Below are 576,716 nucleotides of genomic sequence, written 5' to 3' on the forward strand. Positions count from 1 at the left end.
TAAGGAAAAGGCTGATATGTTTGTAGAGGTGTTCCAAGCGTTACACAGTTCTGGAGAGTTAGGTGATTTGAGAAAGGAAATTATGTTAAAGGAAAGTAGGAAATTGGACAGGAGTTTGGATGATAATAGCTCCATAAATTTGTTTTTCTCCCTTCAGGAATTGCAGGAAGCTGTCCAACCAGGTTCAAACACTTCTCCTGGTCGGGATGGACTGTGTTATGAATTGCTTAAGCATTTAGATGACTCTGTATTAATAGAAATTCTAGCATTGTTAATTCAGTGCGGAAAGAAGGAAAATTACCAGTAGAATGGAAGCATGCAGTGGTAGTTCCAGTTTTAAAGCCAGGTAAGGATGCATCTAGTCCTAGTTCGTATTGGCCTATAGCTTTAACGTCAGTGCTTTGTAAAATTATGGAACGAATGGTCGCCAACAGACTTTTTATTTTTCGGAAAATAAGGGACATTTTGCTGCCTATCAAAATGGTTTTAGAACTGGAAGATCAACAATGGAATCTGTTGCCCTTTTAGATCATGATATTAAAAAAGAGTTTCAAAATAGAGAAGTAATGGTAAGTGTATTTCTAGATATTGAAAGAGCATATAACTCACAATGGAAGGATGGCTTATTAATTAAACTCTATGATGTGGAAATTAGAGGTAGAATGTTTAATTGGATCAAAGATTTCCTTAAGGAAAGGACAATTCAAGTAAGAATAAGCGGAACAAGCTCCAAGTCAGTTAAAATAGGTAATGGTACCCCTCAAGGAAGTGTCATTAGTCCAGTTCTTCTTAACGTCATGATAAATGATATCTTTGATCAGGTAGGGACAGGATTTGGCAAATCATTGTTTGCAGATGATGGTGGAATCTGGAAAAGAGGAAGAAACATCAAGTATATATTAATGCAGGTACAAAAGGCTTTAAGATCAGTTGAAAACTGGGCTAATAAATGGGGTTTCAGGATTTCTGCTTCTAAGTCCAAATATATGATTTTTGGCTTTAGAAGAAAGATTCCTGATTGTCAATTGTGTCCATATGATTCTCTACTAGAAAGAGTCAAGGTATTCAAGTTTTTAGGTGTCTGGTTTGATGAAAGACTTACTTGGAGGGTTCATATGGAGAAAACAATTGGAAAGTGTGAGAAAGTTTTAAATGTTATGAGAAGTATTATTGGATGCGACTGGGGAGTAGGGTGGGAAACTATGTACTTAATATATCTAGCTATGATTAGACCATAAGACCATAAGACCATAAGACAAAGGAGCAGAAGTAGGCCATTTGGCCCATCGAGTCTGCTCCGCCATCTTATCATGAGCTGATCCATTCTCCTATTTAGTCCCACTCCCCCGCCTTCTCACCATAACCTTTGATGCCATGGCTACTCAGATACCTATAATCTCCGCCTTAAATACACCCAATGACTTGGCCTCCACTGCTGCCCATGGCAACAAATTCCATAGATTCACCACCCTCTGACTAAAAAAATTTCTTCGCATTTCTGTTCTGAAAGGGCGCCCTTCAATCCTTAAGTCATGCCCTCTCGTACTAGACTCCCCCATCATGGGAAACAACTTTGCCACATCCACTCTTTCCATGCCTTTTAACATTCGAAATGTTTCTATGAGGTCTCCCCTCATTCTTCTAAACTCCAAGGAATACAGTCCAAGAGCGGACAAACGTTCCTCATATGTTAACCCTCTCATTCCCGGAATCATTCTAGTGAATCTTCTCTGTACCCTCTCCAACGTCAGCACACCCTTTCTTAAATAAGGAGACCAAAACTGCCCACAGTACTCCAAGTGAGGTCTCACCAGCACCTTATAGAGCCTCAACATCACATTCCTGCTCCTATACTCTATTCCTCTAGAAATGAATGCCAACATTGCATTCGCCTTCTTCACTACTGACTCAACCTGGAGGTTAACTTTAAGGGTATCCTGTACGAGGACTCCCAAGTCTCGTTGCATCTCAGAACCTTGAATTCCTTCTCCATTTAAATAATAGTCTGCCCGTTTATTTTTTCTGCCAAAGTGCATAACCATACACCTTCCAACATTGTACTTCATTTGCCACGTCTCCGCCCATTCTTCCAATCTGTCCAAGTCTCTCTGCAGACTCTCCATTTCCTCAGCACTACCGGCCCCTCCACCTATCTTTGTATCGTCAGCAAACTTAGCCACAAAGCCATCTATTCCATAATCCAAATCGTTGATGTACAATGTAAAAAGAAGTGGCCCCAACACTGATCCCTGTGGAACACCACTAGTAACCAGCAGCCAACCAGAATAGGATTCCTTTATTCCCACTCTCTGTTTCCTGCCAATCAGCCAATGCTCTATTCGCATATGTAACTTTCCCGTAATTCCATGGGCTCTTATCTTGGTAAGTAGCCTCATGTGTGGCACCTTGTCAAAGGCCTTCTGAAAATCCAAATATACAACATCCACTACATCTCCCTTGTCTAGCTTACTAGTAATTTCCTCAAAAAATTGTAATAGGTTTGTCAGGCAGGATTTTCCTTTAAGGAATCCATGCTGAGTTCTGCCTATCTTGTCATATGCCTCCAGGTACTCTGTAACCTCATCCTTGACATTCGACTCCAACAACTTCCCAACCACCACCACCGACGTCAAGCTAACAGGTCTATAATTTCCTTTTCGCTTCCTTGCCCCCTTCTTAAATAGCAGAGTGACATTTGCAATCTTCCAGTCTTCCGGAACGATGCCAGACTTTTGAAAGATCATCGCTAATGCCTCCTCAATCTCCACAGCTACTTCCTTCAGAACACGAGGGTGCATTCCATCTGGTCCAGGAGATTTATCTACCTTCAGCCTATTCAGCTTCCTGAGTACTTCCTCTGTCGTAATTGTGACTGCGCACACTTCTCTTCCCTGCCACCCTTGAGTGTTCGGTATACTGCTGTCTTCCTCAGTGAAGACTGATGCAAAATACTCGTTCAGTTCCTCTGCCATCCCCTCATCTCCCATTACAATTTCTCCAGCATCATTTTCTATCGGTCCTATATGTACTCTCACCTGTCTTTTACTCTTTATATACTTGAAAAAGCTTTTAGTATCCTCTTTGATATTATTTGCTAGCTTCCTTTCATAGTTAATCTTTTCTCTCTTAATGACCTTCTTGGTTTCCTTTTGTAAGGTTTAAAAAGCTTCCCAATCCTCCGTCTTCCCACTAATTTTTGCTTCCTTGTATGCCCTCTCCTTTGCTTTAACTTTGGCTTTGACTTCTCTTGTCAACCATGGTTGCATCCTTTTTCCACTTGAAAATTTCTTCTTTTTTGGAATATACCTGTCTTGCACATTCCTCATTTCTCGCATAAACTCCAGCCACTGCTGCTCTGCTGTCTTTCCCGCCAGTGTCCCTTTCCAGTCAACTTTGGCCAATTCCTCTCTCACGCCACTGTAATTTCCTTTACTCCACTGAAATACCGACACATCAGATTTCAACTTCTCTTTTTCTAATTTCACAGTGAACTCAATCATGTTATGATAACTGTCTCTTAAGGGTTCCTTCACCTCAATCTCTCCAATCACCTCCGGTTCATTACACAATACCCAATCCAGTACAGCCGATCCCCTAGTGGGCTCAAGAACAAGCTGTTCTAAAAAGCCATCTCGCAGACATTCTACAAATTCTCTCTCTTGAGATCCAGTGCTGACCTGATTTTCCCAATCTACTCACATGTTAAAATTCCCCACAATTATCATAACACTGCCCTTCTGACAAGCCTTTTCTATTTCCAGTTGTAATTTGTAGTCCACATCACTGCAGCTGTTTGGAAGCCTATAAATAACTGCCATCAGGGTCTTTTACCCCTGCTATTTCTTAGCTCAACCCATAAAGATTCTGCACCTTCCGATCCTATATCACCTCCTTCTAATGATTTAATATCATTTCTTACCAATAAAGCCACACCTCCCTCTCTGCCTACCTTCCTATCCTTCCGATACACCGTGTATCCTTGGATGTTCAGCTCCCAGAGACATGCATCCTTTAGCCAGGTCTCAGTGATAGCCACAATATCATACCTGCCAATCTGTAGCTGTACAACAAGATCATCCACCTTATTCCTTATGCTGCGTGCATTTAAGTACAACACCTTAAGGCCAGTATTTGATACTTTTTGCTTTGATTTCACTGCAACTTTATTGCACTGCAACTCATCCCAATGGCTACAAATTTGCCCCATCGCCTGCCTGTCTTTCCTGACATCTTTACTGCTCACTATCTTAGATTTATTTCTGTTTTCCCCTTCCTCCGCTCTATCATTCCAGTTCTCATTCCCCTTCCAAATTAGTTTAAACCCTCCCTAACAGCTCTATTAAACTTTCCCACCAGGGTATTGGTCCCCTTTGGGTTCAGGTGTAACCTGTCCTTTTTGAACAGGTCATACTTCCCCCAGAAGAGATCCCAATTATCCAAGAATCTGAAGCCCTGCCCCCTACACCAGTCTCTCAGCCACGCATTCATCTGCCTGATCCGACTACTCTTGCCCTCGCTAGCACGTGGCACAGGTAGCAATCCCGAGATTACTACCCTGGAGGTCCTGCTTCTCAGCTTCCTTTTTAACTCCTGGAAATCTTTCTTCAGGACCTCCTCCTTTGTCCTATCTATGTCATTGGTACCAACATGTACCAAGACAACTGGCTGCTCACCCTCCCCCTTTAGAATATTCAGGACCCAATCCGAGACATCCCGTACCCTGGCACCTGGGAGGCAACACACCATGCGGGTATCTCTGTCAGACTCACAGAATCTCCTGTCCATTCCCCTGACTATGGAATCCCCCACGACTACCGCATTTCTCTTCACCTTCCTTCTCTCCTGCACAACAGCACCAGGCTCAGTGCCAGAGACCCGGTCACCGTGGGTGTCCCCTGTCAGGTTATCCCCCTCAATAGCATCCAGAACAAGATATTTGTTGCTGAGGGGGACAGCCACAGGGGTGCTCTCCACTATCCGGGCATTTCCCTTTCCTCTCTTGTCAGTGACCCAGTTTTCTGACTCCTGTCTCCTAGGGATGACTACCTCCCTGTAGCTCCTGTCTATCACCTCTTCACTTTCCCTGATAAGCAGTAGGTCATCAAGCTGCAGCTCCAGATCCCTAACATGGTCTCTGAGGAGCTGCATCTCGGTGCACCTGGCGCAGATGCGGCCATCAAGGAGGCTGGAGGTCTCCCAGGATTCCCACAAATTGACAGCCTGAACAAAGCACTAACCCTGCAGGCATGCTACCTAATTCTACAGAAATGAAACAGGAAAAATAAGTCTACTCACCTACTTACCTCGCCAAATAGACGAACTTTTTAAACCGTTAGCTTGTACCGTTAGCTGTGAGAGCCCTGCTGTTCCTGTCTGTCCGGGCCGATTCGCGAAAGGGGTGGCGGGGGGGGAAGAAAAAAAGAGTTGGCACTTCGCCTCTTCCCGTTTACCACCGAAGCCCGTTGAAGCCGAAGCCCTACACTCTGCTCCCACTCACTCCACTGCCCGCTCTGACAGCTGCCCACTGTATAGGGTAGTCTCCTTTTTAAACTCTCCGCGCGGTCCTGCTGACGTCACGTGCCTGCGCAGTCTCGTCCTTCTTGCACTGGAAGTTTTAAAAAAAAAACTGCCTTCCTTCAGAATTCAGCTCCCACGACGCTGTGTAGTCCCGATCCAAACTAGATTAGATCAGTTATAGATTATGGTTGTATTGCTTATAGTTCCGCTGCTACGGCAGTGCTTGGAAAACTAAGCACTGTGCAGTCCAAAGCACTTAGACTCTATTGTGGAGCTTTTAGAACAACATCAGTCCCGGCATTATGTGCCTCTGCATTTAAGACGAATTCAGTTGGACCTGCAGTATTGGGCAAAGCTAAATGGATTCAATCACAGCTGCCCACCAAAGTGTCTTTTGCAGGGGAAGTCGGAGTGCCAAAGTAAAATTAAAAGATACCCATTTTTAGATTTGGTTAATGACTGGGCTGTGAAATTGAAACTGACTAAGGAAGACATAGCTGACCAAATTTGCTTGCCACCCGTCCCTTTTTGGCTGTTTCCAGAACCAGAAGTAGACCTATTCCTCCCTTTTCAGCTTCAAGGAAGCAGTTTAATTTCATCAGCGTTGATCACAAATGAATATTTAAATAACAAATGGGGATCTTATCGGAAGATTTTTACTGATGGCTCAGTGGACCAAGAGAGCAGTAGGGCAGGATTTGGGATGTATGTGTTTCAACTTGGAGCTAAGATTGGTCACTGGGTTTCAGATGGTGTTTCTGTCTTTGCAACAGAGTTACTAGCAATCCTCTGGGCCTTATGGTGGAGAGAAGACTCTCAGCCACGTAGGGTTATCATCTGTTCGGATTCTGCTGCTGCCTTAGAGTCTATAAAAGGGAATAAATCAAAAGCTCCTCCTGACATAGTTGTTGAGATTCTCTTAGTGTTGTTTAGAGTAGGGAAGATGGGTTGTGCAGTTAGATTTTCTTGGATACCTGGGCATGCTGGGGTGGAGGGAAATGAAATTGTGGATGGCATTGCAAAGTCTTCCTTACAGAGCAGGCAAGTAGAAATTAGAGTTCCCCTAGGCAGAGCAGAATTGAGAAGTAGGATTAAAAAAGGTATAGAGAAGAAGTGGCAGGAGGATTGGAAAAATAAATTAAGGGGCAGGCATTATTTTTCTAGTCACCCATTAGTTAAAAAGGTCTCAGACTGTTCCCTTTAAAGTCGCAGAGATATGGTGAAATTAACAAGACTTAGATTGGGGCATTGGGGGTTAAACTATTATTTAAAGATAATAGGAAAACATCTTACTGGATTATGTGACTGTGGTAGTCCACAGACAGTCCAGCATGTTTTGCTGAGCTGTAATCGATACAAAATTGAAAGAAGCATGCTGTTCAAGAGGCTGTCTGGTTTCAATTTATTTTGGTTTTCTATTAAATCTTTGTTTGGCCATCAAGGGAATCAACATCTGATTGAAGAGTTTATTATTCAGTTTATACGTGAGACTAGGTTGTATTCGAGAATTTGAGTTCCTTGAAGTTCTATAATTAATTATACATCCTGTGGAGGGCTGTAATATGCCTAGATGCGTCTAAATAGGAGGAAGAAGAAGAAGAAGAAGAAGAAGAAGAAGAAGAAGAAGAAGAAGAAGAAGAAGAAGAAGAAGAAGAAGAAGAAGAAGAAGAAGAAGAAGAAGAAGAAGAAGAAGAAGAAGAAGAAGAAGAAGAAGAAGAAGAAGAAGAAGAAGAAGAAGAAGAAGAAGAAGAAGAAGAAGAAGAAGAAGAAGAAGAAGAAGAAGAAGAAGAAGAAGAAGAAGAAGAATAATAATAATAATAATAATAATCCCACCGTAATGCTGAGTTTAATGGTTAGCATGTTTCAGAAGCTTGGTGAGTACTTCACTAAAGTAAAACTAAGCATATATGAGCTATCCCCGCCTCCGTGTCTTTCTTTCAACTAGTTTAATGTTTTGGAGTTACAAAATGTAACAATGGTAATGAGTAATTTTAAAATGAAGCCAAAACAACTACCTACCTGTTGAAGCGCAGCACGATGTTAAAATTTTTAAAAAATGCACAGTATGTTTTTTTCTTTGGAGGGAAGAAAGAGACATTTGATTTATTTTAAAGTGTAGTAACATGATTTTTTTCTTTGTATGGGGAAAAAGATAGTCAAGTTTAAAAAAAAGGCAGAAAATAATGAAGTTCATGCATTCATAAATAGAGTACCGGGTGAAAATAACCTTAAGCTAAAAGTAGGTTAATTTTTTTTAAATAATCATAGATTACAAGTAGGCTAGATAAAGGGGATGCAGTGGATATTATATATTTGGATTTTCGCAAGGCCTTTGACAAAGTACCACACATGAGGCTACTTACCAAGTTAAGAGCCCATGGCATTGCAGGAAAGTTACTAACATGGTTAGACCATTGGCTGATCAGTAGGAGGCAGCGAATGGGAATAAAAGGATCCTTTTCTAGTTGGCTGCCAGTGACTCGTGGTGTTCCACAGGGGTTGGTGTTGGGACCACTTCTTTTTATGCTGTATATCAATGATTTAGATGATGAAATAGATGGCTTTGTTGACAAGTTTGCAGATGATACGAAGATTGGTGGAGGGGCAAGTAGTGTTGAGGAAACAGGTAGGATGCAGAAGGGCTTAGATTAGGAGAATGGGCAAGAAAGTGGCAAATGAAATACAATGTTGGAAAATGCACAGTCATGCACTTTGGTAGTAGAAATAAATGTGTGGACTATTTTCTAAACGGGGAGAAAATTCAGGAATATGAGATACAGAGGGACTTGGGACTCCTTGTACAGAATACTCCAAAGGTTAACTTGCAGTTTGAGTTGGTGGTGAGGAAGGCAAATGTCATGTTAGCATTCATTTCAAGAGATCTAGAATACAAGAGCGAGGATGTGGTGCTGAGACCTTATAAAGTACCGGTGAGGCCTCACCTTGAGTAATGTGTACAGTTTGGGCACCTCATCTTAGAAAAAATGTGCTGGCATTGGAGAGGGCCCAGAGGAGGTTCAGAAGGATGATTCCAGGAATTAAAGGGTTATCATATGAGAACGTTTGATGGCTCTGGGTCTGCACTCGCTGGAATTCAGAAGGATTTGGGGGGGTGGGGGAGGGAATCTCATTGAAACCTTTCAAATGTTGAAAGGCCTAGACAGAGTAGATGTGGAAAAGATGCTTCCCATGGTGGCAGAGTCTAGGACAAGAAGGCACAGCCTCAAGATAGAGGGGTGCCATTTCAAAATAGAGATGCAGAGAACTTTCTTTAGCGAAAGGGTGGTAAATTTGTGGAATTTGTTGCCACAGGCAGCTGTGGAGGCTAGGTCATTGGGTATATTTAAGGCAGAGATTGATAGGTTCTTGATTGGACATGGCATCAAAGGTTATGGGGAGAAGGCCAGGAACTGGAGTTGGGGGGAGAAGGAAAAAAAGGATCAGCCATGATTGAATGGCAGCGCAGACTCGTTAGAGAAGATGTCCTAATTCTCCTCCTATGTCTTATGGTCTCATGGTCTGAAAAAATGCAGATATAGCTAGTGACATTGGAAAGATAGATGCATTCAATTGTACAATTGTGATAAGTGGCTGATGTGTACTGAATGAATTGAGTGGTATTTTAAAGCAAATAGAATAGCCAATAAGAAACGAGTGCCAACAAAACCAGCTGAAATTAACTTTGCTGATATCATTAAAGTAATGCAGGAACATTTAGAACAGAAACCATTGTTGATTGCAGAAAGCTTTAGCTTTCATAAACAGAATTAAAAGGAAGAGGAGTCCATTACAGCTTATGTGGCTGAATTGAAAAGATTGTCCAAGCTTCATCAGTTCAGTAATGGGCTTAGTGATGCACTCAGAGATCATTTAATTCATGCAATCTTACAAGAAAGCATTCAAAAGTGACTCCTAACTGAAGCACAACTTGCATTTAAAAAAGCAGTTGAAATCACTCTACCAATGGAAGCAGCAAACAGGGATAGGATTGAGTAAGCAGTCGAGAATGAATGTGAGTGTGAACAAAGTTGCAACGTCTAAATAGAACCCTGCCTCGCTGGACAAACTGTGTTACTGTTGTGGTAAGGACCTCATATACACCAGACCAATGCAGGTTTAAAGGTGAAACTTGCACCAAATGCAACAAGATAGGACACATCTGAAGAGCCTGTCAGGCAGACAAAAATAAATGGATGGCACAGGGAAGAGATATAGATAACATTTAAGTTGCATTTGCAAAAAGAGCACTAATCTGCAAGCTGTTGATGAAAAAACCTGGTAATGTTGAGAAGTGACACAGGACTGTGTGGCCTTGAGATTTACAATGTGAAAAGTTACATGAAAAGTTAACAATATGGCTCATACCAGAAGTGAACAGAAAATTAATAAAAATGGAATTGGACACTGACTCAGCTGTTTCAGTCATCACAGAAAATGAGTTTGCACAGCATTTCAAAGATATTGAACTGAAGCCTGCAGATATCCAAGTATTTATACTGGAGAAAATATCATTCCTGTGGGAATGATGTTTGTAACCGTGAAATATAACAACCAACAATGTACATTGGGCTTGTATGTGATAAAAACAGGAGGGCCAATATTGTAGAATATGATTGGCTGAAATAACTACAACTTAAGATTGGAGATGCTGAGAATGTTGTGGATAGCACATTAGTGAGTTGGTCACACCACAGTTTAAGGATCTAAGGAAAGATAGGGAATGGGTGACCAACAGGAAGAGTAGTAGCAGGAAGGTAGTACAGGAGTCTCCTGCGGTCATCTCCCTCCAAACAGATATACCGCTTTGGAGTCTGTTGGGGGCGATGGCTCATCAGGTGAAGGCAGCAGTAGCCAGGATCATGGCACCGTGGGTGGCTCTGCTGTGCATGAGGGCAAGAAAGAGAGTGGCAGAGCTGTGGTCGTCAGGGATTCCATGGTAAGGGGAATAGAGAGGAGCTTCTGTGGCTGCAAATGGGACTCCTGTATGGTTTGTTGCCTCCCGGCTGCAAGGGTCAGAGATGTCTCAGAGAGGCTGCAGAGCATTCTGAAAGGGGAGGGTGAGCAGCCAGCTGCCGTGGGGCATGTAGGTACTAACGATATAGGAAGAAAACGGGATGAGGTCCTACAAGCTGAATTTAGGGAGCTAGGAGATAAATTAACGAGTAGGACTTCAGAGGTAATAATCTCAGGATTATTATCAGTGCTACACGCTAGCCAGAGTTGGAATAGCAGGAAAGCTAGAATGAATATGTGGCTTGAGCAGTAGTGCAGGAGGGAGGGTTTCAGATTCTTGGGGCATTGGAACCGCTTCTGGGGGAGGTAGGACCAGTAACGTCCGGATGGTCTACATCTGGGCAGGGCCAGGATCAATGTCCTAGGGAGATTGTTTGCTAGTGCTGTTGGGGAGGCTTTAAAGTAATATGGCAGGGGGATGGGAACCCACACAGAAGAGAAGAGGGAAGTGATGCAGAGACCAAAGCTAGAGTTAGTGAAGAAAAAAGTAAGAGTAGAATGCATAAAAGTAAAAAGCAAAAATCACATAGGTCACTAGATTCTAAAAGGATAATGGGTATAAGGGCACTTTATCTAAATGCCCGTAGTATTAGAAACAAGGTTAGTGAAATTGTAGCACAGAACAGTATCAAGGCATATGATTTAGTGGCCATTACAGAAACCTGGTTGCAAGGTGGAGATGACTGGGAATTAAATATCCAAGGGTATCAGGTAATATGGAAAGATAGGCAGGAAGGCAGAGGAGGTGGGGTGGCACTCTTGATTAGGGATGAGAACAGGGCAATTGTGAGAGACAATATAAGATCTACGGAGCAGAATGTTGAGTCCATCTGGGTAGAGATTAAGAATAGTAAAGGGGAAAAAATCACTGGTGGGTGTTGTCTATGGGCCACCTAATAAAAATATTGTAGTGGCAGAGGTGAGTAACCAAAAAATAACTGAGGCAGTTGTCATGGGGGATTTTAACTTCCACATAGACTGGGTGAATCAGGTTGGTCAAGGAAGTCTTGAGGAGGTCTTCATAGAATGCATTCGTGATAGCTTTCTTGAGCAGCATGTTACTGAACTTACAAGGGAAAATACTATCTTAGGTCTAGTCCTGTGCAATGAGACAGGTAAGATTAATGATCTTGTAGTCAGGGATCCTCTTGGAAAGAGTGATCATAGTACAATTGAATTTCACATTCAAATGGAGGATGAAATAGTTAGATCTAAAACTAGTGTATTATGCTTGAACAAGGGAGACTACAACAGGATTAGGGAGGAGTTGACTAATGTGGATTGGGAGCACAGGCTATTTGGTAGGACAGTTGAGGAACAGTGTAATACTTTCAAAGAGATTTTTCACAATGGTCAATGAAAATATATTCCAGTCAAAGGTAAGGACGGTAAGTGTGAGGAGAGACAGCCTTGGATAACTAAGGAAATAAAAGATAGTATCTAATTAAAAGCTCATGTGTACAAAGTCGCAAAGAGTAGTAGGAGACTGGAGGGTTGGGAAAACTTTAAAAAGCAACAGAGAACAAATAAACAAGAAATAAGGAAAGGAAAGATAGAGTATGAAAGTAAATTAGCACAAAATATAAAAACAGATAGCAAAAGTTTTCATAAATATATAAAATGGAAGAGGGTGGCTAAAGTCAATGTGCTTGAAGCCACACTCAGGTTGGAGGAACAACACCTTACATTCCGTCTGGGTAGCCTCCAATCTGATGGCATGAACATTGACTTCTCTAACTTCCACTAATGCCTCACCTCCCCCTGGTACCTCATCTGTTATTTATTTGTTTATATACACACATTCTTTTTCTCTCTCTCCTTTTTCTCCCTCTGTCCCTCTCACTATACCCCTTGCCCATCCTCTGGGCTTCCCCCCATCCCTTTCTTTCTCCCTAGGCCTCCCGTCCCATGATCCTCTCGTATCCCCTTTTGCCAATCACCTGTCCAGCTCTTGGCTCCATCCCTCCCCCTCCTGTCTTCTCCTATCATTTTGGATCTCCCCCTCCCCCTCCCACTTTCAAACCTCTTACTAGCTCTTCCTTCAGTTAGTCCTGATGAAGGGTCTCGGCCCGAAACGTCAACTGTACCTATTCCTATTGATGTTAAAGGGGAAATTGATACTGGGTGGTAAGGAAATGGCTGAGGCTTTGAACGACTATTTTGTGTCAGTCTTCATGGTGGATGACACGTCTAATATGCCAAAGAAGGATCTTATGGACGAAATGGGAGGTGAGGACCTCGATAAAATCACTGTCACTAAAGAGATAGTGATGAGCAAACTAGAGGGCCTGAAGGTAGATAAGTCCCCTGGTCCTGATGGGATGCATCCCGGGGTGCTGAAGGATTTGGTGGAGGTTATAGTAGACGCGTGGGTAATCATTTATCAAAGCTCTCTAGACTCTGGGCGGGTCCCGGCGGATTGGAAGACAGCAAACGTCATGCCACTTTTTTTAAAAGGATGTAGGCAAATGATGGGCAACTGTAGGCCAGTTAGCTTAATGTCTGTAGTCGGGAAAATGCTTGAAGATGTCATTAAGGAAGAAATAGCGAAACACTTAGAAAGGAGTGGTTCCAATAGACAGACGCAGCATGGATTCAGAAAGGACAGGTCCTGTTTGACAAACTTACTAGAGTTCTTTGAGAACATAATGAGTGCAGTGGATAGTGGGAACAGGGGGATGTCGTATTCTTGGATTTCCAGAAGGCGTTCGATAAGGTGCCACATAAGATATGGATGCATGGAGTCGGGGAAAGTGTATTGGCATGGATAGTGGATTGGTTAACCAACAGAAGGCAGAGAGTTGGTATAAATGGGTGTTTCTCCAGTTGGCAGTCAGAGGTGAGTGGGGTGCTGCAGGGGTTGGTACTGGGCCCGCAGCTGTTTACCATTTACATTGATGATTTGGAAGAGGGGACTGCCTGTAGCACAGCAAAATTTGCAGATGACACTAAACTGAGTGGAAAAGCAACTTGTACAGAGGATGTGGAGAGTCTGCAGAGGGATATAGATGGGTTAAGTGAGTGGGCCAAGGTCTGCCAGATCGAATACAACCTTGGTAAATGCAAGATCATCCACTTTGAAAGGAATAATAGAAGAGCAGATTATTATTTAAATGGTGAAAGGTTGCAGAATGTTGTTGTGCAGAGGGGCTTGGGAGTGCTTGTTCATGAATTGCAAAAGTTGGCTCGCAGGTACAACAGGTTTTTCGAAGGCAAATGGAATGTTGGCCTTCATTGCTAGAGGGATTGAATTCAAGAGCAGGGAGGTCATGCTGCAACTATACAGGATACTGGTGAGGCCACACCTGGAGTACTGTGTGAAGTTCCGGTCTCCATACTTGAGGAAGGATATACTGGCTTTGGAGGCAGCGCAGAGGAGGTTCACCAGGTTGATTCCAGGGATGAAGGAGTTAACCTATGAGGAGCGATTGAGTCGTGTGGGACTATACTCTCTGGAATTCAGAAGAATGAGAGGGGATCTTATAGAAACATACAAAATTTTGAAAGGGATAGGATAGAAGTAGAAAAGTTGTTTCCATTGGTAGGTGAGACTAGAACTAGGGGACATTGCCTCAAGATTCAAGGGAGAAGATTTAGGATGGAGATGAGGAGAAACTGTTTTTCCCAGAGAGTAATGAATCTGTGGAATTCTCTGCCCAGGGAAGCAGTTGAGGCTTCTTCACTAAATATATTTAAGATACTGTTAGATAGGTTTTTACATATTAAGGGAATTAAGGGTTATGGGGAAAAGGCAGGTAGGTGGAGCTGAGTTTTGATCAGCCATGATCTTATTGAATGGCGGGGCAGGCTCAGTGGGATAGTTGGCCTACTCCTGCTCCTATTTTTTGTGTTCTTATGAGATCCATCCACCACTTGCATGCCACATCTCTTGCAATAGAGTCAATTGGAATTGAATTAAGAAAGGTACTGGATGGTGCCACAGCAGTGTTCAAGAGTGGCATTGGAAAGTTCAAATATATCAAGGGTAAAATAGTGTGAAATGAAAATGCCACACCCAAGTTTTACAAAGCCTACCCGGTTCTTTATACTACCTGTGATAAAATAGCCAGTGAGCTAGATTGCTTGGAGGCCGAAGGAATTCTTTCCAAGTTTGATTAGAACCCATGAGCAATGCCAGTGGTCCCAGTATCCAAGCAGAATGGGTCTGTCAGGATCTGTGGTGACTTTAAGTTCCCCATCAATGCAATACTGAAAGTAGATCAATACCCTCTGCCCAGGATAGAGGATATCTTTGGAGGGAAACATTTCAGCAAAATGGACTTAGCTGAGGCCTACCTATAAATGGAGATGGAAGAAGGGTCCAAAGTGTTTCTCACCATAAACGCTCACAAAGGGCTTTATCGCTATAATAGCCTTATTTTTGGAGTAACATCTGTACCTGCACTCTGGCAGAAAACTATGGACCAGCTGCTGCAAGGCTATCTAAGCACTCAGTGCTACCTGGATAACATCATATTTACTGGCGAGGACGACAAGGAACATCTTCAGAATCTCAAGACAATGTTAAAAAGATTAGAAGATTACGGACTCGGAGCATGACGCAGTGAGTGTGAATTCTTTAAGCCAAGCATCACTTACTGTGTTCACACCATTGACGCACAAGATTTTACACAAGTTTGCTGAGAAAAATTAATCAGTGGACGATGTCTCAAGGCCAAAGTAAGTGTCATAGTTGCCATCCTTTTTAGGATCTGTCAACTACTAGAACAAGTTCCAGCCAAACCTGGCTACTGTGCTCCACCCCTTCAACTAATTACTACAGATCAAGAAGAAATGGCAAATGGCAAAGCAGTGTGAGGTCGCTTTCCAAAAGACAAAGGAAGTGGTGACATCAGACAAAAGTACTCACACATTATGATCCACATTATCTAATTAAGCTTGCCTGTGACGCCTTGCTCTATGGTCTAGGTGCAGTCATGCTACGTTATGAGTGATGGAATTGAATGCCCCATAAAGTTTACATCACATTCCCTTACCACTGCAGAGAAAATTGCACGCAGATTGACACAGAGGTCTTTAGTCTGGTTTGCAGTGTTAAACATTTCATCCACTACTTGTATGGGAGAGAGTTTACCTTCATTGCTGATCATCAACCACAGATGTCCATTTTCAATCCGCAGAAGGGTGTTCCACTAACAGCAGCAGCACGAATCCAGAGATGTGCTCTGTTTCTTGGAGGACACAATTACAAGTTTGAAATCAAGATAACAATTAATGATGAAAATGCTGCTGGATTGTCCCATTTATCCTTGGAGAAAGAAATACCAGAAAAGGTTACAAAAGCAAACACTCCTCTTGATATATTCTCCCTAATACAAATCAAAAATCTTCTTATCACAGCAGAAATGACCCAAATGAAAACCAGAAAAAACCCAATACTGTCCCCAGTTTACAGGGCACCCCAAAATGGCTGGAATGTGCAGCAGAAATTCCAATTCCCCCATTTTTACCAGTGCTGGGATGAACTTGCTCTTGAAAGAGGCTGCCTTATGTAGGGATTGGGTGTTGTACCATCCAAATTGAGAGCTAAAGTGTTGGATGAGCTGAATGCCAGTCATCCAGGTATAGGATTAATGTGGATTTTGCTCGATCGTTCACGTGTACAAATTTCTTCGTAGTAGTAGACGCAGCTATGAAGTGGCCAGAAACGTTCCCAATAGCCTCATCTACAGCCTTGCACACTGTTGATGTGTTGAGAAGCCACTTCTCAAGAACTGGTGTTCCACAACATTTAGTCAGTGACAATGGACCACAGTTTGTTGCAGATCAGTTTCAGTCATTCCGGAAAATGAATAGAATAGGACATACTACATCTGCACCGTACCACACAGCAGCAAATGGTTTGAAGGATAGGTTTGTCCAGAGTTTCAGGAAAACAGTACACTGAATCAGAAGCTTGCCAATTTCTTTCTTGTATATTGCAAAGCAGCAGAATCTATAACCAACAACTCACCATCTATCCTGTTCCTGGGGCATCACATGCGATCGTGCTTGGATTTCCTCAAACTCAACTCAAGAGTATGCAGGACAAACAGCTGAGACACATTGAGGGTACTTCAAATAAGAATGTTCCATGTTTCACTCCTGGACAAGCAACCCTGGTGAGGGACTACAAAGGTGATCAAAAGTCAGTACATGGAAGGATTAAGGACAGAGCTGTATCACTCTCCTACACAGTGGATATTGCTTCTGATGTCACTTGGAGACAACACATCAGTCAGTTAAAGAGAGCACGTTCAATTGTTGGAGATGAAAGGTGTCCAGTGCTGTTAGAATCACTTCCTGCAATCCCAGAGTCAACTCCTACAACCATTGTGGAGAAGGCCCCAAAACCTTAGATTGTTTCATGTCCATAAGTCTCTCCTGCCAAGCAGAGTGACCCTCTTGTCAGGAAATATATAGGTCTCAAGGAGACAATTTAAAATTTACTGTGCTGTGTATATCTCGATAGGAGTTGTATTATATAGTAGACTGTGTGAGATCAATATGTTACATATTTCAGTTGAGATGCATTCTATATTGAGTTGGTGTGTATACTAGATTTTAGTAAGTTGTTTGACAAGTTTCCCCATGATAGGTGCATCCATAAAGTCATAAGAACATGACATAGGTGCAGAATTAGGCCATTCACCCCATTGGGTCTGCTCCGTCATTCCAACAAGGTTGCTTTATTATCCCTCTCAATCCCATTTTCCTGCCTTCTCCCAATAACCTGTGATGCTATGATCAACCAAGAACCTATCAACCTTCGCTTTGATAATATCCAATGACTTGGCCTCCATAGTGGTCTATGGCAATGAATGCCGCAGAATCACTACCATCTGGCAAAGAAATTCCATCTCATCTCTTTTCCAAATGGACATCCCTCTGAGGCTTTGCCCTCTGGTCCTTGAATTCCTCCATTATAGGAAACATGTTTTCCACATCTACTCTTTCTAGGTCTTTCAATATTCAATAGGTTTCAATGAGATCTCCTCCCCAGTCTTCTAAACTCCAGCGAGTACAGGTCCAGAAACATCAAATGCTCCTTATACGTTAACCATTTCATTCCCAGAATCATTCTCGTGAACATCCGAAGGCGGGAGGAGAAGATGACAGCGCAACGCAGCGCGCACAGCTCTCTGGTGAAATGATATCATATCTGTAAGTAGGACGCCGTGCACAATTCTGATTTGATGGAGACAGACGTGAGAAACAGAGGAACATCTGGAGAAATTTCTGAAATGCCTGGTTTCGCTGTTACTGTGCGATCGAGAATCTCCGGAGGGTAGGCCCCAAAATCCCCGGCTTTGCCTGCTGCTGGCGACCGAGGCTGAGGTCGAAGTGTTCGGATACAGATGGTGCTCGGTACTCGGTGTCGGAGGGCTGATCAGAGCTCGAAGTTTTCGGACGACTCAGAGTCGGACTGTGGTCGGGCATGGCAGGGAGAGTTTTCTTCCTTCTCCCGTCTGCGTGAGATGTGGGACTTTCAAGAGACTTTGAACTTTTTTACTGTGCCATGGACTGTTCTTCATCAAGTTATGGTATTGTTGCACTGTTGTAACTATATGTTATAATTATGTGGTTTTGTCAGTTTTTCAGTCTTGGTCTGTCCTGTGTTTCTGTGATATCACACTGGAGGAATATTGTATCATTTCTTAATGCATTCATTACTAAATGACAAAAAAGAGGACTGCGTGTCCTCATAATCTAATCTAATCCTCTGGACCCCCTCCAATGCAGCAAATCTTTTCTTAGATAAGGGGCTCAAATCTGCTCACAATACTCCAAGTGCGGCCTGACCAATACAACTGCCTCAGCATTACATCCTTGCTTTTATATTCTAGTCCTCCTGAAATGAATGCTAACATTGCATTTGCCTTCTTAATCACGGACTGAATGAGGACTCACTTTACACCTCTGATTTTTGAATTTTCTCCCCATTTAGAAAAGTCTGTGCCTTTATTCCTTCTACCAAAGTGCATGACCATATACTTCCATACATTATATTCTATCTGCCACCTCTTTGCCCATTCTTCCAATCTGTCTAAGTCCTTCTGCAGAACCTCTGCTTTCTCAACACCACATGCCCCACTACCTATCTTTGTATCATCCTCAAACTTGGTCACAAAACTATCTATTAATTTCATTGTCCAAATCATTAATGTTTAACGTGAAAAGAAGTGGTCCCAACACCGACCCCTGTGGAACACAACTAGATTCAGAACCAGAATCAGGCAAGTGTCATGAAATTTGTTAACTTAGCAGTGGTATTGTGAAATACATGATAATATAGAAAGTAAAAAATAAATAAGTAAATCAATTACAGTAACTGTATATAGGCATATTGAATAGATTGTAAGTAGTGCCAAAACAGAAATAATATCTTATTTTTAAAAAGTGAGGTAGTGTTCTTGGGTTCAATGTCCATTTAGGAAGGGCAACGCTGTTCCTGAATTATTGAGTGTGTCTCTTCTGGCTTCTGTACTTCCTACCTGATGGTAACAATGGGAAGAGGGCATGCCATGGGTGATGGGGGTCCTTAATAACAGACATTGCCTTTCTGAGGCAGCACTCCTTGCAGATGTCTTGAATACTCTGGAGGCTAGTACCCAAGGTGGGGCTGACTAATTTTACAACTTTCTGTAGCTTCTTTCGATCCTGTGCAATAGCACCCCACCCTCCTCCATACCAGACAGCGATGCAGACTGTCAGACTGCCCTCCATGGTACATCCATAGAAGATTTCGAGTGTTTTAGTTGATAAACCAAAACTCACAGTCACAGGCATCTAACCAGAAAAGGCCCCCTTTATTCTTAATCTTTGCGTCCTCTCAGTCAGCTAATCTTCTCTCCATGCTAGTATCTTTCCTGTAATACAATGGGTTCTTAACTTGTTAAGCAATCTCTTGTGTGGTCTCTTGTCAAAAGCCTTCCAAGTAAAGAAAATCCAAGTAAACAACATCCACTGACTCTGACTTTGTCTATCCTGCCTGTTATTTCCTCAAAGATTTCCAACAGATTTGTTGGGCAAGATCTCCCTTATGGAAGCAATGCTGATTTTGGGCTACTTTATCATGTGCCACCAAGTACCTCAAAATCTCATCCTTAATAATGGACTCCAATATCATCCCAATCACTGAAGTCAGGTTAATTGGCCCATAGTTTGCTTTTTCTGCCTCCCTCCTCCTTAAGGAGTGGACTGACATTTGCAATATACCAGTCAGCCACTATTGGTTCATCCTCCTTTGGAATACTTCTTCATCTTTTGGATGTATCTACCCTGCACCTCCCAAATTGCCTCCAGAAACACTAGCAATTGCTGTTCTGCCATCATCCCTACTAGTGTCCTTTTCCATTCAACTTTGGCCAGCTCCTCTCTCATGCCTCAAATTCCCTTTACTCCTTTGTAATATGGATACATCTGACCTTAGCTTCTCCCTCTCAACCTGCAGAGTGAATTCTATCATATTATGATCATTGTCTCTTAAGGGTTTCTTTACCATAAGGTACCTAATCAAATCTAGTTTATAACACAACACCCAATCCAAAATTGCCTTTTCCCCAGTGCGTTCAACCACAAACTGCTCTAAAAAGCCATCTACAAATTGCCTTTCTTGGGATTAAGCACCAAGCTGATTTTATGTATCTCCTATTGAAATCCCCCATGACTATCATAACATTGTCCTTATCACACGCCTTTTTATCTCCCGCTATAATTTGTATCCCAGATCCTGGCTACTGTTCAGAGGCATGTATACAATTCCCATTGGGGTATTTTTTACTCTTGCAGTTTCTTAACCCTACCCACCAGGATTCCACATTTCCCGATCCTATGTCACTTCTTCCTAAGGATTTGATTTCAATTTTTACCAACAGAGCCACCCCACAGCTCTGCCTCTCCTTTTGATACAATGTGCATCCTTGGATATTAAACTCCCAACTATGATCATCTTTCATCCACGACTGATATGCATTTTGTCATACTTGCCAATCTCTAGCTGCATACAAGATCATTCACCTTTTCCCCTATATTACGTGCTTTCAAATATAACACTTTAAATCCTGTATTCATCACCCTTTTTGATTTTGCCCCCATGTTACACTTCAGCTCAGCACTGCAATTGTGTCCTGTCACCTGCATATCCTTCCTCGCAGTCTCGCTGTACACTGCGTCTATTTGTATACCAACTATCCTATTCTCAGCCATATCACCCTGGTTCCATCCCCCTGACTAATCAGTTTAAACTCTCCTTAACAGCTGTAGCAAACCTGTTCGTGTAATTCCTGATCCCCCTCGGGTTCAGGTGTAACCCATCCTTTTTATACAGGTTATTTCTGTCCACAAGAGACCCCAATGATTCAGTAATGTGAAACCCTGCCATCTGTACAAATTCCTGATCCACACACTTATCTGCCGAGTCATCCTATTCTTACCTCTACTGGCGTTTGGCATTGACAGCAATCTAGAGATTACTACCCTGGATTTGCTGCTTTTCAGCTTTCTAGCTAATTCCCTGGTGGTGTAGTGGCATCAGCACTGGACTGCAAGGCAGATGGTCCTGAGTTCAAACCCAGCCGGGTCCCAACCTGGGCAGCAGCAGTATCTACATGGAAGGAAAGGCCTGGCAATCTACTTCTGTATCTTGCCATGAAAACCCTCTGGTCCATGAGGTCATGAAGTTGGACTCAACAAAACAACTGAACAACAACAAACCTAATTCCCTATATTCTCTCTTCAATACTTCCTCCCTATGTCATTGATAGCAATATCAGCTCTGTATCACAATTTCTGGCCGTTCACACTCAGAATGATGTGGAACTCAGTCTGAGCCATTGGGAATCAACATACTATCGAGGTGTCTCTTTCACATCCACAGAACCTCTGGTCTGCTTTTTCACCTATGGAATCCCCTATCACTACTGCACTCATCTTCTCTCTGTGCCCCCTCCACGCCCTGTTCTGAGTTATAGAGCCAGGCGCAGTGGTAGAGTTCCAGTAGCTGTGGCTTGCTGCAGTAGATACTCACACCCAAACAGGTCCAAAGTGGTACACCCATTGAGGGAAATAGCTACAGGGGTCCTCTGTTCTGCTTGCCTATTCCCAATCCCTCTCCTGAGAGTCACCCAGGTACTTGACGTTAGAGTGATTTTTGGGTTTAGGACAGATACATATAACAATTGACTTTGGCTGCCAGTCGTCACATCTGAAAATGTATTGTGCATTCAATTTGGAGTGCAGCTCTGAACAATGAATTCCTCAAAGCTGTGAATCCCAGTCCAGACAATGCTGATTAAAATTCTTTTGGATGTCTGTGGTGTGGATGTGAATCAGTGAATCGGGAGGTGTGAAGGTTGTATGTAGTTTCAAAGAAAGCTTTGTCCATACAATGTAAATATGGAATTGTCCTTCGATGTTTGGCACATAAAATATGGAGCCCCATGTTGACTAGCAGACCTTTCCACTGAAAGTGTCCCCTTATGATGCCAGCTCTATCTTGTTTTGTTGAATAAAGAAGCTGCTTTGTATCTACCAGTAATTTTCTTCAGTGAATTCATTCATGCCACAATACTTGCCTCCTGCAACATGGGTAACTACATCCATGTAGCTCATATCGTTTACCATTTCATTCTCCAGTATGAGCCAAAGGTTATCAAGCTACAGCTCCACTTCCTTAACACAGTCTCCAAGGAGCATTTCATGCAGATATAGTTATGGGGACTGGCGGTCTCCCAATTTCCACATCCCACATAATGTACAGTACCACAAATCCTGGACCCATTCTCACCATACTAGCTATGTATTAATAGACAAAGAAAGAGACAAAGAAAAGCCTATTAGAAACTTACTTCGAGCTTCCCTTTCTTCTCACCCAAGCCTGACCACTCTAATACAGTCCGCTGCCACAATGGCCGCTGCACTTACACCTTGCTTATTTTTATTGGCCTTTGCTGAGTGCCTAATAGATCGTTATGACTACAGCCCACGGAAAAATCCCAAGAGGCCCTGGAGCTCTTTTTAAAACTTTGCAATGCCTCAGCTAAACAAGTGACTGCTCGCAATGATTACAGCCTGCCGAAAAGTACCAAAAGCCCCCAAGTCTTTTTAAACCTTGTACTGCCTCTGACAACCAAGACTGCTCACGATGCACAAACTAGAAGAAGGAAAAGGAAGAAAGGTGTCCAGAGCTGTCAGAACCACTTCCTGCAGCCTTGGAGTCAGTTCCTACAATTTTCACAGAGGAGGACCCAGAATCTGAGATCGTTTCACAGCCATAAGTCTCACCTGCCAAGCAGAGTGAACTGGCTTGTCATTAAAGACATTATCCCACAAGAGTAAGAAATCCCCCAGCATTTAAATATTTAGGCCTGAACGCAACTATTTAAAATTTTACTAAGCTGTAGATGTCTATATAGTAGTTGCATTATAGTTGAGATGCATTCTCTATTGAGTTGGAGTTTAAAGCTAAGCAGGGATGAGTGTTGTGTATTTAATATTTCAATAATATTTAAGTAATCTAGTAAATATAGTGTTTAAGAATTCTGTTGCTTACATAATTCATTACAAAAATACATGTGTTGCATATGTCATCACGCTACCACATGATACGTCTGTGCCTCGCTTGAAGTAAACTGGAAGTTAGACTCACAGTTTGGACTCCCCCATCTTCCTTTGAAGTAGTTTAATGTTTTGAAGTTACAAAACATAACATGCATATTTTTCAAGCTTTACAATAACAGTGCAATGCATAAAATATGAATCCTTTTAAATTTATTTGAGGCTACAGGGATTGTAATGTATTTTTTGCTCTTCTGTGAAGATGACAAAAAGAATTTTAAAATGAGCATTTATTTTTTCTCATCGAACTGAACATTTGAGGCAGGGGCAAAACAAACAAGATGCTGAAAACACAAAACAAACAGGCAGGAAGCAGTCAACAAGTCAGGCAGCATCAGTGAGGAGAGACACAGACACAACATTAGAAATAAAGATTCCTTTATCCAACTATTAAAATGCAGGGTTTACCAAATAGTACTTAATTTAACTGAATAGATTTGTTTGTGACCACAGGAAAATATTATGAGTTCAGATACATTGGTCATTAGCCCAAGAGATTTATTAAGTAAAGTACATCCAGGACAAAGGAATAAAAGATAATAAAGACATCAATCAAGGCTGTTCCTCAAAACCATGGAGGTTTGCCGTCTGAATGACTTGTGGCATGGGTTGCTTCCTCCTGCTGTGCCTTGTTGATGGTAAGTACAAATTATTCTTATTCAATTTGTGATCTTTTTCCCTTATATGCCCTCCCATTTTCATACTCACCTTCCCTTCCTCTCGTTTTTGTGCTCTCATTTTCTCTTGATTTTGCCAACTAACTAATAATTCCCAGAACTATCTTACTTCTGTTCTGGTCAAAAGTGAATTTTATATTTAATTTATTATAAGTGTTGTCTCTTCTGTGGATTAAGCCATTCAATAGTATCCTTGAGCTCGCCCTTGAATGGTGCTCTTATATTTATCGTCTTGAATTTTGTGACTAATTTGATTTGCTTCAGCAACATGACCCTTTGTTTCTGCCCTACTCCATTCATTGTTACTTAGTCAATGTTCTAGCCTTACTTGTTTTAATGTAATGTACGTTATTAGCATGTTCCTGGTAGACTTAATGTGATTATTCTGTCCTAAGATTATCTGTCTGCTTCCAAAATAACACAATTGCACAGTCTAAATTAGTGTGCTGGCTTTCACATCCTGTAACTTTTAAACAGAATTTCATCTTGAGGGAGAGAGAAAAAAATTATGAAATTTAAGCCTAGAAGAAAATGTAAAGTGAAGTTCCAATTTATGATGGGATTCACAGGAAATTGCAGCAAGTGGAAGACAGGCTGGGACAGAGAATTAAAATAGGAAGGATGAGAAATCTACGCTCAGTTCTGCAAATTGAACAGAGTTGTCCTGCAAAGTATTCATCCAATCTGCATTTGTTTTTTCTAATGTAACGGAGACCCCATTTTGATCATTGATTGCTGTACTCTAGATTGGAAGAAGAGCAAGTAAATTCACCTGGAAGGGCTACTTGGGTCTGTGACTGGTGCAGAAGGGAGAGGTTAAAAGGGCAGGTTTACCTGGGAAAGGGGTGAAAGTACTTGAGAAGGGTTAACATTGGTTAAAGTGGAAAATAGTCCCTTAAGTATGTTGAAGAGGGAGCACAGGGAATGATGGGTCTGTTGGTGGATATTAGAGGGATTGAGGGATATGAGAATAGGGCAGGAAAAAAGTTGATTTAGGAGATCAGTCGTCATCTTGTATAGCAGAGCAAGAGTGGCCTTTTATTGCTCCTATTCCTGATTACTTTTAGAACCTTACAGCAGTGAAATACACCACTCAGCCCACCACACCCATGCCAATCATTGAGCGCCCATCTGTATTAAACTCCTTTTCAGCACTTGGCTTTCTGTCAAGTCAAGATTGCACTGACCTGTGACGTCCGTCAATAATTGTGGCTCAGACTTCATTGTTTTCTTTCAGGTTTGGAGGGAACATTTTGGCTGCAGCATGGAGCGTTAGGGGACAGGTTAGGGTTTATGGACAGGGATGAAGGAGTTAGAGATCTGTGGCAGTAAATGAGAAGTACAAGGCCAGGTCAGTGTGCTCTGTAGTAGAAGGCCATCGATCCCCATTGACTGATGGCAGGTTGGCAGGAGCTCAGACGTAGACTAGTGATCCTCATGATCAATGAACAAAGTAGGTGGGTCCCTTGGACAAGGCCTGGAGACACCCCAAGCCAGTGAGTCCTGGGATTAAAGGTCCGTGTGGGCAAGAAGCATGAGGGCCTGTGACCCCCTTCCCACCCCAGGTCCAAGTCCTTAGTTTCAGGCTCTGTATTCAATTTCCCATGATTGCTGATTTCTGGGTTCAATACCAAAATTCAAAGTATGAAGGTTGAAGTCAGTGTGTCTGGAAGTCCCATTGTTTGCAAGTCAGGAGGTCCCATGGCATGTCCAGAAGTCAGAGTCTCTATGTCTAAGAGTCTAGGCCAGAGAATGTAGGTTGGAAGTCCAGAAGCAGCCTGTCCTCTGCCTGGAGGCCGGTCTGTGTGAGTGTGTGAAGTTGGTATGTGGGTGGGAGGGAGGAAAGGGGCTTGTTTTCCTGTTGTTTTGTTTTGCTGCTCTTGTTGCATTGTTGTTGTTGCTTGTGTTGTTCTGCTGAATATTGTAGACATGCTTTGTTGGCGCTGTAATGTGTGCCAACACTTGCAGGCTGCGCCTTACGTGTCCTTGGGTTGTGTTTGTTAGCACAAATGATGCATTTCACTGTATATTTTGATGTACAGTTGATACATCTAAATCAGCATGTAGCCTTCTATGCCTTGGTGATTTCAGTGTCCGATGGTTCAGTTTGTACCATTGCTCACTTATTGTCTTTCAACTGAATTTTCCTATCCACCTCAGCTAGCTTGTTCCATGCACCAATAGATTAAGTTTAACACAATACAGTAGATTCTGGTTAATTGGGACATATCAGGACAAGTACATATTGGCCCAATTAAGCGGCTGCTGCAATTAGCCAAAGTTTCATGGAAATAGTTAATAAGGAATAAAAAAGACAAACTGAGTAACAAATTATGTATTTAAATGAAGTACAGAACAAACTAGAACACTACCAATGGTACTACGTTACTATAAAACTGTATATATTATCCTTATATTTATTGAATTCATCTAGTGTACCCAATGAACTAAATCAGTGCAGTTAATGGACTGCCTTTATACAATACTATTGACAATTGCAACCTCCAAATCTTCAATTTCATTGTAACCTTCACGATAATTGTTGAGACCTTCAAATTCTTCGTAGTCCTAACTTGTTGAAGTAGTGAAATAGTCTCATTTTCACTCCCACCCGTTTCTGGCATCTCCAAGCCTGAATGTTTGAAACTGCACTGAACAAAACAGTTCTGCATTGTCTTACTGCTTATTTCTCACCAACAATCTGTTACAAAATTACTGATTTTTGAACACTAAAACATGCAACTGACACTATTTAAAAACTGTTCACTCCGAGCACAGTGTAGCGTCTAACAGCTATACAATTGTGCATGACTGATATAAGTTAGAACCTGTTCGTTAACAGACCCCTGCCCCCATTAAGTTGAATAGTGTCCAAATAAGCCAAGGGAATTCCAGCAATTTTCTCAAACAGATTTTGCTCTTAAAGAGTTGTTCCAAATAAGCCGCTACCCTGATTAGCCAATGGCCCGATTAACTGGAATCCACTGAAAGATAGTGATGTTTTAAGAATGTCACTATCAAACCCGGTGAGATTCAATTAATTTTATCACTTCTTCGATGAAGATCTTTCTCTAGAAGGGATGGAGCCAAGAGCTGGACAGTTGATTGGCAAAAGGAATATGAGAGGATCATGGGACAGGAGGCCTAGGGAGAAAGAAAGGGGGGGGAAGCTCCATCCATTATTTATTTATTTATATACACACATTCTTTTTCTCTCTCTCTCCTTTTTCTCCCTCTGTCCCTCTCACTAAACCGCTTGCCCATCCTCTGGGCTTCCTCCCTCCCCTTTTTCTTTCTCTCTCGGCCTCCAGTCCCATGATCCTTTCATATCCCTTTTGCCAATCAACTGTCCAGCTCTTGGCTCCATCTCTCCCCCTCCTGTCTTCTCCTATCATTTTGGATCTCCCCCTCCCCCTCCCACTTTCAAATCTCTTACTAGCTCTTCTTTCAGTTGGTCCTGACGAAGGGTCTCGGCCCGAATCGTCGACTGTACCTCTTCCTAGAGATGCTGCCTGGCCTGCTGCATTCACCAGCAACTTTGATGTGTGTTGCTTGAAATTCCAGCATCTGCAGATTTCCTCGTGTTTACAGGAAGGATGCGGAGGCTTTGGAAGGGGTGCAAAAGAAGTTTACCAGGATACTGCCTGGTTCAGAGGATATGACTAGGTTTGACAAACTTGAGTTGTTTTCTTTGGAGCAATAGAGGCTCAGGGGAGATCTGGTAGAAGTTTGTAAGCATATGAGAGGCACAAATAAGGGAGAAGGTCAGAATTTTTTTTCCTCCAGGTAGGAATGCCAAGTGCTAGGGACGTGCATTTAAGGTGAGAGGTGGAAAGTTTAAAGCAGATGGGTGGGAAAGTTTTACTTTATACAGAGGGCGAGCTGCCTGGAACTGGAGGGGAGTGGTGGAAGCAGATAGTAAAGTGGTACTTAAGAGGCTGTTAGACACATTAATGTTGCAGGGAATGTAATTCTTACCATTTGCCCTGTTTGGACCATTTTTGCTGAATTGTTGATCTGAGCCCACAAGGACATAGAAACATAGAAAACCTACAGCACAATACAGGCCCTTCGGCCCACAATGCCGTGCCGAGCATGTACTTACCTTAGAAATTACCTAGGGTTACACATAGCCCTCTATTTTTCTAAGCTCCATGTACTGATCCAGGAGTCTCTTAAAAGATCCTGTCATATCCACCTCCACCAGCATCGCTGGCAGCTCATTTCATGCACTTAACACTCTCTGCATAAAAAAAAGCTTACTCCTGACATCTCCTCTGTACCTACTTCCAAGCACCTTAAAACTGTGCCCTCTGGTGTTAACCATTTCAGCCTTGGGAAAAAGCCTCTGACTATCCACATGATTAATGCCTCTCATTATCTTATACACCTCTATCAGGTCACCTCTCATCCTCTGCCTCTCCAAGGAGAAAAGGCCTTGGAGAGGCAAAGGATGAGAGGTGACCTGATAGAGCTAATCAGCTAATTTTTATACATACTTCTTCTGTTACATCAAACACTAGAAAATTTATTTTCCTCTTACCTCCAGTCATTTGCCACTTCCTATCACTTATTGTGCAGCTATTGGGTGCTGAAAGCAATGTCAAAATAAGCTGCAATGCCCCCTACAGGTGTATGGCAAATTAGCATCCACTGAAAAGACCTCAGTTCAAGCAGCTTGTGCGTGCATAACAGCACTGTTACAAATGAGTCCAACCATCACGAACAATAGAACAGACACTCATTGAAGTAAAATCCACCTATTTATCTGAAGCTGTAAATATTTCAGTAGTAAACGACAGTCCGATATTAAGCAAAACAGTTTTTATGGAAATTTATTCTGTAGCCAACTTTTCTGTTACTTTCAATAACATGTAATGTAAAAAGTCATACCCTTATAACAGTACATTTAAATAAAAATCAGCATTAGATTAAGAGTTCAGTTCACGCTGGTAAGAAGTGTTGTGTTGTAATTCCAAAACATTAAAACTAGTTGAAAGGAAAACAAGGGAGCCTGGAGATAACTAGTGTATGTTAAATTTTACTTCAAGTGAGGCGCATGTGTATCATGTGGTGGCTGCTTTAAATTCCTTGATACTTTTATTTCAGAGGACCTCTCCTGGGCCCAGCGTGTAAGTGCAATTATGAAGAAAGCATAGCGGCACCTTTACTTCCTTAGGAGTTTGCAAAAATTCAGCATGACATCTAAAATTTGATAAACTTCTACAGATGTGTAGTGGAGAGTATATTGACTAGCTACATCACAGCCCAGTATGGAAACACCAATGCCCTTGAATAGAAAATTCGACACAAAGTAGCAGACACGACCCAGTCAATCACAGGTAGAGTGCTCCCCACTATTAAGCATATTTATATGAAACATTGTTGCAGGAAAGCAGCATACATCATCAGGAATCCCCACCACCCAGGACATACTCTCTTCTCATTGCTGCCATCAGGCAGAAGGTACAGCAACCTCAGGGTTCACACCACTGGGTTCAGGAATAGTTATTACCCTTCAACCATCAGGTCTTGAACTAATGGGGATAACTTCACTTGCCCCATCATCGAAATGTTCCCACAACCTATGAACTCACTTTCAAGGACTCTTCATCTCATGTTCTCAATATTTATTGCTTATTTATTAATTGTTATTATTTCTTTTGTTTTGTATTTGCACAGTTGCCGTCTATTGTGCATCAGCTGAACACCCAAGTTGGCGCTGCCTTTCATTGGTATTATGGTTATTATACTATTATGGACTTATTGAGTATGCCTGCAGGTAAATGAATCTTAGGATTGTAGATGGTGACATATGTGTACTTTGATAATAAACTTACTTTGAACTTTTAAACAAATAAAGAATGCTTACAGAAACATATGTTTACCATATTAGTCAAATATCACTAAGATATTAAATACATAACAATCCCACCTGCTAAGCTATAAAATCAATAATGAATCTCAACTATATATACAGTACACAATATAATACAATTGCTATATAGATATCCACAGCATAGTAAATTCAAAATTGTTTCATTCAGGCCTATCGATTTAATTGCTGTGGAGGATTTACTTTTGTGTGATAATGATATTCCTGATGGGGGGCGGGGGGTCACTCTATTTGGAAGGAGAGACCTGTGGCTCTGAAACCATCTCAGGTTCCAGGGATGCCTCTGTGGAGGCTGTAGGAGTTGACTCTGGGACTGCAGGAAGTGGTTCTGACAACTCTAGACACTTTTCTTCTGGACCTGTTGGCATCCCAAACAGTGCACGCAAGCTTCACACAATGTGATGCAAAGGCTATGGGGTGTTTACTTTTATCACTTATATTATATGACATGACTGCATGTATACCATAATGCAAGGCAACACAGGCACGTTTCACTGGACGATGTGGATCATAATGTGTGAGTACAGTGTCTGATGTCACCATTTCCTTTATCTTTTGGAAAGTCACCTCACACAGCTTTGTCGTTGCTATTTCTTCCCAATCCGTAGTAACGAGTTGAAGGGGTGGAGCACAGTAGCCAGGAACCTGTTATAGTAAATGACAAATCCTAAAAAAGGACCACAACAGTGATACATTCTCTTTGGCCTTGGGGTATCCACCACTGCTTGAATTTTCTTGCACACTTGTGTAATTCTTGTGTGTCAATAGTGTGACCACAGTAAGTAATGCTTGATTTAAAGAATTCATACTTGTTGAGTCATGCTCTGAACCCATAACCTTCTAATGTTTTTAAAAGTGTCGTGAGATTTTGGAGATATTCCTTGTCATCCTTACTGGTAACAATGATGTCATCCAGGTAACACTGAGTGCCTGGACAGCCTTGCAGTATCTGGTTCATAGCTTTCATTGGAGTGCAGATGCAAATGCTACTCCAGAAATAAGCTTATTATAGCGATAGTGAGAAACATTTTGGACTCATCTTCCATCTCCATCTGTAATTCGGTCTCAGTTCAGTCCACTTTGCTTAAGTGTTTTCCTGCAGAAAGGTTTGCAAAGGTATCTTCTATCCTGGACAGAGGGTATGGATCCACATTTAGTACTGCATTGATAGTGAACTTAAAATCACCGCAGATCCTGACAGACCTATACTGCTTGGCTACTGGGACCACTGGCGTTGCCCATGGGTTCCACTCAACCTTGTAAAGAATTCCTTCAGCCTCCAAGCCATCTAGCTCACTGGCTATTTTATCACAGATAGTATATGGAACCGAGTAGGCTTTGTATAACTTGGGTGTGGCATTTTCATTTAACAGTATTTTACCCTTGAAGTGTTTGAATTTTCCAATGCTATGCTTGAACATGGTTGTAGCACTTTTCTTAATTTACTTTCCATTGACTCGATTGCAGGGGAGGTGGCATGCAAACAGATCCCCTCTCTAGTTCAAGTTTAAAGTAAATTTATTATCAAAGTATGCATACTTTATACAACCTTGAGATTTGTCTGCTTACAGGTGGCTACAAAATAAAGAAACCCAATAGAACCTATTTAAAAAGACTTTCAAAAACCCAATGTGCAGAGAGAAAAAACAATAAAAGTAAGCAGATGGCATTCAGTACACAAAAGTGAGTCCGCAACATGAAGACAGGCATCACTGCAGCCGATTCAGCAGCCTGCCAGTTGCAGGTCACAACCTAAGTTCAGCACAGAGACGAGTAAACTCACAGAGTCGTGAACTGAACTGGTATGTCCCTCGACTCTGGCCCCGACACCCTGATCTTTTCAATCTGCCCCAGCGCTTAAATCATCCAAACCTCAGGTCTCAGATCTGGGCCCTGTTGCTTACATATACTATTTGGGCCCGAGCCCCGCTGCTTCAATTCAGCCTGTACCTGACCTATCCAATTCAGCCCAGCCATTAAATCGATCAAATCTTGGGTCTTTCCTTGCGCTTGGACTTGTACTCTACCTCACCTCTATTCACTTTGCCTCAGTTCTGCCACATTGAATTGCCTCCAAGCAATGGCCAAGTTGTAGTTGTCTCAGCCACTCATTCCCCCACAATGCTAGCCCTCCTGTTTTTATCACATACAAGCCAATGTGACTTGTTGGTTGTTGTATTTCATTATTACAAACATCATTCCCACAGGAGTTATCTTTTCTCAATTGAAGTGCTTAGTTGCAGGCTTCAGTTCAGTTTCTTTGCAATGCAGTTTAAACTAATTTTGTGGGATGACTGAAACAGCTGAGCCAGTGTCCAACTCCATTTTAATTAATTTGCTGTTTCTGGTGTAGCCAAATTGCTTGTCTATTGTGAGTTCTCACATTGTAAATCTCAAGGGTGCCCAGACCTGTATCACTCTCATTTTTTTTTATTAGCAACATGCAGATTTGTGCTCTTTTTAGGACTGCAGCTTGACTTTTTATCTTCATCTCTTACTGTGCAGTCCATTTATTCTTGTCTGCCCGACATGCTCTTCGTATGTGTCTTACTAATGCTGCATTTTCTGCAAGTCTCACCTTTAAACCTGCATTGGTCTGGTGTATGTGAGACACTGCCACAACAGTAACATATTTTTTTTGGCCAGGCAGGTTTCTGTTTTGGCATTGGAATTTCTTTCATTCCTGACTGCAACTCGATTGCGTCTCTATCTGCTGCTTCCCTCAATATAGCTATTTGAACTTCTTTTTAAATGTAAGTTGAGCTTCAATTCAGCCATCATGAAGACGGGTCTTGGCCCAAAATGTTGATTCGATTTCATAGATGCCACCTGACCTGCTGAGTTCATCCAGCATTTTGTGTGTGTTGCTTCAGTTAGGAGCCGTTTTTGAAAACTTTCTTGTAAGATTACACAACTAAGTGATCGGTAAGTGTGTCAATAAGTCCATCACTGAACTGACAATGATCAGACAACTTCTTCAATTCAACCACATACACTGAAATGGATTCCCCTTCCTTTTGATTCCATGAAACTTAAAGAGTTCCACAACCAACAATGGGTTTGGCTCTTAATGTTTCTGCATTGCTCTGAAATTATCAGCAAAGCTCATTTCAGCTGGTTTGGTTGGAGTAGTCAATTACTTATGAGCAAACTGTCTTTACACCCAATGCGTGTAGCAAAACTGGCAATCGTTTCTCATTGGCTATTTCAATTGCTTCAAAATATTGCTCCATATACAAAATCCAATTATCTCTTGTGCAATCAAACGGGTCTATCCTTCTGATGTAGCCATTTCTGCTTTTATTTATTTATTATTATCACCTGGTATTGTTTATGATTCAGTGAATTCTTCCGTTTGTTTTCTGGCTTTTAAAAAACTTGATCGTCTTTCATTTTGCAAAGAAAACGTGCTACGATTTTTCTTAACTCAATCGTTTCTCGCTGTGCTTTTCTTTAACACGTTTCTCACTGCTCTTTTTAACAAACGACTGTTTCTCGCTGCGTTTTTAAAAAACTTGAACTCCAACAGGTAGATAGTCGTCTTGGGTTTGTTTTAAAAATACTTCGTCACCACTGTTATATTCTGTAACTCTAAAACATCAAAAGCAAGGAGGCCGGAAGATAAGTCGTGTTTATCAAGTTTTTATTATTTTAAAGAGGGGCGCGGGTATTGTGTGACACGTCATGACGTACGCGGTACACGTACTTTACATATACTCGTAATGAGTTATTTAAGCAAATAAAGAATGTATAATCAAACAGTATATTTACAATATTATTCAAATATTACTGAACTAATAAATACACTACAATAAACTCTAAAAGTGATCAGTAACCCAAGCGCTCCAGTAGCACATTTTCTGGTTTATGGAAGTTACTACACATTTTAAAGCAGACTAAACTGAGATAGAGCCGGTCGTAGAAAAGAAGAGAAGCTCCATTGCTGACTGACTTGCTGTTGGTTCCTAGTTTCTTAAGTTCATCCCTAGCTATGGAACTCTCTGCCTTATGATCTGGAGTTAACTATAACTTTGAGTAAAATACTGCAATACTCTTACCAGCTTGGACTTCATTAATAACCTCTGTTTACCAGCCGTTCCCATATGGTCTAGCGGTTAGGATTCCTGGTTTTCACCCAGGCGGCCCGGGTTCGACTCCCGGTATGGGAATTACAATTTTCTTGTATCTTGTAAAATAAAACATTTCTTAACAATTTCCTAAGTGAGCTTAACATTTTGGGTGAGTGCGACAGCTATGAGGTCGAGCAGCAATCTGAACCCCTGGAGGCAGGCCGGTCTCTACGGGCAGGCTGCTTCCGGGACCGAGCAGATATGTACAGTGTGGAGGCTATGCTAGGCTGGCGATATTAGGGATGTTCTTTTCCTTGAAATATGTGCAAGGACTGGACTGCGGGTTGTGTGGCCTAGCAGAGATTTAGGCGCGGTTAAAGACGGATCTCTAACCTGTACTATTTCCCCAATGACATATGAAATGTCGAAAAGTCTTTCGGGATCATTTCTGGGAAAAGTAGGAGCTGTACTGTAATCGAAGGGAGCGTCTCCAAAGATACACTTCTCTGTGCAGTGCGTGGAGTCCAGATAAAGGAGTCTTTAGGATGATGTCTACTAATTGTTGCAAATAAATTTGTCTAGCTTCGCATTAAACAACTAGGCTGACATAATTAAGTTATTTGGTGTATTTTATCGGTAGCTTTCCAGTTCTAGGGCAGTGTTTCATAACCCTATCTACACTCTTCATAACTCCCGGCAGTTCGTAGTTTGAAAATCTTAAATCCCAGCTAGGTGCTAATGCCAGTGCAAAACGAATGAATGGATGTTGCGATCCCCGAAGCCTTGCTGAATGTCTGAATGATCTTTCCCAACTATTTGTCCTGCTAGGACCCTTTCGTCCAGTTTGCTTCTTCGCTTTTTATGTATCGCTCAATCTTCGAAATAAGCTTTCTTCCTAAAGAAAATAATGTTACACCTATGGCATGTCAAATGAACTTCGATGTTTTTTTTCTCTCTAGGCTTAATTGTCAAAACAATACTGGGATTTGGAACAGGAAAAAAATGCCTTTTCATTCTCATCCTGGGTGGAGCTTGGAGACGATCCCTTATATCGGCAATTGGCCGATGTTATGGAAAAATTGTGATTCACCTTGAGCCAATGGAAAGGGTGAAAATCAAGTTAGGAAATCCCCAAACATTCGGGCGCTTTGGTGGAGCATGCGACTGTGCGTGAATGTGAAAGTTTTGCGTTTCATTCATCGGCAAAGAGTTGTTTAAAGGTAGGTTGAAAGTATTTCCTCTATCGGGGAACAGGGGTACTAAATATAAGATAATTTTCTAACTCTTGTAGACCATAGAGAGACGCTTAGCTGCAAGCCTGAAGGGTCCACTTAGCATGGTGATATCATTCTACTCAATCCTTTGAGTTTCATGCAACTTCAAACTGGATTTGCGTTGACACATGATTTATAATTTTTATATAAGAAATTACTTAACCACTGCAATAATTATGAAAGGCCCCTCACAGTCATTGCGAGTTGAAGATGAATAGGACAATATATGCCGCTTTTTAATTCTTAGTAGCGATTGTAACGGTTCCTTCTGTCAAATATGTTGAATTATTAGATATTTTTCCATTATGGTAAGCGAAGCTGCCATCTCACCCTTCCAAGTCAATAAAAATGAATGAGAAGTAGTCGGAGGCTGCCGCGGTGAATTTTTTACATCAGGTTTGAATATCACTATACCTTCTGCTCCATGTGCGCTCGTACACGTCCAATGTTCCGAGATACCATATAGTCATTGTCCGTCGCAGCTGTTGAAGTCGGGTGAATTGGCCACTAGAACTCACTGAACTAACCATTGCGACTCTTCAGGCACACATTACTGATCACAGGTTTAGAGCAAGTATTTTTAAAATGTGAAATTGAAGGGTTATTGACCCTGGTAGGAATGGGGAGGAACCTCTTTAAAAACCTGTCAGTAGTAGTTGATTTTAGGGCATCAGCGTTTGTGGTCTCTTCAAACTAAATATTAGGGATTACAAAATCTCAGAAGATGGAAGTGGATTTGGAGTGTGAATACTTCAAGACTGGAACTGTGAAATTGTGTTGCCTAGTCTATCTGGTGTTCTGATAAAAGGGGAACCTTCTGACTGTGCATGTTCTGCCCTCTTGGCCTGAAGCTTTGCCTACTTAGTGAGTCCTGATGAAGGGTCTCGACTTGAAGCTTTGTTCATTCTTTCCATAGATGTTGCCTGACCTGCTGAGTTCCTCCAGCACTTTGTGTGTTTTTACTCTAGATTTCCAGCACCTACAGAGGTTCTTGTGTTTCTAATGTTCCAACTGTCTTGATTGCAAGGATGCTACTGTCACTGTGATCAAAGCCCACTCTGTGCAAACCTCTGGAAGCATTATATTCTTCCATTTGTTTGCTCCTTATTGGGAGGATGGTGGAGTGGTGGAGAGGTGGCGGATGAGAACCTTAAAGGAAACTTAGGAAGAAATTAGAAAAGTGTTAAGTAAATTAAATAGAGAACAAGGGCAAATTCAAGCAGAAAAGGAAGATAAAATTTAGCATTACAGTTGCAGAATCTGAATGCCAGTTGTATTCACTGCAGGATAAATGAATTAATACATAGTATAAAAAAAGGAAATGTGTATGATCTCATTTCCATTTGTGGAAGTTGGCTGCGTGGTAACCAAAGATGTGAATGAACCATTCCAGGCATTCAAATTTAGGAAGGACTGCCAAAAGTCAACTGTGGGTTGATGGAGGGCAGGAGTTGAGATTACTGCAGTGGTGAGAAATGATCTTCGTTTGACAGATCATTATTATGATCATTGCATTCACCACACTGGACACCTACTAGTTCATATATCACCCAAATCTGTCCACCAACGATGCCATAGCCTCTGCTCTTTACACAATCCTGTCCCACCTCAATGGTCGTGTCTCTGATGTAAGAATACTATTCATTGACTTCAGTTCTGCTTTCAGTGTAGTTATTCCCCGGAAACTGGTAGGAAAGCTGACACATAGGGTCTCCACACCTTGGACATCCTGACAAAGAGATCGCAGGCAGTTTATATTAGCAGTAAAATCTCTGGCTCCATTACACTGCATGTTCAGCCTGCTGCTGTTCACACTGCTGACACACAACTGTGCTACCAACTCTAATTCTAACCACATCATTATGTTCACTGATGGCACCACAGTGGCTGACCTCATCAGGGACAATTTTAAGGCAGCATACAGGGAGGAGGAGGTAGAGCAGCTTGTGGACTGGTGTAAACACAATAACCTGAGCCTCAACATGGACAAGATGAAATGGGTGACTGTGGACTTCAGGAGGTGCAGGTTGGCTACTCTGTATTGCACATCAAAGGCTTCTCCAGAGTCAGGAGCACCTGGAGTGCACATTACTGATGATTTCAGCTAGACGCTCAACACTACCTCTTTAGCTAAGACAGCACAGCAGTACCTTTCTGAGGAGATTGAGGTGGGCAAGCATTCCCCCTGCCCCATTCTCATCCAGAGTACATCAATGGTGACCAGCTGCATCACCATCCGGTATGGGAATTGTAAAACATCAGACTGCAAGACCCTGCAATGGATGGTGGAGACTGCTGAAGACAGTCTGTATAATCAGACCCTGTATAATCAGGGTCTTTTTTCCCCTTCACCTCCCATTCAGGATATATATCTAAAGCATTGCATACACAGTGCCTCCAGCTTTGTCCAAGACCCCTCCATCCTTGCCACAAACTCTTTGACCTCCTACTTGTCATGCAGAAGGTACTGCAGCATAACAAATAGAATTGTCTGGCTGGGCAACAGCTTCTCTCCCTGGGTTGTTAGACTTCTGAACATACTCTGCCACCCAGCACACATGTACACCTTGTTTGAATGCCCTGCAACCCCCACTCCCAAACTCACAGACACACTCTCATCCTGCACTGGTCACTTTTCACCTTTTCACATTCTTATACTACTACTTGCTTTATTATAATAGTGCCAGTGACATTATACTGTGTTGTATAAACATACCCCTTATGTCAACCTGTCAATCTTCAAACTATGCGACTGACATGCTAATATTATTTAGTGTCTGTATACGCTGGATCATAACTGTATGTGCTGTATGTTACTATATGTACTATGTTTTGCACCTTGGCTCCAGAAGAACAGTTTCATTTAGCTGTATACACGTGTATTGCTGAGCGACAATGAACTTGATACTCTCATATATAAAGCTTTTTTCGGATATATAGAGTAAAAGAGAGGCAACAGTGGATATTGGACTGCTGGAAAATGACAGTGGAGATGTAGTAATGGGGAACAAAGAAATGGCAGATAAACTCAAAGAGTATGTTGTGCCAGGCTTCACTGTGGAAGACACTAGCAGCATGCCAGAAATTTGAAAATGATTAGATTAGATTAGATTAGATTCAACTTTATTGTCATTGTGCCAAGTACAGATACAAAGCCAATGAAATGCATTTAGCATCTGACCAGAAATGCAAAGAATAGTGTTATTTACAAAATAACTGCGAATCAAAAAAGTGCTACAGCACACAAATATAAAAGTACTGAGACGGTACAATATGGATGCAATACTGCTTAGCGCTGTGATGAGAGGTTCAGCAGTGTCACAGCCTCAGAGAAGAAGCTCTTCCTGTGCCTGCTGGTGCGGGAGCGGAGGCCCCTGTAGCGCCTACCGGATGGGAGGAGAGTAAAAAGTCCATGGTTAGGGTGAGATGCATCCCTGATAATGCTTTTCGCCTTGCCCAGGCAGCGTTTATGGTAGATGTTCTCAATGGTGGGCAACTGGGTGCCAATAATCCACTGGGCAGTTTTCACTACATGCTGGAGTGCTTTGCGGTCTGATACGGGACAATTGCCATACCACACTGAGATGCAGTTGGTGAGTATGCTCTCAATGGTACAGCGGTAAAAGTCCGTCAGTATCCTGGGACAGAGATGAGCTTTCTTCATGCTCTGCAGGAAATAAAGGCACCTTTTTGATCAGGATGGAGGAGTTCAGGGACCAGGTGAGATCCTCGGAAATGTGGACACCAAGGAATTTGAAGCTTGATACACGCTCCACTACATTTCCGTTGATGTAGATGGGGATGTGAGTGTGACTCCTGACAAGGCAGAAGTGAGTGTAGTCACTGTTACCAAGGAGAAGGTGCTTAGAAAGCTGAAAGGTCTGAAGATTGATAAGTTACCTGATCAGATGGGATACACACAAGGATTCTGAAGGAGGCAGCTGAGGAGATTTTTGCAGCATTAGCAGTGATCTTTCAAGAAACAGTAGATTCTGGAATGGTTCCGGACAACTGGAACATCACAAATGTCACTCCATCCTTTTAGAAGGGAGGGAGGCAAAAGAAAGGAAATTCTATACCCGTTAGTTTGACTTCGGAGTTTGGCAAAATGTTAGAGCCCGTTATTAAGGATGAGGTTTCAGAGTACTTGGAGGCACATGATAAATTAGTGGAAGTCAGCATGGATTCCTTAAGGGGAAGACTTGTCTGACAAATCTGTTGGAATTCTTTGAAGAAAAAAACAGACAAGATAGACAAAGGAGAGTCAGTGGATGTTGTTTACTTGGATTTTCAGAAGACCTTTGACAAGTTGCTGCACATGAGGTTGTTTATCAAGCTATGAGCCCATGGTATTACAGGAAAGATACTAGCTTGGACAGAAGACTAGCTGACTGACAGAAGGATGAGAGTGGGAATAAAGAAGGCCACTTCTGGTTGGCTACCGGTGATGAGGGCATTTCACAGGGGTTTATGTTGAGTGTGGTACTTTTCACATTGTACATTAATGATGTGGATGACAGAATTGATAGCTGTGTACCAAGCTTGCAGACCTCACAAAGATAGGTGGAGAGGCAGGCAGCGTTGAGAAAGCAGGGAGTCTGTAGAAGGACTTGGGCAGATTAGGAGAATGGGCAAAGAAGTAGCAGATGGAACACAGGATGGGGAAGTGTATGATCATGCACTTTGATAGATGAAATAAAGGAGTCAGTAATAAGGAAGGCAATACAATATTAGCATTAGTTTCAAGAGGACTAGAAAAATATGGATATAATGCTGAGGATTTATAAGGCATTAGTCAAACTGCATTTAGAGTACAGTAGGCAGCTTTGGACCCCAAATCTAAGAAAGGATGTGCTGGAGGATGTTTACAAGAATAATCACAGACTGAAAGAGTTAATGCATGAGGAGCTTTTGATGGCTTTGGGCTGGTACTCTTTGGAATTTAGAAGAATAAGGGATCTCATTGAAACCTACCAGATATTGAAAGGCCAAGATAGAGTGGATGTAGAGAGGATGTTTTCAATAGTGGGGAACTCTAGAACCAGAAGGCACAGCCTCAGAATAGGAGGATGTTACTTTAGAACAGAGATGAGGAAGAACATCTTTAGCCAGGGAGTGATAATCTGTGAAATTCACTGCCACATTTAGTTCTGGAGGTCAAGTCATTGGTGTTTTTTCAAAATGGAGGAAGATATGTTTTTGATTACAATGAGTGTTAACGGTTGTGGGGAGAATGAGGTGGGGGGGGGAATAAATTAGCCATGACCAAATGATGGAGCAGACTCAGACTCAGAATCAGAATCAGGTTTATTTTCACCAACATGTGTCATGAAATTTGTTAACTTAGCAGCAGCAGTTCAATGCAATACATAATATAGAAGAGGAAAAAATAAATAAATTACAGTATACGTATGTTGACTAGATTAAAATTGTGCAAAAACAGAAATAATATATATTTAAAAAGTGGGGTAGTGTTCAGGGGTTCAACGCCCATTTAGGAATTGGATGGCAGAGGGGAAGAAGCTGTTCCTGAATTGCTGAGTGTGTGCCTTCAGGCTTCTGTACATCCTACCTGATGGTAGCAGTGAGAAAAGGGCATGCCCTGGGTGCTGGGGGTCCTTCATAATGGATGCTGCCTTTCTGAGTCACCACTCCCTAAAGATGTCCTGGGCATTTTGTAGGCTAGTACCCAAGACAAAGCTAACTAAATTTACGACTGTCTGCAACTTTTTTCGAAGGGCTGAATGGCATAATTCTGCACCTGTGTCTCATGGTCTAATAGTTTAATTAGAATCAATTTGAATCAAGTTAAGAAAATAGCAAAGGGCAGAAAACATTAATAGGAATTATGTTGAAGTTACCAGAGAGTTGTTTTAACTAGGAACTTAGACGTATGTATACCAGGACCAGTGTGGGAATCATTTTAGAGTATTAGTAAATTAGATTAAACAAATTTCTGCAATGAGGTACAGGACTAGTGTAAGGAATGCATTAACAGTGCTTTTCCAGATGAGTATGTTGAAGAATAAACTGAGGAAAAAGCTATTTTGGATCTCATTTTGTGCAATGAGAAATAGTTGATTGATACTTTTGTTGTCAATGTCTCCTTGCCCACAAAAGGTTGTACTTGTTATAGGAGTTCAGCAAAGATGGAATAGACTGGTTCCAGCACTGGCTGCATGAGAAGTTGAGAAAACTGGGAGGGTATTTTTCCTGATGAGAAGTCTAGGATAGGGGCACAATTTCAGAGTAAGGGTAGGAGCCATCGGACTGAGATGAAGAGAATTATCTCCACTCCAATAATGACAATTCTTTGAAATTCAATACCCCAGGGAACTGTAGAACAGTCATTGAAACAGTCAATAGGTTCAGTGAAAGCAAGAGGTGGGAGGTGGTACAAGAAAATAACAGTGAAATAATGTTCACTCATGACCTTGGATGTTAGAGCCAGCTCGATGCACAGACCCGTGTTCTCTCAGCCTTCTCTCATTCCCCTTGTCTCATCACTGGCAACTGTGTTCAGCTGGTTCTAGCTGAAAGTTTGGAATTTTCCTTGGAAACTAAATGTCATTTGTGTCTCATTTGGTAAAGTGGTGGGTGTGGGTGGGTGGTTGCTACATCTAGCTTTATGATCCTTTGGTACTCTAGAAGGACAACTGGCCTGCTTTCACACATCCTGCAATCTTCTAATGATTCCAATGTGACAAATCTGGCTTTTGAGCTTTCCCAAATTTGCTTGCCTTGCTGCTTTTTGCTGCTAAGTGCTCAAGTACTGAAATGTCTCCCCAAACCATCTCTGAGTCTTCCTGTGATCCTAACCCTTTTCTATGGCATTGGATCATCCCCTCTAATATCTCATTGTGTAACTGCCAGATTGCTTTTGCTAACACTGTAAAGTGTGATGAAACCTTTGCATACATTATAGGTGCAATGTAACTGCAATTTGTCATGCAGATTAAGTGCCTGACTTGAAACAGGGACTATCCATTTCCCTTCTCAGATGCTGCTTGACGTGCTGAGTTCATCCAGCAGTTTGTTTTTCACTGTGTTTTGTTGTTGTCCTGCAATAACTGAATAGTGCAATGCTTCACAGGAGTGGGCTTGTACAAAGTTTGCTAATTGGATAAGTGGACCAAAAAGCTTGATCAAAAGGGTAGATTTTGTGGTGAGCCTTAGAGAAGGACTAAGTTAGTGAAGTCAGTATTGGCATTTACTACTTAGTCCTCTTCTTGTTTGGTTGGTTTGATTGATTCCTCCCATACCTATTCCTTGCTTCTCAGGCTGTCTCCATCCCTCTTTCTAAGCTAATCTCAGGCACTAGTCACAGTACTGGTTCGTTAGGTATATGAAGGTGTCCATGCAAATTTTTCTCGTGAAGCAAATTCACTTGCGCCTCCTTTGGTTTGTTATTTCAACTAAAAAGGAATAGCATCAGAAGACCACCCAAACACTTCAATGATGTTATAATCACGGTTGAAAGGTAAGCAACTGGACCAGCCAGCTGCTCGCAGTAAAGCGCCACATGAGACGAATCTGTTAATCTGTTATGGCACAAAGAATGATGAGGACAGGAAAATCAAATACGCTATCATCCAACATAAGGAAATGTTATCATCCATTCTGAAAGAAAACGGACCTCAGTTTGTGCAAAAGATGGAGCCTGCAACAGTGCAGCAGCCACTTTATATTGAAACATCAGAGAGGAAGTATTTCTTTCACAGAGACATAGTGCTGCCTCTGAGATCACTTGGAGGCCACTGACAACAGTACTACTCTTGGTAGTGAAGCCAGTTTAAAAATACCAGGCGCACAGTAAATGCAAACCTATGGCATTACACGTTTTTTAAAACTAGAGTACTAGTTTGGGTGGGAGAATACTTACAACCAAATTGGGGAGTCTCTGACTGCTTTTGGTTTACTCTGTGCATCAAAACATGTTCACAACTGTGCGGTATAAAAGGCAAAATCTTTTCTAGGTCCTGACAAATGCAGGAATATAAGAAGTAGCAGAAAGTAAGTACTACCGAAAGGAGCCTGGAGTGTAACTTTCATGAGATATTAAATCAAAACACTTTCTATAATTGTGTTCAGGGGAAGAAATGGTTAATGTGCGGAGCATGTGATGAACTACGCCTTTCCATCATTATACGAAAGGGAGAACCATAAGGGTGGGGGAGGAGAACGAAAGAATAGTTTGCAAGGAAAGAAGTGGGATTGATGGAACTATTCTGAGAGGTTCCATGGGCTCAGAGGTAGAATGACACCCTCCCCCCCCTCCCCCCCCCAAATTGTAACATATATTAGAAGTGGTAATCGGACTGACACGATAGTGATTGATTGCTTTGCCTCAATTTACAAGCAAGGGCGAGGAGAGCATCCGGGAATTTCTAAAAGCTAATATGGAATTAATATTTAAGAAAATGATCCAGGAAAAACAATAGAGATGAAGAATGTAATAAAAGGAAAAAGTAACTAATCTCTGTTTACATCTTTAGATTTTCAGGGATGCTTGGATAAAATGGAGGTTTATGAGGTAAAAAAAAGAAACTGTTAATCTGGCTTCAAAATGATTTGGGTGACTGATGTCAGAATGTGACTAGTATAGACAAGGTTTCATGTTGGGTCTGCAGTAATTAACAACTGTGAAAATGGAAAGAAAACCATCTATTCAAGATTTCTAACGACATATGATGGAAGAGGTACATCAAAAAATACATTTATGGATTAAGTGGATGAGCAAGACCTTGGCAAATAGACGTTCGGTAGAAACAAAAGTATTGTCCTCTTTGTAATTGAGAAGGAGTTCCAAAGGTAATGAATGGTATTCCCATAATCAAGAACAGGCCATGTCCTGGGTTTGAAATGAATATAACCACCAGTTATGTTCGACAACAAAATACTCAACAACACAGGAAAATGTCCTGGGATACTTCCTGAGCATTTTCAAATAAAATTTGACAGAGCTAAGGCCAGAAAACAAAAAGCACCAGTGGGCAATCTTAAGTTTTTGTTAAAGAATGAGAAGCAGGATAATTTCAGGAGACAATTCTGGTCTTTCAGGTCAGCATTTCTGGCTTCTCATACATCGCCTACATCCATCACCTGGCTTGTTCTCAGCCACCTGGGCTATGAGTGAACTTCAAATGCAGATCCCCATCATTCCACCACGGATGCTTGTGCTTTTAGCTGCCGAGGGTCTATCATTTGGAATCTGTCCCAAAACACGGACATCTCTTCTACCACTCCCTTAATGCTCATGAAAACTGTATCGTTTTCCTAGATTTTGATCCTGTAGAATGTTGTACTTAAGAATTGCATTGAGTTGCTTCTTTCAATAAATAGGGTATATACATTATATTGTGCCTGTCCTATTGGTACCTCCCACACTAGGTTTATATTTTAGATTATGTGTTTTTTATACTAAAAATGTCACGATACACAACTCAAATCATTCATATTATCTGAAGTATACCCCATTGCTGGGTCTCTACACAAATCTCCCAGCTCACCTTCAGGGGCAGTGTGCACCTTGTGTCACTTTTGTTCCAACTTGCCCAGACTCACAAAGGCGTGAATGTGACCTCACTATGTGACAGCATTCTGTTAATGTTGAACTTTCTGCAAAGCTAAACAGTTGACAACAAATAAATCTGATCTAGCAGAACCTCATCCATGGCAGGCAGGAGCCTAATATAAATGGGGTGCGGTTGAATTGACTGACTCTCTGAACATGAGGACAGCATTCCAGTGAAATTGTTCTAAACACCTGAGCCTGAATTTGTGGCATTATAGATCAAAGACTGACATAAAGAATGAAAGGGCAGAATTGTGTACGACTCCTGTAATAAACTGTGCCCTTGGCAAAAAACTACTTTTATTCTTGATGTCCTGAAGTTTGCATTCTGCCAGCTCCCAATGAAGTGGTTCTCTGTAGCCAGTGACACTTCTTGTCCAGTGCTAGATTAGCTAATAACATAAGGATTTAAGAAATAGAAGCAATTATATGCTATTTGGCCTCCTATGCCTACTCCCCATTCTATAAGATCGTGGCTGATATTTTAATTCAGTGCCACCTTTTCACTAAACTGATATCCCTTAATGTTGAAAAATCTCTCTTACCCATATACTCAGTGACCTGAGCCTCCAAAGCCCTCTTGTGGAGAGAAGTCTAAACCTTCATTATCCTGGTGAGGAAATGTCTTCTCATTCCCAGTCCTGAATATATAAACCCTTGTTTGGGTCTGGGGTTCATTATCCTTGAATTTACCCCTGTCAAGTACTGCAGTAATTTTGTTTTGCTGAGGTAGCCTCTCATTCTTTTCAATTTAAGACAGTCTGCTTAATGTTTCTACATGGGCAACTGACTCCCTACGTATCCTCTGTCTGCACTACCTCAGCAATCTGTTCAACCTTTGCTTCACCCTCTATCGCTCCTTTGATAGGGGCATCAGAACTGTCCACACTATTCCAGCTATGGTTGCACTAAGTCTCCATATAATTGCAGTAAGATATCTTTCCCAAGACCTCTTTTAATAAAAAGTAACTATATTTGGCTCTCTGTTTTCTGTCAAAGGGGATGATTTTACAATTCTCATCTCCTATGTGTCACTGATCCTGTGTGATACCACACTAGTCACAGTTTCGAACCCAAAAAATGATCCAGTTATTTCTACTCTGTTTTCTGTCCATTAAGCAATATTCGATCTATGCCAGTGTACTATCCTGTGCACTGCTTGTTTAATCACCTCTTGTGTGGCACCTTGTCAAGGTCCTTCTAAATACACCACACTCCTTGATTTTTTGTAATGCAAAACCACATGCAACAAGAAATGGGAGTTAAAGTTGACACAAAAATTCGGTGAGAGGGATTTGTATTTGACATATCAGATTTTTGAGTAGTGATCCCTGAATGTGGTAACAGCGAATTTCTGCTACTTGAATAGCTCTAAAGCAAGGGTTGCCTATATCTTTTTTGCATTTCTCTTCTGGTTATCCTCATCCTTTTGTCTTGGTTATTTACTTTCCAGGACCTAAGTGGCACATTGCCACACTCAAGTTTACTAGCACAGTGGTATGACATTACCAAAGAGTCAGAGTTGTTGGTGATAGAGTTAAGATTTTATCAAATATTCTTTGCTCAGCTTCTTGTTGTAAACAAGAACCAGTCTCCAGTTCTGAATGTAAACTGCATGCCGCAATCAGTTTGAAACTGGATGTACAGCTTTGCAAACAGTGTTACAGAATATTGGCTGCTAGCCCATAGGAGGTGGCTTCCTGCTTTGCAAAGCGAAGTGGTCAAGAGACATTTTGTCTTCACTAGCCAAATGCAAGGCAATGGGGTTATGTCATTCAGCACATCAAACATGGTTGCAAAAAGGATGTTTGTGAACGCAGAGGATCATCTCTCACAATAGTAAATTGGATGTTTGGGATCTCGGTCGCCAGAAGCTTTTAAGCCCCTCTTTGAGAGTTACTTTGTCCCTGCAAAGGTATCTGGAAAACATCATTGCAGATAATGTCATCTTGTAGAAAATAGTACAAATACCAGAAAGAAAGGGAGTTTCTGGAGGATTGGAGGGTTGCAGATGTTGTTCCCTGATTCAAGAAAGGGAGTAGAGATAGCCTAGGAAATTATAGACCAGCGAGACTTACTTCAGTGGTTGGTAAGTTGATAGAAAAGATCCTGAGAAGCAGGATTTATGAACATTTGGAGAGCCAAAATATCATAAGGAATAGTCAGCATGGCTTTGTCAAGGGCAGGTCATGCCTTATGAGCCTGATTGAATTTTTTGAGGATGTGACTAAACACATTGATAAAGGTAGAGCAGTAGGTGTAGTGTATATGGATTTCAGCAAGGCATTTGATAAGGTACCCCATGTAAGGCTTATTGAGAAAGTAAGGAGCCATGGGATCCAAGGAGGCATTGCTTTGTGGATCCAGAACTGGCTTGCCCACAGAAGGCAAAGAGTGGTTGTAGATGGTCATATTCTGCATGGAAGTCGGTCACCAGTGCTGTGCCTCAGGGATTTGTTCTGGGGCCCCTTCTGTTCATGATTTTTATAAATGACCTGGGTGAGAAAGTTGTGGGATGGGTTAGTAAATTTGCTGATGACACAAAGGTTGGGGTTGTTGTGGATAGTGTGGAGGGCTGTCAGAGGTCACAGCAGCACATCAATAGGATGCAGAACTGAGCTGAGTAGCGGCAGATGGAGTTCAACCCAGATTAGTGTGAGGTGGTTCATTTTGGTAGGTCAAGTATGATGTCAGAATATAGTATTAATGGTAAGACTTTTGGCAGTGTGGAGGATGAGAGGAATCTTGAGATCTGAGTCCATAGGACACTCAAAGCTGCTACACAGGTTGACTCTGTGGTTAAGAAGGCATACGGTGTATTGGCCTTCATCAATCATGGAACTGAATTTAGGAGCCAAGAGGTAATGTTGCAGCTATATAGGACCCTGGTCAGACCCCACTTGGAGTACTGTACTCAGTTCTGGTTGCCTCACTACAGGAAGGATGTGGAAACAATAGAAAGGGTGCAGAGGAGATTTGCAAGGATATTGCCTGGATTGGGGAGCATGCCTTATGAGAATAGGTTGAGTGAACTCGGACTTTTCTCCTTGGAGTGACGGAGGATGAGAGGCGACCTGATAGAGGTGTATAAGATGATGAGAGGCATTGATCGTGTGGAGAGTCAGAGGCTTTTTCCCAGGGCTAACATGGCTAACATGAGAGAGCACAGTTTTAAGGTGCTTGGAAGTAGGTACAGAGGAGATGTCATGGGTAAGTTTTTTATGCAGAGAGTGCTGAGTGCGTGGAATGGGCTGCTGGCGACGGTGGTGGAGGCTGATATGGTAGGTTCTTTTAAGAGACTTCTGGATAGGTACATGGAGCTTAGAAAAATAGAGGGCAATGGATAATCTGAGGTGATTTCTAAAGTAAGTACATGTTCGGCATAGCATTGTGGGCCGAATTGCCTGTATTGTGCTGTAGGTTTTCTATGTTTCTATGTACTTGGTTAGCTGGAGGTATCCCCTCCTTGGTAGGGAGGGCAACCCACCACTCAAACAATGAATATTGCCAGATAAACCTCACCGCAGAGGCTATACATGGGAGTAAGTTAGTCCTTGCAGAGTAGGTGGATACAAAATATGTATCCTATAATGAGGATACCCATAGATATCCATATTAGATAGAGTTTAAAATCTTCTTTTGAGATTAGCACTTTGCAGCCAGGAAACCCAATACCATCATATTTTGCTTCCCAAATTCTTGTCAATTTGTTGGTCTTATTCCCCTGAAGCCTGAGAACTTCCCAGTCCTTTGTCTCATTGCCCATTGTGCCAGCCTTAAAGCTTTTGCATTGATCTGTTTGTAGATAAAGATTATCTTTATTTGTCTCATGTCCATCGAAACATACAGTGAAATGTATCATTTGCATCAACCTCCAACAAAATCCAAGAATGTGCTGGGGGCAGCCTACACGTGCTGCCATGCTTCTGTGCCAAAATTGCATGCCCGCTACTTACTAACCTGTATGTTTCTGCGCCAACATTGCATGCCCGCTACTTACTAACCTGTATGTCTTTGGACCAGAGGTCCCAGTGGAAATCTGTGTGTTCACAGGGAGAACGTAAAAACTCCCCAGAGGCGGTGGCCTGCCTGAGAAGCAAGTTGGGTATACTCCAATTTGCCTACCGGTGCAACAGGTCCACAGCAGTTGACACCTCACTGGCTCTTCACTCAATGATGGAACATCTGTACAATAAATATGCATACATCAGGATGTTTTATTGACTACAGGTCGACATTCAATACCATAATTTCCTCAAAACTAATCAATAAGCTTCAAGACCTTGGCCTCAATATGTCCTTGTGCAATTGGATCCTTGATTTCCTCACTTGCAGACCTCAGTCAGTTTGGATTGGCAACAACATCTCCTCCACAATCTCCATCAGCTCAGGTGTGCCACAAGGCTCTGTGCTTAGCCCCCTGCTCTACTCACTTTACACTTATGACTGTGTGATTAAGCATTGTTCCAATGCCATATTCAAGTTTTCTGATGGCACCACTCTCGTAGGCCAAATCAGTCATGACAAATCAGCATATAGGAGGGAGCCTGAAAATTTAGTTGATCTTACCCATTGTCAGCAAGACCAAAGAGCTCTTTATTGACTTCAAGAGGAGGACACCAGAGGTCTATGAGCCCCATTGGAAGCTCAGAAGTGGTGATGGTCAACAACTTTATTATCATTTCAGAGGACCTGCCCTGGACCTAGCACGTAAGTAAAATTACAAACAAAGCACGACAGCACCTTACTTCCTTAGGAATATGCAAAGATCTGGCATGACATCTAAAAGTTTGACAAACTTCCATAGATGTGTTGTGGCAAGTATATTAACTGGCTGCATCATGGACTGGCATGGAAACACCAATGCACTTGAATGGAAAACCCTACAAAATGTAGTGGATTAGGCCTGGTCCATCACAGGCTAGGCCTTCCCCACTATTGAGCACACTTACATGGAGCTTTGATGCAGAAATGCAGCATCCATTGTTAGGAACCCCCACCACCTATTACAAGCTCTGTTCTCACAGCTGCCATCAGGAAGGAAGTACAGGATTCCCAGGTCTCACACCACCAGTTTCAGAAACAGTTATTCAGATATCCCACCTCTCCCGGGAGTTCTGGGACTCTCCCGCATATCGATAGCGGCTCCCTGATGCCCGCAAATTATATACAATATCCCAGAAATCGAATTTTTAGAGAGGGAGAGGGAGAGGGAAAAAGAAAGAAAGAAAGAAAATGAATGAATCCTGCTTGATCTCTCTTTGTGCTAAGTAGACCTGTCAGTTTTCTCTGTGGGCTCTCTCTCTCTCTCTCTCTCTCTCTCTCTCTCTCTCTCTCTCTCTCTCTCTCTCTCTCTCTCTCTCTCTCTATCTCTATCTCTATCTCTATCTCTATCTCTATCTCTATCTCTATCTCTATCTCTATCTCTATCTCTATCTCTATCTCTATCTCTATCTCTATCTCTCTCTCTTCCATAGTCCATCAGTTCAGTTACTGCTGTCTGTAATGACACTGAAATGATCTGGACAACTATCAGTGATGAAGTGCAAAAGCCTGTTGAAGAAATTCCCAACGTTGGCGGTGACAACCTGACTACGCGAGGCTGTCCTATACGGGCAGGGCGCGTTGGCGTCTTAAAGGGGATTAGAGCGGGGTTTAATTTAGAGCGGAATTCGAAAATCGTCCGCTAAGACATCTTTAAAAACACGCTCGCAGCAAGCAAATTCTTCGGGGCTTTTTCCTGAAACACTTCCACTTACAGGTACATCGAAGCCTGCGATGGGCTGGGTTTAAGCGCAGCCGTTTTCAGAAGAAAAAACAATTTTAATAAATACCCGGCTCATTAGGACGGTGAACTTTTTACCTGTGCTGCGCACTTTATATGCATTTTGAATGACACTTTATTAGATAATATGGTAATATATTGTTTTTATGTGGTGTGCGTGATATATGTATTGTGGCTACACCGTGGTCCGGACAGAGGTTGTTTCGTTTGTGGACAATCAGCCAGATGACAATAAACTTGAACTTGAAGATACAGAACTTCCAAATCACTCATTTAAAATCCCCCATTTCGATGTTAAAAAGTAAATTCTGATCCCGACTATTGCAGGGTGTGTGTGTGTGTGTGTGTGTGTGTGTGTGTGTGTGTGTGTGTGTGTGTGTGTGAGAGAGAGAGACTACGGAAGTATATGCGATTGGACGTTGTCCGAATGGACGTTAAGCGGCGCACACCTGTAATAAGGATACACCTTATGCTTTTATTTCTTTTAGGGACCACAACATATTAGGGTTGCTAAGCATAGGAAGGCTGCTCAAGTATTTCACAGTTCTTTTCAGCAGAAAACCAGTCTGACACAGAAGGTCACTAGAGCTGAGGTGTACTTTACATCTTTCATCGTTGAGCATAACCTGCCATTCCAGGTGTGTAAGCACACAGGCAAGCTATTCAGGAAAATGTTTCCTGATTCAGAAATAGCCAAAAACTATGCCTGCTCATCAACCAAGACAGCAGCTATTGTGAACATGGCACATTAAGACAGAATTCAGAAGTCAGCTGTCTCACAGAACACTTGTGACTCTGATGTCCTGCAAAATTAACAAATTCATCGACACAGACAGCTATGAGGTTGAGACTTCCGGTTGAGACCTCCCTGAAATGAGTTTTTGCAGGGTGGGGTGTCTGGTTATTATCCCTCAACCATCAGGCTCTTGAACCAAAGGGGATAACTACACTCACCTTCACTTGCCCCATCATTGAAATGTTCCCACAAATTATGGACTAGTTTCAAGGACTCTTCATCTCATGTTTTTGATATTTATTGCTTATTTATTATTATTATTTCTCTTTCATATTTGCACACTTTGTTGTCTTGCACACTGATGCCCAATTTGGTGCGGTCTTTCATTAATTCTGTTACAGTTATTATTCTATTATGGATCTATTACTTATACCCAAAAAGAAAATGAATCTCAGAGTTGTATATGATGACATATGTACTTTGATAAATTTACTTTGAGCTTTGGTCAAAGAGTCCATTACAGTACATCTGAACATGATAACATTTAATTATTTTAATTCCTGGACCAAAATGCTGTTAACATTGTCGGTATAGGCCATGATCCAGAAACTTGAATACCAAAGTCTTGATTGACACACTGGAAGAATATCGGAGGATGCGGAACTGCTGAACAGACTATTGTTAGGAGTTGATATTAAACTGAAGCCATGTACTTTCTCTCAAGTAGATGCCCTAATACTTATTCTTTAATCAACACTAACAAAAAGCTAAATAACCTGGTTGTAATCGCACTGGTGTTTGTAAGTGAAGCTTGCTGTTCTCAAGTTAGCTGCCATGTTTCTTATGGAGCAGTATGGAAGATACTACACAGAAAAACACTAAATTGGTTGCAAAGTGCTTTGAATATTTCTGAAAGCGATGCAGAAAAATATAAAATTGTGATTTTCTTTTGACACATATTTTGAGTTGAATTATATTGATGTAGGCATATTTAATGTTGAATAAAACACTTCTGCCTTTGTACTGCTCTGGAGACTTGATCACATTATCTGCTTACTACTGAAGGAATGCTGTCATGTCCAGGGTCCCGTTCTTCAAATGATCCTGAATGATTCCGCAGTACAGTTTGAGAAAAGGAAGAACTAGTGATATTTATCCTGACTAATAATTATAATAACATAACAACAGATCTTCTGTCTTTATCTCATTGCTACTTGGATTTGGATTTTCAAATTTACAACAGTTACTTCAAGAGCTGGTAAGCACACTGGAATATCCCAAGGTGGTGAAAAGTGCTTTATTAATGCAAGTTATTTTGCTAGAGCTCAGCAATATTCCTGCTATCAAAGATGAACTGAACACAATGACATTACTGAGAGACCTTGGAAATATGACAGTCAGAATTAGGATTTGTTCTTCAGCTTTAACAATGCTTTCTCATTGCTTTATTAGTCAGATTTGCATTGGTATGACAAAATTATAAGGATTCAAAAGCAAAGGTGACTTGAGTTGGCCTGGTGCTTTCTTCCCAGGCTGTATCACGTTCTCAAGCTCAGCACAGAGCCCATGACAATAGTGATCTGAACCTTCAAGAATCCTACAGGATGGATCCCATCAAGGCTACCCCTGCCAAAGTCCAGCAACTTCAGCAGCATCAGCATTCTCCCCAGGTCAACTTCCCCTGGACCAAGCTCCACTTACATTCAGTCAGTTGCCATGACAGATCACTTTGTCTGCATGTCCAACACCATGTGACCTAGATACTCTTGGCTTGTTTTGTGGTCGGAGGTTACCATGGACAGGAAATGATGAGATAAAATTGCAGTCACCAAACTGCTCACTAGAATCCCTGGCTCATGAACACTCAAAGAGAAGACAACGAGTTTAATATGGCATTGAGACCCTTGTCCATAGAGCAGAAGCAAGCGGAAGTGTAGCAACTCCCGAACTTTCATGCCCACCCTTCGGAGCACTTCCTTGTGACAGAGTCTATGATCACAATTTTGCCTATCAGTTGTCCCAGAACCCAGTGAACTGGTGGAAGTATGATACCTGAACTGGAAGCAAATACCTATAAGAAGGTGAAATCTAATAGTAATAATTGAGATTATTGGTACTAGTGACGGAGGAAGGAAAAGCAAAGAAGTCCTGAAGAGAGAATTTAGAGGGCTAGGCAGAAAGCTGAGAAGCAGGACTTCAAGGGTAGTGCCTTCTGGACTGCTACCTGTGCCACGCATCAGTGAGGGTAGAAATGGGATGATTTGGCAGATTTGGCTCAGAAGATGGTGCAGGGTGCAGGACTTCAGGTTCTTGTATTATTGAGATCTCTTCTGGTGGGTGGGGTAAGACCTGTACAAAAGAGATGGGTTGCACCTGAACCCAAGGGGGACTAATGTTCTCGTGGGTAGGTTTGTTAGAATTGTTGGGGAGGGTTTAAATAAATTTGGCAGGGGGTGGGAACCAGAGTGAAGGGATGAACGGTAAAAAAGCAAAGTTAGTGTGCAGTCAGACTGTCAGGAAGGGCACGTAGATGATAGGACAAAATTTCAGCCAGCAGGGAGAGTACCAGCACACTAAGGATGCAGAATCAAAAAGGGTAGCAAATACTGTACTCAACGTGTTGTATCTCAATGAGCGGAGTATAAGAAATAAGGTGAATGATCTTGTTGCAATATTACAGATTGTCAGGTATCACTGAATCATGGCTGAAGGATGGTTGTAATTGGGAGCTGAATGTCCAAGGTTACACGTTGTATCGGAGGGATAGGAATTAGGTGGTGGCATGGCTCTGCTGGTAAGGAATGGCATCAAATCAGTGGAAAGATGTGACAGGATCAGAAGATGTCGAATCCTTGTAGACTGAGTTAAGAAACTGCAAGGGTAAAAAGACCCTGATGGCAGTTATATACATGCCTCCCAACAGTGGCTGGGATGTGGACCACAGATTACGATGGGAAATAGAAAAGGGATGTCAAAAAAGGCCATGTTATGGTAGTCGTGAGAGATTTTATCATGCAGGTCAATTGGGAAAATTAGGTTGGTAATGGATCTAAAGAGAGTGAGTTTGTTGAATGCCTACGAGATGACTTTTTAGAGCAGTTTGTTGTTGGCCCCACTAGGGGATCAGCTACACTGGATTGGATGTAATGAAATGGAGGCGATTAGGGAGCTTAAGGTATAAGAACCCTTAAGAATCAGTGATCACAATATGATTGAGTTCAACTTGAAATTTGATAGAGAGAAAGTAAAGTCTGATGTAGCAGTATATCAGTAGAGTAAAGGAAATTACAGTGGTTTGAGAGAGGAGTTGGCCAAAGTAAATTGGAAGGAGATGCTGGCAGAGATGACTGCAGAACAGCAATGTGTGTTTCTCGGAAAAATGAGGAAGGTGAAGCACAGATGTATTCCAAACCAAAGAAGTACTTAAATGGCAAAATAGTGCAACTGTGGCTGACAAGGGAAGTCAAAGCTAATGTAAAAGCAAAAATTAATAAGAAAATAGAGGATTGAGAAGCTTTTTAAAAACCATGGAGAGCAAGGAAAAGAATCATTAGGAGGGGAAAGATGAAATATGAAAGCAAGCTAGCAAACAATATCAAAGTGGATAGTGAAAGCATTTTCAACTATGTATAAAATAAGAGAGATGAGAGTTGATATAGGACCACTAGAAAATGAAGCCGGAGAGATAATAACAGGAGATAAGGAGATGGCAGATGAACTAAATGAGTATTTAGCATCAGTCTTCACTGTGGAAGATGCTAGCAATGTGCCAGATGTTGAAGGGTGTGAGCGAAGAGAAGTAAGTGCAGTTACTATTACAAGGGAGATGGTGCTCAAAAAGCAGAAAGATCTAAGGGTATATAAATCACCTGGACGAGATTAACTGCACCTTAGGTTTCTGAAAGAAGCAGTGGTAGAGATTATGGAGGTATTGATAATGATCTTTCAAACATCATTGGCATCTGGCATGGTGCCAGAGGAATGGAAAATTGCAAATGTCACTGCACTCTTTAAGAAAGGAGGAATCAGCAGAAAGAAAATTATAGACCATTTAGCCTGACCTCAGTGGTTGGGAAGATGTTGGAGTCAATTGAGGATGAGGTTATGGAGTATTTAGTGACACAGGACAAGATAGGACAAAATCAGCATAGTTTCCTTAAGGGAAAATCTAGCCTGACAAACCTGTTGGAATTCTTTGAGAAGGTTACAAGTAGGATAGAGATAAAGGGAATGTAGTAGATGTTGTATATTTGGACTTTCAGAAGGGCTTTGACAAGGTGCCACACATGAGGTTGCTTACCAAGTTAAGAGCCCATGGTATCACTGGTAAATTACTGGCTTGGTTAGAGCATTGGCTGATCGGTAGGAGGCAGTGAGTGGGAATAAAGGGATCCTTTCCTGGTTGTCTGCCAGTGTCTAGTGATGTTCTACAGGGGTTGGTGTTGGGATCGCTCGTTTTTATACTGTAACGACTTAGATGATGGAATAGGTGGCTTTGTTGCCAAGTTTGCAGATGATATGAAGATTGGTGGAGGGGCAGGTAGTGTTGAGGAAACAGGTAAGCTGCAGAAGGACTTGGACAGATTAGGAGAATGGTTAAGAGAGTGGCAAATGAAATACAATGTTGGAAAACGCATGGTCATGCACTTTGTTAGTAGAAATAAATATGCAGACCATTTTCTAAACGGGGAGAGAATCCAAGAATCTGAGATGCAAAGGGACTTGGGAGTCCTTATGCAGAACACTTTAAAGGTTAACTTGCAGGTTGAGTTGATGGTGAGGAAGGCAAATGCAATGTTAGCATTAATTTCAAGAGGTCTAGAATACAAGAGCAGGGAAGTGATACTGAGGCTTTACAAGGCACTGATGTGGTCTCATCTTGAATATTGTGAACAGTTTTGGGCTCCTCATCTAAGAAAAGCTGTGCTGGCATTGGAGAGGGTTCAGAGGAGGTTCACAAGGATGATTCCAGGAATGAAAGGTTTATCATACAAGAAACATTTGTTGACTCTCGATCTGTACTCACTAGAATTTGGAAGGATGTGGTGGTGGTGGGGGGGTGATATCATTGAAACCTTTCGAATATTGAAAGGCCTAGACAGAATAGATATGGAAAGGATCTTAGGATAGAGCAACACCCAATTAAAACAGAGATGCAGAGAAATTTCTTTAGCTAGAGGGTGGTGAATTTGTGGAATTTGTTACCACAGGCAGCTGTGGAGGCCAGGTAGTTGGATGTAATTAAGGCAGAAATTGATAGCTTCTTGGTTGGACATAGTACAGTATCAAAAGTTATGAGCAGAAGGCCAAGGAGTGGGACTGAGGAGGGAAAAATGGATCAGCCATTAATTGTATGGCCCAATTCTTCTCCTCTGTTTTATAGTCTAATGTCCTGGTGCTATAACTGATCAGTTTGGTTTCAGCAGCAGTATAGGTACTTAGTTACCATGGAAACAGGCCCTTTAGCCAACCAAGTCCTTCCCAGCCTTCACCCATCCACATTTGATCCCTTGCATTCATTCACAACCTACCTACTCTGTGTCTCCTTTTGCCTCTCAATGCTCTCTTTCTTCTTCCCATAATTTAGAAACTTGGCTTGGTTAAGTAGTAGAGAAGAGGATAGGCTGGAGAGATCAAAAAGGTAGGATGGAAACTGAAAGAAATTGGGTGATACATTGGTGTTAACTGTGAGAATGTGAAGTTGATTTGTTACTGGCAGTTATTTTGTCTTCAGGAGGTATAATTAGTGGAAGAACAAAGGAGTAGAAGAAAACTGTACTCGCTGGGACTGTGACACAGCAATTATTGAAATTCAGAAATAAAGGAGAATGGTGGGAATACCCAGCAAATCCTTCAACAGCTAAGGAGAAAAAAGGTCTTGACTTGAAATGTTGACAGTTTGTTTCCTCCATTGATGCTGCCTGACATGTTGAGCTACTCCATCATTTCATATGTTGCTCCAGTTTGCAGTATTGGCAGTGTTTTGTATCAGCTTCGATGGAGAAAATGAAGTTGAATGCATCTGAACCAACCTGATTTTGAACATAGAATATAAAACAGTACAGGCCCTTTGGCCCATGATGATGTGCTCTACATAATCTACTCCGTGTAAAAAGAAAAAAAAATCTACCTTTGACATCTTTCGCAATCCCTTCTCCACTGAGAAGCAAAAAAATTAAGCCACTGAAAATCTGAAAGAAAAGGGAAAAATCTTCATGGTGCTCAGCAAGCTGAGCAGCGTCTGCAGAGAGAGAAACAGGGCTAATGAGAGAAGCTGACAACCACTGCAACATGAAGCATCATTGACCTGGAATGTCAGTTTGGGTGCCTTCCTTATTGGGTGTCTTCCCTATTTATACCTGATCTACTGGGCACCTTGTCATCACCTGCTGCTCCATCATAATTGGTTATCTGAAATTACTGAATACAGTGCTGAGTCCTGAGGCCAGTGAGAAGATGCCCAACAGAATTTACTTTCGACTCTGTTAGAACAGTAGAAGAAGGCAAGGACACAGAGCTCATAGGGGGAGTGACAGATAATTGTCTTTTGGACTGAAAGGAGGTGCTCTACAAAGCCATTGTTCAAACTGTGTTTGATTTTGCCCCTGTGGAGGAGACAACTTTGTGAGTACAAAGTGCAGTACACTAACTTGAAAGAAATGTCACTCCACTTTTTAAGAAGGGAGAAAGGCAAAGGAAACAAAAATATAGGCCAGTTAGCTTAAACTCAGTGGCTGGGAAAGTGTTGGAGGGTGAGGTTTTGAGGTACTTGGAGACTAATGATAAAATAAGTCAAAAGTCAGCATGGTTTCTGTGGAGCAAAATCTTGCCTGACAAATCTGTAGGAGTTCTTCGAGAAAGTAACAAGCAGGGTGGACAAAGGAGAGGCAGTGGATGTCATTTACTTGGATTTTCAGAGGTGTTTGATAAGGTACCTCACATGAGGCTACTTGATAAGATAAGATCCGATAGTGTTACAGAACAGATACTGGCATGGATAGTGGAATGGCTAACAGGCAGGAGGCGGTGAGTGGGAATAAAAGGGGACTTTTCTGGTTGGCTCTCGGTGACTAGTGGTGTTCCTCAGGGGTCAGTATTGGGACTGCTACTTCTCACATGATTTGGATAATGTAATTGATGACATTGTGGGAACTTCTGTCCATAGCCATGAGAGGTTGAAAATGTCCTTGAATACTCCCACTAGTTGGTTGGCACAGGTTTTCAGAGCCTTACCAGGTACTCCATTGGGACCTTCCGCCTTGCGAGGGTTCACTCTCTTTAAAGGCAGTCTAACATTGGCCTCTGAAACAGAGATCACAGGGTCATCAGGTGCAGCAGGGATCCTCACAGCTGTAGTTGTGTTCTCCCTTTCAAAGCGGGCATAGAAGGTGTTGAGTTCATCTGGTAGTGAAGCTATTGGGTTTCACTTTGTAGGAAATAATGTCTCACAAACCCTGTCAGAGTTGCCATGCATCCGATGTTGCCTCCAACCTCATTCAAAATTGTCTCTTTGCCCTTGAAATAGCCCTCCGCAAATCATACCTAGTTTTCTGGTACAGTTCTGGGTTGCCAGACTTGAATGCAACAGACCTAGCCTTCAGCAGACATGTAGCTCCTGATTCATCTACGGCTTTTGGTTTGGGAATGTACGGTAAGTCTTTGTGGGCACACACTCATCCACGCAGGTTTTAATGAAGTTAGTAACAACTGCAGCATACTCATCCAGGTTCGAAGATGAATCCCTGAATACAGTCCAGTCCACCAATTGAAAGCAGTCCTGTAGGTGCTCCTGTGCTTCCGTTGTCCATACCTTCTTGGTCCTCAGTACTGGTGCTGCAGTCTTCAGTCTCTGCTATCCTTGGAGTAGAAGTACAGCGAGGCCATCTGACTTCCCGAAGTAAGGGCGTGGAATAGCATGGTAGGCATTCTTGTTGGTGATGTAGTAATGTTCCAGTGTGTTGTTTCCCACTTCCGCAAGTGATCTGTCGATAGTAGTTGCTTAATAATTTTTTTCAGACTGGCCTTGTTAAAATCTACCAAATCAATGGTGAAGGCATTAGGGTGTGCTGTTTCATGCATGTTGATCCCATTACTCAGATCATCTAAAGCTTGCTTGATATAGGCCTGAAGTGGAATGTAAACTGCTCCCAAAATGACCCCAGAGAACTCCCATGGTAGGTAAAAAGGAGGAGACTTTACTGCTAGATATTCCAGGTCTGGTGAGCAGAATTGGGACAGCACTGATATAACAATAGTGCAGATTATTATCTAAATTAGTGGTCGCCAACCTTTTTAAGCCCAAGATCCCCTACCTTGGCCTTAGTGAAAGGCAAGATCGACCTAGACACATGTATGCACACCAGGTAGAAAAGACCAGAAGTAAAACTCTGCAACCCGGAAACAATTTCTCTTTACAAACAGCTTTCAGTAGCTGGAATATTGCTATATTACCATTATCTTAATTAGTATTACTTATTTTTATAATGCTTACATTACAACACCTTTAATTCTATGTTTCATTATTTAATTTTATTTCAACACAAAATATAAATGAGTAAAAATTGACTGTTGCACTCAGTGTGATGACTGGGGCTGACTGCTTTCTGCTAGTTCCCTGAAATTTGGCTCATAACTACAGACAGCCAGTCTGAGACTGTCTGTGAGGTGCCTGTCAGTAAGACAGCTCCTTCACTTAGATTTCATAATTTTCATCTGTTGCAGCCCAGCTCCCTTGCAAACCTCCTGATAGACTGAATATTTGAATGGACAGTTTCCTTTTTCAGGCTGAATGTTGAATCTGCCACGTTTTTCAGGTGTTTTGTATTGGTAAGCTGTTACTGAGACACTAGTATAAGTTTCAGAGGTACGCAAGATAATGACACCACTGTTTTTTGTTTCCCAGTTACTTACACTTGGGGAATGCTGGAATTTAAAGGGGGAGAAGTGTTGTAATGTGAACATTATAAAGATAAGTTAATACAAATTAGGACAATGGTAATATAGCAACTCCGTAGCTATGCGGCTACCGAAAGCTTGGGGGGAGCTATACACACATGCACACTGGGCAGAAAGAACAGAACTAAAACCCTGCAACCCGGAAACAATCTCTCTTTACAAACAGCTTTCAGTAGCTGGAGTAATGCTATATTACCATTATCCTAATTAGTATTATTGTTTTTATAATGCTCACATTACAACAGTATTTGTGTATTTATTTATTTTTCATTTTTTTTCCGGATTTACTGGGAAAGTCTCGAAAATCGACCGGTTGGCAACCACTAATCTAAATGGAGAGAAGTTTCAAACATCAGAGGTGCAGAAGGATTTAGGAGTAGCAGAAGGTTAATTTACAGGTTGCGTCTCTGGTAAAGAAGGCAAATACAATGTTGGCATTTATTTGAATGGGGATAGAATACTGTATAAAAGCAAGGAGATAATGCTGAGACACTAGTCAGGCCACACTTGGAGTATTGTCAACAGTTTTGGGCCTCATATCTCAGAAAGGATGTGTTGTCACTAGAGAGAGTCCAGAGGAGGTTCACGAGGATGATTCCGGGAATGAAGGGCTTAACATATGATAAACGTTTGGCAGCTTTGGGGCTGTACTCACTGGAATTTAGAAGAATGTGAGCAATCTCGTTGAAACCTACCAAATGTTGAAAACATAGGGTGTATGAGTAGGGGATGTTTCCTATGGTGGGGGTATCCAGAACTAGAGGGCACACTTCAAAACGGAGGGGCAATCCTTTAGAACAGAGGTAAGGAGGAATTATTTTAGCCAGAGAGTAGTGAATCTGTGGAATACTCTGCCACAGACTGCAGTGCAGGCCAAATCTTCCCATATATTTAAGGTGGAAGTTGATCGTTTCCTGATTGGTCAGAGCATCAAAAGATATAGCGAGAAGGCAGGTAAATTGGGTTGAGTGGGATCCGGGATCAGCCATGATGGAAAAGCAGAGCAGACTCGATGGGCTAATGGCCTAATTCTGCTCGTATGTCTTATGGATCTTAAATGCAAGTGAATTGTTCTTGTACGTGAAACGCTTGCACAGGCCCCTGGGTGGTGGGAAGGAAATGATGAAAAGGCGGGTGTTGCAAATCCTGTGGTTGGTTACATGAAGAGTTGCTGTGAGAAAGAGAGTGGGCATTAATAGAGAAGGAAGAGTAAGCAAAGGATCATGAAGTGCTAAGGGGTGAGAGGAAGATGCATAAGATCTTAAAGGTGCTGGAAATCCTATTTGTTGCAACTGTTGAACCTGAAGGCGGATGAGGTGGAAGATGGGCAAAAGGTGAATCTCTTTCTGTGGACAAGAGGAGCAGGAGTAAAGAATTGAAAGAAGGAAAATGGAATTGACTCCACTCCACTTGATTTCTCTGTTTTCTGCCTTGCTTAACAGCTGTTACCTGATACTGTATGTAATGAGTTTTTATGACTCGCTAAAGTAAGCTCACATTTTCATTGAAACTTTCAGTCACTCAGGATACTTCAAAGTGATTTACAGCCAAATTACTTTCCTTGTGTATACTCTCAGTAATACACTCCATTAAATCATGGTAAATGATTAATGGTTTAACAGGAAAATCTTTTGTTTGACTTGTATGTACCAGGTACAGGGGACACTGGTCCAGAAAGTTTCATTGTCCTGCCTGAGGAAATAAAAATGATAACTATAACAGTATCTTCTTTTTTTTACAGTATCTTCATTCCATGCTCTTTGTCCGTCTTTCCCCGCGATGCGATGAACTATCTAAATCTTACTGGCTGATCTTTGAGACAATGAAGCATTTTTGAAGTACAATCATTCATGCATTGTAGAAAATGCATATGCAGAGCAGTGACACATGTATTGTGGAAATACATTACTTCCAAAATTAATTTTTATTTCCTAGTATAGCTTCTTACCTGCAGATTGACTTTATCTTCCAGGGAGATGACAGATGAACAGTTCTGCAAATAACTAAAGGCCCTCAAATTATAAATGGCATCATGTATGTAAAAAAGCACCAGATTCCAGCTGCATGTTACTTGGAATTATCTGGAATTAAGTTTAAAATAAGGTTCTATTTTGCAGATAGGATTATTAGATTATGGGGACACTCAGTCCTCGTTTATTGTCATTTAGAAATGTATGCCTTAAAAGATGATACAATGTTCCTCCAGTATGATATCACAGAAACACAAGGCAGACCAAGACTAAAACTGACAAAAATCACAAGCAAAACCGTAATTTGATAAGAGCAGACCATGGGCACAGTAAAAAAAAGTCTCAAAGTCCTGATAGCCCCAACATCTCATGCAGACCGTAGAAGGGAGAAACCCTCCCTGCCATGAGCTTCCAGCACCGCAAACTTGCCGATGCAGCACCCTGGAAGCACCCGACCACATCACTTACTGGAGAAAAACAACTCCACTTGGCCAACAATTGATTATGAATTTGCAATGGAATAATTTACTGTTGTGTATCATGGCCTCAATTGAATCATCAATGATTGAAACCAATAGCTCTTTTTCTCTTTTCGCAGATGTTGCCTGACTAGCATTTCCAATTTTTATTTCTATCCTGACAAGTATTAACCAGGATCCAATAGCTTCTGCTTTAAGCTCACATCTTCTTCTAGCAGATGATTCAGTCTGCACCAAATCTCTCACTAATAACGTCCTCAAAGGAAGTTGATTAGAAACCTAGGAAGGATTGGAATGGCAGCCTTCAAAGGCATAGTGATCGTAGTAGCTAAGTCACTGGACTACAACCAGAGTACTGGATCATTAATGCAGTGACATACACTCAGTGGCCACATTATTAGGTACAGGAGCTACCTAATAGAGTGGCCATTGAGTGTGTGTTTGTGGTTTTCTGCTGCTGTAGTCCATCCACTTCTATGTGTTGTGCATTCAGAGATGCTCTTCTGCACACCACTGTTGTAACATGTGGTTATTTGAGTTATTGTTTCCTTCCTGTCCACTTGAACTAGTCTGGTCATTCTCCTCTGAACTCTCTCATTAACAATGCATTTTTGCCCATAGAATTGCCATTCCCTGGATGTTTTGTTTTGTTTCTTGCACAACTCTCTGTAAACTTTAGAGAATGTTGTGCATGAAAATCCCAGGAGATCAGCAACAGATTGTTGGTGCCACCCTTTCTGGCACCAACAATCATTCCACAATCAAAGTCACTTAGATCCCATTTCTTCCCCATTCTGGTGTTTTGTCTGAACAACAAATCGACCCCTTGACAATGATGGTATGCTCTAATGCATAGAGTTGCTGCCACATGATTGGCTGATTAGTTATTTGTGTCGATGAGCAGGTGTATAGGTACACCTAATAAAGTGGCTACTGAGTGTAGATTTTATGGCAATCATGGAAGTTAGGGAATTTAAATTCTAATAATTAAAAGCAAAAGCAAAAATTTTGTTTCCTTTAAGAATTAGCTATGAAACCATCGAATTGTAGACAGCAATCTAGTTCATTAATATCTAGAGAGAAGATGATCTGCCATCTTTATGGTGTCTGGCCTCTTTGTGATTCCAGGCCCACTCATACTGTTGACCGTCTACTACCTCCTCAATTCAACAACTGTTAGGGATGTACAAAAAACGGTGGGATTTCTAACAACGTTTATTTTGTGGGAACCAACGAATTATAACAAACTGGACTTGTATTTTGCAGTAGTAAAGCTGTAATCCAATTATTCAGGTAAATCAAAGGCAAGCATTTCAATCCCTATTTTGTTTGCTTCTGTGAAAGCTTCCTGCCTATCATTTATTAAGCACTTATAATTGACGGCTGTCTGTAAATGCATTTAATTTTTGGAATAATTGCCCGAAGTATGTAAAGGCAGGCAGAGCCCTGATACTATATGGAGTAAACCTGGGACCCAAGTAACAACAAAGGCAATTCTCATTCTGCTGTGATGTCTGAAGACATCAGTAAAAGGAATCAAACAGTACATTTTAAACATGTCATTCATAGCTCAAACTGAAGGGAACCCTTCGTATAAAAATATTGAAGTTATTTTTGAATTGTCAAGTCAATAGATTGTAGAAGAACTTCTGCCAGTGATTGTTTAAAAAAGAATTGGGTAACTAGAAGGCTTATTCATCTGGGATGTTATATTTTATTGCTGGAAATGACTCCAAGATTACATTGTCCATCTAAACATTTACCTTTCAAGCAATGCCATCTGAACATATATTGCTGGTCACTTATCTAATCTAAAGTGACTGTTCTTTGAAAAGTAATGAATTAGCTGTGATACACTGGGTCATGCTGTAGTTATGAAAAGTGCTTTTTAAATTACTTTTTTTGAAGTGAAGACACTTAAAGAGAGGAATAAGTAGTGTAGGTTGGTCCACTGAATAAGGAATGACTTCATATGTTGGCCCAGGCCATGCTGAGCAACACTCTTGAGTGGGTGCCTACTCTGCACTATTGGTACGTTATGCAATGGGACAAAATAAGATAATTTGAAGGAGGAAACATCAGTTAAGTTGCAATGTGAAGATTATTTCTCATAAATTCAGTTTATTTACTTGAATTGGACAGCCTTTCAAAGGTTCATTTTATTATTGAAGTATGTATACAGAATTCAACTCTGAGATTTATCTTCTCCAGATAGCCATAAAATACAGAAAACCATAGAAGTAGTTGAAAGAAAAACCTCAATCCCCCCCCAAATGAAAAGGAAAAGGAACAAAAACTCACAAACCCCAACCCCCCCAACCCCTCCCTTGCAAAAATCTAACAGAGCAACCACATAGAGAAACAGCAACAAGAACATCAAACCACAAATTCTCAGCCTGCCAATCGGCAACAAGGAAGAATGGGTGAGAACACAAAAACTACATAGAACTGAAAGAGGCCAATATGAACTACAGTTAGTTTGAACTCTCCAAGGCAGCGACTTGAACCAGCAGCAGTGACACGAACCAGCAGCCTCTCTGAGGGAAGTGACTCGAACCAGTGGCCTCTCCGAAAGCAGCAATGTCAACTAGCAGCCTCTGCAAGGGCTGCGACTTGAACCAGTGGGTTCTCTGAGGGAAGCGACTCTAACCGGTGGCCTCTCTGAAGGAAGCGACATGAACCAGCAGCCTCTGCAAGGGCAGTGAGATGAATCAGTGGTCTCTCCAAGGGAAGCAAGGGAAGGATTTGTTCTCCAATGCATTGTCTGTTGAAAATAACTACTGTAACTAAAGCAGAGCACCAAAAACTGTTACCATCTCCCTAAGACTACCCTGACTTGCTGTTGTCTGATTGAAACTCTGCTAAGCGAAATGAACATCTGTTGCTGCAAAAAAAACACACTTCATGATCAAATGTGGATTTTTTTAAAAACTCAGCTGAAATTTAAATGCACTGTTCCTAATGTGAATTAGTAATTTACAGTCAGTTAATCCTTTAATCCCTTGCCACATTTTTATGATTGCTGTTTCTTCACGTATTCTGCTTTCTTCGTAATTGTGTCATCTCACTTTCTGTTTTGTTCTGGCTTATTTTCATCTGGCTTTCGGGCTTTCGCAAATCTGAATACTGGATCTTTTTGACAGTGTTAAAAGTGGCAGAACTGCTTATTCCTCTCACTGTCTAAACATACTGAGTTCTTCCAGCAGAAAACTGATCTTTTGTCCCAAACACAAGAGATTCTGCACATGCTGGAAATCTTGAGAAACATACAAAATGGTGGAGGAACTGAGCAAAGCAGGCATCATATATGAAGGGGATTAAACAGTCGCTTTCTGGCTTCTGTCCCTTTCCTTTCCAGTCCTGATGAAGGATCTCAACATGAAACATCAAATGTTTATGCTCCTGCGTAGATGCAGCCTGACTTACTGAGTTCCTCCAGCATTTTGTGTGTGTTGATTTTTTTGTCTCATTTTCCAGCACTTTTGAGTAGCTGATTACATTGATGCCTGTGTGGTCGTTTAGGACAGTGATTGTTGAGCAAGTGGTCACTTGTACAGCAAACGGGAATATTCTGCTGCTATGCCCATAGATTTCCCTTAGAGATGGCGGATAGTGGTGTAGTCCCAGGAACTAATGAGGGTGCTGGGTTACAGATGCAGAAAAAAAAATATTCAAAGAAGTGGACAGTTTTTCCTGCCTGATTCTTGGATGGAAGACTCCGATGTAAATATATGGATATAAATTCGGTTGACCCCAATCCAGTGTTGATAGAGGCAGTGTTGGGCTGTTAAATTAGGATGGCATGGCAGTGCAGTGACTCGCTTTATGGTGCCAACAATCTGGGTTCAATTCCCGCTGCGCTCTAGGAGTTCGTGCGTTCTCCTTGTGACTGCGTGGGATTTTTCTGTGTGCTCTCGGTAAGTTGTGAGCATGCTAAATTGGCACCAGAAGCATGCCAGCACTTGCGGACTGCCCCATGCACATCCTCGCACTGTATTGGTTGTAGGTTCAGCTGCTTTTCACTGTATGTTTCGATTAACTGTACATGTGTCAAATAAAGCTAATCTAATCTTTATATAAAAGCCCTTTTACTCTCCTTGATTGATGAGAGAGATCTGATGGTAATGCTTTGAAGAAATTTGAAGGCAGTTTTTCTTTTCCTTATCTATAATGTCAATGCAGCCTTGTGTCTCCTTCCTCACTCTACCTAAAGCAACGTTTCCTTGATAGCTGTGTTCATCCTGCTAGGTCATCTGTCTCATTATGGCAATGACACTACTTTCAAAGGAGCTTTCCAGTGAATTCCATTTGCTTAGTTCTTCGAAGCCCTGGAAATATTTACAGATATATACCTTGCTCTGCTGGCTACTCAACTTTCAATTGTTTGGTCTCATGAATTATTGCATGAACATTCAGTTTCATGATGCTTTTTCTTCAGTGATACACAATCGAAAGTAGACAACTCTCTTTCCCCAGCGTGAGGCATTTTTGGCTTGTGTTTTTAGTCTTTGTAAAATCCAACTGGCACTTATTACCTGCAGTCATGCTGACAATCACATAGTGATCTTTGTGTCTATGGTTGGTCCCTGCGGAAACAACCAGTATCTTTAGTCTGCAGCATTGAACTGGGAGGGCTTTAAGGTAAGTAACATGCTTTCCTATATCCTCAACCTTCATATATACTATCTTCTCACCATTTTTTGTTTTCTTCTCTGCAAATCATTTGATATCCTCTATCCTCCCAGCTGGGATATGCTGTCCTCCTATCCACTCTCCCATAAATCATATCTCACTTAGTGATTGACAGACTTGGGAAAAAGAACAAATGTGGAGTCAGGAGTTGCAAATGAAGCTTGATGCAGTGATTAAATTGGTCATCTCTGTCCACCTCTGCAGCATTCAAGTGCACCCTAATGGACCAGTTAACTTTCTAGTCAGACATCTCTGAAGCACATCTATCCCCAATTGCTTTTTTAAATGTGTATTCTTACTCTGTTTTTTTTTGTTGTTTGAGCCTTCCTTCTACTACTACCACTTAAAATCTGATTCCATTTTCTGTGAAATTACAAAGAGAAACCAAGCGACATAGGTGCTAACAAGTCTTTGCTCCCAGAAGAGCTCAGTGCCTTCTCTGCTTGCTTTGACTATTAAACCATTGAGGAACCGTCATGAACACCCACAGGCCCTAATGACCCTGTGGTTTTAGTCTCTGAGGCCAGCATGAGAGTATCTATTCAAGGAAAAACATCAAGCCCCCAACATGCAAAAAAAAAGAACAAATCATGAAAAGCAGGGAATATAAAACACCAAACCGTAAATCATCGAACCAGTCCAGGTGTATTCAGCTCAGTTCAGTTCAATCTAGCTCTATGTCATTCATTAACTTCGGACCACAGAGCCAGTCCAACCTGGTTAAAATTGCACAAAATAGCAACAAAAAGGAGAGACCAGAAACCAGAAACAAATCATAATGTGAACTACAGAGTCCAATCCACAAACTGCATCGACTAAACCTTGACCAAGATTGAGGACTCCGGCAGCATCGTGTGAGAAGGAGAGAGAGACCATTTGAATGCAGAGATCTTCCTCCAGGAGCAGTGGACAAGGGGGAAAGGAAGTGACTGATCACCTGGTAGCCAATGCTGAACACCTGCAAATTTTCTGCTCTCTTCGTTGATGATTTCAATCTTCCTTTATGCTTTAATCAGTGAGATTGGTGAGAAATGGAGTCGATCATGGGCTTGTGTCCTGTATCATCCAGGTTTCTTGCTCGAAACCTCACTGAACACCCTCAGAGACTGCGAAGCGTGAGATCGCTCAATTGGTTTGAAAACACCACCACCAAAATGTAGATCACAGGCTCCAACAGCAGCAGAACCATATTTGAAGGTAAAAGAAAAGATGTGAAATTTCACATTAATGATTTAGATGAAGGGATTAAAAGTAATATTAGCAAATTTGCAGATGACACAAAGCTGGGTGGCAGTGTGAAATGTGCGGAGGCTGTTGAGATAATGCAAGATGACTTGGACAGGTTGGCTGAGTGGGCAGATGCATGGCAGATGCAGTTTAATGTGGATAAATGTGATGTTATCTGCTTTGGTGGCAAGAACAAGAAAGCAGATTACTATTTGAATGGTGTCAAGTTAGGAAAAGGGGAAGTACAACGAGATCTAGGTGTCCTTGTTCACCAGTCACTGAAAGGAAGCGTGCAGGTACAGCAGGCAGTGGAGAAAGCTAATGGCATGTTGGCCTTCATAACAAGGGGAGTTGAGTATAGGAGCAGAGAGGTCCTTCTGCAGTTGTACAGGGCCTTGATGAGACCACACCTGGAGTATTATGTACAGTTTTGGTCTCCAAATTTGAGGAAGGACATTCTTGCTATTGAGGGAGTGCAACGGAACTTCATGAGGTTAATTCCCGGGATGGCGGGACTGTCATATGTTGAAAGATTGGAGCGACTGGGCTTGTATACACTGGAATTTAGAAGGATGAGAGCGGATCTGATTGAAACATATAAGATTATTAAGGGATTGGACATGTTAGAGGCAGGAAACATGTTCCCGATGTTGGGGGAGTCCAGAGCCAGAGGCTACAATTTGAGAATAAGGGGTAGGCCATTTAGGACGGAGTTGAGGAAAAACTTCTTCACCCAGAGAGTTGCGGATCTGTGGAATGTTCTGCCTCAGAAGGCAATGGAGGCCAATTCTCTGGATGCTTTCAAGAAAGAATTAGATGGAGCTCTTAATGATAGCGGAGTCAGGGGATATGGGGAGAAGGCAGGAACAGGGAACTGATTGTGGATGATCAGCCATGATCACAGTGAATGGTGGTGCTGGCTCGAAGGGCTGAATGGCCTACCCCTGCACCTATTGTCTACTGTCTATTGCCTTTGGTTGAGTTGTTCTCTGGCAGCAGCTTCCCTAAGAATTTGGCACTGCGTTTGTGAATCTGATTTAGAACTGCTCTGGCAAATGTCTGCAGGCATATTCTGAAGCAGAGCGACAATCTGCACTGGTTTCTGGATTCCTCTGTATGTCTACAGATCAGTGTGCAGGGTCAAACAGAAAGCAAAGAGAAAAAGCAACAGCCACATATCACAGTTGAGAAACCCGAAATAAGAGTAGAAAATAATGGAAATAGGTCCAGTAGCATCTGTGAAGAGGAAAAGAGAATTCAGAATTTTGAGATGGATAATGTCATCAGAACTATTTCTGAATCAATTATATAAGGTAGATGAAATGCCTACAGCTGCACAACATCCTAGTCCTCATCTTTGGTATAGCTTTGGAATATTCTCCAAATGTAAGTGGCCAGTTTGGGACCAGACAATGTCCTTGCTGTAGTCAGTGAGGTGTTTGTGACTGAAAACTGCTTGAAAGGTACTTTCATCTGAGAGTATAGTAACAGGACAGGAAATGACTGAATTAGATTTGTGACCAAGCCCTAACTGACCAATGTTCTAATGTTGCTAATATTGTCACTGTACTTAGCCATCTTAAGTAGCATGGCTTGTTTTGGGGGAGTCTTCCAGCATGTGGTCAGGCCTCATAGTCTGAGGTAAAACAATATCAACGCAGAAAAATGTATAAAAGCTGCCTGCAGAGTGCAGTGCAGGTAAACAGTAAAGTGCAAGAACATAATGAGGTAGATTGTTAGGCCATGAGTCCATTTTATAGTACGAGAAGTCCATTCAAGAGTCTGATTATAGTGGGATGGAGCTATCCTTGAACCTTCTGGTAGGTATTCTTAGTCTTTTGTATCTTCTGTCCAATGGAAGAGGGGAGAAGAAAGTCCAGAGTGTGTGGGGTCTTTGATTATGCTGACAGTGTTATTGAGGCAGTTGGAAGTATAAAGAGATTACATAGAGGGGAGGTTGGTTCCTCTAATGTGCTGAGCTGTGTCCACAACTCTGTAGTTTCTTGTGGTCACATACAGAGCAGTTGCCATATCAAGCCATTATGCAGCCAGACAGAATGCTTCATATGGTTCATTAATAAAGATTAGTAAGTGTCAATGGGGACATCCTGAATTTCTTCTGCTCACCTTAGGAAGTAGAAGTGGCAGTGAGCTTTTCTGGCCATGACATCACAGTAGTGGGACCAAGACAAGTTACTAGTGATGTTTACACCAAGGAACCTGAAGCTCTCAACCCCCTCATCCATATTACCACTGATGTGGACAGGCTGTAAGAACATAAGAAATAGGAGCAGGAGTAGACCATCTGGCCCATCGAGCCTGCTCCGCCATTTGATAAGGTCATGGCTGATCTAACCATGGATTCATCTCCACCTACCTGCCTTTTCCCCGTAACCCTTAATTCCCCTACTGTGCAAAATATATCCAATCTTGTCTTAAATATATTTACTGAGGTAGCCTCCACTGCTTCATTGGGCAGAAACTTCCACAGATTCACCACTCTTTGGGAAAAGTAGTTCCTCCTTATCTCCATTCTAAATTTATTCCCCCGAATCTTGAGGCTATGTACCTTAGTTCTTGTCTCACTTACCAGTGGAAACAACTTTCCTGTCTCTATCTTGTCTATCCCTTTCACAATTTTATATGTTTCTATAGGATCTCCTCTCACTCTACTGAATTCCAGCAAATACTGTCCCAGTCAACTCAATCTCTCCTCATATTCTAACCCCCTCATCTTGGAATCAACCTGGTGAACCTCCTCTGCACTACCTCCAAAGCCATGTGCACTGCCCCTCCTTCCCTTTTCCAAAGTCAATCATCAGCTCTTTTGTTTTATAGACTTTGAGGGAAAGGCTGTTGTCATGACACCATGTCACTAATTTCTCTATCTCTTTCCTGTACACTGTTTGAGATGCGGCTTCCTACAGTAGTATCACCCGTAAACTTGTAGATGGAGTTAAAGCAGAGTCTGGCCACGTGGTCATGAGTATACAGAGAGAAGAATAGGGATCTTAGGACACAGGAGCACCAGAGTTTGGAATCATCGTGGTGGAAGAGTTGCTGCCTGTCCTTACTGATTGTGCTCTGTTGGTCAGAAAGTTAAGGATTCAGTTGCAGAGTGAGGCTTTAACTGCCAGGATTAAGAGTTTGGTAACGAGTTTCCTTTGAATAGTAGCATTGAAGGCAGGACTATAGTCAATAACCTATCATCTGATGTAAGTGCCTTTACTGTTCAGATGCTCCAAAGAGGAGTGTAGGGCCAGGGATAGGTGTCTGCCATAGACCCGTTTTGGTGGGAGGTAAGCTGCAGTGGATTAAGGTTGTCTGCAAAATTGCAAAACTTAAGTTGCTGCATGTCATGACCACCTTCTTGAAGCATGTGATAACAGTAGTTACAGCCATGAGGCAATAGTCATTATGGTACATTATTTTGTTTTTCTTTGGTATTGGCAAGATAGTGGCTGTCTGAAAGAAGGAGGGAACCGTAGCTTGAAGCAGGAAGAGTTTAATAGTATCTGCAAGTTCTCCTGCCAGGTGATCAGCCTAGGATCTAAGGACACAGCCAGGAATCCCACCTGGGCCCAATGCTTTTTTTTAGTTTAAACTAACTTGGCAGTGGGGTGGGAACTGGAGTGAAGGGACTCAGGATAGGACAGATGGTAAAGCGTGCAGTCAGACTGTCAGGAAGGGCAGGCAGGTGATGGGACATAGTTGCAGCCAACAGGGTGAGTATCAGTACATTAGGGACGCAAAATCAAAAAAGGGTAGCAAATACGGTACACAAGGTGTTGTATCTCAATGCACATATCTCAATGCACAGATCTTGTTGCACTATTACAGATTGCCAAGTATGATGTTGTGGCCATCACTGGATCGTGGCTGAAGGATGGTTGTAAATGGGACCTTGATGTCCAAGGTGACATGTTGTATCGGAGGGATAGGAAGGTAAGGCAGAGGGGGAGGCTTGGCTCTACTGGTAAAGAATGGCATCAAATCGGTAGAAAGATGTGACATAGGATCAGAAGATGTTGAATCCTTGTGGATTGAGTTAAGCAACTGCAAGGATAAAAGGACCCTGATGGCAGATGTATACAGGCCTCCCAACTGTGGCTGGGAGGTGGACCACAGGTTACAACAGGAAATAGAAAAGGCGCGTCAAAAGGGCAATGTTGTGATAGTCATGGGAGATTTTAATATGCAGGTCAATTGGGAAAATTGGTAATGGATCTCAAGAGAGTGAGTTTGTTGAATGCCCAAGAGTTGGCTTTTTAGAGCAGTTTGTTGTTGAGCTTACTAGGGGATCAGCTATACTAGATTTGGGTGTTATGTAATGAACCAGAGGCGACTAGAGAGCTTAAGGTAAAAGAACCCTTAGGAACCAGTGACCACAATATGATTGAGTTCAACTTCAAATTTGATAGGGAAAAAGTAAAGTCTGACATAGCTGTATTTTAGTGGAGTAAGGGAAATTACAATGGTATGAGCAAGGAATTAACCAAAGTAAATTGCAAGGAGTTGCTTGTGGGGATGTCAGCAGAGCAGCAATGGTGTGCCTTTCTGGAAAAAATGAGGGAGGTGCCGGACATGTGTATACCAAAAGTGAAGAAGTACTCAAATGGCAAAATAGTACAACCATGTCTGAATAAGGAAGTCAAAGCAAATGTAAAAACAAAAGAGTGGGCATACAACAAAGCAAAAATTAGTGGGAAGGTAGAGTATTGGGAAGTTTGTAAAAACCTACGGAGAGCAATTAAAAGAATCATTAGAAGGGAAAAGAGGAAATATGAAAGCAAACTAGCAAATAATATCAAAGTGGATAGTAAAAGCTTTTTCATGTATATAAAAAATAAAAGAGAGATGAGAGTGGATATAGGACCACTAGAAAATGAGGCAGGAGAAATACTAATGGAGGACAAGGAGATGGCAGATGAACTAAGTGAGTATTTTGCATCAGTCTTCATTGTGGAAGACACTAGCAGTGTGCCAGATGTTATAGTGTGTGAAGGAAGAGAAGTGGGTACAGTTACTATTACAAAAGGAGAAAGTGCTCAAAAGCTGAAAGACCTAAAAGTACATAAGTCATCTGGACCAGATGAACTGCACTCTAGGGTTCTGAAAGAGGTAGCATTAGAAATTGTGGAGGCATTAGAAATGATCTTTCAAAAATCATTGAACTCTGACATGGTGCCAGAGGACTGAAAAATTGCAGATGTTATTCCACTCCTTAAGAAAGGAGGAAATCAGCAGAAAGGAAATTATAGACCAGTTAGCCTGACCTCAGTGATTGGGAAGATGTTAGAGTCAATTGTTAAGGACGATGTGATGGAGTACTTGGTGACACAAAACAAGATAGGACAAAGTCTGCATGGTTTCTTTCAGGGAAAATCCTGCCTGATGAACCTGTTGGAATTCTTTGAAGAGATTACGAGTAGGATTGATAAAGGGGATGTAGTGGATGTTGTATATTTGGACTTTCAGAAGGCCTTTGATGAGGTGCCACACATGAGGCTGCTTACCAAGTTAGGAGCCTGTGGTAATACAGGAAAATTACTAAGCTGGTTAGAGCATTGGCTGATGGGTAGGAGGCAGTGAGTGCGGGAAAAAAAGGATCCTTTTCTGGTTAACAGCCAGTGACCAGTGGTGTTTGGCAGGGGTCGGTGTTAGGACCACTTCTTTTTATACTGTATATCAATGATTTCGATGAAATAGTTGGCAATGTTGCCAAATTTGCAGATGATATGAAGATTGTTGGAGGGGCAGGTAGTGTTAAGGAAGTGGGTAGGATGCAGAAGGACTTAGACAGATTAGGAGAATGAGCAAGAAAGTGGCAAATGAAATATAGTATTGAAAAATGCATGGTCATACACTTTCGTAGTTGATATAAATGTGCAGAAAATTTTCTAAATGGGGAGAAAATCCAAAAATCTGAGATGCAAAGGGACCTGGGAGTCCTTGTGCAGACCACCCTAAAGGTTAACTTGCAGGTTGAGTCAGTGGTGAGGAAGGCAAATGCAATGTTTGCATTCATTTCAAGAGGTCTAAAATACAAGAGCAGGGATCTATTGCTGAGGCTTTATAAGGCACTGGTGAGGCCTCACCTTGTGTATTGTGAACAGTTTTGGACTCCTCATCTTAGAAGAGATGTGCTGGCATTGTAGAGTCCAGAGGAATTTCACAATGATGATTCCAGGAATGAAAGGGTTATCATACAAGGAATGTTTGTTGGCTCTGTGTCTGTACTCATTGGAATTTAGAAGGATGAGGGGAGATCTCATAGAAGCCTTTCGAATGTTGAAAGGTCGAGACAGAGTAGATGTGGAAAGGATGTTTCCCATGGTGGGAGAGTCTAGGACAAGAGGACACAGCATCAGGATAGAAGGGCGTCCATTCAAAACAGAGATGCTGAGAAATTTCTTTAGCCAGAGGGTGGTGAATTTGTGGTATTTGTTGCCATGTGCAGCTGTGGAGGCCAGGTCATTGGGTGTATTTAAGGCAGAGATTGATAGGTTCTTGATTGGACATGGCATCAAAGGTTATAGGGAGAAGGCCGGGAAATGGGGTTGAGGAGGAGAAAAAAAAGGATCAGCCATGATTAAATGGCGGAGCACACTCAATAGGCCAAATGACCTAATTTTGCTCCTACGTTTTATGGTCTTATGTTTCAGCGAGACATAGCACACAACAGTCCTTCGGTTTTCTTTTATACATCAGTCTTGCTTTTAGCTCATCAATTTTGTTCTCAGTGGCCTGGACGTTGCTAGTAGTATGCTCAGGACGGGTGTCTTGAATCCATGCTGTTTCAGCCTCACCTGCAGCCTAACCCTCTTGCCACACTTCTGAGGTAACTGCTGGTTCTGAGGATTGGGCCTCATGTCAGGTCAGGCCTCGACCCCTGCTGCCTCCAAAGGTTGTGTCAGGCCTCAGGTCTTGGTCCCTGCTGCCTCTGTGAGTTGGACCTTGCATTGAGATGGGCATCAGGCCTTGGGCCCAGCTGCCTCTGATAATTAGGTATCTTAGTCGTTCTAACCTCATGGGTTGGCATTACGTGTTTCAGCTGATCGGTCTTCACTTAAGTACAAATGTAAATACTTGAGCCTCTTCCGAGAGTTTGGTCTTGATGGTGGGATTTTGCTGGGGTCCTCACTTGCTTCGCATGGATAGACTGATTTGCTGGTTGGTTCCATTGGGGTGCCCAAGTTGGGTCAGTTGATCAGCTCCTGGAAGACAGGAGATTCCCAGATGGGTAAGAAGATTTAAAAGAAAATTATTAGTATTTCTTTGAGACAGTATTTAGATTTAAAAGAGCAGAATAATTATAATAGAAATAATGGATCTGCAGGGAGCACCTTGCAACGAGTCACCACACTCCATTGACATGGACTGAGTATGATTTGATCTGTATCAACAGTATGCAAGACAATGTTTTTCACTGTATCTTGGTACATGTGACAATAATAACCCCTTACCAATCCTGGAATTTGTTGTTATCAATAGTGAATCAGATTGACTAAGTACTGGTGGGATTCTGAAGAGGAAGCTGTGGTGCAATTACAGAGTTAATGCAAACATGAGGAAATCTGCAGATGCTGGAAATTCAAGCAACACACACAAAAAATGCTGTTGAACGCAGCAGGCCGGGCAGCATCTATAGGAAGAGGTAAAGTCGACGCTTCAGGCTGAGACCCTTCGTCAGGACTAACTGAAAGAAGAGATAGTAAGAGATTTGAAAGTGGGAGGGGGAGGGGGAGATCCGAAATCCTAGGAGAAGACAGGAGGGGGAGGGATGCAGCTAAAAGTTGGAAAGTTGATTGGTAATAGGGATACAAGGCTGGAGAAGGGAGAGGATCATAGGACAGGAGGCCAAGGGAGAAAGGAAGGCGGGGAGGGGGGAAGCCCAGAGGATGGGCAAGGAATTATAGTGAGAGAGGGAGGGAAAAAAAAAAGAGAGAAAATAAATAAATAAATAAATAAATAGCTAGATAGATAGATAAATAAATAAATAAATAAATAAATAAGGGATGGGGTACGAAGGGGAGGTGGGCTATTAACGGAAGTTAGAGAAGTCAATGTTCATGCGATCAGATTGGAGGTTACCCAGACGGAATAGAAGGCGTTGTTCCTCCAACCTGAGTGTGGCTTCATCTTGACAGTAGAGGAGGCTGTGGATAGACATATCAGAATGGAAATGGGACGTGGAATTAAAATGTGTAGCCGCTGGGAGATCCTGCTTTCCCTGGCGGGCAGAGCGTAGGTGCACAGTGAAACGGTCTCCTAGCCTGCGTCGGATCTCGCCAGTATATAGAAGGCCGCACCGGGAGCACTGGACACAGTATATCACACCAGCTGACTCACAGGTGAAGTGTTGCCTCACCTGGAAGGACTGTCTGGGGCCCCGAATGGTGGTGAGGGAGGAAGAGTAAGGGCATGTTCTGCTTACAAGCATAAGTCACACCGTATGGTCAAGTTTGCTGTCTTGCTGTGGGTGATGTTGGCGCTTGTCCAACAAAATGTCTTTCTTCATGATATGGCTTGTGCATTTTTCTTCCTCTACCTTGTGCCGCGACCTTTTATTATGACATTTAAAAGACTGTGAAAATTACTGTCCATTTCAAACATTTCAGACAATCCAAGCATGTTTTACTTTCATTTGGTTGTTTCAGAGTTAACTCCAGTTGCTCAGTATCTGCAGTTGTCTAGATTTGGTCTGACTTTGATCATGACGATGGTTGGTAGAAATTATTTTGAGGAATGAAATCATGGTGATTTGTTGGCATATTGGTCAATTTCAATAAGAGGCGTGCGGTCTATAGACTTACTCTCACTCGATTTGGTAAATTGGGTTCAAACTGAAGCATGGCAGAGCTAAACCAGGTCTGAGGAAATTCAGTCTAAAAGGGCTGTGGCTGTTGCTGGTGTGTGTGTTCACTTTGATCTAACATATGAGGACTTCAGCAGTCTTTTGGATCATCCAGGGAAGGACTGATTGTTCCTATATTCCTTCTCTGTGCCAGTGCTGTGTCCAAACCAGCTTTGCCCTCAGTGTCTCTGTGGGTACTGTCATGGTGGAGAAGGTAAAAATGACATTTTTTACCTCTGTTGCATTGTTGAGATTGATAGAATTCTGTACAACTCAAGATTGGACCTGATGGCCATTGCATTGAACTAAACTTAATCTTGGAACAGAGTTTGGAGTTAGGTGGAAAAGCTACATCTTGATTCCTTTTTCTTTTCTCTTTCCAACACCACCTACCCTGTGATATGTACATTCTTTATTTATAGAGTTTGCAAGGGCGGTATTTGATTCTGTCTGGTGTGCAGATGGTTATCTCTTTCTGAAGATAAGACTGTGGTGAAGAATGATGGCCATTTTTCTGACTTTGCGGCTAGCACTGTGGAGGTTTGAAAGCTGCAGATGGGGTTTAATTTCTCATTCTAAGATCCTCTCATTTAAAGTTACTCAAGTTGTTAAAGGTATCTTAAGAAGGTGAGAGCCTAACATTTTCACACTCATTAATTCCAAACCAATAACCACAATGAAAAATGATATTAATACCTATAGGACACATGTGACACCTGTGTGGCACCCGTTTTATCGTGTGTGACTAGTCGCTACACTCTTTTGAGAAAATCACATTACGTTAGGTGCTAGTTGGCCATCAGATGATTCTGAGTATTGGAAGGAGGCAGTGAATAGAAACCACACACTTCTGGAGATAAGTTTTCTTTATATAAAAATATGTACAAAATATTTACATGAGCAAGAACAATTCAAAATTCCAACATTCTGTTTAGGTTCCAAATCTTGGATATCAAAGCAAAACAAATTCATTTTTAATTGGAATCAGTGAGATTCCTTTATTACTCTAATTTCTCTAATTAGATCTAGTGTTATTCCCTATTTAACAGTTTATAGACTAAACTTCCTTTTTTACTTATCCCTAGTTAGTTAGAAAACCAAATATAATTACTATTCTCAAATATTATACAAACAGTTAACTTCAATTTCAGTTCTAGCAATATACCTAAGAGTTTATATTCAAATTCAAAAATTATATATACACAGTTTAACTCCTTTCACGACAATTCTCCAACATCACAACTTTTAAACAAAGTAAATCTCATTTAGTAACTTATCAAAGTCTTTGCAAAAATCATCAGTTCTTGCAGAAATTCAAACTTGGATTTTTCGAATGAAAATAAACTTATACATCCAACCATATTAAATCCTCTACGTCATTACACATTTCGTTCCCGCACTGGTTTGTCAACTCTTGAGTAGCTCGCCATCTTTTTTCTTGGTTTATTGGAATGAAATAGTTTATCATCCATGGCAAGTCAATTCACAAACATGTATAAAAAAACTTGACCAAATCCCTTCGTATGATTTTACAGAACTAATTCCTGACTACCCGGTAGCGATTTTGGACATTGGTCTCTGCCAATATTGTATCTTTATAGCTGCTGCACGTTATAGATGTAGCTTCAACAAATCTTTTACTGCTATTGTCTCTCCTCCAGGGGTTTCACCCTGATGGTTTCAAGTTAGTAGGGTGAAGATGCTCACTACTAATTCCACTCTTAACAGTCCATGTCTTCAGCTTCTAATTGTTGCTGCATTTCTCTCCTTGTCTGCCCTGCGTCAGCCACATCTCCTCTCACATAGCACTTTTTTTCAAATTCTCTTTTTTTAAAAATTGGTAAACCTTGTTTTCATCCCTCCACAGGTGGAGCTTTCTGATATTACATCTTTGGGTTTAATTAACCTGGGTTACACAAGGCAAAGTCTGAAAGTAACCCAGTGATTACATTATTGACTCCTCTGTAAACAGGCAAATGAATCAGAGATTGGCCATTCAGCCTATCTAGTTGTGATGAACCACTCAGATTATCAGAAAGATAATTCCTTTGACCTTCCATTCCAGTGCTGTGAGCTGCTGAAGCATGACCACGTCTCCCATCGGAAGTTTATTGTAGAAAGAGCATTTTCTCATTCCTGCTATACTTCCTCCTGTTTGTGTTCTGGTTTTGTATCACCAAAGCTTCATGCTAGGACCTTCTAAGCTATAGGTTTTGTCAAATCATGTTGGTGGCAGAGTTGAATTTATCAGTTGTTCCATTCAGAGCGGTTTTGCTCTTACATTTCCACCATGCGTCAATTGCAAATCTTTGAGAAAGTGTTTCAGATAAAAACTGTAATAAAAGTGTCAGTGTTAAATATCTAAAAGAAAATTGAAGACATTGAAATATCATAATCAATAATCTTGAGTAAAGAGGAACAAACAAAAATCAAGCATGTTAACATGAATAATCTATTATGTAAATTCAATCCTTTCTTTCCCAAATTTAATTTTCTTTTTGAATATTTTGTCTTTATGGGTAGTCTTTCTCTTGTGCAGTCACTTGGAGGTGGAGTACATGGCTGAAGGAGGTGTTCGATGCTTCTCCAGAGCTCAGGGGCATGTGAGAGTAACTGAAGACAATTCCTTCTGGCACCATTGTATCTTTCTCTTGCTAACATCCCAGTAAGCCAGGTCACTACTTGTCAACCAGAACTCATCAGCAAGAGGAAATTAAACCTGTAACACAACATTCTGTATTGTCCTCAGCATCACTGCTCAGAAAATTGTGGCATCTAATCCCTTGCACACTTAAACACAAGAGATTCTGTAGATGCTGGAAATCCAGAACAACACACAGAACATTCTTCAAATCCTTCCCCATCTTTCATCCTTCAGTCCTGACGAAGGGTTCCGGCCCGAAACGTCGACTCATCGTTTCTAACTGATGTTGCCCGACCTGCTGAGTTCATCCAGCGAACTGAAGATGTTGCTTTGATCACAGCATCTGCAGATTATTTTGTGTTAACACACAGAAGATGCTGGTGGGACTCAGCAGATCAGACAATCTCTATGGAACAGAATAAACAGTTAATGTTTTGGGCCAAGACCCTTCATCAGAACTCACGAGTCAAGATCAGAGTCCCGATGAAGTGTCCTGGCTAAAACATCGACTGTTTATTAATTTCCATAGCTGCTGCTTAGCCTGCTGAGTTTGTGCAGCATTTTCTGTGTGTTGTACCTAATCCCTTGCACTGGTTTAGTTGTCAAACAGTACACATCACTTCATTATTTCAATATTAATGAGTGATCCATGGACTACATCACAGCTTCATAATTTCCTTGAGAATAGAATATATTGCTGCCTCATCATTTCGCTGTCCATTAATAAAGACCTCATACAAGCTCATTATATTATATGTTAGTCATCTACAGAAAGCATCATTGCCTCACTTCGTTATTTCCTTTGATGAAAAACAAGTAATTGAAGGAGAGCAGACCTCCCTATTCTGAATTAAATATTGCCAGGCCATCTTGGTTTCAAACAGTGTGGCAGATCTTCGGTATTGTACCAGAGTGTTGACCGACAGTATGTGTGTCTGTGGTCCAGTGTCGGGAGAGGGCTGTTGATGAAGACTGGGTGACAACCAGGACTGCAAAGTTTCTGTCTGTCACTCCTAAAGGGTTGCTTTTGTGTGTGCATGAAATACAACACTTTTATTTGAAAACTTGGATTATTGGATGAATATTACTCAGAAGCTGCTGGTGATTGAGGCAGTTGGCGTGAAGCAAGCTGCTCAAGATCTTTGCAAAATGGAAACTATGTACCATTAACTTGAGTAGCAATGTTGGTGTGAAGGAATTTCACATACATGTTCATCTTCACCACTGAGTCATGATTTTCTGATGTGCAGTTTCTGTTTCTGCTTCCATCATTGTGAGGGAGGACAAACTGTAATCAAAAAAAATACTTGCATTAAGCCATCTGGATGTTGCTCTTTGAGGTGGTTTGATTTGGTTGAAAACACCAAGCTGGGTGCCAAATTGATTTGGAGGGATTGATTAATCATTGATGGATATTCTCATTTCACTGATGACAATTATTCCCGATTGGAACCATTTTTTGCAGTTCCTTTTTAGTTGTATGGGGCCATGCAACAGGTTAGGAAGGATTCTAAGGGTAACATTTGACACTGAATTAGTAGACCTGTGGGAGAAGAAACAGAACCAACAATGTCAATGCACCAATAAAATATTAATAGGTGTGTGCTCGGTCAGGATAAAATTGTAACTTTTGTTTGGGGCAGCATGGTTGCATAACCGTTAGTGTGCCACTATTGGAGCTTGGGGCATCAGAGTTCAGGGTTTAAATCCAACGCTGTCTGTAGGAAGTTCATACGCCCTTCCCACGAGTGTGAGGGTTTCCTCCATGTGCTCCCGCATTCCAAAGACACACTGGTTCGTAGATTAATTGGTCATTGTACATTGTCCTGTGATTAGGCTGTGGTTGAATAGGTGGGTAGCTGTGTGGGGAGGCTCACTGGGCTGGATGGGCCTGTTCTGTTCTATGTCTCTCAATAATCTTTTGAGAGCAGGGTACTAAAAGACCTATAAGAAAGAGGCTTTAATGACAATAGGACCATAGGGGCATAATTTAAATCTTAAAAAAGGCTCTGTGACAGTAAATCACATATTGGGAGTGCCTTAAAGACAACTAGTTAGTTGAGAGGCTAAGATCAGTTGAGTGAATTTCAGAGCTTGGGACTTCTGTAGAGTGAAAGGAGTGGGAGGATGATGAAAGGCTGGAACTACAGGAGTAAAATCATAGTAGAGCTGACAGCGATTTCATATCCCAACTACTGATCTAGATTGAACTGTTGAATGGAAACATCACCGGATCACATATTATACTTTCATACATGCTCAGTGGTTTATTGATAACTTCTATCTGACTCCATGTGAAATGTGCCATTGGGTTAATGTACTCAAGGCTTTTGGAATATCTGATTAGATAAAGGTTAACTTTATTTGTCATGCATAGTAAAATGCATCATTTGCATCAAATTAAGTTAAATCTGTGAGGATTGTGTAGGGCAGCCTGCAAGTGTTGCCAACAGAGCATGCCCATAACTTACTAACCCTAACCTGTACATCTTTGAAACGTGGAAGGAAACTGGAACACCTGGAAGAATGGTCATGGTAGAATGTGCTAACTCCTTACAGTCAGTGGCAGGAATTGAACCCCAATGATACTGTAAAGTGTTGCACTAACTGCTATGCTACTACGCCTCTGGACATGTAACTTGGTTTATTATCGTAACGTGTACCAAGGTGAAGTGAAAAGCATTTGTTTTGCTTGTCAGCTGGACAGATCATGCCATACCCTGTCAATGAAGAAAAGGGGAACTACGGTCAGATCTCACTCCACATGCTGAACTTCAGCATGTAGGTTGCTAAATTTATAATTAAGTTTGGGAGAAAACAATTATGAGTAATATTTGTCAGCTAAATAAAAATACCTGCTGTGCAGTTGCACTTAAAATCAATGTTTCCTCATTGTGAAAAATTTCTCAGTTATGGAACTGTGCAGGAACAGATAAACAGTTTCTGCCTTTGAAAAGTGAGAAGCATTTAAATGTTGCGGTGTCTGCTTGTGTTTGTTTTTTAGAGATAGGAATGTGAGTGTTTTACAGGGAGGACGGTCAACCTTGCTTAAGTTAAAGGAATCCTGTTTGTAATCAAACAAGCATGCACAAACTTGCTTGTATGTGGAGGGAATGTGCATTCTTATCGTGCAACTGCAGCCAATGCATATTATAACAGTCCAAATAGCAGCACTTCTACCTCAAGATTTTCTAAAGTTCCAGCTTAAAGAGGTTTTGTTTGTCCTTGAGTTGCCATAGTGGAGGTATTGAGAATGAAGGCTGTATCTCCATGCCCTCTAAATAAGAATTGTAACTACAGACCTATCACTGGCAAACTCTCAGTCAAAATAAAAGTGAATTTTCTTCAGCAATAGCAGCACGGAAAGAAGGAAGCACTTAACAGGTTAGGAAGCATCACTGTCGAGAGAAAGAGTCAATGCTTTAGGTCAAGGACCTTTCATTCAAACAGGAAAAGTGAGAAGGCAAGATGATTTTATGTTGTGGAAAGGTGTGGAGGTGGTGGAAAGAACAGAGGAAATGTAATGGGTGGCAGATGAATGGTGTCAAAGAAATCATTATTTTAAAAACCAGCAGTTGGAGGCAGAAGTGAAAACATTTGCAACAGAATGGAACAATAATTGTTGAGAAGCATCTACAAGGAGTGTTGCCACAAGAAAGCAGCTGCCATTATCAAGGAGTTACACGAGCCTTAGGTCCTACACCACCAGATTCAGGAAAAGTTATTATCCCTCAACCATCAGTCTCCTGAACTGACATGAATAACTTCAACAGTGAACTTACTCAGCTACCAATGGCTCGCTTTCAGGGATCCGACAACTGATGTTCTCACTATTTAGTTATTTACTTATCTCTCTTTTTCTTTCTTTCTCTATTTCTTTATTAAGTATTTTGTTTGAATTGCCCATTTTGTCTTTTGCACATTGGTTGTTTGTTGGTCTTTGTGTGTAGTTTTTCACTGATTAGGTTGAGTTTCTTTGTTCCTCTGTGCATGCCTGCAAGAAAATGGATCTCCAGGTAGTATATGGTAACATAATATGTGCTTTCATAATAAATTTACTTCGAACTTTGAAAAAGTTAAATAATAATAGTGACTTAAACTATGAAAGCTCAGTGTTAAGTGCCAATAGATGTAGTCTATTGATGGAAACTGAAAAGAAAAATGAAATGTTTGCGAAAATAGATGGAAAAAAGGAGATCGCCTTAAATTGTTAAACTCAGTATTAGTTCCAAGGATTGAAGTGAATCCTGAAAGAAGGTGAGGTACAGTCCCTTGAGCTTATGTTGGGCATCATTGTTGCAATGTAGTGGAGGCAAAGGCAGTGGTCAGAGTGGCAGTGGGACAGAGAGTTAAACTAACTGGACTGGACTGGATAAAAGTGTCTGCAAAGGGGTCATCTAACCTGCATTCACCACACAGAAAAATTGCTGGTGAACGCAGCAGGCCAGGCAGCATCTATAGGAAGAGGTACAGTCGACGTTTCGGGCCGAGACCCTTCGTCAGGACTAACTGAAAGAAGAAATAGTAAGAGATTTGAAAGTGGGAGGAAGAGGGGGAGATCCAACCTGCATTTGCTCTTTTCAAGACCACCACACACACACATAGTAAATTGAAAGAGCCACAAGTTAAGTCCGAAAAGACTGGTTAGGCCCTTGCAAAGTGTTATGTTTGGTAACTCCAAAACATATAAACTAATTGAAAGGGAGCTGGGAGCTATGTCCATTCATTTTTCCTGAAAGCGATGTGCATGCATGTAATGTGGTGGCTTGATGATGTATGCCATTTATGTACTTTTACATATAACCTCTAATGCATTATTTAAACAAAGAATGGTTAATCAAACAATATGTTTACAACATTACTCAAATATTACTGAAGTATTAAATACACAACACTCCTTCCTTCTTAGCTAGAAACTCCAACACAGTAGGGAATGCAACTTAAATACGCCGACTGTACCTCTTCCTAGAGATGCTGCCTGGTCTGCTGTGGTCACTAGCAACTTTGATGTGTGTTGCTTAAATATTTAATGTATTGCTCTCTAGTGTACTATGTAATACAACTACTACATACACATCTACCTCATAGTTAATATTAAATTATCTTATTCAGGTCTAAAGATTTAATTGCTGTGGAGGATTTCTTACTCTTGTGAGATAATGTCTTTCCTGACAGGGGGGGTCACTCTGCTTGGTAGTTGAGATTTGTGGCTGTGAAAGAGTCTTGGGTTCTGGGCCTCCTCTGTGGTGGTTGTAAGAGTTGACTCTGGGACTGCAGGAAGAGGTTCTGACAGCTCTGGACACTTCTTCTGGATGTATTTGTATCCTAAACAGTGCATGCCAAGCTTCACTGGACGGGATGCAAAGGCTATGGGGTGTTCACTTCCATCACTCATAACGTATGACATGACTGCACATTTAACTTAATGCACGGCGTCACAGGCAAGATTCACTGGATGCTGTAGATCATAATGTGCGAGTACAGTGTCTAATGTCACCACTTCCTTTATCTTTTGGAAAGTCACCTCACACAGCTTTGTCCTTCCTGATCTGTAGTAACGAGTTGAAGTGGTGGAGCACAGTAGCCAGGTTTGGCAGGAACCTGTTACAGTAAATGACAAATCCTAAAAAAGGACCACAACTATGATACATCCTTTGGCCTTGGGGAATCCACCACTGCTTGAATTTTCTGTGCACACTTGTGTAATTCTTGTGCGTCAATAGTGTGACCACAGTGAATGATGCTTGATTTAAAGAATTCATACTTGTTGAGTCATGCCCTGAACCCATAACCTTATAATGTTTTTAACATTGTGTTGAGGTTTTGGAGATGTTCCTTGTCATCCTTACTGGTACCAATGATTCCATCCAGATAACATTGAGACCCTGGGCAGCCTTGCAGCCCCTGACCCATAGCTTTCTGCCAGAGTGCTGGTGCATATGCTACTCCAAAAGTAAGCCTATTATAGCAATAAAGCTCTTTGTGGGTGTTTATGGTGAGAAACACTTTAACCTCTTCTTCCATCTCCATCCGCAGGCAAGCATCAGCTAAGCCCACTTTGCTGAAGTGTTTTTCTCCAGAAAGGTTTGAAAAGATATCATCTATCCTGAAGGTCCTGATCTGCTTCCAGAACTATGTTGATGGTGATCTTAAAATTGCCACAGATCTTGATAGATCAATTCTTCTTGGCTACTGGAACCACTAGTGTTGCCCATGGGCTCCATTCAACCTTGGAAAGAATTCCTTCAGCCTCCATGTGATCTGGTTCACTGGGTACTTTACCATGGATAGTATAAGGAACCGGATGTGCTTTGTAAAACTTGAGAGTAGCATTTTAAGTTAGCATTATATTACCCTTGATATGTTTTGAGTTTTCCAATGCCATCCTTGAACACTGCTGTGACATCGTTCATGCCCTTCTTAATTTTCTTTAAGTTGACTCTATTTCAGGGGATGTGGCATGCAAATGGTGGGTGGATATCCAATTGTGATTGGGTGGGAGGGACAAAAGGGGTTTCTTTAGCTGTGTTGTTTTGCCAAGCATTGTGGGCATGCTATGTTGGCAACAGAGTGTGTGGTGACACTTGTGGGCTGCCCCCAGCACATATCCAGAAGTGTTGGTTGTTAATGCAAATGATGCATTTCACTGTGTGTTTTGATGTACATGAGATAAATGAATCTAAATCTGAACACAGCTCTGCTTCTTGGTTTGCAAGCTCGAAAGTGCAGTAAGTCAACGACAAAAGCCCTACAGATCTGTTATTTCTGAAAATTGACATTTTAGATCAACTCTACAAAGCCTGAGTCTAACATTCTGCATTAATCTTAATATGGTTGAGAGGACAACTGTGAGGCTGCTTCCTTCATTCCCACCACCACAGATTCCAGCTGAAGATTACTTGTGCATCTATTTCTAAAAAAAAAGAAACAAAGAAAATGTTTTCAGATTAAAAGACAGAAGTTAGAAACATAGAAAACCTACAGCACAATACAAACCCTTAGACCCGCAAAGCTGTGCCGAACATGACTTTACCTTAGAAGTTACATAGGGTTACTCATAGCCCTCTATTTTTCAGAGCTCCATGTACCTGTCCAGAAGTCTCTTAAAAGACCCTATCTGCCTCCACCACCATCACTGGCAGCCCATTCCATGCACTCGCCACTCTCTGCTTAAAAAAACTTACCCCTGACATCTCCTCTGTACCTACTTCCAAGCACCTTAAAACTGTGCCTTCTCATGCTAGCCATTCCAGCCCTGGGAAAAAAGCCTCTGACTATCCACACGATCAATGCCTCTCATCATCTTATACAGCTCTATCAGGTCACCTCTCATCCTCCGTCGCTCCAAGGAAAAAGGCCAAGTTCACTCAACCTATTCTCATAAGGCATGCTCCCCAATCCAGGCAACATCCTTGTAAATCTCCTCTGTCCCCTTCCTATAGTTTCCACTTTCTTCCTATAGTGAGGCGACAAGAACTGAGCACAGTACTCCAATTGGGCTCTGACCAGGGTCCTATATAGCTGCAATATTACCTCTCAGCTCCTGAACTCTACCCCACAATTGCTGAAGGCCAATACACCATAAGCTTTCTCAATCACAGAGTCAACTTGCGCAGCTGCTTTGAGTGTCCAATAGACTCAGATCCCAAGATCCTTCTGATACTCCACACTGCCAAGAGTCTTACCATTAATACCATATTCTACCATCATATTTGACCTACCAAAATGAACCACCTCACACTTATCTGGGTTGAACTCCATCTGCCACTTCTCAGCCCAGTTTTGCATCCTATCATTGTCCTGTTGTCACCTCTGACAGCCCTCCACACTACCCACTACACAGCCAACCTTTGTGTCATCAGCAAATTTACTAACCCATCCCTCCACTTCCTCATCCAGGTCATTTATAAACATCATGAAGAGAAGGGGTCCCAGGACAGATCCCTGAGGCACTCCACTGGTGACCGACCTCCATGCAGAATATGACGCATCTACAAGCACTATTTGCCTTCTGTGGGCATGCCAGTTGTGGATCCACAAAGCAATGTCCCCTTGGATCCCATGCCTCCTTATTTTCTCAATAAGCCTTGCATGGGGTACCTTATCAAATGCCTTGCTGAAATCCATATACACTACATCTACTGCTCTTCCTTCATCAATGTGTTTAGTCACGTCCCCAAAAAATTCAGTCAGGCTCATAAGGCATGCCCTGCCTTTGACAAAGCCATACTGAATATTCCTAATCATATTAGGCCTCTCCAAATGTTCATAAATCCTGCCTTTCAGGATCTTATCCATCAACTTACCAACCACTGAAGTAAGACTCACTGGTCTATAATTTCCTGGGCTATCTCTACTCCCTTTCTTGAATAATGGAACAACATCTGCAACCTTCCAATCCTCCAGAACCTCTACCATCCCCATTGGTGATGCAAAGATCATTGCCAGAGGCTCAGCAATTTCCTCCCTCGCCTCTCACAGTAGCCTGGGGTACATCTCATCCGGTCCCGGTGACTTATCCAACTTGATGCTTTCCAAAAACTCCAGCACATCCTCTTTCTTACTGTCTACATGCTCAAGCCTTTCAGTCCACTGTAAGTCATCCTGACAATAGCCAAGATCCTTTTCCATCATGAATACTGAAGCAAAGTACTCATTAAGTACCTCTGCTATCTCCTCCGGTTCCGTACACATTTTGTTATTGTACAGCACCATTTGTGCTTTGCCTAATGAAATACTATTTGAAGATGGCACTTTTGTAATATCCTGAACAGTTGTAATGCTGTGGTCACCTGTATAGGAAACTGACCAGATTATCTGTGACATTGAGTGACAATTAGAATTAACTATGATATGGCAGCACATTCTTGCATCTCTTTGAAATTATGCTGCTGAGTTTATGATCTGTACACATTGGAGAGCAGATGGAATTTTGAACATGAGAAAGTTTGTAGGTACTGGAAATCCAAAGCAACACACTCAAAATGCTAGAAGAACTCAATAGGTCAGGTAGCATCTGGAAATGAATATACATTTGATGTTTCAAATTGTGATCATTCTTTAGGAAGGGAAAGGAAGGGGGAAGACACCAGAATAAAGAGATGGGAGGAGGGGGAAGGAGGATGGCTAGAAGATGATAGGTGAAGCCAGGTGGGTAGAAAAGGCAAAGGGCTGGAGAGGGAGGAATCTGATGGAAGAAGAGAGTGGACAATGGGAGAAAGGGAAGGAGGAAGGGATCCAGGGGTAGGTGATAGGCAGGTGAGAAGAGGTGAGAGGCCAGAGTGGGAATAGAAGGAAAGGGGAGGGGGAAGGATTTTTTTTTACCAGAAGGAGAAATTGATATTCATGCCATCAGGTAGGAAGTTACCCAGGCAGAATATAAAGTGTTGCTCCTCCACCCTGTGGGTGGCCTCATCTTGGCACAAGAGGTAGCCATGGCTTGACATATCGGAACAGGAATGGGAATCAGAATTAAAATGTATGGCCATCGGGAAATTCTGCTTTTGGTGGATGGAGCAGAGGTGCTCAATGAAGTGGGGTCTTGCAATTTATGACGGGTCTCACCAATGTAGAGGAGGCCACATCAAGAGCACCAGACATAACAGACAGCCCCAGAAAATTTGCAGATAAAGTGCTGCCTCACCTGGAAGGACTATCTGGAGCTGAACGGAGGTGAGGGAGGAGGTGAATGGGCAGGTGTAGCACTTAGGTTGCCTGCAGGGATAAGTGCCCGGAGGGATGTTAGTGGGGATGAGTGAATGGACAAGGGAATCATGAAGGGAGTGATCCCTGTGGAAAGCCGGTGGGGGGGGGGTGGTGAAGGTGGAGGTAGATATGTGTTTGGCGGTAGGATCCCTTTAGAGATGGTGGAAGTTGAAGAGAATGATGTGTTGGAAGTTGAAGCTGATGGGGTGGTAGGAAAGGACAAGAGAAACATTACCTTTGTTAAGGCAACGGGAAGATCAGGTGACTGTCGATGCTTGAGAAACAGAGGAAATTCAGGTGAGGGCATCATCAATGGTGGAGGAAGGGAAACCCCATTCTTTGAAGAAGGAGGACATTTTTGATGTCCTGGACTGGAAAGCCACATCCTGGGAACAAGGAACTGAGAAAAGGGAATAACATTTTTTACAAGCAACAGGGTGGAAATATGTGTAGTCAAGAAAACTATGGGATTTAGTATGTTACAGAAGATGTCATTTGACAGTTTGTCTGCAGAGATGGAGGCAGAGAAATCGAGAAATGGGAGGAAGATTCCAGAAATGGACCAAGTGAATTTAATGGCAGGTTGAAAGTTAGAGGCAAAGTTGATGAAATTGATGAGCTCAGCTTGGATGCATGAGGCAGCACCAGTGCAATTGTCAATGTAGAGGAAGAAAATTTGGGGAAGGCTTGGAATATGGACACAGTCAGTGAAGAGACAGGCAGAGCTGGGGCCTATGTGGAAGGAGCTGAAGGAAAAATTGTTGAAGGTGAGGATCAGTTCTGCTAGATGGAGGAGGGTAGTGGTGGATGGGAACTGGTTGGGTCTCTTATTGAGAAAGAAGTGGACAGCTTGAAGGCCTTCCTGATGGGGGGGATAGAAGTGTATAGGGACTAGACATCCATGGTGAAAATGAGGTGGTCAGAGCCACGGAATTGAAAGTTATTGAGGAGTCTGAGAGCATGAGAAGTGTGACAGACATAGATGGGAAAGTACTGAACCAAGGGGGATAGAATGAAGTTGAGATATGAGGACACGAGTTCAGTGGGTCGAGGAGCAGGCAGGATCAATAGGCTTACCCAGACAGTCAGGTTTATGGATCTTGCATAGGAGATAGAAGAGAGCAGTGTGGGGTAAGGGAACTAAGAGCTTGGTGGCAGTGGATGAAAGTTCTCCAGAGCTGGTGATGCCAGTGATGGTGTCCGAGTCACTGGCCTGATAGTCCAGGGTGGGGCCCTCTTCAAGGGGTAAGTATGAGGAGGTGTCTGAGAGTTGCTGCCTGGCCTCAGCAAGGTTGAGGTCAATCCACAGCACTACAACAGCACCCTGTTTGTCTGCAGAGTTCATGGTCAGTTTGGGATTGGTGTGGAGAGAGCCGAGGGAAGTGCTTTCAGAGGAGTTAAGGTTCGAGGAAGAGAGAGGAGGGCTGAAGTCAAGTTAGTTGACATCTCGTTGGCAAACTGAGATGAAAAGATTCAGAGCAGGCAGAGAGCCCCATCGTGGGGTGTCCAAGGAGAGGAGGATGGTTGTAGACAGGAGAAGGGGTCATCAGTGTGGAGTGTGGATTTCTTGCCAAAGAACTGGGCACAGAGACAGAGGAGGTGGAAAAAGAACTCGGCGTCGTGTCAAGCACGGGACTCACTGAGGTGCAGGTGAAGGGGGACAAACATAAGGTTCTTGCTGAGGAAAAAGCGTTTTGCTTTAGAGAGGAGAAGATCAGAAGGAATGGTGAAAACAGCAAAGATTATAGCTGTGATCAGCAGGGGAAGAGTGTTGGTGGTGCCAGAGGAGACAGGAAGGTTGGGATGTTCAGAGAAGCTGGTTGAGAGGAAGATTGAATTTTGCTTTGTCTTACCTCCAACAATAAAACACGCCCTCAGCAACACCCTGGATTTTTGTCTTTAATTTTTCAGGTGAGGGATGACCTTGCCATCTAAATCTATCCTTTTGCAGTTTTGAGTTTTGAGACTAAGCTATGGCTGACTGACAGAACTTCTCATGTTGTTTTAAATTTTCTGAAGTTTTCTGATGACTCTGCCAGAGTTGGATGCATCAGCAAGGGAGATGAGGCTGAGTACAGGGCTACGGTAGGAAACTTTGTCACATGGTGTGAGCAGAATTATCTGCAGCTTAATGTGAAAAAGACTAAGGAGCTGGTGGTAGACCTGAGGAGGGCTAAGGCACCGGTGACCCCTGTTTCCATCCAGGGGGTCAGTGTGGACATGGTGGAGGATTACAAGTACCTGAGGATACGAATTGACAATAAACTGGACTGGTCAAACAACACTGAGGCTGTCTACAAGAAGGGTCAGAGCCGTCTCTATTTCCTGAGGAGACTGAGGTCCTTTAACATCTGTCGGACGATGCTGAGGATGTTCTACAATTCTGTGGTGGCCAGTGCTATGATTGTTTGCTGTTGTGTGCTGGGGCAGCAGGCTGAGGGTAGCAGACACCCACAGAATCAACAAACTCACTCGTAAGGCCAATGATGTTGTAGGGATGGAACTGGACTCTCTGATGGTGGTGTCTGAAAAGAGGATGCTGTCGAAGTTGCGTGCCATCTTGGACAATGTCTCCCATCCACTACATAATGTACTGGTTGGGCACAGGAGTACATTCAGCCAGATACTGATTCCACGGAGATGCAACACTGAGCGTCATAGGAAGTCATTCCTGCCTGTGGCCATCAAACTTTACAACTCCTCCCTTGGAGGGTCAGACACCCTGAGCAAATAGGCTGGTCCTGGACTTATTTCCTGGCATAATTTACATATTACTATTTAATTATTTATGGTGCAAGCGTAACGAAAACCAATTTCCCTCGGGATCAATAAAGTATGACTATGACTAAGTATAAAGAAATAGTGCAATGTTGTCTTTGACTGACAGTGACATCTCGACAGTGATGCTGTATGTTTTGCTAAGGTCTCATATGGGCAGGAAGCATCAGTTCAAGAGAAATTCATGCTCTGATTTCTGAATTGCTGGTAACAAGTGTGCTCAATGTGTAACACAGCATATGGAAACCAGTAATTGAATTCCTGCCCATCTGTACTCTGGTACAGAAACATTTTTGCTATTGCAATAACCTCTTTCAATTTTCACTGCTCACTTAGTGAATTACCCAGCACAGAAAAAGTACTGTATCACAAAACCAGACCATGCCTGCATTTACGTTTCTCACAAATTTGTTCCCTTCTTTGTCAATTCGTGTGAACAGTATGATGGAATTTGGCACTCCTGAGACTTTATACCACAAGCTTTGATAGCATCCAATGTGTCACAGTCCAGCAGTAAGTTGACTCTTTACCGCTTCCCTCAGTGCCTCTATTTTCCCCTTATCCCACTGGCCCCCATCCCTTTCCTGATCATATCAATCTGATCATCCCCCTCACATTCCTCCCACTGGTCCCCCTTCTCTTCCCCCTTCCCTTTATTCCAGGGTCCACTGTCCTCTCCTTTTAGATTCCATCTTCTTCAAGCTTTTGTTACTTCCACCTATTATCTCCCAGCTTCCCGCATTATTCCTGCTTATTTAATGGTCAAGCAGGTGTGGAGGACTGAGGGGCTTGCTCCTGCTTTTACTTGGATAAACGCAGTGAAGCCAGGGTTCATCCATGATATTGTGTGATGGAACAGAGAATCAGAATCAGGTTTATTATCACTGGTATGTGTCATGAAATTTGTTAACTTAGCAGCAGCAGTACAATACGTGATAATATAGAAAGGAAAAAAATAAATCAGTTATAGTAAGTATATATATTTCTAATTTTTTAAATTCTTTTCATTTTTTTGTGTATATATATTTTATGGCAGAGGGGAAGAAGCTGTTCCTGAATCCCTGAGTGTGTGCCTTCAGGCCTCGGTACCTCCTACCTGATGGTAACAATGAGAACAGGGCATGTCCTGGGTGGTGGGGTTTAATAAGGGACACCACCTTTCTGAGGCATCACTCCTTGAAGATGTCTTGGATACTACAGAGGCCAATGTGGAACTGACTAATTTTACAACTTACTGTAGCTTCTTTTGGTCCTGCGCCAGACAGCCGTGCAGTCTGTCAGAATGCTGTTCACGGAACACAAAAAGAAGCTAGGTGACAAACCAAATCTCTTCAAACTCTGAATGAAATATAGCCGCTGTCTTGCCTTCTTTATAGCTGTATCGATATGTTGGGACCAGGTTAGATCCTCAGAGATCTTGACAACCAGGAATTTGGAAATTGCTCATTCTTTCCACTTGTGATCCCTTTATGAGGATTGGTTTGTGTTCCCTTGTCTTACCCTTCCTGAAGTGTCCACAATCAGCTCTTTCGTCTTACTGACATTGAGTGCAAGGTTGTTGTTGTGACACCACTCAGCTAGCTGGTATATCTCGCTCCTGTGTGCTTTCTGATTTCTATCTGAGGTTCTACAATAGTTCTACATTAGTTGTATCATCAGCAAATTTATAGATAGCATTTGAGCTATACCAAGCCACACAGCGAGGGCATAGAGGGAGTAGAGCAGTGGGCTAAGCACTGGCTGAGGTGCACCAGTGTTGATTGTCATCGAGGGAGAGATATTATCACTAATCTGCACAGATTCTGGTCTTCCGGTTAGGAAGTTAAGGATCTATTTGCAGAGAGCGTTACAAAGGACCTGGTTCTATAGCTTCTCAATGAGGAGTGTGGGAATGATGGTGTTAAATGCTGAGCAATAGTCAATGAACAGCACCCTGACATAAGTCTTTGTATTGTCCAGGTGACCTAAGGCCATGTGAAGAGCCAATGAGATTGTATCTACCGTAGATCTATTGTGGCGATAGGCAAATTACAGAAGGTTCTGGTCCTTGCTGAGGCAGAAGTTCATTTTAGCCATGACCAACCTCTCAAAGCATTTCATCATCGTAGATGTGAGTGCTACTGGGCGATAGTCATTAAGGCAGCTCACACTACTCTTCTTAGGCACTGGTTTAATTGTTACCTTTTTGAAGTAAGTGGGAACTTGCACCTGTAGCAATGAGAGGTTGAAAATGTACTTGATTACTCCTGTCAGTTAGTTGCCACAAGTTTTCAGAGCCTTACCAGATACTCCATTGGGCCTACCACCTTGCAAGGGGTCATCCTCCTGAAAGACAGCATAGGGATCTTCACAGTTGTAGTTTCAGTATATTCTCCCTTGCAAAGTGGGCATAGATGGCATTGAGTTTATCAGGTAGCGAAGCATCACTGTCATTTATGCTATTTGGTTTTGCTTTGTAGAAAGTAACGTCCTGCAAACCCCGCCAGAATTGATGTGCACCCAATGTTGCCTCCAACCTCGTTTGGAATTGTCTCTTTGCACTTGAAATAGCCCCCGCAGGTCATACCTGGTTTTCTTGTACACACCTGGGTCAACAAACGTAAATGCCACAGATCTAGCCCACTGCAGATGACGTACCTCCTGGTTCATCCACGGCTTTTGTTTGAGAACGTACAGGAAGCTTTCATAGGCACACACTCATCCATATGGATTTTAATGAGGTCATATCAACTGCAGTATACCCATCCAGGTTTGAAGATGAATCCCTGAATACAGTCCAGTCCACCGATTCAAAGCTGTACGGTAAGCACTCCTGTGCTTCCCTTGTCCATACCTTCTTGGTCCTCACTACTGGTGCTGCAGTCAATACTTACTGGCCAGCCCCTGTTCCAAATCAAAAATAAGAATGGCCATGACGATTGAGTAGCCTGGATTCACAGATGAGTCTTTCTGTCACACTTGATCTATCATCTTGCTAGAATTAACTTGTTGTGGTGGATTTGATAATGGCTGCATTCAACCACTGAAGCTTGCTGAAAATTTGAAGCATGCTTTCTGGCAGAGAGCTTCCAGATACTGACATTCTTTTATTGTGAGGTCTCATGGCAAACAGGAATCTCATCAAGGACTTCACTGAGTGTAATGATCACAGTGCTTTCCTTGTGCATCAACTCTTGCTGGAGGCAAAACTAAGAGATCATATCGGGGTGCCATCTTGTATTTTTAAATGTCCCCAGTGTTAAAGAGACAAATAAACATGAAGAACTAAAACTGAATGTTTTGAGGAAGAGAAGGAATTGAAACATGCTCAAAATGATCTTTGAAAGCAAGAAAGGATGGAATGAAGTAAAGCAATAGCTCTCCCAGGAAATGACTCTTCATTATTATGCAAAAAGCAAAATTATTATGTCAGACAGCATGTGTGGAGGCAAAGTGATTGTCAATATTTTGGATCTGAATGAAGGCTTAAAGATGTGCTTTCAGAAGGGGTCCTGAGTCTTGTTCTGAAAAGACAGTAATTCCTTTCCCTCCACAGATGCTGCCTGACCTGCTGAGTTCTTCCAGTCATTTGTTTTTTGCCCCAAATTCAAGCATTTGCAGTCTCTTGGGTCACAGTTAGTATGCTCTTCTTTCCAAAAGAAGGAACTATTGAGGGTATGTGTGTGCAAGCTTATATTTGTATATGTCTACCTGCAGAACCAGTAAGACTCTCTTGCCGGTAATTGTCTCCTGTGGTCATTGTCAGTGCAGTTGGAAAGTTGGGGAATCCTTTTAAAGCAATTGCCCTGTGTGACTTTGAAAAAGAAACTGAAAGAGTTAACTTATTTTTCTCTTTTTAGTTTGTTTTGTTGTGTTTTTTTTTAAGCATATCCATTCAAAACACATCTTATGACCTTAAATGGTGATGTCTTTTGGACATTCTCCCATACATGATGATGTCAGTGAAGAGTTGGGAGTGTCGTTCCCAGATGAAAAAGGCTGGTATTTGTTTATTGTGCAGTCTGGCTTCTCCTTAACTCAACAGGGAATGGAGCAATCATTGTAGGGTGACTTCATTCTCACACACAACTTATGAACAGTAAGCAGCAGAGGGAGGATATTGAGAGATGCAGAAAAGAAAGAGTTTGTGTAGGCAGTAAACTTGAAATACATTGAAAATTGTATGAAATTTTGCATCCCTTGTACAAGCAATTAGACTATATTCAAGAAGCTTGACTTACTACAATTTATAACTTATGATGTTATTTTAGTTGATGTGTTTCTTAAGAAAAACTTCTCATTGGAGAGACCTTGTTTAAAAGCTGTGCTTTAATTGGAGCAATTTGAAAGTTGTGAAATGCAGTTTTTAAAACTACCAGCGTTACAGAATTGGAAATAGTTTAAAACACTTGAGATTTGACTGAGAATCAGTTCAGGATGACGTGTTTGGGAAAAGCTACCACTCGCTTGTGTTGAGGAAAGAAGTTAATGGCAGTTGAGTTGATGCAAACATTTCTGGAGCATTGAACTATGTATATTCACCAGCTTATGCATATCTTTATGTGATATGACTTGTGAGATCTTAATCAACCAACTTACTAATTCATCCTCTGTCAAATTTCTGATTGCATGGTGTATTTCTAAAATTAAATATACTCTGGCAGGAGTAAGCTACTTCAAACAGGGAAGTGTAAAACAAATCAATTTTACACTTTCAAAAACTGGCAATCATAAATGTGATAATCAAATCATTAACCCAATTCATTGGTGAGTGCATTTCCTACATTATTGTGATGATTACAGTCAATGAAATACTTTTCACATATAAATAACTTTGAGAGGACTTGAGGTGGATTGTTGGCAATCTCATCACTAGAGATTCAAGCCTGAAGTTCCACTGCAGAAACCACAAGCGCAAAAATCGAGGCTATCACCATTCTGCAGTGCAGTGATCATCAGCTACCCAAATATTGCATGTTCTGATTCATGAGCATAATTTCCATATTTCCATTATTCCTTCCAATATAGAGTATATTTGGCCCATCAAGTCTATTGCCAACACTGTTTTTCCTTACAAGCTATTCAAAGTTCAAAGTAACTTCTATTACCAAAGTACATATCTGTCACCTTATTCAACCCTGAGATTCATTCTCCTTTCAGCATACTCAGCAAATCTATAGAATAGTAACTATAACAGGATCAATGAAAGATCAACCAGAGTGCAGAAGACAACAAACTGTGCAAATGCAAATATAAATAAATAACTCGAACATGAGATAAAGAGCCCTTGACATAAGATCATTGGTTGTAGGAACATTTCCATGATGGGGCAAGTGAGTGTAGTTATCTCCCTGTATTCAAGAGCCTGATGGTTGAATGGTAGTAACTGTTCTTGAATCTGGTTGTGCGATTCCTGAAGCTCTTGTACCTTCTATCTTCTACCCCTCCTTCTAATTAATACTATTATCCAACTATGCTAAGGAAGAATTGACAGCAGCCAATTAACCGACCTACTGTTTAATGATGTGGGATGAAACCAAAGTACCTGGGCAAAACCAACACAGTCACAAGGGGAATGTGCATACACCATTGCTGGAGCAGAGGATTGAACCTGGGGTAACTCAAGCTGTGTTGCTGCAAAACTGTCTGTTGTGCCACTGATTCTTTGACTGTTGGAAGCACCATTTCTCAAATGAAACTGAAGTTTAGTCTGCTTCTCAGATGGAGGTGAAAGATTTTATCATACTGCAGATGTCCTCCCCCCCCCCCACCCCTGAATTATAGCCATTTAGGGAAATTTGTCCTTATTGAATTCTCAAACCAAAATCTGAATTTAGAGATGCAGAATAATCTTTGCTCTTACAGAATTTATGAAAAGTAGAAGTGAATAAAAATATTTTTCTACTCACATTTATTGATACATGCACAAATGATGGATCTTCATGTAACAGAAAATCATGATATTGACTACTTTCTCGAAATACAAACCCTCTTACATCTCCCACCCCATGAATACCATCTCTATTTTGAATAAAAATAGGATGAGTGAAGTACTTCACTGCTTCAAGTATTGATACTCACAGTCTATTGCCACAACAGAATGTGTCATTTCTTCCTGTTTTTTTTGCAACATGCTCGATGCAAATTGGTTGCTACAGTCCCTAAAATGCAGAAGCATCCACGTACAGAAAGTGCTTTATTGACAATAAATTTCTGAGCGATACAAGTCTTTTTCTTTGTATAGTTTGTAGTTGGTGATGTATAATTTGGTCTCCTAAATCAGCTGATGCTATAGAATGAAAGGACAAGGCCAACGTAGCACATGTTCTAATATTGAATTTCAAGCAGACTTTTTTCAAGGGAATGTGGATTATTTTAAGAAAGATGAAGTCATTTGGAGAAGAAACAAACTTACTGGATGAGAAGTGATCTGGCCCAGTTAAATTGGAATCAAAATTCAGCATACAAAACTGCAACTGAGCAATGGGCAGTCTTTAAGATAGATGTTCTGGCTCCTGTTCACCAAGGTGAAGGGGAGGGATATTAAAGCCAGAGTTTTCTAGATGAGAAGAAAAAAATAACAAAGCAGATGAGAAAACACATGACAGATGCCACTTTGACCATATGAGTGAGAACTTGGGTGTTCATAGATTCTTCAGAGGTGACACATGGCAAATGGAGACTGGGAGAGGGGATGACAGAAGCCACGTTGGTCTTTAATAAGGAATAAAGTGCTGCTGAAGTCTTAGTGAACATAGGTGTATTTGATGGCCCAGATGGGCTAATAATTGATGAAAAGAATGTAGTAGAAAACCTAATCGCAAAGGATAAATTTCCTGGTCTAGATGAAATACACCCACGGTTTTCGAGGGAAATTGGGAAGGAAATTATTGAGGCCCTGGCCATTAAACTTTTAGCAAATGTTGATGTAGAAATGGAAAGTTGTAAATATTCAAAAGAAATAGCCTGGGGATAAATTTTAGTAACTATAAACCTGTTTAATCTCGGTGCTGGGAAAAAGTTCTTGAGACAATCATAGACAAGTGTAGACTGATTAAAAAAAGGTTTGTTAAAGGAATGTCATGTCTAACTAATTAGACTGAGTTTCTTGATGAAGTAACAGAAAAAAAAGATCATGAAGGAAATGCGTTTGATCTGGTGTACATATAGACTTGAAAAGGTGTTTGGTGAGGTGTCACAGTATTAGCACTGAAGGTCAAGGAATAAAATAGTTATAACTACAAGAGAAGAACTGACTAAAGGGAAATTGGAGCAGTGAAAGATTGTAATTGAATGTTAAATTTTTGAAGGATGGAGCACAACAGAGTTCCCAGCTCTCTTGATAATAGGTATTAATGACTTGAACTTTAGTGTACAACACATAATGTGAAATTTGCTGGTGACACAAAAGATAGTGAACTATGGGGATGATAAACAGATTAGTAGAATGGAAAGATGACATATATACAGATGGGTGCCAGGAAAAGGCCTGTAATATCGTGAAGGATCTCACCCACCCCACTGATGGACTCTATTGTCCCACTCCCATCAGGGAGGAGACTAGGCTGGATTCATGCCAGGACCCGTAGACTCAAAAACAGTTACTTTCCCAAGCAAGAAAGCTGATCAACACCTCCACCCATTAACCCACCCCCATCACCATACATTTATCATCCCTTGTCGGAGGCACCTTATGTAAAGACACTCCTGCACCTAGCGTCAATTTATGTACGTATAATTTATCGATGTACATATATAAGCTATCTTATGCATTTCTATTATTGTTTCATCCTGAGTAACAATTACTTAATTCTCCTTTACATTTACTTTCTGGAAATGACATTAAAACAATTTTGAACATCTTATTCTACCTATTTTACTTCCAGGTCCCTCAGGTCGGCTGACTTGGGGCTCCTGGCTGGCCCGCGATCTAAATTTAAGTTCAGGAGTGACCGTGCCTTTGCTGTTGTTCCCCCTAGACTGTGGAACAGCATTCCCCTGCCTATCAGATCTGCTCCCTCCATTGACTCCTTTAAGTCCAGACTCAAAACTTACCTTTATTCACCAGCTTTTGAAACTTCCTGAAGTGGCTGATTTTTGGCTTATGCCTAGGCTCACGTGTTGTTTATTTTGTGCCTATAAGCTGTGCGCCTTGTTGTTTAGATCTGTGTTTCTTGTATTTGTGATGTAGCTACCTGTTATGGTTTGTACAGCACATTGGTCAACATGGGTTGTTTTTAAATGTGCTTTATAAATAAATTTGACTTGACTTGACTAGAGCCTTGGGCTTGCATTTTTTTGAAACAGGTGATGATTTGACACTATAGATTAAGGCCAAACTGAGACCAGATATTTCATTCAGCCTTGCAAGACTATGGATCTGCGCCTGGAAAGTCTTCACTCTCCAGGGTGCAAGCCTGGTCAAGGTTGTATGGAAGACCAGCAGTTGCCCATGCTGCAAGTCTTCCCTCTCCACGACACCAATGCTGTCCAAGGGAAGGGCATTAGGACCCATACAGCTTGACACCAGTGTCGTCGCAGAGCAATGTATGATTAAGTGCCTTGCTCAAAGACACAACACATTGCCTCGGCTGGGGCTCAAACTCACGACCTTCAGGTCACTAGTCCAATGCCTTAACCACCATTGAGTGGAAGTACATAAAAAAATTTGCCAGGCTGGTGCCTGGTTCACTGTTGTTCAACCATGCCCGAGGCTTTCTGATGTGGATGTCACAGATGGCCTTATCTCTGTCCTCTGCAGGGGAAATAACATTAAAAAAACACAATGAGTTGGGATGCAGGGGGAAGAAACAAGTATTTGAAATAGATAATTGAGAAATCTAAATAAACAAATGTAATTGTTTTACAATTCCAATTTAAAATGAATTAATTAAGTGTGTGTGTGTATATGTATGTATGTATGTGTATGTATGATTCAAATGGTATTGTGGTCAGATGTTGGCAAATAGCAGTAAGAAAGGATAGATAGAGCTTTTATCATCCAGTAGGGAAACCTTAGGGAATGTTTGTTGGAAAAACTCTAGAAGGGATGTTTGTTTCCTTTCTTGAGAGTTTGAGGGAAAAAAATAGAAACCAGTAGCAGGCAGGTGGAGGGCATGTATCAAACTTCAACAATCTGCCCTCAGATTGTTTGGAAATCCTGAAGGTTCAACGTCTATGCAAGCAGGTTTTTTTGTACTGAGGTCGTGTGGGACTACAACTAGAGGTCTTGGGTTATGAGTGAAAGGTGAGAAGCTTAAGGGGAGCATGATAGGAAACATTTTCACTTCAGAGGGTTGTGAGAGTATGAAACGAGTGGCCAGCATAAGTGGTGCATGTGAGCTCAATTTCAATGTTTAAGAGAAGTTTGGATAGGTACGTGGATAGTAGGGGTATGGAGGGCTATGGTCCTGATGTAGGTCAATGGGAATAGGCAGTTTAAATGGTTTTGTCATGGACTATTTGGGCTGAAGGGCCTGCTTCTGTGCTGTACTTCTCTATGGCTCTATCTAGATGGTTCACCAGTGCCCCATTCCCTGACTCCCTTTAAAATCACTGTGGTCCCATTCTGTACTCATTTTAAATTCTCTGGTACTCCATTCCCATACTCCATTTAAACTCACTAACGTCCTGTCCTGTTTCCTTCACTTCCTTTAAGTTCACCAGGGCTCAGTATTCTGCACTTGCTTTAAGCTCACCAGGACCCTGTATCTCATCCTCCCTTTAAATTGACCTGGGTCACTGAAAAGTTATTATAATACAAATACCATGTTATAAATAATATCAATTAAAAGTAGGTTGAGGTATTATTAAGCAACATTTAATGTTATTAAAAATATGCAAGTTGGGCCCCACCAAAAATTCCGAATGTGGCGGCTTGTCAGAGTTTTAGTGTGTGACCGGAAGGGATAGAATGGAGTTTAATGGCTCCTTTTTCTGTGTCTGGAATTGTGACAGTGAGATTATAATCCAGTCAGTAATGGAAATTATCAGACCCTTCTACTGAAACGAATAGGAAAAACTTATAAAGGGAATACAAGACATTATATTTCTCATAATATATGAATTACAATGATAAGACTGATTACAAAGAAATGATTATGTGCAAAGAACTTCACAGATGTAGCGCTGAGGGTAGGATGTTATTCTCAAAGACTGTTTCCGTGATGCTGAAATGGTATGTGCACACTGTTAGGCAACGTGCACTTGTGCATTTTTTCTACATTTCTTTTGCTTGACATTCTTATCTGTTTTATGAGTCTTCCACACCAGTGGGCGGGCGTCAGTGGTTATTGTAATGTGTGAGAACTAAGCTGTTTAATGGGTGGAGATGCTTGTAAATAATTACTAGACCTTTAATCTTTTGCCTGCTTTTGATTCTGCCTTGACTAAATTTCCAAGACTTCTTTTAAAATTGTGGGCAGCTATTTCGCCATGAATCGTGTTTATTAGCGTTCAATTTTGAATATAATACGTGATTAGATTAACAGACGTAGAAAAAATATAGAATATGGTAACCTGCTGAACCTTTGGGATCTCCTAACGTGCATCCTAGAAAATGGCTTAAAAATGAACTGATTTAGCAAGTTGCATGCTGGAGGTGAATAGACTATAATAGACTGAAACATCATTTTTAAGAATTCATTAAGGTATTGGATGAGATATTTAATGCTCAGGCATGCACGAGCATTAAACATACAAGGAACGCAACAAGGTATTTGTTGGTGTTGCACTTCGTCATTTGAAATGTGTTGGCCGCAAAAAGATGACAATACTTCAAGAGGCTGCAGTTCATTAAGAGTTGAAACAGACAATGCAGAAAGTCTGTATTTCAACATAATTGCTGTAAAATGAAATAATTTGTGTATTTTCCATTTATGTTGAACAAACTGACCAGTGAAAACTATCTGATGTTTCAAGTGTATACCTTTAATCTGTCTGAACTTGGAGAGAATATGTTGTGGGAGAGTTAATAATATATTACTGTTTTGAGGGTTGAAATAAGGATAAGTATTCTTTAAAGAACATTGAGTTAAAGGCATTTTTCTAGCCCTCTGCCCCTTGTACCTAATGGTGCTAATTGTTAAATAGAACTAGTTGATAACAATACTGATGGGAGTTAAGCAGCCCATTAGTAGTCTCCAAAGAAAGCTGGCTTTCAGCCAGTGCAAACTTCTGTTGCTCAATTGTTATTTATATAACCTGGTGTAGACATTCTGTTAAATCTAATTGAACCTTCCCCATAAATTTCTCGAATTTATCTTTGTTCAAACTTTTCAAATTACTCTTTTAGTTCTTTGAGGAATAATCCCTCTGTACACCTTGCAGTTTAGTCATCTCTCTGAGATTCTCTCCCCAAACCACTCTGCTTTGCTTCACCCTGCCTTCCCTACACTTCTCTTTTGAGAATCCTGACCAGTCTTTTAGTCACCTATCTCATCGGGTTCAGCAGCCAGTGCATGGTGGATTGGAAATTTTATACAGTATGTCAAAGGATGTGATAAATGCAAGCCATTGTGTGCTGTTGGTTTCTTTCCATGCAGACAGTAGATATAACCTGGATCTGATTGACCATGCTTCTACCATTCTTTCAGGCAATCAGCTTTTAAAAGGTAAGTGAAAAAATAGTTGCACGTCTGCATGGTAATTGCACCGAAAGAATTGCTGAACACAAACTGGCTTCTTTCTGTTCTGATGAAGACTCCTGGATCTGAAACATTATTTATTTCAACTTTCCAAGATGCTGCCTGACCTCCTCAGTGTTTCCAGGATTTCAGTTTTTGGCCTCTGTTGGCACCGTGAGAACTTGACAATCTTTCCTGTAGACATTATGACATTAAATCCATTCCTACTAAAACATTATAGTCATAGTCATAGTCATAGTCATACTTTATTGATCCTGGGGGAAATTGGTTTTCGTTACAGTTGCACCATAAATAATTAAATAGTAATAAAACCATAAATAGTTAAATAGTAATATGTAAATTATGCCAGAAAATAAGTCCAGGACCAGCCTATTGGCTATTATGTCAAATCTTAGTTTCAAAGGTAGTTGAATTTGAGACTAAAATTTGATTTAATGCCTTATTTTATAGTCTGTTTTTTGCCAAAGTTTCTTTTTGCCCAATGAGGATTTTGTCCACTTCTCTGCTTTCCCCCTTTTTTAAAAAGCAGGTGACCCTGCATTTCCCTGAGTGTGAATACTAATCCTCCACAAGCATGCTAGTCAAAGCAAACCAACTCTCACAGTATAAACGAATTTTTATACAAATTTCCATCTTGAAGTTGAAGTTGTATACTAATCAGACAAAACAAAGTTACTAAGTTGGTTCAATAAAGAGGAGGAGAAGATGGCAGCGCGACGCAGCGCACGTGGCCGCTCCGAAATGATATCTGTATTTGTTAAGTAGGGGCCATGCACAATCCTGATTTGATGGAGACAGATGTGAGAAACACGGAGGAACATCTGGAGAAACTCCTGAAATGCCCGCTTTGCTGCCGCTGCTACTGTGCGATTGAGAATCTCCTAAACCCTCGGCTTTGCCTGTTGCCTGGTGCCGGGGCCGGGGTCGAAACACTCAGCAGAGATGGTGCTCGGTGCTCGGTGTTGGAGGGCTGGTCAGAGGCTCGAATTTTTTGGATGGACTCAAGAGTCGGCTGTGGTCGGGTGCTTCCAAGGTGCTGCATTGGCAAGTTTGCGGCGCTGGAGGTTCACGGCAGGAAGAGAGTTTTCTTCCTTCTACCGTCTGCGTGAGATGATGGGACTTTCGAGAGACTTTGAGACTTTTTTTTACCGTGCCCGTGGTCTGTTCTTTATCAAATTATGGTATTGCTTTGCACTGTTGTAACTATATGTTATAATTATGTGGCTTTTGTCAGTTTTTCAGGCTTGGTCTGTCTTGTATTTCTGTGATATCATACTGGAGGAACATTGTATCATTACTTAATGCATGCATTACTAAATGACAATGAAGAGGACTGTGTGTCCTTCTAATCTAATACCTATCTGGATTAGAAATGTGAAATTATCTACTTTGGTGTATATAATCAGAAAAGGAGGCTTTTTATAATAGTGAAAGACTGTGTAAGCTGATATTGGGAAAAAAAGAATGCCATCATTGTACACAAGTCTCTGAAAGTCGACATGTAAATACAGCAAATGATTATAAGGCAAATGGTATTTATTACATAAGGATTTGTGAATAGCAGTCTTGCCTCATTTGTATGGAGATTTAGTCATGTCATATCGAGAGTATCATGGGCAGGTTTGTTTGCTTACTATTTCTTTAAAAAAAATTGTTATTGTGGGCTGCAGGTAAAACTGAAATGTGGGGCATGGAGACAAAGTCATAGCTGTGTGGCTAAGCACAGCTCAAATGCCATCTATAAATTTGCCAGTGATACAGCGGTTGTTGACAGTATCTCAAATGGTGAAGTGGAGGCATAGAGGAGTGAGATAGATCAACTGCCCGAGTGGTATCACAACCTTGCTCTCCAACTAAAGCTTAAAAGAATGACAAGTGTAACTGAAACTTAAAAAGGTTCTTAGTAATCAAACAGATTAGAGAGATGGGATATCTCCCCTGGCTGAGTAGTCCACAGCCAGGGGTCACAATCTCAGAATAAAGATATGTCTTTGAACTGAGATAAGAAATTTCTCAGTTTGTGAATCTTTGGATCTCTGTGCTCCTGAGAGCAGTGGATTCTCAGTCAGTGTGCTTTCAACATAGGAACCAATACATTCTGGATAATGAAGTAATCCATGATCTTACAGTTGCACAGTACAAGAACAGGGTCTCCAACCCACTATGTCCATACCAACCATCAATTACCAAGAAGTAAGGGATATTGGGATAGTGCCGGTGAATGGGGAGAATGCTGAAGATTAGCAATGATCTTGATGAATATTTGAGCAAGCTCAAAGGGCCAAAAGACTTAAACCTGCTCTTGTTTCCTACATTCTTGGAAATAAAGAAAATATGAAGGTCTAAGTTGGTGTTAGCTGAAATGAAATACAAAATGCTAGAAATATTCGGTGTGCCAGGCAGCATCCAAAGAGAGAGAAAAGCTGATGATAACTGATGCTAACTTTCATCAGAACTAGTACCTTTTAAGTGCAGTGATGAGGGAGGGCTAGAGAGAAAAAAAAAGGGATGTATATGATAGAATGGAGGTGCAATGATGCAAGAAAGGTGCTGCTAGCTGAGTGAGGATAAGGAAGGCTCATTAGGATGATCTGTTTGGAGGGCATGTAAATAGAAAATGATGAATGAAGACAGAGAAAAAAGAAAGCAAACTATTTTTGGTGCTGAGATGTGAAACATTGCAGCTGATGGAAACCTGAAGTAAAATAGAATGCTAGGAATATCCAGCTGCACAGATACATCTGTGAAGAGAAATAAACCAAACTAATGGCTCAAGTTAATGTCCTTTTTCATGATGTTCTTTCACCAGAAGCCAATAACAATCTGAAGATATGGGTATATCTACTTCTCGTTTAGTTTTCACAGTAAGTTATGTTTAGGGTGTGCTGGGTATTTTGCAATTCAATAGTTTGGAGTTGCTTTTATATTTTTATGATGGATATCTCACAAAGAAACCTGTGATCAAGCAATAAACTCTGTCACCCTATTGCCCATGAACATTGAAATCATTGGAGTGCTCGCCATGTTATTGAGATTCCTTTTTGGGGATATCTCCTTATTCTGTGATTCTTGAGCCTATTTGCAATTTCCACACAGAAACATTGGGGATGAGTTGCTAAAGGAGGCAGTAGAATGATGAAGATAATGGAATGATGTTATCAACATGACATTGCCAAACAAAAGTGAATCGAGCAATGTCAAAGGATTAAAAGATCAGTAGCAGTAGGGTGGGTAATTAGTTTAAAAGCACAAAGCAGAGAGTTGTGGTAACTGGTTGCTTTTTCAGATTAGTGGATGTAGAGTGGTGCTCCCAGGCGCCATTCTTGGGATCATTTTATTTAAGCATAAATTAAAGACTTAGACCTTTTTCCGTAGGTTAAAATCTGCAAATCTGCAGCTGATGTAAAGGTTGGACATGGGAGTGAAGAAAATTGTGAGTTGACAAATGGACAGGAGAATGGCCAGAGAAGTAGCTGGTGAAATACAGAGTGAAAGGGGAAGTATTACAGGTTGATGGAAGACTGAGAATCAAATAGCAGAGTTCTGATGGGCATTCAGGAACAGAACGTGGTCTCCATGCACATTAATGCCTCTCGGCCTTTAAGCTAAGTTCAAGTGTATTATAGCGGCTGACGTCAAAAGCGAGGATGAAAAAGGGACTCGTCGCAATCAAGGGGCCGATAAGAGCTTAACCAGCCAATGTAGGGGGTTGGTCATCATGCTGATTGAGAAACCAATCTAACACCCCAAATACAGGAGGTGGTTGCAATGGTGGACATGTGGTTTATCTGCGTGGTCAGGCCAATAGTCGTCATGTTTTGAACCTGGGAGTTCTGCTACAGGGAGGCAATTTCTCAGTCACCCAAGTTAGAGAGGTTGTTGGGGGGGGGTGCGGGGAGTGTATCTTCATGGTGGACGTCTGTCTGGTCAGCTTGGACCAAGAAAAAAGCATTTGACCTAAGTCAAAACCTCCCTATACATGGACAAGGTCACTGTCTCCTGCTTGGATCCGAGCTCAGTTTGCAGACTGATCAGCATTTGCAACTGGTTTGATTTGGCAACAGGGGCTAGAGTTAACTACACGAAGAGCAAAGCTATGCTCTTTGGCAACTGGACCGGACCAATTCAGTGTCCCCTTCACATTCAGGTCTGATTATGTGAAACTGCTGGGGATCTGGTTCGGAGTGGTTGAGGCATAAAACAAGAATTGGCTTGAGTGGACCGTGCAGGTAGGACAGAAATTAGGTCTGTGGGGAGGGTGCTCCCTATTTTTAATAGGGAAGAACCTGGTCATCAGGTGTGAGTTGTTCTCAGGGCTACTGTACTTGGAGCAGGAATGGCCCATCTCCCGCTTCTTCAGCTTTGGATCCACCTGAGTTGTCTTCAGGTTTAACTGGGTAAGCAAGATGGAGCAGGTCAGACAGATCACAATGCACAAGGCCTTGGACAAAGGGGACGAAAATGCACCCAACATTGCCCTTTTATGTGTGGTACCTAAATACGTGGGAGGTTCTATCTATTCCCTGTATTGTGAAGCATGGGTCCGGCACCATTGCTGTGCAATGTCCCAGTCAGATGTACGCTGCTGGACTCCCTGTCCTTTGTAGAAAAGCTCTTCCGGACCAAAACCTTTGAACACAAGACCTTCAGACAGTGGTCAGCATGAAACAGCCTGCAGGCACTGCACGGAAAGGACTCGATGGACACAGTGGGGTGGTTCCCCGAGCACACTGTCCAGACCATCTGGCAGAATACTGCATCACCAGCTCTCACCAACAGGCACCAAGACCTTGCCTGGCTGGTGATGGGTGGGGCCCTCCTAGTCAGATCCTTTCTGCATGCCCAGAACATCATTCCCCCAACCTGCTATTCACTGGGGAAGAGACAGTAGCTCAGCTCTTTGTGGACTGTGGCTTTGCGAAGTGGGTGGCAGAGGACTCGCAAATCTAGGGCTGATTCCAGGGACGCACATAGAAATGAGCATCAGGTACTGCTGGCAGATCATCGACTTGGAGGAATGCTGCCGACTGGCACATTCCAGGCTCCAGGAGTGCGCACTGAGGGATGCACTAGAGCTTGGTGCAGCCGCCGCAAGGGCTTGGCGGAGAAGCACCACAGTGTAGGGCTCTTCTCCCATTGGAGATGGGGGGTCTGGGTTGGTGAGGAAGCTCCTCAATCATTATTGGAGCAGTGTACCACCCCATACTGCCCTATGAGTGACAGCCGTGCTACCAACGTGCATAAATGCAACAGAACAGTACAGAAAGAATTGACTATTAATGTAAAGAATGAAAAAGCATTGAATGCTTTATTCTTGTAAATATATTTTTATTATGAATAAAGTTTATTTTGTTTAATATAAATAATGCTTGACAATTGAGCCAGTATGATAGATTAGATATTTACTGTCCAGGGCCCGGGAGGCCTTTTTGCCAAGTTCAGCTTTCTAACACAGCAGCTGATTCTTCCAGGGGTCAAAGAGTTATTTTTGAGAAAGTAAAACTTCTAAAAAAATATTCCTTGCTCAGCTTCTTTTCATAAGCTATAATGTAAACAAATCTACAGTCCTTAATGTAAACTGCAAGCAATTATCAGTCCGAAGTTAAAGGGATGGCTTTGCAAACAAACAACACTGTTTATAGAACACAGGCTGCTGGCCCACAGCACGGAGCTGTCTGCTCAAGATATGCAGTTTAAGACAATGGGGTTATGTTAAATGGACCTGCATCAAACCAGATAACACTGGCTAAGTTATTTAGTTCAAGGAAGTTAGCTGACCAGACTGATGTCATCACATAGAATATCAAACATGTCACGGGTGTAGATGAACTATCAATAGTTGGGAATGTGTGTAGTCAGAAAGTCAGACCGCACAGCAATCATTTTGGGTGTCTGAGATCTCTGTTCCCAGAAGCTTTTAGACCATTTCTGTGTGTTTCCCAGCAAAGGTATCTGAAAAATATCATTTGTAAAGTCACCAAGTAGTAAAAAACTTAGCATTGAATACTCTCATCCCCTTAAAGTAATTAATAAGTTCCAAGATTAAAGCCTCAGTACCTCCTTGTGCATCTGGCTCCTCTATTTCCTCATCCAGTCAGTCTGGATTGGCAACAGCATCTCCTCCACAACCACCATCAGTACAAAAGCACCACAAGACTGTGCTTAGCCTCAATGCCATATTTAATTTTGTTGAGTACATCACTGTCGGAGATCAAACCAAACATCTCACTCAATGTCAGCAAGACCAAGGAGCTGATTATTGACTACAGGAAGAGGATGTTAGAGTTCCATGAACCAGTCCTCATCGGGGGATCAGAGGTGGAAAAGGTCAGCAACTTTTATCATTTTAGAGGACCTGTCCTGGGCCCAGCACATAAATGCCATTACAAAGAAAGCATGGTAGCTATTCTACTTTCTTAGAAGTTTGCAAAGATTTGGCATGTCATTTAAAACTTTGACAACATTCTATAGGTGTGCAGTGGAGAGTATACTGACAGGTTGCATCACGGCCTGGTATGGAAACATCTTGAATGGAACAGCTAAAAAAGTAGTCGATATAGCCTAGTCCATCATGGGTAAAGCCCTCCCCGCCATTAAGCTCATCTATAATGAGCGCTGTCACTGGAAAGCAGATTTCATCATCAAGGCCATAGTCTCTTCTAACTGCAGCTATCAGCAAGGAGGTACAGGAGCCTCAGAACCCACACTACCAGGTTCAGGAACAGTTATTACTCCTCAACCATCAGGCTGTTGAACTAGTAGGGATAACTTCACTCATCCCAACATTGAACTATTCCCCTAAGCTACTGACCCACTTCTGAGGACTCTTCATCTCATGCTCTTGATATACATTACTTTTTAATTTATTTTTTTTATCTTTTTGTAATTGTACAGTCTGTTGTCCTTTGCACATTGGTTGTTTGTCCTTCTTGTGTCAGATTTTTCATTGATTCTACAGGTCAACCTTCACTAATCCGGCACCATTGATAGATAGATAGATAGATATACTTTATTAATCCCAAGGGAAATTTGATTTCATTACAGCAGCACCAACCAAGAATAGAGCGTAAATATAGCAATACAAAAAACCCCAACAATCAAACAACAAAATGCAAACTATGCCAGATGGAAAATAAGTCCAGGACCAGTCTATTGGCTCAGGGTGTCTGACCCTCCACGGGAGGAGCTGCACGTTCGATGGCCACAGGCAGGAACGACCTCCCGTGCCGCCAAGTGTTGTATCACGGTGGAATGTGGCCGAAGTCCAGCAGTAGAAAGTTCAAAGTTCAACAGGGACCTGAGGAGTGCCAGATTAGTGAAAATGCCGAATTACAGAAGGAACCGGATTGCAGGTATTCGGATTAGTGAAGGTCGACTGTATTATGTTTCTTTGTATTACTGTGAATGCCTACAATAAAATGAATCTCAAAGTTGTATATGGTAACATATGTGCTTTGATAATACATTTACTTTGAACTTTGTTTCAATGTCATCACCAGCACTGCTAGTGTGTTCCATGCACTTAACCACTCTCTGTGTACAAAATAGCTACTTCTGACAGCCCCCTGTACTTTCCTCTAGCACCTGAAAATAATGTCCTCTCATATTAGCCATTAGCTCCCTGGGAAAAAGTTGCTGGCTGTCCACTTTATCATTTTATGCACCTCTACCTGTCATCTTCATTCAAGCTCAGTTTGAGATAACTTTAAAATAAAAACAGAAAAGGCTGGAACACTGAGAAGGTCAGGTTATATCTGTGGAAACTGAAACTAATACTGACTTATAAGTCCTGTTGAATAGCTCTAGTTTGCCTGTCTTTATTTTTGATTTCTGTTACTTTGCAATATTTTGTTTTTCACTGAGGGAACTTAATTCTGTCAGGAGAAATGTGTGTGAAGCTCTGCCAGCAATATTTAATGTGGAACCTTGGAATGATGCAGAAAATAATGGCTACGACTACAAAGGCTTATTTATCAGGCATGAAGTGAAAACTACAATTCAATGACTGCAACTGGATGTTGGTATACCAGGTGAATCAGATTGTTGCGAGATTTGGACGTGTTTCCTATGGATCTCTACAGAGTTACTGCAGAAGTCTATCAAGATCTTTTGGGGCATTCCATTCTGTCCTGATGACTTCATATTGAGTTGATTGCCATACTTGTTATAGAGTCACCAAGTTGTACAGCATAGAAATAGACCCTTCTGACAACCATGTCTTTAGAGACAATCATGCCTATCAATACTGATCCCACATACCTGCATTAATTTCATATCCTATGCAATTGTCATTGAGGCATCTGTCCAGATGCCTTGTAAGTGTTGCTCCTGTTCCTGCCCCCTCTGCAGTTCATTCCAGATACCAACTACTGTGTGTGTGGGGGGGGGGGGGAGGGGGCGGGGGGAGCTTACTCCTCATATCCCATTTAAGCTTCCTCACACTCACTTTAGACACTTGCTTTCTAGTTTTAGGCACCTTACCATTAGAAACGGGGTCTGACTATCTACCCTATCTGTGCCCTTCATAATTATGCCATACACAGTCTTCATAACTCTATCCATTTGTGTTGCCAATTTCAAGTAATTATGTACTTGTACCTCTGTTCAATAATACACTGCAGGGGCCTGCCATTTACTGTATATGTCCTGCCCTGGTTTACTTTCCATAAATGCATTGCCCCATACTTCTCCAAGTAAAATTCTGTCTGTTGTTTCTTTGTCATCTTCCAGATGATCAATATTCTGTCGTAACCTTCGTTAACCTCTGTTACTGTTGATTGTGCCACTAATTTTGGTGTCATCTACAAACTTATTAATCATAGGTGTGCATACATTTAAGAAGAGAGGGGGAACATTTAAAGGAGGTATGCTGGACACGGAGAATAATAGATGCCTGGAATAGGCTGCCAGGGGTTGTGGTGAAAGCAAATATGATATTGGTGTTTTCAGAGTTTGTCATGATGAGTTCTGTATGTTTTATTGTAAAGTGAAGTAGCTACATATTAATTTTGCATATAATCGTGCTGAATCTGCAGCATAGAAGCAGGGTATTCAGTCCCACAGGTGAAGGCTAGTGTTAATACTCCACTAGAGCTTCCTCATCAGGTCCCTGAATCTGTTAACTTCTCCCTCAGGAATGGATACTTACCCTCTTTAACAAAAACACATCAGATTTCTGCTTCAACTAGTCTGTACTGTAATGCTTCGCAATCCAGTATTCTCTGAAGAAATTTCTTCCAAGTGTTCAGTTGGATTGAAACTCATGCTACTTAATCCCTTTATAGTGCATATAGTTTCTTCTTAACCATCCTCTCGAGCTCTCTAGACCTCTCTAAAGCCTTGAGCTAAAAGATACCTGCTGTAGGAACTCAGTAGGTCAGGCTGCAGAGGATTAGCTGATGTTTTGGATCAATGCTCTGCATCCATCCTGATGCAGATTCTTGACCTAAACTGTTGACCATCTCCTCGTCTCAACAAAACCTGCTGAGTTCTTCTCCTAATTTGTTTCTTGCTCTAGTTCCTAGCTTCTGTAGTCTTTTGTGCCTCTCTTTCAAACCTTCTGTTTTTGGAGAAGAGATTCATGGCTTGCTTAGTCTTGATGTTTGTACACCCCAACTTTTGTAACTTGTTATCTATTTATTCTTACTTATTCTTGAAAATGTGTTTACTTCCAGTGATTCAATATCTTTATTATTGAGCAGGGACCAGAACTAAAGTTACTGCTCTGGGTGTGGTGTGGTCTAACTAAGGCTCTGCAGAAATTTAACCTAAATTTTTTTTGTCAGCTTTACTGGTGCATAAATCTTTGGATATTTAAGATGAAGTCATATTTTTCCTGAATTCAGGTGCAAGTTTTCAGGAAGAAAAGTGTTGCTTAGAATACCACTGTAGCAAATGCTCAGGAGATGACAGTGCCCATTTCTTTTTCACAGTATGTGAGCAGCGTTGGCAATTATTGACTATACCCTATTACCTTTGAGAATGTGAATACACAAGAGACTGCAGATACTGGAATCTGGAGCAGTAAGTAATCTGCTGGAAGAACTCAGCAGGTCAAGTAGCATCTGTGGGAGGAAAGAAATTGTGACCATTTTGAGTCAAAACCCTTCTGATAAAGGGTTTCAAGCTGAAACATCAACAATTCCTTTCATTCCCCAGACACTGCTGGACTCAGAATTTCAAGCTGTTTGTTACCCTCTTGGAAACCCTCTGTGATGTCTGGTGGCAATAAATATTCATTCCAGAGATGGAATTGAATAAACTCAAAGCTTTATTCTGTTGTCCATAAAAATATTCAAGTTTCTGAGAGTCAGCTTGTCCTAACACCTTCCAAACATTAGTTCTCACGTCAAAATTTTGCTATGATAATTTTGTGAAGTGGTCATGCTAATCAACTTTTGGAGATAACTTGCATTCCATTAGCAACCGTTTGCGCATTGGCACCACGTGTAATCTTTTGAATAATTTCTTAGGAGAAGATGAGAAAAGAGACTTTTATTTCATTTCTTTCTTTCAACTAAGCCTCTTGTAGCTACTCACTTGTACTTCAATTGTTCTGTTTTTGTGAATCATTCACTTTTTAATGTCCTGTGGTTGTTTAGGAGAAGGTAAAGCTTGAGTTGGTTAACTGTTAATCCAAATGCTGCTTTGTATTTGCACCTTTCTTCATGATTTAAACCATTTCTAGTTAGTATGGTAAATCCTCATCAGGTCTATTACATTGGGCCCTTTGGTGAATCTAAGGTTTCAGTGAACACATTTCAATGGTAATTTTGAATAATGCAGTCAAGGTTTCTTCTTCAACTACCTCTGCTATAAGAGGAAAGTCAACTGTGAAAGGGAAGACTTGAATTTATATAGAGCAGCACAAACAAAGTTCTAGAGGAACTCAGCAGTTCAGGTAGCATCTACAGACATGAATAAACAGTTGGCACTTCAGGCCAAGACCCTTCATCATGACTGGAAAGGAAGGGGGAAGATATCAGGATAGGAATGTGGGGAAAGAGGAGGGATGAAGTAAGAAGTTTGGAGGTGATATGTGGAAAAGGTAAAGGCAGGAAAAGAGGGAATTTGATAGGAGAGGAGAGTGGACCATGGGAGAAAGGGAAGGTGTAGGGGCACCTGAGGTATGTAGTAGGCACGTGAGGAGAAGAAGTAAGAGGGAGGCCAGAGTTGGGAAATGAAGAAGAGGGAAGTGTGAGGGAGGGAAATCCCTGGAAGTAGCGGAAATGTTACAGCTGCCTCCTCTCTTGCCTCTATTCAGGGCGTCAAACAGTACTTTAGGTGAGGCAACACCAGAATAGTGAATCTGTTGGAGCAGACTACTGTATCCGATGCTCCCAATGTGGCATCCTTACATTGGTGAGACCTGACATAGATTGGGGGAATGCTTTATCAAGCACCTTCGCTCCATCTGCAAAAAACAGGATTTCCAGAGGACCAGATATTTCAGTTCCAATTCTGACACATCAGTCCATGACCGCCTCTTTTGCCACGATGAGGCAACTCTCAGATTGTAGAAGGAACACCTTATATTCTGTCTAGGTAGCCTCCAACCTGATGGCATGAATGTCAATTTTTCCAACTTCTGGTAATTTTTTTTCCCTTCTTCCCCCTTCACTCTTCTTCATTTCCCCTTTTTGGCCACCCTCTTAATTTTTTTTCCTCACCTGCCTATCACATCCCCCAGCGCCATTATACCTTCCCTTTCTCCCATGGTCCACTTTCCAATCAAATTTCTTCTTCTCCACCTCTTTCCCTTTTCCACCTATCATCTACAGCTCCTTACTTCATCCTCTCTCCCCCACTCACCTGACTTTTCCTATTACCTTCCAGCTTGTGCTCCTTCTCCTCCCCTCATCTTCTTCTTCCTTCCTTTCTAGTTCTAATGAAGGGTCTCCACCCGAAATATTGACTGTTCGTTCATTTCCATAGATGCTGCCTGACCTGCTGAATTCCTCCAGCATTCTGTGTGTGTTGCTCTGGATTTCCAGTATCTGCAGAATCTCTTTAAGACAATTTAATCAATTTAAGACAAGATTGGATAGACTGATTGCAGAGTAGGGGAATTAAGCATTATGGAGAAAAGGCAGGTATGTGAAGATGAGTCCATGGCCAGATCAGCCATGATCTTATTGAATGGCAGAGCAGGCTCGACGGGCCAGATGGCCGAGTCCTGCTCCAATTTCTTATGTTCTTGTGTTTACTTCTATTTATGCAACAGCTTTCAACCTCCTTTCAATGCACCCAAAGACACTTTACAGCCAATGAAATGCTTCTGGTGTCATTGTTATTGTAGTTTAGGGAATGCAGAACAGCGATCTCCCAGAACACAAAGTAATAATGGTCAGACAATGGGTGGAACTTCTGACCACGTGGTGCAATATTTGGTGAATTACACAATGCATTTTGTTTTCTCACAGAACTGCGTGTGAGCAATACATTTCCAAATTTTGATTGGGATCATCTGTGTGAATGATGTATGAAGTTCTCCAAGGCAGACACGATGATGCCAAGCAGGACAAAATTGTACTGTGCAAATGTATGAGACTCGCAGACTGAAGGAAATGGTTGAGACTGATTTTGCATTAGATGAAGGGCCTGTTATTGTTTTTCAAGTAGCCGCTGCATCATCAGGGCTACTAACTCTTTTCCCTGTCACCAGCTCCAGATTCTCCTGTGTTCCAGCCTTCAACTCAAACATTTGTACATGAGTACATCACTCAGCTGTTCAAGCCTGCTTTGCCGTTCAATAAAATCATGCCTGCTCCCATTCTTGTTTTATCCCAGTAAATCCTCACCCCTTGATTGTCGACAATCATTCTACTCCTGCCTCAAAGTTATTTAAAGATTCTTTCCACCATGCTTTAGAGAACAAAGAAACATTATCTTGACATCTTCCCTGTCAAGACTCCTTGAGATCTTGTATGTTTCAGCCCAGTCTTCACTCATTCTTACAAACTCCATCAGATACAAGCCTCTCCACCCCTTATAAGAAAATCCACTCAATTCAAGTGTCAGCAAATCTCCTCTGAACAGCTTCCAAAACAAAACATTCCTTCTAAAACAGTAAGTTCAATACTGAACACGGTATCACACAAAAAAATTCTGGCGGAACTCAGCAGGTCAGACAACACCTCTGGTAATGAATAAATAGTCGTTCCTTCAGGCCGAGACCTTTTATCAGGACTGGAAAGGAAAGGGGAAGAAACCAGATCTCCAGATTGCCAATGTCCTATCTGATTCTGGCATCACCTCGATACCTTTGTGTCCATCTCTCATAGCAATAAATGGCAACATTCTGTTAACTTTCTTGATTACTTGCTTTACCTGTGTATTTGCCTTTTGTGAACGTTCCTTAACATTGTTATTGCCGGGGGTGGTAGTGGGGATAAGCTCTCAGTATGCATTAAGTGCTCCCAATGGTGTCTCAAGTAGCCTCTGACGGCCGAGTCCAGCTCCTGGCCTTCATGTGTGGCTTAGCTCAGTGGAACCGTTTCTACTGACAGGAGAAAGGACAAAGGCCGGTTACTGATAGCTAAAAATCAGTTGCTCCAGACAATTGGTACTCGTCAGCCACGGCTGGCAGCTCATCTAGGAGAAGGAAAGCTCTGATCTTAAATCTCTCACTCATAGGGAAGGTTTCCAGAGTAAACCTCGAGGAAAAATCTGGAACTGGAATCCCTCAGGCAGTCCTTCGTTGAGTTCAAAGCTGACTGGCAAGTCCTGCGCTGCTGCTGGTGCCAAACTGCATGAGTCTCTGCTGTTCCTTTGGCTTCATCTGCTGTGTGCAGAGAAGCTTACTGCATGGTTAAAAGCTTGCTCTCCATATCATTCTGCCCTGGCTTCCCCATCTGTCAGAGAGCTCAGACACAACATCCACTGTCGACCCTGACCAAGGAGGGCCTCTGAAGTGCACAGGACATCCAGACTTCTTCACTGTAATGCTGTGCTGCTTTGGTGAAAACGTGCATGTGTGGGCCTCCGACAGAGCCAGTACAAACCCTTGTGTGTTTTAATGTGTTTCAGAATTTCATCATGTTGATTGATGGATCAGGTTGGCTAAGTCATATAACTTAGTTCTCCCGCTTTTTCAAAGTAGTGCCACCACGTCTTTTACATCTACTTTGACAGAGCAATTTGTTGTCTTATCTGACAGATGACTCCACCTATACTGTGATGCTCTCTTGCCAATGAATGTCTGCTCATAGTTATGTGCTCAGGTCCCTGGTGGGGTGTGATTTAGTTGCCCTGGCCACAACTGAGAGTACTACCACTGGCCAATTGCTACCCCTGTAACAGAAGCTGAACTAGTTTAATCTGCCTCACTGTCAATAGCAGATCCCTCACTCTGACTCCTCTGAAAGAATGCCTTTGTGCACTGTCAATGGAGGCAGTTTATTGTGTGTTAGTGCAGACCTGTTCTCAATCAGCCTCCTTGAGTTCTTCCCTTATGTAGACATTCAAGCAAACAGTGGTGTTCTAATGCATGTGATAATCTTCATTGGGTTGCCTCAGATCTCTCCGGAAATTCAACCAGGCGCATTCACAGGAAGAGTCATATTTATGTGTCAGATTCAACTATGACTTTGTACATGCATCAAGTAACATCATTCCTGTGCAATGCTCCAAACAACACCCTTAGTACTGACCCTCTGCTGCTCCAATGCGTGGCTGAAATTTTCAGCCTTGTTGCCATGGTGAAAACAAGTCAAGTAATCATACTCTGCACCTACAAGTTCTAGGCGCCTGTGCTCAAATACCACATCTCTTATTGATTCCATGCTATCCATCTTGCCTACTCCCTAGTTTTGGGTCCTGGGGACTTTCTGCTCAAGGTCTCTTTCCAGCCAGTCTCACTCAGTGCACAGTTGACTCTCCTTCATCTCAAATAGAAGATATGCCATCAGGTAATGAAGTCATCACCTGAAGCCAACTCAATCCATAAACTTGTTGCTTTCCAGCAATTCTGCTACGAGCCTTACCGACCTAATCTCTGTGATCCCCTCCTGCATTGCCTTAGTGTTATACCTTCTCCCTCCTTTCTGGTTCAGCCCTCGCCTCTGGACCTTGTTACATAGATCCTGTGCCATGCCATACCCTTGTCTACTTTTACAAATCTCCTTAGCATTTCCCCACCCCCGCCTGTTTTAAGCAACACACATCAAAGTTGCTGGTGAATGCAGCAGGCCAGGCAGCATCTCTAGGAAGAGGCACAGTCGACGTTTCAGGCTGAGACCCTTCGTCAGGACTAACTGAAGGAAGAGTTAGTAAGAGATTTGAAAGTGGGAGGGGGAGGGGGAGATCCAAAATGATAGGAGAAGACAGGAGGGGGAGGGATGGAGCCAAGAACTGGACAGGTGATAGGCAAAAGGGGATACGAGAGGATCATGGGACAGGAGGTCCGGGAAGAAAGACAAGGGGGGGGGGACCCAGAGGATGGGCAAGAGGTATATTCTGAGGGACAGAGGGAGAAAAAGGAGAGTGAGAGAAAGAATGTGTGCATAAGAATAAGTAACAGATGGGGTACGAGGGGAGGTGGGGCCTTAGCGGAAGTTAGAGAAGTCGATGTTCATGCCATCAGGTTGGAGGCTACCCAGACGGAATATAAGGTGTTGTTCCTCCAACCTGAGTGTGACTTCATCTTTACAGTAGAGGAGGCTGTGGATAGACATGTCAGAATGGGAATGGGATGTGGAATTAAAATGTGGGGCCACTGGGAGATCCTGCTTTCTCTGGCGGACAGAGCATATGTGTTCAGCAAAGCGGTCTCCCAGTCTGCGTCGGGTCTCGCCAATATATAGAAGGCCACATCGGGAGCACTGGACGCAGTATATCACCCCAGCTGACTCACAGGTGAAGTGTTGCCTCACCTGGAAGGACTGTTTGGGGCCCTGAATGGTGGTAAGGGAGGAAATGTAAGGGCATATGTAGCACTTGTTCTGCTTACAAGGATAAGTGCCAGGAGGGAGATCAGTGGGGAGGGATGGGGGGGACGAATGGACAAGGGAGTCGCGTAGGGAGTGATCCCTGCGGAGAGCATAGCGAGGGGGGGAGAGAAAGATGTGCTTAGTAGTTGGATCCCGTTGGAGGTGGCGGAAGTTACGGAGAATAATATGTTGGACGGCAGAAGTTACGGAGAATAATATGTTGGACAACGGAAGTTATGGAGAATAATATGTTGGAGGGCGATGTGCTTTACCTTGCTCTGTGTGTTCTATTCTCTCCCTACACCTTCCAATGTCTGACACGTGATGAAATCAGCAGCTGAAGAATACTCTGGGGATAGAGGCTGCCATTTTCACCTGCTGCTTTTTTTCTCTGGTGCTTTGAATAATCACCAAAGACAATGAATAGCAGATTGCATCTGGTGAGCTTTGCTATTTGAGGGTAGTAATTTACTCCATTGCTCATCGCACCTTGTCATTCTGTTCTCCGTCTGACCACAAGTGAGTATTGTGAGCCAGTATGTACTGCAAAGCCAATATTCTTGTCCCCTGTGGCTGCTGCACTTGTTTCTCACAGCACCACACTGGTGTCTGGTTGTTTGTGATATGTTCTTGTACCATTGGTAGAGTGTTGCCGTGCACGATGATGATAATCGTTTTCTTTCAGGAGTGATCTGATCGGCTGTTGTATCAGCAATTGTGTTGCTGGGTGTGGTTTGTCAATCCAAAGGACCTTTAGCCTTGGTTTGCTTTTGACAACAGCAGTGCTTCTGTTGCCTTGGGTTCTGGGGATGTTTCTGTACAGTTGGCAAAGCAAGTGAGGTAAAATAGTAATGCTCAGATATCATCATTGGTCAAGAATTTCCAGCAATTTCTGTTTTAAATACAAATGTATGTAAAGATACAGTTGCCTAGGGAAAAATATATTAAATATCACACTCAAAAAATGTACTATAATTAAAGAAATATTAGTGTACTTAAACACCTTGAGGAATGGGATGTGACAGAATATCCAGATTTTAAAAGAAATTACACTGCAAAAGGCAAAAATTATTTGGTAGGGGCAAAGTTCACGTTTTATTTGATTTATCACTTTTCATGGGATTGAACTGGTAGAGCTTGATATGAAAATTACTAGCTTGGGACCAAAGTCCAAGTAAGATATTGCATTATGACCACATAACCCAGAGTATCACATCACCACTTTAAGTAATGTCAAGTTCATCTCTAAAAAAATTCCCACAAGGGAAAGCACAATGCTGAAACCAAATCCTGACAACTACATAGATTGTGAATGTGACTAAATTTGCAGCATACTGTTGATTATTCTGTGTTTTGCTTCTTTGGAAGTCTCATCATAGAATACTTTCAATAACTGGGGTCTGCTGGTTAATGCAACTATGTTGTCTTAGTTTTCTTCTCAACACGTTCTCTTTCTATTCATTGAAGAATCAAAGGTTTCAAAGGTACATTTAATGTCAGAGAAGTGTATATAATATACATCCTGAAATGCTTTTTCTTCACACATCCACGAAAACAGAGGAGTGCCCTCAAAGAATGAATGACAGTTCTCATTCATTCATTCTCTCTCTCACTTCCCCCACTCCCTCTCTCTCTTCCCCCACTCCCCCTTTCTAACCCTTCTTCTCCCTCTTCCTCCCTCCCTCTTGCTCTCTCTTCCCCTTCTCCCCCTCTCCCCCTCTCTCCCCCTCTACCCCTCTCCACCCTCTCCCTCCTCTCCCTCTCTCCCTCTCTCCCTCTCTCCCTCTCTCCCTCTCTCCCCCCTCTCCCCCCTCTCCCCCCTCTCCCCCCTCTCCCCTATCTCCCCCTCTCTCCCCTCTCTCCCCCTCTCTCCCCCTCTCTCCCCTCTCTCCCCTCTCTCCCCCTCCCCCCTCTCTCCCCCTCTCTCCCCCATCTCTCCCCCCTCTCCCCCTCTCTCCCCGTCTCCCCCTTCTCTCCCCCTCCCCCCTCTCCCTCTCTCTCCCCTCTCTCTCCCCCTCCCTCTCCCCCTCTCTCCCCCCTCTCTCCCCCCCTCTCTCTCCCCCCTCTCTCTCCCCCCTCTCTCTCCCCCCTCTCTCTCCCCCTCCCCTCTCTTCCCCCTCCCCTCTCTCTTCCCCCAATTTCCTCTCTCTCTCCCCCTCTCTCCCCCTCTCTCCCCCTCTCTCCCCCCTCTCTCCCCCTCTCTCCCCCCTCTCTCCCCTTCTCTCCCCCTCTCTCCCCCCTCCCTCTCTCCCCCCTCTCCCCCCTCCCTCTCTCCCCCCTCTCCCTCTCTCTCTTCCCCCAACTTCTCTCTCTCTAACCCCTCTCTCTCTCTTCCCCTCTCTTCTCCCCTCTCTCCCGCTCTCTCTCCCCCTCTCCAGAAAGAGGTGTCTCCATTTCAACAAACAACGCACTGGTTTAGAACGTTAAAAGTCCATTGCGTTGCTTTTTCTGAGCTCTGTGCCTAAAGATCTTGGGTCTCTGGGCACACAGCCTTCGATCTTCCATCTCCTACAACACACTGATCTGCCTTGACATCGACACTGGATCCGCCCGTCTCCAGGGCCACAAGATCTCGGGGGTCCCATTCCTGCAAATAACTCTAGTCAGCTTGTAACTCCAGGTCAGGGTCTTCAAAAGAACCCTCAAAGGGAAAAAAATAGAGATATGAAAGATGGAAATAGAGCTGCTTCCGAGGATGCAAGCAAAGAAGACACCGTTAGGCTCCAACGTGAATGTGTCAACTTGCAGAATCTTTTGTGTTTGGAAATATATTGCCTGCAAACTCTCCTATGTTAAATTCTGACCTCAAATGACCCTGTCCTGCAGAAGTCCATGATGGGTTCTGCTGTTCATCATGTCTGCATTCTCCCTTTGCCCTTTCCTACTCTCTTTCAACTTCTTATCCTGAGCTTTCACACTTATTCTTGCTCTTGTATGTTTTCACTTTCATCCTCATCTTTACGGGCAGCACAGCTTCCTGTACTTTCTGCCTCCGTCTTGCCAATAAACTGCCCATTTTCCAAAGACTCCTCGTCTCTGCTTTGACCACAGCTGTAGTCCATGTCCTTCAATTGCCTTGCTTCTACACTTTGTCAAGTGCCTTGGGAGGTTTTGCTGCTGTTGAAGAGGTTATATCTGTGCAGCTAGTTATAGTAATGCAAGACTTCTTTGGCATTTCATCCTTTCCACCCACCCCATCCCCCTGCAGCTTGAAGAAACAGCGATCTTTAAGGAAGTACCACAGTGAACTAACCTGAAGGCCACTTCCCAGAGTATGCTGACTTTTGAAAATAATCTACTCTATTAATATTTGCCTTTTGAATAAATTACCTGATGTCCATTTCGAGTGTTTTGATATTTTCATTCACTGTTTGCACCATATTTGTAGGTTAGTGAGAAATATCTGTCTTGTGTGTAATATGATAAATAACTTTTGGTATTACAGTCCTGTTGAATTTGAAAGTTGACCCATTACGACACTAGTTGCAAGGGAAGAAATTCTGATTCAAGCATTTCTCTCAGGAACGGTCCTGTGGGTAACTGTACTTTCAAATTTTGCTGATGTCCGGATAACCATAGTCACTGGAATTCACAGCAGCAGACAATTACATCAGTGCCGAGCAGTTCCAATCCTTGGGGCTCACTACATCATTTATATTGGAATCTTTTTGTCGAGTCGCAATATTATTGTTGGTTCAACAGCAGACTTGGTTTAGAGTGGTGGTGAAAATAGAATATTGCATGTGCCTGTGTTTATAATTCGATAGTCTGACGAAGGGTCTCGGCCCGAAACGTTGACTGTACCTCTTCCTAGAGATGCTGCCTGGCCTGCTGTGTTCACCAGCAAATTTGATGTGTGTTGACCAAAATATTTGAAGTTTGGGAACTTCTTGTAGAAATAGATCAGAGGAAAATTGATGCTTTTGTTTGAGATCAAGAATGTTCTACTTCAAAGTTGAACTTACAGTATTTTGTTTTGTCTTTTTCACCTTTGCTTCTCTTGCATTTTCTTTCTGTTCTTCCTGTTTTGCATCTTCCCCTCCCTTTCATTTTCTCATCTTTTTATCTCTGCTGCTCTTCTTTCTGCTTTGTTGCCTCCAGCCATGTATCCATTTGCATTTACATTTTCATTTTTATTTTCTGTTTCTGTTTTGGTTTTCTCTGCTGCATCTTTATTTCCTTTTTCATCTTTTAAATTACATAGTGGGAAAAGTGGTGGCAGTGGGGTTTGGATTTTGTTCCTGGAAGAGATGGGAATTGAATCAGTGCCAAATAAATCCTCAGAATAAAGTTAATATGATGAAATTGCCAATGTATCCTGGTGATTTGAAGAATCAAATGGTTGAGCCTTTTGGTCACTTGCTCTCTTTCAGCTAGCAACCACTATCCCTAACCTACCAGCAGTGCCATACAGAACAATGTCCATGTACATTGAAGAGAAATTGAGTGCAATCAGAATGCGATGCCTTTCTCCTCCCCTCCACCCCCAAACTCCAATGATTTTCCCAAGTCTCAGGCCAGGAAAGAGACTCTGTCCAAAATTTTGCATATGATTCTGAGTACTCCGATTTCATGCTGACTTCAAATTAACAAAAAAATAGTTTACTTCACAATGAACCTCCCAACAGGAACTCAAGGGAAGTACGGGGAAAATCCTTCACTGTGAGGAAGTGATAGACCTGGCTGACACAATGCATCAAATGCCAGTATGGGAGATTACACCCCCAACGAGGCTAGTTGCAAAAGACTTGTGACTGCACCTGATACAGTTGGTGGCAGTGAGAGTCTGAGAGCATAAAAGAGAGGAATGGAGGAGAGAATAGGATTAAGGTTGTCATCGGTCTTCTTTTAGTCATATTGTCTCATGTGATAACAGTATGAAAGATCCTGTTTCTTGTAAAATTATCATTGGAGAACTGACTTAGAAAGGCGGAGTGTCAAGCAAACCTGAACTGAAACGTTCTGGAGTAGGAATAAAAGCAGGAAAATGTTCCAGATCTGGACCCTTCATCAATTAACTTTTACTCTCTCTGCAGATGCTGCCTTACCTGCTGAGTCTTCTAGCAGATGCCGTTTTACTTTGCATTTCCATCAAATGCAATATTTTTGATTTTCAAATCTGGATCATAATGTGTCCTGGGCTTCCTAATGGATGTTGGATGTTGATACCCAAAGTGAACTGAAACTTATCTCAGAGTGACCTTCCTAGTTAGAACTTGTGGGAAACTGCTGGAATCTTTCTGGGTGAGGGGGAACAAGCCTAGCTCATACTGGCCCCTTACTTCTGGAAATAAATTGTGAGGAAGCTGACCCTTCCCAAATCTTGACATCGCCACTTCTTTTGTAAAGCTTTAATCTAGCTAGGAAACCTCCTTATGGCTTGAATTGTCATAGATCCATTCCTCAAGAAGGAAATACATTGGTAATCAATTTGTATGGTTAATTTCCCTCACACATGTAATATTAAAATTGCTGGAGCAATGGGTTAAGTGGAAGTTCATTTTATTTAGTTGCATGAGGCTTAGGCTCTATGAGCTGAAATACAATGTGGCAACTGACTGACATCAGACAGAACAATTCCTCAGCTACAGTTGTGTTAAGTCTAATCCTGAACTAGATATTGAATGGGACCCTCCCAAAGAATGAAGGTTTGCAGATCAGCCTATGCTGTATTGTGTTTGAAATTCAGAAAAATGTACAGCCAACAGCATCCCACCACATCTGGGCATCTTATAGCAGTGCAGGGCCTTCTGTGTACTCCCAATACATGGGCAGGGAGGTTCTCAACACCATCCCAAATGTTCCTTGTCTACTTGAGCAGTCATGGATTAGAGGTTGCCATAAATCCCCTTATGTTAATCTGTATGGAAGTGTCTTGTTGTTGAGCTTGAGTGCTCAACTTGTGCATGATGGGACGGACCCATTTGTGTGTGTGCCATGTTAGGTTTTGTAATATTTGCGGCTGGATTTTGCTGTGTAGCATCAACAAAGCTCAAGACCTTTATCCAGATTAGTCTGACTCACAGCTGAAAGTTGATGTCCATGTTCACCTGGACCTCTGGCTATTTAGTTGTAAAGGCACGTGAAGCAATATGGAAGAGTAATCTTCAGTTGATTCTACACCAATGGGAGGCTGTGGTACTCACTACATGAATGGACCAGGACGTTGAGGAGCTTATTTTTGAGTGGTTGTTTTAAAATAACCTTGATATCAGTGGTAGAGTGAGGTACCTGAGAAGGAAGTGAAGTTAATCATCAGGATTAATAGGAAACTGTTCAACCTGTGGTGACTGCACTCCAGATCCAAGTTTCCACAAACCTCGAGGTCAGGCTGTAATTTGGAGATGAAGCTTGCACACACACACACACACACACACAGCCCAAGTTCCAAAATATTGTGACAATTTCACAGAAGTATATGAGCAAATGAGAATTGAACTCAAGATTCAAAAGATAAATTTCCTCTACCTATCTGCTGCTGCTGCACCACCCTTTCCTCCAATAATGAAGACACTTGGTGGGATCCTGGAAAATGTGGAACACTTCCATATCTTGGGAACCACTTGTCAGGGAAAGCAGACATTAAGACAAAATTTGCCACTGCCTTTAAAGCACTAGTACTTTAGTCTACAGAGGAGAAAAAGTATTTAATAATTAGGATCTCTGTTGTAGCACAGAATGCATGGTGGACAAAGGGCAGCAGTGATTCGTCTGGTATAAGCTTCTAAAATCCAGTCTACCTACACTAGATATTTGAAGGCTCTGGAAAAATGCCACCAATGCTGTCTTCACATATTCATTGGTAGGGAAGTGAATTAATGCCAGTATCTTCTCCCAGTCCAATATCACCAGTAAGAGGCTCCAGTTACACTCTACAGTGGACAGTACATCTACAGTGGACAGTACATCTCATTTGCATGTCCAAAACCAGACTTCTGAAGTAGAACCTCCATTTTAAGCACTGCCATGGTGTGAAGTTTTTCTAGTGGACGGAGGTAAGGTTTGAGGTTTTTAATCAATGAAATGCAATATCCCAAATGACTTCCAGGAACACCGGCTCTTGATCACTCAGCATGGGAAAGTAGCATTCAAAATGGTCTCAAGATAATTGAGTCTGTGCATTGAGCACTGAGAAGCCCAGCATAATCAGTAGAAGGAGCTGATCACTTCACAACTATCTTCTCATCCATTCCATCAGTTAGCATCCACCTCAGCCATGGAAAAGCCTCATTAGCCACCTCACATCTCACAAAACTGGACTGGAAATCCTCTTTAAAGAGAAGGGCAATGGAATTGATGGAATATCTTGAGAACCATCATTGATGCAACAAGCTGGCTTCCTTCTTTGCCATAATGAAATAAATGTTCCTGAGGGACTGTCTGAGAAGCATGAGGATGGGGGATGTTGTCCGTGCTTGGGACATGTTTCTCAGGCAATAATTTCAAGTTTTCTTGAATGTGATAGTCAGATGGTGACATTCAGCTATTGTGATTGGTGATCAACCATGAGAGACTTCAGGTGCCTGTGGAAGAAGTCAGATAAGGGGAAAAGGAAGTTAGTTCTAGTTTAATTTGAGAGCTGAGTAGATCTAGATTTATTAAGGAGAATGGCAAGAGTTCAATTCTCCTGTTTTAAATACACTGCAGTTAATTCTGCTTAAGTTAGTTGAAAGCAGATGGAAAACATATTCTATGTGATGCCACCAATATTCTTTGTAAATTATAGTTATTATTCATAAATGTACCATGTTTAGAACACACTCCACTTTTAGGTACAATTATGACACTTAAAAAGCAAATGGCCAGCTACATGGATAGAAAATTTTCACAGGTTTTGGGCTGAATACAGGCAGATAAGACAATTTCAGACAGGGAACTTAGCACGAATGAGTTGGGCCAAAGGGCCATGACTATGTAAACCTAGTATCCCGAGTGCTGTATTCAGAATATGCACTGACACATCCATTTTTATCAATGCTTAGCCAATGCGATAGGGTTATAATTCAGGAAGAAAGAGAACAGAAGATTCAGAACAACTTTCTTCACACACACTTGTCATGTTTCTGTGGTAGCTGTTCCGATTTGGGTCAGTTCTTCAGAATTTGGGTCAATATTTGACTCGCTTAGACTATGAGAATATTGAGAAACACTCAGTGTGAATTTTAACAATGCTTACATTTTGTTGATTATCTGGAGGCAGCTTAAAGCATTGTTTTAGGATCATCAAGAAAAATCCAAGCTTTCTTTCAATTCTAGCCTAATGCAAAGCACAATATTAATGTTGGACCTGAATGCAAATCTCACTACTCATTCATTTGTGTATGGACAATTGTGAACATGTCCCTGTGTATACTAATGATTCAACCAAGTAGAAATATTATTTCTGAAGAATGAATGAGAAGACCGCTTTCTCACTTGCATGTGCTTTATTTTCTTTGGGCTGTTGTCACAGATAAGCCACAGTCTTCCGCCTTGCTCGCTAGCTGAGTCCTTTTTTATAGTGCAATACACATCCTGTGGAAGGAAAAACAACCTGCGTCATGACTGAGTTGCTGTTTTTAGAGGAAGCCCTTAACCATATTTCTGCATTGCAGCTTAGAGAAAGCAAAAGTTTCAACTAACTCCTTTCTGCAGCTCAGACCAACCCTTTTGGAATAAATAGATGTATAATCTCTCATTTTGGTGCAACAGATTGCATTTGATTGTCCTTCTAAAGAATTTTAAGTGTTCTCCTAGCTTCTTGGCTAACTTGTTCCTCAGCGGCCATTACCCAAGTACAAATTGATTAGCCTGACCACCTTTGGATGGATGTGCTGTGCACAAATTGAGTGATATTTCCAGTATTATAATAGTGGATGGACTTCAAACAAGCTCAGTGAGGTGGAACATGTTTTTAGACACCTGAGATTTTGAAAAGTGACACACAAGTACAAGTTTGTTCAATTTTTAATATGCAGCAGGGTTACAACAAACAACACATCACCCAACACTTCATGTAATGCCATACATATTTTCTTTGTAACCAGCTTAGACTTGACATCCCCTTGATGCTCTGTGCTGAAGCTCCATTTTGCAGTTTCCTGTTGTTCCTGGATAACGTGCTCAGGTAGTAAGCCCTGTGCGAATTGTTAAATGTCATCAACAAAGTTCTTGCAGTCCTAGAATTGGGACTGTGTGGGAGGAAGAAGTAATTGATAGGAATCAGAGTAGCACAGCAAGGCTGAAAACTACAGCTTACCCGAATACAATGGCACCCTGGTTATCTAGCAAGAATTGTGATGACTATGTTTAGTTTTTAATAGTCCTGTTGAAGTAATATAAGAGCAGATTTCATCAGGCCATACCTGAAAATTCTCGTGAAACTCCTTTGGGAAATTTGGCCTTCTAATTGTCCTTCTCAATTGTCTGACTGGAGTATGAATGGTTCCACAATATCATTAATGACAAATTTGATAGTTCGTGTTTGCCTTATCTCATGCAGTCTTTCTGAATCTTCAAAAGTAATTATGCATTAATGTGACTGGCAATTTGGGCATGTCAAAACAAACAATGAGCTAAATGAGCAGTAAACCTAATTTTATCAGTATTGTTTGAGGGAAGAATATGTATTAGAAAGTTAAAAAATTCCCAGGTGGCTTCATTGCATCTGACTAGGCAGGCAGGGTTCAGTTTAGTATCTCAATGCAACATTTTGCAATGTTGGATTGAATTTTGGGACATATGAAACTCTTTCACAAAATATGAAACAAATGTTTACATCACCATTATATTGTAACCATGTTAAAGAGTGCTATTCTATTTAGTTTCGGAAATGGTAAGGGTAAAAATATAATAACAATCATGTTTTGAAACAGTTAGGTTGTTCTGTATCATATAAGACAAGACCAGAATTTGCAAGCTATTATTACATTGTGTTCCATCGGTATCAGTTTGATTCTCTCTCTTAGCAGGTGAGGTTCTGGCAAAGGGTTGTTAACATGAAACTTTTAACTCAGCATCTCTAGAAAGAGAAACAATCTGACCAGCTCAGTGGACTGATTTTCAGATTTTCAGAATGTTTTAAGTTTCACTATCTCTACATTTGGTACCTAAGCTAATATCGAAAGACTGAGGGATCTGATCTAGAATTAAGACACACTTAAGCCAATGCAATGCTTTTTGAGCTTTGAGGCACTGTTGCAATGGAGAAAATGCATCATTCAATTTATTACTAAGCAAAATTTCACAATTTTAACATGGGAAGCAAGCTGGTCCAGTAAGTTGTCAGAGGGATGAATTATGGACAGGTTCTCAGACAAACTCCCTGGCACTAGTTTTCAAAAAGGCAAGGGAATGTCTTTTGACTATTTAAGAGGACTTGACGCCTCATCTAACAGGTGGCAAGCTTGACTTTGGCATCAAAGCCAGGATAATTGGTTGAATTTCTGAAGTGGAATTTGAAATTTTTATATGCAAAGCAAAAGACCCTATACTGTGACCTTCACAACTGTAAAGAAGTACAGAGGTCAGTTCAATTCATAGCAGCAGACTTCATCTCATAACAGCACAGTTCATGTGTACTGTCCGGTTGATACCAATGTGCCTGCTGCAATTCGGTGGCCTGATATTGTCTTCTATTACACACTTTCTACCCGCACTTGTTAAGTGTTCTCTCTGTCACACTGAAATTTGTGTAAATTAGTTGGCCTTATCACGTGCCCATTTGTGAAATTGGTGAGGGTCACCTCCAAAGTCTAATCCCGTTCTTGTTTCTCACCTTCAGAGAGGGCACAGTCGGGAGCAATTGAGACTAGGTATCTCTAACTCTACATACACTGCAGTGAATTGTAGCACTAATTTATTACTTTGAAGAGGGTTAAGTTACTCCATGTAATTGAGGTATTATGTCTGGGTGGTCATTAGGTGTTGTGACATAATGACAAAAGTAGGCATTGACAGACTGCCAGAGAGATATCTGTGATTGGTTGTACTTGCAGTGTGAGACTTCTTTTTCCCAGGCAATTTTTAATATGCTCTAGGTTCCAGCAGCCACAATATCTTGTGTTTTTAATTCTTAATATGATTTTGAAAGCAATAACTTTCGGTCTGTTTGGGTAAGAGTGGTGCAGGAAAAAGTAGGCAAACCAGTAAGTGACATGATGATCCAGTTACTGTAACTGCTAACTACCCATTTGCCTTAGCAATCCCTTCTGGCTCCTCACGTGAATATAACTGTCAAGTCACATACCACGTCTTGTTTGGGAAGATGTATGATCAAATTAAGTTCTCCCACCAGAGCTACTTAAGCCATAGTGGTCCTTGACAGCTGGAGGAGAGCCTGCTTGCCATCTGTGTTCATGAGCAGTATTGTTAACGGCCCATTGGGGACTCCTGCTTTGCAGATGATTACACAGGAAAGATCAAAAATGAGCAAGTTTGCCATGGTAGAGTTGGTCATTCATCACTGGCTGGAACACTGGAGTTCTGCCATGGAAAAATACAGCATGGAAACAGGCCATTTGGCTCCCCACATTCACATCGACCAGTACACTCCCATTTTTCAATGCTTGTCCTGTAGCATTCTATGTCTAGGCAATTCAAGTGATCATCTGGACAATTCTTATGTGCTGTCAGCAACCCAAGGAATGTTCATTCTGAAGAAGGAAATTTCTAAAGGGAGGTTGAGACACCCATTGCTGACAAAGAAAACCAAAGACAACATCAAAGAAAAAGAGAGGGCATTCAATATAGCAAAAAAATATAGTGGGAAACTAGAGGATATGGGTGCTTTTAAAAAACAACAGGACACAACTAAAAAACAATAAGGAGAGAAAATATGAAATATGAAGGTTAACTAGCCAATAATATAAAAGTGGATATCATTTTTTTCAGATATATAAAGAGTAAAAGAGAGGCAAGAGTGGACATTGAACAGATGGAAAATGACACTAGAGAAGTAGTAATGGGAAACTAAGGAAAACAAGGGAAACTGAATAAGTATTTTGCATTAGCTCTCATTGTGCAAAACACCAGTAGCATGCCAGAAAATTGGAAGTGTCAGGGGACAGAAGTGGGTGTAGTTGCTATTACTAAGGAAAAGGTGCTTGGGAAGCTGAAAGGTTTGGAGGTACATAAGTCACCTGGACCAGATGGAATGCATTCTGAAAGAGGTAGCTAAAGAGATTGTGGAGGCATTAGTAGTGACCTTTCAAGAATTACTCAATATTGGAATTGTTCTGGAAGACTGTGAACTCACAAATGTAACTCCACTCTTTGAGAAGGGTCAGTGGCAAAATGCAGGAAATTAAAGGCCAATTACACTGACCACTGATTGGTAAGATGTTGGAGTCCATTATTAAGAATGAGGTTTCAGGGTACTTGGAGGCACATGATAAAGTAGGTCAAGGTCAACATGGTCTCCTTGAGGGGAAATCTTACCTGACAAACCTATTGGAACTTTGAAGAAATAATACACAGGATAGACAAAGAGGAGTCAGTGGATGTAACTTAAATAGTTATATTCTGCAGAGGTTGTTTTTGGATCAACTATTTTTCACATTATATCATTATATGCTAATGATCTGGATAACAGAATTGATGGCTTTGTGCTAAGTTTACAGATGATACAAAAATAAGCAGAGGAGCAGTTAGTGTTGAGAAGCAGAGAGCCTGCAAGACTTGGACAGATTAGGTGCCATAATCACTTTGAAATATACAGACATAACTAAGATCTTGCATTTGCAGATTGGTTTATTATTGGCACTTGTATTGAGGTACAGTAGGAAATTTTGTTTTGTTTTGCATGGCATCCATACAGATCACTTCATCACGTCAGTACATTGAAGCCTTACAAAGGATAATTGATAGTAGAATGCAGAATATAGTGTTCTAGTTGTAGAGACATTGCAGAGCAGGCAATCAGGTGGAGGCCATGACAAGGAAGATTCCGAGTTCAAGAGTCCATCTTATCCTGCAAGAAGAATATTCAATAGTCTAATAACAGCAGGGTAGAAGTTGTCCTTGAGCCTATTGGTACTTGCTTTCAGACTTGTATTTTCTACCCAGTGGGAGGGGGAAGAAGACAGAATGTCTGGGGTGGGGGTGGTGGCCTTTGATGATGTTGACTGCTTTACTGAAGTAGTGAGAAGTGTAGAGAGAGTCTGTGGAGAGAGTGCTGGTTTCCATGATGTGATGAACTCTGTCCACAACTCTCTGCTGTTTCTTGTGCTCACAGGCAGAGCAATTGCCATACCAAGCCCTGATGCATCCAGATAGGATGCTTTCTAAGGTGCGTCTGTAAAAACTGGTGAGAATCAGTGGAGACATGCTGAACTTCATTAACTTCCTGAAGAAGTAGTGGGGCTTATGTACTTTCTTACTCATGGCGTCAGTGTAGTTGGACCAGGGCAGGCTATTGTTGATATCACTCTAGGAACTTGAAGCTGTCAACAATCTTGACCTCAGTGCCATTGATGTGAACAGCAGCTTGTGCACTGCCCCACTTCCTGAGGTCAATAACCAGCTCTTCATTTTGTTGACACTGAGGGAAAGGTTGTTGTCATGACACCACGCTACTAAGCTCTTCATCTCCTTCCTGTACTCTGACTATCATTATTTGAGATTCAGCCCACTCGGTCATGTCATCTGCAAACTTGTAGATAGAGTTAGCGCAGATTCTGGCCATGCATTCTTGAGTGTAAAAGGAATAAATTAGGGTATTGAGGACGCAGCCATGTGGAGAACCAGTGCTAAGAATAATTTTCGTGGAGGTTTTAAGTATTTAAAATATCATGATAGGAGAGGTAAATAATCATTTTGGTTGATCAGCTTAATTGGCAAGATTGAGTGATTTCAAAACTAATCTGTCTGATACAATTCAGGTGAAATTTCATGTCACAAACTCTACTAAATGTGTTAAATTACTATTAATATGTAGAGAAACTTATCAGCTATTATTTACAGAAAAAAAAATCTCATTTACAATGTGAAAAATCCAGCCATCTATTTTCTTAATGGCTGGGGAAGGATTGGTGGCCTAGACATCCTGGAAAGTATATCTCTGATGATTCTATGGGATCGCTGATAAGTACCATTGCTTCTGAATCCTAGCTTCTCCAGCAAACTAAAACTACTATCTCCAACACTAAATCCAAAAATATCGTCACATGTATTATATTATAAGGTTGGATTGTGTGACTTGCTTTGTTGACCTTATGTAGTAGCTCCCTTCCAGGAAAGTGTCTGATCATCACTGACCACGACTGTTTTGATTGTCTGTGACATACAGATGCAGGAGATAACAATTCAGTTGATATTCACACATTGGTATTATTCCTGTTGTTGATGCAAAAGGGGCACCTCTGGTCCAGAATCGAGTTTATCACTGACATAAGTTGTGATTTTTCTTTCGTTTTGCAGCAGCAATACATAAATTATTATAAATTGCAATAAGAAATATATCTAAAAATAGTTGTGCAAAAAGTAAGGTAGTGTTCATGGGTTCATGATCTGTTCAGAAATCTGATGGCAGAGAGGAAAAAGCTGATCCTAAAACACTGAGTATGTATCTTTAGGCTCCTGTACCCCCTCCCTGATGGTAGCATTGAAAAGAGGGTACGGGAGCCTAAAGACACACACTGTGATATAGAAACTGCTTCTACCCATCCCCCCCCTCCACACACACACACACACACTATCAAAGGGGAATCAGAGAGTTATCAGTTTAGTATCATTCCATTCCAGTCCTTAAGATGTGTTCTAAGGCTCTGACTTGGGTATATCCATGAGCAATGGACCAGAACATTTTGTAGGCTTACTTTCTAGTTTGAAGCAAATTGTCTTTTGCTGATGTTTTTTTTATTTATTCAAGGGAGGCAGGCTTCATAGACTGAGCCAGCATTTAATTTCCCATTCCTACTTGTATTTGGGAAGGCAGTAGTGAGCTGCTGTCTTGAACCGCTACAGTCCTAAAGGTGTGAATACACACAAATGAAAATTCCAGGGTTTTGGCCAAGCAGCAATATATTTCCAGCTTTATGGTGAACTTTTGCAGAAATGTCATGTGGCTGAAATAATGGATGTCTAGCTACCACAATCATTTTGTTTTGCTCCATATGTTATCAACCAGTGGAGGGTTTCACCCATTGTTCCTACTGACTGCAGTTTAGCCAGGGTTCTTTGATGTCTTCATTGATCAAATGCTGCTCTGGTCTCAAGGCCAGTTGTTCTTCCTGGCCTGTTTGTGTAACATTAATGGTGGAGTGGGAAATAAGAGACTGCAGAATCTGGAATCTTGAGAAAAATAAACTAAACTGCTGAAAGAACTCAGCAGGTCAGGCAGCACCTGTGAAGGCAAAGACATGTGTTAATACTTCAGGTCAAATCTCCACATCAGGACTTTGGTGAGACAAATGCTAGAATCCAGAATGAAGAGTCTAATAACTGAACACCTGGAAGCGAGTGATAGGATTGAACAGAGCCTACACGGTCTCATGAAGGGAAAATCATGCTTGATTGAGTAGAGACATTTTCCCAGAGGGTGGAAATGGCTAATATGAGGGAAAATAATTTTAAGGTGACCGGACAAAAGTATAGAAGGATGCTAGAGGCACGCTTGTTTACTCAGGCGGTGGTAAGTGCATGGAATGCACTGCCGGGGAGGTGGTTGAGGTAGAAATATCAGGGACATTTAAGCAATTCTTAGATAGACACATGGGTGATAGAACAATGATGTGCTCTATAGGAGGGAAGGGTTAGTTTGATCTTAGAGTAGATTAAAAGATCAGGACTAAAGGGACGATACTGTTCTATGTTGAAATTCATTGATGAATAGGTGAAGTAGAATCACTGGATGTAGCATATTTAGATTTGAGAGATGGTTTGATAAGATTATGCACAGGGCATTGGTCAGGAAGATGAGGCAAATGGAGTTGAGGGTAAACTTCTGAAATCGATACGGGATTGTTTATTGGCTAGAAAGCAAATCTTGGGAATAAATATATTTTTCTCTTGTTGGCTGGCTGTGACTAGTGGTGTACCATAGGGATCAGTGTTAACGCACAAGCTATTTATGATCTATGTCAAGGATCTGGCTGAGCAGTTCAATCAGCATTTTTCCAATTTTTCTATTGCCGCAAAATGGGGCGGGACTGTGTCTCTGGAGGAGGTTGTACAGAGGCTTCAAGGAAAGAAGAAAAACCTGAATGAATGAGGAAGAACAAGGCACATGCAATATATGGAAAAATGTGAAGCAATCTAATTTGAGGCATTAAACAGTAAAACAGAATATTTTTAAACATAAAGAGTTTGACAAGTGTTAAAAAGCTCAAAGGAATCTGGGACACTGTGCAAAAGGCACTGAAAGTCAAAAAATAATGCTGAAATTAGATGGTGTATTGGCCTTTTTTACAAGAGGATTTAACTGTAGGAAATATCTTGCTCTAATTGTATAGGGTTCACGTAAGGCTATACTGTTGAAAATAATTTTGGCCTCTTTTCCAAGATAAATGATATGCTTGCGATCGAGGGAGTGCAGGGAAGATTCAGTGAACTGGTTGCAGAGATGCAGGGAGATTTGACACATGAGGAAAAATTGAATAGATGAGATCAATTTTCTCCAGAACTTCAAAGGAAAGAGGAGAGATCTGTTTGGGAGTTACAGAATTATAGAGGACTTGCCAAGGCATAGCTGGTCAAGCCACTTCCTCACATCACCGGAGGCCTGGTCTCAATCTTGACTGTAGGTGCCGTCTGGTGTGGAGTTTGCACATTCTCACCGTGTGGGTTTTCACCCCATATTCTCACTGTGTGGGTTTTCACCCCACATTCTCACCATGAGGGTTTTCACCCCACATTCTCACCGTGTGGGTTTTCACCCCACATTCTCACGGTGAGGGTTTTCACCCCACATTCTCACCGTGTGGGTTTTCACTCCACATTCTCAAAGACACATTACTTTTATTGGCTGAGGTAAATTGGCCTCAGGCCTAGTTTGTATGTGAATGGCAGTATCTGGGGATGGGGGACGGTGTTCATGAGAATGCAGTGCGAGTGTAAGTAGGTGATTGATGGTCAGTAGGCTGAAGGCTCTGCTTCCTCATTGTGCCACTCTCTTATTCTGTCATTTCCGCCACCGCCCATTTCCTCCCACACTCCAAAGATGTACCAGTTGTTTGGTTAATTGGTCATTGTAAATTGACCAATTAACAATGGTCAATTGTTAATGGTAGGCTAAAATTAAACTGGGGGATTGCTAGGCCGCATGGCTCGAAGGGCCGTAAGGGCCGACTACATGCAGGGAGGACATGTCCCCAGACTAAAGACTAGGAGTCTTAGAACAAGGGGTAGGCCATGTACGTAGGATTGTCATTTGGAAAACCTTTGGAATTCTGTACCATGAAGGACAATGGAGGCTTAGTCATGGAGTCATTTAAAATATAGTTCAATAGATTTCTGGATATTAAGGGAGTTGAATGACAAAGTGAAAATGATGTTCAGGTGGAAGATCATTCATGAAGGTGATGAATAGCAGAGTGGGTTCAAAGGGCAAAATCCTTCTATTTGTGTTCTTACAATAAGAACATGGAAACAGCACAGGAAAAGGCCTTGCAGCCGATGATCATGGTACCAACCATGATGCCAAATTTTAAACTAATTCCATCTCGTGATTTGGGGAGTTGTACAGGTAGTATAAAGATTTTACGTTTTCCATTAATGATCCCGAGTTTGTAAATATAATCAAATACAGTGTTCATTGTTTAATGGAATCAATCTAATTATTGCACAGTTTAATAATGGGAGCTGTTTCTACACTTTCCCTGGCTGATTGTTTTTATACATCAGCGATCTATTGTGCAAGGAAGAAACCTTTGTTCTCCTAATTCATAGCTGATTTGTGTAATTTTACACCCGTTCTATTTGAAGTTGCTGTCGAGTGAGTTTGAGAAACTGGTTGGGAAGTAATGTGAGTGTACACTAAGCAGTACTGGACCTACTCCAAGGTGTAACATAGGCAAACATGCATGATACTTATATCAACATTCATAAAGTGTGTGTGTTATTATAATACAGGAGTTGTTTGGCACTTCTAGTAATGAGGGCTGAGAATACTTTAATTACAACAGGGATTTTAATGGAGAAGATGATCATGGGCAACTTTTGTACAATCAGCCATGATCAGCATAGTTACTTCAGATCATATCATCTACTCACATATTTTTATACTTATTATGAAGTAGAAGGAGGCCATTCAGTCTATCGAGTCAATGACATCTTCCAGAGAAATTCACCATTCACACTCCCATTTATGACATCGATTATTCATATTTTTAATAAAATGTTAAATGTTGAAGATTTAACTTTTAATTGGAAATACGAATGAGGTATGACTAAGACTTAAAGGATCCCAGCATGAAACCATATGCTGGGACTTTTTACATCTATTCTTCTCTTTGGGTGGATGTTAAAAAAAAAATCCCAGAGTGTGGTTTCAAAGTAGAGCAAGATAATTTTTTACATATTGTACAGTATTTATTCCTCAACCAACTTTGCTAGTGTAGGTTATCTGGCTGTTGGTGGGAGCTTGCTTTGCACAATGGCTGCTACCCTTTTCAGTTCCAACAGCCAGATTTAACGAGATACTGTCAGTGATCTGTGCCAAGGTTGTGAAGATTGGAATGTAAATAATTCCTGCTTTCTCTCGGCTCCTTTCACATTAGGCTTGGATCTGATCAGATTCTCATGATCTGTGTGCTCTCTATGTATTAAGACTTTGCAAAATTTTGCCCTTTGACTTTATAATTATTGAAATAAAATGGAGTGGGATGAATTCAACAGTCCCAGAAACATTTGGTTTGCCTTCCTTTGGTTTCACATTGTCTGAGAAGCAGCTTATTGTTAGTAGCTCAGCTGACAGATTTCCTTTTTAGGTCTTTCTTTATCCACAATCTTGCATCAGTAAGAGTGCATCAACAGTCGCTTTCTCCAGCCCCTCCTCTTGCTCATCATTGCAGCAGTTTACCAGTTCCACACAGGGCCAAGTATGCTGAAAGTCCTCTTCAGCATAGGTGTTTGAACAAAATATCATAAGTGCTGAAAATCTGAAATAATGTAGAAGGTGCTGGAAATACTCGGCAGTTTGGGAAAACCTCCATGGTGAGAAAAACAGTTCATAGTTTGGATTGATGACCTTTTATTGGACCTGATCTGAGAATTTCTAGTATTTTTGTTTTGTTGACCAGCCATTGTAGGCTTCCACTTTTTACTAATAACATTTCCTTTGGAGAAAGTCAGTGATGGACCTGAAGATTAGGAAGGGTTTCTGTTTGATCCCAGACTTGAAAGCTTTTAAAGTTTGCTCTATGATGTACTTAATTTCAAGGACCAGTCTTGGAACGTCCCTGTGGCACTTACTGACTCTGAAGTTGTTTATTCATGTTGTTAATGTGTAGATAGACCTTGCATACTCTCCCTGCTTTTGCTACTTCTCTCTTCTAACATGTCCATGTTCAAACTAAGATCCCAAAATATAATTTTAAAAATTATATTTCTCTTTGATTTAGCCAGATGCAAAGTTGAACTTCTCGGTTGAAAGATTCCAACTATTAGGTGCATCAAATCAAAGTGGGTTCACTGCTGAGCAGCATTCCAACAAATCTGAATACTTGCTGAGAATGAACTGATCTATTATTCCCCTGATGATTTATGATTTTGATTCTGCTGATTGTAATGTGCCCACCCTGAAAGCAAGAAGCAGAAAAGAAATTTTCATCTGTGGAATGTTAGCAGTGAAAGCCTTGATCATGCCAAATTAACCACTCCTCTGCCAGGGTCATTCCCAGCAATGACCAGGAATAAAGGCATAATCTTGCCCCTTAGAAACTATAGTATTGTACCTTACAGTTAATGCAAAATTTGCAATTATACAGCTACTAGTTTCAGATGTCTAGTCAAACCTGAAACAACATTCTGGTATTTTTGTCAGGCTAGAACTGCAGTTGGGGCTTAAAATCAAATTTGTTAAAAAGCATTTGGCTTCAGTTTGATGTATATTCCTAGCTGTTGAACATCAGACCTGAAGTTCTTACACTGAGAACAGCTGAGAGGATCATAGAGGTCTCCCTATCATCCATTTGGGACATTTATCAGGAGTATTGCATATGCAAGATTATTATTATTAAGGATTCCACCCATCCATCCAGCATCCTCTTTGACTTTCTACCATCAGGCTGGAGACTATGATAAATACAAGAAAGGTGAGGATGAGAAACAGTTTCTTCCCCCAGGCCATTAGGCTTCTGAACTCCCAGACGCATCGTGTTCAAAGTGTCACTGATTAATCTGTTCTATACCTTACTATATTTAATATTAATGCACATTAATCTGTTATTTATGTGAGATTCATCTGTAGATTTTATCCTTACCTTCATAAATTATTGTGTGATGTGTTTTAGATCCTGGTTTGAAGAAACGTTGTCTCATTTCTGTATATGTTACATACATGTCTGTAGTTAAATGACAATAAATTTCATTTAACTTGACTTGAATACTACAACATGGAAACAGAGTCTTCAGTCTATTGTCTTTGCCAGCTATTGAGTACCACCTATATTAATCCCAGTTTCTTGCACTCAGCCTGTGGCCTTCTATATCAAGTTCTCATCTGAATACCTTCCGAAATATTCTCAGTAGCTGCCTTCATTTCTCTTTCTGGCACAAAGGGGTACACTAACTCTGTAAAATGAAAGGGTGACAGCCTTCTATAGCTTGAATAGAAGTTCCCCTGTGTGATTCCTCCAGTCTAATACGGAGCTTAACTGCAAGGTACAATGCTAAACATTCTCATTTATAAAATAATGCTTTTGTTCCTAGCCACTGTATGGTCTTAGTATGGTAAATTGAGCATAATTGAAGCTTCCATGTCTAGTCATTGCACAGGTGACAGCCTCCCTCCAACCCCTTCTTTTGTGGGTTGGACTTTCATAATCACCAAGTCTAAAGCTGTACAAACCACCAGGAAAAAGACAGATTGGTCCATTCTGGGCAATCATTCAGATCTGTAAACTGCTTAGTAGTGAGTTCTCTCTGAATTTTTGAAACTGGTGCTTCGTAACTTCCTGTTTGGAAGTCCCACTTTATTGCTGAGAGTAGCAGAGAATTTATAACGCCTTGGTTTGAGATGTCACTGTCTCTGACAAGGATAGGATTTATTGCCATGGCAGATTGCCCTTTAGGCTGAGGACATGAGCTGACTTTGGGAATTGTTGCAGTCAGTGTGATGAAGGTGGGCAGCAGGTAGACAATGCTGACCCACTGGCAGAATAATGTTTGTGTGACCAAATGCCTTGCAAATTGCATTTGGGCCATTAATACTTCCAGCAACCAGCTGAAACTCCAGAGTGGTGACAAAGCTAAATTGAATTAAAGTATTCTAATTTGATAAAGTACTGAGTGGAAGCTGGCGGTAAAAGAGCTTAATTGTTAAGATATCACAGGTCCATTCCAAGTGAGTAGATGTTAACAGGTATGCAGTGCATGGTGTACAGGAGTGGATCAATTGCAGGTAACAAAATTGCATTTCTTTGTATCTGCAACAAACTTGATCTGACGTTAACTTGTGCCTCAGCTGTGGAGGTCAGTATAAACAGTGAGGGATGTAAAATCATTTTGTGGACTCACTCTAGAAGTCTACTGTGAAGTAAAGTATTTATGGGGTGATGCCATTAAAAAATTAATTGAATACTGATCACTATCAAGGGAGAAGGATCTTGGTGAAAGATTTTGTGAAGATTGGCAAATTACCTCAAAGTTGCTGATGTGTATGATGTGGACTGACATATAGAGAATAGATGTGCTGTGATGCTCACTGTCAGGAAGTGTTAATTAAGTTGCATGTGGGAGTCACTGATAGAGAAATAGATCTGAACAATAAATGTGCAGCCTGCTACAGCATGAGTTGAGGGAAACCTGCTTCTTTAAATTTGTGGTAAAAGAGCTCAGTGATTGGAAACAAATGTGGCAAAGTTCCCTTGAAATTATGCTCTTAACATTCACTGTAGGTTTCCTTTGGCATCGTCATCACGTCTCTGTACAGTCAGGATTTTGGCCTTTCCTTCAACAGCTGGGTGTGAGTCACCGAAACCCCCCAAACCTATTTCCCATGCTGACTCAAACCTTGGAGTCCTGACATTTATGACTGAAGCTCAGATTCTTCCCTCATGTACCTCCATCCTGCAACCTCCAGACTATCACCACAGTGGTTGTTCATTTACTTGACCTGATGTGTAGGTAAGTGCTAGGACCTGGGGAAAGTTAATGAGAACATGGGGAGAAAAATATGGGACTCATGTGGGACAGATGCAAGATCTGTTCTGGGACCAACATGTAAGTGCCACCACCAAAAAGGCACAATAGCAGCTCGACTTTCTTAGAAGTTTGCATAGATTTGGCATGTCCCAAAAAATTTCTATCCATATACACAGTGGAGAGTATCATAACTGGTTACATCATGACCTGGTCTGGACACGCCAGTGCTTGGGAATGGAAAAGACTACTGAATGTGGTGGGTGCAGTCCAGTCCATCACAGACAACACCCTCCGCACTGTTAAGCACATTTATATGGAGTTCTGCCACAAAAAAGGAGTATCCATCATCAAAGACCCCACCATTCTGACCTTGCTCTCTTTTTCCTACTACCATCAGGCAGGAGGTACAGAAGCCTTCGTCCTACACCACCAGGTTCAGGAACGGATATTACCCTACAGGCATTGAGCCCCTGAGCCAGTGCAGATAACTTCACTCACCATAACTCCGAACTGATCCTACAACCTACAGAATCAGTTATAGAAGTCGTTCACTTCCAAGAACTCCTTACAACTCATGCTTTCAGTATTTTTTTTGCATAATTGGTCTTCTTTTGCACTTTGGTTGTTTGTCAGTCTTTAGTTCTGTATAACTGTTCATAAATTTTGTTGTATTTCTTTAGTTATTCTTTGTAATTCTTGCAAGAATATGAATCTCAAGATATATACATTCTTTGTTAATAAATTTTACTTTGAACTCTGTGAACTTTGTCCCCTTGTGCTAAATACCTGAAGTTTTAGGAATAACAGAACTTTGTAGGGGCAGGTCCATGCACAAACATTGCCTTCAGTCCATCAGCTGTGTAACAAATATTTCTTATTGAGGAAGGACTTCTAGGTTAATGCTATATTTTGCTTTTGCTACATACTTGTACACAGCGAGGGATATAGACCTAGGAGACATGTTCAGACTCACCATTTGCAGGCCAGTCATCAAACTGGAAGTTGAATAGCCAAGAAACGCCAGCATTTTGTGATATGTTTGTTGTGCTCACTTTTAATATGGTTTGCCTTATTTTTGTAAAGAAACTGAATGCATCAAGAACAGGAACTTGTGGCCCCATTTTATTCCAATCTCCCTTGCAGGAAACTGGCTTGATTGGGTTGGCTAATTTGTTAGCAAATGAAAAGCATGTTGGGTGTCAGCTGGGTGGCCAATAGAATCCTATTAGCTTCCTGCAAGGTAAGTAATATTTAAAACTTACAGCATTTTTAAAGTGCAGTTCAGAATACAAAATTGTTGTTTTCAATTAATAAAACACTTCTGAAGTGTTGTCACTATTAAACCTTTTTATTTATTCTCCCCTTTATCCTCCCTATCTTTGGTTGTTTCTGAAGCAGGGATTTGTTGCTTTTCCTAGAATGATTTGGTAGTTGGCCTAATAGCATTTCCTGAGGGCAGGTAATCTAACACACTGAAACAGAGCTATTACTCACTGTGCAGGTCCCTTTACTTTCCCTGTTGGACAGCATCTCACCTTTGTTTGTCACTGATCATAACTGGAAGATTAAAATTAGCAGCAGGAATCCTCGAACAAGAATTTGAGGAACAAAGCCCCAAAACCCATGTTCTATTCCTCAGTGGTGAAATATAATCTAGAAAGGCCATGAATCAAACCAATGCCCAGTAATGGAGCCATTGTAGACAGCTGGTATTTCCAAAGGAGTTATAGGAGCCAGCCTAATCTGTAATGGCTGCTTTTCTGAGTGAGGAAGATGAAGATAATGGAGATGTGAAGAATGGAATATTTTAGCAAATGAGAAAATCTGCAGATGCTGGAAATCCAAAGCAACACACACAAAATGCTGGAGGAACTCAGCAGGCCAGGTAGCATCTGTGGGGAAAAAAGTAAACAGTGGATGTTTTGGGCTGAGACCCTTCATCAGCACTCAATATTTTAACTCTGTGCATGGGCTCTAACACAGAGATGTTATGTTGTGATGGACAGTGATAGCCCAGCATTATCCTATTGCTTTGTTTTTCTGGCTTTGCCTGAATGAAGGACAGTATGGCTCTTTGAGATGGAGAAGTAACCTTTTGTATATCTTGAATTCAAATTCAGCCACATCATCTACCTTGGACACTGGAGAGATGCTCGTGGAGAATATGTATGGCCTAATAGGTTTAAAGTTGCCTACTGAAGTGGGCACTTTACCCAAAGAAGCCTGTCGTAGTTGGAGTGGAGTGGGAAATGGAAGATTCATATTGGTTCAGTTAAGCTGATGTTTACAGGTTAGGATCAATCTGAGCTGGGCAGGAAAGCAATGGTTTTCATTGTTAGCAGTTTTTCTTGTAACGGGTATCATAACATCAAATTATCCTGGAGGTGAAATTCTACCTCTAAGATGTTTGCATATAAGTTATGTTAATTTCATGAAGTCTTCTGCAAGATCGTGCTCTGGGAGCCTGGGAAGTGAAGTTTGACATTCCAACTCTGAGAAGCACAGCTGGTAGGACTGCTGCCTTTTGGCTCCAGCAACACAGCTTCAATCTTGAACTCTTCAGTGCTGTCTTTCTGAGGTTTGTTCAGCAGTCTCTTTTCCTTGACCATCCTAAAGATATGAAGCTAAACTGTCTTCAGTAAGCCTAAGTGAGTAGTAGAATCCAGTGGAATGATGTGGAGGTCCATGCGAGTCGGGAAGTCAATGCCTGAAGGTCAAACCTATGATCAGCGTCATGGGTGAAGTCTGAGGTTGGAGACCTAATATCTGAGCATCTGGGGACAAAGACAGGAGGCCTGTCCTGGGGTTGGAGGGCTGCCTAGGTCTGAGTGGGTGGGTGGGTAGGTAGGAGTGCAGGAGGGGTGGGGAATGGGCTTGTTCTGCTGTTGCTGTCTTGTTTTGCTGTTTTTTTATGTGGTGACACTGCAGGCAGCCCCCAACACATCCTCAGGTGTGCTGGTTGCTAATGCAAACGACACATTTCACTGTATGTTTCGATGTACGTGTGAATTTGAATAAATCTGAATCTGATTAGGATATGGGGAATATACAACAGGATAAGTATCAGGTTATTGTAGATGGGTGTGTGATGGTCAATGGAGACTCGGAGGGCTGAAGAACCTATTTCCATGTTCTATGATTCTTTACCTTAGTGGCTTATTCCACTGTTCATAAGAACATAAGAACATAACAAATAGGAGCAGGAGTAGGTCATCCGGCCCATCGAACCTGCCCCGCCATTCAATAAGATCATGGCTGATCTGTCCGTAAACTCAACTCCATCTACCCGCCTTTTCCCCATAACCCTTAATTCCCCTACTATCTAACTGTATCTTAAATATATTTAGTGAGGAAGCCTCAACTGCTTCCCTGGGCAGGGAATCCGACAGATTCACCACTCTCTGGGAAAAACAGTTTCTCCTCATCTCCGTCCTAAATCTTCTCCCCGACTCGTGAGGCAATGTCCCCTAGTTCTAGTCTCACCTACCAATGGAAACAACTTTTCTACTTCTATCTTATCAATCCCTTGCAAAATGTTGTATGTTTCTATGAGATCCCCTCTCATTCTTCTGAATTCCAGAGAGTATGGTCCCAGGTGACTCAGTTTCTCCTCATAGGTTAACCCTTCATCTCTGGAATCAACCTGGTGAACCTCCTCTGCACTGCCTCCAAAGCCAGTATATCCTTCCTCGAGTCTGGAGACCAGACCTTCACACAGTACTCCAGGTGCGGCCTCACCAGTACCCTGTATAGTTGCAGCATGACCTCCCTGATCTTGAATTCGATCTCCCTAGCAATAAAGGCCAACATTCCGTTTGCCTCCTTAATAACCTGTTGTACCTGCGAGCCAACTTTTTGCGATTCATGAACAAGAACTCCCAAGTCCCTCTGCACAACAGCATGCTGCAATCTTTCACCATTTAAATAATAATCTGCTCTTTTATTATTCCTTCCAAAGTGGATGAGTTCGCATTTACCAAGGTTGTATTCCATCTGGCAGACCTTGGCCCACTCACTTAACCTATCTATATCCCTCTGCAGACTGTCCACATCCTCTGTACAATTTGCTTTTCCACTCAGTTTAGTGTCATCAGCAAATTTTGCTGTGCTACACGCAGTCCCCTCTTCCAAATCATCAATGTAAATGGTAAACAGCACCGACCCCTGTGGCACCCCACTCACCACAGACTGCCAACTGGAGAAACACACATTTATACCAACTCTCTGCCTTCTATTGGCTAACCAATCCACTATCCATGCCAATACACTTCCTCCAACTCCATGCATCCATATTTTATTAATAAGTCTCTTGTGTGGCACCTTATCGAACACCTTTTGGAAATCCAGGTATACAACATCCACCTGTTTCCCTCTATCCACTGCACTCATTATGTTCTCAAAGAACTCCAGTAAGTCAGTCAAACAGGACCTGCCCTTTCTGAATCCATGCTGTGTTTGTCTAATTGAACCACTCCTTTCTAAACGTTTCGCTATTTCTTCCTTAATGACAGCTTCAAGCATTTTCCCGACTACAGATGTTAAGTTAGATAGATAGATAGATAGATAGATAGGTAGATATACTTTATTAATCCCGAGGGAAATTTGGTTTCGTTACAGCCGCACCAACCAAGAATAGAGCGTAAATATAGCAATACAAAAAACCCCAACAATCAAACACCAAAAAGCAAACTATACCAGATGGAAAATAAGTCCAGGACCAGTCTATTGGCCCAGGGTGTCCGACTCTCCACGGGAGGAGCTGCACGTTTGATGGCCGCAGGCAGGAATGACCTCCCGTGCTGCCAAGTGTTGTATCATGATGGAATGTGGCCGAAGTCCAACAGTAAAAAGTTCAAATTAACTGGCCTACAGTTGCCCGTCTTTTGCTACATCCTTTTTTCAGTTCAGTTTGGCTGATCTATTTTGCAACTCTGTTTGTCTTAGTTCTATAATCCTTATACCTATTATTTTGTAAAAGTTTATCAATTACATCTTGAAAGTTTAAGCTGACTTAACTGCTGTACATAATATTTTGAGGAAAAGACTGAATTTCATCTGGTTCATGTAATGAACTATTTCCTACCACCTCTAATTTCCTGGTGGGCTCCCTGCTCTGTGTAACAATTCAACCACAGGAAATTCTTACTCCATATCTACTCTATCTAGTCTTTTCATCATATTAAAACACCTCTATCAGTTCATCCCTTGAATATCCACACTTGAGATAATAAAAAGCATATGTGAAAACTTCCTAATTTAACACCCTATGTCCTGATGCCATTTTGGCGAACATCTACCCTAACCATCCGGCAGAAAGATATCATGAGGTGCGGTGCCTAGAACAGAACATTCTACTGCAAACACAACCTTTATTTATTGGTGCTTGTAGTAGAAGATTTAATTAGGAAACAAATAATTCACTGCTATGTAATACAGTGTTTCTAATGTTTTAATAAAACCAGGACATTTTTGAGGAGAGAATTATCAAACTTAATTGCAGTCTTTTGTAAAGCCTTATTTGGAGGGCGCTTTAGCGAGCTGGAATTCACCAGCGCAGCTTGTGGAAAAAACTAACTTAAACCAAGAACACCTTTTTTATGCCATGGACCCCCACCATTAACTGAGGGGTCCGTGAACTCCAGGTTGAGAACCCCTGCAGCAAAGTCTGGCTGATGAATTGTCCTTTCAGCAGCACACCACTTTGAATAGCCATACAGTCCTTTGATGATGGCATTTATGTTGTATATAACTTTATTTTCCCATGTTCCCTCTGTCCTCCTTGATTTGATACCGGCAAACTATGCCACCTGTAAGAAGATCTATTAAAGGCCTAGGCAGATATATGGCTATTAATATTTTGCCATATAAGTGTAAGGCACGAAAGAACCTAAACACTTACCTTTCTATGTAATATCAACCTACTCAAATTCCTTCATATCCTGGAGTCATCATTGAATAGCAACTTATTAAGAACATCTGAACAAATACTTTGGCTTCAAATGTGGGTCAGACATTTGGTATTCTGCAGTGAGTAACACATCTCTTGACAATGGTGCTACCATTGTAGCACCTACAATCCACAAGACAGGAGTGTAATATGGTCGTCTTATATTGCTTGGTTGACCACAATGAGAACCAGACTGGTAGCACACAGTTTGCCCCAAGGACAAAGCAAGCCCTGATTTGATGCCCACATTAACCATTTCTTATTCACTCCACCACCAATGCTCAATGGCACCCCCGTTTACAAGATGTACTGTAATAACTTTCAATGGCTCCCTTAACAGCACTTCCCAAAACTGTGACCTCTACTTTCTGAAAAGAACCAAATCAGTAGATCCAAGTTTTGAAAAACTCACTGTTTCTCTTGTAGTCAAATGCAACACTTGGAAGCCTAAATGTTTTAAGCACCAGTGTATAACGATCCTTGAATTTCTTATGTGAGAGCATTGGAGAGGTGCCTTCACCATGTCGGCAGTGCTTCAAGAAAATGGCTCGCCGCTGCATTTGCTCGGTTAATTGCACACCTTGCCACAGATAACCATATCCTATGTGTGAATTAAAAAGCAGACAAGAAAAAATCTAAAGCTGATGGAAATCCAAGCAACACACACAAAATGCTGGAGGAACTTAGCAGGCCAGGCAGCATCCATGGAAAAAAGTACAGTCGAGGTTTCGGGCCAAAACCTTTCAGCAGGACTGGAGAAAAAGAGCTGCGGAGTTGGACTGAACAGTGGGGGCATCCATGGCCTCCTCCACCATTGGGATAAGGACACACTTCGGTTGGAGGAACAACAACTTGTATTCCATTTGGGTAGCCTCCAACCTGATGGGATGAACACTGATTTCTTAAACTTCCAGTAATGCCTCCCTCTCCACTTCACCATTTGCCATCCCCTTGACCCTCTCTCATGTTATCTCCTTGCCCACACATTGCCTCCCTCTGGTGCTCCTCCCCACCCTTCTTTTTCTTCCATGGCCTTCAGTCTCTTTCACCAATCAACTTTTTAGATCTTTGCTTCATCTCTTCCCCTCCAAGTTTCACCTATCACCTGGTGTTTCTCTCTCCCCAACCCTCACCTTTCAAATCTACTCAGCTTTTTTTCTCCAGTCCAGCTGAAGGGTTTCGGCCTGAAACGTCAACTGTATTTTTTTTTTCCATAGATGCTGCCTGGCCTGCTGAGTTCCTCCAGCATTTTGTGTGTGTTGTGAATTTAAAAAGCCTGTTGCAACTGAACTGATAACTATGGATGACTTTGAAGCTCAGGTCATTCACCACCACACCTGAAGCCTGGAACATCACATTTCATGGCTTAAAGGTCTAATGCCATGCAGGTCTTCCCCAGCTTATCATACCCATCCTGTGGGCAGTCTGTGCGTAGGAACAAGACCAGCAGGATGGATTTGTCAATTGCTGCAAAGCTGCAGGCATCCTCTGCCATGTGGGAATTCTGTTTATAGCAACGTCTGAATGGTTGTGTTAAACATCCTGATTTAAATATATGTAGCCCTTGCTACATACACGAAGCAGTCACAGTTCCACCTTGCGAACCATTTGGGTTATGAACAGCTCTCAGTAGCAGAATCCTGTTGTAAAGTGGGGAGTATCTGGGGGCTGATGCAGCACTTTAAAGGAATGTCAGAGTGGGTTGAAACTTCGCCATGAGTGGCCTGGCTGCGAAAGGAGGAGGGTTGGGCATGGGGCTAGCAACCTTGTCCCAGAAAAACCCAGTGCTATAGAAACGCCAACAGAAGCTCCAAAGATCTTAGCCCTGGGAGAAGAAGATTTTTTTGAAGAAGGGCTACACCTGGGGACAATTTGAAAGGCTAGCCCAGGACAGGGGACTCTGGTGAGTTGTTATTGGTAGCCTGTGTCCCAGTAGGATTGATGGGCTAAGAAGGAGAAGAGAGGGATAAACAGGGGCTGTATCAGTACACCAAAGGAAATGTAGAGGGGTATTAACACCATATAACAGAATAATTAGATTCAAACTTTTCTCTAATCCTAATTTTGAAACAGCAGGTAGTATACCTCAAGACATTGAAAGCTTTCGCGCTGTTTTCTTTACCCATTTTGTCAGTAGATATGAATTTCTTTGTTAATATCACAAACACCTATAAGCTGTAGTTACAAACACATTGCAATATTAGCAGAAAGCACTGCCCCTTTAAGAGGCTTTGCCCTGCTTTCATATCTTACTGCTGCCACTCCCTTCATATGTATTTTTTAAATAATTTCAATTTGACAACGAGAGGTGGGTGGGAGGAGAAAGAGAGTTGAGCAATTTTGAGCACATGCGGTGACGCTTGAAAGAGCCAATAGAAAGGGGGGGGGGGGAGAGAGAGAGAGAGAGAGAGAGAGAGAGAGAGAGAGAGAGAGCGAGCGAGTGAGGGGCCGTTGTCATCTGCACTTGTTGGGCCTGAAATTCAGGTATGCCCAGGCTCTTTATTTTTCAACTGGCTCCCATTTGCCGTGTGTCACTGAGAAATGTCATCCCGCTCACCTGCAGGAATTTGCATAAGAAGCTATGAGCAACCATTGGGTGACTGATGTGCGTAGGCGTACCTCACCCAGAACTGGCTTCCTTCTATGTATGCATGTCTAGTGTGCCTGTGCGTGAGTCATAGTGAAACACCATGCAGAGGCAGTTGAACTTGTAGTTCTTCTTTTCCTCCTTCAGCCATTTCTGTCAGTCGTCAACAAACTGAAAAGAAACTTTTGGGACAGAGGAAAAAGAGTTTTAAAAGAGGAACCGCTTAACTTCCCTGTTCACTGTTGTGAGACAGTGTGGAGTAGGGTTTCACATCTCGTTGTTCTGCTGTTTCACAGGTGTGGTTTCTTTACGATTGACTGGAATTTTATTTGCCTGCACAAACAGATACATGGATACAAGCAGCGGCATGGAGCTCTCTGCCTCCTGAGGTAACTGATCACTTGAAGTAACAGATCAGACCCCTTGTGTACTGTCCAAAAGAAAGGTCTTAGCATAAAATCTGGTTTAGCCCTCACTGTTATGTGTTATGTAGAAACTTCAGTTGTTGTCTGGTTGTACTAGTCTCTACTGACAGCCTATGTTCCCGTAATCTTGCTTGTTAACCATTAAGCCATTGTGCTGCTGTGTTTAGAACAGAGGGAACCCAGAGATGGGTGTTTTTTTCAGCAGATTTTCTCTTCTTTGTGAATGGCATGAAGCTTTATTGCGTTCTCAGGTCCAAGTATTCCACTTCTTTGAAACAGGGAGGGAAAGGAGTATTTGATGCTTTGTTTGGTATTGGTTTGGTTCTTATTTTGTTTAGCCTGCTTATTTGCTCTGCCAACCTTCATGTCTCCCCTTTTGGACTCACCGCACCCTGCTGTAGTCCATTTCAACTCCCTTTCCACGTTAGCTCCACTCAGTATTTTGGGCCCGGTGGCTGCCAGTGGTGCCAGGTGATCGATATCAAATCATTGTCCAAAGTCACAAAATGGGTACATTTACATCCCTCTCTGGTTCCCTCCCTTTCCCCAGTTAGGATTAATTTTGGACCTTTGTTTCATCTAGCTCATCATTGCGTTTGGAAAGCCCCTTTCCGAATTGTTTTTATTCCTATTTCCAGAATGGATTCTGACTCAAAGGTATTGCAGGAAATATACAGAGAACCATTTGTGCAATAATAGGATTGCAAAGAGATGTTATTTCCACATCTTTTATCCATATAGTTCTTCCACTAGTGCCGTCATAAGCAGTGGGTGTACTTGGGCTGGTTTGTTTGCTTGCAGAATTATCACCTGACCTTTACTTACTGAAAGCACTATATTGTTGGCAGTGGATATGTGAAAGGTGCTTGCTGCTAACAGAGACTAATCAAGAGAAGCTGATTCCAAGTCCATTGAAAGACCAAACTGATGATTTTGATTTAACATTTGAGTGGAGTTCATGTATTATTGAGCTTCAGGATCCCAAAACAGTTGAAACTGTTTTAAGTACGAATACAGTAGATTCTGGTTAATTAGGACACATCAGGACCCGTAATTTTTGGCCCAATTAAGTGGTTGCCCCAATTAGTCAAAGTTTCATGAAAATAATTTAAAAAGGTATAAAAATGACAAAGTACTAATTAACTGAATAACAAATATATTTAAATTAAATACAGAACAAATTAGAACACTAACAATGCTACTGCAGTACTATAAAACTGTAGTTCCTAATAGTTATCGATGGAGGAACTCATCAGGGTGTACACTGTCATGTTCTTTTGATTGACGGTAAACAAACAACATCAGCACAGACACCTAGTGCAGATAATGGACTGCCTTCATAAATGCTTTCAATATTTGCATCCTCCAAATCTTGATTTTCATTGTGACATTCAAAATTGTTGTTGATGCATTCAAATTCTTCATAGTTCCTAACTTTTTGAAGAAGTGAAATAGTTTCATTTTCACTCTCAACTGCTTTTGGCATCATCACGCCTGAATGCTTGAAACTGCAGTGAGCAAAACAGTTCAAAATTGTCTTATTGCTTCTCTCCAGCTATCAGTGATAAAAATCACAGCTTTATGAACACAAGCATACACAACTCATACTATTTAGAAACGGCTTGCTCTAAGCACAGTGTAGTGCCTAACAGCCACACAAGTGCATTTGATTGATGCTAGTTAGAAACTTTGGCAACAGTCTCCTGCATTGTGTCCCAAATAAAGTAAAGGAATCCTGGCTATTTCCTTGATTAGTTTTTGTTCTTTAAGTGCTGTCCCAAAAAGAAGCAATTGCCCCAATTAACCGAAATCCATTGTATATGTTGTATTATGTTTTTGTTGTAAAGGCAATTTTCGCTTTTGTTTTTAATGTTCTGTCATCTGACTCTGGAAAATAACTGCCATGGAGTTTTTAACATCTTGTCGTCCTGTTGTGTGGGTGTGGTGCTGCAGGTGGTTATAACCTTCAGGTACCATGGCATAGTTAACAAGTGAACCTTTATGTCTGAATTGGCAGCTGGTAAATATGAGTAATTCTACAGTCAAGTTGGATTGCCCAAATGTAATTTTTCAGCTGTTTCTTCATACTCCTGTCTCTTTTCCATGCTGCCTCCACTTTTATCATCAACTCCATGTACAAGGAGCTTCAGGAGTGCTGCAGCATGTTTGCATTGTTCGTTTAGCCATCTCTACTACCACCATATATCCCTTGTCTATTTGGCAAAACTTCCTTCAGGCTGCCCCACTCTAGTTGTCTTTGTATCATTCTCTAGATCAACTGGAGCATCACTGATCCATCTGACTTCCCCCCATCCCACTAAATTAACAGTTGCTCCCTAGACTCAGTCCAACCAACATGGTGAAAGATTCTCTTTATAAACTGGCACCTCTTTTTTAAAACCTCTGTTATGCCTGTGGTTTTAAATAAAACCCTTCTTTTTTCCGTTTGACCTTGCAAATTACTGCTCCAGTTCTAAGCTCCCTTTCCTCAAAAGTTATCATTTAGGTTGAGGCTTGGAGTATTTTGAATTTGTCACATCATGATTTCTCTTCCCTGTACTTGATAAATTGAAAACAATGTGAGATAATATAACCTGTCAACAACATTATTCATTGAAATTATCCATTATCTATTCCAAATGAAAGATGACCACAGTCAGCTCTAGACATGCCACTACCTCCTTGTTGTCAACCAATACAAAAGTTTTGGATCAGTTTATTCCAATTGAATGCAGGAGAGCTATAATGCCTTTGTCTTTGGTTCCTCACTTCCACTCTATCGAAGCATAGTTCGCAACTTCTGTAACCTCTCTGACACTTTGTTTTCCATCCATCAGACGGATTCTCTCTTTCACTGGTCTGCCACTTTCAAATCTTCCTCACAGCTGTGTAGCTGGAATCTTATTCACACCTTTGTACCTTCCGACTGTAGAAAATTTGTCCTGGTCAGCACTGCCACTGTTGGCATTTGGTAACCGGTAATCTCGCATTTATTTAGAACTCTGCCATCTCTTCCCATATTCTGTCCTGAGCCAAATCTTGTGCACCCCACCATGCCTGTCCTTGCTAACATCCAACTCTATTTCAAGATTCTCACCATTTTTAAGCCTTCCACCATCATAGATTTACCCAAAAAAATACTTCCACACCATACTACTAGAACCTAGGAGACTAACTGAAATCACAGAAGTTATTGCATTTGATTCACCAACTCTGTAGCAGCTCCTTGTACAGCAGGTCAATCAGTCCCATTTGCCAGGACATTCTCTAAAACCCAGCAAATGATTCTTTCTCAATTGCCTGCCCAATTCCTTTCATTCCATTGAAAATGGAAAAAAATGCAAGTGCTTGAACTCTGAAATGGTAACAGAAAATGTTGCAAACGTTCAGCAGAGACCAGTCAGTGTCTGTGGAATGAGAAGTGGTAAATGTTTGGGTCAAAGTCTCTTTGTCCCTTTCCTTAATAGTGTACTGCGAGGCAGACATGGATGGTGGATGTGAATTCCAGATCAAGTGTTTAATGCTTGGATGTCCAGTCCCTATATACTTCTATCCACCATCAGGAAGGTCTCAAAGCTCTACGCTTCTTTTTGGATTCCAGACCTAATCAGTTCCCCTCTACCACCACTCTGCTCCGTCTAGCGGAATTAGTCCTTACTCTTAATAATTTCTCCTTTGGCTCCTCCCACTTCCTCCAAACTAAAGGTGTAGCTATGGGCACCCATATGGGTCCTAGCTATGCCTTCCTTTTTGTTGGCTTTGTGGAACAATCTATGTTCCGTGCCTATTCTGGTATCTGTCCCCCACTTTTCCTTCGCTACATCGACGACTGCATTGGCGCTGCTTCCTGCACGCATGCAGAGCTCGTTGACTTTATTAACTTTGCCTCCAATTTTCACCCTGCCCTCAAGTTTACCTGGTCCATTTCCGACACCTCCCTCCCCTTTCTTGATCTTTCTGTCTCTGTCTCTGAAGACAGCTTATCCACTGATGTCTACTATAAGCCTACTGACTCCCAGCTATCTGGACTACTCCTCTTCTCACCCTGTCTCTTGCAAAAACGCCATCCCCTTCTCGCAATTCCTCCGTCTTCGCCGCATCTGCTCTCAGGATGAGGCTTTTCATTCTAGGATGAGGGAGATGTCCTCCTTTTTTAAAGAAAGGGTCTTCCCTTCCTCCATATCATCTTTGCTCTTAAACACATCTCCCCCATTTCACATACATCTGCTCTCACTCCATCCTCCCGCCACCCCACTAGGAATAGGGTTCCCCTGGTCCTCACCTACCACCCCACCAGACTCCGGGTCCAACATATTATTCTCCGTAACTTCCGCCACCTCCAACGGGATCCCACAACTAAGCACATCTTTCCCTCCCCCCCTCTCTCTGCTTTCCGCAGGGATCGCTCCCTACACGTCTCCCTTGTCCATTCGTCCCCCCCATCCCTTCCCACTGATCTCCCTCCTGGCACTTATCCATGTAAGCAGAACAAGTGCTACATATGCCCTTACACTTCCTCCCTTACCACCATTCAGGGCCCCAAACAGTCCTTCCAGGTGAGGCGACACTTCACCTGTGAGTCGGCTGGGGTGATATACTGTGTCCGGTGCTCCCAACGTGGCCTTTTATATATTGGCGAGACCCGACGCAGACTGGGAGATCGCTTTGCTGAACACCTACACTCTGTCCGCCAGAGAAAGCAGGATCTCCCAGTGGCCACACATTTTAATTCCACATCCCATTCCCATTCTGACATGTCTATCCACGGCCTCCTCTACTGTAAAGATGAAGCCTCACTCAGGTTGGAGGATCAACACCTTATATTCCGTCTGGGTAGCCTCCAACCTGATGGCATGAACATTGACTTCTCTAACTTCCGCTAATGCCCCACCTCCCCCTCGTACTCCATCTGTTACTTATTTTTATACACACATTCTTTCTCTCACTCTCCTTTTACTCCCTCTGTCCCTCTGAATATACCCCCTGCCCATCCTCTGGGTTCCCCGCCCCACCCCGTCTTTCTTCCCGGACCTCCTGTCCCATGATTCTCTCATATCCCTTTTGCCAATCACCTGTCCAGCTCTTGGCTCCATCCCTCCCCCTCCTGTCTTCTCCTATCATTTTGGATCTCCCCCTCCCCCTCCAACTTTCAAATCTCTTACTCACTCTTCCTTCAGTTAGTCCTGACGAAGGGTCTCGGCCTGAAACGTCGACTACACCTCTTCCTAGAGATGCTGTCTGGCCTGCTGCATTCACCAGCAACTTTGATGTGTGTTGCTCAAGTGTTTAATGCCTTTGTTTCTGTCAAAACAGCATTAAATAAACAAAAAGAATAGATTGGAATGATCACACATTTCAAAATGAACAGGAGCAGTGTCGGCCATTTCGACCCCAGTTTCATCTGCCATTCAACAAGATCATGGCTGATCCGATCAGTCTCAACACACTTTTGCCATACCCCTTGACTCCCATTTAGTTTAAATATCCGACAACCTTTGCTTTGATTAAAGTCAATGTCACCACCTCCACAGTTCTCTGGGAATTTTTGAACAAAGATAAATTGCTCATCATCTCCATTTTAATCAGGTGTTCTAAAACTATCCTGAAACATCCTCAATGCCCATTCTTTGAGACTCCACTGTGTTCAGGCTCAAAAGGATTAATCTATCTTCAGACATTAATTCTTCATCTCAGGAGAGATAGGACCAAGTGAATTTCAACTGCAAAGCCTCCATTGCAAGTGTATCCTTCCATAAATCTGGAGACCAAAATCTCCAGATGCTCTCTTACCGACCGTGGAGGTGGTGATGTTGACTTTAATCAAAGCAAAGGCTGTCAGACATTTAAACTAAATGGGGGTGTTGAGGGGTAGAGTGAGGTGTGCTGATTGGATCAGCCATGATCTTGTTGAATGGCAGATGAAACTTGCAGGCTAAATGGCCTACTCTGAATCAACGCTTCACTTCTTCATTGCTCCATATTCCTTACCATAAAGCCAAACATGCCATTAGCCTTGCTAGTGGCTTATTACCTGCATGCTAGCTCCCTGTGCTTCTCAGATTCCTGGGCCTTCTGGTATGACATCATTTTATGATAACATTTGAATAATATATTTTTCGTTGTTTCTTCCAAAGTGGGTAACATCATATTTTTCCACATTAGACTCCATCTACCATTTCCTTGCCCATTCAATTAACCTATCAACATCCCTTTACAAGATATTTTATATCTCTCTCGTAACTTCTTAACACACCTACAGTACGTTTATATCGTCAGCAAATTTTCTAAAATACACAGCATCCTTTCATCTAAATCATTATATAGATTATCAAGAATTGAGGCCCCATGTCTGATCCCTTAGGACCTTACTAGTTACTGGCTGCTAATCTGGAAATGGTCCAGTTGTTCCAGCTCTTTTTTCTCATAGTTAGTCACACACTTTCCATGCCCATACAGTATACCTTAACCTTGTGCATGCTTATCTTGTGGAGTGGCCATTTATGTGACATCTTTATCAAGTGCTCTCTGGAAATCCAAATACACTATCTCCACTGGTTCTGTTTTATTCACTCACTTCGTTAAGTCTTCAATTCAACAATGGTGTCAACCAAGATTTCCCTTTTTATAAAGTATTTCGACTTATTGAGTATTTAATCACTTCTTAAATTTAAAATGAGGTACTTACATGGTTATCATTTATTAACCAAAACCTGGGTGCTACTCTTCGAGTACCAATTTATGTCTTTCAACATCGTTTTAAAGAGGGGTGGAAGTGAGGTTGGTCACAGGGGGATTGGCTTTATTTTCCAGTGGATGAGATTCTGGTTTGCAGTTTTTATGCACTTGTATATAGTTCCTCAGTGAATTATTTTACACTTTAGTTAACTGAATAAATAAGCTAATGGTTTTCTAAAAATAAAGTTTTAAGATGTTAAATAGATTGTACATCAGGTTCATTGCTGATTGTGTGCTACCCTCTTAAAACAGATTTTGTGAAACTAAGGAGGTTGTATATGTCCGTGATTGCAAAACGTTGCGCAGATGTAGGGTATCCTTTCTTCCGTCTGCCCAGGAATTGAGTGGAGGGATTGCATTTTAAATGTTTTCTTGCTCATGGCAGTTGGATTTGTGAGCAAAATCTGTTCTGCATGAGGCTTTAAATGAATGTCGGTCATTAATGTAAAACAACAGTTGTTACAGCCCTGATGGACAAGTATACCATTTGATATCGAAATGATCAGGTATACCAAGGACTTAACCCTGTTCTGTGTAAGCTTAGCTGATATCAGCCAATGCTGCATTGCATTGGTCTCTACTTCCAGGTAAGGGAATGGGTGAGAATGCCAAAGTCGGTTTCCACGTTATCTAAATGGAACAATCGCTGCTAGAAAGTTGAGAAAGAACTTGTTATTTAATTGGCCCACCCAGATCTGTGACTCAGTGCTGTCGCGTTCAGTGCTTCAGATAGCTGACAATTTCTGAACTTGAACCGGCGTTGAATTTTGATTCAATGAGGAAAGACAGATGCAGGCGATGGTGGCTTGATTTCATCAAATTTATAATCAGGATACATTACATTTTGCAAAAAAAAATAATATCTTTGTAATTATTTTTATACTATTTCAGTCAGAGGTAAGTGCAGTGGCCCATTAAATTGAAGCCAAACCTCAAATGAATTCACTGCTGCTTACTAGCTCTCTGTGAAAGCTTGTACTGGTTCTAGATATTAATTTTGCTATAGTTTTGGGAATTCTGTCCAAAACCAATTCTTAGCATCTGAGATGTTTGGCTTTTATGACTTCTGTAACATCCGATGTAACTTAAAAACAAAATGATCTCTCTCTGGTCTCAACGCACTTCCACTTCAGCCCCCTCAGATTTGGACTATATTATCATTCACTGAATATGATGTTACTGGGGGCACAATTTTCTTCAGTAAAGGTTGAGGGTTTCTGTGGAATTCACGTGGTAAAAATTCAGCCCTGTTCAACTGCATAAAAATATAAAACAGAATGTGACTGCGTTGTGAACTCTGCTCCTGAAATTCAGTGGAGCATAAGAATAGGGAGCAGGAGTTGGTCTTCTGGCCCTTGGAGTCTTCTCCCACATTAACATGGCTGCTCTATTAAGGGCAGAACCCGAGCAGGTTACACACGACACGGGGAAGATGCTGTTCACAGCAAGTGTTGCTCATGATTCTGCAGAATTTATTTTCTTCTCCTACCAGTCATCAATCACTCCATGGATTGAGCTGGGTCCGTGTGTCAGCCTGAAGGCTAAGGCTGTCCATTGTAAAGTGTGTCCAAACTGGAAGAAATGTTATGTTAAAGAAATGGATACATTATCATCATTGATCAGCACTAGCATGTAATAAAAATAGTTATAAGATTGGAAGAAAATTTAAAGGCCATCTTTCTTTTAAAACCCTTCCCACCACAGAGAAAATACATGAGTGGGTGGGTACTTCCTGTACCATTCATGATCTTCTTGAGCTCATCGTTACTGTAATCTCTGTCTGCAGCCAAGCTGGAGGGAGGGTTTGGTCTTATCAATGTTCAGTGTTGGAATTTGATGTCTTTTACAGCTAGGGGGATTTTTAACTTTCACTTTCGGCAGTGGGGTAGCACTATGGAGCTATCTCACAGCTCCAGTGTTCTGTGACTACTTGTGTTTTCTTTGGGTGTTCTACTCTCTGCACATATCCCAGGATTAATTGGCCAATATAAATTGACACTAGTGTGGAGGAAAGTGGAAGAATCTGGGGAAATTAATGAGAATACTGACAGAGTAAAATGGGATTAGTGCAGATGGGTGTTTGATGGTTAGTAGACTCAGTGAGTTGAAGGGCCTGTTTGTGCTGTCTCTATGACACACATCTGGTGCTTTGAGAAAAGGTATGGATCTAGATTATTCATTCCCCTTCCTGCCATGCCCTTTGTGATCGCCGCTAAGCCTGCCAGGAGGCTGTCAACCTCCTTAGAGCAAAGCAGAGTTTTGGATTTGCACTCGCTGGGCCAAGCTCTAGGTCTCTGAGGCTCCCTGCATCACTCTTTTGCCTTTGCTCCCACCTTCCACAGAGCTAGCCCACGCAGAAAATATGGGCCTCTGGTTTTCTCCATATATTTTGAATGACCCATTTTTATTTTGGTTAATTTGGAGTGCTTTGTAATACTGAAACCAAAAAAGAACTGGGCATACTCAGCTATTCAGTTTGGGACGTTGTGGTTTCATTTCACAGCAGCCATCTGGTGCTATAGAATGTTGAACATCGGACTCAAACAGGCAGCAACATAAATGGGTCACTTATACCATTCTGATTTTGACCTGATTCAGGGTCTCATCTGAAAACATCAACCATCCCCTTGCCTCCACAGATGCTGCCTGTTGGGAGCATCTGTTATGGCTAGGTTTGTTTAATGTGTGTATGCTACTATACTATTGGAAAGATGGCCTTTGGTATTGTATGATGCATTTAATTTTTACCTAAATACTGCATTGCCAATTACAACCAATGAGAGACCTGTATGTATCAGTATTTACAAATTGGTTTCTCTCACTGATAGCTCTCTTTGACTCATCACAAAAGGATTTACTCACCACTCTGGTATATAAACTCAATGGCCACTTTATTAAATGCCTCTTGTTTCTAATAAAGTGGTCACTGAGTGTATATCCCTGGTCTTCTGCTGCTGTAGCCCATCCACTTCAAGGTTCAATGTGTTGTGCATTCAGAGATGCTCTTCTGCACACCACTGTTGTAATTGTGGTTATTTGAGTTATTGTTGCCTTCCTGTCAGCTTGAACTAGTCTGGCTATTCTCTTTTGACATCTCTCATTAACAAGATATTTTCACCCACAGAACTGCCACTCACTGTTTTTAGCAACTCACGTAAAAGTTGCAGGTGAACGCAGCAGGCCAGGCAGCATCCCTAGGAAGAAGTACAGTCGATGTTTCGGGCTGAGACCCACTGTTTTTTTTTTGTTTTCTACATCATTCTCTCTAAACTCTGGAGACTTGGCAAAAAAAAAAAATCCTGGAGATCAGCAGTTTCTGAGATATTTAAACCACCCCATCTGGCACCAACAGTCATGGTATAGTCAAGATCAGCCAGAGACTCATTCCACCGAGATGCAACACAGAGCGTCGTAGGAAGTCGTTCCTGCCTGGGGCCATCAAACTTCACAACTCCTCCCTTGGAGGGTCAGACACCCTGAGCCAATAGGCTGGTCCTGGACTTATTCCCTGCATAAATAATTTACATATTACTATGTAACTATTTATGGTTTTATTACTATTTATTATTTATGGTGCAACTGTAACGAAAACCAATTTCCCCGGGATCAATAAAGTATGACTATGACAATAAGGTCACTTAGATCACATTTCTTCCCCATTCTAATGTTAGGTCTGAACAACAACTGAACCCCTTGACCGTGTCTGCCTACTTTTTTGCATTGAGCTGCTGCCACATGATTAACTGATTAGGTATTTGCACTTTATGTAGGTGCACAGGTGTACCTAATAAAGTGATGGTGATGAAGAACTATGATATCGGATGTAAAAGAATGTTCTTATGTATATGGTTCAACAATATTGCAGCCTCATCAACAATTATAATGCAAGTTTAGTCATGATAGAGTTGTGAATGGCTGACATGATTACGTGCATGCACTGATAGCCCAACATCCATATTCACCAAGTTGAGTGCATGAGTTAGTCCCACTTGCTTGTGTTTGTCTCATATCCCTCAAAACCATTCCTATCCATATGCCATGCAGTGCTCTGTATGTGGTGCAATTTGACACAAAATATGACACTCAATCTATACAGATCTGAGTATAGTGTGCATGAAGTTGTCTGTGAATATTTTGAAACTAAAATAAGTGAATTTAACACTCAGACACATTTCTTTTGCTATTTCTATTGAATCTGTAGTTAAACATCAGAGTGTCCAAAACTTAAACAACAGGAATTCTGCAGATGCTGGAAATTCAAGCAACACACATCAAAGTTGCTGGTGAATGCAGCAGGCCAGGCAGCATCTCTAGGAAGAGGTATAGTCGACGTTTCAGGCCGAGACCCGTCCTGACAAAGGGTCTCGGCCTGAAACGTCGACTATACCTCTTCCTAGAGATGCTGCCTGGCCTGCTGCATTCACCAGCAACTTTGATGTGTGTTGCGAGTATCCAAAACTTGCCTATTTCTATCTTAGCTCCTATCAATAATCTTTGCATCTGCTAACTTGGTCATGCTCTTATTTGAACAATTTAAAAAATTTTCTTCCTCAAAATGCTCCCGATCTTATTCATCCTTTCGCTGTAATCTCTGATCTGTGTGTCCTCTAGTTGTGACTTCTTACACTTCTCTGAATTTAAAATGTCCACCATTGGGTTTTCACTCAACTACTAAGGCCCTCCACTGTGGAATTTCCTTTATAAACCCTTCAGTGTGCCTGTTTCTCGTTCCTCTTTTAAAATGCTTTTGATAACCCAATGATCAACTTTTGGTTATTGTCTGGGTTCAATGTCTAGTTCTGGTGCACCACCTTGGGATTTTTTTGCTATACAGTTATGCCAGTATTCCAAATAAATAAAGGTTTGTTGCAGTTTGAAGTGACTAACCATGTACAACATTTGAGAGTGTTGGTGGGATTTGTTAGGGGGCAAGGCTTTTGGATCACTGTGCCATTGGCATCATCAGTCCAGGGATCAATAAGAGATCTGTAGTCAGTCTGGCATTGGGGAGGGTCAGTAGATGGGTGAGATAGCAGGTTGGTGGTCAAAGAGGGAGGGGCTGATAGACATTGGGGTTTGGGAATAATTTGCAGTGGGTTACTGTATGGAGAGATAATGTTGCTCAAAGAGATGTATGTGAGGTGGCTTCCCATTGCTGGAGTTGCTTGACCTTTAAGTACTGCTGAAGTGGTACTGGTTCTGCATTAGCAATCTTAGTCACCCATGGCCCATGCATGTGTGATTCATAATCTCAGAAATCATTCTGGAGTTTGGTGCAACAAACCATCTGGAGCAAATTTTGTTTCTACTTATTACTTACAGTATCAGCTGCTCCACCGTCACCCTCCAATACCCAAAGCTAGCTGAATCTGACATCTTTTTGTCTGTCTCCATCCATCGTGTCTCCCCCAGCTTCAACCCTCCTCTGTGTATCTATCATAACCTGATCCCCGTCTCACCACTGTCCCTCTCCTTTTTATAAGAACAATTTTCTCTTTCAGTCCTGATGCGGTTTCAAATCAAGACATCAAAAGTTCCTCCCTCACCCCCCAGAGATGTGTTCAACCTGCTGAGTTTCTCCAGCAGATTGTATGATGATTGACAGCACATTGTTGGGCCCCAATGTTTCACTGCATGTATAGAAATTCTGGTCGGATAATTACAGAGATTGTGCAGGTAGATCTCATTTTCCTTTAAAATAGATTTTTTAAATTGGATTTGAATCAGGTAGTAATATAAGACATAAGACACAAGATCCAGCCTCCAAGTATTCATGGGTACAGGCATAGTTCTGACTTTGTTTTGCAAATATTATAAATTATCAATTTCTGATTTGGCAGTTGATACACATGGTGTTAAGATGTTCTTACTCTGTGCTGGCATTAGGGTTGTGCAAGGTAGAAGCTGGATACAGGCAGGATCTTTGTTGCTTTATTGAACCAGCAATCTTAAACAAAGGCTGTGAAATCCATTGCTAGGTGAATGCCAATCAGAATCAGAACCAAGTTTGTTATATATATATATATGTATGTGTGACATTTATAGGAAACAGGGAGCAAATAAGGTGCTTGAGAAGTACAAAAAGTGCAAAAAAATACTTAAGAAAGAAATCAGGAGGGCTAAAAGAGGACATGAGTTTGCTTTGGCAGTCAAGGTGAAGGATAATCCAAAGAGCTTCTACGGGTATATTAAGAGCAAAAGGATAGTAAGGGATAAAATTGGTCCTCTTGAAGATCAGAGTAGTCGGCTATGTATGGAACCAAAAGAAATGGGGGAGATCTTAAATGTGTTTTTTGCGTTTGTATTTACTAAGGAAACTGGCATGGAGTCATTGGAAATAAGGCAAACAAGTAGTGAGGTCACGGAACCTATACAGATTGAGGAGGAGGAGGTGCTTGCTATCTTGAGGCAAATCAGAGTAGATAAATCTCCAGGACCAGACAGGGTATTCCCTCAGACCCTGAAGGAGACTAGTGTTGAAATTGCAGGGGCCCTGGCAGATATATTTAAAATGCTGGTATCCAGGAGTGAGGTGCCGGAGGATTGGAGGATAGCTCATGTTATTCCGTTATGTAAAAAAGACTCTAAAAGTAATCTGGGAAATTATAGGCTGATAAGTTTGATGTTGGTAGTAGGTAAATTATTGGAAGGAGTACTGAGAGGTAGGATCTACAAGTATTTGGATAGACAAGGACTTATTAGGGAGAGTCAACATGGCTTTGTGTGTGGTAAGTCATGTTTAACCAATCTATTAGAGTTTTTCTAGGAGGTTACCAGGAAAGTGGATGAAGGGAAGGCAGTGGATGTTGTCTACATGGACTTCAGTAAGGCCCTTGACAAGGTCCTGCATGGGAGGTTAGTTCGGAAGATTCAGTCGTTAGGTATACATGGAGAGGTAGTAAATTGGATTAGACATTGGCTCAATGGAAGAAGCCAGAGAGTGGTGGTAGAGAATTGCTTCTCTGAGTGGAGGCCTGTGACTAGTGGTGTGCCACAGGGATCAGTGCTGGGTCCATTGTTATTTGTCATGTATATCAATGATCTGGATGATAATGTGATAAATTAGATCAGCAAATGTTGCTGATAATACAAAGATTGGAGGTGTAGTCGACTGTGAGGAAGGTTTTCAAAGCTTGCAGAGGGATTTGGACCAGCTGGAAAAATGGGCTGAAAAATGGCAGATGGAGTTTAATACAGACAAGTGTGAGGTATTGCACTTTGGATGGACAAACCAAGGTAGAACATACAAGGTAAATGGTAGGGCACTGAGGAGTGCAGTAGAACAGAGGGATCTGGGAATACAGATCCAAAATTCCCTAAAAGTGGCGTCACAAGTAGATAGGGTCGTAAAGAAAGCGTTTGGTACATTGGCCTTTATAAATCAAAGTATTGAGTATAAGAGTTGGAATGTTATGGTGAGGTTGTATAAGGCATTGGTGAGGCCGAATTTGGAGTATTGTGTACAGTTTTGGGCACTAAATTACAGGAAGGATATTAATAAGGTTGAAAGAGTGCAGAGAAGGTTTACAAGGATGTTGCCGGGACTTGAGAAACTGAGTTACAGAGGAAGGTTGAATAGGTTCAGACTTTATTCCCTGGAGTGTAGAAGAATGAGGGGAGATTTAATAGAGGTATATAAAATTATGATGGGTATAGATAGAGTGAAAGCAAGCAGGCTTTTTCCACTGAGGCTAGGGGAGAAAAAAAACAGAGGACATGGGTTAAGGGTGAAGGGGGGAAAGTTTAAAGGGAACATTGGGGGGGGGGCTTCTTCACACAGAGAGTGGTGGGAGTGTGGAATGAGCTGCCAGGTGAAGTGGTAAATGCGGGCTCACTTTTAACATTTGAGAAAAACTTGGACAGGTACATGGATGAGAGGTGTATGGAGAGATATGGTCCAGGTGCAGGTCAATGGGACTAGGCTGAAAAATGGTTCGGCACAGCCAAGAAGGGCCAAAAGGCTTGTTTCTGTGCTGTAATGTTCTATGGTTCTATGTATGTATATTAAATTAAAAATAGTGCAAATAGTGCAAATAAAAATAGTAATATATTGTATATTGAGAAAAACTGAGGTAGTGTTCATGGGTTTGATGCCCATTTAAGAATCATATAGCAGAGGGGAAGAGGCTGTTCCTGAATCGCTGATGCTTCTCCACCTCCTTCCTGATGGTAACAGTGAGGAGAGGGCATGCTCTGGGTGATGGGGGTCCTTAATAATGGATGTTGCCTTTCTGAGACACTGCTCTTTGCAGACGTCATGCATACTACGGAGACTAGTACCCAAGGTGGAGCTGACTAATTTTACAACTTTCAAATTCTTTAACGGGATGTTCGAAGAGTAAGCTTTAAGCAAGCTCCTATGTTTAACTGCAGGATATAATTAGGAATCAGATGAATCCCCTGATGTAGGGAAACTTGGCATGCTTGTTAATTTGTATCTTGGACAAGGGGTATGAACTAAACTGAATTTGACTCTTACTGCTTTGCCATATATTTGTTTGCTGTGAAATAAAATCACTCAATAGCTCTGTCTGTCCTCTTTTCATCAACGGGTTTCTTTGCTTACCCGCGGAGAAAATGCAGTAGTAAATGAGCAAAAGACAAGAAATTTTAGTTTGTACCATATATTAACATTTATTCAACATTGTGTCATGTGAGTTGCACAGCCCTAATCCAATCTCAAGATAGACAGGTTGTGGGGGAAGCTAACGTCAATGTACTTGAGGAAGTAGTGTAACTATGGTAGCAACAAGGAAAGACTTGCACTTCACATCCGCCGATGCTGCTTTTGCAGCCAATTAACTACGTTTGAAGGCTAGTTGGAGTTATGATGTAAGAATCATTGCAAGTTACTGGCATAACCAATCCAAAAACAAAAACTGCAAAAACTTAAGTCTGAAGTGAAAACGAGGAGTCCTGGAAATGCCCAGCAAGCCAGGCAGTGCCTGTAGTAAGAGAAGGAGTTTGCATTCTAGTTAGATGACCTTTCATCAGAATTGGGAAAATGTACAAATTAAACAAGTTTAAGCAATACAGAAAATGAGGAAGTGTTGAAGAAAGATAGAGGAAGGCCTGTGATAGGGTGGAGATTAGGAGATAGTGATGTGGTGGTGCTAAAAATAGGGTGATAAAGGTCAGTGAGCATTTTTTGTCTCCCCAGTGAATAGGAGACACTGCATTTGTCTTAGGATTGCTTAAACTGTGTTCTTGATGCCAGTGAAATTTGATAATTGCCTGCCAATTTACTCATGAAGTGAATTGGTTATGCGTTGCCAGAAAACCATTCAGAATCAAGTTTAATATCACTGGCATATGTCGTGAAATTTGTTGTTTTGTGGCAGCAGCAGATGACAATACATAATAATAAAAACTATAAATTACAATAAGTATATATAAAATAAGAAAAAATTAGATTAAATAAGTAGTGCAAAAATAGAGGGGGTAAATAATGAGGTAGTGTCCATGGGTTCATTATCCATTCAGAAATCTGACGGCAGAGGGGAAGAACCTGTTCTTGAAACATTGAGTATGTGTCTTCAGGCTTCTGTACCTCCTCCTTGATGGCAGCAATAAGAAGAGAGAATGTTCTAGACCATGGGGGCCCTTAATGATGGATAGAAGGCGTCCTTGATGCTGGGGGAGACTAGTGGCCATGATAGAGCTGGCTGAGTTTGCAACTTAATGCAGCTTTTTCTGATCCTATGTATTGGCCCCTCCATACCAGACGGTGATGCAACCAGTTAGGATGCCTTCCACAATAGATCTGTAGAAATTTACAAGCGTCTTTGGTGACCTATCAATTTTCCTCAAACTGCAAATGAAATACAGCTGCTGTCATGTCTTTTTTCGTAATTGCATCAAAATGTTTGGCTCAGGATAGATCCTCAGAGATGTTGATCCCCTGGAAATTGAAGCTGCTCACTCTTTCCATTTCCTGATCCCTCGACGAGGACTGGTGTGTGTTCCCTCAACTCCTTCTTCCTGAATTCCACAATCAATTCTTTGGTTTTACTCACATTGAGTGTAAGGGTATTTCTGCAACACCACTCAACCAGCAGATTTATCTTGCTCCTGTACGCCTCCTCATCACCATCTGAAATTCTGCAAATAATAGTTCTATCATTGGCAAATTTATAGCTGACATTTGAGCTGTGCCTAGCCACATAATCATGAGCGTAGAGAGAGCAGAGCAGTGGGCTGAGCATGAAGTGCACCAGTGTTGATGTTCAGTGAGGTGGAATTGTTATTTATGATCCACACAAACTGGTTTTCCATTGAGGAATCAAGGATCCAGTTGTAGAGGAGATATAGAGGCCCAGATTTTGGAACTAGTTGCTTAGAACTGAGTTTATGAGGGTGAGGATATGATTGTGTTGAATGAGTCACAAATCCTTCCTGTATGATGTTGAAATAGAGACAGAAATCCAAGGTGGTGCAAAGCTAGAAGTCTTTGTCCTTTCAGTAGGTTAAGATTCCATTCCTGAGATCAGAAGATTTTCATATGATGTGCTATCAGAAACAGTGAAGAAAAATGGGTCTTGAAATATAGACAACAGGAATTCTGCAGATGCTTGAATTTCCAGCACTTTGCCAATCACCTGTCCAGCTCTTGGCTCCATCCCTCCCTCTCCTGTCTTCTCCTATCATTTTGGATCTCCCCCTCCCCCTCCCACTTTCAAATCTCTTACTAACTCTTCCTTCAGTTAGTCCTGACAAAGGGTCTCGGCCTGAAATGTCGACTGTACCTCTTCCTAGAGATGCTGCCTGGCCTGCTGCGTTCACCAGCAACTTTGATGTGTGTTGCTTGAAATATAGATCAGCTTTGATGCAACTGAGAGCCAATAAACCTTAAGTAACAAACCTCCCACCCCTACTCTTAAGTAAGTTGTATGGTGTTCGTCAAATTCTCTCGGTTGCTCTGTTCTATCCTTCAGCAGAATCTTCTTTGGTTCCATCACTAACTAAATGTTTATTTATTATTCTTGTTCCTTTCTTTCCTGACGCTCCATTCATTTTCTTTGTGAAAAGCCCTGGCATGTCCATTACCAATAAAGGGTCTGGTATTTGGTGTTTTAAGACAATCTCAACTGTCTTCCTGTGGTCACTGCTTAAAATCAGAGATAAATTATAAATCTGCTTCTTGTTCACTGAGCTTTACTGCATTTCAAAAGCAGGATCTGATGAAGTGTCATCCCCTGTGTATATTCTGCTTTCAGTGATCACAGAGGCATCCTAAAACAAATTGTTCATTAGTGGGCAACTAAACTTATTAAATATTGACCTTCATAGTTTGTGAATAGAACAGTTTCAGATCTCTGGATTAAATTTTCAATCTGAAGGACCACCAAGGGATGCTGTTTTCTCTTTTCTGTTTGTTACAGTTAATTTCCATTCCCCTTTATGTCTGTTTGCCATTACTACATGAAGTTGTTTCAGTTGTTTCAACACTCTTCTTCCTAATAAATAATAATTATAAGAACATGTTGATTAAAGCTGCCCCTGCTGACTTCCGTGACCCTTCACAAACAAGTGAAAATCTGCAGATGCTGGAAATCCAAGCAACACATACGCAATGCTGGAGGAACTCAGGACCTGCTGAAGTTTCTCGGCCTGAAACGTTGACTGTACTCTTTTCCATAGTTGCTGCCTGGCCTGCTGAGTTCCTCCAGCATTTTGTGTGTGTGTGTTCCATGATCATTCGTAGCCTCACAGAGCTGCACATTTTAGCTCCTGCAGCAGCTTGGCTGAGTGGGAAAGGTGTTTAATTTTCACTATTTCAGAACCTTTATGCTGATTTATTTCATTAAGATCCAGAACAGCTTGGGTTTAACCTCAGCATTCAACCAGTCCTAATTACTTCCCAGTGGGAAATGTTTGAGTACTGTTCATCATTGCATTATCAGCTTTGAAATCCAGTATGCATGTTGGACATCAAAGCCCCTTTAGATTTTACACAGTCAAACCATGAACTATCTTGGTAGCAGAGATGTGACGCGAGAGATCAGGAAGCACAAGCATGACAACATTCAAATGCTTGCCTTTTCAAAGCAAATCAATTTCCCCCACATCATCTCTTTTGCCTGATCTTCATTGCTGTTTTGTCTGAAAATTGTTGATTGTTTCGAAGTCCATGTTGGCTGGAGACCAGCCTATGTTGATGGTGATTACTGGTACAGTGGGAGATTGAATAAAGAGTAGCCTCCATCATTTTTAAAGTTACTATGTGTGAGTATACTGCTCCTTCTCACAGCACATTGAAATCAGATTGTAGATCAAGTAGGCCATATGTTTTTTGATCTAAAAGTAGTTCACTATCCTATGTAAATGTTCCTCCTGCACTGATTCCCTTCACCCAACTCTGTCCCTCAGTAGGTAGTGTAAATAAAAAAATGTCTCATCACAGGATGTGATTCAAAAGCCTGAGTATTCATTTCCTTCACTTCGATCCTCTCCTCGACTTCAAACCTCTATTCTAACCCCCTGCACTTACAGGGCAACTGCTGTAACTGATGGTGGAGAATAGTTGTGCATGGAGCTTTCTGGTCCCTGTTCAATAAAAGAGCCATCTTCTATGATGCAGACTCTTCCCCGAATTGACATACACATTCACTAAGTATGCTTCACAGGAGAGACATGAAACAAAATTTGATAGCGGACCACCAAAAGTGATCAAATATTGTTGAAATAGAACAGATTAAAGAGGGAGAGACTCACGGGGGGGGGGGGGGCGGGGGGAGAGGGACTTATCTCCACTGCTCTCAAATGCCAATATTAGATAGTAAAAGCTGGGGTAACCTGAATCCAGAGTGACACAAGGGCAGAAACCTTGGAGGCTGTAGGGCTGGAAGCATTATAATGATTAGCTGTTGCAAAAGCAGAAGTGATGCCTTGGTAAGACCTGTAAGTAAGGACTTGGATTCTATTGATGTTGCTAGACCTAAACCAAGAAAGAGGATGATTATTGGTTGAAAGAGTACAGGTTTCAAAAGACATCAGGAAGTTTAGTTGACTTTGTGTATTCTGACTTCACTTGTAATGTGCAGGAGTCCTCTAAGGCTACACTTGCTAGGATGTGCTGGCTTTGTAGCAAGGTTTGAGTCCATTGTCATCCAGACTGGAACAGTATCTGCCAGCCATAGAGCAATTGAAGTATTAGGATGTTCTGTTCAAGTAATGTAAGTTCTTATTCAATATCTATTTAACTAAATAGAGGTAGAATAAGTTACAGTTAATTAAAAGAATGATTGAGACGAAAATATTAAGTGTAATTATGTTTTATTGCCAACTATGTATTGAGTACCTCATGCAATGTAGTGTGGCTTATTGTCTTTTAACAAATTAGTGAATGTGTTGAATAAAATTGTAATAAAATTGAAGTATGAAATATTTCTAAATTTTCCAGTAGCTCAAGGTAATTTGTTGTAGGTGAACTGGAAAGTTAGCTCCTTACTTTCACCTGTAGGAGGGACTTGGTTGCACAAGTGACTGTATTCCTTGCTATCAGGTTGCTATCATCCACACCACTCTCCTAGCAACTATGGTGGCTGCCTGCAAATTGTGTCAGTTTTATTGCCCTCCGTTTGCTTGGAGCACAAAGATCAAAAACAGATCTGCACAGGGGTTAGAGGGAAGCTGGCAGGTGGTTACTGTGACTCTGAGGCGTCCTTTCATTTCTAGGGTAAAGAGGATGAAGTATGATTTCTAAAAATAGCTGAAGATGCTGGAAATTTGAAATAAAAAAAGCACTGAAACAAAGACGGAAAAACAGCCAATTACACAGTAGGTTAGAAGTGTAGTGTTTTAGGAGGGTCTTGAAGAGGGAGAGTGAGAAGAACAGATGGGCAGAGTGAGTAGGGAACTCAAAAGATTTGGGACCTGCACTGCCCTAGGTATGGCAAGTGTGTGAAGACTGGGGGAAATGCCTATCCCTTAAGGTGTTGTAGGGCTGGAGGAAGTTACAAATAGAAGTAGGACCACTAGTCATTCTAAAAGAGGCTTTGAATTCAGTCGAGTTCACTATCCTGAGTCATGGGAGCACACACTATCAAATGGCAACTTTTGAGATTAATTAACAATGGGTGAAATCAGACTATTTAAATTTCAGTTGATCTTGAGCTGTGAATCAATAGAAAAGCATTTCTTTTGAGTGGGTTGCATAAACATAAGGGAGGTGCATAATCCCGTGTAGTCACTGCAATTATTCAGAAGCACATGGTTGACCAAAGTCATGTGAACACATCAGAATGACCTCTGACCTGACTGGCAAATGGGCTTTTACATGCAGGGAAACTGTTGATTTTAACTCCTGGAAGCTATAAAGATGGACATGCTCACAAAGTGGAAACTTTTGCTGAAAACTGTTGTGAAAAGGTTGGTTCAAGTTCATTTTAAAGAATAGAGTGTGATTGGTTTAAGATATTTTTAGAGACTTAGTTTGGATCTTTTCCAAAATATCATAGTTATGCAAATGCAATGAGCATATTTGCAAAGTATGGGGAGTTTAACTGATCAAAACTAACTCTCTTCAATGGCTCTTGTAATTCAGAAGGAAGCACTATTATTTAAGTTGTCGGGGCAGCTGGACTAAGGACTGCTTTGTACAGTGCGGGAATCTCACTCCAACAAGAATGTGCTTATACATGTTTCAGTGTGGGCGCTAACTCTTGAACAGATTAGATAAATATGCTGATATACTTGCTCAAAGTTTATCTTTTTTTTTAGTTCTTAATCGGAAGGTTGGAACAGAATTGCATGGTTCTAATCCCATGAGCTACTAGTTCCCACTGCAGTTATTTTTTAAGCAAAGGATTGACTTTAAGAAAAAGAATCTTGAAATGTTTAAGAGAAACATCGCTAAAGGGTATAACCAGACAGAGAAAGCATTTTCTTCATTCCAGACCATCTATTCCACAGTGGAGGGAAGGACTTTGAGCTGATTAGTTTGTTGTCTCCAGTTGTGATGCAGAGCCTACTATATGCTGTATTATGGCCTGCAATTATGTTAGCAAATCTATTTGATATGACTCACAATGCAAATTAACCATTTATTGTCTAAGCCAGTCAGGATTCACTTTTACTGAATGCATTAGAGGCGGACTGGTGTAGGAGTGGTTTTCTGCCTGGGATTCTATAGCAATTGAAAGGATGGCAGACTCCTCACTTCTTTTTGGAGCTTGCTGCAAATGTATTGAACGAGAAAATTGCTTCTCTGGTTTTATGACCTCTTCCTTCTGATATGTTTATGATATGTTTTAGTGTCAATAATGAAGTTTTTTTTAATTCTGTAAGGGCCCAAAAGTGGATTTAATGTTTTCAATAGAATTGCCTACAGTGGAACAATAAATACTATCAGCGAAGAGCTGTTTAAGTATTAGTACATAACGCATCTATCTTGCCTTTATGGCTGTGCCACTTTCCTTTCTGGTGTTTAGTTACAAAGAAGTCACTGTACCTTGAAATTAACTGGTGTTCAGAGGTGAGTGTAGTTAGAGGGGGTCAGGGTGCAGGGTTGAAATATTTAGTTTCTACAGTACTGTGTCTCACAGAACATCTGAGTGTGACAATGCAGTGAACTGCTTTGAAGTGCTGTTGCCGTGTGGAACAATGTGACAGATGCTTTTATCTAGAGCACAATCCCACATCCAGTAGTAATAGGAGGAACTGGATAATCTGTACTTAATGATATTGGCTGCCCACCATACAAGAAAAACCTGCCCATCTAGAATTGTTTTTGCGTAGTATATTTTCGTACACAGTGTGAAAAAATATCTAGGACCTGATAATTAAGCATGATTGGGTCCTTTCTGCATGGATTACTTAATTTCCAAACAGCACTCTAAATGATGTGTATACACATGCACACACACCCACACAGATACACACACAGACACAAAGACACACACACACACACAAACTCACTCACACACTCACTTACTCACTCACTCACTCACTCACTCACTCACAGGGATTGTGTTGTGATGTCAAGCAACACCAATAGGATTTTGCACAAAACTCGTTTGTATATCTCGGGCCGATTTGCAGAGGAAAAAGTCTTACCAAGAAGTATTCAGCTTTGCATGCCTGTGCCTGGTATAGCTCATGCTAAAGGGTGTTGTATTCATTTTGGGTATGTCCACACCTTGCAACTGATAGCATTCAACCCTGATTCAGTGTCCAACCACTCATCTTACCCCTGGCCCATGCTGTTGACCACTGACGGCTTGTGCCTCATTTTTCAGGCCACTTCCACTTCAAACCTTTCCATTAGTGTCTTGGCACCCTGCAAATTTCCAATGAACTGGCCAGTTTTGCAAAGGAAAGGACGTTCAGCATTCAGGGCCTTTCTGTTTCCCACGGTATTTTGCTTGAACGTTATTATTTGAGGCACAAATAGAAAATGCTACAAACACCCACCTGGTCAGGCAGCATCCTTGTAAGAAAAATAGAGTCGAGTTTCAGTTTGAAAAACCTTTATTTTGCAGATGTAATCTGATCAGTGTTTTCTCTTTCTTTTGCATTTCTGACATTTGCAAGTTATAGAAAAAATAATATTTGGGCACTGTGCACAAAATGTGGGTGAGCTCTCAGTACATTTCTAGATTAATGTATTTTTTGGTGCTGAAACCGGCCTTTGTGGATCCTTTTTGGTGTTGAAGGTGGTCTCTGTGGAGTCATTATAATCTGTAACAGGCGATGGAGGTTGTGATTTATCCTCTAAAAGCACATCCAACAATACAGAACAATTCTGTTTACCACAGAGCTTTAAATCACAACTTTCTGATATAGATGTGAAAAAATTATTAATTAGGGCAAAAGTCTCAGAGTTTAAAACTTTTAAGAACTATGAATATTAAACACACTAGTGAATTAAAAACAGAGAGCTACTGGATGGGTATTATGAATCTTGTCATGCTTCTATATGTTTGGTTATTTGACATAGTTGAGATACTGACTTCCTTATAAAACTGTTAAATTAAACTGTTCGTTTACAAGAATGTGTTCCAGCTTGCAACTGTGAACAAATGTGACATTTAGCACAGTTGTGGTTTTTGACCAATGTACCAGTCTGAGCCAATGATATTAGTTCCTACATTCACGTACTAGACACACACAGGGTGTTATAGCTACCTAACAGTGGGGCTGGAGGGCAATAGCTGGTAGATCACCTTCACACCTAGTGTAAGAGCTGAAACTGGATAGTCTTACGACAGGATCAACTTCAGGAAGAAAGAAGTCTTACAGTAGTGAATTCTGATTTCCCATTTGGTTCATATATTGAATGGAACCTTAATCAGGATCTTGATTTACAATTGGTGTTCTGATTAGAGAAAGGAACAACTACCCACATATGAGATTTTATTGCTCCATTCCTAGTTTTATTGCTCTATGCCTGCGTAGGTTATTGCAGTGAGTTCCTGATTGCATGAGAATATGTCTGCTTGCAGTAATCTTGAATCCAAGAGAGGGCAGACCTGATGCTGAAACACTTGTAAAGACCAAAATGTTGTTGGATTCTGTTGTACTTGAATGTAAAGGCAGGAGCAAATGAGGAAAGAAGATTCTTTGTAGGTTGTTAGATAGAATGCCTAACCAGCTCTATGGACATCTATAGAAGTAGCTGGTATTAATTAATGAAGTTACAATTTGTTCGTGATGGAACTGCATTGTGCTGGTGGCCTGGACTGAAAGGTGAAGATTGCAGACATCCCACCTTGCAAAAACTCATTTCAGGGAGGTAGCACCATCAATTTGTGGGAGACTTCCGGGAGAGGTGGGATGTCTGCAGTAGAGTAGCTCCTTAGCAGCCAGCCAGCTAGTTTAAATAACATTAGCTATGCTAATGAATGAATGTCACCTGATAAACTCACCTCAACATGTCTTTTACATTTTAACCCACCATGGGCAATAGAAAAGTCACTGTTGCAAACAGTGCAGCGATAAACACTGTCATTATTTTTGACCCCTATTAGGCAGGGGTACACTTTAGTGTAGTCTGGGGTGACGTACATCTTATATTTTTTTTGGAACACTCTGCCACTCTGACTTTTTTTGGAACTCTCTCGCTCTCGCTCTTGCTCTCTCTCTATCGCGCGCTCTCTCGCTCGTGGGCGCTCTCTCGCGCTTGCTTTCTTGCTCTCACTCTCTCTCGCGCTTGCTTTCTCGCTCCCTGTCTCTCGCTCTCGCTTTCTCGCTCTCTTGCTCTCGCTTTCTCGCTCTCTCTCTCGTGGTCGCTCTCTCGCTTTCTCTCTCGTGGTCGGTCTCACTCTCTCTCGCACTTGCTTTCTTGCTCTTGCGCTCACTCTCTCGCTCTCTCTTGCGCGTTCTCTCACGCTCGCTCTCAAAAAAAAAAATTTCCGGGACATCGTATATAATTTACGGGCATCAGGGAGCCACTATTAATTTGCCGGAGACTCCCCGGAACTTACCGGAGAGGTGGGATGTCTGAGATTGGACAGAGAAAGTAGTAACTCTGGGCAAGAAAGATTCTGCCAAATAATCAACTCCTAACTCTGAAAGAGGAGCTGATGACCAGCTCTCAATCAGGCCTGTGGGGACTTGAAGGCATGGTTATGGAGAGGAGGTATCCTTTTCTGGAAAAATCTTTAACGAGAGGTCACATTTTTTTTTGGAAAATTAAGATTGATAATTTAAGGCAGGGATGAGACAAAGTATCCTCACTCAGAATCTTTGGAACCCACTTCCTCAAAGGGGGTGGGGGTGGGAGCAAAAACTGTATATTTTTAAGGCAATATTAGATAGGCACTTGATAAATGAGTTGTGAGAAGGAGGACAGCAATGAGGTGCAGTGAGCTCAGCCCTAATCTTATTAAGTAGTGGAGTAGATTTGAGGGACTGAGTAATTTGCTCCTCCTCCAAATTCATATGTTAATGTTCTACTCCACTGAAACACGACAAGCAATCTTCTGTTTTCTTATGAACTTTTATATCATTTGCCTCATCTGACAACTTTTCCCCTCTACACTTGACAATTCTCTCACTCCCATGCCCTTTAACTCCCCCTGTCTCCTGACACTCACCTACACTAAGGGTAATTCACAGTAACCAAATGAACTGCCAGCATGTCATTGGCATGTGGGAGAAATCGGTAACACCCTGGGAATATCTGTGCCGTCACTGGAAGAATGTGCAAATTCCTCTCGTTGCTGAAGCTGTGTGCCAGCGGCTCTAGCACAGTGGTGCACTCTAAGGTGCTTCTGGCAACATTTGCATTGCCTTAACAGAAAGCTAACACTCAGGCAGTGAAAAGGGAAGCCTGTTTTGCAAAGATTCAGAGCAGTGTCATATGAGAAATTCTCACCATTGGCACCATTAGCTCATCCTGTTGCCCCCTTATTCAGAAGAATATCCTACCTGTTATGTTTCACCCTTGGCATGAGTGATATAAAAAGCAAATAGATTAATAAATTGAGAAGAAAATGTATATTTTTAATTATTGCCAAACGCGTCATAGAGCTTTACAGTACATGCGACCTGAGTCCTCTTCCTGCTGCTGCTTGTAAGGAGTTTGTATGTTCTCCCCGTGACAGTGTGGGTTTCCTCTGGGTGTTCTAGTTTCCTCCCACAGTCCAAAGACATACTGGTTGGTAGGTTAGTTGGTCATTGTAAATTGCCCTGTTATTAGGCAAGGGTTAAATCGGGGAGCCGGGAGTTGATGGGCGATATGGATCGAAGGACCGGAAGGGCCTATTCTCTGCTGTCTCTCAACAAATAAATAAATAGATAAAATAACCATTCCTCAGTATATTGGAAAGGTCTGATGGACTCAGCATCAGCTAACAATTCATTATAAACAGACACTTTTCTGTCTGTAGTCTATATGAACTCTTAGAGTAATTTTAGAATTTTCTTTCTACATATAATGTTTTAATTTGCTCACTTATTTAAATGATATTAAAATACCATTTTTATTCTGCTTTCTTGTTTTCAAAATGGTACTGTTCATTGTACAGCTACTTTACAAATTATGGAAAGAATTGAAGATTTCACGGTCGTGTCATGCAAATCTAATCAACCGTTACCTATTCTTGTCTCTGTTTTGACCATTTGAATAAAATATGAATATGTAAATTGCAGCAATACTCTCACTTATTCCTGCCAGTTTAACTGTGCAACTGATGTACTTTTCTTTCCCCGTACTAGAATAAGTTTTTGTTTTAACAGTTCAATTGTTCCAAATTTATTGCTGAAGACGAACTCTATTGTGTAGTTGTGGGATGAATGGCGGCTCTACTTGGCACCGTTGGTCAGGCCATGTTATTCAGTTGCCTCGCACTAAACTCCCAAAATAGAAGTCAGATCCAACTGTTCCAATAGATATCTGTAGTCCAGTCCAATTTAATGGGAAGGAGACAAATAGTTTACCCATCAAGTCTGGAATCAGGCATTGTTGTCCATTTTCCCCTGTCCTGTTTGTATGTTGCATAGAAGCCTTTGCCAAACCATCTGACAGGGTGAGAACATTTGAGGGGTGATGTAGTCAGGCAGAGAAGCACACAAGTCAAAACGTCCCTATATAAGGACTACATCACTGTCTTCTGCTTTGATCAGTTTGCAAATTGAACAGCATTTGCAGTAAGTTTGAGTTGGTATTGGGGGCCAAAATCAATTGCAGAAAGAGGGGGACATACACTTCAGTAATTGGCCCAACCGGTCCAGTGCTCTTCCACTATCAGGCCTGTAGGTGCTGGAAGTCTGGTTCAAGGGAATCAAGGTTTGTAACAAGAATTGACTGGGGTGAATTGGGAAGGTAAAACAAAAATTGTTTCTGTGGAACTGGTGTCCTCTGTTAATGACTGTTCATCAGGAGTGATAGGCTTTTTGCTGTAGTTAGTACAGATGCAGCCTTCTCCCTACTCAGAAATCACCTGGGGTGTCTTCCTGTTCATTTGGAGGTCCAAGATGGAGAGACTCCTATGGGTCATGTTGCACTAGACATAGGACAAAAGTGTAGCCAGCTTGCTATATATGCGGCTTTCATCAGGCAGAGTTTGGACCAAAAGTACATGGGCACCAAGTAACTCCACAGTCAGCTGGATATTGCCGTGGCACTTGTCCTTTGTGGAAGAGTTCTTCCAAGTAAGCGCCTTTGATCACAACTTCATCAGCAGTGGTCAGTGTGGAACATTCTGCAGTTACTATGTGCAGGGAGAGTTTCCATTAGGAAGTAAGACAATTACACACGATGTTCCTACAGAATGGCTACAAGATGAACGAAATCAACTGGGCCCTTAAAAGAGCCAATGGAAAAACCAGGACACCTAACAACGAGGAGGAATCCATCACTATCACTCCACTTGTCTTCCCTGTATTTCCATGGTTTCTGGAAGGATCACCAGGATCCTGAAGAAATACCAGCTTTTATACCATCCACAAACCCGGAAGGGAGCTTAAATCCCAGTTTATGCAGGTCACAGATGACCTGGGACTCAGGATGGCTGCTATATAGAGGATTCCTCGTGAATGGTATGTCAGCATAGTGGAAACTTGCATCAGGAAGCACTGGAGGTGTATCCATTTGGGCTTCCTGGAGAAATCGGAGATCACAGATGTATGAGAGGTTTAGAAGATATACGATTCGAAAGGGCTTAACAGCATAGATGTTGAGAAATTTTCATGACTGGGAAAGTCACAGACAATGAGACATAGTTTAAAAATACAGAGCCAGTAATTTAAAATTGATATGTGTAGAAAGTTCTACTCTCAGTGAGTCATGAATCCCTGGAATTCTTTACCTCCGATGGTGCCGAAGACAAGATCTTTAGAAATATTTAATGTGGAGATTGATAAATATTTGAAAGATCTAGGAATTTTGCCTTTTGGGAAATGACACATAAGAGGAGTTGAGACTGGCATAGATCCGACATGATCATATTGAGGGGCCTACTGCCCCTATTTTCTTGTATTCTTGGGGGGGAAATTGCAACTCTTGAGAATTTCTGGCCCATGACTGCTCACAGTTGAGAAATCTTGCTATTAAAATCATTTTGAGCACCTTGAGTTCATGCATTATGAACACACCGAAGCGCTATGTAAAGGGTAATGTAAAGGGGCATGCCAATTCCAAATATCAAGTTAGGCACCACTTTTTCCAATTGTGGAAGAGTCTGTGGGTTCTCATTTGACCATATTGGTGAGAACTGCAAAATTGAAGGGAAGCAAGTCATCCTCAATAATAAGGGATAAAGAAACACATAAAGAAGAACATCACCCTTTTATTAATATAGATTAACTTCGGGTAGGGCAAGAGGATGTATTATCCATTCAATTACAGCCATAGAGCACAGAAACAAGGCCTTGGTCCAACCCGTTCATGCCAGCCAAGGTGCTCATCCATGTTAGTCCCAGTTGCCCAGTAAAATGAAAGAGCATTTATTTTCAATTTTGGGCAGCAATGAGAATCTAAAAAGGCCGAATAAAGTTCTGTTTGAAATGCTTATTCTTATTTAATTTTGAAAATAGAACGTGTTTTTCTCCCTCTGTGGAACTGGCACATCCAGCAACTGATTAGATCTGCAAATTATCAATAAAATGTTACAATTCTTGGCCATTTTTTAGCCAGTTGTTCTGTTCCTTTCCTCTGTCTGTCTGAGATTGCAGGCTCCGATTTTACTGCTCAGCCATCTCATTCTGCTGTTACATCTTGACCCCTGCACGACATTTTGTAATAAGCATTCAAATCAAAGTTTACTTTGGCCAGTTTTTTTCAAGACGAAGGCTGCAGATGTGAAGTCAGTGCTCTGAAAGCAAGTTGGCACTGAATTTGTAGTGGTCGGATAAACCAATGGGAGGAGGTTATGAAAACTAAAGCATGAGTTACTTATAATGTTCTCCACCCTTTAAAACTGAATTGGAAGTTTATTTCCCTTTTTGAAAATATATACAGTACATTTGTTTTGTGATCATGGTTCTGTTGGCTGGCAAGAGGAGCAGGGGAGTATTTATGGTCATAATCAATTTAGATATGAGTATTTCTAGGACCAGAAACAGCACTTTGAATGTTCCTATAATATTATTTTTGATAGATTTTGTAGATTTATGCATAGATTAATCTCCCAAGTACCTCTCTGAAGAATAAAGCACCCATGTGTGAAGCTTTTATCCATTAAAAATGAATTGATTACAAATTAATGTGAAATGCTATATTATGTCTTTAACCTGATGGCAAAAATAAAAATGTCTATGCAGAACATGTGACCACTGGTGGTGGTAATGCAGCATCACAGGATATGGGGAAATATTTGTAGTTGTTCTTGGTTAACTCTCAAAGCATTTAATATATTTGTGCAATGAAAGCATAATTGGATCATTTGTATTTTTAAATGCCTGTGCAGTCAGTTAATATATTAAGATTTGAATACATGGCTTCTCTGTTAAGGTGTAATTTTAAAAAACAAATCAGTCAAGGACCTTTTGAGGCAACATTGCCTGTTACATTTCAGCACAGAAAGCTAATTTAAAGTTGCCCTCTGGTCTGAAACTATATATTGGAAGCCTTATTCTGGCTATTGTCACTGAAATCTCTGTTGTCTAAAACAGTGAACAGTTAGTCAGAAAATTGTCTCATTTAAGTGGAACACTCCCCATTAATTAAATGCTGCCTTACTGTTGTTGGAATGCTGGTGTTACTATGCAAAGATACATGAAAAAATTGAACCACCTTCTTCTGGAAAGACAACTGCAGTGGGCAAGTGCTCTGCATGCAACATGTTAAAACATTTCATCTCCGAATTCTTTCATTGTCTTCTTGAGGATTGTAAGCCAAACAAGATTACAGATCCCATTTCTGTTGGCATTATACATAGGTGACTATTCTTTATACCTGGAGGAGTTTTGTTGTTTGTTGAGCAGGAACTCATTCCAACCAAGTGTCCTCATGCCCATGTCTTGGCCTTTCAACAGCATCCATAGATTGTGATCAGGAACAGAAGTGGATTTCCTCTCCACCGACACTCTTCCCATCAACAGCTTGTAAAGGTTTGTATCAGTTTGTTCTATGCTGTTCCCATGGAGAGCTAACTATTCAGTCATAGACTCATACAGCACAGAAGCAGACCTTTTGGCCAACCATATCAATGCCAACTCTGGACCAGAAACATGAGGGAAAAACTTATTGAAACCTATGGCATACTAAAAGCCTTGATAGAGTGGACATGCAGAGGATATGTACGTAATAGGAAAGCTTAGGTTCTGAGGCCATCCCTTTAGAACTGAGATCAGAGGAATTTTTCAGTGAGAGAGGTGAATATGTTGAATTTGTGGCCATAGAGGGCTGTAGAGACCAAGTTGTTGGATATAATTAAGGCAGAGATTGATAGGTTCCAGATTGGTATAGGGGGAGGGTAAGAGAATTCAGCCATGATTGAATAGTGGAGCTGATACAGTAGTCTGCATGCTCTAATTCTGTTCCTGTATGTTACAGACTTATGAGGCTCCATTTGCAGTAAACTTACACATCCCATTTTATCGTCTGCACAAAACCATCAACTTCCCATAGATGTTACCACTACACTAACCTATACATGAGGGGAAAATTACAGTAGCCAATTAACCCATCAAGCTTCACCTCTTTGTAATGTGGGAGGAAACCAGGGTACCCAGAGGAAACGCTTACATTTTGTGCCAAGTCCACACAGACAGCACTGGTTTGATCCCTGATCACTGGGGCTCTAGTTGGTCAACCACCGTGTTGCCTTTTGAGGAAAAAAAATGTTTTCTTGGATAACATCTAGCGTGATTATTTTCTTGAAGGAAAGATGTTCAAGTAGATATTACGCATGTTGCAGGGAAGTCAGCCATGGTGAAAAGAGAAGAAGAAAAGAAACTGGCTAATGTGAATAGAAAGGATTAAAGAAGTTAATTTATGCATCCGCTTCTTTTTGGAATAATGGCAAGTTATTTAGAAGATGACTCGATCTGGTAGCTAGTGGTTGACATTTACTGGATGGCATTCAGCTGCCCTTTCCCTATACTCGGTTGTTTTGAGTGAATCCATTGAAGATAAGTCATCAAAATTACCTCTTCATGGTCTGCGTGATAGTCTGCTTCTGCTATTTAAGTCATTGAATGATAGGCTGGTGATTTCTATAGCTGAACAATTCTGATTTGTTTCTTACATCTAAGTGTATGATGGAGGTTTTTTTTTATATTGGATTTTATGGAATTGATGTAAGTTTGTTGCCTCATCCGGTCTTGGCTGCATACCTGCATTGCCACTATCTGACTTTGAATGATTGTGACATCCCCATTTTATCTCTTTTGTCATCAGTACCTCATTCTCTTGTTCTTCTTTCTCAGTGAAAATAACATGCTTCCACACCATTTCTAAGGGTCATACGTGACTGATGAGGTCGATATGGGACCCATGGATTATGCAACAGTTGGGTGGGGGTCTGGCTGAGCAGTATGGCAAGTGGAGTAATCTTCTTACCATTACTGCTGGGCTTCCGTGTGCTCCCAACAAAATCGATTTGATGCTTGAGGTGTTGGTCTGGATGCTCCTGCTTCATTGTTTGAGTATCACTGTCCAGAGATTCCAATGAACATTATTTTTCCAAGGCACCTTTGAGATCATGCTTGAAATATTTCCTAGATCCCAGTAAACAATTGTGATGATAGAGCTTGGGGTTCAGTTCCTGGTTCAGGAGTCTGTGGTCGGGCATGCAAACAATGCTGGTCAGAACCAGCTGTGTGTAATTCTGGAAGAGGATGTAAACACTAGTTCACTTTTACTGTAGTAGATTCCTCAACCTTCCCAGATCAAGTATTGATAGTAGCTGTCCAGTCCTATCTCATAAGCACATAGCAAGAATCACTGCAACCTGGCAAATTAGCGTTTTTCGTCTCAGTTTTGAGGAGTTGATTTTTATTTGTACACTGGAGCTGATGGTGAATTTCATGATCTCTATCAACTGCTTAGATAAAGTTTTCAAATAATGGAACATCTTCTACGGTCTGTTTGTTCCCCTTTAACTGAGAGGAGGCATTTTACAGGGGCAGGTTTTGTTAGGACCTTTTTTTGCAACTGTAAACAAACTGACGATGTCATGTAGATCGGTATCCATGTACGTATGCAAGCATTGTCCATGCACAGAGCTCTACAGCTCAGGTTGGACTGCCCTTGGTTCTGCGGTGACAGGAGGAAAAGGTTGATTTTATTTTGTAGTTGAGCTTCACTCCTGCAGGATGTTGTTGCTGGCTTAGCAGCAAGGAAGATTGAGGAAGCTCACACAAAATACTGGAGGAACTCAGCAGGTCAGGCAGCATCTATGGAAAAGAGTAAACAGTCAATGTTTCAGGCCGAGACCCTTCATCAGGACACTTCAGATGAATTTTCTCGAGATTGAGGAAACTGCTGAAGTAATGACACAGACTTGATTGACCCCTGTCTACATAGCAATTGGCCATGTGTTAGGCTGCTGTCTTGCATGCCATCGTGCAGCTGACAGAGAATGGGGAACATTTTGAAAGGCAACCATATTTGAGAATTCTTCACAATCCTCATGGTTGGCAGAATTGAAGACTTTCACAAGTTAATTTGCCGTGTATAGAGCTACTCTCAGCACTTTTCTTGGAGTCATTGTCAGAAAGATCCTGTCTATTATGTCTTCAGATGGAGAGAATCCACAATTCAGTTTGGGGAGCTTCTGGAAAATATTGGTTGAGGAGGATCCTAACAATTTCCCTGTAGAAAATTGTGTGAGCCCCTCAATGAGTGCCTGGAAAGCTCCATCAGGGGAGGTGGTGAAAGCAGATACAACAGCAACATTTAAGAGGCATTTGGACAGACACATGAGCAAGCAGGGAATAGATCAGCATAAACTATGTGCAGGTTAAATTGGTATCATGGTTGGCATAGACATTGTTAGCCGAAGGCCTGATCCTGTGCTCTACTGTTCTATGTTTTATATTTTCTGGTGGTCTGTTCATAGGTGTTATTTATTGTAGACTTCTGGTCAGTCAAGAAAATATGAACTCTCTATCTTTCCTGTTGCCTTTGATTCTCTGCATCTTTTAATGATAGCTGAGTGTTTTGTGCTACTTATCACTCTTCCTCAAACAGAGTGATACCTTCTTTTTCATCATTCTTGATATCCATATTCCTGCTGCTTTTAGCTTGCACAACATCCAGTCTTTTGGTAGTGTACTGGCTGAATCATTTACAAGTAATAATTTTAAAATGTGACAATGAAAATTCGGATTCTGTCACTTCATGAAAGCTGCCGTTTCTTCACACCTTTTGCAAAATCTAAACCTGGCCTTTGCCTGTGGTGATTTGTTCTCAGACAATGCAACCCCTACTCTTTCTTCTGCTCTATTGTGAAAGCTCTAAGCAATGCAGTTTTCACTCTTTAATAACTTCAGACACCCATTCCTGATTCTGAGTTTCAATCTGAAACATAAATAATTCCGTTCCACCACCCTCCCCCACCCCCACACAGATACTACCTCGACCCGCTGTTCCTCCAGTAGATTGTTTCACCCCATTCCAGAATCTGCAATCTCTTGTGTCTCTGTGCGTTTCTTTTACTTGAGCTCCTATGTATTTTCCTCTCTTAATATCAAATTTAATGCTACATAAACATTAAACCACTTTGTTAATTTAAGGAGTCTTCTGGCATTTATGAACCAGATTTGAGCTTGGTTTCCTCAATAGCAAAACATGCAAAGATTTATAATTTCTTTGAACAGTCACTGAAGTGAAGAAAACCCATGTTGGATTGCTTCCAAATGCAAGAGATTCTATAGATGCTAGATATCTAGAGCAACACACACAAGATTCAGAGCAGCACACGTACAATTCTGAAGGAACTCAGCAGGTCAGGCAACATCCATGGAAATAGCTTGCTTACACTTGAAGATCAGAGAATTCTCCAGCAAGGTCCCTGTCAGTATGAAAATGTTGCACGGAAAGGTCACCATTTCATGAAGAGAATTTTAACATGGATTTTGAAGCTTTTTTTCCTTCTTTGAATACTGAAATATTAGCTAACTTTGAAAGCAATTGATCTTCCTGTAGATAAAAAATCTTGTATTTACAGAAGACCTTTCACAAAGTAAATTTTTTCCAGAAAGATTTGAATTAACATATTATCTTGACCAGGATTTCCCAGAAGGTTCAGAGCCAATGAAATACTTTTGACCCTAATGTGAAAGTTAGAAGTGGAACAGTGAAATTAGTGTTCAGTCAAATCCCACAAACAGTTTGCTTCTACCCTAAAAATGAGAAAGTCTATAGATGCTGGAAATGCAAAGCAGCACATGCACACAATGTTGGAAGCACTCAGCAGGTCAGGCAGCATCTATGGAAATGAATAGACAATCAACATTTCAGACCAGATGCTGAAGGAGGGTCTCAGTCTGAAACATCAACTGTCTATTCCAGGGATCCCCAACCTTTTTTGCACCGCGGACTGGTTTACTATTGACAATATTCTTGCGGACCGGCCGACCGGTGGGGTTGTGGGGTGTTCAAGCAGGGTTAAACTCACCTCAACATGTCGTTTACAGTTAGGATTGCTAACTTTCTCACTCCCAAATAAGGGACAAAAGTAGCAGTCAAATCCTGACGAAGGGTCCCGGCCTGAATGTCGACTGTACCTCTGCCTATAGTTGCTGCCTGGCCTGCTGCGTTCACCAGCACTTTTTGTGTGTGTTGACGGGACACTTGTGTTTACCTCGAGAAAGACTACCATGACCATGAAGCCTTGCGTGGGCAACTGTGTGCGCATGTGTGACGTGCGCGTATGTGACGTGCGCATCAGCGTGCGTGCCGATTTTTTTTCCCACAAATTGGTTTTGGCTTAATCTTGCCGACTACACTGTACATACATTATTTCTACTTTATATAGGCTGTGTATTTATCATATCATCCCTGCTTTTACTATATGTTAGAGTTATTTTAGGTTTTATGTGTTATTTGGCATGATTTGGTAGGTTATTTTTTGGGTCTGGGAACGCTCAAAATTTTTTCCCATATATTAATGATAATTGCTTCTTCGCTTACGCCATTTCGCCACGAAAGGTTTCATAAGAACGCTCTACCTTAGTGGGGGAAATACGGGACAAGGGTAGTCCCATATGGGACAAACCAATTTAGCCCAATATACAGGACGTCCCGGCAAATACGGGACAGTTGGCAACCCTATGTTCAAGTTCAACTGTGCGTGACAGGGAATGAGGAAAGGTACAGCTGACTCATATCGTTTCCTCACAGCCCCGTAGCACATGCTTTTTGCGGCCTGCTGGTTGGGGACCACTAGTCTATCCACTTCCATGGTTACTGCCTGATCTGCTGAGTTCCTTCAGCACTTTGTTCGTGTTGCTTGAGATCAAAAAATAAATACTGCAGTTGTTATAAAGTCAAAGTCATTGAGTCATAGAGATGGATAGAAATATTCCCTTGGCCTATCAAATCCACGCCAACCATCAACTATTTACATTGATTCCATATTTTTATCATCCCCATATTCTCATTAATCCCCCTCCCTCACCAGTTTCTACACCTCACTACACATTATGGGTAACTTGGGTAATTTACAGTGGCCATCCCACATTTCTTAAGAATATGGGAGGAAAGTGAATTACATGGAGGAAATCTAAATGGTTGCAAGAGTGGGAAAACTCTACACAGACAGCACCCGAGGTCAGAACTGCACCCACATCTCTGGCATTACAAGGCAATGGGTCTACTAGCTATGCGAGTGTAACATTCCATGTGTTGGTAATCGAAAATAAACTGATGGATGTCCCAGTAGTCTTGCAGCATCTGTGGAGAGAGAAACTGGGTTTGTGATACAAGTTTTCTCCCATTATAGATGCTGCTTGACCAGAATACCTCTAGCATTATAGGGTTTGTATCTATCTTGGAGCTTTAACCCTGTTGATAAATTGTCAGTTCAGCCCCTGGTTTTGACACAGCAGAATTTTTGTTTGTTTGCTATTTATTATTTATTTCTATTGATTGAGATACAACGTGGAATAGGACCTTCTGGCCTTCCGAGCCGCAATGCCCTGCAACTCCCAAATTAACCATAGCTTAATCATGGGACAATTTACAAAGCCCCATTGACTTACCAACTGGTTCATTTTTGGACTGAGAGAGGAAACCAGAGCACCCAGAGGAAACCCACACGGTCATGGGGAGAACGTCAAACTCCTTGCAGGCAGCGGCGGGAATTGAACCCTGTTTGTTGAACAGGTGCTGTTGTTTGAAGAGTTGTGCTAACCTCTATTCGTTGCATTTAGCTGTAAACAAAGTGCACCAGAACTATTGGAGAACTGCTTATTTTTGTGTCAAGATTGCATCTCTTAATTTATCTGTGATTCAAGATTCAAGCCATTGAAGATAGATACATGAGATGTTATTTCAATGGGTTCACATGGCTTCTTTAAATGGCTTGCTATTGTTCTTCAACTCAAAAGTATTGGACCTTAAGGTGAGTTTTGTTGGAACAGTAACACAAAGAATCACAATATGATATCAATTGTACATCCAATGTCTCTAAAGTAATAGTATGAGTCAGAGGAGTTCCCAATTTGTAGTGTTTCAAATTGAAGCCATAATGTATAATGTAGGTGAGGAGTATTAAATATCTTCCTTGTCATGAGAACACACAAAACGGCAGAGAACTGTTTATTTCTCTCCATAGATGCTGCTTGACCTGCTGATTTCCTCCAGCACTGTGTTGCTCAATATTTCCAGCACCTGCCGAATCTCTTCTGTCTCCTCATGACACTTTGGCCTTTTGTTTCACAGCCAAAGAGAGATGAGACACAAAGAAAAGATGAAGAGCTTCTTTTAAGATTGTAACTGGGAGATTAGATAAGGAGGCATCAGTGGTGTATTTGGATTGTCAGAGGGCCTTTGATTAGAGATGCACAAGAGTTATGCAGTGTACTTATTGCACATGGGATTGAGGATATTATATATTGGCCAGGAATGAAAATTGGTAGTTGACAGAAAGGGGTATATAGATAATTTCTGGTTTGGGAGCTTTGAGTTCTAGGGTGTTTCATGGATCAGTGCTGAGACCCCATTTGTTCACTTTCTACAACTATCATGAGGATAAGAGAACTGGGTGCAATGTACCCAAGATTTCTGATTCTTCAGAGCTGCTGTGGGGCCTCAGGGATATGGAGACAGACAAAGTGAATGAACGAGGCCAAGGGAGATGAAGTGTAACAAGGTTGAGAAGGCTCAGTATCAATACACTGGCCACTGTTGAAGTGGGCTAGTGTTAGAATGATCAGGCTTTGGTGACAATAGGCAGAGGCTAAGGGTGCTGAGTCATTTGTTATTGTTTTTTTTTATGTTGAACTTGGCCTGGAGAAGTTGGAGCCAAAGTTATAAACACAAAGGTTTCAGAGAGAAGGCACAGGTTGGAATTATGATGTGGTAATTACTAAAACTTGGTTGAATGAGGGGCAGGAATGGGAGCTTAATGTCCCAGGGTTTTGATGTTTTAGAAAAGATTGCGAGGGAGGTAAAAAGGGGTTATAAAAGATAGAGAAGTACAAATGTGGGGAGGGGGGAGTTGCACTTCTAATCTGGGACAGTATTGCAGCTGCACTCAGAGGTGACATAATGGAGGACTCATCTGCTGAGTCCATATGGGTAGAACTCAAAAATAGGAAGGGTGCAATCACTCCGATGGGATTTACTGCAGAGAAACAGATATGCAGGCAGATTAAGGAAAGATCTAACAACAATAGGGTTGTTGTCATCGGAGCATCAACTTCTCTAATATAAACTGGGACCTTCTTAGTGCAAGAGATTTAGATGTGGCATAATTTGTACATCCAGGAGGATTTCTTAATCGATATGTAGATAGTCCAACAAGAAGAGGAGCTGTACTGGATCTGGTGTTGGGTAATGAGTATGGCCAATTCCACCTACCTCTCAGAGGATGAGCATATAGGCAAGAGTAACCACAACTCCTTAACTTTTAAGTTAGCTACAGATAAGGGTAAGTATGAACCTTATGGGAGAGTATTAAACTGGAGCAGAAAAAATTATGAGAGCATTGGGCAGAAAGTAGGGAAAGTTAACTGGGCAACAGCTGCTTTTGGGCAAGTCCACATCCAACATGAGGAGGGTGTTTAAGACCAACTGCAAAGAGTTCAGGACAGGTACGTTCCAGTCAGAAGGAAGGACAAAGATGGCAAGACAAGAGAACCTTAGATTTTGAGGGAGGTGATGAATTCAAGCGTGAAGGGACGGTATACTGTTAAGAACAAGATCCGTAACAGTGTTGAGCAGCTGAGGGATCTTGGGATCCAAGTTCATAGCTCTCTGGAAGTGGCTACACAGGCTGATAAGGTGGTTAAGAAGGCATTTGGCATGCGTGCCTTTGTTAGTCGAGGTATTGAGTTCAAAAGTCAGTAGTTATGTTGCAGCTTTCTAAAACTCTAGTTCCGCTGTATCTGGAGTATTGCACACAGTTATGGTTGCCCCGTTATAGGAAAGATGTCAAGGCTTTCGAGAGGTGCAGAAGAGGTTTACCAGGATGGTACCATATTAGAAGGTGTGTGCTATAACGAGAGGTTGGCCAAACTTGCTTTGTTTTCCCTGGAGTGGCAGAGGCTGAGGGGAGATCTGATGGAGGTTTATAAGATTATCAGTGGCATAGATAGAGTAGACAGAGAGTATCTTTTTCCCAGGGTTGAAATGTCTATAACTAGAGGGCATGCATTTAAGGTGAGAGGGGGAAATTTCAAAGGAGGTCTGAGGGGCAAGTTTCTTATATGGACAGTGTTGGGTGCCTGGAATGTGTTGCCTGGGGTGGTGGTAGAGGCAAGGGGATTAGGTTAGTTGGCTATTTGATTGCTAAGTTATTTGGTTTGGCACAAGATGTGGGCTGAACAGCCTGTTCCTGTACTGTACCTATCCTTTTCCGATGTTCCATATTCTAACATATTCAGGACAGAGATCAACCGATTTTTGGATAATAAGGGAATAAATGGTTGTGCAGGAAAGATGTACTGAGCTAAAAGATGATCTTACTGAACGTTGAAACAGTCACGAGAGACCCATAAGGCCTAACCCTGATCCTATAGTGTTCTCATGAAAATGAGGCAATAATTTACAACAAAGGGAAACAATGGCATTCATTAATCGATAAAACTTAAGTATTAACATTGAAGACGTGAACTGGGATAAGGCAACAGCAGGTCATTGACATGAGATACGCATTTTCCCATTGACATTCAGGTAGGTGTTGAATACATTCCTCCCAGGCGAGAAACATCTCACCTGCATATCTGCTGGGGTTGTCTATTGTGTACGGTACTCCCGATGCGGCCTCCTGTACATTGGTGAGACCCATCATAAATTGGGGCCCACTTTGTCAAGCACCTCTGCTCTAATCACCGCAAGCGGAACTTCCCAGTGGCCAAACAAATTAAATCCATTTCCCATTCCCATTCCGACATATCAGACCATGGACTCCTCTTGTGCCAAGATGAGGCCACCCTCAGGGTGGAAAAGCAACACCTTATATTGTGTCAGCGTCACCTCTATCCTGATGGTATGAATATCAGTTTCTCCTTCTGGTAAAATAAATTCTGGCCCCCTCCACCCTCTTCTATTTCCCACTCTGACCTTTTACCTCTTATAACCTGCCTATCACTTCTCCCCGGGACCCCTCTTCCTTCCGTTTCTCTTGTGGTCTATCTATCTGGCCTCCATCCCCTCCCCCGCCCCCCATTTTCTTGTTCTGGCTTCTTTTTCCGTTCATTCTCAGTGCCGAAGAAGGATCTTGGCCCAAAATGTCGACTGTTTATTCACTTGCATAGATGCTGCTTGAGCTGCTGAGTTCCTCCAGCATTTTGTGTGTGTTGCATTGTGCATTTGTTTGATTTTTGTATTATAGACTGATCTAGTGGAAGCCCAATATTATCTGTCTAACCCCTAGGCTGATTTAAGAATAAAATGCTGCAGATACTCATCATGCCAGGCAGCATTATGGATAAGAAAGCCATCAATATTTCAATTTTGTCACCTTCCAGCATGAACTATGAAAAGTTAGAACAGCAATGTGTGTTAATTTGCAGAAACAGGGATGGGATTGAGAGCAAGAGGATCTGAGTGACATAGATAGCGGTGGTGCATGCTAAGGCTTGTTATTTACTGTTAAACTGGAGTCTGATGTTCTATATAAAGATCTGAAAAGCAAAAATAATTAACCCTGATTGCCTTAACCTTGCTTGGTTTAGCATCACAAGCACAGAGCTCAGTACCACAAATTTCTGTACTGAGGAAACCTCAACCTACTGACTTGGAGGCAAAGTAATATTAACGAGGTTGATATTTCAAGTAAACTGTAGGTTCAAGAGGTTTGGGGTTCTTCACTTATTCCTGTTCCTGAAGGGTGTGTATTTGTGCCGATGGATGTTGTGTCCATTTCTTCCCTTTTCACTGTCTAGATATTGAAATAACACTAACAGCAGAATAGGCCAGGTGAAGTCTGTTCAATTATCACTGTCCTGCACCTTGTGGCCTTATCCCAAAGTGCTGCAAAAATTGTAATTCTGTCCCATAATTAATTTGCATCCTAGTATCTTCAGTTCGGTCTCAATTTTTCATGTACACACAAAATATTCTGCAGATGCTGGGGTCAAAGCAACACTCACAACACGCTGGAGGAACTCAGCAGGTCGGGCAGCATCCGTGGAAACGTTGACGAAGGGTTCCGGCCCGAAACGTTGACTGATCGTTTCCACGGATGCTGCCCGACCTGCTGAGTTCCTCCAGCGTGTTGTGAGTGTCCATTTTTCATCTCTTTCCTCGTCACTGCTTCTACATGTGGGAAGAGTTCACACACAAATGAAATATCTGCTCCTCGATGCCACACTCAAAAGGCATGAAACTACTTCTCCAAATTTGTGGAGACCAATGAGAATGTAGTTGCAGTTCAGGCAGCATCTACGAAGGGGAAGAGTCAGTCAGCATTATGATTGACAGTTGGAACATCAACTGTCTAATACCCTCTAGTGAAGCTACGTGACCTGCTAGTTCCTCCAGCATCCTTGTTTGTCATTTTCCCAAATTTGTGTTCTTCTTAGAAATTCTATTTATTCATAAAAATCTTGTGTGACACTAGAACTTGCATGTGCAAGAGCAAGAGGAACAGGACCAAAACAGGACTGTCTGTGGTGGCCAGGACCCTGGTTGAATTTAAGCCGGAGTTTGAAAGGTTCTTGATTACTGAGGGCATGAAAGGTTATGGAGAGAAGGAGGAGAATGGGGTTGAGAGGGAAGTGGATCAATCATGATGAAATGGCAGAGCAGACATGTTGGGCCAAATGGCCTAGTTCTGCCGCTATGTCTAATGGTCGAATTCAAAGCCAAAATGGCTTCATAGCTAAACAGTCTACGGTCATATGTGACAAGTTGGGTCTGGTCCCATCATGGAGGCAACCTGAATGTAAAACTGCTAAAGGCAATGAAGAAAAAATGGTAATTGGTTTACTACTTCAATTTGAGTTTAATTGTCAATCAACCATACATAAATACTCATGTATACAGCCAAACAAGACAGTATTACTCTGGGGTCAAAACGCATTACAAACAGTCACACACAGCACAAAGCACACACAATATAGCAAACATAAATGGTATCACAATCATGCAATAAAAGAGTCCAAAACTCATGCAATCAACCTACGGTTGATCACAATAGAGCTTGTCTTCCGCTGAACAAACATGGCAGGATAGGTGGGGTGCAGCACCAACTCCAGCCTGGACGCGTGCCTGATCACCCCGGTGGAGTGCACCAACTCCGATGCCTCTCTCAGGAGCCACTGCGGCTTGAGGCTTAGTCCTTGCATATACAAGTATGTACAGAATATCAGTGAAACACAGTCACACAAAAAATATATGTACTTAGTCCAGACCCTCCAGTCCATTGAAATCTTCAGCTGACCACAATAGAGCCAAGATGCCAAAACAATAAGAGTTAAAAATGCCAAGATACAGTGAAAAGCTTTGGTTTTCGTTCCATCCAGATAAATGGTTCCAAGCTTAGGCACATCAAGGTAGTACAATAGAGAAAACAATAATAGAATTCAGAATCAGTATTAAATGGTGTTCTAGTTATGATCTTGGTCTGTTAATCTAAATAATTTGAGCTCAAATCCCATTTGGGCAGTTTGAGAATTTGTATTCAGCTTCAAAAATAAAATGCTTCAGTACTATTGTACTATTACTTTGCACTATATTTTGCAACTTGTAGTAACTTTCATGTCTTGCACTAAAACTGCTGCCTCAAACACCAAACTGCATGACACATGTCAGTGATAATAATTCAGAATCTGACTCTGAGGTGGTGCTGACACTGTCCAATTGACTTAAAACTCTAGCTGGTCTGTCTTTGAGAAAAAGAGGCCTGTTGCTTCAGATGTCCGTCTGGTTTGGTATAAATATCGTTCCAATTACAAACCAATTTGTGTTTGAATTGACTCAGCAAATCAGTCACTAACAGGATAGCATCAGTTCAAGATGGATGCCCACCACTCTGTCTGTGGAGAAACTAGACTTGGGCAATAATGCCCTTGCTTGTGAGAGACAAGGTCATCTTGAGGGATCTCTGGAAAGGAGTTTTCTCTCTCCTTGTGCACATATATAAGCAGCTGAAAGTACACTGTTTTTCTTGGCATTCTTGTCAAAATTTCTGAATGATTAAATATCTTCGGTCACAATACAGACACAGTACATTTTTTAATAACTGGATTATATTTACAGCCTCAAATGCTTTACTTCCCCATTTTGAAATTGACAGCAAGGCACAGATCAGGGGAAATAACATTTTTATGCATCTTTTCATAACTACAATCAGAATTCTAAAGATCTTTACAGTCAAGGAAATAGTTTTGATGTATGATCACTATTGCAGTAAAAGAAAGGTGTCAATTAGTACATACACAAATTCCCTCAGCAATGATAGAGTACTGGACTAGGAAAAGGCAGATTTTTACCATGGGAGATTGAAAAACAATATTAGTGGAACACTCCTGTATTTGAAAGTGTGAGAAATGATCTTACCCTTGTATTTCAGTTGACTGAACTATTCATTTTTCCACATGTTTACTGCCTAACCCACTGAGTTCCTCAAGCATTTTGAGTGTGTTGATCCAGATTTACAGCATCTGCAGGGTCTTTTGTGGCTCCATACTGCATCACAGAATCTTCTGTGTCCACGTCAGAAGAAGATAGAACCTTGTGGTGAGGAAGGCAAATGCAATGTAAGCATTCATTTCAAGAGTACTAGAGCATAAAAGCAAGGATGTAATGCTGAGACTTTATAAAGCCACTGGCTAGGCTGCACCTGGAGTAGTGTGAGCAGTTTTGGGCTCCTTATCTAAGAAAGGACGTGCTGGCATTGGAGAAGGTCAAGAGGAGGTTCACAAGAATGATTCCGAGAATGAAAGGGTTTATGTATGAGGAAGATTTGATGGTTCTAGCCAGTACTCACTGGAATTTGGAATAACTGAGAGAGATCTCATTTAGGCTTATTGAATAATGAAAGGCCTAGGTAGAGTGAAAGTGGAGAGGATGTTTCTGATAGTGGGGAAATCTAAGACCAGAGAGCACAGCCTCAGAATAGAAGGGAGTCCCTTTGGAACAGAGATGGGGAGGAATTTCTTAATCCCGAGGGTGTTGAATCTGTGGAATTCATTGCTACAGACAGCTATGGAGGCCAAGAAACTGGGTATACTTAAAGCGGAGGTTGACAGGTGCAGAGCTCTGTCAGTGTTAGGGTAAAATGTCAGCTTGAAGAAGCAGGAACACGTTCTGGAGAATCAAAACTAAGCATTTAAACAATGAATATAGATGATATCACTTGGCTCCAGAGTCTGTATCATTCTTCTTTAGAAAGGGAATCAATAAGTAGAAAGAATGAATGATTTATTAAAGGAGATTGCATTCCATTCCTATGGTGTATTAGATTTGATTATATGTGTTATTTGAACTGATCCTCAGGGAAATGTTTAAAAAGGGCAGCAAGGTCAAGCTAGGGAATTATCAGCCGATCAGTCTGTCATCATAGTGTGGGTTATTGGAGGGAATTTTGAGGGACAAGGTCTGCCAGAATTTGGATAAGCAGAGTCTAGAAGCTGGCATCTATCTCATTTGCTTGGGTCGTAGCCCCCGGCTGAACCAGCAATCAAACAGCATGAGTGTTTCTGAATTCAAAAACTATTAATAATTAAGACAACACTTGAAATATTAAAAAGATAAAAAAAACAAAATATATGAATAATTTAAATTATTCAAATAAAAATGGCAGTTGCCTTAAACCTAGCCTTCTCCCTTGTAGCACCAGAGTCCAGCGTGAGAATGAGAGTGCTGCTGTTTTACTAAATGATCTTCAGTTACTCACCCAGACTACCCCAACGCCAACTTGCAAACCCATGACCTCACCCACCAAGAAGGGTAAAGGCAGCAGGTGCAAGGCACAAGTTCCTCTCCAAATCACACAGCAACCTATTATGGAAATATATCACAGTCTAAATTATACCCAGCAGTATTGCAGAAGCTCCTTCTTGAGAAAGGCTGCAATATTTTAAGCAGTGGGCTCCCCACCATCTTCTCAAGGGCAATTGGGAATGGGCTGTAAATGCCAGTTCTCCCAATGATTCCAATCCTGAGAAATGAATTAAAAAGTTCTGAATTTCAACATGATTGCACATTTGTAAAAAGTCCCAAACATTACAGTCATGGAATTTCCAGGACATTAATGCACAGCTTGTTTCAAGGTAGAAGTTCAGTTCTGCTACAAGTATTACTATATATGAATGTTGAAATACTTTCTTTATTAGCTGTCTCTGTTACTGATAAAGGCTCTGTTTAAAAAAAAAAATCCAGGAATGCAGTATGATTAGCAAAGTTTGGATGTTCCAAATTTCTGGATTTCTAATGAGCATTGATTAAAGGGGTGAACTGGCAAGAAATAGCAAGACAATGTTAGGTTGTGCTTGGGTAAACTCAGTGGCTTGGGTTTTGGTATACAATTTGTAATCCATTTTAGCAATCATTTTACTAAAAATATGATTGATCAACATTAAATTATTGGTGACAATTGGTGGTGGACTGGAGCCAACACAGCACAGGCTTGGAGCACAAGACAGTTCTGTGATGAAGCAACTGTTTGCCAGCTACACTGAGCAAGCTGGGATAGGATAGAGTTAAATTTCAAATTCAGTTTTGATGAGAAGGCATTACCCAACTTTGTGAAAAACTAATAGATCATTGCCATTGTGAAATACATTTAATTAGATATGTTTGAAAGGTGAGATTATTATAGATCAATTGTTAATTTTCAATTATTCAGCAGAGAAACAGACATTCTCTTCATATATCAGTGATGTTTGAAAGACATACAATACTGTGCAAAAGGCTTGGGCACATATATATAGCTAGAGTGCCTAAGGTTTTTGCACTGTGCTGTATTTATCAACATGGGTGAAGCGGAGTGCGAGCTTGTAACTCTGATAGGAGCAAAGGGTGTTGGGAATGGCGAGGGTGGAGCGCTGAGGGAGGGATGTGGGACAGGTGGCAGAGAAGAAGGGCTAAGAGCAGGGGGTAGCATGGGTGCAGGCACACCCAGCTCTGAGACACTGGGCAAGCCATTAGATTCCAAACAATTGATCATTACAGAATGTCTCTCTGGTGCTTCTTGCTCCCTCCTTCTCTTCAACCCCTGCTCACCCCCCCTCTCTTCACTCTCTCTCTCTTCACTCTCTCTCTCTTCACCCCCTCTCTCTTCATGCCCCCTCTCTTCCTCCCTCTCCCCCCTCTCTTCCCCACTCTCTTTTCCCCTCTTTTCCCCCCTCTCTTCCCCCTCTCTTCCCCCTCTCTTCCCCCTCTCTTCCCCTCTCTTCCCCCTCTCTTCCCCCCTCTCTTCCCCCCTCTCTTCCCCCCCTCTCTTCCCCCCTCTCTCTTCCCCCCTCTCTCTTCCCCCCTCTCTCTTCCCCCCTCTCTTCACCCCCACTCTCTTCCCTCCCTCTCTTCCCTCCCTCTCTTTTCCCTCTCTCTCTCTTCCCTCCTTCTCTCTTCCTCCCCATTGTCCCTTACCCCCTGCTCCCTTCCCCTTTTCCCAACAGTGATTCCCCTCTCACTGCCTGTTTCCCACTCTCAGTCCACAATGAACATCCATTTCAGAATCAGGTTTATCATCACTCAAATATGCCATAGAATTTGTTTCTATTTTTGTGGCAGCAGTACTATGCAATACATTAAATTCATGATGTACTGTGCAAAAGTCTAATACACTCTATCTATTTATATGTGCCTAAGGCTTTTACACAGTACTGTAGGTCTTAAAATTATGAACAGGGATACTTGCTGGAGGGCTTAACTTTAAGATGTTAGTCTAAAGTTTCAGAACATGTATGAGGAGCTACTTTCCAAAGGGAAGGAAATGAGGAAAGGCTCATGAAATGAGTTGATCAAAAGTTGGTATAGTATTTTCATCAGAATAGCCTCCATTGTATGCTAAAAGCATAAGAAATAGAAACAGACTAGCAGTCCATTGCGATCCTCCACCCAACAAAGTGATGGCTGAACTTTTACATCCATCATTTTCCTGCACTATCCCCATATTCCCTTACACAATTAATAGGTGTTGATTTCTGTTTTTGAATGCAAAGCTGATTGTGCTCCCACACCTCTGCAGTGTAGAGATGTCCAATAATTACCAGGAGCAGCATGAAGAATCTTCACTCATCTCATTCCTAAGTGGCCTTATTCTGACATTGTGACTCTTAGTCTAAGATACACAGCCACCGGAAGCATCCTTGCTAGATCTATCCTGTTGAGCTCTTTAAGTGTTGTGGCAAATATTAGATAAATAAGTCCAGAGGAAGGTAGTGTTATGGGTTGTGCTTTTGGGAATATTCAATTCAACAACTTTGTATATAATGTCATATAAAAAGGATATGCATTTTACTAACTTTATGGCCAAATAAGGATGAACATAGTTTGCATTGCTGAAGATATTATCTTGGAGTTTCTGATGTATATTGGAGTATATCCCTCACTCTTTCATTTCCAAGAGTGTTTGAATGGTCATTGCAAAGTTAACTGGGGTTCTCTCATTGCTGACGTTTTCTTTAAGATGCTGAACTTCCAACCTTCAGTCTTGATTTGTCACTTTAATTTATATCACACCGTTGACTTTGCACTTTTTACACTGCCCAGATTTTCCTTTCTCACCTCCATTCAGGGCCCCAAACATCCTTCCAGATGAGGCAACACTTCACCTGCAAATATGTCTACTGTATCCGGTGCACCCAATTTGACCCCTCTGCATTGGTGAGACCTGGCCTAGACTGGGGGACCGCTCTGTCAAGCACGTCCGCTCAATCTGCAAAAAGCGGAATTTCCCAGTGGCCAGCCATTTTAATTCCTATCCCCATGCCTGTTCCAACATGTCAGAGTCTATGGCCTGCCATGATGAAGCCACTCTCAGGTTGGAGGAGCAACACCTAATATTCCGTTTAGGTATCTCCAAACTGATGGCATGAACATTGATTTCTCCAAGTTCCAGTATTCCCCCGCCCCTTCCCTCTTCTTCAAAGTCGCACTCTGGCCTATTCTTCCTTTTCTCCCATGATCCACTCTCCTCTCCTATCAGATTCCTCCTTCTCCAGCCTTTTGCCTTTTCCACCAATCACCTCCAAGCTTCTTGCTTCATACCCACTCCCTGGACCCACCTGGCTTCACCTCTCACTATCTGGCTTGTCCTCCCTTCCCTCCCTGCCAGAATGCCTTATTCTGGCATCTTACCCCTTCCTTTCCAGTCCTGATGAAGACATTCAGCCCAATGTTAGCAGTTTTGAATTGTTTCTCATATGAGTGGTTCATTTCTATGACAAAGATTTGTAGTTATATTATGAGAATTGTGCTTGATTAGAAAACTGATTTCCATTCCTGATTTTGTGGGAGTTTGGCTTCTTTCCATAATAAACTGTAGCAAGTTAAGACAATACTGATAATGTTCTACTTATGATGTACTACTCTCCTGTGTTAGAGTTAGGAATATGTCGATAGAAAGAGTAAAAGAGAGTCGGGAGTGGTTATAAGACCACTGGAAAATGATGCTGGAGAGGTAGTAATGGGTGGCAAAGAAATGGTGGGAGAACTGAATGAATATGTTTCATCAGTCTTGGCTGTGGAAGACACAAGCAGTATGCCAGAAATTCTAGAATGTGAGTGGGCAGAAATGAATGTAGTTGCTATTGCTGTGGAGAAGGTGCTTGGGAAGCTGAAAGGTATGAAAGTAAGTTATGAATGAAGTAGCTGAAGAGATTGTGGAGGCATTAATAACAATCTTTCAAGAATCACCAGGGATGGAGAATTGCAAATGTCACTCCACCCTTTGACAATGGTGGGAAGCAGAAGATAGAGTATTATAGGCTGGTTAGTCTGACTTCGGTGGTTGGGAGGATGTTGGAGTTCATTATTTGAGGATAAGGTTTAGGAGTATTTGGAGGCACATGATAAAATAGGCCCAAGCCAGCATGGTTTCCATGAGGGGAAATCTTGCCTGACAAATCTTTTGTAATCCTTTGAGGAAATAACAGGCAGAATAGACAAAGGAGAGTCAATGGATGTTATTTACTTGGATTTTCAGGAGACCATTAACAAGGTGCTGCACATGAGGCTGCTTAACAAGATGGGAGCCCATGGTATTACAGGAAAGATACTAACATGGGTAGAAGACTAGCTGACTGGCAGAAGGCAAAGAGTGGGAATACTGAAGGCCTCTGCTGGCTGGCCGCTGGTTTCTACTGGTGTTCCACAGGGGCTGCTGTTGGGGCCACTTCTTTTCAAGTTATATGTCAATGATTTGGATGATGGATTTGATGGCATTGTGGCTAAGTTTATGGATGATATGAGGATAAGCGGAAAGGCATATAGTGACGAGGATACAGGTAGTCTGCAGAAGGATTTAAACAGATTGGGAGAATGGGCAAAGTAGTGGCAGATAGAATATAATGTACAGGTTATCCAGTTTGATAGAAGGAATAAAGGAGTAGACTACTTTCTAAGCAGGGAGAAAATTCATAAATCAGAGGTGCAAAGGGACTTGGAAGTCTTTGTGCAGGATTCCCTACAGGTTAACTTGCAAGTTTGAATTGGTGGGAAGGAAGGCAGAAGCAATTGATTAGGATTCATTTCAAGAGGACTAGAATATAAAAGCAAGGGTGTAATGGTAAAGCTTTATAGGACATTGGTCAGACTGCACTTGGAGCATTGTGAGTAGCTTTGAGCCCCCGTCTAAGAAAAGGTGTGCTAGCATTTGAGAACATCCAGAGGGAGGTTCACAAAATTGATTCCAGGAATGAAAGGGTTAATATTTGAGGCATGTTTGATAGCTCTGGGCCTTTACTTGTTAGAGTTGAGAAGAATGAGTGAATTTGTAGAGGGTGTTTCCTATAGTGGGGGAGTCTAGGACCAGCGTGCACAACCTCAGAATATAGGGATGTCCATTTATAACAGAGATGAGAAGGGATTTCTTTAGCCATAAGTTGTAAATCTATGGAATTCATTGCCACAGATGGCTGTGGAGGCCAAGTCATTGAGTACACTAGGTGAAGGTTGTTAGGTCCTTGATTTGTCAGGACATAAAAGGTTATGAGGAGAAGGGGCTTAAGAGGGATAATATGTCAGCCATGATGGAATAGTGGAGCAAACGTAATGGGTCGAATTACCTAATTCTGTTTCTATGTCTTATGCTCTTATGTTCTTATGATAGATTGAAAGCCAGCTGGAGCTGAGTATCAACTTCACTAAAATTACCATTCACCAAACTGCTGGACTTTATTCCTTGGCAGTACAGTTACAGGGAACTCTGTGCTTGGTGCAATGAGAGGGTTCTCTCTGTGAGGAAAGAGAAGCACATCTGCAAAATGGGGTACATTATGTTGTATTGTGCGGCACTACCATCATGCTAATTGAGACGGGCTCAAACCTGACATCTCAAAACTGGGCAACCCTGAGCTACTGTGAACCATCAGCACATGAAACTTCTGGCATGATGTTTCTCAAGTCCATGGCCTCTGAGTATCAGACCAAATGATACATGGTTGATACATCTACAGCAAGAGAGCTTATTGCTTCAGTGGCTTCCATATGTAATGAAAGAGAATTCAAAGTAAACTTATTATCAAGGTACGTATATGGCACCAAATACTACCCTGAGACTCATTTTCTTATGGGCAATCACAATAAATACAAAGAAATGCAGTAGAATTAATGAAAAAATGCACATGACAGAGATAGACAACAATGTGCAATAGATAACAAACTATGCAAAAACAACAGAAAAACAATAATAATAAATAAATAAGCAATAATATTGAGAACCCAATTTGTAGAGTCCTTAAAAGTGAGTTCATGGTTGTGAAATCAGTAAGTATTGGGGTGAGTGAAGTTATTCCCTCTGGTAGGTAAGGCAATAACATCAGTCAGGATTTAATCTGCGACACTGGAGCTTAATGCATAATGACATGTAGCTGTGATCTATAATCCAATGTGGACCAAAAATTAACATGCTTGTGAAATGTGGCTGCTTTTGCATAATTCTTCAGGTGGTTAGTAAGACCAGTCCCAAATCAAGCCTCTGTTGCAAATGGTGATAGTGACACATCTTGGACTGTGCTGGGTTTGTTGCCAGTTGCATGTGATTTGTTTCAGATGGTTTTGTGGCCAAAATGAACAACCTGCATTTGAGAGGTTGCCATTGTGACTTTGCTTGAAAATCAGTGAGTTTTGAGAAGCACTCTTCTTTCCTCTTGGGATTTTACTGAGAATCTCAAGTCCATACTTCAGGAACACACTGAAGTCCAGGGTAAGTGGTGAGAGGGGTGTACCATCTCACATCTACCCACACCCACCTGTCCCATCAGATATCTCTTGCCCCATCTGCAAGGGACTGTTGATCTCACATTGGCCTCAATATTCTCCTTAGAACCCATAGAACCAAGGTGAAAGAAAGCCGTGCTTGATCCCAAAGAATATCACATGAAGAATCTGCTGCTGCTTGGGCAATAATAAGTTCGGAAAAGGTATGTCTCAGACACTTAAAGCTTAAAGGCATTATCAGAGTGAAGTGACCAGCCTTTTTGTTATGCCTCTTCCAAGAAGGTTTAGCTACAAGGCCCTGTGACTGAAGGGTTTAAGTTAATATTGGAATATGATCCTATTGTGGCACCTATTCATCTAGGCAACTAGGGATGGGCAATATATGTTGGCTTACCTGTGACGCCCACATCCCACAAGTGAATAAGTTAAAAAAAATCGATGTACAGTACTTGAAGGAAAATTGTCATTATACATTAGTCTCCAAGACATGATGAAATGCAGATTGATTCCTGGCTGCTATAACTTTCCAAAGATTGAATTAAATATTTTACTGGGCAGCACAATTAAGGTAAACCACTCAAGATGATAGACTCTTCCTCAGTTTACGGCCTTCTGCTGTCGCCAGAGGAAAGTTTGAATGGACTATGAGCAGAGAGTGGGGTGGCTGTTACAAAGTCCCACCACAAGCTCAATCAGCTGAATTAAATCATTCTTTGCTGTTAAGATTCTGTGAAGCCTAGAACATGACTTTGTAATGGAGGGTGTTGGGCTGCTTATGGCTGTGCCCCTGGGTTATGCAACATCTGCCTAATGATTAAAGGAGCACTGAATCTTGAGAAAGTTTTAATACTCATTCAGCATGGAAACAAATAGCTGGTATTCCTTTACTTTATCACTTTTTTAGTTCATTACATATGCATTAATTGGCTCCCAAGAATCCACTATGATCTGAAATGATGCACAAAACTATATTGTGACTTCTGCCAAATCCTCCTGCAAATTTGAAACTATGAAATAGGCCTTAAACGTTAGACAGGTGCCCAGCTTCAACATGAGGATGATATGAGCTTATCCAGTCTGTGCCACAGTGCAAGGGTTGATCTTCTAGCAGATAAACTTTCTTTAGATAATTCATCAAATGTTCACCTTTTGCCCTATTTCACTGCTGTCAATGTCTTCCAAGCCAGTTCTCCATCACCCTGACCATTGACACTGCTCTATGTTCCGTTGCCCTGAACGAAGTCTCATTGCTCCAGGCAAGATGTTCATCCCACTGACACCCGCCCCACCCAAAACTTCAGTCTTCCTCAATTCCAGCCGCTTGTACACCAGCAATGAAATTCTGTAAAGACTTCACACAAAACTGGCTTGGTCTCCCACTCAACCTTGCTTTCATGCACTTTTTGGGGCAAAATATTAAGAAGTAGTTAATATCTATTTGCAGCAACATTTTTTTTTCATTTACTTTTTGCGCTTTTTCTAGCTCCCAAATTTTCTGCACACTTAATAAAACATTGTGGCAAGTAGGTATGAAGTATTTAACTTTTTGTGTGAAGGTATACCTGCCAATCATTTTACTGGAGTGAAGATTGGTGATTACTGAGCGTGTTGGAGAGGTATGTAACCAATATCGTGAGGTAATGAATTCACTTTCATGGAGAATCCAAATCAGTCAATCTTCAGTGTCGGGTTTTGGTCTTGGCTTTTACTACCGTCAGCCACTTGGCAAGACTGTAGCACAATGAAATGCAATTAAGAAAATACAGATTAAACTCTGACCTGTAAAACTCCATTTCAATAGTTTTCCAGAAGATCAGAATTGGCCTGTGGCTGTCTTGATGGAATTTAAATAGCTTCTTTTCTCTCATCTTTCCCTGAGACTCACATTTTAGTAGTTTGCTAAAGCATGCGCATTCATTTGTAGTCATAAAGTGTGCCTGGAATTTACTTTTACATTTATCTATTTGCCCCAGTTATCTTTCATCTTTTCAATAGGGCCAGGACCTGCATTGGATATTCTGAAACTGATTGGACTGATTTCAAATGTGTTTAATTTTTTTTCTTTTAATAAATATAGTATATGAGACTATGTTTGTTCACTTCTGTTTCCAGTTTGAGCTTTAAATTGGTCAGGACAAACAGACAATGGTATTTATCCCTGTACACTGCCTTCTTGTCAAGTTTGAAAGACAACATTAGGAAAGTTCGTGTAGTGTCATGCTGCATTAATAAAACTGTTCACCTTGCTCTCCTTCTGCCAAGGAAGAAAGAAAATGGAACAGTTTTCACCTTTGATAGTTGCACAGTAATCTTTGGCACTGTAAATATGTGACAAAACCTCCAACTTTGGTAGGTCAAAGCACCCAATATATTTATGTTTCTGAAAGATCTGCATGTAATTGGATAATTTAGAAATGTTGCCTTGCAGTTCAATAAAATGCCACATTCTAAAGATGAGATGAACTTTTCCATTATTGATCTGAATAAAAGATTTAAGATATGTGACAGGTTAACTTCTTAAAAAATAATAAGATTGAACAGAGTCAAGCTGGATTTATGAAAGGAAAATCTCACATTTGACCTAACTGCTGGAGTTTTTTTTCAAGCGTGAATTCTTAAATAGATAAGGGAACTAGTGGGTGTGGTGTATTTGGATTTCTAGAAAGCAGTCGATAAATTCTCACAGATAAAGTTGATCAATAGCCAACAGAATTTAAGTGGTATTGTACTGATGTGGATAGAGAACTGACCTTTGGTTGGAAAGCAAAGACTAGGAATAAATGGATCTTCTCAGATTGGCAGGCTCTGACCAACAGGAATCAGCGGTCAGGCCTCAACTTCTCATAATCATTATCAATGATCTTGCTGAGGGGATCAAATGTCATAATTCCAAGTTTGTTGGTCATCCAAAACTAAATGTGATTTTGAGTAGGGAAAAGGATGTAAAGAAGCTGCAAAAAGTATTGATGAGCTAAGCTACATAGAACTAAAGATGGTAGATACATAGCCTATTTTCTGGAGAATCTATTTCTCCTCTCCCAACACTCAACACTAGTGATTAAACAATATAACAATAAATTACTAACTATACTTTCAATAGCTATAATTACCTACTTTTGTGTGCAGATAACTTTTGAAGAATTACGTATTGACTTGAAAATCTAGTCAGCCCCTACAACTATTTTCACATTTTACTGTCTCACTTTCTAAATTTTAAGTATATTGCAGTAGGATTTTTTGAGCTAATTTACTTTGTAAATCATATCAAATCAAAAGAAAGATTCCAAAGCCTGTCAACAATTTACTAAAAGTTAAAATCCAAAATTGTAAGGCTGAGAAATTATTCATCCTCTTTGTAATTACTATGCGAACTTCCCTCAGGTGCAGCACTATATATTACCTTACCAACTTTGGAGGATCATTTGAATAAATACCCCCTGTCTCTGTAAGGTCCAATATTGTGGCTGATTTTCACCAAAACAAAGCAAAATGAAGACAAAAAAGCATTCAAGGCAAGTCAAGGAAATGATAATAGACAAGCACAAATTTGGGAAAGGATACAAGACCATCTCAAAGGCTCTGAATATACCTCAGGGCTCAGTGCAGTCCATCACGAAAATATGAAACCACACCCATGCTGCCTAGGTCAGGCCACACCTCTAAACTTAGTCACCAGAGAAGAATGCCACTTGCAAGAGAGGCTACTGTGATGTCAACATTCACTCCAAGTGAGCTGCTGAAGTCAGTTACTGCAACAGGAGATGATGGCTACAGAAAGCCCTTGCGCATAAAAGGTATTTGTGGCAAGGAAGAACCCATGGATAAAAAAGAGCATATCCTTGCCCAAAAAGACTTTGCAAAGCATTACTTAGAAGATACTGCAAAGATGTCTTGTGGTCGGATGAGACTGATGTGGAACATTTTGGCTTCAACACTAAGTGGTACGTGTGGTGTAAGTCTAAAACTGCGCATCGCCATATAATACCATCCCTCCTGTAAAGTACGATCGAGGTTCACTGTGCTCTGCAGCTGCTTTTCGGCAACAGAGTCTGAAAATCTGGTCAGGATTGATGTGAAAATGAATGTTGCCAAATTCAGAGAGATCCTAGATAAAAATATGCTAGCCTCTGCCAAGAAGCTTAAACTGAGTAGGAAGTTCTTCTTTCAGCAGGACAACAACCCAAAACACACTGCCACAGCAGCCATGGAGTGGCTTCAAATGAAGAAAATTGATGGCCTTGAGTAGGCCAGTCTGAGTCCTGACTTTAATGCAATTGAACACCTCTGGCAAGACCTCAGGATTGTTGTCCAACGCCGCTCCCTGACTGGCTGTAATAGCTGTGAGAGGTGGTTCAACTAAGTACTGAGCAAAGGGGGATGAATATTTTTGAACTACTGACATTTCAGTTTTTGAATTTTTCCTTTTGCACGCTTTTCAATTTTCCCTGATATTTTTTGGGTTCTACTGTGAAAAAAGGAGCATGTGATTCACAAATAAAAATTCTCATTTGAATTGATCAAGATCCCTGGTTGTAATACTCACTTATGTGAACAAAGGGCTGGGGGCAGAATACTTTTACAAGGCACGTTATTAATAGAGGGAGTACCTAGCAACTGGCAGAACCCCTTAGTATATTCAAATACAATGGTTGCTCCAAGGGATTCTAAGCACAAAACACCAAACACTCATATATACAGTACATCTTTTGTACAATTTTGAGTGATGGCTCCCTGGAGATATAAACACCTGGAATATTCAGTGACAAATCAGAAACATTCTGAATAGTGTATTAAGTGGCATGGATATACTGTATCCTTAATGGGATGTTAATACAGAAGAAGGCTATATAATGCATTTTCTGATCTTATCATGGGGATTTCAATGAGGATCAATTAACATGAGCACTTATTTACTGTCTTTCCCTGCGTCGTCATAAATCAGAATGCCATACACCCAATGGCTAGTTTTGGTGGCCTTAGAATCTCAGTGGGTGTCACACTGTAAAGAGGTTTTGGATTTGACGGACACAAGCCAGATACGAAGTTTTCTTGATCCAATGGATGGACCGGACTGCTGCTTCAAAGGAGGCAAATGGTAGGGGTCTGTGCTCTTCATCATGCTTGTATGCAGTGGTTCTGTTGCATTCTTGTTCTCCTGAACTGGAATATCTAATGATTGAGTACTATCCATTCTGCTTACTTGAGAGAGTTCTCCTCTCTGATACTGTCTGCAGCTTACATATGTCCAAAGGCAGATGTTAAGTAAACACTTAATGTATTGAGTGCTGCGATCAGCAAACGTGGAACACCTACCCCAACGTCTTTCAAATCATTGCTGGAGACTTCAGTCAAAGTTGCTTGAAGAAATCTCTGTCCAGTTCATATCAACATAATACCTGCAGCACCAGGAGTCCTAATACACTCAACCACTGCTATACTACGATAAGGAATGCCAACATTCCATCTCTGGACCACTTTTTGGAAAATCTGATTATTTGGCTTTCCCCCTCCTACATTCAGGCAGATTTTAAAGAGCAAGACTCCAGAAGTAAGGACAATGAAGACGTGCTCACATGAGGCAGAGGAGCAGCTACTGAACTGCTTCAAGCCAGTGGACTGGGCCATCTGCAAAAACTCATCAGAGGATCTGAATGAATACCCCACAATTGTCAATGACTTTATGAAGTCACCGGTGGATGAGTATGTCCCGACAAAATCATTTCGAGTCTTCCCCAACCAGAAGTCCTTGATGAACCAAGAGGTCCACAATTTGCTGAGGGCTCGATCAGTGACATTCAGGTCTGGCTAGCAAGTTAATAAAAAGAGCTCCAGATACAACCTCTGTAAAGCCATGTCACATGTGAACTGGCAATTCCGGACCAAATCTGAATCACATAAAGATGCTCGACAGCTGTGTCAGGGCTTGAATGCCATCGCCTCCTACAAAGTAAAACTAAGTGACTTATGTGACAACAATAATTTAGTCCCAGATATGCTCAATACCTCTGATACTCACTTTAACCGACAAAACACCTTTACAAGCTCCTACAACTCCTGATGACGCTGTGGTTTCTCTCAGGCTGATGTGAGAGCATCCTTCACACAGCGTGAAGCCATAGAAAGCATTTGGTCCAGATAGAGCACTGAGTACTAAATACCTATGCTGATCAACTGGCAGGAGTGTTCAGTGATATCATTAACTTCTCGCTTTGGCAGTTTGAGGTACCCATTTGCTTCAAGCAGGCTTCAATTACACCGATGCCCAAGAAGAAGGTGGTAACTTGCCTCAATGACTAACATCCAATAGCACTTACATCCACTGTGATGAAGTGCTTTGAGAAGTCAGTGATGAAACATGGATTCCTGCCTGAGGAGCAATTTAGATCCAATTTGGCACAATAGGTCAACAACAGATGCCATTTCATTGGCTCTTCACTCAACCCTGGAATATCTGGAGAGTGAAAGTGAATACATCAGGATGCTCTTTACTAACTACAGATCTGCATTCAAAATTATTCTCCCCTCAGAACTAATCAATAAACACCAAGGCATAGGCCTCAGTAACTCCTTTCAGATTTCCTCACTTGCAGACCCTAGTTAGTTTGGATTGGCAACATCATCTCCTCCACAATCTCCATCAACACAGCTGTATGTTTGGCCCTGGCTCTACTTGCTTTATACTTATGACTGTGTGGCTAAGCACAGTTCCAATGCCATATTTAAGTTTGCTGGCAACACCACTGTCATTAGCTGAATCACAGGTTGTGACGAATCAGCATACAGGAGGGAAGTAGAACATCTGGCTGAATTGTGCCACAGCAACAGCCTCTTACTTAATGTCAGCAAAACCAATGAGCTGTTAATTGATTGATCCAGCATGAAGGTGCCATTATGAAGTACCCAGGACATCTTGAAGGAGCAGTGTCTCAGAAAGGATTGTCCATTATGTCCATTATTGTCCAGTGTCTCAGAAAGCAGCATCCATTATTAAAGACTTCCAGAACCCAGGGCATGACCTTTTCTCACTGGTAGGAGGTACAGAAGCCTGAAGGAAAACACTCAGTGATTCAGGAACAGCTTCTTCCCCTCTGCCATCCAATTCCTAAATGGACATTGAACCCATGAACATTACCTCACTTTCTTAGTATATATTATTTCTGTTTTTGCACAATTTTTAATCTATTCAATATACATATACTGTAATTGATTTACTTATTTATTTTTTTCTTCTAAATTATGTATTGCATTAAAGTGCTGCTGCTAAGTTAACAAATTTCACAGCACGTGCCAGTGATAATAAACCTGATTCTGATTTTGATTCTGATTCTTCTTGTACTCAGCACCTCTACTTCCTGAGAAGTTTATGAAGATTCAGCAGGTCATCTGAAACTTTGACAAAATTTTTAAAGATGGTGGAGAGTATACCTGACTTGTTGCATCACAGCCTGGTATAAAAACACCAATGCCCTTGAATGAAAAAGCCTACAAAAAATACTCGATAGAACCTAGTCCAACACGCGTAAAGCCTTCTCCATCATTGGGCACATCTCCAAGGAACGCAGTTGCAGGAAATCAGCATCCATCATCAAGGACCTCCACCATCCAGGCCATGCTCTTTTCTCGTTGCTGCCATCAGGATGGAGATAAAGGAACATCAGGACCCTCACCACCAGGTACAGGAGCAGTTATTACCCCTGAACCAGCATGGATAACTTCACTCACCCAACACTGAACTGTTCCCATAACCAATAGACTCATTTTCAAGGGCTCTTCATCTCATATTTTTGATATTTATTACTTACTAATTTTCTTCTGTTTTTTTAATCTTAGTATTTGTGCAGTTTGTTGACTTTTGCACACTTATTTTTTGTCCATCTTGTTGTTTATGGTTTTTCATTGATTCTATTGTGCTTCCTTGTACTTACTGTGAATGCATGCAAGAAAATGAATCTTGTGGTAGTTTATGGTGATGTATATGTACTTTGAAAATAAAAGCCGCAGAAAGTTGTAAACTCATCTACCTCCATCATGGGCACTAGCCTTCCTAGCAATGCTAGCATCAAGGATATCTTCAAAAGTCAATGCCTTAAAAAGGCAGCAGCCATCATTCAGAAACCCCATCACCCAGGATGTCCTGTCTTCTCGTTGCTACCATCAAGGAGGAGGTGCAAGAACCTGAAGACATGCACTCAAAGTATTAGGAACAACTTCTTCCCATCTGCCATTAGATTTCTGAATGGACAATGAGCCCATGTACACTGCCTTTCTATTTTTTTTTGGCAACTCTTACTTAATTTAATTTCTAAATATATTTCTTATTGCAGTTTATAGGTTTTATTATGAATTGCAATGCACTGCTGCTGCAAAACAACCAATTACACAACATACAGTACGCAGTGATACTAAACCAGATTTTGATTCTAATTCTGAAATTTACTTTGAGTATTGAACTTAGAACTTTGAGGTTTTATTTTGAAGACTGGATTCTGTTTTAATTAAGCAGCTTCACCCTCTATTCCAAAAATGTCCCGTGCCTAATAATTCCCAATAAGCTGAGTGAGTAGGCAAGAATATTGCAAATGGAATAGTCCAGTGAAATTGGAGAGGTTAACCACTGTGATGCACATAACAGAATAGAGGAGTATTTGTTGGAAAGTGAGGGCTTAGGAAGTGCTGATGATTAAAAGGATTTGGGGATGTTTTTACATGTCACAAAGACAAGAATGCAAGTGGAGCAAGTGTTTAAGTGAGAATAATGTGAAATAAAAAAAGAAAATGATAGAACTCAGCTAAGTAATCAAGCAGGATTTCTGGAAAGAGAAGCCAGTTACTGTTTGTATCAGGGACTCTTCCCTTGAACTGGAGTATTGATTACAGCTTAGCCCTCCTTATCTAAAAGAGGGAAAAAGAAGAAATGCAATGTAAAGTCATCAGACTGATTCCAGGAAAGGTAGGTTAGCAGTATGAGGAGAGATTAAGTATATAGCTTCTGTATTCTTTAGAGATTAGAACATTGAGAAGAGATTTATGAAAATATACAATCCTCTTAAAGGCCTTGATATGTTGGATGTAGGTAATATGTTTCTTCTGGCTAAGGTTTAAGACCAGGGCCATGATTTGACAATAAGGGATGGACTATTTTGGACTGAGATGAGGAGAAATTTCTTCTTTCAAAGAATAAGGAATCATTGGAACTCTAACTCAGACTGCTGTCATTGTGTTCATTCAAAACAGCTCATTAGATTTCTGGACTTAAGAGGGATCAAGTGATATATGGATAGCGCTGGCAAATGGCTTTGAGATGGGTCAGTCCTAATCTTGATGAATGGAGGAGGAAGCTCAAAAGGTCGGTTGACCTTTCTTAGTTCAGACGTAATCCATTTTATTTGCCATTTAAGGCAAAAATTTAGGGAATCACTTTAGAAAACCTTTGGTTTTAGGAAACCATGGAAAAGCTGCTTTTGATATCTGAACAAACTCAACAGGTGTAATGAGTACCGTTATTTTATTTTCTGCCATTGTATCTTCTCGATCTCCTCGTTGATGGACCCCTTTTCAAGGTGTTGTGGTAACTTTCCACACACTGTGGTGCAACGTGACTGATATCCAGTGTTTGCCTTTGAGTCACAGCTCTTAAAAGTTTTTCCTGCAAACATGAACATAACAGACCAGTTATCAACTTGCCCTAGGCACTTTGCTATCCCGCATACAATATATGTACCCTAATCTATACCAGTATTTGCATCTCAAAAGTATAAATATACTGGGAATCTGGGCCCATTCTCAACAATTGAAATTGGAAGCTTTGTTACACAGCAAAGTCCTGAAGATTCCACTGGAAATGTTGAAGGTGAAAATTCTTCCATGTCCTTTCTTCCTTAATAGATGTTAATGCAATGTATATACTGCCCAAACTGTGGTTTTAAGTGATATGAAAATAATATGCAGAGATGAACGCCACATATTTTGTCTATGTGTACTGTTGAGATGAAATATTGCCCAACCAAATACCTTGGACAAAGAGGTACTGTATACAGATTTAACATCATGTAAACTTAGTTTGCTTGGGTCTTCTTTGGGTTCTCTGAGTTAATGCTTTGTTAATTCACTCCAGAACATTAATCCAATGTAGAGATGTTTCTGTGAATGTCTAAGACCATTATGATCTCTGAACCAGAATCAAATGTATTATCACTGATATATGGCATGAAATTTGTTGTTTTACGGAAGCAGCATGATGCAAAGACATAAAGATCCACAAAATAGAAAGATAAATAAAGAGTTCAGAAATGAAGGAATAATGAGGGACTGTTCATGGAACATTCACAAATCTGATGGCAGTAGGAAGAACCTGTTCTGATATCATTGAATCTGGATCCTAAGTCATTGAGTATGGGTCTCCTCTCTGCTCACAGTAACAAGAAGGGAGCGTGTCCCAGATGACATCAGACCAGTGCTGCCTTCTTGAGACCGCACTTTGTGAAGATGTTGTTAGTGGTGGGGAGGGCCACACCGATGATGGAGCTGGCAGAGTCCAAAACTCTCTGCAGCCCTTTGCGGTCCTCTACATTGAGAGTTGTCATTACCAGTCTATGATGCAACCAGTCCGAATGCTGTCCGCTGTACATCTGTAGAAATTTGCGTGAGTCTTTGGTGAAATGCCAGATCTCCTCAAACTCTTAATGAAGTCTGGAATGAAGCTGGTGTGCCTTTTCCAAATAACCGATATAGCAAGTGGTGCTGATAGCAATGACTTCATGTGCACCTCTTACTTCTGTTAACCTAACATTGGCAGCAAGCCTTTCAGCTACATAAGCCCTAACCACTCATTTTCCCTCCCTTTGTTCCATTACACCCCCTCCTATAATATACTCTTTAGACACTACCACTTTAATCTTCAGTCTTCCATACTAATTCATCTTGTTTTGCAAAACAATTGGCAGATGATACTGTGGTTGTTACTATCATATTCGTCTGGGTTTGATGCTGTATTTTTTATATGCTGCTATCCTCAAAATAAGCGTGCTGCTAAGTAATGATTTCTCTGTATTGTACATCTTTGTTTAACATTACTGCTGTGATGTTATTATTATTCTTTCTCCTTATCTTCCTGAGTGCTGCTTAATAGCCCTGCATTAGGCATTTAATGCAGCTGGAAGCACTTTGAACCAATTCTGTGACAAATAGTTTACATTAACAGTGAATGAAATGGTTCTAAATGAGCAATTGAGTTAATGAGTTCTGTCTCCTGTAAACTACTCACACTGCATATGAGACTCTGTCATTGCACCCCACTTGACTGCATTGCAGCTTATAGTCCAGTGTCATGTGATCTTCACCTTTAATGTATATTTAATAAAGCAAAAAGGTTGAAGAACCTGTCACAGAACACTGTCCTCTTATTTATAAATGCATTAATGTAGTTGTTGCTGGAAATGCTGATACTTGTGAGTTTCACCCCAAAATAGGCGTAAACTGAGGTTTAACAACCAATGACATTGGTGGGCTAACAACCTTAGATCTGGTAGATGTGACAAATTTCCTTCTCTGAACCTGACAATTCTTGCCGAAAAACAGTAGCACCATGGTTAACTGTCCCTGAGACTGACAATTAGTATATTTTATTTATCCAGATATAAATACTAGATATAATATGGTTCTCACTTCAGCAACTGTTATTTTGTGTTCCTTAATACATTTTCTTTTCCCTTCTGTGTTTTTGCAGCAAAATATTAATTTATGGTGCTGCCTCTGTAGTGACTGATGCTGCAGTTTACTTCATGCTTGGCTCTTAAGTACAACTAACTCTTGCATTTGGGAAGATTTTGCTCAGCCTTCTCTGTGCCTTGTGAAGCTCCTAAACAACTTTTTACCTTGTGGTTCCAAAATCTTCCATCCTAAACTGTTTGTTTCCCTTTCAACTTTGTGTGTAAAGCACTTCAGAACATCTTTCTGTACCTCACAAGGGAATTTAAAGTGGAAGTTGTTCACTGACTTTAAAACAGAAAAGAGAGTAAATATGGAATTAAATAATTGTGCATGGCTCACATAATATTTACAGGCTTTGTGTAGTGCTTGCTCTTGCTTATTTGTTTCTATTATGTGTCTTTTTCCTACACAGCCATGGTACATGTCCAACTCTTGATCTGACTCTCTGGTGATCTATGCAATGTAACAGGTGGAGGGCTCTTAAGCTGAAACTTCCCTAATTTTGTGAATAGAAATGGATGTTTTATGTAACTGCATTCTTTCTTTGACCCAGTGTTCAGTGTTTTCTTTTGCCTTGCAACTGCTGTGTGGAGGTTGTGGACAAAGTCAAGGTCAGGCTATGGCTTCTGCATAGCATTGGTCTGTAGATGATGGATTGTTTATCTGGAATGAACAAAAGACGTCAGCCTTGGCTCACAATCAGGAAGTTGCGGGTTCAAGCTTCATATAAAGCATGGGGGATGTAAGTCTGGGCTGATACTTGGGTTCTGCTGCAAGCTGTCAGCCTTTCTCTCTCTAAGCCATTATGTTCAACCTACTGGTGTGGCCAAGCTTTTTGCTTCGAAATTCCCTTGCATGGTTTAGCATTGAGTTTTGTTTTCTGATGCTCTTGGTAATGTCATGTGCGGTGTTGAGCGTACTACGTTTGTATAAAAGTAAGATAATGCTTTTGGAAACACATTGCTGCTATTTCAGATAGGTTAAGCCTCTCTCATGAGTGAATATGAAATATTCAATCACATTTACGTTTGTATTTGAAGTGAGGAGATTCTCCCCAGCCATGACTAACCTCTTAATCGTTCCCACCCAAAACAGATATCTGTTCATTCATCAACCATCAAGAGTTGAGTGCATATCCAGAGTGAGCTTGGTGCGCTGGGCTGACAGACTATTGCACTGTTAGAGATGTGATCTTTTGGATGACATTGACATTAAATAAAAGTGAAATACAAGACAAGATTTTTTTACACAGAAAGTGGGAGTTGGAAGAAGTTGCAAAAAAGTGGTGGTGTAGGAAAATGTGGTAAAGGTGCTATAAGGCTCATAGGTCAACACATGACTGTGGAGAAAGGGGGGATTATTGATATTGTGTAGGCAGAAAGGAGTAGTTTAGTTAGGTAGTTCAAAGTTCAAAGTACATTTATTATCAAAGTATGTATACTTTAAACAACCTTGAGATTTGTCGCTTTACAGACAGGCACAAAACAAAGAAACTCCAAAAGAACCCAATGAAGAAAAGAGTGTCAAACACCCAATGCCCAGAGAGAGAAAAAGAATAGTGCAAACAATAAAAAGTAAGCAAATAGCATTCAGAACTGAAGTTTCACAAAAGACAGAAAGATGGTCATCACCGCAGCTGGAGCAGGTCATAGACACAGTTCAGCGCAGAGCTGAGTAAACGTGGCAGAGCAGCGAGCAGAACCGACCTGTTCCTGCCTCCGGTCCCAACACCCTGATCTTTTCAATCTGGTCTGCTGCAGTAATCCAACTGATAGTTAAATTAGTTCAGTACAACATTGTGGACTGAAGGGACTGTTCCTATGCTACCTTCTATGTGTTCTGTGAAGGACATAAATGCAATTTTTTTGTCATTCTTCTTGAGTAGTAAAACAATCATGATGGCTTGTATTAGTGTTAATTGGTGTATTATCATTAAGAATAGATATGACATTAAAAGTCTGGATGGGCAAAATATCTATTGTGTTTACTTACTGATACAGAACTGTTTCCTTGACACACAGCTTTACACATTTGAGGGTTTCAGCTGCCTGGTTCTCATAGCCTTCACAACTTTATTTACTCTCTTTCTGATTGTTCCTTTTTCCTTGTAAAAATATGATTAATTACTCTTCCACAGTGTGATAGATAATGAAACCAATTATAAAACAGAAAAAGACCAAGACAATTGCAGGCATTGTAGTTTTGCTTAGAGGTACAAACAACATGCTTAGTCTATGGTGTTCCCTACAAGATTGGATGGGTATTTTTAATCCAGTGAATATCTTGTAAACAAGTAATTATGCTTAACACTCCTCCATTGTTTGAGTGAAGCGTACAGATTTCTTGGATGAAAGTTGTAAGTACACATGATATGAAAATGATACCAATTACAGTGGTAGCATGACAGTTTTGAAAGCGTTAGAAGTTGTGAGCTGTAGGTTTATCCTTTCAATAACTCCACAGCACATTGGTTCAAACTCTAATTTGTCTGAGGATTTACAAGTCTCATCCCAAATTCATTTCTCCCTCCTACCAAAGGGATTAACAATATTAGGACCAGTGGCCCTGGTAGCAATACATAGGACATAGGTAAAATGACTTGAATTCAGAGTAACTCTACAGATTCCTGAATTGTCTACAACAATCTGCTGGAAGAATTCAGTGGGTTGAGTAGTATCTGTGGGAGGGACACATAGAGTCAAACCACTGCAGATTATTGACCCAAAATGTCACCAATTCCTTTCCTCTCACAGATGCTGCTTGATCTACTGAGTTTATCTGAAAGGTTGGTTGTTGCTCCAAATTCTAGCATTTGGAGTTCTTCGTGTCTTCATGAATTATACGTTAAGTTTTGTTGGAAATATACAACATACATTTTCAGTTTTAGAAAAAATACATAATGTTTCAGTTGAATGTGGTTGGTGTTCTCTGTCAGAGGTGTCAGATGGACGAGGCCTGAAAACAAGCCTTGTGTGTTCTCACAGATGGATGTAATCCTCTCCTGCAATACAAAGTTGTTCCTGGGGTTCAGGCCACTACTTAAATCCAACTCAGGATTATGAAGCTTGTGCAAGTTGATCATTTTCAGATTAACGTTTATGGCTTACAGTACTGTGCAAATGTCATAGGCACATACAGGTGCCTAAGACTTTTGCACTGTACTGTATTTGTCAATGTGGAACAAAGAGTCCGTTTATAAATCTGGTGGGAGCAAAGGATGTTGGGAATGGTGAGTGTGGAGCACCGCAGGAGAGGTGTGGGACAGGTGGCAGAGAAGGAGTGCCAGTAGCTGGGAGTGGCGCGAGTGCAGACATACCAGCTCTGAGACACCAGACAAAGTCATTTGATTCCAAACAACTGGTTTATTGATCATTACAGAATGTCTCTCTGGTGCTTCCATCTCCCTCATCTTTCCTTTCGCCTTTTCCCAACTATGATGTCCCTCTCCCTGCCTGCTTCCCACTCTCAGTCCACAATAGGGAACCATGTTAGAATCAGGTTTATCATCACTCACATATGTCATGAAATTTGATTTATTTTTGTTAGCAGTGCAATACATAAAGTTACTACACTACCGTGAAAAAGTCTTAGGCATGCTAGTAATATATATATATATATATATATATATATATATATATATATATGTGTGCCTAAGACTTTTGCACAGTACTGTATATATAGGGAAACCAACTGCAGGGTTTCGACATGAAGATAATGAAAGGCACTAAATCAGCTCTGAAGTGTCTTGCTCTGGGTAGGTAGAACCTGCTTAACCAGAATCATGTAACACACATCAAAGTTGCTGGTGAACGCAGCAGGCCAGGCAGAATCATGTTTTCATTCACCACACTCTTTTGGCCAACAGCAAATCAATCATTTTCGATCCTTCTTAACAGCAAACTTTCTGAGTAAGATAGAAACAGAAACAACTGGAAATACTGAGCCGGTCAAGCAGTATTCAATAAGTCTTATGACCTCATTCTATCAGAGATATTTCCTTTGTTACACAAGTCATTCTCCCACCTTCTGTCCAGCAGAAAGTTAATGGATTTTCCTCTCTTTTCACTTCTGATGAGGGCGCTGGTCTGAAATTTTAACTCTTTCTCTGAATAATGATAGTATCCAAACTACTTAGTACTTCCATTACCCTTTGTTGCCTCAGATTACTTTCATTTTTGATCTTTCAGGTAGTATTTTAATAAGAGTTTTAATTATCTGGTATAATATCTTTTTACCCGCACTAATGTCAATTTTGTTTGATGTTCCTGTGATGTAGCTTGGGTTGTTTCATTACATTAAAGATTATAAGTAAATGCAGCTGAAGCTACCTTGGCACAAAATGTTAGAGTCTAAGATTATTTATATCTCAACCAATGTAGCTAACTCTGATGACCTGGGCATTCATTTCAGTAGTTCTGTGTGGTGCTTGTTGTGTAAATACTGCTTCACATTGCAACAGTCACTTAGATCATTCGATGGCTATTGGACATTGAGCTTTCAAAGTCATCTGCAGATCAAAGGTGCTTTATAATTGCAGGTACTTCAATTAGAAAATTCATTTAAAAATGACGTTACTTCTAAAACACTCCCTGGAGTAATGTTCCACAATTCTATCTCCTTTACCACAGCATTGAAGAAGGACAGGAAAAGAGAAGTTAGGAAAGCTTTTACTTGGAGTAAGGGGAAATATGAAGCTATCAGACAGGAACTTGGAAGCATAAATTGGGAACAAATATTCTCAGGGAAATGTACGGTAGACATCTGAGCATCTGGCAATGATCCTTGCATCATCAATTGGTACGGGAGATGTTCCGAAGGATTGGAGAGTTGCAGATGTTGTTCCCTTATTCAAGAAAGGGAGTAGAGATAACCCAGGAAATTATAGACCAGTGAGTCTCACTTCAGTGGTTGGTAAGATGATGGAGAAGATCCAGAGAGGAAGAATTTATGAACATTTGGAGATCCATAATATGATTAGGAATCGTCGGCATAGCTTTGAATTTTTTGAGGATGTGTCTAAACACATTGATGAAGGTAGAGCAGTAGATGCAGTGTATATGGATTTCAGCAGGGCATTTGATAAGGTACCCCATGCAAGGCTTATTGAGAAAGTAAGGAAGCATGGGATCCAAGGGGACCTTACTTTGTGGATCCAGAACTGGCTTGGCCACAGAAGGCAAAGAGTGGTTGTAGACAGATCATATTCTGCATGGACGTAGGTGACCAGTGGTGTGCCTCAGGGATATGTTCTGGGACCCCTCCTCTTCGTGATGTTTATAAATGACCTGGATGAGGAAGTGGAGGGATGGGTTAATAAATTTGCTGATGACACAAATGTTGTAGGTGTTGTAGATAGTGTGGAGGGTTGTCAGAGGTTACAACAGGACATTGATAGGATGCAAAACTGGGCTGAGAAGTGGCAGATGGAGTTCAGCCCAGATAAGTGTGAAGTGGTTCATTTTGGTAGGTCAAATATGATGGCAGTATTTAGTATTAATGGTAAAACTCTTGGAAGTGCGGATGATCAGAGGGATCTTGGCGTCCGAGTCCATAGGACACTCAAAGCTGCTATGCAGGTTGACCCTGTGGTTAAGAAGGCATTCAGTGCATTGGCCTTCATCAACCATGGGATTGAGTTCAAGAGCCGAGAGGTAATGTTACAGCCGTACAGGACCCTGGTCAGACCCCACTTGGAGTACTGTGCTCAGTTCTGGTCACCTCACTACAGGGAAGAAGTGGAAATTATAGAAAGGGTGCAGAGGAGATTTACAAGGATGTTGCCTGGATTGGGGAGCATGCCTTATGAGAATAGGTTGAGTGAACTTGTCCTTTTCTCCTTGGAGCGACAGAGGATGAGAGATGACCTGATAGAGGTGTATAAGATGATGATAGGCATTGATTGTGTGGATAGTCAGAGGATTTTTCCCAGTGCTGAAATAGCTAGCACAAGAGGGCACAGTTTTAAGGTGCTTGGAAGTAGGTACAAAGTGGATGTCAGGGTTAACTTTTTTACGCAGAGAGTGGTGAATGTGTGGAATGGGCTGCCGGTGACTGTGGTGGAGGTGGATACGATAGGGTCTTTTAAGAGACTCCTGGATAGGTACATGGAGCTTAGAAAAATAGAGGGCTGTGGGTAACCCTAGGTAACTTCTAAAGTAAGTACATGTTCGGCACAGTATTGTGGGCCGAAGGGCCTGTATTGTGCTGTAGGTTTTCTATGTTTCTATATACTCCAGTTGAGATATTTATGCAAACTCACAAATTGTTTATAATTTATCACAATCTATTATTTTCATTGAATATTTGATTCATTGGAAAGAAGCCCTTTTGGCGTCTTACAGATATTGTCATTAATGGGCAGTCTGCAAACAAAAGAATTTTTGAGCTGTGAATATGCTTGTATTTACTCAAATTTAACATAGTGGTAGGTGGTTGCTTTCAATAATGACAGAGCAGTGTGGCAGTCAGGTTCACTGAGCTGTGGAATTTAACAATATTGATAATCTGCAAACAAAGCCTATTTCTGTATTTGAGGTCTTCATGGCAAGTTGCAGTGGCATTGACAATAAATTAGCCACTAGCCACGTGTGGCTAATTGAGAATCCAAATGCAGCTCATTATTCTTCAGAAGATTAAACAGCCATGGAGTAATGTTGAGCTCTTGTGTGTGATCATGGAAACAGCACAGTACTGTATTTGTCAACGTGCAGTGGAGACCAAATTTGTAAATCTGGTGGAAGCAAAGGGAATGGTGAGTGTAGAGCACCGCAGGATGGTTGTGGGATAGGTGGCAGAAGAGGAGTGCCAGGGGAGGGGGTTTGGTGCAAGTGCAGACACGCCCAGCCCTGAAACATCTGGCAAGGTCAATTGATTCCAAACAATTGGTTTATTGATCATCACAGAATGTCTCTCTGGTGCTTCCTGCTCCCTCCCCTCTCCCTTCCCCCTTTCCCAACCATGATTCCCCTCTCCCTGCCCCCTTCCCGCTCTCAGTTCGCAATGGGGACTGATATCAATATGATGATAAGAGGTGCTCTGTGTTGGTAATATGCTTGAGTGTCAGTGGTAGGTGATTGGCTTTCTCTTGTTGGAGAATGGTCATTGGTGCTTCTGTGATGCATCTGTTAGTTACCATTTATCAGCCCAGGTCTATGTCTCTCTGCATGCTTCCTGTATGAAAAAGACCAAATTGCTTTATTGACCCTCTGTCAGATCTCAAATCAATAATATCAATCCCATTCCCCTATTCCCATGTATACTCATGCCCCATCACAGCCCATTTATGACCCACCAGCACTGAGGATAGTAGATAGTGGCCAGTTAACTCACCATCCAACACATGTTTCCGACGTAAAAGGTGACCAGGGTGGCCCAAGAACAATCTAGGCAGACTAAGAAAGAATGTACAAATCTACATGGGCAGCAGTAGAATTAAACCTGCATCTCAGGGGCTGTGTGGCAACAGTACTTACTGTATGTTACAATTGAGGAAGGGAAAGCTTGCAACTCTATTCTGTTTTTACACTTCCTCAAAAGATCACAATGTGCTTTGCAGCTTATAAATTAGTTCTAAAGTGTTGCTATTGTTCAAATAATTTACAGAATTATCTATCTCTATGCATTCAGTATAGACAAGGTATTATACTCAATTCGTTAGTTACAAAATTTGAACATTAAGAATGTTTTTCTTGTGGTGCTGAACTGGGACAGTAAGTAATGTTGCTAACAGTCACTGCATTCTTAAAATGAGTCCTTCAGATCAACATGAAACAACACAAATGTCCTTGTAGTTAAACGTGGTTTAATGGTTTTGAATTGAATTGACTTTCTTACATCCTTCAAATACGAGGAGTAAAAATCTTTACGTTATGTTTTTAGACTATCTACATAGAAACATACAAATTCAAAGCATGAATCAGCCATATGCCCCCCTCCCTCAAGCCTGCGCTGAGATAAGATTATGATTCACCTAAATGATACCTCAACTCTGCATTTTTGTCTATTTGCTATCTGTAACATATAAAAAAAATTCCAAGGTTGTGCTTTTTGAGGGAGAATTCCAAAGACCTGTGGCCCTTCACCTCATCTTTTTTTTAATCTCACCTTTGACATAAATGGCTAACTCCTTATTTTAAAGTAGTGAAAAATAAATCTATACTCTGCTGCAGAGGAAACATCTGCTCTACGTCCACGTGCCTCATTATCTTGCATGCAAAAAAAATCTCACTTCTCACTCTTTCAGTCTGAAATGTTTCTTATGCATTAACACATTGAACTCAAGTCATCTCTGGGAGTGTCTTTTACAATATCCAATGAAATACTTTAATATGCATTAATTAGACAGGAGAAAGATGGAGCGTCTGGCAAACTGCTGATTATAAATTAATTGCCCTGCCCTCCTACTCTCCAACAATATGTCAAGGTAAGATTTAATCCTGGCCAGTTCCTGATTTAAAAATAACTCTATTGCAGCGTTTTAAGACATGATTTCTCAACAGCTACGTCAGCTTCCAGTAAAGCCAACGGCTGGTTTACTACCACTTTAAAAGCAATCAGTACCGATATACATGCCTAAAGGGGCTACAGTTCTGTTTTTGCCTGGCATCTGAGAGGGGGTGAATCTCCTTCTCACTTTGCATGTACACAAGGAATTTTACAACATGAATCTTTATTGTAGGCCCTCAAATTTGAAAATTGAAAGTAATGAATTGTCTATTTACAAAAAGTTTCTTCAGTTTGTTGCAACCATGTTATGGTTCGCAAAGGAAACTGATTCGTTTGTGATCTTTCATAATGCACAATTTCTCTCCAGTCTACTTAGGAGAATGGCTCTTTTGGCAAGTATAAAACAAAACAGTGTCTCTAAAGTGCTTACACATGGTTGCTTCTTTCAAATTTTCTGATATTTTCCATAAACAATTTAACGAACCAGAGAGAATTTGGTTTGAAAGGTTTTGCCTACAAAATTGGATCCATTTGTATGCATGTGTTTATCAGTGATGTACAAATGAAAAGGCATTTTATATGTGTGTTGAGTTGTATTTTGGCCATCTTGCAACATTTGGAAAATAACTGGGATACTTCGAGGTGTGCTTCATTTTTTTTGGCATCTCGTGTGATGATATTGAGTTCAGTGCCTGCAAAGCCCTAAACTTAAAGGGAGATTTTAAGAGCTATCTGATATAGGTACTTACTGGTATGCTCACTATTGAGAGGTTATACTGTATCAACCTATTTTTCACTGCCCTGTCCAGTCTCTGTGATGAGGTCTAGCTGCCAGTACCCATTATTTGAATGGTGGGATCTCTCTTCCCAGCAAGCAGGAGATACTTCGGAGTTGTTTAAACACAGTTTATTTTATAGTCATAGTCATACTTTATTGATCCCGGGGGAAATTGGTTTTCGTTACAATTGCACCATAAATAATAAATAGTAATAGAACCATAAATAGTTAAATAGTAATATGTAAATTATGCCAGTAAATTATGAAATAAGTCCAGGACCAGCCTATTGGCTCAGGGTGTCTGACCCTCCAAGGGAGGAGTTGTAAAGTTTGATGGCCACAGGCAGGAATGACTTCCTGTGACGCTCTGTGCTGCATCTCAGTGGAATGAGTCTCTGGCTGAATGTACTCCTGTGCCCACCCAGTACATTATGTAGTGGATAGGAGACATTGACCAAGATGGCATGCAACTTAGGCAGCATCCTCTTTTCAGACACCACCATGAGAGAGTCCAGTTCCATCCCCACAACATCACTGGCCTTACGAATGAGTTTGTTGATTCTGTTGGTGTCTGCTACCCTCAGCCTGCTGCCCCAGCACACAACAGCAAACATGATAGCACTAGTCACCACAGACTCGTAGAACATCCTCAGCATCGTCCGGCAGATGTTAAAGGACCTCAGTCTCCTCAGGAAGTAGGATTTATTTTAATGACTCATGTTTAGATTTAGACAAACAGTTCTTGACATGCATTTAACACTCACGGAGGATTTCTAATTTGTAAATGATTTCTGAATTAGGAAAGATTTATAAACTATAAAGGATTTCCAAGTAAAGTTACAGTGTCTACAAAGTAAAAGACCATACCAATGAGTTACAGATGAATGAGTCATCCAATGCAAAAACCAAAGGCTGAGGAATGAATTCTAGTTCTTTCTTCTGTCACTCTGTCTTTCTGTCATTCTCCTTGTCATCCCTAACAATCCCCATTGCTTTCTAACATTTATACTGGTTTGCTACTAGTTGATGTTATCAACGTTTGATGTTTTTCAGGTAACTTTGCTGTAAAAAAGTAATTCACACAGATAGTTTGAAAGCTTCTGGGGACAGAGGTCCCAGACACCCAAAATTAATGGTGTGAAGGCCGACTCTCTGAGTATACAAATATCTCAACTATTGATTGATCAACTATACCTGTGACCATCTTTGATGTGCTAGGTGACAAAATCAGTCTGGTCTGCAAGCTTCCTTGAACTCAGTCACAATGGAACAAGTAACTTAGCCAGTATTGTCTGGTTTGAAGCAGACCAATTATTACAGCTTTGTTGTCTCATGCTCATGAAACAGGCCTACAAGAATTCATTATTTACTTGTTTACAACAAGAAGCTGAGTAAGGGATATTGCCTTACTCAGTCTCTGTGCCTTCTTTTTTGGGAAGGACTCTCCACCCTGCACCGATGACCCCTTCTCCTACCTTAAATCCTCTTCCTCTTCCTCTTCCTGAACACCCCGCTCTGGCCCTCTGCCTGCACTGGGTCTTTTCATTGCTAATTGACAACAAGACATCAATCATCTCAACTTCACCACTTCTCCCTCCATTTCCAATGTCTCTCCTTCCAAAAGCACTGCTCTCCACTCTGCATTGATTCTAACCTCACCATCAAACCCGCAGATGGGGGGAGGGGAAGTGCTGTCGTGGTCTGGTGTACTTACCCCTCGAGCAAGACTCCACTAAGAAGAACCAGACCATTGTCTCCCACACCACCACCAATCTTATTAACTCTAGGGATCTCCCATCCACTGCCACCAACCACGTGGTTCCCTCACCCTGCACGTCCCATTTCTAACTCCCACCCAAGGTCCGCATACCCAATTGTCGGGGTAGACCCATTGTTTCTGTTGTTCCTTCCCCACTGATCTTATATCTGCATTCCTCAACTCAGTTCAGTCCCTTCCTTCCCACATCCGTGACACTTCACAAGCCCTGATCTTTTCAATGATTTCAAGTTCCCTGGCCCCGATCGTCTTATTTTCACTATGGATGTCCGGTCCCTATACACCTCCATCCCCCACCAGGAAGGCCTCAAAGCTCTCTCTTTTTTTCTGGATACCAGACCCAACCTGTTCCCCTCCACCAACACTCTCCTCTGTCTGGCGGAACTTGTCCTCAATCTCACAAATTTCTCCTTCCCCCACTTCCTTCAAACAAAAGGGGTAGCGAAGGGCACTCACATGGGCCACAGCAATGCCTGCCTTTTTGTTGGCTACTTGGAACAGTGTATGTTCAAAGTCTACACTGCTATCACTCTCCAATTTATCATACGTTACACTGATGACTGCACTGGTGCTGCTTCCTGCACTCATGTGGAGCTCATCGACTTCATCAGATTTGCCTCCAACTTCCACCCTGCCCTCAAATCTACCTGATCTATTTCTGACACCTTCCTCCCCTTTCTCAATCTCTCTTTCTCTATATCTGGTGACAGCTTATCTACTGATGTCTTTTATAAACCCACTGACTCTCACAGCTACCTGGACTATACCTCTTCCCACACTGTTACTTGTAAAAATGCCATCCCCTTCTCTCAATTCCTCTGTCTCTATCACATCTGCTCTCAGGATGAAGCTTTTCATTCCAGAACAAAGGAGATGTCATCCTTCTTCAAAGAAAGGGGCTTCCCTTCCTCCACCATCAATGCTGCCCTCAACCATATCTCTTCCATTTTGTGCACGTCTGTCCTCACCCCATCCTCCCACCATCCCACCATCCCACCTGAGATAGGGTTCTTCTTGTCCTCACTAACCACCCCACCAGCACATAATTCTCCAGAACTTCTCCAACAGGATCCCACCACCAAGCACATCTTACCTTCCCTCTACTTTCTGCTTTCTGCAGGGATCGCTCCCTACATGACTCCCTTGTCCATTCATCTCTCTCCACTGATCTCCCTCCTGGCACTTATCCTTGTAAGCAGAACAAGGGCTATACCTGCCCCTACACCTCTTCCCTCACTACCATTCAGGGCCCCAAACAGTCCTTCCAGGAGAGGCGACACTTCACCTGTGAGTCCGTTGGGGTCATCTACTCTATCCGGTGCTCCCAATGCGCCCTGCTATATATATCGGTGAGATGCGATGTAGAATGGGAGACCGCTTTGCTGAGCACCTACAATCCATCTGCCAGAAAAAGCAGGATCTCCCAGTGGCCACCCATTTTAATTCCACTTCCCATTCCCATTCTGACATGTCAGTCCATGGCCTCTTCAACTGTCATGACAAGGCCACATGCAGGTTGGAGGAGCAACACCTTATATTCTGTCTTGGTAGCCTCCAACCTGTAAAGAAGGTGGGGAGAGGGTGGGAACCAGGGCCTCTGCCTCTTCCCTCTCCAGTTCTGACGAAGGGTTCCAGCCCAAAACGTTGACTGATCATTTCCACGGATGCTGCCTGACCTGCTGAGTTCCTCCAGTGTGTTGTGAGTGTTGCTTTGACCCCAGCATCTGCAGAGTATTTTGTGTATCTCAGTCCAGAGCTAGACTCAGACCAGGCTGTCTCTGGTGTTAATGGACCCCTGGAAAGTATTGTAAAACAAATCCCAAGTTCCTCATACAGAGCATGATGTTACCTAGTTACTCTTGATAGGGAGATGGTCTTGAAGGAAGCAAGGATATCATACATCTGGAACAACTATGCAGCTGAATTTTGGAAGGGATTAAAAATTATTCAAGTCTTATAAATGCAGACAATAAATCACAATTCAGTTCCAGTTAAGGCTGTTGCCTCACATTTCCTGCAACCCAGGTTCAAGCTTGACCACAAGTGCAGTGTCAGTGCAGCCCCTCTGCACTTCCTCTTCCTTCCTCTATCCCTAACCACCTCCTCTTTCCACAGCACACTGCCGCCCCACCCACTGCCACTTCTGTAACTCGTAGAGGAACTGGCTTGGCCCGAAGATTCTGCGGTTTCAGATCAAGGCGGTCGTTCTGGGGAGACAAACATCACTGTCTATTGCATACTTCATTTCAACAAAGACTATGGGTAGCACAACGTAATTGGTTTGTTATTGGTCATATGAGGTCATTGTCATATTGGTCAGTGAAGACTTCTTTGCATGCAAACCATCCATTTCAAAACGTTAGTACGTAGAGAAATTACAAAGGGAAAAGCAATACCAGGGCCCAGAATATATTGTTTAGTTAGAGAAAACGTACAGTGAAGGCAGACAATAGGATCAAGGGCAACAACAAGGTACACAGTGAGATCAAGAAATTATCTTTTAACACAGCTAGTGCCGCAGCTAGTAGATATTAAGACTTTGCACCCTACAGTGGCCCTGGTTCAATTTGACCTGCAGTGCTCTCTGAGTGGAGTTTGCATGCTCTCCCTGTGACATCATGGGTTTCCTCCAGTTGCTCTGGCTTCCTTTCTCTCTGAAAGATGCTCAGGTTGGTGGGTTAATTGGAAACAGTTAAATTATGCCTAGTGTGGGTGGGTGGCCAAAGAGTCAGAGGAGATTTGATGGGCAAGTAGAGGGAATGGATTACAGGTCAATGTAGGGGAGTGGTATCGATGGGATTGCTCTGAGAACCAGCACATATTCAAAGGATCAAACAACCTCCTTTTATACCTTGAGGGAAAATGGAAAAGTCCTGATAAGAGCAGTGTGATGTAATTAAACGTCTCTGTATTTGAGTGCAAAGTATGCAAACCCTTTTCTGTTCTCCACAAGCTTTTGGGCCTCATGTTTGAGAATTTTACTTCAAGGCTAGCCTTGAACATAATAAGCACGATACTCCACCTCCTTCATGGCCCAATTAACGAGGCCCTTTAGGGTCGGCGTACTCTTTCATTTCAGTGTCTTAAAACGTAGAACAGTACAGCACAGGAAAAGCCCGTTAGGCCCATGGTGTTGTTCAAGGCTAATTAAACTAACGACACCGAATCTCTTCTCTCTGCACATGGTCTATTTTTCTCCATTCTCGGCATATTTATGCGTTTGTTGTAGGGCTTTCTGAATGCCTCTATTAAATCTGCTTCCACCACCAACCCTACCAGTGCATTCCAGACACTCACCACTGTCTATGTGGGGTGGGGGGGAAGCCTGCCCTGACGATCTCCTTTGAACTTCTCCCCACCACCCAGCTTGAATGCATGCTCTCTAGTATTAGATTTCCTTCTGAATTTTCATCGCCTATGTCATTCACATTAATTTCAGGACTGAAACTTTAATTTCAGTGTACTGTGGAATAGTCCTGGTTAGTTAGCTGGAGTACCACTTTATAAAACTGTTAACCGCTCATCTGAGCGGCTCAGGGTCCCTGAGTGAAAATATTACTGCCAGCCCAGCACTGCGTTTGTAATGAGGAACAAACTAATCATTGTGGAAGGCTCAGAAAATTCAAAGAGCATTGTTGAGAAAAGTTTGCAAGTAGCTTCCCCTTAAAAAAAAACATTTCTCTGTGACAGTTGATTCTTCTCAGAGGTGTGAAATGAATATTTTTATTTCCATGACAGTATTAGCAAGTACTTAAAAGCAATCCTTGCTGTGTGAGTATAAAACTATCTCAAACTAGAACTGGAAGAGTTGAACAGTATTTGTCTCTTTATGTTCACAGAATATGGACAGCTAGGAAAAGAATCTAAACACTTCAAGCATATTAGGAACAATATATTGCAGCTAGACCAGGGAAGTGGGAGTCCTTTCACTTAGAACTTTGAAGGTTAAGAGAAGATGAGTCAAGATAGCCTATTTTTAATAAAGATTTATCACAGGAAAGAGTTGATAATTAATGAACAGAAGCAGTTTGCACTGACGAGAAGGTTTATAATCATGTAAAGTGGATTAAAAATGATTATAATTAAAATACAGTAATCGAGTGAAAGACTTGAATTTAGTTAATTCCTACAGTCTGCAATTCACTAGCTGACAGGGCTGTAGTAGTAAATTTGTTTGGAACTCTCAGGGGAATGTTGTATGCCCTGTCGCCTGGACTTGATCATTTTAATCAGAGATCCCAATGATCTACCATAAGGAAGCACATCCCTTAGGAAAACCATTTGGTATAAATGGAAGAAAAATCCATAATGCAGTGTAGTGCTGCGATATTTGTGCTCACTGAAAAATAGAGGAGTGTCTACAGGTACTTGAACCTACTGATGCAGACACAGACAAATGGATGCATCCATATTTATGTCATTAAATGACACTTCTAAGTTAAAGCACTGTACACAGATGGTTAATTTAAAGTTAGCTGAAATTGTTTGTTGTTGGTTTATGTTATTAGTTTAAAGCTCGTGCCACTCCGGTGTCTCTGCTGAATGCCGGAGGATCTATGAGCTTTTGGATCAGGTGCTCACCTGCTTGGGTTTGCCTAGACCATTGGGCTGCTTCAGCCTCTTATCTTCACCTGTGAAACAAAAGCCTATTGTTTATTTGTGCTCCGCAAAGCCTTTTACAAATCTCTGTCCAGGACTCTTCCATTGCTTCTACTCAGCAGTCTCTTTCCCTCCAGGAATTCTTGACCTACTGCCCACTGCTCTGTCTCCTACCCCTACCCTCTCCCAAGCTTTTCATTGCAAACATTCAAAGGGCCATATTTCCACAGAAGTTCTTTTGGCCTTTTAGGTCAATGCTGCTTCCCAAGGTCCTACTTGCCTAATTTATGTTCAGTGATTGGGTGGGTGAATTTGAGTGAAATTATCCCCTCTGATTCAAGAGCCTGATGGCTTAGGGGTAATAACTGCTTGTGAATCTGATGGTGTGGGACCTGAGGTTCCTGTACTTACTTCCTGATGGCAGCAGTGAGGAGAAAGCATGGTCCGGGTGGTGGGGGTCTTTAATGATGAATGCTGCCTTTCTGCGTCAGTGCTCCGTGATGATGTGCTCAGTGGTCGGGAGGGCTTTACCCATGGTGGACTGGGCTGTATTCACTAGTTTTTGTAGGATTTTCCATTCCAGGGCATTGGTATTTTTATACTGGGCCATGATGCAACCAGTCAATAAACTCTCCTTCATGTCATGCCGAATCTTCGCAAACTTCTAAGGAATTAGAGGCGATGCCTTGCTTTCCTTGTAATTGCACTTACATGCTAGACCCTGGACAGTTCTGCTGAATTGATAACACCGAGTAATTTAAAGTTGCTGACCCTCTCCATTTCTGATCCCCCGATGAGGACTTGCTCAAGGACCTCTGGTTTCCACCTCCTAAAGCCAATAATCAACTCTTTAGTGTCCCTGACATTGAGTGAGAGTTTGTCGTGGTGGCACCACTCAGCCATATTTTCAATCCCACTCTTATATCCTGACTCGTCACTATGTTTGATTCGCCCAATGAGAGTGGTATTGTATCTCCTGCCAATTTTGCTGTGCCCTCACGTGCTCCCAATGAGGAGAAGCCTTCCTTCTGCATTTTGATTGGTCACATGCTAGGGATTCCAAGAAGTTAAGGAATGTTAGATCTTTTTTTAAAGAGGATTTTGAGAACATCTTGTTCTCAAAGTTGAAGCCTTTTCTGCACCAGATGCCCATCTATTCTGGTGACGAGCACCCACTGTTGGCATGATACTGCAGCTTTGATGACTGAGGTTAGAGTGGCCTTGGCTCTGGAGTGAAGGTGAATGGTTTTCTATTCACCCTGTGGATTAATACTACTTTAGCAGAAAGCTTGTTGGAGAGGTGAGCTGCAATATTGCAGTGAGAAAGATTGGGGGTATGATTTGACTGATGCCATTGCCTTGTTTGGTCCCAGTCTGCACAGAATAACTTGTGTCTGCAGTGCAGCATTTTGCTGGAATATATTATTTTTAGTATATATTATTCAATGCTGATACCTATGCATACAGTCACTCCTTACTTGTGAACTGTGTAAATGGTAAGAACAGCCAGTTCAACACTACAGCACGACGGAACCTGATCTAACCCTGAATTGTTCACACACAGCATCCTTCAGCAAGAGTCACTGAGTGTTGCTGAACATTTGCGACCAACCTTGATAGCTTTCTCTTCTCTCCCCACATCTGTCAGCTGAAATTGGCCCATGTTGTTGAATTGCTGATTTGGTAAACAACGTGGTCATTAAAGGCTGGGAATTAACCTCGGCACTTGTTGACCTCTATAGGTGAATGGTCTGGCATCTCTTTGTTGGATTCTGTTTTAGTTCTGCTTTCCAAAGAAGAAACCAATGTGTTTTTTCCCCCCAAATTTTAAATAGATTGTGATGTATATCAGCCAGTCTTTGGCTCTGACAGTTATATGTGAAACCCCTTTTTACTGGGCATCATTGGAAATGCAACTCGTTAGCCCCTTGCTAACAGCCACTGGACTCTACGGCATGAAACGGTCTTTTACAGGCTCCGTACACCTCGAGTGTATACAACTTTGGTTCCGCCAAACCCATGAGGTTGGGATATTTTGCCAACCCAAACCCCGGTTTGTGTGAATGTTGTACGATTTACTGCTCCCCCGCCCCCCCGCGTGATCACCTGTTGGCAAGAAATAACAGACTGTACACTGAATACAATTATAAAATAACTTTATTTATGAACTTTAACTTAACCAAAGAGTTATTAAAGAAAATAAAGAAACATACAAAAAGAGCCCAATCTAATCAAACAGTCAAATGTGCGCGTAAGTTGGAGCTCATTTTGAAGTTGTCTGTAACTGACATGCTGGACCCTCAGATAGTACACAACATCTTCCGAATGTTGGTCAAAATCCATCTCAATCAAACAGGCCCTCCCACGGGAATACTTGTCCATTCTCCTTGAAGCCATTCATCTGCACAAAGCACCTTATGCAACAGAAATGGCACCCTCAGTCATCTTCCCTGCTGTCTTCTCCCAGCTCCCACCAAAAATGATCTGGACCCACACCAGTGTCCTTCACAAAACCTCTCCATCCACCGTTCTATAGAACCTTCTCCCAATTCCACCATCCTGATTGGCTGACATCACATTCCGAAGTTGGACATCAAAGCCTCTTATCTCAGCTCAAACCCAAACAGGCTGAAAGCAGAACAGACTGCTCTTACAGAACTGCTAAAATGAAAAAGCTGCAGCATAGCAGTAAGGTTCTTAACCAGGGCGTTACATATACTTCAAGAATTAATTTACTAGCTATGCAATTAACATAGGCTTGGGTGTTCTGCTTAGTTTGAAGTGATGGTCAACTCCACCACAAAGGACTGTCTGTTTCTTTGACCCTATTGTCAAGATATTCATGGTACTTCTCTGTGACTTGGGATCTTTGCCAGTTTGAGAGTTGAATCTTGTAAGAAGCACTCTTCAGGCTGTATCTGCTAAAGAGGCAAAAGGGCTGGCTGGGATATAACCAGCCACCGCTACTTTACCCATATATGGGCTACCTTCACCAGGCTACACCAGTACACCAGTACTGCTTGGTGTACACTTTAAAGTTAAAGCCTGGATCCTACATGAAAAGACGGCTCGATGAAAATATATTGCTTAAGGTACTTCACTCTGCTCCTGTCCTCAGCAATCCCTCTGGACCAACCGCATTCTCTGTTTTTGTTCTGGATTTCCAACATCTGATGATTTATACTCGGTGTAAAAATAGCTTCGTTGACATGTGAGACTAATTGACTTTCAGAGGAAAACAGGGTTTTTCTCTGTAACCTGACCCACAAATGTATCCTGTCTTCATTGAGAATGGAGCCAATACTTAAAGGAACAGTGCATTAGACACTGGTAGATTGACACATTGAGCAATTGATGAAATGAGTACAACTGTCATCACCAGACAGCCCAAGAACGGACAACTTTTTAAACAGTTGCTGACTGTAAAACAAAAATAACAAGATGTTGCAGACAATTTTGGATTTATTCTGTCACTTTATACATGAAAGACAATATATTACCATAGAACCAAAGAAACTACAGCACAGAAACAGGCCCTTTGGCCCTTCTTGGCTGTGCCGAACCATTTTCTGCCTAGTCCCACTGACCTGCACACGGACCATATCCCTCCATACACCTCCCATCCATGTATCTGTCCAATTTATTCTTAAATATTAAAAAAGAACCCGCATTTACCACCTCGTCTGGCAGCTCATTCCATACTCCCACCACTCTCTGTGTGAAGAAGCCCCCCCTAATGTTCCCTTTAAACTTTTCCCCCCTCACCCTTAACCCATGTCCTCTGGTTTTTTTCTCCCCGTGCCTCAGTGGAGAAAAGTTTTCTTTTCTCAAGCTTAAATAAAATGCAACTTAAATCAGCTTCATATTTCAAATTATACCACAAAACCTATTTGCCACTTTGGCCATGGTCTCCTATTCTATAGTGGTGGAGTCATTATAAAGTTAAATCAGTCTCATTTATCCCTTTACAATCACTATTCAAGAATTCCCTACGTGGCTCATTATGTTTAGTCTCTGAACTGCATTGATCCAGAAAGCTCCCAATAGTTTATTGAGTTGCTTATGATTCAATATCATAGCACAAGCAAGTGTCACTTCAGCAAGCTAGTGGAGGACAGATAGTATTTGACAAATCACAACCAATATAGCAGTCAGTGTCATCGTGGAGACGCGGCAAGCAAACCTCCTTGTGCAGTCCTTTTTCTGGTTGGGTGAGAGATCTTGGTGAAAACATCTGTAATGTTTTTCTTCATGGTTCTTAACAGGTCTCAAGATCTGGTCTACTGACGCTCCAAACCTCTTGACTTTCCTTGAACTGATTTACATGGAAATTTGATGCAAAGAGCAATTAGCTGTGAACACTAAGAATATTCCCATCTGTAACTCATACAACGTTAGAAGAACAGCAAGCAATTGCAGATGCTACAAGTATGAAATAAAGGAAAGAAATACTGGGAATATCGATAGTTCAGGCAGTATCCTGGAGAGAGAGAGAGAAACAGAATGAACATGTCTTATTCAAATCATTTATCAAAGTCTGCAGTATTGTTTCTCTTTCAATACATAAAACTCATTTTGTCTCAGGAAAGAAAATGTGTTTTTTTTGTCACCTCTGAGCCTCCTCAACCATTCTTCAGTGGAAAGGGATGATCAGCAATTTTTATCCCTGGGAGTTTTGGGAGAGTCATATTACCATTGTGGGTTATCTTGTTGACCAGTTCACTTACTTCTTCACACTAGACTGGGACCTTTTGTTAACCTGTCCGCTCATAAAGTGGAAGTAAATCAGAAACTTGACGAAGTTAGTTGAAAAACAGAAGTAAGTCCCTACATTACCTGTATCTAGTTTTACATTTTCATAAAGCAGATAACTAATAATGTCTAGACTAAGAATTCATAACAGAGGGAGTGCCTATTGAGCTGCATGTAAGGACACTGAAAAGTCTACTGGGATGTTCAAATCAGAGCGGTAAATAACTTCAATTTTACATTGTAAGTAAGAGATTAGGTACATAAATGTATTTTCATTGCGTTGAATCTTTCCCTTTGCACTTCAGAATGCTTCTATTGAATTGTGGGATTCTGATATTTTTTGATCCACGGTTCTTTCATAAGTCAAGAATGAGACATAAAAATTATTGCTTCACAATTGTTTTATTAAGGGCTAAGAGAACAAAGAGATAGAAAAGGAGAATAGGAAAAGTGTAGGTGTCAATGGCGAAGGAAAACAAAGAAGAGAAGAAAGATGGCAAGCCGTTCTGTTCAATTTTGAAGATAAGAGTTAACCAATCAGATAGCTCCTATTCAAATAATTCAATACCAAAGAAGCTTCCAGAATAATATAACGAACAGTAGTCACTTGGAAACACACTGAACAACTGCGTATACTGTTCATAGGTAATTATATAAAATACAAGCAGGCACAAAAAAGTTAAACTGCAAATAACAATTATACAGTCTAATCCAACATTCAACCCTTTGATTCTAAATCACATATTGAGAAATATTTGATCTGAAAATTCAGGGGCAGGAAAATTTGTGGTATCTACATTATGTACAAAATAGTTTAAAAAAACTACTTAAGGATTGGAAGTATCAAAGGGTATTTATAGGATTGTGTCATTGTTTGATAAATTGTCTTTGTAAATAGATGCATTTCCATAAGTTTGAACCACTCTACTAATGTTCACCCTTATATACACAAGTAAAAAAATATAGGTTATGATATAATGACAAATATTATGACTCATAATAGAGTAATCCCAACTTCCTAGACTTAAATGAATCCAATTAAAGAAATCACATACATAAGATTTTAGATGCTTCTTTATGAATATGATCAGACAAATCAGTTATGCCTTCAGACTTCAAAGTTGCTGGTGAACGCAGCAGGCCAGGCAGCATCTCTAGGAAGAGGTACAGTTGACATTTCGGGCCGAGAGCCTTCGTCCTGATGAAGGGTTTTGGCCGGAAACGTCGACTGTGCCTCTTCCTAGAGATGCTGCCTGGCCTGCTGCGTTCACCAGCAACTTTGATGTGTGCTGCTTGAATTTCCAGCATCTGCAGAATTTCTTGTGTTTGCCTTCAGACTTGTCAGGTACCTAAGTACAACATTCCTTGCCTATAACATAGGCACTGAGTCAAAACAACCACAGTGCTTTCGTCCTCACAGGTATCACTGTAACTCACTTGCAATGGCTGGTGTGTACCCACTTACTTTTACCTTCTACTTTCACTGCCAAGTTAGTAATTAACAGCACTTGATAAGGACTTTCCCGTTGAGTCCCCTGTTGTTCTTTATGTGACCTCTTAATCAGGACCCACTCACCAGGAATTGGGGTATGTCCTTCTTCTGGTGGACCACTCCAAGTGGTTGAGAAGTAGACTTGGGTTAACAGCTTGGGCTAATTTCATACAATAGTTAACCAAACTGTCTGCCATAATGTGTGTATCAGCTTCTCTTAGAATCAATGGCTGGGAGGTCCCTCAAAGCCATGTGATAAACAGTGGGACTATTACGTAGCCCTTGTGGTAGCCTCGTCCACTGGTATTGTTGACCATCAACTGTGAAAGCTAACCATGGTTGACATTCAGATGACAGTGCTATAGACCAGAATCAATTGGCCATATTAATAACTGAAAAGCAATTGTGTGATGACCTCAGAGGATTGAAAATAGTTGATGGATCTGCCACTGGAGGGGTTGGCCTGTCAACACATTGATTAGAAATCCTGTAATCCACCGTCAGTCTCCATTTGTAGGTTCCATCTTCCGTCCTGTGTATCTTCATTGGTCTTCATTTGAGCAAGCCATGATGTAGCTGCAATCCTATTGTTTCATCATTTTCATCCTCACTTCTTTACTTGCTTCATTAACTTTACCCACTCATCACACATTCGATCACACTGACCACGTGATCATATCTTTACCATGTGTTCCATTTCTTTCTTTTTCCTCAGGCATTCTCTGGATCTTATCACTTGACTTCTTAATACAGTTAACATTGGTGGTATTCCTCATCCTGATATTTTCATTAATCTTATCAAACTCAGATGTTTTATTCAGGTAAAAGTTTAAACTCGCAGTCATTTGTTCACACATAACTGGAGATTTTGCAGACATTGCCCCCTAGTAATCATATCTGGGATTATTTATTCCTTTTCTCACTTATTGTTGTTAGAAGAACAGTGAAACGGGGAGCACATCTACTGAGATGTTCCACTAGTACTCTTGAAATTTTGTCTTGGGACAAACAGAATATAAATTAAATTAAGAGAAACGCACACAAAGTAGTGGAGGAAATCAGAAAGTCAGGCAGCATCTGTGGAAGGGAATAAAGACCATAGGCTGTCGGAGCAGAATTTATTCCCCATTTCCCCATTTATTCTTTCCTCTTCTCTCTTTCTTTCTGTAATTTAAAACTTACTTTATTACCTACTGTCCTTGTTCGGATGGAAAGCCATCAACTTGGCACAAGATCTGTTTCTCTTGCCACAAATACTGCTTGTCCTGCTGAATATATTCAAGATTTTTAGCTTTGATCACCATAGTTGGATATGTTTGAATTTAAGAAATTAATTATTGAGCCATAGAGCATTACAGCATAGATGTAGGCCCTTCAGCCCATCTGGTCTGTGCTGAACTGTTATTCTGCCTAGTCCCATCTACCCGCACCTGAGCCATAGCCCTCCATACCTCTGCCATCCCTGTACTTATCCAAACTTATCTTAAGTTGTATTTATAACTATCTGGTGTAGAGAACATTCAACTTATTTTGCATATTTCAATGAGTTTAAATACTGAAATAAAAACAGATGATGAGGCCTCCGTCAGTGAGGATCAACCACAGTTATGGCGTCCTAGCTAGCTAGATTTGCAAGCCAGGGCAGTACGTTGTGGAGAGCAAGCTGTTGCCCATGTAGCAAGCTCCCCCTCTCAGTGTATCTGATGAACCCAAACGAATGGCAGAGACTGATACAGTTTGGCACCAGCAGAGTCGCAGGAGCAGCCGGTCAGCGTTGAACTCAACGTAGGAGTGCCTTCGGGACTTCAGCTCCAGATTTTTCCCTTGGGGTTTACTCCTGAAGGCTTTCCCATGAGTGGGTATAGCTACAAGGCGGTTTGATGAACCTCATCTACCCAAAGCGACTGGTTTTAAGGTGCCAGTAGCCCACCTTTGCCCCTTTTCCTGTCTATAAAAGTGGTTCCGCTGGACTTGGTAGTCAGTCTATTTGAGACCCACGCCATTAGGAGCATTTAATAGGAACTTGTCCCCCACTCCCACAACCTTAAGGAACCAATAAAAACAGAAAATGTTGGAAATACTCAGTAGGTCAGTCAGCATCCATAAAAAAGAAACCATTAACATTTCAGATCTGGGGCACATCACCAGAACTGTGAAAGTGAGAAACTTAAGCAAAGGTAAATACCTGCTTAGTATTATCGGAAACTGTATTTGATTTAATGATGTAATCATTGACCTTCTAAGTTTCTGGGACTTCTCATTGTATAAGTTTGTTGTCAATTTTCCCACATTAAAGCAGCAACTATATTGCGAAGTAGCTTACTTGCCGTAAAGTATTTTGGGAGTCTCTGCCATTGAACAGTATTATTTCTTCATTTTTTTTCTTTCTCTGTGCAGGGTCTTGAGACTAGTTCAAGGATGCTAATAAAAATACAAATACTTTTGTCATTACTGAACAATATTGTAAAGGCAGCAAAGCTCATTAATGTCCACCATTACATTACTGAGTTTTTCTTTTTACTGTGCAGTTGGCTTTTCTCTTTCTCAATTCTGACAAAGGTTCCCAAACTTTAAATGTTATCCGTTTCTCTTCCCACAAATTCTGCCTAAGGCGCTGAGTTTTTTTTTTACCCTTGCATTTTCTCTTTTAATTCAGATTTGCTGCAGTTTTTCCCCTTTATTTTCATTTAGTTTAAATTCTGGATTTTTTTTTTGCCTGGGTGTGGATTGAATCGCAGTGTTCTGTACGCAGACATCAATGAAAATCTGTTAAATAAAAGACAATTTTTTATGTCGAATTTGGTTGGAACATTTGCACATGAATAATAGCCACTTGAGAGAAATGCCACAGGGCTTGTTATTTTGGGAACCATTCCTCAGCTTGACACAACTGTGGTGGAGAAGGAGAGCTTGAAATATTAATGATAAGAACATTACAGAAATCTTTGACGACAATTGAAAAGAAAAATGTAATTCGTTTTTCTTTTTTATTGTAAATTCTTCTTTTACAATATTGCTCAGTCTATAAGAAAGTAGTTACATTTTCATGTCACACATCCTTGACAGTTTCAAGACACTTTACACAGAGGAAAAGCTTGCATTTGTGTTGTACTTTTCTAAAGTACCGACTCCCAAACTGCTATACTGCGAGATACTTTGTGAGGCTGCTGCCATTGTAAGGTAGAGAGTTCAGTAGCACAAATTTATGCAAAGTGAAGTCCCAGAAACTAGCAGAATAATCCTTAGATTAAATGGGAATTTAATATTATACATGGCTTCATCCGGAAAGCTTCCTCGTGTTTCTCTCAAGAAGCCCCGCATAATCTTTGGATCCACCTGACAGGCTAAGTGGCCAAGACTAGTCCAATGAGCTACAGCTTGGACAGTGCATGCTTCTTCATTTCAGTTGGGATTTTGTGTTTAGACTTATTGGATTTAGCCATCTCAATTGGAGAAGAGAGTGCGAGAAACCCTGGCAAGGCTGCCACCTCACAGCATTTTAAACCATTCATTTTTTTTCAATCATAGTTATTTTTCTAATGTAGGGAAATGTCAATTTATGTACAGCAAGATCCCGCAAATATGACAAAGATGAATGCTAGGGCTGGCTAATGGTATTAAATAACAGATAAAAGTAGCCTTGGCACTGGTGAACATCCCATCTCCACTTAGAAGTATGTTGTGGGCCAACTTACATCTAGCCTTAATTGAGCCTCATTCTTAACGTCTCATTTAAAAGATGACAGATCCATCAGTGGTCTTCATGTTTTCTTTACTCTGAGCTGACAAAATAATATTATTGAAGCTAAGCTGACAAGTTCCGGTTCTAGGTTTCTGAAACTAGCTTGAAGATAGTTACCGTCATGTGTCTTTATCAGCCTAGTATTTCCAGTACCTAGCTGAATTCTCTCAAGCCCAAGCACCCAATTTAAAATGTGTGTTCTGGACAAGTTCTTTGTTAAGCTTTTATAAATGTTTATCTATATGGACAGCAACTTGGTTTATAAAGAACAGTATTGCTATGTTATATACTGATATAATTCTTGTACTTCAATAGCTCATGAAGTAGAAAGCTCTCTGTCAGTGGTATTTTTGTTCTGTCTGAATCATCTCACAACAGAATTAAGGTTATAATGATCAGACGTCATAAAGAATGGAAAGAGGCCTTTCAGCCCATTTCTCCTGTGCTGACCATCTACCACCATTACCTGACCATTACCCTAATCCTACATTGATCCTATTATACATTCTTATCAGCTCCTTAACTGAACCTACATTCACCCCCAAACATATTGTACTGATCACTTGCACAGCAGTGATAATTTACTGTGGCCAATCAACCCATCAATCCACATCTCTTTGTGATGTGGGAGGAAGCTGGAGCAAGCCCACATGGTCACAGGGAAAAGATACAAATCTCATACATGTAGTACCCAAGGTCCAAACTGAACCCAGGTCTCTGATGCTGGGAGGCAAAAACTCTACCAGTTGTAGCATTAATTAAGTGGTATTTGATTACAGATTTTAGGTTTCTTTCAATATGTGCACTGCCATTTAACGCCACAGACTACACCCATCCAGGAACCAAATGTGTCTTCAACACCGGTACAAAACAAAGATATCGATGGATTGATGCCATATTGTGGCCTTACTGGCTCATTGCAAAGTGATTGTGGACAAAGAAAGGAAAGTGATTTTTGTCTGCACATGTTGAAATTAATTATTCTTATTAAATGCCTCATCATTTAAAAAAATCTTTTCTCACTGTAAATGTTCAAATGTACATTGACAAGAGTATCCAAAGAGTTTCAAAGAATTTTCTTCCGTCTATTTTTGGCATATAAAGTAATAGAATTTAGTTGGAATTTTAATTTAGCACAGAAGCTAACCATTTATCCCAATAAACCTAAGTCTCTGGTCAGGCTCCAGACAAGCTTCACTTTTCAATGTGTACTGCTAAAGAACACATGTCCCTAATGACCTTTGCCTCAAGGAGATACCCATTTGATCTGCTGCAACCACACCCCCAAAGTTTCGTATTTCATATTTTTGTCATTCTCTTGAGTAAGGTGACAGATGAATTAGTTTATTGAACTTATTAGTGACTATCCTCAATAATTAGCCTCTATATAAATGTTGCACTGTTAGTAATACATGAATCACAATGCATATAATGAAGGCAGGCTGCCTCTGAATACAAGTATATGTATAAACCTATACCACATAAGAAATGGAATTCGATTGTAAACAAGGTGGGACAGCGGAAACCTGATTGGTTGAGGATTAATTGATCGGGAGGGACGGATGATGAGGGTATATATACTGCCGGACTAGTTGTGCCGATCATCATCCCTGACGAAGATGGCAGAGTTAGTCATCAAAACATCGGTTAAAATCAATTCACGTACCCGGTTGGAAGCCTGAGAAGAGTTTTCTTGTATATCGATGTTATAACAGAAATTCTTGGTGCCTGTATGAAGCACGTGTTGGAATAATAGTGTTGTTTTAGTTATTGGCCTGTTGAAGTGTCTGGAAGTTATCTACGTTATATTGTGTTGCAAGCATTTATGTTACACTGCTTTGGAGGTAGGTATTCACAAGTCTCCATTGATTTACGTTGTTGAACTGAACCCATGAAGGTTTATTGTGACCTGATCAGAATGGCAATGCTTTATTTAATTATATAGATGCATACAGTGTTTCCTAAATGTTGTAATGTGATGCAAGGCTGACTAGTTTTAACAGAGTTGAAAGGAGATTCAAAACAAACTGGACTATTTGAATTTGCTCTTTTGTGTGAGGTAGCAGATATGGAGAATACCTCTTGCACTGGTCTGTGCTGCCCTTGAACAAAAGAGAAAAGACCAAAGTAAAGTAGTTGCTTAATTAGAACAAATGTCTCCAAGCCTCCATAATTGTATGGTAATCGTGATTGATTTCCGAGGCATTGTGATGGATTTCCTCATTTAACTGCTTACCTGAGGAAGATGCCAGGAACAGAGAAAGTTCACTTCCAGTGTTACTGTTACATGTATTCTATTTTACAATGCTTTTTTTAAGCAACAAAATAAATTGTGGTTGGTAAACCACAGTGATTATTATTAATGGCCGTGTCTTGTTGTCCTTTATAAGATGAATTGGAAATGTAATACAAATTTAAAGGCTCCTTTTTGCCTTTAATTCTGATTAAGCTCTTTTTGCCACCATATTGAAAGCAATGATTGGATAACCTTTGTCAATCTTGTAAAATCCAATAAAGTTTTACTGAATATTGAGTTCCCTATTCAGAACAAATCGATCAATATTTCAACTATGAATATCTCTTGCATTTAGTAATTGGCATTATTTGCATATACAGCTGATTACAGGCAAAGTGTATGAAATTTTCCTTGTGGAAAATCTCTCTGCTGATCTGCAGACACCTGACCCTTCAGAGTATTTAAAATAATAAAGGGTGTAGAGAATACAGATACAGAAAGACTGTTCCTGTTGGCAGGTCAAGGCTTTCCACAAAAACCTTTCTATAAATTAATACACCAGTATAATAGTAGTTTGGTACTATGCCAATGTGGGCATCATGATGATGTTATAGAAAAGTCCAGAGTCCAGGCATTATTTATTATTTATTCAGAGTGATTTTGCATTTACAGATATAGCAGTGTCCACCACTTTATAATGGGTCCTTTAATATGTGGATGGAGTTCAACGAATACTCCTATTTACTTTAGACTTTCCCACCATTGAACAGCCTGAGTGAACCGTCTTCACTAAAACATGCTACAGTCCAGGGTGTCAGAGTAGAAGTGACAAGTTTGGTGTCTTTGAGACTGTTCTTTCTGTTACCCCACAGAAGTAATCAAATTGTTCAAAAGGAGAAAAACAAAGCTGATGGTGAAATCACAAGGAACTGCCTCTCACAGGTAGCTTTTATACTTTATTGTCGCCAAACAATTGGTACTGGAACGTACAATCATCACAGCGATATTTGATTCTGCGCTTTGCGCTCCCCGGATTACAAATCAATAGTAAATATTAAAACTTAAATTATAAGTCATAAATAGAAAATAGAAAAATGGAAAGTAAGGTAGTGCAAAAAAAAAACCGAGAGGCAGGTCTGGATATTTGGAGGGTACGGCCCAGATCTGGGTCAGGATCCGTTCAGCAGTCTTATCACAGTTGGAAAGATGCTGTTCCCAAATCTGGCCGTACGAGTCTTCAAGCTCCTGAATGTTCTCCCAGAGGGAAGAGGGATGAAAAGTGTGTTGGCTGGGTGGGTCGTGTCCTTGATTATCCCGGCAGCACTGCGGTGTAAAGTGAGTCCAAGGACAGAAGATTGGTTTGTGTGATGTGCAGCGCTGTGTTCACGATCTTCTGCAGCTTCTTCCGGTCTTGGACAGGACAACTTCCATACCAGGTTGTGATGCACCCTAGAAGAATGCTTTATACGGTGCATCTATAAAAATTAGTGAGGGTTTTAGGGGACAGGCCAAATTTCTTTAGTTTTCTCAGGAAGTAAAGGCACTGGTAGACCTTCTTGGCAGTGGACTCTGCTGAGCTAAATTGTAAAGGTGAATTGATTGTGAAGGAAGCTAAGTTGTGTTCTTGTTTTCAGGGCCAATAATCAGAGGGCAAGCAGCACAATGGGAGTACGAGGGGGAAGGTGGAGATCATAAGACATAGGAGCAGAACTAAGCCTTTTGGCCAAGAGTCTGTTCTACCATTCGATCATGGCTGATTTATTAGCCCTTCATCCCCATTCTCCATAACCTTTGATGCCCATACTAATCAAGAACCTAGCAAACTCTGCTTTAAATATACCCAATGACATGGTCTGCTCAGCCATCTGTGGCAGTGAATTCCACAGATTCACCACCCTCAGGCTAACTAAAGAAATTCCTCCTCATCTTTCTAAATTAATGGCCTTGAATTCTGAGAATGTGCATTCAGGTTTAAGACCCCCCCCCCCATAAGAAATATCCTCTCCATGTCCATTGTATCTCAGCCTTTCAATATTCGGTAGGTTTCAATGAGGTCATCCCCACACCATTCTTCTAAAGTCCAGCAAGTACAGGCCCAGAGCCATCAAACGCTTCTCATACATTAACCCTTTCATTCCTGAACATTCCTATGGACCACCTCCAATGCCAGCACATAATGCATAAATGAACATTGACAAGAAACTTTATTCATTAACTCTAGAAATGCTGCATTGTGCGACCCCTGCATCAGTTTACAAGGTGCTGCAGCGGCCCTTGGCTGCTTCAAAGAACAACTGGGCTGTTTTTCTCTGGCTGTGCTGGAAAGCAGTGCATCTGTTGACTCTATCATTGCTTTAGGGACAGTGATTGCCATCTACTCTAGCCAGCAGGAGGCTGAACAGGTGAAAACAGCGCAGTTTCTGAGCTTTGTATGTACTTTCCCACCAAGTGCAGAGAGTTCACTTTGTTCCTTGACTGGTGGACAATATTACAGGTCTACTCTGACAGAGGGCCCTTGACCTAAAATGTTAACCCTTATTTCACTTTCTGGAAATGCTGACTAACCTCGTGTTATCTGTATTTTCAGTAATCAGTTTCCTGAAATATATTGATTTTTCTCCTAGGTGCAACTTACTCTTCTGTTTGTGTTAAAAGCTTTTGTATATACCTGGTTTAACATTGTGCACTATCCACACCTGAGTAAAGGAACACACATTACCTGCCCTCTTTTTCCTGTGAGTCATGCTGTCAAACCTGAATTTCAACCTTGACTATATTTCCACCAGTCTGGGTGTAGCATTGTTAACCTGTGAGTTCATTCTTTATTCTTTTTTAACCTGCACCCACCTCATTTGTATTTTTAATGACAGTTTCTCCAGCACCTCCTCCTTTTGCCGTGTTTTCAGATGTTTGCATTTGGCATTTTCCCCCGGAGCTCTGTCAGTTGTCTCTGGCCTCCTCGTTCACCTCCCTTTCTTTAGACCTCTGATCTTGTCTTTCCCAATTTTTTTTCAAGTTCCCTGCATGAGTTGGTAGAAAATATTTTAATGAACACCACACTTTTTAATGTCAGGTATGAGGATAAATGAACAATCTCTGAAGTCAACACACAAAGTTTGATGTCAACTTTCGAAGTCGCTTGGAGCTAATTAACCCTTATGATGCTGCCACTGTTGAGGTCTATACTGCCGTTAGTAACCTTGTGCTTTTCAGAAAGCTCACCTGCAGTAGTTTCAGATCAATATCCAAGTACAGTAGCTGCCAAGGCTTACCCATTGAAAATGAGTAATTTTTGGTCTGAAAGCAATAGTTGTTGGGTAAGGAAAGTGTAAAAACCTCCTGATCATCGTTACAGCATTACCAGCATTAGAAACAGTAGCTGTAAAAGGTTCTAGAAGTAATGAAAAGGGAGAATGGTGAAAGGGAAAAGCACCACAGTTTAAAAAAATGTTTTAGTTTTACAGAATGGTCTAACCATACAATTACTGCATTGAAACTTTGTGATCAAAATTTTCGTATCCAGACCTGCTTGACCAAGTCACACAAAATTCCAAAGAAGGATGATCTTTAATGACTACACAGTAGCACCTGGCCAGGAGGTAAAAGCATCATTTCGGATACAAACAGGTGCGATCAGGTAAAACTGTACGTCCTCACTGTGGAATCTGTGGGTTTTATCCAGGTGCTCCGCTTTCCTCCCACAGTCCAAAGACGTACCAGTTGGTAGGTTAATTGGTCACTGTAAGTTATTCTGTGATTAGGTCAGGGTTAAATTGTGGATTGTTGGGGGCTGTGGCTCGAAGGGCCTATTCTGCACTGTATTTCTAATCAATAAATAAAATAAATTTAAAACCAAAAAGCTTGTGGGGTTTGGGAAATGCATTAATAACGTTCAGAGTGCTCAATACCACGGATTTTTATGTTAAACCTAATTGTAGCATATGGAATTTTCACTCCTCATTCACCTAGGCTAGGAGGTACACCCTGTAGTAAAACTTAATTACTGATTTTTTGCACTCAAACTTGAGGTTGAAAATGTGTATTTAGAAGTTCTCAATGTGGACGTTGAACACCAGTGGTTACAGGTCAGAAGCTGATGGCAAAGGTGAAAGCAATTTGAGTTGATAAAACTTTTTAGTGTTGTTCACAAAGTCAATTCTCCTTATCCTACGGACAGTGAGATGCAGTTCTAGTTGACAATGGATCTCTTTGGTACTTCTCCATGCAATTTCTATTGTAGACCGCACAGCAACCACTCACATTTGGTGCACAGCTTATCAGTTGCAGGGTGTACAATGTAAAGTGAGGTTTGCATGTAAATACACAGCAAATGTGGTTAATGATTGAAGTGGATTTGGCAAATCTATCTTCGGTCAATTAGCCATTGATCAGTTCTGCAACTCTTTTTGGACTGTGGAATATTTATGCACACTGTTCATTAGAAAGGGCTTCACTGAGAAATGCTTGGTAGCAGTATGTTGCAATCAAAAATCAGCTATACATGCCTATCTGATTCAAACTTCAGCAGATAACTGCATGTGCAAAATCGTCACTGCCTTCCCGCTTGTCTAACCACTTCCGTCCCTTCAGCCTCCAACATTTGAGCTGTCATTTCTGGTGTCTTGTGCACCTGATCCTTATTGGCTACCATGTTCTTGGTTCATTAGGCCTCAAACTTGGGAATTTCCTCTCATCTCCTATGCCCTTCCTTGCCTTTTAAAAATTAAATGGTTCCTCTATGACTAACCCTAATTTTGCATGGCTTAATGTGAAAGTTTGCTTGATAATGCTCCTTTGAGTTGTATTGGTAAATTCTACTTTACTAAAAGCACTGTATATGTGCAATTATACAGTGGATGTTGCTGCTTTTGTGCATTGCACATTTAGACCGAGACATAACATAAAGATATTTACTCTTCATGTATATGAAGGGTGTAAGAAATAAAGTTAATTCAATTTAATTATTTTAGCTTTTTCCAACTGGTACATTCCTCCTTGAACTTCTCAGATCTCTTCATTATCTCCATGCTCACATCCAAAATGTGAGTGGCCACACCTTAAGTATAATTACGTAGAATTAGATTGAATCTGCAGCAAAGGTTCATACAGGTTATATAGGTCCATGCTATTATGTAAGGTCCATATAAGATTTCATCCAAATTTTCTCTAATCCATCAGGAGCACCTTCTATTCCTTTTTCTCCACTTGCGTACTCAGTTTTTAAAGACATCTGAGCTATTTACCACACCAATTACTTGTGTTTGTGTGCTCCACATTTTACTCATCCTCTAAAGAAACACATTTCCTCTGAAAATTTGTCATTATTCATTGTCCATGATTACATTTAGACCCAATGACCAGTTCATTGATTACAATATAGTACCAGGACAGGCAGCATCCTAAGCTGACAGAACTCTGATATTCACAGCAGCTTAATGGATGGGAATGTTCATCAATATTTTTTTGATTCCCCTCTCCTTCGTAACTGGGAGTCAAGAGGTAAATACAGAACTCTTACAAGCTAAGAACATTAAACTCAACAAAGACTAAGAACTAAGCAGGGGTTTTGTTCTTTCTCTTTGTTGATTTATCTGCCTGATAAATGACTTGTTGCCTGAGGTGAAATGATTCGTACTTCAGCAGCCTTCTATTGCCAATTATATCCCATCAACTTTCTGCCGAGAGTTTGGATTAAAATAACATGACTCTAGCATGTATTTTTAAAACAATCTTTTATGAAAGCCCTGGCTACTCAATGGGCCAAATGGCTCAATTCTGCTACTATGTTTTATAGTCTTCTGGTTATTGTGCAGTAGGCATTTTCAGTGCTGTTAATTTATTGGTTATGAACTCAAATTGCCACTCATTTTTCACTATTTGACTTTGAGAACCATACAGTCAGATGAATACTTTCAACCTCTAATCTGTGGTAAATCTGTGGAATTTGTTGCCATGAGCGAGTGCGGAGGCGAAGTCATTGGATGTACTTAAGGCAGAGCTAGATAGGTTCTTGGTTAGCCATGGGCATCGAAGGGTGTGGGGAGAAGGCAGGAAAGTGGGGATGACTGGAAGAATTGGATCAGCCCATGACTGAATGGCAGAGCAGACTCGATGGGCTGATGGACCCTCGCTGTTTTTAATCTTATCATCATTTCTTGTGGACCAAGGATATAACAGTCAGAAGTGATACCATCAGAACAATTTGATTCAATAATTGAAAGCAAAGATAAAATATAATTGAAGAAACAGTATACTTCACAGTATTAATGTTGTGATGGCAGTCACAACCCCAACCATTGAGCAAGAGTCTGTAAGTGTAGAAGACCTTTTAGAATTTTGGTGTGCTTGAAATGGTTTCCCAGTCAGTGCCATGCTTTCAGTGAGTCATTAATCTAATGTGTGCAACAAGTGATGGCCTGGAAACCTTGAAGGGCAGTATAGTGGTGCACCTACTTTACAGATCTAGTTGCCCAGGTTTAATTCTGACCTGCAATGCCATCTGCATGGAGTTTTTGCATATTTTCCTTGAGTCCTTTTCAGGTTTTATCTGGGTGTTCAGGTTTCCTGAAAAGTCCCAAGGGTAAAGATGTTGGAAGATTAGTTGGCGACAGCAAGTTACCCCTAATTAGTAGGTGAGCAGTAGAACCTTGGGTCTTAAGGTTTACCTACTTTTCCTTTTTCTTCTTCACTAAATTCACCTTCCTTAACAGTCCTACCTTACCATCTTGTCCTTCCTTCTAAATGGAGCATCCTCCGTACAGTTGGTCTTCAAACATGCTCCACATTTAGGATATGAATGCCCAAAAACAGCTGTTTCCAATTAACTCAGTAGTTAATTAGATTATTAGATTATGAGGACACGCGGTCCTCTTTTATTGTCATTTAGTAATGCATACATTAAGAAATGATACAATGTTCCTCCAGAATGATATCACAGAAACACAAGACAAACCAAGACTAGAAAAACTGACAAAAATCACATAATTATAACATATAGTTACAATAGTGCAAAGCAATACCGTAATTTGATAAAGAACAGACCATGGGCACAGTAAAAAACAAGACTCAAAGTCTCTCGAAAGTCCCATCATCTCACGCAGACGGTAGAAGGAAGAGAAACTCTCTTCCTGCCGTGAACATCCAGCGCTGCAAACTTGCCGATGCAGCACTCTGGAAGCACCCGACCACAGCCGACTCTTGAGTCCGTCCGAAAACTTCGAGCCTCTGACTAGCCCTCCGACACTGAGCACCGAGCACCATCTCTGCCGAGCACTTCAACCCCTGCCCCAGCAACAGGCAATAGGCAAAGCTAAGGATTTGGGGCCTTCCCCTCCAGAGATTCTCAATCGCACAGTAGCAACGGCAGCGAAGCAGGCATTTCAGAAGTTCCTCCAGCTTCTCATGTCTGTCTCTATCAAATCAGGACTGTGCATGGTACCTACTTAACAAATACCGATATCATTTTGGAGCAGCCGCGTGCGCTGCGTCACGCCGTCATCTTTTCCTCCCCACTGAGACATAAGCTTTTTTTCCCTCTGCAATTACACTCTGACCTTTTGAACATTTTAAGCATTTTCTGTTTTGAATATTTCAGGCAAAAATTATTGTCACAGAGTAGTACAGCACAGAAACAGGCCCTTCAGCCCATCTAGTCCATGCAGAACCATTTAAACTGCCCACTCCCATTGACTTGTCATAAAGATTCCTTTAAGTTATAGAATGGAAACAAAATATTTTTAAAGGTATGTTTTAGATGCTTGTAAATAATTTTTATTACATGTATAAAATTGCAGGACCCTGTTGAGTTATAGATGATGTTTATTGCTGGTAAATGAATTCCTTCTTTGAATTCTAAAATTATGTTCAAAAAACAGGAGAGAGTTGATTCAAGTGTTTTGAGATCACCAAAACCAAAACATAAGTAGCTTTAAAGTAAACACCCATTTTTTTTTTTGTCTCTGTTTTTGGAACAGGGTGAAAACAAAAATAATGCTTTCACTCTGACAAGCTTTTAGACATTTCTGTCAGAGTGTAATGCTAACTACTAGTCAGGTAGCAAGGGAAGCTTGCTGACATTAGGTAACTGTTTTCATGCTAAGGTGGCAGAAGTTTTACTCTTTTAGTCACAAGGCTGTGTAAAAGAAGTCATGGCTTTGGTTTCTGTAGAAGGTGGCAGGGAAACTGGTTAGGTACCTTTCTCATTGAAAAGGAAAATAAAAATAAACTGTCATGATGTCATTTCTTACCTGCTGACCTCTCACAAAAGGGACACTTTACTCATTTTCTATCTTTCACTGTCTTAAATATTAAAAAGTGCTCATCTTAAGTGGAACTATGGTCAAAAATTGTTTGTAAGCTGGTATTTTTCAGAATAGTTGCTGCTGCACTTCTTGATTGAGGGTCAACAGACCCTCACTCTTCACCAGGGCCTTCTCTCCCCGCCAGGCCCCTCTCTCCCCGCCAGGCCCCTCTCTCCCCCACAGGCCCCTCTGTCCTCACCAGCTTCCTCTCGCCCAGCCAGCCCTCTCTCTCTCCCAGCCAGGCTTCTCTCTCTCCACACCAGGGCCCTCTCTCCCCACATCAGGCCCCTATCTCTCCATGCAAGTCTCCTCTCTCCACGCCAGGCCCTTTCTCCCTGCCAGCCACCCTGTCTCCATGCTAGAACCCCTCTCTCCATGTCAGCACCCTCTCTCCTCTCTCTCCCCACCAGGCCCCTCTCCTCCTTCCCCCACCCACCTCCTGCCAGTCCCTATCTCTCTCCATCAGGCCAAAGTGACAGGGCAGGGTTTGATAACATTAAGTCTCCAGTAATGAGATCGACAAACACAAGAGGAATGATTTTCCCACTGCCCACATAATGACCTCTGAATCATAACTTGGAGGAGAAAGTTTTTGCCTGGCCTGCTTGGAGAGTGATTGAACTGGGGCACTATATTGCCATATATCTACTTGCAGGATGGGGAGGGGATTGGGGATTGAATTGGGGATCTGTGGTGGCATATGTACAGGGCTGTACGTGGGGTTAAAGAGGACATACTATCCCTGCCTTGTATCGTCTTCAGTGGACTATTTTGAAACTGAATGCATGGGCGAGTTCCCAGTCGGTGTTAAATTCACAGGAAATGTATCACCCTATTCTCATTGCTCTAATTTGATAGATTCAATAACTATCTTACAGGCCTAGTTATTAGGCTCAGTTTAGATCATTTGAAGATTAGGTCTAGAATTTGTAAAGCCTAGAATTCTACATCCTTTTTTTTAACCACCTTCACAATTTGCCTCACCACCATCAAGCAACTACTCCCGGATCTCTTTTGTCCAACTACTTATTTTGCTTTTAACTTTTGATAGAAAGATTGAGAATACTTCACACTTCTCAGCATGAAATTTCATCTGTTTTTTTTTCTCTGTCCATTCCACCAACCTGTTTGTCTGTATCTCCTTGAAGTCCATTACCATCCTCCATACATTTTGCTCTGTCTGCACATCTTGCATGCCAGTTTTAAAACCAAATCTTGTATGAAGAAAATACAAATCACTAATATGTTTTATAAAAATCACCAATCCTTGTAAGATCAACCACTGGGGCATTCCACTCTACTTCTCCCTCTAGTAGGAAAAACAACACTTTGTTTCTGATACTGAGACAACGGGATATCCAGTTTTGGATTTGGTACAAACGACAATGGATGAAACTTAGCAAGGTGATTTAACTCTCCTGACTTGTCAGCAAGTTTGAATAAGTCCAAGTAGGAACACAAGATGTGAAAGAGGTGCCTTACTGAGGCTGGTTTTGAGAGCAATGTACTGACAACTTAGTTCTTGCAGGAGCATTTTATATTCACCTTGATGTGTTTTTAGAATAGACAGCGGGAATAATTGGGAAGCAAGATGATCAATAATAGACTTGAGAGCAATCCATTCAACTTGCAATTCCTTTTAAATGTTCTGAATGATATAAACCTATCCAAAATAGGCCCAATTGATTCCAGTCAAATTGAGCCATTTTGAATAATTTATTGGAACAGAGGACCGCTTTGTCAAAGTTACTATGAATGATTTTGATAATAAACTCTTTCAGGACTAATTATTGGCCCAGCACAATAAAAGTTTAACATTACTGGGTGTTGTAAATATGCATTTTTTTCTGATGTTATTTTGAAATACTGTAGGTTGTTAGTCCTGAATTAACTGGAAATATTATCTTATTTGAATGTGCTTAAAGGGAAGTAAGGATGAAGAAGGCTGTGTGGAGAGCATGCCTTGATGAGGAACTTAGTTTATCTCTCAGAATGATGGAGGAACTCAATGGGTCAGGCAGCACCTAGGGAGGGAAATGAACAGTCAGCATTTCAGTTCAAGACCCTTCATTAGGGTTGGAAACACAAATATAAATAAAGATGGCTTGTGTTGAGACCCTTCATCACTCACAAATTTCTACAGATGTACCACGGAGAGCATTCTAACTGGCTGCATCACCATCCGGTTTGGTTGTGGCGGTGGGGGGGGTGCGGGTGGAGGAGGAGGATCAAAATAAGCTACAGAAACTTGTAAACTTAGTCAGCTCCATCATGGGTGCTAGTGTCCATAGTATCTAGGGCTTCCTCAACGAGCATTGCCTCAAAAAGGTGGTGTCCATCACTGAGGACCCTGATCATCCAGGATATGCCCTGTTCTCATTGCTACCGACAGGAGGTAGGTACAGGAGCCTGAAGACACACACTCAATGATTCAGGAACAGATTCCTTCCCTCTGCCATCTGACTTCCGAATGGACATTGAACCCATGAGCACTACTCACTGCTTTTTAAAAAATTTTAATATTGTACTACTTATTTAACTATTTGATATGTATATATATATAACATTTTTCTCACCCCTTATGGGTGTGGCATATGTGTATTTTTCCCTCAATCTCAGGGGCTCTACCAGAGGACTGGGAGGTTGAGGGTTTGGCACAGTGTCCTTGTGCGTTTTTCTGGACCGAGATCTCAAATGTTGTTCCTGGAATTTGTTGGAGCCACTCTCCCAGTCCAAGTATCTCAGCCCCAAGTGCTCCTATCACCACCAGGATTACTCTGGCTTTAGCCTTCCACATCCTTTCTATCTGCTTTTTCAAGCCCTGATATTTCTCCAGCTTCTCATATTCTTTCTTCCTGATGTGACTGTCATTCGAGATTGCCACATCTATTACTACAGCTCTCTCTTGTTCCTTGAACAGTGTCACTATGTATGGTAGGTTGGCCAGGACCGGCTTTTCAGTTGGTATTTGGAAGTTCCAAAGGGTCTCAGCTCTGTCATTTTCCACTACCTTCTCAGGTGTTTCCCATCTGGACTTGGGAGAGTCCAATCCATACTCAGCGCTGATATTTCTGTACACAATTCCTGCAACGTGGTTGTGCTGTTCAGTGTATACTGTCCCTGCCTGCATCTTGCACCCTGCTACTATGTACTGGATGGTTTCAGCAGATTCCTAGCACAGTCTGCATCCTGGGTCTTGTCCAGTGTGATAGACCCATATGCGAGACATAAGAAAATATATATATACTTCAATTCATAACTTTTTTCTCTATTATTATATATTGCATTGTACTGCTGCCACAGAGACAACAAGTTTCACAACATATGCGGGTGATATTAAATCTGATTTTGATTCTGATTCTGATCAGGACTGGAAAGAAAGAGGGATGAAGCCAGAACAAATAGGTGGGTGTGGGCGTGGTGTTGAGGAATGCAGGAGGAACATAGGTTGGCAGGTAGTAGGCGAGTACAAGTGAGAAGGGGAAGGTAGGTGGGTGTGGAGGGGGCGGAAAGGGAATGGAAAAAGCTGGGGGTAGGGATGGAGCTAGAGCAGGCAGGTAGGCAATAGGTGGATCCAGGTGAGAAAGTGTGAGGGAGGTGAGGGTGGAAGGATGGGTTAGTAAATTTGCTGATGACACAAAGGTTGGGAGTGTTGTGGACAGTGTGGAGGGCTGTCAGAGGTTACTACGGAACATTGATAGGATGCAAGACTGGGCTAAGAAGTGGCAGATGGAGTTCAACACAGATAAGTGTGAGGTGGTTCATTTTGGTAGGTCAAATATGATGGCAGAATAAGGCATTAATGGTAAGACTCTTGGCAGTGTGGAGGATCAGAGGGATCTTGGGGTCCGAGTCCATAGGACACTCAAAGCTGCTACGCAGGTTGACTCTGGTTAAGAAGGCATACGGTGCATTGGCCTTCATCAACCGTGGGATTGATGTTAAGAGCCGAGAGGTAATGTTGCAGCTACATAGGACACTGATCAGACCCCACTTGGAGGGCTGTGCTCACCTTACTACAGAAAGGACATGGAAACCATAGAAAGGGTGCAGAGGAGATTTACAAGGATGTTGCCTGGATTAGAGAGCATGCCTTATAGGTTGAATGAACTCGGCCTTTTCTCCTTGGAGCAATGGAGGATGAGAGGTAACCTGACAGAGGTGTACAAGGTAATGAGAGGCATTGATTGTGTGGATAGTCAGAGGCTTTTTCCCAGGGCTGAAATGGCTAGCACAAGAGAGCATAGTTTTAAGGTGCTTGGAAGGAGGTATAGAGGAGATGTCAGGGTTAAGTTTTTTACACAGAGAGTGGTGAATGCGTGGAATGGGCTGCCTGTGGCGGTGGTGGAGGCTGAAACGATAGGGTCTTCTAAGAGACTCCTGGATAGGTAAATGGAGCTTAGAAAAATAGAGGGCTATGGGTAAGCCTAGGTAGTTCTAAGGTTAGGACATGTTCAACACAGCTTTGTGGGCCGAAGGGCCTGTAGTGTGCTGTGAATTTTCTATGTTTCTCTGTTTCTATGAATGTTTAAGAAACTGGCAGTCAATAGGCTAAAGTGATAGAAAGGCTGAAGAAGATGGAATCTGATAAGAGAGGACATTGGACCATAGAATAAAGGAAGGAGGTGAGGAGGGGAACTGGAGGAAGGAATGTCTGGTTAATGGTCGGATAGAGAGGTAGGGGACGGTTATGGGGGCCAGAGGGATTAGGAAAATAAAGAAGAAAAGACAGTGGTTAGCAGAATTAGCTTGGTGAGGGTCAGGAGTCCAGCCAAGGACTTTAAAATGTTATTCGTGCTTCTTCATTATTTCAGTGATGAGGGGGACATGAAGACAGTCGTTTTGTAAACTGTAAAGTCATTGTTGTCTGTATATATTGCATCAAAGTATAAACGCTGTATCTAATTAGAGTTCGATGTAGCTGTGTGCCCATCAAAAACTTCAAAATAGGCCACAGTATAATCTAGACATTTAGAACTCACTGATTGACTGCATTTCCCACGATGAATCGTAATTAAGATCAGATACTATTTTGCAACGCAGTAGTAATTGCAGAATATCTCAGTATTCGTATTTCTTTGAGCTGACTCTCTGGTACATTTGTCAAATGCTCTGGTTTATTGCTGCCAGATTCATTCCTTTCTCATTGCAAAGTATTGACTGCATGATGGCTCATGACTTCACACCCACTGGTTGATCCATCAGAGGTCTCGTTTGTCGAGTAAACCTTTGTGCTCAAGCCCTGGGTGCCTCAGCAGCCTGGAGTTTGAGCCTGACCTTGGGTGCTGTCTGTGTGGTGTTTGCATCATTTTCCTGTGACCCCATAGATCTCCTCCATGTGCTCCCACAGCCCAAAATGACGATGTGAGTTAGAATCTAGGGAGAATAAAACGGTTCAGGGTAGAGTTGGTGTTAAATGGGTGGTACATGGTCAGCATGGCCTGGTGGGTTGATGGGCCAGTTTTGATGCAGCGCGTGTCTCTCTCTGACTCACTGAATATTGATGAACCAGTCAATCACAGGAGGGCACTACTGTTGATCAAATTCTGTCCCTTTCCCTGCACTTTGCTTTAGAGCAAAAGCTCAGCTTAGCAGCTGCACCTGAATGGAGGGGCTTTCGGCCATATTTTAGCAGAATGTGTTGTTGGGCTGTGGTTAGGGAATTACTCTATCATCTTAGTTTTACCATACAGCTCTGTCCAGGTAATGGAACTTAAACATAGGCAGCCCTTCTTGTGACCTCGGACCATCCCAGAGCTTTCTCTCGTCATTGTATTCACTCTTGTGATGAAGGAAGTATTGCCACCAGTCAGAGCAGAGCAAGTTCCCTCAAGCAGCAATGTGATTATAATTGATGATCTATTGAAAACATTGCCACTGCTACAAGAAGAGCTCAGTTGCCCTTCTTCAGAACTATGGCCTGGGATACTTTAAGACCTTTGAAGGGCGCAGAGTCTCTGATTAACTTATCATCTGAAAACTGGCCTCACCAGACATTGCAACAATCAAGCATCTTGCCACAACACATCTGCTGGGATTGTGGGCTCAAGCCTCTGAAATGGGCTTTCTGACTCAGAGATGAGACATAAGAAAAATTTACAGAGGCAGCATATTTTAAATCCTAGTTAATCCATATTTGAGGTACAATATTGCTTTACTTTTGAGGGTTAGAATTTTAAAGCTGATGTCACTGTAAATAAAACTCCATAAAATAACTGTATCACATAATAGACTGTTCTAAAGCTCACATAATATCTGAAGAAGAATCCAAGTATGGGTCTGCTGAAGTTCAAGTTCAGCTTGTACTATTTCATACACTTGATCTGAAATGGTGGGCTTGATTACAATTTCCTGGCCATTAAAGGCATTCGGTGCTGCATGCGTCTGATTACAAGAACCAGCAAGAAGAGACAAAAACCTTAACAACATCAGTGTGTGGATTAATGTCGAAAAATGTGACAGCAACAGAGAAATCTGTCTGGATAATGTTGGAATTAATTAGAACTGTATAATAGTACTTGCATTGTCATTACAACACAAAATGCACTTGGTATGGCAACAGCACCAGTGAGAGTCTGCTATGTTTCAGGAGCAGGAAAACACAGCAGACTATTACTGGCATCATTTATACAAGTCATTTCCTGTGGGTTTTCTGTGATGATAATGATGATGATGATCCATCTTCAGAAGGTGAAAGAAGTAAACAGCCGGTTTTATAATCACTCTTCCTGCCAGGCAAGAACAGTTGTGGGATTTGTGCAAAGGTACAATATAATTGTCCTCAGAGACTTAACACTTGGATCACCAATCAAAGCTGCCAAAGTTGTTTTGTATTACTGTTGTTCATACCTTTTGCATGTTAGATGTGGAATTCTTTTTATTTTGATAAGAATCACAACTATCCAATTAAAAACCTGTTTCGATACTTTTTGCAAACTAAACTGTAGTTTGCATTTAAGATTAAGCAGAAAGTGTACAGTAACAGTACAGTAAGAGAAAACAGTAACTCCAACATTCAGCAATTGTATTTAAGGACTTTCCTCAACAGGGAGTTTACCAACCTTGGGACCATTAGGTTAAACCACCATCCAGTGCATGGTTGAAAAACTTAAAATACTCATTTTATTTTCTTCAGGTTTCTAGTTATTACTGCTTCCAAATTTTTGCAGTTCATGTACACGCACATATTCTGATCTTAAAGCATTTCCCATATTCAAAGCATAGCAAATTACAGGTATTTCACAATTCACAATATTTTCTTGTCTGTTTCGGCTACAAATATCAACTTTCTTCCATATGGCTGTATATTGCACACATCAAAAAGAGTGAATCAGTTTTTTTGTGTTCTTTAAGAGAACTTTTTGTATCTTCGAACCCTTTAGTACCGAGCTTAAGTAGCGCAGGATTGAGAGGTAAAACAACCTTCTCAAAAATCCATTAGAAATTGATTTTCTTTTTTGTGACAGTGGGGTTAGAAAGAATTTTTCTTCCAACATTTTTGTCTTTATCAACTGTTTACTAAGACCTATAAAGATTTCAAGAAGGCATTTGACAGAATCTGGCATGATGCCTTATGGGCCACCATGAAGAAATTCAACATAGGGCAGAAGCTGATTCATACAATCCAGCAGCTTTACGTCAAGGCAACCAGTGCAGTACTCACTTAGGGCACCATTAGGGAGTGGTTCCGTACCTCTGTAGGAGTCCATCAGGGCTGCCTCCTCTCCCCCACTCTCTTCAATGTCTTCCTGGAACAAATCATGAGTGTTGCCTTTGAAGATCATGTGGGCACAGTCAGCATCGGAGGGAGGAACATCACAAACCTAAGACTTGCTGACGACATTGATGGACTTGCAGGAAAAGAGGACGAACTGGCTAACCTGGTCAGCCATCTTGACAGAGCCTCCACAAAGCTTGGAATGGAAATAAGTGCTGAGAAAACCAAGTTCATGGCAAATGCCAACGGTGCCATCACAACTGATATCTCAGTCCATGGTCAGAAATTTGAGACAGTGCGGCAGTTCAAATACCTGGGGGCAATCATCAGTGATGAAAGTTCAGGACCAGAAGTGCTGGCAAGAACCGCACAGACAATGACCGCACTATCCAAACTCAAGACAATATGGAGGGACAGCAACATCACCATGAAGTACAAGATCAGACTCCTGCGTTCATTGGTATTCTTCATCTTCCTGTACGCATGTGAAACATAGACCCTCACAGTAGAGCTACAGAGGAAGATACAGGCACTGGAAATGAGATGCTATCATAACATCTTGGGCATCTCATACTTGGACCATATCACAAACGAGCAGTTCTGCAAGACCATGCAACACCACATTGGCCCCTATGAAGACCTTCTCACAATGGTGAAGAAAAGAAAGCTGAGATGGTACGGCCACGTAACAAGATCCAGTGGCCATGCAAAGACTGTTCTACAAGGAACTGTGAAGGGCAAAAGACGGAGAGGTAGACAGAGGAAAAGATGGACGGACAACATTAACGCATGGACAGGGAGAACATTTGCAGTAACCCAGGCTCTGGCACACAACCGTGACAGATGGAGCAGACTGGTGCAAAGCTTGTCATGACGGCACCCTGACGACTCCACCAGGAGTTAAGGGTGCAAGGAAAGAAGGAAGGAAGATAATGATTCCAAGGGGAACTGAAGACCTCATTCGTAACTGCTTATCTGGATGGTTAGGAAGTAAATTTGTACAGGGAGTAGATGTAACCAATTTTATTACCTAAAATCATTTCAGATTAAATATGAAGTTTTGGCTGGATGCATTAATTGGGACCAGTTATTTGAGTGTTCAGCAACAAAAGAGTTCTGCACTGTGCCTCTTTTTACATGTTGTCTATGTTATTAAACAATTTAGTTTGGCACAACTTCCTTGACTAAAACTACAAATTACTATTGTAAGAATTTTACCATAAATTAGACCATTAATGGGTGTTTAAACCCACCTCTTGAGAGAGATCTCTATTTCTCCCCAGCAGTTATAGGCATTAAATGTTGTTCAATCTAATAACAAACTTTTCATCTGTTAAGGATCAAGAAATAAAATTTTAAAACTTTTAAATAAGCTTCAAATCTTTAGGCAGTTTTCTTTGTCAGTTTGAGTAGGACTGTAAATGTTTTATTTGCTTCCAGATTCAAAAGATGTACTGTCAGCCCTCTTATAATGAATGCCTGGCTTTAATCCCTACCCTGCTTGTGTATTTGTCTTAAACTCAAATGCCCCCTAGTGTACTTCATGTAAATTGATAAGTCTTATCCATAATATAGGAATTGCACAGTCTAAGATTTTTGGGAAATGTTAGCAAAATATTTCCTGTTTTATTAACTAAATGGTTAAAGTATGATTAATAGAAAAGCCTTATGTTCAAGCTCAGCAAAAAGGTGTATTGGTGTTTACATGATGTAGATTCTAAAAAAGAAAATACAATAGATTGACCTGTTCAATTACATCATGTTTAGTCATAGTCATAGTCATACTTTATTAATCCCGGGGGAAATTGGTTTTCGTTACAGTTGCTCCATAAATAATAAATAGTAATAGAACCATAAATAGTTAAATAGTAATATGTAAATTATGCCAGGAAATAAGTCCAGGACCAGCCTATTGGCTCAGGGTGTCTGACCCTCCAAGGGAGGAGTTGTAAAGTTTGATGGCCACAGGCAGGAATGACTTTCTATGATGCTCAGTGATGCATCTCGGTGGAATGAGTCTCTGGCTGAATGTACTCCTGTGCCCACCCAGTACATTATGTAGTGGATGGGAAACATTGACCAAGATGGCATGCAACTTAGACAGCATCCTCTTTTCATACACCACCGTGAGAGAGTCCAGTTCCATTCCCACCACATCACTGGCCTTACGAATGAGTTTGTTGATTCTGTTGGTGTCTGCTACCCTCAGCCTGCTACCCCAGCACACAACAGCAAACATGATAGCACTGGCCACCTAAGACTCGTAGGACATCCTCAGCATCGTCCGGCAGATGTTAAAGGACATCAGTCTCCTCAGGAAGTAGAGACGGCTCTGACCCTTCTTGTAGACAACCTCAGTGTTCTTTGACCAGTCCAGTTTATTGTCAGTTCGTATCCCCAGGTATTTGTAATCCTCCACCATGTCCACACTGACCCCCTGGATGGAAACAGGGGTCACTGATCCCTTAGCTCTCCTCAGGTCTACCACCAGCTCTTTGTAATATTTACTTTGTAACATGGTGCTCTTTGTAATATTTACTCTATTCTTCCTCACTTTTTGCACATTTTATGGAAGGAAATTGTGGGTGACTGCATTCTGTATGTTACAGAATCAGAATGTCATTGACTCCTTATCTCCCTTGAGAAAACATTATCCCTCTGCCTGGCACCCCTTCCTCATGAGATGGTAAGGCTGGCATTTCTCAACCACTGGCACAAGTTCACGTTTTGTCTCTCCCTGTCACACTCTGCAGTACATCGAATTCTGAAGCGACACAGAACTAATCTAAATGATCTTTTTACAGAAATAAATTGGTAGTTCGGCATTTTTCTTTAACAAATTACTGTTTAATCTAGTGTGAAAATTGCAGTTGTTTCATGTCATAGAAAACACCTGTTTAAGGAGATAGTGCAGGAGAGAAGGATTCAGATTTTTGGATTATTGTGCTCGCTTCCAGGGAAGGTGGGAACTGTAGCAAGAACGGTTTGCATCTGAACTGGAGAGGGAGTAATATCCCAGCGTGAAGGTTTGCCAGGGTTGTGGGGGGGGGGGAGGCGGGAGGGAGGGAGTTAAATAAGCTGTGGGGGATGGGAACCAGAGCGCTAGAACAGACAGTGGAGTGATTGTGATGAAAGATGTTGTTAAGACGATAAACAAAGTCAGGAATCAAAAGGTTGAGCATGTAGCAACTATGTTCTGAGCTGCATATATTTCAATGAAAGGATTAACGTAAGAAAGATGGATGAGCTTAGGGCATAGATCAGCATGTGAAATTATAACATTATAGTCATTAGTTGCAGAAGGGGCAAGACTGGCAACTCAGTGTTCCAGGGCTGTGTTGTTTTAGATGTGATACAGCAGGAGGGAATAAAGGTGGAGGGGTGTCATTACTTGTCAGGGAAAATGTCATAATGTCACGTCCTCTGGTAGGTCAGACTGGACAGCTTGTCCAGTGAGGATTTATGGGTAGAACTGAAGGACGAGTAAGGCACCGTCACATTAATGGAATGATATTATAGACCACCCAACAGTCTGTGGGATTTAGAAGAGCAAAAATGTAGAGAGGTCGCAGACTTTTTCAAGAAACGTAAGGTTGTGATAGTAGGTGATTTTAACTTTCCTCATAATGCCTGGGATCCCCAAATGGTAAAAGGGCTGGATGGGGTAGCGTTTGTCAAATGTGTTCTGGAATGTTTCCTTAATCAACGCATAGAAGTCCCACCTGAAGAGAATGTGAGACTAGATCTTCCATTAAGGAATGAGACAGGGGCAGGTGACAGATAGAGTATATTAAGAGCAAAAGGATAGCAAGGGATAAAATTGGTTCTCTGGAAGATCAGAGTGGTCCTCTATGCATGGAACCAAAAGAGAAGGGGCAGATCTTAAATAGATTGCTTTGCATCTGTATTTACTCAGGATATGGACGCAGAGGTCTATAGACGTGAGGCAAAGCAGCAGCGAGGTCATGGACCCTATACAGGTTATAGAGGAGGAGATGTTTGCTGTCTTAAGGCATATCAGGTTGGATAAATCACCAGGGCATGACAACGTGTTTCCTCAAACTCACTGGGAGGCTGGAGCAGAAATTGCAGGGGTCCTAGCAGAGCTATTTAAAATATCCTTAGGCACGGGTAAGGTGCCACAGGATTGGAGGATAGCTAATGTTCCGTGTTTAAGAACAGCTCTAAGAATAAGCCAGTGATCCTGACAACATTAGTGGGAAAGTTATTGGAAGGTATTCTACGGAATCAGATATATGAGTATTTGGATAGTCAGTGACTGATTAAGGATAGCCAATGTGGCTTTGTACATGGCAGGTCATGTCTATCCAATCTTAGTTAACAGGAGAGTTGATGAAGGCAGGACAGTGGATGCTGTCTACATGGACTTTAGCAAGGCATGGAGGTTGGTCAAGAATGTTCAGTTGCTTGGCATTCAAGATGAGTTAGTAAATTGGATTAGACATTGTCTTTACAAGAAAAGCCAGTAAGTGGTAGTAGATGATTTCTTCTCCGACTGAAGGCCTGTGAGTGGTGGTGTACACCAGGGATTGGTGCAGGGTCCGATGGAATTTAATGCAGACAAGTGCGAGATGTTGTAATTTGTGAGGACCAACCCGGGTAAGTCTTACATGGTGAATGGTAGCTCACTGAGGAGTGCTTTCGAGTAGAGGGATCTAGGAAAACAGATCCATACTTTCTTGAAAGTGGTGTCACAGGTAGATACAGTAGGCTCATAAAGAAAGCTTTTGGCATGTTGGCCTTTATAAATCAATGTATTCAGACCAGGAGCTGGGATGTTATGTTGAAATTGTATAAGACATTGTTGAAGCCTAATTTGGAGTACTGTGTGCAGTTTTGGTCATCTACCTGCAGGAAAGATGTCAATAAGATCAAAAGAGTTTAGAGAAAAGTTATAAGGATTTTGCAAGTACTAGATGACCTGAGTTATAGAGGAAGATTAAGAGCATAAGACCATAAGATACAGGAGCAGAAGTGGGCCATTTGGCCCATTGAGTCTGCTCTGCCATTCAATCATAGGCTGATCCGATTCTTCCAGTCATCCCCACTCCCCTGCCTTCACTCCATACCCTTTGATGTGCTGGCTAATCAAGAACCTGTCTATCTCTGCCTTAAATACACCCAATGACTTCGGCTCCACAGACGGTCATGGCAACAAATTCCACAGATTTACCGCCCTCTGACTAAAGTAATTTCTCCGCAACTCAGTTCTGAAAGGACTTCCTTCAATCCTGAAGTCATGCCCTCTTGTCCTAGAATCCCCTACCATGGGAAATAACTTTGCCATATCTAATCCGCTCAGGCCTTTTAACATTCAGAATGTTTCTATGAGATCCCCCCTCATTCTCCTGAACTCCAGAGAATACAGCCCAAGAGCAGCCAGATGTTCCTCATACTGTAACCATTTCATTCCTGGAAACATTCTTGTGAATCTTCTCTGAACCCTCTCCAATGTTAGTATACCCTTTCTAAAATTAGGAGCCCAAAACTGCGCACAATACTCCAAGTGTGGTCTCACGAATGCCTTATAGAGCCTCAATATCGCGGCCCTGCTCTTATATTCTATACCTATAGAAATGAATGCCAACATTGCATTCGCCTTCTTCACAAGCGACTCAATCTGGAGGCTAACCCTTTAGGGTATCTTGCACAAGGACTCCCAAGTCCCTTTGCATCTCTGCATTTTGAATTCTCTCCCCATCTAAATAATAGTCTGCCCGTTTATTTCTTCCACCAAAGTGCATGGCCTTACACTTACCAACACTGTATTTCATTTGCCACTTCTTTGCCTCATGTGCGGCATCTTGTCATAGGTCTTCTGAAAATCCAAGCACACCACATCTACTGCATCTCCTTTGTCTATGCTCAAAATTTCCTCAAAGAATTGCAGTAGGTTTGTAAGGCCGAATTTTTCCTTCAGGAAACCATGCTGGCTTTGGCCTATCTTGTCACGTGCCTCCAGGTACTCCGTGATATCATCCCTAAAAATCGATTCCAACAACTTCCCAACCACTGATGTCAGGCTAACAGGTCTATAGTTTCCTTTCTGCTGCCTCCCACCCTTCTTAAATAACGGAGTAACAATTGCAATTTTCCCGTCATCCGGTACAATTCCAGAATCTATCCATTCTTGGACAATCATCGTTAATGCCTCTGCAATCTCTCCAGCTGCTTCCTTCAGAACCCGAGGGTGCATTCCATCAGGTCCAGGAGATTTATCCACCTTCAGACCATTAAGCTTCCTGAGCACCTTCTCATTCGTAATGTTCACTGCACAAACTTCACTTCCCTGACACTCTTGAATGTCCAGTACACTGCAGATGTCTTCCACTGTGAAGACTGATGCAAAATACACATTCAGTTCCTCTTCTATCTTTGCACCTCTCATTATAATATCTCCAGTGTCATTTTGTATTGGTCCTATATCTACCCTCGACTCTCCTTTACCCTTACATGATCAAAAAAGCTTTTAGTATCTTCTTTGATATTAGTCACCAGCTTCCTTTCATAATTCATCTTTTCCTTCCGGCTGACCTTCCTAGTTTCCTTCTGAAAGTTTCTAAAAGCTCCCCAATCCTGTATCTTCCCACTAGCTCTGGCTTCCTTGTATGCCCTGTCTTTTGCTTTTACTTTGGCTCTGACTTCACTTGTCAGCCACGGTAGTGTTCTTCTTCCATTCGAAAATTTCCTTTTATTTGGAATATATCTGTCTTGCACATCCCTCATTTTTGCAGAAACTCCAGCCATTGCTGCTCTGCTGTCTTTCCTGCAAATATCCCTTTCAGTCTACTTCGGTCAGTTCCCCTCGCATGCCATTGTAATTTCCTTTATTCCACTGAAATACTGACACATTGGATTTTATTTATTCCCTATCAAATATCAATATGAACTCAATCATATTGTGATCACCGTTCCCTAAGGGTCCCTTAACATTAAGCTCTCTTATCACCTCCAGATCATTGCACAACCCCCAATCCAGCACATAGATTAAACAGGTTAAGACTTTATTCCCTAAAATATAGAAGATTGAGGGGAGATTTGTTAGAGGTATACAAAATTATAAGGGGTATAGAGAGGGTAAAATGCAAACTGGCTTTTTCCACTGAGGTTAGGTGAGACTGCAACCAGAGGCCATGGATTTAGGGTGAAAGATAAAGTGTTGAAGGGGAAAATAGGGGGAACTTCTTGACTTGGAGGAAGGTGAATGTGTGGAATTAGCTGTGGCTTTGATTTCAACATGTGAGAGAAATTTGGATAGGTACATGAATGGGAGGGGTGTGGATGGTTGTGATCTGGGTGCAGGTCAGTGGAACTAGGCAGGTCAATCGTTTAGCATGGACTAGATGAGCTGAAGGGCTTGTTTCTGTGCTGTAGTGTTCTGCAGGTCTATGACTCTACAACTATTAATCAGCAAACTTTGATTTCATTCTGATCTTTGGATTGCATCATTTTATTGGTTATATGTATAGTGTTAGCTGGCCAGTGGTGTAGTGACCTCTGCACCGGACTTTGAGACGAGTGATCCTGGGTTCTAATCTGGCTGGCTACTTGCACGCTTTCAATCCGTGCTGGGTTGAGCGTTGAGCTAGCAATTCAACCTGTAAAACAAACTCTAAAGAAATGGCAAGATTTCTGCCTGATGCGGCAGTAAGGCACCGAAGTATGTTATGAATATTATCTAATGTTGAGAAGAGTCACTAGATGCAATGTATACAATATGTCATGACTCATATGAACCATAAGACTCCTGACCTATAGTCTGATCATCATTAGCTGTCATGTTAAATTTAATGTCAGTCTTTGTTTTAGTCATTTCATGACCATTCCTTCTCAGATAAATTGAATCTTTGTTTGCTTTGCTTTTCAGGTCCATTGCATAATGTTCCTGGAATATTTCTCTTCCACAAGATTATAATTTCACCTTCGTGACAGAAGAAGTTTCCCCGAGTGGCACACATGCAACTTTGATTCAAAGTTACTCATCCTGACACATCTTCCTTTCAGCAAGCTCATTAAGGCTGACAAGACTGATATATTTCTTCGTGCTAACTACCTCCTGAAGCACTGAACTGCCATCACTTCTTTGAATTCATTGGGAGTGTCTTTTACCTGGTTCTGGAGATATCTTGGAACCCTTTCTCAGTGAATTATGGCTGCTGCAGTCCAACACACCGAGCTTGTGTTTGAATTTGCGAGCAATGGAATGGACGATGTGCAGCAGGTACGTCTCACGAGCTTGAAGTATAACTTACACCTGATAATAATGAAATCACTCAACTAATAGAATACAAGAACAATGGGGCCTCCAAGTTCCCCATCTAGTTGTACATCATTGTGTCTCAGAGACTTAGTGCCATTTCTTTACCATCACTAGACCTTCCTAGCTAACTGCAATGCAAAGAATATCCTCCTCATACAGGAAGTAATGCATTGTTTCAGATTTAAGTAGAGATCGGCAATATATGCTAATCTTACCGGTAACATCTGTACATTTCCAAAAATGACTGGAAAACTATAGGTTTCCCTATGAACTTAGGCTCTGACTGCACCACAAAAGGGTTAAAGTGATGCATAGTTTGTTGCTAGTTATCTGCTTGGTCCCTTGGTGATTGCTATCAAGGTCAATTCATGTAACTTAACATTTTCTAAATTTTCTTTCCTCAAATAGGCAACCCCCAACACCCATTCTCGCTTCCATTCTGAGCTCCAATAAAGAATTAGCTGGCAGCTAGATTATGCAAACTCAGTCATAGCATGCCTACTTATTTAACAATTGTTCTTCACTAGATTTCAAATAAATTTTCGCTTCCTCTAGCACTCAGAATTAAGCATCATGGTGATAAGTTTCTCCTCCTTTATTTTAAAAGGCAGTGAGCGAGCAGACTCATTTCAAATCTTCCAGCATTTGCCAATGATGTTGCAATTCTATGAACTCTATTTACAAATGAGCAATAAATGCTATCAGGGGAAGAACGCAGAGTGAGCAACTGCGCCCAGATGCGCCAAAGCTGTTACCATGGTAGTATTATGAGATTGAGTTTATCCCTCATTCCATATTAGATGCTGATTACTTTATTGCTGTACAATCCTAGCCTATTTCTTAAGCGTTCATTCGAACATTATGGCACATTTCATTTTAGAGATTATTATTTTCCTTTACTTCCCCTTGGAGATATTGGTCACACCCAGTTCTTTCCATCCTTAAACGTTCATCGATGATGTTAAGTTCACTGTGTAACACATCTCAGTGCAGCAAACATTTGAATATGATAGCTAAATATTATCACATTTCCATGCTCACCACCCCTAGTTTTGCCACGATACTGGACTGATGCAAATAGTAATTTAAATAGCTACTTGCATCAACAAAATAGATGCTCATTTTCCAAAGCCCATGGGTATGACATCAAATCAAATCTCCTGTGCTGCACACAGCTCACCGCATGTCTGTGCACCTGTGTTAGTTGGAAGTGTCACAGTACCACAGTAAAGGTAATGCAGATGGATTCGTCTGACCAATCAAGCACTGGAACAGCTGCTTAAGGGAAGGCAGTTCTGCCACTCTAGTCAGGAAGAAGAGACATTGCAAAGTGAAGCTAAATACCACTCAAATAGAGTGGGAAACTTCACAGGATTCTGTACTAACAGTTAATATCAATTTGACTATGAAATTGGTGCTTGAGGGATGGAAGTTTTAACGTTTGCCTATGCTTTGCTGATGAGGCTTAGCTCAACTGCATTATAGAGTTTCTTAAGTTCATAATAGTTTGCCAACCTTTTGACTCTGTCTGCTGTCCAAGTATTTCCCTATCTAACATTTAGTTGGACTTGAACTTGAGCCCTGATTCATCATCCTCATTATTGAGCTGAGTGAGTCACTGTGCTTCTTTTTGTCCTTCTTCTTACTTGCCTTTCTCTACCTGACAATTTCAAATGGACTAGATAAAATTGATAAGGTCACCAGATAATCTTGCTCCTTGCTCAATTCGACAGACTCTTCTCCATGCTCCCTTTGCAGCAGGTTAGCATGTCATCATGATATATAAAATTTTAAGCAGAATTTTTCTCACCTTTTGGTTGTATTGACCAGGATGAAAAAGAAAGACAGCAACTCAGATGAATTAACATTTTGACAGAAGGTACTGATAGTTAAGAGGTGAACATTGGTGGGGATATGTGCTCTCCTTGCGGTAGTATCAAGGCATCTGTCTAACTCAGTGCTGTCTAATTGCTGAGTACCCATAGGTGATGTGCTGTCATCACCATTTTAGCAACACATCAGCCTTCCACATACCTTTACAAGCCATATTCCAACGAACAAACGTTACCTGTCTTAAAAATGGGAAATTTGGACAATCAAAAGCTACGTATTTCCATTTAAAATGCCATCAGTAGCCTCAGATTTTGCGCACATAGAACTATTGAAGCAAACTGAGAGACAGAGTTATTCAGCATGGAAACAGGTCCTTTGCCCAACTAGTCCATGATGACCAAGATGTTTACCTGAGCTTATCCCATTTCTCTGTGCTATGGTTGTATTCCTTTAAACCTTTCCTATTCTTGTACCTGAAGGGTAGAATGGCTTCTTTCTATGTCATAAGAAAATATAAAATATGGAATTTGTGATGGTTGTTTAGAACTGTTGACATTGAGAGTGAAGTAACTCTTGTACTTTTGCTTTGAGAATGGTGTTGGGTGTAGGGGGTGCTCTGTCTACCACTAAGCTGTACCGTCATACATACCGTAGAGTTCTATAGCGGGTTAGAGCTTTGTTGGGACTCTCCCAAGCATGTCTTCTCACTGCTTCTCATATCCTGCACCAGTCAACCCTTGCATGAGATCTAAGACTTCTGATTTTGTCGGGAGTTCTAGGGGATTGTAAATTAGGAGGAGAACATGAAGATAATGCAGCCAAAAAAAGCAGCAATACTGGAAATCTGAAAGAAAAAAGATTTGTCCGAAGCACATTGCAAAGCAGATAGCATTGGCAGAAAGAAAGCCAGACAACATTGCTGGTCGAAGACACTTCGTCAGAACTGGATAAGAGTTATAACAAATTTTAAGTTGCAGAGAAAATGGGGATGAATGAAAGGAATATCTGAGATAGGTCAAAATGGGGACCTGCATGATATCCACAAGCACCCACTGAAATGTTGCTTCCAGGCAGCAGCTGAATACTGCTGCTGGTGAAGTACATTTTACTGATAGTGCACACACTTGCCATTCTTTTCTGGGAGAATGAGGAGTGAATGTCTGGTTCAGTTATGAGGTGCCTGTCAAGTTGGATGTTTTGTATACTCAGAACCTGCGTAATGCTAAGGATAGATTCCTGGGAGGTGGAGCGCCATGTAAATCAGCGCTCTGCGGGATAATTATAACATTACGTAAATGAACATATGTACCTGATAAAAAAATCAAACCCAAGATATATGATATTATTTTATGTATACACAGTAATTCATGGAGTAACAAACATGTAAATAGGCCTAACCTGTACATCAGTGGAGCAGCAACACATCGCAGCAGCAGTGGAGGGAAGCAAGTGTTGGTTACATCTGAGGGACCAGGCTGTGGGTCCTCCTCTAATTTTGGCTTCTTCTTCAAGTAGGCATCAAGATTTGACTGCCTTTCTTAAGTTTCCTCTAATGAAACAGTTCTTGGTAGTAGGAAATCATATCTAGAACACCTCTCTTTGGCTTACTGCTTCGCTCCCAGTCAGGGTCATTATCGATGAACTGGACCATGATTTGGTGATGCTGGTGCTGAGCAATTTTGAGGTGAGGTTTCTTGCTGGTGTCTCCTCTTCTCCATCCGTGTCCTCAGATTCACCCAGGATGTGTCGCTCTGCCAATTCTCAAAGTTCTTCATTATTAAGACTCTCACTATGAAAACACAGCAACTTTTCAACATTGCCATCATTAACATCATCTAAACCTTCTATGTTGGACAGTTCAACGGTGGTGATATCATGTGTCATGTGACAGAGTTCAGAGCATGCACAGAACCAACAGAATGATCGAGAATCTTGTATGTTAGACTTGGTTGCGGTTTGCTGTTAAATAAAAGTTCTAGTTATGTTCTTCCAGAATATGTGTCTTTATGAGTAACCCAGGGTACGTAGAAAGAACACAACATGGTGTCAGAAGTCGGTCCAGAAGAATAATTCATTTCGCTAACATGGGAGAAGTGAAGATAATCGGAAAAAAAAGAGTGCAAACTTTCTCGTTGTTTGCTAACAGCTTTAAGAATGGAAGTTTTGTAACCTCCATCGACGCTTCAGCTGGAAATGTAGCTGAAAACTGGAAAAGATTTAAACAGCGTTTTGAAATTTATTTATCAGCGATCGGAGCAGATAATAAAATGGAGAAAACGAAACCTGCAATTCTACTCCACATGATTGGGGATGACGCAATTGAGGTATATAACCATTTTACTTTTAAAGCTGGAGATAACTTGAATCTAAAAGTGATAATCGACAAGTTTGAGTCATTTTGCATACCGAAGTGCAATGTGACGTATGAATGGTATAAATTCTTTACATGCAAGCAGAAAGCTGGCCAAACAATTGATCAATTTGTTACAGAGTTGAGAAACTACAGTAAAACATGTGAGTTTGCTGAGCTGATGGACTCTCTTGTTAAAGACAGAATTATTTGCAGCATTCTGGATAATGCTCTGAGAGAAAGACTCTTAAGAGAACCAGAAGTAAATTTGGAAAAAGCTTTGATTCTCTGCAAAGCTTCGGAAACCGTTAAGTCACAGGCTAAAGAGCTTTTTATTGAGAACTGCAGCGTACATGCTGTGAATAACCGCGAATATGTTAGAAAAAATAATGAAGTAACTACGAAACCGACGGCGAGCAAGACGTCATTTGAAAGAAAAAAATTTTGTGATCGCTGCGGGTGGCAACACCAACCTAAAATGTGTCCAGTGTATCGGAAACTGTGCAACAACTGTGGTAAGATTGATCATTTTTCATGCTGTTGCAGAAGTAGAAAAGAAATAAAACACGTAAATGCAGTGCTTGAAAATGAACGTGAGGAGTTTTAGACAGATGTGCTTTGTGAAAACAAACAAAGTAAGTAAGAATGACTGGACTATGCCATTGCAAGTGAACCAAAACATTATTCTGTTTAAAATGGATATTGGAGCACAAGTAAATGTTCTTGCAGAATCTGAGTTTAATGCATTAAAGCCAAGACCAAAGTTACATCAGACAAATATGAAAGTGGCTGGGTATTCAAGTGCAGACATTCCAGTTAAAGGAAAATGTGTGGCAAAAGTATCACACAAAGTTATGGTGCACACTCCTGCACTTGTGGTTGTGCCTAAGAATGTACAGTCAATACATGGTTTATCTGCCTGTGAGAGACTGAATTTGGTGAAAAGTCCTGGATAGTGACACAGAGTCAGAATACAGTGACTTGATGAAAGAGTATGAGGACTTGTTCAAAGGGCTTGGTTGTCTTCCAGGAGAGCACACGACTAAAATTGACAACACAGTGCCACCCATAGTACATCCATGTAGAAAAGTACCTTTTACATTATGTGATCAACTGAAAACAGAGCTTGACAGAATGGAACTGTTAGAGGTCATACAAAAAATTGATGAACTGACTGAATGGGTCAATTTGCCTGTCATTGTTGATAAGAAAAATAGAAAACTGAAGATTTTCTTCAACCCAAGAGCCTTGAATCGGACCACTAAAAGAGAGCATTTCAAATTGCCTACTCATGAAGAAATTATGTCACAGTTTGCTAATATAAAGTACTTTAGTAAATTAGTTGCATCCTCTGGATTCTGGCAACTTAAACTAGATGAACTGAGTTCAAAGTTGTGTACCTTTAACACTCCTATTGCCACAAACCGTTTTTTTAGGCTTCCACTTGGAATTGTATCAGCTCCTGAAGTGTAGCATTAAACTATTCACATGTTATATGAGCACATTGAGGGCGTAGATACTTCCATGGACCATATTATTGTTTGGGGATCATCTAAACAAGAGCATGACGCCAGACTTAGACAAGTCTTAGAGGCAACACACAAGGCAAACCTGGAGTTGAATAAAGACAAATGTTAGGTAGGAATGCCTGAACTTACATTTGTGGTGATATCATCAGCAAAGAGGGTATGCATTCTGATCCATTGAAGGTCTCTGCTATTGAGAACATGCCAAGACCACAACGTAAAAAGGATGTTCAAAGGTTTATGGGAATGGTCAACTACATGGGAAAATTCATACCCAATTTTTTGGAACAACTTGCTCCATTGAGGCAGCTAACAGAAAAGAAAAACAGATGGAGCTGGAATCATGAACAGGCGAGGGCATGGCAAAATCTCAAGAAAGTTCTCACCAAAGAACCTGCGTTGAAATTCGATGATACTGAGAGACCCATCAAAATCTCATGTGATGCATCTCAAGCAGGCTTAGGGGCAGTATTACTCCAGAAACATGATCGGGAATGACTACCAGTGGCGTATGCATCTCGTTCATCTATTGACGTTGAAACCGATCGTAAGCCTTTGATTGCATTGTTTAACAAACCTTTAAGCGACTGTCCTTTGCGAATTCAGTGAATGATGATCAAATTGCAAAGATATGCGCTGAATGTGTCATACACACCTGGAAAATTCATGTACACGGCTGACACACTTTCCAGAGCTGTGGATCCAACAACAAAAGACACTCACAGGAACTTTATTTATGTTTAGGTATTTATTGATACGGTCATAGAAACTGTACCTGTTGCTCCCAAAAAGTTGGAACTGCTGTGTCTTGAGACAGAGAAGGACAAAATTCTCAGTCAGGTAATACAAGTGGTGATGGGTGGATGGCCAGATAATAGGCATGACTGTACCTCAGAAGTACAAGAATATTGGAACCACAGATCAGAACTTTCTGTTGTGGATGGGATATTGTACAAAGGTAGCAGAATTATAATTCCTAAAAGTCTCTGAAAACAAATGCTTGGGAAAATTCATGAAGGCCACCTTGGCATTGAAAAGTATAAGAGAAGGGTGTGGGAAGTGATATTTTGGCCCAGGATGTATCAACAAATTGCAGAATTGGTGTCTTCTTGTCGAATGTGCTTTATTTACCAAGCTAGCAAAGCTAATGAGCCACTGCATCCACATCCTAGTCCTTAGAGACCTTATCAGAAGGTAGGCGTTGATCTGTTTGTAACTGACAACAAAGATTATCTATTAGTAACAGATTACTAACCTTGTATTCTGAGGTGTGTGGTTTGGGCAGAATAACAGCAGAGAATGTAATTACATGCATGAAATCAGTTTTTTTCCAGACCTGGTGTACCTGATGAAGTTTTCACAGACAATGGTCCACAATTCAAAGGTGAATGCATGAAACATTTTGCTCAGGAATGGGGCTTTGCTCATACAACATCTAGTCCAGTTTTCCTCAGTCCAATGGATTAGTTGAGAAGTCAGTAGGAATTATCAAGAAACTGATGCAAAAAACAAAAGATAGTGGAGGTGATTTTTATAAAGCTTTGTTAGCCTATTGTAGTACTCCACTTGAATGTGGATTTTCACCTGCTCAGCTCTTGCTGGGATGCTGTTTGAGATCCAATCTGCCAATAGATGAGAGCCTCCTGAGAACAGAGGAAAGTGAACAAGTGAAAAGATGGAAAGATGAACACAAAGCAAAGCAGAAAACATACTTTAACAGATGTTCTCGTCCATTACCTGAACTGCACCAAAAAGATGAAATGAGGATACAAGACAAAATGAACACATGGACACAGAAAGCTACAGTGCTTGAAGAAGTACAACCCAGATCATACATGGTCCAAACAGAAGAAGGAGCAGTGCTAAGAGGAAATCACAAAGACCTCAAGAAAGGGCCAACTTCGGAGTTTCAGTTAACTGATGCAGACCAGACAAAACATGAAAATAACAATGACACACAAGAACTGTGTGAACCACTTAGAATGTCTACTTGTGTTCGTAAACCCCGGAGAGACTGATAGAGACATGTTAAATTATACATTTGTTTTGATTAATGTTGCTAATTGTTTTTCTTTTTAAGGAAAGGAAGATGTGGTGATATCATGTGTCACATGACAGAGTTCGGAGCATGCGCAGAACTGACAGAATAATCGAGAAGCTTGTATGTTAGACATGGTTGCTGTTTTCTGTTAAAGAAAAGCTCTAGTTATGTTCTTCCAGAATATGTGTCTTTATGAGTAACCCAGGGTACGTATAAAGAACACTAGTTCTGCTTGAAATCCTAGGGTGTCATTGCACGCTTTTGGCCATAGCTTCTTCCACACTCCAGTCATGCAGTTTAAAGTTACGTCATCCAAGGCTGCTCTGATATTGGCTACAGCTTTCATGACATTGTAGTTTTTCCAAAATTGCCTGATGGATTGTTCATCTTGATTTTTTGTTTCCTCTATAGGTTGTTTGAAAGTGTTACAAAGGTAATAGGCTTTAAATTCGATATTACGCTTTGATCCATTGGTTGAACTAATGTGGCGGTGTTAGGTAAACCGCTTCTACAGGAGTACAGGTTGAAAGCGTGTCAAGATTCTCAGGGTGGCTTGGGACATTATCAAGCAACAACAATGCTTTAGATTTAAGGTCATGCTCCTCACAATACCGCTTCATTACTGGACAAAAGCAAACCAATTTTAGAAAACATTATTCATCACTTAGGCTTTCTTGTTTGATTTCCAAATCACTGGTAGACTTGACTTTAAAATGTCTTTTATTGCTCGTGGTGTTTCAGAGTGATGCACAGTCAAAGGCTTTAACTTAAAGTCACCTTTAGCATTGCCTCCTAGCAAACAAGTTAACTGGTCCTTTGCAGCCTTGAACTCAGATGCACGTTTCTCTTCTCAGGAGATGAAAGTACGAGAATGCATTCTTTTCCAAAATAGGCCTTTTTCATCCATATTGAAGACAAGCTCGGGAGGCTAATCATCCTTTTTGATTATGGCCTTCAGTGTTACAGGAAAATCGTGAGCTGCATTGCTGTCTGCACTGGCTGCTTCACCAGAGATACGTATGCTATCGAGGTTACTGTGCTGTTTAAATCTATCAAACCAGCCTCTGTTGGCTGTGAATGTACCAACGTATGTTCTTCTTCTTGAATATGATTGAAGATGCTCCTTACCTTTCCATTATTATCTGCTGGCTTAGGGACACGTTTCATTCTGTTTGGTCATCCACACATATATTTAGTTCTATTTTCCATTTTTTCAAGCAAATGGCTCCTCGAACAAGTCATCTTCATTGATAATAACTTTGAGGTCATCATTGCAGAAGCTTTTATCTTCTCTGCATTATCTATAATTGTTCTGATCGTCAATGTGGCCAATTTCAAAGAGGCACTAACATCAATTATCGCTCACCAGCTTCCAAACGCCCTATCACTTGCAGTTTCACATCCATGCTAGTGCTTTTCCTAGATATCTTAGATGCACTACCCTCACTGGAAGTCGTAGGCCATTTTGCAGACATTATGTGGGGAAAAATGGAATAAATTGGTGAGAAAGCTTGAGTGCTTACATATGTGGGGGAGGCAGAGAGTGAACTAATACATGATTGGCTGTGAGTGGCTCAGAGCATATGTAAACCACTCTCATTGGCTGACTGGCTGTAATGGCAGCCACTCTTGAGAATTTTTAAGTGTTGTTTAAAATGAAATTTGTCCTTTTAAAAAATTTCAATAAAGAATTGAATAACCGCATTGTAACAAATCAGCGCTATGCAGCGTAGCGTTGTACGGAGTTTGAGTGTGTCTGATGTTAGCATTGTTGTAGCTGCATTGATCCAGGCAGTGGAATGTATTTCATCATGTTTTTTTAATGTATTGTGTAGGCTGAGGATGCTCTGGAAGGTTCGGCTGCATGACTCAGCACATGACCTGCTTTTGTGGCCATGTTCGTTCTGTGGCTAGTCCAACTAAGACTCTGGTTGATGGTGGAAGATTTTAATAATGTTGTTGAATGTCTAGGGGGGTGATTAGGCTGTCTTTTGTCGGCAATGTCATTGCCTGCTGAATATTATTTGCCACGTTTCACGTTCCCTGTTGAACAGAGAAGTGGAATGCATGGGTGGTAATTGCCCGGTTTAATGATATAACATCTGAGCTGCTATCTGCTAATGATTTTCTCTGTGGATGTGGTTAGCTGCTCTATATTTTAAAATTACACACTGCAAAAGCAGTATGAACATGATGCTGAGTAAGATTCCCCTCACTACTTTACTGATGATTTATCTATTATTCAAAAGAAAGGTTTAAAACTAAAGCAACTCACACAAAACACTGGAGGATCTCAGCAGGTTAGGAAGCATCTACAGAAAAGAATAAACTGTCAGCGTTTCGGGCTGAGATACGATCTCAGGACTTTAAAACTAAAGTGCATTTTTCATTTTGGTCCATTTATAGGGTTCCAACGTACCCCAAATACTTTTATATTGTAGTTTATTGAATCAGTAAATTCAATGGCATACGAGAAGATCATTTGGCCCATCTTGCTCAGCCTGGCGCTTTAAAAATGGCAGAAACTTTTAGATGCTGTAACCTGAAACAAAGGACATACTGCTGGAGGAATCAGTGGATCGTCCGGCACCTCTTGAGGCAGAGAGATGGTTGATGTTTCAGGTTGAGATCCTGAATTAGGGTGTCAACCTGAAAGGTTGATTATTCTTTTGCCTCCATGTTTGGTGCTTAACCTGCTGAGTTCCTCCAGTAGTTTGTCTTTTATTTAAAATATCATATCCACTTAATCCTGCAGCCCAACTCTTCCCTATTTTCATGAGTTACCCATTGCCCTTCAGAGAGCAATGACTTGATCTGCTCACTCCACTCCCCCACACCGTGCTACCCAGCTACAACTATTGCATCTGAGATCTCCTCTGTTCAAAGCTACTCTCCAAGTACCATTCAATCGACAGCACTCAGTCCCACTAATTTCTTAGTTTTTCTTTAAACTAATGTTAACTTCTTTCAGTTTCCCTGGTCTTTCTGTAAAGACACACAAAATATATCTCTCCATTTCCTTATCCTGCTGAATACTTTTCTCTCTCAGGCTATAAAAATCCATATTAATTTGTGCTAATCTTTCTTTTTCCTATATCTACAGAATTTTGTGTTTCTTGTAATTTATTTGCCTATTTTTTAACAAATTATTGGTCTGAAATCATTTGTAATCTTGAGTCTCAGTGCTCTTTCAGCAGCTTTATAAGTTGCTTCCTCAGATTTAAAACTTCCTTTAAATGATTAGCCATGGATATATCATCTTTCTCAGGTGGGTTATTAACAAATGAGGCAAGATGGTCCAGAGCAAAATGCTGGAGGAACTCAGCAGGTCAGGCAGCATCTATGGAAATGAGTAGGTAGTCTACGTTTTGGGACAAGACCCTTCTTCAGCACTGAGATGAAAGGGAAAAGATGCTAGTATAAAAAGTTGGGTGGAGGGGATGGAGGCTAGCTGGAAGGTAATAGGTGAAGTCAGGTGGGTGGGAAAGGTCAAAGGCTGGAGAAGAAAGAATCTGATAGGAGAGAGGAGTGGAACACAGGAGAAAGGGAAGGAGGAAGGGGCCCGCAGGGAAGTAACAGGCAGGTGAGAAGATGGTCCAAATGTCCCTTTGGCCTTGAAGACTCATATGCTACATATTAATACTTTAACTGTTAACCAATATTTGTTATACTTTCTTCCCTAACTAACCACAGCCAACTCACGCTTCACTGAATCATAGATTTATAGAATGGTAACAGAGCAGAAAGAATCATTTTGTCAGTTCCTCCAGCATTTTGTCTGTGTTGCTTTTGTCACTGAATCCATATTGTTTTTTGGTATTTCCATATTCCCCAATATACTTCCCCATGTCTTCCACATTTTTAAAATTTAATTGAACTGGTTTTTGTCCCTCTTGCCTTAGTCCTTTACGTAGATCTGCAGGCAGACAGTGGTTCTGGCATGTTTGCAACCTTCTGGCCAATCCTTCATACTTTTTGAAACGTTAATGCTTGGACTAAATAGATCTTTTTTTAATGACCTTTTGTGTAGTTGATGTTTGCCAGATAAATCCTTCTACTCTGATCCTTCTCTTGGCAACCATTAAAACAACAATGAAGCTAATTACTTTTAAATTTGTCTTCAACTTGACAAATGAAATCTTTTGGCGTGGTTGAGCCAGAGTGAGGCACTGTGGCACTGTAGGAGAGTACTGAACAGCTGCTGTTCAATATATAGCACACAAGTCGATGGGATAACATCTCACGATTTGTCTGTCATTATTTGACCAACTGACTACACTGGCTACAAAAGCTTCAACGAATTCTGCTCAGAGTTTTAGGTCCTGAAATTTAGTATACAGTATTAAAACAATTTTTCTTTCTTCTTTTGTGCATATGAAGCCAGACATCAATTCCACAGGCTTTTGTGCATTAATGGTTATTTTTCACAGTAAGGCTCTGATGACTTAAAACATGATGTCAAGGCAGGCAGGTCAGCTTTGAGTATTCCAAAGTAATCAAACAAAAAAGATGTAAGACAACTAATAATATTAGGCATAAAACTTAGAACAGTACAATACAGGAACAGACATTTGGGCCCAAGATGTCAGCGCTGAACACAAAGCCAAATTAAACTCAATCTCTTCTGCCTGCACATAATCTATTTCCCTCCATTCCTTCCACATTCAGATATCTATCTAAACACTTCTAAAACAGAACTATTGCATCTGCTTCCATTATTACCCAGCAGCCTGTTCTGAGGATCTGCTGTTCTGTACATAAATGACAGACATCCCACCTCTCCCGGAAGTTCCGGGAGTCTCCTGCATTTAAGTAGTGGCTCCCTGATGCCCGCAAATTATATACAATATCACGGAAATCAATTTTTTTGAGAGTGACCACGAGAGAGAGAGAGCGTGAGTGAGAGAGAGAGAGAGTGACCACGAGAGAGAGAGAGCACGCGCGAGAGAGAGAGACAGACAGAGAGAGAGCGCGCGTGCGCCATGGCAGAGTGTTCCAAAAAAAGAAAATATAAAACGTACGTCACCCCAGACTACACTAAAGCCTACCCCTGCCTAATAGGGGTTAAAATAATGACAGTGTTGCTCGCTGCACTGTTTGCAACAGTGACTTTTCTATTGCCCATGGTGGGTTAAGACCGTAAAAGACACATTGAGGTGAATTTAACAGGTGTCGTTCATTCATCAGCATAGCTAACATTATTTAAACTAGCTGGCTAGCTGCTAAGGAGCTACTCTATTGCAGATATCCCACCTCTCCACCTGTCCCGGAAATTGATGGTGCTACCTCCCTGAAATGAGTTTTTGCAGGGTGGGATGTCTGAAAAGATTCAGTTGCCCTGCACATCTCCTTTCACCTTAAATGCACATCCTCAAGTATTTGACTTTTCTGCCCTGAAAGAAAAATTCAGAATGCATAACATATAAGACTATAAGACCGTAAGACACAGGAGCAGAATTATTAGGCCATTTGGCCTGTCATGTCTGCTCCACCATTTCATCATGGCTGATCCTATTTTCCTCTCAGCCCCTATCTTCTTCCTTCTCCCCATACCCCTTCATGCCCTGACCAATCAAGAATCTATCAGCTTCTGCATTAACTGTACATAAAGACTTGGCCTCCACTGCTGCCTGTGGTAAAGAATTCCACAGATCTATGCCTCACATAATTTGATCAACTAAAATCAGGTTTCCCCACACATGGGGAGTCTTAGACATTGATTAATCAGATAATATACTCTGAGAAAGGAATTCTGGTTTTCTTTAGAGGGTATATTAAATAAGTAGGTGTACATTTGCACTTGTTTTAATGTTTAACCTTGAGGTATGCTATCGGTAATCCAGAAAGTTAAGATAAAGAGAGATTGCTAGAATTACAATGTTATCACAATTTAGAGATCTGTAGATACACAGCAATGGTGAAGATGTGCTTCTCTCACCTCTGCTTCTGCCCTTCATTGCTTAATTAGTGGGAACAAAAACTACTCTGAAGTGATTCTACATTGGAAAGACCCACTTTCCAGGAATCTGTAGCTCCTGCATAGTTTCTCTTCTCTTCACATGTTGCTTGCTGGTGTTTGTCAGTTGTTTACGTGTAGTTTTTCATAAAAAATCTATTACACAGTATTTCTTTTTTTCCTGTAAATGCCTGCAAGAAAACTTATCTCAGGGTCACTTTATTAGGTATACTTGTACACCTGCTCGTTAATGCAAATATATAATAAGCCAATCACGTGGCAGCAACTCAATGCATAAAAGCATGCAGACATGGTCAAGGGGTTCATTTGTTCAGACCAAACATTGGAATGAGGAAGAAATGTGATCTAAATGACATTGACTGTGGAATGAATGTTGGTGCCAGATGGGGTGGTTTGAGAATCCCAGAAACTGCTGATCTCTTGGGATTTTCACAGATAACAGTCTCCAGAGTTTACAGAGAATGGTGTATAAAAAAAACTTAAAAAAAATCCAGTGAGTAGCAGTTCTGTTGGGGGAAAAAAGTGGCTTTTTAATGAGAGAGATCAGAAGAGAATGGCTAGACTGATTCAAGCTGACAGGAAGGCGAAGGAACTCAAATAACCACACATTATAACAGTGGTGTGCAGAAGAGCATCCCTGAACACACAACACATCAAACTTTAAGTGGTTAGGCTGCAGTAGCAGAAGACCAAAAGCATACACTCAGTGGACACACTGCACACCTCTTGTACCTAATAAAGTGGCCACTGAGTGTGTGGTAATGTATATGTACATTGATAATAATTTTACATAGAACTTTGAACTTTGAAAATGATCTGCTTTGAAATGGCACCGCACAAAAAAATAATAGTTTTTAATAATGATGAGCACTTTGCAACAACAAGGAGATGTACAGGCAGGTTTTTCACCCAGAGGTTGGTTGGTACTTAGAACGGGCTACCAGAAGTGGTGCTGGAAGCAGATATGATAGACGAGTAAAAAGGCTCTTAGATGGACACATGAATATGCAGAGACTGGAGGAGTGTGATCATGTGCAGGCAGAAGAACTTAGTTTAATTTGGCATTGTGATCAGTACAGACATGATGGGCCCGGAGGGCCTGTTCTTAAGGAGTAGAGTCCAGTATCACTGTCTTTTCAAATTGCGTTCCTTCGGATAAATGCTGAGATCTTCATTTTGCTTTAAGACTAAAGTGCTGATATTTCCAGTACATTGGTGATGTTGGAACACGCTAAATTTTCCAGTAGCAATAATTGTTTCTGGTTACTGTCTCTTTCAATTTATCTACATTGAATGTCTCTCTTTTTTTTTAATCCTAGCTTGAAGATCCTCTCTCATTTCCTGCAGTAATAGTAGAACAGGTACCAAACACGGACTTGTTCTATTCCAGTCTGGATTGTGATGATGTTTCTTCTAGAATGATGGACAATACCTCTCTAGATGTTGTAGAAGAACAAATAATAGAGGATAACATTGGCCTTTCAGGTTAGTACTTGTCAGGATGAATTAATAATAGTAGTTTGCTTTTTTGCTTTAAAAAATAACTTGAATTGATGAAGCAATTTCCTGATCTAGGGCTTCCAAGCACTTTATTGCTAACAAGTGTATTCAATGTTGTACTACAGGAAAGGCAGCAGCCAATCTGCCAGAGCACATTGTCACAAACAGTTGTGTAACAGTGACCAGACAATTAGTTTTTATAATACTTTTTGAGGGACAGACATTGGCACTGGGAATAACTTCCCTCCTCCTCTTCATGATAATGCTAAGGTATCTTTTACATCAACTTGACAGAGCAGGTACCATTTTAATTTAATGTCATGAATGAAAGAGCTTTGAGATTGTAGAGATCTCTCAATACTACAGAGTTGAAAGTTAGTCACACATTTTGTGCTTGGGTCTGTGGTGGAGACTTGGTCCAAAGCTTCTGCCCAAGAGATGAGAAAGTGCCACACACTGAGCCCAATTTAACATCTTGAATTGTATATAGGTTACAGTGTTGCATTTGGAAGTTACAACTGTAGTCATATCTGGATATGGAAGGAACAACTTAACTTTGAGCTGTTTGTTGGGTTTTAACCAGCTCAGTGATAACATCTTACCTTTGGATAAATGACTTGTAATTTCAGGTATACAGATTTCACAGAGCTCAGATTGGGATTCCAGAGTTGGAATTTACTAGTGCTGCACCAGGAATAATTCCAACTCTTAGATCAGAATTTAAATTTAGATTTAATCATCTCTCAGGCAATGCAGAGGATGTCATGGCTGTAACTTGAAGATGACTATGACTGTTCCTCCAAGTGATCTTGATGATATCCATCATTACTGGTCCATTGATTATTGTAATTGCTAACATTATTGATATGGGATCTTGCTCTGTGCAAATCTTCTGTTGTATCTTCTACATTGCAACAGTAACTACATCACAAATGTACTTCATTAATCATCAACATGTGAATGAAAAGATGTTTAAAATTAGGAAGCTCATTCTTCGTATTATATTTTGATAAAAGCTTGAGGAAAAATAAGGAACAATGTTTGTACTCTCGACAAACATAAACTGATTTTACATCATTTTCAAAATGTTCCAGTCCGTCATTTCATTTTCTGATTTTGAGAACTATTCTCACACTTGTACACTTGAATATTTCAGGTCTTCTGCAAATCAAGCTGCCCACACATCCAGGCCAGAAAGTTGTGCCATATTAATCTAACCTATCCAGCCATGTATGATATTTCCACAACTTTCTAAAATGCAGGGGGACAAGACTGTATTGTTCATTGACTGATCTCTATGGAAGTCTTTCAATACAAGTTTTATTAACAAAGTATTCATAAAGCAATTTAATGTTGAAGTTAACCCAAGTTTTATTTGATTAATTTGCAATAGAGGTTTAGGTCATGAGAAAAATTGTATCGTCTAACTTACAAGGGGCTGCATTATAACAGGGTAACTAAATTTTAGGTTGAATTACTTCCTGCAGTATTATACAATGTCTCAGTCTACAGGAGGTTGCTCAACTGCAATGTGCCAAGAAATTGAAACTGCATCATAAATGTGTCCACTTGACTTGAGAGAAATAATTCAAATTTTTGGAGAGGAACCTCTAGGCTGACATCTAGTGTCATTGATTTGATGAACAGTCCTCACCCTTGCATTGCTGTGCTTATCACGGTAGCTGTCTATATGGTTGAAATAATGTTGACTGGTCTTTGAATTTGATTACAAGTTACATGAAATGTGGTGGCTTTTTTGGGTAGAACTTGGTTTCCTTTTCTAGAAGGTCACTTTCTTATAGTTAGCTCTATCTGCGCTCTCCTCAAGTAATTTTTATGGTCTGGAAATCCGGAGAGGATTTGCAGCCAGAGGTCTGTAATACAAACTGGGTATAATTAAATAATCAAGGATCTGCCTCTAGCTTTCTACTACTTGTCTGCTGCCAACAGTTGACTGGTAAAGCTGTTGCCTTATAGTGCCAGAGACAACAGTTTGATCCTGGCCTCCGGCAGTATACTATATGTGTAGAGTTTGCACATTTCTCACACATGCCAATAACCTGCAGATTGGTATTTTAAATGGCTATGGTAAATTACTACTAGTGTTTGGTTTAGCAGTAGAATCTGGAGGAAATTGATGGGATTGTGGGGAGAATGAACAAAATGAGATTAAAGTAGGATATGTGTAAATGAATGGTTGGTCATCAGAAAGACTTAATGGCTGTTTCTGTGCTCTATTTCAACATTGCCTAATATGAGCACACGCACTGTGAGTGTTTCAAGATGCCTCATACTTTGTATTTAAACCTTCATAATAAATATGAATATTCAATAATGCATAGAATAAAATCACAACTTCTGGTTCAAGAAAGATTTAGGATGGTGTATAGAGGAAAGAATAGATGTTGCCAGCATTTGGAATGGATTTGTAGATTGGGTAGGAAAAGCCTTTAGGTCATTGTAAGACAAGTATATGTTGTGATGACTTTATTCAATGAATGATCTTATGGGACCTTCCTTGTACTTGTGATTGTGATGAAAAGATTTGTTTCTAGTAGTGCAACATACAAATTACTCTTTTTAACTAATTCTTGTATCACAATCAACAATTTGTTCCTGTATTATATATCATATAACCAGCTCAGTGCTGGAGGTGTATGCTGATGTTATTCTGGGAGTTATTTAATTGGCAAGCATCGGGGGATATGTAGCTTCTGTGCATTATAAACACAAGAGTTTGTGCAGATGCTGGAAATCCAGAACAACACACAAAAAATGCTGGAGGAACTCAATATTAATGGAAATGAATAAACATTCGGCACTTCAGGCCAAGATATTCATCAGGACTGGAAAGGAAGGGGGAAGATGCCGGAATCGGAAGATGGGAAGGAGAACAAGTTCAAAGGTGATAGTTGAAGCTCAATGGGTAGGGGAGGGGGGATGAAGCAAGTAACTGGGAGGTGTTAGGTAGAAAATGTAAAAAACTGGAGAAGAAGGCATCTGATACAAGAGGAGAGTGGACCATGGGAGAAATGGAATAAGGAATGGCTACATGGGGAAGGTAATAGGCAGGTGAGGAGAAGAAGTAAGGGGTCAGAGTGGGGAATTGAAGAAGACACAAGGGGGGGTGGAGGAAATGACCAGAAGTTGGAGAAATTAACATCTGTCTCTCCTTTCTCAATTTCTCTGTTTCCATCTCTAGATACCAATGTCTTTTATAAGATTTGTCTACTAATATCTTTTATAAACCTACAGATTTCCATGACTATCTTGACTATATTTCTTCCCACCCTGTTTCCTTTTCTCAGTTTCTTCTCCTCTGCTGCATCTGTTTCCAGGATTAGGCTTTCCTTTCCAGGACATCAGAGATGTCCTCCTTCTTCAGTGAATAGGGTTTCCCTTCCTCCACCATTGATGCTGCCCTCACCAGTATCTCCTCCATTTTCTGGACAACCACACTCACCCTGACTTAACAGGGATAAGAGTTCTTCTTGTCCTCACCTACCACCCCATGAGCTCGACATCCAACCCATCATTCTCCCCAGCTTCTGCCATCTTCAATGGGGCCCTACTCCAATCACATATTTACCTTCACCCACATTCTCTGCTTTCCACAGGGATTGCTCCCCCAGTGATTCCCTTGTCCATTTGTTTCTCCTCACTAATCTCCATCCTTGCACTTAACCCTACAAGTGGCAGAAGTGCTACAACTGCCTGTTCACCTCCTTCCTCACCTCTATTCAGGGCTTTAAACAGCCCTTTCAAGTGAGGCAACACTTCACCTGTGAATCTGTTGGGGTCATGTACCATATCTGGTGCTCCCAGTGCATACTCCTCTGTGTTGGTAAGACCTGATGTAGTTTGGGATCTATCTTTTTTGAGCACCTCCACTCCATCTGAAAAGAGTGGGATTTCCCAGTGGCCAACCCGTTTAAATCCAATCCTCATTTTCGTTCTGATGTGTCTATCCATGGCCTTCTCTTTGAACATGATGAGGCCACTCTCAGGTTGCAGGAGCAACACTGCTTATTTTGTCTAGGTAGCTTCCCACCTGATGACATGAACATTGATTTTTCCAACTGCTGATAATTTTTTCCCTCCCCCTTCTCTCTTCTTCAATTTCTCACGCTGCCCTTTTACCTCGTCTCCTCAGTTGTCTATCACCACTCCCTGGTGCCCTTCCTCCTTCCATTTCTCCCATGGTCCACTCTCCTCTTCTATCACAGTCCTCCTTCTCAAGCCCGTTACCTTTTCTACCTATCACCTCCCAGCTTTCTACTTCATCCCCACTCCCCCAACCACCAAACTTTGCCTATCGCCTTTCAGCTGGTCCTCCTTCCCTCCCTTCACCTTCTTATTCTGGAATCTTCCCACTCCCTTTCCAGTCCTGATGAAGGGTTTCCTCCTGAAATGTCAACTGTTTATTCATTTGCATAGATGCTGCCTGACCTGCTGAGTTCTTCCAGCATTTTCTGTGCATAATGGTGATGCCAAAAGGACCCACTTGAGTTAATTTATCTTGCCAAGTGATCCTAATTTTTCTACCCATGGCCAGTATCCTGAATGACTATTTTAACTAGAATTTAACTTGATGTTATAATATGATTTGAATCTTTGATACTTTGGGTTTCAATTTGGAGGATTCAGAATGCGATCCGTATAAGAGTGGGAGCAATTGAAGAGCAAATCTCCTTGCATGCGAGTTTCTTGGCCCTGTAAAGAGAAGTTAGGTTTAAGCAGAGCAGTCATTGTGGAAGCAGCTGTTGTTGCAGTGGACAGGGGGTAACTGAGATGTTGACTCAAGAGGCTTCGGCAAGAAGAGGTGGCGACTCAGGTAAGTGTCTCTTTCTTCCTTCATTATTGTACTGGTAGAGCAGTGAGGAACTGAGGACAGTGGTATGCTCTTCTTGCATGCTGCAATAATTCAGGGTGACTCCGGTATCCTTGATCACGACACCTCATTTTCAACCTTGACATGTTCCAGCACATAAGCCTATCCTATACTGACCTCTCTTGTCAAGGTCCCTCTCATTCAGTAAAGTATTCATTAAGGATCTCTATTAACTCATCCAACTACAAGGACATGTTTCTTCTTTTATCCCTGATCAGTCCTACTCTCACTCTAATCATCTTTCTGTTCTTCATGTATGTATGGAATTCCTTGGGGTTTCCTTAATCCTACTCTTGTCCTCTTCAGCTCTCTCAAGTCCCTTCTTAAACTCCTTCTTGGCTACCTTATAACTCTCAAAAATCCTGTCTGATCTTTGCTTCTGAATTTTAAGAGTACTTCCTTTTCCTGTTGATTAAAATATTCCACATTTCTTGTCAACTATGGTTCCTTCACTCTACCATTGCCTACCTCATTGGGACAAACCTAGCCAAAACCACATGTAAGTGCTCTCTAAACAACTTCCACATTTCCATTGTACATTTCCTTGAGAATCTGTTCCCAATTTACACTTCCAAGTTCATGTCTTACTTATTTATTTGTTTGTTTGTTTGTTTGTTTATGTATGTATGTGTGTGTGTTTATTTATTTATTAATTATTCTATACTTTGTATTGCATTGAACTGCTGCTGCTAACTTAACAAATTTCACGACACATGCCGGTAATATTAAACCTGATTCTGATTGTGATTTATAGCATCATAATTATAAGGTAGCAATGAGGGAGCTTAAGAAGGGACTTGGGAGAAGCTGGAGGGGGCTATGATAAATGCCTTGGTGAGCATGATTAAGGAAAACCCAAAGACATTTGAAACATACATGAAGAACAGAAGGATGACTAGAGTGGGGCCAGGACTGATCAGGGATGAAAGAGAAACATCTCTGTAGTCTGAGAAGGTAGGGAGGTCTTTAATGAATACTTTGCTTCAGTATTTGTCGGTGAGAGGAACCTAGATGCATGTGAGGTCAGTGCAGGCGTTACTCTTTTGTTCAAGAAAGGGAATAGGGATAATCTTGAGAATTGTAGATCAGTGAGTCTTTCATCAGTGGTGAGGAACCTATTGGAGAGGATTCTTCGAGACAGGATTTATGAGCGTTTGGAGAAGCATTATCTGATTAGGTATAGTCTGCATGGCTTTCTGAGGGACAGATTATACCTCACAACCCTGACTGATTTTTTTGAGGATGTGACAAAACAAATTGATGAAGGAAGGCAGAGCAGTGGATGAGGATGTGTGGCTTTTAGTGAGGTGTTTGACAAGGTTCATTAGGAACATCAGGTGGCACAGGATCCAGGGAAACTTGGCTGCTTGGATTCAGAATTGGGTTGCCCACAGTAGAGGACAGTAGTAGATGGTGTGTATTCTGTCTGGATGTTTGTGACTAGTAATGTTCGGCAGAGATCTGTTTATTTATTTATTTATTGTATTTAGTGATGCAGTGTGGAATAGGCTTTTCTGGCCCTTTGAGCCACGCCTCCCCAGCAACCCCTGACAAATCCAGTTAACCCTAACCTAATCATGGGACAATTTACAATGATTAATCAACCCAGTACATATTTGGACTGTGAGAGGAACCCGGAGCACCTGGGGAAAACCCATGCATTCCATGGGGATGCTACAAAACCCCTTACAGCATAGTGCCGGAATTGAACTCCAAACTCTAGAATGTCCCAAATTGTAATAACATTGCGATAACCACTATGGTGCGGTGGTGCCCTGTCTGGGACCCCTGCCCTTTGTGATTTTTATAAATAATCTAGATGAAAAGTGGAAGAGTGAGTTAGTAAGTTTGCAGATGACACAGAAGTTGATGGTCGTGTGGATAGTGTAAAAAGTTGTCGTAGGTTATAAAAGGACATCAATAGGACGCAGAGTTGGACTAAGACATTACAGATGGCATTCAATCCAGTGAAGTGATGCACCTTGGAAGGTTGAACTTAATGGCCGAGTACAAAGTTAGTTCCAGGATTCTTAGCAGTACGGAGGAACTGAGGGACATTCAGTTCCACATTGATAGATACCCCACCTCAAAGTTGCCTTGTGAGTTGATAGGAGGGTTAAGAATGCTTATGATGTGTTGACCTTTGTTAGTTGGGTGATTGAGTTCAAGAGCCATGAGGTAATGTTTTAGCTCTATAGAACTCTCGTTAGACCACACTTGGAACATAGTGTTCAGTTCTGCTTACCTGATTAGACAAAGGATGGGGAGTGCAGAGAAGATTTACCAGGATTCTGCCTGGGTTAGCGAACATGTCTTATGAGGGAAGATTGCACAAGTATGAGTTTTTCTCTTTGGAATGAAGGAGAATGAGAGGAGACTTGATGGAGGGTTATAAGATGGTAACAGGAATGAATAAAGTGTACAGCCAGCAGTTTTTCCTCCAGGATGGCAATGGCTAAAATGAGAGGACATGTTTTTAAGGTGATTAGAGGAAAGAATGGAGGAGATGTCAGAGGTAGGTTTATTTACGTAGTAAGTGCAGTGAATGCATTGTGGATGGTGATGTTAGAGTCGGATACATTAGATAGATGAAAGAAAAATTAAGGACTATGTGGAATGGAAGGGTTACATTAATCTTGTAGTAGGTTAACAGGTTGGCCAAAGAGCCTGTACAGTGTTGTGCAGTTATATGCTATATACGGTTAGAATTTTAATTCTGTAAGCCGGGCCTAGGATGCAATAACAACATCAGGCTAACCAATTAAATAATTCCCAGTATAACTTTAAACTTAGTCACAAGATACTGATTCTAAGCTGGTTATGCAATGAGTAATCATTAAAAGAAATTGAATGTTTATGAGTATACCCGATGCACTGCTGTTGTTAGATGCTGGTCTCCGTCATTCATGATCACATACACGGTTCATTCTTTGCTGATTCTTCTGATGCAGTGGACAGAATAAGTTGGTTTAAAAACATAAACACGAGAAGTTCTGCTGATTCTGGAAATTCAAGCAACACACATCAAAGTTGCTGGCGAACGCAGGGTCTCGGCCCGAAACGTCGACTGTACCTCTTTCTAGAGATGCTGCCTGGTCTGCTGCGTTCACCAGCAACTTTGATGTCTGTTGCTACAAACGGTAGAATAAGTTGGTTTTCTGGATGGATGCTGACCACCAATCAATCATAGTATAGTAGATTATGACATAAAGCTAATTTATTGCCTTTAACACTAACTTAGTGGTATAATAACTCACTTGTACAGCATTCTGAGTCAATTCCATGAGTCAAATGTTACATTGGAAATTTAGACATCTGGAATAGAACAATGATAGAAAGTCTCTGCTAGGTCTTTTTCCATGTAAGTTTTCCTCCTTTAATTAGTTATCCAATCTCCTGTTACTGTAGGCAGTTCATCCAAATTTTAACAGTTCATTACATTTGGATGAAAAAAAATATTCTTGCCATTATTTTGCTAATCAAAGATCTATGCCTTCTGGTGGTCAGCCCTTGGAAATAGCTTCTTTTTATTACTTAACCTAATCCTTTCATGATTCCAAACATTTATAACAAATTTGTTCTCAGTTGCATCTACTATAAGGAGCATAATTCTAGCCTCTGTAATCTCTTCTTGACGGAAACTTTCTGGTAAATCATCTTGTGCTTTTTCCAAACCCTTCTTATCTTTCCTAAAGTGGGATACCTAGAGTTGGACAAAATACGTTAGCTGGGGCTGAGCTCACGCTTTATGCAGGATTAATAACACTTCAGAGCCACTTCTCAGCAGATTACCTCTCATTTGGGATAGCTGTGGAGTCAGGATGGCTGGGAACCATTTTCCAAGAAAAGAAGGTTAAACTTCAGGAAGCTGCTGCAATCTGCCCTGGGGAAACATCAAAGGCATCATTACAAATTAAATATTTTAGTTTGAATATATAAGAAATCACTGACATAGGTGTTTTAATTGGGAGAATAGAACTGATGGGAATGCTCTGAGAACAAGCATGGACTTGATGGGCTGAATAGAAATATAAGAACATGACTGTTTTGGTGATGAAGAGTCTGTTAATTTTTGGATTAGCATGGGAAAGTGACAGGTATGTGATTAATAGCAGGTAAATGGGGGCATTGGAAGTGGGTGTATTATGACCTGCAGTATGTCCAATCAGCAATGGTAGACCATCTGCTACAAAAAAACTCTTTTATTGGTTTCTACATTCTCTTGTCATACAGCTTCTCAGCCTTATTGTAAAAATGCTAAAATACCATCTTTGAGGATTCATATGGAACAATTGAGGATTCATATAAAGACAATTGAAGAAAATTAGAAAAATAGAGGAAGACCTAACATAGACCTCCTATTGTTATACTGTTCTAGATGTCTAATATCTGAAGTATCTGTGTTTACATTTTGCTGTTAAGTAACTACTGGGCATACTGTATGGGACTACTACTGAAGAGACCTCGCCATTGCCTGTGAGAAGGTACTTTGAGGCTTGTGTCTCACACACGTCAGGTGATCGAGAGTTGATATGCATTATTTTTTCAATTTCACTATGCAGTTATGTAGGTGCCATTTTATGTTGAAGCAGAAGTGTCAGTGTAAAGTGGCATTACACATGATTTCAGAGTAGAATCTAACACAGGAAATGAAGTCTGTGCATCTATTTTCAGGATAAACGTTCTGAAACTTATTGCTTTCAAATTTATTAGAAATCCATGTACATGAATTTAAAAATTAGTTTTGAAGGAAAAAATCCAACGACTGGATGTGATTTAACCAGAAATCCGATCCAAAGTATTGCTTAAGAGATTAGAATTTATTTCCTTGTCTCCTGTTTGAAAATAATAAAAAAAACTTCATGCATTAGATTAGCATGGTGTAAATCAGAGTAATTCTGGATTCCTGGATCAGTTGCTATTGTGGGCTATTGGAAAAGAGAGGGATATTACCACAAAAAAATCTCCTCAATTTGTATTTGTAAGCCTTCCCCAGCTGAAGAGACTGGGTTCCTGATGAAATGCTAAGTTGTACTAAAGTTCTAATAATTATTTTTATTTTAAAAGGTTAAATAACAATATCACTCTCTGAGAAATACTTTTTGAATTGAAGGTAGAATGCAATATCCTTTAAAAAAATTAAATCAAATAAAGTGTTCGGAAAGAAATGAAATTGCTTTACCAAGAGAGTGGAAAAAAAGAGCCCAGCTTTCACCAGATAAACAAATCTCATGGCTTCAGAGTGCAGACCTTCCTTCAATGATTTCTAAATTCCCTGCTTGCTGAAAACAATGTCTTCTATGTTTCCATGAAAGCCGGAATTAATCCTTTTGAACTGCTAAGAGAGTTTAAGGAATTAGCTTCTTCTGACGTGAGGCTTGTATCATGGTGCTGAACAAAGAATTGCACTTTGTGCAGGTCATTTAATAAGTCAATTGAATTACTTGACAGATTGTTAAAAAATGGGGGAAATAAGTACTTCCTTTAAGTTGCATCTCTCAGAAATGCAGGGCATCTCAAAGTGCTTTTATGTTGATGAAGCACCTAAAGCGTTCTTGCCCTGATGTAGGAAGCACAGCAGTTTATTTTCAAACTGCAATACCCTCCAAGCAGTAGTGAGGTCAGTAACCAGCTACCTTGATTTTCTAGTGCTATTAACTGAGTGATAAAAATGGTCTAGGATCCCGAAGGGAGAGCTCTTTGGATAGTTCCTTGGACCTTTTACATCTGTCTGAGCAGCAGAATCTCATTGAAAAGAATTACACTGGACTGTGCAGCTCTTGGTCAATGCTTCATTTGTCCACCCTACTTTTATCCTCATAATTGCTTTAATATCCTTGATGCAGCAACTTTTTTGTATGGGGTATGGGGGGTGATCTACTGCACAGGATCGAAATAAGCTGCAGAGAGTTGTAAACTTAGTCAGCTCCATCATGGGCACTAGCCTCTGTAATATCCTGGACATCTTCAACAAGCGATACTTCAGAAAGGTGGCATCTATCATTAAGGACCCCAATCACCCCAGGTCATGTCTTATTCTCATTGCTACCATCCGGAAAGAGGTGCCAGAGCCTGCAGGCAATCACTCAATGATTCAGGAACAGCTTCTTCCCCTCTACCATTCAATTTCTGGATGAACATTGAACTCATGAACACTACTTCACTACTTTTTAAATTTATATTTTTGCACTATTTATTTAATTTAACTATTATATACATTTACTGTAATTCATGTTTTTCCCTATTGTGCATTGTTTTATACTGCTGTCAGAAAGACAATAAATTTCATGACATACTGTATGCCGGTAATATTAAATCTGATTCTGATTCTTATTCTAATTACATGAGTGAGAAATTCTACACTAAGTCGAGCACTTCACAAAATAGATTTGGTCAATTTGAGAATATTTTTGATGGGCTACCAGGTAATATCTACCTGTGATGTGATTTGAAATTGTGCAATGTGTTTAGCAAGTACAGTGCTGCAATGAATGTTGACATAAAGTTGTGATTATAATATTGTTCATAATTTTTGGAATTAGAATTTATATTGTGAATAGAACATAAAGCACACTGTAGAACAGTGCAACACATTACCGATCCTTCGGTCCGTGATGTTGTTTCGACCTGCTCCACAATCAGTCATCCTTCCCTTCTGTACAATCCATAACATTTCATTTTTCTTACACCTATACACCTATTAAAGAGTCACTTAAATATCCCTGTTGTATCAATCCCTACTACCACCTCGAGCAGTATGTTCCAGGCACCTATCACTCTCTGTGTTTAAAAAAAAGCCCTGATAAACCTAGGCTTCTCCCTAAATTTGCTTCCACTCACTTTAAATGGATGTCCTCTCGTTTTGGCCTTTGCCACCCTGAAATAAAAAGGTGCTGGCTGTTCCTTCTGTCTATACCATCATAACCTTATATACCTCTATCAAATCAATTCTCATTCTCCTTCACTCCACAGAGAAAAACCCCAGCTGGCTCACCCTTTCCTCATAACGCATGTTCTCTCATCCAGGTAGCATCCTGGTAAATCTTCTCTGCACTCTCTGAACCTTCCTCGTCAGTCCTATAGTAAGGTGACCAGAAACTAGCAAGTTTTCTACTGTAGTGATAATCAAATTATTTCAAAGTATCCAGCCATTGATAGCAGAGGAGGAGCTGCATTATAAAAATTGAGTTAATATTGAGAAAATCTAAAAGGCTCTTTTGAAGGTTCCAATACTATTTAGAGCTCTGGAAGTAGTTTTTTTCATGCATTCCCTAAGATTTTTATTCCTGGAATGTGAGTGTTTCTGGAAAGGCAGGCATTCATTGCCAACCCCTCAGTTATTTTTGAAAAAGTGGCACCGCGTAGCAGCTTCATTCTTCTCCTGTTCCTGCTGCCACGATGCTCCCACAAACCTGTTAAAAACACACAATTAATAAAATTACAGAGAGCTGCACTGAATTCAGTCGGTAGGTAAACCAAGTAAAAACAAGACCTCAGATTTAAAATTGAAAGAGCCTTGTCTCAAGGCTGCTCCTGTGAAAAAAAATTAGTTATAAAAGTAAATCATTTTATTGTTGTGCATTGATTAGGTCACTAGTTTTATCTCTGCAACTGTCCCATTACTCATCTGTACTTGATAATCCCAAAAAGAGAGGACAAATAAATCTGGACTTTGTGACTTGAATTTGGTTGCTCATTCAACAAATTCTTGGCTTTGATTAGACATCAGGTGGGACTTAATTGGAGATCTGGAGCTTTCCACAGGAGAAAAGAAAGACTGGAGGTATTGCATCATGACCTTTGATGCTGATGGCATAGTAAACTCTTAACACTGTTTTTGAAGAGGTATTTTTGTGTGTGTCTGTATGTGCAATTGGTGGGAGAGTTGAAACTCAAGCTGAACAAAGCAACAAAATTACGGTGCTCTGTGTAGTACTTTCAATTCCACAATTGATTCAGATCATACAAAGATCAGCTTTAGTATTCTGTCATATAATCAATCAGGACAAATATTTTGGCTGCTGTTGTTTTACCACACCAGACTGTACAGGTTGAAGAAAACAAAGTGCGATAATTTATTGAGAGAATCCATAGTTTCAAGAACCAGTGAAGAATGATTGTAAAGTGTTAACACTAACAAGCTATTCAGTTTTGTTGTATAAATGCTGGAATTATTGACAATAAAAAGTAGCTTTGCTGACTGTGTAACTTCCTTTCTTCCCATCCACACCTTGCACTTTTCTCTCCCTTTGATATCATTTCATGAGAAATTGGCGAACTTTCTTTGCCTCAGAAAGCAGAGTTTATGTAAATAAAGACACTTTTTAAAACTTACAGAGAACTATCAATCTGGTTTAATCCTCTCAGTCTCTCCATCAACAAAGGTTTCCACCTTTGAAGAGAAAACAAAAATAAAGTTATTTAAATGTAGACTGCAGCAGAATTTGACAGTGCAAATCAGTCCAGGCTCTATACTTGACCTCCTACCAAGGCAGAATTAACTGAATTTAAACAGGTCATAGGTCTGTAACATGGGTTAGTAAGGAAGTGTTAGGTGGTGGGGTGGAGATATGTCTTACCAAAGGGGGTGTAAGGTGCTATTCTGCAGGTCACCCTTCGACAAGGTGTAACACCTGCTTAGGCCTCCCAATCAGGGTCATGTGAAGCCATGGGAACAGGTGGTGGATGGCCCTATGAGCAGCTGGTGCATATCGCAATTCCTGGTTATATGACCACTGACACCAAGCTGAGAATCTTTGAAGAACGTTGATAAATGCTGGGGTCTCCCATCGTGTAATGACACTGCTTAGATGAAGGCAATGGCAAACCACTTCTGTGGAAAAATTTGTCAAGAAGAATCCTGGTCAAAGACCATGATCGTCCACATTGTACGGCACGGCACATAATGATGATGATGATGGTGATGATAAAGGAAGGCTTCCATAATCAGACATGTTATCTTATAATGTGTATAACTCTCAGGTGAATGTAAAATATCCTCTTGCAGTGTTCCAAGAAAACAAGGCCTGAAGGGTGATCAGTAACATTCTATGAAGTTTAATAATCACCCTTCATTCAGCACCATTGACATAAATGATTGAGTAACATCTTATTATTAATTGTGGATACTTACTGTGCACAAACTTTATGATGAGCTTCCGCACCTCACAAGAATAACTGCACTTCAAGAATACTTCACTTCATGTATTTGTGACATTCTGAGTTCACAAAGGTCCTGTATAAATAATAATATTAATAGCTTCTTTATGGAGCACATGTCATACAGACGATGTATTTCAAAGTGCTTTGCAATTGGGTAAAATGCAAACATGAAAATAAAATAACAAATAAATTTCAAAATAAACATGAAAAGAAAATACAAATAGATGTTATTTAAAAGCAAGGGTAAATAGGTTTTGAGCTGGTGTTTAAAAGGGTCAACTGAGTTTTATGTATTGAATTCCTCAGTTCAAAGCGTAGTTCAGAAAAGCTGACCTGCATATTATCTTTTAAGGGAAATTGTCTAAATTTAAGAAACTGACAGAATAAGACCTGAGAGCTTGTGCAGGATATTAAAATGAAAATGATTTTGTGATGTACTCCGTAAACCAACTCTGTAGTAATCTTGGAAAAATAGGCTTTTCTTGCAGAGCATGTATCAGCGTTAAAGGAAGCAAATTTTTCTTTGAAAATATTATGGAGGACTTCTATCCCAGTTTTCCTCCATTTTCTCTCAGCTAAGAGGTTAATTTATTATTAAAGTATGTACACGATATACAGCTCTGAGGTTTGTCTTCTCCAGATAGCCACGAAGCAAAGAGAAAACATAGCAGTCATTCAGAGAGAAACTGAAACCCACCGGCCCCACACAAAAAAGAATGGCAACATGATTATCAATTCCCTAAACTTCCTCCCCCCACTCAAAGCGCAGCAAGAACATCGACCTCCAAACCCCCTCCCCACACAAAAGATCTATCAAAATTGAACGTAAACATCGACCCCTCCCTTTTCGCAAGAAAAACTAACAACACTCAACAAGAATATCTGCTCCCAATACCCCTCCCACACACAAAAAACAATGAGAAGGAACAGGTGAAAATACAGAATATAAAAACCATAAGACTGAAAAAGTCCAGTCCATAACACAATAGTCCAACCCATAAACACAGAACCTCAGTAACATCCTCTGACATCATCGAAAGGGAAAGACAGCACTCGAATTCAGAGGCCTATCCTCCGGGCACAGCGAGCACCAGACAGCGATCGGCTGCACACAACCTTCTTCCTTGGCAACAGAGGAATCCCATCAGCGATCAAAAGGTAGGCAGTCGGCATTGAACCCTCACTCTCCTTCCTCATTCACCTCAATGTTTCAATCTACCTTGATGCTTTAATCAAAAAAAAAAATGGAGTCAAACATCGGCTCGTGCCCCATCTCTAAGTTTCTTTTCCTTGAAGGCGTTTGAGCTCATGCTCACTTCCTGGAATCTTCCCTGAGACAACAAAGACCTTGATCACTCAATCAATCTCCAAGCCGTAAACCACAGGTTCCAACAGTTCCAGAAACACACTTAAGGTGAAAAACAGACAAAAAAGAAGTGTGATTAGCAGTTTTGTGGACTATCTGGAAGATGTCGACCAAGGGAGCATTATACGCTGACCTCTCTGCAAGATCTCTTGAGTTCACGGATGGAAGGGTTTAACACACTGTGTTTAATATATTTGTCAAATTATTGTTGAAAGAATCAACCATTTTATTTACTAAGCAGTTTAAGTCACATAGGGCGGTTAAACTAGCCAGCTCACAGGACTTAATTTACTTTGCAGCATCAAGAAACCATTTTTTTTAACCGTAATTTCTTTCGTGGTCTTAGTTACAGGCAGGAGGGCATCACAAAGTACACAAAAATGGTCAGAGACAGTGATATCAAACAGAAAGACATTAATAATATTTAACCCTTTTGTCATTACCAAGTCAAGTGCATTTCCAAGTTGATGGGTGGGCTGAGTGACATGCTGTGTAAGATTGAGACGGTTTAGTAAGCTCATGAATTCAGCTGCCACAGAGTTCACGTTTGAGAGATCATTAATATGAATATTAAAATCACCAGTAATGGCAAACCGGTTGTAGTTTCATATAATAGAGGATAAGAATTCCAAATATTTCAAAAGAAAGCAGGCATTGGATTTTTTGGAGGGTGATAAATGATAGCACAGATTTTGAGATCTGAAGTGCATATTTTAAATATATGTAAGTCAAAGCTTGAAAAATAGTTGACAGACAGAAGATTGCTTCTAAAATGTACCTTATTTACCCTCTTGGGACTTTTTAAATTTGTGCAGGTTATGTATGTTGGAAAATAAGTCAGGCAGGTGCTTTCTAAACCTACTTTTCTTCTGAAGAGGATTTTTTTTACAGTTAAGGTTGTCTAAGTTGAACACACTTTAGACTAAGAGGAAGTGTTGAATGGCAAGTATCTTATTCTCCATTGTAGTCTCCCCCCATCAGTATAACTGACAACTGGGACGTAACGTGCTTCCAATCCCTCTGCTAGGTACAAGCCTGGGCTTCAGAATCAATGGATATGCTTGGGTGTGCAGTGAGTCACGATTCCTTTACTGTAGAAAGTTTTGAGGAAGATTTTCTGGAAAAGTACCTTTTCTAGAATTTTGTATCTGCCCAGGTACTCTAATTAATATGGTAGTATAAATAAGAGTATTTGGGCAGGTATAAATACCCCTCAGAAGAAATCGGGGGTATCTCATTAAAACCTATGGAATGTTGAAAGGCCCCAATTGAGTGGATGCGGGGAGGATGTTCCCTATGGGGGAGGGAGTCTAAGACATGAGGACACAGCCTCAGAATAGAGTGGTGTCCTTTTAGAATAAAGATGAAGAGGAATTTCTTTATCCTGAGAATGGTGAACCTATGGAATTTGTTGCCACAGGTGGCTGTCAAGCCCAAATCTTTAGGTATATTTAAGGCAGAGGCTGATAGATTCCTGATTAGTCAGGATGTGAAGGGATATGGTGAGAATCCAGGACATTGGGGCCGAGAGGGAAAATGAGTCAGCCATAATTAAATGGTGGAACAGACTTGATGGGCCAAATGGCCTAATTCTGCTCATATATCTTCTGGATCTTATGGTAGCATGAGAAGGTACAAGGCAGGAACAAACCATTGTAAGTCAGCTAACAGTCTACTGTACAAGCAATTTCAAATTTCAATGTGAATTTATTGCCAAAGTACAAATATGTCACCATATACCATCCCGAGATTCATTTACTTGCAGGCATTCACTGTAAGTAGAAAGAAGCACAATAGAATAAATGAAAGACTGTGTACAACATGACAAACAAGCATTGGCAACGTACTTTGTATATTCACCTCCCTTTGTGTAATTATATGCAAATACACAGTCACTGTACATTCTTCTTTTCAGACCATTATGCCAACGTAAGACCAATTGTGCCAATATAATGGCCCTGCATCCATGTCAAGAATGTGTAATTATATTTTTTATCAAGCAACGTGATATAAATTCAGATGGCTGACTAAAACCTATTTTCCCTTTGATTGGGTTGGCAGGGTTTTGGCCTGAAACTTCAATTGCACTAGTTTCCTAGATGCAGCCTGGTCTGCTGAGTTCCTCCAGCATTTTGTGTGTGTTGCTCAGATTTCCAGCATCTTGCGTTTGCTGCTCGGATTTTCAGCATCTGCAGATTTTCTCTTGTTCCCTCTGGCTTTGATTTTTTTCTGGAACTCTTGTCCATACACAAGGATATCCGGAAAGTAATTTTGTGAACTAACAGAGAAATACCATTTGGTTTTTGAGTGAAACTGACTGCATATTTATTGTTGGGAACATTTACAAGACATTTGAACAGTAGGGGTGCCATGCGGTTAGCATAATGTAATCACAGATCAGGGCATTCCAGAGTTCAGAGTTCAATTCTTACAGATCTGTAAGGAGTTTGTACGTTTTCCCTGCGAACTGCTTGGGTTTCCTCTAGGTGCTCTGGTTTCCTCCCACAGTCCAAAGACATACTGGTTAGTAGGTTAATTGGTCAATAGACAATAGGTGCAGGAGTAGGCTATTCAGCCCTTCGAGCCAGCACCGCCATTCACTGTGATCATGGCTGATCATCCACAATCAGTATCCAGTTCCTGCCTTATCCCCATAACCTTTGATTCCGCTATCTTTAAGAGCTCTATCCATCTCTTTCTTGAAAACATCCAGAGGCTTGGCCTCCACAGCCTTCTGGGGCAGAGTATTCCACACATCCACCACTCTCTGGGTGAAAAGGTTTTTCCTCAACTCCGTTCTAAATGGCCTACTCCTAATTCTTAAACTGTGGCCTCTGGTTCTGGACTCACCCATCAGTGGGAACATGCTTCCTGCCTCCAGCGTGTCCAATCCCTTAATAATCTTACATGTTTCAATCAGATCCCCTCTCAGCCTTCTAAATGCCTTCTGGTCATTACAGGTTCCTTTGTAATGACAGTTACGTGCTGGACTCGGGACCAATCCTCTGAAGTGATAGTGCCGAAGAATTTAAAGTTGCTGACTCTCTCTTTCTCTGATACCCTAATGAGGACCGACTCATGGACCTCCAATTTTCTCCCTCTGTAATCAATAATCAGCTCTGGTTTTTCTGACTTGCAGAGGGAGGCTATTGTTGTGGCACCATTCAGCCAAATTTTCAATCTCCCTCCTATATGGTGATTTGTCACCATCTTGGATTCGGTCAACATCAGTGGTGTCATCAGCAAACCTAAGCATAGCATTGGAGCTGTGTTTAGCCTTACAGTCATAATTATAAAGTGAATAGGACAGGGGTATAAGCACATAGCCTTGTGGTGCGTCTCTGCTGATGGAGATTATGGAGGAGATATGATTGACAAACTGAACTGACTGAGGACTGCAAGTGAGGAAATCAAGGATCCAGTTGCACAAGGAGAGATTGTGGCCTGACTCTTGGACCTTATTGATTAGGTTTAAGGGGATGACAGTGTTGAATGCAAAGCTGTAGTCAATGAAGATTGTCCTGACGTACGCATTTCTTGGGAGCAAAAATTACTCTTTCGATCTTGGTCCTTTTCCTCCTGGGGTGAGCAGTCCCATGATCCCATTTTAAAATGCTGATTGAGTTAAATGCAGAATGTTGGGAGGTAGCATAGAAGTCTGTAGATGCTGGAATCTAGAGCAATACAGAAAAAGCTGGAGGAGATTCGTGCGTCAGACAGTATATATAGAAGGAAATTTACAGTCGACGTTTCAGGTAGAGACTGTCATCTGGTCAGCTTTTACTCTGATGACTCTGTGTTCAATGCAACCCCACTAAAGTCTGCATCAGGACGTGAGATCCTGGTGCAGCATTTCCACAACTTATTTCCCCCCTCAGATGAAGCTCCACCCACTGAGCTCCTCCAACAGTCTGTTTCATTGTTCCAAATTCTAGGACCAACAGACCACCAAAGTTGGGTGTCTGTTGGACCATAACTGCAACAGCATCTGCTGGCTGCAGTCTCATTCTGGTCACGTTGCCTGAGCAGCACCAGAGGGGAATGCCTTTGCAATGCAGCGGAAAAAGGATTTGACGAGACTCCCCTGCCCCGCCATACTTAAACGAATGATGACCGACGGAGGCGCGCGCCCTGCTTGGCTCCTATCCCGGAAACAGTCTGGGAGAAAGTTCGATCTGGACCTGGTTTGACCAGGCGCTTCCGCTTTGGGGGAAGGGGCTTGTGGCTGGTTAGGGGTCGGGGTGTCCTCACGGCATTGATGTGCTGGCTCCTGAGCACATCCTCCTGCCCACAACAGCACCACAATATTTCAATGAAAGCGTCTCCCAAGCTTATGGAAACCCGAAGAGGCAGTGGCCGGAACTTTCCATGGCTTCTCCTGCTCCCGAAGTGATGAGGACCCCACTGGACTCGTTGATCATGACGGGTGAACCGAGCTGGGCCACGAGCGACGGGGGAGGAACACGGCTGCATAGTTTCCAAAGAAATCGCGTGCCCAAGCTGGGGGGCGGGGGGGGAGGGTCTGATGCCTAGAGAGGGGTGAGGAGGTGGGAACAGGCCCCTCACTCCATCTTGGGCAACTCTTGTCCAGGATTCGTGGGCAGAAAGGCTCTGATCAGTAACACCAGTATTGATAGTACACCAACTATTTACTTTGTTGGTTTATTATTCAAAGTTCAAAGTAAATTTATTATCAAAGCACATATATGTCACCATATACCCCCCTGAGATTCTTACTTTTACGGGCATACTCAATAAATTACTATTGTTACATGTACCGAGATACAACAATTTTGCATGCTGTCTATACAGATTATTTAAAAGCTTTGCGCTAGCATAAGGGAAAAACAATAACAAAATGATTGTAGAAGGTAGTGCTGCAGTTATAAAGAAAACACAGTGCAAATAGATAATGTGCAAATGCCATGGCGAGGTAGATTTCGAGATCAAGAGTTCCTCATTACTGTGTAAGAAGTGGGTCAAGAGCCTAATGACACAGGGCATCACCGACAGGCAAGACATCTGACCGCAGGTCCCTAAAAAGGATCGTGAGGACTGCTGAGAAGATCACTGAGGTCTCTATTCCACCCATTAGAGATATTTATCAGGAGCACTGCATACACAGGGCCCTTAGCATTGTCTATGATCCCGCCCATCCATCCAACAGTGTCTTTGAACCCTCCCCCTCTCATCAGGCAGGAGGTACTGTAGTATTAGGGGAAGAACTGTTAGGATGGGAAACTACTTCTTCCCCTAGATTACTGTTCTTCCTGCCACCACTCAGTTCTCATCACGTAAGAAGCACCAGTAGGGGTTATACTGTTTACTTTTTAACTTGTATATGCACCTTATTATTTGTTAATTTATTTGTGTTAATATTACTTTCTGTGTTATGTGTGTGAGGTATATGTACTGTGTTGTGCACCTTGGTCCAGGAGAACGTTGTCTCACTTGGCGGTATACATGTGTATGGCTGTTTGACAATAAACTTGAAACTGAACTTGAGATGCTGTCCTTGGAGGTGGGTGTTTACAAGTTTTTACATCTTATGTCTGATGAATGGGGGATGGTGTTGTTCAGGGAGAAGAGGGTGTGACTGGGGTGAGGGGTGTCTTGAATTCTATTAGCTGATTTTCCTTGGCAGTGGGAAGTGTAGACAGAGTCCATGGAGAGGAGTCTGGTTTATGTGAAGGACTGAGCTTGACCAGGTGGATATGATCTCCTTGTCCAGTTTGAAATATTCACAGTAGGAGAATGCAGCACATCAAACAGCAGCAATCTAATTGCAGTAGGTAACAAGGATTATTTTAAAGCTTCTTCAATCCCAGCTGTAAACAGATGAAAATTGACAATGTGTGATGTCACAAGTTTATTGGTAGTATGGATCTTTCCACCCCCAATAATTGATTATTTTCGATACCTTTCTGAGGACAATTTGCCTGACGATTATTATTACCATAGCAATAAAATGGATTTCTCTAAGGCTAAGCCAGCACTTAATCTGTTTAAGAACTAGAAGTAGAAGATGCTTGGCAGATTAGTGCAGGTGGAATCATGGATACAGTGTAGCTGGAAGCTGTGGGTTTGGGGAGGTTTGGCTGGACTGGGTCCGAACATAGGCTGGGAACGTGGTTGGGATCAGGGTCCAGTGTGCAGATATTGATATGGTTTGAAATCTGAAGCTTGCATGGAAGTCCTTGGCATGACGCTGTCCATAGCTTTTGTGCTATTTGTATTATTTGTTACTAGTGGCAAATCTGTGCCCCGATTCTTGTGAATAACAAGGACTTAGTATGCTGCCATCGTGCCAAGGCATGTATGCATTGGTCAGTCATCTGTGCCTCCTACTACTGCCCATATTAAAATGAGCTATTATGAGGAAGATGAAGTATGAGGACTCGGAGGTTGTAATAGCTAGACAGCATTTTTATCCAGTCATCTCGTGTGTGAAATTAATCAGTTTGTAAATATTAATTATATGAGAAACGATTGCCTCTTCCTTCATAGGTTGATAATCCGAAGGAAGTAAGACCATTGAAATTCTAACAGCAACCCTTTCTCAGTACCATCGAACAGAACTGAAGAATACAGACTACAGTTTGGCTTCCATGATTCTTCAGTATAGTGGAAGAGCAGATAGCTATAAACGTGACATGATTTGAAGAATCCTTTTATCAAAACGCACCAAGGGCCATGTATGCAGCTGATGGTGTTGGATAATCTCTGAAAGGCAGCTTGCCTCATTTGTCAGACTTGCTGACTGGGCAATGCTGCAGGATTCCACTTGACAGTACTGTAACAGGATTTTCATTCCACCATCTGTGGTTTACTTGACTAATGCTGGTAATAGTACAGCACAGGATGGATAATCAAAACTGGTCCCCAGCATTTAGAATTAATTATTTGTAGAATAATAATGTCCTTGACTGAAGGAAAGGGGATAGGAAACTGCAGTTAGAGAATGAGCTGTTGACATAGTTTAATATATTGTTGGTGTTTACATTGAGATTTAGCAATTTTAATTCTCCAATTACCTTCCAGGTTAAGTTAGGCAACATAAGTATGAAGATATAAAGACAAAAGTTAGTAATCTGCCCTCTGTTCACCCCAGCTTAATTACCACATACCCTCCCTTATAGACAAGGTGCAATTGGCCTTAAATTTGGAGAAATATGACAGGATTCCTACTTCTGATTATTACCTGCTGTCTTGAAGGTGCTGCAGGAGGTGCTTATGTTGGGACAGGGTTAAGCTGGTAGCTCTGGGTTTTGAAATGTCCTGTTAAAGGTCATCAAGCTCTCGTGAAGAATTGGCATTTAGACAAGGTACCAGAAGGAAATTACCATCTGTGGTGTCATTTCTCAATAGGAGCTGCCCTTTCCAAAAATTATGGAGAAAATACAAGTGCAAATACATTGCAGGTTTTCATTATTCAACTGTGACATTCTTTCGTTGGAGGGTTTTGAATATGTGAGAATAATTACAAATCAGGAATTCAGCAGATCAGATAGCAAATTGAAAGTCTAATGTTCGAGTAACTTTATTGCTGTTATACAGACCCTCAGTTGTAACAAGCAAAGTACAAATGATAGTGGGCAATATTAGTTCTGTTTGTTACAAATAACATATCTCTGTCAAAGTGCCCCTCATTCCTTGCTCTTGTGTGACGATTAAAGGAAGAATGAATGATGATGGCAGTCAGAATTCGAAACGGGTTTAATATCACTGACATATGTCATAAAATGTGTTGTTTTGTTGCAGTTGTGGCGTGCAATACATAAAAATTACTATAAGTTACAGTAAGAAATATCAATAAATAAATAAGTCGTGCAAAAATAAAAGCGAAGTAGTAAGGTAGTGTTCATGGACCGTTCAGAAACCTGATACGAAGGAGAAGTTCCTAAAATGTTAAGTGTGTGTCTTCAATGTTCTGTATCTCCTCCCTGATGGTAGTGATAAGAACAGGGCATTTCCTGGACGGTGAGGGTCCTTAGTGATGAAACCCACCTTCTTGAGGCTTTGCCTTTTGAAGATGTACTTGATAGTGGGGTGTCTAGTGCCCATAATAGAGCTGACTAAGGTGGCAACCCTTATAGCCTTTTCTGATGCTCTGAATTGATGCCACCATACCAGATGGTGATGTGACCAGTCAGAATGGTCTCCCTGGTACATCTGTAGAAATTTGCTGGGGACTTTAGTGACATACCAAATCTCCTCAGATTCCTAATGAAATATAGCCACTGCCATGCCTTTTTCATAATTACATCAATATGTTTAGCCCAGGGTAAATCTTCCGAGTTGAGGCTATCCTTGCTTACCTGAAGTTATCATTGAAAATGATAGAGGTGTGCAAGATGATAAGAGTCATAGATTGAATGGATAGCCAGAGGTATTTTTCCCCAGGTTGGAAATGGAGGAGGCATAATTTTAAAGTGATTGGATAAAAGTATAGGGGGAATGTTAGAGGTAGCTTTTCTTAAACAGAGAGAGTGGCAGGGAGTGTTAGAGGCAGATACGTTAGAAGCATTTAAGAAACTCTTAAGACAGGGACATGGATGATAGAAAAATGGAGGCCTACGTAGGAGGGAAGGATCAGAATGATCTCAGAGAAGGTTAAAAGGTCAGCACAACATCGTGGCCCAAAGGGCCTGCACTGTGATGTATGCTCCATGTTCTAAAATACACAGGGATTGGAGGCTTTCTTGTTCTGTAATATGAATAAAATAGTTTGGATTAAGTGGTGATTTGAACAATCATAAATTCCCACTGTTCGAAGAAGACATTGGTGATTGACACTGTCAATATCATTCTGGTAGGCCTTCAACACCTTTCAAGCAGGCTCATCTCGCCTCCATTAGTATATGTGACATTTTCTTAAGGACATTTCCTACGTAGTAAATATTATTTTTCAAACTATTTCCAAGAAAACATTAAATTAGGATATTTGTTTTAATTTGTTCTTTGTTGCACTTGCTTCAGTGCAGACTGAATAATGTATTGCTTTTAACTTTTCCTAATTCTAAACCTTCACTAAAATATATCAGCAACATCAGTCAAATCAGAGCTGTGATAATATCTAGTATTCTTATAAATTTGATTCACTAAACTAAGATTGTATATTTGAGATAAATTTTTGAGATAAGTGCGAGTTTTGTAACATAATAGAGAAAAAATGGTAATTACAGAACTTCTATTGGTGGTAGGAATAATTTGAGGCAATGATTTAAGAGCATTAGCGATAAATTGTATTAGTCTGACCTTAAAGGCTTTTGGCTCGTACAAATTCTCCTATGTGATATTGATGCTTGTGGGTAAAAATAAGCCTGGCAATAATACTGTGAGCTGCTATTTTGTCAGTAGCACGATTTGTACTCTGACAGACATAGATTTATGAAGCTTTTATCAGAATATTTGATGGTTTGTTTTGAGCTATTATCATGCATTAAATGCCAACAGTGACAAGTTATGAAATTAAATTCAACAGATTTGTTAATGCATGAAATTTAAAATTTCATGCTGATTTTCAAATCTTTCTGTGGCCTTGTCTCACTATCTATAAAACCTTCCTCAGCTGTGGAACCTAACCAAGTGTCTGAGCGTCTCTTGCCTCTCTTTCCACCCTGTAATTCTGAAATTTGCAGACGTTCCTTTAGCTGCCTAGGGCATAAATGTTTAAATTTCTTCCCTAACCTTATCCATTTCTCAGTACTTTTTAAAGATCCTTCTCAAATTCTATTACATTTTTCCCTGTTTACAGTCACCTTTCGTAATGTCTGCCCCTTTGGAATGAAGCAATTTACATCTGACTAATTGCTTTAATCAGTTACTTGCTATCTAAACAACACACATCAAAGTTGCTGGTGAACGCAGCAGGCCAGACAGCATCTCTAGGAAGAGGTACAGTCGACTGTACCGCTTCCTAGAGATGCTGTCTGGCCTGCTGCGTTCACCAGCAACTTTGATGTGTGTTGTTTGAATTTCCAGCATCTGCAGAATTCCTGTTACTTGCTATCTAAATGTTTGTTGTGGTTTTGGATATCTGGAAAAAGATATACAATACAGTACTCTGCAGAAGTCCTAGGCAGATATAAAAAATTCTGTAAAGTGAAGGTGCTTTCAAAAATAATGAAATGAAAAGTTTCTAAATATCAAAGAAAACTACTATAAAGAGCAGTAAACAGTCAAAAAAATGAAATTGAATCAATATTTGGTGCGATCACCCTTAAAATTGCAACAAATCTCTTAGGTATGCTGTTGTACAGTTTTATCAGAAAATCTCTGTTTGGTTGTTCCAAATATCTTGGAGAACTTGCCACAGTTCTTCTGCAAACTTTGGCTGCCTTGCTTTTATCTGTGTTTTTAGGCAATCCCAGACAGCCCCGATGATGTTGTGATCACGGCTCTGGGGAGGCTATACCATCTGTTGCAGAACTCCTTGTTCTGCTTTTCACTGAAGATAGTTCTTTATGACCTTGGCCGTGTTTTGGGGGTCATTGTCCTGCAGCAGAATGAAGTTGGAGCTGAACAGATGCTTCCCTGATGGTATTGTGTGATGGATGAGAATCTATTTGTACTTATCAGCATTGAGGATTTTATTAATTCTGACCAGATCACCAACTCCATTTGCAGAAATGCAGACCCAAACCTGCAGGGAACCTCCACCGTGCTTTACTGTTAACAGCAGACACTCAGTCATTGTCAGTCCAGAGCACTTGCTATCATGGTTCAGCACCCCAGTCCTTGTGTTTTTGTGTTTTGGTGAGTCTCTTGGTTTTGTTTCCACTTCAGAGGAATGGCTTTTTGGCAGCAACTCTTTCATGAAGACCACTTCTGACAAGATTTCACTGCACTGTAGAGCAGTGTACTGGTGTTCCAGTGGTTTCTGTGAGTTCAGAGTGCTGGACGTCTTCTGATTTAGAAGGGACGCCAGTTTAATGTGTCTCTTGACTGCTGCACTCAGTGTCTGTGGCCGACCACTGTGTTTCTAGTCATCAACCTTTCCCGTTTCTTTGTGCTTCTTCAGAAGAGCTTGGACAGCACATCTTGAAGCTCCTGTCTGCCATGAAATTTCTGCTTGGGAGAGACCTTGCTGATGCAGGTTGACCACCTTGTGTCTTGTTGCTATGCTCACTCTTGCCATGGTGTAAGAATTGATGATTTGAAGGTTAAACTGTCACATTGACCACACCCTCACCTATTAGTTTGGTTGTCCTTTGCCTAGTTTGATTCCTTCTACACCTGTTTCTGATTGAGTTGATCAGTTTAGTTCATTCAACTCATTATGTCATTGATCATTAGCACCTTCTTGTTACCTTTGTTTAATCACGCCATGGTCTTTATGCCTAAAAAATAATCACGTTTTTGTTTGAAAATTGATGTATTACCTGATAAGTTACTTCTTTTAATGAAATACAAAAAATTCTCTGTAACATTTAACTTTTTGGAAAATGAATTTCTGGACATCAATAATTACTGTGCAAAAATCTTCGGTACATTTATATAGCTATGGTGCCTAAGACTTTGCGTAGTACTGTAGTAATTTTATGTCTTCCACTGTACCGCAGCTGCAAATTTCATGATGAATGTGAGTGATGATAAACCTGATTCTGATATAGGTATCTATTGTGGACAGAGAGTAGGAAGGGGGCAGCGAGATGGGAATCATGGTTTTAAAAAGGGGAAGGAAGAGGGGAGGGATCAGGAAGCACCAGAGACACATTCTGTAATAATCAATAAAACAATTGTTTGGAATCAAATGACCTTGCCTTGTGTCTCAGGGCTGGATGTGTCTGCACTCTCCTCCCATGGCGCTCCACACTCACCATTTCCAACATCCTTTGCTCCCGCCAAGTTTACAAACTTGCTCTCCACCCACGTTGATGACACGGTGCAGCAGTCTTAGGCACTTTCGCTATATATGTACCGTAAATTTTGCTCTTTTCTATTGACACACTAATGCAGAAGACAAAAAATAAATATCCAAAGCTAAATTTATATTAAAAATATAGTGTGCTTAAGACTTTTGCACAGTACTGTATATAAATACACACGTTAGCCTATCCCATTTTAGAAATGAGGGGAATGATCTCCTGGTAGAATGCTTAATCTTGCAGCTTTGACTATACAAAAGCTTCTTCTTGCAGGCTCTGTCTAGTACTGCAACAACCTGACGTTGAGCATGTGAATAAGTGTGCATAATTGTGTAGTGAGGATAAATCAAGTGCCTGATGCATTTACATGTCAATGACATTTGTTTTAAACTTTCTTCTTGAGATCAACTTATCTTGGGGAATGTGGGTGAAGTGAGCTGATTTAACACTGGCCTTCAATGGTGTAAACATTTACTTACAAAATCATTCATCTATTCAGAGCAGATGGGACTGCCAATTACTTTTGGATATTCACCAAATGAGTGTTGTGTAAACTGATCATAGAAGCTTTTGTGGCATGATAAGGAGACCATTTAGTCAATCGTGTCAATGCTGGCCAAACAGTTATTTAGGTAGGCCCACGTCCAGCTTGAATTCCATTATCTGAAAGGTTATAACTCTTCAACAGCTCCTCCTGCTCCTTTTTCAGCTTCCATTATCCTTTTAGGTAGATACTTTGTTTACTATAATCTGTTTTAGGTGAAAGCAAAGTCCGCAACTTGCATTTAATCCAACGGTTGCTTTCATCAGAGCTCACTAATTATTAGCCACTGTGCCAGCCAAATATGTTGTTCCTGTTCAGCTGGCATAAATCACTTAGTTTTGTATGCTTTGGTCAACTCTCCCCTCACCTACTTTTATTCCAAGTAAAAGAAAACACAAAACCATCCATGTTTAAAATTTTCCTTGTTCTCAAGTCTGAGCTTTGATCTGAACTACCAAATCTTCTTTTCTCTCCAGTCCTTTTTCCTTTTATTTCACATCCCCAGCACCTGCACATTTTTGATTTTAACATTCTTTAACTCTGGCAGCATCTTTTAAACCTGTAAATAAATCTATAGTTTGATCATTCTTCCAATGGATTAACCTGAACAGTACATTAGAGTCTTTGACCAAACTAGTGTTTTGTACAATTCTAGCATAATATCCCTACTTTATATTCTATGCCTCAACAGATAAAGTCAGAATAAGGTTTAATATTATTGACATACATTGTGAAATTTGTTAACCTTTTGGCAGCAGCACAATGCAATGCATGATAATATAGAAAAAATGTCAACTATAGGAAGTATATATATATGTATATCAAATAGTTAAATTAACTAAGTAGCGTAAGGACAGAAATAAAAACATAGTGAAGTAGTGTTCAGGGTTTCAATGTCCATTCAGAAATCAGATGGCTAAGGGAAAGAAGCTGTTCCTGAATTGGTGAGTTTGTCTTTAGGCTTCTCTACCTCCTTCCTGATGGTAACTATGAGAGTCAAGTGGCTACTTGTAATTATCAGCATATTATTTTGCTGAATTTATATCTATGAGGATCTGTAGACATGCAGGCCAGGATCTCTCTATCATCTACACCCCTTAATATCCTTCCAAACTATCCTTAACCTGAAGAGACTGACTAAGAGGACAATTATTCTACCCTTGTTCAATGTGTTTTCCATCATCAGATGCATCACTTTGCACTTTCTGAATTTAACTTTATTTGCAGTTTTTGACCACGTAACCAGTTTTTTTTAAAGAGCTGACAACTTTTTTTTGTCATGATTAATCACGTGGTTAATCTTTGTGCCATCTGCAAACTTCTTAATCCTGACTCAAATCAGGGATATATACCAGAAAAGTATAGAGGCTAATACCTGTAACAAGAATTAATTTGAATTTTGTTATGTGTTCTTTCCTTATTCAGCTCAGGGTATTTGCATATGTATCCACAAACAAAGGAGACACTTCACACATTGCCAACCACAAGAAAACACTTTATCAGAACTAGCACAAATGCAATACAGGGAGAAAAAAAACAGATATTTACAGTGGTTACAGTACAGAAATCAAAATAATAATTATCATCACCTAAATAAGCCTATCTCTGCAATTTTAGAGGGGGCCACAGAGCCAACAATTTCACATGTAGCCTGTTCTTTTTCCTCTCCCTCTCTTTCACTCTAACCCTGACTCAACATGACTCAACACCAGCTGTGATCCAACCTAAGACAAAGCTCTCTTCCTCACTGCACAAAGAAAGTGCCCCTTTTTTATGCCACTTCCCACTAGTCCTTTTCTGTCTTGGTCGTATCAGCTGCACCCTCACTATCTCTTACAACCATCAGCCAGATGCACATATTTTTCAGCACTTTCCACTCTCATAGCTGCAGACTTGTACTTCCTTGACTTTCTCAAAACACAGTTGTGGACTGGTTCTCTTGTACTTTCTGAAAACAATCCCACTCCAAGCTAACATAATTTTGTCTTGGACTTCCATTTTATTTTAGCATTTGCCAAGGAGGAATCACATTTAATACTTTCCTTACAATACTGAGAACTGATGAACATCTCAGATATTGGTCTTCCCATTACCAAAACCACTGTCCACCATTACGCTTAGCTTTCTATCATTGTGCACATTTTGGATGCAGATTGGTATTTTTAACTTTATCTCATGTAATTTGTTTTTGGACTAGTTTTGGATGGAGCTTGGTCAAATGCTATTGCTGTAATCCATAGGGACTCCATCAAATATGTTATATCATTCAATCTCCCCTCCTTAGAGATCTTAATTGTAGTCAAACATTTTGCTTAGTAACTACATATTGACTGCCTTTGATACCCACCCAGCCAACACAGTTTTCGTCCCTCTTCCCTCCGGGAGAAGGCTCAGGAGCTTGAAGACTCATACGAACAGATTTGGGAACAGCTTCTTTCCAACTGTGATAAGACTGCTGAACGGATCCTGACCCGGATCTGGGCCGTACCCTCCAAATACCCGGACCTGCCTCTCGGTTTTTTTGCAGTACCTTACTTTCCATTTTTCTATTTTCTGTTTATGATTTATAATTTAAATTTTAATATTTACTAATTTTTACTATTTTTAATATTTTAAATATTTAATATTTGTAATCCAGGGAGCAGGAAGCACAGAATCAAATATCGCTGTGATGATTGTATGTTCTATTATCAATTGTTTGGCGACAATAAAGTATAAAGTATGAAGTTTTGCAAAAGTGAATTTACACTGTTCCTCAGTACATTTTCCCAAAGTTTTTCCAAGGTAAGGCATTCTTTCATTTTAAGCTATGATGCCTAATTCACTATTCTTCAGTCCTTCTGCACCCTAGGCACTTTGCTGCTGTTTGCCTAGCAAGACTGCAAAGTGTTTTCACAACTTCTTTCCCTCCTTTTATTTTATTTTAGCATTTACCAGGGAGGAACTCTTTCCTTACAATACCAAGAACCACAGAGCTGGTTCTGAAAAAATAATAAAGAACTGTGTAAACTTTGTGTGATAGAGGATTTCCTGATTTAGATAATTGTCAGGGAGAATCAGGTTTGTTATCACTGACATATATTGTGAATGTATTGTTTTGTGCAATGTTACAATGCAAAACAATAATAATTCTATAAGTTGCAGTAAGAAATATAAAACAAAATAAACCAATGTGCAAAAGAGAATAAAATAGTGAAGTAGAGTTCATGAGTTTATGGTCCATTTGGAAATCTGATGGCAGTGGGAATGAAGCTATTCTTAAAATGTTGAGTGTGTGTCTTCAGGCTCCTGGACTTCCTCCCTGATGATAGTAATGAGAAGAGGACATGTCCTAGATGGTAATGGTCTTTTATGATGGATGCCGCCTTCTTGAGGCTTTGTCTTTTGATGATGCCCTTGATGGTGGATGGCTAGTGACCGTGATGGAGATAGCTGAGTTTGCATCCCTCTGTAGATCTTTCCAATGCTCTGCATTGGCACCTCCACATCAGATGGTGATGCAACCAGCCAGAATGGTTACCACGGTACATCTGCAGAGATTTGCTAGAGACTTTGATGACATACCAAATCTCCTCAAACTCCTAATGGAATGTAGCTGCTGACATAACTTCTTCATAATTACATCATTCGGTTGGGCCCAGGAGAGATCTTCTAAGATAAGGCTATTTCTGCTCACCTGAAGTTATCATCCAAAATAATATTTGTGTACAAGATGATAAGATTGAGTGGATAGCTCAAGACTTTTTTCCCAAGGCAGAAATAACTAATATGAGGAGCATAATTTTAAGGAGTTTGGAGGAACGTATAAGGAGAATGTCAAGCATTAAGTTCTTAACACAGAGAGAGGTGAATGATGGTAGAAGCAGATATATTAAGGTAATTTAAGAAACTTAGATAGTTATAGGGATGATAGAAAAATAGAGGGCTATGTAGGAGGGATTGGTTAGATTGATCTTAGAGTAGGTTAAAAGGCCCTCTACTCATGCTCTCTTCTCAATCAGGGAGGAGGCAAGTGGGTTTCAAATGGTGAAAGTCCTTAATGATGGATATCACCTTCTGAGTCACTGCCTCTTGAAGACGTCCTCTTTGGTGGAGAGGTTTTTGCCCATGATGGAGCTGTCTGAGTCTATGACCCTCTGCAGCATTTTGTTTTTATCCTGTGCATTGGGGCCTCCACACCAGGCGGTGGTGCAACAGGTCAGAATGGTCCCTGCGGTACATCTTTAGAACTTAGATAATCTTTGTTGACATACTAATTCTCCTCCAACTCCTAATGAAGTATAGCCAATAGTGTGCCTTTTTTCATGGTTGCTTCAGTATTTTGAGCTCAAGAGAGATCCTCTGAGATGCTGACACACAGGAACCTGAAGCTGCTGACTTCTGACCCCTGCCTGAAGAGTGGTGTGTGTTCTTCCATCTTCACCTTCCCTGGTTGAATGCAAGGTTGTTGCAATACCACTTGACCAATTTATCTCACTTCTATATGCCCCCTCATTGCCATTTGAGATTCCGTCAGCAATAGTTGTGTTATTGCTGAATTTAAATGTAGATGGGATTTGAGCTGTACCTTGCCACACAGTAGAGAGAGTAGCGCAGTGGGCTAAGCATGCATCTTTGAAATGTGCCTGCATTGATTGAGATTGAGGAGATGTTATTTCTGCCGTGCACAGACTGTGGTCTCCTGATGAAGAAGTCAAGGATCCATCTGCAGAGAGAGGTGCAGAGGCCAAGATTTTGAAGCTTATTGATTAGTACAGAGAGGGTGATAATGTTGAATGCTGACATGTAATCAGTAAACAGTAGCCTGGCATAGGTATTGCAGTTGTCCAGGTGGTCCAAGGTCAGGTGGAGTGCCAGTGAGATTCTGTCCACTGTACACCTGTTGCGGAGATAGGCAAATTACTGGGTCCTGATCCCTGCTCAGGCAGGAGTTAATTCTAGACATGACCAACCTCTCAAAGCATTTCACACAGTAGATGTGAGTACAACCAGGCAGTGGTCATTGGGGCAGGTCACCCCTGCTCTTCTTGGGCACCATTAAGATTAATGCCCTTTTGAACCAGATGCAAAGCTCTGAATACAGCAGTGAGAGGCTGAAGATGTCCTTGAATATTCCAGCCAGTTGGTTGGCACGTGTTTTCAGTGCCCTGCCAGGTACTCATTAGAGCACGTTAGGCATTCTTGATCGTGATATAATGGTGGTCAAATGAGTTGTCTCCCCTGATTCTACGGGTGACGTACTGCTGATAGTTTATCAGATAATCCTTCAAGCTGACCTGGGTGAAGTCCCCCACAATGATCAGGAAGGCACCGTGGTGCAGGTCTCTTAACTATTGATCATGGTGCTCAGCAGCTCCAGTGCCCCTGACATTAGCACAGTGTAACCAGGATGACGGTGGATAATTTCCTTGCTAGACAGAATAGATGACACTTGACTGCCAGATATTCCAGGTGCGGGGAGGGAGCAGGACTGAAAGAGAACTGCCATGCCTGTGCAGCAGGATGAGTAAATCATGAAGCAAGCTCTGCCGTCATGTCCATGTGGCGGAAGCTGAAGACTCTGGGCTGGAATGCTGCGTCTGGGATGCTGTGGGTGAGCTATGTCTGTGAAGGAGAGTACACTACAGTCCCTGATGTCCCTCTGATACTCTTATCTTGCTCTGAAGTCTTCAGTTTTATTTTCCAGAGACTGTACATTAGCCAGGAGGACAGTAGGGAGTGGGGGCCTCAAGGCCCTGCGCTTCAGTTTTACCTGCAGCCCAGCCCAATGGCTGTGCTTCCTTAAACAATGGGAACTGCTCTTGCTACCTGGATAGTTTGCAGTCTGGAGTCTGAAAACTTTAAAGACTCATAGATTTTTTTAAACATCTTGAAACAATGTTGCTTACTGAAGTAGCTATGCCCGTGAATGTCGATTTCAGCTGTAGTAGTTCTAAGCAGGAGATACCATGATTCCTTTTGCAGCTGAGCATGAAGTGTTATCACTCTGACACCATCTTGATCAGAAGCTGAAAGACTTTTAATAGCTATTGACTGTGGGACTGAGATTGATTCTGTGTTGGAAAAAAGGACAAAAGCTGATCAAGGGTGGTATCTAAGCACATCCTCTACCCTCCAATTGTCTAAATTTCTTACAATTTTTCAATAGAAGCCTGGACTACACATAGTTAATACTGTTTCATGCCAGTTTGATAGTAAAATCATATCTGTAGATGATGACAGGATGTTGTGCATCCTGAGTCATTTTTAACCTTCATTTTCTTCAGGATAGAATTGTATTCCACCAAAGCCATTTTTTAACATTAATGTAATATTTAACCTTTTTCACTGAAATGCAACTATTCAGTTTCTTGTAATGTAACTGCTTGGTAAAGGCAGTGTTAAAAGGCAGTAACCAGGCTTCTGCAATGGAGAAGAGGAATTTGCATGCAGTACAGGCCAGATTGAGATCTCTTATCAACTTTAGTATCCAAGCTACCAGAAGCAATTATTCTACATTTTTTTTTCAATATCTCTATAAATTTGATTTACTTGCTGCTCCCTAAAGCTGTATGACATTTAAATATGATTGTTTTCAAGAATGAATTGAAGAAATTAGATCAATATATGGTTATATGAAATATTTATTTCTAATTATTTGTTGAACTTTGTGTTTGTGGTGTCCATTTTACTGAAAACTTAAAAATAAAAGATGCTGGAAGTACTCATGTAGCGTAGGCTACATCCAAGGGAAGAGAAACAGAATTAACATTTCAGCTTAAAGACATAGATACTAGAAATTCAGGAATTGCATTTTATTTTCACTTATTGAAAATTCACCAATCCTGATCTTATTGGTAAAGGGTACTGCTTCTGAATTATGTTAAGGCAAGCGAACTTGTCCTTTCTTGTAGTGTATTCAATATTTCAGTAATATTTGACTAATATTGTAAATATATTGTTTGATTATGCATTCTTTATTAGTTTACATAATTTATTACAGGTTATATGTAAAAAGTACGGGAATGGCATACATCACTATGTCTTCACGCTATCACTGAAAAAAGGGGAGAAAAACAAAGTAGATCAGTTTCCCAGCTCCTGAAATTTACTTTTCATTAGCTTCTGGAGTTGCAAAGCATAACAGTGGTTATGAGAAAGTTTTAAAATGAACCCAAGAAGACAACGTCGAAGCCAGCATGTTTGTCTTTGGAAGGGGAGAGAGACGTTCGAGTTTCAAACAAAGCAGAAAATGGATTAAATGAACAAGCAACAATTACGGTCACAGTTCATAAAAATAAATAGACTGCACAAAGATGAGAAGCAGACAAAGTGAAATTGCAGTTTCAAAACACCACTAATTTGCAGTTGATGAAAAATCTGAGAGTGACACAGGACTGAGTTGCCTTGGGATTTATGATGTGAAAACTTACAAGAGACAAGCAATATGATTCACACCAGAAGTGAACAGCAAATTCATTAAAATAGAATTTGGCTGTTTCAAAGCATTCCACAAAATGAGTTTGAATAGCATTTCAAAGCTTGGAAATATCCAACTAAATACTTATACTGGAGAAAAGTTAATCCCTGTGGGAATGACATTAGTAACAGTGAAATACAATGACCAACAAGCCACATTGTACTTGTTTGTAGTTAGAACAGGAGAGCTAACATTGTAGGGTCATGATTGGCTGAGCCAACTACAACTTGATTGGAGATCCATCCACTATTCACATACACATTCCTTGCAATAGTCAATTGAAAGTGATTTTCTAAAAGTACTGGATGATGCCACAGCAATGCTGAAGGATGGCATTGGAAAATTCGAACATGTCAAGGGTAGAATAGTGTTAAATGAAAATACCACACCCACATTTTATAAAGCCCGTCTGTTTCTTTATACCATGCATGATAAAGTGAGTTGAATCGCAAAGGAATTCTTTCAAAATTTAAGTGGAGCCCATGGGCAATGCCAATGGTCCCAGTAGCCAAGAAGGATGGGTCTGTCAGGAACTGTGGTGATTTTAAGATCACCATCAACCCAGTACTGAAGGTACATCAATCCCCTCTCCCCAGGATAGAGGATAACTTGAATCTATGAAGGATGCTTGACAGTTGTGGCTATTGCTTTGAATACAATCACCTTTTATGAAATTAAAAATCAAGTGACATAGGCTTTGCTTCCTGATTAACTCAATGCCTCCTATGTTCGCTTTGGCTGTCAAATTATGGAGGAACCATCATGAACTCCCACGTTCCCGATGAACACATGATTTCAGTCTCTGAGGCCGATGTGCGAGCAGCCTTTAGGAGGGTGAACCCACATAAAGCATCTGGTCTGGATGGGCTACCAAGACCTGTGCTGATCAACTGGCTGGAGATCCTGTACCTCTTGATTTGGCAGTTTGAGGTGATCCAAAAGGAAACTAGTAATGACCCCACCACTGTCTCAGGTCTACATGGCAACCGAAAATGGCTGGATTGTGCAGCAGAAATTCCAGTCCCCCAATTTTTACCAGTGCCAAGGTGAATTTGCTCTTGGAGGAGGTTGCTTTATGTGGGGATCAGATTTGTTGTGCTATCCAAGATGAGAGCTAAAGTGTTAGATAAACTACATACCAGGCAATTAGGCATGGTCAAAATGAAAGCTTTGGCTTGAAGCTTTGCCTGGTGGCCTGAGATAGATCAGCAGATCGAGCAGCTTGCCATACACTGTTCAGGATGCCAGCATGTCCAGAAGATGCCAAGAGCAGCTGCTCCCCATTTCTGGGAATGGCAGAATTACCCTGGCAGAGGATTCATGTGGATTTTGCTGGATGATGCATGGGCACATTTCTTGGTAGAAGTGTATGTAGCTAAAAAACTGGCCAGAAGTGTTTCCAGTAGCCTCTAATACAGCCTCGCACACTGTGATGTTTTGAGGAGCTTCTTCTCAAGGACTGGTGCTCCAGAACAGCTTAGTCAGTGACAATGTACCACAGTTCATTGTGGCACAGTTTCAGTCATTCCTGAAAATGAATGGAATAAGACATATTACATCTGCACCGTACCACCCAGCTACAAATGGCTTTGTGGAAATGTTTGTCCGGAGTCTAAAGAACACACTGTGAGCAATGTCAGCAGAACACACTACACTGAATGAAAAGCTTGCCAAGTTTCTTTTCGCATATCACAATGCAGCACACTCTACGACCAACAACTCACCAGCTACACTGTTCCTGAGTCATCCCTTGCGCTCATGCTTGGATCTCCTCAAACCCAATCTCAGAAGGAGAACGCAGGACAGTTGAGGGCTCCTCAAACAAGGAGATTTGATGTTTGAATCCTGGATGAGCAGTACTGGCGAGGAACTACAGAGATGATCAAAAGTGGGTACTTGGAAACGTTAAGTACAGAACTCAACCACTCTCCTACACAGTAAATATTGTGTCTGATGTCATCTGGAGATGACATATGGATTGTCTGAGGGGAGCAGAGTAATGGCTAGAGAAGAAAGGTTTTCAGAGCAATCCCAGAGTCAACTCCTACAACCACCATTGAGGAGGACCTAGAACCTGAGGTTGTTTCCCAGCCACAAATCTTACCTGCCAAACAGAGTGACAACCACAACCCCCCCCCCCCCACCCCCGGATCAGGAAAGACATTATCCCATAAGTGCAGGAAATGCAACACAGTGATTAAATCTTTGGGCCTGAATATATATTATATACCTATAATATATGGCTTTAAATATATAATTTCTAGAGAGCACTGTTACATATTTGAGTTGAGATGACTTCTATATGAAGTTGGAGTTTATAACTAACTAGAGAGAAGTGTCATACATACCAGTAATATTTGAATAATATTGTAAATGTACTGTTTGATTAAGCATTCTTTGTTTGTTTACATAATTTATTATGGGTTATACTTAGAAGTACATGAATGGCATTAATCATTATGCCACCTGTTCATATATGAGTTCATTACTTAAAAAAAAAGAAAAGAAAAGCTAAGTAGACCAGTCTTGTGGCTCCTGTGTGTTTCTTTCAATTAGTTTCTGGAGTTACAAAACATAACATTTCTGAACCAGTAAGTCTTGGATTTGGATATGCAGGGTCTGAGATCTCTTTGATTTCAATAGGGTTTGAAATCCTATTGAAACTGCTAATCTGAAGCAAAAGCAAGGCAAGGTTTTTAAAAATATTCTTTAGGCTTGCTTTATTATTTTTAAAATAACTAGGTGTTTTAACTATATTTTATTTTGTTTTAGTTTTTATAGTTTTAATTACTTACCAGTTTTTGGCAAGTTTTTAAAAGTCTCTGTATCTGAGAGGCAGGGTTCCTGTGCAGGGCTTGCTGTGTACAAAGCTGAGGGCTGGCCTTTGGCTTCTCTGCAAGCATAAGGGGCCACATCAAGGCGTTCCTTCGACTGAGCACAAAAGTTGCTGCTCAAACTGTGTCCCTGCCGCGCTATGCACTTTACACCGGGAAGATACGCCCTCCACATCTGAGCAAGATAAATATGGACTTGTGGAACCTCTGGAGATCAGTCCATGCCACTAAGACGTGTTCTGTTGTTAGTAATCACCCTACCAACGGTTCAGCTTTGCAATATTAGAGTGATGGAATCATACGGCATGGAAATAGAACCTTTATCTCACCCTCTACAAGACATGTTTTCTGATTTACTGCATTGTGGGGAGCTGGAGGAGCAACGGCAGCTCCTTAATTTAATCCCTCTGCCTTTATTCTATCTAAGATGCTGTGTTTTAACTTAGTCCCTCCCTGAAATGTTGTACTGCCTGTATCTCCATGAACCCAATCCTCAGTTCTCATGCCTTGCTCTGGTATCTTCAACTCCTAAACCCTTTCCTAATCAGAGCCTTGCATGCCAAAGAAAATGCCCCATGGAGGCACCATACGCCATGATCTTTTAACCCGGTGGCTAGATAAGGAATAATGGAATTTGATCTAATTCCTCCCTCACATAAATATTGCTGAGGTGCAAACTTAGATAATTAAATATATATTTCACAATATCAAAGACCTTGATATTTTAATTCTTGGAAAGGCTTTAACTTTAAGATGGGGGTGAGGAGTCTCTCCCTCCAACAAGCCATCAAGTCCTTGTCAAATGCAGCAGAAAAAAGCAGCAATTGGATTTAGATTAAAAGGAAAGACAACAACTGGGCTGCAAGATGAAGACAGGAGGGTATGGAACTGAGGGGGGTGTATCTGGGACGCCAGGTAGCACCGTTGAGCCCTCTGGAGATGTCGTGGGCTTATCAACAAAACGTCAAAGAAGGAGGGTGCCCACCTGATGACCCCGATGACGTACCTACCCTCCCTCCTTGTCATCACTCCCAGCCCACTGCCAACATCGAGAGTGCCGACTTACCATAGGGCTTGAAACATCAAGTCCTAGTAGCTCTACTAAGCTATACATACAATAACCGAAGAAACGCAGCAGGCTAGGCAACAACTATGGAAAAGAGTAAACAGCCGACGTTTCAGGCCAAGACCATTCATCAGGCCTGAAGCGTTGACAGTTTTCTCTTTTCCACAGATGCTGCCCGGCCTGCTGAGTTCCTCCAGCATTTTGTGTGTGATGCTTGGATCTCCAGCATCTGCCAATTTTCTCCTGTTTGTGATTTAACTTTAAGCTTTTGGGAGAAATGGCCTTTAATATCTTGACTGAGAACAGTGATTGAACTGAATTTTGATTGCACAGTATAACTATTTCTGAGGGTGTCTGAGTAATTTATTTATCTACACTGCTGGGTAAAGATCTTTAAAAATTCACACCTACGGGCCTGAAGTCTTTGGGGACGAATTGTGAAGACTTACTCGTATATTGACTGTCATTTTGTTTTAAAGGAGGCTATTTATGAATAAGTAAAGAAATAACAAGTGTTTTCATGACACATTTAAATACACTAAAATGTGGAAGAGCATGAGTCTTTATTTAATGTGGCTACAATTTTCAGATAGTTGAAGCCTGAAGCCCGGTAATTATTTCTGCCTGTTTTGTTGATGGAAAAGGTCAAAAATGTATTAAAGCAGTACATCAGCACTCGAGACATATCACTGACTTTTTTTGGGGGATCTCTTCATTGTGTTAAATGCTGTAGTCAGAATGTATGTGCTTTCTTATGACATTCCCACAGACATGCCTAAGATCCTGATTGGCAGGCTGTCCTGTAAACATCCTCGGCAATGGTTTGGAAAATGTGAAACATTTGCGGGTTTTAGCCTTTAAAGGAATATGTACAAACAATTTAACAACATTTCATGTTTAATTTTTAATCCTTCTAAGATGCCTGATTCTATGACTTGCCAAAGAGATCTAGCTCCTGCGATGTAATTTTATCTTTTGCATGTCTGTCAGTTAGCAACTAGACTCTAAAAAGGATGCAGTCAGTATTCCTCTTAAATCTCCTGACCTCCAGTAAAAAGGATACAATGTTTAAACCATTCTGAAAAACAGAAATTTATTCTGATTGACCTTTGGATTTACAGCGGCATCTCTGTGTGTTAAGCTCACAAAATGCATTGTCAGTGCAAAATCATCGGAATTGCCGTTAAAACAAGGTGGGGTCCAGTATTTTGGGGTTGCTTGAGCTCTTGTATTTTGCCTTACATGTAGTTTCACCAGTGGTGGCACTAACACCTTACTACTGACCAACCCACCAGTGCTGTCACATTCCCTCACTCTTCCGCTCGGTGCAGTGGTGGATGTAGTTTTGGTTTAACTTCCCTTCAGTTCCACCTTGGTGACACATAGCAGAGGGCATAGCTACAGAAGCAGCTCACAACTGGGATCTGTGGCAAACCAGACAAATAAAAATCAATCAAAATTCCTACTCCTTGGAAGGCTTTGGCTGTGATACAGAATCACATCAGATTCTGACTGAGAAATGTTTATATTTGGCAACTTGATGCAAACTATTTCTGGTCAACCTGAGGCTATTGGGGCGAGCTGTCTTGCTCTTCAGCTGGCTTGTCTGTTGCAGTACAGACAGGAGTCTGTTGGCAATACTTGAGTAATCTCAGCAAACTGCTTGAATCATTATTTTTGTTTGTCTGCTTCTTTGCAGCTTTTGCAGATTGTCACCAGGGCTCCATCTCGAGCTGAGAAGTCAGTGTTGCTGCCAAAAATACAAAAAAGTAGTGTGATTAGTTAGCATTCCCTTTAAGTCCTGAGGGCCCTATGATTTAATAGCTTGATTGCCCTTGTAGGTTGTTCAGACTAAGCACTGGGTTATGCATTGCAGCTAGGGTGTGGGATGATTTTTATTTTAACCTGCCAATTATATTGCTATTTGTTTCTTTGTAAAAAAAAAAATCGCCTGTGGCCATTCATCAATCCTAATTCATTGCTGCAATTGTACAGCTTGATTTGGAATGTGACTGACGTCATTTTTTATTATGGTACTTGCTAACTACTTGTGCAGCATTTCAATCGATGCCAGGATCAAAGATGCATCCAAGGAAGGGTCTTCAACCTACATATATCTCTTTCCACAAATGTTCTGCAGCATTTTCTGCTTTGCTTTTCAGACTTCCAGCATCTGCATAATTTTTAGATTTCTAAGGGTCTCTGGCTGAGGAAATTCTCAGCAAGGAGAACAGAGTGGTCTGTATTTTCACTGATGAAGTGGACTGAGGAACGAGAATGATGAAGTGGACTGAGGAACGAGAACCTGTAGGCAAATTTCAGGTACCAAGGAAAATTAAAAGCCAGACCTCAAATTCATTGATCTCCGGATCAGTCTCGGATGCCTTAAGCTGATGAATGCAGTAAAGGAGCACTCGGAGGTTGACGCTGTAAATGGGCACTTAGCTTCCTGGGCATTAAGAGTGGTTCTAGAGATGGTGGGATTTGCCCACATCAACAGTTCTGTTGGAAGGGATTTAAATCAGCTTGGGATAAAACAGCATTTAATAAGTGTGAGGTGGTTAAAAGAGCGTTATTGGAGTTCAGGGATAGCAGAATCAGGATGATGGGAAAAGAAGAGAAAATTAAGATGACGAAGCTTATTAATGATTTAATTGGAAACAAAAGAATATGACAGGTATAGGAAACTATAACCACGCATGTAGCTTGAGGAATATAGAGGGTATAGGAGAGTACTTAAGAAAGATTAAGAAGTATCATAAGTCATTCCATCAGTATATTAGGAGCAGGAGGATAGAGGGCTTCCATTTGAGGAATTTATATATGGAGCTAGGGAATGTGGATGAGGTTTGAAATGAATATATTTTATCTGTATTCACTAAGAAGAAAGATATAATGAGTTCAGAGAGGAGTTCTTTGATTGTCTGGAGCATGTCAGTATTGAGAAGGCGCAGTTGTAGGATGACTTCGAAAGCATGAGTAGATAAATCCCCGAGGCCAGATGAAATCTGCTCCTCAATGCTATGGAAAACAAGGGAGAAAACACTGAGGCCCAGATGGTGATTTCTTTGCATCATTTAGCCACAGCTGCGGTACCAGAAGACTAGAGGATACTATTGCCGTTCCTCTTTTTAAGAAGGACAGCAGGGATAATCCAGGTAACTGTAGGCTAAAGAACAGTGGTAGGGAAATTATTGGGAAAAAAATCTAAGGGATAGGAGTGGTGTACATCTGGTAAGGTAGGGAGTATCAAGCATTGTCAGTATGGCTTTTGGTGCAGGGTGTCCTGTTGTACTGATTTGATAGTGTTTTGCAGATGTAGCAAAGTAGATTGAGTAAGGCAGGAAGTAAATGTTGTTCAGACTTGAGTAAAGTAGCTGACAAGCATGGTAGGCTGGCTTGGAAGGTCGAGGCACATAAGTTCCAAGGTGAATTGGCTAATTCAATTCAAACTGGCTTTGTTATAGGGTCGTGGTGGAAAGATATATTTCTGAATACAGATCTGTGATTAGTGGTGTACCACAGAGTTTAGTGGTACACAGAATCTGGGTCCCTTGACCTTTGATTGCTGTGATATAAATTACTTGAGTATGAATGTAGAGGATGGTTAAGAATAATTTTGGATGACATGAAAACCAGTGGCGTTATGGATATCGCGGAAAGCTGTCTAAAGCTACGCACATTAAATGCTGGATGAACTAGGCAGGTCAGACAGCAGCTGTGGAGGGAAATAACAATTGATGTTTCAGGTTGAGATCCTTTATCAACACTGGAAAGGAAGGGGGCAGAGGCCAGAATAAGAGAGTGGGGAGACTAAGTGAGGTTGCCTTCTCACACCTTCTCTTCTCCCCTGCTCTCATGATATGCCATCCATTTCCTTTGGCTCCCCAGCTAATCCTCTTTATTCCTTGACCCACTGTCCTCTTTTATTAGATTCTTTCTCCCTCACTAGGTTGCTCCTTCTTTTGCATTATTTATTTATTTTTTATATATTTCTTATTAAAACATTTTAATGTATTGCACTATACTGCTGTGACAAAAGAACAAACTTCACAACATATGGCAGAAATAGTAAACACCATTCCACCTATCATCAGCTAGCTTTGTATATCATAGCCCTTCCCCCAACCCCCCTCCTTCCCCCTTACCAGCCACCTTGTACTTTTCCCCATCGCCTCTGCCTTCTTATTCTGGCTTCTGCCCCTTGTTTTCCAGTCCTGATGAAGGGTCTCGGCCCTAAACATCAATTGCTTATTTCCCTCCGGTGGTGCTGGTCTGACCTGCTGAGCTAACCCAGCGCTTTTATGTGTGCTGCTCCAGATTTCCAGCCTTTGCAGAATCGCCTGCTGTCTGAGGCTACAGCAGGAATATGAGCAGATGAAAATTTGGGCATGTGCAGGCAGATGGAGGAGCAATCTGCTGCATTTTGATAATTGTATAAGGATAGTGTATGTACAGTAAAATGGCCAGTGGTGTAGTGGCATCAGCACTGGACTTCAAGATGAATGAATCCAAGATAGAATCCCACCAGCTCCTTGCACACTTTATATCCGTGCTGGGCTGAGCATCGAGCTAACAACTCAGCCTCATAAAAAAACAGTCAAATGCTACAAACACAGCAAAAATGCCTCCCGATGCGCTACAAGGTGTGAAAAGGAACAACAAAAATATACAGTAAATGCAAGGACACTAAGGAATATTGATAAACAGAGGAATCTAGGAGTCCAAGTCCATCGTTCCCTGAATTAAGGCCAGACAGTAAGCAGTGTGGTGAAGAAAGCCTTTGGCGTGTTTGTCTTCATAGTGCAGGGCATGGGATATAACAGTTGAAACGCTATGTGTGCAACTTTACAAACCACTGAGTAGGCCACCTTGGAGTATTGTGAGTATTTCTGGTCATCTCACTGTAAGGACGATGGGATTGCACTGGAGAGAATCACCAGATGTTGCTTGGATTGGAGTTCAGTTGGGCAGAGAGAGTGGATGAACTGGGCTTGTTTTCCCTGGGGAGAACTATATACAATTGTGGGATACCTAGATAGTGGAGATAATCATAACCTATTTTTTCCATGGTTGAGATGTCGAAAATGAGAGCACATGGGTTTAAGGTGAGAAAGAAGTTTTAAAGAGGATCTGAGAGGTAATATTTTTTTCACAGTGAGTGGTTTATAACTGGATCATGCTGCCAATGTTGCTGGTGGAACCAGGTATAAATAATACATTCGAGATACTTTGAAGCAGACACTTACAGTAAAGAGGCAAGGCATAGAAGGATGTAGCTCCAATGCAGGCAAATGGGTTTAATGTTGATCAGTAAAACACCTGGTATGGGCACAGTGGGCAAAGGCACCATGTAGGGATTCATTTGGCAGAATTCACCCGGACCGATAAGGGTTAAGTTTGCCATGTATGTTACGTGTTACATTGTATGCTATTACGTTTTGGGAATTTTTTTTTTCTCTGACATCTATGTGACATTGCCATTTCTTTGTGGAGGGAATCAAGTGTATGTTAGAAGTAATTACACTCGTGTCGAGTTTTGTCAACACGCCTACAACCCCATAATTAGACAACAATTTACCACGGGGGAAAAGGCCTATTAGAAAGCAAAGAGGTAGATGTGACAAGCATATTGCCCTTGACTTCACAAAAGATTGGGAGGACTTGTAGTTGAGAGCAGAGGAGGAGAAAGTAATTTTAATATCATTAACAATAGGTAAGAAACACTGCAGACTCTGAATATCTTTTTCTAAAAGTCTCTAAAATAGGTGTCAGGTGCAGGAAAGGGACAAAATGGAATGCAAAATAATCATTGAGCAGTCAGCTGAATTTTGGTCATGGGCAAATTATTGAGGCAATATTGTCATTCAGAAAGTCATTAAACAAGAGTAGTCAGCATGTATATGTTGAGGGGTGGTTGTGCTTAACAAAAGCTTGACATATTAGGTTGATGCAGGCTCTGTGAATTTTAAGCTCTTGAGAAGATTATATAAATTAAAACCTGTGGAATCCATGGATCAATGGCAAACTTAATCCAAAATGAGCTACAAAGGATAATAGTAAATGTAAGTGTGTGACTGGAATGTTGAGTGCATGGGGCTCAAAATTAGACCCCTTGTTTTTTTGTTGTTGAAAGTCAGAATGGGTTGCACAAAATGCTGGGAGCAAAATCTGGATGTCTGCATTTCATTAAAAAACTAGCTTGACCATGAGGGAAAAGGTTCCCAGCAACAACAAAATATTTGTGGAAATATCTCTAGCAAATTGGATTCAATCTGGAGAAGCCTGAGATGGCCAAATACAGTGATTCAATGTCCCATCGGAGCAAGAGGACTGTACACATCCACTCGAGAGCAGTCAGAAAGTTAGACAATGGGTGAAGGAGCTCACTGAAGTTCCCTTCAGTGGTTGGGCTGTAGAGTGTAAAAGCAACTATATAAAACATTGCAACACACATCAAAGTTGCTGGTGAACTCAGCAGCCCAGGCAGCATCTCTAGGAAGAGGTACAGTCGACATTTCGGGCCAAGACCTTTCATCAGGACTAACTGAAGGAACAGTTAGTAAGAGATTTGAAAGTGGGAGGGGGAGGGGGAGATCCAAAATGATAGGAGAAGACAGGAGGGGGAGGGACGGAGCCAAGAGCTGGACAGGTGATTGGCAAAGGGGATATGTGAGGATCATGGGACAGGAGGCCCAGGGAGAAGGAAAAGGGGGAGGGGGGGAACCCAAAGGATGGGCAAGGAGTATAGTGAGAGGGGCAGAGGGAGAAAAAGGAGAGAGAGAAAAAGAATGTGTGTATATAAATAAATAACGGATGGGGTACGAGGGGGAGGTGGGGCATTAGCGGAAGTTTGAGAAGTCAATATTCATGCCATCAGGTTGGAGGCTTCCCAGATGGAATATAAGGTGTTGTTCCTCCCTTGGCGAGACCCGACGCACACTGGGAGATTGTTTTGCTGAACACCTACAGTCTGTCTGCCAGAGAAAGCAGAATCTTCCAGTGGCCACACATTTTAATTCCACATTCCATTCTCATTCTGATACATCTATCCATGGCCTCCTCTACTTTAAAGATGAAGTCACACTCAGGTTGGAGGAACAACACCTTATATTCCATCTGGGTAGCCTCCAACCTGATGGCGTGAAGATTGACTTCTCAAACTTCTGCTAATGCCCCACCTCCCCTTCGTACCCCATCCGTTATTTATTTATATACACACATTATTTCTCTCTCTGTCTCCTTTTGCTCCCTCTGTCCCTCCGACTATACCCCTTGCCCATCCTCTGGGTTCCCCCCCCGCTTTTCCTTCTACATGGGCCTCCTGTCCCATGATCCTCTCATATCCCTTTTGCCAATCACCTGTCCAGCTCTTGGCTCCATCCCTCCCCCTCCTGTCTTCTCCTATCATTTTGGATCTCCCCCTCCCCCTCCCCTTTTCAAATCTCTTACTAGCTCTTCCTTCAGTTAGTCCTGACGAAGGGTCTGGGCCCGAAACGTCGACTGTACCTCTTCCTAGAGATGCTGCCTGGCCTGCTGCGTTCACCAGCAACTTTGATGTGTGTTGCTTGAATTTCCAGCATCTGCAGAATTCCTCGTGTTTGCGTATATAAAACATCAGTGTTTTCACAGTTAGCGCATTGCATACCATTCTAGTCACCATCTTACAGAAGGAATTCAGTTGTGGTTGTTTCAGATTTGTAAGGCTATTGTCAGGGCAGGAAAAGTAAATTGACCAGCCTATAATTTCCTAGCCTGAGACTCCCATTCTATTTATGAGGCTGTGAGCTACATGAAGGAACTATGTCCTTATAACATAGTCTTAATGTGTGGATTAGGAGAGAGTTGTGAATCTTCCTCCCTGATGATGAGTGATTTTGGGGATAGTGTGGCAATAGTCAGAGTGACAGAATGTTTATTCACACTTGAGAACCTGAAAATACATTTGAAGTACCATGACTTATCAGTAAAGAAAGGATCTTCATAGATTACCTACTTTCTTTGCATTTCTTTTTGTGATTGTGGGAATTCTTTACTCTTTGCTAACTTGTTTTGATAATTCTTTGACCTACAGTGGAAGCTTCCTGCGAGAATGGAGACGAGACAATGGAGACAATCGAGGCTGCTGAAGCACTTCTTAACATGGAATCCCCAAATGCTATCTTGGATGAAAAGAGAATGTGTAAGTTTTAGTTTCTTTGGGTTTCCACTTTGGCTCTGTATTCTGCTTGAAGTAGTATGTTCCTATCATAATACTAACTGTACAGAATAAGGGTGGGTCTCTGGCTTAAACCTCAATATCTTTAAATAAATGGGAAGTCCTATGGATCTTATGAAGGAACCTTGCTGCTGTACTTATTAGATTGTACAAAAAGTAAAACTAACATGTGGTAAAGTGTTTAGGTATTGCAATGGAGAACAATAGGCACACTGCACAAAAATTTTACTGTACTGGTACATTTGTGGCATGTTTTACTTATAAATGCTCAAACCAATATCTGTCAAAACCTTAATTTTATCCCCTCTTCCGCTTTTCTCTTTTTCCTCTTAAAATGCCGTTTAGTTCATGGATTTACACACCCTCTGGATGGAGAAATCACAGACTCTGCTTTGCAAGTCACTACCACATTAGATAAAATCCCTGATGTAATAAAAAGATCTTCAACTCCAATGGCAGCTGATGAAGATGATTCTACAAGTGATTCTCCAAGAAAAAATGCACTTAAACAAAGGAAAAAGAAAGGTAAGCTCAAGGTTGAGGATAGTATTTATGGGAAAAGAGAAACAACCAGAGGTGCTGAAGTGGAGCAACTTTGTAAACAATTTTGCAGTGTTATTTATTTCACTTGTAACTTCTAGTTATATAATTGCACACTTAATAAAACTATACTGTTGCTTCACAAGAACATAGAAACTAGGAGCAAGAGTAGGCCATTTGGCCCTTCAAGTCTTCTTTATCATTCAATATGATCACAACCAATTCTCAGCTCAGTTATTCTCAATTCTCTCCTATAATCCTTCATGCCTTTTAATAGATAGAAATTGTTCTTCACCTTTTGTAAATGTATTCAGTGGTTTGGCCTCCACAGCCTCTTGTGGTGGGAATTCCATGGGTTCACCATCCATTGAAGAGATTTCTCCCCAGCTCTGTCCTAAACTCAGTCCTGAGATGGTGAAGACATTCCTGGTTCTAGACCCCCGGTCAGTGGGAAACATCCTCACCTCATCTGTCTTTCTGGCCATATTCAAACTGTGTATATTTCTCAGCCTTCTAAACACCCGTCCTTATGCGACTCAATCTCTCCTCAAATGAAAGTTCCGCTATTCCAGTGATACACCTGGTGAAACTTTCCCTACATACATATGTGAGAACTATGTTATTTCTTGGGGGAGGAGATTAAAACTGCTCCAGGATGCTTGCTGTCATCTATTAACATGCCAGGAAATCCATGTATATCAACATTTTCCAATCCTTCATCACAGAAGTAATACACTGTCTTTCTGTTTTACCTACCAATGTGGATAACTTAAAATTTAGCTACATTATACTGCACCAGCCTTGTATTTGTCTATTCGCTGAACATGCACCATGGCCTTAAAACATCCTCGCAACTCAAAATCCCACCCAGTTTTGTGCCATTGCCAAATGATTACTGAAAAGTACATCTGAGGTTTGTTCGATGCCAACTTCAAGAAATTGTTTTTTACCCCCCACTCTGGAACAATGCACATATTTTTAAGTCAATGGAGCACCTTATCCTTAGCTGAACAGTGTTAACATGACTCACTCCGGACCCTCCCTTGTCAGGATCAAAAACAGTATAATTATATTACGTGGTCAACACACAATTGTATTTTCATAAGGTAGTGTAACTGACGTTTCTGTGTTTTCCCTTATGGCTTTAAAACCAAATTTGTATTGCAGACTTCATTCAGTCAGTAAGATTGTGTTCCTCATCCTTGGGCCATTAATGTATTTGATGGTTATAGTATTAGTTTTGCATTAACACTCAAATGCATCTACAACATTGAAGTTTAACTGCAAACTTATTGAAACATTTTACTTTAACACACTGAGTCAAGTCACTTTACATTTAGTCAAAACAAAAGAGTTTTAGTCCTGAAATTAAAATTCCCAGTTAATTAGTGCCTCTTTAAATTGTCAGTAGTCTTTAGGTGCCAGTGGCGGATGTCCATGCATGTAGAATTTTCTCCAGATTGCGTTTGTAATTATTAGTGGTGTGTGGTTGCCACATGTTGGAGCATGCTGTAGTGTAGATGGTGATGTTAATCAGAGGATGCTGTGTGTTTGCATAGAGTGATGTGATTTGATTTTCCAGGTCGGAAGATGAAATCCTCTCGCCCATCTTCGCCTGTCACAGCTCCGCACCTTCCAATTAAAAAGAAAAATAAGGATGGGAAAGGTAAAGCATCACTAGCATGATAGCTCAACAGTTGCACAAACATTGTGATTTATCTTTCAGTGTCTTTTTGTATCATCAGCAACATGATATTGTGTTAACCCTGAGTGATGGATCTGCTGACAAAGCAAAAGCTGTTTATCTTTTGTAATTTTTTGCTGTTCTGTCACTTGTTCACCCCCTTCCCTCCCCCTTCTCTCTCTCTCCAGAGTTCAGCGTTATCGGTCTTAAACTTAAGAGCTCAAACAACTTGCACTTACCACAGAGCTAGAAGGAAAAGCTGAACGGTCAAGCATTCTAATGCTTAGCAGAGGTTTCTGTTACACCTAAGAGTAGCTTAAATTTCTTCCTAGTATGGCCATAGTTAGAGCTGCAGTGACACCTCAGTGGAGTCAATGGAGATCACACATTCTCTCTGTGGGCTTTCTCTGATTTCTTTTTTTTAAGTTAATTTTATTATGCATTTCTACAAGAAACTACAAAGAAAAAACCCAACAACAAAATGGAGATTTATACAGTGCAAAACAAACAAATCCAATATGTAATTCATAACAGTAAGAAAAAAAAGCACCCAAAAGAGAATTACGTAAAATTAGCATCCACCCCAACCTCCCACTGAAAAAGAAAAACCCAGGCCAACCACTTTCCATATAAAAGAAAAAAAATCAATCAGCACATTCAACCCCAGAAAACTGTAAATATATATAGGAAAAAAGGAAGCATAACGCCGACTACCAAAACCATAATGTAATTCACAACAAAAAACCGTATAACTTACAAAAAAAAGCTGAAAGTAAGGGATTGTAGCATACAAAAAAGGATAAACTTACCCTAAAGAAGAATTATGAAGATATTCAAGTAAAAGGTCCCCATACCTTATGAAACTTTATGTCAGAATTGAGAAGTGAATAATCAATCTTTTCGAGGTCTAAACAGGCCATAATATCACTAAGCCATTGAGCGTGAGTGGGTGGGGCAGCATCTTTCCACCTAAGAAGAATCAATCGTCTAGCCAAGAGAAAGGCAAAAGATAATGTTCGACATTTAGTCGGACTCAAGTGCAAATTTACATCACCCAAGGTGCCAAAAAGAGCAACCAGAGGGTTAGGTTCTAAATGGCAATTAAGAATATGAGATAGGGTTGAAAAAACTTCTCTCCAGAATTTCTCTAGACTAGAACAGGTCTGATTTCCTAAAGACATTTAGTGGTTAATTGGCTACTGTAAATTATACTTTGCGTAAGTAAGTACTAGAAGAATCAAAGTGGAGGGGCATGTGAAAGAGAATGAGTTATAAGAAAATAAGAGGGGAATGTTATTGTTCCAAAAGCGGGCATAGACTTGCTGGGCCAAATGGTCACTTCCCATATTGTGAACTATGAAATGAAATATAAAGTTGTCAGTTTAACCCATTTTGTGCTGATGGTATTAACCTGCATCAATATACTGTACCCACCAGAACCATTTTGCTTTCATCTCTGGGATGGCGTACTTTTCGCATCAAGGACATAAAACTTCCCTCTTCCTGTGCTGTGTAATCTGTAGTAAGAAGTATCAATAAAGAATTCAGCTACATAATTTATTGTGGTCCTGCATCCTCTTGCATGTCGATGTGCTAGCTACTCAAAGTAGAGCAAGGTTTCACTTTAATTTTTGTCACTTAATTGAAGTCATAGAAAATCAGTAATTTTAAAATTAAGTGCAATTTCATGTGTTACATCAATTCATGGTAAATGGCAAAGCCTTGAATTTTTATTGTAAACATTGTCACACACCAAAGCTTACGTTCAAACACAACATAAGATTTTCCTTGTATTCACTGAAAAATTTCCAAAAGTACTAACATTTTTATTCAAATTCCTTCATAAATGCCCTATGTGGTCAGTCTTATTTGTTTATTGGATATCCCGTCTGTGGTGTGATATAGTGAGTTCATTGGTGGTAAACTTTAATGTGTTGCAATCATCTTCACCTGCTAGCTTGTAGTCCTTCCCCTACCCCACCTCCTTATTCAGGCCAGTTCCCTCTTCCTTTACAGTCTTGATGAAGGGTCTCAGCCCAAAACCAAATGTTTATTCCTCTCCATAGATGCTGCCTGACCTGTTGAATTCCCCCATTATTTTGTATGTGCTGCTCGAGGCTCGTATTTACTTGCTTTGTCATCTAGTTGAGGTGCTCGACTGGTGAATCCCTGTTTCTGATCAACACCAATAAAAATGCTATTGTTTATTACTATATTGCAGACAGCAAGGTTCCACACACAGAAGCCAGGCTTCTATTTTTACATAAAATATTCAGTATCTTTCCTTGCCAAAACCAATAAACCTTGTGAAGTCTAGAATAGGTAGTTAGTGTTAATCAAAGCAATGGCAAACTACTTACTTAATATTTCATTCAAGGAGCCAAGAAATTATTGCATTGTAAAGTGACTTCAAGGTAAGAGATTTTTGTAAATTTTCCAAAAAAAACCAATGGATATTTTATTGCATTTGTAATAATTTTGTTTCTCTGAAGTCTAGGAATCCTTGAAAGTGGTAGTTAGTTGGCTTCAGCAAATGTGAACGGGCAGATCAAACCTGAAAATAGTATTGGGAAGCTGCTAAACGTGGAGCATTTTTGCTAAGTCCTTATCAAAAAAACTGTTCTGCTCTTAAAATGATTCTGCTTTTCCATGTCTTTTTATTGAACTTCTTTATTATATATGGTAGCAGAATGGATAGTTAATACATTTTCCTCACCTTTGTTTTTGTTTTCTAGGGAACACTATTTACCTTTGGGAATTCCTGCTGGCTCTCCTGCAAGATAAGAACACTTGCCCAAAGTACATTAAGTGGACGCAGAGAGAAAAGGGTATTTTTAAGCTGGTGGACTCGAAAGCAGTGTCAAAGCTATGGGGCAAACACAAAAATAAACCAGATATGAACTATGAAACAATGGGCAGAGCCTTGAGGTGAGTAAAGCTGTGTTTTGCATGAAGGCAGTGTCAAATTGCTCTGCTGGATTGCTGCATTGTCTAACTTGAGATATTTAGAAAATATAGTTCAGGCCAGTTCCTCATTAGCCTGCCAGGCCTGTTTTCTTTATTGCACTGAATTCAATTCTGAATAACCAGTTGTTCCTTTTAGGTATTACTACCAGAGGGGAATCTTGGCTAAAGTAGAAGGTCAGCGGCTGGTGTACCAATTCAAGGACATGCCCAAGGACCTGGTGGTCATTGATGATGATTCAGCTAAGCATGCTGCACCTAATATGGACCCCTCATCAGATACTTCGTCACCAACAAAGAGGAAAAATATCACCCGTGGAGTCTCACAGTTGCAGAACGTAGGCAAGATAGAAGCTGTGCCACAGTCAGTTTTGATGCACCACATCAAGCAGGAGCACACATCATCGCTGATTCAGCCTCCTCAAAACACAGGAGGGCCACAGAGTCCCATTTTATCAACCATGCAGGCGCTGCAAAACAATCAAGTCCTTCAGCAGGGACTGCCAGATGTATCCAGGGTTGCTGGAACTATGTCTTCAGCTGTACAGACAATCAGGTACTAATAAATGTTACTGTAATTGCAACGATTTATAACTCAGGAATGGTTTTATGAGGAAGTTTCTTTCATTTTGCATTGACGCTAAATGTAATGTTACACCATTCTCAATTTCTTCCAAAATCAATATGAGAACTGAACTTTAGATGGGCATCCTATTTCATTTTATCTGGTTTTCACACACATTTTCAGTAAGCTGACTGAATTTGTCTCCAGTTTATAATTTAGCAAGCAAAATCTGGGTACTTATCTGAAATCTGAATTCCCCTGACCAATATTCCACCTACAGACAAGTCAAATTAGCAATAATGTGGTGAAAAGGGAATTCATGGATGTAAAAATTTTTTTCAGTATAAAGCATTTTAAGGAACCATTTGCTTTAGATCTAATATTATGCAATGAAAATGAGTTAATAATGCTCTTGTAAAGGGGATTTTGGTGAAGTAGACCGCAGTAGATTTTACATTAGGTTTGAAGAGAATGTAGTTCAATCTCAAACTTGGGTCTTAAATCTAAACAAAGCAGACTATGAAGGACTAGGTTGCTGCGGTTGCTTAGGAAACTGACATAAATTATTTCAGTAAACAGGTAGTGATTAGCACCTAAAGAGATAACAGAGGATTTGTAAATCAAAATTACCTTTAAGGTACAGATATACAACATGAAAATCAGTACATCCTTGTCTAAGAGGAGAATTTTGCAAAGGAGGGCAGAGAAATTGATTAATCAATGAGAATATGAGGGTAAAGTGGTGAGGAACATAAAATATACAAGAAGGCTAGGTATAAATTAGAAATCATAGTAAAAGCAGGAAGTCCAGTGAGTGATCCCTTATAGACATGGAGGGGAACTTTTCATTAGCTTCTAACTGTTCTATTATTCCATTAGCTTTTGAATTATTTTCTGCTTTCTTCCTCAATTGTACTGATCTTTGCTTTAGCACCTTCAGTTGTTCAGCCTTCTGTGGCTTCTAAACTTGCACATTTAGAAACTTCTTTCCCTTCCTCCTTTTGTTCATATCAAAGTGTAACATTTGTCCCCAGCTAAATTGTTCACAAATACATTGTCCTGAACTTAGTTTTCTTGCTGACTGGTTGTATTAGAGAGAACAAGTTAATTAATGAATGCCTCTTTTCTCTTGATTCTAATAGGACAATAAGCGTCCCAAGCCAGGTTCCAATGGTGGTGACTTCTGGTACACATGCTGTCGGTACTCTAATGCTGCAGACGATACCCCTCACAACCGTGCTGACTGGAACAGACCGCTGTCCTTCCAAGGTCATTTTACGTGCCATTCCATGTTCAGAGGGATCTAAGGAAACTGTCACAATACAGGCCACTTTGTCTCCCCCAGTGACAAATGGCATTGGCTTAACTGAGGCCCAGCAGACCCAGGTGATTGCCACCAGTCTTTCATTATCTAATGCTGCATTTCAGCCAGTCATAAGTAATTGCGTACAACCTTCTCTTGATGGCATCACACAACTGGTGACCCTCAACAGCAATGGTCAGCCTGTGGTTGCTCACCGTCCAGGCAGTGTAATCGCCACAGTGCTTAAGCCCCCCGAGCCCATTCTGGACACTTCCGAATTTCAGACTGTGGTCACAAGTTCAAATGCCACCATTCCCGGAGTCAGGATGGTAGAAGAACCTGGTCCTCCTGCAGATGATGAGCCCAACTATCAGCATCTCAATACTGTATTGCTGAGCAATCCCAATGGTATTGCGACATCTGTGATAAAGATCGAAGGGATGGACAGACATTTTGAAAATACTGCACAAAGCTCTGAGAACCTCAACAGTGCATTGTCACACAGCCTGAATTGTGCTCTCACTCCTGTAGTGAAACTGGAAGCCAACGAAGAGTGCTCAGTATCAACTCTGCACACAGACCACCAATGTGATCAAGACAACACTCTCATGGATACGGAGCTACGCGATACCATGCCATTCCTGAAACTGGAAAACTCCCAGACTTTTCCACATGCAGTAAGCTTGCTTAACTATCCCAGTAATGTGACTCCCAATCCAAGTGCCATATCTGCTCCATCTATAGCAAAGCCGACAGATCTGTAAATAGTGTAGAAAAAAAAACCTTCTGTATCTTTTACATGTTGGACTAGAATTTGCCCTGTCTCATCATGTGAAGGATTGTAAATAAGCAGTTATTGATTCAGTATATTTAATACTGTGTCCAGGCCATCATTGTCAGTTACGATCTGAAAGAACGTTATTTTAAATCTAGGCATCAATATCAGTAAAATAATCAAGGGACCTAAATGGTGTAATGATTTTCTAGTTGTAAGTTTTGGTGCAGCATCAAAACTCCACACAGATTCTTCCTCTGTCTCAGTCCAGCTTTATTCTTCTTTGCCTCTTTTAACAAGCAGTTCCTTGAACTGAAGTGCTAAGGCCCTTCTTCATTATTACCATATAGGTAAAGGGTAAGTGTATGTTTCAAGTGGGATTTTAGATTAAATTTCTCTCTGGAAGCAACTAAGCATGGGAGTGCCACCTTTAAACCTGAGCATTGATGTTGCTGACCAGTTGTCTAAGTTCTGTACCGTTAGGCCACTGGTTGGGTTAATGCTTTCAGGCTTCCAGAATCAACCTGAATGAGAGTTATATTAAAAGCAAAATGCTGCAGGTGTTGGACATTGGAATTAAGAATAGGGCTGAAATAATCAATGAATCAGATAACATCTATGAACAGCGAGAAATTGTTATTGTTTCAGGTTAATTATTCATCATTAATGTGAATCATTAGCTTGGTTTCTCCCTCAATTGATGCTGACAGAATGAGAACTAATTAAACTGATGTTTAAGAACTCTGTGTTAAGAGGTGTAAATCCAATTCAGGTCTGTCTGCCTGTTTTCAATCATGTGATGTGCCTACAACTGAATAATTCACTGAGTTCCATCAAATTTCCTGCAGTTATGTCATTGAAATCACTGCATTAACATAAAGTGCTTAATGGTGCTTTTTTTTACATCATCCTCTTGTCCCTACACATTTGCAAAAAAACAATGAAATGTCCATTTTAAGTAAACAAACAACTTAATTTGGATCAGCCTTCATACAATTAAGTCTTCTTTTCCCCTAATATGACCTATTTATGTTTTGTAAACATTGTATCAGAGCTCTGTTTCTTGCCAGAAATTTAACATTTAGGAAATATTATTGAATGTAATTTTAGCTCACCATGATGATGGTGATGATAAACCACAAGATGAATATTTTATCTAAATTGTTAATTCCTTGTAGATTAATTACAGAATGTTATATTTTCATATGTGATATGAAGAGAAATCTTCAAGATAAAAATGTGAACTTGGGATATTTTGTAAGAGGTTTTTTTCCAAAAGCATATTGTAAATATTTATCTTTGATAATACAAATTCTATACGTTTCCTGATGCTACAAATTTCCTCTTGGGCTCCTGTTTTGATGAATTTCCTATCAGTTTGTTAGTGGTTTATAGCATTGTTCTATTGAATGCTTTATTCAGAGGTCTAATTTGATATTGTAGCCTCTCAAGAAAAAAGTCATGTGGAAGAGAGAGAGGATTACATGAAAAAAAATAAAATTTGTTTTGTTTTACAAATTAGACCATTATCTATTTTTTTGTTTTAAAAACATGCTTGGAACTTGCAGCTTTCACTCGGTAGACCATGGTAATTGGGGTTGCTGCTGGCTTTAAGAACGTAACGCATCTTTTCAAGAGAGTAATACTAGCAAAGGACTTGAAGAGACCTAAAGAGGTGATGAAGATAATTTAAATGATAAACCCACCATTATATAAAAAAAAGTAAAAATGATGTTATGTCACAGTAATTTTATAGTATCCTGCTTATCATGTCCTGCTTGGCAATTCGCAACCAAGTGTAGGTCACAGCTGAATCAGTGAGTAGGCGCTTCAAAGTCACATGACATCCTCTGAGCAAGATGCCATGACTCTGATTTTACTGTTAAGAGTAAATTGTGCCAACTGTTCTTTACATCTGGTCATGCTCGCCGATACTCCCACAGATCTATTGTGTCAAACTTCTCAAAATGAGAAGTACAATTTTTTGGCAGGAACTTGGATCACATGAGCAAACCAATTCTCTGTCCGCCTCCGTAACCAACCAGTTTGATGGATCTTGAGGCTTGTAGTTTATAAATCAGAAAACATGAATTGTAATATTTAATTCAATGTCAAACTACATGCAGGAACTAAAACAGGAAAAGATTGCAGTGAAAGAAAAATGAAACTGACAAGAGGTGAAAATGAGTTAAATCTCACCAACATTAATTAAAATATGAAGGAATGAGTTCATGCGTAGATTTTCAACATCAGTTTGTTTTGCAGTAATTAAGATATGTTATAGCATTAAATGTAACTTCCATCTGAATGGACAGGCATTAATTTTTAGTGGGTTTCACATAAATATCTCACACAGTTTTGCTTTGTCTTAATAGAGGGATTGCATTCAGAAGAAGTGAGTATCTTAGCGACTGTATCAACTTCCTGCTTGCCGTTTTTAATTGAACATACCAGATATGGTCATAGCAATTCGATGCACAATTAACACTTCTATTAAAATTGAGGGCTTATGTAGCTTTACACCTTTCACTAAAAAGTCTGGACCATCTTCTTCCATAATTCTGCACATTGTACACTTTGATGTTGTCAGCAAGATGCTTTTTCATTGATACCGGTGTTCCGTGTGATTGTTCCATATTAGCCAGCTTTTTCTCTAGTCTTCCCAGCCATAGTCTAGGAATAGTATTTCTAGCAGTGGCTCCTCTTCTCACATTCTTATGGTTGTCTTTGGATCTGGGATGTCTATCCGTGGCTGCTGCCGTTGTGTATCCATGTTCTATTTCTTGTTACTACCAATCTTTCACGCAAACAACACCAAGGCAACTCAGATCATCTTTCATTATGTTTCAATTAAATGCTCTTTTAAAGTTCCTAGAATCCAGTCATTTGACAAAGATGTTGACTACCCTCATGTTTTGCACACTTATGTTTCTCTTACTTCGGTAAAGGACATTGGGAATTCCCTGAATTAAGTTGTTGACCATCAATGAACTTGCATCACCTGCACCTCTTCCAGTCTACTCTGCTGAACTTGGTGCCAGTGACGTCGTTTTCTCAACAGTGGTGACGGTTTTGCAACGCACCCAAGCTTCGTCTGCAATGGACATCTTAAACTGTCAGTTGCATGTCATTTTAACTATTCTTGGCACTCCCATGCCAAGCGCTCCATCCTTGATCTTCAGTGCTACAGAGAGGCCAAGCACAAAATGGAAGACCAATTTTTGCTCCACTTGGATAGCTTATAATACACGAACATTAAATTTTATAATTTCAGTCAGGTTCTCTCCTCCCACACAGACTCATTGCTTAGTTTTTTCTTCTTTTGTTCATTGTTCCTATCCACTCACTCCCCTAGCTCCAGTTGCCCATCTTCCAATATAGCCTCATGTATCACCATACAGCCCTGTCCAAACCATATCTTCCTTAATCTGGTTCCATCTGCCCAGCATCCCCTCCCCATCTGGTTTCCCTCTATCCCACCCCCCTGCTACTGCTGTATAATGGCAATCTTTCCTATTGTTGTTCTCTTTCAGTCCTGATTGCAGAGTCTCACCACAAAGTGTCAACTTACACTCTTTGTCTCCAGAGATGCTGATGACTCCCGTGAGTTTTTTTCAGCATTATGTTTTCCTATCTTGGCTCTGTGTTAAATTTGATGATTTCTATTGTCGTCCAGTATGAAAGGGAATCTAAATATCAGCTATGGGTCAATTGGAGTGTTATTATTTCTGTGAGTGATCCGACAGCAGATTTTATAGAATCTACACTATGAGATCAATGCACTTCTCTACACATATAATCGGCACCATTGTATCATCAGGTATTTAAGTATTCAGAATGTTGTGCCTTCTGTTGTCAGCTTTCCAGGAGAATGTGAGCCAATGCAGTGTATGTAGAAATAACAGCTAATAGTAATTCAGAGTAAAAGGATTTTGTTGCAATCTTCTAAGGTATGTCACAAATAGAGTCGTAGAGAAGCACAGCACAGAAACAGACCATTCGACCCATCTAGTCCATGCCGAAATCATTTAAGCTGTCTACTCCCATCAGCCTGCACCAGGATCATAGCCCTCCATACCCCTACAATCCATGTACCTATCCAAACTTCTCTTAAACTTTGGCATCGAGCTAGCATGCAACTCTTGTGCTGGCAGCTCATTCCATACTCTCACGACCCTCCGAGTGAAGAGGTTTCTCCTCATGTTCCCCTTAAACTTTTCAACTTTCTCCCTTAACCCATGACCTCTATTTGTAGACCCAGCCAATCTCAGTGAAAAAAAGCCTGCTTGCATTTACCCTATTAATACCCCTCAAAATTTAGTCTCTCTCTATCAAATCTCCTCCCAATCTTCTACTTTCTAAGGAATACAGTCCTAACCTATTCAATCTTTCCTTATAACTATAAATAATAAGTGGTTGGTAAATTTAGAGTGACTAATGTAGAGGTGTTGTTAATGATCTGTCATTCCTGACCTGCAACTTGTCTTTGTGGAGATTATGAATGCACCCGGTTATTAGGGCCTTAGCCACTGTTCAAATTTTCATGCAGCTTTATGCATCAGGCAGTTGTGCTCATTGGAAGTCAATCATGCCAGCCTCAGATGTCATTGTGAAAGTTCCATAGGACATTCTTGTATACCCAACTATCATTAGCTGCTTCATCAGAAGTGTGGGTGTTTGCTGATGATTGCAGAGTGTTTGGCTTCTTTTGCAGCCTCTCAGCAAATGAACCAATTCATATCTGCATGCACCAGGACCTAGATTGTACTGTGGCATAGAAAGATAGGTGCCAACAAATGTATGCACTGTAAAGTAGCAGGCTTGACCACTTCCAAGAGACGGAAGTCTGGCCACCTATTCCTGACACACAACAGCACAATCATCAGATTCCCATCTTCAACATCCTAGAGTCACAAATGATCAGAAATAAACTTAACCGGCCCATAAATATTGTGGTTACAAGAACAGGTTAGCGGATGGGTATCCTGAAAAGAGACTCACCTACTGACAGCCTAAAGCCTTTCCACAATCTTCAATCATTTTTCAGGGCATTGAGTTTAAAGGTTGGGAGGTGATGGTGTGGTTGTACAGGACATAGTTAATTCTGTACTTGGGAGTCTTGTATTCAGTTTTGGTTGCCCTGCTACAAGAAAGATGTTATTAGTCTGGAAAAATTATAGGAAAGATTTCCAAGAATTTTGCCAAGACTTGCAAGATACAGGGAAAGGTTTGACATTATTCCTTAGACCATAGGAGACTGAAAAGAGATCTCATAGAGGCGTATTAAATAATGAGGGGCATAGAAAAGGTGAAAACACTCAGTCTTTTTTCCAGAGTTCAGGAACCAAGAACTGGAGAGCATGGGTCTAAGCTGAGAGGGGAAAGATTTGTAGGAATTTGAGCGATAACATCTTACACAAAGGTGGTCAGGTTGTAAGGGTATCTATGTAGGATAAGTTACCAGAGGAGATGGATGAAGCAGGTGTAATAATCATTTTAAAAAGACATTTGGAGAGATACATAGATTGCAAAGGTTTAGAAGGTTATGGTCAACTGCTGGAAAATGGAGCTGGCTCACACGGGGCACCTTGTTCAGTGTGAACTAATTGGGCCACAGGACTGTTCCATGCTGTATGACTCCAAGACAACACATTTCAAATTTGTGTACAGACCAATGAGTTTGAAGATTTAATCCCGACTCACTGCTAAATTGACTGATTTCAACTCCCCAGACAATATGCCGTAGTAGGTGTGTATGTTAATTTCCACCCACTGCTGGTCAATACATGATGGAGCTCAACCAGTGGTAAATGTATTACATCAAGTAACTCTGTTGATTCAGAGTCAGGAGGCTGTTTTTTCAAGTCCCTCTTCAGAGCTCTGAGCACCAAATCTATGTTGCTCCTATGCTCTGTAATATAGATCTGTAGCACTATCAAAGGTAATGGATTTCTAGTGAAGTAATAATCAGGTTGTTGTAGATAACCTATGTCATTATTTGAATGAGAACAATGGAGTTCTCCCTGATATTCTAGGATTAGTATTAACCATTTTCCCTATTCAACACCTAAACCAAAAGGTCAGTTCATTTAGTTCACTGCTTATTACTAATTATGCAAATAAAATATCAATAAATTATGTAGTATATTCTTTACTTGACACCAGAAGCTACAGATTATTGGTTGACACAAGAGATTCTTCAGATGCTGTAAATCATGAGCAACAAAATGATTGTGGAACTCAGCAGGTCAGTAAGTTTCTACAGAGGAAAATGAACAGTAGACTTGTTGGGCCGAGTCCCTTGAACAAGGCCACAAAGGAAGATGGCAGAAGCTAGAATAACAAGATGGCAGAGGGGAGGGTGTGGAGTGAGGAACAGGAGTTTGCAGGTGATGGTTCAGTACAGGTGAGGAGATGGTAGGTGCGCATGGGATGCGATGAAAGAAAATGATGTGAAAAGCTGAGGAGAGATAGGTAGAAAAGGGCTGAAGAAGAAACAACCTGAGAGAGGACAGTAGACCGTGGAAGAAAGGGAAAGGAGGAGTTATGGTCAGGTTATGAGGGTGGGAAAGGGGAAGAGAATAAGGGTGGGTCACAGGAATTAGGGTAAACAAGGGGGCGGAGAGAAAAAGGAAAAGAGAGGAAAGGGGTTTGGAAATTAGAAATCAATGTTATTGCTGTGAAGTTGGAGGCTACCAAGATGGAATATAAAATGTGGCTCCTCCAACCTGTGTCTGGCATTACAGGAGGCTATGGACAGACATGTCGGTGTGGGAACTGGAAAGGGAATTAAATTAGCTGGCCAATGGGTGATCCTTGCAGTTGTAACAAACAGAGCGATGGATCTTGATGAAAAGGTCCTCTAATCTGTATTGGTCTCACTGATGTAGAGGAGGAAGCACTGGGAGTACCAAATGACACTGATAGACTTGCAGGTGAAGTGCTGTCTCACCTGAAAAGACTGTTCAGAGAGATCAGTGAGAAGGGATGACCAGACAAGAGAGTCACGGAGAGAGTGATCCAGAAGGGAAAGGTGTGCCTTGTGCTGGGAATCCTTTGAAAAAGGCAGGAATTCCAAAGAATGATGCATTGGATGTGGAGGCTCATAGGATGGTAGGTGAGGACAAAGGGAACCCTATCCCTGTTATGACAGTGGAAGATGAGTGAAGGCAGACATATGGGAAACGGAGGAGATGCGAGTGAGAACAGCGCTGATAGTGGTGGAAGAGAAACCCCATTTTTTGTAAAGAGAGGACATCTCAGTTGCTATAGAATAGAAAGACATATCCTGAGAGCAAATGCTGCAGGTCAAAGGAACTGAAAAAACAGAATAGTGTTCTAACAACTGACACTGGTTGAAATGCTTTGGGATTAGAGTTGAAAGGTATCATATAACTGCATATTCTTTTTCTATCAATGTTGGACCTAACATTTTTTTTTACGAAAGAGCTACTGACACTTCTCTTGCAGGCCTGCAAGTGAATAATGGTCATTTGAACTTAAGATAGGAAGGGGGTACTCGCATATATTTACTGGTTTTCAATGTTAGCAAAAAGTATAATTAAAATACATATGCTGGAAATACACAACGTGTCAGTCAGTAAATTCCAAGTGAGAAAGAAACGTCTTTTACCCATTTGGTTTACCCATTCTGATGTCAGATCATCAACCTGAAAGATAAGCCGCTCCTCTCTCCATGAGGGGATTAATAAATTAATATTGATTCATATTAATATAAATTAATATATATGAACATATTTTTGTGTCACTGTATTTTACCCTGTCTTATATGTGCTATGTGTGCCTTGTATTATTTATGACTGTTGGTACTATGGTTTGCATCTTGACTCTGGAGTAACACAGTTCCATTTGGCTGTATTCATGGGCATTCATGGGTGGTTGAATGACAATTAAACTTGAACTTGATGTCATCGTTCCTGGACAGTATTGAGAAATGGAAAGTAGGAGAGAGTGGAAAAGCTGAACTTTGATTGTCACGCTACTCTTAGCTTTCAGAAATAGCATTAGACTCAAAATGAAGAGCAAATGACAGTCAGAAGGAGAGATTGTGCCTAAACTGACCTTGATATATACACAAACACCCGAAAATCTGCAGATGCTGGAAATTCAAGCAATACACACAAAACCTGGTGGAACACAGCAGGCCAGGCAGCATCGATAGGAAGAAGTACAGTCGACGTTTCGGGTCAAGACCCTTCGTCAGGACTAATGGGAAAAAGAGATAGTAAGAAATTTGAAAGTGGGAGGGGGAAGGGGAGACCCGAAATGATAGGAGAAGGCAGGAGGGGGAGGGATGAAACCAAGAGCTGGGAAGTTGATTGGCAAAAGGGATACAAGCCTGGAGAAGGGGTAGTATCATAGGACAGAAGGCCTTGGAAGAAAGAAAGGGGGAGGGGAGCACCAAAGGAACATAGAGAACAGGCAAGGAGTTATGGCAAAAGGGATTTCTCTACCTTCCGTTAATGCCCCCCCCCTTTCTTTCTTCCAAGGCCTTCCGTCCCATGATACTCCCCCTTCTCCAGTCTTGTATCCCTTTTGGCTTCATCCCTCCCCCTCCTGTCTTCTCCTATCATTTCGGGTCTCCCCCTCCCCCTTTCAAATCTCTAACTATCTCTTTCTTTCCGTTAGTCCTGACGAAAGGTCTCGACCCGAAAAGTTGACTGTATTTCTTCCTATAGATGCTGCCTGGCCTGCTGTGTTTCACCAGAATTTTGTGTGTGTTGTTTGATATATACACTAGTTTTTATTACAGTTGTGATTTACAATATATAAATGAAAGAGAAACTACAAATGATGGAAACCTAAAGTACAAAGAAAACACAGGAAATACTCAGCAGGTCAGGCTGCATCTGTGGGAGATGGGTCCAGACTTGATTAGTATTTCCAGCACTATTTACTCTATTGCAAAACATGAATGTTTGCCGTTAATGGTTGAAGACCAATTTTCTCTGAAGCTTTATGTATCTCCATGATTTGGTACCAGCTTCCTCTATAAATACATAGTACTACAGAATAAAGAGTAATCTTTCCATTATATTTTCATAACAAAAGTAGTCTATCAATTCGTACAGGGTGTATATGATCAGAGAAAGAAATGGGGAAGGAGGGAGCTGTTAATAACATAAGAAATAGGAGCAGGTTTGGCTATCTGGCCCGTCGAGCCTGCTCCATCATTCAATAAGATTATGGCTGATCTGGCCATGAACTCATCTCCACCTACCTGCCTTTTCCCCATACCCTTAAATCCTCTACTATGCAAAAATCTATCCAACCCTGTCTTAAATACATTTACTGAGGTAGCCTCCACTGCTTCAATGGGCAGAGAATTCCATGGATTCACCAATCTCTGGGAAAAGTAGTCTCTCCTCATCTCCGTCCTAAATCTACTTCTCCGAATCTTGAGGCTATGTCCCCTGTTTCAATGGGAAGGGCTCCATCTAACCCATAATGGGATCAGGGTCCTGGCAAATTACATACAGTAACTAGGGGCTGTGGATAGGGCTTTAAACTAAATAATGAGGGGTGGGTTCAGTAGCTTGGAAAAGTGAGGATAAATTGAAAGGAAAGGAGAGTTCAGGACGTGTAACAAAAATCTCCAGAATTAAAAAAAGCCAATAAGTTTAGAAAGGGATCAGAATTATCTTCCACTAACATGGAGAGAAAATTGAAAAGGGTGATGAGTACTGGACTGTAGGTGTTATTCTTGAATGCACACAGTATACAGAATAAGGTAGATGATCTTGTAGTGCAGTTGGAAATTGGCAGGTATGACATTATGGGCATCACTGAGCTGTGGTTGAAAGAACATCACAGTTGGGAGCTTAACATCCAAGGGTACACATCGTATCAAAAGGACAGGCAGGTAGGCAAAGGTGGGGGGGGGGGGGGTGGGACGGCTCTGTTGGTAAACAATAAATCAAATCCTTAATGAGAAGTGACCTAGGATCTGATAATATTGAATCCTTGTGGGTTGAGTTAAGAAACTACAAAGGTTAAAAGAACCCGATGGGAGTAGAATAAAGGCCTCCAAACAATAGACAGAATGGGGAGTACAAATTGCAGCAAGCGATAGAAAAGCATGTAAAAAGGGCAATGTTGCATTAGTCATGGGGAAATTTCAATATGCACATAGATTGGGAAAATCTGGATTCCAAGAAAAGGAATATATAGAATGCCTGTAAGATGGCTTTTTAGAGCAGCTTGTGCTTGAGCCCAGTAGGGGATTAGGTATTCAGGATTGAGTGTTGTGTAATGAATCAGTTTGGACTAGGGTAAAGAATTCCTGAGGAGGCATTGATCATAATATGATAGAATTCACACTACAATTTGAGAGGGAGAAGATAAAATCAGTTATATCAATATTATAGGAGAGTAAGGCCAACTACAGAGGCATGACAGAGGAGCTGGCTACAGTTGATTGGAAGAGGACACTAGCAGGGATGATGGCAGATCAACAATGGCTTGAGTTTCTGGGAGTAATTCAAAATGCTCAAGATTGGTTCCTCTCAAAGAAGTAGAAACAGTCTAAAGAGAATGAGAGAACAGTCTCTGAATGGGGAAGTCAAGGACAACTTAAAGTAAGAGAGAAGACGTACAATATAGCAAAAATTAGTGGGAAGCTAGAGGTTTGGGATGCTTTTAAAAACCAATAGAAGGCAACTAAAAGTAGTAAGGAGAGAAAAGAAGGTAAGCTAACAGATAATATAAAAGAAGATAGGACAAACTTTTTTTCTAGATATATGAAAAGGAAAAAAGAGGCAAGAGTGGATATTGGACCACTGGAAAATGACACTGGAGAGGTAGTAATGGGGGAACAAAGAAACTGTACATGAAAATATGTATTTTGCATCAGTTTTCACTGTGGAAATACTAGCGACATGTCAGAAACTTGAGTTTCAGGAAGCAGGAGTATAATCACTATTACTAAGGAGAAGGTCCTTGGGAAGCTGTTGGGCCTGAAGACAAATCAATTGGACCGGATGGACAACATTCTAGGGTTCTGAAAGAGGTAGCTGGAGAGTTTGTGGCGGTATTATTAGTGATCTTTCAAGAATCACTGGGCTCTGTAATAATTCTGGAGGAAAGGGAAATTGGAAGTCTCATTCCACGCTTTAAGAAAGGAGGGAGGGCATTAAAAACTATTTAGCCTGCCTTCAGCATTTGGCAAGATGCTATCAGTCCATTATTAAGCATAAGGTTTCAGAGGTCTTGGAGACACATAATAAAATAGGCCAAAGTCAGCATGGTTTCCTTAAGGGGAAATCTTGCACAACAAATCTTTTCAAATTCTTTGAGGAAATAACAGGCAGGATAGACAAAGGGAGTCAGTGGATGTTGTTTACTTCGATTTACAGGAGACCTTTTACGAGATACTGCACATGAGGCTGTTAAAAAAGATAAAAGCCCATGGTATCACAGGAAAGCTACTAGCATTGACAGAAGATTAGCTGACTGGCTGGAGGTAAAGAGTGAGAACGAAGGGGGCATTCTCTGATTGGCTCTCTGTAACTAGTAGTGTTCTGCAGGGGTCGGTGTTGAGACTTTCTTTTGACGTTATTTGTCAATGATTTGGTTGACAGAATTAATAGCTTTGTGGCCAAGTTTACAGATGATACAAAGGTAGGTGGAGAGGCAGGTAGTGTTGAGGAAGCAGGAAATCTGCAGAAGGACAGATAAGAACAATGGCAAAGAAGTAGCAAATGGAATACAATGTATGGTCATATACTTAGTAGAAGGAACAAAGGCATAGACTATTTTCGAATTGAGAAGTGACTTCATAAATCGAAGTTGTAAAGAGACTTGGGAGACCTAGTGCAGGATTCCCTAAATATTAACGTATATGTTGAGTCATTAACAAGGAAGCCAAATACAATGCTAGCATTCATTTTGAGAGGACTAGAATATAAAAGCAAGGATGTAATGCTTTATAAGGCATTGGTCATCAACACTTGAAGTATTGTGAGCTGTTTTGGCACCTTATCTGAAAAAGTATGTGCTGGCATTGAAAAGGGTCGAGAGGAGGATCACGAGAATTATCCTGTTTTATGAGGATTGTTTTATGACTCTGGATCTATACTCACTGCCGTTTCGAATAATGAGGGGGATCTCACTAAAACATATAGATTATTGAAAAGCCTATACAGAGTGGACACGGAGAGGATGTTTTCAATCGTGGAGGTGTCTAGGACTACAGCACACAGCCTCAGAATACAAGGAACATCCCTTTAGTACAGAGATGAGAGCAAACTTATTTAGCCTAAGGCAGGTGAAACGGGAGTTCATTGCCAGAAATGGCTATGGAGGCCAGGTTATTAGGTATGCTTAAGGCAGAAGTTGATAGCTTCGTGATTAGTAAAGGCATCAAAGGTTACTGGGAGAAAGCAGGAGAATGGGACTGATAAGAAAAATACATTGGCCATGATTCAATGACAAAGCAGACATGATTGGTCGGGTGGCCTAATTCTGCTGCAATGGTTTATGGTCTTATGGTTTTATAACTCTTTTCTGTAGATTAGTTATGATTGTAAGTTAAGAATTTTGACAAATAAATAAACCCACACTATGATTCTAGGAATTACATGCTGCAATACTGTCTTGTGAAACTCCCCCTTTGCCACAGAGTCTTTCCTGTTTCAAAATCTATTTCATTGCACCAGTTGCTCTGCACCCTGCTTCCTTTTGATTGCTGAATTAAACATCTTTATATTTTTTTGTTGAAAGTTAAAGCCTACTAAACTCAGCAGGCATTCCGGGATGGTAATTTGAACATTGTGGCTTTGTTCAGGGAGATTAATCTTATAAAAACTCTGTAATATATGAAAACAATCCTCTAACAAGCAATTTTCTTTGATTATTAAACGTAAGTTAACTTGAAGCCTTTTACACAGAGAGTAGACATTAATACAATCTTAAGGCTTGCTTGAAATGTTCAAAGACTTCTAGTACCTTTATTCAGTAGCGATAAGGATCTATATTTTACTAAACATCATGGAACTGAATTCTGATTCAGCTCAGACTGATTTAAATATCACCCACTTGAAGGTTATCTAATTATTTTTGAAAAGATTACTGTCCATGTCCTGTAACTGAATACATTCTTTTGACAACTTTCTCTTGACCTTTTGAATTTTCTTTATCATTCCTTTTCGGAGCTCAAGCACTAGGATCTTATCTTTCTAGATTCTTCCTGATGTATTTTTAAAAGAAAAAGTCTGGAAGGAATTTCTATTTAAAACGTCGAGTTGTAATACACAGAAACAGAATATGTCCATCCCAGCTGTCAAGTACCCATCTGCACTAATCCCGTTCTCCATCACTCATTCCAAATCCTCTATGCCTTGGTGATTGAAGAATTCCATGTACTTAAATATTATGAGATTCTCTACCCTTGCCACCCTCTCAGAAATATGAACCTCATATAATGACAAACTTACAGTCAAAGCATGTGTATATTAGTTATATATTAAACAGTATGATTTTGCAAGCAACACACAGCAATGTCCTTTATTATATTCTATACAAAGAAGATCAGTGGGTGATGCCGTTATATATTGCTTGAATGGCCCACAACACATGCTGCTGGATTTTGGGCTGTGCTATCTGGCAAACTTTAGTAGTGGTTAATTCCTTCTCATGGAAGGCTATCAGATTTTGTGCAGGGCACAAAGCTCTTTCATTAAGCTGATGGTCTTTTTGAGCAGTTGATTGTCTTAACCTGTAAGTATTCCTAGGAACAGCCATTACAGCATAGAGCTGTTAGGAATGAAGCAAGACACAGAGGTGCAACCAGCAGATATATATATAGCCTTGCAGCTTCAAAGACCTGCTTTCAATACTCACTTTGAGTGCTGTTTATGTGGGATTTACACATCCTCCCTTTGGCCGTGTGGATTTCTAAAAAATGCCCAGGTTGATAAAATAATCAATAATCTACATTTCTCCTTGTGTGTAGGAGGATGGTAGGATTTGGTGAGTGTTGATGAAAATGAGGGGGAGAAGAAATTACAGGGACGATTAGTTAGGAAATGGATTTATCTGTGACTCAGTGGGATATATCACCTGATACACAGTAAGGAAATGTAGAAATAAATACTAGTGTAGCTCTCTTCACAGAGGAAACAGGAACACATTATGTCCTTAAGCTTTACACATATACCTTGCACGTTCTGTTAAATATCATTTCCTCCATGCAGTATGTACTACAGCTAAAATGTTTTCTTTTCTTTTTATAATCCAAGCAAGATTCTAGACACGCATATTTTCTAGCTATTGTATAATATTGTATTATATAATATAATCTTGCAGTACATCATCATAATCTGATAATCACTCTATTATGCATCATTTGCCTGTTTTAACGATACAAACAGTTAAAAAGTGACGATGCATCACTTGGCAATCCAAGCTAATACTGTATGTTATTGCACTTTTTTAAAATGGGAAACTATTTAAGATCAGGATAAAAATAATCCAAACAGGAAAAGAACAAAAGGATGCAATTGAAGTACAAGATGTTAATTGCTTTATCATTATCACATTCAATTTGTTGAATGAAATCTCAGAAGCAAATCTCCTATATAGGAACACTGGTGTCCAGGATCTGCTTGCATTGAAGGAAATGGATTGAATGTAAACCTCTCTTGGAAAGGATGGTATTGTGGTAATGATAAAGGAAAGCACTGCATGAAGTGAGCATCTCGAAACAAATAAAGAGAAGGGGAAGCATCAAGTGGCTCACATAATGGAAGAATGGCTGGTCTTTTTCCCTCAAGGTATCTGGTTTAGTGATCAGTGGAGACTGCTTCTACAAAATGGTTTTTGATCCTTTTGGAATTTATGCACAGAAGACAAGCAACCTCAGTCCCACGGAAGAAGTATTACCCTGCAACACTATTTTTAATAGTGTAGCAAATAGGTTGGTAAGGTTCAAAGGACAAGTGACTCTTTCTTTCTCTCAAGGATGACCCAAATCTTAGCAATCTTATACTTACTCCATCACTGTGGCATTTCCATTTCCCAGGCCATTTACAGACTTAAGCTGGTGGGAGCAATATTCCCCTTTCTTTCAGATTTCAAATTGACCAGAACTAAATCCATGACCCAATAGTAAAAAAAAATTATAACCCAATTTCTTATCCATTTACAGTTTAGTGTTTTTCTTCACCCAGACTGTAGCCTTTCACAGTTAAATATATGCCATTAAAGAGTGGGATTATAGAATCATTGAAACATACAGCACATAATGGAGACTTTACAGCCAATGTTCCCTCTAATTTTTAGTAGTCAGTGTGCGCAAAAATCTTACGTTGTGCAAATTTTTTTCCTGTGACAAAAGTATGTGTGCACTGAATGCACACATGGGACAGTTTGTGTAGGTTTACAAAATATTTGACATAAAACTGCACAGAATAACAACAAAATAACATACATATTTAAGTCACACACACAAAAAAAATGCTGGTGAACACAGCAGGCCAGGCAGCATCTATAGGACGAGGTACAGTCGATGTTTCAGGCCGAGACCCTTCATCAGGACTAACTGAAAGAAGAAATAATAAGAGATTTGAAAGTGGGAGGGGAGGGGGAGATCTGAAATGATTGGAGAAGACAGGAGGGGGAGGGATGGAGCTAAGAGTTGAAAAGTTGATTGGCAAAAGGGATACTAGGCTGGAGAAGGGAGAAGATCATGGGATGAGATGCCGAGGGAGAAAGAAAGGGGGAGGGGGGAAGCCCAGAGGATGGGGGAGGGGGCAAAGCCCAGAGGATGGGCAAAGAGTTATAGTAAGAGGGACAGAGGGAGAAAAAAAGAGAGAAAAAAAGGGGAAAAAAATCATAATAATGATAATCAATAAATAAGGAATGGGGTACGAAGGGGAGGAGGGGCATTAACCAAAGTTAGAGAAGTCGATGTTCATGCCATCAGGTTGGAGGTATTTAATTTTTATCATATTTAAGTCACTCAGTTATTTTTTCTCTCTCCTGTCTTTGGCATTTACCCATTCTTTGCAGACTCTATCTCGACTAATAGAACTTCCATCCCATTGATAGCTTTTGATTTTCATTAACATATCCAAATGACATTCACCTAAACGGTTTCTCAGCTTGTTTTTGAGTTGACTCATTAGGCTAAAACCTCGCTCACAGTCCGCACTAGACGCAAGAAAGGTTCCCCTAATATCCATCAACTGTGCAAGGTCGCAAAACTGTTCATTTTGAAGAACAAATACCACCATTGGAGCAAAGTTTGAAATCAGTTTGGATTTAATTTTTTCTTGCACGGAAAATTTGAAATCATTAAACTGTCTAACTATTACAATATTGTCAGCTAGAAAATCATGATATTTTAGACATAAGGCACTAATTTGCTCATAACCAAATGTGAAGTCACAATCTGCAATTGCAGAGAAATCAAAAGCTGACCATTCTTGTACCTCAACTTTGATCTCCTCTGGGTTTGATCGATTTCACTCTCGCTCATCTGCACTCAACCGTAACATGCGTAGCACTCCTGTAATGGGTAATGACGGGTTCTGTTGCCTGAGCTTTTGTACACCGTCCAAATGCGATTTACTTGCTAAATGACGCTTCAAAAAGTCAAGTTTCCAAATATCATCCCTCTTCTTTCCACTAGCAAATTCTCCAGCAACTTTCGCATCATGACAATACAAGCAGATAACTCCAGTTTCCGAGCCATACATAAATATTTCTCATAGCTGAACGTTCATGACCTCATGAGCTTTAGGTCGAAAAGTTTCCACTATTTTGGTAAGCCATTCAACTTTAAACAAATTTGCAGTTCTTTTGCGCTTCACGCCTTTCGCTTCTTTTGAATTCGACATAGTGAATCAATATTTTTTCCAATAATAACTTAATACGCTATCCACAGGATTTGAAACAGATCTTTGTAAACTTTACGATATGAACACTGTCCGCCAAACATGGCTACCGCCGTGATGCAGCTGTACCCTGCCCCACCCCTTTATCTTTCTCCTTACTGGTTTTTCACCTGGAACCTACCAGCCTTCTCCTTCCCACCCTCCCCCCACCTTCTTTATAGGGCCTCTGCCCCTTCCCTTTTCAGTCCTGACAAAGGGTTCCAGCCCAAAACGTTGACGGATCGGTTCCACGGATGCTGCCCGACCTGCTGAGTTCCTCTAGTGTGTTGTGAGTGTGGCTTTGACCCCAGTATCTGCAGAGTATTTTGTGTGTACAAACCAGAACAGGATAGGTGAGGTGACGTAAATTAGTGAAGTGCATTGTGGTATTTGAAAAACCAGCTAACTGGTTAACAGAAACAGTTAGCTAAAAGATTATTTTCAATAAGTGTAATTATTAACTACTACATTATTTTAGGTAACTAACTTTTTTTGTGCACATTAATTTCCTTTGTGCGCTGGTTGAAAAACTTGTGTGCGCGCGCACACGCGCACAGCTTAGAGGGAACTATGTTTACAGCCCCTCTCATCAATACCAACTGTGTTGCCTATCTACATTAACCACATTTGCCTGTTTATGTCCATATCCTATCCAAGCATTTGGCTGTTTCGGTCCGTATCATATCCAATTAAATATTCTCTGCCTTTTAAATGTAATAATATCTACTACCATGACCTTCTTTGGCAGCTCATTCCAAATATGCCCTCTATAATTTTATAAACCTCAATAAAATCAACCCTCAGCCTCCAATATCCCATTGAAAATAAACCCAGCCTATCCAATCTCTGCTGATAACCTGATGAATCTCTCTGCACTCTGTCTATTGCTACATCATGCAATGCAACGACCAGAACTGTACAAAATATCTTAAGTGTGTATTTGTACAACTGCAGCATGATATATTCCATCACTTCCACTTGGTTTCTTGCTTCATGTCACCACCCACGGGGAGCTATGGACTTGCACTCTCCGTACATCAACACTCTTGAGATCCTTGCCATTTATTCTATATGTTCTACTAGAATTTGACCTCCAAAGTGCAGCACATCATACTTGCCTGGATTAAATACCATCTGCCACTGTTCTGCTCAATTTTCCAGCTGATTTATAGAAGTAACGAAGTACAAATATTTAAAATTGATGGCCAAGTTCTGTTTTTAAACAAGTATTTCATATTTTTGCTCTTTGCCCTTCACATAGCAGAAGCTAATTCACACACAATACACTGGAGGAACTCAGCAGGTCGGGCAGCATCAGTGGGAAAGATCGGTCGACGTTTCGGGCCAGAACCCTTCGTCAGGACTGTAGGGGGAAGGGGCAGAGGCCCTATAAAGAAGGTGGGGGGAGGGTGGGAAAGAGAAGGCTGGTAGGTTCCAGGTGAAGAACCAGTAAGGGGAAAGATAACGGGGTGGGGGAAGGGAGGAGGCCCAAAACGTCGACCGATCTTTTCCACAGATGCTGCCCGACCTGCTGAGTTCCTCCAGCGTGTTGTGAGTGTTGCTTTGACCCCAGCATCTGCAGATTATTTTGTGTTTACGAGAAGCTAATTCACAGTGAGAGTTTTCAAGTATCTTCCTCAGCAATAAACGTCTGGACTGGATGTTATCCTGATTCATCCCTTCCTATTCTTTGGCTTTAGTCTTGAGGCAGGGAAAGATGATACCTTTGCCACATGCTTTTCAAAATAGTTGTAATGAGGGATTATTTCAATCCCTTAGGTGAATATTCATGTTTTATGTTGTTTGTTTTCTGGGTATATACTGTACTTCCTGTATCTAATAAAGTGGTCACTGAGTGTATGTTCGTGATCATACTGTTGCCCAACCACTTCAAGGCTTGATGTGTTGTGCATTCAGAGATGCCTTTCTGCACACCACTGTTTTAAAACATGGTTGAGTTACTGTTGTCTTCCTGTCAACCGGTCTGGCCATTCTCCTCTGACCTCTCTCATTAACAAGGCAGTTTTGCCCACAGAACTGTCACTCACTGGCCTTTTGTTGTTTTTCGCACCTTTCTCTGTAAACTCCAGAGGCTGTTGTGCGTGAAAGTCCCAGGAGATCGGCAGTTTCTGAAATAGTGATTTTGTAGCCTTCGAAAAATACCCACGCAGGACAAGAAGTACTTTTTCGGGTCTTAATTCCTTTATCTGTTTTAGATGTTTTAATGCAGAAAGAGGGTATGCAAATAAAAGAGCAAAATGAATTTAAAAAAAAATCATAGTTCCTTCAGTTACAATCTCAGCTTAATTTTGGTCCATGCCCTTGTTATGTACATAATATGAAAATAACTAAAACAAAGTATACAAAACCAATAGGGTAGTAGTAATTCTAAAAAAATACAAAACAACATTAGAATCCCACCAACCCTGTACCTTAAACACAATATCAAAAATATAAATAAATATATCTAATCTTCACGAAGAGGAATACACACTTTGGCACACACGTGTTTAACTTCCAAACATATATAGGCTAGACCCTGAAACAAACTCCCTTTGCTCACACTATGTGAACAGAGATTAAAACATTCACATTAGGTCATGAAACAATAAAGTAAGACAAAAATAAACTTTTACAAAAACTTTTACAATATTTTGCCTTGTAGTTAAATTACTAGAGAGACTAATCTACTCAGCCCATAAGGAACTTTGTACAACCACGCTATCCAGTGCCGATACCTTACTCGCGAAACTTCTAAAATATCCACATGTAAAACATATGAAATTACCAATATTCCAGATTTACAAATGAGTATACATGAATTTAAATGGATACTATCAAATATTGTTCACCTTTCCTTACCTTATGACTAGCAGTTGATGTTCTTTTCAGAACCTTGTAACTCTTCTTTCTACTCCACATATTCATAATGACGTTACCATATTCTCTTAAAGGCATAGGCAACTATTTTAGCATTGCCAGGGTGAATACTTAAGTGCACTTTAACAATAAAGTACATGGAGCTTAGAAAAATAGAAAGCTGTGGGTAACCCTAGGTAATTTCTAAGGTAAGGACATGTTCGGCACAGCTTTGTGGGCTGAAGGGCCTGTATCGTGCTGTAAGTTTTCTACGTTTCTATGTTCCTAATAAAAAAATTATATTCAACAGTCACCTGGTTATAGTGAAACCACCCTATCTGGCACCAACAGTTATTCCAAGGTCAAAGTCACTTAGATCATATTTCTTCCCCATTCTAATGTTTGGCCTGAACAACATTTGAACCTCTTCACCATGTGTACATGCTTTATGCATTGAATTGCTGCCACATGATTGGCTGATTAGATAATTGCATTAATGAGCAGGTGTACAGGTGTGAAGTGGCCACTGAGTGTGCTTCCTCAAGAAGGAGTGTCTCCAATACATCCATAGGACAAAATAGTATCAGGATTAGAATGCAAAACATAGAAAAGTGCAGCACTGAATTAATTAAACCAACACTTACATGACTAACTAAATTAATCTCTTCTGCCTACACAGTATTCATACTCCTCCATTCTCTGCACATCCCCATGTCTATCTCAGAGTCTTTTAAATGACTCCAGCATATTGGCCTTCACTGCCACCCTAGCAGCACATTCCAAAAATAATCTTGCTACATACATCTCCTTTGAACTTACTCCTTGCACCTTAAATGCATGCCCTCTAGTATTGGAATGCATGTCCTCTAATATGAGGGCTTTAATACTTCTCTTTCACGTCTGCCACTGGTATTTTGATCCAGAACAAATTCATCAAAACATATTGTTAAAATATCTCCTTTGATGTCAGTAAAGGATCTAAGTGAATTCAGCTTAGGCAAGCGCGAGCTAGTTCTTAAATTCTGTGAATTTACAGCAAAGAGAAAAAAATCCTACCCAGTTCAACTCTAATTCACAGCTTTACTCAGAAGTAACAAGGCTGGCAATTGCAATGGGAAATGTCAGGTTATTGCAGCTGTGGGCACTCTGTGGAGGTAAGGTTAAGACAATTGATAGAATGGGGAATGAAGGGATCATTACGTTGCATATAACCTATGCCCAAACTCGTCATCCCTTCCTAATCAGAGAATAAAAATTCACCGGGAATGGAGTGCTAGTTGATGTAGCACCTAAAACATGCAATTTGATCTAATGCTGTTGAAAAATACAGTATATAGAGAATTGGGCTGTTTAATAGTTTTTCATTGCCATGAGTGGAATTCAACTACATGATACATGTAAAATTAAACCTTATGGCTTGTGACAAATAGCGAGCATGAGTATAAAAACAAGTGATAGTTTGCATAAACTTATCTGAGCTGATTAGCATTCTAAACTTCCTTACTGAAGCAAAACATGAAGTAAACTAAGATAAACATGCAATATTACAGCCAGGCTATTACATCAGGGATCAGCAGCTAGAGAGGAAAAGGTCAAGTTCAGTTAGTGGAATAGACTGTTGCTATGGTATCAAGCATCGATTAGTCAACCAAGGTTGAAAAATTCTGATTAGATTGTCAATGTGTGAAATGGTGACAATCTCATTATCAGAATTCCTAATTCCTAACTGACTAATCAATGTCTGTTACCATGGTAACATACAGATACCTAAACACTATATTTCATTTAGCAATGCTCCTGAAAATGGCATTATCTAAAATCCTTAGCCTCAATTTAGAGAGGAGTTAGTGTTGTTAATGTGTAGGTGATTTTCAGGTGATTATGTTTGTAATTGTGAGAACAAAAAGGCAAATGGTGAAGCTAGAGACACAACCAGGTGCTGAACAGCTCTGGCAGGATTTACATGCCATTACTTTCTATAGACGAATCCGAACAGCATAAATAGCAGTGATATTTCACTCCCCAGTGACCTCAATACCTTTTATGTATGCTTTGAAAGGGAGAATAATACTACACCTGTGTGAATCCCCACAGCATCTCGTGACCCTGCGATCTCTGTCTCAGAGCCTGACGTTAGAACATCCTTCAAGAAGGGAACCCTCACTAGGTGTCAGGCCCCGATGGTGTATCTGCCCAGGTACTGAAAACCTGTTTTGACCAAGTGGCTAAAGTATTCAAGGACATCTAAAACCTCGCACTGCTATGGCATGAGGTTCCCAGCTGCTGCAAGTTATTCTGGTACCCACGAAGTGCAGGGTGATCTGTCTCAATAACTATTCCCCTGTAGTACTCATGTCTACTGTAATGAAGACATTTGAGAGGTTGGTTATAGCTGGAATTAACTCCTGCCTGAGCAAGGACTTGGAGCCACTGCATTTGCCTGCTACCACAAAAGGACTCCATGAACACAACCTCATTGGCTCTCCACTCTGGAGCACCTAGTCAACCTCAAGACAAGCATCAGGCTCCTGCTCATGGATTACAGCTCACTGTTCAATTTTGCTGATGGCATCAGATTACAGCTTTGCTAATGACATCACTGTTGGTAAAATCTTAGATGGTGATGAGGTACTTACAGGAGTGAGGTAAATTGGCTGTTTGAGTGATGTCACAACTGGAATGTTGCACTCAATGTTAGCAAGACCAAGGAAGACATTGTGGACTTCAGGAATAGACAGTCAGGAGAACGGACACCAATCCTCGGTGAGGGGTCAGCAGTGAATAAGGTGAGTGACTTCTAGTTCCTGGGTGTCAACACCTCAGATAATCTAACCTGGACCTAACACATCAATGCAATCATGAAAAAGGCACAGAAATGGCTCTACCATTTGCAGAATAGAAGTTTGAGGAAATTTGGTATGTCTCCACCAAAATCATACGAATTTATATTGGTGCACAGCAGAGAGAATATTGACTGGTAGCATTACAGCCTGCTATGGAGTCTCCAATGCACAGGATCATAAGAGGAATCAAAGGATGAAAGACTCACCCAGCTCCATCATGGTCATAACCCTCCCCACTATTGAGGATTTCTCTAAGAGCTGGTGCCTCAAGAAGGTGGCATCTATTATTAAGGAACGTACCATCTGGGGCGTGCCTCCTTCTCATCTTTGCTGTCACCAAAGAGGTTCAGGAGCCTAAAGACCCAAATTCAACGATTTAGAAACAACTTCTTCCCCTCTGTCATCAGATTTCTGAACAGTCCATGAACCTATGAATACTACTTTCATGAGCCAATAATCCAGACTGAAAGACAGAAGGAAGACAGCCAATATAAAGAGGCAAAGGGAAGGTGTACAGCAAGAACTAGCAAGCTGATAGGTGGATTGAGTTGAGAGGTGTTAGGCAGATGGAGAATTAAAGAGTGGGAATTTAGTGACAATGGCTGGGTGATAATATTTGGAGGTGAAAATAACTATAAATAATAGAATCTAATAAGTTAGTGTAAGTGGAACCAGACATGGGAGGGCTGATGAACCAGTTGGGTTAAAGGATAGGAGATCGAATTGTATTGATTGCAGGTTCTTTCTCCTCCCCTTTTTGTCACTTATTTATACTGGCGATACCACTCTTTCAGTTCAAATGAAGTGTTTCAACCCAGAATATCAACCATCCATTTCCTTCAATAGATACTCCTTGATCTGCTGATTTCCACCAGCATCTTGTTTATTGTTCCAGATTTCAGCATCTACAGTCTCTGTGCCTCCTGACTCACTAGTCTGTTTAAGGTTTCTTAAGGATATTTATTAAAATATTTATAGGAATTTATTGAGTGCAACCAGTTTTACACGTACTATGGCACGATTTTTAATGAGGTCCTCAGTGGCTTGTCTAGAAAACTGGTGCATATGGAGTCCATTTGAGCTGGCAGATTGTATACAGGGTGGGCTTGGGTGGTGGTTGAGAAACTTTTTCTTCGGCTAGCAATCTGTGGCCAGAGCTGTGCCATAGAGATTGGTTCTGTGACCATTGTTTATATTCGTGGTCTTCTGCTGCTGTAACCCATCCACCTCAAAGATGCTCTTCTTCATGGCAGTTTTGCTATCGTCTTCTTGTCAGCTTGAATCAGTATGGCTATTCTTCTCTGACCTCTCTCATTAACAGGGTGTTTTCACCCAAAGGACTGCTGCTCACTGGATGTTTTCTTTTGGTTTTTGCACCATTCTATGTAAACTTTAGAGCTTGTGGTGCGTGAAAAAACCAGGAAATCAACAGTTCCTTAGATACTCAAACCACTCTGTCAGGCACCAACAATTGTTCCAAAGTCAAAGTCACTTAGGTCACATTTCTTCCCTCTTCTGATGATTGGTCTGAACACAAACTGAACCTCTAGACCATGTCTGCATACTTTTATGCATTGAGTTGCTGCCACATGGTTGGCTGATGAGCATGTATACAGGTATTTAATAAAGTGGCCATTGGGTGTACAAATAAAAGTCTTGGATGAGTGTGTAGTTGGGTTGATTGGTGAGTTTGCTTATGTCAGAAGTGTTCTGGGGAAGACAAAATGACATTGCTTGGTGAGAACATTGGGACACAAATACTAATGAGACACATAAGTGACTGGCAGAGAAATCAGAAATGTGGTGTGAAGAGGGACCTACAAGTTCATAATCGTGACTCCCTGGAAGTGGCGTGGTGAAATGAGTGGATAGGGTTGGGGAGGAGGGCACTCGCTGTGCCAGGTCAAAGTATTGAGAATGGGAGCTGAGATAATGTGTTTCAGCTGCACAGAACATTAGTCAGGCTTCACTGGTGATGTTGTTTACAGTTCTGGTCTTTGCACTATAAGAGGAATGTGGTGATATTGAGGGAGTATGGATGAGATTCACCTACATATTGCCTGGAATGGAGGAAATTATATATACAGAGAGACTGGATAGACTGTTTGTGGTTGCATGGGCTTGGGAGGCTGAGGAGTGATCTTAGGTTCATAGAGTCATTCAACACAGAAATAGGCTATTCAGCCCCTCTGGTACATGCCAACCAAGATTCGCAGCTAAGCCTGTACTGTTTGCTCAGTTTGATCTAAATCCCGCTGAATCTTGCCGGGGTTGTAATGTTGCAAGGTATGATAGGATAGAAAGTTGGAGTCTTCTCCTAGTGTGGGGAGGGAGGTCTAGAGCTGGAAGGTGTTTCTTTGGAATGAGAGGAGAGAGATTTGAAAGAGGTCTGAGGGGCAAGTTTCTCACAAGGTCAATGTGGACAAGTTCGGCCGAAGTTGTTCAGTAAGATCTGTGCTAAATAATTCTATAACTCTATATACACTAAATGTGCGGAAGTAGTTAGATTTCCCTGTGATGCTACGTTCTTAGCCTCTGCTTTGTCTTTTTATATGGAATGTACGTAAAAGACAAATAATGTATTTTTGTATCTAAATACAGCAGATGTGTTTTTTTTTGATATTGAAAGGCAATTTGTTCACGTTTACAGCTGATGAAGTTTGAACTAAAAGAGCAGAGTCACATCAAGAGGGAACAAAATTTAGAAATTTCTGTAGTCTTGCAGATCAATTTTGTTTTAAAATAGCTATTTCTTACTTGTAGACTTGTTAAATGCCAACATATCACTCATTAATGAGATGCTAAAGAAGGGATATTTAATAGTCTTCGTCTCCCAGTTGTTTTCAATATGAATACTCATACATTTTGGTTGAAGTCCAAGATTTTATTTTGGAAAAGAGTATATGAAGGACCTAAACACAAGAGATTCTGCAGTTGCTGGAAATCCAGAGAAACACACACACAAAATGCTAGAGGAACTCAGCAGGTAAGGCAACATCTATGGAAGTGAATGAACAGTTGATGCTTTGGGACAAGAATGATTTTGAGACACAAATCCCATGTTTTCTTAATTAGTTCTTCACCACAAATTTATGAGAAAAGAAAAATGCTGTTGCTCACTTTTACACAAAAGGTATCAGTTAAGGTTTGCTGTCTTCAAGTCAAGTTAAGTCAAGTCACTTTTTATTGTCATTTTGACCATAACTGCTGGTACAGTACACAGTAAAAATGAGACAATGTTTTTCAGCACCATGGTGCTACGTGAAACAATACAAAAACTACACTGAACTACGTAAAACAACACAAAAACTACACTAGACTACAGACCTACCCAGGACTGCATAAAGTGCACAAAACAGTGCAGGCATTGCAATAAATAATAAACAAGACAATAGGCACAGTAGAGGGCAGTAGGTTGGTGTCAGTCCAGGCTCTGGGTATTGAGGAGTCTGATGGCTTGGGGGAAGAAACTGTTACATAGTCTGGTCGTGAAAGCCCGAATGCTTCGGGGCCTTTTGCCAGATGGCAGGAGGGAGAAGAGTTTGTATGAAGGGTGTGTGGGGTTCTTCATAATACTGTTTGCTTTGTGGATGCAGCGTGTGATGTAAATGTCTGTAATGGTAAGAAGAGAGACCCCAATGATCTTCTCAGCTTTCTTCTTCCAGTTTTCTCCCCTCCAGAAATTGTTGACATATATCAGAACAAAATACTATGAAGTCCCTGGAACCCTTGGGGTTAAGGTAAGAGAAGGCTACCTGGAGCCTTCAGCCTGTCCTGCTTCTCAGTATGATCATTACTGGCCTTGAAAAACTTCCAATTAATCTCCACTCCCCAATCCTTCAAAAAATTTTCTAGCTCCTCCTTAAATTCTCCCAGAAATCCACAATCCTTTGAGGTGGATAAATCCAGAGAATCACCATTCTCTGTAAGAAGGGACTTAAAAACACAGATATTGAATGTTTGAACGTTATTTGACTGAAAGTTTACAGCCTTTTCTGACTGCCTTTTCACTATAGCCATTTCATTGCTTTCTCAGAGCAGTGGGATCTCTTGATTTTCCCCTCACTTATATTCACACAAGAAAAAAAATTACATTTGTAGAATCAAACAGATTTTCAGGCTATGGTTTTATTCCTAGGGATGATGAAAATGTTTCAGATTGGACCAGAGCTGGGAGAGGATATGTTTCATATTAAATATCTTAATTCATATTATAGTAAGTGGTAATACCACTATTGATGGATGATGAAGGTTTATCAGTGCTGGGGGATGATATAGGATAATATTCCTTCAAGAAAGGTTAAAGGAATGGTGTAAATTCTCCGCCATATTTTCAATTCATGTGCTCATAAACACTAACGTATGTTGTGAAACGTTGTGAAACGTATTTTGCAATTTTATTTACTTTTTGAAATTTATTGTAAATTTTATGTTTTCAAGTGTACTGCTGCTACAAAACAACAAAGTTTGTGACATGTCGGTGATAATAAACCTGATTGTGAATTAGATTTATCAGCATCTTCCTTTGTCTGGGAATGAATGAGTTTTGCCCCACAGTTAAAACGTGAGCAAATCTGCACCAGAATACTGCAGGTCATCAAATCTGTCATCAGCATTGGGAGAGTATTAGAAGGAATTGCTAGATATTGCTTTTAGAACTGGAAAACAGAATGGACTATTAAAAGCTAAAACTCAGCCTCTAAAATGAAAAAGTGGGCCTTGTCTTACAAATTTGCATTATTATTCATGTTTGGTATATAACAAAAAATTCTCCTTTCATAAATCCTTTGCTTAACCTCAAGTTCAATTTAGTTATGATGTTCATGAATGTGAACTTAGCTTGAAGGACAAGCCATCAATTTTACATCTTTGTATGCATGGGGGATTATAGCATCTGTTCAATCACTTCTTCAACCTGCCTTCCTTGTGACAAAAGACTGTGATTCTGCAATTAGGGTCTTGTGCCACTGAAGATGAATTGATCTCCAATTTCATCCTCAAAAATTCATTAAATACAACAGGGTTACAAATTTTAATTTCAGTGAATAATCCATATCCATTAGGAGCATCTGCAATGCCTGCAGATGCGTTTTTGCCTGCACTGGGCAGTGGAATTAGAGACTGAACTGAAAGAGCATTTCCTTTTTGCATTAAAATGCAGGAGCCTATCCCACTGAAGCATCAGCCAGTTAATCCACTGGAAATGTTTACTCTTGTCTGAAAAACATGCACACAATTTCTTTGAACATTTTCACTGGCATGTGGCAGCAAATAATCTTTGTTAATCTTTCAGTAAATAGTTCTTGTTCCTGATTTGCTTATCAGTTATGGAGGTGACACAATGTTTTGCAATATGTTTTCTGTATAGACAATATCCCCAGGATGTACTTCTATGGATGGAACAGAAGGCTGGATTAGTGGATCCTGACTCCTTTGTACATTTGCAGAGGAATCCTTCAATGGGGAATTATGTCCATGAATGAGTGCTGTGATAGACTCTTTTTGAAGATGTAGAACAGTTAATCAACCACTGAATGCAAATGTCTTTTGAGAATGCCAGTTTTCCAAGCCGATAATATGCAAACTTTCAGATGCCTGGAAATTTATAATGGCATTCAATGGTTGAAATGCAGCTTTGTTTACGCCTGCTGCTGAACTCAATGCTGCATTCATTAGACAGTGAAAGTTACTGATAACACAAGCAAGACCTCTGTCAGTCTAATTTAGAAGCATGGCGACCAAGTCCAAGACAGCGGAGCCTGGTTATTTGAGTTACTGTCAGAAAGATCTCCATTTTGCATGTCCCCTTCAGTCTCTCCCTAAACCTAGTGCTAACCTCACCAACATCTTTTCTCCAACAACCAGTTGCAATCCCATTCTTGCTCAAGACTGACCTATAGCCACTACCAATAACAAACATCTCCATCTTGTACCCATCCCTCTGCCTCCTCTCACTGCAACCAATGTTTGGTGTTGCCTCCTATTTATTGTGGTTCACTTTGAATTGGTGGAGCGCTAAAAGTTCTTCATGTACCAGTAAACCCTTTTTGCTCCATGGACAATTGTAGGACAAAGCAGAAAGCAAGTTCACCAAACAATATTATTATGATTATGAAGACACGTAGTCCTCTCTTATTGTCATTTAGTAATGTATGCATTAAGAAATGATACATTATTTCCTCCGGTGTGATATCACAAAACACAGGACAAACCAAGACTGAAAAAACTGACAAAATCACATAATTATAACATAGTTACAAACAGTGTGACAATACCATAACTTGATGAAGAAGTCCATGAGCACAGTAAAGTTCAAAGTTTCTCAAATGTCCCACATCTCACACAGACGGGAGAAGGAAGAAAAACTCTCCCTGCCATGCCAACCACAATCCGACTCTGAGTCATCCGAAAACTTCGAGCTCTGATCAGCTGTCCGACACGAGTACTGAGCGCGATCTCTGTCCGAACGATTCGACCTCCTTCTCAGTCACCAAAAGCAGGCAAGGCCGGGGATTTTGAAGCCTACCCTCTGAAAGATTCCCGACCACACAGTAACGACAGCAGCGAACGGGCGTTTCAGAAATTTCTCCAGATGTTCCTCTGTGCTTTCACGTCCATTCTCCATCAAATCAGAATTGTCCACGACCCGTATTTAACGGGTACGATATCATTTTCACCAGAGAGCTGCGCACGTGAGGCACGCTGCCATCTTCTCCTCCCGCCGTTTAGGCCCCAAACACAGAAGAATATTAAAATCTAGATTTTTTTTTGTTCCAGGTATATTCGCTAAGGAGGAATAAAGCCACTTTACACTGGCATCGAAGTGTATATCCAAATTGCAGTATCCACATTCCCTTTTTGAAACCGCTGGGGTGAATAAAAAGGCCAGCACAGCCCACTCAAATAAAACCCACTGGTTTTATTTTCTTTCAGGTCATTTGCTGGTTGTGGCCAGCTAAGTATGATAAATCAATGCTAATTGGTTATGGCTCTTGATTGTTATGTTTTTAACAATCAAGTTTTTTTAAGAAGTATGACAGTGTCTGGGAAGGTTCTGGATGGACAGGGATGTAACGTCTAGGAATAGAAGCATTTTCCATTCATTTGGGAAGACCAAACTGTAGTTAATATGGTTGTTTTCCTGGTGTTAGTAATGTTTTGGTCTTCTTTCATTGCTTTGATCTATTCTTGCCTTTGTGCCAAAAGTTGAGGATAAGACCGATAGACAACATCAAGCTGTAGCATGAGTGTCACTCTTCAAAGTCATTTCCATGTCCAGAGGAGAAATGGAATAGTCACACGGTCAGTAATGGAGGGATGGAAGGACTTATTGGGGTGCTGGAACTCCTTTTTACACACAACGTTTATAGCGCAAACACACTGATACTTGGTTCAGCCTTCTGCCGAGAGGGAGCTAGGGTCCACCGAGAGCTTGGTGGATTGCGCCAAAGTACACGGACAGTGATAGGCAGAGTTTACAGTGAGAGTCATCCATGGTCATTAAAGCTGAAAAGGGAGAAACCCATTGGAGTTACAAAGAAAAGTCAATATAATCCATGGCTAGGATGCAACTCCCGTAGTGCAAATTGAAAGAGCTTAGGTTGTCTTAGTTGATTCATTCCTTACATTGCCAGTTTGTAGTGTCAATGAACAAAAAAAATAGGATGCTGCTTTACATAAATGAAATAAATTCAGATCCCAATAAGCAGTACCTTGCTGATATGTACAGCATACATGGTTCTGACTTACTTTCATCCCTCCCAAAGAGGTAAGGCAAAGGTTTCAACATCTTCACATGACTTTATAAGCAAGAGATCATCTTTCAATAGAAGTATGATACTGTACACTCAGAAAGTAATGGTACAAGCTCAAATATTGTCAAAGCAAAAGGATACAGTCTCAGGATGAAAGAGGTCAAATGAGGAAGTATTAACTGATTAACTCTGGAGAAGAGTTGCAATTAAAGGTTAGACAGGAAAGTCATTATATATTATTTAAAGAAAATAAATGATAATAAAAGGGTAAAATATTAGGATGAGACAGAATAGATTGTAAGACCTTAATGATTAGTTGAGGCAGACATGGTAATTTTGCTTATTCTACATTTTTGGTGAGTGTACATTTTCACTTTAACCAGGACGTATTGTAAAAACAGGTCTTAGAAAAAGAAAACGCTGTTACAAAATGGCAGAAACTGTTATATTATGCAGAATACTCTGATTGCGGGAGAATGTTTAGGCCTTTGTGTCATTTTCTAATAGATACAAAGAGTGCCTTGACGATACAAAATTGAGTTCTACTTAACCTTTCCCTTTTAAAATTATAGGATGCAACGAGATGACGCGGTGAACAATTGTTTAGCCACTCAACTGGTTTTAGTAAGTGAAGAAAGTAAGGAGGGGCTTTTCAAGGTCAGTTAAAAGTGAATTACTGCTGTTGATAGAGATTCTGTTGCAAAAAGAGAAATCATTCAAGTTACTTTTATATATTTGACCGTACTGAAGTCTTTTTTGAAGTACACAAAGAAGTCTTTTTTTCTCTATATACATCTTGAAATAAGTATTGAGCCCAACAGTAACACAAAGGCTCAGTGTAAATTCTCCTTTATGCAGATGTGAAAAAACACCACTATTATTTTGATTATTGCTATTTGAAAATGATGTTTGATCCAATGTGAGTATCTTTCATAGAAGCCAGCTTTACTTTGGAGACAAATGTTATCATGAACTATTCTGGATGAGGGTAAAAGTGGTAGGATAGGGAAAAGATGGAGGGGACAGGAAGATGAGGTCAAGGAGGGTAGAGCAAAGAGATCTGAACATGAATAATTGACAGCTTCAACAGCAACATTGCAGCCCCAGTGCTGGTAGTATGGCTCAGAAAGGTCACGACTGTGCGTTCTGTTACAAATATATAGACAGCAGCATACAAAAGCCATTCAAAAATGAGGCCAGATATTTGCGAATTGTGAATCCAACTCTCTCCCCAGGTCCAAATATCCACTCACTTCCCTTCTCACATCACTCAATGACTGAATCTGTTGAGCAGAGTTAGGAAGCAGGCAGATGACCACTGTATTCTGTTTCACTGGATACTGAGCAGGGAATTTAGATGGCACATGCAACCCACCTCCCATTCTGGTGGACTGGCTAGCATTTAAAATACATTTATGTTCATTTGATAACGTCCAGCCTATTGATGGGAAATTCTGTCAAAAGCTGCAATTTTGCTTTAGCCATGGTGTTGGCTAAGGCAATTCCCGAAACTGGCAGTGAATTATGGGCTCATAAAATTGCCATAATGCAGAAGGAAGCCATTTAACCACTTGACCCTATGCCAGTCTTTGTTGGAGTAATCCTGTTTGTCCATTTCCCTGCTCTTTTCCAGTACTCTGATTCTGATGCTAACCACTTCAAATATTATGCAGGAGTTTGTTGGAGAATATATGAAACTAGATAGTATCTTTGAATGCAGTGTTCACCAGCACTTAGTTTAAATTATAGTAGTTCCTGGCTGTGTTGTGTTATTCCTATTATAAATTGACTCTGTGTTCTCTTTTGGACTGGTCCAATCAAAGTAAATTCAGATTTGCATCAGTTTCTGGCCATAATTGCTCTGATCCATAACCATTACAATAACAATCACTATTTGGATTGAAGTACTATCAGCTCCCATAAGAGCTTTTATACATTTACAAAAGAGAATTAGATGTTATATGATTCCAATCCAAATAGCCCATAGATTGATCTGAGCTGTTGCAGCTGGTCTTCCTAAAGGGGACTGCACAGACGGAGCAAACACTACATTATGACCTTTCAGCATTTGGATTACTGCTGAAACAGCTCGAGTATCCCCCCTGAAAGTGACACGTCATTTTGACACTGCAGTGTGTTTGTAGGGCAACTACATGCACTCAGCAGGTGACACAAGGATATTGATAGTCTGTAAAGATGTTAAATCCACTTGCTAGTGCAAAGATAACAAAACAACCTTTGAAACAGTTAAAGGTTCATATTAGAATACGACTTTCAGAAGATTTCATTAAAGGTGCGGGTTTAGTCCACTGTGTGATGGAGTGGAGAATGATTAGATTTGTATTTTCAAGGACTCTCAGAGATCAATGTTATGGTGGGCTGGGGGGTAATGAGCGTCATTTATGGGGGACTGAACTTCTGCCTTGCTGCAATGTTGATCACATAACCACAGCTGAGTACAAATGTATTTGGTTTAAGTACATGCATGTTACTGTGAAGTCAGTACTAATTTTATAACGGACCAGTATGAATTTTGTGCTATATAGATCTGAAAACTATTATTTTTACTCCTTGGGTTTGACATGAGCTTCATTCTTTTATTCTCTGGTCATAAACTGTGCAGCCTTCACAGCTTTAACTCAATGTGTTTTGGGTCTAGGCACAGATGCTTCGGGTTAGATTGTGTCTAAGAATGCGAATTGTATTTATGCTTAATCAGTCAGCATCAGAGTAAACTGATCTCCAGATTAGATTGGATATGTGTGTCCCTTTGTTACGAACAGCTCTTTTTCACTGCAACATTAGAATGTACTAAATTCACAACATGCAATTCACAGGGGCTGATCACTGGTGGATGAATGAACACTAGATGGTGCTCTTCACAACATAATGGTTGGTGTATCAATAACTTGCTTTGGAAAGCAAAGCTGCCTGTCAAAACCTTCTAATTACATTGAAGGGTTTTCTGAAGCAATATTTTCTTGGAAAACAGCCAAATGTCTCAATGTCATTCTTCACAACCCAATTATCTGAATTGTAGGCAAAGCGTGACTTTACTAAAACTGGAGAATTTCTTTTCCAATTGCCAAATTCAGGTCAATTTCATAAAGACAAAATTGACTAACCAGTGATCTTTGTGTATTCAAATTAATTTGAAAATGATGCTATTAATATGCAGTTTGCTGCAAGACACTCTACATGAAGGATAACGAGAATAGACCTCACCATTCCCAACACTTCTTGCACAATGCAATCATCAAATCTATCCTCCACACTATTCCAATTTCTCCACAAAATTCTGCTTCAATGGACGCCTTGTTCTTTCCCAAGCCCGGGAGATCCAATATCTCCACCCTCCATAGAGTCCAGAGTCATTTTCACTTCTTCCACTTGTAGCATTGTTAGTGATGCAGTCTTCTTCATACCTGTATTTGGGAGATCATTTTGCTCTTTAACTCCATTGAGTTTGCAAGTCAGGTCCTGAGCTGCAGGCCAGTTGTCAATTTAGCTTTGCCCTTGCTGACTTCAGCCCCTGAAATAGAGTATGAGGAACAGGAGGTAATCCTCAGTGAGGATACTTTACATTCATCTGTACTAACCGATGATTTCAATAAACGCTTCATAATCACCACTCCATTTCAGAACTGGTGTTGGCAATGATTCAGATTTTTCAATTTTTCACCTATCTTGTAATACTTGTGCTATTTTTACCCTCTCTTGTACTAAATGACAAGGTTATTTAATTTTCCTGCTTTCCGTCCTACCATACTCCATCTCCAGGAAAAGACTTAATCAGAATCAGATTTATTGTCACCAAATTGGTGTTATCTGCAGAAAGGAGAAAGTATGTGTGCGAGGCCGGTTTTCTGCGCTCGGTGCCAGATGTGGGAGATCCTGGAGTCTCCCAGCCTCCCAGACGACTATATCTGGCACCCGGTGTGTCAAGCAGCAGCTCTTAAGGGACCGAGTTAGGGAACTGGAGATGCAGCTCGATGACCTTTGCCTGGTCAGGGAGAGCGAGGAGGTATAGGCAGATGGTCACATCAGGGCCATGGGAGACAGACTAATGGGTCACAGTCAGGAGAGGGAAGGGGAAGAGTCAGGTACTAGAGATTACCCCTGTGGCTGTACCCCTTGACAATAAGTACTCCTGTTTGAGCACTGTTGGGGGGGACAGCCTACCTGGGGAAAGCAACAGTGGCCGTGCCTCTGGCACAAAGTCTGGGCCTGTGGCTCAGAAGCGGAGGGAAAGGAAGAGGAAGGCAGCAGTGATAGGGGACTGTATAGTTAAGGGGTCAGACAGGCGATTCTATGGATGCAGGAAAGAAACTCGGATGCTAGTTTGCCTCCTAAGTGCCAGGGTCTGGGATGTTCCAGATCGCATCCAAGATATCCTGCAGTGGGAGAGGAGACCAGCCAGAGGTCATGGTACATATTGGAACCAATGACATAGGTAGGAAAAGGGAAGAGGTCCTGAAAAAAGACTACAGGGAGTTAGGAGGGAAGTTGAGAAGCAGGACCGCAAAGGTAGTAATCTCGGGATTATTGCCTGTGCCACGCGACAATGAGTACAGGAATAGAATGAGGTGGAGGATTATTGCATGGTTGAGGGATTGGAGCAGGGGACAGAGATTCAGATTTCTGGATCATTAGGATCTCTTTTGGGGCAGGTGTGGCCTGTACAAAAAGGACAGGTTGCACTTGAATCCCAGGGGCACCAATATCCTGGTGGGGAGGTTTGCTAAGGCCACTGGAGAGAGTTTAAATGAGAATTGTTGGGGGTGGGGACCAAACTGAAGAGACTGGGAAGAGAAGGTTGGCTCACAAATAGGGAAAGCCTGTAGACAGTGCAAGAGGGAGGATAGGCAGGTGATAGAGAAGGGACGCGTTCAGACTGAAGGTTTGAGATGCGTCTATTTTAACGCAAGGAGTGCTGTGAACAAAGCGGATGAGCTTAGAGTGTGGATCAATACCTGGAGATATGATGTGGAGGCCATTACAGAGACTTGGTTGGCTCAGGGACAGGAATGGTTACTTCAAGTGCTGGGTTTTAGATGTTTCAGAAAGGACAGGGACGGAGGCAAAAGAGGTGGGGGCGTGGCACTGTTGATCAGAGATAGTGTCACAGCTGCAGAAAAGGTGGACGCCATGGAGGGATTGTCTATGGAGTCTCTGTGGGTGGAGGTTAGGAACAGGAAGGAGTCAATAACTTTACTGGATGTTTTTTATAAGCCACCCAATAGTAACAGGGATATCGAGGAGCAGATAGGGAAACAAATCCCGGAAAGGTGTAATAATAACAGAGTTGTCGTGATGGAAGATTTTAATTTCCCAAATATCGATCGGCAGCTTCCTAGAGCAAGGGGTTTAGATGGGGTGGAGTTTGTTAGGTGGGTTCAGGATGGTTTCTTGACACAATATGTAGATAAGCTTACAAGAGGAGAGGCTATACTTGAATTAGTATTGGGAAATGAACCTGGTCAGGTGCCAGATCTCTCAGTGGGAGAGCATTTTGGAGATAGTGATCATAATTCTATCTCCTTTACAATAGCATTGGAGAGAGATAGGAACAGACAAGTTAGAAAAGTGCTTAATTGGAGTAAGGGGAATTATGAGGCTATCAGGTAAGAAATTTGAAGCTTAAGTTGGAAACCGAAGTTCTCAGGAAAAAGTACGGAAGAAATGTGGCAAATGTTCAGGGGATATTTGTGTGGAGTTCAGCATACGTACATTCCAATGAAACAGGGAAGTTATGGTAGGGTACAGGAACCGTGATGTACAAAGGCTGTAATAAATCTAGTCAAGAAGAAAAGAAAAGTTTTCAAAAGGTTCAGAGATCTTGGTAATGTTAGAAATCTAGAAGATTATAAGGCTAATAGGAAGGAACTTAAGAAGGAAATTAGGAGAGCCAGAAGGGGCCATGAGAAGGCCTTGGCGGGCAGGATTAAGGAAAACTCCAAGGCATTCTACAAGTATGTGAAGAGCAAAAGGATAAGACGTGAAAGAATAGGACCTATCAAGTGTGACAGTGGGAAAGTATGTATGGGACCAGAAGAAATAGCGGAGGTACTTAATGAATACTTTACTTCAGTAGTCACTATGGAAAAGGATCTTGGTGATTATAGTGATGACTTGCAGCAGACTGAAAAGCTTGAACATGTAGATATTAAGAAAGAGGATGTGCTGGAGCTTTTGGAAAGTATCAAATTGGATAAGTCGCAGGGACCGGTTGAGATGTAACCCAGGTTACTGTGGGAAGCAAAGGAGGAAATTGCTGAGCCTCTGACGATGATCTTTGTATCTTCAATGGGGACAGGAGAGGTTCCAGAGGATTGGAGGGTTGCAGATGTTGTTCCTTTATTCAAGAAAGGGAGTAGAGATAGCCCAGGAAATTATAGACCAGTGTGTCTTACCTCAGTGGTTGGTAAGTTGATGGAGAAGATCCTGAGAGGCTGGATTTATGAATATTTGGAGAGGTATAACATGATTAGGAATAGTCAACATGGCTTTGTCAAGGGCAAGTTGTGCCTTACGAGCCTGATTGAATTTTTTGAGGGTGTGATTAAACACATTGATGAGGGTAGAGCAGTAGATGTGGTGTATATGGATTTCAGCAAGGCATTTGATAAGGTACCCCATGCAAGGCTTATTGAGAAAGTAAGGAGGCATGGGATCCAAGGGGACATTGTATTGTGGATCCAGAACTGGTTTGCCCACAGAAGGCAAAGAGTGGTTGTAGATGGGTCAGATCCTGCATGGAGGTTGGTCACTAGTGGAGTTCCTCAGGGATCTGTTCTGGGACCCTTACTCTCCGTGATTTTTATAAATGACCTGGACGAGGAAGTGGAGAGATGGGTTATTAAGTTTGCTGATGACACAAAGGTTGGAGGTGTTGTGGGCAGTGTGGAGGACTGTCAGAGGTTACAGCGGGACATTAATAAGATGTAAAACTGGGCTGAGAAGTGGCAGATGGAGTTCAGCCCAGATAAGTGTGAAGTGGTTCATTTTGGTGGGTCAAATATGATGGCAGACTGTAGACACTTGGCAGTGTGGAGGATCAGAGGGATCTTGGGGTCTGAGTCCATCCGATGCTCAAAGCAGATGCGCAGGTTGACCCTGTGGTTAAGAAAGCTTATGGTGTATTGGCCTTCATCAATTGTGGAATTGAATTTAGGAGCCGAGAGGTAATATTGCAGCTGTATAGGACCCTGGTCAGACCCCTCTTAGAGTACTGTGCTCATTTCTGGTCACCTCACTACAGGAAGGATATGGAAGCCATTGAAAGGGTGCAGAGGAGCTTTACAAGGATGTTGCCTGAATTGGGGAGCATGCCTTATGATAATAGCTTAAGTGAACTCGGAGGATGAGAGTTGACTTGATAGAGGTGTATAAGATGATGAGAAGCATTGATCGTGTGGATAGTCAGAGGCTTTTTCCCAGGACTGAAATGGTTGCCACAAGAGGACACAGGTTTAAGGTGCTGGGGGGTAGGTACAGAGGTGATGTCAGGGGTAAGTTTTTTACTCAGAGAGTGGTGAGTGCGTGGAATGTGCTGCTGGCAATGGTGGTGGAGGCGGATACTATAGGGTCTTTTAAGAGACTTTTGGATAGGTACATGGAACTTTGAACAATAGAGGGCTATAGGTAAGCCTAGTAATTTCTAAGGTAGGGACATGTTCGGCACAACTTTGTGGGCTGAAGGGCCTGTATTGTAGTGTAGGTTTTCTATGTTTCTATGGATATTGTGGATTTTCATATTTTGTGGCAGGAGTATGAGAATCATGATACCATGAAATCATGAATCATGATATGCCTTGAAATATGTTGTTTTGTAATAGCAGTACATTGCAGTGTATAATAAAAACTATAAATTGTAAAATAATTATATCAATAAAAATTAAGTTAAATAAGTAGTGCAAAAAGAGAGCAAAAAAAGAAAAATATAGAGAGGTCGTGTACATGGGTTCATTGTTCATCCAGAAATCTGATGGTGGTGGAGAAGCAGCTGTTCCTAAAATGCGGATTATGTGTCATCAGGCTCCTGTACCTCCTTGATGGTGCCAATGAGAAGAGGGCATATTCTGGGTGAAGCAGGTCCTTAAAGACAGATGCCAGCATTTTGAGGCATCGTGCTTTGAAGATGTCCTCGATACTGGTGCTTATGATGGAGCTAGCAGAGCTCGCAACTTTCTGCAGCTTTTCTGATCTGATGCAGTGGCCCCACCATACTAGACGGTGATGCAACCAGTTAGAAAGCTCCCCTCACTACATCTGTGGAAATTTGTGAGGGTCTTTGATGACATACCCAGTCCACTCAAAATCTTAATGAAATACAGCCACGTATTTGTACCTTATTTCTGATTGCATCAATATGTTGGGTCCAGGGTAGATCCTCAGAAACGTTAACAGCCAAGAACTTGAAACTATTCAATCTTTCCACTGCTGAACCCTTGCTGAGGACTGGTGTGTGTTTCCTCAACTTCCCCTTTCCTGAAGTCCACAATCAATTTGTTGGTCTTATTGACATTGAGCGCAAGGTTTTTGTTGTGACACCACTCAACCAGCTGATCTAGCTCACTCCTGTATGTCTCTTTGTCACCATCTGAAATCCTGCCAACAATAGTTGTGTCATCAGGAAATTGGACTTGTGCCAAACTACACAGTTGTGGGTGCAGAGAGAGAGATGAGCAGTGGGTTAAACATGCATCCTTGAGGTTGCCAGTGTTGATTGTCAGTGAGGAGATGTTATTTCTGAGCTGCTCTGACTTTGAACTCTCAAAGAGAATGTCTAGGTTCTATTTGCAGAGGGAAATATGGAGGCCTAGGATTTGGAGCTTGTTGATTAATACAGAGGGTATGATGATGTTGAATGCTGAGCTATAGTCATTGAACAGCATCTTGACATAAGTATTGTTGTTGTTCAGGTGATTCAAGGGTGACTGGAGAGCCAGTGAGTTGTATCCGCTATAGGTACATTGTGGGGATAGGCAAATTGCAGATGGTTCAGGTCCTTGTAAATGTAAACAGTAGAGTACAAGCATAAAATCACCATAAATTACAGAACACAGTACTGTGCAAAAGTCTTCGGCACATATATATCGCTAGAGTGCCTAAGACTTCTGCACAGTGCTGTATTTATCGAGAGTCGAGAGCAAGTTTGTAAATCTGATGGGAGCAAAGGATGTTGGGAATGGTGAGGGTTGAGTGTCGTGGGAAAGTTGTGCGACAGATGGTAGAGAAGGAGTGCCAGCGTGGTGAATGGCACGGGTGCAGATGCACCCAGTCCTGGGAAACAAGACAAAGTCATTTATTTCCAATTAGTTTATTGACCATTGCAGCATGTCTCTCTAGTGCTTCTCTCTCCCTTCCCCTCCCTTCTCCTTTTCCCAACTATGATTCCCCATGTCCCTGCCCCCTTCCCATTCTCAGTTAACAAAAGAGACCAAAATCAAAATGAGGTTTATCATCAGTCACGTATGTCATGAAATTTGTTTATTTTTGTGGCAGCATTATAGTGCAATGCATAAAATAACTATAATGCTGTGCAAAAGTCTTAGGCAACCTAGCTATATATATGTGCCTAAGAATTTTGCACCGTCCTGTATGTAGTGAGGAAAGAAGTAATTGTTGCACCTCTCTTATTCTTCTCACCATTCTCCCTGACTCCATTGTATCTGACCCCATTTTAATTTCTTCAAGTTTATCATAATCGGATTGTACATATACACAACCAAATGAAACAATGTTCCTCCACATGGTGCTCTCACAAAACATGTGTTACGCACAGCACATAAACAAAATATTCCCATAAGTATCTTAATAAGGTATAATTCACAGTGCCTGTAGTGCACAGCACAGGTAAACAATAAATGGTCACCAGCTCGCTGCCCTAATGATGAGACCCCGGTGGTGGCAGGATATACATTAGTCTCACACCCGAGGGAAAAGGCTGTGCCCAGTCTGGCTGCCCTAGTCCTGATGCGTCTGTACCTCATCGGGTCAAAGAGATTGGGGGATGGGCCGTAAGGGCCCTCAACAATGCTTTGTGCCCTTGGTATACAATGCTCCCAGTAAATGTCACAAACGGAGAGGAGGGAGACCCTGGTGATCCTCTTGATGATCTTTGAATCTGTAAGGGTTTTCAGTTTTGAAAAACAACACTTACCTGTAATGTTTGCTTCCTTACTCTATCCACAGATGTTGCAGGACCTGCTGTATCTTCTCAGCACTCTTTGCTTTTGTCTACATTTATGACCGAGTGAAATGTTGGAAGTGAATGAAATGAGACATGTGCTCATATTCACTTGATCGTGGCTTGTTTCTCCTTGTTGCTATTGGCAGTGTCTGGCGCACTGCACCACTGTGACCACAAATAAGGGATAGATGGTATTTTTTGATGGTGCTGATTCCTATTTTCAGCTTTCCTCATTCTTTATTGTTTCTCCTTTTTCCTTGTTCCTTCCATCACATCCTCCTATCACTCTTTTCCCTCCCCTTCTGTTCCCTCTCCTCTCCTTAAGCCTACGTACATTCTCTTCCCTGCTTCTTCTCAGAGGCAGTTTATTAGATTTCACATTGGTAGACTTTCACAAATTATTCAAAAGGCATATTTTCCACCAGGTTTTCTGCACCCAAGTGCTTTCAGGTGGAATGTAAAGAATACCTGAATCACATGAAGGTTGACTGTTACCAGGAGATATTTCAGTGAGCATCCAAATTCCATTGCGATTCAAACTTACAGCCAATATTGCAAAGTCCTTCATCCAATCCAAGTAGCTAAGTATTTGCATTGGCTTACCAATGTCAATCTCATGAAAGAAAGCTTTGGGGTACAAATGGAAATATTTGGAAATTTGCAAGTAGGATCTAATGTTCTAGGGTACTCTTATTAACTCATTCGATATCATAAAACGAAGATTAACTCTGAACAACTCAATTGTTTGCACAGTACTGTATTTGGCAATATGGAACAGAGAGTGACTTTGTAAATGTGGTGGGAATAAATAATTCTGGGAATGGCGAGGATGGAGTGCTGAAGGAGGGGTGTAGGACAGATGGCAGAGAAGGAGTGTGAGGGGGTGGGGTTGCGTGGGTACAGACATGCCCAGCTCTGAGACTCCAGATAAGGTCATTTGATTCCAAACAGTTAGTTTATTGATCATTATAGAATGTCTCTCTGGTGCTTCCCACTCCCTCCTCTCTTTCTTTCCCTTTTCCTGACCGTGATTCCTTTCTCCCTGGCTCCTTCCCACTCCCAGTCCACAATAGGGACGCATTATCAGAGTTAGGTTTATCGCCACTCATATATGTCATGAAATTTGTTAATTTTTGTGGCAGTAGTACAGTGCAAGGTTTCCCCCGCCATCCGAAGGTAGAGCGTTCCTATGAAACGGTTCGTAAGCCGAAATGTGGTAAAGTGAAGAAGCAATTACCATTTATCTATATGGGAAAATTTTGTGAGCGTGCGCAGACCCAAAAATAACCTACCAAATCATGCCAAATAACACATAAAACCTAATATAACAGTAATATATAGTAAAAGCAGGAATGATATGATAAATACATAGCCTATATAAAGTAGAAATACTTTTCCACAATCATTACTGCACTGTTCTCCGTAGCGAAAATCTCACGCAAGCGCCGTCGGCAGAAAATCTCACGCAAGCGCTGTTGGCAAAAACACGCGCAAGCGTTCTCCAGTAACCTTTAAACTATGAAACTGACAAGTCGTACCAAATAACACGTAAAAATACACAGCCTATATAAAGTAGAAGTAATGTATGTACAGTGTAGTATCACTTACCGGAATTGGTTTGCGCCGAGCACACTGATAATGGTGTGTTAGACTGAGTCGTTGCAGGTTGGGGTGGTGCAGTGGCCCCCACCCTCCAGGCCGCCGACCGATATATTGCTGCGAAGCATGCAGGGGTGCAGCGGTAGCCGGGAGGCACACAGGACATGTTTAAGAAAAAAGCTGAAATAAACATGATAATTAATCAAGTCAAGGGTGTACAGCACAGGCTCATGTTCAAGCATACTTTCTTCAGCCAATGATTGGTGTGTCAAGGCTGACTTGGACAGGAAAGGCAGTTTCCCGGATCAAATAGCTTTTACAACATTGCGTCCAGATATAATCGTATGGTCTGACACCAGTAGAGAAGCGGTTATTGGTGAACTCACAGTCCCTTGGGAAGACAACATCGATGAAGCCCATGAGCACAAGTTAATCGAGTATGCAGAGTTGAGATCAGAGTGCAGAGACAGAGCATGGAAGGTCTCATGCTATCCATTCGAAGTAGGCTGCCGTGGGTTTATTGCGTTCACTCTCCAGAAGTGGCTGCGTGACCTTGGCTTCACTAGAAGAGAGATCAAGTCAACCAGCAGGGCTGTAGCTGAGGCAGCAGAGAAAGGATCAGCATGGGTGTGGACCAAGTATGTCCAGAGGGGCAGATAGTCAGACAGTGTATACATATCTTGCAAACCCTTCAGTAGTTGCATAGACACCTGAATAGTAGACTATCTGTTGGATGGAAGTGACCAACAACTCTGATAGAGGCAGATGCCAAGTTTTTAAGCTCACCAGTGGGAGGTGGTGCCTTAGCACTGCTGGCCCACCACCTCGAAGGAGTCTTGATCATAAGCGGGCCGAAATTCCTGAAGACAGGTGGCAGATCAACTGATGATCCCACTTGTGATAGCACAGGACAGTTAACATCTTAGTCCATGTGCATTTTGTAACACAGGTGCCGCCCGGCACATAATTGTCGGCCCAGATCAGTGCCGATTTCCGATTGTGTCGTCTCTGATCCGGGCCGACAATTACGTGTCGGGCGGCACCTAATTAATTAGCATGTTTATTTCAGCTTTTTTCTTAAAGATGTGCTGTGTGTCTCCCAGCTACTACTGCGTTCTCCGCGAATCGGTATCTGTCCGCTGCCTGGGTGTTGGGGTGGTGGGACACTGGGGTGTCATCTCGTCATCTGTTTCCATTAGAGCAGGCAGCTCATCTTCTCCTATGACTGCCCGCCTCGATGTCGAAGGTTGAGGTTCGTCGTCTGCTGTGGCTGATGTGGAAGGCTTGCCTGACTGCCGAGCCTTGCGCATTTTTCTATTATGCAGTTCTTTGTAAGGACTCAAACCATCTTGCAAATATCCCCTAAACCTACGTACCCTTTCAAAATTAAAGTCGTACTTTATCATTGAAGCGAAAATCTCACGCAGTTGCTTCACGTTCAGTTCGCTACTGCATTCGGTTTCGATTGTTATCCTTTCTTCTTCCAATTGCATCAGCTCTTCATCTATCAGTTCTCGGTCATAGGATGCCAAAATCTCTTCAACATCATCTTCATCAGCTTCCACAAGCCAAACTCACTTCGTCCTTGTTTCGTTCACCACGATCGAAACGCTTAATTATGTCTAGTTTTATGCTAAGTGTAACACCCTTACAAGCTCTTTTAGGCTTTTCCGATACCATAGAACTCATCTTGCAAACGGCTGCTCACAGGCACGTGTTTCAGCAATGCCAGCGAGAAAGCCGATATGAATCCGGGGGAGAGCGGCTGCTCGGGGCGCGCGCTGATTTTTTCACATCCTGATTTTTTATCATGCGCTGCTTTTTTTTCGTAACAGTGAAAACACCTTCTGAATGCGAAAACAGGGAACTAATGTAGGTCTTTCGTAACAGTGAGATTTCATAAAGCGAACGTTCGAAAAGGGGGGGACACCTGTACATAAAATTACTAAAGTACTGTGCAAAAGTCTTAAGTTATATATACGTGTTTAAGACTTTTGCACAACACTGTATGTATCTAATAATAAATTTACTTTGAATTTTGTGGAGTGAACCACCTCCCAAAATAATTCTTTGGATCCCATTTTAGTATTGTTAGCTACCTCAGTACCAAAGGAACCAGAGTTGAAGCAGTTGAACCATCAATCCTTAAGGTATTGTCCAAGAAGAACAGAAAGAGCATGTCCATAAATCTAAGACTTCTGTTTCAAAATTAGAGATTTTTAGTTCTTTTCTCTTAACTGACAAGAACAGAGTAGCTTGAATGGCATTCCTCTGTGCTATAGATATTCTATGATTCAATAGTTCTATAAGCCTTAATAGATTACAGTCGAATCTATTTCCACTTTGGGAGAACCCAACAACACTACTTTAGAGAGAGGATCACTGGACCATTCAATGTCTTGCATAGTGGAAGAGTTAAATATTGTGTTAAATCAATCCTTATTTTAAAAAGGGATTAGTATCAGGCATCAGTCAAAGCATGGTAACTTTAATCAGTTAATCTGTACAAGTAAATTATATGGATTATTAAAAGAAAAAATCAGTCTTTGAAAACTGGAGGACAAAGATCCCTTGAAATTTTGCATGAATCCAGAATTTTTATTCTCCGCAGGATTTGTAAAATGCCAGCATTTATTTTCTGCCTCTCACTGTGTCTGGACAATGGTGGCTAGCAGCCCTTCTGACCATTGTGGTGAAGATATTCAACAATATAGCGAAGGGAGTTCTAGGACTTGTACCCAGGAATCATGAAGGACCATCAACTATTTCCAAGTCAGGTTTACATGTACAATGGGAGCAACCTACAGGCAGTGTTGTTCCCAAGCATCTTCAGCATTTGTGCTTCTACTGTATAGAGTAGGATTCATAGGTTTGAAAGGTGCTGTTGATAAGACATAGGAAGTGATTGCAGTACACTTTACATAAGAACAGGAGACATCTTGACAACTTCTGATCAAGATGCGAAGAGCTGTGATGTCCATCAAGCTCACGACGGATTTTGTCATTTTTTTAGGCTTGGTAAGGATGGTTTAGCAGGGCAGTGTGGGGAGTTAGGGGTCAGGCTAGAGTTCAGGGGCAGGGATGAGGAAGAGTTAAAGGTCAGAGGCAGTAAATGAAGTATAGGGACAAGAGTCATTGTTAGAGTCGAAGTCAGAGTCCTTTGCAGTGGAAGGTCTGCAATACCTGAGGTCAGAAAACTGAAAACAGAGACAATTGATCCCCAAGTCAGTGAGTCCCATCTTGGAGGTCCGAGAAGGCAAGTGTCACAAGGGCCAGTGACCCCCTGAGTCCTTGAGACCCAGGTCAAATATCTATATGGACAGGATACATGAGGGCCAATGACACTCCCCTACCCCCAGGTCAGTGAGTTCTGAGGACGGAGGTTCTTGTAAGTCTGGTGGTCGAGGCCTGAAGGACAATGTCCTGTGGTCAGTATTCATTAGGGTGATACTCAGAGGTTGGCTAAGTCTGGGGGGTGAAGCAGGAGGTTGAAGTTCAGAGCTTGGTGAGTCCTGAGGGAGGAGGAGCCCGAATATTGAAGACCAAGTTTGGCGAGCCTGGAGGTAGAAGCCTGGAAGTTGAATCCCCTGGGAAGGATTGTCTATAGGTCAGAGGCCCGATGTCTCAGAGTCAAAGTCCAGGATAGGGACTACGGCTTAGAGATTCAAGGTCTGTGATCTGAGTCACGAGCCAATTGGAGGCCCAGAGGCAGCCTGTCCTGGGGTTGGAGGCCTAATTGTGTGTATGTGAGTGGGTGGATGGGCGGGTGGGAAAGGGACTTGTTTTGCAATTGTTGTTCTGCTTTGTTGTTATTGCTGCTATTTTTGTTTTACTGTTGTTACTGCTTGTGTTATTCTGCTGAAAATTGTGGGCATACTATGTTGCTGCTGGATTGTGTGGCAGCCCTTGTGATCTCCCCAGCACATCTTAAAGTATGTTTGTTTTTAACGCAAATGACACTTTCTACATCATATTTTGATGAATAAATATAAATAAACAGGAGCAAAAATTAGAGGTGCAAGGGGACTTGGGAGTCCTAGTTCTGGATGCCTTTAAGATTAACTTGTAGGAGTTACAGAGGGCAAATGCAATGTAACCATTCATTTTGCAACGACTGGAGTAGAAAACTTACTGCCTGTTTCGTTGCAGTGGAAGTCCTCCATCTCTGGCACTGTTCAGGGCTTCCTTCATCATGCCAGGAGCTTCCTCTCAGTTTTCACTACCATCAGTCATACAAGTCTCAGCTGGAGGCTCAGGAATACCATCACACTCAGATGTAGAAGGATTCTTCATTGCTATTTCTATAACAATTTTGTTTTGCCATAGGAAAAAGAGAAGAGAATGAGGTTGAGAGGGAAATGATCAAATGGTAGAGCAGATTTGATGGGCTGAATACTCCAATACAGTTCTTATGTTTTATGCTTTTACAGTAACAAAGAATCTCCTGAGTGTAAAGCATCATCTGTGAAAGGAAAGGAATTGTCAATGTTTAAGGGTGAAACCCTGCATCAGGACTGAAAGGGGTGAGAGGGTGAAGTGGATGTTTGGTGTACAGAGGAGGGTTGAAGATCGACAGGTTGACGGAGCTAGGTAGGAGAGGAAGAGGGGTGGATTTGAGAGATAGATAGGTAGAGGAAGAGAAAAATAATCCAGATGGAGCTGTGAATTTGAGGGGAAAGTGAGGTGGAGATGTCTGCTGGAGGCTGCTATGTGCACATTGTATATTGTAGCATCTGCAGTCTCTGGATTTCCTTCAGCAATATGTAAACTTAGGGAAAGGGCACCATAAATTGTTCCCTGATCTCAATTACAGACTTAATAAACAAACCTATTTTCAAATACACAGATGCACAAGAGATTCTGTAGATGCTGCAAAACTTGAAGAACACACACACGTTAAAGGAACTCATCAGGCCAGGCAGCTTGTTATGCAGGCATCTTCTGTTACACAGTTGCCTGGAAACATATGATACCCATCTCCTTCAATTTTCCAGCTTTACACCTGCTGATAATTTCACAGATGTGTTTTACACTTACTTTTGTTTGTTTACACTTTATGGACATTTCTGGTGATATCAGCATTTGTCATCCATCTATAAATGATTTGACTGAAGAGGCTGGGTAAGGACAACAGATTTCCTTCCTGGAAGGGCACTGGTAAGCATCTGTGTTTCTGTGGCATTTGGGAATTATTATGGTCACTGTTAAAAACACAAGCATTATTTGAGGTTTATCAAGATATTGAATTTAAATTTCTTAGCTGCACAGTGGGATTTGATCTAATGTCTCAGGGTTAGTTCTCTAGATGCAAATCCAGTAACTTAACTATTATGCCACATGTAGATGTAAATACTAGAATGGCTCCATTTTCAATTCAGAATTGCCTTTTCAGATTGGATAGCAAAGGACATTTGAAGCACAACACTGGGGTCTCAAAGTCTAACAAAGGAAGTTCATTACTTTCCTACCATATTTATTTCATTGTTTCTGACAGGTTTTGCTGTCACAACTGAATGGAAAATTCTTCATATCATGTCTCAGTAGAAGGTATGAAAATCACAACCTGATCAACGTAGTTGGTGTTCACATTCCCAGTTGTATTTGAGCTTACGTGAACGGAGCTGAATGAGTAGCTGTGGTAAGCTTTCAATTACATCAAGCTGCTGTTTGACAGTTTTTCTTCAGCCTAAATTGGTTGACTTGCAATACTCCATCTCATGCTTCAGCAGCTGAGTGATTCCCTCAGTGCCTGGTACAATAGTCCGTGCAGTCAGCCTTGATGGTTCTAGGATTTTTCGTGGGTCATAACATCCTGCCTCTGTGACCATATCTGATGAGCTGTTCAACCAGACAGCAAAATTGATTAGAGGGCACAAGCCTCACGAAGAGCAAATGTTTATCTTAGTGCAACAGATGGGATGGTTTCTTTCAGAAAAATTGCCTGCTGTAGCTTTTGTTTTTTTTTAATCAATGTGGATGCTATTGAAAGTTACATCATTTTCCTTGCTAATAACTGTGCACTGTCAGGTGTGCATACCACTCTGTGTGTGAGACAGTGGAAAGTAGGTTACTGTAGACAGATATGCACTGAAATAGAGTGTGGGTGGATGAATGTTGTTGTGCTCAGCAGTGGGAACACTGACTCTGTTCAGGAAGATAAATTATAATATTTTTAATGTTACCACCCTACCTCTACAAGTATATCAGTTTTCTGCTATTACCAACATTCAGGCTCATGACTTAGAAATATAATGTTATCTGCAGTGATAAGAATAGGTGGTAAATAATTGTATGGAATATGCACATCAGATACATTGTTAAACAGCATGCAACGTGCAGGACCGGGAACAAGCTATTTATTCTGCTCAATTGGTTCACACTATTATTTATATTCCAAATGAACTCCTGCCAACCCTTCCTGTTCTAACTGCATCAGTGTATCATTCTATTCATTCCCCCTCACTTATTTATTGCACTGCCCTTAAACAGGTATCTAGCCGTTGATATGGTAGTAAATTTAAGTTCTACTTGGGTCCTAGTGCTCTTCCCTTGGACAACATTGGTGGTGTGGAGAGGGGAGGCTTGCAGCATAGGCAACTGCTGGATTTCCAAGCTGCAAATCCATGGTCTCATGAGACTAACGGATGCCTTTAAAAAAATTAAGTTCTAACCATACAGAATAAAGAGGTGGATTCTCAGTTACTGAATTTATAATTAACAGTCATATGTTTATTGGAAATATTCAATTATCATCATGACAAGTGTGGGTTATTCAGTGCTATTAAGGTCATCTATGGCCTGGACTTTCAATGCCTCACCCCACAGAGGGCCAAAAATGGAAGTGAACAGACACACTATCATTGCTTACTGAAAAGAACAGTTCCTCAGTAGTGACTCTGTCCTTAATATGAGTGTCACCAGAGCTCTCCTTAACTGTCTCCCCTCCCACCCCTAACCCAGTGGTCAAAGGGTTGCCTTCATGACTCCATTCTCTATCAACCTATTCAGTCCAGATTTGCTACTCCTGGCACATAAGGAATTGAAGAGGTTATGCCCCAACTCAAAAATAAAAAAGCCTTTAGAGGTGAGCTTCAGTAATCTGTCCTCAGCATTTCTGCAACATCTGTCAGATCGAGGATCTCCCAGGGGTCTCAGAGGTGAACTGACCATTTTAACTGCAGAAGGCCCTTCCTGCTATCTGCCACTGGGCAGGTCATCACCAAGATCCTTCTTGACTGTCTCTCTCCAATGGCTGAAGGGTGGCTCCATGCATCATAGTGGATTCTGGACATCTAGGAGGACAGTCTGAATCTCTTCACCATGTAATAACCCATGGGAAGTGTAGGGAGAAATGCAATCATAGTATTACAAAAAAAAATGCTGGAGGAGCTCGGGCCAGGCAGCATCTATAGAAAAGAGTAAACAGCCGACATTTCGGTCCCAGACCTTTATCAAGATTGAAATCAACAATCACACGAAGTTATCTTTGACTACAAAAGCCTTTGATTCCATTAACCAAAAACGATAGTGGAAGAACCTCCTAGAATTTGGCTGTCCAGACAATTGTTTCTATCACATGTTTGGTTCATGGTAGTGTGTAATCCATGATACTAAGCAGTGGATCTTTAAGAATGCCCAATGAGGTTGCCACATCGCCCCAGCAATCTTCTCAACCTTTATAGCCACGATGTTGCACCTCACCTTTAACAAACCTCTCAGTCTTATCTTCAGACCCAATGGGAACTAACTTCCAGAAGCATCTTTTCCAGTAAGTTGGCGGTGCGTGCCAATGCAAGGACCAATCAAAGGTTCTTTTTTTTCCTGTGTAAAATTTGTTTTTTTCTTTCCAAACACAATTCTACTCCAAGAACATAGGGTACTTCAGGGCTACTCCCTCAGTGAGCTGCTCGTTGATCGGTGTAGCTGGACTGGTGTCGGCCGCAGGGCTGGTCAAGGTGTCGAAGGAGCCTGTTGGGATGTCAGAGGAGCAGGTTGGGATATTGGAGGAGTCTGTCGGGATATCGGAGGAGCACATTGGGATATTGGAGGAGCCCGTCGGGATATTGGAGAAGCACATTGGGATATTGGAGGAGCCTGTCGGGATATCGGAGCAGCCCGTCGGGATATTGGAGGAGCCTGTCGGGATATCAGAGGAGCCTATTGGGATATCGGAGGAGCCCGTAGGGATATTGGAGGAGCCTGTCGGATATCGGAGGAGCCAGTTTTGAGTTCGGCGGAGATGAGTTGGCTGCAGACCGTGCCGCTGCCCGCTTCTCGGAAGCATCGAAGTTGGCGCAGTATAACCGTGGGAGATTGTCTCAGATATTTCACTAGCGATCACAAGATTACTTTGAATAGTGATAATGTAAGTTGCCGCAGACCTGTAACCCTTGTCTGCATGAAAGCACCCGCCACCGTCCAAACTTCCCTTGAAATCCATCTCAAACAAACTGGCTCTCTTTCTCAGGAGTACTGGTCCTCCTCCATCTCGGAGCCTTTTGTCTGCGCAAAGCACTTGTGGCAAGGGGGATTGTCCTTCCCACAGCATTATGCAGCAGCTTCCCTTCTATCCCACTTCGCAGCTCCCACCGAAAAGACTCCAAACCAACTCCAAGACTACTGTCCGTCACAAAACTCTCTCCACCCCGCTTTTTCTGGAAACTTCTCTTACGATCCCACAATCGTAATACAGCATTCTTAGGTTGAACATCAGGGCTCCTTTAACCAAAACCAAAGCATTTTACAAATGGGACACACTGAGAACTGCTAAAATGAATTACCTGCTGAGGTGTATGGGGTGGTTGGTCCTAACTAAATATCAGGAAATGCCAATAGCGATTATATAGCTTCTCCCACCTAAGACAACTCTGCCTTCACGTAGGGCTTAGGTCTGGGTGCACCTGTCTCACTGAAGGAGCTTGGTATATGGTGAGTATTTGGTGCCAGAAAAATAACCAGACCAATGGTTGTGGTGTCACCTATATCACTGAAGTCTTCAGCGGCAGGGAGATGGATTCGAAACTTTGGTGGAGGATTGTCTTTGTACAACACCAGCAAAGGTTGGGCGACATCTAGTGTATGGTTCCCAATTGGAAACACCAGTAGAGGTCAAATGCTCTAGTTAGATGAGCACTGCGGCAACAGAAGACAACGGCAAACCACTGTTGAAATTTCTGCCTAGTGAATCATGGAAAGAAACAAAAGACGGAAACCAGACAACAGCGTGAATGGGGTTGATTCTAGTCAATAGAACGGTAGGGGTAGTCATGTGCTGCAGGTGACACCAGACCGTCATCCAGAGACTGTAAGCAATAGGGAAAGGCTAAGGGTAGCAACATCGAACATCCGTACACTTTACCAGAAAGGAAAGTTGGACAACACATTAAATGAAATGAACAGTTTGGAAGTTGATATCTTAGGTCTGTCAGAAATTAGACGGACCGACAGTGGCAAATTCACTAAGAGTAGTTCTCTGATAATTTATTCCAGAGGTCAACAGCATATGTATGGAGTTGGAATTATTTTAAACAAACAAGTATCAAAATGTCTTATGGAATTTTGGGCAATATCCGACCGGCTGCTTTCAGTTAAATTACATTCTTTTAACATTAGCATAATCCAAGCCTATGCGCTAACAAATGATGAGGATGAGGAGAATATCAGCAAGTTTTATGATGATCTCGACAGTGCCTATGAGCAATGTAAATCTCAGGATATAAAACTAGTCATGGGAGATTTTAACTCCAAAGTTGGACAGGGAAGGGCTGATAACATCATAGGACCTTTTGGATTAGGGGAGAAAAATGAAAATGGAGAAAGGTTTACTGATTGGTGTGTCAGAAACAACCAAGTTATCACCAATACTTGGCATAAAAACCATCCACATAGATTGTGTACTTGGATTGGCCCTGGAGATAGAACAAGGAATCAAATAGATTTCATTGCCATCAATGAGCGCTTTAGAAATAATATCACAAATTCTAAAACCTACCCTGGAGCAGACTGACGTTCAGATCACCATCCAGTAATAGCTACCATCAAAACAAAATTAAAGAAACTGAAATGTGGAAAAAAGAGAAAGAAGTATATGTTAGGAGAACTTAAAAATGATAGCATGCTTAAGCAACAATTCAAAACAGCTATAGAAGAACACCTCAATGAAAATGAAACAGCATCTATTTGGGACAGATTTAAATATGCTATACAGCAATCAGCAGAGGAAATAATCCCAGTACAAGAAATCCAACACACCAACAAGGGTTGGATAACCTAAGAAATTCTAGATCTGATGGAACAAGAAATGTTAGTGAAGAATAATGAAGTACAATACGGAGAGCTAGACAGACGACCAGACAATTGTGCAATATTGCAAAGGAAGAATATCTGAATCAAAAATGCAATGAAATAGAAGGCCATATTAACAACAGCAAAGAAATGCTCAAGAAAATTAAGGAAATTACTGGAATTAAGAAAACCTCCTCTACAGGCTGCATAAGATCAGCAGACGGATCTATACTAACAGATCCAGATAAAGTATGTGAGAGGTGGATTCAGTATATAGAGCAGCCTTTTGAAGATAATAGAGGGGAACCCCCAGATACTAAGCACCCTAATTCTGGCCCACCTATTACCAAAGAAGAAATAACTGAATCAATGAAAAGCATGAAACATGGTAAAGCCAATGGACCTGATGAAATTTCAGTGGAAATGATACAAGCCCTAGAAGATCTGGGCATCGATATTCTTTTTGAACTGTTTAATGGCATATATGAGTCTGGTGTATTGCCTGACGATCTCTTGAAATCAGTATTTATAACTCTGCCAAAAACTCCTGGAACTATTGACTGTGAAAATTAGAACATAGAACATAGAATAGTACAGCACAGTACAGGCGCTTTGGCCCATAATGTTGTGCCGACCCTCAAACCCTGCCTCCCATATAAGCCCCCACCTTAGATACCTGTCTAGTAGTCTCTTAAACTTCACTAGTGTATCTGCCTCCACCACTGACTCAGGCAGTGCATTCCATGCACCAACCACTCTCTGAGTAAAAAACCTTCCTCTAATATCCCCCTTGAACCTCCCACCCCTTACCTTAAAGCCATGTCCTCTTGTATTGAGCAGTGCTGCCCTGGGGAAGAGGCGCTGGCTATCCACTCTATCTATTCCTCTTATTATCTTGTACACCTCTATCATGTCTCCTCTCATCCTTCTTCTCTCCAAAGAGTAAAGCCCTAGCTCCCTTAATCTCTGATCATAATGCATACGTTCTAAACCAGGCAGCATCCTGGTAAATCTCCTCTGTACCTTTTCCAATGCTTCCACATCCTTCCTATAGTGACGTGACCAGCACTGGACACAATACTCCAAGTGTGGCCTAACCAGAGTTTTATAGAGCTGCATCATTACATCGCGACTCTTAAACTCTATCCCTCGACTTATGAAAGCTAACACCCCATAAGCTTTCTTAACTACCCTATCCACCTGTGAGGCAACTTTCAGGGATCTGTGGACATGTACCCCGAGATCCCTCTGCTCCTCCACACTACCAAGTATCCTGCCATTTACTTTGTACTCTGCCTTGGAGTTTGTCCTTCCAAAGTGTACCACCTCACACTTCTCCGGGTTGAACTCCATCTGCCACTTCTCAGCCCACTTCTGCATCCTATCAATGTCTCTCTGCAATCTTTGACAATCCTCTACACTATCTACAACACCACCAACCTTTGTGTTGTCTGCAAATTTGCCAACCTACCCTTCTACCCCTACATCCAGGTCGTTAATAAAAATCACGAAAAGTAGAAGTCCCAGAACAGATCCTTGTGGGACACCACTAGTCACAATCCTCCAACCTGAATGTACTCCCTCCACCACCACCTTCTGCAGGCAAGCCAATTCTGAATCCACCTGGCCAAACTTCCCTGGATCCCATGCCTTCTAACTTTCCGAATAAGCCAACCGTGTGGAACCTTGTCAAATGCCTTACTAAAATCCATATAGATCACATCCACTGCACTACCCTCATCTATATGCCTGGTCACCTCCTTAAAGAACTCTATCAGGCTTGTTAGACACGATCTGCCCTTCACAAAGCCATGCTGACTGTCCCTGATCAGATCATGATTCTCTAAATGCCTATAGATCCTATCTCTAAGAATCTTTTCCAACAGCTTTCCCACCACAGCCGTAAGGCACACTGGTGTATAATTACCCGGACTATCCCTATACCTTTTTTGAACAAGGGAACAACATTTGCCTCCCTCCAATCCTCTGGTACCATTCCCGTGGACAACGAGGACATAAAGATCCTAGCCAGAGGCTCAGCAATCTCTTCTCTCGCCTCGTGGAGCAGCCTGGGGAATATTCCGTCAGGCCCCAGGGACTTATCTGTCCTAATGTATTTTAACAACTCCAACACCTCCTCTCCCTTAATATCAGCCTGCTCCAGAACATCAACCTCACACATATTGTCCTCACCATCATCAAGTTCCCTCTCATTGGTGAATACCGAAGAGACGTATTCATTGAGGACCTCGCTCACTTCCACAGCCTCCAGGCACATCTTCCCACCTTTATCTCTAATCGGTCCTACCTCCACTCCTGTCCTCCCTTTTTTCTTCACATAATTGAAGAATGCCTTGGGGTTTTCCTTTACCCTACTCGCCAAGGCTTTCTCATGCCCCATTCTTGCTCTTCTCAGCCCCTTCTTAAGCTCCTTTCTTGCTTCCCTATATTCCTCAATAGACCCATCTGATCCTTGCTTCCTAAACCTCATGTATGCTGCCTTCTTCCTCCTGACTAGATATCCACCTCACTTGTCACCCATGGTTCCTTCACCCTACCATTTTTTATCTTCCTCACCGGGACAAAATTGTCCCTTACATCCCGCAAGAGATCTCTAAACATCGACCACATGTCCATAGTACATTTCCCTGCAAAATCATCATCCCAATTCACACCCGCAAGTTCTAGCCTTATAGCCTCATAATTTGCCTTTCCCCAATTAAAAATTTTCCTGTCCTCTTTGATCCTATCCTTTTCCATGATAATTATAAAGGCCAGGGAGCGGTGGTCACTGTCCCCCAGATGCTCACTCACTGAGAGATCTGTGACCTGACCCGGTTCATTACCTGGTACTAGATCTAGTATGGCATTCCCCCTGGTTGGCCTGTCCACATACTGTGACAGGAATCCATCCTGGACACACTTAACAAATTCTGCCCCATCTAAACCCTTGGAACTAATCAGGTGCCAATCAATATTAGGGAAGTTAAAGTCATCCATGATAACAACCCTGTTATTTTTGCACCTTTCCAAAATCTGCCTCCCAATCTGCTCCTCTGTATCTCTGCTGCTACCAGGGGGCCTATAGAATACCCCCAGTAGAGTAACTGCTCCCTTCCTGTTCCTGACTTCCACCCATATTGACTCAAAAGAGGATCCTGCTACATTACCAACCCTTTCTGTAGCTGTAATAGTATCCCTGACCAGTAATGCCACGCCTCCTCCCCTTTTTCCGCCCTCTCTATCCCTTTTAAAGCACTGAAATCCAGGAATATTGAGAATCCATTCCTGCCCTGGTGCCAGCCAAGTCTCTATAATGGCCACTACATCATAATTCCATGTATGTATCCAAGCTCTCAGTCCATTACCTTTGTTCCTGATGCTTCTTGCATTGAGGTACACACATTTCAGCCCTTCTACCTTACTGTAGAACAATCAGTCTTATGAGTCACATAATAAAGATTTGTTGAGAATTGTTCTGAGTTGAATTATAAACAAGTTAAGACCAGAAACTTCTGTACTGCACTATGTATTTATTGAGGATAGAGGAACTAGGAACGCAATTTTCATACTACGGATGCTTTCAGAAGGGGCAATTGAATATCAAAATGATGTCTTTTTATGTTTTGTGGATTTCACTAAAGCATTCGACAAAGTGCAACATGAAAAATTATTTCATATTCTCACTAAACTAAACATTGATGGAAGGGACCAACAACTGCTTCAAAATTTACATTGGAATCAAATGGTGGCGGTAAAAATTGATGATAATATAAGTAGTTGGACTAAAATTCAAAGAGGGTCAAGGATGCGTTCCCTCACTGGAATTATTTAATATCTGTAGTGAAATGATTCTCAGAGAAATAGAAGACCTAGATGGGATAAAAATTGGAGGTGTTAACATCAGCAATATAAGATATGCAGACAATCCCACCCTAACAGCAAGTGCTGCAGAAGACCTACAAATCCTCCTAGACAAAGTAGTATAAACAAGTGCAGATTTTGGTCTAACCATCAACTGTAAAAAAACGAAATGTATGGTAATATCAAAACAGCAGGATACTCCCAACTGCCAATTGTACATCGGTAACCAAGAGATTAAACAAAAGACCAGCTTTAATTACCTTGGTAGCTTTATATCACAAGATGCTAGAAGTAAAGTAGAAATAAAAAGAAGAATTGCCATTGCCAAAACTAACTTTCAAAAAATGAAACCCATTTTTACCAACAGACACATTTCTATGACAACAAGGCTTAGGCTACTAAAATGTTACATCTGGTCAATCTTGCTGTATGCTTCCGAAACATGGACTATAACACCAGAACTCCAAAGAAATTTAGAAGCAACAGAAATGTGGTTTCTTAGAAGAATGCTGAAAATATCATATAGAGATAGGATAACTAATGAGACAGTACTCCAACGTGCCCATACAAAAAGATCTTTAATGAGAATATTAAATGAAAGGAAACTTAAATTCCTGGGCCATGTCATCAGAAAGGGAGAAATAGAATGCCTTACATTATAAGGCCGTATGCCCGGGAAATGTGGAAGAGAAAGGCAAAGAAGAAAATATATGGACACTGTGAAAGAACTAACAGATCTAAGTGTGCGAGATGTCATTGATGCTGTGAGGGATCATTCGATGCAGAGAGCCATGATCACCCAAGCGTGTAACGCGCAAGGCACATGAAGAAGAAGATAGCATAGCAATAGAGATCTTAACCAGGGCATTACACACCCAAACCAGAATCAAGATCTCTCTGTCAATCTGCAGATCTACAGAGTAGTGACTTTAACAGGATCAATGGAAGATCAACCAGAATGCAGGAGATGACAAATTGTGCAAATGCAAATATAAATAAATAGCAATAAATAATGAGATAAAGAGTACTTAAAGTGAGAGTATTGGGCATAGAAACATTTCAATAATGGGGCAAGCAAGTGTAGTTATCCCCCTTTTATTCAAGAGCCTGATGGTTGAGGGATCGTAAGTATTCCTGAACCTGGTGGTGTGAGTCCTGAGGCTCTTGTACCTACTACCTGATGGCAGCAGCGGGAAGAGAGAATGTCGTGTGTGGTGGGGATCTCTGAAGATGGATGCTGCTTTCCTACAACAGCGTTTCATGTTGATGTGATCAATGGTTTGGGGGGCTTTGCCCATGATGTACTGGACCATATTCGCTACCTTTTGAATGATTTTCCATTCAAAGGCATTGGCATCTCCACAACAGGCTGTAATGCAACCAGTCAATATGCTCTCCACCACACATCTATAAAAGTTTGTTAAAGCTTTAGATGTTATGCCAAATCTCCACAGACTCCAGAGAAAGAAGAGATGCTGCTGTGCTCTCTTCACAATTGCACTTACATGCTGGGTCCAGGACAGGTCCTCTGAAATAGTAACGCCCATGAACTTAAAAATGCTAACCTTCTCCACCTCTGATCCTCCAATGAGGACTGGTTCATGGACCTCTGATTTCCCTCTTCTGAAGTCTATAATCGGTTCTGTGGTCTTGCTGACATTGAGTGAGAGGTTGTTGGTATCACACCACTCAGCAAATTTTCAGTCTCCCTCCTGTACACTGATTCATCATTACCTTTGATTTGGTCCACAGCAATGTTGTCATCATCAAACTTGAATATGGTTTTGGACCTGTGCTCAGCCACAGAGTCATAGGTGTAAAATGAATAGAACAGGGGACAAAGCACACAGTCCTGAGGCGCACCTGTGCTGATGGACGTCATGGAGGAGATGTTGTTGCCAAACCAAACTAACTAGGGGCTACAAGTGAGGAAATCTGGATCCAATTGTACAAGGAGGTATTGATGCTCCTGAAGCTTATTGATGATGGTTTTGAATTGAATTGACTTTTATTACTTACATTCTTCAAGTACATGAGGAGTAAAAATCTTTATGCTACGTCTCTGTCTAAATGTGAAACGTACAATTTATAGTAATTTGTAATAAAGAGTATGTACAATATACAGTCAATATAATACAGAAATACAATTGTATCAGTGTGACTTCATCAGTCTGATGGTCTGGTGGAAGAAGCTGTCCTGGAGCCTGTTGGTGCTGGCTTTTATGTTGTGGTAACATTTCCCAGATTGGAGCAGCTGGAACAGTTTGTGGTTGTGATGTCTTGGGTTCCCAATGATCCTTTGGTCCTTTTTACACACCTGTCTTTGTAAATGTCCTGATAAGTGGGAAGTTCACATCTACAGAGGTGCTGGGCTATCCACACCACTCTCTGCAGAGTCCTGCAATTGAGGGAAGTACAGTTCCCATACCAGGCAGTGATGCAGCCAGTCAGAATGGTCTCAACTGTGCCCCTGTAGAAAATTCTTAGGATTTGGGGGCCCATACCAAACTTCTTCAACCGTCGGAGGTGGAAGAGGTGCCGTTGTGCTTTTTTCAGCACACAGCCAGTATGTACAGGCCACGTGAGATCCTCACTGATGTGTGTGCTGAGGAACTTGTTGTTCACCCTCTCAACCCCAGATCCATTAATGTCAATAGAGGTTAGACTGTCTCCGTTCCTCCTGTAGTCCACAACCAGATCCTTTGTCTTTGCAACATTGAGGGAGAGGTTATTTTGTTGACACAACTGTATCAGGATGATGACTTCTTTTCTGAAGGGTGCCTCATTATTATTTGAGATTAGGCCAATCGATTTAGTGTCGTCAGCAAATTTAATTAGCAGATTGGAGTTGTAGGTGGTGGCACAGTCATGGGTATACAGAGAGTAAAGGAGGGAGCTTAGCACACAGCCCTGAGGGACACCTGTTTTGAGGGGCAGAAGGGTAGAGGTGAGGGAGCCCATTTTTACCACCTGCCGGCGATCTGACAGGAAGTTCAGGATCCAACTGCACAAGAATCTGAATTGTAGTCAGTAAGGAACATCCTGATGTATGCATCTTTGCTGTCCAGGTATTCCAGGGTTGAGTGAAGAGCCAATGAGATGGCATCTGCTGTTGACCTGTTCCTCTGGTAGACAAATTGGAATGATCCAATTTACCTCTCAGGCAGGAGCAGGTATGTTTTATCACCAACCTCTCAAAACGTTTCATCACTGTGGATGTAAATACAACTGGGTGATAATCATCAAAGCAGGTCAACACAATCTTATTGGGCACTGGTATAATTGATGCCTGCTTGAAGCAGGTGGGTACCCCACACTGCCAAAGTGAGAGGTTAAAGATCTAATTGAACCCCCCTGCCAGTTGGTTAGCACAGAACTTTAGAAAATGTCAGGTTCCCTTTCCGGTCTGGATGATTTCCCTGGGCGCACCCTCCTGAGGACAGCCTGCACCTCAGCTTCAAAGACTGAGATCAAAAGATCTTTGGAAGATGTGGGGATTCACTATGCTTTCACCATGCTTGATGGTCAAAGTGAGCATAGAAGACATTGAGCTCATTAGGAAGCAAATCCGTGCTGTTTCCCATGTCACTTGATTTAACTTTGTGGGAGGTGATAGCACTCAAGCCCTGCCACATTCATCATTGATTCAAGTTTGGTCCGGAATGTCTACTTCACTCTTGAGATGGCTTTCTGGAGATCATACATGCGCCTCTTGTAGCTTTCCTGGTTTCCAGACTTGAATGCCTCTGACCTGGCCCGGTGCAGATTTTGGATCTCATGGTTCATTCAAGGTTTCTCATTGGGGAAGACTTTGAATGATTTGGTGGGGACACACTCATCTACAACTATTGCATGGGATGTGGCTTGCAAGTGATGGATGGAGCTCCAGTCAAGTTGTAGTTGACACGCCTATCCCATGCTGGCCCTCCTGTTTTTACCAAATACAGGTCCAATGAGGTTGGTTGTTGTATGACACTGTATTGGATATCATTCCCATAGGAGTTAGCTTTTCTCCAGTATAAGTTCTTAGTTGGATATCTGCAGGCTTCAGTTCAGTAACTTTGAAGTGCCATTCAAACTCTTTTTGTGGAATGACTGTAACACTCGAGCCAGTGTCCAAATGCATTTTAATTAATTTGCCACTGACTTCTGGAGTAAGCCACATTCATTGTTTCTTCTTAGCTTCCCCATTTTAAATCTCAAGGCTATGGACTTGCTATGCCGAGGGAGACTAGTGGTTTGGTAGTAAATAAGCAACAAATAAAAGTTACCTAGTATGATGTTTTAAGAATACCCCTACACACCACTAAACCCAATCCTAAAGGATTTCCAACACTGTGCAAATATGAGGTTGATAGTGAAGGTAAGGTTAGAGCATAGCACTGAAAAAAGATAACAAACAAAAACCTTCCGCTAATAAGTGGGAAGAGCTGATTCGAGAAGTCTACTAAGGAACTGGACTCAATAATGGTGATGGACAAAACATTCATGCAACAATAACCATGTTATACTGGTGGCCATATATGTTGATTCATTGCAAATGTTACAGAATGGAGGAATCACAAGACCACTTCCGCAGAGACAAATGAAACCAAAGGCATCGATGCAGATGTGACTAATTGATTATATAAGACGATTTCTGGCATAACAAGGCAACCCATCTTTATAGAAAGCAAATAAGTATATTCTTGTGATATTTGACATTTGTACGGGACATACATGGTTTGTCCTCACCACTTCTTGTTGTGAGATCATTATCATCACAGGACTCCTAGCATCATGCAGGCACTTCTGCTTGTTTACCTGTAGACAGAAGGTCCTCTTTTATGGGTAAATACTTAAAAGTCATGATTGAACAAGGAAGGAATATAAGTGGAGTACAGCACTCCATTCCATGTGCAATTGAATGGGTCAGAGGACAGAAGGAATCAGGAAATTAAAAGAGGCCTGGTAAAACATAGCTTCCCTTGAGGTGAAGATAGTCCTCAGAGCAGAGACAGTCTTTGCTGAAGTGGTTGACTTCATTGGTATAATCTCTGATCACTTGAAATGAGCATCCACAGCAATCAGGAACAAGGAGTCCATGAATGGCCCAGCAAAGTCAATATGTACCCTTTGCCATAGTGAATGTGGTCACTCCTACGGGTGTAACGGTGCCTGGGAGTGTGCACTTTGAACTCTTTGGCATCCTGAACAGCTTTTGGCCAAGTCTTTGATCTGTTTATCTACTCCCTTCTCAAACACCTTCTGATTAGCATTAAGCAGCTGTGCCAGTCTCTGGTTAATGCTACCATTTGTGCTGCCATTGCCTGTTGATGTCACACTGAGAGCTTTGATTGGGTGCCAGGCTAGTTGGATTTTTCTCAACTATTCATGACTGAAAAGTGCTGACCCTCCACTTTTCAATGCATAAAACTCTAACTGTTGCGTATGGCTTCCATACATCACACTTTCAGTTTGGGAGACACTTTTTTGCCTGTGTAAGTCTTTAGCATCACTGAGGTCTTCTCTAATGGTATTTTAGAAAACAGTCTGTTGGAGTCAGCCTCTGGGATTACAGAAAAAACTGACCCTGTATCCAGCTCCATTTTCGGTTTTACACCGGACACACCTATTATGATCCAAATGACTTTGTGATCGGCTTCAATTATATTAGGCAGTTAAAGGCACGACAGTTCACCTTTGTCAAGCTCTATGTTGTCTGATTCTATAACTTTTTATAACTTAAGCACTTGCTTAGCTCTGTGTTTGAGACTTTTTACTCGGTGGTGCTTTCAGTCTGCCTTGCACACTTTCCCTCTGTGACCTTGTCAGTGACACTTTCTGCAGACTTTCTCTTTGAACCAACTGTCATTTGCTTCCTGGGAGGATTTGCCACATTGCTAACATCTTTGGTTTTTGTACCATTCAGGGACATTTGGTGCATTTCACATTCTAACCTCCTTTGCTATAGTTCTGCATCCTTTGCTGAAGTCTCTAACAATATTACAATGGTTAATGCCCATTCTAAGGTTAGGTCTCTTTCGAATAGTAACCTCTTTTGAGTGCTTTGACTGTGCATGCCACATACAAGCCTGTCCCTTAATGCATCAGAAAGTCCATCTCCCAAAGTAACAGTACTAGGAAAGTTTGCACAATCCTGCAATATATTCAGAAATGCTTTCATCTTTTGCTGGTCTTTTTGTAAAATCTAAATCTCTCATCTATTACCAGTGGTTTAGGGCTCAAGTGATTTTATAAAGTTGTAACAATCTCATTGAACATCTTGCTTGCTGGCTTTCCAGGGGTTACTAAGTTGCGTAAGAGACTGTATATTCTTGCACCCATTAAACTAAGAAACGTAGGGGCGTTCTTTTGCACCTCCATTTTGTTCACGTTACAATACAGTTCCACACTGCCGATATTCGACTCCCAGCCTTCATTCGTGCGATCAGATTAGTCAACTAACCCAACTGAAGCTATTGCTACATTATTTTCACTTTAAATTGAGCGTATCTTTCACTGTGTATTATACCTTTGTTATTGCCTGTGATAGCTTCCTCAAGGGTCAACCTACCCTTCATCTGCTGTCACCTTCCAACACATTCCTTGTGCTTATTGCTTGTGCAGTACGTTTCCACCAATCAACAACCAGCATTTTTTCTCTCAGCCCTCTCCTCTACCTCATCAGCTGGCTCCATCTTCTCATCATTCTTTATCTCATTTGGTTCCTTCTATCACCGACTAGCCCCTCCCTCTCACCTCTTTATACTTCCTCTACACTCCCAGTCCTGATGCAGGGAAAAGACCCAAAATATAGACATTCACTTTGCCTCAAGAGATGCTGTCTGTTATTTTTGGCTACAGATTTGAGTATTTATGGTTTTTTTTGTCTCCCACACAGTTTCATGTGTCTTCTTCTTCGACAGTCCCTCAGGACAGAGGATGGCTTGCTTCCACTCTGATTTTGTAGGTTCTGTTGTGAATGATAAGGCCAATGTGGGTGCAGACACTGGCTGATAAGGCAGATGGGTGGCTTGTGAAGTGCTACACCACTTTTGCCATTTGCCCAGAGCTTCTTCATTCTCCCAATGCATTGACTAGGGATTCTCACTGCCATCTTGAATAATCTTTCACTATTTTGAGCATCCATGGTTCAAAGGGATGTTTCATTTTCCTTTGAACACATGTTTTCCTCGTAATCCTTTACCATGACAGAATCCCTGCTTCTGGTGAATAGGCATGTAAACAAAGTACCTACAGTGACGTGTAAGTGTAACCAGGATCTTCTAGCTAAAGATGGTAGCTCAGAATAAGGAATAAGGTTCCTTATTCTTACAGTGAACTTTGATGATATTGTCGAGTGTTCATAACTGAAGTTGCTTGATATTGAAAGAACTTCAATTACTCTGAGCATAAGGATAAAAACTAGGAGCTACTTATTTAAATATTTATTTGGAAATAGCATCCCTGCATCAGACTTGAAGTGTAGAAAAGGAACGTCTATGTCCATGAATAATCGGGAACTGAATTTTGTGATGGTGCTTCCATAATAACAATTTGTGGAACCTGAACTGAGATCTCAATGGGGGCACCATAGATTCCTTATAGGTAAATCTATGTTCTTGCCACCCTCTTCCCTATGGCATTCTTAACATATTTTTTTCTCTGAACTTGTTGTTTGGAAGACTTCACATGCAGGGACCTGAAATCAAAAGCTCAGTCACTGGTAGAAAGGTTAATTTCATTGTCATTTTCAATCACTATTGTCTTCTGGCATCAAAATACATGCTCGACTTAATCACTCATGATCCTTGTGGTGCTAATCTAGCTATTAATGGAAGACAAGTTATCTTAAGACATAAACTTTCTTCACTGGCTGTCAAAGTGAGCTACAATATCCCAACATTGATCAAAATAATTTCTCACATCAGTTTCCCATCCATTTAGCTCTCGTGTAAGTTTTCACCAGCTTTGCATTTGGGAGTGGAGGACACACAGCAGCTTGCTAGTTAACTTAGGCAAAGGCCCTATTGAGGTCTTACTGCTCTCTGTGCATTGTTTAAGCTGACACACCTATATAAAATGGACAAGCATACTTGGTGGGGCTTGTACTATTGCTGTAAGTGCTTTGAATTAGTTATTTCCATTTGAATTAATATTCTTTATTGTAGCCATTGACATCATCAATTGGCCCTACTTTGCCGTTTGTGGGCTTGGAAGGACATTTCTGCATTCAACCAGCAGCACAAGAGGCTGCAGGTGCTGGACCCTGCATCAACAAACACTGTAAGAGGTGGGGGAACTCAGCAGGTCAGGCAGCATCCATGGAGGGAAATGGACAATTATTGTCTTTGGTCAAGATCTTTCATCTGAACTGAATTTCCTTTAGCTTCTTGTTTTTAGCATCATAGGCCTGAAACTATAGTGTAGAGCAAATCATGGCCTACATTATGGACAAGAGTCCAATAGCCAAATTCAACAGAGTCTAAAGGATGTCTGTGTCTTATACCTGGCATCATAAGTACAATTGCATGCCTGAGAGTTCATGTAACTGTTGAGTACATTCTAACCACCACCAAAAAATGTTAGGTGAATACACTCATAACTTGCTCAACTTGCTTACGCTCCTGATATTACCAGATGTTGTAGCATTGCTGCTTTCAGAGACCACATTGAACAAACGACTAAATGCAATTTGAAATAGGCAGTACTTGCAGACTTCTACACAGAGAGTGGTAGATGCCTGCACCACACTGCCGGGAGCTGTGGTAGAAGGTAATACAATAAGGACATTTAAGAGACCCTTAGATAGGCACATGGGTGTAAGAAAAATGTAGAGTTATGGGCTTCATAGGGGGGACTTTCACCTCTTCTCACCCTGCTGCCCCTCCTTCTCTCCTTTTTCCCATGGTCCACTCTCCCTTCCTATCAGATTCCTTCCTCTCTAGCCCCTTACTTTTCTTACCCACCTGGCTTCACCTATCATCTTCTAGCTACCCTTATTTCTCTACAAATTTGTTCCTCCAAATATCGCTGACTATTGGGTGGTCTAGAATATAATTCCATTAACGTAGTCATCTGTTTCTTACTCCTCAGTTCCACCCGTATAGCCTCAGTAGACTTGTCCTTCAGGCGGTCCTGTATGAACACCACCGTGAGATTTATGTACGCTGCTCATCATAGCACAAACATAATTTGCAATCCCTATGTTGCAACAACAGCTTGAAAACTTCATGTGTATGTTTTCAAAGCTTCACTAAACTTCAATCAGCTGAGTCTGGAATCTCAAGTAGTAGGAGGATGATATTTCAGTTCCATCATTACTGTGTGAAGTTTGATATAACGCAAGCATTATTTACAGTATGTATGGCAAAACAACGTAGCAGATGTTATTGTTTGTCTGTAAATATTAACCACACTGAATGAGAATTGCATCATTCAAAGGACCAAAATACTAAACTTAAATTATGCCAGCAGTCCTGAATAAAGCAAATCAACTCACACTAAAAGCTGGAGGAATTCAGCAAGCCAGGCAGCATCCATGGAAAAGAGAAAATGATTTGGGCCAAGATCCTTCAGCAGGACAGACATCTTAGCCAGAAATGTTGACTACTCTTTTCCAGAGATGCTGCCTGGCCTGCTGAGTTCCTCCAGCATTTTGTGTGTGTTGCTTAGATATCCAGCATTATTTTGGTATGTATGGCAAAACAATGTAGCAGATGTTATTGTTTGTCTGTAAATATTAACTGCACTGTAGGGGAATCGCATCATTCAAAGGATCAAAATACTAAACTTAAATTATGCCAACAGCTTATAGCAATGCAAACTAGATTTAGCTACAGGTCTCCTAGCTCATCATGTACAACGTCCTGAGAGATGCGATGGTTAGCTAGCTTGAAAAAAAATTTGCTGTACCAGGAAACACAAAATACTGCAGAAACTTAGCAGGTCAATTAGCAAATATGGAAATAAATAGTCCTCGTTTTAGGCCGAGACCCTTCTTCATCTGGATCAACCTGCCCTCATCTGCTATCGCCTTCCACCACATTCTCTCTCTCTCCCCCCCTCCCCCTTACACACACACACACACACACACACACACACACACACACACACACTCACACACACCCCAAACAAAGTGTCTGCTGAGAGTCTGTTGAGTCCAGAAATGTGAAAGATGGAATGATATCTCAGTGTTTGGAGTGTGATCTCGGCAGTGAGTCTTTAGCGATACTGCAGAAAGATGTGCAGCAGGCTGGAAAACATTGTAATCCAAGTGTGACTGGCCATTTAAATAGCAGAGATCCAAAAAAATAGCATCAATAAAGGCTTGTTGTTCTGTGACTAAAAATGCTGCTGTTTTTTAGATGTTTGAGACTAAAAATCAGATCGGCAGTTTAAAAACAGGCATTGCGCTATTATTGATATCATTGGGAATCATGATTCTAGTGTGAGCAGAAACTGAACGGGAAGTTGAAAGATCAAGTTTCCCGAGTGGCACTAAGAGGCATGGAAATAGGTACAATTTAGCCTTTTTATTCTGTTTAAAGCTTAATTTCAACAGACAGCAATGATTTCCTCAGAGTTATGAGAACCAATCTCTAGGCCGCCATCACCACCAGCTCCTCAGGATCACGAGTAGCAGACAAGACATGAGGCTGTATCACTAATCACAAATGCTGAAGGAATTCAGTTGGTCAGGCAGCATCAATGAAGGGGAATAAAAAGTCAATGTTTTGCGCTGAAACCCTTCATCAAGCCCTGGGACCCATTATCAACACAGTGCTTGCATAGTATACTATTCTAATCTTAATCTTGAATCAAGGATTATAGTAGTATGTCAAGCATTTGGTCCATAATGATAGACGAGGAAGCTCATTAACTCAATAACCGTTTTATTGTGATAAACACAAAACAGACTGGGCACATGACCGGACAGTGAACCCAACCAGTCTCACACAGACGGGGTAGGTGACCATCACACACACCGGTTACAGTTAGGGTGACCCACAAATACACAAGCAAATAACTGTCTAAGCCAAGCTAACATGTAACAATAAACAAATTGGAACTTCCCAACATAATCCCACAAAAACATCTTAACACAAGAACAATAAACAATGCTAGTCATTAGAAACGCCCTCCCCCCACCCATCACAGAGCGTCACTGTAGTGTCTCCGTGATAGTCACTCCTCTCTCCATGGCACTGAGGCTATGAAGACTGCCCTGGTTGCTGTGTTCCATGCCGATGAATATGATGAACTGATAATCAAGGCTTTGGGCCTTCTCTAGGCTGCTCCAGGGTTCAGATCTGAGGACTCAATTTGGTTCAGCATGCTGTTGTTTGTTTCAATTGTTTGCATGATTTGTGCTTTTCTCCCTCTTGTGCATCGAGTGTTTGTCTTTTAATTTTTTTTTGTTAATTGGGTTCTTTCAAATATCTTGCTTTGTGGCTACATGTAAGCAAACACATCTCATGGTTGTATAATTTATACATTCCTTGACAATAAATGTACTTTGAATCTTTGAACACAGTGACCACTTTATTAGGTATGGGGTGGAACCCGATGTGGTCTCCTGCTGCTGTAGCCCATCCACTTCAAGGTTAATCATGTTGTGTATTCAGAGATGCTCGCTGCTCCCCACTGTTGTAAGGCACGGTTATTTGAGTTACTATCACTTTTCAGTCAGCTTGAACCAGTCTGGCCATTCTTCTCTGACTTCTCTTATTAACAAAGTGTTTTCACCCTCAGAACTGTCACTCACTGGATGTTTTAGGTTTTTCACACAAAATCTGTAAACTCTGAAGACACTTGTACATGAAAAGTTCAGGAGATCAGTAGTTTCTAAGATACTCAAACAATCCCAACTGGCACCAACAGTCATTCCACAATTAAAGTCACTTTGACCACATTTCTTCCCCATTCTGATATTTGTTCTGAACAACAACTGAATGCTTTGGTCATGTTAATGCATTGAGTTTCTGTCACATGATTAGCTGATTAGATATTTGCATTAACAAGCAGGTGTTCAGGTGTACCTAATAAAGAGGCCACTGAGTGTAATTGCATATAGTTAATGTTGGAGAACAGGTATTCTATTTAAATGTCATTTTCAGTGGACATCCTACGGCATAGAACATAGCTCGATGAAGGTGCATTAATGGACTCAGTGACAATTAGCTAACAGTGAGCCTACTGAAAGTATTGGCATTTTACTTACTCTTCCTGGCATTTAACTATCCTTTGGCTGATCCAGCTGTCTATTTAAGTAGCTGGAAAAGACAAACTTAGTAAATGTTATTGCCTTTAGGTTACAGGCAAGCTCAGGCTAACTAGTTATATTTGCATTACAACTGTAGATAACAAACAAGATTTTAATAAAATATAATAGGATCAATAACCTATGGAGAAGTGGCAGATAATTTTAATCCAGGTGAATGGAAGGCAATGCACTTTGGGTGTCAAAGTCTGGTAGGACATGTGGAATAAATGTAGGGACCGTAGGAATGTGATGTATGGGAAGTCCTTGGGGTATAAGTCCATAGCTCTCTGAAAGTGGTGACATTGGTGGACTGGGTTTTGAGAAAGGCATTTGGTATAATTACTTTCATAGGCCAAGGTATTGAGCATCATGTTGCAATTGTACTAACATTTGGTTAGGTGATGGTATAGTATTGTGTAAATTTCTGATAGCCATTGTAAAGGTAGGATATGGTAGCAATAAAGAACATGCAAAAGAACTTCCTTAGATTGTTGCCTTTGGTTATAAGGAGGTGTTGGATAGGCTGTGTTTATTTTTTCAGGAGTGCCGAGGTGTGATGTTATGGAAGGCATATGTAGAAAAGGTAATCAGAATTTGTAGGGCACAGGTTTAAGTTGATTCAAGAAAAAATTAAAGGACATCTGAAGGATAACTTTTACACAGTGATGGATATCTGGAACTAATTGGTAGAGGAAATCTTTGAAGTACAGTACTGTGCAAAAGTCTAAGGCACATGTAAAAAATTCTGTAAAGCAAAGATGGTTTCAAAAATAATGAAGTTGAAAGCTTCAAAATAGTAAAATATTTACTGAAAGGAACAGTGAAAAAAACTAAATTAAATCAATATTTGGTGTGACCATCCTTTCCCTTTAAAGTTGCATCAATTCTCTTTGATACACTGTCATGAAATTTTGTAAGAAAATTGGCAGGCAGTTTGGTTCAAGTATCTTAGAAAAAATTGCCACAGTTCTTCTTCAGACTTGGCTGTCTTGCTAGTTTCTGTCTCTCCAGCAAATTCCAAACAGCCTTGATGATGTTAAGATCAGGACTTTATGGAGGCCATACCATCTATTGTAGAAATCTTTGTTCTTCTTTTCATTGCTGATAGTTCTTTATGACCTTGGCCATGTGTTTGGGGTTATTGTCCTGCAGAAGAATGAAGCTGGGACCGGTCGGACACCTCCCTGATTGTATTACATAATGGATGAAAATCTACTCGTACTTCTCAGCATTGAGGATTCCATTAATTCTAACCAGATCACCAACTTCATTTGCAGAAATGCAGACCCACACCTACTGGGAAGTTCTGCCGTGCTTCACTGTTGGCTATAGACATTTAGCACTCTCTGGTTCTTCTACAGACAAACTGCTTCCTGTTTGAGGTAAAAGTTTCAAGTTTTGACTCGTCATTCCAGAGAAGTTGCTACCAAAATGTCCTTGTTCTGTAGTTTCTTTCTTGCGCATGAAGTAGACATTTTAATTTGTCACAATCATTATAACATAATAAGCCCACCAAATATAAAAACTTCCGTTTCCTTCTGACATTTGCCTGTAGGTCCAATGTTTGACATTCCTTCTCTCATTTGGCACATGTTATTGTCTCATTTAAACAACATTACTTAACTTTTGAAGAAAAGAATTTCACAATTTCTTTTAGAAAACTTTCTGTGTAATGTTCATTCTTTGAGAATAACATACGAACATGATGCAAGACAAGCTTTTCACTGTATCTTGGTACATGGTATAATAATAGACCATTTCCAGTTGCAACTCCTCTACCTAGCACATTACTATCTACTGCTAAGAATCCAGGTCGTCATTCTTTAAAGCCAAACAGATTTTTTTTTGTTTTGGGCAGCCCAACTAGAAGCCCTGTCTGTCATAGAGCTACAGAGCCACAGAGTGTTACAGCAAAGAAACAGACTATTTGGCCCATCTAGTCTGTATGAACTGTTGTTTTGCCTAGTCCTATTAACTCGTACCTGGACCATAGCCCTCAATAACTTTTCATTTCATGTACTTACCAAAGCTTCTCTTAAATATTACAAAAGAACCCGTACCTCCCAGTTCAGCTGGCAGCTCATTCCATCCTCTCACCAAATGAAGAAATTTCCCCTCAGATTGCTCTTAAAATTTTCACCTTTTATTGTTAACCTATGACCACTAGTTCTGGTCACACCAAACCTCAGTAGAAAAAACCTGCTTGCATTTATCCTATCTATATCCTTCATTGTTTTGTATACCTCTATCAAATCTCTTTCATTCTCCTACACTCCAGGGAATAAAATCCTAACCTATTCAAACTTTTCACCTAACTCAGGCCTCAGCAAACATCCTCGTAAATTTTATCTCTACTCTGTCAGTCTTATTGATATCTTTTGTGTAAGTAGGTGACCAACAACAATATTCCAAATTTGGCCTCACCAACTTCTTCAACATAACATCCCAACTCCTGTACTCAATACTCTGATTTATGAAGGGCAACATGCCAAAAGCTTTCTTTACAACCCCATCTACTTGTGACACCACTTTCAAGGAGTTATGGATCTGCATTTCCAGATCCCTTTGTTCTACTGCTCTCCTCAGTGCTCTACCATTCACTTGTAAGTCCTCTCCTGATTTGTCCTCCAAAAGTGCGGTACCTCAGACCTGTCTGCATTAAGTTCTATCTGCTATTTTTCAGCCCATTTTCCCAGCCTGTTCTGATCCTGCATCTTTATGTTATCAGCAAATTTGCTAATGCAGCTTGCGATATCATCATCCAAATCATTCATATAGATGACAAGCAACAACGGAGCCAGCAGCAATCTATCTGGCTTCTCCCACTTAGACAATGTTGAATCCAATGAACAACTTCATTATGAACGTCAGGCAGGAAATCTTCTGGACCTGTCTCCAGTGTGAGAACTGGTCAAAGGCCTTTGGCAAGTCTGTGTGGGCAATCTACACTGCATTTCCTTCATCAACATTTTTGATAAACTCCTTGAAATTGGTTAGGCATAACCTACCAAGCACAAAGCCATGTTGACTATTCCTATTAAGACTTTGTTTATCTATGTAATGCCCTGGTTCATAGGGTTCATATTTTTTCTCTGTTATGCTGTTTTGTACTCTGTATAAGCTGCTTGTTTGGGTTTCTGTTGAATATAAGAGATAGGAGAATTGTGTGCCATTCAATTAGGATGGGCAATCTAGGGGAGGTTTCCCTGGTGAGGGTCTCTACGGTTGAGCTTGGGGCTTTTGTGAGGGGAGAAGAGAGAAGCTGCCAGAGAGAAGAGATCGTAGGACTCGATCTGGAATGGGGATGTGATTTGACAAAGCCCAGGGAGATCGAAGGAATATCAGCGAAAGAGAAACCATGAGCTCCAACTTGTGCACATTAGACTGTTTCATTAAAATGGGTCCTTTTCATTTTTTTGCTTTTTCTTTACTAACCTTTTGATCAAATTAAGAATTATAAAGCTAAATTGTTTAATTGTACTTGGTGGACTGCCTGTTATGTTGTGTTACCTATTAGTAATAGGGTAACAAATCACGAGGCATCCACGCAAATGGGATTTTGAGGGTCTTGTGCTTCAATCTCCCACGTTTGGTGTGGCTGGAGATTGTCTTCCCGAGACTTACGCAGCCGACAGAATCAGACTGTTTCAATTGTGGGGGCATCGTCTGGGATCGATTTCGTTGGATGCTGTGTGATTGCCCTGAGCATTGGCCCTGTGGTTTGTGTGTTTAAGTCTGTGCTAAACTATTGTCCGGTAAAGTGATTACGATATGTGGTTATGAATTTTCCGGAAGACCACGAAGAGGAGTCAGGCTTACCTGCCGGGGTACTGGTGAGGCCTGAACTGCAGAAGCCCTTGGTTGTACAGGTGAACAGGATGGCAGTGATTGTCGGGAGCAGTACGAAAGGGGAAGTCATCTTCAAGCGGGGGATGCCCCTGGTGCATCCTTTCCCAGTGATGGTAATATTTAGTGTTCCTGTGAGACAAGCCAGGGAGAAACACTCTTCGAGCAAGGGAAAGTTGACTGCTGCGTCATTCAACCTTGGGGAACTCCCCAGTACCTGTGGGTTGGAAGAGGAGGTTTATAGAAAAGATGTTGAAGCTGGAAGGTGTCTCTTCTACTGACGAGTTTGATGTGGGTTGTTCCAAGAGCACTCACCACCCTATCTGGGTGACCGAGGACACCCTGTTGAGAGAAAGGTCATGGTGACTGTCCCCTGCAGAGGTGGAAGACGTTCGGCAGCATTTGTGTAAGCTGAAGGAAGCTGGGATCATCACTGAGTCCATAAGCCCCTACGCATTCCCAATAGTAGTGGCCAGGAAGAAGAACAGGTGTACCACCCCAACCAGTATATAGTCCGGAGGATCAAAGACATGCTGGCCTGTCTGAGTGGTGCGAATTGGTTCGATGTTCTGGACCTGAGGAGTGGATATTATCAGATCCCCATGAGTGAGGCTGACAAAAAGAAGTCAGCATTTATATGTCCATGGAGATTCTTCCAGTTCAAAAGGGTGCCCCAAGGCATATTGGGAGCCCCTGCAACCTTCCAGCAGGTCATGGAGAAAATGATGGGAGATATGAACTTGCTTGAGGTAATGATCTCATAGTGTTTGGCTCCACCTTGGAGGAACATGATGCTGAAGGGTTAAAACTTCCCCTGAACAAGTGCCAGTTCTGCAAGACGTCCGTCAGCTATGTTGGGCACAGTCTCACGGGATGGGGTAGCTATGGATCCATCTAAGATAGAAGCAGTGATCACATGATCAAGACCCCAGACTGTGAGTGCTTTGTGCTCGTTCCTTGGGTTCCGTGGGTACTATTGGAGGTTCATGAAGGGTATGCAAAAGTGAGCCATCCTTTAAATCAGCTTCTGTGTGGTTACCCCCCCCCCCCCTTGGGGAAGAAATGTGGGGAGGACAAATGGAGAGGATGGTAATGTCACAATGGTGGGGCATTGGGAGCAAGGGTGGACCCAAATGCAAGACACATCTTGTGAGGTTAATTAGATTTAGCTTATTGTTTGATACCAGGAGAGCAAGACAGGAGCAGGAATAGTGAATAGGACAAGGACTCAGGACTATGACTATGCTGGGACCAAGGGTCTGGGCTACCACTCGGAATCGGCTCCCAGAACTAGAGAAGACATGAGGAGGCTAGGGTATGGACTCCGAGCCCGAGACTGGGCAAGGACCCAGTACCTGGGTCTTGCCTCGGGCTCGGACCCCAGAACCAGGCATGGACATGACATGGGCTAGGGAGAGGAGGAACATGGGAACACAGAGCCTCGGTCTCGGGAGAGCAGGTACATGGAACCATGGACACATAAACAGAACACAGAGTCAGGACCCCTACCTTGGGTACAGGACATAGGGCTGGGACTCATGACCCTCTGCAGGGCAATGGTAAGACGGCCTGACTTACCCCACGGAGGCGAGGACAAGACAAGACAGAACATGACCCCCCGTGGGGCAACGGCAAGACGGCCTGACTTACCCCACGGAGGCAAGGACAAGACAAGACAAGACATGACTCTCTGTGGGGCAACGGCAAGACGGCCAGACTTACTCCCACGGAGGCGAGGACAAGACACAACAAGACCAACACGAATGAACACCAGACAGTACCTATCTAGCTCCTGTGATGGAACTAGACCGACGTGCAGGCAGGGGCTGCAGACGAGGGCTAGAGGCGAGAGGGGCAGAGAAGGGATTCAGACAAGGGGGTAGGATAGGAATCACAGATCACCAGGGCCAGGACTTGACTCAGAACTGGGAAGTCGCCAGGACCAGGACTTGACTTAGTGCTAGAATGCCACCAGGGACAGGACTTGATTTGGTGTTAGAATGCCACCGGAGCCAGGACTTGACTTGGAGCCTCCGGGTAGTGGCGAACTCGTGACTCGGCCTGGGAACAGTAGATGGCGGTTCTTGATTCCCTCCGGTGGGTTAACTGACAGACCCACCTCGGTAAGGAAACTTTGCAGGCTTGCTTTGGCGAGGTAACTGGACAAGGTTGCTCTGGTGAGGAGAGGCGAATTACTGGCACTTGCTTCGGCAGAGACTAGGCTTGCTCCAGCCAGATGACATCGGCACACCGTACCTTTGATGACTTTGCAGACGCTCCCACACCGAACGGCTGAAAGCCGGAGACTATAAGCTATCGGTTCAGCCGAGTGTTAATTGCCTCTAATCACCAAAGTCGAGGGACACGGGAAAACAGGGAATCAACGGTCCAGATCGTAACATAAACAAGCTAAATTTAAAGGGACCCAGATCCGGACTATGACAGGTAAAGGCTATCTTAGCCCTTTGGAGCCTTTTGGAGCGATGTGGGATGAGAAATGTGAGGTGTGAAGGAGTCCTGAATTTATCCTTTATGAACTGTGCTTTTAAAAAGAGAGAGAGAGGCGAAGACTGCTCACAGTTTGTTTGGAATTTCTGCAAGGACACTGGCAGCTTCTAAGTTCCTACAGAGGGAGAATGGAGGAGTTACCTGATGGACAGCTGGTGTTCAGCACAACAGTATTTAAACCAGCGTAATTGTTTGTTTCACGGGACACGCAGACGCAAAAGGATGTGGTGAAGTTACCGCTATCCTGTCCAGGTGCCCACGAGTGTGGGACTGACGATTGATTCTGAGGGATCGATCTGTGATTATTAGTGTGTGAAAGAGCGACCCTGTGGAGTCTACTAGTGTGTTTAACCCTCACCTGGGTTGGTAGACTATCACTCGATGATAGTGCTCTTAAGTTGGTCAAGTTTGGCTAACTTGGAAGTTCTGGAGGACCACAGGGAGAATTGAAGGCATCGGCTTACTCAAACAACAACAACACCTCTCTCTTCATCACTGCTCAACTCAATACCATGAACTGAACTGAACTTTACCCATCACCGTAAGACTGTATCCATTTACTCCTAGGCTTGAAGAAGCTTGGTTTCTATATTTCCACACGTATATATATATATAAAATCATTGCTAACCTGTTTGATTTATTGAATTTTTATATTACTGTTTTGCGTAGTTACTAATAAATAGTAATACTTAATAGCAATACCAGACCCCAAAGTGTTTTCTATTTCTGCTGGTTCTTTAACCCATCACGGGGTACGTGACAGAAGAATCCTTTCATGCGCTGAAGGAGCTGACGACACAGGTGCCCATGCTGGCTTTTGCAGGCCCCCAATTACCGTTTGTACTGCATACGACTGCCAGAAGAGAGGGCTTAGGAGGTGTCTTGTACCAGGATCAGGACATCGAGTTGAGACCTATTGCGTTTGTCAGCTGAAGTCTGTTGCCCTCGGAGAAAAACTATCCCATTCACAGGTTGGAGTTTCTGGCCTTGAAATGGGCTGTGGTGGATAAGTTGAGTGACTACCTCTGTGGTGCCAAGTTTGAAGTGACGACGGACAACAATCCCCTAACTTATATCCTGACCTCGGTGAAATTGGATGCCACAGGCCATCGGTGGTTGGCGGCGTTGTCTGTCTGTGATTTCAGCCTGAAGTACCGGCTGGGAAGTAGGAACATTGGTGCGGAAGCTTTGTCCTGATGTGCGCCTGAAGGGCAGGACAGGGACGAAGAGTGGGAGAGCGTTCCTGCCCCTGGGATGAAGGCCTTGTGTCAGTTTGCCATCACGGTGGAGGCAGATGGAAAGCAGGGGCAGGATCGAATGGTAGATCAATTGGGAGCTTCTGATGACGCCATTCCACAAATTTACTGTAACCTGACTGCTCTGAAGACAAACGAGTTGCCGGAATTGAGTCCTGGGGAAGTGGCAGTTACTCAGCGAGATGACCCGGGCATTGGTACCGTTTGGTCAGCTGCCGAAAAGGGAGACTCGGCCCAAGCGGAGAAGATGAAGCACGCTGCGGTGACTCCATTACTGAGAGAATGGCCCAGATTGGAGTTGAGGAACCGGATCCTATACCGGGTCACGTCACCTCTGGACTGACCTTGGTGTTCCCAACTGGTTCTACCTGAGAAGTACCGGAGGATTGTTTTGAAGTCATGTCATGATGATTCTGGCCATTTGGGGGTTGAAAAGACCTATGGACTGCTCAGAGATTGATTCTACTGGCCCCAAATGAAGCTGGAGGTCGAAGAGTACTGCATGTCGTGCATTCGATGCGTACGGAGGAAGACACTGCTTACGAGGGCCACTCTGTTGTCCCATTTGTAGAGTGTGGGGCCCCTTCACTTGGTGTGTATGGATTTCCTGTCAACAGAGCCAGATACCAGCAACGTGGCGAATATCTTGGTCATTATGGATCACTACACCAGATATACGCAAGCCTTCCCTGCCAAGGCCCAGAGGGCGTCCATGGTGGCCAAAGTGTTATGGAAGAAGTATTTCATTTATTATGGCCTCCCCAAGTGAGTACATAGTGATCAGGGACGGGATTTTAAGAGTAGGCTACTGAGCATGCTTGGAGTCGAGAAGTTGAGGACTACTCCTTATCAACTGCAGGGTGATCCCCAGTCCAAGAGGTTTAATTGGATCTTGCTAGACATGCTAAGAACCTTGGAAATGATCAAGAAGAATAAATGGAGTTGACATACTGGACATCTGGCTCGCTGCTATAACAGTACATGAAACGAAGCTACAGGCACTTGCCACATTATCTGATGATTGTGGTGTGAGGCAAGGTTGTCCACCGACCTCTGTTTTGGGACTGGCAAGGAAGAACTACCACCGCAGACTTATCTGAAGTATGTGTCTGACATGAGAAAAGAGTTGAAAAGAGCTTATGAATTAGCTGAGGTCACGGCTACCAAGCAGAATCAAGGAAATAAGAGGAGTTATGATCAAAAAGTTAGGTTCTCCCAACTCATGCTGGGAGACCGAGTCCTTATAAGGAATTTCGGGCTACCTGGGAAGCATAAGTTGGTTGAACATTGGGCAACTACGCCCTATGTGTTGGAGAGTTAGATGGCAAACATACCAGTTTTCCGGGTGAAACCAGAGGATGGGAATTGGCCTGTTAAGGTTCTCCATTGGCACCCCTTTCTGCCTCTGGGACAAGAGGTACAGGTTTACCCAGAGCCTGACCTGGAGCCTACAAGGGCTCTGCAGTGATGTGAAGCAACTGAAGAACCAACAGCAGGAGAGATTAGACTGGCCCGCACCCCTGAGTGGGATACAGACTCAGAGGATGAGGAAATGTGGTCTGGCATATGCTGCCTTTTTCTAACTCCACACTGATTGAGGAAGAGATTCCCAACCCTTCTCACGCTGAGTCAGGTGAAATCAGGGCGGGGGGGGGGGGGAGGACTATCTGTAGATAGACTGGGTTTCAGCGGGACCGTGAAGAGGGTGATGCGGAGCTCAGCCAAATGGCAGAGGGATCCAAGATGCAGGAGGGCATGAGTGAAAGACTGGGAGAGGCATTGCCAGGTAAACCAGAAGTATCCCACAGAGCGTCGGAACCTGAAGAAGTAGATGATGGGGCAAGGAGGCCTCAAAGAATCAGGAAACCACCAGATAGGCTGGCTTATGTAGCACCGGGGGAACAGAGTGCTATGGGTATCTATCCCTTGTGAGATATGTCACTCCCTTTACAAATGGATTGGAGGTTCTGATATCATGGAATTCTTTTGAAAACGGTGTTATTATGATAGGATGACAAATTATTTCAAGGTCCTGCGGACATGACTACTTTGGTGGTGTGAGAGTGGTGCCCTGGTTCATATAGTTCATATATTTTCTCTGTTATGCTGTTCTGTTCCCTGTGTAAGCTGCTTGTTTGGGTTACTGTTGAAGACAAGAGATAGGAAATTTGTGCGCCATCCAATTAGGATGGCTGGATTTAGGGGAGGTTTCTCTGGTGAGGGACACTAAGGTTGGGCTTGGGGCTTTTGTGAGGGGAGAAGAGAGAAGACGCCGCAGAGAAGAGGTCGTAGGAGTCGACCCGGAGCTGGGATCTTGATTTAATGAAGCCCAGGGAGATCGAAGGATGGTCAGCAAAGGGGAAGCCGTGAGCTCCAACTTGTGCACATTAGACTGTTTAATTAAAATGGGCCCTTTTCTTTTTTTGCTTTTTCTTTACTAACCCTTTGATCAAATTAAGAATCATAAAACTACCTTGTTTAATTGTATGCTGTGTACTGTCAGTTATTTCATGGTACTTGTTTGTAGCAGGGTAACGAATCACACAGCATCCACAGAAACAGGGGCTTTTGGGGGGCTTGTGCTTCAATCTCCCACGTTTGATGAGGTCAGAGATTGTCTTCCCTAGGCTTACGCAGCTGATGGAACCGGAATGTTTCCTCTAAATATTTACATATCCTGTCCCTTAGTATACCTTCCAATAATTTACCCACTACTGATGTCAGGCTCACTGGCCTATAATTTCATGGTTTATTCTTACAGACTTTCTTGAAAAATGTAACAACAATAGCTATCCTCCGGTTCTCCGGCATGTCCCCTGTGGCTAAGGATGGTTTAAATACCACTGCCAAGGCTCCTGCAGTTTCACACTAACCTCCTATAAGGTTTGAGAGAACACCTTGTCAGACCTGGAGATTATCCACTCTAATTTGCATCTAAACTACCTCCTCCTCTGCAATCTGGATATGGTCAATGGCCTCACTAGTGTTTTGCTCAAGTTCTATAGGCTCTGTGTCCATCTCCAGAGAAAATACAGGTACAAACAAAAATCATTTAAGATGTCCACCTTTTTTTGACTCCCTGCATAGATGACCATGCTGATCAGGTGGACTAGTTTTGTCCCTTGTTATCCTTTTGCTCTTAATATATCTGTAGATGTCCTTGGAATTCTCCATCACTTTGTGTACCAAGCAAACTTAGGCCTTCTTTAGCCCTTCTGATTTCCCTCTTAAGTGTTCTCTTTCATTTCTTCTACTCCTCAAGCAACTAATTTATTCCTTGCTACCTATACTTGCCATGTACCTCCATTATCTTCCTAACCAGGTCCTTCATATTCCTTGAAAATCAAGGTTCTCTAAACATGTTAGCCTTGTCTTCCTAACAGGAGCATACAAACTCTGTGCTCTCAGAAATTTCACTTTAAAAACCACCTTCTTACCAGGCAAACCTTTGCCAGAAACAATGTATCCCGATCCATGCCTGCTAGATTCTTTCAGATCCTATCTAAATTGACCTTCCGCCAAGTTAGAATGTCAACCTGAGGATTAGTCCTATCCTTCTCCATAATTATCTTGGAAACTAATAGAAATATGATCACTGGATCCACAGTGTTCCTTTATACATACTCTGTCTCCTGCTTGTGTCTTGTTCCCTAACAGGAGATCTAATATCATGCTGTCTCTAGTTGGGACCTCCATATATTGACTAAGGAAACTTTCTTGAAGAAATGTGACACACTCTTTCTCATCCCAGTCAGTATGTGGAAAGTTAAAAAAACAGATTATCAAAATCTTATCTTTCTTGCAACTGTCTGCTACCTCTCTACAAATTTGCTCCTCCAAATATTGCTGACTATTGGGTGGTCTAGAATATAATTCCATTAATGTAGTCATCTGTTTCTTACTCCTCAGTTCCACCCGTATAGCCTCAGTAGACTTGTCCTTCAGGCGGTCCTGTATGAACACCACCGTGAGATTTATGTACGCTGCTCATCATAGCACAAACATAATTTGCAATCTCTATGTTGCAACAACAGCTTGAAAACTTCATGTGTATGTTTTCAAAGCTTCACTAAACTTCAATCAGCTGAGTCTGGAATCTCAAGTAGTAGGAGGATGATATTTCAGTTCCATCATTACTGTGTGAAGTTTGATATAATGCAAACATTATTTACGGTATGTATGGCAAAACAACGTAGCAGATGTTATTGTTTGTCTGTAAATATTAACCACACTGAATGAGAATTGCAACATTCAAAGGACCAAAATACTAAACTTAAATTATGCCAACAGTCCTTAATAAAGCAAATCAACACACACAAAATACTGGAGGAACTCAGCAAGCCAGGCAGCATCCATGGAAAAGAGAAAATGATTTGGGCCGAGATCCTTCAGCAGGACAGATGACTTGGCCTGAAATGTTGACTACTCTTTTCCAGAGATGCTGCCTGGCCTTCTGAGTTCCTCCAGCATTTTCTGTGTGTTGCTTAGATATCCAGCATCTGCAGATTTTCTCTTGTTTGTGACTTAATAAAGCAAACTAGATGGAGCTACATGTCTCTTAACTCATCACTTATAGCATCCTGGGAGATACATTCGTCAGCTAGCTAGAAACAAGTATTTTTGTACTTTCAGCATTGTCATTTCAGCTTGCACTGTTTCCTCACAGATCCAGAGATCTGAAATCAATCCTGATCTTAAATACTGTCTGAGAGGAGTTTGCATATTTTCCCTACGACAGTGGACTGTGTGAATTTTCCCTGGTACCTGAGACTGTTCACTCATCCCATCGGTGGTGGTTAACTGGCCAGTGCAATTTACTTCTAGTTTATGTAGGTGTGTAGATCGGTGGTAGGAGAATCAGGGGACATGCAAGGGGAGTAGGGGAGGAAAAGAACAGATGAGTGTATACATGATGTAGATGGAGGTTTCATGATCAGCATAGAACTTGCTGGGCTGAAGGGCCTTTTCCCATGCTCTTTAACTATGACACAGTGGTCAATTCCCTTATGGTCTCCTGATCTCTGCAATTTTTCCAAACTTTTGTGATCTATGTACATTTCAACTGTTTTAAGCGGCTTTAAAGGCATCATATAAATGAAATTTTTTTCTATTGCCTCATATTATCTATCAAGAGTAAGGTTATTTGAGCTACAACAGACAAAGAACCCAGCCTTACTGAATCTATTTGACAGTGATCTGTTTTGAATTGGTAAAACCCCAGGGCTGTGGCTATGTGGGTAGAGGAGCAAAGGGAACTCCCCAGTTAGCTGTGAAAATTAAACAGGGGAGGGGAATGAAATTTGGCTCAGAAAGGGATTATCTTTGGGAATTATCCTATAAAACATACTATACTAACACAGGTCTTATTAAAGCCAGCAAAATACTAATTAATTAGCCAACAACTTTATGTAACAGAAATGTGATTGATACTGTGGTGAAGGTGCAACAGAAAAAAGACAGACTTAACTGCATAGAAGAAACCAGCTAATTACCCACCCTTTCCAATTAGGTCTCTTTTACACCAATCCATGAGTGCTGATTTAACTTCTTCCATTACCTGAGGTTATGGTGGTCTGAAAATGATGGTTGATTACATCACAGGCTTGCTTATATTGGTGCTTCACTTATTGGTATCTTGTGTGTGGTCCTATAAAGGTTTGTTTTTTTATTTTCTTACTATACTGTACTGAAGTATTTAATATTAGTAATGGCATATGATACAAAGACTCATTTATTTGCAGATGGTATCTTGCAGTAAAGAGGATTTCTCTTCTGGGCAATTGATTGTTTTCCATTTTGGCCATTTTGTAAGTGATTGGACTCCATAGAGTAATATAGTCTTTTTCAGCAAAAGAAAACTTAAGATCTCATGGCATCTTACATTTTATTGGTTTACCCTGTTCACTTTTGACCATGTTAATGTCTTGTGCAGAATTCAAGACAAAAGAAAGGCAAACAAATTCATCAGATCTCCATGTGATAATATTAACAGAGTAATTTCTTGGATGCAGCAGTAAATTGGACAGGGTCCGGAGTAAAGCCAAACCATGTGGGCTTGGTTGGCTGCAATTTTTCTCTCTGTTCTCATGACCTTCTTGAGGATTGCGAAGTTTATTCTCGATCTCAGATCAATTGTAATGTACGGCTAACAGAATGTGCCATTGCCTCTTAGTAGAAATAATCTACTTGGTTCATGCCAAAATCCAACAAGAGTCTTCAACACTTAATTGGGAAGCCTTCTGGGGTATTAACATCCCATTTAAATAACACAAGTGATTCTGTAAATGCTGGAAATCTTCTTGAGTGACATACACATTATGCTGGACAAAATCAGAAATTCAAACAGCATCTTTGGAGGGGAATACAGTTGTTGTTTCAGGGTGTGACTGTTCATTAGTACTGTAGGGTGTTTGTCAAGGCTCCCAGCACAGCAGTGTTCATCCCAGATGGGTGTCTTTAGTTGGGGGTAATGTCCTGAGTGCTTACCTGCAAGTATTCAGACACCAGTGCTAAGAGCATTATAACAAAGCGATGCTCTACAGCTTAGCACCAAGTGGGCCATCAGTTGATATTAATAATTTGTACTAATGGCCCTTAGCCATGAGGTAATGGTGAACAAAAATAAGAGAAGCAGGGTAAACCTTTAGAAACCAGTTTGAATTTTGCTGCAGTCAATTCTGGGACCATATTCAAGGAAGGATTTCATGCCCTAGAAATAGATGTGAAGGGTCATTAGATCATTACAAGGGATGAGAGACAAATTCCACAGCGTCACTTGAAAAGCTGGGGCTGATCTCCTTAAAGTACAGAAAGATAGTAAGAGAGTTACAAAAAACAATAACAGTTAGAACCAGATAAACAAGAGGAGAAACTCTTTCCAGAGACCAAAAAAAAACAATTAAGTTGTGATCACAGAGGACTCAAAAGAGATTTGAGGGACCTTTCTTTAAATTAAAGTTAGAATATAGTAGGGGAATGTTATCATAATGTTCTTTATAGGAATGTTGTACAAGTCAGTTGTGATCAAATCTACATCAGTTACTGATGAAGCATGTTAGTACATGCTGAGCTTATGAACATCGGATGTAGGATGGAGTCTGGATATGGTCAGAATCCAGCAGAACTGGATTGCATTCTACTCTCTACAACCCTACTAATGGAACATTGAGGAAACAATGACTTCATTGAAGATTTTAATCTTCTGAGAAGAGTGAATTAGAGGCAGAAGATAGTGAACGTGAAAGTAGGAAAGCAGTACTGGTTTAAAATCTTTTCCTTTATTCCATTTTTTAAACAATTTCTCTGTATTATATGCCACTTTAATTTTAGGATTTAATACTATGGTCAAAATTTGCTGTCCATTGTCGGTGATGGGTAAAAGCTAATTTAATAGCAGCTGATGAACGGAAGTTGCTGCCAAAATGCTTTTCCTTTTCCAGTGAAATACTTTTCACTGAAGGACTTGGAAGATACTTGATTTCCAAACTTGTCCTAAAAGCAAATACCAATTCCATGCTTGGAATATAGAGCAAGACCACATGTGCAGCTCAGTGATGAGATTAAGAAGTTCCTCTTCAATCTCATCTGACCACAAGACCTTCATCCACCTCTACAGTATCTCCTAAGTGGCACTTTGCAAGGTACGTATGGGTGAGAAATGCCTTCTTTTTAGTGGTACACATGGGATAAATCTAATACTAGCATCAGCCAGGTAACACCATCCCTGCTGTAAAGTATAGTGGAGGTAACATGGTGCTATGGAGCTGCTTTTCAGCAGCAGGGACTGGGAATCTGGTCCAGAATTGATGGGAAGATGAATGTTGCTCGATGAAAGAATGCTGGCTGTAATAGCTGCGAGAGGTGCTTCAACTAAGTGCTGAGCAAAGGGGCATGAATATTTTTGAAATGCTGACATTTCAGTTTTTGAATTTTTGTTTTTTCATGGTTTACAATTTTTCCTGCTTTTTGGGCACTACTGCGAAAAAAAGGAGCATGTGATTCACAAATTATAATTCTCAATTAAATTGATCAAAATCCCTGGTTGTAAGACTGGGAGACTGCTTTGCTGAACACCTACGCTCTGTCCGCCAGAGAAATCAGGATCTCCCAGTGGCCACACATTTTAATTCCACATCCCATTCCCATTCTGACATGTCTATCCACGGCCTCCTCTACTGTAAAGATGAAGCCACACTCAGGTTGGAGGAACAACACCTTATATTCTCTCTGAGTAGCCTCCAACCTGATGGCATTAACATCGACTTCTGTAATTTCTGCTAATGCCCCACCTCCCCCTCGTACCCCATCTGTTATTTATTTTTATACACACATTCTTTCTCTCTCTCTCCTTTTTCTCCCTCTGTCCCTCTCACTATACCTCTTGCCCATCCTCTGGGTACCCCCCCCCCCCGTCTTTCTTCCCGGACCTCCTGTCCCATGATCCTCTCATATCCCTTTTGCCAATCACCAGTCCAGCTCTTGGTTCCATCCCTGCCCCTCCTGTCTTCTCCTATCATTTTGGATCTCCCCCTCCCCCTCCCACTTTCAAATCTCTTACTCACTCTTCCTTCAGTTAGTCCTGACGAAGGATCTCGGCCTGAAACGTCGACTGCACCTCTTCCTAGAGATGCTGCCTGGCCTGCTGAGTTCACCAGCAACTTTGATGTGTGTTCCCTGGTTGTAATACTCACTTATATTAACACAAGGCTGGGGCTGAATACTTTTTCAAGGCACTGTATGTGCATTGATAATAAGTTTACTTTGATTTTGATTTTGAACTTCCCTTTACTACAAGGTCCAATGTGGAGCTGTTCACTGAAGAATGCTCGGTGTTCAAGTTCATTTGCAACTTCTCATTAAGTGAAGTGATCCATGCCTGCAAACATTACAGCCTTTGTAACAACTGGGCATGAGATGATAAGGGGCACGTAATATTTGTCAGACATTTGCAAGGTAGCCACCATACAGCATCCTACCTTAAGATTCATTTTCTAACACTCTCTCCACGCTCTTGATATTTTCAGACATAAAGACTGAGCAAAACAAGCCCCCAATTTCACTCCCTTATCACTTATGGGGGCTAGGTGGTTTTCACCATGACCAATAACTAATGATATAATTACATAATTATGATGCAATTTGAGAAGATGATAATCAGCTTCCTTTTAGTATAACTGCAAACTGGAGTGAAAATTCTCCTTCACTGAGGTCATGGAGGGAGCTGCACTCTTAATGGTGATGCTTGTCCAATTGAAGGATTGATAATGCCTCAATTTAATTGCTGCTCTTGTTCTTCTAGATGGTGAAAGTCATAGATTTGTGAGCTGCTACAAAAGAATTTGGGATTATTGCTGTGATGGCTCTTGGAGGTGACACATAACTCAGCTAGACATAAGGGTATGGATATTTAAGGAGATGAATGGATTGCCGAATCAAACAGAGAGTGAATCAAGTGGTGTCACAGCAACAACCTTGCACCCAGTGTGAGTAAGACAACAAACTAATTGTGGACTTCAGAAAGGGAAAGGTGAGGGAACACACTCCAGTCGTCATAGAGGGATCTGATGTGGAAAAAGTGAATAATTTCAAATCAATATCTCTGAGGATCTATCCTGGACCCAACGTATCAATGCAGCTACAAAGAGGGCGTAGTATCAGTTATATTTCATTGGGAGTTTGAGGAGATTTGGTATGTCACCAAAGATGTCCACAAATTTCTACAGATGTGCAGAGCATTCTAATTGGCTGCATCTCCATCTGGTATGGGGTGGGGAAGAGGGTGGAATCGAAATCAGCTGCAGAGATTTGTAAACTTAGTCAGCTCCGTCATGGGCACCAGTCTCCACAGTATCTAGGGTATCCTCAAGGAGTGGTGACTCAAAAAGGCAGCATCCATCATTAAGGACCCCCATCACCTAGTGCATGCCCTCTCCTCATTGTGACCATCAGGGTGGAGTTACGGAAGCCTGAAGGCACACACTCAACAATTCAAGAAAAACCTTCTTCCCCTCTGCCATTCAATTTCTACATGGACAATGAATCCATGAACACTACCTCGCTACTTTGTTATTTTTATTTTTGCATTACTCATTTAATTTTAAGTAGCAAGGTAGTGTTCATGGGTTCATTGTCCATGTAGAAATGGAATAGCAGAGGGGAAGAAGGTTTTTCTTGAATTGTTGAGTGTGTATATACACTGTAATTCCTACTTTTTATTATTATGCATTGCATTGTATTGCTGCTGCAAAGACAGCAAATTTCCTGATACAGTATATGCTGGTGATATTAAACCTAATTCTGATAGCCTTGTCTTGAACAGTTTATTTTTACTTGTTAATAGTAGATGTAGCTGGCAAAGCTAGCATTTGTAATTCATCATTATTTGTCCCTGAACTGAGAAGAGTATGAAGATTCAATTGCATTGGGCCTGGCAATTCACAAAATAATAACAAGACTCCTCTCTTGAAGGTCATTAGTGGATCACTTGAATTTTTAGGGCAATGTAGTAATTGTATGTGACTATTACTGTGACAATTGTTCTACTACTTCAGGTTTATTTAATTTTGCACAAATGCTGCAGTGGCAATGGCCCAAAACTCTCTCTTTCATTAAATTAACAACCTACTAATGCACCAGGTGTCCTGCTTTCCTCTGTTGCTACACCCTTCCTGGCAAGTGGAAGATATTCCTTTGTATTCCTCGGTCATGCTTGAAGAGGGAGTGTGGTGTCATTATGCAAGATATTCTTTGCAGAAAATCAGCTTCTGACCTCCTGCTGCTTACCTGAAAACTTCATCAATAATTAGTTCAATATATTCGAAATTTGCCTACTTGTTTTTCCTGTAGAATGAACTTCAGTATTTATGTTGGGACAAAATAATTGATTTGAAAACTCAATTAACTCTGTTCAATATCAAATTAATGATAAAACAATCCTGGGAGTTGAGGATCTCATGATGTTGGCTTATAAGAGAAAACAGAAAGATTATGTCTTTACTTCTGTTTATCTCGCTAGAGGCTGAGAAATAGGATCTAGTTGTGCTCTGTTGTGCTGAGTAGGTAGCTTGAGCATGTTGAGCTCTGAATTGTAATAAAATGGCAAAATGTAAAAGGCTCTTATTGGGTATTCATTATTGTGTGCTTGAACCCGGGTTGTAAATGGACATTGTAAGACATGTTAGGAGGTAATGTAGGAATTTTTGTTCCGATTGTTTTGGCATCAGCAATCTTGTGGGATAAATTGTCAATCGAAGTAAAAGCTTGTGAGTCTGAATTTCAAGGCTCCTTTAGTTTTCAATTTCATTTAGATGGAGTGCTTGTCCAATGAAGAAAAATTTAATGAGGGAATTTCCCCATGTGGGCCATAGCCCAGTTTGGGGAGTTCCACTTTTTACCTTGCCCTTTCCACCTAGAAAACAGAACTACACCCCAAGTTGCCTAAAATACAAGGAAATAGAGAAGGAATCGTACAAAATTAAGAATAAAAGACAAAACACGTTAAAGGTACATCATGCCCTATGAGTCAAAGAATTCAGTTTCAGTTGTTCCCTTTGTAGAATGACAAGACTGAAAGACACAGTGTTCTCATCTTTCAGAGGATCCTATATAAGTTTTGACTTTTATCAATGTATTTAATTCAAACTTTGTCAAACACAGAAGTTGTCAGGATTTTCAGAGAATGCCAACATTTGGTGGCAGTTCACAACTTGTACAGTGTCCAGAAATTAAAGTTATTTAAGTGTTTATGTAATTGAAAATTAGTCTTTCCTATGGTGAACACAATTAGTAATTATTTCCAATCATAAGGACATAATGAGTGAAAGGAGAAGTAGACGCTTGGCCTCTTGTGAATGCTCCAATGTTTAAAAAGATTATGACTGATATTTAACCTCAGGAGCACCCTCCTGTTTTGAATCTGTATCACTTGATTTTTTAATATTCAAAAATTTGTTAATCTCAGTCTTGGTTATACTTCATAGGGTAGAGAATTCTGAAGATTCATTAATCTCTGAAAATATATTTTCATCTTTGCCTTTAATAGCTGACTCCTTTACTTTAAGACTGACTATTGATTCTAAACACTCCATACAGCATGATCATTATGGCGACACAAGAGACAACAGATGCTGGAATCTGGAGCAACACATAAAGTGCTTGAAGGACTCTATGGGTCTGGAAACATCTGTGGAAGAAATGGTCAATTCATGTTTCAATCCAGATGAAGGGTCTTGACCAAATCATTAACAGTTCATTTCCCTGCACAGATGCTGTCTGATATCATCCATCACTCCTCTACAAGTACTTTGTATTTTGCTGTAAGATCACCTCTTAATCTTCCAAGTTCAAGAAAGCATTCCATCTGTCCATCTGTGTTTTTGTTTCCAAACTAACATTCCCACCCCACCCCATGGACACAAGAGATAATTGGTATCCAGGCTGCTCTTCTATCACTCTGCTTTATCATGTATCTGTGCAGTATCCCTGATCCACTGGCCAGCCTTCCTTTCAGCAGAGATATCAATAGATGCAAATGTTTAATCTCTGAGAACGACATCTTTAACCATCTGTAATATCTTCAAACTAACCACCGCTGTTAGTGATATGAGAGTTGAGCTTACCATTTCATTATGAGTACTAGCTTCCATAATATACAAAACATTTTCAAGGAGTGATGTCTCAGAAAGGTGGCCCTCTTCTCATTTTTACCATCAGGAAAGAGATACAGAAGCCTGAAGACACACACTCAGTGACTGAGGAACAACTTCTTCCCCTTTGCCATCCGATTTCTAAATGGGCATTGTATCCATGAAAATTACATGTTTTTCATTTCTGTTATTTTAATTTAACCATTTAATTTACACATGCATAAACTTACTGTAATTCAGTTTTTTAAAATATTTATCGTGTATTGCATTGTACCGCTGCTGCAAAGTTAACAAATTTCATGATACATGCTGGTGATATTAAAACTGATTCTGATTCTGATTCTGATCTTGTGATCTACAAAATATTGGAAGTAGTAGAAGAGTGTCTACATAAAAAGCACTCATGTCAAAGATTAGCAGACAAAAGATATTCTGCAAAGGTTGGGAACGTGAAACAAAACTGGAAGCTGCTGACAAAATACAAAAAGTCATTTTGTGTTTGTAGAGGGAGCCAATGATGTAACATTTCAGATGCTTACTCTTTATCAGAATTAGATCCATGAGTTCCTCTTCATTTCGGAGAAATGTTCCCATCTATTCCCACCAATCCTTAAAAAGATGATCCATGGACCAGCATCAGCAAGAACAAAAAAGAGCACAAATCCACTCCCAAACACCAATTGATTTAAACACCAGAAAAGGACAAATAGACAACAAAGCTGCCATACAGATTTTGTCACCAGGGCTGTGACTGAGTAGCTCATAACTTACAGCTTTAGAACTTCTGTAAAACTAAGACAGCACACAGAGACTGCTGGAGGAAAATGCAAGACAGGCAACATCTATGGAAATTAATTAACAACAGACATTCCTCAGGATTGGAAAGAAAGGGGGAAGATGCCAGACTAAAAAGGTGAGGGGAAGGGAAGGAGGATATCTAGAAGGTGAAAGGTGAAGGCAGGTGGTTAGGAAAGATAGGACAGGAGAGTGGACCATGGGCAAAGGGAAGAGGAGGGGATTTGAGTGAAGTGATAGGCAGGTGAGAAACGGTAAGAGGCCAGCATGGGGAAGAGAAGAAGAGGGGAAGAGGTTGATCAGAGACAGTGTCATGGCTGCAGAAAAGGAGGAAGGCATGGAGGGATTGTCTATGGCGTCTCTATGGGTGGAAGTTAGGAACAGGAAAGGATCAGTAACTCTACGGGGTGTTTTTTATAGACCACGCAATAGTAACAGGGACATTGAGGATCAGATAGGGAGACAGATTCTGGAAAGGTGTAATAATAGCAGGGTTGTTGTGGTGGGAGATTTTAATTTCCCAAATATCAATTGGCATGTCCCTAAAGTGAGTGGTTTAGATGCGGTGGAGTTCGTTGGGTGTGTTCAAGAAGGTTTCTTGACACAATATGTAGATAAGCCTACAAGAGGAGATGCTGTGCTTGATCTGGTATTGGGAAATGAACTTAGTCACGTGTCAGATCTCTCAGTAGGAGAGCATTTTGTGGAGGCAAATACGATAGGTTCTTTTAAGAGACTCCTGGATAGGTATATGGAGCTTAGAAAAATAGAGGGCTATGGGTAACCCATAGGTAATTTCTAAAGTAAGTACATGTTCGGCACAACATTGTGGGCTGAAGGGACTGTATTGTGGTGTGGGTTTTCTGTGTTTTTTCTACTGTCCCAGCTCTCCAGGATCTCCCAACCTGTCAGGCAGCGCAGCTTCAGTTATGTCACTGCGAGTCTGGGCTAATGCAACTTCCTTACCAGCTGACTGGTCAAAACACCACTCATCAGTGCAACTTTCCCCAAAACTTTCACAGAACACAACATCCTTACCAGCCAACTGGCCAAAACACCACTCAATCAGTGCAACTTTCCCCAAAACTTTCACAGAACATAACATCCTTACCAGCCAACTGGCCAAAACAACACTCAATCAGTGCAACTTTCCCCAAAACTTTCACAGAACTCAACACTCTCAGTAACAATTCATCAGGAATTCAGACATCCACCCAACTCAAAACACAAGCATTATTTGGGGATAATCTCTTTGAATCACACCAAACCTTAATCCCTGCAGTGTCCATAATAAAGTACTTTAGTTACTTTCCTAACACTAGTTTGTTACAGGCTTAAACACACAAAATAATTAATCAATTCTAAAATGGCAGTCATACGGCAAGAATCCCCAGACAATGGTCCCCACCAATGTGGCCCCCCTTACCAGGCTGGTACGCTAACTTGGCTTGTTAGCCAGCTCTGTTAACAGCCACATGTCTCTGTTGTGAGAAGGCTACTTTTCACAAACAATATACCTCTAGGGTCAGTCTGATTTGGGGTTCAACCACACAGGCATGTCATGATGTTCCGATTAAAGAAACCTCAATTTGAGTTAACGCTGTGCAAATACTGTTCATACATAATTGTCACCCGGCATGAAATAACAGATCATACACAGCATAAAATTACAAACAAGGTATATTTACAAATTTCAGCTTTATCAAGCAGAAAAAGAAATGGAAACAATAAAAAGGCCCATTACAATTAAACCAGTCCAATGTGCACATAAAGTTGGAGCTCATCCTGCAGTTTGCTTCGTTCATGAACTGGACCCACAGTCTGCGTGAAACACACACCACGTTCTGAACTTCACTCAAAATCCACCTCGAACAAATGGGCTATCTCTCATGAGTATTGGCCTTTCCTCCTTGGAGCCATTCATTTGCCCAAAGCACTTTGTCCCATGGAGCTCTCCTTCCCATTGCATTCTCAGGCAGCTTCCCTGCTGCCCTCTTCACAGCTCCCACAAAAATGACCCCGAACCAGTCAACTGTCCATCACAAATCTCTGTCCGCCCCACTCTTCTCCAGCACGACAAAATCAGAATCCGGTTTACTATCATCGGCTTGTGTCGTAAAATTTGTTAACTTAGCAGCAGCAGTGCAATACAATACATCATATAGAAGAATAAATAAGTAAATAAACTACTCTGTGTGTGTGTGTGTGTGTGTGTGTGTGTGTGTATATATAGCCGGCTGGTGGCTAAGTGGCATCAGCGCCGGACTTCAGAATGAAGGCTACCGAGTTCGAATCCAGCTGGCTCCCTTGCATGCTTTCCTCCATTCGTGCTGGGTTGAGCGTCGAGCTAGCAACTCGGCCTCGTAAAAATAAGAAAGCCTGCTGAAAAAGTGCCATCATGACGGAGTCCCGATGACTCTACTTGGAGTTAAGGGCTTTCTTCTTCTTAAGTATATATATATATATATATATATATATATATATAGTGACGACAAACCAAGTTATCAGATGATTGATGCTAATGAGAGAGATAAGGGAGACAATGGAGAAACGTTCAAAATGTTAATGAGAGAGAAGAGAGAGATTAACGGAAAAGAAACACAATTCAGAATGTTGACAGACCGGTTGCTTTGAACCTGAACTGTTTGAAGTTTGATGGACAGGCGATACACCAGCAGGGGGATAAAAAGAACGTGTTCGCTAAGGCACGACACACACCATGAGATCACGAGATAACGAGACCCTGAAAGAGCGGTGTGCCCCCACAAGTTGGTGGGTGTTTGGAGGTCCAGTTCGCGGGAACCGACCATAGACTCACAGGGTGTAAAGATACGATCGGTGGGAACCTGGTGTGTGTGTCTGCCCTTGCCTGGGTTCCGGGTTCACTGCAGAAGAACGGTTGTATCCGGAACAGAGGGGTCACAGTCGGTGACCACAGCGGGATAGAAGACATAAAAGGGTCCGCCCGAAGCCAACTGCGAAGAACATCAAAGGTCTGCCTGAATCAAATTTGCACCCCCCACCCTCTCTCTCTCTCTCTCCAACGGCACAACAGCGATTACTACGAACTGTCCTAAGCTGAACTGAACTCTGCATCACTTAAGACTGATCATTTTACCCCTAGACTGCGATAGAGCTTCACTGATTCCTATTACCCTAGTTCTGTGTACATGCGTGTTTTATCATTGCTAACCTGTTGCGTTTATATCCTTACGATTAGAGTACTGTGTTACTTGTTTCTTTAATAAAACTTTATTAGTTCCTAGTAATCCAGACTCCAACAAGTGGTCCATTTCTGCTGGTTTGGCAACCCAATTACGGGGTACGTAACATAACTGGGGGCTCATCCGGGATTTTGAGCGTCAAATTTGGGACTGGGTAAATTGATTGGGTTAAAATTCCCGAAAGAAAGAAAGGACAAACAGCAGAAATGGAGATTGAGGAATTTCTAAAGGCGCCAACCTTGGAAGCATTAGAGGATGCCAGGAAATCAGAATTGGCGACTGTTGCCAAACGGTTGAATCTTTTTAAGGGGAAGTCAACAATGAGGAGAGTGGAGATGCACAGAGCTATCATTGAGCATTATGTATCTAAAGGAGTGTTTCCCCAAGGGGAGCTGGAGGTGGTGTCGATGAGCAAACCTGGTGGAGAAGCAGTACAGCTGCAGATGAAAAAACTGAGACTCGAGCACGAGTTCTGGGTATAACAGCTAGAACAAGAAGAGAGAGAGAGGCAGTTAGAGTGACAAGAGAGAGAGAAGCAGATGGACAGGGAATTTGAGCTGGAGAAGTTAAGGATGACGCTAGTGCAGGGCCCCATGCCGAACCAAGGTGGAGGGTTCAGGGCGACCCAGGAAGTTTGGCTGGGTCCCCCATTTGAGAAGGCCGATGTTGATCGGTACTTTCTACATTTTGAAAAAGTCGCTGCAAGTCAGGACTGGCCAAGGGATAAGTGGGCTGTTTTGCTTTAGAGCGTACTTAAAGGGAAAGCTCAGCAAACTTACTTGGCATTGTCTGCAGAAGATGCCCAGAGGTATGATGTGGTGAAAGAGGCGATACTCAGGATTTATGAGTTGGTCCCGGAGGCATACCGGCAGAGGTTCCGGAATGTGAGGAAGCAGTGGGGCCTCACGTATTTAGAGTTTGCCCGTGAGATGCAGATGTATTGTGAGCGTTGGTGCACCTCGAAAAGGGTCAATGGGGATTATGACAGACTGCTACAGCTAATACTGATTGAGCAGTTTAAAAGTTTTGTCCCTGAAGGTCTGAGACCCTATCTAGATGAGAAAGAGGGCAGAAACCTTAGCCACAACTGCTAAGTTAGCGGGTGAGTAGGCGTTAACACACAAAGCGAAGTTTACCCCGAGTAAAAGCTACCAGAAGGGTAGTCGAGAGGGTGGAGAGAGTCCGCCGGAAAAGCCAGAAAGTAAGCCGGGGACTAGTGAGAAGGATAAGGAAGACAGGAAGCAGTTTGGTAGGAAGTCCCCTGGGGTCGTATGCTATAATTGTGGGAAAGCCGGTCACTTTGCATCCAGGTGCCTTGCCCCAAAGAAGGAGACGGGGAAAGGAAAAACGACAACTCCTACTGGCCGTATTGAGCCGGCATACAAACCACTAGGGGAGAAGAGGTCTGATAAAGTTCAGAAAGGGCGCGAGAAGTTTATTTCGACCAGATTGGTGTCGGTGAAGGAGGGGTCAAACCCAGTTCCAGTACGGATCTGGAGAGACACTGGAGCTTGTCAGTCATTGATCTTAAAGAGCGTGTTAGACTTTAGTTCAGAGACCCAGACTGGGGAGGTCAGTGTGATAAAAAGCATTGGGAAAGGGACTGAAACAGTACCTTTGCACCAGATACACCTAAAAAGCGACTTGGTCTCCGGATTGGTCACGGTAGGGGTGAGGCCCGAATTACCGATGGAAGACGTGGAGGTCTTACTCGGTAATGACCTTGCAGGCAGAGATGTGTACTCAGCAGTAAAACTGACAGGCAAGCCTGCCAGCATTGAGGCCCCGCCCATGGACCCACAGGTTTATCCCATTTGCGCAGTGACTCGGCGCATGTCCAGAAAGGTTGCCGAAACGAATATAGATTTAGCTGAGACATTTTTGCCAGCCTTGTACCAAAAGGGGTTAGAAAGTGAGAAGAAGGAGCATAGTGAAACGGAAGGAAGTGAGGGAGTTGAGGTAGACTTATCATTAGCAAGGAAGGAATTTATACAGGCACAGGAACGAGATGAGGAGCTGATGGTTTTGATGGAGACAGCTCTCTCCGAAGCAGAATTTAAAAAGGAGCCAGTGGGCTATTATGTGAAGGAGGGAGTACTAATGAGGAAATGGAGACCAAGCACCGTGCCCGCAGATGAGGAATGGGTGGTGGTACACCAGGTGGTAGTGCCGAAAATTTATGGGGATGAGATTTTTAACCTGGCCCACAAGATACCCCTCGGTGGACATTTTGGGGTGAGGAAGACAGTCAATAGAATTATGAAAAAGTTTTACTGGCTGAGCATGAGGGAGGATATTATTGAGTATTGTAGACGTGAGCCGACACAACCTATTGATATGTTAACAGCTTGCCACGATAAGCGAGCAGACCTAGTCGGTGTTATCACAAAAATTAATGAGGCTAGGATGCCACCTGATAAGGGGAAAACCCACTTTGAAAAGATAAATATGGTGCCGACCAGTTGGGAGAACTGTATTGTTTTGGCCAGCTTTGCTGATAAGGTCTCTCCCTTAACCCCCGAACAGAGCGAGGCGCTGAGAAAGCAGACGTATGTTCGGATGTCCCAAGGCAATGCAAAGAGCCAGTACATGGTGTTGTTGTCACATCAGGTCAGCCTAGTAACCAACACCCCTATAGGATGATTAATTCAGTGACAAAAGGGCTAAAGAACGCAGAAGCGTATATTGACGATTTAGTGGTCTGGAGTGACACGTGGGAGGGGCACATTGTGGCAGTAAAAGGACTGTTTAAATGGCTGTTTGAAGCCAGCCTGACACTGAACCTCGCAAAAAGTGAATTTGGCCACGGGAAGGTCACTTATCTGGGAGGACAGGGGCAGCTGGCTTCGATGCAGGCTAAGGTGCCAGCTATCTCTGAAGTCCCCACCCCGACAGACAAGAGAGCTCTGAGAAGGTTCTTGGGGATGGTAGGGTAATATTGGAAGTTCTGCAAAAACTTTGCGAATATTACCCTCCCTCTTACTAAGTTCTTGCCAAAGAATGTGAAGTTTGTGTGGGACGGTCTTTGTTATATTTGTCCGGCACGGAAACCACTGATAATTTACACTGATCACAACTCATTAGTGTTTTTGACCACTATGAAGGATAAAAACAAAAGGTTACTAAGTTGGAGCCTGGTCTTACAGGAATTTGATATTAAAATAAAACATATAAAAGGAATGGACAACGTGATTGCTGACTGTCTGTCAAGGTGTTGAAAACTTAAAGTTCTCTGTATTAGCCGAATAGCTGATGACCCTGTATATTAGTGTGTATCTAATAATGTATGCATGTCCATAATTTTTACCCCAGTAAAAATCCTTTGAAGGATAGGGGTGTGATGACAAACCAAGTTATCAGACGATTGATGCTAATGAGAGAGATAAGGGAGACAATGCAGAAACATTCAAAATGTTAATGAGAGAGGAGAGAGAGATAACAGAAAAGAAACACAATTCAGAATATTGACAGACCGGTTGCTTTGAACCTGAACTGTTTGAAGTTTGATGGACAGGCGATACCCCAGCAGGGGGATAAAAAGAACAGGTTCGCTAAGGCACGACACACACCACGAGATCACGAGATAATGAGACCCTGGAAGAGCGGTGTGCCCCACAAGTTGGTGGAAGTTTGGAGGTCCAGTTCGCGGGAACCGACCATAGACTCACAGGATGTAAAGGTACGATCGGTGGGAACCTGGTGTGTGTGTGTTCGCCCTTGCCTGGGTGCCAGGATCACTGCGGAAGAACGGTCATATCCGGAACGGAGAGGTCACAGTCGGTGACCACAGCGGGATAGAAGACATAAAAGGGTCCGCCCAAAGCCAACTGTGAAGAACATCAAAGGTCTGCCTGAATCAAATTGCATCCCCCTCCCTCTCTCTCTCTCCAATGGCACAACAGCAATTACTGCAAACTGTACCAAGCTGAACTGAACTCGGCATCACTTAAGACTGATCATTTTACCCCTAGACTGCGATAGAGCTTGGTTGATTCCTATTACCCAAGTTCTGTGTACATGCGTGTTTTATCATTGCTAACCTGTTGCATATATATCTTTACGATTAGGGTACTGTGTTACTTGTTTCTTTACTAAAACTTTATTAGTTCCCAGTAATCCAGACTCCAACGAGTGGTCCATTTCTGCTGGTTTGGCAACCCAATTACGGGTTACCCAATTATATAGAGAGAGTAGATTATATAATCGTTAAAAACAGAAATAATATTTATTTAAAAAGTGAGGCAGTGTTCACAGGATCAATGTCCATTTAGGAATCGGATGGCAGAGGGGAAGAAGCTGTTCCTGAATCACTGAGTGTGTGCCTTCAGGCTTCTGTACCTCCAATCTGATGGTAACAATGAGGAAAAGGCATGCCCTGGGTGCCGGGGGGGGGGGGGAGCGGGGTCCCTTAATAACGGATGCTGCCTTTCTGAGACACCACACCTTGAAGATGTCCTGGGTACTCTGAAGGTTAGTACTCAAGATGGAGCTGACTAAATTTACAACCCTCTGCAACTTCTTTCTGTCCTGTGTAGTAGCACCATCCTCCCACCCCCATTCCAGACAGTGATACAGCCTGTTAGATTACTCTCCACAGTACATCTGTAGAGGTTTTTGCGTGTTTTGTTGACATGTCAAACCTCTTCAAACTCCTAATGAAGTATAGTCGCTGTCCTGCCTGTTTTTATAGCTGCATCGATATGTTGGGATCAAGTTAGGACCTCAGAGATCTTGAGACCGAGGAACTTCAAACTGCTCACTCTCCACTTCTGATCCCTTTATGAGGATAGGTATGTGTTCCTTCATCTTACCCTTCCTGGAGTGCACACTCAGCTCTTTCGTCTTACTGACATTGAATGCAAGGTTGTTGCTGCGATACCAGTCCACTGATTGGTATATCTCGCTCCTGTACGCCCTCTCGTCTCCATCTGAGATGCTACCAACAATGGTCGTATCATCAGCAAATTTATAGATGGTATTTGAGCTGTACCGAGCCACACAGTCATGTGTATAGAGAGAGAAGAGCAGTGGGCTAAGCACACACCCCTGAGGTGCACCAATGTTGATTGTTAGTGAGGAGGAGATATTAGCACCAATCCACACATGTTGCAGTCTTCCAGTGAGGAAGTCGAAGATCAGATTGCAGAGGAAGGTACAAAGGCCCAGGTTCTGTAACTTATCAATCAGGATTGTGGGAATGATGGTGTTAAGTGCTGAGCTATAATCAATGAACAGCATCCTGACATAGGTGTTTGTGTTGTCCAGGTGGTCTAAGGCCATGTGAAGAGCCACTGAGATTGTATCTGTCGTTGACCTATTGTGGTGATAGGCAAATTGCAGTGGGTCCAGGTCCTTGCTGAGACAAGAGTTCAGTCTGGTCATGACCAACCTCTCAAAACATTTCATCACTGTAGATGTGAGTCATTAAGGCAGCTCACATTATTCTTCTTAGGCACTGGTATTTTTGAAGCAAGTGGGAACTTCTGCCCGTAGCAATGAAAGGTTGAAAATGTCCTTGAATAGTCCAGCCAGTTGGTTGGCTCGTTTTCAGAGCCTTACCAGGTACTCCATCAGGGCCTTCTGCCTTGCGAAGGTTCACCCTCTTTAAAGACAGCCTAACTTTCTCCCAATTCCACCATCCTGATTGGCTGACACAACATTATTAAGTGGAACAGTGTGGCTTTTTATCTCTAGCTGAAACCGAAACGTTCTACTAGCAAGGTACACTGATTTTGCAGAAACTGATAAAATAAAATACCTACAGCCCAGCAGTAGAGATCTTAACCAATGCATTACATTCAAAAATCCTTAAAATTATGATGGCTCATATTAGCCATTTCTGTTCTGGGAAAAAGTCTTTGCATATCTGCTCGTTCTGTGTTTTTTAAAATTATTTTGTACATCTGCATCAAGTCACTTCTCATCGTCCTTCGTTCCAAAAAGAAAAGATCTAGCTTTCTCAACCTTTATCATAAGACATGCTCTCTAATCCAGATCAATCTCTTCTGCATCTTATGAATGTGAGGACCAATCATATTCCTCCTCTGAATACGAGGATCAATCATGTTCCTTCTCTGAATACGAGGATCAATCAGAACCCTTTCTCTTGATCATAACCAATGAGGAAAGCTCATTTGTGGAGTGTAGTTAGATACTAATATAGACTTTTAGGTGTACATGAATGATTCAACTAATAGTATCTTAAATTCATTGTGGTAGTGCCTGTAGGCTCTTTGGCACCATTACTTACTTTGACAGAGCTATCAACAAAAATGCCTTTTACTGAAAGCACAACAACATAACAATGTGGTACTATATATCATGTAGTGCACTCATTTTTAAAAGATACTTCTACACATAAATAGGGAGTTAACAAAATGGAAGAAAACTGCAGAATACTTTACCTGTGTACCTATAGAAAAAGAAACCTAGTTAGCCTATCAGATCAAAAATAATTAGTTAAAGCTGGGAAAATTAGAAAAGCAGTTAAATTTAATTTGCAGGGAGGTCAAGGGAAGGATGGATAAGATAAAGGGAATTTCTTTGATATGGTGAAGTTGGAGTTCAATTGTAAATGAAATAATTAGGGTGAGAGGTTAACGAGGTAGTGAAAGAAAGGAAAGTGGCAACATTTTTATTAAAAACATGAAAAAAACTCAAATGCTGGAAATACTCAGCGGGCTAGGCAGCATCTATGGCAAAGGAAAACAACCTGAACCACTAACTTGTTTTCACTCTCCACAAGTTCTGGCTGGCTTGATGATTTTTGCCAACACTTCTAATTTTTACTAAAGCAGCTTACAGTTTTACCAAGCAGCACTTCATTCTTGATGTTCTGTATAAAACACTATTGTAGGTGTAACGATCAATCTGCTGGATGAACTTTGGATTGAGCAAGATTTATGGGGGCGGGGGAAGGAACTGCTGATGTTTCAGCCCAGCATCAGGACTTTAACATGAAGTGAAGTGTCGACAATTCCTTTCTCCCTACAGATGTTGCTTACTCCTCAATTCCTGCTGAATTCCTCAAGAAGATTATTTGTTGCCCCAGATTTATGTATCTGCAGTCTTCTGCATCATGATTGTAGATGTGTTGTTTGGAGATTCAATCAATTTAAATCTGGTGGAATGAAACATCTCCACCTTTCTTAAAAACTTGACAATGATGCCTGTTAATTCTATTCAATATCGTCACTGAGATTTAATGGAGATTTTTAAATTTACATGCATTAAATAAAACTGTAATAGGAATTGTCCTCAGGAATTTCCTTCTGACCTTCGTCTTTGTCAGTAAGTCATTACTGCAGAGTGAACTAAGAGTGTGATGGTGGGGAGGTTGTAGGAAATGTTTTCTGGTCATAAGGATATGCAGCATTATCCTGAACCCACTTGTATTTTCCTTTTATGGGATAAGATCAGCTTGCTCCAGTCTGTCAAAGGCAATGAGCACCATTGTTGTTTATCTTTCTCCATTTTGAGTCTCAGCAAACAGTAAAAGTAGAGAGTCAAGGATATTATTTGCTATAAATTACCAGAATTTATCATGCACTTTCTTTTTTGACTTCTGCCAATATTTTTCTGATAATATTTAATATTCATAAAGCAGTGTGATATTAAGGGGAAAAATTTGTTGATGATCACAGACCCTACACACTCGCATAAGTTATAACCACCAGATATACGGGAACCAAAAGTATAGACATGAATACAAATATTAGCAGATAATTATGCACTGGGAACAAAACTCTTTCATTAGATTGGATCACAAGTACAGAAGAAGTTGGAACCAAATGGTTCGCTGAACCATCATTAAATAAAACCATGGCTTGATTCCCATGCCTTCCAACAGTCAGCCCTGAATGTATTCAATGACTCAGCTCCCCCCCGTATGCTAGATAATCCCAGTGATTCACAGAGAAGAAATAAGAAATCATAAACAACCCAAAGCAATCCTCCACATCTCCATTTTTTGTTCAAAATAATACCCTGAGAGTTTTTCTCTGAATTCTAGATTCCTCCACTTTAGGAAACAGTCTCTCATTAGCAATGGTGTCAAACTTCTTCTGTGTTAAAAGATTCCATGCAATCATCTCTCATTCCTTAAAAATGCAGGTGATGTCAGAGAACCTTACAGCACAGCTCTTCCATCCCAGCAATTATTCCAGTAAACCTCCAAAGCACTGCCTCTGAAGCAGATGTACCCATAACTTTTATGGAAACATTGCTCACTGCTGTATATAGTTGTAGCCACAGGCTAATGAGTAGCTGTATGTAGGAACTTTACAAATTTATATTGATTAATTGACTGAGAATACGAGGCAGTTTATTTACCAACTATTTGTATATTAAGCTTTCAAACTATGCTGTGTCATGAACTTGAAAGTCTCTGTGATCCTTGCATTTACATCGGCTTATGTTTACACAAGAGCTGGATGACAGTGTCCTTAACTGTAGTGCAATTATTGGTAAGCTGACACTTACATAGTCATCAAGTGGTGCTCAAGGCTGTGCAGTTGAGCCAAATTGATTTTTTCATTCCTTTGTTGTCACAGTATGCAAAATGATGATCAGCATCAGTCCTTCATCAGTTCTAATAGGACTAGAAGACTGGACCCTTAATCAAGTTCCTGGAGAAGTGCATCATTAAAATAATCACAATGCACCAGATTGAAAAGCTGCGACTCAGAATGTGAAAAAAAAGATTGTAACTGAGTGCTGCAGCACCTGCTGTGGCCAAGAAGACTTGAATACTGTGAGCTATGATTACCTACAAACTCCTGTAAATTGTAACATTAAATAGAAGGAATGTAACAATTTCTCTCTGCCTGTTCTAATAATTGCACATATAATTTGAGGAAATATTTTAGCTTCAGTCTGTTTATATATTTTACCATTCTGGAGTCACATAGGCACATTATCTGTCTGATATTCTGCAGCCCATCACCATATGCATTTTACTGTTCAAGCCTCTGAGCTTCTTCAGATCGGCATTCAGCATACAGTGACATTCCATCTATTGTTCTAAGTTTTAAGTATTATTGGCATGATTAATACTTGTACTTCAATGCTGCTTTAAAACAGCAAAGATAGCAATTAATCATAATTCAGGAATTGCACCAACGGCAATGACGGTTCTGGGGAAAAGAACATCAGACATAAGACATAGGAGCAGAATTAGGCCATCTCACCCTTCAGGTCTGTTCCACCATTTCATCATGGCTGATTTATTTTCCCTTTCAACCCCATTCTCCTGCCTTCTCCCCATAACCTTTGACACCCTTAATAATCAAGAAACTATCACACTCTGCTTTAAGTATACCCAAGCACTTGGCTTCGACAGCATCTGTGACAATAAATTCCAGAAATTCACCACCCTCTGGCTAAAGATATTCCTCCTGATCTCCGCTCTAAAGCAATGTCCTTTTTTGTGGCTGTGCCCTCTGGTCATCCCACTCTTAGAAACATCCTCGCTATGTCTACTTTATCCATGCCTTTCAATAATCAATAGGTTTCACTGAGATCCCTCCTTGTTCTTCCAGTGAGTACAAGCCCAGAGCCATCAAACATTCTGCATAGGTTAATCCTTTCATTCCCAAAATCATTCTTATAAACCTCTTCTTGACCCTCCCTGGAGAAAGGACAGGACTGTGAACTTAAGGAATCTCAGATCATCCATGATCCTATTGAGTGGCAGAGCAGGTCTCAAAGTGGAGAATGAACCACACCTGCTCCCAATCCTTATGGCCTCATGGCATTATGACAAGAGCCGCCGGTGTGGAAAGGGATGCCTTGAACTTCCTGAGACGTCTTCCCAACTGCATCCTGATACAAGATTACTCCTGGAATTCAGTGATACATTGCCAAAATTATGCAGCTTCCAAGGGGTGTCGTTGTGAAATTTGAGTGAAAAATATGCAATAGTAGCATCTATTCAATGCACAGAATCGACTTGGAGAGAGGCAAGTATCACTCATTTTCAAATGTTATCATGGCTTGAAATTTGTAACTTAGTGTATGGGTCAGTACATGTAACTACAATATTGGGGTCATTACAGACCTTTGACTATCTAAGGGCGGGAATGGCTGTTAGATGTTCCAGTGTAAGATGTTTGAAAAGAGCCAGGGAGAGAGGTAAAAGAGGAGGGCTGTGGCTTTGCTGATCAGAGATAGTATCACAGCTGTAAAAAGGAGAACATCGTGGTGGGATGTTCTACTAAGAGTGTGGGTGGAAGTCAGAAATGAGAAAGGAGCAATCACTCTATTGGGAGTATTCGATAGATCTTCCAATAGCAGGAGAGACACTGAGGAACAAATCGGGAGGCAGATTTTGGAAAGATGCAAAAATAACAAGGTTGTTGTCATGAGTGACTTTAACTTCCCTAATATTGATTGGTTCCTTCACAGTGCAAAAAGTTTAGATGGAGCAGAATGTGTTAGGTGTGCCCAGGAAAGATTCCTGAGACAGTATGTAGACAGGCTGACTAGAGAAGAGACCATATTGGATCTTGTACTAGGCAATGAACATAGTTTGGTGACAGATCTCTCAGTGTGTGAGCATTTCGAAGACTTGTTACCCAATCCAGAATTGCTTGTCCCTTCGTGGGTTCAGCTACAAATTGTTTTAAAAAGCAATCTCGTAAGCATTCTGCATATTCCTTCTCTTGAGATCCAGCATCAACATGATTTTCCCAATTTATCTGCATATTGAAATCCCCCATGACTGTCATAACATTACCCCTTTTACATGATTTTCTATTTCCTGTTGAAATTTATATCCCACATTTGGTTACAGTTGGGGTCCTGTACATAACTCCCAATCAGCGTATTTCTATGCTTACAGTTTCACAACTATACCCAAAAGTATTCTACACCTTCTGACCCTATGTCACCTCTTTCTGAAGATTTAATTTTATTTTTTACCAACAGAGCCACCTGCCTGTCCTTTTGATACAAGGTGTATCCTTGGATGTTAAGCTCCCAACTATGACCTTCTTCAGCCACGACTCAGTGATGCCCATAATGTCACACCTGCCAATCTCTAACTGCACTGCAAGATCACCTACCTTATTCTGTATACTGCATACATTAAATATAACACATTCAGTCCTGTATTTATCAGCCTTTTTGTTTCTGTTATACTTCAACTCATCTCACTGACTGCAATTTTGCTCAGTCATCTGCCTGTCCATCCTCACTGTCTCACTACACACTGCCATCCTCAGCCCATCACTTCAGTTCCCATCCACCTACCAACTTAATTTAAACCCTGCCCAACAGTTCTAGCAAACTGGATTTTGGTCCCCCTTGTGTTCAGGTGTAACCCAGCCTTTTGCGCAGGTCATACCATCCCCAGAAGAGATCCCAATGATCCATAAAACCTTGTCCCCTGCACCACTTTCTCAGTCACTCATTCATCTTTAACATTATTCGATCCCTGCCCTGACTGGTATGGGACACTGGGAGTAATCCAGAGTTTTCTCCCTTTGGTGGTCCTGTTCTTCAGTCTTTTCCCTAAGTCCCTATACTTACTGTGCAGGACCTCATCCCCCTCTTCTATCTCTGCCATGGGTGCCAATGTGCACCACTACTTCTGGCTGCTTGCTCTCCCTCTTGAGAATTTTCTGCAGTCACTGCGAGACATCTTGGACCCAGCACCTGGAGGCAACACTCTATTTTGGCTTGTCTTTTGCAGCCACAGAATCTCCTGTCCTTCTGCCTAATTACTGAGCTTCCTAAAATTATTGTTCTGCCAGAATTTATCCTTTGCTGCCGACCATAGAGCCAGCCACAATGCCACTGGCCTGGTAGGGTATAACCCTTAGCAGTTTTCAAAGGGGTTTACTTGTTGCTGAAGGGAATGACCACTGGGGATCTCTGCACTGACTTCTTGCTCCCTTACTTCTCCTTGTGGTCACCCATCTACTGTCTGAAACATGCACCTCAGTAAAAGACTCATCTATGAAGTTTTCATCCTCTGGGATGGTCCGGAATACGTCCAATTCCAGCTTCAATTCCTGAGTACATCTGGCTCCAGCTCTAGTTCCTTTACCTTGTCAGTCAGCAGCTGAAATTGGGACCAATTCCTGCAGATGTAGTCATCAGGGAGACCAAAATTGCACATCTCACAGGAGGAATATTCCACTGCCTGAGCCACCATCCTGCATACACTTGTTATGCCTCAAACTTCTCAACCTATGTTCTAGCCTGCTCCTGTTCTTGCCTTAAGCATGTTGAGCCAAAGCCTGACCACTCTATCATTGTGCTTCACCACTCATTGACCACTCTGCTTAAACCCCCTCATCTTATCATTGGCCCTTCCTAATTAACCCTGGTTACTATTCACCAAAGCAATCTTCTGCTCCGCAAACCTCCCGACAGGCTCTGCTCGCTTTCAAAACTGGCTCATAAAGTCTACAAGGAATTATCTCCAACTCACTCCACGCCCACTATGGAGACAAGTATAACTTTAAGGGTTTGGGAAGAAAGTAGAGAGGAATGGCAGCAACAGGTTTATTGCACAGACAGTGACAGGTGTGTGGTACGCACTGCCAGTGGTGGTGGTAGAGTCAGATACATTAAGAACATTTAAGGGTTTCTTCAATAGGCACAAGGATGACAGAAAAATGGAAGGTTACCTTGGAATAGATTAAAAGGTCAGCACAATATCGTGGGCCGAAGGTCCTGTACTGTGCTGTACTGTTCTATGCTCTATGAGTTCACAATGTAGTGTAGTTAAATACATAGAATTGTTTCAAGTACTTTCTTCGACTCTTTTATTTTTATGTTTAAATGTACTCAATAATTTTTCTATGTTTAACGGTATAATTATTTGTATTATCCTTGATTGCTCTTTGGGTGTCTGTCAATATTCATGACATTCCTTGTTTGACAACTTGGATTAATTTTACCAGAGGTTATGGTTTTACTGGTTGTCAAAGTGTTACAGTGCTTTGCTAATTAGTATCTAACTATGAGGTTCTGGTTATGTCAGACTGTGAAGGTCCCTGACAAACAATATTAACGCCTTCCAAAAAGTACTCAGGCAGGTGTTTGAGGTCAGGTGTATTCATCAATAACTTGCTGCTCATTGAAGTGGGACTGGACTCTGCTGTGAGCCAGATTTAGCCTTTGGGTGGTATGTTGTACACCATAGTTCAATGTCTTAAATGACAGCATAAAGGAATAGAAGCACCTGGAGAGGTTTAAGAAGGGAATTCCAGAATTTGGGGGTTTGGGTCAGAAGGAAACATAGGAACTAATTGTAGAACAAGGAACTTCACAGATGAACAAGATACTGTACCAGAAAGGAGAACTATCGGACTGGAGGAGACTGAATGGATAACATGTAATGTGCACATTTCATGTTGTACTCTTCTGCTGGGAAATGATGCAAATGATTCTAAAAAGGCTGAACAGATTACATGCAGGAAGGTGCAAGAGGCTAGGATCAGGGGTCACAGTCAAACGATAAGGGGCCAGTTTTAAAAAACTGAGATCAGAACTTCTTTCTCCCAGAGAGAGCTTAATACAAAGAATTTTCAAGATGTCCTAGATGTTGGAGAGTCGAGTGCCCATGATTGAGCAGGCTGCGTTTACAAGCCTCAGCAGCTTTTCCCAATCCTGTGCATTGGCTCCTACCGACCAGACAGTAATGCAACTAGTCAGAATGCTCTCCAAAGTACATCTGTAGCAATTTGCTAATGTCTTTGGTGAAATCCAAATCTCATCTAACTCCTAATGAAATAAAGCTGTTGGCATGCCTTCCTCGTAATTGCATTGATATGGTGGGCCCAGAAGCAGGTTTCCCTCACTTTGTATCGTGTTGTTTCTGGTCTCAGTGGAAAAGTAGACGTGGGAAGATCAGATGAGCACAAGATCACTTCTTTTGTGCTGTCTTCTAATAACTGAAGAGTTTTCTGGCCTTCAAATAAAGAAAACATTTCTGCTAAGCCACAAGATGTGCATAACTGCTACCAGTCTCAGATATCCTGTATCTGTTGGAACAAACCCAGATAAAATTTGGAAGTAGAATAAATCAGATTAGATCTTTATTAAACTTTTGTAATAAAGTAGCCATGAACATTAACCATTGACACAACATGGTATTAATCAGGTATACCAAGTGACAACTTCCTCAGTTTGTAACCTTGAATAACAGGTCCCAGATTTACTTTTACTTTGTAACACTTACAGTACGCTGGATGAACTCAGCAGGTTGGGCAGCATCAGTGGAAACGATGAGTCGACGTTTCGGGCCGGAAACCTTCGTCAGGACTGAAGAATGAAGGAGGTGGAAGGATTTGAAGAATGTTTGTAGGTTCAGTTGAAAGACCTGTAATTTGAAAGACGAAGGGGTGGGGGAGGGGAAGCATTGACATCATAGGCAGGAAAACAATGGGTAGTAGAAGGAGGAGGCGGAACCATGAGGGAGGTGATAGGCAGCTGGGGGAGGGGGCAGAGTGAAATAGGGATAGGGGAAGGGAGGGGGAGGGAATTCCCGGAAGATGGAGAATTCTATGTTCATACCAAGGGGTTGGAGACTACCTAGACGGTATATGAGGTGTTGCTCCTCCAACCTGAGTTTAGCCTCATTATGGCAATAGAGGAGGCCATGTATGGAATTCCCATTCAGGTATGTCCATACATGGCTTCCTCTACAGCCATAATGAGGCTAAACTCAGGTTAGAGGAGCAACACCTTATATACCGTCTAGGTAGTCTCCAGCCCCTTGGTATGAACATAGAATTCTCCAACTTCCGGGAATTCCCTCCTCCTCCCTTCCTCTATCCCTATTTCACTCTGCCCCCTCCCCTAGCTGCCTATCACCTTCCTCATGGTTCCGCCTCCTTCTTCTACTACCCATTGTTTTCCTGCCTATGACGTTGATGCTTCCCCTCCCCCACCCCTTTGTCTTTCACATTACTGGTCTTTCAACTGAAACTACAAGCATTCTTCAAATCTTTCCACCTCCGTCATTCTTCAGTCCTGACGAAGGGTTCCGGCCTGAAACATTGACTCATCGTTTCCACTGATGCTGCCCGCCCTGCTGAGTTTATCCAGCGTACTGTAAGTGTTGCTTTGATCACAGCATCTGCAGATTATTTTGCGTTTACTTTTACTTTGTACCTGCCTCATTTGCTTGTGCGTGTCTCATTCAACCACAATGTCTTCTCTCCCCTTTGGTATGCTGAGTCTATCACCTACATTCAATTATTGTATGAAAAATGCCATTCCATCTTAGTTTACATGCAATACTTAAACTTCCCTGCCCCCACCCCCTTTTAACTAATTTATACAGTAGCATCATTGAGGGTGCCTTGACCAGCTGCAACACCATCTGGTATGAGAATTGCAAGGCATCTGACCTCAAGTCTCTACAAAGGATTGCGAGGAATGCTGAGAAATTTTAGAGATATTTATCAAGAGCTCTGCATAAGCAGAGACCTGAGCATTGTCAATGAATCTTATCTATCTCTTTGACCCCCTATCATCAGGCAGGAGGTACTAAAATATTAGAACAAGAACTGTTAGGATGGAAAACAGCTTCTCCACCAAGGTTGCAAGATTACTCAATTCCCTGCCACCACTTATAAATTACTTCATACAGTCTCATCATGAATGAAGCGCCAATAGCCTTATACTGTTTTCTTTTTAACTTGTATCATAGGTTCACCAGGTTGATTCCAAAGATGAGGGGAGTAGACTATGTGGAGAGATTGAATCCCCTGCAACTGTACTCGCTGGAATTCAGAAGAATGAGAGGAGATCGTACAGAAACATATAAACTTATGAAAGGGACAGATAAGATAGAGGCAGGAAAGTTGTTTACACTGGTAGGTGAGACTAGAACCAGGGGACATAGCTTCAAGATTCGGGGGAATAGATTTTTTGGTGTGTCCTGTTCCTGTTTTTTATGTACCTTATTACTTGTTAATTTATTTGTGGTAAATTACATCATGTGTTATGTTTGAGAGTTACAGTACATGTACTGTGTTGTGCACCTTGGTCGGGAGGAGCGTTGTTTCGTTTGGCAGTACACATGTGTATAGTTGAATTACAATAAACTTAACTTGAACTTACAATTTCCCAGCCTGCAGACACTATGATCTTCTGCCTCTGGTTGAGAAGAAGAGGTAGCTATTTCCCTATTACTTCCTGAGACATCAAGGTATCTTCCTTCACCAATCAGTGTGCAAGGCACTCAAGGGATATCAAGAGTGAATTTCAAAGGTTCGGTGAAACGCTGAGCACAAGTGACATAGAGAAAGTACAGGTGGAAGCAAGCACTAATTGAAGTTTCCCCTGACTGACAAGGATGTGGACTTCACAAACCCTGCCTTTAAATGGACTTTGTCATGAACATGTCCTTGAATTGAACACCCAGCATAGGAACAGGACTTTTATGTGGCTGTTAATGATCGATCTATGCAGAACTACTTAACTCTTATTTGATCTGCAGTCTACAGGGTGATAGCGGGTAAAACAACATCTTCTGTGCAAGGCATCGGTTTGGCTTTGCTTAAGCTGCCCACATACTGTAGACAAATGATAAAAGGCAAATTACAATTTTCTTATTTACAGAATTCTCTGCACCCATATAAATTCCTGACAAATGTTTTATTAGATTAATCTACTGACATGAGTCCACAATACAATTTGAAGCATTTTCCTTTTTGAATTATTGTGTTAGACTCCGCTAACGTATTTTATAAATGCTAAGTTCAGCTTTATTGTCTGAGGCTAATTTCACTTGTGACAAACATTACCTGTTGGCTCAAAAAGAAGCCATTTTGTGAGCACCTTCAAACATTGCAAGTGCATAGTTCATATATTCTAATCCTTCTAATCATTGTCTCTGGAAAACATGCAAGATAACTGAATTTGCTTTTGGAATTAAAATAAAATGTATTAATTTTTCTCTAGCTACTTATGGCTTGCAAAGGTATAAACTATAAACTTACATGACCAAAAGCAAAGCCAATCATCCAAGTAAACTTCTCAGCTTTTCAAGTCTATTGTAAAAGCAAACAAAATTGAGAGAGTTTGAATTGCTCTTTGTATCATCACTTGTGTGTAAATGTTAGAAAATCAAATGGTTGTCAGCAATGCTGTCCAATCATAGAGCATGATAGAGCCTATCTGACTTCTTGGTGAAATTTTGCTCATTAAATTTTCTACCACTTCCAAGCCCTATCCCAAAGGCTTTGTTAATGCCATTAAACTGATTTGATCAAGAGATGGGACTGTATAATGAAAAGAAGGCTTCATATAATGACAATGCTAGAGGCAGCCAGAATGAAGATGTTTAGGTAATTCCCTCGTCAATCAAGCTAAATGAACGCTCTGGTATGAGTAACTGAGATTGAAATTATGCACATAATTTAAATGTAGTTATCGTCCTCCCACATTCCAGAGATGTACAGTTAGGGTTAGTGAGTTGTGGGCGTGCTAAGTTGGCACTGGAAGCGTGTGACAATTGCGGGCTCCTTGCTGATTAGATTTGATGCAAAACAATGCATTCACTGTATGTTTTGATGTTTTGATGTGACAAATAAAGCTAATCTTTAAAAATTCCACTTACTAAATTCATGTTGTTTTTTAACTTTTCGCAGTGAGAGATACATCCCATCCACCTCCAACTTATTGTCTGATGTAGTGCTGTGAATACATATTCTGTCAAAAAAAGAAAGAAGTACCTACTTTTATAGTGTCAATTAGCGGATATCACCAAGTACCTTAAAAACCAATGAAGTAGGTTTGCAATCATTTTTGAAATAAAGTGATTGTCTAATTTCATTCAACAATGTCACATTACTGTTTGTATGACCACATCCAGACAATTTCCTTTAATAATGTTAATTGCAAGTTAAATTTTCCAAATACTTCAGGCGTAGCTCCCACTCTCTTCCAAATACTGTCATCAGCCTGAGAAAGTAGTCACTACATTGTGCAGCTCTCCGTGTTTAGTTGCTTGAAATTAAGGAGCATTAGAACTGTCCCATCAGTTCACAATGTCAAGGGGGACCATCAAGTTCCCATGTATACTCATCCTATTTAGCAAAACTTGATGATTCAAATGTTTATCCAAATATCTCTAAAATATTATCAGTGTCTCTCACCGTCACCTCAGAATCCAACAATTCTGGATAATAAAAATACTTCCTTAGATCTCACAGTGCCAGTGACCCAGGTACAATTCCCGCTGCTGTCTGAATAAAGTTTGAACAGTCTCCCCATGACCATGTACATTTTCTCTGGGTGCTCAAGTTCCCTTGCACATTCTGAAATGTATGGTTTAATTGATCATGTGGGTGCAATTGGGTGGTGCAGCTCATTGGGCTGGTTGAGTCTGTTACTCTGTTGTATCTCTAAATGAAATTAAACAAATAAATATCAGTAAACAACTTTCAGGACAGACCTTCCATTCCACACCATGCACAACAGATCACCATTATATTTTATAGCATGGTTGAAATGCAGAATTTGCTAATTCTCTGGTTTCATGCTCGGAACAGTGTTGATTCATGGAACATTAAAGGTTGGCGTATCACCAAGAAGCCCAATTGTTCCAGATCTGGATTCCACATCAGTCACTGATTTGTAACTTCCATGGTGGGGATGAATTACCTCATGTTCACAACAAACGGTATTCAAGCCTCCTATTAAAGATATGCTGGTGGGCCATCTGCAAATGATCAAAAAGACAGCTTATATTCAATAACAAAGCTGAAACCAGGTGCAGAAACATGCAATGAAAACAGTTTTAAAAGCAAGCAACAATTTGCATTCAGAGTCAAGGATATGATTCAAAGCAATGACTTTTGGACATTCTTATATTGATAGACAACTGTAATAATATGAATATCTGATGAATTATAAGGTATAGCTGTGGAATAGCTCCTTATTGTTCCAACAGACAACAACAAAAATCAAGTGTGTGCTATTGATTCACAAAAGAAAATGGCTGTAAAACCATTCTCTGTGATTTCTCTATGAGAAGAGACATCCAGGAGCAAAAGGAGCAGAATGAATCCAGTAGAGATATATATGGGATTGGAATCATTAGGAAGTATCTGAAAGTGGCGATATGCTCACTGAAAAAAAAACTAAATCTTTTCTGGTAAGATACTCCAGAGCAGAAGGTGGCGGTAATGCACCATTAAGCTGGGTGCCAACCACCGTAAAACAAGATGAAGAAGATCAGATTTCAAAAACCCTGGGAGTGTATTATGCTCTGTGTTAGGTAATTGAAAATTGCCCATCACGCAGTCCTGTCTTAATCCTCCCTCAGATTCAGTCTCTTGCTACTCTTATGCTTGAACAATTAGTGCTCCTCCATGAAGCTGTAGTTTTTGGGGCTATGCCTCACAAGAGACAGGCATACATATACGGATAACTATATTATCTGTGCATGCAACTACATGTGTATGTAACTGTATTAATGTTGCAGAGTTTCAGCACAATACATCAAAACTATGAAAAAGAAAAATAATGCAAAATTGTTGGATTGCTGTTTGTGCTTGGCCTCTATATCCTCCTGTCTGAGAGCTTGTGCCTTCTTGGATGTTTATCCCCCTAATCAAATGGTCATAGGCTAAGAATTCCCATGAGTGTGTAAGGGTTTATAGGTTTTTTAGAGAAAATTTTAGGATGTCTTTGGAGCATTATCATGTCATAGCTATCCTTGGTCATTAAAATTTTGGGTAGAACACCCATTTGTGAGGCATGTGGATGAGGAGGCCCAAAATTTGGAGACTAAATAATGGGTATGTTGTTTCTGGAGGGAATACCACCATTAGTCCACTTACCCTGCCAGTGCATTTGGGGGAGTTTACAAGGTGCAAAGGATGCCCTTGTCTCCAATAAGAGTTTGAGACAATCAACATGAAATTGGTGCTGAGTCTTAGATCTTGATCTTCTAATATACTTTCTATATGGTTAGGACTCTCTACCCTCACTGACCGTTGGTTCCTTATGTGAGAAAATTGATCCGTATTGTTAAAGATTTAATTTGTCAAGAAATGATGTTATTACCGAGGGCAAGATGGTGAAAGCACTTTATCAGCCAACTACTTGGTGTAAGGCATATCCTGTATAAATATCCTCGTATGTATTAATGAATATTGGCCAATAAGAGTTCATATCCAGAGTTCACGAGTATATTTGTAACTCAGTGATTGAGGTTGCAATAAGTTTGGTTCTGGAGTGGAGGCAACACAGTTTCACATTCATCCACTTGATAAGGCAGCTTTTCAAATTGAGAATTGAGAAGACATCTGATGTTATGACAGCATGAACTGGCACTTGAATGCACTGGGATACCGTGTTTGGTAGACCAACTCCTCAGTGCGGCAACTTGGAAATCATGGTGGAGCAAATGGAAAAGGTGACAAGTAGCCAATTCTGAGAACGTTTCTCAGAACATATTCTGAGAACATAAAGCCTCTGGCTCAATAGAATCAAGGATTTTGTGAGGTCACAAATGCCAAGCACAGTCATTGACACTTTTTATATTTTTTCATGTTTGCTACACCAGGAACATAAAGTACGTTGTGTAACTTGATGGTCAGAATGGTAAATTACACACTGCAAAGGATTAGCAGTGAAATGATTAGTTCAAAGTTTCAAAGGTTCATTTTATTGTCCAAGTACACATGTACAACACAACTCTGATATTCACCTTCTCTAGATAGCCATGAAATATAGGAAAACCATGGAAGTTGTTGGAAGAACAGACATCAAACTCCTCTCCACATATGAAAATGGAAAAGAAATAAAACCCACAAACCCCAAGCCCTCAACCCCTCCCTTGCACAAAAACCAACAGAGTGCATAGTGACTGCAAAAATGATTTGTACTGTGTGAATGACAAATTGCTGTATAATTGTGTTACTATTTTGAGAGAATTTGACTATCACCTTCCTGTAAACAGTGTTGTGGAGATCCCGTTGTGTAGGGATATGTTACAACCTGAACCCAATTTTCAGGAACATTTTTCCTCACATGATTTTACCTTTCCAGATAATTTTCCTTAAAGTAGCACAAGACTTGGAGTTTGTATATTCTCACTGTGACCATGTGGTTTCCTCTGGATTCTCTGGCTTCCTCCCACATTCCAAAGACATACAGATCAATAAGTTGATCACGTGCTATATTGGTGCTGGATACTGGTGAAACTTATGGCCACTGCATCACATCCTTGGATGAGTTTGTTTTTCAGTGCAAATGACACACATTTCACTGTATGTTTCGATGCACATGTGACAAATAAAGCTACTCTTTAGATCTTTAATCTTTAAGATTTGGAAGGAAAAGTCTTTTTTGTAATCATTCATGATTGATCTTTTTTGAAAGAAAATGGGCCAGGGTATTGTCACAACGGACAACAAGATCTCTGTGTGTTCAAATTAAATTTTGAATATGACATATTTATCGACTATGATACTGAAAATATAAAGAATTTTATTGAAGGTTTTGATAGCTTTGAAATTCAATAAAATAGAATGAAAGCAGAATTGTTCCTTACATCATAGATTTAAGAAATACAATTCACAAAGTACAGTTTTGCCCAGAGAAATAGTATCTGAAAAATGTACATAAATGACTCTTTCCTGATTCTTTTTGTGTGTTACAGTTTAGTCATGATTCAGTTAGTGACCGAGCTTTAAGGATCCAGTATTGTAATATTTAAAAAGGTAAAAATAGAACCTATTCATTATAGTTAAGCCTTGGTATTTCTGATTATTACTCCTTTTGTTCTGACAATAATGATTTAATAAACCTCATTTTGTCAAGGGTGAATTCTGATGGAGCTGCTAAGTTTTTTTTCGATCTAGAAAGAATAGGAAAATGTAGATAATCCTTTTTCCAAGGCCAGGCACAGACCACTGATAGGATGTTTCACCTAGCAGAATACAGGTGTTGACAAGGATCAAAGATTTTCCTATTAGCTACTTAAACCAAACTTGGATAGAACTTTAAGAAGTGCTGTCCACAGACATCAATGCAGTGTAATGACAACACTAAATGTTGCTGCTGGGCTAGATTGTACAGAATCTGAACTCTATCTTCAGTTGTTCCCCTTTCTGGCCCTGTGTCCATATTAAACATATGTGCAAGTGTGATTGCCATTGCCTAAGGATCCCATTTCCAAAACTGCCCTGCCAACGGAACAGGTAATGTGTAGCAACCAGTCCTTTGGGTGATACAACCCAAGTTCTTGCCCCCAGAACTGCCCAACTGTCTTGATAAAATCCTGTTTGATAATCAGATGTCAGAAAACAGTTCTATTGATTTAAATATTTAAAACAATTATTTCACAACATAAATGACTATTATAGGTACAGATATTTTGAAAATTAAAAATATGTGAACAGAAACTTATATTCTCTGAAAATAAAGAATATTCAAACTATATAAGTTTAAAGAATATAAAGAATATTCAAAGAATATAAGGAATGTTTTGTTTCTGTACTGTAGTGTTCTATGACTTTATATTCTTGGTGACCCTATTCAACAGCTTCAGCCTACAGAATACCTTGGGGAACATTTACCTGTACAATATACTGGAAGAACTCACCGAGTTAGGAGTATGTATGGAGGTGAATAAACAGACAGCATTTCAGGCTGAGACCTTTCCTGAGTACTGGAAAGGAAGGAGACGGAAAGCGGAATAAGATGGTAAGGGAAGGGCAGCAGTACAAGCTAGCAGGCGGTAGAAGGAGGGTAGGCGGGAGGGGGAAGGGTGATCATCTAAGAAACTGAGAGGGATAGGTGAAAGATGTCAAGGGCTAATGAAGAACAAATCTAATAGGAGAGGATAGTGGACCAGGGAAGAAAAGGAAAACAAAAGAGGGGAACCAGAAGGAGGTGATGGACAGGTGAGGAAAAAAAGAAAGCAAGAGAAGGTAACCAGAATGAAGAATGGAAAAAAGAGAGAAGAACAAAGGGGTAAGTGAATAGTGGAAGTTAGAAAACTCAGTTTCTTTGAATGGGTCCCATAGTTTTCTTTGTTTTGTGGCTGTCGGTGGGAAGATGAATCTCGGGGCTGTATACTACATACATACTTTGATAATAAATTTACTTTGAATCTTTGAGAAATCAATGTTCATGTCTTCAGGTTGGAGTCTACCCAAATGGAGTATGAGGAGTTGCTCTTCCAACCTGAGTTGGGCTTCATTGTGGCAGTAGACAAGGCCATAGACCAGCGTGTCAGAATGGGAATGAGAAGTCAGATTAAAATGAGTAGCTACCAGGAGATCCTGACTTTCGAGACAGGCAGAGTTAAAGTACTAGACAAAGCAGATGTCTCACAGATGTAGAGGAGACTGCACTGGGAGCACCAGATATACTAGAATGTCCTTGAAATTAGAATACAGAACACAGAATATTACAGCACAGGAGTAGGCTCTTCAACATATGATGCTATGGTGAAATAACTAAAGTAGTATTTAAAATAAACTAGTTCCTTTCTGTTTATACAAGATCATATCCCTCCATCCTCTGCATATTCATGTGGTTATCTAACACCCTTTTAAACATCTTTATGATATTTTCCTCCACAACCAGTCCTGGTAGCATCTTTCAAGCATTTACCATCCTTTAAAAAAAATACAACTTGCTACATGTGTCTCCTTTGAACTTCTTCCTCTCACCTTAAATGCATGCACTGTAATGTTGGACTTTCAACCTTGGGAAAATGATATCAATTGTCTACAATATAAACCTTCTAGACTTCTAGCAGGTCTCCCCTCAGCCTCCACTGCTGTATAAAAAATGAAAGGACTGAGGAGTTGAGGCAGAGGGTTGGTAACTTGTTTATTATTGTCACCCGTATTGAGATACAGTGAAGAAAAACATTATTTTGCAGCCATCTATAGAGATTACTTCACCACATCGGTAATTCAAAGTAGTACAAGAGAAAAACTATAACAGCATGCAGAATATAATGTTACAGTTACAGAGAAAGTGCAGAACAGGCAGACAATAAAGTGCAAGCCTTTAACAAGGTAGTTATGAGGTCAAGAGTCCATTTTATCATACAAGAGTTCTGTTTGGAAACCACTCCACTGATATTATCAATCCCTTTGTCACTACTGTATTTAAACAAAGTTCCAGTAGCATTTTCTGTTCTATTTGCATAATCCTGTTGTGAAGCACCTTCTTACAATCTGCAAGTAGTTTCAGTGCTGGTTAAGAACTTAGCTAAGATGTTCTGTTATCCAGTTACGACAGTGCAAGAGAAGTGGATAGTAACTTTGGTTATCATTTTAACCTCTGCAATTTCCAGGGACTGGGTGATGCAAGTGGAAGTAACAAATAACCATATCAAAGGTGGCAAATAGGTAGTCCAAGCCACAAGGGTGGCAGAGGGACATACTACCACCTTGAGATCAGGCACTAAAGGCCAAACTGGGCTGCAGAAAGTGCTTAAGGTCCTTATTCAGAAAAGAGCTAAAGGTTTTAGAGAAATCGCAAAACAGATTCACCAAAGTGATTCCAAAAATAAGGGATTTTAGTTATGTAAATAGATCGGAACAATTCAATCAGACTGCAGGAGAATCTGACTGAAAATCAATAAGGGCATAGAACGAAAATCCATTAGTAGAGGTATCAAGAAATGGAAGACAGAGAATGAAGCTATTTGGAAAATTAAAATTGCACAAGGAATAAGGCAGCAAATCATTAAAACCTGGAATACAGAAATAGGGGAGGCAGTTTCAACAATGATGTTCAAAAGGGTGCAAGGTACTGTAAGTACCTGAAAGGATGGAATTTCCAGGCAACTAGCTCTTTATTTGGAGTCAATAGGGACCTAAAGAGCAAAATGTGCTGCTTCTGTACTGTCACCATTCTGTGATTCTTCCTGATGAAGGGTTCCAGTCTTAAATTTTAACTGTTTATTTACCTCCTTAGATGCTGCCTGACCTGCTGAGTTTCTTCAGCCAGTTGTGTGTTTCTCTGGATTTTCAGCATCTGCAGAATCTCTTGTGTTTGTGGTTTTCTTTTTCTCTGGTAATTTAGACCCTGCGGCAATCATTCATATTTCTGGATTAATTGTTTTCTTGATGTTAGAAAATTAGGACCTGTTCACTGCCCCGTTTCTCCCAACATTGACCCAGTGCAAAGCCAATGGAATTACCAGTAATCAGAAGATTTGGGTAGGATCTACCAAAGAAACAAAGAATATCAAAATAAATATATTATCAAAACACATATATGTCACCATATACAACCCTGAGATTCTCTTTCGTGCAGGCATTCACAGTAAATATGATAGGACTTTTGAGAGACTTTAAGAGATTTTTTTTACTGTGCCCATGGTCTGTTCTTTATCAAATTACAGAATTGCTTTGCACTGTTGAAACTATATGTTATAATTATGTGGTTTTTGTCAGTTTTTCAGTCTTGGTTTGTCTTGTATTTCTGTGATATCACACTGGAGGAACATTGTATCATTCCTTAATGCATGCATTACTAAATGACAATAAAAGAGGACTGCATGTCCCCATAATTTAATCTAATCTAAATAGAAAGAAACAATGAAAAAGCAAAGTAATAATAATACGTAAATACACAATAAATATTGAGAACATGAGAGGAAGAGTCCTTGAAAGTGAGTCAATAGGTTCTGGGAACAAAGCAACACACATAAAATGCTGGAGGAACTCAACAGGCCAGGCAGCATCTATGGAAAAAGTACTGTTGATGTTTCGGGCCGAGACCCTTTGGCAGGACAGGAGAGAAAAAAAAGATCAGGAGTAGATTTTAAAGGTGGGGGGGGAGGGGAGAAAGAAACACAAGGTAATAGGTGAAACTGGGAGGAGGAGGGATGAAGGTTGGAGGCTACCCAAATGGTATGTAAGGTGTTGTTCCTCCAACCTGAGTGTGGTCTGGTCGCAACAGTAGCGGAGGCCATGGATTGACACATCAAAATGGGAATGGGAAGAGGGTAGCTTCCAACCTGATGGCATGAACATCGATTTCTTGAACATCTGGTAATACCACCCCCACTCACCTTCACCGTTCCCCATCACCTTTTCCCTCTCTCGCCCTGACTCCTTGCCTACCCATTGCCTCCAGCTGGTGCCCCTCCCCCTTTCTTCTTTCCACAGCCTTCTGTCTTCTCTTTAGATTCCCCCTTCTTCAGCCTGTACCTCTTTCACCAATCAACTTCCCAGCTTTTAACTTCATCCCTCATCCCCCTCCCAGTTTCACCTTTCACCTTGTGTTTCCTCTCTCCCACCTTCAAAATCTACTTCTCATATTTGTTTTCTCCAGTCCCGCCGAAGCATCTCGGCCCGAACTGTCGACTGTATTTTTTTCCATAGATGCTGACTAGTCTGTTGAGCTCCTCCAGCATTTAGTGTGTGTTGCTCGGATTTCCAGTCTCTGCAGATTTTCGCTTTCTTTGTGATTAGGTTCTGGGAACAGTTCAGTGTTAGGGTGAGTGAAGTTATTCTCTCTGGTCCAAGAGCCTGATTGCTGAGGGGTAATAACTATTCCTGAACTTGGTGGTGCGGGTCCGAGGCCCCTGCACCTCCTTCCTGATGGTCTGGATGGTGGTGTCTCTGATGAAGGATGCTGATTTCCTGTGAAATCTCTCCATGTAGATCTGCTGAATGGTGGTGAGAGCTTTATGTCTGATGGACTGGGCTGTATCCACTACTTTTTGTAGGCTTTTCCATTCAAGGGCATTGATGTTTTCATACCAGGCTGTGATGCAACCAGTCCATATACTCTCCACTGCACGTCTATAGATGACGTGCTGAATCTTCACAAAATTCTGTGAAAGTAGAGGTGCTGCCATGCTTTCTTTGTAATGGATGAAGGACAGTACCTCCGAAATGATAACATTGAGGAATTTAAAGCTGTTAACCCTTTCCACCTCTGATCCCCCCAATGAGACTGGCACAGGGATTCTAACTGCCTCCTCCTGTAATCAATAATCAGTTGCTTAGGTCTTGCTGACATTGAGTGAGAGGTTGTTGTTGTGATGCCACTGAGCCAGATTTTCATTCTCCCTCCTATTTGCTGATTTGTCACCACCTTTGATCTGGATAATGACAGTGGTGTCGTCAGCAAAACTTAAATATACTCATGACGGCATTTGGCCTTGCCATCATGAGTATAAAGTGAGTAGAGCAGGGGGCTAAGTATACAGCTTTATGGTGCACCTGTGCTGATGGAAACTGTGGAGGAGATGTTTTTGACAATCGATCTGACTGAGGTCTACAAGTGAGGAAATTGAGGATCTTCTTGCGCAAGGAGGTATTGGGGCCTAGGTCTTGGAGCTTATTGATTTGTTTTGAGGGATTGATAGTATTACATGCCAAACTGTGGTCAATGACATCTTCACTGTCCAGATGTTCCAGGATTGAAATGACATCTGCTGTTGACCTGTTGTGATGGTAGGCAAATTGGAGTGGACTTACGTCACTCCTCAGGCAGAAGGTGACATTTTTCATCACTTATCTCTCAAAGCACTTCATTACAGTGAATGTAAGTCATACTGGATGATAGTCATTGAGGCAGGTTACTACACTTCTCTTAGGCACTGCTATAATTGAAGTCTGCTTGAAGCAGGTGGGTAACTCAGACTGGCAAAGCAAGAGGTTAAACATATCGGTGAACACTCCAGCCAGTTGATCAGCACAGGTCTTCAGTACTCAGATAGGTACTCTGTCTGGGCCAATTGCTTTCTGTGGGTTCACCTTCCTGAAGGATGATCTCAGACACTGAAATTACATGGCCATCGGGGGCTGTGGGAGGTCATGAAAGAGCCTCCATGTTCTGACAGTCAAGGCAAAAACATAAAAGACACTGTTCATCTGAGAGCGAAACCTTCTCGTTGTCGATCTTATCTGGTTTCACTTTGTAGGAACTGATAGTCTCCAAATCCTTGCCACAGCTGTCGATCATCCTTCAGTGATTCATATTTGGTCTGGAATTGCCGCTGAATTGTTGCCAGGGCAGCAAAGAAAACTCTTTGTTAATGGGCAGCACATTGCTTGCTTCAGGTCCTGCCAAAACTGTGAGCTCCTCCTTACCTCCACAAGCCCTTTCTCCAATTCTTAATCCACATTTCACACCTGCCATCTCAAGTCAAGTGTTGCGGAGTGGAACTATGTCAGCAATCCTTCACAATAACTACAAAATTAGTTTAACACCACTTTCTAGTCCAGATTTTTAAAAGCAAGAAGGTTTAGGTACCAAGATCCATAGCTCACAGACAGTACTGGGGGTTAAGATTGCGTTTGGGTTACTGGAGCTCTGACCTTTGTGCCACACGTACATTCACTTCCGAGCTTCCTTCCGAGTTATGCATTCCTCTGATTTGGACATACCACTATACTCCATTGGTGGCAGAGTTGTGCATGAAGTTCCTTGCCAGAAATAAACTGCTGGAAGAAGTCAGCAAGTTGAGAAGTTGTATGGAGACAGGGGGATGGTCAGTATCTCAGGTCGAGCTTCTGTATCAGAACTGAGACCCCTGTTCCCAGTACCTGCCGTCACCTGTCTCTTCACAACGTTCCTTTCCTAACACTTAGACAGAGCGTGGTCAGTGCCGGGACCATACCACTTCAAAGAGAAAACCTGCCATCCCAGGGGTACTAGGTTTAGACGCACAAATAATAAATGGCCACTTGTCTACCACTCAAAAATAAAAGAGACCTAAATGACGTCAAAGGAAATCACCAAATACTCAACGTGTAATTCTGAATGATTGTGGTATAATTTAAAAGGTGGGAAAATGATAACATAAGTCATCTTCGTATGCTTTATGTCACCCAATCTATACAAGCCCACCATTTCCCAATGAATAGTATACATCTGACTGGTCAAGTATTCAAAAGCTGCTGTGCAATAACATAAAGGCAACCAAGGGTTAATGACATGGGACAGTATCAAGAGACCTCTAATTCAAAGGTTTCACTTAGAAAATAAAACATACTGAATCTTAGAAAATGATCCCAAATTGGAAACAGCACAAGCAATGCAGTAAGAATAACATTTACAAACAAGAGAAAATCTGCAGATGCTGGAAATCCAAGCAACACACACAAAATGCTGGAGAAACTCAGCAGGCCATCTAGGTAAAAGAGTACTGTCAGCGTTTCAGGGCAAGACCCTTCATCAGGACTGGAGACAGAAAGTCAGGATAAGAAGATGGGGGAAGCGGAAGAAGAAACAGAAGGTGATAAGTGAAACCGGGAGGGGGAAGGGTGAAGTAAAGAGCTGGGAAGTTGATTGGTGAAAGAGATACAGGGCTGAAGAAGAGGGAATCTAATAGCAAAGGATGGAAGGCCATGGATGAAAGAAAAGGGGGAGGAACACCACAGGGATTGATGAGCAGGTAAGGAGATAAGTTGAGAGAGGGAAATGGGAATGGGGAATAGTGAAGGGTGCAGAGCATTACCGTAAGTTCAAAAAATTGATGTTCATGCCATCGAGTTGGAGGCTACCCAGATAGAATATAGGGTGCTGCTTCTCCAACCTGAGTGTGGCCTCATCACGACAGAAGGGGAGGCCATGAACTAGCATGTCAGAATGGGAAAGGGAACTGGAATTAAAATGAGTGGCCACTAGGAGATCCCACTTTTTCTAGCAGACAGAGCACCGGTGTTTGGCTACATTTAAATAACATGTAAATCTTCTGGAAAAATAATCCCTGATATTGGAGCTTTCTGTGAAGCAACAGCAAGTTTAAGCATGGATACATCCTCAATGCTGATTCTCCAAGCTCCAAGTACTGGAAGAGTGGGATCAGTAAACTGGTCCAACTCTACCATCATAAACTGATGGGTCTAAATATAAAATCACAGCTTTGTAGAATTCACATTGCAGTTTTGCATTCTTGGTAATAGAAAGAGTTCAATTTATTCACTGACTGTGGCCTTGGCAATGACGCAACCATTTATATGTAATAAAATATAGATGAACAAAGTTATAGCTATTAAAAAAAGAATCACTCAAGAATTCCGATGAACTTATAAACTGTGTTAAGATTTTTGAAGTTTTCATGTCCTTTTCGTTACATTTGCTTTCCCCTCCACTTTCAGTTCTTGTTCTGATAGTTTTCCACCACCCAGCAGCTGTTACTATCGACAGAAATCTTTAGATTAGCTTTATTTATCACATGTACGTCAAATCTTAGAGTCGTATTCTGTATACGTACTTTGATAATAAATGTACTTAAGATGTGAGAAACTGTGAAACGTGCTCTTTGCATCAAATCAGATCACCGGGAATTGTCCTGGGCACCCTGCAAGTGTTGTCACACTACTGGTGCCAACGTGGCACACCCACAACTCACTAACCTTAACTGTGTGCCTTAACCTCCAGAGCACCTGGAGGAAACTTACATGGTCACATGAGAAAGTAGAAACTCCCACAGACGGGGTGGGAATTGAAACCCGATCACACAACTTGTGCTGTAAAATATTGTGTGAAATGTTACACTACCACGCCACAAAAAACAAGTACACAAACGCTGTATGACCAGGAGGGCATCATTTTTGAGCTACAGTCCAGCTTCATCTAACGTATTTTATATTTAGTGTATTATTTCTCTTACTTACATACAGCATCAGTGGAGGCTATTTGGCCCATAGAGTCAAGGCCCGTTTTCAGACTATTTCCATTCTCTGTGTCTCATTCCCTCATTTTTACCTCTACAATCTATTCTCTCTCACATGAACATCAATCTCCACAATATCCACATCCAGCACCAGAGTCAGTAACTCGGAATTAGTGCATAGAATATAGAGGGCTATATAGGAGTATAGGGGGCTCTGGATAGAGGTAGTACCTTTGATGTCTGGCATGCTGCTCCCTACTAGACAGGGTGGATGGGCATCACTGGTCCTCATACACCTCCTAAATTTCTCACGTGTTGGCTCCAAGCGCCATACCCTGGTAAACCGCTTCAGCTGGTGGGCTAACCCACGTGAAGGGGTGGTGTTAACATTGCACCACTGGGTGAAAGACTTCCATGATGAAGTCACCGGCCGGGACGGAAAGGTTCGCAGATGAACTATAATGGCCACGAGTTCGCGACCAAGGCGAGCCTCCTAGTTGGAGGAAATCGGCTGTGGTCGAACCTGGAGAGGGATGGGCTTCGGCAGGTTTCAGATGCCCAAGGCACGCCGCATGATGAGAACACCAAAAAGCTGCTGCAAAGCTTGTCATGACAGCGCCCCGATGGTTCCACCAGGAGTTAAGGGCGCAAGAAGAAGAAGAATATAGAACATAGAACAGTACAGCACAGGAACAGGCCCCTTGGCCCACAATGATGTGCTGAACCAGCTAGTGTGACGACACTTGCAGGCTGCCTAACACAAATGATTTGATGCAAATAGCACGTTTCACAGGTATGTGTCAGATCCTAAGTACATTTATTATCAAAGAACCAGCTAAAAATTAAATTAAAAAAAAACAAATACTAGTCCGTCCTACTTGCACAATGTCCATATCCTTCCATCTTCCTCATATTCTTGTGCCTATCCAAGTGTCTCTTAAAAGACACTCCAAGTGTCTCTTAAAAGAGGTTCCAATCATCCACCACACTCTGAGTAAAAACTCACCCCTCACATCCCCTTTGAACCTACTCCCTCTCACCTTCAATGCATGCTGCCTCGGAAGACATTTCTACTCTACTTCCTGTCTACTCTGTCTAAAGATTGTGAATGGCATAGATAGGGTAGAGAGGAAGTACTTTTTTCCAGAGTAAACACCCAAACCTCTATTAGATCTCCCCTCAGCCTCTGCCAGTCTAAGCAGTAAGCAGTGTATTACTCATGGGATATTGAGGCCTGGCGCAGCATCTCGGCTCATTTAGGGCCTAACACAGACTGGTGACTGACATGTAAAATTCACCTTCCTAATGCATAAACCGGTTAAGGTGAAGGAGCCTATAGGTCTCATCATTTACAATATCCAGAGCTCATAAACAATTTGCATATTTTACTTCCCTTTAAGTACATGGCAACCTCCTCTTTCATTCTCCATGCCATATTAATAATAACCAGGATTTAATTCCCTGTTGTAAATGGTCCTTGAGGCTTTTTCTGTATTGAATTTTAATGTTGAGAAATTATCTCATCAAAATTAATTTTGGAAATTTTGATAATGAGCTCATTGACTGAAATCAATTTCTTAATTGGAGAATAGCTGATGTGAGAATTTCATTTCTCAGTGCCTGCTAACAAATCTTATGGAATTTTAAAGCCTAAGTATTGTTGGTGGGAGGATTAGAAGTTGAAACAAGAGTCTTGTTGAGTTACAGCAAACAAACATTGCCCCAAAAATTTTCAGTGCCAAGTGATGGAATGCTGTTACATTTCTATCCACTTGTAAAAATGCAAATAGTACTTTCTAAAAAAAAATTGTACAGTGGATTCCAGTTAATTGGGCCATTGGTTAATTGGGTAGCTACTTATTGGTTAATTGGCTAGTTAACATCCACTTCATCTGACGAATCCTCAGGTTTTGTATCTCCATTGACTCCTTTCTTTTGGTTTTCCATTCATCCAGCTGGGCTTTGGTCCTTGCATCTACTTTTATAAGCAGCTTTTGTTTCCCAATTGAAGTTCATGCAGTCACCTTAGTGCACACAGAGTACACTTTGGTTCTATATACTCACAAAAACTGAATGATTGCAACTTTCCTTAAGATCCTTGAACTCTTTTTGAGCTTCAAACCAAACCACATTTCGCAAGTAACTGCCTGATTAATATATCAGAAGCTTTCTCAGATATAATGGTGCTAGAAAGTTCGTGAACACTATAGAATTTTCTCTATTTCTGACATAGAAATTTTATATGTCCTAAAATTTGATCAGATCTTCACACATGTCCTAAAACTAGGCAAAGAGAACCCAATTAAATAAATAGCACAAAATATTATACTTGTTCATTTATTCATTGAGAAAAATGAACCAATATTACATGTATTTGATGGCAAAAGTATGTAACCTTTTGTTTTCAGTAACTGGTGGGACCTCCTTGTACAGCAATAACTTCAATCAAATATTTCTAGTAACTGCTGATCGGTCCTGCACACTGGCTTGGAGGAATTTTGGTGCCATTCCTCCTTACAAAACTGCTTCAACTCTGGGATGTTGGTGGGCTTCCTTGTGTAACCGGGTGACCGTTGGATCTTATTCAGTATCGTTAAAAGTGTACTTAGGCATCCATCCGGGTAATGCTAGAATAGTTGCTTGTGCCTTTAAGGGAGACGGTGATGTCATTATGCACGCACGAGATAGTGGGGAGACCATTTTGCTTTCTGCTGAAGATGTGATAAGGTGTTGGAATTTGGGTTTCTCCCAGAGTGTGCTGGGCATGGTGAGGAAAGATTTTCTCGAGTAAGTGGCTCAACGCTGGATTGCGTGGCTTGCGCAAAGTTCTGTCATGGTCCGGTCCGTGAAGTCCGTATTCCGGTTCACAGTCCAGTCCATCGACCCTTGCTCCAGGTTTTCCTATCTACCCTGTTTATGTTCTTGTTGAGCTAATTGAGGCAGCTGATGCTCGTAGGGGCTGGCTGCATAAATAACTTCAGAGACCAGGGCGTGGCTGCTGGATTGTTCTTGTCCTTACTCCTTGTATACCTTGCTCTGCCTTGTCTTGCCAGTAACTCTCGCCTCGCCTGAAGTTCTCGTCTCGCCCTGCCTTGTCTTGTTGGCAACTCTCGCCTCGTCTCGCCTGCAGTCTTGTCCTGGAGCCACCCTGTACCTAGCTCCCTTCCTGTCCCTTGCCTCTGCCCAGGTAAGCCAGGCCGTCTTGCCATTACCTGGGGTTGGTTCTGTCCCTTCCTGTCCCTTGCCTCTGTCAGGTGGTGATCTGCGCCCTGCCCAGGAGAAGCCTGCCAAGCCTTGCCTCGTCTCCTTCCTCCAGCCTCCAGCCTCACCTCACCTCAAGTCTCTTGCCTCCAGCATCCTGTCTCCACCCTCATCTCGCCTCAAGTCTCCACCCTCATCTCGCCTCAAGTCTCCACCCTCATCTCGCCTCAAGTCTCCACCCTCATCTCGCCTCAAGTCTCCACCCTCATCTCGCCTCAAGTCTCCTGCCTCGCCTCGCCTCAAGTCTCCTGCCTCGCCTCGCCTCAAGTCTCCTGCCTCGCCTCGCCTCAAGTCTCCTGCCTCCAGCCTCGCCTCAAGTCTCCAGCCTCCAGCCTCGCCTCACCTCCAGCCTCGCCTCACCTCCAGCCTCATCTCGCCTCAAGTCTCAAGCCTCCACCCTCGCCTCGTCTCCAGCCTCGCCTTGCCTTGCCTCACCTCAAGTCTCAAGCCTCCAGCCTCCAGCCCCACCTCAAGTCTCAAGTCTCAAGTCTCCAGCCTCACTTCGTCTCTTGCCTAGCCTCAAGCCTGAAGACTCCAGCCTCATCCTGCTTGCCCGCCAAGCCTCGTCCTTGCCTGGTTCTGGGGTCCGAGCCAGAGGCAAGACCCAGGTACTGCCAAGCCTCACCTCTAGCCTCAAGCCTGAAGATTCCAGCCTTCTGCCTCCTGCCAAGCCTCGCCTATAGCCTCAAGCCTGAAGACTCCAGTCTGTAGCCTCTTGCCAAGCCAAGCCAGGACTCTAGTCTCTAACCTCAAGCCTGAAGACTCCAGCCTCCTGCCTCCTGCCTCCTGCCAAGCCTCGCCTCTAGCCTCAAGCTTGAGGATTCCAGCCTTGTCCTGCCTGCCTGCCAAGCCTCGTCCTTTCCTAGTTCTGGGGTCTGAGACAGAGGCAAGACCCAGGTATTGGGTCCTTGTCCAGTCTCTGGCTCGGAGTCCAAGCCCGGGCTCCTAGCTCTCTTATCCAGTCTTGTTCCTGGCTTTTCTGTCCATGTCCTTGCCATCGCCCTGTATCCTAGTGACTGTGTCTTGCACTTGGGTCCATCCTAGCCACCCTCCTCATGACAAGTTCTTCACCAGCCAAGTAGGATTGCCACTGCCGTATGTGTACCGTATTTGTACCGTATTAGTTCTGGTATTTTTATACTGCATACGCAATTCTGTCATTACACAAGGGTGTGAATCGGAATTTTATCTGCAATTATAATGGCAAGAACTGGTTGTAAGTTCGTTCGTTTTGTTTCACGACCCTTCACTGGCACTTAAACATCGAAAACCGATAAAGGAATTAAAACCCGAAAAAGTCTTTGTTGTCCTGAGCGTGTACTCTTGCATGAACTGCTTGCTTCAGGTCCTTCCACAATATTTCTGTAGGGTTAAGGTCAGGACTTTGACTTGCCATTCCAAAACATGATTGTTCTTCTTTTTAACCCATTCCGTTGTTGATTTGCTCTTGTCTTTCAGATCATTATCTTGTTACATCATCCAACTTCTATTAAACTTCAGGTGATGGACTGCTGCCCTGATATTCTCCTGTAAAATGTCTTGATACAACTATCAATTCATAGTTCCCTCAATGACTGCAAGCTGCCCAGGCCCTGGGGCAGCAAAGCACCAAACCACCCTTCCAACATGCCTTTAGATGGGTTGGGCTTTTTGTGCCTTTCCCCTCTAAACATAACAAGTGCATTTCTGCCAAAAAGTTCAACTTTTATCTCATCTATCCACAGAACAATGTCTGAGAAGTGTTGTAGAACATCCAGGTGGTCTTTTGCAAGCTTGTGATGTGCAATCACTTTTTTTTGGAGAACAGTGGTTTCCTCTGTGGTGTTCTTCCATGAACACTATTCTTGTTCAGTGTTTTTCTTATAGTGGACACATGAACAGAGACTTTAGCAAGTTGTAGAGATTTCAGCGGGTCCTTTGTTGTTGCCCTTGGGTTCTTATTTACCTCCTTCAGCATTGCACATTGTGCTCTTGGTGTGATCTTTGCACGATGCCCACTCCTGTGGAAAGTAGCAACAGTACTGAGTTTCCTCTATTATCTCTACAATTCTTCTTCTAAGGTCCTCTGAAAGTTGTTCTTAAAAAAGGCATGGTGCACTTAAACAGATCTTTCTTGAGAAGAGCAGGCTCTGTCAGTAACCTGACTTGGTGTGTCTTTTTTATTGGGGAGGTTACCTCTACAACCAATACCTCCAATCTCATCTCATTGATTGGAACACCCGACGCCAAGTAGCTTTTGTAGAGTGGATTACCCCAGAGGTTCACATACCAACAAATAAATGTAATATTGGATCATTTTTCTCAATAAATAAATTAACAAGTATAATTTTATTTGTGTTTATTTAGTTGGGTTCTTTTTATCTAGCTTTAGGACTTACATGAAGATCTGATCATATTTTCCATCATATTTATGTAGAAATAAAGAAAATTCTTCAGGGTTCACAACCCTTCTAGCACCATTGTATGTTGTTTTCAAAAACTGTTGTAGTTGGACCACTGCCTTCGTCACTTTCATGATTCCTCTGAGCAGCATTGTCCTTCCTTGGTCCAATATGTTTTCTAACCAGAGGCACAGAAGTTAGTACCAACACACATTTGCCCTCTGTTGGGCAGCAGTTCATGATGTATGATATGGATACAACTGTGGCATCAACGTACCTTTCTTAATTTGCTTTCAGTTGCCTTCATTGCAAGGATGCAGCATTTAAATGGAGGATAGATCTCCAATCAAGTTGTAGTCATCTCAGCCAATCACAGCCTTCCTGTTTTTAACACATACAAGCCTAATGTGGCTTGTTGGTTGTTGTATTTCATTGTTATGAATGTCATTCACACAGGAGTTATCTTTTCTCAAGTATAAGTTCTTAGTTCGATATGTGCAGTCTTCAGTTCTGTATTTTCAAAATGCCACTCAAACTCATTATGTGGAATGACTGAAACAGCCGAACCAGTGCTTTTTAATTGAATTGCTGTTCACTTCTGATGTCGTTCTCTTCATTATCAGATTTTTCATCAACACCATGCAGATTAGTTCTCTTTCTGAAACTGCCACTTGACTTTTTATCTTTTACTCTTTCCTGTGCAGTCCATTTATTTTTGCCATTTAGCCTTTCAAGCCTTTCTCGCCATTCAATCATGATATGGCTGATCCTTTATCTCAATGTCGCTTTCCTGAGCTACCTGCATACCCCTTGATGCTTTTTGAGTCTGGAAATCTACCACTCCAGCCTTTTATGGGAGAGAATTCCATAGGGTCACCACTCTCCAATTTAATATTTTGAACTCTTTGTTTTGTGAGGTTGGAGTTTATTCCCTTAAGGGCCTTATCTAACTTCAATTTCCTACACCCTACATATTCTCTCTTTTTCTTTCTCTCTAAGTTTATAACATCTCTCATCATCCAAGCTTTCTGAAACTTGCCATCCTGTCTTTCCTCCTCACTGGAACTTGGCAGTTCTAATCCTGATCAGATGGTCTTTAAACTATTCTCACGTTAGATGTCAACTAAGCCAACAACAACTGCTAAAATCTACTTCCTGCCTAATACTGTTGTAATCTGTCATTCCCCTGTTAATCAAAATTTTTGCAATGTCCCCATTATGCAGTTCCAATACTACTACATCCTATGTAATCAACCTAGTTTTAACATGATTTTATCTGAGATAAAGTGTAAATGGTTGCAGTCAGATGTTTGAAGACACGTATTCAAAATTAGCAACAAATGTTCTCATTCTCTGATCTTGACCTAAAAACTGGCAATGCTGGAAGCACTCACCTCATCAGGCAGCATCAGGAAGCATCTGGGGAAAGAAACCCAGAGTTCCAAGTCAAAGATTCTTCAAACATCTGTATTGATTTGTGGACTGCCAGAGCAGTACAAAGCCCCACAGTTTCAATGTGTGCTGAATTAATTGATCTCAGCTGCGAAATCTATCGAATTAGCACCCTTTCCCTCAGTGCCCAGACTGACAGAAGTGGAACAATTAGCTATGTTCCTGCCCCTGTGGAAGAGAATTAAATCCACAGTCCTTCTCCATGCTCCCTGAAAGTAACAGCTTTATTCTGGGTACTCTTTTTGTCTAATGTCCTTCAAAACATGACAAGGTTGACTGCACAGAGTGATAATTCACTGAAGTTAAAGTCTTTCTGTAATCTGTATCAGATAATGTCATTCACCTTCCTTGCTCTTGTGACAGGGAAGAGAAGCTGAGCTTATGGCAGTTTGTCACCTTTATTATGTAAGAAATAGCTCACACGAGAAAAACAGACCCTCTGGCCTATTTACTCTAAACAAACCATCAAACACCGATTTATACCAATCCCATTTTATTCTCTCCACATTCCCACTGATCCTACCTATATACTGGGAGCAACTTTCAATGGCCATTTAACCTACCAACTCACACATCCTTGGGAGATGAGGGAAAACAAGAGCACTTATTGGAAACCCCGACGTCACAGGAAGAACATGTAGGCTTTGTACAGACAGTACCAGAGGTCAGGTCGCTGAAGCTATGAAGCAGCAGAACGACCTGCTGCCCAACACTCCCATCCATGTTAGATAAGATGCTAACAATTGTCACCACGTTCTAGGTGAGAGGAAAGCAGAAAATAATGAAGCAAGGAGAAGGAAGGGACATCAGCAAAATCAAATGGTTGCAGATGAATTTTTCACATTCAACATTGCAGGTAAAATGAAGATAATGGTTAAAATGGACCCCAATGCCTCTTGATTAAGATAGATGTCCAGCCTTAATTTTAATTTTGCTGCTGGGTAATTTTGTTTCATTTACTACTTCAGAGTCTCTCACCTTCACCATAGACCTCTACTTCAATGCAATGAAAGGCTCACAGACATAGTTAAATTCTCTGCATATAAATCAAGGATTTTACAGCAATCTCAGCAAATACACAACACTCTTTTATCATTGTGCATAACCTGGGTTTGTCTTTAGAACTGCTGTGCACTGTTGAACTATTGTCTGATCTTCTACCATAATATTCAATATTTGAAAACTAATGAAAAACATGCCCAGTTTTGAAGAGTGCCAAGATTCTTTTCAGAAGTTAACAAAGGCCATATTACTGAGGCACAGCAATCATTTCACATTTACTGCTTTTCTTTAAGCTCTTCTTTGGCAACAGATGCAATTTATTATATTTCCGCATTATGACTAGCTGAAAGCTTGGATCTCACCCGATAGATGGAGAGAGCTGGAAATCTGAAAGGATTCCATCAGTGTGGAAGCTCTGGCAGACATTATTCATGGAGATAAAAATAAGTCTCTGTTCTTCACACATACTATTAATACCACCTGACTATGATTCATTTATTCAAGGCTGGAATTCATGCTTTATGTCAAAATGAACAGTTCTGCTGAAAACATTAAACAGGCTGATGCTTGACTATTAATGGATCAATATTCAGTTCTGTCCAATCAAAGGATTTTATGGGTCAGTTTTTGGAAACTTACAATTTCAACATAACCATGATACTCAGGAAGGATCAGATGACCAATCAAGCCTAAACACATGCTTCGTAATTATACATTACTTGCCAAACGCACTGCAATAATGGAATGCCCAGGAAGGAGAAACAAAAAGGGAAAATCCAGGGCCAATATGGAAATGTAATGGTCTGTAAAATGTGTCACTGATTAGGTGATTGAAATGAATTCAGCAGATCACACACAGCTTCCTCTTGCAGCAAGTGGAGAGAGTCAGAAGACATCATGTCATCATCAGTCGGAGAAGCACTCAATTTCACCACCACTCACCCCGTAACCCAGACCTGAACCAAGACCCTGTATCAATTGTAGGTGTTTTCCAATTCCATGTTCTTGCTCTTTGATAGATGGGTAGCAAGTAATTTCATGTTCTTAGGCCAGGCCCGGAGGCAAGATCAATGGACCTTTCATTTCTTATGGTCATATGCATAAGTGTTCAGTAGCTCTGTCTTGAATATACTTTCTTCTTGGGGCTCCCTCAGGACAGAGGACATCTTGTTTTCATTCCAGTTCTGAGGAGCAGAAGATTTCTTAAGAAGGATTTATTATTACCTTTGTACACTTGCTGCCACATTGACATAACAGAGTACGTTCTTGTCACTGACGAGGACATCCAAGACATACAGACATGCTGCACAGACTGGCCACATATGCATACATACACTATCTTACCCACACCCGCTTCCTAGGCTCATCCTCCCTGTTTTAGCCCCACCTTCCCTCCTCTGTGTATCTCCAATGCTTCAGACCCTTCTGAGCAGATCTTTCCATTCACTCCCTGTCATTTAGCTCTTCTCTCTTCCTTTCTCTCTTTATTCTCTGCTTTTCCTCTTCCTCACAGTGACTGCTGGCCACTCACTCCCACTTTTGTTCTTTTAGGGATTCGTCCCCAGTTACTGATTATTCTCTCTCCTTCCACTCCCAGCTTGGGTATCTTCAGCCACCCTCCCAGTGCTGCTGAACGTTGGAAGAAACCTCGTCTTTCAATGCTCCAGGGATAGACTGTGGGTCATGCCACACATTTTCTAGAAATGGAGGCAGAGTCACCTGTGGGATGGGGACATCTCATTCAGCCACCATTTTCATTTAGTATGGGTCTTCATTGTCCCATACTGACCCTAAACTAACCAATATAGACACTCCTATGGAATATAGAGTTTTTAAAGATCTGCCAAGGAAGGCACATGGATGTTGAAGATCTCATTGCATCTTGCAAAGGACAACAAACAGCATTCTGGTCGCAGTGCCATTTTTACCGACCAATGAAAAATTAGTTGTCATTAATGGTCCTGCTGTACTTAGAACTGCTGTTTTATTAGCAATAAACAATTGACAGGAGGAACTCAGTAGATCAAGCAGCATCTGTGGGAGGAAAGGATCTGCTGATGTTTAGAGTCAGAATCCTGCTTTGAGACTGAGAGTGGAGTAGAAAGAGTTAGGTTATTGATCTACACAACAACAGAGAACATGAAAGATTTGCTTATTGGTCTATCCAATGCAATGGTTATCAGTCTAAAGGATTCTGGGAAATTTCAAGACACACCTTTACATTAATCCAAAGCCCTGATTATAACCCAGTCTCTGACCAGAAAATGCCTTGAATAGGATTAGACACCCCCTCGTTATTTCCAGGTGCTCATGCTAGCCAGTATTTGGAAGACAGAACTCAGATGAGGACCTCAGAAGATCAGGATCCAATAACCTGGTTCAGACCTGAAGAAAAGTTAAGTTGGAAAGTACAACTGATGTGGGGTACAGAGTGTTTTGGGGAAAGGCTGCAGTTTATGCACCCAGGTCTAGAAGACGCCATTCATTTCTTTGTGGTCCAAGTAGAGCAGAGTGACCCATCTTCTCATAGTGCCCTGCAAAATATACTTGAACTGTATTTTTGGACTAGGCTTTGAAACATTTTATTCCTTCTGTATTCCTTCAGGTTTTTCTCTACAACCCCCTCTTCTGCTAAGTTTCAGGACACTTGTTTGGATGATTTTGAAATGTTATTCTCACTATACAGATGCAAGTTGTGGTTGAACTGAAGCCCGAAAGTTCAATTAAAGCAGAGCTCTTGCTGGCAAAACCAAAGTGGTTGTCTGCCATATATACAGTAGTTCCTTGGTCCCAACATATACTTATTAAAATCTGACTACAGATTATTTATCTTTGCACCACCTACTGTTTACTCTGAATGAACTTCTGTTTAATCTTCACCAAGACAAGCAAATTCATTCAAATTGTATGGCACCTTAATTATAAGCAGCAATACTCCCTGTGCACTGCATGTTAATTTGAAATCAGCAGAATATATTGAAATAAATTGTGAATTTTTGTTGTTTGGAATTTACAGAAAGAATTTAGCACTCACTGCAATTACTGGAGAGGATTTTTTGTTTATTCAGGAACTTTAGTATTAATCATTTGTGACTGCCTCTGCTGAATTTTAAATTTAACCAATGACTTTTAAGTATGTCTTTAAACCCCAGCTCTGAATTGACTGCACCAGAAGTCGAATCATCCTATTAAAATTATTAAATCTTCTCAAATGATCTATTGCAGTATTTATAAGTCAGTTTAATTATTATTCTTTGCAAAGGAGTACTATAGACATGAATTGCCATAATTCGAATTACTTTCCATATGTTGAATCTACACTCAGTCAAGATTCAAGATTGTTTCTTGCCATTTCCTGTACACAAGTGTAAAGGAGAACAAAATACTTGTTTCTCTAGATCCGATACAGCATGAACAAAAATACAACAGATAAAGAACACAATAATAACTTTAAAAACACAATAAATTCAGCTGTTGCTGTTTATAATTACAGTGCAATACTACTTGGATTGAGTCAGTAGTGAAGAAGGCGAATGCAATGTTGGCATTCATTTCTAGAGGAATAGAGTATAAGAGCAGGAATGTGATGTTGAGGCTCTATAAGGCACTGGTGAGACCTCACTTGGAGTACTGTGGGCAGTTTTGGTCTCCTTATTTAAGAAAGGATGTGCTGACGTTGCAGAGGGTACAGAGAAGATTCACTAGAATGATTCCGGGAATGAGATGGTTAACATATGAGGCACATTTGTCCGCTCTTGGACTGTATTCCTTGGAGTTTAGAAGAATGAGGGGAGACCTCATAGAAACATTTTGAATGTTAAAAGGCATAGACAGAGTGGATGTGGCAAAGTTGTTTCCCATGATGGGGGAGTCTAGTACGAGAGGGCATGACTTAAGGATTGAAGGGCGCCCTTTCAGAACAGAAATGCGAAGAAATTTTTTTAGTCAGAGGGTGGTGAATCTATGGAATTTGTTGCCACGGGCAGCAGTGGACGCCAAGTCATTGGGTTATTTAAGGCAGAGATTGATAGGTATCTGAGTAGCCAAGGCATCAAAGGTTATGATGAGAAGGTGGGGGAGTGGGACTAAATAGGAGAATGGATCAGCTCATGATAAAATGGTGGAGCAGACTCGATGGGTGGAATGGCCTACTTCTGCTCCTTTGTCTTATGGTCTTATGGATGAATTTGATAGTTCTGATGATAGCTTATATACATAGATTGATTGTATGCCTATAAAGTGATGCTGGGCTGGACATACAGTGCCTTGAAAAGTTTTCAGCCCGCACAACTATTTTCAAATTTTACTGTCTTATTTTCTAAATTTAAAATATATTGAAGTTAGGATTTTTGTGAGCTAATCAACAAGACATTGTGCATCGTGTTACATGAAAAGAAAAATTCCAAAACCCGTCAACAATTTGCTAAGAATTAAAAACCAAAATTGTGAGGCTGAAAAAGTGTACATCCCCTTTGTAATTACTATGTAAACTTTCCTTAGGTGAAATACTGTATATTACCTTGCCAACTCACCCAATTTGTTGATGTAAAAAATTAGAGGATCACCTGTTTTCAATGAATTCATAAGAATAAATACCCTTTCTTACTATAAAGTTTTTCAACAGACCTAACCCAAATGAAGAGAAAAGAGCATTCAAAACAAGTCAGGGAAATGATAACAGAGAAGCACAAATCTGGGGAAGGGTACCAGATCATTTCTGAGGTCAGTGCAGTCCATCGAGAAGTGGAAAAATATGAAACTACAGCCACACTATCTAGGTCAGTGTGCCACTCTAATAATCTTAGTTGCCAGAGAAGAATGGTGCTTGTAAGAGAAGCTACTGTGATGCCAACAGTCACTCTAAGTGAGATGCAGAAGTTATTGTGGCTGCAACTGGAGATGAAGTTCATGACTTCGCAATCTCTAAGGCCTTGCTCAAAAAGGCTATTAATAGAAAAGTGTCAAGGAAGAAGCACTGCTTAAAAAATGCATATTCTTGCCTGTAAAGACTTTGAAAATATCACTTAGAAGATACTGTAAAGATGTGGAAAAAGGTTCTTGTGGTCAGATGAGACAAAAGTAGAACTCTTTGGCCTCCACACTAAGAGGAGGTATGTATGGCATAAATCTAATACTGTGCATCATCCAGGTAACATCATCACTACTGTAAAGAATGGTAGAGATAGCATCATGAGATGTGAATGATTCTGAGAAGCAGGGGCTGAAAATCTGGTCAGGATTGATAGGAAGATGAATGCTGTTAAATACGAAGAATTCCAGGATAAAAACTTGCTAGTCTCTGTCAGAAACTGTCAGAGGAAGTTCATCTTTCAGCAAGACAACAACCCAAAGCACACCTTTATACTTTATTGTCGCCAAACAATTGATGCTAGAACGTACAATCATCACGGCAATATTTGATTCTGCGCTTCCTGCTCTCTGGAATACAAATATTAAATATTAAAAATAGTAAAAATCAGTAAATATTAAAAATTTAAAGTAAAAATCATAAATAGGAAATAGAAAAATGGAAAGTAAGGTAGTGCAAAAAAACCGAGAGGCAGATCTGGATATTTGGAGGGTACGGCCCAGATCCGGGTCAGGATCCTCCAGAGTAAACATGGAATGGCTTCAAATTAAGAAAATTTATGTCCTTGAGTGGCCCAGTCAGAGTCCTGATCTTAACCCAATCGAACACTTCAGGCAAGACCTCAAGAGTGCTGTCCACTGTTGCTCCCCAGCTAACCTGCTACAGCTTGGACAATTTTGTAAGTAGCAATGGGCAAATCTTCCTCCATCATGTTGTGCAAAGCATGTAGAGACTTATCCAAAAAGACTACTAGCTCTAATAGCTGAAGAGGTGGTTCAACTAATTACTGAGCAAGAGCGATAGATACTTTTGAACTGCTGACATTTCAGTATTTGAGTTTTTAGTTTTCCATGCTTTACAATTTTCCCTGATTTTTTTGGCTCTACTGTGAAAAAGGAGCATGTGATTCACAAATAAAATGTTGCAGTTAAATTGATCAAAATCCCTGGTTTTAATACCCTTTTATGTGAACAAAGGGTTGGGGGCTGAATACTTTTACATGCACTATAAGGTAACTGACAGGAAACAATAAATTAGTGTGGAGTTAGTGGATATCAAGCTAGCAGGACTAGCTTTTTTCTAAAAGAGGATTATTTGCATATTTACAATGAGAATATTATTTCTATCAGTATATATACAAAAACAATATCCAAATTAAAGCATGATTTTGCTAGTTCAGGATGCACTCCAGCCCTTGAAGTGCACAAAGATTTCCAAAGGCCTTCAGTGGACAATGTATTCTCCCACTCTAAGGAGACCTGGGGCATCTTCTGAAGAAGGGAAGGCAGTCAAGTTGAGTGGATGCACAAATCAACACAAGCTACTGTCAAATTAAGCACTGTGACCATTTTCATTGTAACATCAAATTTGTAGTTTTTATATTTATTTGAAGAATATCACCAATATAGAAGTTAGTTACATACTAACATTCTCAGATTTACTTTGCAAAATCTTATTTTAATAACGTTGATACAGGATAACTTTTCCATCAACCCGTTGTGTATTTGACAGCTGTAAAATGAATGAAGTCCAGTTAGTTCTTCCTGAAGTGAAATTCCATCCAGAGGAGAAATCCAAGGAGGAAGTAAATGTTCAGTTTGATTTTCTTCAATTTGCATGGAGAAGTTAAATTCAGAGGTTGATATGATTTATGCTTTGTCTTTGTTTGGCTGTGTGACAAGAGAGAATTTTTTTTTTATGAGGGTGATGAGAACCTTGCCAGGAATTTCTTTTATCATGTTAAACCACCATCCAACGAGTGGGGCGCAGGGACAGGTAACAGTTCTCTTTCATGCATTATTTTAGTGCTCTCCATATATATTTCTTTTTAAATATAATTGCAATGGCAAGTCTCTCACTTAAGATTAATATCAAAATATTCACTTGCTCTAATTTACTAAATTTTCATAAAATTCTGCTGTTGAAGAGGATCTTTATAGGAATGTTTTGCTTTTTTATAAGTCACTTTGGGAAACAAATATCTCTTCCAAAAAGTGTCCTGCTGCAGGCTTTTGACCCAAATGTCAACAATTCCTTTCCAACCTACAAATGCTGCTTAACTGCTGAGCTCTTCCAGCAAGTTGTTTGTTCATCTCTTCCAAATAGATACTAGACCTTATGATCTACATCTACCCCACTTCAGCTTTGAGGCCCAGTTATTCCCTCTTACGCCTCTGTTGTTCGACACAATTCAAGAAATAACACTTTGCCTTTCAATGAACCATTTTGTAACCTTCCAGATTCAAAACTGAATTCAGCAGTATCACATATCAGCTTTCCCACTTTTTTCCATCTGTTGATAATAATTCTGCAGTTGGTGCCGTTACCTCCTAAAGGACCACTCTCTGGTTCTCAGCTATCTTTTGAATTGCACTTTCATGCTTCTCATCACCCTATCTCCCTCACCTTCAAACTGATCACAGCCTTTCCTTTCTGCTTTCCATCCATTTACACTTCTCTTGCTCTGATGACCGATCCTAACAGTTCAGCCGGTTTACCTACGACATTAATTTCTCTCTCTGCAGATGATAGCTTGCCTTGAAATCAGCACAGTGATAAGGCAAGTAAAGCTGTCGCCTCTCAGCCATTATTTCATCCCAAAGTTATATTTCTGGCTGTTTTTGCACGTCTGGGATCTCCAATTTCCTCCCACATCCCCAAAATATGGGGGAGGTAGGTTAATGAGACACTGTAAATTGCTCTAGTGTTTAGATGACTGGGAGGATCTGGAGGGATAAGAATGTGAGGAGAATAAAATGACTGAGTAATATCAGTTTTATAATGCAAGTTTCCAGTACCCACAATTTACATTTCTGTCTGTCCCGCCTAACGCATACTAATCTGATACTGAGTGTAAGATTTCTTCATGTCCACCTTCATTACAATAATTGAATGAACAGAACCACGTTATGGTAGTTCCATCACCTTCAAGATTCTTTTCTACCAAAATAACAATGCCAGAATCCCCACCCAACCTTACAATAAAAATGAGAATTTGCAATACTTTATTTTGGATCAGAGAAAGAATGTTAGTAATAGCCTACTAAGTGCCCAGGGTGACATTAAAAGTTTGGGAAGAACTATACCCTCTCAAGTAATATATCATATATGTTAGCCACAATAATAATAGAAAGCTTTACCTTAAAGACATTCCAATGACGGTGGAATGCATTTGTCTGGGTTTATAATTGTTCCAAGGTTGTGCATATTGAAAAGCAATTCATCTCCTGTCTTTGCTCCAAGAAATCTCCAGCTAGAATCTGTATTGACTGCGGCACTGTCACATGAATTCCAAGAATCTAGTGCAAAAGATAATTTTCCAGGATCAGTCTGAGTGAAGCAGATTCAGGATTTGAAAGGGCTCTGCAGATAATATGATTAAATCTTATTTAAAAGTGTTAAAGATTAGAACGACTGTATGTGGCTTAGAAAGGAGAAAAGAAAATTTCTTTTATGCCATATATCTATCATTTATAAGGGACACAATCTTTATTGAAATCAAAAAATGAAATTTTATTTCCATTCAAAATAAATGATAGACTGCTTCACTGATGGCACTTTCTTGCACTTTAACAACAGGGGGTGAGATAATTAAAATGATTTTCCAAGACATAGAGCACAAATGGCACATCTGGTATGCAATTATGATCCATTCATGACTGGGGTCATTACAAGTAATGCAACGTGCACAGATGAATTGGCAATGAAGCATACACAGATTTTAACTAAAACTAAACTAATAATTGCAAAGGATATAACAAATGCTCAAGCCTCTGTTGTATCCAGCTAACCTAATGGGAACAAAATTGGAATGTATCTGAAGTCTGTAACAACAAAACAAAATGTCAGTGGAGTGCAGCTGATCAGGCAGCATTTGTGAAGGGAAAAAAATAGTCGATAGTTCAGGTCAAAATCCTTCATCTGGACAGATGCTGCCTGACCCACTGAGTTCCTCCAGGAGCCTACTTGTTGCTCCAGATTCCAGTATCTTCAGTCTCTTGTGTTTCCTTTTATCTGATGTTTGTTTATCTGATGTACACGCAAAGACATCTACGGATGTACTGTGGAGAGCATTCTGACTGGCTGCATCACCATCTGGTATGGGGGTAGGGGGGATCAGAGTGGGTTGCAAAAAGTTAAAAAATGAGTCACCTCCATCATGGGTACTAGCCACTGTAGTATCCAAGACGGTTCCTCAGGAAGGCAATATCCATCATCAGGGACCCCCACCACCCAGGGCATGCCCTCTTCTTATTGTATTCATCAGGAAAGAAGTATAGAAGCCTGAAGTTACACAGTCCAATTTCTAAATAAACATTCTGATTCTGATTCATTTCACCTGCTGTAAAGATACAAGTATTCAAGAGGCATTATCTGCAGTAGATAGATAGATACTTTATTGGTCCCAAAATAAATTAGTGTTACAGTAGCATTACAAGTGCACAGATATACAAATATATTAATGTTAGAAGAGAACTAAGAAAGAATTAAAAATAAGTTATCTCAAACAGCCTAAGAGGAGGGGGTCATCACTTCCCTGGCTATAGGTTGATAATGTCCGGGGATAAGAATGACCTCATATAGCGCTTTTTGGAGCAGCGCAGTTGTCTTAGTCTATTACTAAAAGTGCTCCTCTGTTCAGCCAAGGAGGCATGCAGAGAGTGAGAAACACTGTCCAGAATTGGCAAGATTTTCCGTAGGGTCCTTTTTTCTATCACAGCCTCCAATATGTCCAGTTTGACTCCTATAACAGAGCCAACCTTTCTAATCAGTTTATTGAGCCTGTTGGCATCTCCTGTGTTGATACCATTGCTCCAGCACACCACTGCATAGAACATTGTACTGGCAACAACAGACTGGTAGAACATATGAAGGAGTGGCCTGTACACTCCAAAGAACCTCAGTTTCCTCAGGAAGTAGAGCTGACACTGGCCCTCCTTGTACACAGCCTCTGTGTTGATGGTCCACTCACATCTGTCATCCAGGTGCACCCCCAGATCCTCACCACATCCACATCCTCACCATTAATAGTAGCAGGGTTAGTCTATCCTAAAGTCCACCACCATCTCCTTTGTCTTACTGATGTTGAGCTGCACCATTTGACACAGGCCTCCATCAGTCCTCCATCAGTCTTCCCTTTATACACCCAACTATTGTTGAGTCATCAGAGAATTTCTGCAGATGACATGACTCAGTGTTGTATTTAAAGTCCAAAGTATACTGGGTAAACAGGAAGGGAGTGACTACAGTCCTCTGTGAGGCTCTAGTGCTGCTCATAACCATGTCTGACACATAGCTCTGAAGCCAGTGATGGAATAATTTTATGTGATCTTATAGAATCAAAGATGGTAATTACATGGATGGGTGCCACTTGGCCTATTAACTATGTAACTGTTAAATATACAGACAATACATCTGATCTCATTCCCTGCCCTCCCAACAATGAATCAGAATCAGAATCAGATTTAAAATCACCAGCATGTGTTGTGAAATTTGTTAACTTGGCTGCAGCAGTACCGTGCAATACATGAAAATATAGGAAATAAATAAGTTATGGTAAGTATACATGCATATTTTAAATAGTTAAATTAACAATACTGCAAGAACAGAAATAATAAAAGTGTGGTTGTGCTCTTAGGTTCAATGTCCATTTAGGTAGAAGGGAAGAAGCTGTTCCTGAATTTCTGAGTGTATGCCTTCAGGCTTCTGTACCTCCTTCCTGATGGTAATAATGAGACGAGGGCATCTCCTGGGTGATAAGAACATAAGACATAGAAGCAGGAGTAGGCCAGCTGGCCCATCGAGCCTGCTTCACCATTCAATAAGATCATCGTTGATGTGACCATGGATTGATCTCCACTTACCTGCCCATAACCCTTACTTCCGCTACTATGCAAAAATCTATCCAACCTTGTCTTAAATATATTTACTGAGGTAGCCTCTCCTGCTTCACTGGGCAGAGAATTCCACAGATTCACCATCTCTGGGAAAAGCAGTTCCTCCTCATCTCCGTCCTAAATCTATTCCCCCAAATCTTAAGGTTATGTCCCCTAGTTCTAGTCTCACCTACCCATGGAAACAACTTTCCCACCTCTATCTTATCTATCCCTTACATAATTTTATGTTTCTATAAGATCTCCTCTTATTCTTTTGAATTCCAGTGAGTACTGTCCCAGGCAACTCAATCTCTGTCATACGGCGGTGGCTGGGAACGGACCCAAGTGCAAGACACAGACACTGGAGTACAAGGGACAGGACTAGGATACAGGGTGATGGCAAGGACATGGACAGGAAAACCAGGAACCTGGAACAGGACTGGACAAGAGAGCTAGGAGCCCGGGCTTGGACTTCGAGCCAGAGACTGGACAAGGACCCAGTACCTGGGTCTTGCCTCTGGCTCGGACCCCAGAACTAGGCAAGGACGAGGCTTGGCAAGCAGGCAGGATAAGGCTGGAATCCTCAGGCTTGAGGCGAGAGGCGAGGCTTGGCAGGAGGCAGGAGTCTTCAGGCTTGAGGCTAGAGGCTAGAGGCTAGAGCCTAGAGCCTAGAGCCTTGGCTTGGCAAGAGGCTAGAGGCAAGAGGCTGGAATCTTCAGGCTTGAGGCTATAGGCGAGGCTTGGCAGGAGGTAGGAGGCTGGAGTCTTCAGGCTTGAGGCTAGAGGCAAGGCTTGGCAGGAGGAAGGATGAACTCCGAGCCAGAGACTGGACAAGGACACAGTACCTGGGTCTTGCCTCTGGCTCGGAACCCCAGAATCAAGCAAGGTCGAGGCTTGGCAGGCAGGACAAGGCTGGAGTCTTCAGGCTTGAGGCTTGGCAGGAGGCTGGAGGCTGGAGACTTGAGGGGAGGCGAGGCGAGGCTGGAAGCGAGGAGAGGCTGGAGACTGGAGGCAGGAGACTTGAGGCTTGAGGGGAGGCGAGGCAAGGCAGGACACTGGAGAGGCTGGAGGCTGGAGGCAGGAGACTTGAGGCAAGGCTTGGCAGGCTCCTCCTGGGCAGGACGCGGATCACCACCCGACAGAGGCAAGGGACAGGAAGGGTCAGAACCAACCCCAGGTAACAGCAAGACGGCCTGGCTTACCTGGGCGGAGGCAAGGACAGAACCAACTCCAGGTAATGACAAGACGGCCTGGCTTACCTGGGTGGAGGAAAGGACAGAACCAACTCCAGGTAATGGCAAGACAGCCTGGCTTACCTGGGCAGAGGCAAGGGACAGGAAGGGAGCTAGGTACAGGGTGGCTCCAGGACAAGACTGCAGGCAAGACGAGGCGAGAGTTACCAGCAAGACAAGGCAAGGCTTCTGGCAAAGCAAGGCAAGACGAGAACTTCAGGCAAGGCAAGGCAAGGCAAGGCAAGGCAAGGCAAGGCAAGGCTTCAGGTGAGGAAATAGAAGGCAGAGCAAAGGATACAAGGAGTAAGGACAAGAACAATCCAGCAGCCATGCCCTGGTCTCTGAAGGTATTTATGAAGCCAGCCCCAACGAGCATCAGCTGCCTCAATTAGCTCAATAAGGACAGAAACAGGGTAGATAGGAAAACCTGGAGCAAGGGTCGATGGACCGGACCGTGAACTGGAATACGGACTTCATGGACCAGACCATGACAATATCTCCTCTTCGTCTAACCCCCTCATCTCTGAAATCAACCTGGTGAACCTCCCCTGCACCACTTCCAAAGCCAGATGTGAGTCCTTAATAGTGGATGCTGCCATTCTGAGAAACAGTAGCCAAGATGGAGCTGACTAGATTTACAACATTCTGTAGCTTCTTTCAATCCTGTGGAGTAGCTCACCATACCAGACAGTGTTGCAGCCTGTCAAAATACCCTCCACGGTACATCTGCAGAAGGTTTTGAGTGTTTTATGTGACAAATTATATCTCCTAAAACTCCTAATGAAATATAGCCACTGTCTTGCCTTCTTTATAGCTGCATTGATATGTTGGGTCCAGATTAGATCCTCACAGATCTTGACACCTAAGAACTTGAAGTTCCTCATTCTTTCCACTTCTGATCCCTCCATGAGGATTGGTTTGTGTTCGCTCATTCTATCCTTTCTAAAGTCCACAATCAGTTCTTTGGTCTTACAGACATTGAGTGCAAGGTTGCTATTGCAACACCACTCAGCTAGTTGATTCATCTCGCTCTTGTACGCCTTCTCATTTCCAGCTGAGATTCTGCCAACAATGGTTTTTTGTATCATTAGCAAATTTATAGATGGTTAGAGCTGTGCCTGTCTACACAGTCACGGGCGGATAGAGAGCAGAGCAGTGGGCTAAGCACACACCCTTGAGTTGTGCCAGTGTTGAACATCAGGGAGGAGGAGATATTATCACCAATCCGCACAGATTGTGGTCTTCTGGTTAAGATCTATTTGCAGAGGGAGGTACATCTGCTCCTGGCTGAAGGCTACAGTTACCTAAAAAGGTATCTGGAGAATGCATCCTAACAGTTGTCTGTAACAAGTAGTCTCTGGTTTGTACCAGTGGCTTTCAGGAAAGACTGGATGGCAACCGAGGTAGGTCAGTGATGCTGGAGAGACAGCTGACCTCCAGGAAAGACTGGCATGGGCTCACAATGCTAGCAACCCTGTGGGCAGCACTCACAAGAGGGCACCACTCAAGCTATGATTGAACACAAAAAGCAATATCCCCAGAGTCTCCCGAGAGGGGGGGAGGATGAGAGACTCAACGGGACGGTCGTACCGGCAATGGCCAGGACAGGAAACACGACTATGAGGAAGCTAAAGCAAACAACACTGACCGGAGAGGAATTCATGGTAAGGTGGCATTGCAGGAAAGTCTGCAAAACCATCAGAGGGCTCAAGATGCACCAGAGCAGGTCTAAATGTGGATCAATTGTGACCCAATTACAGTGCACAGATTTAGTGTCCGGTGAGATGAAGGAGAATTCCAGTCAGGAAGCACCCCACAGAGCTGAAGATCTCTCCACACTAGAGTCGCTTCAGCACCAAAGAACAGATCTACTGAGTTCCTCTTCAGCTACCCCAATCTATTCATCAAGGAATGACAGGATCAAATGGTCTAGATCATCAGACAACGTTACCTGGATGCAGTTCGATGATGATCTAGGCGGCATCCTGGAAGTTACCTTAGCAGGTCCGGTACACAGAAAGATCGACTCACTAACAGCCATAGCATAGTCTGGCTAAGGAACAATTTGGCCCAATGGAGTGGAGAAGCCAGCCTGAGTTACTGTGGCAACCAAATAGGAGGGAAAGGGAGGTTCGTCGCTTGAGAGGCGAATTAAAGATGCTCAACAAGAGGCTCACTGGCCGATAAAGAAGGTATCAAGGACTTAACCAGTATGTTGCGGGAAAAGCTGTGCAAACTCCAGAGGGCGGAAAATCTACGACAGAAAAGAAAGAAGAAAGAGAAAAGATGAGCGCAGTTTGTGAGAGATCCATTCAGCTTTACCAGGACTCTTCTCGGCTAACCTCCTAATATCAGCAACAGAAGATGTAACCCAAAGCCCGACGCTGGAGTCAGGCATTGTTCAGCTGGCTCTACGAGGGTTCGTTGACGATATCACTACAACAACTATGGCACATGTCCAAGCAAGATGGGTATTGGAAACCCTGGACAATGTAGCCACTTGGGTGAGGATGTCCTTCAAGGCCAAGAAGTCCAGGTGCATGGTGATCAGAAAGGGAAAAGTTACTAGCAAGTTTAGCCTCAAAATTCAGGGTGAGGTCATCCCTTCCATCGAAGGTAACCCGATAAAATGCTTGAGGAAGTGGTTTAATGTGTCACTGACAGATTGGGCCAATGTCTTCAATGCTGTGAAGCAGACAGATGAATGGCTGAAGAAGATCGACACATCTGGACTTCCTGGTAAATTCAAGACCTGGCTGTACCAATACGGCCTTCTGCTCAGGCTTCTCTGGCTGTTCACACTTTATGAGTTCCCCATGACTGCTGTAGAGGGCATCGAGAAGAAAACCAACAAGCACCTGCGGAGATGGTTGGGAGTTCCCCTAAGCTTCTCTTCAGTGGGCCTCTACATTCAATCTGGCAACTGCAGCTTCCCCTGTCATCTGTTGTGGAGGAATTCAGAGGTGGCAAAATGCAGTGCCTTATTAAGCTTGAGAGATTCCAATGACGTCTTGGTAAAGCAAGCGGGCATTACAACCAGATCTGGGCACTAATGGGCAGCCAACGCAGCTGTGGAGGACGCAGTGTGTTCTCTGAAGCTGTGAGATATCATCGGCAATCCCTGCATCAGGCAGCAAGGCCTCAGCTCAGTTCACTTCCAGCAGCGGGGAAACGCAAGCATAAGGAACAGGCGAGACATGATACAGGCAGAAGTATAGATCCTTGAGGAAGAGAAGCGGATGTCAAAGGCAGTGGAACAAGATTCCCAGGGTGCCTGGACAAAATGGGATCTGCCTAAGCACAAGATCTCATGGGCAGAGTTATGGAGACTGGAGCCCTTCCGTATTTCCTTCCTCTTGCGATCTGTGTATGACACCCTTCCTTCACCATTACATCTGTACACGTGGGGGATGAGAGAGGATCCAAACTGTAAGCTCTGTGGTCAAAAGGGGACACTGGCTCATAAACTGTCTGGGTGTAAAACAGCTCTAACTCAAGGACGGTATAGGTGGCGCCATGATAAGGTGCTTCTGGCTCTTGCTGACACACTAGAGCGGGAGAGATGCAAGAAGAGGACGGCTGGCACAGATTTGAGGAAGGCCATCACCTTCATCAAAGAGGGAGCCAGACCTTTCATAACCAAACCACCAAAGCCCAATCGCTGCTAACAGCCAGGTCCTGGGGATGAGGGTCGATGTGGGAAGGAGGCTGTAGTTCCTGGATGTGGTGCACACAACCCTACGCCCGGACATTGTACTGTGGTCAACTGAAGACAGGAAAATAATTCTGGTTGAGCTGACTGTGCCGTGGGATGGGAAGAGGCCCATGAGAGAAAGGCCTTGTAGTACCAGCCCTTAGTGCAGGAACGCAAAGACAAGGGAATGACAGGCATGATTGTTCTCTGTGGAGATCAGCTGCAGAGGTTTCCCAGCCAAATCAGCATGGTGGTTTTTGTCAGTTCTGGGCCTGGACGAAAGGAGCAAAAAACAAGTAGCTCCTAGGATGGGGGAAGAGGCAGAACGAGCCTCTTGTCGGATTTGGAGTAGGCAAGAGGAGGGGAGCTGGAAGTCAGGAGCAGATAGGCAGTAATTTGGCCGCCACTGCCGGCCCACCAACTGGAGAGCATCGTGGTTAAGGGTCGAAACACTCGGTGAAGGTTAGGAACCACCTGATGACATCTACTCCTGGCTGAAGGCTATGGTTACCTTATAAGGTATCTGGAGAATGCACCCTAACAGGTGTTTGTAACAAGAGGCCCATGTTCCTTAGCTTATCTATCAGGACTGTAGGAATGATGGCCTGCAAATCCTTTCTTTTTAGAATATTTCTATCTCTCATTTAAATGCGAAAAATTGACCGACCTCTATTAGTTCCTGGCAGTGCATTCCAGAGCCTAATTAGTCATTACTTAAATTTATTTTTAAGTGACTGTTTACAAACACATATCAAACGACTGAGAGCAAATGGTTTATTATTAGAAAGAAACAGTGATACAGAACTAAAAGAAATGTGTGATGCTAATGCATATATTTATGAAAGTTTTTTTCAATTATCTTGAAGTCTAAAGTCAACAATGATGAAACAATGCATCACATACAGAATACTGGAGGAACTCAGCAAGCTAGGTAGCATCTATGGAAAAAAGAACAGTCAACGTTTCAGGCCAAAACCCTTTGGCAGGACTGGAGAAAAAAAGCTGAGAAGATTTGAAAGGTGGCAGATTTGAAATGATGAAACAATACCCATATAGCACAGAATCCAAAATGGTTGTGACGTGAAAGGAGGCCACTTGGCCCATCGACTGTGCACCTGCTCAGTATATGGGTAATACTCCCTGCCCTCCCCACGATGGCCTGTGAATCCTATCCTTTTAGGTACTTCTAGCTCCTTTTGAATGCGAAAAATTGATCTGCTTCCATTAGTTCTTGGGGGTGCACATCTTCCAGATAGCAAATGAAAACAGATTTTTACTTCTTTTGCATTTGTTTTTCTCCTTAAATGTGCTTCTAGGACTGTTAGAGCCTGTGATTTACAGCTTGGAGATCATTTGAGTAATCCAGCACTTTGCTGGCTCTGTGATGATTCCGGGAGGTGACTGTGTACTTGGATAGCCTCAATGCAAAGGAACTTTGTGATGGTGCCCGATACCATTTCGCCGCTTGCAGTATCCATTATTCGTCTATTAAAGCATTGAAGAAGACTGAGGTATTGAGGCAAATGCAGAAGGCAAGCGAGAGTTTTAGTGCCGACTGCCTTCCTTTAGATCGCTGCCGGAGAAGGAGTCTGTGAGTGGTCCATTGCTGTGTGGCTCACTGTGGCAATGGGGGTAGGCCTCTCTGCCTCACGTGGTGTCCCTCTCTTTCGATGGCTGTCAGTGATATTGTAGGATGGTATCATGGTTCTGTGTTTATGGATTGAACTATTGTGTTTATGGACTGTGGATTTTTCAGACTTATGGTTTTCATATTCTCTATTTTTTGCTTGTTCTTTTTCTGTTGTGTTGTGTAAGGGGAGGGTGTTTGGGGGTTGATATTCTGTTAGTATTTTGTGTGGGCAGACGTTGTTTTTTAGGAATCAATGTTCCTGTTCCGTTTTGTGCCGGGGTGGGGGCCTCTGGGGCTGGTGATCGGGATGCCATTCATTTTTGAACGGGGCGGGGTTGATGGTTGTCTCTGAATAACTTTCATATTCTTTCATTGTTTTGTGGCTATCTGCATAAATACAAATTTCAGAGCTGTGTACTTTGATAATAAGTGAACCTTTAAACCTTTGAACCAAATTACTCATTGCATAAAAATGTTTTATTATGACACTTTTAGTTTTTGGCTAATCACTTTCATTCAATGTTCACTGATTCTTGGTCCCTCTGCCATAAGAACATTTTTACCCTGTGTGCTCTACCTGTGATGCAACTGCTAGACATTGTATTTGAACAAATTGGGGGAGAGAAAAGGGGGAGGGTTGATACTTTGCTGTTACTTGTGCAGGAGGACGTTGGGGTTCTAACTTTTTCTGTCATTCATTCTTTGAGGGTTTCTTCTGTTTCATGGATGTCTGTGAAGAGTAAGAATTTCAGGTTGTATACTGAATACATTCTCTGATATTAAATGGAATCATTGAATCAATGAAGTTCAGATAAAGGAGCAAAATGAAAGAAGTGTTCTCTGGTAGATAGCCTAGAACTCATTATACTCTTCTATGATATTAATTATTAGACTTTTTTTATTCATTCTGATCTAAGGACATTTCTTAATCTATTGGGAGGGAATAGAATATAACATCACATTTTTTCACTCTATAGCATATTTGTTCATATATTAGCTGATCTGTACACATATACAGCAATGCAGGTTGATCCTTTCTCTGTGTGGATCTCAACTGGACCGGAAGATTCCAAGAGCTTGGAAGGAATTAATTCAGAAGCTGGAATAAAGAAGGGAAATTCATCAGTCTACCATCCAGACTAGAATTTACTTGTGGGGGAACTAGCCAAGTAACAACGTTGATAATTTTCAAAAGGCAACAGGCTGCTAGAAAAGGGTGTTGGAATGAAGCACCAGTCATCTGGACTGAGTAGCATTAGGCAGAAAGCATCCACATACATAGAGTAGATAGGGTGCAAGCGTTCCCCTGGCAGAGGGACTGCTGGCTTAGGAAAAACCTGATAAATAACAAACGTGGAAAATGCAAATACATTGACTTCATTTGCTGTCAGATACCTGGTACGACTGAACAAGTGTTCCTTTGGCCAAACGATATCATAAACATGACTCCCAAGCTAAGTAGATCTGTCTGTCTGCCTGGTTTGATCTGTTAGTCTCTCAGCAGGAATCATTTACATTGTAGAATCAGCCCATTTTTTTTAGAGGGGTAGAGAGTAAGAATGAAGTGCCATCAACTTCAGATTCTAGCAGCTGGAGAGACTGTCTCCAGCATGCCTTTTTATCACGCTTAATGGATCTCTGCATTATGGATTTAGTCTTTGTAGCTAAATCCCTTGACACTACTGAGACAGGACATTTCATCTCTTGTTACAATGTTGGCGTCAGTAAATAGTCCTGATATTTTCATTATACACCCAGTGATATAGGCAGTATATATTTTTTTCTAAATGGACTTCATAAATCCAAACTAAAGTGAAGCATAATATTCTTCTGTAATATATGTTGATGTAAACCTGGCTCTTTTCTCTTGACTCAATGCATCTCATTGGTATTAAAATCAGCAAATGGACTGGGGCTTCTAGCACTCTTAGCAGGACTTTTCATGCTGCACTTTAACTCTGGGAATTGCCATGGTTTTAGAATTAGTGCAATCATAAGAATATCAAGTATTTGTATATTTTGCTGATGGGTAATTATGTCAGGAGCCATGGCTTGGGCTTGCCGACATCAGACCCCATGTAATGGGACTATAAAATAGTCACCTACATACAAATTCATGGAAACAATATATGAAAATGAACCGGAAAAATAAACATCTCAACTTTCATTTTAGAAGAAATAATGTCAATTTATAAGAACATTTTCATCTTCTCAAAATATCCCAAATGACATTATTCTGATGCATGAACCTTGGCATAACTTTACACACAGTAAGTTCCAAGTAACACCTATTTATTGATGCCACAACATCTGTTTTTTTTTCCAGTGATGCTAGCTGAAAGAAGATTTCATCTAGCCTCCTTTGATCTTGCTTGAAAAAGGAGACTGGTCCTTTATTTATTTTTTTCTCTCTGAAATATAGCTCCTCTGTCGATAGAACGCTCTATCAGCACACCTGGTCTGCATTCTGTGCTGAAGGGAAGTACACCAATGTAAGCAGTACACAGTAACCAAAAGAAAATTACATGTTTATCCACTTATATAAAAGCCCATGAAACACTTCAATTGGAGAGTTGCTGGGTAACTTAGACAATGTTCTTTGATGAAAAATAGGCCAAGTTTATATATTAATATTTAATGGATAATCAAAGAATACAAAGGGAAAAGTTCCCTGCATCTTAATGCAATGCTTTTCTATATGGTTATTATAAAGCTGTCATGAAGTTGTATATTTTTGATTGTCTTTAATTCATGCATTACAAATGGAGCTGAATTATATCTAAAACTGGGTCATAAAATGATGACATTGTGACGAGAGACTTAGGCGAGGATGGTAAGGAGTTAAGTGCTGGAGTGTCCGAATCTAGAATCAAGTCACGATTTGAGACTGGGATGAGAACAGGGTTCTTGACTAGATGTTAGATGAGAATCCAAACGAGACAGAAGTCCTAGACACAATCACAGATGGAACCAAAGTTGAGCTGACGACTGAGCACTGAACCTGAGTTCAGGTGCTCTTTATATATCCAAATCTTGGTGCCAAAACATGTCCACCAATTAGCAGGGTGGGCCAGAATCCTTAAGGGGACTGTGCCAGCTATCCATATTCCAGAGAATCGAACCCTGGAGGCTGGCGAGGTCGGTTGTGTACCATGACAATTGTCTTTGTTTGTATCTTGATTTTAGGTTTTGAAAATCAAATTGATCCCAGTCATTGTACTTGTAACTTGAAGTAGTTTACACTAATCTGACATGCAAGATTCAAACACGGATTTGAAGTGTAAAAGTAATAGGATCCAGCAATGCAGGAAGCATGAAGGAGTTTCACATACATAATGCTATGAAAGTAATGTTAGAGGTGCATGCATACATCTCCACAAAACCCAGCAAATTTAGAATGTTACAAATATTAATCATCAAAATTGTTTCTTACCATTGGGAATATTAGTGAACCAAATGGATGCTTAAGACAATCAAATAGTTCAACGATTCAAAGTACATTTATTATCAAAGTATGTATACAGCATACAAAATCATGTAGGGTCTCAGCCTGAAGCATCAACCATTTACTCTTTCCCACAGATGCTGCTTGACCTGCTGAACCTCTTTTTGTGTATGTTGCTTGGATTTCCAGCATCTTCAGGTTTCTTGTCTCTGCGGCACTGTTTATCATTCTCATTTTCAATGAGAGCCTTTTTACATGCATTCATACAAGCACAAGGATTATAAAGGGCAAAGAGCTAAAGTACAAAACAGAAATTTTAAATGCATGATTGCCTCATGTTGTGCAAGAGAAAATGTCTTCTTTTAATATTGTAACCCACCATGAATTGGCTTGCTAATCAGAATTGATTTCTGTGTCAGGGATGCATCAAACTACAGTATATTGATCTCATGTAGCACTCCTTTTGCAGAACTTCCAAGTGTATTATATCGTGTTCTTCTGAGGCTAAACCAACTTAAGTCGCTCCTGAGGATCAATTATCATCTATCCTTTCAACATCCACCCTAATTCCAGTTATCATTTTCAAACAAACAACTTCACTCTAAACAGCTTCCTACTAAATTCACTAATACTTCAAATGATGAATTCTTCCCAAATAACTGACCATCCAACCTGCCTTCAACTCAAGTGGTCCCACCACCAACTTCCCAATTACCCAGTGCCTAAACCCCTGACCTATTCGATGGAAGTTGTGATTGGCTAAAATTCCCACTGCCTTCACCCTAAATATCACAAGATGTTACTTACTGGCAATGCAAACCATTTGCTTAGCCCCTGAAACAATTAGACCCATTTAGCCATCCATCCTCCTCAGATCTCATGTCATTATTTGGCCCTCCAGCTGATTTTCTTCTTTTGTAGTTCCACCCAGGGTCCTCAATGCTAGTATTTTTCATCACTCTCTTTGCAGCAAACAAAGCAAAATCAGCTATGGTTAATCAGTGATCCATAGCTGTGGAAACTTCCGAGATTATTGTAGTGATCTTAGAACCAAAATGACCATTCATAATCTCTTCATTTTACAGTGCATGAAGTTTCTCAGTCGAGACAGTTAAACTACAAGCTTGAGATAATAGGAGACATAATGGGAGTAATTGTAATTCTAGGAGACTCAATGTCTGTTAAGTGTCTTTAATTTCCTTGATTTTCCTCATTATGTCTTCTTCTATAATCTAATGATAACTTCAGCCATTTAATCATCTCCACTAAAGTACTTTATAGGTCAGTTATTTTATTTGCTTATTGTGTATGTTTAGTTATTTCTTCGTTATTCTCATTCTGTATGCCGTATTTTCATCATTTATATCCTCCAGTTACTATGAAGCATCCAAAGCTGAAATATTAACATCTGTTCCCCACTGATGATACATATCCATTATTCACAAGTTTGTTATCATTATCAGTTAAACTCATCAGGTGGTTAAAAGGAAATATCAAGGGTTTTCTCAATGCGCTTTTGTTTGGTAGGCTTTTAAAAATATATATTGGCTTTTAGAAAAAAGATTTAGTGTTTTCCTAGCGTATATGATGAATAAACTCTACTCGTGCTTCCAGCCAGCTACAGGTATCAATCATAACCTATGTTTCGATAATAAACTCTGCCATCTTCAATACCTGTACCTGGCTAGAAGCCCGAGAAGAGTTTATTCATCATATATGCCAGGAAAGCTCTAGATCCTTTTTCACTAACTCTACAGGGAGGAAGATCATCACAATATTCATTGGGCATCATCCCTGATGAAGATGGTTGAGTTTGTCATCGAAACGTTGTTTATAATCGTTACCTATTCCCATATTAGAAACATAGAAACGTAGAAACCCTTCAGCACATTACAGGTCCTTCGACCCACAAAACTATGCCGAACATGTCCTAACATATTGGCTTTACTTCTTTAGAATCAGCTGGTGATGAAATAATGGCAAGGTGGGGGGTGGCGACACCTGTATACACATACGCTGTCACGAGTCACTTCAGATTTTGCTCCTGAGTGATCAACTCCATATCTTGAACCACAGTAACAGAGATGGATTCCTGAAACTCATAAGAAACAATTCAAAAGGGAACATAATGGTCTGGGAGCAACAGTGGGACTGGAAGCAAGGTCAGGCTTCTGTGTCTAGTTTACTATACTTCCAGTCTCAACACTGTTGTGAGCAAGACTCAGAAAATGGCAGGGAGGAAAGATTTTCTCTCATAGATTTTGATCAGCTTTTAGGTTAATGATATCACGCCAGGTAAGGTGTGGAGTCAGAGATTGTGAAGTATCTCTATTCCACCACAAAAAAACAAATTTTTACCCTGATTAAGCAGTATATTTCGAGTGAATTATGCCAGTTTTTATGTGTTTTAGCCCTTGCTAAAGCTGATATCTCCAAAAATGTCTCCCAATATCAGTCAGTCAATTTGCCTACTAGAGCAACGGGTCCACAACAAATGCTATTCCATTGGCTCATCACTCAACCCTGTAACATCTGGACAGCAAAGGTGCATACATCAGGATGGTCTTTATTGACTACAGCTCAGCATTCAATACCATCAGCCCCTCAGAACTAATCAATAAGAGCCAAGACCTTGGCCTCAATAACTCCTTGTGCAAGTGGATCCTTAATTCCCTCACTTGCAGACCCCAGTCAGTTTGGATTGGAACAACATCTACTCTACAATCTCCATCAACACAGGTGTACCACAAGGCTGTGTGCTTAGCCCCTGCTCTGCTCACTTTACATTTACGTCCATGTGGGTAAGCACAGCTCCAATGCCATATTTAAGTTTTCTGATGACACTGCTGCCATAGGCCGAAACAAAGGTGGTGATGAATCAGCATGTGGGAGGAAGATTGAAAATCTGGCTGAGTAGAGCTACAGCAAGACCAAGAAGCTTATTATTGACTTCAGAAGAAGGAAACCAGAGTTCCATGAGCCAGTCCACATGAAAGGGTCAGCAAATTTAAATTCAAATTATTATTTTGGAGGACCTGTCCTGGCCCAGCACATAAATGCAATTACAAAGAAAGCAGAGCATTGCCTCTACTTGCTTAGGAGTTTCCGTAGATTTGGCATGACATCTAAAACTTTGACAAACTTCTATAAATGCTTGGTGGAAAGTATATTGATTGGCTGCAATTCAGCCCAGTATGGTGTTACATACTTCATGAATATCTTGTGATTGTTTTATGAGGATGATGTAATGGTCTTGCAGAGGTCACATGATGTAATTTTCCCGCTGAAGTGAGGTCACATGATGACCTGTTTTCAACAGGTATATAAAAGGAAGACCCCTGGTGATGCAGTTAGTTTTCAGTTAGATCGTCAGTCAGCTACTCTGCTACGCTGCTTATTAATCTCATGACGCAGTATAGTTTTAAAACGGAGTTTTACTTTCTATTGTAAGGTACAGAAGTGTTGGGCTGGCAGTTTCACCAACAGCTGCCAGATTTGTTGATGTACATTTTCAGTAATCTTGGAGAGTGAAGACGGGAACCTGAAGGAGTCGTTCGGCGGTTTTGGAAAGGATCGACCATTATTGAATTTGTTCAAGTAAGAGTGATCTGCATGAGATAACCTCTGCTAAAAGAAGCAGAAAAAGTCGTGCAGTATCTAGTCTATTTTACAGAGAAAAAGGTCAGTGCCTTTAAACCGTTTTATTTCCATCATCGTGAATCCTGCGGACAAGGCAGGTTCCGGCTGGGATCAGCAGTAACGTCGTGTCTTCGAGGAATTCTTTACTTCAGGAAGGTCTCTCCTAATTGACTGTATAAATCTCTTGGACTTTCAAATTTACCATTCTAAGAACTGTGTTCTAATTTACCACTTTAAGACCGTTCACATTTACCTCTTTAAGAACCAGTACTGAGTTTGGCAGTTTGTTCAATGACCGCATAGCAGTTTACTTCCCGTTAATATTTTTGTTTGTTTACCTTTTTACTAATTTTGAACACAGTTTAATAAATGTTTATTTATTTATAAAACCTGACTCATTTCTATATTCATTGCTGCTGGTCACCTGACAATGGAAACAGTGATCCCCTTGGACAGAAAATCCTACGAAAATTAATGGATACAGTCCAATCTATCATGAGTAAAGCTCTCCCTACCATTGAGCATCATTGTCACAGGAAAGCAGCATCCATCACTAGGGAACGCACCACCCAACTCATTCTCTCTTTTCACTAATCCCATCACAAAGAGGGTACAGGAGCCTCAGGACTCACACCACCAGTTTCAGGAACAGTTATTACCCCTCAACCACAAGGCTCTTGAACCAAAGGGAATAACTTGATTTTATTATAGCTATTATTCTATTATGGATTTATTGAGTATGCCCACGAGAAATTGAATCTCAGGGTTTATATTGTTACATGTATGTACTTTGATAATAAATTGACATTGAACTTTAGCTCACATTAATCTACATCTGCTCTAAAACTGGAAGGTATTTCAGGAGGCAATATGTACAAATTATACACTCACAAACATGATCCGTCAGCCAAGGTAGCAGCAGTGTCCAGAGACCTGTCAATTTTCTGAACGCAAGTCACTATGTCTGTGTACATGTAGTGACATTTTCTGCTATAGCTTTACACCTGTCCATATAAATTGGTTAATAAACAATAGTTTACTGATGTTGTTAAGCCAAAAGCAAAGGAAGTCCAAGACTTTAAGGGAGTACAGGTAGCTGGCAATCAAAAACAGTCTGAAAACAATTGTGCTTAAACTGGCTGTTAAGTGATGGTGCTATTGCTGTTTAATGACCCAATGTTAAAAAAAATTACAATGCTTAATTAAAGTAAAGCATACAACTACTTCCCAATAGGCTATGCCCCACTATGAAACATTAATCATCCAACATGGATTTTTATTTTGTAAAATTGCTGCAGAGTTGATTGCAATTTTATGGATGATATATTTATTTGCCACCCTCATGTTTTGAAGGTTTAAGCCAGCAGACAGATGCACACACAGTTTTACATAGATAACGATGAGCCTCAAGGAAAGTGCAAAGTTTCTAACAATTTCCAAAGACTTCCAAAAATTCAAGATACCAATGTGATTGTACTCTCTGCAGAAGCTCTCCACATTGATCATGTTTCTTTGAAGCAAAAGAAATCCAGATTTAATTGAGATGTATAACAAGTTGTTTGGACTTGGACAGAAACATCCAATTTCTCTTGGTAGGGATATTGTTTATGAAAGGTTATAATTTTGTGTAGGTAGTAAGGGGATTAAAGGCAAATCATTGTGCTGAGTACTGACATTCTAAAAGAGAGGTAGAAGGAAGAACTCTCACGATATTTAAATGAACACCTGAATGAGCACAAAGACCAAACAATGCAGAGCTTTGAACCAAGAGGTGGGAAGTGGACTTAAGTATTTTGTCCTGAAGGGCCAAGTGGCCTGCTGCTTTATGGTAAGTTTTTAATTATTCTATCTCTATGAAACAAACTTTCAAGAGAAACTGGATAACAACTAAAAGATGGGGATGGAATTAAGAGGTGACCTCTTTGACAAGAACATATTCAACAAAATAGTTCTGGGAAAAAAATTGTTAGAAACATAGGAAACCTACAGCACAATACTGGCCCTTCGGCCCACAAAGCTGTGCTGAACATGTCGTTAACTTAAAAATTACCTAAGGTTACCCAAAGCCCTCTAGTTTTCTGAAATCCATGCACCTGCCCAGGAGTCTCTTAAAAGACCCTATCGTATCCGCCTCCACCAGCATTGCCGGCAGCCCATTCCACGCACTCACCACTCTGCATAAAAAACTTACCCCTGACACCTCCTCTGTAATTACTTCCAAGCACCTTAAAACTGTTCCCTCTCATACTAGCCATTTCAGCCCTGGGAAAAAGCCTCTGACCATCCACACGATCAATGCCTCTCATCATCTTATACACCTCTATCAGGTCACCTCTCATCGTCCGTCACTCCAAGGAAAAAAGGCTGAGTTCACTCAACCTATTCTCATAAGGCATGTTACCCAATCCAGGCAACATCTTGTAAATCTCCTCTGCACCCTTTCTATGTTTAACACATCCTTCCTGTAGTGAGGCAATCAGAACTGAGCACAGTACTCCAAGTGGGGTCTGACCAGGGTCCTATATAACTGCAACATTACTTCTTGGTTCCTAAACTCAATCCCACGATTGATGAAGGCCAATACACTGTATGCCTTCTTAACCACAGAGTCAACCTGTGCAGCTGCTTTAAGCGTCCTATGGACTTGGACCCCAAGATCCCTCTGATCCTCCACACTGCCACAAGTCTTACCATTAATACTATATTCTACCATCATATTTGACCTACCAAAATGAACCACCTCACACTTATCTGGGTTGAACTCCATCTGCTACTTCTCAGTCCAGTTTTTCATCCTATTGATGTCCCACTGTAACCTCTGACCGCCCTCCACACTATCCACAACAGCCACAACCTTTGTGTCATCAGCAAATTTACTCACCCATCCCTCCAGTTCTTCATCCAGCTCATTTATTAAAATCATGAAGAGAAGGGGTCCCAGAACAGATCCCTGGGGCACACCACAGGTGACTGATCTCCATGCAGAATATGACCCATCTACAAACACTCTTTGCCTTCTGTAGGCAAGTCAGTTCTGGATCCACAAAGCAATGTCCCCTTGGATCCCATGCTTCCTTACTTTCTCAATGAGCTTTTCATGGGGTACCTTGTCAAATGCTTTGCTGAAATCCATATACACTGCATCTACTGCTCTACCTTCATCAATAAGTCTAATCACATCCTCAAAAAATTCAATCAGCCTCGTAAAGCATGACCTAATTTTCACAAAGCCATGCTGAATATTTCTAATCATATTATGCCTCTCCATATGTTCCTAAATCCTCCCTGTCAGGATCTCCTCCATCAACTTACCAACCACTGAAGTAAAACTCACTGGTCTATAATTACCTGGGCTATCCTACTCCCTTTCTTGAACAAGGGAACAACATCTGCAACCCTCCCATCCTCTGGAACTTCCCCTGTACCCATTGATGATGCAAAGATCATTGCCAGGGCTCAGCAATCTCCTTCTGCCCCTCCCACAGTAGCCTGGGGTACATCCCATTCGTCCTGGGGACTTATCCAACTTGATGCTTTCCAAAATTTCCAGCACATCCTCTTTCTTAACGTCTATATGCTCAAGCTTTTCAATCTGCTCTAAGTCATCCCTACAATTGCCAAGATCCTTTTCCGTAGTGAATACTGAAGCAAAGTATTCATTAATTATCTCTGCTATCTTCTCCAGTTCCATACACACTGTCCCACTGTCACACTAGATTGGTCCTATTCTCTTAGGTCTTATCCTCTTGCTCTTCACATACTTGTAGAATGCCTTGGGGGTTTCCTTAATTCTGCTCTCCAAGGCCTTCTCATGGCTCCTTCTGGCTCTCCTAATTTCTCTCTTAAGCTCCTTCCTGCCAGCCTTATAATCTTCTAGATCTCTATCGTTACCTATTTTTTGAACTTTTCATAAGGTTTTCTTTTCTTCTTGATCAGATTTTCAACAGCCTTTGTACACCATGGTTCCTGTACCTTACCAACCTTTCCCTGTCCTATTGGAACATACCTATGCTGAACTCCACGTAAGTATCCCCTGAACCTTTGCCACATTTCTGCAGTACATTTCCCTGAGAACATTTATTCCCAATTTATGCTTCCAAGTTCCTGCCTGATTGCCTCATGGTTCCCCTCACACCAATTAAATGCTTTCCTAACTTGTCTGTTCCCATCCCTCTCCAATGCTATGGTAAAGGAGATAGAATTGCGATCAGAATCTCCAAAATGCTCTCCAACTGACAGACCTGACACCTGACCAGGTTCATTTCCCAATACCAGTTTAAGTTCAGCCTCTCCTCTTGTAGGTTTATCTACACATTGTGTCAGGAAACCTTCCTGAATACACCTAACAAGCTCCACCCCATCTAAACCTTTCACTCTAGGGAGATGCCAATCAATATTTAGGAAATTAAAATATCCCACCATGACAACCCTGTTATCATTACACCTTTCTGATTCTGTCTCTCTATCTGCTCCTCAATGTCCCTATTACTATTGGGTGGTCTATAAAAACACCCAGTAGAGTTATTGATCCCTTCTTGTTTCTAACTTCCACCCACAGAGACTTAGTAGACAATCCCTCTAAAGCATGGTGCTCTAAGTAACCATTCCTGCCCCTGAGCCATCCAAGTCTCTGTAATGGCCACAACATCATAGCTCCAAGTACTGATCCATGCTCTAAGCTCTCCGCTTTGTTCATGATGCTTCTTGCATTAAAATAAACACATCTCAAACCATCGGTCTGAGCCCATCACTTCTCTGCCACTTGCCTATCCTTCCTGTCGCACTGTCTCCAAGCTTTCTCTATTTGTGACTCAACAGCCTGGTCCTCTGTCTCTTCAGTTTGGTTCCCACCTCCCAGCAATTCTAGTTTAAACTCTTCCCTTAGCAAACCTCCCTGCCAGAATATTGGTCCCCCTCGGATTCAAGTGCAACCCATCTTTTTTGTACAGGTCACGTCTGCTCCAAAACAGATCACAATGATCCAGAAATCTGAATCCCTGCCCCCGTTCCAATTCCTCAGACACGCATTTATCCCCCACCTCGCTCCATTCCTGTGCTCTCTGTCGCGTGGCGCAGGTAGTAATCCCTAGATTACTACTTTTGTGGTCCTGCTTCTCAACTTCCTCCCTAACTCCCTGTAGTCTGTTTTCAGGACCTCCTCTCTTTTCCTACCTATGTCTTTGGTACCAACATGTACCACGACCTCTGGCTGTTCACCTTCCCACTTCAGGATATCGTGGACGTGATCAGAAACATCCTGGACCCTGGCACCTGGGAGGCAAACAACCATCCGTGTTTCTTTCCAGCATCCACAGAATCACCTGTCTGACACCCTAACTATAGAGTCCTCTATTACTGCTGCTTTCTTCCTTTCCCTGCCCTTCTGAGCCACAGGACTAGACTCTGTGCCAGAGGCATGGCCACTGTTGCTTCCCTCAGGTAGGCAGTCCCCCAAACAATATTCAAACAGGTGACCTTTTTGTTAAGGGGAACAGCTACAGGGGTACTGTCTAGTATCTGACCCTTGCCCTTCCCTCTCCTGACTGGTACCCACTTATCTGTCTCCCGAGGACCCAGTGTGACTACTTGCCTATAGCTCCTCTCTATCACCTCCTCACTTACCCTGATTAGACAAAGGTAATCGAGCTGCATCTCTAGTTCTCTAATCTGGTCCCTACGAAGCAGCAGCTCGACGCACCTGGTGCAGATGTGGCCATCCGGGAGGCCGGAGACTTCCCACATCTGACACCCGGTACAGAACACTGGCCTCACACACATACCTCCTGCTTCTATTCTTCACAGGTAACCTACCTCATTTCGACCCATTGTCACCGAAGTCTTGTTGAGCCAAAACCCTCCTACTCTGTCTACCTTTACTCGGATACCCACTCTATAAAGCTGTCTTCTTTTTATACTCTTCCCGCCGGACTAACTCGCTGACATCCACGCGCCTGCGCTGTCATCCCTCAATGAGCAGACTATACTTTTAGAGAAGCAGGGCATGTAGCTGAGGGTGAAGTTGTTCTCATTTCTATGAAGTGAGGGGAAAGAGTTGTCTGATGTGAAAGGTCTAATGGGTCCTTCAACAGTTGATTCAAATTCTGACCTGGTTTTGGCTATTACAGCATTGGTTGACAAATGCCAAAGTGCACCTGCAGAGACCCAGAGTTATCGCAGGCTGGGCGTGTTCTCTGGAGTCAAGCCCACACCCGATAGGGAAGAAGAATATGAGGCTTGGGCTGAGCAGATATCTCAGTTACTGGAGATAATATGAAAAAAAACAGAGACTGGTGGAAACCTTAAAATGTCCAGCAGCTGATATAGTGAGGTTCCTAAAGACAGAAAGCCCATCAGCCTCAACAGCTAATTACCTGCAAGCTGCTGAAAGTGCAGCCGGTCTTAGGCACACATACCGGGAGGAAGGAGAGAAGCTGTTGGCCTACCTCTTCAGGTTGGAAAAACTGCTACATTGTTTGTGCCAGAAAGGGGCATTCAACTTTCTGAGAGAAATTGCTTGAGGGTGGAGCAAGTTGTGAGTGGCGCGCTGACACATGATGCGATTGCTCTACGTATTCGAGTGACCCACATGATGTGCCCTCCTCCATATTCTACCGAGTTACTCAGAGAAGTTAGGAGGAAAACATAACTGAGACGAGGGACATTTCCAAAATCCGAGTAGTCTTTTCAGTGGTAAAGTGACCCCTGATGCCACAGAGATGGAGCTTTCGAGGAATGAGGTAGAAAACCTTCAAGCTGAGCTGATTAGTAGATGTCTACTAATGTTTCAGTTAAACGTGACATGTCCGTTGGGAAACCCAACCCACCTGTGGGACTTAGAGTGCAGAAGAATGCTGCTGAAAAGGCTATCTTGACAAGAGACTGGTGTTTCCTGCTACAACTGTGAGAAGATGGACACTTCAAGTGAGACTGCACGGGACAGGAATTTCTTCAAAGAATAGGTCAATGGTTGATCAGACAGAGAAGAAAAGGGGCCAAACTATGGTGGGACCCAGCAAAGGAATGGGCTGGCACTGCAGAAAGAATATGTTCTGATCAGTGTATCAAAGGAAACACTAAAATGCAAAGCACTATTCCTGAAGGGTTAGTGGGATAAAGCTCTGATGTATCCATATGGATTGAAGATATTTATGCTAGAGCCATACTTGACACAGGTTCTCAAGTTACTTTGCTTTATAAATCCTTTTACAACTGGTGTTTGACGTACTTTCCGTTGACACCACTCAGTGTCATTGAGCTTTGGGGCCTTAGTACAGATGAGTAGCCTTGTGATGGTTACTTGTGGTTGAAACTGGAGTTTTCAGAAGCAGATGGTGGAATAACTGAGACCATTTGCACACCAGTGTTGGTTCCCCAGATCTGGTTGAAAAGGGTGTAGTTTCCAGTCTTGTGGGGACAAATACTTCCATTGTGAGATGGCACATGGAAACATGCAAGGAGAAAAATGGAGAGAACTTTATGAAACCCTTGTCCATTCACCCAGTATTCAGAGCTGCTTCTGAGAAGCTGCAAGTTCCTCCTAAGCAGGATGATGAGCAGAAATGAGGAACTGTGTGGTATACCCAGTCTAAACCGATTACATCTTGGAGGAATAGCTAGAATGACAGGAACCCTCATATTTGCCAGAAAGCCCAACGCCTTGGCCACCTAGGTGGATGCTCCTGATGATCAGGAAGAAGAGACACGCTTACTTGCAGGAGTGCTGGTGAGACCTGAATTGCAGAAATCTATGGTTGTCAATGCAAACAAGATGACAGTGATTATCAGGAACACCACAGGAAGAGATTTTTCCTCAGACATGGAGCACTGATTCCCCCTCATTTTTCTGTGACAGTAGTGTCAAGTTTTCCAGTAAAATAGTAGAGAAACAGTAGAGGAAGTTGACCTTGAAGTTATGCAACTTTGGTGACTCCCCAACGCCTGAGGAATGGAAAAAGAGATTAACTGAGAAGATGTTGGAACACAAAGACGCTTTATCTATGGATGAGTCTGATATTGGTTTCTCCAAAAGTACTTGCCACCCTACGAGAGTGAGTGAGGACACCCCTTTCCAAGAAAGGTCTCACTGGTTAGCACCAGCAGAGGTTGAAGAGGTTCAGCAGTATCTGCTTAAACTGACGGAAGATAAGTTCAACCATGGAGCAGTGGGACCTGAGCTGCTGGAAGACACGAGTGATAGGTAGGGAGGGCCACAGGGATGGGTTGCAGCTGGAGAAGCTGAAGATGAGATAAGGAGGGGTCAGAGAGTAAGAGGGTAAGCTAGGCTGACAGAAGATGCACCAGGGAAATAGAGTATATGTGCACTCCCATGGTGAGATATGCTACTTCTATTTTCAAATCGATTAGGGGATCCTGATCTCATGAAATTCATTTGAATACTGTGTTACTAATATGATTTAGTAAGTTCCAAAGACAGGACTATTTTTGGTGGGGGGGAGATTGTAATGTCCTGGATAAGATTTCTACTGCTATGCTGCAGATATTTCAAATTTGCAGTTTCTGCAAAACCAGTGGGCCTGCTGGAAGAATGTTTCGGTTTCGGCGAGAGATAAGGAACCCTACTGTTCAACTCAGGAATGTTGTGTCAGCCAATCAGGATAGTGGAATCCGGAGAAAGTTCTAGAGAGAGCAGGGCAGAGAGAGATTTGTGATGGACAGTAGTCTGGTCCAGGGTCATTTTGGTGGGAGCTATGGAGAGGACAGGAGGAAAGATGCCTGAGAATGCCGTTGGAAGGAGAGTCCGCTTTGCACAAAGTGCTTTGTGCAAATGAATTGCTCCAAGAAGTAAGGGCCAATGCTCTTGAGAGAGAGCCGATTCATTTGAGATGGATTTTGAGCAAAGTTCAGAATGTGGTGTGTGCTTTCATGCAGATCTTGTGTCCAACTCATGAGTAAAGACAACTCCAGGATGAGCTCCAACTTTATGTGCACATTGGACTGGTTCAACTGTAAAGGGCCCTTTTATTGTTTTGTTTTTCTGTTTCGTACTAACTGTTCGATAAAGCTGAAATTTATAAATATACTTTCTTTATAAGTTTATGCAGTGTATGATCTGTTACTTCTGGCTGACTGTGTATGAGCAGTATTTGCACATCATTCGCTTCAGATGAGGTTTCTTTAATTGGAACATCATGATGTTCCTATTTGGTTGAATCCCAAATCATACTGACCCTAGACTTATACGAGCCCAGTGGGGGGGTTACTGGAGGATAATACAAGGGAGATGTCAGAGGTAAGTTTCTAATACACAGAGTGAGGAGTGCATAGGACACCCTGCCAGGGGTCATGGTAGAGGCAGATACATTAGAGACATTTAAGAAACTCTTAGGTAGCACATGAATGATAGGAAAATGGAAAGCAATGTAAGTTTGAAGGGTTAGATTTATCTTAGAATAAGTTATAAGGAACTACAACATCATGGGCCAAAGGACTTGTACTGCGCTATAATGTTCTATATTTTATGTTCTATATACCTTTGATTTTCTTAAAGTATAGAAGAAAGTTCCACAGCTCATTGAATCTACACCCAATGCTAAAGCAATCCCCATCAGTCCAAGTCCCCCACATCTTCTTGGAGCTGTTCTCTGTCATATGCCCATCAATTCTCTCCAATTCTCCCATCATCCCCCTACACTGGGCATAATTTACTACATTCAGTTAGCCTGCCAAATAGCATATCTTTTACTTGTGGTAGAAAACTGGGGGTCATGAAGATTCACATATGGTCACAGGGAGAATGTGCAACTATACATCAGCAGCACCGGTGGTCAGGATTAAATCTAGCTGCTGAAACTGCGAGATAATACCACTATACTCTGTGCCTTGGTATCATGTTGAACAGATGATTACTCTGCATAAGTTGACCTGAATCTCTGCTTTGACCAACATATTTTAACTCCTAAAACTTCTTCCGATTGAGGAATATTTAGAATATTACTTATTGCATCTTTTCATTAAATAACTCTGCACAAGCCTAGTAATACCTTGGATTGCAGATCAATAACACGTTGATTTGTCTCAAATCAAGGAAAAACAATGTACTTTGAAACAACACACACAGAAAATGCTGGAGAAACTCAGCTGTCAGGCAGCATCTATAGAAATGAATAAACAGTTGATGTTTCAGGCTGAGATCCTTCTTCAGGATTGAGAAGGGAGGGGGAAGATGCCAGAATATAAAAGATAGGGGAGGAGAAGGAGGTTAGCTGGAAGGTGATAGGTGAAGCCAGGTGGGTGGAAAAGGTCAAGGGCTGGAGAAGAAGGAATCTGATGGGAGAGGAGGGTGGACCATAGGAGAAAGGGAAGGAGGAGGGAACCAGGAGCAAGTGATAGGCAGATGAGAAGAGGTAAAAGGTCAGAGTGCTGAATAGAGGATGGAAGAAGAAATTTTCGAATGGAAAAAGGATGCAACCATGGTTGACAAGAGAAGTCAAAGCCAAAGTTAAAGCAAAGGAGAGGATGTACAAGGAAGCAAAAATTAGTGGGAAGACAGAGGATTGGGAAGTTTTTAAAAGCTTACAAATGGAAACTAAGAAGGTCATTAAGAGGGAAAAGATTAACTATGAAAAGAAGCTAGCAAATAATATCAAAGAGGATACTAAAAGCTTTTTCAAGTATATAAAAAGTAAAAGATAGGTGAGAGTAGATATAGGACTGATAGAAAATAATGCTGGAGGAATTGTAATGAGAGATAAGAGATAGCAGAGGAACTGAATGAGTATTTTGCATCAGTCTTCACTGAGGAAGACATCAGCAGTATACCGGACACTCAAGGGTGGCAGGGAAGAGAAGTGTGCGCAGTCACAATTACGACAGAGAAAGTACTCAGGAAGCTGAATAGTCTAAAAGTAGATAAATCTTCTGGACCAGATAGAATACACCCTTGTGTTCTGAAGGAAGTAGCTGTGGAGATTGCGGAGGCATTAGCGTTGATCTTTCAAAAGACGATAGATTCTGGCATGGTTCTGGAGGACTGGAAGATTGCAAATGTCACTCCGCTATTTAAGAAGGGGGCAAGGAAGCAAAAATGAAATTATAGACCTGATAGCTTGACATCGGTGGTTGAGAAGTTGTTGGAGTCGATTGTTAAGGATGAGGTTACAGGGTACCTGAAGGCATATGACAAGATAGGCAGAACTCAGCATGGATTCCTTAAAGAAAAATCCTGCCTGACAAACCTATTACAATTTTTTGAGGAAATTACAAGTAGGCTAGACAAGGGAGATGCAGTGGATGTTATATATTTGGATTTTCAGAAGGCCTTTGACAAGGTGTCACACATGAGGCTACTTAGCAAGATAAGAGCCCATGGAATTACGGGAAAGTTACATACGTGGATAGAGCGTTGGCTGATTGGCAGGAAACAGAGAGTGGGAATAAAGAGATCCTATTCTGGTTGGCCTCCAGTTACCAGTGCTATTCCACACAGGTCTGTGTTGGGGCCGCTTCTTTTTACATTGTACATCAACGATTTGGATTATGGTATAGATGGCTTTGTGGCTAAGTTTGCTGTAGATACGAAGATAGGTGGAGGGGCTGGTAGTGCTGAGGAAATGGAGAGTCTGCAGAGAGACTTGGATAGATTGGAAGAATGGGCAAAGAAGTGGAAAATGAAATACAATGTTGGAAAGTGTATGGTTATGCACTTTGGCAAAAGAAATAAAAGGGCAGACTATTATTTAAATGGGGAAAGAATTCAAAGTTCTGAGATGCAACGGGACTTGGGAGTCCTCGTGCAGGATACCCTTAAGGTCAACCTCCAGGTTGAGTTGGTGGTGAACAAGGCGAATGCAATGTTGGCATTCATTTCTAGAGGAATAGAGTATAGGAGCAGGGATGTGGTGTTGAGGCTCTATAAGGCCCTGGTGAGACTTCACTTGGAGTACTGTGGGCAGTTTTGGTCTCCTTATTTTAGAAAGAATGTGCTGATGTTGGAGAGGGTACAGAGAAGATTCACTAGAATTATTCCAGGAATGAGAGGGTTAACATATGAGGAACGTTTGTCTGCTCTTGGACTGTATTCCTTGGAGTTTAGAAGAATGAAGGGAGACCTCATAGAAACATTTTGAATGTTGAAAGGCACGGACAGAGTGAATGTGGCAAAGTTGTTTCCCATGATGGGGGAGTCTAGTACAAGAGGGCATATCTTAAGGATTGAAGGGTGCTCATCCAGAACAGAAATGCGAAGAAATTTTTTTAGTCAGAGGGTGGTGAATGTATGGAATTTGTTGCCATGGGCAGCAGTGGAGGCCAAGTCATTGGGTGTATTTAAGGCAGAGATTGATAGGTATCTGAGTAGCCAGGGCATCAAAGGTTATGGTGAGAAGGCGGGGGAGTGGGACTAAGTGGGAGAATGGATCAGCTCATGATCAAGTGGCGGAGCAGACTCAAAGGACCGAATGGCCAATTTCTGCTCCTATGCCTTATGGTCTTATGGTCCTATGGGTGTGGGTGAGGGGGGGGGGGGTGAGGAATTTCTTTATTGGAAGGAGAAATCAATATTGATGCCATCAGGATTGAGGTTACCCAGATGGAATAATGTACTTTGAAACCTACAGTACTTGTATGTTTTTGACAACCAAAATAACTTAGCACTGAACTCTTTGTTAGACTGCTGTCATTTTCAAATGCAAACCTGTCAAACCTTCTGATATGTTTTAAGGGGGAAAAGAAGCTGTAGTTTATTATATGAAGATTATATGAAGACCACATCCAACAGGATGGACAAACAACCAATGTGCAAAAGACAACAAGCTGAATAATAAATAAATAAGCAACAAATATTGAGAACATGAGATGAAATGTCCTTGAAAGTAAGTGTATAGGTTGTAGGAACATTTCGGTCATGGGGCAAGTGAAGTTGAGTGAAGTTATCCCCACTGGTCCAAGAGCCTAATAGTTAAGGGATAACAAGTGTTCCTGAACTTGTCAGTGTGGTTCCTGAGGCTCCTGTACCTTGTTTCTGATGGCAACAGCAAAAGAGAGCACGGCAAGGATGATGGGGGTCCCTGATGATGGATGCTGCTTTCCTGCAACAGAGCTCCATGTAGATGTGTTCAATGGAGGGGAGGGATTTACCCATGAAGCAGTAGGCCATATCAACTATTTTTGTAGGATTTTCCTTTCAAGGACATTGGTCTTTCCATACAAGGTTGTGATGCATCCACTGAACATACTCTCCACTATGCATCTATAGAAGTTTGTCAAAGTTTAGATATCTTGCCAAATCTTCACAAACTTCTAAGAAAGTAAGGGCATTGCACTTACATGCTGAACCCTGGAGAGATCATTTGAAATGATAACACCAAGGAATTTAAAGTTACTGACTCTCTCCATCTTGGATCCCTCAAAAAGGACTGACTCGTGGACCTCTGGTTTCCTCCTCCTGAAGTCAATAATCAGCTCCTTGTTCTTGCTGACATTGAGTGAGAGGTTGTTGAGATACCACTTACCAGATTTTCAATTTCTCTCCTATATGCTGATTTGTCACCATGTTTAATTCAACCAATGGCAGTGGTGATGACAGCAAACTTAAATATGGCATGGGAGCTATATTTAACTACATAGTCGTAAGTATAAAGCAGGTAGAGCAGGGGGCTAAGTGCATAGCCCTGAGATGCAGCTGTGCTGATGGAGATTGTGGAGGAGATGTTGTTGCCAATTCAAACTGACTGGGGTCTGTAAGTGAGGAAATCAAGGATCCAATTGCACAAGGAAGTATTGAGACCGTCTTGAAGCTTATTGATTAATTTTTATGGGATGATAGTATTGAATGCTGAGCTGATAATGAGTATCCTGATGTATGCTTCTTTGCCAAGGCAAGGAGAAATGTAGTCATAGTTCATGAAGGGGAATCTGGATCAACAGATGCCAAGGATAGGCAACATCTTCACCACAATTATTCTCAACATTGGTGCCTCACAAGGCCGCATCCTTGGCCTCCTGCTCTACTTTCTGTATACATATGACTGCACGGGCAGTTTCTGCTCTAACTTCAATTACAAGTTTGTAGTGGGACAAATCTCAAATAATGGTAAGTCAGAGTACAGAAAGGAGATAGAAAGAGTAGCGGCATGATGTCAATGTCTTCAAAAGATCTGGTTATTGACTTCAGGAAATGGGAAGGTGCACACACTCCAGTTTACATCAACAATGTTGCAGATACATTGAACTGAACTCAAGTTCCTAGAATTTAGCATCACCAATATCCTGTCCTGGTCTACCAGGTAGAAGCTATTGCCAAGAAAGTACACCAGCACCTCTCCTTCCTGAGGAGACTAAAGAGATTTGGCATATCTTCTTTGACCCTCACCAATTTTTATGGATGTACAATAGAACATATTTCCTGCAGATGCATCAGAGTTTGATATGGCAACTGCTCTGCATGTGAATGCAATGAATTGCAGGGTTGTGTACATTGCTCTGCATACCATAGAAACAAGCTTGCCCTCCATTGACTCTGTCTACATTTCTCACTGCCTTGGTAAAGAAGCTAACATAATCAAAGACAGTACCACTTTGGACATTTTCTCTTCTCTTCTCCCCTCCCCCATCAGACAGAAAATACAAAAGCCTGATAAACATTTACCACCAGGTTCAAGGAGAAGTTCAATTCCACTGTTATAAGATTATTGATTGTTTCTGGTATGATAGGACGTAATCTTGACCTCACAGTGTACCTTAATACAGCCTTTCACCTTATTGCCTACTTGCCCTGCACTTTTTCTGTAACTATAACATTTTATTCTGCATTCAGTTATTTTTTTTACCTTGTGGTACCTCAATTCATTATTGTACCGTCATGATTTGGTCTGTTTGTACAGTATGCAAGATACGTTTTGCACTGCATCTTGGTACATGTGACAATAATAAATTAATTTGCCATTTGTCAATTTTTCAAAGTATATAAAATGATGAGAGACATAGACAAGGTCGGTGGTTGGAATTTCTTTTCCCCAGGATGAACATGTCAAATAATAGAGGGCATAGCTTTAAGGTGAGAGGGGGAAAGTTTAAGGGAGATCTTTACATAGAGATTTTTGTGCAGGTGGCTGGAATTCACTGCCGGGGGATGTGTTGGAAGCAGATACAACAGTAGTGCTGAAGGGACATTTGGACAGGAGCCTGGAATGAAGGATATGGACTGTATGCAGGCAAATTGGATTGGTTTAGTTTGGCATTATGGTTGGCAAATACATGGTAGGTGAAAATGCCTGTTCTATATTCCACTCTTCAAAGTTCTATCTTCTATGTAATTATTGTGAAAAGCAGATTTTATGTTATACATTTATGGAACTTTGACTGGATCAGAACTCAGAGATTTATGCTTCCAATTGATGATAATAGAATTGAAAACATCCAGCCAAAAACCTTTATTTTTAATAAACACAAGAGATTCTACAGATGCTGGAGATCCAAAGCAACAAATATAAAATGCTTGAGGAGCTCAGCAGGACAGGCAGCATCTATGGAGAAAAATAAACAGTCAACTTTTTGAGTTGAGATCCTTCATCAAGACCTTTATATTTATACTATGTTTCATTGCTTACATGAAAGTTGCTACTTGATCAATACTCTATGTATATTATTGATGGTTTAATGCTTTTGTGTTTTGCTATGATAAATGGCAAACTAATCCAAAGTAACAGTTGTCAGGTAAAAGCTGTAAGGAGTCCGAAAAGTGAAATAATTAATTCAAGAATAATGAATGACTTGTCTGCAACCTATTAAATAGAGCTAACCACCAGCAGAAAATACTTCAGCACAGGATAACAAATAGGTTTAATGTGTACCATGGGAATCAAGGTTAGCTGCCTAGTGACATTAAACGGAATGTGATGAACAAAGGGAAAATGAGTACTTTTGTTTCAGAAAGGATGCGGGGCTTTCGAATATAGCATTAACTCCCAAGGATAATTCCTTGCACAGGCAGAGAGACATTCTCTTTTCTATTCAATAACAGGAGCCAACCACAAATGAAAGATGCAAAGGAAGGTGAAAAGACCAGAACTTGGCAATGCTGAACCTTATACATTTCCTTCAAAATTGGACAATAGAAAATTGAGTGTAAGTGAAAGTTTCTCTCAGGCCATAGATACTGTATTGTAGGAACCAACAAAGGAGATCTTAATATAAAATAAATATAATATAAAATAAAATTTTGGATTGAGTTTTGGAAGTGTCCAATAGGTCATGGTCAGGATACAAGGCTGAGTTGCTTTTCTCAACACTGTAAAAACTTACGTGAGACACAGTGTTCTCTTGTGTTGAAGTGCAAATTCATTGTCATTCTTGTGTGAAGGTCATACTGGACTGAAGAAGATATTGGTTTAGTTCCTCCTTGTTGCTATACACAAGGCATAAAGAATTCTTTTGACTTCTTTATGAATGCGTGTTCTGTGGCTGCAAAATGACATTGTATCTTTTGTTAATACCTTGACTCTGCAGGACGCCAGCATTTCTATGGATTGGTGAGCAGTACCACTAGCTTTGTTCTCACTCAGTACATTTTGTTAGTTCTGATATCCAAGGGCAGCAAGAGAGTGGTGGTCATATTAGGGATGGGTGACAGAGAAAGAAAGTAAGGTAACATCCTGATTATGATATCAAATAAAGCTGAATGAAGGATTTTCCAAGTTAGATTTCCCAATCATCTAACAAGCTACCAGATACAGAATTTGAAAGAACTTAGACTGGTGAATAAAGCGATTACAAATATTATTAGAGTTCAAGTTATGCAGGCAAACAGTACAGAAACCTGCATATAGAGCACCGATTTTCTCTAATCTTACAATAACTCATTTTATTCTCCCTTTATGAATGTACCATGATTCCACTACTTGCTTATACATGGGACAATTACAGTGGGCAATTAACCTGCCAATCTGCAGAGTTTTCAGAAGAAATTCATATAGTCACAGGGATAATGTGACAACTTCAAACATTAATGGAGGTCAGGACTTAACTCGGACCAATGAAACTCTGAACTAATAATTCTATTGAGTGCTCCACTATACTACCCAAGTTGAATGTTGATAATTTTTTTTTCTGGTAACTTTATAGCAAAGAGATCAGCAGAAATTTCAGGTACTTGTCATTCAGGCTCTTGGTTATCAACCACTACAAAATAATTAAAGATTTAGTCAGTCCATGGTCTACAGGGTGAACTGTAGACTTCAGTTGAAGTAGCCCTTGCTTCCTCTCAGATATAGCTGTATTTCCCACTGACCATCCACCGTGAATGAAAGACTGCATGACTCCCTCTGTGGAGTTTTGTTCACACAGCAGTGATTACATTCCTTGTGGCTACCTAAAATTTTAAATAACTTCCAAATATGAATCTACATAATGGCAAATCACATGGGATTGGCCTCTTTTGTTAATTTTATGCAAAATAAGCTGTTGCAGATGATAATAAAAACATTTATTACTCACTCCCAAGTACCCTTGAGAAGGTGGTGGTAATAAGCCTTTGTATTTTGCTTCGCAAACAACAGGAATTCTGCAGATGCTGGAAATTCAAGCAACACACATCAAAGTTGCTGGTGAACGCAGCAGGCCAGGCAGCATCTCTAGGAAGAGGTGCAGTCGACGTTTCAGGCCGAGACCCTTCGTCGTATTTTGCTTTGAGCCTCTGTGGGGGGTGGGGAACTCCTGCAGAGCTGAATTGGTGGGAATTGGAGATTTAAACTAACCTGAAATTAGTTTTTTAAGTACTAGATCCTGTTTTAACCTGAAATATTTATTTTCTCTATCCACAGATGCTTCCTGAACTTCACTGATTTTGAATTTGTAGAAGATTGAAGGGTTACCTTGATGGTGGAAAACTGAAGGTAAAATAACTGGAGGCATAAGAAAGGTTGATAATAATTTACAGTAAGTATCAAAACATTGACATTTTGTAACAGTGCAAATATTTTGCAGCCCAACTTTGGGTCTCCCAATATGTCAATGCCCATTTTATGTAATAATAAAGTCAACAAAAATTTACCATTTCCTAAATTTCCCAATGAACCTGGCTTAGTAATTGCACCAGAACTTCAGCTGGCTTTTTTTTAATCAGCACTGAACAGACTTGCTATTAAATTGGTTTTGCCCATCTGTCTCTATCTGTAATGATACTGGGGTGCTTTGCATATTGAATAAAGAATTAGTCTGTACATTCACCTTGATGACTTGTCTCATTTCATCCAAAATAAAAGTCTTGGAATTATTATGATTAATATCAATTTTTTTTTATCCTAACAGCAATGGTTATTTTGAATATTTAATAGATACCAGGAAAGAAAATAATTTTAAGATTTTTCTGCCCAAGGACAGTATGAGTAGTTATGTATTGTACAATTCAAAACACTTCATCATTTCATAATATTGCTATTGTAATCTTCAGAGAAGCATTATCTAGTCTATTACTGAGATACTTTTTTTTATACCAATTTACAATCTGCCTATTATGAATGCTAATTTATTGCCATTAAGCAAGATTTTTTGGACACTTCAGGTCTGTGGGAGTTAATACATTTAGGAGGCAAATGTGGATGTCTGGATAATTCTAATATTCCAATACAGTTTTTAACTTGAAAATAAGTCTGTTTCTCTCCATGGATGCTGCATGATTTATGGAATATTTTCAGCATTTTTTGTATCTATTCTGCAACTGTTAAAGAGCGGAATCTTTCATCCAGCCACCTTACAGTAAGTGGATTCATTCCTGCATTTCAGAAGTGAAAGAATAGCAATGTAACCTACAGAGTAACTTCAGCAAGTTCCAATTTGTTCCAAGGCAATGCTCTAGTGATTATGGCTCTTGTTCAGGAACCATTGTACCAGCAGTAAATGAGCTGATACATCAGCGAATATGATTGTGTAAGACAGATGGTTTAGGATAATGGAGAATAGGACTGAATTAAACACGTGTGGAATGAGCTGAGATCGTGGAATAATAGTTAAGTAGTGCTGCTGGAAAAAAAAATCACAAACTGAAAGGATTGACATGAGGTGAACAGAATCAGGTCTGTATTGATACGCCTGCTGTATACTTGGGCTTTCAGAGATTCAGAGATTGTTACTAATTGGTTGACAATTCTATTTCAGTTTTTTTTTCCTGCAGCTATTTTAAGTGATTCATTCTCTACTAGTTGCATGGGATTATTAAAGAAAGATATAATTTCAAAGATTATAAGCAGAAGGGACAACATTTAAATACACCTCTTTAAAATAATACTTTGTAAAATACATTTCCTTCTTTATAACTATGGACCAGAACTAGCAGATATCAAGTTCAGAGAGGTCATATGTATCAGAAAGCAACAGTGCCGATCACCTCTCTTATGGCTTCTGCTGCCCTGGAAGTCTTTGCTTAAAGAAAAGTGTTCTTATGGAATCTGGACTAACGTTCAGTTGAAAGGAAGTCAAAGGACAAGGTGACATTAATATAATGTGAGCTTTATTACAGTAATGAATAATACAGTCACAAAGACAGGAGGCATATTTTACAGCCGATTGCCTTGCAACCAACCCTATGCCTACTCCACGTGTCAGGCTCTCCCACTAGTTGACAAGGGTTTGGGTTCTCAATCTTCCAGGCACCGGTTGCAACTCCAGTCTTTAATGAAATCTGAGAAAAAGCTCCAGAGCCCTTCCTTTTATACACATGCAGGAAAGCACATGCTTATTTCTAGCCGCAAGTCATTCTCCTGATAAATGGACAATGCAAGGTCAGCGGATGCTGTTGCATTACACTTACACGGCGTAGTCACATTTACAAGAGTTACCATTGTCCTAGCAAATCTCATTGGCATGTATAGTACTCCAGTAAACTTCATTAGGATGTGTAAGGTTAACAGTTAACCCACCACTGCATGGCTCTCGGGGTAGGAGTAAAGAGTTGGCTTTTGGTCACTGCAGGTGGGCAGTCCATTCCAAATCGCACTGCCACCCAGACAGACGACACTTGGAATCTCTAGGGAAGATTCACACTCTACGAATACAGAAGCAAACTGTAGAATGTGAGAGAGGAAAGAAATGTACAGTGAGAGTGGGGAAGGAAGTGTGGAATGGCAAAGGAGGAAGAGGGATATACACATAGAGGATGAGGAGTACCAGAAGTGAAGAAAGACAGATTGGGGAAAGTAGACAGAGTGAGAGTGAGGGTGAGAACAGGAGTGAGAAGGAAAGCAGAAGGGCGCGGGAAAGTGATAGAATATGATGAAGAGATGTTCAGGAGGAAAAGGAGAGGAAGGAAGTGTAAGAAAGGATAAACACAGTAAGAGGGGCAGAATAAAAGCTGGAGACATTTAGGGAGAGGAAGAACCCGAAAGGTTTTGCCCCGAAATGTCCACTGTACTTTTTTCCATGGATATTGCCTGGCCTGCTGAGTTCCTCCAGTATTTTGTGTGTTTTGCTTGGATTTCCTTATCTGCAGATTTTTTTTTAGATTATGAGGACACTCAGTCCTCGTTTATTGTCATTTAGAAACACATGCATTAAAAATGATGCAATGTTCCTCCAGAATGATATCACAAGAAACACAGGACAAACCAAGACTAAAACTGACAAAAACGCACAACAGTGCAAAGCAGTACCGTAATTTGATACAGAGCAGACCACAGGCACAGTAAAAAAAAGTCTCAAAGTCCCGATAGCCTCATCATCTCACGCAGACGGTAGAAGAGAGAAACTCTCCCTGCCATGAACCTCCAAGTGCCGCAAACTTGCCAATGCAGCACCATTGGAAGCACCCGACCGCAGCGGACTCTGAGCCGTCCGAAAACTTCGAGCTGTTTCTTGTAATGTTGCCAGTAACTGAAGATTCAGAAGTTAATGGGCTACTGAAGTCAAACTAGAATTTTTAGTCAATGGCCGTGTTCAGATCTACACCAGAAACTTAACTGAAGGCGTAGCATGACGTTGCTTTAAATCTAGCTTTATATATCTTCCAATACCTTTCCAAGCAAAACTAGAATTCTAGTTATTAGAACACTTAAACAATCAGCTAATGTATTTTTCAGCTTTATCTTGCATCACTTTATGCCTGGGTCTGTCAGCCGTTGGAAACTTGGGTCTGGAGCAGGAAGGATGGTGGTGGGATCTGGGTGTCAGCAGATGGGCGCAATATTGACTCACCAGTCCCACAAGAGGTCACCTTTCTGCAAGTGATGTCCTTCCCTTCCAGTCACTTCACATCCCATGCAGTCAGACTTACTCACACCACACTTACCCCCGAACCGTAGCCTATCATCCCAGTCTGCTCCATTGTTTAGGGCAGTAGTCTGAAGCCAAATCAACAGACAAGGCCTTCTTGTTGGTCAACAGTGGGTCAGGGGTCGTATGGAAAGGAAGTAGACTGATGGCCACAAGTGATCACTGTGACTTAGCACAATGATATTGCCTACAGTTGACTAGGTTCTACAATAAGGAGCAGGTGTAAGAAATTGGAAATAAAAGCAGGAAGCTTTGGAAATATTTAGCAGATTTAGAAACCTAAGGAGACAGAATTTTTTAATTTTTTCTTCTATTGTAGTTATTGGCTTTGGGGATTATTGTGGGATCTGTTCCGGCAGGACGGTTTACATTTGAACCAGAGGGGGACAAATATTCTTGCAGGTAGGTTTGCTAGAGAGGCTCCAGTGGATTTAAACTAGATACAAGGGGGGAGGGGAACCAGAGTGTAGGAACAGATGTAGGGGAGAAGGAAGAAAAAGAAAATAGTAAAGTTGTTTGCACGGTTAGTGATAAACAGAGAGTAAGATTTGGAAAATTTCTTAAATGCATTTATTTTAATGCTAGGAGCATTATAAGAAAGGTGGATGAGCATAAAGCATGGATTAATACCTGGAAGTATGATGTGGTAGCTATTCGTGAAACATGGTTGCAGGAGGGGTGTGATTGGCAACTAAATACTCCTGGATTTCGTTGCTTCAGGTGTGATAGGATCAGAGGGGCAAGAGGGGGAGGTGTTGCATTGCTTGTCAGAGAAAATATTACAGCAGTGCTCTGACAGGATAGATTAGAGGGCTTGCCTAGGGAGGCTATTTGGGTGGAATTGAGGAATGGGAAAGGTGTAGTAACACTTATAGGGGTGTATTATAGACAACCTAATGGGGAGTGAGAATTGGAGGAGCAAATTTGTAAGGAGATAGCTGATATTTATAGTAAGCACAAGGGTTGTGTTTGTGGGAAATTTTAACTTTCCACACATAGACTGGGAAGCCCATACTGTAAAAGGGCTGGATGGTTTGGAGTTTGTAAAATGTGTGCAGGATAGTTTTTTGCACCAATACATAGAGGTATCAAGTAGAGAAGGGGCAGTGTTGGATCTCCTGTTGAGATAGGTCAACAGGAAATGAGATAGGTCAGGTAATGGAGGTACGTGTTGGGGAGCACTTCAGGTCCAGTGATCATAATGCCATTAGTTTCAATAAAATTATGGAGAAGGATAGGTCTGGACCCAGGGTAGAGATTTTTGTTTAGAGAAAGGCTAACTTTGAGGAGATGTGAAAGGATTTAGAAAGAGTGGATTGGGACAATTAATTTTATGGGAAGGATGTAGTAGAGAAATGGAGGTCATTTAAAGGTGAAATTTTGAGGGTGCAGAATCTTTATGTTCCTGTTAGATTGAAAGGAGAGGTTAAAAGTTTGAGAGAGCCATGCCTTTCAAGGGATATTGGAAACTTTGTTCAGTAAAAGAGAGATATCTACAATAAATATTAGATTAGATTAGATTAAGAGGACACACAGTCCTCTTTTATTGTTGTTTAGTAATGCATGCATTAAGAAATGATACAATGTTTCTCCAGAATGATATCACAGAAACAGATGACAAACCAACTGAAAAACTGACAAAAACCACATAATTATAACATATAGTTACAACAGTACAAAGCAATACCGTAATTTGATAAAGAACAGACCATGGGCACGGTAAAAAGTCTCAAGGTCTCTCAAAAGTCACATCATCTCACGCAGACGGTGAACCTCCAGTGCCGCAAGCTTGCCGATGCAGCATCCTGGAAGCATTCGACCACAGTCAGACTCCGAGTCTGTCCGAAAACTCAGAGCCTCCGATCAGCTCTCCGACACCAAGCACAGAGCACCATCTCTGCCGAGCACTTCGACCCCGGCCCCGGCAATAGACAAAGCCGAGGATTTGGGGCCTTCCCCTTCAGAGATTCTCGATTGCACAGTAACAGCGGCAGCGAAGCGGGCATTTCAGAAGTTTCTCCAGGTGTTCCTCCGTGCTTCTCATGGCTGTGTCTATCAAATCAGGATTGTGCACGGCATCCTAGTTAACACATACGATATCATTCGGAACAGCTGCGTGCGCTGTGTCGTGGCACCAACTTCTCCTCCCTCCTCCTATATGCAGCATGGAGTAAATGAGGTGCTCGAGGAATATAAAGAATGTGAAAAGAGTCTTAAGAAAGAACTTAGAAAAGCTAAAAGAAGATACGAGGTTGCTTTGGCAAGTAAGGTGAAAATAAATCCGGAGGCTTTCTACAATTATATTAATAGCAAAAGGGTAGTGAGGGATAAAATTGGCCCCTTGGAGAATCAGAGTGGACAGCTATGTGTGGAACTAAAAGAGATGGGGGAGATTTTGAACAATTTCTTTTCTTCAGTATTAACTAAAGAGAAGAATATTGAATTGTGTAATATAAGGGAAACAGGTAGGAAAGTTATGGAAACTATGATGACTAAAGAAGAGGAAGTACTGGCGCTTTTAAGGAATATAAAAGTGGATAAGTCACCGGGTCCTGATAGGATATTCCTTAGGACCTTGAGGGAAGTTAATGTAGAAAGAGCAGGGGCTCTGACAGAAATATTTCAAATGTCATTAGAAATGAGATTGGTGACGGAGGATTGGCATATTGCTCATGTTGTTCCATTGTTTAAAAAGGGTTCTAAGAGCAAACCTAGCAATTATTGGCCTGTGAGTTTGACGTCAGTGGTGGGTAAATTGATGGGAAGTATCCTTAGAGATGGTATATATAATTATCTGGATAGACAGGGTCTGATTAGGATCAGTCAACATGGATTTGTGCACGGAAGGTCATGTTTGACAAATCTTATTGAATTTTTTGAAGAGGTTACTAGGAAAGTAGACGAGGGTAAAGCGGTGGATGTTGTCTATGTGGACTTCAGTAAGGCCTTTGACAAGGTTCCGCACAGAAGGTTAGTTAGGAAGGTTCAATCGTTAGGTATAAATATTGAAGTAGTAAAATGGATTCAGCAGTGGCTGGATGAGAGATGCCAGAGAGTAGTGGTGGATAACTGTTTGTCAGTCTGGAAGCCGGTGACTAGTGGTGTGCCTCAGGGATCTGTGCTGGGTCCAACGTTGTTTGTCATATACATAGAAACATAGAAAATAGGTGCAGGAGTAGGACATTCGGCCCTTCAAGCCTGCACCGCCATTCAGTATGATCATGGCTGATCATCCAACTCAGAAACCTGTACCTGCCTTCTCTCCATACCCCCGATCCCTTTAGCCACAAGGGTCATATCTAACTTCCTCTTAAATATAGCCAATGAACTGGCCTCAACCTTTTCCTGTGGCAGAATATTCCACAGATTCACCACTCTCCGTGTGAAGAAGATTTTCCTCATCTCGGTCCTAAAAGGCTTCCCAACATCGGGAACAATCTTCCTGCATCTAGCTTGTCCAATCCTTTTAGGATTTTATACGTTTCAATAAGATCCCCCCTCAATCTTCTAAATTCCCGAGAGTATAAGCCTAGTCGATCCAGTCTTTCATCATATGAAAGTCCTGCCATCCCAGGAATCAATCTGGTGAACCTTCTTTGTACTCCCTCTATGGCAAGAATGTCTTTCCTCAGATTAGGGGACCAAAACTGCACACAGTACTCCAGGTGTGGTCTCACCAAGGCCTTGTACAACTGGATCTTCCTGCTCCTGTACTCGAATTCTCTTGCTATGAATGCCAGCATACCATTCGCCTTTTTCATTGCCTGCTGTACCTGCATGCCCACTTTCAATGACTGGTGTATAATGACACCCAGGTCTCGTTGCACCTCCCCTTTTCCTAATCGGCCACCATTCAGATAATAATCTGTTTTCCTGTTTTTGCCACCAAAGTGGATAACCTCACATTTATCCATATTAAATTGCATCTCCATGAACTTGCCCGCTCACTTAACCTATCCAAGGCACCCTGCATCCTCTTAGCATCCTCCTCACAGCTAACACTGCTGCCCAGCTTCGTGTCATCCGCAAACTTGGAGATGCTGCATTTAATTCCCTCATCTAAGTCATTAATATATATTGTAAACAACTGGGGTCCCAGCACTGAGCCTTGCGGTACCCCACTAGTCACTGCCTGCCATTCTGAAATTTACATTACATTAATGATGTGGATGATGGATTCGTAAATTGGATTAGTAAGTATGCAGATGATACTATGATAGGTGGCGTTGTGGATAATGAAGTAGGTTTTCAAAGCTTGCAGAGAGATTTAGGCCAGTTAGTAGAGTGGGCTGAAAGATGGCAGATGGAGTTTAATGCTGATAAATGTGAGGTGCTACATTTTGGTAGGACTAATCAAAATAGGACATACATGGTAAATAGTAGGGCATTGAAGAATGCAGTAGGACAGAGGGATCTAGGAATAATGGTGGAATCTTATGTGGATCGGTTGCTGAAGAAAGCTTTTGGTATGCTGGCCTTTATAAACCAGAGCATTAAGTATAGGAATTGGGATGTAATGTTAAAATTGTACAAGGTATTGGTAAGGCCAAATTTGGAGTATTGTCTACAGTTCTGGTCACCGAATTATAGGAAAGATATCAACAAAATAGAGAGAGTACAGAGAAGATTTACTAGCATGTTACCTGTGTTTCAGCACCTACGTTACAGAAAAAGGCTGAACAAGTTGGGTCTTTATTCTTTGGAGCGTAGAAGGTTGAGGGGGGACTTGATAGAGGTATTTAAAATTATGAGGGGGATAGGTAGAGTTGACATGGATAGGCTTTTTCCGCTGAGAGTAGGGGAGATTCAAACAAGAGGACATGATTTGAGAGTTAGGGGGCAAAAGTTTAGGGTAACATGAAGGGGAGCTTCTTTACTCAGAGAGTGGTAGCTGTGTGGAACGAGCTTCCAGCAGAAGTGGTAGAGGCAGGTTCGATATTGTCACTGAAAGCAAAATTGGATAGCTATATAGACAGGAAAGGAATGGAGGGTTATGGGCTGAGTGCAGGTCAGTGGGACTAGGTGAGAGTAAGCATTTGGCACAGACTAGAAGGTCCGAAATGGCCTGTTTCCGTGCTGTAATTGTTATATGGTTATATGAATACACCAAAGTTTTCTGTTTGGTCTTGAATTCCTATGTGTACCAGTTTGTATTTCAGGAGGCATGCCAACCCCTTTTTGCTTGGTCGTTGTGGTTTCTGTCCAGTGAAACTCAGACTCAGTTCTTCTGTATATCGTGAGTAATTTCAGTACATCAAGATTCTGTATTGCTTGTCTGAGATTATATTAGTTCTTCAGTTAATTTTTGTAATGAATCTTTAGTTTTGTTTGAATTGGTAAAGTCTCCTTGATTTTGATAGTGACCCTCACAGCAACCTTCAGGAGGGTGGATCCACGAAAAGCATCCAGCCCAGATGGGGCACCTGGCTCAGTACTACAGACATGTGTTAGTCAACTGGCTGGTGTGTTCACTGAGATCTTTAACCTCTCACTTCGGCAGTGTGTGGTGCCCAGTTGCTTCAAGCAGCCTTCAGTTATACTAGTGCCCAAGAAGATCCTAGTGATCTGCCTCAGTGACTACCACCCCAGTAGCACTTATATCCACAGTGAATATGTGCTTTGATAGGTTGGTGATGAAACATATCAACCCCGGTTTGAGAAATGACATAGATATGCTCCAATTTGCCTACCAGAGAAACAGGCCCAAAGTAGGTGCCATCTCACTGGCTCTTCACTCAACCTTGGAACAGCTGGACAGTAAAGGTGCATACATCAGGATGCTCTTTATGGACTACAGTTCAGCATTCAATACTATCAATCCCTCAAAACTAATCAATAAGCTTCAAGACCTTGGCCTTAATACATCTTTGTGCAATTGGATTCTTGGTTTCCTCACTTGTCGACCCCACTCAGTTTGGACTGGCAACAATATCTCCTCCATGATCTCCATCAGCACAGGTGCACCACAAGGCTGTGTTGTGCTTAGCCCTGTTCTCTACTCACTTTACACATGTCTATGGCGAGAGGAGAAGATAGCAGCGCGCCACGCACGCACAGCTCTCCGGTGAAAATGATATCGCCTCTGTTAAATAGGGGCTGTGGACAATTCTGATTTGACGGAGACAGATGTGAAAGCACAGAGGAACATCTGGAGAAATTTCTGAAATGCCCGTTTGCTGCTGTTGTTGCTGCGCGATCGGGAATCTCCCGAGGGTAGGCCCCAAAATCCCTGGCTTTTTCCTGCTGCTGGCGACCGAGATTGAGGTCGAATTGCTCGGATAGAGATGGTGCTCGGTACTCGGTGTCAGAGGGCTGATCGGAGGCTCGAAGTTTTTGGACGACTCAGAGTCGGACTGTGGTCGGGCATGGCAGGGAGAGTTTTCTTCCTTCTCCTGACTGCGTGAGATGTGGGACATTCGAGAGTCTTTGAACTTTTTACTGTGCCATGGTCTGTTCTTCATCAAGTTATGGTATTGTTGCACTGTTGTAACTATATGTTATAATTATGTGATTTTGTTAGTTTTTTCAGTCTTGGTCTGTCCTGTGTTTTCTGATATCACACCAGAAGAATAATGTATCATTTCTTAATGCATGCATTACTAAATGACAATAAAAAGAGTCCTCATAATCTAAGAAGCACAGCTCCAATGCCACATTCAAGTTTGCTGATGACACCACTGTCGAAGGCTGAATCAAAGGTGATGACAAATCGCAAAGAGGAGGGAGATTAAACATCTGGCTGTGTGGTGTCATAACAACAACCTCTTACTCAATGTCAGCAAGCCCAAGGAGCTAATAATAGACTTCAGGAAAGAGGAACCAGAGGTCCATAAGGCAGTCCTCATCAGGGGATCAGAGGTTAAATTTCTAGATGTTATTATTTTGCAGGACCTGTCTTGGGACAAGCACATAAGTGCAATTGTAAAGAAAGCATGGCAGCACCATTTCTTCCCTAGGAGTTTGTGGCATGACGTCTAATGCTTCTATAGATATGTAGCGGAGAGTATATTGACTGGCTGCATCACAGCCTGGTATGGAAACACCAAAGCCCGTGAACAGAAAGCCCTACAAAAAATAATGGATACGGCCCAATCTATCATGCATAAAAATTCTCCCTACTAGAGCACATCTATATGAAACACTGTTGCAGGAAAGCAGCATCCATCATCAGGGACTCCTACCACACGGGTCATGCTCTCTTCTCACTGCTGCTATCAGGAAGAAGGTACAGGTGCCTTAGGACCTGCACCACCAGCTTCAGGAACAGTTATTACCCCCCAATAATCAGGCTCTTGAACCAAAGGGGATAGCTTCACTCAACTTCACTTGCCTGATCATTGAAAGGTTCCCACAACTACTGGACTCACTTTGAAGGTTTCTGCATCTCATGATCTCAATATTTATTTCTTATTTATTTTTTACTATTATTTCTTCATTTTAAATTTGCGCAGGTTATTGTCTTCTACACTGTGGTTGAATGCCCTTGTTGGGCGATCTTTCTTAGATTCTGTTATGGTTATTATTCTATTGATTTATTAAGTATGCCCAAATGAAAATGAATCTAGGGTTTATATATATGGCGACATACATGTACTTTGAGAACAAAATATACTTTGAACTTTGAAAACTGAGAGGATAAACAGCACTGAAAATGTGAGATACATCCAGACATTGAACAATTACTTTAACTGCGCTCCTTTTTCCATTTAAGATGTAGTTTTGGGAATTCATGTGGATTCTAACAATGCTTGCCTCTTAGTAGGAAACAGAACAGTCCTTTTTCAGTCCTGTTCAGGCCCTTCTTTCACATCTTTATCCAATATATTGATGAATATGTTTGTGCTGTTTCCTGTTCATGTGCAGTACTCACAAGATTTTGTTATCTTCAGGTTCATGTTTAATGTAATTTAAACAAATGTATAGTATACCACCAAAAGAAACAACATTCCTCTGGACCAAGGTGCAGTACAAATAACTCACACACAACACATGAAGTAATATTACAACAAATAAATTACCAAACAATAAAATATGCTATTCCAGAAGATTGACAATTAGCATAAGGTACGTTTATGGCACAAGTTAAAAAGATGACAGTATAAAACTACTGGTGCCCTATATGTGATGAGACTTGAGGAGTGTCAGGGAGTTCAGTAGCCTCACAACTTAGGGGAAGAAGCTGTTTCCCATCTGAATAGTCCTTGTCCTAATGCTATGGTACCACATGCCTGATGAAAGAGGGTCAAAACAATTGTTGGACAGATGGGAGGGATCCTTGCTAAGGGCTCTGCATTATGCAGCACTCCTGAAAAATGTCTCAAATGGCTGGAAGAGAGACGTCAATGATCCTCCCAACAGTCCTCACAATTCTTTGTAGAGCTTTTTGGTCAGATGCCTTACAATTTCTACTCTGCTTTCACTCTCACATGGCACCTGGTCCATCCTTGACTCTTTTCTTCCTTTCATGACTTTTATATAGCAATCTCATTCCATTAAAAACCTAGAGTCTCCCATGGATACTTTGACTACACATATCCTGTCCCTGCATTTTGCAGATACTTCATTCAATTCTCCCATTTTCTCTAGCTCCATTGTACTTGCCCTGATGTTGACTTCCCACACCTATTGTTTCAAAATGTCTTCCTTTCTCTTTAATTGTGGCTTCCCTTCAAATATTGTTAACAGAGCTGTAAACAGTGTCAGTTCCAGTACCCAGACTTCTTCTATGTACTCTTCTCCCACTCAGAAAATAGATAGGGTTCACGTCCTCAACTTTAACTTTGCCACCCTTCATATCCAGTGGACTGATTTCCAATGCTTTTGAAGAGATGCCATTACCAGGTACAACTTCCACATCTTCCCCCTTCAACATTCCAAAGAGACAGCTCTCACCTCAGCTTCCTTATTTACACTTCCAGCTCCACCAGTACCTTCACACTCAATTGCAGGAGATGCATCTGACTTTTACCTCTTTACTTCTCAACATCTAGGGATCCAAAGAGTCCTTCTAGGTGAATGAATGATTCACTTTCACTCTTTTCAATTTAGAGTACAGTTTTCATTTCTCATGATATGGTCTCCTCTACACTGGAGAAACTAAAGCACAGATTGGCTGACCACTTTGCTGAGTATCTCCACTCAGTCTGCAAGATTAACCTAGTACACACTTCTTTGACCCTCTCCCATTCAGCTATCTCTATGCCTTTGGCCTCTTATACTCTCCCAATGAAGCCCAAAGAAAATTTGAAGAAGAAAATCTTACCTTCCAACAAGGCACATTGCAACCTTATTCCTCAACACAGAATTCAATAAGAGACTAGCTGACTTCTTTCAGCAGATTTTTTTGCTGTAATGATTTCAGCTATTTCAGTTAACACGTCCTTCCAGTTTGTGGAGAACTGGCTGGTGCGAATGAAAGGCCACTAGCCTGCCGTATTTGTAGTTTTCTTTGCTTTTCACAGATGCTGCCTGGCCTGCTTTGCATTTCCAGCATTCCCAGATTCATTTCAGATTTCCAACAACTGTGGTGTTCTTTTCTCACATTTCTAGTGTTGCTTGTACCTCCATCTTTCTCAACTTGCATTTCTTCCAGATAAATCATCTGTGATTTTCAGACCTTCATCAACCCTCTGACCTGCAGTTTTCATTGTTCAGTCTCTATTGGTCTTCATCCCGTCGCTGATATTCACTTTCTTCTCCCCCATCTCTCCCCATTTTCTGCAACCTTAAACAAACTTGTTTTCTGAATTTAATGAAAGGTCATTGATCTGAAGTGCTAACTTTGCTCTCCTCTACTAACCCTCAACCTAACACTAACGCTGACAATTTGCAGATTTTTCTGCTTTTACATGCAACAGTAAAGTCACCTGAATTGAAATGTACCCCCAGACTGAATAGCTTGCTTGGACTCATCCCGTCATATCCCATATTTTAACTACCCTGAGCATTCATCTCAAAAGTATAACTACTTTGTGAGAAACATAACAAAATGCTAATCTTTTTTAATATAATTTTTATTGAGTTTTCAAAGTGATACATGAGAAAATAATATCTACCCTCCCCCTCCCCTTAACCCTCCCCCCCCGATATATACTCCTACCTAAAAAGAAAAAAGAAAAAAAAGAGAACCGCCTGAATATTAGAAGGTTTGCACATGCTCCATGGGATAAAAATAAATTTAATATATATTTGTGACTTTCCCCCAAGGAACCAAGATCTTCATCATCGGAGCTATAAATAAGGGCTCTAAATATTCAAAAATGTTTCATATTTATCTCTTAAAATCTAAAACATTGCTTAGCTTCTCAACTCTCATAGTTCCCTGGGGAATCTCTTTGAACTTCATCATGTTGCTATGTGTTTCCCTCCCAATCATCCAGGCAAAAAGAAAAAAAAGATAGATAAGATACAAAAAAGAAAAAAACAAAATACCCCCCACTAATGTTGTGAATGAAAAGATACACAACACTGCCCCCCTCCATCGTGCGGGTCGTGGCTATTGCCACGCTTGCACACATGAATAACGTAGCCATTGGTCAATGTTTCTTCCAGCTCCCCCGTAACAAAAAATTGTATATATATAAAAAAATTAATGTCATTATTCCCAGCTAATATTCCTCAAATTTTAACCTTTCTTCTCCTCCCTCATATAATTAATAATATATTTATATATTCATCCGCCTAAAAATCCAACAGGCCTAATCCTTGATCCAGTCTTCATCTTCAATCCATCTCGCTCCCCTAGGTTGGCTTTTGTATCTGGTGAATATTCAAAGAGCCTCGCACAAACTCCTCCGCTTTCCGGTAATCGTCAAAAAATCTTTTTTCTCCACCAGGCAAAAAAATCTTCAAGGTTGCAGGATAACGCAATATAAATCGATAACCGTGATCCCACAGGGCTTTTTTCACTGGATTAAATTTCTTCCTTCTCTTCAAAAGTTCATAACTTATGTCAGGGTAGAAAAAATTTTTCTTCCCTTCTATCATCAGTGGCCCTTTTCTCTTCTTGGCAGCTTGGGCAGCCGCCTGTAGAATCCTTTCTTTGTCTTGAAGTCTTAAGAATTTTATTAAAATTGATCATGGATATTGGTCATCTTGTGGTTTTGGTCTTAGAACTCTATGTACCCATTCAATTTCAGTTGATCAATCTTCCTCTTTCATTTGCAAGGTTTTTGGGATCCATCTTTGAAAAAATTCTATTGGATTATCTCCCTCTATATCTTCTTTAAGACCAACAATTTTAATGTTATTACGTCTACTAAAATTTTCCAACACGTCCACTTTGTCCAAGAGTCGATTTCTTTCCGTGTTCCAGACAAGCACATCATTTTCTGTTTTTTCCACTCTATCGTTAATATGCTCCATTCTTGTCTCCATCTTCTGAAGTTTCTTATCCATTTTATCCTGTCTTTTCATAGCTTTATCATAGCACATCTTCACATCTCTAAGCTCTGTTCTTAATTTTTTTAGTTCAGCCGTTAATTGCAATAAAGCCTCTCTTATGTCTCCGTCGTCTCCTTTAGTTCCAGTCTCTTCCAGTTCTTCCTCCTCTTCTTCATCTGTATTCTCTGCGATATCCAATTCTGACTCTGAGTCACTTTCAGTTGCAGTGGCCTCGGTTCTTGTAGTTTAAGTTGTGTTGATTTGCGCATGCGTACTTCTTTGCACATGCGCAATTCCGGCATCTTCTTCTGAGAGACCGCTACCGCCGCCATTGCTCCCCGTTCTTCTACACCAGAGATAAAATGCGTCTCCTCTGAAGGATATCCAACCTGAATCCGACGTTCCATTGCTGCAGTAGGCCCTTTTTTCTTCCCATCTCATGGCGACTTCACAACAACAGACTTCTTCTGTTGCGGTTTATGAGGCATATCATAGAGTAGTCTTACGAAGTTTATAAGTAGTTTTCGGAAAGTGTTTATTAACTTTACTTTGTTTAAACGGTACTTTGCTGATTTTTTACAGGAGAGTTGAATTTACACGTCTCAACCCCACGTCATCACGTGATGCCCCCCCCCCCCAAAAAAAATGCTAATCCTGATTCAGAACAGAAACTGGAACATGTTGATACATTGACCTTTTAGGCAACTTGGACGTGGACAGACTAAAAACATGCTGCAGTCAGTCGAGTTGCACAGCTAAGTTGATTTTTCCACATTCTCAATGCTGAAGAGTGCATAGTATGGAATGATAAAGAATCTTGTTCTGAATGGAACTGTTCAGGTTTTATAAAGAACTGGTGTGTGGAATGCACTGCCTGAGTCAGTGGTGGACACAGAAGTAGTGAAATTTAAGAGACTACTAGACAGGTATATGGAGGAACTTAAGGTGGGGGGGGGGTTATGTGAGAGGCAGGGTTTAAGGGTCAGCACAATATTGTGGGCTGAAGGGCTTGTACTGTGCTGTACTATTCTATGTACTATGAATGAAGCTGAAATACCTACACACATACATCTGTCACATCTCTTCAAGCTTTGTTCATTTCAAATAGATTTTATAGAAGGTATATTGATTTGAACTTCTCATTTGATTTTTGCTTTAAGGAATGTTGGGCACGATAGGGATTTTAGTTGGGGTAAATCTTACGAAATTTTTAACAGCCATCTTCAAAAACCTTCTGTTGCCACATAACTGTTCAATGTGTTCACACTTTTATAAGCAGCATCTGGGATTTCAAAGCAAACAGTAGCTGGACTGCTTGAAGTTCTTCACAAGTCTCAGGAATGATCTCAAATTATAAGGATGTCTCGAACAAGTACAACTTTAAGTACAAAGTTCAAAGTACATTTATTATCAAAGTATGTATACATTATACAACCTTGAGATTCATCTCATTACAGGCAGCCACAAAACAAAGAAACCCCAATGAACCAATAAAAAGGATCGTCAAACACCCAATGCACACAGAAAAAAAAACAAAGAAAGTAAGCAAATAGTGTTCACAACTGATGTTTTACAAAAGACACAAAGCCAGGCCTCACTGCAGCCAGAGTAGGTCATAACCTGAGTTCATCACAGAGACGAGTAAACATCAGGGTGCAGCAAACAGAATCAGGCAGAACCGTCCCACCCCTCTCCTTCGGTCCCAACACCCTGACCTTTTCAATCCGGCCCAGCACTTAAATCATCTAAGTATCGGGTCAATCCTTGCTTTTAGACAGCTCTGGGGCCTGGACCCCACCACCACAATTTGGCCTGTACCTGACCTTTCCAATTCGGCCCAGCGCATAAATCGATCAGACATTGAGATTTTCCTCACTCCCACCTCCTCTTGCCTCCAATATGCCTCGCCTTCATCTTTACCTTTGCCTCCACTTCTTCACACCCCCACTCTCCTAGTCTCACCCCTCCATTGATAGCAGTGATGGACATAAACAAAGTGTTATTAATACGGAGTTTAGAAGTTTTCTTTGTTTTGTATTTTGCCACTGGTAAGTAGTCACTGGGCATCACCAGCACCATTTTATATCGGAAAGTCCATTCATTACTTTTTGTTTCTGGACTGAGTTCTAATAATGAATTTTTATATCACCAGAAAGGTCTTCTATAAATGCAATTTAATTTGTTCTGCATTGTTGTGATTATCTACCTTTCACATTACATTTTGAGACAACCTGTCCAACCAAATTCAATAGGCTGGTTCCGCTGGCTTAGAAATTGTTTTCCTGACACAATATTAACAGCTGAGGCCAACATCTGCTTTCTTGTGTATTTATGAAAAATCTTCTCCCTAGTTCTATCCAACAACATCAGAGATCTTGTGACATCTTCTCAAATTTATAAGAAAAGCATTGACTTTGAGAGATGTAAAATAATGTTTCTTTAGTTATTAGTCTATCAACAATTATGAAATAGTTTCATGAAATATTCTTGATGAGCTACAGCCCCTGGTTACATTCAATCATTAAATTCAGTAAGAATCTCACTTTCAATAACTAAAGCAAGGAAAGGATTAGAATATTTTGGTCACACTGCTGTAATAGAGTAGTGACTAGAGTGATGACTTGTCACTTCATAGTTATTTCCCTACATCTTTGATTTTACTTCAATGATGATTCACATGACCCAGAGAAGTGGTGAAAAGAGTAGAAGGCAGAACCATGAGCAGACAAGCTAGTAAATGGCACACCAATTAGCCTTTTGTCTAGAAATCTATCTGTTTCACAGCTCTTGGGATGGACCCTGACCCTGGGTGCTATCCATGTGGAAATTGTATATTTTCTCTTTTTCCTCTGGCTGCATCAGTTTCCTCCCACAAGTGAAAACTACACTGGGAGATTAATTGGCTCCTATATATTAACACTCAGTGAAGAAAAGTGGCAGAGAGAATCAACAGGGAATTTGATAGGCATGTAGGAGAGAATTAGTTGCAGAGATACAAAATAATAGGCAGTAAGAGAAAGGATTTATGTAATTTATTTATTGAGATCCAGTGTGGACCTCCTTATGTGCTATAATAATGTGATATAATAAGTGTCAAAATATTATGGACTTCAAAAGTCAGTACATGGATTGTTAAAAGAACATTTTATTTACTCAGTATTTGCAAAAGCATAGAAATAGAGGAGCAGAGAAAGCCTCTTGGCACTTGAGCTTGCTCCCCCATTCAATACTTTTATGACTGATCCTCCACCTTAATACCATTTACTTTTCTCTACCCATTCTCATTGAAAGCTTTTTGTGTCTAGAAATATATTTCCTTCTTAAATATGGATCAGATGTAATTATGGAAAATTTCAAAGGCTTAATGGGTAAGTGCCACTGCATGAAGTAAGATTGAATGCAAAGCAATTAAGAAATGGCTTTACTTTTCTCCAAGATTTCAGAATTTTCTGTAATAAATTCGTATTATGAGCAAAGAGTAGTTTGCTTAATGTGTAAAGAGAGAAATTACAAAAATGTACTGAGTTTAAAGGTTAATACTTTTTGTTTCCAAATTTGGATGTGATATACATAATGTGAATAAACATTTTTAGCATATTAGATTCTGCAAAACATTGAATGAATGTCTGCCAGGTGAATGACCACTTAGCACTTTCTGGTCTTGTAGCATGTGGCGTCTGTTAATATCTGTAGAATTACTGTAGAAAGGAGGGAGGAGAAGATGGTGGTGCGACGCAACACGCGGCCGTTCCGAATGAATATCATATGTGCTAACTAGGGGGCCGTGCAAAATCCGGATTTGATGGAGACAGCCGTGAGAAGCACGGAGGAACACCTGGAGAAACTTCTGAAATGCCTGCTTCGCTGCCGCTGCTACTGTGTGATCGAGAATCTCCGGAGGGGAAGGCCCCAAATCCTCGGCTTTGCCTATTGCCTGTTGCCGGGGCCGGGGTCGAAGCGCTCGGCAGAGATGGTGCTCGGTGTCGGAGAGCTGGTTGGAGGCTCGGAGTTTTCGGACGGACTCGGAGTCGGACTGTGGTCGGATGCTTCCAGTATGCTGTATCGGCAAGTTGGCGGTGCTGGAGGTTCACCGTCTGCATGAGATGATGGGACTTTCAAGGGACTTTGAGACTTTTACCATGCCATGTTCTTATCAAATTAGGGTATTGCTTTGCACTGTTGTAACTATATGTTATAATTATGTGGTTTTTGTTAGTTTTTAAGTCGGTTTGTCATGTGTTTCTGTGATATCATTCTGGAAAAACGTTATATCATTTCTTAATGCATGCATTACTAAATGACAATAAAGGAGGACTGCGTGTCCTCATAATCTAATCTAATCTAATCTATTGTCTGTTAGTGAGTAAGCACTGAGCATATCTGTTCATAGCTGGAGTCTTTCTTCAGGCTTACTGCTTCTACAGTATCTAAACTTCAATGTACTTTGTAAGCCCAAGGAATGTAGTGTATCTGGACATTGGGAGACTAATGAACAAAGAATGACCATTAAAATGTCTAACTGTTTTACAAGGGTATGCTGAGTACTGTGTTACTGGGCACACAATGTTTTTGAAAAGAACAGGCTGTGTTAAATGCATGAGAACAAAAGATGTGTCTGGGTGGATGCTCTGCACTTGTGAAGCTTGTGGATAGATTGGGCTGTTTTATGAATTTTCTCTGAAGTTCAACTAGGATGGTGATTGGTTCTGTACCGTATAGCCTACAGAATAATAAGGGACTACTTTATGTTTTAGTAACATGTAGTTGAATGCGCTATTAGGCGCATATTGATCTGTATGTGTGTGCTGAGTTTGGATTCTGCCAGTAAAGAACCATGCCAGGTTTTAGTTTATAATGACACTCGGAGGAAGAGCGCAAGGAACGAGCCAAGGAGCGGGAGAAGGAGGCAGAGAGAAGCCGCGAGTCTGAAAGGAAGCGGGAGCGCAGCCAGGGTCAGGAACATCAGAAGATCAAGAGTCACAGTCAGAGCTGCAGCACATCCAGCCGAGAACTGGGGACTGATGCCCTGCCTGCCCCAGAAGGGAGATAAAAAGAATAAAAAGATCCAAGATAAAAAGGAGCAACACACACACATATCTAGACAGAGTGCACTTGTGGCGCTAGCAAAAAGGACACGTGAGTCAAAAAGGAAAATAAGGGGAGAATGGGGCTTAATTAACATAACAAAGATGGTGATGATTGGAACCATTACAGCATTTGAAAGTGTCATCGAAGATGGGGCAACTTACATTGAAAGAGTGGAGTTATATTGTGAGGCTAATGGTGTTAAGGATGAAAAGAAACCAGCGTCTTACTCAGTGTTATGGGAGCAAAACCATACCACCTTGTTAAACCCTGAAAAGCCAGCTGACAAAATGTTCAAGCAAAGAGTAGACACTGTCCAACAGCATTTAAACTCCAAACCACTGCTCATTGCTGAAAGATTTAAATTTCACAATCAAAATCAGAGCAAAAACGAAAGCATTTTTGAATATTGTGCTGAACTGTGCAAATTATCAGAACATTGTCAATTTGGAGCTGGTCTACCGGATGCATTGAGGGATAGGTTAGTGTGTGGCATGCAATGTTAAACCACACAAAAGAAGCTTCTGAGTTACAGAGACCTTATATTCGAGGAAGTGCTAAATATTGCAATATCAACGGAAATAGCGGCACGGGTGCTTCCAAGATACACAAAAAATCTCTGGAATATGCCACAAATAAAATGTCACTGAACAGAAATGAAGGAAAGAAATGTTACCGTTGTGTGAACATGTCACATGACCCTGTTTGCTGTTGGTTTAAAGACAAAGAATGCAGAAGCTGTGGCAAACAGGGCCGCACTGGCTGTTAAACAGCAGAAAAAGGACAAAATACAGAGAGACAAGAAACCCCAGAAAGGAAAACACAACAATGTACACAAAATGGAAGAAAGCAGTTCTGATGAAAACGACTCAGACAAAATCTTGTCTGCAAATTCACAGCATGAAAGAGAGAGATGATCAAAGAGTAATAAGGATGACTCCACACAGCAGGCATGAGACTGAAAATGGAGTTAGACACAGGCTCAGCTTTAACAATGACCTCCGTACATGATTACAAACGACTGCTTTCTCACATACCTCTGAAATGAACTAAGCTCCTGCTAAAGACTTAGACAGGACAGAAAGTGCATCCCAAAGGTAAAATTAAAGTGACAGTGATTTGTGGAGACAAAACACAGCAGTTGAACCTCTATGTACTGAAAAATGGAGGACCACCGTTGTTAGGTTGTGACTGCCTCAGGAAAATCCAGTTGGATTGGCACACCATCAAGGCACTAAATGTGTCAACAAAGGAGGGCAGCTCAGCAGGGAAGATGTCCGCCGCTCTCCTCTCACCCATTGTCGACTGTTACAACGACGAGGAGGAGCTAGACAGCGTTGACGATGAGGACAAACACAGTATCCGTGGCTGCGACTCGGATGAAGACACAGAGGATGCAAGGGAGACAGATATAGCCAATAGGCAGGATGATGAAGACTACCTGGAAGTAAAAGAGCAGATGTACCAGGAGAAACTGACTTCTCTCAAAAGACAGCAACAGAAGTTACAGGAAGGCACTTTGCAGGAGTATCAGGAAAGGATGAAGAAACCAGATCAACAAGGAAAGAATATGAAATGCAGAGCTTTTTCTGTAACTGCAGACAGAACAAGTGGAAAGGATTTATATTAAAGAGAAGAAAGCAGCAGTGAAGGAGTTTGAAGATATAAAGATTGAGTTAGAAGAAAATAAAAAAAGTTAATTGAGAATGAAAGACTAACAATGGAACTCACAGGAGATTCTATGGAGGTAAAGCCAATATTGACTGGGAAACTAAGGAGGAGACCTAATGACCCTGTTCCAATTACAGACAAAAGATGAAAACCTGCACCTACACAGTTAAGTTACTTGTTAACAGAGGAACAGATAATGGAAGATCTGAAAATTCTCAATAAGCTTAAATCTCTGAAAAGACTAGCATCTCCATCTTCTCCTGAGCATCTACCCAGCACTCCTGTTGAATCACCAGCACAAGGATATGAAGCATGAAGTTATATTATGATAAGAGATGGTATCATAAAGGTCAGGCTATCTATTTGGAATCTAAGGAGAATACAAAGATTGGCTGTGTAACTAGCTCAGTTGGAACAAATGAGAAATGAGTAAGGAAGATAAGTGATAGCACAAAGATGCGTATATATCTAGGGCAGCTGCACAGAGGAGTCTTCATTATATGGAGGTGATCTGCTGCCTAGAACTCTTAGCAAGTTGGAGGCGCACATCTTCTTAACTCCCTATGCTCAGAAGTCAACTTTTCAAGACTTTTATATGGAAATCTGTATTAAAGCAAACAAGTTTATTGACAGACATTACCCAGAGAGGCAGAGAAGACCCCCACCCCCCAGAGACCTGAGTTATAAATGGATCTTAGACCAAAAGTTAAAAAAAGTCTTGTTATAATTTGATATTATTACGTTACTTTGTTACAATTTGATATTATTAAGTTACTTAGTAAATAAATGGTAGGCGTTTGTATGTTAAGGGTAAACATATTTGTTTAGCATATACACCATTAAAATGAAAGGGGAAGAGTGTACCATATAACCTACAGTATAATAAGGGACTACTTTATATTTTAGTAACACGTCGTTCAATGCGCTATTAGGCGCATATTGAGCATGCACTATTAGGCGTGTATTGATCTGTACGTATGTGCTGAGTTTAGTTTCTGCCAGTAAAGAACCATGAAACTTAGCTCCCATCTCCAGTGTTTTTATTAATAGCTTGTTGTGTAACCAGGCCACATACACAACAGGTTCCTAAGAATCAGGGGTGATGTCATGAGTCGGAATTCAAAGCTCCCCTGACACCAACAACCGAGTGAGCCTAGGAATCTTTGTGACTTGCATAAACTTTTGTGATTTGCTCTGTAGTATTTTGTGTGGTTTATTTGTGCTTTCTATTTCTTTGATAATAAGTTAGGTTTAAGTTACTTTGTTGGGCTTGTACACTTACTATATTACAACATATCATGTACACTCAATTTGTTGGGTCTGATTAACCTAGTCCATTGCACTTGAGAGCAGGGTCTTGGAAAATGTGGAGGGAGACAAGCAAGTCTAGTGATAACATACCCAAGATTTATCAGATCCTTGGATGAATGGATAATTCTGAGGGTTTTGGATTGCTGGCTAATGTTATGAGTAAATGGGTCCTCCCTGACGTTGGAGAAGGTATTTGCTGAATTGTCTGGTGTTAAACTTCAATGTGTAGCATCACAATGCTTTAAGCATAGAGCTTTTCCCTCCAAGAGGGACTCTCTGCCTCAAGAAGTGTGGATTTTTATGACTGCGTTGTGGCAATTGAGTACCGAAAAAGCAGAACTGTGTGAGAACGCAAGCAACTGCAGAGTGAGTAGGCCTCTATGCTCTTGGAACATTACTTGAAGTGAATCAGTGCAATTGGCACAGGGCACATTGAATGCTCCAAAGTTAAACTGATTGCCAAGGCATGAAGATTGGTTATCGTAATGCTGAGGTGCTGCAAACAGCGCAGCTGTATGATGATGAATTCTGTAAAGTTTCAACCTATAGTCCTGCAGGAGGATTGGCACCCAGATACTTGGGATGGGGATATCTGGCGTGATGATGATATGGGTAGGGACCAAAATAATGTAATCGAGGCTTGTCCCCTCCAGCATGTAAAAATTAAAGAGCAGCACTGGAACAACAAAGCTGATAAACAAAATCATTGTTGTCTATGGAGACTCTGTGGGTGGAAGTTAGAAATAAGAAGGGGTCAATAACTCTACAGGGTGTTTTTTATAGACCACCCAATAGTAACAGGGATATCAAGGAGCAGATAAGAAGACAGATTCTGGAAAGGATTAATAATAACAGGGTTGTTGTGGTGGAAGATTTTAATTTCCCAAATATTGTTTGGCATCTCCCTAGAGTGAGAGGTTTAGATGGGGTAAAGTTTGTCAGGTGTATTCAAGAAGGTTTCTTGACACAATATGTAGATAAGCCTACAAGAGGAGAGGGTGTACTTGATCTCGTATTGGGAAATGAACCTGGTCAGGTGTCAGGTCTCTCAATGGGAGAGCATTTTGGAGATAGTGATCATAATTCTATCTCTTTTGCCTTAGCATTGGCGAGGGATAGGAACAGACAAGTTAGGGAAATGTTTAATTAGAGTAAGGGGAAATATGAGGCTATCAGGCAGGAACTTGGAAGTTTAAATTGGAAACAGATGTTCTCAGGGAAACATACAGAAGAAATGTGGCAAATGTTCAGGGGATATTTGCATGGGGTTCTGAGTAGGTACTTTCCAATGACAGATGGAAAGGATGGTAGGATACAAGATCCGTGGTGTACAAAGGATGTTGTAAATCTAGTCAAGAAGAAAAGAAGAGCTTATGAAAAGTTCAAAAAACAAGGTAATGATAGGAATCTAGAAGATTATAAGGCTAGCAGTAAAGATCTTAAGAATTAAATTAGGAGAGCCAGAAGGGACCATGAGAAGGCTTTGGCGGACAGGATTAAGGATAACCCCAAGACATTCTACAAGTATGTGAAGAGCAAGAGGATAAGACGTGAGACAATAGGACCAACCAAGTGTGACGGTGAAAAAGTGTGTATGGAACCCGAGGAGATGGCAGAGGTACTTAATGAATACTTTGCTTCAGTATTCACTATGGAGAAGGATCTTGGTGATTGTAGGAATGACTTGCAGTGGACTGAAAAGCTTGAGCATGTAGATATTAAGGAAAAGGATGTACTGAAGCTTTTGGAAATCATCAAGTTGGATAAGTCACCAGGACCAGACGGGATGTACCCCAGGCTACTGTGGGAAGCGAGGGAAGAGATTGCTGAGCCTCTGGCAATGGTCTTTGCATCATCAATGAGGACACGAGAGGTTCCGGAGGATTGGAGGGTTGGAAATGTTGTTCTCTTGTTCAAGAAAAGGAGTAGGATAGCCCAAATAATTATAGACCAGTGAGTCTTACTTCAGTGGTTGTTAAGTTGATGGAGAAGATCCAGAGAGGCAGGATCTATGAATATTTGGAGAGGCATGATATGATTAGGAATAGTCAGCATGGCTTTGTCAAAGGCAGGTCGTGCCTTATGAGCCTGATTGAATTTTTTGAGGATGTGACTAAACAAAGATGATGAAGGTAGAGCCGTAGATGTAGTGCATATAGATTTCAGCAAGGCTTTTGATAAGGTACCCCATGCAAGGCTTATTGAGAAAGTAAGGAGGCATGGGATCCAAGGGGACATTGCTCTGTGGATCCAGAACTGGCTTGTCCACAGAAGGCAAAGAGTGGTTGTAGACGGGTCATATTCTGCATAGAGGCCGGTGACCAGTGGTGTGCCTCAGGGATCTGTTCTGGATCCCTACTCTTTGTGATTTTTATAAATGACCTGGATGAAGAAGTGGTGGGATGGGTTAGTAAATTTGCTGATGACACAAAGGTTGAGGATGTTGTGGATAGTATGGAGGGCTGTCAGAGGTTACAATGGGACATTGATAGGACGTAAAACTGGGTTGAGAAGTGGCAGATGGCATTCAACCCAGATAAGTATGAGGTGGTTCATTTTGGTTGGTCAAATATGATGGCAGAACATAGCATTAATGGTAAGACTCTTGGCAGTGTGGAGGATCAGAGGGATCTTGGGGTCTGAGTCCATAGGACACTCAAAGCTGCTGCACAGGTTGACCCTGTGGTTAAGAAGCCATACGGTGCATTGGCCTTCGTCAATCATCAGATTGAGTTTAAGAGCCGAGAGGTAATGTTGCAGCTATATAAGACCCTGGTCAGACCCCACTTGGAGCACAGTGCTCAATTCTGGTCGCCTCACTGCAGAAAGGATGTGGAAACCATAGAAAGGGTGCAGTGGAGACTTACAAGGACGTTGCCTGGATTGGGGAGCATGCCTTATGAGAACAGGTTGAGTGAACTCGGCCTTTTTTCCTTGGAACGATAGAGGATGAGAGGTGACCTGATATAGGGGTATAAGGTAATGAGAGACATTGATCATGTGTATAGTCAGAGGATTTTCCCCAGGGCTGAAATGGCTAGCACGAGAGGGCATAGTTTTAAGGTGCTTGGAAGTAGGTACAGAGGAGATGTCAGGGGTAAGTTTTTTACGCAGAGAGTGGTGAGTGCGTGGAATGGGCTGTCAGCAGCGGTGGTGGAGGCTGAAACGATAGGGTCTTTTAAGAGACTCCTGGATGGCTACATGGAGTTTAGAAAAATAGAGGGCTTTGGTAAAGCCTAGGTAGTTCTAAGGTAGGGACAAGTTCGGCACAGCTTTGTGGGTGGAAGGGCCTGTACTGTGCTGTAGGTTTTCTATGTTTCTATGTTTCCAAAATCAAGCTGCAGGGCTGTCACTATCTCTATCTATAACTACACTAATCCATGTTACAAGTTTTAGCCTAGTGACTGCATCAGAAGGCAGTGATATCCTTGCCTAGCTGGCTCACCCACCTGTAGGATTTGGGAGCCTCCCAACTGTTTTTTTTTAGCATGCATGAACTGATTCAGTTAGAGTCATTAACAATGGATCCATGGGTCCTGACTGAATTCTGGGTAAGTGAGCAATGGTCTGTGCTTACTACTCAACAGTTTTGGATTCAGGAGCATCTCCTCATTCCTGGAAGTCTCCCTGCATCCCTGCCCCCCACCCCCCCGGGCTAATTCACAACTCCGTGTTACGGCAACATAATCTATAATTTATAATGATAATAATGCCTCTAATGGCCCTGATCCTGTCCCCTTTCCCTTGGCTTGCACACCCAATTGATGGAATGGGGACCCTGACAATGGAGGGGTGCCTTGTTGTCTCCATTATGGCCAGCTGAGGGTTGGGCTGTTGCAGAGACCAACAATCTATTCACCCAACTTGAAGGGTAAGATGTAGATCGGGTAGGGGTGTAGGATAAGATCTAGATTGGGTCTGGATGCAGGATAAGGCTGCTTTTAAATCCCAGCAACAGCAGGGGCAATCTGGGACAATCTGGGCGCATCATGAATGGAACCAGAAATGCTGCGAAGCAGCTTGGTAGAATCTCAGGTGGTGATGAGAGGGTGTACAGGAGTGAGGTATGTCAACTAGTGGAGTGGTGCCGCAGCAACAACCTGGCATTCAGTGTCAGTAAGATGAAAGAGCTGATTGTGGACTTCAGGAAGGGTAAGATGAAGGAGCACATACCAATCCTCACAGAGGGATCAGAAGTGGACAGAGTGAGCAGTTTCAAGCTCCTGGGTGTCAAAATCTCTGAGGATCTAACCTGGTCCCAACATATTGATATAGCTATAAAGAAGGCTAGACAGTGGCTATACTTCATTAGGATATTGAAGAGATTCGGTTTGTCAACAAATACACTCAAAAACTTCTATAGCTGTACCATGGAAAGCATTCTGACAGGCTGCATCACCGTCTGGTATGGGGGGAGAGGCTACTGTACAGGACCGAAAGAAGCTGCAGAGGGTTGTAAATCTAGTCAGCTCCATCTTGGGTACTAGCCGACAAAGTACCCAAGACATCTTTAGGAAGCGGTGTCTCAGAAAGGCACCGTCCATTATTCAGGACCTCCAGCACCCAGGGCATGCCCTTTTCTCACTGTTACCATCAGGTAGGAGGTACAGAGGCCTGAAGGCACACACTCAGCGATTCAGGAACAGCTTCTTCCCCTCTGCCATCTGATTCCTAAATGGACATTGAACCTTTGGACACTACCTCACTTTTTTAATAAATATTATTTCTGTTTTTTGCACAATTTTTAATCTATTCAATATACATATATTATATTATTTCATTATATTTTGTTTTTTTTTCTTTATTATGTATTGCATTGAACTGCTGCTGCTAAGTTAGAAAATTTCACGTTACATGCTGGTGTTAATAGACCTGATTCTGATTCTGAAAAATGGTGACTTACCTACGGGTGTTCCTTCTGTGTTATACTGTGAGAATTGTGTCCCAGGTGAGTTACGTTTGATAGCCCAGACAAAGGGACTAATTGCCCCTCTGGCCCATACACCGGAATGTCATGTTAAACCCTAAAAGAAGGACGTTCCCCGGTTATATCTGGATTTGGTTGAATTGGACCCTGAATGGTGGGTTACTCAACCTGTCACCTAGGGGTATGGCCAGGGTCTGGGACTGCTGCTGTTGCTATGGCAACTCATACTCCCGCTGTCTCAGAAGGAGACTTGAGGCCTTGCTTATCTATTATCCTTTGGTGGTCACATGGTTATAAGCAGCAAATCACCCTGGTGGATACCGGGGCTGAGGTTATCTTTTTACATGGGAATCCAGATTTGTATACAGGGGAGCACGTGTGTATTCTGGGTGATGGCGGATCGGTTACGGATACTGTACGAACAAAGTTTCTTCTCAATATTAATGAGGAACTTCCTTGGTCTGTCTCCGTGCTCATCTCTCGGGTACCTGAAAACATTTCTGGAATGGATTGTTAACAGAGCCTCTATCATGACACCCTTTGGCAAAATTTGCTTTTGGTTTCAGGAAGCTTCTGATCTGGTTGGAAAAGCAAAATGGGAACCTCTCTTTATACCCTTGCCATTGCAAATGGTAGTTGCCAAGCAATATCATCATCCCAGAGGGCATAAAGAAATAAAGAAGACAGTCAAGTCCCTTTTAAACTGGAGAGTTCCTTTGTCCTGCTTCTTCACCTTATAATAGCCCTGTTTGGCCAGTACGGAAACCTGAGGTTTCATGACGCATGACAATTAAATCAGTTTGCCCCTCTGCTGGCCATAAATGTTCCAGATTTTGTAACGCTGATTGAGAACCTTTCCAGTCGGACTAACAATTATCATGCTGTTACTGATTTATAACCTTCTTCTGCATCCCTATTGCTGAGCAGTCCCGGGATCAGTTCGCTTTCACATGAAACGACTTCACTACACTTTTGCACAGCTTCCGGAGGGGTATGTTGCTAGTCCTATGATTAGCCATGTGTGCCGGCATGGGATTTGTGTGAATGTGTCCTAACCCCCAGCATTAAAGTAGTTCAATATGGAGATGATGCGCTAATGCGGGGATCCTGAAGAGGAGGTTTAATACTAGATCGATGACGTGATCGAGGGGATGAGAAATTAACCCCACCCCAATAAAGTACTGATCCCAGTGACAGCAGTTCATTTTCTTGTAATACAATGGACTAAGGATGATAGGATAATTCCTGATAAGGTCACACATAGCATCCCCTATGACAAAACAAGAATCCTGAAATCTTTTGGCCTTTTAGGATCCTGGTGGTGCCACATACCCCATTTGACTATGTTCCTTCGACCCTTGTATCCTCTGACCAGAAAGAAATTTACTTCTGCATGAGACCCTGAGCAACAATTTGCATTTGAGGCTGCAAAGGAGGCCGTTGTCATGTCCTTAACCTCGAGCCCTTGTCGAGAGGCAGAGGCCTTCCCCTTTGAACTGCAAGTTCCTGTTAAAGATGATGTGTCTGTCTGGGGCCTGTGACAGAGTGTGGAGGAAAGAATATCCCTCTGGGTTTTTGGTTCTGAAAGCTTCCTGATGCTGCCACTAGATGCACTGCGTTTGAGAAACAACTTTTTGCCTGATTTGGGGCTTCAGTGGAGACTGAAAGTCAGACGAGAAATTATCTTGTCTCCCTTCACCCTGACCTTCCCATACAGGATGGGTACTCTCTGACATACTCACTCGTGAGTTAAGGCGTGCACAACGTGGAAGTGGTACATTTCTGATTGAGCAACAAAAGGAACGGATGGAGTTATTAAAGTACATGAACTGATTGTTGAGACCCCTCAGTCTATGCCACCCACTCCTGAAGCTACTCCGGCTGAAGTTTCACCTGTTGTGTGGGGCGTTCCCTTTGATCTTCTCACTCCTGCTCAACAGCAGTATGCCTAACAAGAGAGAATCTGCAGATGCTGGAAATCCATGCAACACACACAAAATGCTGGAGGAACTCAGCAACGCAGGTGGCATCTATGGAAAAGAGTACAGTCGGTGTTTTGGGCTGAGGCCCTTTGGCGGACTGGAGAAAAAAAGATGAGGAGCAGATTTAAAAGGTGGGGTAGGAGAGGGAGAAACACAAAGGGACAGGTGAAACTGGGATGGGAGGGATGAAGTAAACAGCTGGGAAGTAGACTGGTGAAAGACATAGAGGGCTGGAGAAGGGGGAGTCTGATAGGTGGGGATAGAAGGCCTTGGAAGAAAGAAGAGGGGGGAGGAGTACCAGAGGGAGACGATGGCAGACAAGGAGATAAGGTGAGAGAGCAAAAAGGGGATGGGGAATGATGAAGGAGAAGGCGGGTGGGGGGGGGGGGCGGGTTGGAATTAACGAAAGTTCGAGAAATCGATGTTCATGCCGTCTGGCTAGAGGCTTCCCAGATGGAATATAAGGTGTTGTTCCTCCAACCTGAGCGTGGCCTCATTGCAACAGTATGCCTAGTTCACCATTGGCTCTGTAATATGGAATAACAGTTGTCATTGTTGGAAGGCTGCTGCCTTTAACCCTCTCACCCAACAAAGTTCTGAAGAAGGAAGCCCCTAATGGGTTGAGTTAATATGCAGAGCTTGTAGCAGTGCATACAGTCATTATGCATAAAACAATAGAAGCCCATATTTATCCCAATTCTTGGGCTGTTGCTAATGGACTTGCAGTCTGGAAGCCCGGATGGAACCAACAGTTTTGTTCTGTTGTGGGGTGTCCCTTACGAGGAGCGGAGATATAGAAGGACATTTGGAGCCAATCATCGCATGTTACCATTCTAGTTCACCATGTTGACGCCCATCTGAAAGATGATTTGCAAATGACATAATTTAACAACATTACTGACAAACTCACTTGTATTGATACAGTAACATCTAGCCCTCAGCCTCAAGAACTGTTATTGACACTTGCTCAGTGGGCCCATGTATCTGCTGGTCATTTGGGGGTACAAAGTACCATGGAGCGGTCTAGGCAGTGGGCATTATTCCTTTCCACTGATATAGCTTGTACAGTAGTAGGGAATTGTGGGCTATGTTTAGAAATTAGGAACTGGCAGTTTCAAAACAACTCACTTAATGATCACTTAAATCTTTTTGATCTGTATCATGTCGGCTCTGTTAATGTCTGTAGAATAAATGTTAGTGAGTAAACACTAAGAATGCCAATTGATTGCTGGGATCTTTCTTCAGGCTTATTGTTTATACAGAATTTGAGTTCCACTCACAGCAACAACTGAGTAGTGAAGGAATTGTGAACCCAGAATCTTTCAGATTGCCATGTAGTATTTTGCGTGGTTTACTTGTGCCTTCATAAATAAATTGGTCTGAATAAATCAGGCTTAAATTGCTTTGTTGTACAAACATACTTGCACATTTATTACCACATCTCCTGGACATTAAAACCTAGCCCATTACAACACTGAAAACTGTTTCCTATTGAATTTAGCTGTTTTGCTGAGAATACAAATTAATAGGGAGCTCCATTGGGGCAGAAGATGATTTGTATTTGATTTTCCAATTACATGATTGCCCTTTTCTTTCTTATCCTTTGCTGTTCTGCTCCAAAGACCTTTTCTTTACTGCCCCATTCTATTTGATCATGGTTGCAGAAATCAAGCTTTATCCCACAATGTTTATTGCAAATATTCTGTTTCTTAGAAAAGAATAAGAGTTTTGTCCCTGTAAAAATAAAGCAAATGAAATAAGTTCTAGAAATCTGATTTGAAATGGCAATACATTAAAATGATAACTGCATAATAATAAAAATAAAATATTTGATGAATCCAACATATATGGTGAGGTAAATGTAATGTGTTGTCTTGGTACCATAGCTGAGCTCTTGTGTGAGTACAGGGTAAGGTGCATTGTTAGATAACAAGAATATTTTCTCCAATTACTATGCAACTATTTTCATAGAAGACTCAATGATGAACACCACCCAGAATGGAATGTTCAGTTCTTAAACACAAGAGATCATGAAGATACTGAAAATCTTGAGCAACACACACAGAATACTGGTGGATCTCAGTATATCAGGCAGCATCTATGGAGGAGATTAAACAGTCAACAATTTAGGCTGAGAGTCTTCATCTGTTCCATACCAGTAAGTCCAATATTCTCAAAATCTATTGATAATATTTAAAAATAAATCAATAAATTGCTTTATTATTATCACAAGTACCAAGGTGCAGTGAAAAACTTCACTTTCAATGCCAGTCACTCAGATCATTATAGCGATACAGGTTTTGTCTAAACTAGGGAGCCATTGGCTGTAGGTTTTTCTTCAGCTTTAAGCAAAGATATCCAGCAATGGGTGAATCTTTCAACAACAATTGCTCCAAATGGAAGGGATTTCTTGATTCTGGCATTGTAAATTAAAATTAGCTTCGGTGCATGTTGATCTGATTGATGGAAAACAATGGAATAATCGTAATGCCAGAATCAAGAAATGTTGGCATGTGGCCAAGTGGTTAAGGCGTTCATCTACTGATTTGAAGGTCGCTAGTTTGAACCTTGGCTGAGGCTGCGTATGTGTCCTCGAGCAAGGCACTTAATCACACATTGCTCTGCGACGACACTGGTGCCAAGCTGTATGGGTCCTAGTGCCCTTCCCTTGGATGACATTAGTGGTGTGGAGAGGGGAGACCTGCAGCATGGGCAACTGCTGGTCTTCCATGCAACCTTGCCCAGGCCTGCACCCTGGAAACTTTTCAAGGCTCAAGTCCATGATCTCATGAGACTAACAGATGCCGAAAAAAAATTGTAGTGCCAATGCATGTATTGATCAGGCATACTCACATCGTCGGGTTTAGTAAGACACCATCAGCAGAAAGTAAACCTCTGGAGGAATGGTCAGGCAGAATCAGTGGAGAGGACATATCAATATTTTGATTCAGGACTCCAGCATCTACTGTCACTTGTGTCTCTTTAATAAGACTCCACAGCCTGCTCCCCTAATGTTATCATCAGCCTTCACTATTTTAATGCAAATATGAAATGCATCAAAAAAAGTTAATGGGAAAATTTAATTACAATTCATTGTACATCATTTAATATTTAATAGCAACACTTATTCAGAGAGAAGACAGAAAAATCATATTTAGAATTGTTTTACTGCATCATTAGTAAAGTAGAAAATATTAAACAATTTGTTTGAAAAAAAGTCTAGGGCCACTAATACATTTTTAAATTGTATGTTCAAAATTTAAAGTTCAAAATACATATATTATTAAAGTATGTATACGGTATACGACCTTGAGATTTTTCTTCTTGCAGGCAGTCACAAAATAACGAACACCATAGAACTCGTCTAAAGAAAAAACCCACATAACAGGACCATCAAACATACAAAAAATAGAAGACTGATTAAGTAAACAAGGAAAAAGCAGACAAATAAAACACAGAACATTAACCATTGAACTTCAGGATCCCCAAAAGTGAGTCCACAGCCACGAGCTGCCGGGGCAAGTGAAGCCGATGACTGTGGCCACAGCCACTGACTCAGTGCTGTGTGGATGGCTGCAAGCCACAGCTGCAGATCCAGTTCTGCACAAAAATCTCCTGATCAAATTGTGCAAATAGTTAAGTGTATTCAGCACTGAGGACATTAAACATCAAATCGCAGCCAAAAGTGAGTCCACATCCACAAGCCGTTGAGGCAATCGAATGTGGGAACCAAAGACTCCTGCACCTTCCACTGGCAGCAGTGAGAGGAAGGCCAGTCAAACATAGACGGCACAGACACCTGTTTGTTTTCCGTTCCCACCCTTGTTGATTCTTATCTTGCACAACACTTCTATGGGTGCTGTGCAAAGGAGACGACCACAAGTTTGCATTCCGCCATTAGGAAATGACGCAGCCACCCTCAGGGACGGCTGTAATTGCACTCCACATGGAATCCCCTGGAGGTCGTAGAGTTGCCCGATCATTCACGCAGATAAAAATACACTCTTAAAAGGGAAATTACAGGCGGCAATCAATCACATTTCAGCAGAAGAAGAAGTATATCTGGAAGAAGGAGAGTATCCGGTAATTTTGTAAGCTGTCTGCAAAAAGTTGCCATTGGTCACTGGTGCCATCTTGCCGAAAGTCCGTACGGATGGCCATATTGAATGGATGATGATGACATGTATTTTGAAGGGGATATGGAAAATTATATCCTAATATAATTATTTGATGGAAGTTTTTCATGTAATCATTCACAAATAGCAGTGATTCTCATTTGTTGACCTGCCACAGCTCAAGCTCATAGAAAACAAATGGGGAAACTTACTTTTACCTCAGCAGAGCTGAGTGGTGTTTATTATATAGTAGTTTTAGGCTGACGCCTTCAGGAATGAAGTACTTTAGGTGCTTATCAATTGCAAAATGCCAAGAACTTTATTTTTATGATAACCATTGCTACTCACTTTGATGTATTCAGCGATGCAAAAAGAAGAAGCTGTGATACATTAGCTACGGAAAGCATATGCTGGCTCTCCGATATGCATCTGAGCATTCAGGGACATTGCTTTCAGAGTAATATCAGGCCAATACCGTGAAGTTTCTGCCTGGTTTTCATGTTAATGAGAACAATTCTAACTTTTTGAGTTTAATGTAAGATGGGTCTATTAGAGTTCTCCCATTTGGATAGTCTTATGGCAGGAACAAAGCTGCTTGTTCTTTGCCTCCTCAGTGTGCCTTATCCATAATCACAGATGATTGTGCCCAATCATGCCAGTCTCTACCTCCCAGACCATCCCAGAAGCTGAGCCCCCGTGAACGAGATTTCCCTTTAAGCACTGAATCAGAGTATGTTCTGTTCTATAGACCCACACAATTTAAACCTGCATCGCATAGGAGGATGACAAAACAATTGTTAGATTCTCTTAGCATTCAATGGAACAATTTTGAGTCTTCCTAAGTATAAATCAATATTACACACTTAATATTTTTATCAAGACTGTGAGTTTAAAGCATTGTAGGCATTTAGTCCTATATTAGATCAGATTAGATTATGAGGACACTCAGTCCTCGTTTATTGTCATTTAGAAATGCATGCATTAAGAAATGATACAATGTTCCTCCAGTATGATATCACAGAAACACAGGACAGACCAAGACTAAAACTGACAAAAAATACATAAACATAACATATACTTACAACAGTGCAAAGCAATACCATAATTTGATAGAGAGCAGACCATGGGCATGGTAAAAAAAAAGTCTCAAGTCCCAATAGCCCCAACATTTCACGCAGACGGTAGAAGGGAGAAACTCTCCCTGCCATGAACCTCCAAGCGCCACAAACTTGCCGATGCAGCACCATTGGAAGCACCGGACCGCAGCGGACTCTGAGTCTGTCGGAAAACTTCAAGCTTCCAACCAGACCTCCGACACAGCCTCTCCGAACACCATCCTCTGTCGAGCACTTCGACCCCGCCCCGGCCGCCGAGCAACAAGCAAAGCTGAGGATTCGGGGCCTTCCCCTCCCGAGATTCTGGATCACACAGTAGCAGCGGCAGTGAAACAGGCATTACAGAAGTTTCACCAGATGTTCCTCCGTGCTCTCATGTCTGCCTCCATCAAATCAGGATTGTGTACGGTACCCTACTTGACAGATAACAGATATTCATCACCAGAGTGGCCGCTGCGTGCTGAGTCGCGCCGCCATCTTCTCCTCCTCCAGGTTGCATTAAATGAAGCCATTTAATGAGGTAGTCATTGAAATCATTCAAATGTACAATTTCCATTGAAATGGCAGCATATGACACATCTTTTCTTCATTGTGCAGGGAAGAATAAGGTAGCACAATGGTCACTTCAGATGATTTTTAATTGGGTGGAATTACTTTAGAGAAGGATTATGAAAAATTAGAAGTATATGTTTCCTGCAAATGCCATAATATCAGAAGGATATCATAATACTTGGACAACAATTTTGAGCTAAGCCTGAAGTACAATTTGCTTTAGGAGTCTGGAAATTCACAACTTAATAGGTGATTTCCAAGGGACTCAAAGTAAAAGATAATCTTCCTGAACAGTTTAACATATTCATGGACTACCAATCAGGTTGAGTTGGTTGTGAAGAAGGCGAATGCAATGTTCGTTTTCATTTCTAGAGGTATAGAATATAAGAGCAGGGATGTGATGTTGAGACTCTATAAGGCACTCATGAGACCACATTTGGAGTATTGTGTGCAGTTTTGGGCACCTTATTTTAGAAAGGATATACTGACATTGGAGAGAGTTCAGAGAAGATTCACGAGAATGATTCCAGGAATAAAAGGGTTACTGTATAAAGAACGTCTGGCAGCTCTTGGGCTGTACTGCCTGGAGTTCAGGAGAATGAGGGGGGATCTCATAGAAACATTGCAAATGTTAAAAGGCCTGAACAGATTAGATATGGCAAAGTTATTTCCCATGGTAGGGATTCTAGGACAAGAGGATATGACTTCAGGATTGAAGGGTGTCCTTTTAGAACTGAGATGTGGAGAAATTACTTTAGTCAGAGGGTGGTAAATCTGTGGAATTCATTGCCAGAAGCGGCTGTGGAAGCTAGGTCATTGGGTGTATTTAAAGCAGAGGTAGATAGGTTCTTGATTAGCCAGGGCATCAAAAGGTGTGGGGTGAAAGCAGGGGAGTGGGGATGACTAGAAGAATTGGATCAGCCCATTATTGAATGGCGGAGCAGACTCGATGAGCCAAATGGCCTATTTCTGTTCCTATATCTTATGGTCTTCTGGTCTTATGTCTTGGGTCTCTGATAGTTGTTCTTTGATATGCTGCTCTTTAGTCCTTAGTAGTTCTTGCAGTTAAATTAAATTAGTTGAATCTTCTCTATCTTCTCTAAAAATTCCACTGAAAGTGATTTAGAATCTGCGACAGGTACTCTATGTACAACCTCACAGGCAATTCAACCTTAATCAAATCGAAGGTTATTCAAATCTTCAGAGTTTCACTCTGAGGCAATACTATTAGTTTGCAGTGGAGAATATAATGGAGGTGGGTGGATGATCGTGAGAACAAGTATGGAAAGAGTTTCGGAAGTTAAACAGTTCATAGTGTAACTGCTTAAACCAACAGAAGAAACAGCAGATTTAGCAGAATATAATGTAATGAAATTTCAGACCATTCAAGACCAGACATACTGTGGTAAATCTGCCATAGTGAAGAGCTGAGCTGACCTTCTGTTTCCTACACCACACACCACAGGTGGAAGTTAGTGGCCTAATTAGTCAGGCTTGTAAAGCTGTATAGTCAGGATTTATTTGAACCCACAATAAATTGACAATATGGCAAATACACACTAGTTCAATTTGTATCAGCACTGTTAGTCAAGCAGGTGGATCCGTGGTTAAGCTGCTTATCATGGTGGCTAGATTCTGGTAATTCTTTTTCCCTTAGCTCTGGGACGTAGTTATTCAGACCTTCCTTAATTCATTTGAGGGTCAGCATATTGGAATTAATAGAGGCAGCAATGCAGTCCTGAGTAAAGCCGGGAGTTCTTCTGTTCCTCTAAAATCGACTAACTATAGAAAGTATAAGGAGGCAGTAATTTACTTATGAGCAAACTTTATTATTTGACAACTTTATTTCTATTACCATTCTATGCAAAGATTCAAAAGTGAAACCTGAGACCACAATGCCTCTTCTGATCCTTAAACTTCCTTTGTTTAATATTTGAAGTTACTGTATCTTGTCAATAATATTTTTTATGCAGAAACTTGGCACATGCCGACTGAAAATCTTTGATCTCTCCCTACCTGGGCATTCAGGGCAATGTGGTTGTTTAAGGTGATGTGGGGAGGATGTGCACAAAGCTGTGCAGTAATATTGAAAAATACCATTTATTTTGCATTATAATAAAATGTAACAGATCATTAAGCTTAATACTCATTTTATGTTGCAAATTACTTCATAAATCACAAAAAAGAAATAAAACAAATTAGCTTCTTTATAATTTCAGTTCCAAAACCTGATTGGATTATAATTTAAAACTCAGGCAACATAATTGGTCCGACTATTAGATACTGACAAACTATTTAATGAGAATATGGTCTTCCATCTAATAATTAACTAAATTGGTATTTTTTGTTCATGACTAGCAAGTTAAGCTTATCACATTAAGGGAGCAGCAGTAACACAGTTAGACCATATCATATTACAGATGGCAAGAACGAATTTGGCAACAGTACCACAAGATAAATGACCCAATGTTCTTGGAGAATTTGAAATCAAGTATCCTTTCATTGCTTTTGATCGGAACCAATGGCAGATGTAAAATCAGTAACCACAATTATAGCTTAAGTTAATCATCTTGAGGTTTGCCAAGGTATTAGGACTTGTCATGTGTTAACTGATTCTCTTGACTCAATTACTGCAGTTTGGCATCATGCCCCAACAGTTGAAGTTGAATCATTAGATATATTCAGAAAGGAGTTAAATATTCCTCATACGAGTAGACAAATCAAGCAATGTGGGGTGAAACCTGGAACAGGCTACTGGATAGAGATGAAGAGCTATGATCACAGAGTATTCTTTGAAAAGTTGAATAATCTATTTTCTTCCAGCAGAAGTGGTTGAGGCAGGTTTTATGTCGTCATTTAAAGTTAAATTGGATAGATATATGGACAGGAAAGGAAGGGAGAGTTATGGGCTGAGTGCAGATCGGTGGGACTAGGATGGGGTAAGAGTTCGGCACGGACTAGAAGGGCTGAGATGGCCTGTTTCCGTGCTGTAATTGTTATATGGTTATATGGTTATTCCTGCTCCTATTTTCTATGTTTGTGTAAGGGGTCAGATACATCTTTAACACTACCTGCATCTTTGACAAAACCACCTCTGTACTAATAAACCCCAAGAAGAAGAAGGAGAGTGAGCACATGGCTAGAAATATTTGCATGCACCCAAGAGAACTGCGAGGACAGATTTGTGTAAATTTTGCATAAACAGTGCTAAATTGTTAATGTGATAATAGACTCAAAGTGATGAAAAGTATGACAAAGCTAGAATTTCAGAGCAATATTAACTAGTAAATCTGTTCAGATAAATGATACCCAGTGGTTTCTGTGGTAAGTATGGTGAGATAGTGGTAGGCTATTCAACCTCTCCAGCCTCAATCTGGTTTTGATTAATCGGTAGCTCAACTCTATTTATGTAGCTTTGGACCCAATTTCTTTAAAGGATAAACTCATAAAATATATTTGTCCCAGGTCTTAAAATTTATAGAACTCAAAGGATTACAGGAGCAAGATGGATCGGCTGGTTGTGTGTTGTCGCAACAACAGCCTCACACTCAATGTCAGTGTGATGTGGGAATTGACAATGGCCTTCAGGTAGGATCAGTTAATAGTACACAACGGTTGTCATTAATGGGGCAACAGCAGAAATGGTGAGCAATTCAAGATTCTGGGCATCAGCATCTCAGAGCATCTATATTAGACTGAACTCATTGATGTAATTTTGAAGAAGGCATTCCAGTGGCTGTAATTCATTAGAGGTTTGAAATCTGCAGAGTATGTCACCAAGCCATGGTAGTAGGGGACTCCATAGTGAGAGGTACAGAAAGGGGCTTCTGCGGCAACAGGCGGGATTTAAGGATGGCGTGTTGCCTTCCTGGTGCCAGGATCAAGGACGTCACGGACCGATTGTAGAGAATCCTCAAGGGTGAAGGTGAACAGCCAGAAGTGGTAGTGCATGTCGGCAAAAATGACGTCGGGAAGAGGAGGAAAGACGTCCTGCAGCGTGACTTCAGAGAACTCGGAAGGCGGCTGAAAAGCAGGACCTCCAGGGTGGTCATCTCTGGTTTGCTTTCAGTTCCTCGTGCCGGTGAGGGCAGGAATAGGGAGATAGGGGATCTGAATGTGTGGCTGAGGAGCTGGTGCGGGAAGCAGGGATTTAGATTCTTAGACCACTGGGATCTGTTTTGGGGCAAGGATGAATTGTACAAAGGGGGCGGGTAGCACCTTGACAGACGGGGGACCAGCATTCTGGCAGGCAGGTTTGCCACTGCTACACTGGTGTGTTTAAACTAAATAGTGGGGGGGAGGAGAGGAAATATAAGGATGGAGTTAAAGAGAATAAGGAAAGTTAAGAAAGACAACATAATTAACAGGGCAGAAAGCTCAAGAAGGGATCGGAAAGTAAGGGGAGTAACGGATTGTATTATATATGAATGCACAAAGTATAAGAAATAAAGTGGATGAGCTTGAGGCTCAGCTGGAAATTGGCAAGTATGATGTTGTAGGAATAACAGAGACATGGCTGCAAGAGGACCAGGGCTGGGAAATGAATATTCAGGGATATATGTCCTATCGAAAGGACAGACAGGTGGGCAGAGGGGGTGGGGTGGCTCTGTTGGTGAGGAATGAAATTCAGTTCCTTGCGAGGGGTAACATAGTATCAGGAGATGTAGAGGATGGATAGAACTGAGAAATTGTAAGGACAAAAAGACCCTAATAGGAGTTATCTACAGGCCCCCAAACAGTAGCCTGGATATAGGTTGCAAGTTAACTCAAGAGTTAAAATTCGCATGTTGCAAAGGTAATTCTACGGTTATTATGGGGGATTTTAGCATGCAAGTAGACTGGGAAAATTAGGTTGGTACTGGACCCCAAGAAAGGGAGTTTGTAGAGTGCCTCTGAGATGGATTCTTAGAGCAGCTTATATTAGAGCCTACCAGGGAGGAGGCAATTCTGGCTTTAGTGTTGTGTAATGAACCGGATTTGATAAGGGAACTTGAGGTAAAGGAGCCATTAGGAGATAGTAACCATAATATGATAAGTTTTAAACTACTATTTGAGAGGGAAAAGGGAAAATTGGAAATGTCAGTATTGCAATTGAACAAAGGGGACTATGGAGCCATGAGGGAGGAGCTGGCCAAAGTTGACTGGAAAGATACCCTTAGCAGGAATGACAGTGGAACAAAAATGGCGGGTATTTCTGGGAATAATACAGAAGGTGCAGGATCAGTTCATTCCAAAGAGGAAGAAAGATCCTAAGGGGAGTAAGGGGAGGCCGTAGCTGACAAGGGAAGTCAAGGACAGTATAAAAATAAAAGAGAAGTATAACATAGCAAAGATGAGCGGGAAGCCAAAGGATTGGGAAACTTTTAAAGAGCAACAGAGGATAACTAAAAAGGCAATACGGGGAGAAAAGATGAGATACGAAGGCAAGCTAGCCAAGCATATGAAGGAGGATAGTAAAAGCTTCTTTAGGTATGTGAAGAGGAAAAAATTAGTTAAGACCAAAGTTGGGTCCTTGAAGACAGAAATGGGTGAATTTATTATGGGGAACAAGGAAATGGCAGATGAGTTAAACAGGTACATTGGATCTGTCTTCACTAGGGAAAACACAAGCAATCTCCCAGATGTAATAGTGGCCAGAGGACCTCGGGTAACGGAGGAACTGAAGGAGATTCCCATTAGACAGAAAATGGTGTTGGATAGACTGATGGGACTGAAGGCTGATAAATCTCCAGGGCCTGATGGTCTGCACCCCAGGGTATTTAAGGAGGTGGCTCTAGAAATTGTGGACACATTGGTAATTATTTTCCAACGTTCTATAGATTCAGGATCGGTTCCTGAGGACTGAAGGGTAGCTAATGTTATTCCACTTTTTAAGAAAGGACGGAGAGAGAAAACAGGGAATTATAAACCAGTTAGTCTGACATCAGTGGTGGGGAAGATGCTAGAGTCAATTATAAAAGATGAAATAGCATCACATTTGGATAGCCGTAAAAGCATCGGTCCGAGTCAGCATGGACTTACGAAGGGGAAATCATGCTTGACTAATCTTCTGGAATTTTTTGAGGATATAACTATGAAAATGGACAAGGGAGAGCCAGTGGGTGTAATGTATCTGGACTTTCAGAAAGCCTTTGATAAGGTCCCACATAGGAGATTAGTGGGCAAAATTAGAGCACATCGTATTGTGGGTAGGGTACTGACATGGATCATAAATTGGTTGGCAGACAGGAAACAAAGAGTAAGGATTAACGGGTCCCATTCAGAATGGCAAGCAGTGACTAGTGGGGTACCGCAAGGCTCAGTGCTGGGACTGCAGCTATTTACAATATATATTAATGATTTAGATGAAGGGATTAAAAGGAACATTAGCAAATTTGCAGATGACACAAAGCTGGGTGGCAGTGTGAAATGTGCGGAGGATGTTGAGATAATGCAGGATAACTTGGACAGGTTGGGTGAGTGGGCAGATGCATGGCAGATGCAGTTTAATGTGGATAAATGTGAGGTTATCCACTTTTGTGGCAAGAACAGGAAGGCAGATTACTATTTGAATGGTGTCAAGTTAGGAAAAGGGGAAGTACAACGAGATCTTGGTGTTCTTGTTCATCAGTTACTGAAAGTAAGCATGCAGGTACAGCAGGCAGTGAAGAAAGCTAATGGCATGTTGGCCTTCATAACAAGAGGAGTTGAGTATAGAAGCAAAGAGGTCCTTCTGCAGTTGTACAGGGCCCTGGTGAGACCACAGCTATACTTTATACTTTATTGTCACCAAACAATAGATACTAGAACGTACAATCATCACAACGATATTTGATTCTGCGCTTCCCGCTCCCTGGATTACAAATCGATAGTAAATATTAACAATTTAAATTATAAATCATAAATAGAAAATAGAAAAATGGAAAGTAAGGTAGTGCAAAAAAACTGAGTGGCAGGTCCGGATATTTGGAGGGTATGGTCCAGATCCAGGTCAGGATCCGTTCAGCAGTCTTATCACAGTTGGAAAGACGCTGTTCCCAAATCTGGCCGTACGAGTCTTCAAGCTCCTGAGCCTTCTCCTGGAGGGAAGAGGGATGAAAAGTGTGTTGGCTGGGTGGGTTGTGTCCTTGATTATCCTGGCAGCTCTGCTCCGATAGTGTGCAGTGTAAAGTGAGTGCAAGGACGGAAGATTGGTTTGTGTGATATGCTGCGCCGTGTTCACGATATTCTGCAGCTTCTTCCGGTCTTGGACAGGACAACTTCCATACCAGATTGTGATGCTCCCTAGAAGAATGCTTTCTACGGTGCATCTATAAAAATTAATGAGGGTTTTAGGGGACAGGCCAAATTTCTTTAGTTTTCTCAGGAAATAAAGGCACTGGTTGGTCTTCTTGGCAGTGGACTCTGGTTGGTTGGACCAAGTCAGGCCATTTGTGATATTGACCCCAAAGAACTTAGAGCTTTTGACCTGTTCCACTTGCGCACCACCGATGTAAATTGGGTTGTGCGGTCCGCTACTCCTTCTGAAGTCAACAAACCAATTCCTTCGTCTTGCTGACATTGAGCGATAGGTTATTGTCTTCGCACCATGCCACCAGGTTCATAATTTCCTCTCTGTACTCAAACTCATCATTACCCGAGATATGGCCTACAATTTTTGTGTCATCAGCAAACTTATATATTGAGTTCAATGGAAACTTGGCTATACAATCATTGGTGGTCGTGCACCTGGAGTATTGTGTACAGTTTTGGTCTCCAAATTTGAGGAAGGACATTCTTGCTATTGAGGGAGTGCAGCAGAGGTTCACGAGGTTAATTCCTGGGATGGCAGGACTGTCATATGTTGAAAGATTGGGGCGATTGGGCTTGTATACATTGGAATTTAGAAGGATGAGAGGGGATCTGATTGAAACATATAAGATTATTAAGGGATTGGACATGCTAGAGGCAGGAAACATGTTCCCGATGTTGGGGGATTCCAGAACCAGAAGCCACAATTTGAGAATAAGGGGTAGGCCATTTAGAACGGAGTTGAGGAAAAACTTTTTCACCCAAAGAGTTGTGGATCTGTGGAATGCTCTGCCTCAGAAGGCAGTGGAGGCCAATTCTCTGGATGCTTTTAGGAAAGAGTTAGATAGAGCTTGTAATGATAGTGGAGTCAAGGGATATGGGGAGAAGGCAGGAACGGGGTACTGATTGTGGATGTGTGCGAATGGCCTACTCCTGCACGTATTGTCTATTGTCAAAGACTCTTAGAAATTTCTGCAGATGTACTGTGGAGGACATTCTGGATGGTTGTGTCACAGCCTGGTATGGAAACTCCAAAGCACAATATCATAAGAGACTACTGAGGGTTATAGACTCAGCCAGTTCTCCCAGGGCCACAACCCTCCTCACCGTCAAGAGCAACATGAGGATGCAGTGCCTCAAGAAGGCAGCACCTATCATTAAGGACCCTCAAAATTTGGGACATGGCCTCTTCTCATTACTACTATTGGTGTCGGGGGGGGGTGGGGTAAGTACAGGTGCTTGAAGGTCCATACTCAGTGACCTAGGAACAGCTTCTTCCTATTTGCCATCTGATTTCTGTTTATTTTTTTATTGAGGTACTGTGCAGAATTGGCTCTTCAGACCCGATGAGCCTCATCACCCAGCAACCCCAGATTTAACCTAGCCCAATCATGGGACCAATTAGAACAACCAATTAACCTATCAACTGGCATGTCTTTGGGTTGTGGGAGGAAACTGGGGCACCCAGGGGAAAACCTTGTGGTCACAGGGAGATCGTAAAAACTCCTTGCAGACAGGCACGGGAATTGAACCTGGGTCACAGGTACTGTGAAGCGCTATGCTAAGCACTACACTACCGTTTATGAACACTACTGTTTTATTTCTTATTTATTTAGAGATACAGCACAATAATAGTCATAGTCATAGTCATACTTTATTGATCCCAGGAGGAAATTGGTTTTTGTTACAGTTGCACCATAAGGTACGATCTTTCAAGTCTCTTACTAGCTCTTCTTTCAGTTAGTCCTGACGAAGGGTCTCGGCCCAAATCGTCGACTGTACCTCTTCCTAGAGATGCTGCCTGGCCTGCTGCATTCACCAGCAACTTTTATGTGTGTTGCTTGAAATTCCAGCATCTGCAGATTTCCTCGTGTTTGTGCTTTCTTTAAAGAATCGCTTTCTGATTTTACTCCTGAAATCAGCAAATGTTGAAATACTCATGAGCTTAAAATACTGCAGGAGTAACTTGTATCTTCCTGTTAGTCATTTTATACTATTGTAGTTCTGGTACTTACTTTTTGCAACATAAAAATAATTCAGATGCACAAAATCAGCCAAATATTATTAAAGGGACATAACAGCATTGATGGGCAGTATCATTGAATTGTCACTCTTTACTGATAATGAGGGTGTGGTTAGAAATCTATAAATAATTAGATGGAGGTATTAGGAACAATGACGTTTTTATTATAGTGGAAATGATTGGAAAAGAAAGTTTCTCAGATTTAGAGGGCCGTACAGAACAAAACCAGGGACCAAGTTAGTGTTGACCATCAGGCACCCATTACACTGATCCAAACACAAGAAAATTTGCAGATATACAGACTAACAGATGGGCATCCTTTCCTTCAGGGAGGAGGTTTCAAAAGGGTCTGTCATTACACAATCACCCAATGATTCTATCTTTGATCCTGTACTCAAATCCCCATATGATAAATGTCAAGGTACAATTTGCTTTCTTAATTTCTGGCTGTACTGGCATGCTTGCTTTCAGAGACTGCTGTACGTGGTCACCAAAGTCCCTTTGTACATCAACAGTTCCCAGTCTATCAACATTTAAGCTATCAAAGTGGATAACCACATTTATCAACATTATATTGAATTTGTCGTCAATTTGTCCACTTATCGAAATGTCTGAGTGATCTTGAAGCCTCTTTGAATTGTATTCAGAGTTCACAATCCTGCTCAGTTTGGGTCACCTGCAATCTGAGAATACTATATTCCAATCATTGATGAATATTGGGAGTAGCTGAAGCCCAAGCACCGATCCTTTTGGTAATCCATTATTTATCACCTGTCACTCTAAGAAAATCCCTCGTTCATTCTTACTTACCATTTCTCATCTGTCATCCTGTTTCCAGTTATTGCCACTATATTCCCCTCGCTGCCCTTCGTACCATATGCTTTAGACTTTGTAGTCCATAAGACATAGGAGCAAAATGAGGCCATTCAGCCTATCAAGTCCGCTCTACCATTTTATCATGGCTGATCCAGGATCCCACTCAACCTCATACACCTGCCTTCTTGCCATATCCTTTGATGCCCTGACTAAACAGGAAACAATCAACTTCCACCTTAAATATACCCATGGACTTAACATCCACCATAGACTGTTGCAGAGAATTCTACAGATGTACTACTCTCTAGCTAAAAAAGTTGCTCCTTACCTCTGTTCTAAAAGGTCTCCCCTCAGTTTTGAGGCTATGCCCTCTAGCTTTGGATACCCCCACCACAGGAAAATTCCTCTCCACATCCATCCTATCTCACCCTTTTAACATTTGGTAGGTTTCTTTTTTTTTGGCTTGTGCCTACGTGCGTGCGAGTCTGTGCGTGTCCGTGCGTGCGTTCGTGATGATGTCTTTTTCATGGCTTTTACAAGGCATGGAGTGAGAGAGAGAGCAACTGTGTTGCGCACCACTCCTCACATAGACATTTTGGCAATATTTTTGCTTTAATTTACAAGGTCGAGATGCGATCCTGAGACTCAACCTGGCACGGATGGAAAGTGTACTACTCGGGAGCGGACCTGACTAGTTTCGGACCTGGGAACCTCCGCTCCCGGGTCCGGTGCAGATGTCGTTGTGCCACCAGCCGGCCCATATTTGATTGGTTTCAATGAGATTCCCCTGCATTCTTCTAAATTTCTGTGAGTACAGGCCCAAAGCTGCCAAAGCCTCCTCATATGTTAACCCCATTCATTCCCAGAATCATTGTCGTGAAACTCCTCTGGATTCTCTTCAATGACAACACATTTTTTCTGAGATATGTGGCCCAAAACTGTTGATAATACTCCAAGTATGGCCCGACTAGTGTCTTACAAAGCTCCAGCATTATCTCCTTGTTTTTATATTCTATTCCCCTTGAAACAAATGCCAACATTGCATTTTCCTTCTTTACCACAGACTTAACCAGTAAATTAACCATCTGGGACTCCTAAGTCCCTCTGCACCTCTGATGTTTGAACCTTCTCCCCATTTAGATAATAGTCTACACTACTGTTCCTTTTTCCAAAATGCATTATCGTATATTTCCCAACACTGTATTCCATCAGCCGCTTTTTTTGTCCATTCTTCCAACTTGTCTAAGTCCTGCTGCCATTGCATTGCTTCCTCAGTGCTACCTATCCATCCAACTATCTTCATATCATCCACAAACTTTGCTAAAAAGTCATCAATTCCGTTACTCAACAATGTGAAAAGTAGTGGTTCCAATATTGTTCCCTGAAGATCATCACTAGTCACTGGCAGCCAATCAGAAAAGGCCCCTTGCCATTCCTCTATCCATGCCAGTGTCTTTCCAGTAACGCAATAGGATTTTATCTTGTTAAACAGCCCCATGTGTTGCACCTTTTCAAATGCCTTCTGGCAGTCCAAGTAAATGACATCTAGTGCCTCTCCCTTGTCTATCCTGCTTGTTACTTCCTTGAAGAGCTCTAACAAATTTGTCAGGCAAGATTTCCCTGACAGAAACTATGCAGACGTTGGCTTATTTTATCGGCAGTCTCCAAGTACTACGAAACCTCATCCTTAATAATAGACTCCAACAATTTCCTGACCATTGTGGTTAGGCTAACTGGTCTATAATTTCCCTTCTTTTTCCTTCCTCCCTTCTTAGAGTGGAGTGACATTTGCGATCTTTCAGTCCTCTGGGACCATGCCACAATCAAGTGATTCTTGAAAGATCATGATCAATGTATCAGTTATTTCTTCAGCAACCTCTCTCAGAACTCTGGGAATTTTGCATTTTGATTTTAAAGACAATAGACAATAGGTGCAGGAGTAGGCCATTTGAACCTTCGAGCCAGCACTGCCATTCGCTGTGATCATGGCTGATCATCCACAATCAGTACCCCATTTCTGCCTTCTCCCCATATCCCTTGACACCACTATCTTTAAGAGCTCTATCTAACTCTTTCTTGAAAGCATCCAGAGAATTGGCTTCCATTGCCCTCTGGGGCAGGTTATTCCACAGATCCACAACTCTCTGTGTGAAAAAGTTTTTCCTCAACTCCGTTCTAAATGGCCTACCACTTATTCTTAAACTGTGGCCTCTGGTTCTCGACTCCCCCAACATCGGGAACATGTTTCCTGCCTCTAGCATGTCCAATCCCTTAATAATCTTATAAGTTTCATTCAGATCCCCTCTCATCCTTCGAAATTCCAGTGTATACAAGCCCATTCGCTCCAATCTTTCAACATATGACAGTCCTGCCAGCCCAGGAATTAATTTGTGAACCTCCGCTGCACTCCCTCAATAGCAAGAATGTCCTTCCTCAAATTTGGAGATCAAAACTGCACATAATACTCCAGGTGTGGTCTCATCAGGGCTCTGTACAACTGCAAAAGGACCTCTTTGCTCCTATACTCAACTCCCCTTGTTATGAAGGCTAAGATGCCCTTAGCTTTCTTCACTGCCTGCTGTACCTGCATGCTTACTTTCAGTGACTGATGAACAAGAACACCTAGATCTCGTTGTACTTCCCCTTTTCATAACTTGACAGCATTCAGATAGTAATCTGCTTTCCTGTTCTTGCCACCAAAGTGGATAACCTCACATTTATCCACATTAAACTGCATCTGCCATGCATCTGCCCACTCACCTAACCTGTCCAAGTCACCCTGCATTCATATAACATCCTCCTCACATTTCACTCTGCCACCCAGCTTTGTGTCATCTGCAAATTTGCTAATGTTACTTTTAATCCCTTCATCTAAATCATTAATGCATACTGTAAATAGCTGCGGTCCCAGCACCGAGCCTTGCGGTACCCCACTAGTCACTGCTTGCCATACTGAAAGGGACCCATTAAACCCTACTCTTTGTTTCCTGTCTGCCAACCAATTTTCTATCCATGTCAGTACCCTACCCCCAATACCGTATGCTCTAATTTTGCCCACTAATCTCCTATGTGGAACCTTATCAAAGGCTTTCTGAGAGTCCAAGTACACTACATCCATTGGCTCTCCGTTGTCCATTTTCATAGTTACATCCTCAAAAAATTCCAGAAGATTAGTCAAGCATGATTTCCCCTTTGTAAATCCATGCTGACTCGAACCGATCCTATTACTGCTATCCAAATCTGCCGCTATTTCATCTTTTATAATTGACTCCAGCATCTTCCCCACCACTGATGTCAGGCTAACTGGTCTATAATTCCCTGTTTTCTCTCTCCCTCCTTTCTTAAAAAGTGGGATAACATTAGCCACCCTCCAATGCGCAGGATCTGATTCTGAATCTATAGAACATTGGAAAATGATTACCAATGTGTCCACAATTTCTAGAGCCACCTCCTTAAGTACCCTGGGATGCAGACCATCAGACCCTGGGGATTTATCAGCCTTCAGTACCATCAGTCTACCCAACACCAGTTTCTGCCTAATGTGAATTTCCTTCAGTTCCTCCATTACCCTAGGTCCTCTGGCCACTATTATCTCTGGGAGATTGTTTGTGGCTTCCCTAGTGAAGACGGATTCAAAGTATACCTCATCTTTTCTCCCCGTATTGCCTTTTCAGTTATCTTCTGTTGCTCTTTATAAGTTTCCCAATCCTGTTGCTTCACACTCATCTTTGCCATGTTATACTTCTCTTTTATTTCTATACTGTCCTTTACTTCCCTTGTCAGCCACGGTCACCCCATACTCCCCTTAGAATCTTTCTTCCTCTTTGGAATGAACTGATCCTGCACCTTCTGTATTGTTTCCAGAAATACTTGCCATTGTTGTTTCACTGTCATCCCTGCTAGGGTATCTTTCCAGTCATATGTATGCTAACCTCATATGTGTGATATTATCAAAAACTTTCTGAAATCCAAATACACCTCACCTTATTGGATTTCCCTTATCTGTTCACTGGTTACATTTTCACAAAATCTCCGGTACATTTGTTGAGCATAATGTTCCTTTCAAAAATCCGTGTTGAATTTGTCTGATTATGTCATTATACAACCCCAGCATTTCCTTTCTACTGATATTAGTCTACCTAGTTTCCTTCTCTCTCTCCAGAATCAGTGGAGTTATATCTGTTGTCCTCCAATCTGCTGTGATTACTCCATAATCTACACAATTTACAAAGTTCAAAGTAAATTTTTGTTACTATATGCTACCCTGAGATTCATTTTCTTACGGCGTACTCAATAAATCTATGATAGAGTGTTAACCATAATGAAATCATTAAAAGACTGCACCAATTTGGGCGCTCAATTAGTATCGAAATGACAACAAACTATGCAAGTACAAAAAGAAAGAAATAATAATTGTCAAGTCAGATTTCTTTTTGTTCTTTGAACATGTGCAACTTCCTCACTTGATATGGATTGAATGCATCTACCTGAGGGTTTTTTAACTGGATTCCAAACAATGACCAAACAACTTTTCCTTTTCCTTCCTTTTATTTTTCGCAAGTGTGGCAGTTTGATAGTTCCATTAGTTCCATCAACCATTTGTCACTAGTCTTTAGTCATTAGACACTAGTCATAAGTCACTAGTCATTAGTCATTAGTTATTAGGTGAAAAACTGGCTACCTCTCCGGACTTAGTAGATGGATTTCAACCTGCACCTCTCTGCACCCTCACAGGACCGTTATATTTTCAAACCCGACAACCCCTCCCGAAGGTTCCCGAGCTCTTCTTAAACCTCGCGCCATTTCCCAGAAGCGCCTGCACGCGATGATTCCCATGACGCAAATCTTGCATTGACCCAAAACGCAGAAACAGCAGTGCTCTTTTCCGTGAAACAGTCCCTAAAGTTATTTAAAGTTACAGCAGATTCCAATGCTGCTCCCGGACTGCCGCTGTGATGCTGCCGGGTCCTCCCAATGTTCCAGGCAGAAGCAGCACTCAGACAGTGGGTTCCATCCAGTCTATCAGTGGATTCTTGCTATCACTTTCAAACCTTATTTTCTTTTGCCTCTAGGTCCCAATACTTTCTAGAAACTCTAGTTTGATTTGACACCTCCCACTCAGTCGTCCCATGGAAATACCGGGGAGATCGCCAGTTTCAAAGGCAAACTTGGTGGTCCCAATTTGGTGTTTTTACGATGTATTGTTGACTTGACTTTCCATCTGTTCCTAGTAAGACAACCAGCCACCTGACGTCCCTGTGAAGGATTGTGTCTTGGATCCTGTCTTTTTTTCCCATCAGAGACTGGATGCCTTGTTGTTACTTTCAGAGCTTTTGTCACAGGACCACTGTAGCTTGAGAAGATCTTGACATTGACGTCCCTCAGGATGCCTTTGCTGTCTGGATTAGTATTGACGACTCTGCCAAGCTCCTCTCAGCGTATTTTGGTCGCTTAACCAGACGATGTCCCCAACAGTGACGTTTCTCTGTGCAGTATGCCACTTGCTCCTGACAAACAAATTAGGACCAGCGAGTTGGCTCCAGCACCTCCAGAACTTGGTCACCTCTGACTGCATTGCTCGGAGTCTTTTGTAGGAGTAGCTGGAAAAGTCAAAGGTTTTGAAATCCCGGCTTTGAGATGCTTGACTGAGTAGAAGAGTGTTGGGTGTGACATACTGAATACAGACTTCCCGGCTCTGTACCCTGGCGTCGTCAATTGGGCACTCATTGGCAAGGTTGGCTGCTATGTGAAGAGTTGTCAGGAACTTGCTGTGACTGATGGCAGTCTCCTTCCCAAGAATTTGGAGTGCTCTCTTTACAATGCATACAGCGGCTACTGCAGCACGATTCCTGTGTGGAGAATCAGGCGGATGGATTTTCCACATCTACTCTGTTCCATTTTTTGCCACGGACTCCTGCAGGGCTGCTTCATTCAAGCCGTCCAAGAGTCTGTACAGCTCCTCTAAGACTGGTTTTGCTCCAATGAAATTGGGGTTTGGATCTGACTAGATCTTTCTTGTATGTCCCGATTGCTGTGAACCTTTGATAGGCCATCAGGAATCCTTTGGTTGATAGGGTGTTTACCAACTCTGTGTGGATGGCTCTGCTGGCCATGTAGCAAAAGACCACTCCCCAGACTTTCAGTGTTACCTTTTTCTTGACGTCATCTTTTACTTGGTAGGGTCCGAAGAGGTCCACTGTTGTGTACTGGAACAGTGCAGCATGTTCAGTTCCTTCTGGCGGCAAGGCACCCATTACTTGTTGACATTTCCTTGCTTTTGCCTTCCTGCAGAGCATGCAGCCATCGACAACTTTTTGGTCAATTTTCCTTCCCCTTATGACCCCTGCCTTTCTTCTCATCTTGAGCAAGGTTCCGGCCACTCGGTCATGACTTTCATTGTGAGCCTCCTCAGTTAACAGTGTGGACACCCAGGCATCATAGGGCAAGATGGGGACACCAACTTGATCTTCTTTGAATATTTGCACTGGCCACCGCAAACCAACAGCCCAGAGTCTTGGTTTTTGTAGACTACCAGCCTGTTTGTAATGGTGCTTGGGAAGGTTGCACCCTCTTGTGCTGCTAGAAAAATATCTCTTAGAGCAGCTTCTCGTTCCCTTACTGAGATGACTCCTGCCAAAGAAACTGCCTCCCACTTTGCACTGTCCACGGCTTGATTTTGTCCAATGAACTTTTTTGCTGCTCTCCAGATCCACGCAACTGTTTTGACTAGTCAAGTTAGAACACTGAACCGCTTGATGTCCACAAGGCTTTGGATGGCTGACGCTGCAGGCAGTCTCCGTTGTTCTGTTTTGACCTGGTACTGTTTTTGTGCTGGTTCCTGTTTCTTTGCTTTGGCCCTGGTCAAAGCAGCAACAAATGCCTTCTTTTGTAACTTTTTGATGCTTTCCCTAGCAGTGGCTGCTAGTTCTTTGGCTGATTTCATCGGCCACTCATTCACTGGCAAACTCAAAAACTTTGGCCCATTTTGCCAATCTGGACTTGAGGGCTGGCTCTTCTGGTGATGACATCAGCAATATTTTGCGGACCAGGTATCCACCGCCAGTCCTGGATCCCTGTACTGTTTTGAATATCTCCGATCCAAAGAATGTTTGATAGCCATAGATTTCTTGCTGTACTGCACCAAGGACTGTTTGGCTATCAATAAAATGGTACCACCTCCCAACTTGGATTCGGCTATGCAGCTGAAAGTACTTTCTCAGGTATGAGGCAAACACTGCTCCACACATATCTGCTTAGACAGCATCACCTTTGTGATCCAAGGGAGTTAATTTGGCTTTAGATTCCACCAGCCTGATGATTGAGCCCTGGTCCGAGTTCCACCTTAGATACATCACTGCTCCATAGGCGTGCTTGCTTCCGTCAGAGAATGTGATTGCCCAGGGTTCCACAGTAAAGCATGGGGGAGTCAGTGCCCTGGTGAACTTTACCTTGCCAAGTTGAACGTACTCCTCAAAGAGCTTAACTGCATCCTCCCTGAGGCCATCTGAGAGTGCTATGTCCCATGTGTCTTTGACTGGACACCTTTCGCCCTTTGCCTCTTGGAACGCCCTTCGTACCAGAATAGCTCCCTTCTGCTTAGCAGGAGTTACCAAGCCAACTGGGTCGTACAGCCCTGATACTTGGCTGAGTAGTTCGCTTCGTGTAAGGGGGTTTGGCATTTGGTTTCTGATTTGCTCTTGTAGAAAGTTTTGGCCAAGTCTCATTTTTTTCTTTCTCTGTGAGAAATTGATTGCAATCATGACATGGAGCTCGTCCTCTTCTACTATGTGGCCCAGGCCAAGTGCCTTGTTGTCATCATCGCACATTTGGTTTGGCAAGACCATGGTTTCTGCCTTGGACTTCTCCAGCTTGTCATTGCACTCTTTCCTCCCACTTTGCCCAGAAAAGACCCAAAGCTTGAGCTCGAAACCTCCGGCCTTCAGGATCTGCTCCACATTTGCTGTGATGGATTTCAGCTGGTCAAGGTTGTTGTGGGATGTGAGAATGTCATCAACGTAGCTGTCGTGTTGGAGCACCTGCTGCTCCTCTTTGAAGTGGGTGAAAGGAGGGAGGTTAGCAGTTTTGCACATTGCTAGCTGTGCAATGCACCCTGCTGGTTTATCTCGAATGTTCACTCTTGTGATTGTATATTCCCCCAGCTCCTCGTCCTTGGAGTCTCGCCAGAGGAATCTATGCAGGTGCACTTCTTGGTCTTCCAACCAAATCGAATTGTACATCTTTTTTATGTCACCCAGAGCAGCGTATACTCCACTCCTGAATCTGAGTAGGACAGTACAAATCTGGTTGAGGACATCTGGACCTTTCATTAGCAGGTCGTTCAAGCTTGAATTAATTCCACTATTTTCCCTGACTGATGATTTCTGACAGCTGGCATTTTCTGTAACTCTTCCACTATTTCAATAGCAATGCACGTTTGATTTCCATAGCGGTTTTCTAGAACACAGAAAATGTCATCTGCAGTGTTATAAATAGTGAGGTGTAGGTCTCTTCTGACTTTGTTGTCAAGACTGCCCAGTAGTTGGGGGTGTCACGTGATGATGCAGGATTGAGACGTGTAAATCCAGCTCTCCCGTAAAAAATTAGCAAAGTACCATTTAAACAAAGTAAGGTTAATAAATACTTTCCAAAAACTACTTATAAACTTCGTAAGACTACTCTACGATATGCCTCGTAAACCGCAACAGAAGAAGTCTGTTGTTGTGAAGTCGCCGCGAGATGGGAAGATAAAAGAGCCTACTGCAGCGATGGAGCCTTGGATTCAGGTTGAATCTCCTTCAGAGGAGACGCATTTTATCTCTGGTGTAGAAGAACAGGGAGCAATGGCGGCAGTAGCAGTCTCTCGGAAGAAGATGCCGGAATTGCGCATGCGCAAATCGACACAATATAAACTACAAGAACCGACGGCCACTGCAACTGAAAGTGACTCAGAGTCAGAATTGGATATCGCAGAGAATACAGATGAAGAAGAGGAGGAAGAACTGGAAGAGATTGGAAGTAAAAGAGACGATGGAGACATAAGAGAGGCTTTACTGCAGCTAACGGCTGAATTAAGAAAATTAAGAACAGAGCTTAGAGATGTGAAGATGTGCTATGATAAAGCTATGAAAAGGCAGGATAAAATGGATAAGAAACTTCAGAAGATGGAAAGAACAATCCAGCATATTAACAATAGAGTGAAAAAAAACCAGAAAATAATGCGCTTGTCTGGAACACGGAAAGAAATCGACTCTTGGACAAAGTGGACATGTTGAAAAATTTTAGTAGACGTAATAACATTAAAATTGTTGGTCTCAAAGATATAGAGGGAGATAATCCAATAGAATTTTTTCAAAGATGGATCCCGAAAACCTTGCAAATGAAAGAGGAAGACCGATCAATTGAAATTGAGCGGGTACATGGAGCTCTGAGACCAAAATCACAAGATGACCAATATCCACAATCAATTTTAATCAAATTCTTAAGATTTCAAGACAAAGAAAGGCTTCTACAGGCGGCTGCCCAAGCTGCCAAGAAGAGAAAAGGGCCACTGATGATAGAAGGGAAGAAAATTTTTTTCTACCCTGACATAAGTTATGAACTTTTGAAGAGAAGGAAGAAATTTAATCCAGTGAAAAAAGCCCTATGGGATCACGATTATCAATTTATATTGCGTTATCCTGCAACCTTGAAGATTTTCTTGCCTGGTGGAGAAAAAAGATTTTTTGACGATTACCGGAAAGCGGAGGAGTTTGTGCGAGACTCTTTGAATAGTCCTGACGAAGGGTCTTGGCCTGAAACGTCGACTGTTCCTCTTCCTTTTTAATGATGCTTTAATGTTGTTTTATCCTAACTTGATTTTCTTCCTTTTTCAGCATTCCAGGTTATTGCTCCTGCTGTTCCAGGTCAAAGCTCCCAGATTTCTGTTTCCCGGTCCTCCAGTTTCCTGGTCAGCCAGTTTTTCATTGTCAAATCGGATTTCTTTTTGTTCTTTGAACATGTGCAGCTTCCTCACTTGAAAGGGATTGAATGCATCTAACCGGGGGTTTTTTAACTGGATTCCACTCAATGACCAAACAACTTTTCCTTTTCCCTCCTTTTATTTTTTGCAAGTGCTGCAGTTTGATAGTTCCATTAGTTCCATCAACCATTAGCCATTAGATATTTGTCACTAGTCTTTAGTCATTAGACACTAGTCATAAAGAACTAGTCATTAGTTATTAGGTGAAAATCTGGCTACCTCTCCGGATTTTGTAGACGGATTCCGACCTGCACCTCTCCACTCCCTCATTTAAATCGGGTGACCCCTGCCAAATGTTCCCGAGCTCTTCTTAAACCTCGCGCCATTTCCCAGAAACACCTGCGTGTGATGATCCCCGTGACGTGAAACTCACGCTGATCCAAAACTCAGAGACAGCAGTGCTCTTTTCCATGAAACAGTCTCTAAAGTTATTTAAAGTTACCGCAGATCCCAACACTGCTCCCGGACTGCCGCTGTGATGCGGCCGGGTCCTCCCAATGTTCCGGGCAGAAGCAGCACTCAGATAGTGGGTTTCATCTGGTCTATCAGTGGATTCTTGCTATTACTTTCAAATCGTATTTTCTTTTGCCTCTGGGTCCCAATACTTTCTGGAAACTCTAGTTTGACTTGACAATAATAATAAATAAAGAAACAATATTGAGAACATGAGATGAAGAGTACTTGAAAGTGAGTCCATAGGTTGTGGGAACATTTCTATGATGGGGCAAGTGAAGTTGAATGAAGTTATCCCCTTTGGTTCAAGAGCCTAATGGTTGAGGGGTAATAACTGCTTCTGAACCTAGTGATGTGAGTCTGAAGGCTACTGATGCAGCAGTGAGGAGAGTGCATGGTCTAGATGGTGGGGGTAGGGGGGGTGTTTCAATACAGGTAGTGATGCAGGTAATCAATTTACTCTCCACAACACATCTGTGGAAGTTTTTCAAAGTTTTACATGTCATGCTGAACTGGATAAACATAACATTTCAGTACTCTGAGGCAGGTTTTTCATGCCTAGTTTAGTATTGGTCAGTATACTCCTCATTCTTGTAAAGGTGTCTTTTGCCATCCCTATTCTTCTTTTGATGTCCAAGTCGCTCCTGCCATCTGATGTCACCCAGCTTCTTAAGCAGCAAAAGTTCTTTACTTGTTTTATGTCTTCTCCATTTATTCTCAGCCTGCAAATAGGATTCTCCTTCTTTTTGGATATCACCAAGCACTGTCTTTTTGCAATTGACAGATAGACCCATTTTTGCTCTTTCTTCAACAATTATATCAATTAAGTTTTGTAGTTCTTCCTTCATACATGCAATTAACAGTGTCATCTGCATATCTGAAATTATTGATGTTTTCACCACCAACTTTGATTCCCAAGATGTCTCTTATTTTTTTGTAATATTGTTTCACTGGACACATTAAATAAATCAGGGGAGAAAACACACCCTTGTCTAACGCCTCTCCTGATATTTGTAAACTGACTCACTTCTCCATCTATTCTTACGGCAGCAGTTTGTTCCCAGTACAGATTTCTGATTAGGTGGAGGTCTTTCGAATCTAGATCTAGAGTTTTCTGTAATATTTCAAATAACTTATTGTGCTTCACTTTATCAAATGCTTTTGTGTAGTCAATAAAGCAAACAAATCTTTTTGCAGTTGAATAGCTCGTTCTGATAGTATCCTTAACATCAATATTGTGTTTCTTGTACCATTGTCTTTAAAAACTGTTCTTTGCCTATTTCAGCTTGTATCTTACTTCTAGCTCTTGTCATCAAAATTCTTAGAAGTATCTTGCTGATATGACTCATTAAACTTATGGTCCTATATAATTCACATTCTGTTGCTCCAGCTTTCTTAGGAAGAGTGATAAATACTGATTTTTTTTTTTCATCTCTTCTGGTATTATTCCAGTTTCAAATGTCATTGATTAAATCAGTAAGATTTTCAATTCCATAATCTTCAAGGGCAATAATTTGTTCTATTACTAATTCATCAGGACCTGCTGCCTTTCCTTTCTTCATCTTATTTATTGCATTACAAACTTCAGTTTTTAAAATACTTGGACCTTCAATGTTTTTCTTAATTTCTGGTTTTTCCCCTCGATCGTCTTCAAACAATTCTTGAATATACTCAGTCCATCTGTTCGTAATCTCATCTTTTTCCATGATAATGGTACCATCCTTTGCTTTCAAACATCCACCTGAAGAACAGAGGAGCTTTTTACTAGTGATATTCTTGATTTGTTGATGTAACCTTTTTGGATCAGTAATAGGGATTCTTTCTATTTGCTCACATTCCTGGTTTAACCATTCTTCTTTGGCTTTTTGACATAAGCTTTTAACTTTTTTAATCTAAGGAATAGTATTCTACAGGATTTGCTTTCTTCTGTCTCCTTTCTTCCATTAGATTTTTGATTTTATCTGTCATCTATGTATTCTCTGTGCTTTTTTCTATTTTAGGAATCACTGACTTTGCTGATTCTACCAAGGCATCCTTTAGAGAGTTAAATTCCATTTCTACATGATTACTATCATCTTCAACAGAATCTATTTCTAGACTTTGAAATCTACTCCTTACTTCAATTGTAAATTTTTGTCTTAAGTTTTCTTGTTTAATTAATTGCAAGTAGTCAAGGGATTGTTCAGGTATTTGCTTCTTTAGTTTTTTTTAAGTTTTACTTTTACATGACATACTACTGGGATATGGTCACTATTACAGTCTGCACCTGGATATGTTTTGCATTGAGTCACTGGTTTCTAAATCTGTGCTTTATAGTAATAAATTCGATTTGATTTCTAGTGTTATCACCTGGACCTTTCTAGTTCCACAAGCATCTTGGATGGTTTTTAAAGCAGGTATTCATAATGACCTGATTATTCATCTTGCACCATTCTACCCATTTCTCACCGCTTTCATTTCTTTCCCCTAGTCCAAATTTTCCTATGGTATTTCCATCAGCACCTTGTCCTACTTTAGCATTTCGATCTCCCATGACAATAACAATATCTTGAGATTTGCATCCATTCTTTGCTTGTTCAAGCTCTTCATAGAATTTAACTATATCTTCATTTGTTCCATCTGTTGTTGGTGCATATACCTGTATAATTGCTAAATGAAATGGTTGTCCTCTGAATCTAACAAGGAGCATTCTTTCTGATATTGTCCAATGTCCTAAAACACTTTTTGCCATGTTTTCATCCATAAGAATTCCTACTCCATTAGTATGGGATGTTCCACAAGAATAAACTAGTATTTTATTTTTAATCTGACATGTTCCAGCACCTATCCAATGAACTTCACTAATTCCCATGATGTTAATCTTTAGTCTCTCCATTTCATTTATTACATTTGTCACAATGGGGGTGCTGGGAACGGACCCAAATGCGAGACACAAACACTGAAGTACAAGGAACAGGACTTGACTAGAGTAAGGACGTGACAGGATTCAGGCAAGGGGCAGGGACCAGAGCGCAGACTTGGGCGAGGGAAAGCGGGACCAGGACTAGGAACCATGGACTAGGAGACAAGGCCTGGATTCCGATCCCGAGACTGGACAAGGACCCAGAACCTGGGTCTTGCCTCAGGCTCAGACCCCAGAACCAGGCAAGGACATGACTTGGCTGCCGGCTGGGGTCTTGGGACTTGAGGCTGCAGGATCGTCGTCTTGAAATGCGGAGGCTGATAACTCAGAGGCTGGAGCTGAGAGACAGACTGGGAACTGAACATCAACATAGAGCTGGGACCTATCCTTCGACAAGCAAGGATAAGCTTTAACACAACACTAACATGAGACAGGACAGAACATAAGCAGAGAGCTGGGACTTATCCTACGACAAGCCAGGACTCGACTTCATCTCCACACCAAGGTGGGACAGGTCCACCTGTGGGTAAAGGCAGGACGGCCAGACTTACTCAACAGAGGCAAAGACAAGACATGTCCCCCCACAGGGCAATGGCAAGATGACCTGACTTACCCCACAGAGGCGAGGACAAGACAAGACATGACCCCCCGCGGGGCAATGGCAGGACAGCCTGACTTACCCCATGGAGGCAAGGACAAGACAAGACATGACCCCCTGCGGGGCAATGGCAGGACAGCCTGACTTACCCCATGGAGGCAAGGACAAGAAGAGACAAACAACAAAGAACAACAGACAGTTCCATCACTGCTCCAGGATAGCTCCAAGTCTCAGTTCAGCCAACATCTAAGCTGGCTACGGATACAGCCAGATCCCTACCTAGCTCAGAGTGGCTGGCAGCCACTCAGCTGGCCCGGGAAACAGCCAAATCCATACCACAAAGACTATTCCAACAAGTGGCAACAAGACTCCATGAAGCAGTGGTCCTCCAACCAGGCCTAGAGATCACAAATGGTTTCACTAGCCTTCCATCAGCAGGTTGCTCCAAGGGGCACTGACAAGACAAACCAACAGCCTACACTCAATTCCAAGGTTACTTATATTGCAAGCTCAAAGATGGGAATCAGGTGCCTTTGATTTAGTCAAACAAGGGTCAGCTGGAGAACCCGGAGTCCTGAGTCCACGGACCGGACAGTGAACCAGAATGGGGACTTCACGGACCGGACTATGACAGCACCCCCCCACCCCCCCTTCTACGGGAGCCTCCAGGTGACTGAAGAGGCCCTCCAGGACTAAGGACAACTCGGGTGGGTGGGTGGGAGGTTTCGGTACTAGGAATCCTGGATGGCGAGAGTTCATCTCCAGGTGTCTGTGTTGCTGGGTCCATGGTTGGCTGGTTCGTTCTGTCACAATGGGGGTGCTGGGAACGGACCCAAATGCGAGACACAAACACTGAAGTACGAGGAACAGGACTTGACTAGAGTAGGGACATGACAGGATTCAGGCAAGGAGCAGGGAACAGAGCGCAGACTTGGACGAGGGCAAGTGGGACCAGGACTAGGAACCATGGACTAGGAGACAAGGCCTGGACTCCGATCCCGAGACTGGACAAGGACCCAGAACCTGGGTCTTGCCTCGGGCTTGGACCCCAGAACCAGGCAAGGTCATGACTTGGCTGCCGGCTGGAGTCTTAGGGCTTGAGGCTGCGGGATCCTGGGCTCGAGCCTACGGGATCCTCGGGGCTCGAGCCTGCCGGATCCTCAAGGCTGTGGGTTAATGGGGCTCGAGCCTGCTGGATCCTCGCGGCTGCGGGATCCTGGGGCTTGAGCCTGCCGGATCTTCGAGGCTGCGGGATCCTGGGGCTCGAGGCTGCGGGTTCCTGGGGCTCGAGGCTGCGGGTTCCTCGAGGCTAGTGTTCCTGGAGCTTGAGGCTGCGGGATCCTCGAGGCTAGTGTTCCTGGAGCTCGAGGCTGTGGGATCCTTGAGGCTAGTGTTCCTGGAGCTCGAGGCTGTGGGATCCCTGAGACTAGTGTTCCTGGAGCTCGAGGCTGCGGGATCCTCGAGGCTAGTGTTCCTGGAGCTCGAGGCTGTGGGATCCTTGAGGCTAGTGTTCCTGGAGCTCGAGGCTGTGGGATCCCTGAGGCTAGTGTTCCTGGAGCTCGAGGCTGTGGGATCCTTGAGGCTAGTGTTCCTGGAGCTCGAGGCTGTGGGATCCCTGAGGCTAGTGTTCCTGGAGCTCGAGGCTGCGGGATCCTCGAGGCTAGTGTTCCTGGAGCTCGAGGCTGTGGGATCCTTGAGGCTAGTGTTCCTGGAGCTCGAGGCTGCGGGATCCTCGAGGCTAGTGTTCCTGGAGCTCGAGGCTGTGGGATCCTTGAGGCTAGGGTACTTGGAGCTTCGCTGCGGGATCATCATCTTGGAATGCGGAGGCTGATAACTTGGAGGCTGGAGCTGAGAGACAGACTGGGAACTGAATATCAACAGAGCCGGGACTTATCCTTCGACAAGCCAGGACTCATCTTTAACACAACACTCATGTGAGACAAGACAGAACATAGACATATAGCTGGGACTTATCCTACGACAAGCCGGGACTCAACTTCATCTCCACACCAAGGTGGGACAGGTCCACCTGTTGGGTAACAGGAGGACGGCCAGACTTATCCAACAGAGGCAAAGACAAGACATGAGCCCCCGCAGGGCAACAGCAAGACGGCCTGACTTACCCCACAGAGGCAAGGACAAGAGGAGACAAACACCAAAGAACAACAGACAGTTCCATCTCTGCTCCGGGGTAGCTCAGAGTCTCAGTTCAGCCAACAACCTCAGCTGGCTCCAGAAACAGCCGGATCCCTACCGAGCTCAGAATGGCTGGCAGCCATTCAGCTGGTCCAAGAAACAGCCAAATCCATACCACAAAGACTACTCCAACAAGTGACAACAAGACTCCATGAGGCAGTGGTCCTCCAACCAGGCCTAGAGATCACAAATGGTTTCACTAGCCTTCCATCAGTAGGTTGCTCCAAGGGAGTGGTGGTTCTTCTTCTTCTTCCCTTCATTGTCCATTCACTTTAAGGCCATCTTTCCAGTCCCCTCACCCTTAAATAACTAAAGAACCATTTCCTCCACTGATCACTCTCCCCACATTCCAATAAACCATTAACACTTTTCTCTACCAGTCCTATTTTGCATAATTGTTGTAACATCTCTTGCCTTTCCTGTGCAAATTTCCAGCATGAAATAAGGATATGCTCTACTGCTTCAGTCTCCTGACATAGATTGCAAAAACCTGTTGGATGTTTATTTATGATGGCCAGAATGCCATTAAGGTTGCTGTGCCCAATTCTCAGTCTACTTATAATTACTTGCTCCTTTTGCTCTACTCCCCTACTTCTTCCCGTATCTACTCTGTTCTGAATTGAATGTCAATGTCTTCCTTTTATTGCTCTATCCCAATGCTGCTGCCAGTGTTGATTTATCCTTCTCCACACTATGCTCTTCCCTTCTGATTTTGATAGTTTAATATTGGCCTCTACAGATCCGTTTTTGACTGCTGTTTTTGCCAGTCTATCTGCTGTCTCATTTCCCATAATACCCAAATGTGCTGGAAACCACATGAATGTGATATTTTTGCCTTGTCTAGCCAGTCTTGAATTTGCAAACAGGATTTCATAAAAGCAGATCCTGGTGACCTCTAGTTGTACCCACCTTAATGCTTGCAAGGGCCGACACAGAATCGCTACACATCACAAAATTATTACGATCAACCTGCCCACTCCATTCTAGTGCTAACAATATGGTAAACACTTCAACTGCATATACACTCAACCAATCAGGCGTTCTCTTGCTAATTTCCACTCGATAACTTGGTACAACAATTGCAGACCTTGTTGCACCTGTTTCTGGATCCTTTGATCCATCAGTAAAAATCTGTACACCCTTATATTTACATTCCCTATAACTATAATATTCACTGAGTATATTAGCCATCTTATTACTGTGCTTAATCTTCAGCAATTCCAAATCTACAGAGGGATTTTCTAATACCCAGAAAGGGTTGACAGGCCACACCACACTTGGACAAAACTCTTTATCATATACACCCATATCTTTAGCGGTTTGCTCTCCTGTCCAGCCAAAGCTTTCTTTTTGTGACCTCTCCTTCTCCCCGCATGTCTGCAATGCTCTTTTCGTAGGATATCACCATGCCCCCTTAAATTAATCCAGTAATTGGCCTCCAGCTGTTTACGCCGCAGCCCCAATGGCATTTCATTTGCTTCAACTTGGAGTGTACACACTGGGGAAGTTCTAACTGCTCCAAAGCACAGCCTTAGAGCCCGAGCTTGCACGATATCTGCCAGCATAGATTTTGCTGCTGACCCGTATACAATACTTCCATAGTCTAATCTTGATCTTATTAATGCTAAATACACTTCAGTGATGCAAAATCAGCACCCCATTCCAATCCAGCAAGACACCTCATGACATTTGTCAAATTTTTACATTTACTAACTACATATTTAACATGTTCTCTCCATGTTAATCTCAACTCAAAGTGCACTCCCAAAAACCGAAAACTTTCAACTCTCTCCAGGTTACTTCCATTCAGATGCAAATTAAGTCCCCTGAACTTTTTCCTTGTAAAGAACATGGCTTTTGTCTTCTCCACTGAAAATTTAACACCCCACTTTGTCCCCCACTCTTCAACTTGATTAATTCCATCTTGCATTTTCGTAACTATGTGTTCAATATTTCTTCCTCTTTTCCACAAAGCCCCGTCATCTGCAAACAATGACCTCCCCACTTCCATTGGAATATTTACAAATATATCATTTATCAAAATGGAGAATAACGTTGGACTCACTACACTCCCCTGAGGTGTCCCGTTTTCTACAACATATTGGCTTGATAGCTCTGATCCTATCTTCACCTGAATAGTTCTCCCATTTTAAAAAGTCCTTAACCCAATTGAACATTGCCCCCCCCATTCCCATTAAATGTAGCTTGATTAGGAGCCCCTCTTTCCATAACATGTCATAAGCTTTCTCAACATCAAAAACTGCACCCACTGTCTTTACTTACTTGAGCTTTTCTTATTTCATCCTCTAGACACAACACTGGATCCACAGTATTCCTTCCTTTCCTGAACCAGTTTTGATACATAGCCACCATTCCTCTACTTTCCAAGAAGTACACTAACCTCTCATTTATCATACGTTCCATAAGTTTACATACATGTGACGTCAAGGCAATTGGTCTGTTGTTTTCTGGTCTGCTGGTATCTTTCCCAGGTTCCCTTATTGGAATAATTATTGCCTCTTTCCAGCTCCCTGGTATTCTCCCTTCATCCCAGACTTTGTTATACAGAAGCAGTAGTTTCTCCAGACTTCCTTCACTCAAGTGTTTTATCATACTATAACATATTTCATCTTTACCTGGTGCAGTCTTCCCTGTTTTATCTAGTGCCTTTCTTAATTCTCCCATGCTGAAAGGGACATCTTGCACACCATCAAGGTTAGTTTTCCTACATGAAGCCTCCATATTTTCAGCTTTTGTTCTCTCTCTACCTCTTCTTCCCTTGTCAGACAAATTATCAGAACTATGTACCATAACAAAAGTGTTTGCCAACAACTCTGCCTTTTCCTTATTTGTTACTGCAGTCACATTTCCATCAACCAGAACTGGGTACCTCCACTCTCTCCTGTCCCCTCCCATCCTTTTTATCATCCCCCACACCTCTCCTACTTGAGTTGTGTTTCCGATTGAATCACAATACTTTCTCCAGTGCGTTCTTTTAACATGTCTTATTGTCCTCCTTACTACTACCTGAGCTTGTTTGTACTGAATCATATGTTGGAAGTTATGAGTTCTCTTAACCAGTTTAAATGCCTTATTTCTATTTCTCACTGCTTCCTTACAATTATCATCCCACCATGGTATTATTCTCTTCTTTATTCTTCCTTTACTTTTAGGAATGGATTCTAATGCAGCCGATATTATTCCTTGTTTTAATATGCTGTCAAGTGTTTCTACGTCCATTCCATCACTGACCTGACTTAGATATCTATCACTTTTTTCCAGAAATTTCTCCCAATTGGCTTTCTCAAGGATCCATTTCCCACCTGTATTCTCTGTGACCAATGAAGCAGAAATATTTATCTTGCACCAGATTGGGTAATGCTCACTCCCCACAGTTCCTTCTTGGTACACTAACCAATCACACACTGATGCAATGGAGTTTGATACTAATGTAAAATCAAGCACAGATTCTTTAACTGTATTAACATCAATTCTAGTACTACTGACATCATTTAGGCACACTAAATACTTCTCATCTAGCAACTCCTCTATTACCTGACCATTGATGTCTGTTCTGTCACTCCCCCATAATACATTATGTCCATTAAAATCACCACACCAAACAACGTTACTACTATTCTGCTCTTCTATCTCCTCAAGCTTGTTTAACTCTAGTCTTTAGCATGGATTATAATAATTCACAATCACCAACTCTTTCCTTTCAGCCCATACTTTTACTACCACATACTCTTGTTAACTTCCGACACCTAGTATTCTATAAGGAATACCTTGCTTTACATAAGTTGCAC

The 576,716-nt window shown here is 41.4% G+C and overlaps 1 protein-coding gene, 2 long non-coding RNA genes and 1 other non-coding gene across 18 annotated transcripts; 2 read left to right on the forward strand and 2 right to left on the reverse strand.

Annotated features, from left to right (window-relative positions):
• Positions 1-15,639: 15,639 nt before the first annotated feature.
• Positions 15,640-33,895, reverse strand: LOC140204542 (uncharacterized). The gene is made up of 3 exons (XR_011887665.1): positions 33,780-33,895; positions 16,505-16,660; positions 15,640-15,722 (listed from the first exon to the last, which is right to left on the reverse strand). It is a non-coding gene; the product is annotated as an uncharacterized lncRNA (long non-coding RNA).
• Positions 33,819-33,890, forward strand: trnae-uuc (transfer RNA glutamic acid (anticodon UUC)). Its single transcript has one exon. It is a non-coding gene; the product is annotated as a tRNA-Glu (tRNA).
• A 1,016-nt stretch (positions 33,896-34,911) lies between the features above and the next one.
• LOC140204125 (ETS-related transcription factor Elf-1-like) lies at positions 34,912-338,699 on the forward strand. Of its 15 annotated transcripts, none has more exons than XM_072270508.1 (12): positions 34,912-35,011; positions 181,915-181,989; positions 201,774-202,189; positions 210,223-210,555; positions 266,318-266,671; positions 281,757-281,922; positions 329,204-329,311; positions 329,693-329,872; positions 331,470-331,553; positions 334,307-334,499; positions 334,675-335,091; positions 336,243-338,699. In XM_072270508.1, the coding sequence occupies exons 5-12, from the start codon at positions 266,600-266,602 to the stop codon at positions 337,165-337,167; spliced, it is 2,145 nt and encodes a 714-aa protein (XP_072126609.1). In that variant the 5' UTR covers positions 34,912-35,011; positions 181,915-181,989; positions 201,774-202,189; positions 210,223-210,555; positions 266,318-266,599; the 3' UTR covers positions 337,168-338,699. The 15 variants fall into 15 exon arrangements, with proteins under 15 accessions (XP_072126609.1, XP_072126612.1, XP_072126613.1 ...); XM_072270499.1 differs by lacking the exon at positions 34,912-35,011 and adding an exon at positions 150,903-151,224; XM_072270501.1 differs by lacking the exons at positions 34,912-35,011; positions 210,223-210,555 and adding an exon at positions 150,903-151,224.
• On the reverse strand, positions 180,208-186,679 carry LOC140204128 (uncharacterized). Its single transcript, XR_011887537.1, has 2 exons — positions 186,504-186,679; positions 180,208-184,278 (listed from the first exon to the last, which is right to left on the reverse strand). It is a non-coding gene; the product is annotated as an uncharacterized lncRNA (long non-coding RNA).
• Positions 338,700-576,716: the final 238,017 nt, after the last annotated feature.

The sequence above is a fragment of the Mobula birostris genome, chromosome 10 (genome assembly GCF_030028105.1).
Source record: "Mobula birostris isolate sMobBir1 chromosome 10, sMobBir1.hap1, whole genome shotgun sequence".
Taxonomy (NCBI): Eukaryota; Metazoa; Chordata; class Chondrichthyes; order Myliobatiformes; family Myliobatidae; genus Mobula; species Mobula birostris.

Coding starts and splice junctions, on each gene's coding strand:
- LOC140204125 (XM_072270508.1), top strand. CDS start 266,600: ATGGCTGCTGCAGTCCAACACACCGAGCTTGTGTTTGAATTTGCGAGC. Junction 281,923..329,203: donor GGATAACATTGGCCTTTCAG/GTTAGTACTTGT, acceptor TTTGACCTACAG/TGGAAGCTTCCTGCGAGAAT. Junction 334,500..334,674: donor ACAATGGGCAGAGCCTTGAG/GTGAGTAAAGCT, acceptor TGTTCCTTTTAG/GTATTACTACCAGAGGGGAA.